The sequence below is a fragment of the Thalassophryne amazonica genome, chromosome 9 (genome assembly GCF_902500255.1).
Source record: "Thalassophryne amazonica chromosome 9, fThaAma1.1, whole genome shotgun sequence".
Lineage (NCBI taxonomy): Eukaryota > Metazoa > Chordata > Actinopteri > Batrachoidiformes > Batrachoididae > Thalassophryne > Thalassophryne amazonica.
Window position 1 is genome coordinate 4615431 of NC_047111.1, and position 576716 is coordinate 5192146.

The 576716-nt window shown below is 42.2% G+C and overlaps 5 protein-coding genes and 1 long non-coding RNA gene across 12 annotated transcripts; 3 read left to right on the forward strand and 3 right to left on the reverse strand.

Annotated features, from left to right (window-relative positions):
* Window positions 1–1521: 1521 nt before the first annotated feature.
* On the forward strand, window positions 1522–76333 carry shpk (sedoheptulokinase). Of its 2 annotated transcripts, none has more exons than XM_034177506.1 (7): window positions 1522–1701; window positions 1774–1915; window positions 31722–31896; window positions 32127–32279; window positions 32466–32641; window positions 67372–67572; window positions 75643–76333. In XM_034177506.1, exons 1-7 carry the CDS (start codon window positions 1564–1566, stop codon window positions 76038–76040), a joined length of 1383 nt encoding a protein of 460 aa, XP_034033397.1. In that variant the 5' UTR covers window positions 1522–1563; the 3' UTR covers window positions 76041–76333. The 2 variants fall into 2 exon arrangements, with proteins under 2 accessions (XP_034033397.1, XP_034033398.1); XM_034177507.1 differs by having other exon boundaries at window positions 1780–1915; window positions 75643–76311.
* Window positions 76334–87439: 11106 nt separating this feature from the next.
* trpv1 (transient receptor potential cation channel, subfamily V, member 1) lies at window positions 87440–138359 on the forward strand. 5 transcript variants are annotated; one of them, XM_034177513.1, is made up of 18 exons: window positions 87440–87504; window positions 87755–87839; window positions 96366–96477; window positions 97168–97450; window positions 104068–104225; window positions 104299–104451; window positions 108898–109035; window positions 112657–112955; window positions 118029–118205; window positions 118291–118446; window positions 118521–118616; window positions 118709–118779; window positions 121576–121741; window positions 122096–122162; window positions 134501–134829; window positions 137143–137264; window positions 137429–137550; window positions 137627–138359. In XM_034177513.1, exons 4-18 carry the CDS (start codon window positions 97245–97247, stop codon window positions 137716–137718), a joined length of 2352 nt encoding a protein of 783 aa, XP_034033404.1. In that variant the 5' UTR covers window positions 87440–87504; window positions 87755–87839; window positions 96366–96477; window positions 97168–97244; the 3' UTR covers window positions 137719–138359. The 5 variants fall into 5 exon arrangements, with proteins under 5 accessions (XP_034033404.1, XP_034033402.1, XP_034033405.1 ...); XM_034177511.1 differs by having other exon boundaries at window positions 87443–87504; window positions 96354–96477; XM_034177514.1 differs by lacking the exon at window positions 96366–96477 and having other exon boundaries at window positions 87443–87504.
* Window positions 138360–150940: 12581 nt separating this feature from the next.
* Window positions 150941–339007, reverse strand: fam222ba (family with sequence similarity 222 member Ba). The gene is made up of 4 exons (XM_034177517.1): window positions 338236–339007; window positions 194497–194624; window positions 152342–154001; window positions 150941–151848 (listed from the first exon to the last, which is right to left on the reverse strand). Exons 2-4 carry the CDS (start codon window positions 194576–194578, stop codon window positions 151797–151799), a joined length of 1794 nt encoding a protein of 597 aa, XP_034033408.1. The 5' UTR covers window positions 194579–194624; window positions 338236–339007; the 3' UTR covers window positions 150941–151796.
* A 72954-nt stretch (window positions 339008–411961) lies between these two features.
* Window positions 411962–427919, forward strand: eral1 (Era-like 12S mitochondrial rRNA chaperone 1). Its single transcript, XM_034177519.1, has 11 exons — window positions 411962–412186; window positions 417603–417764; window positions 417931–418058; window positions 418155–418232; window positions 418333–418379; window positions 418502–418563; window positions 418727–418839; window positions 419130–419447; window positions 423223–423372; window positions 424807–424887; window positions 427224–427919. The coding sequence occupies exons 1-11, from the start codon at window positions 412084–412086 to the stop codon at window positions 427344–427346; spliced, it is 1365 nt and encodes a 454-aa protein (XP_034033410.1). The 5' UTR covers window positions 411962–412083; the 3' UTR covers window positions 427347–427919.
* Window positions 427920–430513: 2594 nt separating this feature from the next.
* LOC117516680 lies at window positions 430514–432561 on the reverse strand. Its single transcript, XR_004562514.1, has 2 exons — window positions 431784–432561; window positions 430514–431676 (listed from the first exon to the last, which is right to left on the reverse strand). It is a non-coding gene; the product is annotated as an uncharacterized LOC117516680 (long non-coding RNA).
* Window positions 432562–448650: 16089 nt separating this feature from the next.
* On the reverse strand, window positions 448651–522982 carry LOC117516678 (flotillin-2a). Of its 2 annotated transcripts, none has more exons than XM_034177521.1 (11): window positions 522783–522982; window positions 501390–501471; window positions 480054–480144; window positions 466458–466581; window positions 465140–465258; window positions 464949–465062; window positions 464734–464853; window positions 464303–464517; window positions 452575–452758; window positions 451749–451898; window positions 448651–448822 (listed from the first exon to the last, which is right to left on the reverse strand). In XM_034177521.1, exons 1-11 carry the CDS (start codon window positions 522829–522831, stop codon window positions 448769–448771), a joined length of 1302 nt encoding a protein of 433 aa, XP_034033412.1. In that variant the 5' UTR covers window positions 522832–522982; the 3' UTR covers window positions 448651–448768. The 2 variants fall into 2 exon arrangements, with proteins under 2 accessions (XP_034033412.1, XP_034033411.1); XM_034177520.1 differs by lacking the exon at window positions 480054–480144 and adding an exon at window positions 479407–479497 and having other exon boundaries at window positions 448652–448822.
* Window positions 522983–576716: the final 53734 nt, after the last annotated feature.

Consider the following 576716-nt stretch of genomic DNA (forward strand, 5'->3'; position numbering starts at 1 on the left):
AATAAAACTGGTTTTTGGGACTTCCAATTTGGATGGACAATACTAAGAGTCAAGCTTTCAAATGAATTAAAGCTCTGTCTGGGTTTTTGATTAATTAATAAGCTGGAATGGAAGATTGCTGCTAATCCTCCGCCTCGGCCCGTGCTACGAGCGTTCTGACAGTTAGTGTGACTCGGGGGTGTTGACTCATTTAAACTAACATATTCATCCTGCTGTAACCAGGTTTCTGTTAGGCAGAATAAATCAATATGTTGATCAATTATTATATCATTTACTAACAGGGACTTAGAAGAGAGAGACCTAATGTTTAATAGACCACATTTAACTGTTTTAGTCTGTGGTGCAGTTGAAGGTGCTATATTATTTTTTCTTTTTGAATTTTTATGCTTAAATAGATTTTTGCTGGTTATTGGTGGTCTGGGAGCAGGCACCGTCTCTACGGGGATGGGGTAATGAGGGGATGGCAGGGGGAGAGAAGCTGCAGAGAGGTGTGTAAGACTACAACTCTGCTTCCTGGTCCCAACCCTGGATAGTCACGGTTTGGAGGATTTAAGAAAATTGGCCAGATTTCTAGAAATGAGAGCTGCTCCATCCAAAGTGGGATGGATGCCGTCTCTCCTAACAAGAACAGGTTTTCCCCAGAAACTTTGCCAATTATCTATGAAGCCCACCTCATTTTTTGGACACCACTCAGACAGCCAGCAATTCAAGGAGAACATGCGGCTAAACATGTCACTCCCGGTCCGATTGGGGAGGGGCCAGAGAAAACTACAGAGTCCGACATTGTTTTTGCAAAGTTACACACCGATTCAATATTAATTTTAGTGACCTCCGATTGGCGTAACCGGGTGTCATTACTGCCGACGTGAATTACAATCAGCAGAGGTACAAATTAAAGTTCAGAGATAACACTCGCCAATTTGAGGAAAGTGGGACCAGAGTCATTTCTGTGATTAAAAGTTTGACTGTTTATTTTTTTCAAACCGTGTACAGACTGGGACCTGAAGCCTGATGTGCACCTGTTAAATCAAACACACATTTTCTGCTTTCACTCCTTTGTCTCCCATCATATTATAATAGTTTTTACAGTGTGCACGCTGATTACAAATGGATCAGAAAAGTCTGCAACTTTGCAGCAAGAAGTCGGTAAAAGATGAAATTGTTCAGTTTACCTTTGATTTGGAGGTGATGATTGTAGAAAGAAAAGCTTGTTGAGGGTCAAATTAGACCAGAATAAAGCAAAATCCAGAGACGGAGAACTTTAAAACTGTCACACTGTCACTGTATGACACGGAGCTAAAGAGCAGCAGCTGCATAAATCAGGCTTTAAATTAATTAAATAAAGACAAGAGCTTGTCTCAGAATTTAGAAGGACAGAAAGAAGTTGTAGGAAGTATTTCGGGCCAAGCGGGAGGGGGAGACATGCTGCTATAATACACTGATGCACAAGGTGGCAGCAATGCACCAATAAGGATGCCGGCTGCCGTTAAAAACGCCGAGGAGGAAGAAGAAGAAGTTAGTTATTGTAACCACAGATTTACTTTTGTAACATTAGCAGTCGTCATGTCTGTCTTTGTCCTGGGTATAGACATTGGTACCACTTCAGTTAAAGCGGTTCTATTAGAAACTGGATCCAGAGTTGTGTCGGACAGTCACGTTTTGGCAGCTTTGTGTGACATTCCGGACAGCAGCGGGTTAAAGGTAACCTGTCAGACTTTGTACCTCGGTTGTTTGTTTTTGTCCCCGTGTGACGTGTTCACGGTGTCCACGCAGCTGCAGGAGCAGGATCCCGGCCGGATCATCGACGCTCTAAACCGATGTGTCAGTTTTCTGCCCAGAGACAAACTGAAGAACGTCTGCCGCATTGGACTGTCCGGACAGATGCACGGAGTTTTATTCTGGAAAGGCAGAAGCGGTAAGACGTTTCCGGCTACTTCCCGGCACATCCGGTTGCGCGTGCGCAGTGAAGCAAACGGCACACTGGCTGTTTTACAACTCAAACACAGTTTAACAACATTAAGGTGTCAGCGGCGGTTCAGTAATTTTGTTTTTGTTTAAGGTCGGTCTCCAGCATGACTGGAAAAATGATGCAAACGTTTATCACCATCAGATGTCATGCTGCTTCAGGGGCGGATGGGGGGGGGGGGGGGGGGGGCTTGGGTAGGGTCCCTTAATGGGGAATTTTCAACTTAGGACAGCAGCGCCTACGTGCACACGTGATGACATCACAACTCTGTCTGGTTAGTGAGACGCAGTTTCGTTTAACAACAAGAACTGTCAAGAAACTTTCTTGTCCCTGTTTGGAGTTGTGAAGTGGTAGGAATAGTCCTTTGAATGCTTGAATAACGATATCAGTTGCACAGAGAAATCAAATCTGCAGTGATTAAACCATTACTTAAGAAATCTAATCTTGACCTTAGTGTACTGAAAAACTATAGTCTGATATCAAATCTATAATTTTGCTGTAAAATTCTGAAAAAAGTGGTGTCACTGCAGTTCGTGGACTGTCTTACTGAGAATAATTTTTTTTGAGCCACTGCAGTCTGCTTTGAGAAAATATCATTCCACAGAGATGGCTCTCACTAAAGTGGTGAATGATCTTCTGCTTGCGATGGATTCGGACACCACTACAGTTCTGGTGCTGTTAGATTTCAGTGCTGCGTTAAATACCGTGGGTCATCATATTCTACTTAATAGGCTGGAAAATCATATTGGGATGACTGGGAATGACCTTGCATGGTTGACATCATACCTGACCAGTTGTTCTCACTGTGTTTTGTACAGTAACACTACCTCTAACCTTAGTGACATGAAATTTGAGGTTCCACAGGGGTCTGTCTTAGGCCCCCTGCTTGCCTCCCTTTATATAGCACCCCTTGGGCACATATTTTTTGGGATTACCTTTCACTGCTATGTTGATGTTACTCAGTTATAGATGCCGATAACTGCTGGTAATCTCATCCATATAAAATCCTTAGAAGGTTGCCTTGCACTAGTGAAAGGCTGGATGTCTAGCAACTTCCTACTTTTAAACTCTGATAAGACTGAACTGATGGTTCTTGGTCCAGTGAGACATCGGCATCAATTTGACCAGTTAACGCTTAGCCTAGGCTCATGTGTCATACATCACACTGACAAAGTGAGGAACCTTGGGGTAATTTTTGATCTTATGTTGTCCTTTGACCCCCACATTAGAAATATTACAAGGACTGGTTTCTTCCACCTGTGAAAAATAGTGAAGATTCGTCCCATCCTGTCTATGACTGATGCTGAGACCCTGATTCATGCATTTGTCTCTTCTAGATTGGACTACTGCAATGTTCTATTTTCTGGTTTACCGCAGTCCAGCATTAGGGCTCTGCAACTGGTTCAAAATGCTGCTGGCAGACGTTTGACACAAAGCAGGAAGTTTGACCACATTACACCCATTTTGGCATCCCTTCACTGGCTTCTTGTCTCTGTGAGATCAGATTTTAAGGTTCTGTTACCAACCTATAAAATTGTTCATGGACTGGCACCTCCCTACTTAGCTGACCTAATTAAACCCTACGTACCGGCCTGGGCTATGTGTTCTCAGGGTGTAGGACTACTTTGTGTCCCTAGGGTGAATAAGAAGTCTGCGGGTCACAGAGCTTTCTCTTATCGTGCCCCTGTTCTGTGGAATGATCTCCCTGCATCAATAAAACAGTCAGATTCTGTAGAGAATATCAAGTCCAGACTTAAGACGCACTTATTTTCCCTTTCGTATGGCTAGCATACTGGCATAATATGTTACTCTGCTTTTTGCTCTCTTAATTCATTTTACTAGGAAATGGAGCGTGCCGCGGCCTCAACTTTATATAACTTCTGGGTCTTTTAGTGAAGCTTAGGGCTAGTGGCCAGTGATCACCTTAGTATTTCTTTTGTTTTTCTTGTTGCTTAATGCTGACAAATTATACTGTATTTCTTGTCTTTCTGATGCCTGATTCTGTTTTTTTTTTTTTTTTTTTTTCCTCTCTGTTTGAGGTGTGGTTCCATCCAGAGATGGGTGTGGTCTCTGGTTCTGACACCCTCCTGTCTTGTGCACGGCAACATTTCCTGTATGTTCGTTTTGTGAATTGTTTTGTAATTTATGTCTGTAGCATGGCCCAAGCAGAGGGTCACTGCTTTGAGTCTGGTCTGCTTGAGGTTTCTTCCTCAGAGGGAGTTTTTCCTTACCACTGTCACCTGTGTGCTTGCTCTGGGGTTGGTAAGGTTAGACCTTACTCGTATGAAGCACCAGGCAGCTTTGTTGTGATTTGGTGCTATATAAAATAAATTGAAATAATAGTGAAAGCCTGTTCATTGCACCCAGAATGTTGGTATTTTGGTCACTGAACTTTCCTAGCAACGAATGTAAAGCCCCGGTCACACGACACTAACGAAGGACACTGAGGCCAAAAAGAAACAAGAAATCTGAACTTAAGTTGACTTCTGGAGACATTGTTTAACCGGCTTCCAGCTTCGATTGGTCAGCCTCTCTGTGAGGTGTCGTAACAAGCTCTTGTTTCTAATGACTCCAAACACGCGAGGGAGAGGCTCACTAACTGGAAGTCTCGGTTTCAAGATGGCGGTGCAACGTGAGCATCCCCCATTGAGAGTAGGGTCAACCATAGAAGTAGAGAGACTGGAATGCCAACTAAAGATCTCCTTCCATTTAGTTCTGTTTGTGAGCTTGTGACCCCGAAATTTCAGCCACTCAGCTACGAGAGTTGGAGTAATTCATTTCCGGTCGTCTGCCAGCAATAACACCAGATGTGCTTTTAAAGCACAGTTTCTGCGTGTATTCTTGCATTATCTGTATTTCACAGTATTCTTTTGAAGTAATATCACTTGGAGCATTTACCACATGATGAAGGAGGCTCCACAAAGTTACAACTAAATATAAAATATGTAAAATATGTGCTTGAGTCATATCTGCATATTTGCACCTCAAAAATGTGAGAGTGACCTCTCAAACACAAATAAACTCTATTTTGGGAAAAAAAATTACTGCCTGAAAAAAAATTATATTGGGGGGAGGGTGGGGATTTTAGTCAGTCCAACGGTAACATGCAGATATGTCTGCAATATCAGAAGGTTGCCTTTCTAATCTTGAAGATCCTGATATTGTTCCAGAAGAACCACGTTCTTTTGCTGAACAATAAAACTCTCTTAAAGAACAATACACATTTTATTTTCAGTCATAAATTATTTTGATATCACTGAGGTATCAGTCAGTCAACAGGATGAAATCTGCATCATTTATTTCAGTCCACACAAATCAAAGAAAATATGAGAGGCATCATGAAGGACCTGACACCTGCCTTTAGTTTCTTTCAAGCTTCACCAGCAGGCCCAGCGTGTTTGTATGATATTACAAAACTACATGAAAGTTTTGTAGTTTCAGAACTGTGCACATTGCTAGTTCCTGCATCATGAAGCTGTCCAGGATATCTGGGATCAACCGTGTGGCCTCACAGGTGGCATTCTACCAGAAGACAGGTGACAGGAGACCACCAGACTATTGGATGCTGAGTTGAGCAGTTCTCAGTCTGGCAACGTGGACAGCCGTGTTTCCTCAGAGAAAATAGTATTTAGAGGAAAACAGAAATCATCAGTATTTACAGAATTGAGTTAATATGGAAAATCAGTATAAACACAGAAAGGTGAATATATCAATGATACACAGATGACACAATAAAACAAATGCTTATTTCCATTGTGGACCATGTGAGGCTAAAACTTTACAACACTGAGGATTAAACATGCAAAATTGCAAAGACATTATAATCTCATCAGTTAATGAAAGTAGCAATAAGTGTGGTTATATACACACACACAAATTATACTGGGATATCAATAAAATAAGTATAAATTGAACAGAGAACAATAAGACCTCAATAAATTAAAATAAATAGCACCTGTATCCCTGTAGAAGTGACGACGACAAATTCAGCACCACGTTTTGGACAAGAAAATAATGGACTAGAAGATAAGCTCATCTTTTATACCAGAAATCACATTAAAAAATAGAGACCGGAAGTGAAGAACCCAAACTCCTCTCGTGCATGCGCGGCACAACCTCAGCCCCCGAGATCAGGAGTTGCTGTTCCATCTCTTGACTTCTGTGTGTCAACTCAGAACACGACGCCATTTTAGTTCTGACTGTGCTGAACTACTGAATGAACCTTTAATGTTTTCAACATTTAAAAAAAAAACATTTCACCACATACAGCAACACATCCAGGTACAGGTGCTATCACACTAACATAAAAATAGTTAAGCTATTAAATTTACAATTTATGATGATTTATTTAATTAATTTAAAGCCTGATTTATGCAGCTGCTCCATGTCATGCAGTGATGTGCGCGACAGTTTTAAAGTTCTCCGGCTCTGGATTTTGCTTTATTCTGGACTAATTTGACCCTCAACAAGCTTTTCTTTCAGCAATCATCACCTCCAAATCAAAGGTAAGCTGAACATTTTCATCTTTTTCAGACTCCGTGTTGTAAAGATGCAGACTGTTCTGATACATTTGTAATCAGCGTGCGCACTGCAAAAACTAGTATAATATGATGGCAGATGAAGGATTGAAAGCAGAAAAGTATCAAATCACAATTTTGTGTCTGATTTAACAGGTGCACGTCAGGCTGCGGGTCCGAGTCTGAGCACTGTGTGAAAAAACAAACGGTCAGTCTTTTAAACACAGAAATGACTCTGGTCCTACTTTCCTGAAATTGGCAAGTGTCAGCGCTGAACTTTAATTTCGTGCCTCTGTTACTTTGCATGTCCAGACTACTCTGGGTTTTTAATGGAAATACAGTACATTGTGATTGGACAGGACATTTATCTGATGTCAGCGGAAATCCATTATACAAAATACAATATATACGGTGTTTATTACTTTGAAAACAGTACAAAAACATCCTGTTATTACCATGACTCTTCAGGCGAGTTTAAAAATGGTTAAGCTGTCAAATTTACAGAGACTTCCGGTATGGCGGATAGACGAGCGGCCGCTTAATTTTACATCTTCCAGCGGGTCCAACTTCCCCTGGTGTTTATATACTGAAATTATAATCAGAAAACAGCTTAACAAATTGCCAGGGGGCCACAAAAGAAAGACACGAGGAAATATTCAAGTTGACAAAGAAGAAGAGACTTTTTCACTGAGTGAAAGTGACAGAGACCAGAGCGATAGCAACAAGCTAGGTGAGCGTAGCGTGCAAGCTAACAAGCTAACCACTGATAGCATGGAGGTTATGAGAAACAGCATTATCACCGAAATTCAAAAAGTACACACGGAGGTCCAAGAACTCAGTCACAAAACCGGACAACTTAAGAATGACCTCTTTGAGTTCAGGGAAGAAATGAACTCCAGACTCAACATTGTGGAGAACAATGTTAACCAAATGAAAGACAGAATCGAAGCAACCGAGGAGCGAGTAACGGAGATGGAGGAATTCAGCATGGATGTGAAAGATGCTTTATCCTACACACTTGATCTTCAGGACGAGATTCAAACTCGTCTTGAATCACTTGAAGCATTTTCCCGCAGAAACAACATCCAGATCCATGGAATAAAGGAGCAAGCTGAAGGGAATGATATGACGGGATTCATCGAGAATTTCATCAAAACTGAACTGTCTCTTCCCCATACCACTCTGGGAATACAACGTTGCCACCGCTCCAATGCTCCTCAGCGTCCTGAGGACTCCAGCCCAAGATCTATAGTAGTGTGCTTTCTCGAGTTCAAGACTAAAGAACTTGTACTTCGATCAGCATGGAACAAGAAAGTCATTATGTTCAAGGAAAGACGTGTTTTTTCGAACACGACTATACAGGAGACACTCTGTCAAAAAGAAAAGCATACATCCCTATACGGAGAGCGCTGAAAGAAAAAAATATTCGTTTCCAGACACTGCACCCAGCACGACTACGAGTCCACCTTCAAACCGACCCAGTGATCTACAACAACGCAAGAGACGCAGCAGAAGACTTGAAGCCGAAATGAGTGATAGACGGAAACATCCCGACACAAACAACGATGGGAAGACCAGCGGGCATGAGGATGTCCAAACCACATTGGCAAAAAGTGGATTCTCCACGACGCAAACGGGAATCAAGGATCAAAAGTATCCAAGAAAGATTAAAGGAGTTTTGACGTGACGCAGATGCTTCTTAAGGGCTTCTTTGCTACTCGACGTGAAACGACATATGACACTTTCCTCATCCAAACGTCAATCTTGACCCAGACACTGGATAGCGATTGCTTGTTTTTCCGTTCTGCGCGCTGCTATGGACCAGCAGTCCGCGCTGTCAGGGGCTCCCTTGTTCCGTAGGGACTCTCCTCTCAACTTCGAAGTGGATAATCCACTTCACTTGTGGAAGTCACTGTTATATTATGTTGTTCATCAATGTTATCACTGTTATTATTGTTCTTCTAGACCGACCTTTTTGTTTATGCTTAGCCACATACTCTGTAATGTACATTGTGTTGACTTGATTAAGTAAAATTAATAGACAAAAGTATAATTTTATTTCCCTTAACGTAAACGGCTTACATAACCCAATAAAACGTAGTAAAATAATCGGTAAAATTAAACGCGAGAAACAAGAAGTGATATTTTGGCAAGAGACGCATCTTAACAACACTGAGCATGAAAAAATAAAAAAATGGTTCAAACATACTTACTATTCATCTTTCAAAAAAGGAAATGCGAGAGGAGTGGTAATTCTTATTTCAAACAAAATCAACTTTGAGTTCACTTCGCAAATTTCTGACACTGAAGGAAGATATGTGCTAGTAAAGGGTTTGATTGATCATAAAAAAGTGACATTACTTAATGTTTATCGCCCTCCCGGAAATGATAAGCAGTTTGTTAAAAACTATTCAACTTAATATGTACTGAAATATCTGGAGTACTAGTATGTGCTGGAGACTGGAACGCTCATTTATCCCCTTCTCTTGACTCTTCCACAAAGAAGAGGATACAACCTCCAGCAATACTGATTAACAAATTGCTTAAAGAAGTGGGTATGAAAGATGTGTGGCGAGATTTTCATCCACATGAGAAATGCTTTACCTTTTTTTCTCATTCACGTACTGTGTTATCTAGACTAGACTATTTTTTCATGCTCAGCTCAGACAGGCACAGAATTATTCAATGTGAAATTGGAGTACGAGATGTTTCAGACCATGCAGGAGTATATTTGACGTTACATTTAGATACCAAGCGAAAAGAAACCCTTTGGAGACTTAACAATAACCTCCTTAATGATATAGACCTTAAAAAAATATGTAGAAGAACAATTAACAGATTACACATATCATAATGATAATGAAACTTCACCTAGTGTGATATGGGATGCAGCAAAAGCAGTTCTTAGAACAACACATGAGAAACAAAGACAACGATACGCTGCAAAAAAAATCCTTTCAGTTAAACAAATATTAAACAATCTATATGACGATCATGTTGGGAAAGTGTAAGTACACAGACCCACAACAGGGGGCGCAAATGAACGGACAATGGAATAGGTCAAATAACACACTTTACTGTTGTGAATATGCACAACAAGTACAACAGATTACAGTAATGGACAAAGTCAAATTCACACAGGTGTCGTGTGGGCAGGCTCGAAGATAGGAGACGCCTCTCCAAAGTAGAACCGGAACCACACGGTTTCCTCCGCCACCAGACCCCGGGAATACTGGAGCCGCCAAGTCCCGAACTCCCAGGTGGCCACTGCCTCCGCGTGTCGGACCTGGTACTGCTGGCGAGGAACAAAGGACAATTAAAGGAGGGCGCGTTCGCACCCAGGAATCCGAACGGCAGGTAAGTTACCTCCACCTCTCGTTGGAAAATACTCTCAGAGCAATGCACAAAAGTCACAAAGATCACTGTTAAACAGTCAGCTGAGCATGTTACCTTCTCGGTAGAAACGATATCTCGGCAAAGAGGTGATGACGTCGTCCTGCTGATATACTCCTGCTGTTGCAGGTGATGCGTGACAGCTGTCACCCTGGCTGCTCCTGTGAGGCGGCTGCGCCCTCTGGTGCCTGGAGCCCGCACTCCAGACAGGGCGCCCTCTGGTGGTGGGCCAGCAGTACCTCCTCTTCTGGCGGCCCACACAACAGGACCCCCCCCCCTCAACGGGCGCCTCCTGGCGCCCGACCAGGCTTGTCCGGGTGGCAGCGGTAGAAATCGGCCAGGAGGGCCGGGTCCAGGATGAAGCTCCTCTTCACCCAGGAGCGTTCTTCAGGTCCGTACCCCTCCCAGTCCACCAAATACTGGAAGCCCCGGCCCATCCTACGGACATCCAAGAGTCGGCGCACAGTCCAAGCCGGCTCGCCATCGATGATCCGGGCAGGAGGTGGTGCCGGACCGGGAGTACAGAGGGGTGAGGTGTGATGGGGCTTGATCCGGGACACGTGGAAAACGGGATGGATCCGCAGTGAGGCCGGAAGCTGAAGCCTCACTGCGGCTGGACTGAGTACCTTGGTGATCTTGAACGGACCGATGTACCGGTCCTGCAGTTTAGGGGAGTCCACTTGAAGGGGTATGGCCTTTGTAGACAACCACACTGCCTGCCCTGGCCGGTACGTAGGGGCCGGGGTCCGCCGACGGTCTGCATGGGCCTTCGTCCTCATCCGGGCCTTCAGCAAGGCAGAACGGGCGGCACGCCACACCCGACGGCACTTCCGTAGGTGGGCCTGGACCGAGGGCACACCGACCTCTCCCTCAACCACCGGAAACAAAGGAGGTTGGTACACCAGACACACCTCGAAAGGGGAGAGGCCGGTGGCTGCCGACACCTGGCTGGTATGGGCATACTCGATCCAGGCCAGATGGGTACTCCAGGCCATCGGGTGCGCGGCTGTCATGCAAAGCAGGGCCTGCTCCACCTCCTGATTGGCCCGTTCTGCTTGCCCGTTGGTCTGGGGATGATACCCGGATGAGAGACTCACCGTGGCCCCCAGTTCCCGGCAGAAGCTCCTCCAGACTTGCGAGGAGAACTGGGGACTACGATCCGAAACGATGTCCGATGGTATCCCATGCAGCCGGACGACGTGGTGGACCAGGAGGTCCGCTGTCTCCTGGGCCGTCGGGAGCTTCGGGAGGGCCACGAAGTGGGCCGCCTTGGAGAATCGGTCCACTATCGTGAGGATGGTGGTGTTGCCCTGGGACGGCGGGAGGCCCATGACAAAATCCAGGCCGATGTGGGACCAGGGGCGATGGGGCACGGGCAGCGGCTGGAGCAGTCCCGAAGCCCTGCGATGGTCAGCCTTGCCCCTGGCGCAGGTGGTGCAGGCCTGGATATAATCCCGGACGTCGGCCTCTAGGGACGCCCACCAGAAGCGCTGCCGGACAACTGCCACGGTTCTTCGCACCCCTGGATGACAAGAGAGCTTAGAGCCGTGACAGAAGTCCAAGACTGTAGCCCTAGCTTCTGGTGGGACGTAGAGTCTGTTCTTCGTCTCAGTCCCGGGGTCCGGGTTTCGTGTCAGGGCCTCCCGGACGGTTCTCTCTACGTCCCAGGTGAGGGTGGCCACGATAGTGGACTCCGGGATGATGGGTTCCGGTGGATCCGACAACTCCGTTTTGACTTCATCTTTATGTACCCGGGACAAGGCATCCGATTTCTTGTTCTTGGTCCCGGGACGGTAGGTGATCCGGAAGTCAAAACGTCCGAAGAACAGTGACCAGCGGGCTTGCCTGGGGTTCAGCCGCTTGGCGGTCCTGATATACTCCAGGTTCCGGTGGTCAGTGAAAACCGTGAATGGCACGGACGTTCCCTCCAACAGATGTCTCCACTCTTCAAGAGTCTCTTTCACCGCAAGGAGTTCTCGATTGCCGACGTCATAGTTCCGTTCGGCCGGGGTTAACCTGCGGGAAAAATAGGCACACGGGTGAAGGACCTTATCGGTCTTCCCGCTCTGGGAAAGCACAGCTCCTATCCCTGAGTCCGAGGCGTCCACTTCAACCACTAACTGGCGACTAGGATCGGGCTGCACCAGAACAGGTGCAGACGAGAAGCGCCGTTTCAACTCCTTGAACGCGGCATCGCAACGATCCGACCAGGTGAAGGGGACTTTTGGTGAACTCAGGGCTGTCAGGGGGCTAACTACCTGACTGTAGCCCTTAATGAACCTCCTGTAGAAATTTGCAAAGCCGAGGAACTGTTGCAGCTTCCTACGGCTAGTGGGTTGGGGCCAGTCTCTCACCGCCGCAACCTTGGCCGGATCAGGAGCGACGGAGTTGGGGGAGATGATGAACCCCAGGAAGGACAAAGAAGTGCGGTGAAACTCGCACTTCTCGCCCTTCACAAACAGCCGGTTCTCCAACAACCGCTGCAGGACCTGACGTACATGCCGGACATGAGTCTCAGGATCTGGAGAAAAGATGAGTATATCGTCTAGATATACGAAGACGAATCGGTGCAGGAAATCCCGCAAGACATCATTAACCAATGCTTGGAACGTCGCGGGGGCGTTTGTGAGGCCGAACGGCATGACCAGGTACTCAAAGTGACCTAACGGGGTGTTAAATGCCGTCTTCCACTCGTCTCCCTTCCGGATCCGAACCAGGTGATACGCATTTCTAAGGTCTAGCTTCGTGAATATTTGGGCTCCATGCAGGGGCGTGAACACTGAATCCAACAAGGGCAATGGGTATCGGTTACGAACCGTGATTTCGTTCAGCCCCCGGTAATCAATGCATGGACGTAGTCCGCCATCCTTTTTTCCCACAAAAAAGAAACCTGCACCCATCGGCGAAGTGGAATTCCGGATCAACCCGGCAGCTAAAGAGTCCCGGATGTAGGTCTCCATTGATTCGCGCTCAGGCCGTGAGAGGTTGTACAGCCTGCTGGACGGGAACTCAACGCCTGGAACCAAATCAATGGCACAATCATACGGACGGTGGGGGGGAAGGGTGAGCGCCAGATCCTTACTCAACACATCTACAAGGTTATGGTACTCCACCGGCACCGTCCCTAGATTGGGTGGGACTCTGACCTCCTCCTTAGCCTGGGAACCGGGAGGAACCGAGGAACCTAAACATACCCGATGGCAGGTCTCGCTCCACTGAACCACTACCCCGGACGGCCAATCGATCCGGGGATTGTGTTTTAACATCCAGGAGAACCCTAAAATCACACGGGAGGTAGCAGGAGTCACAAAAAACTCGATCTCCTCCCGGTGATTTCCTGACACCACCAGAGTTACAGGTGGTGTCTTATGTGTGATTGGAGGGAGTAGGGAGCCATCTAGTGCCCGCACCTGCACAGGCGAGGTAAGCGCCACCAGAGGGAGCCCTATCTCCCGGGCCCATCTGCTGTCCAACAGATTCCCTTCAGAGCCTGTGTCCACCAGTGCTGGGGCCTTCAGGGTTAAATCCTCATAAAGGATTGTAACTGGGAGTTGTGTGGCAATGTGGGTGTGTCCCACGTGAATGTCTCGGCCCACCCCTAGCCCAGTCTCTAGGGGCGGGCGTTGGTGTTTAACCGCTCGGGGCAGTCTCTTACCTGGTGCTCTATCGAGCCACAAACAAAACACTCTCCGCGGGCCAGCCTCCTCTGTCTATCTGGCGCCCTAAATGTGGCCCTGCTCGTGTCCATAGCTTCGTCAGCAGGGGGAGCTGTAACCACACGGAGCGTAGGGGCCGTGGAGTGTGGGGAGGGCGGGACGCGGTCGGAACCGGAAGGGAGAGGGACGGCGCATGCCCGGCCACGCCCTTCGTCTCGTTCCCGACGGCGTTCTTCTAACCGATTGTGTAATCGTATAACTAGATCAATAAGCCCTTCTAAATCTCGCGGTTCGTCCTTAGCCACCAGGTGCTCCTTTAGGACCAACGACAGTCTGTTTACAAAGGCGGCGCGGAGGGCAGTGCTATTCCAGCCGGACCTCGCAGCCGCGATGCGGAAGTCGACTGCATAGGCAGCTGCGCTCTGGCGCCCCTGTCTCATTGACAGCAGCACGGCTGAAGAGGTCTCTCCTCTATTTGGGTGATCGAACACTGTTCTGAACTCCCTCACAAACCCATCATATATCAGAAGGAGCCGTGAATTCTGCTCCCAGAGCGCTGTAGCCCAAGCGCGTGCCTCACCGCGAAGCAGGTTTATTACATAAGCAATCTTGCTGGCATCAGTCGCGTACATGACAGGACGTTGTGCGAAGACGAGCGAACACTGCATAAGGAAGTCCACGCACGTCTCCACACAACCTCCGTGCGGCTCTGGAGGGCTTATGTATGCTTCCGGGGAAGGTGGGAGGGGGCGTTGAACGACCTGTGGAACGTCACTGTTACGCACAGGGTCGACAGGAGGGAGAGCCGCAGCAGCGCCCTGAGGGCGTGCTTCCACCTGTGCGGCGAGAGCCTCCACCCTGCGGTTAAGGAGGACGTTCTGCTCGGTCATCAAATCCAACCGAGCCGTGAAAGCGGTGAGGATCCGCTGCAACTCACCGACCATTCCTCCTGCGGACGCCTGTGCGCCCTGTTCTTCCATTGGCCGTTCAACAGCCGGTTGACACCCCTCGGGATCCATGACGTTGGCCGAGATATCCTGTTGGGAAAGTGTAAGTACACGGACCCACAACAGGGGGCGCAAATGAACGGACAATGGAATAGGTCAAATAACACACTTTACTGTTGTGAATATGCACAACAAGTACAACAGAAAGTTTCTCCAAAGTAGAACCGGAACCACACGGTTTCCTCCGCCACCAGACCCCGGGAATACTGGAGCCGCCAAGTCCCGAACTCCCAGGTGGCCACTGCCTCCGCGTGTCGGACCTGGTACTGTTGGCGAGGAACAAAGGACAATTAAAGGAGGGCGCGTTCGCACCCAGGAATCCGAACGGCAGGTAAGTTACCTCCACCTCTCGTTGGAAAATACTCTCAGAGCAATGCACAAAAGTCACAAAGATCACTGTTAAACAGTCAGCTGAGCACGTTACCTTCTCGGTAGAAACGATATCTCGGCAAAGAGGTGGAGACGTCGTCCTGCTGATATACTCCTGCCGATCAGATGATTGGTAACAGCTGTTGCAGGTGATGCGTGACAGCTGTCACCCTGGCTGCTCCTGTGAGGCGGCTGCGCCCTCTGGTGCCTGGAGCCCGCACTCCAGACAGGGCGCCCTCTGGTGGTGGGCCAGCAGTACCTCCTCTTCTGGCGGCCCACACAACAGATCACATAGAAAGGAAAGCAAAATTTATTAAACAAAATTATTACGAGAATGGACCAAGAGCTAAAAAGTTACTTGCCTGGAGGACACAAAAACTACAAGCCAGCCGCAATATTCACAAGATAAGAGACCCAGTTAATAACACAGTACAATATAATTTAGAAGAGATTCAGACATCCTTTATTACTTATTATACAAATTTATATTCTCAGCCATCTGCAGCAGGTGTAACTATAGTAGAGAATTTTCTTACAAAATTAGACTTAGCTTTGATAGGAAGAGAACAAAACAAAAAACTTACACAAAAAATAACATAAAAAGAAATCGATAAAGCAATTTCAAACTTTAAGGGAAACAAAATGCCAGGCTCTGACGGGTTTCCCTCAGAGTGGTACAAATATTTTAGACAAAAAATTATACCTTTGCTTAAATCTTGCTTTGATTATGTGCTCACAGGAGGTACAATACCTAAATCCTGGAATCAAGCCCTTATCTCTGTAATACCAAAAACAGGGAAAGATGCAACTGAATGCGGCTCATATCGGCCTGTATCGATACTAAATGTAGATTATAAAATATTTACAACAATCCTGGCAAAAAGACTAGAACACATTATCCCAGAATTAATAGATACTGATCAGACGGGATTTGTGAAAGGGAGACAGGCACACGATAACATCCGCAGAGCCCTTCACCTTGTAAAATACATGACAAACACAGAGTCAGTTGTTTTAAGCCTTGATGCTGAAAAGGATTTTGACTCTGTCCGATGGGAGTTTTTATTTCTGACCTTAAAACGTTTTGGCTTTGATGATCAATTCATCCAATGTCTCAAATCACTATACCATTCCCCCACAGCCAGGATAAAAATTAATGGGCATCTCTCCAGTGAAATTTCACTGAAAAGGGGATGTAGGCAAGGATGCGGCCTCAGTGCAACCTTATTCGCATTGTATATTGAGCCCCTAGCACAAGCAGTTAGAGAAATAGATAATATCAAAGGCGTCTTTGTAAAAGACAAAGAATATAAAATTTGTCTATATGCCGACGATGTTTTGCTTACACTTACCAAACCCGAGACCAGCCTAACCACATTAATAACCCTACTTGATACATTTGGATCATACTCTGGTTACAAATTAAATTTCCAAAAAACTAAAATCCTCACTTACAATTATAAACTGAGTAAAAATGTCCTAAAACGCTTACAGTGTAATTGGAACAACTGTATAATTAAATACCTAGGGGTCCAAATACCCAAGGATCCAAATGACCTTTTCAAATACAATTATGACCCCCTGACAAACAATATTAAAGTAGATTTAAAGAGATGGTTGCTCCTTCCCATGAACATGTATCATAGAATTGAAATGATAAAAATGACCATATTACCTAAATTACTATATCTATTTTTGGCATTACCAATCGAAGTGTCCTCCAGGCAATTTGTTGAATGGAACAGAATGATTTCTAGTTTCATTTGGAATAAACAACGCCCACGAATAAAATATGAAACCATGCAATTAAGTAAGAGTGAAGGAGGCATGGCTCTCCCTTGTCTCGAAAGTTATTACAAGGCCGCACAGCTTAGAGTTTTGGTTTTGTGGTGTGACTCAACTGAGGATGCCAAATGGAAAGGAATTGATCAAGCAGAGACTGGTGTTCCCCTTTCCTCTATTTTGGGAGACAAACAGAAAATTAAATTACTTTTAAACAGTGTAAATGTTTACATAAAAACACCATTAAATATTTGATTTAAAGAATCTAGAAAAGAGGCCTTTGAAAAAGCTGCACGAATTTTGCGTTGGCCTGCTTATGATACACAATTTACTCCCTCCAAATTTGATAGCAAATTCCAATACTGGTGTAACAAAGGGATAACTGCGTATTGGAAAATAACAGATGGCAACATAAAAAGCTTCCAACAACTAGCAATTGATTACGCCTTGGAGAAGGATGATTTCTACAGGTACCTTCAGTTGAGACATCACTTCAATACAAATATCAGAAATACAAAACAAGAAATTGATGACTTGGTTATCTTGGACGTATGCAAAGGGAAACTTACTAAAAAGTATGTCTCCTCCACATATTCTGTTTTGCAAATAAGAAGAGCAAATTCAACTATGTACATAAAACAGAAATGGGAAAAAGAGGCCGGAATTAAATTAACAGAAGATGATTGGCTAAATATATGTAAAACTATCACGACAACCTCAAGCTCAGATTTGTGGAGAGAATTTATGTGGAAGAACACTGAGATATTTTACAACACCTAAAATCAAAGAACATCAGACCAAAAGCCATATACAGGGCAATTGTTGGAGGAAATGTGGACAGTCATCAGCTGGACATTACTACATATTCTGGAATTGCCCCAAAATCGCCACCTATTGGGCAGACATAATAAAAATAATCAAGACTGTAACCAGACTTCAAATATATGAAACTTTCAGTGTATTTTACTTAGGAAGTATAACTACCCGGATGAGAAAAAAGGATCGTTACCTCCTTCAGATATTACAGGCAGCCAGCAAAAAAGCAATAACCAGAAGATGGCTACAAGAAGAACCCCCCACCCTTACAGAATGGATGAACATTAACGAAATATACGAGATGGAAAAAATAACTTTTTCTCTGAGACAATCTTTGGACAAAGGGAAACTGTTTTGGGATAAATGGACATCATATATTTACTCTTGATGTAAGCAATTGTTTAATGACACAGACATACATAGAGATGATGCAACGTATGATGGCTTTCAATATATTTATTTCTGAATGTATCTTATTTTTGGTAAAATTGGTCTATTATGTCGTTTAATTATGATTTGTGTTTTCTTTATGTTTGAAAAAACTAAAATTTAAATAAACAAAGTTTAAAAAAAAAAAAAAAAAAAAAAGCTTTCAAATTTACAATTTATGATTTATTTAATTCCAGTTCAGTCAATTCTTTCAAGATACAAATTAGGTAAGTTTTTTTTAAACATCTATGAGGAATCCTGAATCGGGACCTGTGCTTCATTTAATGACCGGTGTCGCAGACCGAGCGCCCCCCCCCCCTAAAAATTGGTCCTCCCTGCTTTCACTGTGCATGTGTCATTCGGTACCACAGCTGCTCATCTGAGTCTGACTCTCTACACCCAAAGCAATCAAAGGGAATAATGTGATTATTACCCATCAGATGACAAAGTAAAACCTCTTAAATCATTCTAAAGTAAGTTTTAAGCAGAAACGAGGTGATAATTTGTGAGTCGCTACTGATGCTTTGAAATGACGGTGGCACAGTGAACACAGCAGCAACTTGTCTGGCTGTTGCGCTCTGATCACTTCATCTGTCATTTATTATGAAATAATGGTGAATTTATGTGGAAATGATTGTTGTACAAAAGCTTCAGATATCGGTTGCTGAGATAGATGATGAGTGGAGGCAGTTTGAAGCAGAAACTAGGTGAAAATTGGTGAACTGCGGCTGATGCTTTGAAATGACGCATGTGCAGTGAAGGCAGGGCAAACTGATTTTTAGGTGGGACCGTTCAGTCTGCGACACCAGGTCAAAATTTCCTTCAATGAGTACATACTATTAGTACATACTCAGTGTGCCCTGCACCATTACGCACAGCGATCAGTGAAAGCAGGAGCACACGGAGAGCCTCTGATGACAATCTCACGTGCTCAAACAAAGTGTGTATCTATCAGGAATGCTCCACTAGGTTGCATGTGAATGTTACTGGATAACTCTGTTGCTTTCTCTCCGTAAAGCACTGTTTACCATATCAATGGACAAAACAACGCATAGACCATTTTGTATATATTGTTTAAAATGTGCATTTGTGATTATTGTTTGAACCTTTCTGTTGTTCATTCTTTCACACAAGAACTCAAATTACCTTTATAAAGTGTCAAAACAGTTGTTTATTATAGTTTGCTGTGTGTTTTGAATAAATGTGTGTAGAAAATTATTTTTCGCTTAATTTTTCCCTTGCCTATATTTGATTGTAAACCTTTATTACACTTATAAAACACAATAAAAACATATATATTCTGAAATGCCCTTGGACCCCAGAGGGTTAAAATCATAAAATTTGTTACACATATAGCCAGATGTATTCCAAATAAAATTGGATTTTGAACCATCATGAATTTTCAATATGGCAGCCATTTTTTAAAATGAAAATTGAAAAATGCTCCAGTCATATTGAAAACTATACCACATTATTTGTCTGTTCATAAAGTTTCCAAAAAGGTATAGTTTGGGCCATCTATGACTGAATGTTATATATTTATGGGGTAAAAACAGCAAAAAGGATGACAAAGGTCAATTTCAGTTTGTACAGAGGTCAAAAGTTAAAGTTGCTCCAATTTTGGTAAAAAAGTGATACAAATTATTGGCTTAGTTAATAGGGTTTTAGGACTCTGTCACCATGACGTTTATGCAGTGTATGCTGACAGCCCCTTTTCCACCAAGCGGTCCGGGTCAGTATGGTTACGGGTCGGAACAGTTAAGTCTGCCTTGGACTCAGTTGCTAGGTTGTTTGCTTCTTGTGAACAAGCAACAGAAATTTCTGGCATTATTCCAACATCACTACATTTCATCAGCACGAAGCTCAGCATTTTGAAGCTCATAATTACATCCAGTGGTGGTCACAGCTAACTAAAAAATTAGCTTCGATAACAGATAATCAGCTCACTGAAAAGTTATCTTTTATAAAGCTAACCCGATAAACCACCCAAAAATGTATCAGAAGCTACAGATGACCGATAACTTCCAGTATTGTCTCCGATATACTTGCAACTACTAACAAGCTGATTTTGAGTTTTAACACCACATTCGCTTCTGGTAACATCAAAGGCAACAACAGACCCACACAATGAGTCAGCACTTCTGTCTTTGTGCATCCTGCCCACTGCTGGAAGCTCCTGTTTACTATGTAACTTGCAGCAGAGACACAGTTGAGAGGAGCAGTGAACTCAACTCTCTACTCAATAACACCGTTGCCGTGAGGCGGAGGTCTTGGAAAATAAAGCAGTGCTGACTTATGGTTTGGTTTATAAATAAAATTAATACTGATAGAATAACTCCATTAATGTCTATTCTGTCATTTGTACAAAGTTAAAATATAACATATCTTTTAATGTTGAACTAGAAGCACTCGGAGAGCGCAAACCTCCGCCAAGGCCACAGGGTCACTGACGTCACATGGAATACCCTTTGGCAAAGAGACTTATTTCATGTCGTTTCACGCATCTACTGTCATGTTTCAGATTCAGTGACCCTCTGGGGTCCGAGGGCATTTTTTGGACAGTTCACTCGCCTGGCATACATGTTTTATTATTGCTGTTAACAGCTCTCCCTCCATCCCACAATCAGGTTTTACGTCTCTTTTTTTCAGGACAACCTGTACTTTCAAAATATATATGCTATAGTTGTGTTTTATAAGTATAATAAAGGTTTACAATCAGAAATAAGAAAGGAAAAGTAAAGTGGAAAATAATTTTCCACACATTTATTCAAAACACACTGCAAAGTATAATAAACAACTGTTTTGACACTTTATAAAGGTAATTTGGGCTCTTGTGTAAAAGACTGTACAACAAAAAGGTTCAAACAATACAAATGCACATTTTGAATATATACAAAATGGTCTATGCATTTTGTTTGTCTTCATCTCAAAGCAATTTCTGTCTGCTTTTACACAAAGGTCACAAACTTCTCCTTCTATGAAGTTGACTATGTGTTTGTTCTCTCCTGCTCTGAAAGCAACATTCACACCTCGAGGCATCCTCTAACGCTCGCCACTGCTCAGAAACTGAAGTGGTCTCTCTCGGTTAGGCCGAACCACCATTAAGACTTTTAATTTTCTGTGTGCATCCACGCTGTGGCCTCATCACCAAGGAGCGATCACTGCACCTAAAGTTCAAGTTCAAGTCAACTTTATTGTCATTTCTACAATACATCACAGACATATTGAGAACTGAAATACCTGATCTCTGGACTCCCTGACCTCACAAAAGAAGGTATTTAAGAAATATAATAACAAGGTATAAATATAAAAAAAAAAAAAAAAAAGTTGTAATAGTGTAATTAAAAGTAGTCTCACAACAAACGAATAAATACATCAGAACAATGCATGACTTGCCAATGTATTAATTTGACAATGTTTTAAGTCACACGAATGGCAAAGATTTCAACAAATTCATAATTACTTACCCTCTCACTATTGCATGCCTGTGGCTTCGCGGAGGTCTTGTTGCTTATATCCGGGAAACCTCGAAAGTAGTCCGACAGCCTTCCCAGAAGCCCATCTTGCAGAGATGACTGTACAACACAGTCAGTCAGAAGCTGCGGGCAGTTTGAGGAGCGGCCCCTCCCCCCTCGCTCCATTGATATCGTAAACAGTGCTTTACGCCGGAGCGAGAGAGCTTGCCACGGGCTTATCCAGTAACATTTGCAGGAAAACTAGTCGAGCAGTCCTGATACTCACATACTGTTTGAGCGCACATGAGATTGTATGAGAGGCTCTCTGTCTGCTCACTTTCACTTTCGATGTGCGTAATGGCACAGGGCGCATTTGAGCAGCCAGGGGGCTAATCAAACGGGCCATCTAATAACACATCACTCCTAAAAAACAATCTTTGGTGTGTCACGTGAGGTGAATCTGCCCTACGATTGGATTTTGGAAAACCATGTGACTTTGAACCAATTCTGATTGCACACTGACATTGCTCACGTCATCACACAGCTTCTATGAGGAGTAGAAAGATGGTGGGCGGTGGCTCAAAAGTTCGCAGAGTTAACTTTTCAGCAAAAAACGTAAGTTTCTATCTCATATCATTAAAAAATTATTTATAATTTAGTGAAGCTTGGTCTCAGCCGTCGTATACGACAGCATCAGCCCCAGAGGGTTAAACCCTTAGATCTTCAGCAAATGTATTTATAAAGAGAAACTGCATGAAGTACACAAGATTTTTTTATTTTCTAATAACAAGTTTATTCATTGAGGAGAAACAAATGCTAAATTGTTGTGTCGTAACTTAATTTTTGTTCAGCCTTTGTGACCCGTCTTCATGAAGTTGGATGCAAAAATGTTGAAATCGGCCCTATCCTGCAATGACAAAGAATCCTTAAAAAAATTACTGGATCCGGATCATGTTCCAGATCATTACCAAATTTTAGACTTCTAAGTTAGGCCAAGACACACTCCTGGTAAAAAATTTCATTGAAATACGTTGAGGATTTTTGAGTAATCCTGCTAACAAACCAACCAACCAACAAACGGACATGACCGAAAACATAACCTCCTTGGCGGAGGTAATAATGCACAAATTCTGAAGTTTTGAAATAGAGACAGATGGCAAAGGATTATGGGTAAAATGTGCCTCTGCTAACACTGTTTGGTTGACTCATTCATTCTATGTAAACCAACACGTTAATGTGAGGTGTGTCGTGTGTTGGTGTTTACAGATAAATATGCTTTTGTAAAATATGCCATTTTTTTTATTTGTAAAAAAAGGGGTTTTTCCAAAAAAAAAAAGCCAAGTTGTAATTAGATAACCAGCTGATATAACCAGTGTCAAAATAAATAGAACACTGCCATCTACTGGACGCTCAGTACTAGGGCGAATACTGCCATGAGCACTACTGGCCAATAGATGGCAGTAGAGACCGTGAAAACTTGCCAAAACAAAATTCCAGATAATCCGTGTCTGCTATAACGTAGCAGACACGGATTATCTGGAATTATATATATATATATAATATATATATAATGTATATAATATATATATAATGTATATTATATATATATATATATATATATATATATATATATATATATATATATATAATACTCTGAAACAAAGACAACAGACAGTGTTTGACATAAGCAGGACTCTAATAGCAAACAGGAATCATTTGCAGTGATTCCAGTTGAAAATAATGGAGGAGCAACCTGATCTTTTTCTGGCATTTTTACATAAAACAAACAATAACAACATCTATAAACCCAGAGAATATATTCATGAGAGTTTTAGGCACAATATATAAAGAGTTTAATGCTGTTGTCCGCGTGGAGCCTGATCAGAGCGTCTCAAATGCATTTCTTCTGTCATGAATGTACTGAGGTACCCATAATGCACCTGGGCACAGCATGTCCACACTAAAACCTTCAAAATTAGTGCATTACTTTAAAACTAAAACATATAACATCTATCAGATATTTTCACTTTATAAAATTTCAGACATGACGTTAATTTAAATACATTTTAACCATAAGTTAAAACTGTATGCCCCTGGATGACTTGGGTGATATTGCCAGCATATCAGTATGGGGTCAAAAGAAATGAGCCTTTGTTTTTTTTTTTGTGACCAGTTCTCCTTTGCCTGCAGAGGATAGAGCAGTTTATTCTGGAACCAGCTCTCCTGTCTTTACGGAGGATAGAACTGCACATCTGCTATAAAACATTTAACAGGTAGGTACTTAACTGATTTTAGATTTCATAGATGTTTGTAACTATTCAGCTTTTTTTTACCACCTCTGCAAAAATATGTTTGCGGTCTAAAAATTATCGGACCAAAACTTATCGGAAGATAATTAATCCGATGACTGTTTTCAAAGTTATCTGAAAAGCTAATCAGATAATGAAAACATTATCTTCAATAATTAGCAGTTAGCGGATTAGCGGAACTGTGCCCACCACTGATCACACCCAACCACTCACTTATGGTTTCAGCTTGTTTCAGAATTTAGACATCAAAAACACCTACGGACATTATTTAAACAAGGTCTAAGAAACTTCAACATGTTCGCCACAGCAGTAGCATAAAGCAGTGCAATCTGCAGGAATAAGGACATTTATTGACCAGTACATTTTACCCAGAATGCATTGCATTGGTCCAACTTGAAGTGGTGGCCAGTGATTGTTCATGTTTCGCTGCATATGTATTGGTATATGTTAATCGTATGTTAATGCTGTGAATGACGTAGTATGGACTGGCTTTCTGACTGGCTGAGAATTTACATACTACAAGAAATAGCCTACGAATAAAATACTCTCCAATCGCTGCAGAAGCGGTTGATTACAAACCCACTGCAGGGTCTGCAATCAGTGTAGAGAAAGGATCATTTTCCTGACAAACATCCTCAAAAACAACGGCCACTCTGAAGGACAGATAAGGGAATCGTTAAGCAAAAAGGCTATTGATATTGGTGGATTGAATCATTTCTTAAAGGTGATAGAGAGAGGTTGAATGGGGCATTAATCCTTGTTCTGTGATGTGATATGTAGCCCCCCAAAAAATTGGTTGGGTCTGTAATGGCTCAGAACCTTCCTAAAAGGCTCTCTGAAACAGCTATGTTACTATGCTGGGTTTAGAATGTCTCGTTTGCCTTTAATGGCGTCGTTTCGGAGCTTATTTGGCAAACTCATTATGAAATGCAAGTAGGTGGTGCTGATCGGTTGCCGTTGTTTGATTGGCTGCCCTTGCTCTCACTGAAAAGAAATCATTATTTATTTTCATTGCTTTTATAGTTTCTGTTGTGTTTCTATTCAGGTTGTTTTTGCCTCTTTCTCTAAAATTGTATATAATAATCATTAGATTATTAATATATAAACAAAAATAAATTTAAGAAATATTACAATTTGAAAACAAATGCACCCGAACGTGATGACAGCTGCAATGCTAACTTTTAACATTGAAAATGCCATAGAAATGCTAACACGTTAGCATCGCTCCCGTTTTTAAGTTATAAAATACATCTATCAACTGTTTCAGAAGAACATAACAGGTCGGTTTAACATAGAAAAGGTAAATAATACTGACAGACGTATGCTCTTTAGGGTTTTAGCAGGAGAAAATTAAGCAAAAGAAAGAATAATCGAAGCATTGCTTCAATCTGCGAAGCACTGCTTCGATTGGTTCAAGGTTCAAAGCAAAGCCACGCTGCAGAAAAGTTGTTTACTGACCCGCTGCAGGGTCTGTAATCAATACAGAAATGATCATTTTCCTGACAAACACCCCCCCCAAACAACGGCCACTCTGAAGGACCAATAACATAATCGTTAAGCACAAAGCTTATTGATGTCGGTGGATCAAGTCATTTCTTAACGATACCCAAAAGGAACCGGTTACACATCCCTAGCTGCTAAGGGGTTAGCGCATTCCCTTTAGAGGAACAAACCAGAGCTAACGTGCCATTCTAATGTGCAATTCTTACAACAGGAATATGGCTCAACACAAATTTAAAACAAAAGAAAATGTGATACTCACAGGATGTACTGATTGCTGGGGTTGATTTTGTCGCAGAGTTGGAACTGACCCTCTACTGAGTATTAAATGAAATCGTGAAATCGTGCAAGGTTTGTGAAACAGTCCTCCATGAAATGCGCAGAGCAAAGAAATAGTTGGCGGTTGTATGTACTGGGGATGCTGTTAAAAATGAATAAAAGCCAGTGATCGCGTACATTGCTTTCCGTGGGAAGATCGTAGTTCGCTAAAACAGCCTGGGAAAGCACACCTGTAGCTCGCCATTGCTTCTCTTCGAGTGTTACGAATGGGTGGGCACAACCTTATGAATAATTAATTTCGAAGGGGCGTGTGTGAAAGGGGGTGGGTGTGTGTGTGGGGGCTATTGGTGAAAAAGTGACATAAGTTTTCTCTCTAAAATGGATTGGCCTGTTTTCTAGGGGCAATTCAAAAAAGGAGAAATACTTGAAACAGAGGTTCTGAAACTTGCTGGCACTTCGTGTGTATTCCCCACAGCGGGGAGACTCTGAACTAACACCAAAAACATGAAAAAGATGATTTTGATTCTCTATCCCCTTTAACGATACTCGAAAAGAACCAGTTTTTGATACTTATCCCGAGTTTTAACGTGGTTGGCAAACTTTGGCTAAATTATCAAGGTGAGATAGGGTTGTTAAAGAGGAACTAGTGCATTGCCCATGGGGCTCCACAGGCTCCAGATTGTGTTTGTATTCGACGTATCCAGCTTATGTGGTGCATTTTTCTTCCACTGGCATAAGCTGGCTAAATTGTCAAGGTGTGACAGGGTCCTTAAATAAGTGCAGTTTTATGCAAAGGTTTGGGCACCCCTGATGATTTCTATGATTTTCCTTTATAAATCATTGGTTGTTTGGATCAGCAATTTCACTTAAATATATCATATAACAGACAAACACAGTGATATTTGAGAAGTGAAATGAAGTTTATAGGATTTATATAAAGTGTGCAATAATTCTTTAAACAAAATTAGGCAGGTGCATAAATTTAGGCACCCCAAAAGAAAAAATACATCAATATTTAGTAGATCCTCCTTTTGCAGAAATAACAGCCTCTAATCACTTCTTATAGCTTCCAGAGAGTCTGGATTCTGGTTGAAGGTATTTTGGACCATTCTTCTTTACAAAACAGCTCAGGTTTGTTGGTTTCCAAGCATGGACGCTTAAAATCACACCACAGATTCAATAATGTTTAGGTATGGCGACTGAGCTAGCCATTCCAGAACGTTGTACTTGTTTGTTCTGCATGAATGCCTTAGTAGATTTTGAGCAGTATTTAGGGTTGTTGTCTTGAGGATTTACAGATTTTAGGATTTACAATTATGATTTCCAGAGAGAGTCTGGATTCTGGTTGAAGGTGTTTTGGACCATTCTTCTTTACAAAACATCTCAGGTTTCTTGGTGTCCCATAATATTCAGGTCTGGGGACTGAGGTGGCCATTCCAGAACGTTGTACTTGTTCCTCTGCATGAATGCCTTAGTAGATTTTTAGCAGTGTTTAGGGTCGTTGTCTTGTTGAAAGATCCAGCCCCGGTGCAACTTCAACTTTGTCACTGATTCATGAACGCTGTTCTCAAGAATCTGCTGATATTGACTGGAATTCATGTGACCCTCAACTTTAACAAGATTCCCAGTACCTGTACTGCCCACACAGCCACACAGCATGATGGAACCACCTCCAAATTTTACTGTAGGTAGTAAGTGGTTTTCTTGGAATGCTGTGTTCTTTTTCAGCCATGCATACCGCCCCTTTATGTCCAAATACCTCAGTTTTGTTTCATCAGTCCACAGAACCTTATTCCAAAATGAAGCTGGCTTGTCCAAATGTGGTTTAGCATACATCAAGCGACTCTGTCTGTGGTGTGTGCGCAGAAAAGGCTTCCTCTGCAGTACAATATCGTACAGCATCTCTTGAGCAAAGTGCGCTGTGTAGTTGAATGATGCACAGAGACACTGTCTGCAGCAAGATCATGTTGTAGGTCTTTGGAGCAGGTCTGTGGGTTGACTATGACTGTTCTCACCATCCTTCGCTTCAGCTTATCTGAGATTTTTCTTGGCCTGCCACTTAAGGCCTTAGGTAGTACTGTGCCTGCGGTCTTTCATTTCCTCACTTTGTTCCTCACAGTGGAAACTGACAGCTGAAATCTCTGAGATAGTTTTTTGTATCCTTCCCCTTAACCATGATGTTGAACAGTCTTTGTTTTCAGGTCATTTGAGAACTGTTTAGAGGCTCCCATGTTGCCACTTATTAGAAGAGATGTAAAGAGGGAAAACATTTGCAAATGGCCACCTTAAATACCCTTTCTCATGATTGGATTCACCTGTGTAAGGAGGTCAAGGGTCAATGAGCTTACCAAACCAATTTTGTGTTCCACAAATTAGTGCAAAATGTATTCAAATCAGTAAAATGACAAGGGTGCCCAAATTTATGCACGTGTCCAATGTTGTTTAAATAATTATTGCACACTTTCTGTAAATACTAGAAACTTCATTTCACTTATCAAATATCACTGTGTTCGTCTGCTGTATGATATATTTAACTGAAATTTCTGATCCAGACAACCAATGATTCATAAAGGAAAATCATGAAAATTATCAGGGGTGCCCAAACCTTTGCATACAACTGTAGTTGACATTTTTCAAGGGTAGTAATAATTTATGCAAAGTTTCTACAATGAGTTGGAATGGAGTGCGAGTCCAGAATGTTTTTAGAACCTTACACCTCCAACAGTTTTTAGAGGAAGAACTCAACCGTTTTATTTCCTGTTAATTATGTTGTTTTTTTTTTTTTTTTTTTACAACCCCAATTCCAATGAAGTTGGGACGTTGTGTAAAATGTAAATAAAAACAGAATACAGTTATTTGCAAATCCTCTTCAACCTATATTCAATTGAATACACCACAAAGACAAGATATTTAATGTTCAAATTGATAAACTTTATTGTTTTTGTGCAAATATTTGCTCATTTTGAAATGGATGTCTGTAACATGTTTCAAAAAAGCTGGGACAGTGATATGTTTACCACTGTGTTCCACCTTTCCTTCTGACAGCACTCAATAAGCGTTTGGGAACTGAGGACTCTAATTGTGAGTGTCATGATTGGGTATAAAAGGAGCATCCCCAAAAGGCTCAGCTGTTCACAAGCAAAGATGGGGCGAGGATCACCACTTTGTGAACAACTGTGTGGAAAAAAATAGTCCAGCAGTTTAAGAACAATGTTTCTCAATGTTCACTTGCAAGGAATTTAGAGATTCCATCATCTACAGTCCATAATATAATCAGAAGATTCAGAGAATCTGGAGAACTTTCTACACGTAAGCGGCAAGGCTGAAAACCAACATTGAATACCTGTGACCTTTGATCCCTCAGGCGGCACTGCATTAAAACCGGTTTCAGTTTGACATTAAATATCTTGTCTTTGTGGTGTATTCAGTTGAATATAGGTTGAAGAGGATTTGCAAAACATTGTATTCTGTTTTTATTTACATTTTACCCAGTGTCTCAACTTCATTGGAATTGGGGTTGTATGTTCATTTGCCATCATGTATTTATAAATTGTTTAGGTTCTTGTTATAATACATTCATCATCATCATTATTGCTATTTTATTATTACTTCTATTTTGTCATTTTATTTTTAAATGGACCACAGTGGAAATAAGTGATTTAATTTTCTTGTGTCATCCATGCATTATTATTATTATTATTTTTTTTTTATTAACTCTTATTTAACCATTGGGATCAAGACCTCTTTCACAATGGTGACCTGGCCAAGAAAGGCAGTAGTACATGTCATAATATACAAATTATGACTGTTTATTAGGCAGCATCAATGGACGTATTTCAGCTTATGAGTAACTTACAAAAAACGTGTCAACAATCGCATAAGATTTCAAGTGTTGAAGATGACCTTTACAAGAAAGCTCCGTATCAATAATTAATCCTAAATACTTGTATACTTATACAAGAGTTTATACTCGAGTATTTACTGTTATGTACTTACATTGTAAGTAAGTCCCTTTGGCTGCTCCCTTGTTTTGCACTCGGGGTTGCCACAGCAAATCCAAGTGGATCTGCATGTTGAATTGGCACAAGTTTTACGCCGGATGCCCTTCCTGACGCAACTCCACATTACATGGAGAAATGTGGCAGGGGTGGGATTTGAACCCGGAACCATCTGAACTGAAACCAAGTGCATTAACCACTTGGCCACCACCCCTACATGTACTTACATTGAACTTGCTAAATAAAATCACGCACACCAGCATACGCAAACACAGATGCCACTTTGCTTTTAATATATAGGTGATATAATAAAAGTAATAACTTGAATTTATAGAGCGCCTTATTATTGCTAAGATACCCCAAGCACTTAAAAGTTGCAGTATTATTCATTCACTTGCACAATCACACATTGGTGGTGGTAAGCTAATAGTGTAGCCACAGCTGGCTTGGGGCAGACTGACAGAACCGTAGCTGCCATTGTACGCCTACAGCTCCTCCGACCACCAGCAGCAACTCTTTCACATTCATAAATAAGCATGTTTAACATAGATGATTTACCGTTCCCTGCTGGAATGGCGTGTGAGTCCAGAATGTAGTTATCAATGTCCACTGTTCAGTGTTGTTAGCTAATATCTGTAGCTTCTCCAAAAATATTAGTCCTATCAACGTTCTGTTTTGGCAGTGTTCGTCCTTGGCCAAAAATACATAAACATACCAAATGGCAAATGTCAGCTCTGCACAGTTTCTCGGTGACAGATGGTGAGTACACACGCACGCATACACTTACAGAGAGGCCACTTCACTTTTAATATGTAGGTGATTTACTGCCCTCTGCTGGAATGACGTGAGTCCAGAATGTAATTATCAATGTCCATTGTTCAGTGTTGTTAGATAATACCCGTAGTTTCTCCAAAAATATTACTCCTATCAACTTTACATTTTCACGGCCCTCATCCTTGAGCCATGCCCCCAGAGCTAGCCTCTCTCGAGGCCCTCAACTTCAACTGCCACACATGGGACTGCACACCTCACAACAGCGGTTCCCCTTGCGGATGGTGAGCCCACAGGGTGGAGATGGAAATTCCACGTTGCCTTTTCGGGCTGTACCCAACCGAGCTCCGTGGCAAGCCCAGCCACCGGGCACACGCTGACGGACCCTCTGTCTAGGGCTGGCTCCAGACGGTGGACCTGGGCTTCCTTCGGACCGGGTCACGTTTCCTCTGCCTCATTTTTTTTTTTCATTGGGTCATTGTGAACTGTTCTTAGTCTGGCCCTTCGTCTGAGACCAATTTGCCATGGGAGACCCCACCAGGAGCGCGATAGCTCCAGACAACACAGCTCTCAGGTTCATAGGGGCACACAAACCTCTCCATCATGATAAGGTGATGGCTCCCATCCAGCTGTGAAGAGACCCAGAGGAAGACCCAGGACTTGGTGGAAACATTATGTTTCCACACTGACCTGCCTCTGTGTCCCCCAGTCAGAGGTGGTTAATGTGGCTCGTGAAAGGGAAGTTTGGGGTCCCCTGCTGGGGCTGTTGCCCCATGACCCAGTTCCAGATAAGTGGTTGTAGATGAGTGAGTGAGTGAGACATCCTTGACCCAAAATACATAAGCATACCAACCGGCAAATGTCAGCTCTCCCCAGTTTCACTGTGATCAAAGCCCCACACACACACACACACACACACACACATCTTCTACCACTTGGTCCAATTAAGGGCTGCGAGGGGCTGGAGCCTATCCCGGCAGTCATAGGGCGAGGCGGGGTACACCCTGGACAGGACACCGGACTGTAGCAGGGCCACATACAGACAAACAAACACATTCACATCTGCCTGCACACCTACGAACAATTTTTAAAGTTTCTAATCCACCTAACCTGCATGTCTTTGGATATGGGAGGAAGCCGGAGCACCCGGAGAGAACCCACGCAAACACAGGGAGAACACGCAAACTCCACACAAAACGGCCACAGGTGGGAATCGATCCCATGACCTTCTCGCTTTGAGGCAACAGTACTAACCACTAATCCTCCATGCTCCCCAAAGTACTGATATCTACTGGTCAAGTGATATACAACACACAAGATATTGCATAACCCAGAGAAAGTTTATCTGTACAAAAAAACCAAACAAACCCTGAACTGTTACTGGAGATGCATCTTAATCATTTTACAGGAATTGTGGGAATTGTTTAAGTTGTGTATTTGTAGGACTACAGTGTGCGCTGTCTTATATCCTCAGGTTGTGACTGGTCCGTTGGAGACTTCTTTACTGTCAGAGACGTCAGTCAGCTGATCACATGGCAGGACGGACGATGCAGCAGCAGCTTCTTGTCCTCGCTGCCAAAACCAGAGTCTCATCTCAGCATAGCCACTGGGTTTGGTTGTGCTACGATCTTCTGGTACACGAAACACAGGTTAACACTTTACTCTTTTATTCATTTACAAGCCACATTGTTGGTGAGCTTGTTTCCAAAACAGAAGACCACCTGTGTTCATTTTCGATGTAATGTGGTGTTGCGTCAGGAAGGCCATCTGGAGATATATATATATATATATATATATATATATATATATATATATATATATAGTCCTCCTTGGTTTTTGTGGTTAGGAGTTATTGCTCAGTGGTGTGGTTTCTCTGCAGGCCTGAGTTCCTGCAGGACTTCACAGCTGCAGGTACCATTCAGGACTACGTGGTGTCCATGCTGTGTGGTTTGGACGGATGTAAGATGACTGCTCAAAACGCAGCCAGCTGGGGCTTTTTCAACACTTCCACTAACCAGTGGAATATTGACATGTGGGTGAAGTCCTGGTTTAATAACTTTTTCTGTATGTGCAAACTGCCAGAACATTTACTTATACATGATGCATGTTTCAGTTTGTGTAAGTGTGTAGACACTTATACAATTAAACTAACAGTGTCAGAGTTGTGTGTCACTTTGCATAACAAATAACTGAGTTTTTGTGTGTGTGCATGTTCCAGTCTGAAAAGTGCTGGTTTCCCTTTGCACCTGCTTCCTCATCCTGTGTGTTCTGGTGGCTTGGCAGGCCAGACCTGCTCAGAGTGGCATGGTGTCCCTGCTGGTACACCAGTAGGGGCCGCTTTAGGAGACTTCCAGTGCTCTGTCTATTCCTGCATGAGTGTACGGACAGATGCAGGTGAACAAAATTTGTCTGAATTTTATTTTATTTTATTTTTTTTATTAATCAACTTGAAAATTACACCTGTGTCAGTGAAAATGTTTTTCTGTTAACAGTTAACTTGGTTGAAGTGAGTGAGTGAGATTTTTGCACACATTAAATTTTATTACCCATCAATAGTGATTGTAAAGAAGGCATCACAGTGACCCAATTTATTAGCAATTTATTCCTTAGCTGATGTAGGGTATGGGTAGGTTATGAAACAGGGTTACAGGAGGAAAAAAAAAAACATTCTTGAAAAACCAGTACGGATTTCATTCCTGTAGTTAGTTTGTATGCACGTTTGCTGAAAACTGCAATGCCACAACTTGTTTCTTATGAAAGAATCCTTCTTTGCTTTGGGAAACAGGAAAAGCTGTAATTAGAGGGAAAATTATTTCATATTCCTCTTATAAAAACAAAATGGAGCATAAATTAGAAAATGACCTTGAAGAAAAAAATTAAACATCTAACAAACAAATATGCGGCAGACGCAAGTGATCAAACTCAGTCTGAATTAGATAATGCAAAATTCCAACGTATCAATATTATATCGAAAATCAAATCAGTTTTATTTATATAGCGCCAAATCACAACAAACAGTTGCCCCAAGGCGCTTTATATTGTAAGGCAAAGCCATACAATAATTACGGAAAAACCCCAATGGTCAAAACAACCCCCTGTGAGCAAGCACTTGGCGACAGTGAGAAGGAAAAACTCCCTTTTAACAGGAAGAAACCTCCAGCAGAATCAGGCTCAGGGAGGGGCAGTCTTCTGCTGGGACTGGTTGGGGCTGAGTGAGAGAACCAGGAAAAAGACATGCTGTGGAGGGGAGCAGAGATCAATCACTAATGATTAAATGCAGAGTGGTGCATACAGAGCAAAAAGAGAAAGAAACACTCAGTGCATCATGGGAACCCCCCAGCAGTCTAAGTCTATAGCAGCATAACTAAGGGATGGTTCAGGGTCACCTGATCCAGCCCTAACTATAAGCTTTAGCAAAAAGGAAAGTTTTAAGCCTAATATTAAAAGTAGAGAGGGTGTCTGTCTCCCTGATCTGAATTGGGAGCTGGTTCCACAGGAGAGGAGCCTGAAAGCTGAAGGCTCTGCCTCCCATTCTACTCTTACAAACCCTAGGAACTACAAGTAAGCCTGCAGTCTGAGAGCAAAGCGCTCTATTGGGGTGATATGGTACTATGAGGTCCCTAAGATAAGATGGGACCTGATTATTCAAAACCTTATAAGTAAGAAGAAGAATTTTAAATTCTATTCTAGAATTAACAGGAAGCCAATGAAGAGAGGCCAATATGGGTGAGATATGCTCTCTCCTTCTAGTCCCTGTCAGTACTCTAGCTGCAGCATTTTGAATTAACTGAAGGCTTTTCAGGGAACTTTTAGGACAACCTGATAATAATGATTTACAGTAGTCCAGCCTAGAGGAAATAAATGCATGAATTAGTTTTTCAGCATCACTCTGAGACAAGACCTTTCTGATTTTAGAGATATTGCGTAAATGCAAAAAAGCAGTCCTACATATTTGTTTAATATGCGCATTGAATGACATATCCTGATCAAAAATGACTCCAAGATTTCTCACAGTATTACTAGAGGTCAGGGTAATGCCATCCAGAGTAAGGATCTGGTTAGACACCATGTTTCTAAGATTTGTGGGGCCAAGTACAATAACTTCAGTTTTATCTGAGTTTAAAAGCAGGAAATTAGAGGTCATCCATGTCTTCATGTCTGTAAGACAATCCTGCAGTTTAGCTAATTGGTGTGTGTCCTCTGGCTTCATGGATAGATAAAGCTGAGTATCATCTGCATAACAATGAAAATTTAAGCAATGCTGTCTAATAATACTGCCTAAGGGAAGCATGTATAAAGTGAATAAAATTGGTCTTAGCACAGAACCTTGTGGAACGCCATAATTAACCTTAGTCTGTGAAGAAGATTCCCCATTTACATGAACAAATTGTAATCTATTAGATAAATATGATTCAAACCACCGCAGGGCAGTGCCTTTAATACCTATGGCATGCTCTAATCTCTGTAATAAAATTTTATGGTCAACAGTATCAAAAGCAGCACTGAGGTCTAACAGAAGAAGCACAGAGATGAGTCGACTGTCTGAGGCCATAAGAAGATCATTTGTAACCTTCACTAATGCTGTTTCTGTACTATGATGAATTCTAAAACCTGACTGAAACTCTTCAAATAGACCATTCCTCTGCAGATGATCAGTTAGCTGTTTTACAACTACCCTTTCAAGAATTTTTGAGAGAAAAGGAAGGTTGGAGATTGGCCTATAATTAGCTAAGATAGCTGGGTCAAGTGATGGCTTTTTAAGTAATGGTTTAATTACTGCCACCTTAAAAGCCTGTGGTACATAGCCAACTAATAAAGACAGATTGATCATATTTAAGATCAAAGCATTAATTAATGGTAGGGCTTCCTTGAGCAGCCTGTAGGAATGGGGTCTGATAGACATGTTGATGGTTTGGAGGAAGTAACTAATGAAAATAACTCAGACAGAACAATCGGAGAGAAAGAGTCTAACCAAATACCGGCATCACTGAAAGCAGCCAAAGAGAACGATGTGTCTTTGGGATGGTTATGAGTAATTTTTTTTCTCTAATAGTTAAAATTTTATTAGCAAAGAAAGTCATGAAGTCATTACTAGTTAAAGTTAAAGGAATACTCGGCTCAATAGAGCTCTGACTCTTTGTCAGCCTGGCTACAGTGCTGAAAAGAAACCTGGGGTTGTTCTTATTTTCTTCAATTAGTGATGAGTAGTAAGATGTCCTAGCTTTACGGACGGCTTTTTTATAGAGCAACAGACTCTTTTTCCAGGCTAAGTGAAGATCTTCTAAATTAGTGAGATGCCATTTCCTCTCCAACTTACGGGTTATCTGCTTTAAGCTGCGAGTTTGTGAGTTATACCACGGAGTCAGGCACTTCTGATTTAAGGCTCTCTTTTTCAGAGGAGATACAGCATCCAAAGTTGTTTTCAATGAGGATATAAAACTATTGACGAGATAATCTATCTCACTCACAGAGTTTAGGTAGCTACTCTGCCCTGTGTTGGTATATGGCATTGGAGAACATAAAGAAGGAATCATATCCTTAAACCTAGTTACAGCGCTTTCTGAAAGACTTCTACTGTAATGAAACTTATTCCCCACTGCTGGGTAGTCCATCAGAGTAAATGTAAATGTTATTAAGAAATGATCAGACAGAAGGGAGTTTTCAGGGAATACTGTTAAGTCTTCAATTTCCATACCATAAGTCAGAACAAGATCTAAGGTATGATTAAAGTGGTGGGTCGACTCATTAACATTTTGAGCAAAGCAAATCGAGTCTAACAATAGATTAAATGCAGTGTTGAGGCTGTCATTCTCAGCATCTGTGTGGATGTTAAAATCGCCCGTTATAATTATCTTATCTGAGCTAAGCACTAAGTCAGACAAAAGGTCCGAAAATTCACAGAGAAACTCACAGTAACGACCAGGAGGACGATAGATTACAACAAATAAAACAGGGTTTTTGGGACTTCCAATTTGGATGGACAAGACTAAGAGTCAAGCTTTCAAATGAATTAAAGCTCTGTCTGGGTTTTTGATTAATTAATAAGCTGGAGTGGAAGATTGCTGCTAATCCTCCGCCTCGGCCCGTGCTACGAGCGTTCTGACAGTTAGTGTGACTCGGGGGTGTTGACTCATTTAAACTAACATATTCATCCTGCTGTAACCAGGTTTCTGTAAGGCAGAATAAATCAATATGTTGATTAGTTATTACGAGGTATCTTATAAAACTAACCGGCAGTTTTATAAAAAAAAAAAAAAAAAAACTGTGGATTTGATTGACATGCGATTACACCAATCATGCTTGAACCCTCGTGCGCATGCGTGAGTTTTTTCACGCATGTTGGTGACGTCATTTCCCTGTGGGCAGGCCTTGAGTGAGATGTGGTCCCGCCCTCTTGGCTGAATTCCTTTGTTTCACACGCTGCCTGAGACGGCGCGCGTTGCTTTATCAAACTTTTTTCTGGACCTGTGAGGAATATCCGAGTGGATACTATTCAAGAAATTAACCTGGTTTTCGATGAAAAGTTTAACGGCTGATGAGAGATTATGGGGTGTTTCTGTCGGTGTAAGGACTTCCCACGGACCGGGACGTCCTGCAGCGCTTCCAGGCACCGTTGTCGGCCTGTTTCGACCTGAAAACATCCTAAGTTAAGGCTTAATTCACCCAGGATGTCGTGAGAGAACAGAGAAGATTCAGAAGAGGCCTGCATGAGGACTTTATGCGGACATTCCACTGTTTAAGGACATTTTTTAATGAAAGACGTGCGCGCAAATTCGCCGAGTCGTTTCCGTGACAACTCAGCGAATCTGTGTGCGCCGCGACAGGAAAAACACCTCCGTGTTGAAAACCATTTGTAAAGTTCAGGTGGCTTTTGATGGCTTTCAACAAGTGAGTAACTGAGAAATTGTTTAACAGCTTGGGCATGTTCCAACTTGCCTGTTAAGGTTTCCAACGGAGGTGTTTTTCCTGTCGCGACCCCCCGCGGTCGGGTCCGGCCCGACATGCGACTCTGCCCGCACGTTCTTTCATTACAAAATGTCCGTTAACAATGGAATGTCCGAATAAACTCCTCATGCCGACTTCTTCTGAAAGTTCTCTGTTCTCTCACGACTTACTGGGTTAACAGAGCCTGAAATGTGGAAGTTTTCAACTTGAAACGGCGAGACGCTGCCGCCTCGAAGCGCATATCGCTGTCAGGCGCCGTGGGCCGTCCTTAAAGCGACAGTTACAGACCAAAATCTGTCATCAGCCATTAAAATTTTTACCGAAAACCAGCTGAATTTATCGAATGGTGTCCACTCAGTTGTGCCTTACAGTTTTGAAAAAATTTTGATCAAACAAAGCAGCAGTCTCTGAGCCATTCCTAAACAATGAAAAAATCGATGAGAGGGTGGGCGACTCCTCACTCAAAGACTGCCCACAGGCGAATGACGTAACCGACAGGCGTGAAAAAACTCTCGCATGCCCACGAGGGTTCAAGCATGACTGATGTAATCACGTGATTCAAATCCATATGGTTTTTGAAAAAAATAATAAGGTTGGATACTTTTCTAATAGACCTCGTATATCATTTACTAACAGGGTCTTAGAAGAGAGAGATCTAATGTTTAATAGACCACATTTAACTGTTTTAGTCTGTGGTGCAGTTGAAGGTGCTATATTATTTTTTTCTTTTTGAATTTTTATGCTTAAATAGATTTTTGCTGGTTATTGGTGGTCTGGGAGCAGGCACTGTCTCTACGGGGATGGGGTAATGAGGGGATGGCAGGGGGAGAGAAGCTGCAGAGAGGTGTGTAAGACTACAACTCTGCTTCCTGGTCCCATCCTTGGATAGTCACGGTTTGGAGGATTTAAGAAAATTGGCCAGATTTCTAGAAATCAGAGCTGCTCCATCCAAAGTGGGATGGATGCCGTCTCTCCTAACAAGACCAGGTTTTCCCCAGAAGCTTTGCCAATTATCTATGAAGCCCACCTCATTTTTTGGACACCACTCAGACAGCCAGCAATTCAAGGAGAACATGTGGCTAAACATGTCACTCCCGGTCCGACTGGGGAGGGCCCAGAGAAAACTACAGAGTCCGACATTGTTTTTGCAAAGTTACACACCGATTCAATGTTAATTTTAGTGACCTCCGATTGGCATAACCGGGTGTCATTACTGCCGACGTGAATTACAATCTTACCAAATTTATGCTTAGCCTTAGCCAGCAGTTTCAAATTTCCTTCAATGTCGCATACTCTGGCCCCCGGAAGACAATTGAATATGGTTGCTGGTGTCGCTAACTTCACATTTCTCAAAAACAGAGTCGCCAATAACCAGAGTTTGTTCCTCGGCGGGTGTGTCGCCGAGTGGGGAAAAACGGTTAGAGATGTGAATGGGTTGGCGGTGCACACAGGGCTTCTGTTTAGGACTATGCTTCCTCCTCACAGTCACCCAGTCGGCCTGCTTTCCCGGCTGCTCGGGATCTGCTGGAGGGGAACTAACGGCGGCTAAGCTACCTTGGTTCGCACCGACTACAGGGGCCTGGCTAGCTGTAGGATTTTCCTAGGTGCGGAGCCGGGTCTCCAATTCGCCCAGCCTGGCCTCCAAAGCTACGAATAAGCTACACTTATTACAAGTACCATTACTGCTAAAGGAGGCTGAGGAATAACTAAACATTTCACACCCAGAGCAGAAAAGTGCGGGAGAGACAGGAGAAGCCGCCATGCTAAACCGGCTAAGAGCTAGTAGCTGCGCTAAGCTAGCGGATTCCTAAAAACACACAAAGTGAATAATGTGTAAATAATTTAGAGGTGATTCAGCAGAGGGAGTGCTTTAGTTAAGGCACGTGAAGATTACTCTGTGAAACAAATCGTTATCTAGTTAACTAGATCAATCTAACTGCGCAGATTAAACAGCTAACAGATACAGCAAAACACTGCTGTGCTCCGGAACAGGAAGTGATACAATACCGCCGTGAGAGCCAACCATCAGTAGAGGCCAGTAGAAAAAAACAGAGTTCCTCATTCAGCGACTTAGATATAATAATTTCGAACATAATAAATCGGGTAAATTTCTGGCAAATCAACTACAACGCAATAAGGAAAAATCAAGGATAACATCTATCTGGGATCAAGCTGGAAACTACACACAGTCACCACAGGAAATTAATCAGATATTTAAGAAGTATTATAGTAATCTGTATTCATCAGAGAATGCACCTAATCCAGTAGATATCCAGTAATTGCTTGATAATCTAAACTTGCCTCAACTTCCTAAAGAGCACATTGAATCATTAAACACTCCTGTAACTATCATAGAACTACATGCAGCTTTGAATAAAATGCCTAATGGCAGGGCTCCGGGTCCAGATGGCTTTCCTCCCAAATTCCTGAAACATTTTTGGCAGATACTAGCTCGACTATTCTTTAGGACTGTTTCAGAAATTTGGACTAAATGTCAAATTCCTACTCATATGAATACTGCAGCAATAAAACTTATATTGTAACCACAAAAAGACTCTACTCTGACATCTAATTACCGACAGCTATCATTAATAAATACTGATGTAAAAATCATTACTAAGGCATTGGCATCCCGCTTAGAAAAAATATTGCCATCAATAATACATAAAGACCAAACTGGGTTTATTAAGGGTCGACATTCTACCAATAATATCAGAAGACTTCTCAATCTCATTGACAAATCACAGCGTAGCAATACAAAGGCAATAGTGGTGTCATTGGATGCAGAAAAAGCCTTTGATAGAGTCAGTTGGAGTTTTCTTACTAGAGTACTTCATAAATTTGGCTTTGGAGAATCATTTATTCATTGGATCACAACTCTATATAACTCACCAAAGACCACAGTCACAACTAATAAGATTACCTCTCAAAGTTTCACTTTGCAAAGAGGGACTAGACAAGGCTGCCCACTCTCATGCTATTATTCGCAATATTTATAGAACCACTTGTTGCTGCTATACGTCAGAACGTTAACATCAGGGGTATCAACTCTTCAATGTCTGACCACAAAATCAATTTATATGCTGATGATATCATACTATATCTCCAAGAACCCTCAAAATCACTACAAGAAGTATTTAAACTGATCACTACTTTCTCACAACTATCAGATTACTCTAGTAACTGGTCAAAATCGATGATACTTCCTTTAACCGAGGATTCATGGAATCCTTCACCTCGAGATCCACACTATACCTTTCGCACGGGCAATATTAACTACCTAGTCATAAACATCTCTTCTAAATTAGGAGAGCTGACCCATTTGAACTTTGCTCCACTCACTGACAAAATCTGTAATGATTTGAAACGATGGAACAACCTCCCCATCTCTTTATTAGGGCGGATAGCAACTATCAAAAATGAAAGTATTACCACAAATTAATTATCTCTTTTCAATGATTCCATTCAAACCCATAGTCAAATGGTTTCAGACTTTAGATTCGGACATTTCAAAGTATTACTGGAAAAATAAAAAAGCTAAAATTAGTCTCGCTACTCTTCAGAAAAATAAATCTCAAGGGAGTCTGGAAGCACCAAATTTACTCCATTATTATCTGGCTAATCAGATACAACACTTGATTAAATGGATTCATCCCGATCCAGTCCACAGCTCCTGAATTGAATTAGAACAGTTAGAATGTAACAACATCAAACTCTCAGATTTACCCTTTATTACTGCTTCCATTAAATGTCATTTTAAAAACCTGTTGATTTCTTCCACTCTGACTGCCTGGTGGAAAACCTTAGAAATTACAAACTCACTAATGGAAATCTGTATAGATGCTCCTATTTGGCACAACCCAGACTTTAAGATCAATAAAAGCAACTCTTCATGTCAGCACATGGGAACAGAAAGGAATCACACACCTTCATCAACTCTTTCAAAATAAAAGGTTTATACCATTTAACAACTTGATGCAGAGGTTTGGAATTATAGGAGGAAATTTTATTCATTACCATCAAGTAAAGTATGTTGTGATATAAAAAATTCAGACGCATCAGTGCCCACCAGAACCACCCACATTAGTGACAGACATCAAGAACCTCCTCCCAATAAAGAAAACCTTATCTAAGGTTTATGAGTTAATATCATGCATGGACACTGCTTTACATTTACCCAGCTTGAAATGGGGGGTGGACTTCCTCCTCACCTCTGACACTGACCACTGGACACAGATTTGTAAAAACACATTTTCAATGACAAAAAATACCAACTTACAACTCATCCAATACAAAGTTCTTCATAGAACACATATCACACAATATAAGATGTATAAAATGGGCTTCTCAGACTCTAAACACCACTGATACCTATTATCATGCCCTTTGGCTCTGCTCACCTGTCCAGTGGTTTTGGTCAAAAGTCACAGAAAAATTGTCCTGTATCTCGGGATATAGAATTCCCATATCTCCTAATTTATGTTTACTTGGAGACATGGCAATTATTGAACTGCCAACTAAACAATCTAAAACTATACTTGTAGCACTGACTATTGCCAAAAAAACAATTTTGCTGAATTGGAAAAATAAACAATCAGTCAGTATTAACCACTGGTCAAACCTCCTTATCGAATATACAGTAATGTTCAGAATAATAGTGCTGTGTGACTAAAAAGATTAATCCAGGTTTTGAGTATATTTCTTATTGTTACATGGGAAACAAGGTACCAGTAGATTCTCACAAATCCAACAAGACCAAGCATTCATGATATGCACACTCTTAAGGCTATGAAATTGAGTTATTAGTAAAAAAAAGTAGAAAAGGGGGTGGGGTGTTCACAATAATAGTAGTGTGGCATTCAGTCAGTGAGTTCGTCAATTTTGTGGAACAAACAGGTGTGAATCAGGTGTCCCCTATTTAAGGATGAAGCCAGCACCTGTTGAACATGCTTTTCTCTTTGAAAGCCTGAGGAAAATGGGACGTTCAAGACATTGTTCAGAAGAACAGCATAGTTTGATTAAAAAGGTGATTGGAGAGGGGAAAACTTATACACAGGTGCAAAAAATTATAGGCTGTTCATCTACAATGATCTCCAATGCTTTAAAATGGACAAAAAAAACAGAGACACGTGGAAGACAACAGAAAACAACCATCAAAATGGATAGAAGAATAACCAGAATGGCAAAGGCTCACCCACTGATCACCCAGGATGATCAAAGACAGTCTGGAGTTACCTGTAAGTGTTGTGACAGTTAGAAGACGCCTGTGTGAAGCTAATTTATTTGCAAGAATCCCCCACAAAGTCCCTCTATTAAATAAAAGACGTGCAGAAGAGGTTACAATTTGCCAAAGAACACATCAACTGGCCTAAAGAGAAATGGAGGAATATTTTGTGGACTGATGAGAGTAAAATTGTTCTTTTTGGGTCCAAGGGCCACAGACAGTTTGTGAGACAACCCCCAAACTCTGAATTCAAGCCACAGTGAAGACAGTGAAGCATGGTGGTGCAAGCATCATGATATGGGCACTATGGTGTTGGGCCTATATATTGCATACCAGGTATCATGGATCAGTTTGGATATGTCAAAATACTTGAAGAGGTCATGTTGCCTTATGCTGAAGAGGACATGCCCTTAAAATGGGTGTTTCAACAAGACAATGACCCCAAGCACACTAGTAAACGAGCAAAATCTTGGTTCCATACCAACAAAATGAATGCCTCACAGATGTGAAGAAATCATGAAAAACTTTGGTTATACAACTAAATACTAGTTTAGTGATTCACGGGATTGCTAAAAAAGCAGTTTGAACATAATAGTTTTGAGTTTGTAGCATCAACATCAGATGCTACTATTATTGTGAACACCCCCTTTTCTACTTTTTTTTTTTTTTTTTTTTTTTTACTAATAGCCCAATTTCATAGCCTTAAGAGTGTGCATATCATGAATGCTTGGTCTTGTTGGATTTGTGAGAATCTACTGAATCTACTGGTACCTTGTTTCCCATGTAACAATAAGAAATGTACTCAAAACCTGGATTAATCTTTTTAGTCACATAGCAGTACTATTATTCTGAACACTACTGTAATATATACACACACATTAAAAGCTATGGTATATGTATTCTGATTGCAAAATATTTCCTTGCACCACTCACCAGAACCCTGTCATATGATTCCCAACCCATGACATACTACGTCAAGGCTTCTGAAACACAGCCCAGTTTCTGTTGAACTGGATCAACTTGTGATGAATGTGTTTGTGAAATTGCCTTATGCTGAAGAGGACATGCTCTTGAAATGGGTGTTTCAACAAGACAATGACCCCAAGCACACTAGTAAACGAGCAAAATCTTGGTTCCAAACCAGCAAAATTAATGTTTTGGAGTGGCCAGCCCAATCCCCGGACCTAAATCCAATTGAGAACTTGTGGGGTGACATCAAAAAAGCTGTTTCTGAAGCAAAACCAAGAAATGTGAATGAATTGTGGAATGTTGTTAAAGAATCTTGGAGTGGAATAACAGCTGAAAGGTGCCACAAGTTGGTTGACTCCATGCCTCGCAGATGTGAAGAAATCATGAAAACCTGTGGTTATACAACTAAATACTAGTTTAGTGATTCACAGGATTGCTAAAAAAGCAGTTTGAACATAATACAATAGTTTTGAGTTTGTAGCGTCAACAGCAGATTCTACTATTATTGTGAACACCCCCTTTTCTACGTTTTTTTACTAATAGCCCAATTCATAGCCTTAAGAGTGTGCATATTATGAATGCTTGGTCTTGTTGGATTTGTGAGAATCTACTGAATCTACTGGTACCTTGTTTCCCATGTAACAATGAGAAATATACTCAAAACCTGGATTAATCTTTTTAGTCACATAGCACTATTATTATTCTGAACGCTACTGTATATTGATGGAAAAAAAATAGCCGCTTCATCAAAAAACCAATTACCAAAATTTAATGAAACATGGTCCCTATTTATCAATTCATTAAATTTGAATTTGGAGGTTTAATATAAAAAAATAAAATAATTTTCTTTTCTTGTTGTCAGAGACTGATACTGTTTTGTTTTTTTCTTCTCTTGAATATGATTGAATTGGTGGAGGAGAGAGATTGTGTCTTTTAGACTGGCTGGTCCCTTGGGTGCGGCGGGGCTGTGCGGCCTGGCCGTGTGGGATGGTCTGGTGTCCGGGTGTGGGGTCCTGGACTTGCTGGGGGATTTGGGGATGGGATTTCAGGGGTCCGGGGGGTTTGCTTCCCAGTGCTGCTGGTTGGCGCCGCAGGCTTCTGGGGGGGTTGGGTCGGGTGCTGGCCCGCGCTCCTTTTGGCTCCTTCCTTGAGGGGCGTGGGTGCGCCTCTGTGCCTTGGGGGGTGGCTGGGCGGCTGGCCAGCCCACCGATGGGGACCTAGGTGCCGCCCCGTGGGGCTTCTGGTCCTGTTGGCGGTGGGGGTGGTGGTGGCGGGGGGGAGTTGGGCGGCCATTGTTACTTTTCAGTTGGGTCTGTCTGCTCTGCCGTTGGTGGGTTGGGGTCCGATACCTGGGCTGGGGGGGGGTGCCTTTCCCTGGGGCTCGGGTGTATGTGGCTCCCCCTGCCCCAGCCTCTCCCTCCGGGTTTGTGTGGCCCGCCTGTCTACCTTTGGCTCCTCGGCTACCCCTGCCACTCCGGGGTCCCATCTTGCACCTTCCCTGGTTCGGGGACCTACGGGTGGGGTGGCCCGTCCATCTGCGGTCCCGCCTGTTGGTTTGCTCCTCCCTGGGCCTCCGGTGCTCCTCCGGGGTTGTCCGCCTTCCCCCGTAATATATCGGGTAAATTTCTGGCAAATCAACTACAACGCAATAAGGAAAAATCAAGGATAACATCTATCTGGGATCAAGCTGGAAACTACACACAGTCACCACAGGAAATTAATCAGATATTTAAGAAGTATTATAGTAATCTGTATTCATCAGAGAATGCACCTAATCCAGTAGATATCCAGTAATTGCTTGATAATCTAAACTTGCCTCAACTTCCTAAAGAGCACATTGAATCATTAAACACTCCTGTAACTATCATAGAACTACATGCAGCTTTGAATAAAATGCCTAATGGCAGGGCTCCGGGTCCAGATGGCTTTCCTCCCAAATTCCTGAAACATTTTTGGCAGATACTAGCTCGACTATTCTTTAGGACTGTTTCAGAAATTTGGACTAAATGTCAAATTCCTACTCATATGAATACTGCAGCAATAAAACTTATATTGTAACCACAAAAAGACTCTACTCTGACATCTAATTACCGACAGCTATCATTAATAAATACTGATGTAAAAATCATTACTAAGGCATTGGCATCCCGCTTAGAAAAAATATTGCCATCAATAATACATAAAGACCAAACTGGGTTTATTAAGGGTCGACATTCTACCAATAATATCAGAAGACTTCTCAATCTCATTGACAAATCACAGCGTAGCAATACAAAGGCAATAGTGGTGTCATTGGATGCAGAAAAAGCCTTTGATAGAGTCAGTTGGAGTTTTCTTACTAGAGTACTTCATAAATTTGGCTTTGGAGAATCATTTATTCATTGGATCACAACTCTATATAACTCACCAAAGACCACAGTCACAACTAATAAGATTACCTCTCAAAGTTTCACTTTGCAAAGAGGGACTAGACAAGGCTGCCCACTCTCATGCTATTATTCGCAATATTTATAGAACCACTTGTTGCTGCTATACGTCAGAACGTTAACATCAGGGGTATCAACTCTTCAATGTCTGACCACAAAATCAATTTATATGCTGATGATATCATACTATATCTCCAAGAACCCTCAAAATCACTACAAGAAGTATTTAAACTGATCACTACTTTCTCACAACTATCAGATTACTCTAGTAACTGGTCAAAATCGATGATACTTCCTTTAACCGAGGATTCATGGAATCCTTCACCTCGAGATCCACACTATACCTTTCGCACGGGCAATATTAACTACCTAGTCATAAACATCTCTTCTAAATTAGGAGAGCTGACCCATTTGAACTTTGCTCCACTCACTGACAAAATCTGTAATGATTTGAAACGATGGAACAACCTCCCCATCTCTTTATTAGGGCGGATAGCAACTATCAAAAATGAAAGTATTACCACAAATTAATTATCTCTTTTCAATGATTCCATTCAAACCCATAGTCAAATGGTTTCAGACTTTAGATTCGGACATTTCAAAGTATTACTGGAAAAATAAAAAAGCTAAAATTAGTCTCGCTACTCTTCAGAAAAATAAATCTCAAGGGAGTCTGGAAGCACCAAATTTACTCCATTATTATCTGGCTAATCAGATACAACACTTGATTAAATGGATTCATCCCGATCCAGTCCACAGCTCCTGAATTGAATTAGAACAGTTAGAATGTAACAACATCAAACTCTCAGATTTACCCTTTATTACTGCTTCCATTAAATGTCATTTTAAAAACCTGTTGATTTCTTCCACTCTGACTGCCTGGTGGAAAACCTTAGAAATTACAAACTCACTAATGGAAATCTGTATAGATGCTCCTATTTGGCACAACCCAGACTTTAAGATCAATAAAAGCAACTCTTCATGTCAGCACATGGGAACAGAAAGGAATCACACACCTTCATCAACTCTTTCAAAATAAAAGGTTTATACCATTTAACAACTTGATGCAGAGGTTTGGAATTATAGGAGGAAATTTTATTCATTACCATCAAGTAAAGTATGTTGTGATATAAAAAATTCAGACGCATCAGTGCCCACCAGAACCACCCACATTAGTGACAGACATCAAGAACCTCCTCCCAATAAAGAAAACCTTATCTAAGGTTTATGAGTTAATATCATGCATGGACACTGCTTTACATTTACCCAGCTTGAAATGGGGGGTGGACTTCCTCCTCACCTCTGACACTGACCACTGGACACAGATTTGTAAAAACACATTTTCAATGACAAAAAATACCAACTTACAACTCATCCAATACAAAGTTCTTCATAGAACACATATCACACAATATAAGATGTATAAAATGGGCTTCTCAGACTCTAAACACCACTGATACCTATTATCATGCCCTTTGGCTCTGCTCACCTGTCCAGTGGTTTTGGTCAAAAGTCACAGAAAAATTGTCCTGTATCTCGGGATATAGAATTCCCATATCTCCTAATTTATGTTTACTTGGAGACATGGCAATTATTGAACTGCCAACTAAACAATCTAAAACTATACTTGTAGCACTGACTATTGCCAAAAAAACAATTTTGCTGAATTGGAAAAATAAACAATCAGTCAGTATTAACCACTGGTCAAACCTCCTTATCGAATATACAGTAATGTTCAGAATAATAGTGCTGTGTGACTAAAAAGATTAATCCAGGTTTTGAGTATATTTCTTATTGTTACATGGGAAACAAGGTACCAGTAGATTCTCACAAATCCAACAAGACCAAGCATTCATGATATGCACACTCTTAAGGCTATGAAATTGAGTTATTAGTAAAAAAAAGTAGAAAAGGGGGTGGGGTGTTCACAATAATAGTAGTGTGGCATTCAGTCAGTGAGTTCGTCAATTTTGTGGAACAAACAGGTGTGAATCAGGTGTCCCCTATTTAAGGATGAAGCCAGCACCTGTTGAACATGCTTTTCTCTTTGAAAGCCTGAGGAAAATGGGACGTTCAAGACATTGTTCAGAAGAACAGCATAGTTTGATTAAAAAGGTGATTGGAGAGGGGAAAACTTATACACAGGTGCAAAAAATTATAGGCTGTTCATCTACAATGATCTCCAATGCTTTAAAATGGACAAAAAAAACAGAGACACGTGGAAGACAACAGAAAACAACCATCAAAATGGATAGAAGAATAACCAGAATGGCAAAGGCTCACCCACTGATCAGTTCCAGGATGATCAAAGACAGTCTGGAGTTACCTGTAAGTGTTGTGACAGTTAGAAGACGCCTGTGTGAAGCTAATTTATTTGCAAGAATCCCCCACAAAGTCCCTCTATTAAATAAAAGACGTGCAGAAGAGGTTACAATTTGCCAAAGAACACATCAACTGGCCTAAAGAGAAATGGAGGAATATTTTGTGGACTGATGAGAGTAAAATTGTTCTTTTTGGGTCCAAGGGCCACAGACAGTTTGTGAGACAACCCCCAAACTCTGAATTCAAGCCACAGTGAAGACAGTGAAGCATGGTGGTGCAAGCATCATGATATGGGCACTATGGTGTTGGGCCTATATATTGCATACCAGGTATCATGGATCAGTTTGGATATGTCAAAATACTTGAAGAGGTCATGTTGCCTTATGCTGAAGAGGACATGCCCTTAAAATGGGTGTTTCAACAAGACAATGACCCCAAGCACACTAGTAAACGAGCAAAATCTTGGTTCCATACCAACAAAATGAATGCCTCACAGATGTGAAGAAATCATGAAAAACTTTGGTTATACAACTAAATACTAGTTTAGTGATTCACGGGATTGCTAAAAAAGCAGTTTGAACATAATAGTTTTGAGTTTGTAGCATCAACATCAGATGCTACTATTATTGTGAACACCCCCTTTTCTACTTTTTTTTTTTTTTTTTTTTTTTTACTAATAGCCCAATTTCATAGCCTTAAGAGTGTGCATATCATGAATGCTTGGTCTTGTTGGATTTGTGAGAATCTACTGAATCTACTGGTACCTTGTTTCCCATGTAACAATAAGAAATGTACTCAAAACCTGGATTAATCTTTTTAGTCACATAGCAGTACTATTATTCTGAACACTACTGTAATATATACACACACATTAAAAGCTATGGTATATGTATTCTGATTGCAAAATATTTCCTTGCACCACTCACCAGAACCCTGTCATATGATTCCCAACCCATGACATACTACGTCAAGGCTTCTGAAACACAGCCCAGTTTCTGTTGAACTGGATCAACTTGTGATGAATGTGTTTGTGAAATTGCCTTATGCTGAAGAGGACATGCTCTTGAAATGGGTGTTTCAACAAGACAATGACCCCAAGCACACTAGTAAACGAGCAAAATCTTGGTTCCAAACCAACAAAATTAATGTTTTGGAGTGGCCAGCCCAATCCCCGGACCTAAATCCAATTGAGAACTTGTGGGGTGACATCAAAAAAGCTGTTTCTGAAGCAAAACCAAGAAATGTGAATGAATTGTGGAATGTTGTTAAAGAATCTTGGAGTGGAATAACAGCTGAAAGGTGCCACAAGTTGGTTGACTCCATGCCTCGCAGATGTGAAGAAATCATGAAAACCTGTGGTTATACAACTAAATACTAGTTTAGTGATTCACAGGATTGCTAAAAAAGCAGTTTGAACATAATACAATAGTTTTGAGTTTGTAGCGTCAACAGCAGATTCTACTATTATTGTGAACACCCCCTTTTCTACGTTTTTTTACTAATAGCCCAATTCATAGCCTTAAGAGTGTGCATATTATGAATGCTTGGTCTTGTTGGATTTGTGAGAATCTACTGAATCTACTGGTACCTTGTTTCCCATGTAACAATGAGAAATATACTCAAAACCTGGATTAATCTTTTTAGTCACATAGCACTATTATTATTCTGAACGCTACTGTATATTGATGGAAAAAAATAGCCGCTTCATCAAAAAACCAATTACCAAAATTTAATGAAACATGGTCCCTATTTATCAATTCATTAAATTTGAATTTGGAGGTTTAATATAAAAAAATAAAATAATTTTCTTTTCTTGTTGTCAGAGACTGATACTGTTTTGTTTTTTTCTTCTCTTGAATATGATTGAATTGGTGGAGGAGAGAGATTGTGTCTTTTAGACTGGCTGGTCCCTTGGGTGCGGCGGGGCTGTGCGGCCTGGCCGTGTGGGATGGTCTGGTGTCCGGGTGTGGGGTCCTGGACTTGCTGGGGGATTTGGGGATGGGATTTCAGGGGTCCGGGGGGTTTGCTTCCCAGTGCTGCTGGTTGGCGCCGCAGGCTTCTGGGGGGGTTGGGTCGGGTGCTGGCCCGCGCTCCTTTTGGCTCCTTCCTTGAGGGGCGTGGGTGCGCCTCTGTGCCTTGGGGGGTGGCTGGGCGGCTGGCCAGCCCACCGATGGGGACCTAGGTGCCGCCCCGTGGGGCTTCTGGTCCTGTTGGCGGTGGGGGTGGTGGTGGCGGGGGGGAGTTGGGCGGCCATTGTTACTTTTCAGTTGGGTCTGTCTGCTCTGCCGTTGGTGGGTTGGGGTCCGATACCTGGGCTGGGGGGGGGTGCCTTTCCCTGGGGCTCGGGTGTATGTGGCTCCCCCTGCCCCAGCCTCTCCCTCCGGGTTTGTGTGGCCCGCCTGTCTACCTTTGGCTCCTCGGCTACCCCTGCCACTCCGGGGTCCCATCTTGCACCTTCCCTGGTTCGGGGACCTACGGGTGGGGTGGCCCGTCCATCTGCGGTCCCGCCTGTTGGTTTGCTCCTCCCTGGGCCTCCGGTGCTCCTCCGGGGTTGTCCGCCTTCCCCCGTCTCGTGGTTTCCCTGGCACCTCCGCCGGATCTGGGGTTGGGCTGGGGGGCCCGGTGGGGCCAGTGTATGTGGCCCGCTCTCTGCGTCGCGCCTCTCCTTCCGCCTGCTGCTTGGGGTTGGGGCTCACATGTCACATGCTTTTAATGCACTTCACCAGGTTAGTACCTGCACACACATCATATTGGGTTGTAAGTAGCACAGTGTAGGGTTCATATAGATTTGCGGTCGTGTGTTTGGGGATGGGTTTGCAGGGCAGGCTTTGGCGCAGCCGTGTGCTGCAGCCTTCCACTGCGATCTCCATCCGCCATTCCTGCCTTGCAGTTTTAATGCACACACTTTATTTCTCCACGTTTAGTAAACACCTTCGCTAATTTAGAGTCAAGGTCACTAGGCGGTGGTGGGTTTGCAGGGCAGGCTGTGGTACAGTGGTGTGCTGCGGCCGCCCACAGCAGTCTGCCACCTGCCGTCTCTTGCCCTGCTTTTAATGCAACACTTTATCTTTGCTCACTTAGGGGGTCGTACACAGCAAGGGAGATTAATTGTAACAACTATGGTGGGGTTGGTAGGTAGGGTGAGTGTGGCATGTGGGGTTGGCCCCGGGTGGCTGTGGATGTCTGTGGTAGGGGGTCTGCCTCGCCGGTTCTGCCATGGTCCCGTGGCCCTGCTCTGGGCCTGTGCGGCCCGGGGTCCCACGGCCCGTTGTTGGGGTGGGTTGTGGCGGTGGGGCGTGGGTGTTGGCACTGGGGGGTTAGTGGCTGCTGGGGGGATGGGGGCCTTGTTCTCCGGGTTGGGCCCCGCTCTTGCTCTGGTGGTCTCCTGATCATGGGCTTTGGTGTTTGCACAGTGAAGTGTTGATGCCTATTGCACTCAGCTTGTCTACCAGATGTTGGGGGATGACAGTGTTGAACGTGGAACTGAAGTCAATAAACAGCATCAGTGCGTGACTGTTTTTTTCCAGATGAGCCAGGCAGAGGTGGAGTGCTGTTGCTATGGCGTCATCAGTGGAGCGCTTGGGGTGGTAGGCAAATTGATATGGGTCCAGAGTAGTGGGGAGGGTGGATGTTATGTAAGCCTTTACCAGTCTTTCAAAGCACTTCATCATGATGGGAGTGAGTGCTATGGGTCTGTAATCATTCAGTGATGATGCTGGTGACTTCTGGTGGTCTGGTGCTGGTACAATGGTGGTAGCTTTGAAGCTTGCTGGTATGGTGGCTTGGTTCAGAGAGATGTTGTAAATGTCTATGAGGACGTCGGTGAGTGAGTCTGCACAGTCTCTGAGCACACGCCCGGGTATGTTGTCTGGACCTGCAGCTTTTCTGGGGTTCACCTTGAGTAGGGTCATCCTAACGTCCACTGGGTCCAGTTGAAGTGTTATGTTGTCTAGGTCGATGGGGGCTTTTGTAGGTGTTGTTGTTATTTTCTTCAAACCGGCTGAATAAGGTGTTAAGTGAGTTGAGAAAGTCTGTGTTGTCCTCACACGGTGGGGGGGCTGGATTGTAGTCTGTGACTGACTGGATGTCTTGCCACAGGCGTCTTGGGTCTTTTGTGTCTGTGAAGTGGGTGTCGTGGTTCGTCTTTAGTCTTCTCGGGATGTCGTCTTTTAGATAACACAAACTAATTGCAAGTGATATGCTAGAAAAGGACACAACACTTTAGAATAATTCAGCCTTAAGCAAGATAAAATGCACAGAGTTTTTAAGTTTATTTAAGCCTTCGACACAGAGCTTAGACAAACTGAGTCCTCTAGAGAGACTGAATATGTGACAACCGCGCTCATCTATTTATTGGAGACCCGCGGGCATCGCTCCTCCTTCGACTTTTTTATTTATTTTATTCCCAAAACATGGTTTTCTATTGGAAGCGTCCTCTAGTGAACCCTAAGCAGGTGTTAGGCCATTATTTCAATGTGACAAACGCTCCCATTAAAACTTGAAGGATTTACAACTGATTTTTTTAAAAGACCTTCAGCCACAGGTGCAGCTGGCCTGAGGCCCCCCGCACGTGGCTTCAGCCACAGGTGCAGCTGGCCTGAGGCCCCCCGCACGTGGCCTCAGCCACAGGTGCAGCTGGCCTGAGGCCCCCCGCACGTGGCCTCAGCCACAGGTGCAGCTGGCCCGAGGCCCCTGCACGTGGCCTGCGGGAAAGCACCTAAGAGGCCTTGGAAAGCCCCTGACAGACTGAATGACTAATAGAGCCCTTTTTTTTTGGGTTGAACACCTGCTAGTTCAGCCAGAGGACATACAGTTCAGATCAGGACACTTGATAGTTCATCATAGTTCAAATAAGGACCTAAAAATTCTTCTACAGTCCCTCCTCTGGGACTCGAAAGAGTCCCATTACATCAACTATACTCTTGGGTTGTTTACTGACAAGACATCCTCATTTGTGCATTGCAATAAAAAAGAAAAACGCATCACTTGAATTACTGATAACTCTGGTGCGGATATAAATATAAGTGATAATTCACACGGTAAATATATTTAAGTTTAAGTGCAGGTGAACCTACCTACTAAGGCACAAGGTGATCAATTAGCTGGATTATATCAACGCAAGGTGACATTCAAACATTGAGTTTTGGTGTAATTCAAGGCACTTAAAATGGCCACATAAAACAAGTTACAGCAACCTCTTAATCATGGCAAAGTAAAGGCTTTACATTGACATCAGTGCAACCAATCATCTTCTGGCATCTATTGTCTCACTCAACCAGAGGCTCCAACCCATTATACTTGGTTCTACATATTATTTTGTTAGAGTCACACATTTATTACTTAAATGCATCAAATAACCCCTATGTTACCACTATTTAGTCAACCAATCAAGAAACTATTCTAAGGTTAGCGCAGCTATGTCTAGTTAAATGATAAACACAATAAATGGTTTCCCTTCATGTCCGTCCTTAAGTCATTTGCCTTAGTCAATCATATAATGGTTTTCATTATAGGCCATTTTTCAACATTTTCCACTTTGTTTTTCGTCTTTTTCAGCTTGTTTTCCAATGCCCTTTTTGGCCAGATGCCAAATTTAGGCGATGCATGTCTCTTGAGGCTTGCTATAATTTAAGAAAAAGGGGTCCCTATGGTGCATCTTTACTACTAAATCTACAAACACGCCGTGTAAGGGTCCCCTTTTTATAACTTTGCAATGTGATATCTATGTGTACGCATTTAGCTTTATCTGTGTTACGCAGATGATGGTAAGGACAGACATTTACCCGACCTTCGTTACTAACATATATCCTTCTTTGTTTTTATTTACACTCGGATTTCTGGAACCAGTCCGCAATTCAAACTCAAGAACCAAGATCATAGTCCGTTTTCAGTGCCATTACGTCAGTCCGCGCTCCTCAGCATTTACTCAGCGTCTGAAGTTTTGGGAGAAGTTGGGGAATATGGGGAGGTTGGCCTTTCAGGGGTAGTGGGGGAAGGATCAGGAATTCTGGCTTTCAGACAGTCGTGCAGTTCTCTGATGGATCTTTCCAGCTCCTTGTGCTGCTTGGCCAGGTTGTACAGGGCCCCCAGAGAATTCTTGCCCACATTCAGGGTGGTGGTGGCCAGCCCTAGCTGTTCCCTTTCCATATGCTCCATCATGCTGGCTAGCATGTCCATACTAGACTGAAGACCACACAGTTGAGTATGGAGGCCCTCCTGAGCACAAGAGATGTTGGCATTGTCACGGTGTATCCTTAACAGGTATGTAGCTGTCTGACTCAGTTGTGGCATGATTTCCTCAAATAGCCCATGGGGAATGTGATTTGTGAGGGGCAGGAGCTGCTCCAAGGTTTTTGGAACAGACTCTTGTGGAAGACGAAGCTCTCAAACCAAGATTGCCATGTCCAGTGGGGTGACCATGACCAGATTAAGGTTGTGCAGTCCAGGGGACAGGAAGTACAAGGGGGAAGGCATTTCGTGTGTGGGGGGAGTATTGTTGATGTCACACAGGCAAGTGGTTGGGACACTCTGGGCATTTAGCAGCCTGTACAAAGCTCCCCTCTGTCCTGGTGGGTGAGTTCGGCTAAGGTCCACCCCTGCTGATCCTCCTCCAGAGGCACTGGGCTGATCAGAATATCTCTCCTGCCTTGGGGGTGAAAAGCTGGGGACAGGTCCTAGCAGTGAATTGGGTCTAGGATGCACTCGGGCGGTTGCTGCATATGGCCGACCTTGGCTGCCTCCCCTGGAGGGTATCGTTGCCACTGGCACATGTGACTGTCTCCATGGCATCTGCGGAAGGGGTGTGTTCCTGAGTCCAAAGGGTCCTTCAGGTGATGGTGGAGTCCTCGGGCCGACTCTTGCTGCAGGCAGATTCTGTGAAGCCGTCATCTCCAGGTGCTGGAACGATGAAGATCCTTCTGTTGCCAACTGGTTTAGCTGCTGGATGGAAGGCGGCTGTGGCGACCAATCATGTCTCGACCATCCCTCCTGTATATCCTCTTCTCCAAACAGTTCTGAGAGTCCAATCAGACTTGATAGAGGCAGATCAGGCATAGGTCCCTAGTCTGGTCTCTCAGCCATACTCCTGTGTCCTAGTAATATACATATACGTTCATTATTACAGCTCCATGTCATTCTTTCAGATATTGTCTATCCTATCCCTCATTTTTGTGGGTGCATGTGTGTGAATGTAAATGTGCGTGCATGTCTTCTTCCTCGTCTACAATATCACCAAGCACGGTCCATCCCAGTCCTCCCTATCTGGGGTGTGCGCCACAATATTAGGTAGCTGGGGGCTGTCGGGGAGGATAATTGGTATTTCATCCATTTCCATATATTCTGGTTCTCTGTCTGTTTCGTTTGTGCTTTCTTCTAGGGCTCGGATGGCTAACAGTGGGAGCTGTCCTACTGTAGATGCAATCAGTTTATTGACCAGAAATTTTATCAAGGGAATACCACAACATATTACCAGCAAGACCGCCACCCCTGTTAGTGCCAAGACTACACCTATCTGATATAACCAGTCTTTCCATGATATCCACCCTCTCCTTAGAGCCCCAAACAGTGAAAACAGTGGGCCAATATTCATTCCATTCCCTACAATGTATCCAGAATCGTCAGTTTCATTTCTCCCTCCTATGGAGTTACTTAACAGTTCCTGTTGCATCTCTTCAAGTGTGATTAAGAGCTCTGTCAAATTTCCGTCTTCCCCTGTACGCATGGGAATAGCTGTGCAACATTCGGTGGCTTTGATCATAATACAAACTCCTTGTTCATCAGCCATCATCATCTCGATAGCTAATCTATTTTGCATTGTCATTAGCGAGGTGGCGTGCAGTTGTTCGGTTAAGGCTCCTACTGCTGCCAATGTCCAGTTCAGGTATCTTTGCTGATTATACCACAAGTAATTAATCCACTGCACCTCCTGGAACCTAGAACGGATTTTTGGAGTAACCCCGAACAGCGGCAATGCCCATCCCCATTTATCCGCGTCTTCATCTGCTTTAACTCTGCTACTGTCTATGGCTTCTAACTGTCGGGGTATCCCTTCTGGTATCCCGTTTCTTACTGTGACGTTGTAGTCTGTTTTAAGTGTCATTATTCCTCTTTTCTTACAACGTTTCTGTGGCATGGGTTGTATTGAATTTGGCATTTCAATTACTGTTTTAGCTCCTGTGAGCATCACAGGAGCACAAAGGCCTTTCCAATTAGGGAACAGCGATGACAGGAGTTTCCTTCTTTGTCCGCATATCTAAAAGATGTCAGCTAAGGGTACCGTTCCCTTAGCTAAATTTGGAGTAGATACCCATGAAGCATGGGTGAGATTCAGTCCAATTACAGACCCCCCTGTGGCCGGTACTATTTGTTCACACTGTATGCCTGCTGCTGGCAGGGTGTGACAGACGGTAATGTTCCATACTGTTTTGGCCGGTTTGTATTCTTGCTGCTTTTGCATACACTGTATGTGGTGTTTTGGCTGGGTCGTCCCTACCTGCCAATCGCTTATGTATTGTGCTACTAAGCCTTTAGCTATACAGAATGGGTGTATCATCCCTTTCTCTATTTTAATCATAGGTAGAACGGTTCCTTCTGTACTTAGAGGCACTGGACAAAGTTTACTGTCGGCAGCATATTTTTCATCACCTACTGCCATTTTCATAACACATTGTGTATAGCATTCTGCTTGGTCTGAGTTATGTTGGGGGCTCCTATAACAGTTGTTGATATCAGGTAGGGGTTTAGCCTGAGGTATCACACCTTTCCGGTGACAGGCTATGCAAGGCTTTTCACTGATCTGCCTAGCCGAAAATTTCAACCATTGGTAAAATAAATTGGTCTTCAACCCTTGTGTGCGGGCTAGGTCTGTACTGGGATCCCATCTCCCTAAGTGACTGCTTGTTTCTAGGCTTCTAATTGTCCTCTTTTTCCTTGGTTTGATTTTTACCCATTTTGTGGCTTCATGTACTGTAACAGTTACGTCTTGCTTGGTTTCCCAGCATCCTCTTTTATCACAAATTACCTCTATGTTGAGTGTTCCCTCCTCTTCACATTTGATGCTAATGGCTTCGCCTAATATGTAATCCCCCAGCTTTCCCTGTATTCCTATGTTCTTGTAGGCTTTTGATTTAATGTATACCAAATTATATGTTTTTCCTGTGTTTAGAATGCCTTGTTTAGCTGCTATTGCGGCCATGGCCACGGCACAGTCCGTTGTATGTTTTGGATGTCTATTTTCTCCCATACTGACCACCAGTAGTATTGTCAATCCCTTGAATAATTCCTTAATCATTGCTCTGATGACTGTTGAGATGTGCTACTAGATGTGCTACTGAGTGAGCCGTCACTAGATGAGCTGTCACTAGGGATGTGTGGTGTATCTGTGCTTTGTCTGGGTTGTACTTCCTGTGGTTCTTCTGTCGGTAAATCTACTCAGTTGCTGTCCGAGTCTGATGTCTCCTGTGGCCTGTCTATCTGTCGGTCTGTATTTCTGTCTGTCTGTTGGCCTGCGTCTCCAGTTGTTTCTGAGTCTGCATCTGAGTCTGTCGCTGCTCTATCTGGCAGGGATCCACTACTCTCTGAAGCTGTGCGTCGTCTTTGTTCAGTCAGTCTCTGTGAGCGCCTTGGCCGGTGTTCGCCTGGCTGCAGGGAGGCGTGGCCTTCCCTCGGTGCTTCTTCTGGCTGCAGGGAGGCGTGGCCGTCCCTCGGTGCTGCTGTAGGGTCTCTGGCTTCTCTTGCTTCCCCCCTTGGCCCGGCGGCTCTGCCAAGACGAGCTTGCCGAGGCCGCAGGGGCGCTGGGCCACCAACCCTACAGCAGTCGTTTAAATGAAACCAAGTGTCCTTACCGTCTACTTTGACTGCTGTACGTGAGGCAAGAATAACTTTAAAAGGACCTTCTCGGCGGGGCCTGTCCCACTTCTTTTTGAACACTTTGACGTAAACCAGATCACCAGGCTGGATGCTCTGATTTTCGAGTGGAATCTCTGCTTCTCTGTCTTCTGTAGCACCTTTGACCTGCAAAAAGATAGTTTTGTGTATTTGGGTTAACTGTCTCAGATAATTATGCCATTCGTCTTGTAGCTGCTCCAGCGATGGTCCTTCGTAGGGTCCTCTCAGGTATGGAATAGGCATCGGCCGACCTGTAAGAGCTTCAAATGGTGTCAAATGGGTTAGTCGGTTAGTTTGTGAGCGCATTGACAATAAAGCAAGTGGCAACGCATCCAGCCAGGTTAGTTTGCCATTGCTGTCTGCTATGATTTTTGCTAGTTTGTTCTTTAAAATGCCATTAGCCCGTTCCACCGTCCCATTTGATTGAGGGTGATAAACACACCCAAACTTCTGTTTGATACCCAATTGTTTGAATGTTTCTTGTGTAACCTTGGCTACAAAAGCCCTACCGTTGTCAGATGAGATAGTATCTGGAATGCCAAATCTTGGAAAGACATCTCGGCACAAGAATTTGGCTACCGTTTTATGGTCTTGATTTGCAGAGGCTACTGCCTCAATCCATCGGCTGAATCTGCATATCACTACCAAAACATATCTCATTCGTTTAACTCGATTTTCAGCTCCCATGTCTATGAAATCCATCATAAGATGTCTGAATGGCCCATCAGGGACCGGAATGTGGGCTAAAGGGGCTGTGAATGATTTCCGGACATTGTACTGTGCACATACCTCGCACTCATTCAACAAACGGTCCACTGTAGCTGCCATATATGGTGACCACCAGACAGCTTTTAGTTTGTTCATAATTTGGACTCGCGAACAATGATCGGGTCCGTGGGCCCAAATGATTGCATGTCGTAATAAATTGGTGGGTAACACAAAATGTCCATGACTACTGCGCCACAGCTTGTCCGCTGGCCCCTGACTGCGTGTCTCAATAGCGCCTCGTTTAACCCACATTCGTTTTTCTTCTCCACTGGCCCTACTTTGAGCCACTATCAGTGCGTCAAGTGAAACCAGTGGGGCACAATCTTGGATGGTTAGCAGGGGAAACATATTTTCTCCTTGTGCTCCTTTGCGAGCTGCGTCATCTGCTAAGTTGTTACCTTGAGCTATGATGTTATTATTCTTTTGATGACCTGCACATTTAACGATGGCTACCTCAGACGGTAATTGGAGAGCTTGTAACAGTTGGGAAATCGCTTCTCCATGAGTGACAGGGGTGCCATCTGCTCTCAGGAATCCCCTTTGTTTCCAAATGTTCACATGTACATGACATACGCCATAAGCGTAGGCTGAGTCTGTGTAGATATTAACACGTTGATCTTTAGCTATCTGGCAAGCCATAGTTAAGGCTTTGATTTCTGCCAGTTGGGCTGAACAAGGCTGATCAATTCCTTGGGACTCCAGTAATTCAAAGGTCTCGCCATCCGTGTTTAGTTTAACAATCCCCATACCCGCATGCAATCCCGCGGCATCCCGAAAGCATGAGCCGTCCACGAACAGGGTTAGATCTGCATCTATGGCGTGATTATACAAATGTTCTCTGGCTCTCAAAAATTTCTCTGTCTCTGCCACACAGTTATGTGGAGTACCATCTAACGGTGTGGTCAATTTGGTGGCGGGATTCACCGTGTGACAACGTTGTATTGTTATTTCTGGAGCGGACAACACAACTTCATATCCAGTGCGTCTAGCTTGTGTTAAGACAAAACGTTGACTGGTTAGCAGGGCATGTAACTGATGTGACGTGTACAACATTACTGCATGTCCCATGATTATGGATGATGCTTTTTGAAATGCAAAGGCAGCTGCTGCTAGACCCTGATAGCATGGTGGCAATCCTGTTTCAATGTTGTCAAGCTTTGTACTATAATAGGCCAATGGTTGTTTTCCTTCATTTGTTTCCTGCATTAGTACAGCACAAGCATATCCAGCTTTTTCAGTAACATACAAATGGAAAGGTTTCCCATAATCTGGGTTACCTAACGCGGGAGCAGATTGCATGTCTGTTTTTAGGGCCTCAAAAGCTCCTGTTGCCTCATCTGTCAAGACAAGGAGAGCTGCATTGCTTGTTTGCCCCACTGCTCTAATTGTGGCACGCAAAGGTGCAGTTTTTATAGCATAATCACAAATCCACGGCCGACTGTACCCTGCCATCCCAAGGAATGAAAGCATCTGTCCCACTGTTTGGGGTTTGGGAGCCTTGATTATAGCCTCCACTTGGCTTGGGGCTATACATCGCGTGGTCCCACACAACTGTCTTCCCAAGTATTCTACTTGTTGTTTGCAGAACTGCAATTTGTCCTTACTTACTTTATGACCTCCATCTGCCAATGCATGCAATACAATTAATGAATCTTTTTCACACTGTTCTTGAGTCTCTGATGCAATAAGGAGATCATCCATATATTGCACCAATGTACTGGGTATGTCAAGGTGTTGTAAATCTTCAGCCAGGACTTTGTTAAAGATGGCTGGGGACAGGTTCAGTCCCTGAGGTAGCCGTGTATACGTTAGCTGTTGTCCCAGAAATGTGAATGCAAACAAATGTTGTGAGTCTGGGTGCACAGACACACTGAAATAGGCTGAACACAGATCGATTACTGTGTACCATTTTGCTCCAGCAGGGGTGCTTGATAGTATAGTATGCGGATCAGGTACTATAGGTGCATCCATTTCTATTATTGCATTGATAGGACGCAGATCATGTACCAGCCGATACTCTTTGGTATTGTTTTTAGGGATAGGATAGATAGGAGTATTGCATGGGCTTGCAGTTTTTATTAAAACTCCAGCTGCCATTAGTCCCTTAATTACTGGTTTTATGCCTTCAATAGCCCGAGGTTTTAATGGATACTGCCTTTGGTGAGGCAGTTTTGCTCCCGGTTTTACTTTTATTTTTACTGGTAAGGCTGTTTTTACTAGTCCTACATCCGTTTTGCTTTTGGACCACACCACTGGTGGTATTTGCTCTAACAATTTCTCTTGTTGGGCCGATAACACCATCTGTCCCTCTGGTCTAGGATTGAGCTCCACTATAGCCTCATCATTTACTTTTAAATTAATTCGTATAAACTGCTGGTCTTTTGACAGATGTACTTGTGGACTTTCCATGTTTTGCCATTCTTCAACTTCTGAGGCTGTCTTTACCATTGGGCCTAGGTCATGGGATTCGTACTTTTCCGAGACTAAAAGGGTCACATGAGGCGTGGCATTCGGCACTTGATACCATTGTTGTTCAGCTGAAGTTAGCTTGACAGAAGCTGCGGCCCCTTGGGGGCCTATATAAATTTCTGTGGTGGTTATGTGAAACAGTCGTTGATTCATCAATACATCCCAGCAGCATGCATAGTCAGTTTGTTCTTGTTTGGCATCGAACATCAGGGTGACATGTAAAGGTAAACTAGGTGTATATACTGCTTCATAGTATTGTTCTGCCCAGGGCTTCCATTTTTCCCATTCCAGTTGAAGATTTGAATTTTCTGGTTGTAACTTCAGCCAGTATACCATGGGTTGCACAGGTCGGACCTTGTTTTCCATGTCCATAAGCACCATAATGTTGGCGAGTGCTTCGTCAGGAAAGTGTATTTGCAGTCCTTGATGGGTACACACTATCTGGGTTTGTAGCTTACATAAAATGTCTCTTCCCAGCAAATTCACAGGTGTATTTTGTGAGTATAACAGGGGTGCTTCAATTGTTTTTCCTGCAATCGTTACAGGAAGTGGGCGTGTAAAAGGTATTATTTGAGTTTTCCCAGAGAAGCCGATGGTCTTAATTACAGACCCAGAGAGGGGGAGATGAGCGCCCATTTTCCCTATGGAAGAGTATGTTGCCCCTGTATCCACCATGAAAGGGAAATCTCTGTTTTGTATATTAACAGTGACGGTTGGTTCTTCCTTAGGTATCATCGAAATAGCCAATGCCACCGTTTCCCCCTCTGTCTTCTCTAGGCCCCCCTATTGCCAATAGGCAGAGGGTCCAACCCAAGGTCGGGCCGGACAATTTCTCATTCGATGTCCAGGTTGTCCACAGCTCCAACACTCATTAGAGGGTTGATCCCCTATTGGGGGTGTTGGTCCCATAGGCGGTCCCACTTGACTGTTCCTGGGAGCTGAGTTTTGGAATCTGCTTCCAAATGAAGGTTGGCGAGATCCTCTTCGCCACCCTCCTCTTTGACCTTGAAAGTTCCGTGACTCTCCTCTCCACCCATGACTGTAGGTGGGTCCATTTCCGGGTGTGCCAGTGCTATGGTAGTGATAGTGATGCTCCACTGGTGCTGAGACTTCTCCTGTAGGAGTGCTTCCTGCTGCTCCTTGGGGGCTCTGTGTGGCTGTTACCACAGGTGCCTGTATGGTGGCAGCAGTGTTTGCGGTAGGGCCTGTGCTTGCCGGCTCAGAAGGAACAGGGGTCATCATTGGTGCCTGGGTCTTTGTTTTTTCTTTCTTGACTTTGGTTAGCTCTCCCAACTGCATCTGCACCAATTTTTTCGTCAGGGATTTTGCTGCATCTTCTTCTTTTTGTTTTTCTTTCTTGTAGATTTCAAGATGGTGACAAATATGCTCAGAGTATAAAGCCCAATTCATTTTTGATAGTCCCACGACTCCATCTAGGGCTTTCTGAACCTCATCTGGTAGAGCCTTTCTTACAGTTATTTTAAACAGGATTTCAGTTGCTGGCGAATGGTTTCATGCATTTCCTGTTTCCTCCGCCCATCTCTTCTGGAATCGGTGCAGGAACTTCTTTGGGCACTCTTCAGGTGTCCACTCCTCATCATCCAATTTAGAGGGATCCAAGACCTCAGGGTACTTTCTTCTCAGTCCTTCCCACATGGAGTTTCTATAGCGATTAAAGGGGACTTCATCATGTTGATTAGTGCCCATCATTTGTGTTAGTCCAACCTTTCCTGCTAATTCTTCAGTGTCATGTTTTCCCATTACATGCATTAGCAAGGCTTTTATGTCACCTAAAGACAAGGTTACCCCTGCAGTGCCTTCTTCTAAGGCAGTTATCCATCTCCCAGCTCCTTGGGTGATGTCTGGCAGCCTGTTGGCCAGCCCCACCATGTCTGTCCAGCTCCATGGGGTATACACATGATGACCATTTCTAACCACCAATGGGCATATGAGGTCTTTGTCCTCCTCTTCTTCTGTGGGGGCTCCATACTGTCTTCCAGATCGAGTGTGACTGACTGGTTCCAGGCAGTCCATCCAGTTGGTTATATTCTGTTCTAAAGCCGCTATGTCTTTGGCTACACGTTGTTGTCTTTGCCTGAGTCGGGCCTCTTTTGCACTCTCGATGATCTCACCAGAAATTTTTCGGGTGGGTGGCTCTATAATGTGATTCCCTTGATTGGGCGTCGATTGTTGTAATATTCTTCTTTCCTCGGCGTCCCTATGTCTTTGTATTCTTTCCTTCGCTAGCCGAAGCTGCTCAGCTAGTTCTTCATTATCTCTTCTGGCCAGATCCAGTGTGTCACAGAAGCTCTTGTGCCACTCTTCGGAGCCTCTATAGCCTGTGAAGGTCCAGTCGGCTGACTTATGGTGGGAGGGGACAGTTTTCAGTGGACCTCGATGTGCAGGCGGAGCCTTCAGGTCTCTCTCTTTATCCTCGTCTGCCTCCGTGTCACTGTTATTTGTGGCCCCCCCTGCTGGTCGTGGTGAGCGACCACCTACTTTCGGACTTGGAGACCTTGTACGATCCATTTGACAGACTGAGGACCTGTCTCCTTGTGGCTCTCGAGCTTTTAGTGTCAGTGTGAATTTGCCCTCCACATCCATGCCTTGGTCCTCTTCACGAGTTCCTAATACAAATTGTCCAGCTGTCTTTCCCATATCATGACGTTTATATGGGGGTGGCTCTGCTTCCCAGCTCGGTGCACTGGCTTTAGTCTCTTTGGATCTTTCCTCTGTCATTTTTTCTCTTTTCTGCTGTAGCCTCTGTGCTTCCTGCTTGAACAAGGCCAAAACTTCTTTTTCTTCAGTGCGTTTTTTGTTGTTATTTACGTTCTTCTGCTGATCTTTAATTTCTTTTTTCTGTATTTCTACCGCAACTGCTTCACACATCACCGGATCAAATGATCCCTCCAAAGGCCATTGCCTGCCCCCATGTGACCTTTTGTGCCACTTTCTCATACATTGGTTGGCCTTAGTGCGTTTTCCTGGATATTTTCTTAGTACTAAGTCTAGCGGGGTACTTTCCCGACCTTGACCTTGAGAGTTACCCATGTAACCCTGACAAACGCTATGTGAGGTGTTTCTATGGTGCTCTGGTAGTCCCTCAGGGGCTGTCCTGATCCAGACCAATAACTTGCTGGCTGTAACACCTGTTTTGTATTTTAAACCCTTAAAAGGATTAAATTTCCAACTGTTATGCCCGTCTTCTTTTTCTTTAACTAAATACGAAAATTTACCTGTTTCCCACCGAACCTTCCTTGGGACCACAGTCAGAGTCAACCTAGGAAACAGTTCTTCACCTGGATCGGTTGGTAGTGTTATTAAATGATTTAATGGTATGCTAATTTCTTTAATAGGATCAGCACAAAGCAGCTCCAGCCACGGGGTTAAACCCTGATGCCACAGACGTCTTATCAGCAGCTCCCAATTAATTAGAGGGAATTGTTCTTTCTTTTGCTTCAGATTGATTACCTTAGTAATCTGCCATAATTTCTGATTGATCTCTTGTTCGTCCTGCCAATGTTCTGCTCCTACACTGTCAAAATAGGTCCTTTCCAGCCAAAAATGTGTCCTGATTCCCTGGGTTTCGATGTCTCCGTCAGTCAAGTAATGTTCTGGGAGTATTATTTCATCATCACTTAAGTCTCCCATCAAAGACTGTCCCAAGCATTGATCAGTCTGTCAGCTTTTTCGCTATAATCTAAGCTTTAACTTTTTTGATTTATAACCAACTTTATTTATTTAATCCTCTTACAACCCTAACACTTCCTAATGTCTTTGCTCCCGACTATCTATTTTTCCTTCTAGTTTTCTTTCTTTGAAATAATATCTACCTTCTCTGTATTTACATAGCAGTCTCTTCTCCTGTCTTTTTCTTCACTGTCTCTGTTTCACACTTTCCTCTCTGCCTGTCATGCACCTCCCAAGTCCTTCTGTTGGGTCTAAACGTTTCCTCCTCCTCGTACTCTTTACATTAATCTTGTATGTCAGCCAGCCTGCAAGCCCTCACAGCTTTGCCTGCAACTCCCCGCTTACTCTCCGCTCTCCCACACACCAATCTTCAAAAGCTTTATACACAAAAATTATTAAAAACAACTTTCTATATATCTCTATCTAGACTTCTGCCACCCTTTACTCCGCGGCTTTAAACAACCTTTTTATTCACTTAACACCAATGTGTTCTGTTTAAGTATGTATCTCTTCTTCACGTTAGACAGCTTCTCCGGCGCTGCCAGCAACTCATATATTATTTTTTAACGAGCCCTCTTTGAGCGTACAATATTTCATTTACTTCTACGCCTTACCGCGCCTCGCGTGCGTATCCTGTGCTTAATATTATTTTTCACAAGCTCCTCTCTGAGCATACAATATTTCATTTATTTCTACGCCTTACCGCGCCTCGCGTGCGTATCCTGTGCCTTTCTGCACTTTCTTCTACTTTTTTCACTTACTGAGCTCCTCGTGAGCTTAATGTGCCTTTGCATTGAAAATACTCTTTTTCTTTTCTTAAAAAAAAAACCTCATATTACTGTGTACTTAATTACTTATGCTTCTCCCACGCCCCACAAGCGTGTATTTGGTGCCTTACTGCACTATTTTCTGCTTCATTAATTCTCATGTATTCTGCACTAACTCTCTATTTTATTTTTTTTATAGTTTTTCTCTTTTCTTAAAAAATGACGTCCTTTATTGAGCTCTTTTACTTACTGTCAGCTGTGCTACTTTGCACTTTTCTCTTCAAATCTCTTTATCACGTACGGTATTTCTACTGCGCCCCCTCAGGCGCTTATCTTGTGCACGTATTCTCTGTTAAACTCTTTTTCTCACTTATTTCACTTCAGTCTCTGTTAAACTCTTTAAATAACCTTGTATTACCTTGTATCTTTTTGTCAGTATACTCCCCTAAATTAACCCCTACAGCGCATGCTATCAGCCGGCACGTTAGTAACGAATTTCAACACCAATTATTCCCCAAGCATCCAGGTTAGTTCTCCATGCACTCTTTTCCGCACCAGAGTTCATGAACATTCCTGACCTTTCACTCACACAGACATTCTTTTTCCCGGGAACACACACACCTTCTGAGCATTTTATCTACAAGGCCTGATAATTTTCAATCTTATCTTTTTTTAGTCTCTTATCAATTTTCTTAGTCCAGGTTCTTTTGGGTAAGAGGCAATTAAAAATATCACCTGTCAACTTGGGCGGAAATCCCGACTCACTCCTCCAGATCGTGCAGAAGTTACAAAAGGTTTCTGCTTACCTTTTAGTCGTGAGCACTGTTATTTACGGTCTGGAGGGATGAGCTGGACTGCCCCAGGCTGCCGGAATGCCCCTGGACCCTCCTGAAGCTGGCTCGCCAAGTTCTGTCGTGGTTCGTCTTTAGTCTTCTCGGGATGTCGTCTTTTAGATAACACAAACTAATTGCAAGTGATATGCTAGAAAAGGACACAACACTTTAGAATAATTCAGCCTTAAGCAAGATAAAATGCACAGAGTTTTTAAGTTTATTTAAGCCTTCGACACAGAGCTTAGACAAACTGAGTCCTCTAGAGAGACTGAATATGTGACAACCGCGCTCATCTATTTATTGGAGTCCCGCGGGCATCGCTCCTCCTTCGACTTTTTTATTTATTTTATTCCCAAAACATGGTTTTCTATTGGAAGCGTCCTCTAGTGAACCCTAAGCAGGTGTTAGGCCATTATTTCAATGTGACAAACGCTCCCATTAAAACTTGAAGGATTTACAACTGATTTTTTTAAAAGACCTTCAGCCACAGGTGCAGCTGGCCTGAGGCCCCCCGCACGTGGCCTCAGCCACAGGTGCAGCTGGCCCGAGGCCCCTGCACGTGGCCTGCGGGAAAGCACCTAAGAGGCCTTGGAAAGCCCCTGACAGACTGAATGACTAATAGAGCCCTTTTTTTTGGGTTGAACACCTGCTAGTTCAGCCAGAGGACATACAGTTCAGATCAGGACACTTGATAGTTCATCATAGTTCAAATAAGGACCTAAAAATTCTTCTACATGGGAGTTGATTTTCGATCCCATTGTGAATGAAACTATATTGCAGTATGAAGTAAATACATTCAGGTAACAGTTGTTTCCTGATTTCCTAGTTCTTAACATCAGCACCTCAGCCCAGTTGACCTATGCCATGCCAACTGACTTCAAACCTGCAGAGTCCCCTCAGCCTGCCTCTTCAATCTCCTACTTCCCTTACTTTGATGGCTCGTACTTGGCTGTTGCAGCATCACTCAATGGAGGGAATGTCCTGGCCACGCTTGTCAAGATGCTCTCAGCTTGGATGGAAGAACTCGGTATGTGTTTAATTTAATTTATATAGTACCAAATCACAACAACACTGCCTCAAGGCACTTAACACGAGTAAGCTCAACCTTACCAACCCCCTGAGCCAGTACACAGGTGACAGTGGTAAGGAAAATCTCCCTCTGGTGATAGTGAGGAAGAAACCTCAAGCAGACCAGACTCAGAGGTGACCCACTGTTTAGGCCGGGGGTAGGCAATCGTGCCATGAATGGCCAAGACACTGCAGGTTTTCCTTCCTACCATTCACCTCAGCAGGTGATTTAATTGACAATCAGGTGTTTATGTTCAGGGGAGAAGCTCATCAGCAACCCACCTGCTGAGGTGATTGGTTGCAAGGAAAACCTGCAGTGTCTCGGCCCTCATTGCCCACCCCTGGTTTAGGCCATTTTAACAGTTACAAGGTTTTTACAAATTTTACAAGAATTTCTTTACAAACAGAAGAAACAGGATAAGACAGGACAGAAGAGCAACAAAAACTGAGTCCTTAACTTGAATTATAAAGCAATCCATCTTTGATCTTCAGATGGTTGAATAGGTACGTCTTGAAAACATAGGTCTTTCTGTGGTCAGTACGATGCCCTGGGGTGCAGAGCCAGTATCTGTTAAAGGTCTTGTGCCTCAGACAGAGAGAAAAAGAATAGAATATTTCGGTCGGAAATAACTGTACCAAAGGCATTAACCCTCTGGGGTCCGAGGGCATTTTTTGGACATTTCACTCGCCTGGCATAAATGTTTTATTATTGCTGTTAACAGCTCTCCCTGCATCCCACAATCAGATTTCCAGGACAACCTGTTCTTTCATAATATATATGCTTTTATTGTATTTTATAAGTGTAATAAAGGTTTATAATCAGAAATAACAAAGGAAAAAGTAAAGCGGAAAATAATTTTCCACACACATTTATTCAAAACACACAGCAAACTATGATAAACAACTGTTTTGACACTTTATAAAGGTTATTTGAGGCCTTGTGTGAAAGACGGTACCACAAAAAGTTCAAACAATAAACACAAATGCACAGTTTGAACAATATATACAAAATGGTCTATGCGTTTTTGTTTGTCTTCAACTCAAAGCAATTTCTGTCTGCTATTACACAAAGGTCACATCACAAATTTCTATTTCTACTGTGTTTTGGAGTCTTCTGTCTGACTCTGCAAGCAGCTTTCATTTCACACTTTGGCTCCTACAGTCTGAGGAGTGGCCCCTCTCCCCCATGCGAGGCTCTCTGTCTGCTTTCACTTTCGCTGTGCGTAATGGCGCAGGGCGCATTGGAGGAGTTAGGGGCCTAATCAAATGGGCCAACTAGTAAGATATCACTCCTGAAAACGATCTTTGGTTTATCACATGAGGTAAATCTGCCCTACGATTGGATTTTGGAAAACCATGTGACTGTGAACCAATTCCGATTGGACACTCACATTCTGCACGTCATCACTCAGCTTCTATGAGGAGTACACAGATGGCCGATGGTGGGTTGAAAGTCCGTGGAGTTAACTTTTCAGCAAAAAAAAGAGAGTAAGTTTCTACCTCATATCATTAAAAAGTTATTTATAATTTAGTAAAGCTTGGTCCCAGCCGTCGTATACGACAGCGTTGCTCCCAGAGGGTTAATTCACCAGCAGTAAATCAACACAAAAGTAGAGAGAATACCAAGGTGGTCGCTGGTAGGTAGCCCTGTGCTTCACTAACAACCCAGAATTTAGATTTAATGAGGCCGACACCTGTTCTGTTGCTAATAATATGACTAAAAGAAAGGAGGATGTTGCAATTTGAGCTTAATTAGGGTCAAATTAAACCCCAGACAGCCAGGACACAGAGGCGTGTGTTACAAAAATCCAAGGTGCTTTAATAATCCAGGTGAGTGAGCAAAAACCAAACAAGCAGGTGCAGGGATGTGAGTACAACAATGAGTCCAACAATAAAACAGAGGGCAGAGAATAATCGGGCGGTGTGATGGCGAGGACAAAACTAATGACCATTGGGAACAAGGTGCACGATAAACCATATGGGGTACTTAAAATACATAAGGAATACTGGAGAGACCAGGAGACCAGAACACCATGACATATCAATGAGATGTTAATCAACTGGCAAAAGACAAATGGGTGTGGCTTAAAAGCAAAAGAACTAATGAACAATAGTTGCAAAAATCACACAGACAGGAAACAACAGAGACACATGAAATCCACAGGCACTAAAGGAACATAAAAAGCAAAAACAGTGGAACTAAAACAAAACATAAGCAACTAAAACACGGATCAAAAGACAATCCAAAGAGACAAATGCCAGCAACAAATAAAGAACTGAGTAAAGTGACAAGACACAGACGTATATAAAGGCACCAATGAAGGAAAAACCACAAAGACATGGAGAACTGAGGGCAGGGGAAACCTAAAGACACAACGGGAGCAAAAACACAGAGACGTGATAGACTGGGAAGATGCACAGACAGCGGACTAAACACGAGGAAGATGGACAGCGGGAGACCCACACATACAAGACTCCGACATGGATCACAGGCACATGCACACCTAAACGGAACCCACATGAATGACAAACGATGGAAAGAACCACACACGCACAAGACTCAGACATGGACCACAGGCATCCATGTGCACACACAGAAATGGGATCCACACAAATGACAGACGACGGAAAGAACCACACACACACACACACACGCACACACACACACACCAAAAACCAAAGAAGACTGGAACACAAATCTAAAAACAGAAGGCACAGACAGAGCAAGTGGAGCGCACATACAACAGAGGAAGCATAATTCCATACTACACCATCAGTATGCCAGTCATACAAGAGGAAGAATAGATACGTCTTTAGTCTGGATTTAAATGGAGATACGGAGATATAACAGTGATTTTTTTCTCTGCAGGGAAATCATTCCACAAGATAAGCGCACAATAAGAAAAATGTCAACTTTTTTGTTTTTTTTAACCTTTAGGACACAACGTAGTCCTGCACCCTGAGAATGCAGAGCATGGGTGGGTACGTAGGGTGTAATTGGGTCAGCTAGGTAGGGGGGCACAAGTCTGAATAATACTATACAGGGTTCTAGCTAGCGCAAACTTGCGTTACGGCCCGTTATGCTATAATTTTGGACTGTTACGCTTGTTTTAGACCATTCTGATTTTCAGTACAGCGTCTGTAATCAACCGTTTCTGCAGCGTGACTCCAGTTTGAAGCGTGAATCGAAGCAATGCTTTGATGCAATGGCTCATGGGTCTTTGATTTGCTGCTCTTCAGAAGCGGTAAGTCTGCTTCTTAACCCCTCTCAAAACCATTAAAATATCATGAGTCACTTTTGTGTGGATTAAAGTCCCTAACTGGGACTCTTGTCTTGTTGCAGTCGAGAAACGAGAATCGTCCTCCATTCCATTGACACAGCTTTAAACGCTGCGTGGCTCACTGCCGAGATGAAGTCCACTCGGAATTAATAACTTCAAAACGAATCGCCGCTTTAAATAAAATGACACCTCTTACAAACGTTGCAATACAGACAATAAACTACAATCGACTAAAACATTTTTTTCCTCCCAAAATGAGACATCTTGCATTCTTTATAAACCTGACCTGCAGCACATCTGCAAGAGCTGCAGCTCACATAGGTATGGAAATACATTCATGGCAATAATAATGTCTGAAAGGAAATGCTTTTGACAAAAACTAACAGATTTCATTTCTGTTTATGTCCAGAGATCAAGGATCCACCATGTAGAGTTTATTATGTCCAGAGTTTAAGGAGCCAGTAACCAATTTCATATTTACTTTAAGACTCAGTAAAATGTTGTTCAATTTCAACTTAATCAGCTTATAAAGCGCCAAATTACAACAAAAGCCATCTCAAGGTGCCTCACACAGAACAGTTCAACATAAAAAAATAAAATAAATAAATAGAAATAAAAAAATTCAATACCTAATTAAAAACAGAAGTAAAAGAATAAAACATAACAAAATAAAGTTTTTGTAACGTCCCAGTTAGCAACACAACATCAAAGTATTCATGATTATAAGTCTCTCTTCACACATGTGCTCATAATTAGTGGTCTCTGTTTTTTTTTTTTTTTTTTTTTTTGCTCTCCCTGAGCAAGTTAACAAGTGCATTTCCAGAAAACGTCTTGCTCGGCAATTCTCGGCGTGTGACGTACTTATTAGCAAAACAGATACATCCCGATGGCTGAGTTACAGAACAAAACAAATGCAGTTATGTCCGATAACGAAGCTTCAGAGCTTTTCTTTGAAAGTGATGGCTTGGATTTACAGAGGAGACGACACACTTCACACCGAAACTTAACTTTTTCAGAATCTGTCAGATTTTGGAACCTAATTGTGGTGACACTGCTGTTTGTGTCACAAGATGCTGGTTTACTGCCGTCATGTACTGGACGTGCCTGGACATGCAGATGTATGTCTCACATTGGGAAAAACTCAGAAGATGCTATTTTCAGGAGATAATGGACTCTCTATCTAACGTGCCACAGTCATGACAGTGACTCTCTTTACACTGGGATGAGTGGAATGGTAACTTTTTTTTTTTCATCTTTTGCTTTGTGTTCCTTTTAGTAGAGCTTTCAATGAAAGTAATTTTTTTTTCTTACTTCGAGAGAGTCTGGATGTGTGTGTGTGCATGCACAGCAGCTGTTTTAACATGCAGCTCTGCTGTTTTATTGCTCACAGAAATGATCACATCTGTCCCATCATCCATATTCGTAAATGCAGAGTATTGAAAAGGACCCACAATTTACACGGACATCTGGCTGAATTTCAACAATATAATCAGTATTAAACTGATATATATATATATATATAATTCGATTTTTCACAGTTAAATACAACACTTATAATGTCTTGTTTTGATTTTAACAGACTGCATTTATGACTAATGGCCATGCAGGTGCACTAAACCTTCTTAGGGCTGCAGCTTTTACCATGACTGCATCAAAATTAAGAGTTATCGCTTGAAAACGAGTCATCATACAACCCCGATTCCAATGAAGTTGGGACGTTGTGTAAACTGTAAATAAAAACAGAATACAATGATTTACAAATCCTCTTCAACCTATATTCAGTTGAATACACCACAGAGACAAGATATTTAATGTTCAAACTAATAAACTTTATTGTTTTTGTGCAAATATTTGCTCATTTTGAAATGGATGCCTGCAACACATTTCAAAAAATCTGGGACAGTGGTATGTTTACCACTGTGTTACATCACCTTTCCTTCTAACAACACTCAATAAGCATTTGGGAACTGAGGACACTAATTGTTGAAGCTTTGTAGGTGATTGCTTGATGTACGACTTCAGTTGTTCAACAGTCTGTGGCCTCCGTCGTCGTATTTTGCGCTTCATAAAAGACGTTGCTTGGATGGCAGCATGTGTTGCTCCAAAAACCTGGATGTACCTTTCAGCATTGATGGTGCCATCACAGATGTACAAGTTGCCCATGCCATGGGAAATAACACACGCCCATACCATCACAGATGCTGGCTTTTGAACTTTGCTCTGGTAACATTCTGGATGGTCTTTTTCCTCTTTTGTCCAGAGGACACGACGTCCATGATTTCCAAAAACAATTTGAAGCGTGGACTCATCAGACCCCAGCACACTTTTCCACTTTGCATCTGTCTATTTCCAATGAGCTCGGGCCCAGAGATGGCGGCGGCGTTTCTGGATGTTGTTGATGTATGGCTTTTGCTTTACATCGTAGAGTTTTAACTTGCACTTGTAGATGTAGCGACGAACTGTGTTAACCGACAATGGTTTTCTGAAGTGTTCCTGACCCTACGCGGTAAGAGCCTTTACACAATGATGTCGGTTTTTAATGCATTGCCACCTGAGGGATTGAAGCTCACGGGCATTCAATGTTGGTTTTCGGCCTTGCCAATTACGTGTAGAAGGTTCTCCAGATTCTCTGAATCTTCTGATTATATTATGGACTGTAGATGATGGAATCCCTAAATTCCTTGCAATTGAACATTGAGAAACATTGTTAAACTATGGGACTATTTTTTTCACGCAGTTGTTCACAAAGTGGTGATCCTCGCCTCATCTTTGCTTGTGAATGGCTGAGCCTTTTGGGGATGCTCCTTTTATACCCAATCATGACACTCACCTGTTTCCCATTAGGTGTTCTTTGAGCATTCATCAACTTTCCCAGTGTTTTGTTGGCCCATCCCAACTTTTTTGAAACGTGTTGTAGGCATCCATTACCAAAATGAGAAAATATTTGCACAAAACCAATAAAGTTTATCAGTTTGAAAATTAAATATCTTGTCTTTGTGGTGTATTCAATTTTGCAAATCATTGTATTCTGTTTTTATTTACATTTTACACAATGTCCCAACTTCAATGGAATTGGGGTTGTAACGCAACATCACATTTATGTAAATTTTGGAATTAATCTGTGCTTCAGTTCTTAACATTAGCAGCTACGTTCCATTCAAGCGCACACTGGGATGCGTCTAATAGTTACATCACCTTTCGGAAACACACAACTGTTCATGAGTATTTTGTTTTCGTAAGTCTCTATAGCCATTTGTTGCTTATGCCGTATACTTTGAAACCGGTCACGGACGTGTACAAAGTAATCCCGGTGGATCACTAACAGCCTAAATCTAAATTATCATTTTGGTGCGTCATGTCCTTTAAAATCAGACCTTACAGAGACAGGAAGCCAATGAAGGGATGCCAAAATCACTGTGATGTGGTCAACTTTCTGGACCTTGTCAGAATTTTGGCATCAGTATTTTTAACCAATTGGAGACCCCTAATGATGGACTGTGGTAAGCCAGAGAATAGAACATTGCAATAATCCAGTATAGATGAGAAAAATGCATGGGTCAGAGTCTCTGCATCAGCCATAGACAGGATGGGATGAATCCTTGCTATGTTATGAAGGTGGAAGAAAGCAGTCCTAGTGATATCTCCAATGTGTAGGTCAAAGGACAAGATGACAACAAAAATCACCCCAAGGTTCCTCACTTTGTCCATGTGATGTATGACACACAAGTCTAAGTTCAGCATTAGTTGGTCAAACTGATGCCAGTGTCTTGCTGGACCAAAATCATCATTTAAGTCTTCTCCAAATTTCAAAATAAGAAATTGCTCAACATCCAGCTTTTCACTTACACAAGACAATCCTCTAAAATTTGGTGTGTATAAGATTACCAGCAGTTATCGGTATGTACAACCTGTTATCATCAGCATAGCAGTGAAAAGTAATCCTATAGCATCGCAGTATGTGCCCAAGGCATATACTATATAAAAGGAGAAAAGCAGGGGGCCTAAGATGGAACCCTTTATTTTATCTGAACATGGTTTGAGGTGACATTATTGTATAGGACACAGTGAGAGTGACTGGTTAGGTATGATGCCAACCAACCAAAGGACATTTCCAGCAATCCTAAAGTGATTCTGCAGCCTATCGGGTAACATCAGTATATTACTGTTGGTTAATAACTTCTGATTTTGATGGAGATAAGATTTAGGAATCTGATACAGTTGTAAGTTTCAAATGTGTCACAGAATAGGTAGATTCAGGTGTTAAACACTTCCTCAGTTTCAAAGACTAGGCTACATTTTGAAAGATTTAAACCTGGAAACAATCTCCCAGTGTGAATTGGCCCAGTCACGTTCAAGAAAAATAGGAATACAACACTTTTGTTTTTGTTTGATTGCCAGAAGAAACCTCAAGCAGACCAGACTTCGAGGGGTGACCATCTTCACTCCCTCGCCAGTCCTGTCCAGAGTGACATGCCTGTGCCACTCAGTCTTTTACCTCCAACTGAGTGGGAGTTCCCGTTTAAACCTGTGATCACTCGATGAAATGACCCTTTGCTGTTTCAAACATTATACTTCGATTGAACAGAAGTTAAAGAATCTCTAAAATCTCTAAAGTTCAGTTGATGTAGGGCAGAAGAATAATACAGACAGCGGATGTAACATTTCATGCTGGTCTTGTTAAACATGGTAAACTGACAGCTGTTCACAGATGAGTGTTTGTTGGTTTGTTTGTTTTTTGCCCCTTATAGGAGTGGAACTGAGCAATTCCTGCTTGTATGAGAAGCTGATTCATTGCGGCCTAAACCAGGAAAACACAGACCTGATGTTGAGTCCCACCATCCTGGGAGAGAGACACAACCCTCTCCACTTGGGTCAGGTGACCAATATCTCCACGTCCAATCTGTCTCTGGGTCATGTGACCAGGGCACTGTGCCGCGGAGTCCTCGATAACATCACCTCCATGATGCCTGCAGAGAGTCTGCAGCAGGCGGGGATCAGTCGGATCATAGGCACCGGCAGTGCGCTGGCCCGCAACAAAGTGTTCAGACAAGAGATGGAGCGGGCGTTTACTCAGCCTGTGACCTACAGACCAAATGCTGACTCTGCCATCGGAGTGGCCTTGGTCCTCTGTGACAGATTAGAATGACAGTTATAATCGAGAGTGAAATCAGTTTTACGTGGTTTAATTTGCACATTTTTAATTTCTGCTTGGACACGTCATGAAATGGTTTAGTGCAGAAAAAGAAGAATGAAAAATGTATTTAACAGAGTAATGTTCAAAATACGATTTTATTTTTAATGACTTGTTTTGTTGCACAAAACAGTAAGATAATTTAAAATGTTTAATAAATGTCCAGTTTTATCACAATGACTCAAAAATCATCTTCCAGAAATATTCAACCATTCAACATTAATAATTTCTGCCTTAGGCTGATCTGACCCCAGAATACAGAAACTGATTCTAGAATAGACTAAACTTCAGGGCCTGTATTCACAAAGCATCTCAGAGTCCTCTCAGCAAGCTCCCAACATGGCTTAAGAGTGATCCAGGAAGTGTCTGAGAGCAACTCTGAGCAAGGAGCAGACAGAGACTTCTATCTTGGTGAGGAGGTGGGGTTGACCCCGTTACTAGGTATGATGCAGTCTTCGAAGAGCTATGATTGGTTGTCACAAAATGGGAAAGAGGAAAAAAAAACCAAATGCCCCCCGCGCTCCTAGTTATGAACTGACAGTAAAATCAACTATCATCTATATTATAACAGCCAAATGGCCTCTGTGTGCATGTATGTGTGCATGTGTATGGCTTCAATCACGGAGAAACTGGGGAGAGCTGAAATACATTAAAAATACATGGATGACACAAGAAAGTGAAAACACATTTCTATTGTGGTTGATTTAAAAATCAAATGACAAAATACAAGTAATAAGTGTGTATATGATAACAAGAACCTAAACCAGGGGTGGCCAAGTTCGGTCCTCGAGATCTACCTTCCTGACACTCTTAGTTGTCTCCCTGTTCCAACACACCTGAATCGAATGAAAGACTCGATAGCAGGGTTTTAATGAATCTTTCATTGGATTCAGGTGTGTTGGAACAGGGAGACAACTAAGAGTGTCAGGAAGGTAGATCTCGAGGATCGAACTTGGCCACCCCTGACCTAAACAATTTCTAAATACATTAAGGAAGTAAATTAACATTAAACCTAATTAACAGAAGCTAACAGGGGTGTGTTTCTCTTAAAAATGGTTGAGGTCTAAGGTTCTAAAAACATTCTGGACTCAAACACCATTCCAGTGCATTGTTTAATTTATTACCACCCTTGAAAAATGTCATTTTATATCCCCACGGGCAACATGCTAGTAACGTTTATGTTACCAAGGGAAAATTCTAAGAACTGTCTCAAAATTTAAGGAATTCTAAGATTTTTCTTAGAATGAAATCACTGAGTTACTTTTAGCCTTAGGATGCTTTGTGAATATGGGCCCAGATTTGCAATATTATTTATAACAGGATTACATGAAAGTGGGTTATTATATTGCAGTCACATTACAGTCATGCTGCATCATTTTGGAAAAAAAATTGCATGTGAAAAAACAATTAGAGCTGATATAGTTGTTATTTTCTTAATTGCAGGAGCCTGATCTAAACAGTCATGGTATGAACCGGATATTCACACTCACCAGACAAAAGCAAAAGCCCTAATGCTTTTGTATGCTTTTCCATATAATATACACTGTATATACTACATTTTGTATAACGGATTTTTGCTCACATCGCAGAAAATCTCTGTCCCGTTCCGATCACAATGCATTTCCATTAAAAATCTCCCTTGTATGTACTGGACAGAACAGTCTGGACGTGCACAGTAATTACGTTCAGCACTAACTCTCACAGATACAAGGAAAGTGCCGTATTTCCGTGACTAAAATCCCGGCCATTTATTTTGTTTCAAATTGCTCTGACCGGGGACCGATGTGCACTTGCTAAATCAGGCACCACAAAGGCTGTGATTTGTCACTTTTCCGGTTTCACTCCTTCCTCTCCCGTCATATTTTAAGAGATTTTGCAGTGCGCACCCAATTACATTTCGATCATGGCTCAAATACGTTTGGCAGAAAAGTCTGCAAATATGCAGCAGGGGCAAGTGCATTTTGTGGCAGCGGCATGTTGTCTTGGTTCTTCCAGTGGCGTCTGTATGTGCTGCGGCAGATGTCACTGTTTTCTGTACCTGCCCAGACAACATGCCACAGATACAGATCATTTGCCGCCTCCTGACTGTAACTAATCAGTTACATACATATAACAGTATAAATACTTCTGGGAAGTTCTTTTCTTCAAAAAACCCATTAGCCACATGAATTTTAAATTTTTGTGGGAAATAAGGCGTAAGTTCTGTTTCATCTGTTTAACAGTCCATTTTGAAAGTTTCCAGTCTTCATGCACTGATATGGGAGAATCTCTCTGTGTCCTACCCTGACCTAATTTATCCCGCAAACTAATATGGTTTACTGGGGTGTGGCCATTGTCATGCACAAGCAACTACTTGGACCCAAAGGTAAATGTTAGAACCATAGCCACCTGGTGACAAAAAGTTTGTGTCCTGCGTGAGAGGGATCGGCCACTATCTTCCTTCCTCCTCTCAGGGCCCTGGAGGTGTACAGGTCCTGTAGGGATGGCAGTCGATCACCTTCTCTGCTGTGTGGATGTTACGCTGCAGTCTGCTCCTGTCCTTTGCTGTGGCAACAGCATACCAGATGGTGATGGAGGAGGAGATGATAGACTCAATGATGGCAGTGTAGAAGTAAACCATCATTGATTTGGCAGGTTGAACTTCCTCAGCTGCCATAGAAAATACATCCTCTGTTGTGCTCTCTTGGTGAGAGAGCTGACGTTCAGCTCCCACTTGAGGTCCTGGGTGATGGTGATCTCCAGGTAACAGAAAGACTCCACAATGGCAACTTGGCAGTCACACAGGGTGATGGGGTTGGCTGCCACTGGGTTCTTTCTGAAGTCAACAACCATCTCCACTGTCTTGAGGGCACTGAACTGATTGTTCTGTTTCTACCAGGACACCAGCTGATTGATCTCCTGCCTGTATCAATCAATCAATCAATCAATCAATCAATTTTTTTATATAGCGCCAAATCACAACAAACAGTTGCCCCAAGGCGCTTTATATTGTAAGGCAAGGCCATACAATAATTATGTAAAACCCCAACGGTCAAAACGACCCCCTGTGAGCAAGCACTTGGCTACAGTGGGAAGGAAAAACTCCTTTTTAACAGGAAGAAACCTCCAGCAGAACCAGGCTCAGGGAGGGGCAGTCTTCTGCTGGGACTGGTTGGGGCTGAGGGAGAGAACCAGGAAAAAGACATGCTGTGGAGGGGAGCAGAGATCGATCACTAATGATTAAATGCAGAGTGGTGCATACAGAGCAAAAAGAGAAAGAAACAGTGCATCATGGGAACCCCCCAGCAGTCTACATCTATAGCAGCATAACTAAGGGATGGTTCAGGGTCACCTGATCCAGCCCTAACTATAAGCTTTAGCAAAAAGGAAAGTTTTAAGCCTAATCTTAAAAGTAGAGAGGGTGTCTGTCTCCCTGATCTGAATTGGGAGCTGGTTCCACAGGAGAGGAGCCTGAAAGCTGAAGGCTCTGCCTCCCATTCTACTCTTACAAACCCTAGGAACTACAAGTAAGCCTGCAGTCTGAGAGCGAAGTGCTCTATTGGGGTGGTATGGTACTACGAGGTCCCTAAGATAAGATGGGACCTGATTATTCAAAACCTTATAAGTAAGAAGAAGAATTTTAAATTATATTCTAGAATTAACAGGAAGCCAATGAAGAGAGGCCGATATGGGTGAGATATGCTCTCTCCTTCTAGTCCCCGTCAGTACTCTAGCTGCAGCATTTTGAATTAACTGAAGGCTTTTTAGGGAACTTTTAGGACAACCTGATAATAATGAATTACAATCGTCCAGCCTAGAGGAAATAAATGCATGAATTAGTTTTTCAGCATCACTCTGAGACAAGACCTTTCTGATTTTAGAGATATTGCGTAAATGCAAAAAAGCAGTCCTACATATTTGTTTAATATGCGCTTTGAATGACATATCCTGATCAAAAATGACTCCAAGATTTCTCACAGTATTACTAGAGCTCAGGGTAATGCCATCCAGAGTAAGGATCTGGTTAGACACCATGTTTCTAAGATTTGTGGGGCCAAGTATAATAACTTCAGTTTTATGAGTTTAAAAGCAGGAAATTAGAGGTCATCCATGTCTTTATGTCTGTAAGACAATCCTGCAGTTTAGCTAATTGGTGTGTGTCCTCTGGCTTCATGGATAGATAAAGCTGGGTATCATCTGCGTAACAATGAAAATTTAAGCAATACCGTCTAATAATACTGCCTAAGGGAAGCATGTATAAAGTGAATAAAATTGGTCCTAGCACAGAACCTTGTGGAACTCCATAATTAACTTTAGTCTGTGAAGAAGATTCCCCATTTACATGAACAAATTGTAATCTATTAGACAAATATGATTCAAACCACCGCAGCGCAGTGCCTTTAATACCTATGGCATGCTCTAATCTCTGTAATAAAATTTTATGGTCAACAGTATCAAAAGCAGCACTGAGGTCTAACAGAACAAGCACAGAGATGAGTCCACTGTCCGAGGCCATAAGAAGATCATTTGTAACCTTCACTAATGCTGTTTCTGTACTATGATGAATTCTAAAACCTGACTGAAACTCTTCAAATAGACCATTCCTCTGCAGATGATCAGTTAGCTGTTTTACAACTACCCTTTCAAGAATTTTTGAGAGAAAAGGAAGGTTGGAGATTGGCCTATAATTAGCTAAGATAGCTGGGTCAAGTGATGGCTTTTTAAGTAATGGTTTAATTACTGCCACCTTAAAAGCCTGTGGTACATAGCCAACTAACAAAGATAGATTGATCATATTTAAGATCGAAGCATTAAATAATGGTAGGGCTTCCTTGAGCAGCCTGGTAGGAATGGGGTCTAATAAACATGTTGATGGTTTGGATGAAGTAACTAATGAAAATAACTCAGACAGAACAATCGGAGAGAAAGAGTCTAACCAAATACCGGCATCACTGAAAGCAGCCAAAGATAACGATACGTCTTTGGGATGGTTATGAGTAATTTTTTCTCTAATAGTTAAAATTTTGTTAGCAAAGAAAGTCATGAAGTCATTACTAGTTAAAGTTAATGGAATACTCAGCTCAATAGAGCTCTGACTCTTTGTCAGCCTGGCTACAGTGCTGAAAAGAAACCTGGGGTTGTTTTTATTTTCTTCAATTAGTGATGAGTAGAAAGATGTCCTAGCTTTACGGAGGGCTTTTTTATAGAGCAACAGATTCTTTTTCCAGGCTAAGTGAAGATCTTCTAAATTAGTGAGACGCCATTTCCTCTCCAACTTACGGGTTATCTGCTTTAAGCTACGAGTTTGTGAGTTATACCACGGAGTCAGACACTTCTGATTTAAAGCTCTCTTTTTCAGAGGAGCTACAGCATCCAAAGTTGTCTTCAATGAGGATGTAAAACTATTGACGAGATACTCTATCTCCCTTACAGAGTTTAGGTAGCTACTCTGCACTGTGTTGGTATATGGCATTAGAGAACATAAAGAAGGAATCATATCCTTAAACCTAGTTACAGCGCTTTCTGAAAGACTTCTAGTGTAATGAAACTTATTCCCCACTGCTGGGTAGTCCATCAGAGTAAATGTAAATGTTATTAAGAAATGATCAGACAGAAGGGAGTTTTCAGGGAATACTGTTAAGTCTTCTATTTCCATACCATAAGTCAGAACAAGATCTAAGATATGATTAAAGTGGTGGGTGGACTCATTTACTTTTTGAGCAAAGCCAATAGAGTCTAATAATAGATTAAATGCAGTGTTGAGGCTGTCATTCTCAGCATCTGTGTGGATGTTAAAATCGCCCACTATAATTATCTTATCTGAGCTAAGCACTAAGTCAAACAAAAGGTCTGAAAATTCACAGAGAAACTCACAGTAACGACCAGGTGGACGATAGATAATAACAAATAAAACTGGTTTTTGGGACTTCCAATTTGGATGGACAAGACTAAGAGACAAGCTTTCAAATGAATTAAAGCTCTGTCTGGGTTTTTGATTAATTAATAAGCTGGAATGGAAGATTGCTGCTAATCCTCCGCCCCGGCCCGTGCTACGAGCATTCTGACAGTTAGTGTGACTCGGGGGTGTTGACTCATTTAAACTAACATATTCATCCTGCTGTAACCAGGTTTCTGTTAGGCAGAATAAATCAATATGTTGATCAATTATTATATCATTTACCAACAGGGACTTAGAAGAGAGAGACCTAATGTTTAATAGACCACATTTAACTGTTTTAGTCTGTGGTGCAGTTGAAGGTGCTATATTATTTTTTCTTTTTGAATTTTTATGCTTAAATAGATTTTTGCTGGTTATTGGTAGTCTGGGAGCAGGCCCCGTCTCTACGGGGATGGGGTAATGAGGGGATGGCAGGGGGAGAGAAGCTGCAGAGAGGTGTGTAAGACTACAACTCTGCTTCCTGGTCCCAACCCTGGATAGTCACGGTTTGGAGGATTTAAGAAAATTGGCCAGATTTCTAGAAATGAGAGCTGCTCCATCCAAAGTGGGATGGATGCCGTCTCTCCTAACAAGACCAGGTTTTCCCCAGAAGCTTTGCCAATTATCTATGAAGCCCACCTCATTCTGTAGGCAGACTCACCCCATCAGAGATAAGTCCGATGAACAGGGTTGCCAACTTTGGGTCCTCGGCTGGAGTGAGACTCTGCTCGTGCATAGCGTGCGCTGAACATTTTTTGTAATCCTAATTAAAAAAAAAAAACTCCTTGTTTACTAATAAAAATGATAATTGAAGGGGAACTCTATTTGATTCTTCTCCTCTCCACGTCCGTCCTCCTCCTTTTTTCTGAAATATTTCAGCAAGCTCATGTACAGGCATGTGAGAAGCAAATACGGAAAAATACTTAAAATGGCTGGGGGTCAAGAGGACCCTGGTTGGAGGTTCTGGGGGATGAAGCCCCCCAGAAGCTGAAGGGTTTCAGCCATGCTAATGCTCCCCAGAACCCTTTCCTGTAGTGAATTTACAATGAGAGATAGGGAGGCAGCTGTTTACCCAACTCTTTACAAGCTGGACAAAATCTATCTTCATATGCCAGCAACTTCTGTGTCACGTGAGTCTTCAGATTTCAGACTACTTTATTGATCCCTAAAGGGGCAATTACATTTACACTTCAATTACCTCAGACAAGATACAGCAATTAATCCACAATTATTACTTGTTTACCGCAATAATGGCACACATCAGAATTAAAGACAACGCATATACATTTGACATTGTTTATGTGCACTAAACTTGAAGCAGCCCGTCATCCGAATTGAAGCCAGTGGGTGAAGGCCGCAGCAGGAGGGGCCCGTGCTGCCCAGCTTAGGGGTTGAAGGCTGCAGCAATAAAAACCACGCTGCCTTCGAAGTGGCAGGGAGGAAGCCAGGGTGAGGGAAGTGGAGAGACACCTTGTCAAAAAAAAAAAAATGGTGTCAATAGCATTGAGAGACCAGCTGATCAATTTCATGGTTAATCCAAATCTTAATTTGAAGAATTCACAGTCTGGTGCAGCTGGGACTTTGAATGTCGGAGCAGAGATAGAGAGAAAGGAGGAGAGGAGAGGGGAGGAATGCGACCGTCCTTGCGTCCGTCCCAAGCTATTAAGCTAAGTCTTCTCTCCAAAACTGGAGAGGAGGAACAGACTTGAGCCTAACAATGCTGAAATGATCTTGTTTTTAAATTAAACTCTTTGAAGCCCCCAAATCCCCTTCATTTTTTATACAGCTATGTTGTAACAGTCCCAAGCCTTTCACAATTTATATCTCTATTACAGACAGTATTTTATGACGGCACAATCACATTATAATACACATATATTACTGTCTTTAAACAAAAATACAGTCAAAAATTTCAATATGCATGTAAAACCTTTATTTACCATACATATCAGTAGTACCTGACTGTTTCATTGTTCCATGCAACTGCTATGTTAAAGATTGGCCAGCAGATGTCGCCATATTTAATTGTATCAAAAGCTTCAAACACTGAACCATTTCAACACAATTGCTTCATATTGATTCAGTGGTTCAAAACACTTCGGTTTCCCCGTCACTAATAATTATCAATAAAATACTCAGCAACCACATCATCTTTTAGCGGGTGTGCACGGATAGACTTACAATCATTAATACTTCCTAACCAGGACATTAAATAATGTACAACATGTCCTTTAAATTATCTAGTTTGCAAGTAGTTGAAGTCTGTAACCTACTGTCTCAACATACAGTTGGTCTGATGAGGCTCCACCGGCAGTGACAGGGGTCCCAGTTGTATTAGACAATAGATTATTCGATTTGTTAGGCTATTTACTGGCTTACCTTGTCATCAAAAACTTTATATCGTGCATCAATGGCGGAACTTTCTCTAAACTCTTCACACGCAGCTGATGTATCAGGTGCAAGGTTTTCAGTTTCAGCCATCAGAGAATAAGCCCGTGAGAACGCTGTCAGCACGTTAACAGCTGTTTCGGATGTGCGCCTTAAGCCCTCTCCTTTCATTAAGAAACAATGTGCTCTGCTCTGGTCCAATCTAGTCATCAACAGAAAATTAAAGGGAGATATTTTTCTTTTGGCGTGACATTTCTTACTTGTGCATGAGAGTGTGAGATTGATACTGAATGCATGACTGTCACGCCAAATGTGTAAGAGTTGGGAACCCTGTCACCGATGAGGGTCATATCGTCCGCAAACTTCAGGAGTTTTACAGACTGGTGACAAGAGGTGCAGTTGTTGGTGTACAGGGAGAAGAGTAGAGGGGAAAGAAGGCAACCTTGGGGGGATCCAGTACTGATGGGCTATGTGTCAGAGACGTGCGCCCTGATGCAGGACAAGCTGAGAGAGCTTGTCCTGCATCAGGGCGGGATGATCGTATTGAAAGCAGAGCTGAAGTCCACAAACAGAATCAAGCAGTGATCCTGATTTTTAACAGCAAAAGTACTACCTCTACTACTAAACCTAAAGTACCTCTACTATTAAATCCTGACACCCTAAACACTATTGCATGTTCTACAGCATGCATGTACACTTATTAAAAACATGTACAATCCATCTAAAAAGCATGAGAATATTGCCTGAAGTTAATTTCAAATCCTCCCAGTCCACAGTACAGTATTTAACAGGTACAACATTGAAATAAACCACAATTGCGATGAAATACATACAGTACTAACGGGGACTAGAAGGAGAGAGCATATCTCACCCATATTGGCATCTCTTCATTGGCTTCCTGTTAATTCTAGAATAGAATTTAAAATTCTTCTTCTTACTTATAAGGTTTTGAATAATCAGGTCCCATCTTATCTTAGGGACCTCATAGTACCATATCACCCCAATAGAGCGCTTCGCTCTCAGACTGCAGGCTTACTTGTAGTTCCTAGGGTTTGTAAGAGTAGAATGGGAGGCAGAGCCTTCAGCTTTCAGGCTCCTCTCTTGTGGAACCAGCTCCCAATTCAGATCAGGGAGACAGACACCCTCTCTACTTTTAAGATTAGGCTTAAAACTTTCCTTTTTGCTAAAGCTTATAGTTGGGGCTGGATCAGGTGACTCTGAACCATCCCTTAGTTATGCTGCTATAGATGTAGACTGCTGGGGGGTTCCCATGATGCACTGTTTCTTTCTCTTTTTGCTCTGTATGCACCACTCTGCATTTAATCATTAGTGATCGATCTCTGCTCCCCTCCACAGCATCTTTTTCCTGGTTCTCTCCCTCAGCCACAACCAGTCTTGGGGTTTTACATAATTATTGTATGGCCTTGCCTTACAATATAAAGCACCTTGGGGCAACTGTTTGTTGTGATTTGGCGCTATATAAAAAAAATTGATTGATTGATTGATTGATCAGCTACAGGATGATCAAAGACAGTCTGGAGTTACCTGTAAGTGCTGTGACAGTTAGAAGACACCTGTGTGAAGCTAATTTATTTACAAGAATCCCCCACAAAGTCCCTCTGTTAAATAAAACACGTGCAGAAGAGGTTACAATTTGCCAAAGAACACATCAACTGGCCTAAAGAGAAATGGAGGAATATTTTGTGGACTGATGAGCGTAAAATTGTTCTTTTTGGGTCCAAGGGCCGCAGACAGTTTGTGAGATGACCCCCAAACTCTGAATTCAAGCCACAGTTCACAGTGAAGACAGTGAAGCATGGTGGTGCAAGCATCATGATATGGGCATGTTTCTCCTACTATGGTGTTGGGCCTATATATCACATACCAGGTATCATGGATCAGTTTGGATATGTCAAAATACTTGAAGAGGTCATGTTGCCTTATGCTGAAGAAGACATGCCCTTGAAATGGGTGTTTCAACAAGACAATGACCCCAAGCACACTAGTAAACGGGGCAAAATCTTGGTTCCAAACCAACAAAACTAATGCCTCACAGATGTGAAGAAATCATGAAAAACTGTGGTTATACAATTAAATACTAGTTTAGTGATTCACAGGATTGCTAAAAAAGCAGTTTGAACATAATAGTTTTGAGTTTGTAGCGTCAACAGCAGATGCTACTATTATTGTGAACACCCCCTTTTCTACTTTTTTTTTTTTTTTTACTAATAGCCCAATTTCATAGCCTTAAGAGTGTGCATATCATGAATGCTTGGTCTTGTTGAGTTTGTGAGAATCTACTGAATCTACTGGTACCTTGTTTCCCATGTAACAATAACAAATATACTCAAAACCTGGATTAATCTTTTTAGTCACATAGCACTACTATTATTCTGAACACTACTGTAATTCCAGGTGCCATCTTGAAAAAATGGCTGCCATCCTGGAAATTGAAGTGGCTTTTTTTTTTTGCAAGACCAAGAAGTACCATTGTGCTAAATTCCATGCTTGTATCACAAAATGAAAGATTCTTGTGATGTATGTGTTTATCTACTCACCTGTGCGCTCCCTCGAAGTGTTGGACTTGGTCTGCAGAGGAATCAGGCCCTCTGATGTCTTTGATTTCAAGAATGAAAACCTGTAGTGTAGCAGCTTGGCGTTTCTTTCATGTTTGTCAGGCTGCACCACACGGTTAATTTCAACTGCCATGACAAAAACAAACAAAACCCTCTGCATGCGGCTGGAGGTCACGAGGTTGAGACGACTGTGCACTGATTGAAGTCTTAGAATCGTGTGCACAGACAGCATGCAGAAGCACATTTGTTGGGGGGGGTGTCTTTAAAAACAAGGGAAGATGGGACTGTGTCACGTTTCTTGATCGATCTGGTGCCTGATTTCATGGCTCTTGACTTACTGTAATAACTTGGAGCAAAGTATCACTTCCTGCTGTGTGCAAGCTGCGGGCTGAGCGTGCTGAGCGTGCACCCTGCTCATCAAATGAGGAAACATATTTCTCAGAAAGGAAACGGGCAGATCGCCTCCTCAAGAACTCTGAGTGAGTGCACATCACAGGAAATACGTCTGGTGACCTCTAAGAACCTGAGCAACAAAAAGGTGAGAAAATGAAAACATTTAGTTTGCTCTAAAGTCGAATACTTCCTATCAGGGTTGTGTGGATTATCTTAAGGATTTAATGTAGTTTTCTTGTTGACTTGATGGCTGATCGTCAGTGGTTGTGTTGCGCTGATGGTCAGTGCAGCATCCTTTCAAGTGCTCAGCTCCTCTGTGGTCTTCTGATGCTCTCCGGGGCGGGTCACTTTATCTCCTCTGACTCCGGCTCTCGTCTCCCTCATATTAACAACAGGATTCAGCAGCTGTCTGCAGGAGACGCCTCTTTGTCTACTTTCAATGTGAAAATCTGATGATAACAAAGCTTTGGAGTTATTCTGGTGAGTCTGTCGAGGTCTTTGTTTACCATCTCCTTGTGATTTGTCTCCCTTTGAATCCATCACACTCAGAATTAATATGTATATTTGTTATTGTACAAGCTCATATTTTGGATATTTGAAATCAGTTGTGTACATGTAAGACTGCAGAAAGGAGGCAGTAGTTTTGTCTGTGTTTATTAATGAATTATTTTTTTTATATTTATGGCTTTAAAATATGTAAATATTAAGCAGAATTTGATCAATCTGTCTCTTTTTAAAGGGTGCAGCATGATGGAATGTGTGGAAGTCGTGTCCACAGCTGCACAATAGGCACAGTGATGCATGGAAATATTTTCTTTAAATTTTACTAAATGAAAGCAAATAACACATTTTATTTTATTTCTCTTTTAAAAGGTTAGGCAGAGTTTTAAAAGTGCAGTAAAACCAACAGCTTTGTCTCCTTTAATGTTTCACTTTGACTAGAGGAAGGATAGTGACGGTTTGAGTGTTGTTAGAATTATTACATTTTAAAATCAGAGCTGATGTCGACAGGGAGCCGGTGAAGATTTGCTGAAACAGGCGTGATGTGTTTTGTCCTCTGTGATGGGTTTGGGCAGGTCCTGCGTCATTCATGTCAAAGAAGTTGTAGTTTATGTTTTAGTAGCAAAAATAGGATGAAATGAGAATTTTGACATTCTGCATCGAGTGAGAGAGGACTGGGATGCTAAATGAATGTGCTGTTGTTTAAAAAAAAAAAATAGATTTTTCCTGAGCTTTTTATGTGGATCATAGGCGGCTCCGAGGAGGATCTTCATGGGGCTATAGCCCCTCCCCCCCAATGCCATACAAAAATTTACACGAGCCATTTAACATCCTGCACTCTATCTCATCTCTGTTGCTAAGCTTAGCACAAAATGTCATTGCTAATTTCGTCCCATCACAGTTGTTACTTTTACAACCAGCACCTGCATCCTCTAAATTACAATATCACTCATGCTCATGTGGCTGTGTTGGCCTAAAAAGGAGGTGTGGTCTGGTGCAGAGTTGTCTCTTTGATATTGTCCATCACACACATGTGTCCTCAGCAGATTTCTGACTGCTGATTTCTGGCACATGAATGTTTGCTATAGTGGCTAAAAGAAAACAATCGGATACCCAATTAGGACATGCTGTAGTGAGTAATCTGTGATAATCCTGGTGTTTCAGACTGTTGTATCCCATGGTGAAGGTGTAGAAATTAAAATATAATGTACGTACGTTTTCTGTTTTGGGGCAAAGCGATTTCATTGAACTGAGTGGGCAGCCATCGTGTGCCGGGGGAGTGAGGAAAGAATACCGTGGCTCGACAAGACACCTGGCAGCTTGGCTGGAAGCATGGTGGCAAACCTCCATGGTGCTTTTGCCAGATCGCCTTGGCACAGTACTGTGTGTCCGGCTCTGTGCTCAGCTGTTTTAATTGTACAGATGTCATTCTTATAGATGGCCTTGTTATTAATTCATCAGTGCTTCTTTAAATACGTTGTAAATAATGTCCACTTGAATGGGTAGCTCAGTTATTTTGATGATGCCATGACACAGTGTAAACTAAAAATACAATGCAGATTGTGTTATTTGTGAAGTGAGACTGCTGTTGTGGACAATCTGTTCTGATTGCATCGTATTTGGAATGTGGACCTCAATCTGCTTCCGAACAGTAAATCGGTCCCCCCTGATGACGAGGTTCACGGATTAACACCTCGTTTCTGCTTCAAACTGCCTTCAGTCATCATCTATCTCAGTGACAGATATCTGAACTTTTTGTACAACAATCATTTCTGCATAAATTCAGCGTTATTTCATCATAAAAGGTGGCGGAAGTGATCAGAGCGCCGCGGCTAAACGAGTTGCTAGCCGATGTGTTCACTACGCGTCGGACATTTCAAAGCGTCACGGAATTTTGCATCGTTTCTGCTTAAAACTGACTTTAGAATTATTTAAAAGGTTTTACCTTTATCATCTGATGGTTCATAATCCCATTACAGTGGTCCCTCACTATAACGCGGTTCACCTTTCGCGGCCTCGCAGTTTTGCAGATTTTTTTTAGTGCAATTTTGCATGCTTTTTAATTTTTTTTTATTTTTTAACAGTGCATTGTGTTCTGCGTCCTTACCAGGCGGGCCGGTCGTGGCACCGGTCAGCATCACCGCGATTGCTCTCACTGCCTCCGATGCGCTCACTGAGTCTGCAGGCTCGGTAAACACTGCAGCGGGCCACTCACCCCGCCCCCCTCTCTGCTGTGCGGAGCTGCGCCAACTCTGGCAACAGGTCCAGAGACTACGCTCGCTGTTTTGATGCGGAGCGCTCCGGCAGCCCACAAGGATAGATTTCTTGCAGAGAAATCCACAGCGCCACAGGGTCTCAGTATACCACAGCCGCAGAGCTCTGTGGCCACGACTTGGATTCTTTGCGGGTCCCGCATCCGTACCCCCAGAGGCAGTGAGCGACGGGAGAGCACGCGCATTGTGTTCTGCGTGTGTCTGTTTATAATCTTCTCGCCCCGAAGAAAAAAGAGAGTGTTTACACAGAGAAAAAAGTGAGAAAATGTTAATGCCTGTTTGAGAAAATTTATAAAGTGTGTAGTGAGGGGTTTTACAGCCTTAAAACATCTATAATAGTTGTACAAACTAACGCTGACTACTTCGTGGATTTTGCCTATTACGGGTTATTTTTAGAACGTAACTCCCCTGATAAATGAGGGACCACTGTAATCCATTTGATTGCTTTGGGTGAAGAGACTCTGTCTCAGACGTGCTGCTGTGGTCCGAAGTGACGCATGCGCAGATGCAAAAGGCGGACCGATTTTTAAGAGTGGACCGTTTGGTCTGCAACACCGGAAGAGCGATTTTCACATTTGTGTTTCTCGGTCCTTGACCTTTGAGTTCGAGAGACACCTGGTAAGAGCTTTTGGAGTCATGAACTCCCGCGACAGGGTGCAGATCCCTCTGCTGGAGAATGAAGGTTCAAGTCTTTAGGGTGGTTCCTGTCTTACTGTAGGGGTTTGATACTTGGATACCAACCAGTTACCAAAGGAGCAGTTTGATGGCTACTGTCAGGACTCATGATGGATTGACACTGGAAGCAGTAAGAGACCAATGCAGACTCACAGACATGGCTGGTTGTAATGAATAAAAGGCTTTATCTTGTGACCAGGCAGCAGATTCAGTACAGAGGTAGTCAGATAATGAGGCAGAGGTATCAGACAGGGTGCAGGCTGGGACGTGGTCAAGCTGAGGTCATACCAACGGCATTGAGGAGTATTGCAGGCAAAAACAGAGGCAGAGTCAAAATACAAGCTGAGTTCAGGATTAAGGCAAGGCGGAGGTCAGAGCAAACAAGCAAGGTCAAAACACTGAGAAGCAAACAGGACATAAACTAAAAACGAGAAAGTGAACAAACTCAGCAATTGGGCAGTGAGCTGTGGAACTGTGAGGGTTTTAATAAGGAGTAAACTAATCAGGGTGATGTGAAGCAGGTGTGTGGAAGGTTCCAGAAAGCAGTATGCAGGAGGCAAGAGAGTGCAGGAGGGAAAAACAAAGCAGTGCAAAGCAAATCAAATCAAATCAATTTTATTTATATAGCACCAAATCACAACAAACAGTTGCCCCAAGGCGCTTTATATTGTAAGGCAAAAGCCATACAATAATTACAGAAAAACCCCAACGGTCAAAACAACCCCCTGTGAGCAAGCAGTTGGCGACAGTGGGAAGGAAAAACTCCCTTTTAACAGAAAGAAACCTCCAGCAGAACCAGGCTCAGGGAGGGGCAGTCTTCTGCTGGGACTGGTTGGGGCTGAGGGGAGAGAACCAGGAAAAAGACATGCTGTGGAAGACAGCAGAGATCAATCACCAATGATTAAAAGCAGAGTGGTGCATACAGAGCAAAAAGAGAAAGAAACACTCAGTGCATCATGGGAACCCCCCAGCAGTCTAAGTCTATAGCAGCATAACTAAGGGATGGTTCAGGGTCACCTGATCCAGCCCTAACTATAAGCTTTAGCAAAAAGGAAAGTTTTAAGCCTAATCTTAAAAGTAGAGAGGGTGTCTGTCTCCCTGATCCGAATTGGGAGCTGGTTCCACAGGAGAGGAGCCTGAAAGCTGAAGGCTCTGCCTCCCATTCTACTCTTACAAACCCTAGGAACTACAAGTAAGCCTGCAGTCTGAGAGCGAAGCGCTCTATTGGGGTGATATGGTACTATGAGGTCCCTAAGATAAGGTGGGACCTGATTATTCAAAACCTTATAAGTAAGAAGAAGAAGTTTAAATTCTATTCTAGAATTAATAGGAAGCCAATGAAGAGAGGCCAATATGGGTGAGATATGCTCTCTCCTTCTAGTCCCCGTTAGCACATTTGCAGCATTTTGAATTAACTGAAGGCTTTTCAGGGAACTTTTAGGACAACCTGATAATAATGAATTACAGTAGTCCAGCCTAGAGGAAATAAATGCATGAATTAGTTTTTCAGCATCACTGCAAAGCAATAGAAGTGAATGACAGAAAAACTAACTGTGAGAAACATGACATGTTCAAGACAGACAAATAATTGGCGTGAGCAGAACACAAGGGGCAAACCTAAGAACTCTAACGTGACAAGTCAAAAAGGGGAAAACAAGAAAACTAATGATTATAACTAAAACTGCCCCCCCTGGACTCGGCAAAATGCTCAAATTTTGGCAGATGGGCTGGGAAATTTGGGCATGGGCCATGTTTATGTCTAAAAAATATTCCAAAGGCCAAGAAAAAAAAATTGTTGATGAAATTTTACTTGAAAGTGTGATGACCATCATCAGTGTAGAAGTCAAACAGATGTCTTCAACTCTATAGAGTCTAGTGCCAGGGTCGAGGGTTGTAAATGCCAGCATGAAGTCGACTCCTTCCAGTCCAAAGCCCAAGCAGTGCTGCCTCCTGGTGGAGAGTAAGAGAACTAAAGGCCACCTGTGGACCAACCAAAGAGGTTATATACAGTGGGGAAAATAAGTATTTTACCCCCTGTCAGTTTTGCAGGTTTTCCCACCTACAAAGAATGGAGAGGTCTGTAATTTTTATTGTAGGTACACTTCACTTCACATTGTATGATTTTTAAATAATTAATTAGCATTTTATTGCATAAAATAAGTATTTGACCCCCTACCAACCAGCAAGAATTCTGTCTCACACAGACCTGTTAATTTTTCTTTAAGAAGCCCTCTTATTCTGCACTCTTTACCTGTATTAATTGCACCTGTTTGAACTTGTTACCTGTATAAAAGACACCTGTTCACACACTCAATCAATCACACTCCAACCTGTCCACCATAGCCAAGACCAAAGAGCTGTCTAAGGACACCAGGGACAAAACTGTAGACCTGCACAAGGCTGGGATGGACTACAGGACAACAGGCAAGCAGCTTGGTAGAAGACAACAACTGTTATGATTATTTATTAGAAAGTGGAAGAAACACAAGATGACTGTCAATCTCCCTCGGTCTGGGATTTCATGCAAGATGTCACTTTGTGGGGTAAGGATGATTCTGAGAAAGCTCAGAACTACACAGGAGGACCTGGTCAATGACCTGAAGACAGCTGGGACAACAGTCACAAAGATTACATTAGTAACACATGATGCTGTCATGGTTTAAAATCCTGCAGGGCAGCAAGGTCCCCCTGCTCAAGCCAGCACATGTCCAGGCTAGTTTGAAGTTCACCAGTGACCATCTGGATGATCCAGAGGAGGCATGGGAGAAGGTCATGTGGTCAGATGAGACCAGAATAGAGCTTTTTGGAATCAACTCCACTTGCCATGTTTAGAGGATGAGAACAACCCCAAGAAAACCGTCCCAACCGTGAAGCATGGGGGTGGAAACATCATACTCTGGGGGTGCTCTTCTGCAAAGGGGACAGGATGACTACACCATATTGAAGGGAGGATGGATGGGGTCATGTATTGCGAGATTTTGGCAAACAACCTCCTTCCCCCAGTAAGAACATTGAAGATGGATCATGGCTGGGTCTTCCAGCATGACAATGCCCCCAAACACACAACCAGGGCAACTAAGGAGGGGCTCCGTAAGAAGCATTTCAAGGTCCTGGAGTGGCCTGGCCAGTCTCCAGACCTGAACTCAATAGAAAATCTTTGGAGGGAGCTGAAACTCCAAACCTCAAAGATTTGGAGAAGATCTGTATGGAGGAGTGGACCAAAATCCCTGTTGCAGTTTGCGAAAACGTGGTCAAGAACTACAGGAAACGTCTGACCTCTGTAATGGCAGGCACATGTTTCTGTACCAATTGTTAAGCTCTGTTTTTCTAGGGGGTCAAATACTTATTTTATGCAATAAAATGCAAATTAATTATTTAAAAATCATACAATGTGATTTACTGGCAGCCGGTCTGCTCTGTGTCAGCCTGATCCTGTCAGATCTCAGAAGCTAAGCAGAGCAGGATCTGGTTGGTACTTGGATGGGAGACCTCTTTGGAACACCAGCGGCTGTGTGCGTTTCTCCAGGTAAAACTGGAGTTGCATCAGGAAGGGCATCCGGCATAAAACTTGTGCCAATTACCAATGCGGTTGTATCCGCCGTGGCGACCCCGAACAAAAACCGGGAGCAGCCGAATGAACAACAACAACGTCCAGATCTTTCCATTCTTTGTAGGTGGGAAAACCTGCAAAATTGACAGGGGGTCAGATACTTATTTTCCCCACTGTATATGAGTACTAGAGGCCGCACTTGCACTGAGCCGTGTCCCGGCAAGGAGGAGTGGTTGCCATTTTAATTCTGGGCAAGTCAGGAGGCAGCATGCACAGAAGGTCAATTAGTCTCGTCAAGAAACAGGTGGAATATACCGGAAAGCTGCCCATGTTGGCAATCCCACAAATGGAGGAACAAGGGAGACAATATTTCCTTCCACAAGTAAGTGGTTTTGGTTATTCTTGTCATTTTGTTCGTGACATTTGGTTGATAAACAGGTGTATGTTTCCTGCCCGTGCCTGTGTTGTCCGAGGACATGGACCAATAACTCTTCACTTATACACACCACTGACTTCATGAATGAAACTTGGTCAATAATAAATATATCACACTCAAATTTGGTTTCGCCCCCCCCAAATAGACCACACCTCCTACGCCTATGACAAGCAGTCACATTGACCAAGGAAGTTTTCCTCTCATTCCCTCATAATCACAAACTCCCCCATGGAGAGCAGTTCTGACCTTTTCAGTTGAGTCTGTAAGTTATTCCATGTGGAAGGAGCAGCATATTTAAAAGCTTTTTTCCAAGTTCTCACTCTTTGGACCATCTGTAGAACAGAATGACAGTGAAGGTCACATTGATTTTGGGTTCTACACATGTAGACAGACAGATAAGGAGGAACTATGCTAAGAATAATTCTGTATATAAAGATCAACCAATGACAGAACCTGTGTACATAAGAGGGACAGCCAATTAGCAATAGCATAGAAAATACAATGATGTGTGCAGTTTCCACAACCAGTAATAAAACGCAGAGCACAGTGGTACCCAGTATCTAATTTCTTAAGACACTGATCAGGGCAGTGAAAAACAGTAAATCACCATAATCCAGCAGAGGTAACCTCACTTGACGTTTTCATGAGAAGATTCAAATAAAGAACCTGATGAAATAAAATGTTCATTAAAACCATTTAAAATATCAAATTTGTCAGTAAACGTACAGTAATCTTTCACAGTGCAGGCTGGCAGTTAAATTGTGGTTACAGTCCCATAAGAGGATTTTATTACTTTCCAAAATTTCTTGGGGTCGTTAAGGTTGGTCGTCATTTTGGTTTGTTAAAAATCACATTTAGCCTTTCTAATAGAAGAGGTAAAACACAGTTTTCAGTTTTGTTTTTCTGACTTGAGCCCAGACGAGGTCCTTTTCTTGTAGTGAACTGGACACCTCTGGGGTAAACCGTGGATTGTTTCAGCCTTTAACCCTAAATTTACTAAAGGGAGGCATGTTTATTTATGATTGTAATAAAAAGCATCATAAAAATAATTCCAGGTTTATGCTGCATCATACACGTAAATAAGAGAGCTTCTTTTCCAGTCGTAAACCCTTAAATCATTAAAAAAGGGCTTGTTGACAGAAATACTTAAAATCTCTTTTAAGAATAATCCTAGGTCTTGACTTTTGAAGTTTGGTTTGTCTAATTGTGGCAATGACACCGTGGTCACTGACATAATTTGCAAATATACCAATATCGGAGTGTTTATGAGGAGCATTTGTCAAATATAAATCAAGAAGAGAAGATTTCTAAGCGAGTTTGAAATTAGGACAAGTTGAACCATGAATGGATTTTAATCTACCAGAGACGACCAGTCCCAGTTAAAACCTCCAGTCTGAAGAGTCTGATTAAAATCAGTGGATGATAATCGTGATAATAAGGTCTCACTGAATGTCCTTAAAGAAGCTGCAGGTTCAAGGCTCGAAATTCAAATTGTTTGTGAGTGATGAGGATGATGTAATAAAATGTCTGGCACATTTTGGTCTCCATTTTTTTCCGAGTGCCGTCAGTAGAAGCAGAAGAGGTGCTGCTGACATCAAGCTGAACTTCATGTCTAACTGATCTTCCACCTGCTTCAGTATCTCCTGCTGAACCAGTTTCTCCAGCGGTTTCATCAGCAGCGAGGTGAGCGTTACTGCTCTGAGATCATTCACGGTTTTAGGAATATTGCTCTTAGCATCAGGGACAATAGTGGCATGGTCCCATACTTTAGGAAGCGTTTGTTCCAGAAGAGACAATGAAAATTACTTTAAAAATCCTGATTAATTATGAAACAAAGGACTGAAGCTCCAAGCCAAAACTTGTCTGGACCCAGGTTGGTTTGGTTCAAAAGCTTTACACTAATGAACACATGCTTCTGAATGCTGAATGTTTATGATCATAAATACCCCTGAATCCTACACATTGTAGCTTCATGTTTTTCACAGCATCATTTCCTGCTGTGTTTCTATATATTGCTATTCTTGTCATGATCTCAAAATATTTCCACTGACTCAGTAATTCTTCACACACAATGGGAACAAGAAGCAACCGAAGAAAAGCTTCCTGTTTTATCCTTCACAAAAACATTTACTTTTAGATAAAAATGTTCAATTTTAATGGGGCGAATTTTGCTTTAATGCTGATTCTGTGACATAAATGATGTTGAGAAGGATTTGATTTTTCTGCAGAGATGTGTCCGCCTAATGAAATGGTGCCGTCACGGAAATCATCTTCTAATAAATAAAGTCTTTTGTGCTGAAACATCACATGTTTGTGGCCAGAGAGTGTCTACAGCCTGCTGACTGGAACGTGTCTGTGCTCCGAGGTCTACAGGAGGAGAACTCTCCACCTCTGGACTGTTTAAGGATTAGAAACGTTGCTGCAGCTGACTCAGACCCGGAGAGGTGAAGATGAAGAAGTCGGAGATGTTCGGCATAACTCTGGAGGCCGATGACCGGACAGAGGAGGAGAGGTCGCGGGGTAAAGTGGGGAAGAAGGACGGTCTGGTTTCTGCTCTGAGCTCGAGCAAAGATGGACCCAAAGTACCAATGGACACGGATTACGAGGAGGAACTGGAGGAGTCAAAGCAGAACAGATTCGATCTCACCTTTGACAAGTGAGCTTCTGCATGCGGGCATGTTGTGATCTCTGCCAGTGATCATCATCACGTTGCTGCATCTATTCACACAAAACCTGCAGCCGTTTCACTTTTGGGCGCCAACTACATACAGTGTATCCAGAAAGTATTCCCAGTGTTTCACCGTTTCCACAGTTTATGTTACAGCCTTATTCCAAACTGGAGTAAATTAATTTCTTTCCCCTCAAAATTCTCCTCAAAACACCCCATAATGACATGATTTTTTTTTTTTTTTTTTTGCAAATTGATTAAAAATAATAAAAATACTAAGAAATCACACATACATAAGTTTTCACGCCCTTTGCTCAATTAGTCCACAGGCCAACATGGGTATAAGTGCACGCCCCCCCCCACACACACACACACAACTTTATGAACCTATATTTTCCTGAAGTCTAAGAGTGTCTCATGAATGAAACTGAAGGTTAACATTGAACATTTTGGGATGCACTACCTCTTTTCACACAACATAGAGACGTAATATATATAATTAACATTTTTCATAAGGCAAAACCACCAAAATTCTTCAGTGAGGTATATAAGGTTACAGGTTATGCAAATATTGTTGTTGTTCCAATGCAGTAGCACAACACTAATGTCTAAAGTATTCTGAGTGTAAAACATTGTTAGTGTTGAAGTGTTTGAATATATTACCTAGCAAACAGCAAGATAACCTAAACATAGGTTCATAGAGTTGGGGGAGGGGGGGCGTGTATTCCCATGTTGGCCCACAGACTAAATAATTGTTGATGCACCTTTGGCAGCAATTACAGCCTCAAGTCTTCTTGAATATGATGTCACAAGCTTGGTGCACCTATCTTTGGGCAGTTTTGTCCATTCCTCTTTGCAGCACTGCTGAAGCTCCATTAGGTTGGATGGGGAGCGTTGGTGCACAGCCATTTTCAGATCTCTCCAGAGATGTTCAATAGGATTCAGGTCTGGGCTCTGGTTGGGCCACTCAAGGACATTCACAGAGTTGCCCTGAAGCCACTCCTTTGACATCTTGGCTGTGTGCTTAGGGTCGTTGTTCTGCCGAAAGATGAACCGTCGCCCTCAGGTCAAGAGCACTCTGGAGCAGGTTTTCATCCAGGATGTCTCTGTACATTGCTGCATTCATCTTTCCCTCAATCCTGACTAGTCTCCCAGTTCCTGCTGCTGAAAAACATCCTCACAGCATGATGCTGCCACCACCATGCCTCACTGTAGGGATGGTGCCTGGTTTCCTCCAAACATGATGCCTGGCATTCACACCAAAGAGTTTAATCTTTGTCTCATCAAACTCCAGGTGAGCTGCCATGTGCTTTTTACTAAAGAGTGGCTTCTGTCTGGCTACTCTACCATACAGGCCTGATTGGTGGATTGCTGCAGAGATGGTTGTCCTTCTGGAAGGTTCTTCTCTCTCCACAGAGGAATGCTGGAGCTCTGACAGATTGACCATTGGGTTCTTGGTCACCTCCCTGACTAAGGCCCTTCTTTCCTGAACGCTCAGTTTAGACGGGCGGCCAGCCCTGGTGGACCTGAATGTCTGCCATTTACAGATTACTGTGCTCATTGGGACCTTCAAAGCAGCAGAAATGTTTCTGTACCCTTCCCCAGATTTGTGCCTCCAGACAACCCTCCAGACTTCATGCTTGGTTCGTGTTCTGACTGTCAACTGTGAGACCTTATATGTAGACAGGTGTGTGTCTTTCCAAATCATGTCCAATCAACTGAATTTACCCCAGGTGGACTCGAAATAAACTGTAGAAACATCTCAAGGAGGATCATTGGAAACAGGAGGCACCTGAGCTCAAAGATTGTGAATGTACATGTAGTTTCTTAGTTATTACTTACTTATTTTTAATAAATTTGCTCAAATCTTAAAAAAAAACTTTTTTCACATTGTTATTATGGGTGGAAAAAGTGAAGCAGTGTGAATACTTTCGAGATGCACTGTATAAAGCTGCATGCTTGAGTCCTATTTGTTTTATATGCGTGTATGGTTGGGCAATACATCTTCTGATGCGCTTGGACACATCATCAGTGAAGTACCTGGGATCATAAGGGGTTTCGGGTCTTTCAACTTCAGACCCCTCACCTAGGCAACCCGACTGGGAGTGATCACTTCTGGTCTGTGTTCAAGCCGCATTCACCCACTTCTTGTCCTGCACGATTCATAACCATCTTGAGGCCTTTTCTGTATCTTCTGGGCCTCGCTGATGGCTTTCCTTGTGCGTGCACCGGTGACATCCAGGAGGCTGTAGGCCTTGCATAGTGATCTTCCTGCAAAGCCCCTGCTCCCCACTTTGATGGGCATACACTGTGCACACCACCTCGGACTGTGGCTATCCTCCACCAAATCTGTATAGTTCTTCATTTTCCTTCCGCTGGCCTCCTCCATCCTTTCTTCCCTGGGCACTGTGAGCTGAAGCATGACCACCTGTTTGGATGTCTCAAAGAACAGCACAACGTCTGGACTCTAGTCTTGACTCAGTGATGGTTTCTGGGGATTTGAGTTGCTTTCCAACCTCCACCCTCATCTACCAGTCACAAGCTGTTCCCAGGAGGCCCACTTGGGCTCTTGCTTGGGACCTGCGTGGTTCTCCTGCTCAGATGAATACTACCTATTTTCTTGCTAATTGGAAGCATTTACGCTGGTAGATGGCATTGCAGATGGTTTCAGCAATCGCCTCCAGCACCTGGTCATGGTGCCAATGGTAGCGGCCTTCTCCAAGGGCTTTGGGACAACTGCTGAGTAGATGTTCCAGGATTCCTCATCCTTGGCACAAGGTTGATGCTAGTGTCTCTGTCTTGCCCCAACAGAAGAGGTTCATAGGTGTCAACCTGATTCCAGAAAGGGCAAAGAGGGTGCAGGTTTCTCTGTAACCACCAACTCCACCAGGTGATTTCATTGATGAACTCATCCCGTCTGCTGTGAAATTAACATTTCACTGAGGGGAGACACCTCGCTTTTTGATTTCTTAGTTCATGAACTACTGTTAATCAGTGAAATCACCTGATGGAGTTGGTGCTTACAAAGAAACCTGCACCCTCCTTGCTCTTTCTGGAGTCAGGTTGACACCTATGGAGGTTAGATGGGCTTGGCAGCATGTCGTATACTGACTGGATGAGAAACCTGATGCGGTAAGGCTCAGCTTTCCACAACTCACCCCATGAGATCTTTCTGTCCATGGCTTGTTCCCATCTGGTCCAAACGCCCTGCTGTCTCAGTCCCACCATCTGGCTTGCACGCTCCTACTGAACTCCAGCTCTCACCTCCTTTTGGACAAGGTCCAGCCTTTCTTTGCCTGTAAGGCAGCTGTAGTTGGCTGTTGGAATGCTGCCCAGTCCTGCATGTCCTACTGCCATAGTTCCTACCAGTGCCTTGTGATGAAGCCTCGACTCCGCCTGATGCTCTGTCCTCCTGTGCCCTCGACTTTCTTCTGGTCCTCACCTCAGTGCCAGCTTGGGAAGCTTTTGGATCACTGGATTCCTTGTACTGGAGCACCTCCCTCCTTTGGGTAACCTTGAACTTTTCACAGATGCTGCTGATGGGGAGCGTCAGCCTGTTTGTATTTCCATAGATAGCAATGCTACTCAGACTTTTGGATAATCCCAACCACCTTTGGAGGTGGCTATTGACCCTCCTCTCAAACCCTTCCACGGTGGATATGGGAAATTCATAGACCAGCAGTGGCCACAATATCCTAAGGAAGGATGCCATGCTGGTACATCCAGGCTTTGAATTCCCCTGGTAGCACTGATTTATCAGCAGCTGCTAGCCATCCCTGTAGTTCCTGGTTTGCCACTCTGATGGAAGCTGCTTCCTTTAGGGTGCAATCAAAGCTCTTTCCAAGGCTCTTCACCAGTTTCTCTGAACTGAAGGGATTTGGGTTCCTCCTAGGAAGAAGCGGAACCGGTCTGTCACCTTCCCTCTTCTCAGAACCAAGAACCTTGACTTTTCTGGCTTGGAGCACATCTGAGCTCAGGTGATTAGCCTCTCCAAGCCTTGGAGGATCCATCTGCTTCCTGGGACTGATGACGTTGTTACTGTCTATATATATATATATATATATATATATATATACACACACACACACACACACACAGTGGTATGTAAAAGTTTGGGCACCCCTTATGATTTCCATGATTTTCCTTTATAAATCATTGGTTGTTTGGATCAGCAATTTCAGTTAAATCATATAGCAGACAAACAGTGATATTTGAGAAGGGAAATGAAGTTTATAGGATTTACAGAAAGTGTGCAATAATTCTTTAAACAAAATTGGGCAGGTGCATAAATTTGGGCACCTCAACAGAAAAAAATACATCAATATTTAGCAGATCCTCCTTTTACAGAAATAACAGCTTCTAAACACTTCCTACAGCTTCCAGAGAGAGTCTGGATTCTGGTTGAAGGTATTTTGTACTTCTTTACAAAACATCTCAGGTTTGTTGGTTTCTGAGCATGGATAGCCCACTTAAAATCGCACCAGAGATTGTCAATAATATTCAGATCTGAGGACTGAGATGGCCATTCGAGAACGTTGTACTTGTTCTTCTGCATGAATGCCTTAGTAGATTTTGAGCAGTGTTTAGGGTCGTTCTCTTGTTGAAAGATCCAGCCCTGCCGCAAGTTCAACTTTGTCACTGATTCATGAACATTGTTCTTAAGAATCTGCTGATATCGACTGGAATCAATGTGACCCTCAACTTTAACAAGATTCCCAGCACCTGCACTGGCCACACAGCCACACAGCGTGATGGAACCACCTCCAAATTTTACTGTAGGTAACAAGTTTTTTTTTTTGTTGTTTTTTTTTTTGGAATGCTGTGTTCTTTTCAGCCACGCATACCGCCTCTTGTTATGTCCAAATAACTCATTTTTAGTTTCATCAGTCCACAGCATCTTATTCCAAAATGAAGCTGGCTTGTCCAAATGTGCTTTAGCATACCTCAAGTGAATCTGTTTGTGGCATGTACGCAGAAAAGGCTTCCTCTGCATTACAGCATTATACAGCATCTCCTTGTGCAAAGTGCGCTGTATAGTTGAACGATGCACAGAGACACTATCTGCAGCAAGATCATGTTGTAGGTCTTTGGAGCAGGTCTGTGGGTTGACTATGACTGTTCTCACCATCCTTCGCTTCAGGTTATCTGAGATTTTTCTTTGTCTGCCACTTTGGGCCTTACAGTCTTCCATTTCCACACTATGTTCCTTACAGTGGAAACTTACAGCTGAAATCTCTGAGATATTTTGTATCCTTCCCTAAACCATGATGTTGAACAATCTTTGTGCTTAGGTCATTTGAGAGTTGTTTAGAGGCTCCCGTGTTGCCACTCAATAGAAGAGATGCAAAGAGGAGAAACATTTGCAAATGGCCACCTTAAATACCCTTTCTCATGATTGGATTCATCTGTGTAAGGAGGTCAAGGGTCAATGAGCTTACCAAACCAATTTTGTGTTCCATTAATTAGTGCTAAATGTATTCAAATCAATAAAATGACAAGGGTGTCCAGATTTATGCACCTGCCCAATTTTGTTTAAATAATTTATTGCGCACTTTCTATAAATACTAGAAACTTCATTTCACTTCTAAAAGATCAGTGTGTTCGTCTGCTATATGATATATTTAACTGAAATGTTACCACTTTTTGAGTGTACACTAGTTTTTGAAATGAGAACTTATTGGAAAATTTTATTTACAGACTTGTAACAGAAGCATCAAATTAACATTTGATACCAAAGGTTTCTCACTTTGTGTCTTGTTTTCTGCACAGTTCAATAATTGATGACATGTTCAATCCACGCTCCTCTTCTTTGGAATACAGCTGCAACACACACATTGAAGAGGGATTCTCCGAATTTCTTTTTTATTCCTCTTGAGATGTGTGACAATGTCATCACAAACTTCAGTGTGCGTGTGCCTTATTCTAAAATGGAGAAAATTATTTTTCCCCCAAAAAAATTCTACACACACAACTACATAATGACATTAAATTTTTTTTTTTGTGTGCAAACTTATTAAAAATAAGAAACTGAGAAATCACATGTACATAAGTATTCTCACCCTTTGTTCAATGCTTTGTTGATGCACCTTTGGCAACAATTACAGCCTCAAGTCTTCTTGAATATGATGCCACAAGCTTGGTGCACCTATCTTTGGGCAGTTTTGTCCATTCCTCTTTGCATCACCTCTTAAGCTCCATCAGGTTGGATGGGGAGCATCGATGCACAGACATTTTGTCCTGAAGCTACTCCTTTGATATCTTGGCTGTGTGCTTAGAGTCATTGTCCTGCTGAAGGATGAACTGTCACCCCAGTCTGAGGTCAAGGCAAAGGCTGTGAATCCTTATGTACATGTGATTTATTAGTTTATTATTTTTAATAAATTTTACAAAAAATCCTCCCCCCCCCCCCCCCCCCCCAAAAAAAAAAAAAAAAAAAAATTGACTTTGCCATTATGGGCTATTGTGTGTAGAAGTTTGAAGAAAAAAAATGAATTTCATCCATTTTGGTAAACGGCTGTAACATAAAAAATTGTGAAAAAAGTGCTGTGAATACTTTCTGGATGCACAGTGTGTGGGTATAAAATTGATTAATGAATTTATTTCAGAGGAATTCGAGGTTTGGGAGAGCCGTCTGGAAGCAGAGAGGGCAAGCTGTTTACCCTCGACAGGCTGTTTGAAGCGGCGGGCAGCGGGGACGTGATGAAGCTGGACGGTCTGCACCAGTACCTCCACTGCAACATGCAGAAGCTCAGTGACATGCTGTGTGAGTATCACAGGATCCCACAATGCATCAGTGACCTGTGGCGCTCTGTGTTAACATGCGGCGACACTTCCAGATCAGTCGTATGGCAAAACACCGCTGATGAAGGCTTTACTGCACCTCACTGACGGGAAGAACAGTACAGTGGAGTTTTTCCTGGAAATTTCCAACCGGATGGGCGACATTAAGGAATTTGTGAACAAAGCCTACACCAGTAACTACTACAAAGGTAAGCTGAATGATGTGACATTGTGACGTGTTTGTCTGACGTCTTACAGGCCGACACTAGCGCTGGAGTGCACGCCCATCTGTTCGCAAACAGCATTTTAATGTTCTTTTAAAGAAATGACCGTTTGCTCCAAAATTTACCAGTGAGCGAGTCAGCATGTGCAGACAGGAGGCTACTTTTATTTTCTAATATGTGCAAAATGTTATTGAGCTCACGTGGTATCTGCTTCATAATTCTACTGTATATGAAACTTACATATTCAGTAAGTGATTTGTCTTACTTTACAGTTTACACTGCATGATGAATAAATTAATGATGCTGCAATACTACAACCCCAAATCAGAAAACGTTTTGGACGATACAGACAGTGGGGGAGTATGTCACTGTGTGGCAAATCTGTGTCAAGTTCTCAAACATTGATGAAAATAGTCTGGTGAAGAAAGCCACCAAAACAACCATGACACCTCTGAAGGAGTTACAAGGGCAGCTTCTGTCTGTTGCATTACTAACCTCATGATGAAGTGGTATAGAGGAGGATTTTCTTAAAAGAAAAAAAAAAACTGGCAAAATTTTGGGTGCAGTGTGCCATGAGGCACATGGCAAACCTGAGCCTAGATGTGATCGGTTTTGCTGTTTTACAGTCCAGTTCCACTCCGGTATGAAGCTGTGAATGGTGGTGCCACAGGCAAATGTTGCACCATTCCCTGTTTCTTCAGTCACATCCACAGAAGCCTGCAATTGTTGCAGTTATCTTGGTGGCTTCCCTCACTCGTCTCCCTCCAGCGTGTCACTCAGTTTTTGAGAACTGCAGACCCAACTCAGATTTTCATTACAGTACAAAACTGTTTGTAATCCTTAATTTTCATGTATCCATCTCTTGACTTATCTCAAGAAAACTGGCTGTAAAAGTGACGATTCTGTATTTGTTGGCAGAGGTTATGTTTTCACCCCTGTCTGATTGTGAAAGCCTGGGGCCCACAATTTTTCATATATTGTTATGAAAATTTTAAAGAAGATTCATATCCTGATAGGCAAGAAGTGATAAAATTGTCAAGGTCATAGCTCAAAGGGCAACGTCAGGAAAAATCTGTATCTTTAACATAGAATAAATTTTTAAAAAATCATGACTCTGTCACAAAAGACTAAATTATTTTCATATTTGAGAGCATTTGTATCCTTTACCATCCTACAGGTAAAGTAAAGTTTAATCCAGATCTGATCCGATTTACAGATTCTGTGCCCATTTGAATTTAACATTGAAAACCCCATTTACAGTATATTTTACATTATATCTTAATCAAATGTGCCCCAGTCACTCTCATATTTTAAAGTGAGGTGCAGACCGGCACTCAACGATCACCTGCCAAAGTCTGATCCGGATCTGATCCAGATTGTGGTTTTTGTGGACTTTTTGAATTCAATATTGAAAAGCCCATTTAATGCATATTTTACATTATATCTTAATCAAACGTGCCCCAATCACTCTCATATTTTAAAGTGAGGTGCAGACCAGCACTCACTATCACCTGACAAAGTTTGATCCGGATCTGATCCAGATTGTGGTTTTTGTGGACTTTTTGTATTTAATATTGAAAAGCCCATTTTTTTAATAACTTTATTTATAACTTTTCATTTCACAACAAACAACAAGCAAAAATGAACAACACATTCAGCAACCACCCTCCCACCCCAGCAAAAAAAAAAAAAAAAAATGTAAATAAATGAGTAAAATAAATAAGGATAAAAATAAATAAAATAAACAATAAGAAATAAATAAGCAAATTAAACAATGGGGAAAAAAAGGGCGAGACCTGCTCCATCATGTGTCACATCTTGTATTCTAACAAAAAGGAGGTATCAATTTGGTATATGTTTTTATATAGTCAAAAAAGGGAGACCAAACCACCCAGAATTTCTCAGGGCAATTAGTTCTGCAACATTTCAATTTTTCTAGCTGAAGCATAGCGAGCATTTCCTTAATCCAGCCATCAAATAGCAGAGGTTTAGCTGATTTCCACTGAAAAAGAATAAGTCTGCATGCCATTAAAGAGGCAAAAGATATAACACTTGCTTGTGACCTAGAAATAGAAATCTCAGGTGGGGGAACTCCAAAAATGTAGGTATATGGAGAAGGTGTCACTTTTTTCCGATACATATATGAAATGACATCACAAATGTTATTCCAGAACCCTTTCAGTGATTGACAATGCCAGAACGTGTCTGAAAAGCCCATTTAATGCATATTTTACATTATATCTTAATTAAACGTGCCCCAATCACTCTCATATTTTAAAGTGAGGTGCAGACTGGCACTCACTATCACCTGACAAAGTTTGATCCAGATCTAATGTGGATTGTGGATTTTATGGACTTTTAAATTTAATATCCTGGGACCCATCCTCTTTGCTCTTTATCTCCTCCCACTCAGAGAGGTTTTTAAAAAACATGACGTGGCCTACCATTTTTATGCTGATGATTGTCAAATCTACATGCCTATCGCTAAAAACAGCCTTTATCCCCTGACACCCCTGCTCGACTGTCTGTGTGACGTCAGGGCTTGGTTGTCACAGAATTTTTTGAAACATAATGAGGGCAAGACAGAGGTTATGTTGGTTGGAAGTGCCCTTGTTGACTTGAGACCTCTTAAGGATTTTGTACATCCCAAGGTCACCAGCTTTGGCGTCACGATAGACAGTGTTTTTAAATTTGATAAACAAATCAATGGTGTTTTGAAATCGTGCTTTTATCATCTTTGTCTTTTATCAGAGGTAAAACCGTTTTTATCTTTCAACCTTTTTGAACAGGTTGTGCACTCTTTTATTTCAAGTCGTCTGGACTACTGTAACGCACTTTATTTCGGCATTAGCCAACGGGCTCTTTCCCGTTTGCAGTTAGTCCAGAATGCTGCAGCGTGACTTTTAACAGGAGCCTGGAAGCGTGATCACATAACCCCAATTCTTGCATCTTTGCACTGGCTTCCTATTAATTTTAGAATTGATTTTAAGGTTTTATTGTTTGTTTTTAAAGCTTTGAATGGAATGGCCCCTCAATACATCACTGACCTCCTACAAATTTACTCTCCGGCGCGTGCTCTGAGGTCTGAGGGCCATTTCCAGCTCGTGGTACCCAAGACGAGACTTAAAACCAGGGGGGACAGGGCTTTCTCTGTGGCTGGCCCCAGACTTTGGAACGCTCTGCCCCTCCATGTCCGAACAGCCCCCACAGTGGAGTGTTTTATGTCTCGTCTGAAGACCCACTTTTATTCTCTGGTTTTTAACACTGCGTGAGTTGTGTGGTCCTCTGTTTTATTGGTTTTGTTTTTATTTTGGTAGATTTTATTGGTTTTATCTTTTGTATGCTGTATGTATTTATTTATTTATTTATCTTGCACATTTTAGTTAATTTTATTGTTAATTTTCTTATTTTTAATTTTTGACTACTGGGGTTTTATCTATTGTGATTCTACTGTATGTGCAGCACTTTAGAACATTTTTGTTGTTAAATGTGCTATATAAATAAAGTGGATTGGATATTGAAAAGCCCATTTAATGCATATTTTACATTATATCTTAATCAAACATGCCCCAATCACTCTCATATTTTAAAATGAGGTACAGACTGGCACTCACTATCACCGGAAAACGTTTGACCTGGATCTGATCTGGATTGTGGATTTTATGGACTTTTAAATTTAAAGCCCGTTTATGCACATTTTATATTATATCTTAATCAAAAGTGCCTCAATCACCCATTTGTGACAGTGAGGTGCAAACTGGCACACTCAGTGAACAGACTAAGTTTGATCCGCATCTGATCCGTATTGCTGATTTAGTGGATATTGGATTTTAACATTGAAAAGCCCTTTTAATCTGTATTTTGTATTATGTTTTAGCTTATGAAAAGCCACTTCTAACAGAACTTTGACCTTGAAAATTTTTTCCAAGTTAAAAATTTGGAATTGGAAACTAGTGGTGGCGGAGGTTTGCGCTCTACGACCGCGGTTCTCTACCATTTACAATAAATCGCTCCCATCCCAGAGTTAACATGATCACAGCATTTTAAATTATTCTTGCTGTTTCTGCTCCAAAGGCTCACTGTCATCTGTGATTTCGGCCTTTAAATCCCACTTTACCTCCAGATTTAAGCATTCTTTGTTCAGAATTTAAATATAATACACAGAAAGGAAAAGCTCCCAGTACCTGCACTCGATTGTGCTCTTAAAAGAATTTCTTCTTTACAGAATAATAGATTAATAGAGATGGAGATGCAGCTGATTTTTTCTGACATAAGATGGCAGCCAGGCTGACCTCTTCTGCAGCCAGCAGTGTCCTCTCTAGCTTGTTCTTTTATGTCTCTATGAATGTACCTGTGAAACATATTAGTTTGTTGCCCAACTGTTTAACACCATTAAGGTAGTTTAGCTGAATATTACATTCTGTGTTGCAGGTCAGACGGCGCTCCATATCGCCGTGGAGAGGAGGAGTCTGTTTTACGTCAGACTGTTGGTCAGTAAAGGAGCTGATGTTCACGCCAGAGCCTGTGGGAAGTTCTTCCAGCTGCACGATGAGCCCAGTTTCTACTTCGGTGAGTCGAAGCTGCTGGCTTCAAGCTTCAAATTTGATCAGACTTGGAAGAAAATTGCTTTATTTTTTAATTTGGGGAGGTGATGATCAAATGTCGTAACTCCCAAAATGTGAGCCATGCCCCCTGTTGGACTGTGCGAGGTCCTTAAAATTTTCTACTTTCTCGAGGATATCAATCGATTGATCAATATATACAACGCATCCAGAAAGTATTCACAGTGCTTCACTTTTTCCACATTTTCATTATATTACAGCCTTATTCCAAAATGGGTGAAATTCATTTTTCCCCTCAAAAATCTACACACAATACCCCATAATGACAATGTGAAAAAATTTCGATTTTTGCAAATTTATTAAAAATGTGTGTGTGTATGTGTGTAAACAAACCAAAACAGAAATCACATGTACATAAGTATTCCCAGTCTTTGCCATGAAGCTCAAAATTGAGCTCAGGTTCATCATGTTTTCACTGATCATCCTTGAGATGTTTCTACAGTTTAATTGGATTCCACCTGGGGTAAATTCAGTTGACTGGACATGATTTGGAAAGACACACACCTGTCTACATGTAAGGTCCCACAGTTGACGGTGCATGTCAGAGCACAAACCAATCAATCATGAAGTCAAGGAATTGTCTGTAGACCTCTGAAACAGAATTGTCTCAAGGCTTAAATCTGGGGAAGGGTACAGAAACATTTCTGCTGCTTTGAAGGTCCCAATGAGCACAGTGGCCTCCATCATCTGTAAATGGCAGACATTCAGGTCCACCAGGGCTGGCCGCCCGTCTAAACTGAGTGTTCAGGAAAGAAGGGCCTTAGTCAGGGAGGTGACCAAGAACCCGGTGGTCACTCTGTCAGAGCTCCAGCATTCCTCTGTGGAGAATGGAGAACCTTCCAGAAGGACGACCATCTCTGCAGCAATCCACCAGTCAGGCCTGTATGGTAGAGTGGCCAGACGGAAGCCACTCCTTAGTAAAAGGCACATGGCAGCCCACCTGGAGTTTGACAAAAGGCACCTGAAGGACTCTCAGACCATGAGAAACAAAATTCTCTGGTCTGATGAGACAAAGATTGAACTCTTTGGTGTGAATGCCAGGCGTCATGTTTGGAGGAAACCAGTCTCCTTCCCTACATTGAAGCATGGTGGTGGCAGCATCATGCTGTGGAGATGTTTTTCATCAGCAGGAACTGGGAGACTAGTCAGGATTGAGGGAAAAATTAATGCAGGAATGTACAGAGACATCCTGGATGAAAACCTGCTCGAGAGCGCTCTTGACCTCAGACTGGGGTGACGGTTCATCTTTCAGCAGGACAGTGACCCTAAGCACACAGTCAAGATATCAAAGGAGTGACTTCAGGACAACTCTGTGAACGTCCTTGAGTGGCCCAGCCAGAGCCCAGACCTGAATCTGATTGAACATCTCTGGAGAGATCTGAAAATGGCTGTGCACCGACGCTCCCCATCCAACCGATGGAGCTTGAGAGGTGCTGCAAAGAAGAATGGACAAAACTGCCCAAAGGTAGGTGCACCAAGCTTGTGGCATCATATTCAAGAAGACCTGAGGCTGTAATTGCTGCCAAAGGTGCATCAATGTATAGAGCAAAGGATGTGAATACTTATGTACATGTGATTTCTTAGGGATTTTTTTTTTTAATTTTTAATAAATTTGCAAAAATTTCAAAAAACCTTTTTTTCATGTTGTCATTATGGGGTGTTGTGATTACAGTTTTGAGAGAAAAAAATGTACTCCATTTTGGAATAAGGATAACAAAATATGGAAAAAGTGAGGCACTGTGAATACTTTCTGGAGGCACTGCGTACACCTCATGCTTCGATTACAATTCAGAGGGCTGCAATTTGATTACAAAATGATTATCGATGCATCTTCTCTCTCTCTCTCTTTGTCTCTGCTGGATTACTTTTTTCTTCACTGTGTATTTATTTGGTACTTTCCAAAGTAAAGTATTTGTAGTTTTTCATCATGAGTTTGCTTCCATTACATTCTTTAACAGCTCTTACGTGAACCCATGTGGCTCTGATTCATTGATTCTAAATTCTAAAACCCAGGGGGGTTGTGCCCCCACCACCCCCCCGCTAAAGAGGCCTGTGTTGGGCTCACGTGTTACTGACATGATGTTTGGATTCTTACCACTCCAACAAAAGTGAGACATTTCTGTGCACCTCATCGTGCTGCATGGACACGTGCGCACTAACGCACTCTGTGCTCACGTCAGAATAATTAAAACGGGAGCCAGAGTTGTGATAATAGTGAAACGTTGTTGCACTTTAAAGTGCAGGATTCATGCCACACGTAATGTGTTCTCATGTTCACGGGGATGAACTGTGCACACCTGCTTTCCACGACAACACTGGAGGTGATTATCAGTGATCAGCTATTAATGATCTCCTGCACACGAGCTCTTATTGTTTTTCAGTCAGACTGTCAGCCTGCTGTCACTGGAGCCTTTAACGTGCTGATGACGTGGACGTTATTATTATTATTATTAGTATTAATGGGTTTTTAAGATGAATATCTGCTCATTGTGATAAATGAACTCACTGTCATATAACGGTGGTTGGAGAGGAAAATGTAATATTCTGTTGCAGGAAATGGCAACGATAAACAAGTCAGTCTGAGCTGCTCAGCAGAATGAAGTGAGTCATTATTTCTATTATTTCTACAAAAACATCAGCTGTGTCAAAGCATTCTTATACTCGGCTGCAGTAAAAATACTGAGTGTTACAGATGGTTCATCTCGTCTTACAAAAAGAAGTGGTCAGAGGTGAGACGGGTGCTGAGCGGAATGAGAGGTTTTATGTAGACCTGGTTTCAGTTCTCAGTCATGATACCACCTGTCCTTGGACGATGTACGTCATTTGCATCGTCTCTGTCCACCCAGCTGTAATTGGGTACTGTCCTCGGCTGATGAAGTAATCCGTGTTGGATCGGCGTCCCATCCCAGGGAAGTTATAGACTGTAATGTGCTTCACACTTCAGAATCTGGGGATAAGGACCGGACCCGTATACCACCTACCGCCAGCGCCTGGAGGCACAATATGAAGTCCATCATGCATGTGCATATTTTTTGTCAGAGGTTTTTGGTGATGCTGATATCTTTACAGAAGAATGAAGGTCCACATCTTTAGTCGTCCTGGTACTTCCTGTCTTACTGCACGGTTGCAGGACTTGGACACAAACCCGTCTTTGTTACCAGGTCTGTTTGGAAGGTTCCACCAGCTGGTTCTAATTCGTCCAACTCTTCAAGTAGGTAGATGGGCTAATTAATCACATGTTTTAGGTGTGTAGGTAGGAGCAGTACCCGGTGGGAGTTTTACTCTGCCACCTCGGGCACGGGCAGGAGCAAGACACATACATTTCAACTGGCTGTAGCTGGTCGATATTTACTTTGGAGATGAGGGTGTGGACTGGTTGTCTGACTGAATGGTTGCCATCCAGGACCTAGGGCGGTACTGTGGAGTGGTGGATGCAATGTCGCATAGCAGAACCAGACATGACCTAAATTAAATTATGTGTTTGACATATAAATGACTTGATTATATTGAGATTAGTTATGGTGAAATTTAAAAAAAGTAAAACAAATCTGAGCTGTGTGGCTTTCAGGGGAGCTCCCGCTGTCACTGGCCGCCTGCACCAACCAGCCCGACGTGGTGGACTTCCTGATGGATAACGAGTACCAAAGGGCAGATGCAACGCAGACTGACTCTCAAGGCAACACAGTGCTGCACACCCTGGTGGCGTTGGCCGACAACTCCAAGGAAAACACGGACTTCGTCACCAACATTTATGACCGCATCCTCACCATCACCATCCGCCTGCACCCCAAGCTGCAGCTGGAGGACATCGAGAACAAAGACGGCCTGACCCCTTTGAAAATGGCAGCCAAGACTGGCAAAATTGGGGTAAACACTAGAGGTTGACATGAGTGCTGCATGGTACAAACGCTCAAAAATGTGCTCTCAGGAAAAAAATTTAAGGAATCCCCCAGTGTCACTGTCTCATGAGCAGAACACTAATTTGTATTTGTGACTTTTGTCTACAAATTAAAGATCTTTATTAATTGCACAACCGGGGAAAAACAATAACACAAGTCCACATTACATACAGAGTGGGCACAAGTAGTTTTGAACCAGGAACCTTCCGATTTCAAAGCATGCACACAAAGCACACCCAACTAAGTTGCACTTTAATTAGCTTGTTCCTTTATTATTAGAGGTTATTTTTTAAATATTTGATTCCTGTGAGAGCCATGTATAGATAATAACAATAAGAGCCCGACCGATATATCAGCCAGCTGATATTATTGACCGATATAAGCCCTTTTCAAAGTACTCACTATCGGCCGAAATTTTGCCGATAGAACGCCGATAATTTCTCAGAAACAGAACAGTTACTGAAATAATGTTTGTGTCGGCAATGTAAAATGTCCTTGCACCGTTTGTCCAGTAGATGGAGCTCTGACTCCATTCAACTGAGAGCTGCTTACACCCCTGCTTAAATGTGTTCATCACCGGCCCCGTAGTTCACCGTTCACATTGCACTGATCGGCTGACAAAAGCATACAAGTACGTTTATAAGGATCTATATCCTTATCCTGAACCTATATCTAAGTTGCAGCAACAAGAGGTACAAGATCAGATGTATTTCATAACTCTTTTTAAGGATATGTATTTGCTAAATTCACAAAGGTTTAATTCTTGATTGCATTTTTTGAACTTGAAAATTCTTCTCTGTTGTAAAGTTAATCAATATGAGGACAAAGCTTCAGCTTTTAGCTCATACCTTTTTTGTTAAGGGTCCAAAAAGAACATTTTATTCATTAAAAAAAAATAAAATATCGGCTGATTTATCGGCTATCAGCAAATCAGCCGATTTATCGATTATCTGCATTTTTTTCATCCAAATATCATTATCGGCATCGGCCTCGAAAAATCCATATCGGTCGGGCTCTAAAAGTCCCAGGGTCTCTCAAACCAAAAAAACAAAACAAAATTTATTCTCGCCATCTTTTTTGTGCCTCTGTAAAAATTATTTCACATCTCAGGAACTTGTAGTCATGCAGTTTTTATTCTATGTCACTATTTGCAATATACATATTTCTAAATGCTCAAATGGAATGTTTTGTCTGAAACTAAAGTGTTACCATGGTAACAGCCAAAACCCACAAACCTCTGCTGTTACTCTGAGGTGGGAGAACAGATCTCGTGACTCAGTTCCTCAGTCTCCTTAAGTTCCTCTTTAAGCCAAATTAAGCATTCTTCCTGTTTTTCCCCCCGAACACGTGTTTTGATCTTTGGCCCTAATGAAATGACTGTTCGATAACAAATTAGCAAAATGGTTTGCTTATAGTGAAAAAATGTGCCTGGATTTAATTAAGGGTGCAGGAGGATCCATAATTCACAGATGGGGAGCATCAAAGTGGGGCTGGCCACAGAGTCCTTGTCCAGCCTGGATTTGGGGGGTTGAGTTTGCGTAGCAGGAGTAAGACGTGCTGCAGAACGACCTCAGGGAGCTTTGGAGGATGGCGGTTGCTCCTGTAACTGATTTAATTAATTTAATTTATTTCAATTATATCGTGCCAAATCAGCAGCCGGTCTGCTCTGTGTCAGCCTGACCCCATCAGATCTCAGAAGCTAAGCAGTGCAGGACCTGGTTAGTACTTGGATGGGAGACCTCTTTGGAATACCAGCGGCTGTGTGTGTTGCTCCAGGTAAAACTGGAGTTTCGTCAGGAAGGGCATCCGGCATTAAACGTGTGCCAACTACCAATGCGGATCTGGTTGTATCCGCTGTGGCAACCCCGAACCACAAAACGGGAGCAACAACATATAGTGCCACAGGCGACAGTGGTAAGGAAAAACTCCCTCTGATGATATCAAGGAAGAAACCTCAAGCAGACCAGACTTAAAGGGGCGACCCTCTGCTTGGGCCATGCTACCGACACAATTGACAAAACAATTGACAAAACAATTTACAAAAATGAATATATAGGAAATTTTGCTGGTACACAGGACGGGAGGGTTGCAGAAGTAGACACCACTCCCATCTCTGGATGGAGCCACACCTCAAACAGAGAGAAAAAGACAGAATCAGGCATCGGAAAGACAAAAATACAGCATAATTTGTCAGCATTAAGCAACAACAAAAACAGAAGAAATACTAAAGTGATCACCGGCCAGTGAAGAGATGCCAAAATGGGTGTAATGTGGTCAAACTTTCTGCTTCCTGTCAAAAGTCTGGCAGCAGCATTTTGAACCAACTGCAGACCCCGAATGCTGGACTGCAGTAAACCAGAAAATAGAACATTGGAATAATCCAATCTAGAAGAGACAAACGCATGAATCAGGGTCTCAGCTTCAGCCATAGACAGTATGGGACGAATCTTTGCTATATTTCGCAGGTGGAAGAAAGCAGTCCACGTAATATCTCTAATGTGGAAGTCAAAGGACAACGTAGGATCAAAAATTACACCAAGGTTCCTCACTTTGTCAGTGTGATGTATGTCACACGAGCCTAGGCTAAGCATTAGCTGGTCAAATTCAATTAATCAATCAATTCAATTTTATTTATATAGCGCCAAATCACAACAAACAGTTGCCCCAAGGCGCTTTATATTGTAAGGCAAGGCCATACAATAATTACGTAAAAACCCCAACGGTCAAAACGACCCCCTGTGAGCAAGCACTTGGCGACAGTGGGAAGGAAAAACTCCCTTTTAACAGGAAGAAACCTCCAGCAGAACCAGGCTTAGGGAGGGGAAGTCTTCTGCTGGGACTGGTTGGGGCTGAGGGAGAGAACCAGGAAAAAGACATGCTGTGGAGGGGAGCAGAGATCAATCACTAATGATTAAATGCAGAGTGGTGCATACAGAGCAAAAAGAGAAAGAAACACTCAGTGCATCATGGGAACCCCCCAGCAGTCTAAGTCTATAGCAGCATAACTAAGGGATGGTTCAGGGTCACCTGATCCAGCCCTAACTATAAGCTTTAGCAAAAGGAAAGTTTTAAGCCTAATCTTAAAAGTAGAGAGGGTGTCTGTCTCCCTGATCTGAATTGGGAGCTGGTTCCACAGGAGAGGAGCCTGAAAGCTGAAGGCTCTGCCTCCCATTCTACTCTTACAAACCCTAGGAACTACAAGTAAGCCTGCAGTCTGAGAGCGAAGCGCTCTATTGGGGTGATATGGTACTATGAGGTCCCTAAGATAAGATGGGACCTGATTATTCAAAACCTTATAAGTAAGAAGAAGAATTTTAAATTCTATTCTAGAATTAACAGGAAGCCAATGAAGAGAGGCCAATATGGGTGAGATATGCTCTCTCCTTCTAGTCCCCGTCAGTACTCTAGCTGCAGCATTTTGAATTAACTGAAGGCTTTTCAGGGAACTTTTAGGACAACCTGATAATAATGAATTACAATAGTCCAGCCTAGAGGAAATAAATGCATGAATTAGTTTTTCAGCATCACTCTGAGACAAGACCTTTCTAATTTTAGAGATATTGCGTAAATGCAAAAAAGCAGTCCTACATATTTGTTTAATATGCGCATTGAATGACATATCCTGATCAAAAATGACTCCAAGATTTCTCACAGTATTACTAGAGGTCAGGGTAATGCCATCCAGAGTAAGGATCTGGTTAGACACCATGTTTCTAAGATTTGTGGGGCCAAGTACAATAACTTCAGTTTTATCTGAGTTTAAAAGCAGGAAATTAGAGGTCATCCATGTCTTTATGTCTGTAAGACAATCCTGCAGTTTAACTAATTGGTGTGTGTCCTCTGGCTTCATGGATAGATAAAGCTGGGTATCATCTGCGTAACAATGAAAATTTAAGCAATACCGTCTAATAATACTGCCTAAGGGAAGCATGTATAAAGTGAATAAAATTGGTCCTAGCACAGAACCTTGTGGAACTCCATAATTAACCTTAGTCTGTGAAGAAGATTCCCCATTTACATGAACAAATTGTAATCTATTAGATAAATATGATTCAAACCACCGCAGCGCAGTGCCTTTAATACCTATGGCATGCTCTAATCTCTGTAATAAAATTTTATGGTCAACAGTATCAAAAGCAGCACTGAGGTCTAACAGAACAAGCACAGAGATGAGTCCACTGTCTGAGGCCATAAGAAGATCATTTGTAACCTTCACTAATGCTGCTTCTGTACTATGATGAATTCTATTGATCTAGAATTGATGCCAATGTCTCATTGGACCAAGAACCATCATTTCAGTCTTATCAGAGTTTAAAAGTAGGAAGTTGCCAGACATCCAGCTTTTCACTGATCCAAGGCAATCTTCTAAGAATTTTATGTGGATGAGATTACCAGCAGTTATCGGCATGTATAACTGAGTATCATCAGCATAGCAGTGAAAGGTAATTCCAAATGCTGCAATATGTGCCCAAGGGGTGTTATATAAAGGGAGAAAAGCAGGGGGCCTAAGACGCACCCCTGTAGAACCCCAGATTTCATGTCACTAAGGTAACTGATCCAGTTGTGAGCTTCAACACTGCTTGCAGAATTCTTTCCTGAGTAGAAAACGTCTCACGTCTGAGCCCACAGAGCACCAGTGCAGTTGTTTCTTAGACATATTGTGTTATTTCACAATATGTCCAAAACACACCCATGACTAACTGAGTGACTCAGTATGACCTGTCTGTGTTCTGCGCCCTGGTTTGTGATCAGGTTGCATGTCAATATACGTAAATAGCAGTAGAGAGGTGTACAAGCCCAATTGCACTTGCACAACATGTACCATCTTTTTCACACGGTTCATCTGTTCTGATCATGAAAAAGAAGACTGCAGGTCATGGAACCTTGCCCTGTTACACCCAATTTGTGCTGACATCACACAATTAGATTATTTTGATATATTGAAACTCTGACATATGTGTGGTTTATTTCAGACATGCGACCAGTAGGACAAAATATTACCTGTGATCACAGAAATCTCTCTTTTCTTTGTTTTCTGCAGTTGTTCTCACACATTCTGAAACGTGAGTTCCAGGACAGTCACACCAAACACTTGTCCCGTAAGTTCACAGAGTGGATCTATGGGCCCGTCCACTGCTCTCTGTATGACCTCACCTCTGTAGATTCTTATGAAACAAACTCCGTCCTGGAGATTCTGGTGTACGGCAGCGACATTCCTGTGAGTCCCGGCGTTACAAGTCAGGATACAGAGACTGCTGTTGTTGTGCCGTTCGTGAACATTTTCTCTGCTGTGATCTTTTCAGAACCGACACGAGATGCTCCAGACAGAACCTCTGAGCCAACTGCTGGAGGAGAAGTGGAAAATGTTTGCAAGTCGAATATTTTTCTTCAACTTCATTGTCTACATCTTGTATTTGATGGTTTTCACAGTTGTAGCCTACAATAAGAAGGATGGACAGGTGAGTAGGTCCCTGCACATGGCGCCATGGTGACCACATTGACCTTGTGCTGATGTTTCTTCTGTGGTCTGCAGCTGTCGGTTCCGGTCGAGCACACGGCAGAGAGTTACCTGTATTTGTCAGGCCAGCTGGTGATGGCACTGGCGTCCTGCTTTTTCTTTTTCGTAGGGGTATGTGGGCTGCATTTCAATGTTTCGATCCAGTGTGTGATATCGCCACCTAGTGGAAGTTGTATTTTATTAATGGTTTGAAAAATTCTTAGATCATTGACATGAAGAGGAAACGACCAAAGCTGAAGACGCTGCTGATTGATGGATATTACGACATTCTTTTGTAGGTACTTTAGTTCATTTTGAGTGGTTTTGTTTCTGTAGCCCCAGTTTGTGAGAAACCCAGACCATCATGGAAATAATTTTAGAAAAATCTTTCGAATTTTAAAGCAGTGTGTCTCTAGAGACAGAGATAAATAACGTCTAAGAATATTGTTGGTGACATGGAGAAATACAGGGTAAAACAATCACTGAACATGTCACCATTTTTCCTCAGTAAATATATTTCTAAATATTACGATGAAATTTTCATCAGATGTCAGTAACAACCCAAATAATCCACACATACAAGGAAACCAAAACAAATAAGTACAGAAATTAAGTTATGTGACACAGGGGAAAAAATATTGAAGACGCGTACTTAAACTAATTTAATACTTTGTGTAAAAGCCTTTGTTGGTAATGAAGCTTCAAGATGCCTCCTGTATCAAGAAACTAGTCGCATAAGTTGCTCAGTTATGATTTTGGTCCATTCATTCACACAGAAACAGTCTTCAAGCCTTGAAGGTTCTGTGGACCTCTTCTAAGAACTCTGATCTTTAGTTTTTTCCATAGATTTTCTATTAGATTCAAGTCAGGTGATTGGCTGGACCATTCTTGTAGCTTTATTTTCATTCCCTGAAACCAGCAGAGAGTTTCCCTGACTGTTTGTTTGGGATCACTGTCCTGCTGAAATGTCCACCCTTGTTTGATCTTCATCATCCTGGTAGATGTTTCTCAAGAATGTCTGTGTACATGTTTGCATTCATCCTTCCTTTAATTATATGAAGTTTGCCAGTGTCAGATGCTGAAAAACAGCCCCACACCAGGATGTTCCACCTCCAAGCTTCACTGTTGGTCTGGTGTTTTTGGCCTGATGTGCAGTGACATTTATTCTGTGTATTGTGGCATGTGACCAGATTATATTTTCACAGGATTGTCTAAATTTTCTGCAGCAAACTTTAAACAAGCTTCAGCGTGGTTTTTCTTCAGCACTGGAGTCTGCTGGTTGAGTGCATTACTTATTGTTTTCTTTGAAACAGTTGTATCTGCTAATTCCGGGTCTTTCTGAAGCTCTCCACAAGTGGTCCTTGGCTCTTGGACAAGTCTTCTGATAATTGTTTTCACTCCTCTCAGTTGCAAGGAGCACCTGGGCGTGGCCGGTTTATGGTGAAATGATGTTCTTTCCACTTTCAGATTATGGCCCCAATAGTGCCCACTGGAACATGCAGCAGTTTAGAAATCCTAATGCCATCAGTATGTTTTGCAACAATAAGTGGTGAAGACCTTGAGAGAGCTCCTTGCTAAGAAACACCTTTTTATAGGCCATCAGTTGAGACTGAACCAGCTGATATTAATTTGCACTGACAAGGGGCAGGACTGCTTTCTAATTCCTGGTAGACTTCAGGCTAGTGTTTTAGCTTTCCATGCCTTTTTGCACCTCTCAAACTTCAGGTGTTGAATGCTTTTTTCTTATGTCATTCCATTTTATTACACATAATTTACTTCATGGACATCTACGGTTTGATTTCTTTATATGTGTGTACAGTGGTCCCTCGCTATATCGCGGTTCACCTTTCGTGGCCTCGCAGTTTCGTGGATTTTTAGTGCAATTTTGCATGCTTCTCTCTTTTTCTTTTTTTTTTTTTTTTTTTACAGCGCATTGTGTTCTGCGTCCTCATCAGGCGGGCCGGTCGGCATCACCGCGATTGCTCTCACTGCCTGTGGGCTTGGTAAGCGCTGCAGTGGGCCACTCACACCGCCCTACTGTCTGCTGTGCTGAGTTGCAGCCAAAATCTGGCAACAGGTCCAGAGACTACGCTTGCTGTTTTGATGCAGAGCACTCCAGCAGCCCGCAAGGATAGAATTCAGCAGCGCTGCATGGTCTCGTTAACCGCAGCCGCAGAGCTCCGTGGCCACTGAGAGAAGTTTGTTTCTTTTTAATGACTTGGATTCTTTGCGGGTCCCGCATCCGTCCTGCAACGGTAACACCGGAGGCAGTGAGCGAAGAAACAGCACGCGCATTGTGTTCTGCGTGTCTGTTTATAAGAATCTTCTCGCCCAGAAGAAAAAAGAGCGCCATCAACTACCCATAACTGTGTTCTTCACTCGGAAAAAAGACACCTGCACCGAGGTGTCTCTCAGTGGAAAAACGCGCTGCGGAGTGGGGCCAGGACGCAGAGGCGCGATCAGAGGAACTGTGAAATACTGGTCAGTCACTATTAATAATTTCTTATGTGTCCAACCTCGTAGGTTGATCGTTAAAATTAAATTTGTTACTTCTAAAAGCCATCATAATTATTTATAGGAAAAAGTTCTATTTTTATTTCTCAAACAAATGTTTGGGCCTGAAAACAGGTTTTGATCTTTGGTTTCATTTTATAATACTGGTCTTATTTTTCTACTAAGGTTTGAACTTAGTGTTTACACAGCAGAGAAAAGTGAGAAAATGTGTGTAGTGAGGGGTTTTACAGCCTTAAAACAACTATAATAATTGTAAAAAATAACACTGACTACTTCGCGGATTTCACCTATTGCGGGCTATTTTTAGAATGTAACTCCCGCAATAAACGAGGGACCACTGTATTATGTGGTTTGTTACTGACATCTGGTGAAAATTTCATGTCGGTAGCCCCTTTAGAAATATATTTACTGAGAAAAATGATGACGTGTTTAATAGTGATTTTACCCACTGTAAATCTTATTTAACTGCATGGGGAATATGTGTCCAAACATTTGGCTGGTACTGTATGTATATGTATGATTTCAGGTGCAGATTGTGAAACTGTAACATACATTATTGTTGGCCTGCTGCTGGTAGTTTTTTGCAGGCCATCCTGTTTCTGGTCTCGGCCGGTTTGTATCTGGGGGGGCGGCCGGAGTACCTCAGCTTTTTGGTGCTGTGTTTGGCTCTGAGTTGGGTCAATCTGTTGTACTTCTCCAGAGGAGACAAACACATGGGCATCTACAGCGTGATGATACAGAAGGTACGGACTGCTCGCACCACCTGTCAGTGAGTGCACATTTCACAGCATTCATGTATGAATGACAAACTGTGACGGCGAATGCTGCACCACCGTCAGCTGCACGGCTGTCGAAACCATTTATTGAAAACTGAACTTAATTCCTTAATTTTTTTTTCTTGCTCATAAACATTACAAGGTCCCGGTTCTTCATTTCTTCTGATTAGTCATTTAGAAACTTTTTAAAAACTTGTCATTTGGAATATTCGAAAACTTTAACCCACTGAAAATCTAACATGTTTCAGAAAACCTGAAATAAATCTTGTATCTGTTATTGTTTATTGTCACATCAAGTCTGACTGCTGCTTTTCCTTTCAGATGATCCTCAGTGACATTCTTCGGTTTCTTTTTGTCTATGTCGTGTTCCTCTTTGGATTCTCAGCAGGTATTTCATTCCTCTTCATTAAACAAGGACAGTAATCTCCACTCATCACATGCTCAGTTAATAATTTTTTAAATGTTTGTGCAGAGAATTGAACTACTACTTCCTGAACAGTTACACAATTCAATTTAATTCAATTTATTATATATATATATATATATATATATATATATATATATATATAGCACCAAATCACAACAAAGGTGCTTCACATGAGTAAGGTCTAACCTTACCAACCCCCTTATTAAGCACACAGGTGGCAGTGGTAAGAAAAACTCCCTCGGACGTTACTGAGGAAGAAACCTCAAGCAGACCAGACTCAAAGTTCCAAGGTTTTTACAGTTTTTACAAGAATTTCTTAACAAACAGAAGAGCAAAAAAAAAAAGAGTCCTTAATTGAACTAAAAAAGCAGTCCATCTTGGGTCTTTAATCTATCGGTGCCTGTGCCCAGTTCTGGTTAGGTCCCGAAGGAGTACGACTTCCAGTCATTGGTGCAACAGGCAGGGCATCAGTCCGGCACCCTGGGATGCAAGGCCAGCATTTGTTATTGGTGTTGTCAGTGCCTCGAACAGAGAGAAAAAGAGCAGAATCAGTTGGCCAGAAATAACTGCACCTGAGGCATTAATTCACCAGCGGTAAATCAACAGGGAAGCAGAGAGATTACTAAGTTAGCCTTGTGCTTCACCGACAGACCCAGAATTTAGATGACACAAATGTCACCTAAACCAGTAACAACTTGACAGGATCAGCAACAACAAGGTAACACTGTTAAAAAAAAAAAAAAAAAAAATCCTCAACTACAACCTGCATCAGTAGAATAGAATAGATGTTTATTGTCATTGCATTTCTGCAGTGAAATTCTGGTGGCACTTTCCAAACAGCTATACACAAAAACAACACAAATCAAATCAAATCAATTTTATCAAGTGGTGCATACAGAGCAAAAAGAGAAAGAAACACTCAGTGCATCATGGGAACCCCCCAGCAGTCTAAGTCTATAGCAGCATAACTAAGGGATGGTTCAGGGTCACCTGATCCAGCACTAACTATAAGCTTTAGCAAAAAGGAAAGTTTTAAGCCTAATCTTAAAAGTAGAGAGGGTGTCTGTCTCCCTGATCCGAATTGGGAGCTGGTTCCACAGGAGAGGAGCCTGAAAGCTGAAGGCTCTGCCTCCCATTCTACTCTTAAAAACCCTAGGAACTACAAGTAAGCCTGCAGTCTGAGAGCAAAGCGCTCTATTGGGGTGATATGGTACTATGAGGTCCCTAAGATAAGATGGGACCTGATTATTCGAAACCTTATAAGAAGAAGAATTTTAAATTCTATTCTAGAATTAACAGGAAGCCAATGAAGAGAGGCCAATATGGGTGAGATATGCTCTCTCCTTCTAGTCTCCGTCAGTACTCTAGCTGCAGCATTTTGAATTAACTGAAGGCTTTTCAGGGAACTTTTAGGAGAACCTGATAATAATGAATTACAATAGTCCAGCCTAGAGGAAATAAATGCATGAATTAGTTTTTCAGCATCACTCTGAGACCTTTCTAATTTTAGAGATATTGCGCAAATGCAAAAAAGCAGTCCTACATATTTGCTTAATATGCTCATTGAAGGACATATCCTGATCAAAAATGACTCCAAGATTTCTCACAGTATTACTAGAGGTCAGGGTAATGCCATCCAGAGTAAGGATCTGGTTAGACACCATGTTTCTAAGATTTGTGGGGCCAAGTACAATAACTTCAGTTTTATCTGAGTTTAAAAGCAGGAAATTAGAGGTCATCCATGTCTTTATGTCTGTAAGACAATCCTGCAGTTTAGCTAATTGGTGTGTGTCCTCTGGCTTCATGGATAGATAAAGCTGGGTATCATCTGCGTAACAATGAAAATTTAAGCAATGCTGTCTAATAATACTGCCTAAGGGAAGCATGTATAAAGTGAATAAAATTGGTCTTAGCACAGAACCTCGTGGAACTCCATAATTAACCTTAGTCCGTGAAGAAGACTCCCCATTTACATGAACAAATTGTAATCTATTAGATAAATATGATTCAAACCACTGCAGCGCAGTGCCTTTAATACCTATGGCATGCTCTAATCTCTGTAATAAAATTTTATGGTCAACAGTATCAAAAGCAGCACTGAGGTCTAACAGGACAAGCACAGAGATGAGTCAGTCCACTGTCTGAGGCCAAAAGAAGATCATTTGTAACCTTCACTAATGCTGTTTCTGTACTATGATGAATTCTAAACCCTGACTGAAACTCTTCAAATAGACCATTCCTCTGCAGATGATCAGTTAGCTGTTTTACAACTACCCTTTCAAGAATTTTTGAGAGAAAAGGAAGGTTGGAGATTGGCCTATAATTAGCTAAGATAGCTGGGTCAAGTGATGGCTTTTTAAGTAATGGTTTAATTACTGCCACCTTAAAAGCCTGTGGTACATAGCCAACTAATAAAGATAGATTGATCATATTTAAGATTGAAACATTAATTAATGGTAGGGCTTCCTTGAGCAGCCTGGTAGGAATGGGGTCTAATAGACATGTTGATGGTTTAGAGGAAGAAACTAATGAAAATAACTCAGACAGAACAATCGGAGAGAAAGAGTCTAACCAAATACCGGCATCACTGAAAGCAGCCAAAGATAACGATACGTCTTTGGGATGGTTATGAGTAATTTTTTCTCTAATAGTTAAAATTTTATTAGCAAAGAAAGTCATGAAGTCATTACTAGTTAAAGTTAAAGGAATACTCGGCTCAATAGAGCTCTGACTCTTTGTCAGCCTGGCTACAGTGCTGAAAAGAAACCTGGGGTTGTTCTTATTTTCTTCAATTAGTGATGAGTAGTAAGATGTCCTAGCTTTACGGAGGGCTTTTTTATAGAGCAACAGACTCTTTTTCCAGGCTAAGTGAAGATCTTCTAAATTAGTGAGATGCCATTTCCTCTCCAACCTACGGGTTATCTGCTTTAAGCTGCGAGTTTGTGAGTTATACCACGGAGTCAGGCACTTCTGATTTAAGGCTCTGTTTTTCAGAGGAGCTACAGCATCCAAAGTTGTCTTCAATGAGGATATAAAACTATTGACGAGATAATCTATCTCACTCACAGAGTTTAGGTAGCTACTGTGCCCTGTGTTGGTATATGGCATTGGAGAACATAAAGAAGGAATCATATCCTTAAACCTAGTTACAGCAGTTTCTGAAAGACTTCTAGTGTAATGAAACTTATTCCCCACCGCTGGGTAGTCCATCAGAGTAAATGTAAATGTTATTAAGAAATGATCAGACAGAAGGGGGTTTTCAGGGAATACTGTTAAGTCTTCAATTTCCATACCATAAGTCAGAACACGATCGAAGATATGATTAAAGTGGTGGGTGGACTCATTTACATTTTGAGCAAAGCCAATCGAGTCTAACAATAGATTAAATGCAGTGTTGAGGCTGTCATTCTCAGCATCTGTGTGGATGTTAAAATCACCCACTATAATTATCTTATCTGAGCTAAGCACTAAGTCAGAGAAAAGGTCCGAAAATTCACAGAGAAACTCACAGTAACGACCAGGTGGATGATAGATAACAACAAATAAAACTGTTTTTTGGGACTTCCAATTTGGATGGACAAGACTAAGAGTCAAGCTTTCAAATGAATTAAAGCTCTGTCTGGGTTTTTGATTAATTAATAAGCTGGCGTGGAAGATTGCTGCTAATCCTCCGCCTCGGCCCGTGCTACGAGCGTTCTGGCAGTTAGTGTGACTCGGGGGTGTTGACTCATTTAAACTAACATATTCATCCTGCTGTAACCAGGTTTCTGTAAGGCAGAATAAATCAATATGTTGATCAATTATTATATCATTTACTAACAGGGACTTAGAAGAGAGAGACCTAATGTTTAATAGACCACATTTAACTGTTTTAGTCTGTGGTGCAGTTGAAGGTGCTATATAATTTTTTCTTTTTGAATTTTTATTCTTAAATAGATTTTTGCTGGTTATTGGTGGTCTGGGAGCAGGCACCATCTCTACGGGGATGGGGTGGGTAATGAGGAGATGGCAGGGGGAGAGAACCTGCAGAGAGGTGTGTAAGACTACAACTCTGCTTCTTGGTCCCAACCCTGGGTAGTCACGGTTTGGAGGATTTAATAAAATTGGCCAGATTTCACAACAAAATTGGGAGATTGACACAACAGCAGCTTAAAAAAAAAACAAATAACGAACAGCTTCACAGGGCGGCAAGACCTTCTTAAAATACCAAAAAAAAAGTGCTTAATAATTTTTTTAATGCTTAGTGAGGTGGGATAGTTTTAGGTATGTAAACAGACTATGTTATTTATTGCACATGTTGATATCCATCCATCCATCTATCCATTTTCTTCTGCTTTATCCCGAGTCGGGTCGCAGGGCAGCAGCTCAAGCAAAGCCACCCAGACCTCCCGATCAACACACACCTCCCCCAGCTCCTCCGGGGGAACCCCGAGGCGTACCCAAGCCAGCCAAGAGACGTAGTCCCTCCAGCGTGTCCTGGGTCTTCCCCAGGGCCTCCTCCCGATGGGACATGCCCGGAACACCTCTCCAGCGAGGCGTCCAGGGGGCATCCGGAAAAGATGCCCGAGCCACCTCAGCTGACTCCTTTCAACGTGGAGGAGCAGCAGCTCGACTCCGAGCTCCTCCCGAGTGATCAAGTTCCTCACCCTATCTCTAAGGGAGCACCCTGCGGAGGAAACTCATCTCAGTGGCTTGTACTTGCGATTTCGTTCTTTCGGTCATGAGCCAAATCTCATGACCATAGGTGAGGGTCGGAACATAGATCGGAACGTAGATCAATCGGTAAATCGAGAGCTTTGCCCCCCTACTCAGCTCTCGCTTCACCACGACGGTCCGATACAGCGACCGCATCACTGCAGACACTGCACCGATCCATCTGTCGACCTCACGCACCATCCGTCCCTCGCTTGTTAACAAGACCCCGAGATACTTAAACTCCTCCACTTGAGGTAAGGACACTCCACCGACCTGAAGAGGGCAAGGCACATTTTTCTAGTTGAGAACCATGGCCTCGGATTTGGAGGTGCTGATTTTCATCCCGAACGCTTCACACTTGGCTGCAAACTGCCCCAGTGCACACTGAAGGTCCTGATTTGACGAAGCCAACAGAACCACATCATCCGCAGACAGCAGAGATGAGATTCTGTGGTTCCCAAACCGGACCCCCTCTACACCCGGGCTGCACCTAGAAATTCTGTCCATAAAGATAATGAACAGAACCGGTGACAAAGGGCAGCCCTGGCGGAGGCCAATGTGCACTGGAAACAGGTTTGAATTACTACCAGCAATGCGATCCAAGCTCCTGCTGTGGTTGTACAGGGACCGGATAGCCCTTAGCAAAGGACCCCGGACCCCATACTCCCGGAGCACCCCCCACTTGGTGCCCCGAGGAACACGGTCGAACGTCTTCTCCAGATCCACAAAGCACATGTGGACTGGTTGGGTGAACTCCCATCAACCCTCAAGCACCCGATGGAGTGTGTAGAGCTGGTCCAGTGTATCGCAACCAGGACGAAAACCACACTGCTCCTCCTGAATCCGAGGTTTGACTATCGGTCGAATTCTCCTCTCCAGTACTCTGGAATAGACCTTACCGGGGAGGCTGAGGAGTGTGATCCCCCTGTAGTTGGAACACACCCTCCGGTCCCCCTTCTTAGACAGAGGGCCCACCACCCCAGTCTGCCAATCCAGAGGCATTGTCCCCAACCGCCACGCGATGTTGCATTGGCGTGTCAACCAAGACAGTCCCACAACATCCAGAGACTTAAGGTACTCAGGATGGATTTCATCCACCCCCAGGAGCTTTGCCACCGAGGAGCTTTTTGACCACCTCGGTGACTTCGGCCTGGATGATGGATGAGTCAATCAATCAATCAATTTTTTTATATAGCGCCAAATCACAACAAACAGTTGCCCCAAGGCGCTTTATATTGTAAGGCAAGGCCATACAATAATTGTGTAAAACCCCAACGGTCAAAACGACCCCCTGTGAGCAAGCACTTGGCTACAGTGGGAAGGAAAAACTCCCTTTTAACAGGAAGAAACCTCCAGCAGAACCAGGCTCAGGGAGGGGCAGTCTTCTGCTGGGACTGGTTGGGGCTGAGGGAGAGAACCAGGAAAAAGACATGCTGTGGAGGGGAGCAGAGATCGATCACTAATGATTAAATGCAGAGTGGTGCATACAGAGCAAAAAGAGAAAGAAACAGTGCATCATGGGAACCCCCCAGCAGTCTACGTCTATAGCAGCATAACTAAGGGATGGTTCAGGGTCACCTGATCCAGCCCTAACTATAAGCTTTAGCAAAAAGGAAAGTTTTAAGCCTAATCTTAAAAGTAGAGAGGGTGTCTGTCTCCCTGATCTGAATTGGGAGCTGGTTCCACAGGATAGGAACCTGAAAGCTGAAGGCTCTGCCTCCCATTCTACTCTTACAAACCCTAGGAACTACAAGTAAGCCTGCACTCTGAGAGCGAAGCGCTCTATTGGGGTGATATGGTACTACGAGGTCCCTAAGATAAGATGGGACCTGATTATTCAAAACCTTATAAGTAAGAAGAAGAATTTTAAATTCTATTCTAGAATTAACAGGAAGCCAATGAAGAGAGGCCAATATGGGTGAGATATGCTCTCTCCTTCTAGTCCCCGTCAGTACTCTAGCTGCAGCATTTTGAATTAACTGAAGGCTTTTTAGGGAACTTTTAGGACAACCTGATAATAATGAATTACAATAGTCCAGCCTAGAGGAAATAAATGCATGAATTAGTTTTTCAGCATCACTCTGAGACAAGACCTTTCTGATTTTAGAGATATTGCGTAAATGCAAAAAAGCAGTCCTACATATTTGTTTAATATGCACTTTGAATGACATATCCTGATCAAAAATGACTCCAAGATTTCTCACAGTATTACTAGAGGTCAGGGTAATGCCATCCAGAGTAAGGATCTGGTTAGTGGAACTCCATAATTAACTTTAGTCTGTGAAGAAGATTCCCCATTTACATGAACAAATTGTAATCTATTAGACAAATATGATTCAAACCACCGCAGCGCAGTGCCTTTAATACCTATGGCATGCTCTAATCTCTGTAATAAAATTTTATGGTCAACAGTATCAAAAGCAGCACTGAGGTCTAACAGAACAAGCACAGAGATGAGTCCACTGTCCGAGGCCATAAGAAGATCATTTGTAACCTTCACTAATGCTGTTTCTGTACTATGATGAATTCTAAAACCTGACTGAAACTCTTCAAATAGACCATTCCTCTGCAGATGATCAGTTAGCTGTTTTACAACTACCCTTTCAAGAATTTTTGAGAGAAAAGGAAGGTTGGAGATTGGCCTATAATTAGCTAAGATAGCTGGGTCAAGTGATGGCTTTTTAAGTAATGGTTTAATTACTGCCACCTTAAAAGCCTGTGGTACATAGCCAACTAACAAAGATAGATTGATCATATTTAAGATCGAAGCATTAAATAATGGTAGGGCTTCCTTGAGCAGCCTGGTAGGAATGGGGTCTAATAAACATGTTGATGGTTTGGATGAAGTAACTAATGAAAATAACTCAGACAGAACAATCAGAGAGAAAGAGTCTAACCAAATACTGGCATCACTGAAAGCAGCCAAAGATAACGATACGTCTTTGGGATGGTTATGAGTAATTTTTTCTCTAATAGTTAAAATTTTATTAGCAAAGAAAGTCATGAAGTCATTACTAGTTAAAGTTAAAGGAATACTTGGCTCAATAGAGCTCTGACTCTTTGTCAGCCTGGCTACAGTGCTGAAAAGAAACCCGGGGTTGTTCTTATTTTCTTCAATTAGTGATGAGTAGAAAGATGTCCTAGCCTTACGGAGGGCTTTTTTATAGAGCAACAGACTCTTTTTCCAGGCTAAGTGAAGATCTTCTAAATTAGTGAGACGCCATTTCCTCTCCAACTTACGGGTTATCTGCTTTAAGCTACGAGTTTGTGAGTTATACCACGGAGTCAGACACTTCTGATTTAAAGCTCTCTTTTTCAGAGGAGCTACAGCATCCAAAGTTGTCTTCAATGAGGATGTAAAACTATTGACGAGATACTCTATCTCCCTTACAGAGTTTAGGTAGCTACTCTGCACTGTGTTGGTATATGGCATTAGAGAACATAAAGAAGGAATCATATCCTTAAACCTAGTTACAGCGCTTTCTGAAAGACTTCTAGTGTAATGAAACTTATTCCCCACTGCTGGGTAGTCCATCAGAGTAAATGTAAATGTTATTAAGAAATGATCAGACAGAAGGGAGTTTTCAGGGAATACTGTTAAGTCTTCTATTTCCATACCATAAGTCAGAACAAGATCTAAGATATGATTAAAGTGGTGGGTGGACTCATTTACTTTTTGAGCAAAGCCAATAGAGTCTAATAATAGATTAAATGCAGTGTTGAGGCTGTCATTCTCAGCATCTGTGTGGATGTTAAAATCGCCCACTATAATTATCTTATGTGAGCTAAGCACTAAGTCAGACAAAAGGTCTGAAAATTCACAGAGAAACTCACAGTAACGACCAGGTGGACGATAGATAATAACAAATAAAACTGGTCCACCTCTGTGTCCCCAGTCTCTGCTTCCTCTTCGGAAGACGTGACGATGGGATTGAGGAGATTCTCGAAGTATTCCTTCCACCGCCCGACAACATCCCCATTCAGTGTCAAGAGACCTGCTTCCGCCTCCTGAGGCATCGGACGGTTTGCCAGAATTTCTTTGAGGCCGGCCAATGGTCCTCCTCCATGGCCTCCCTGAACTCCTCCCAGACCCGAGTTTTTGCCTCTGCGACCGCGCGGGCTGCAGCACGCTTGGCCTGCCAGTATCTGTCAGCTGCCTCCGGGGTCCCACTTACTAACAAAGACAAGTAGGACTCCTTCTTCAGCTTGATGGCATCCCTTACTTCCGGCGTCCACCACCGGGTTCGGGGATTGCTGCTGCGACAGGCACCAGAAACCTTGTGACCACAGCTACGAGCGACCACATCGACAGTGGAGGTGGGGAACATGGTCCACTCTCCAACCTCCCCCGGGATCTGGGAGAACCTCTCCCAGAGGTGGGAGTTGAAGACCTCACTGACACAGGGTTCCACCAGTCGTTCCCAGCAGACCTTCACAATACGTTTGGGCCTGCCAGGTCTGACCGGCTTCCTCCCCTCCCAGTGGATCCAACTCACCAACAGATGGTGATCGGTCGACAGCTCAGACCCTCTCTTTACCCAAGTGGGCTAAGGCCCGACCACCAGGCGCTCGCGCACAAGCCCCAAACCCAGGCCTGGCTCCAGGGTGGGGCCCCGGCTCTGCCATACCGGGCGACGTCTCGGTCCTTCATTTTGTACTAGTCATGGGAGCTTCTGAACTGTCCTTAGTCTGACCCATCACCTAGGACCTGTTTGCCTTTGGCAACCCTACCAGGGGTATAAAGCCCACGACAACATAGCTCCTAGGATCATCTGGGTACATAAACTCCCCTACCACGATAAGGTGGCAGTTCGGGGGGAGCTATGTTGATATCCGTTACTGAATTTTTGTGTTTGTGGGAGGGGGACGGGGTGGGGTCATGAGGCTACAGCTCTGGGGAAAAAGCAGTTCCTTAGCCCATTAGTCTGTCCTTATAGTGTGGTACCTCTTCCCCAACAACAGAGCAGCAAACATGGAATGTCTCAGGTGGCTGTTATTCTTGCAGATGGCCAATGCTTTCGTCTGTAAGCGCTCAACATACACAGAGTCTAAGTCCGGGTGCTCAGTTCCTACAATCCTCTGAATGGACACAACCAGGAAATGATTATTAGGGCACAAGTACCAGCAATGTCCACCGGAGGGCACCCTGTGCAAGTAACTTGATTCTATATAACGATGACGACTGAACGACTTGGCTGTTTTTGTGGTGCTCTCCATGGACTTGGGAAATTTAATACACACATTATAGTCCAGGGGGCAAGCAGGTTTTCAGTACCACTTTAGGGTACAAAACACCACTTACAGTCCACCCTCAGTGTATCATAGCTATCACAAAATGTATGTTGGCCATCCAAGGGTGGCAGCTGCAGTCAGGTAGGGGTCAATAAAGATTTAGACTTCTTCCTGCGGCTGCTCCCATTATGGGGCGCCACAGCAGATGGATCGTTTCCATCTCACCCTATCCTCTGTAACTTCCTCTGTCACACCAACCATCTGCATGTCCTCCCTCAGCACATCCATAAACCTCCTCTTTCCCCTCCCTTTTGTCCTCTTGCTTGGTGGCTCCATCCTCAGCATCCTTCACCCTATATACCCTGTGTCCCTCTGTATATGTCCAAACCATCTCAAGCTCACTTCTCTAACTTTGTCTCCACACTGTCCCACCTGAGCTGTCGCTCTGATATGTTCATTCTTAATCCTGTCCATTCTTGTCACATCTTCAGCTCTGCCTCTTTCTTTTAGTTAATGACCGTCTCTAATCAGTCTCAACAATACAGTGAGGCAAATAAGTAGCTGGTCTCACTGCTGTCTTGTAAACTTTCCCCTTCACTCTTGAAAATATTCTAAGGGTGTCACTCCTGCCACCTTTCTCCACCCACTCCACCCTGCCTGCACTCTCTTCTTCACCTCTCTACCACACTCTCCATTACTTTGGACAATTGACCCCAAGTATTTAAGCCGATCTACTTTCACCACCTCTGCTCCACTGTTCCTCTGGGCTCCCTCTCATTCACACATGTACTCAGTCTTGCTCCTACTGACTTTCATTCCCCTGCTCTCCAGAACGTATCTCCACATTTCCAGACTAGACTCAACCTGCTCTCCACTCTCACTACAGATCACACTGTCATCTGCAAACATCACTCCATGGAGACTCCTGTCTGATCTCATGTGTCAACCTGTCCATCACCATTGCAAACAAGAAAGGACTCAGAGCTGATCCTTGGTGTAATCCTACCTCCACCTTGAATGGATCTGTTGCTCCTAATGCGCAATTCATCCCTGTCACTCTATCCTTGTACATGTCCTGTACTACCCTCACATACGTTTCTGCCACTCCAGACTTCCTCATGCAGTACTATGACTCTTCTCTTGGCACCCTGTCATAAACTTTCTCTAAATCCACAAACACAGAATGTAACTCCTTCTGGCCTTCCATATACAGTGCATGTGTGAATGTCCTTGAGTGACCCAGCCAGAGCCCAGACCTGAATCTGATTGAACATCTCTGGAGAGATCTGAAAATGGCTGTGCACCAACGCTCCCCATCCAACCTGATGGAACTTGAAAGGTGCTGCAAAGAGGAATGGACAAAACTGGCCAAAGATAGGTGCACCAAGCTTGTGATATCATATTCAAGAAGACTTGAGGCTGTAATTGCTGCCAAAGGTGCATCAACAAAGTATTGAGCAAAGGGTGTGAATACTTATGTACAAGTGATTTATTTTAGTGAATTTGTGATTTTTTTTTTTTTTTTTTTTTTAAATAATTTTTCATGTTGTCATTATGGGGTGTTGTGAGTAGAATTTTAAGGGGAAAATTTTGAATAAGGCTGGTTTAACAAAAAATGTGGAAGAAGTGAAGTGCTCTGAACACTTTCTGGATGCACTGTATGTTACAGTATGATTGGAGCATTTTTCAATTTTGACCCCTGTGGAGTTCTTCACTGACCCCGTCCTAGCTCCAGCTGTCACCATGGGATGTGTAGGCCATGGTACACTGAGGCTGGATTGTAAGTGTTGTTTCGTACCCTTAAGGGGTACTGATTAGGTCAAAATTGACTACTGGCTCATGGACGATTACATTTGCACCTGGGTGTGGCGAGCGGCCTCCACAGCGCCCCCATATGTCATAGAGGGTTGTGCCTGGTCTATAGTTTGTGTAGTTTGACACATTGTGTTTGCATCATTAAGACAGTTTATCGGATTGAGGTCATATTTGGCACATGTGATGTAAACAAATGCTGATTTTAAATTTCATAGAGATTTTGGACATTTTGCAAGGTGCTAAAATGGCTGAACAATGAATTAATGTATGGAAAAAATAAATCTAATAAAGTCGCCGTGCATTGCTGGACACGGATCAGACCTCATTAGGTTATAGTGACGGCTACACACTCAGACTGACTATTTACATTTATTAAAAACCAGTCGGACAGATCCAGAAAATAAGAGTCCAATCACAATGATAGCACTTTTTCCTTTACCTTTAAAATGGGTATGGTGGTGCTTTGGCTGAGGTTTGCGCTCGTGTGAGTGCCCTTCTGATTTAGATCAGAAGCCTGACTAGCTGTAAACCTTTAACGGTCTTGTTCTGCCTCACAGCCGTGGTCACTCTGCTCATTGAGCCTGAGAAGAAGAACATCACGCCGACACAGAAGTCCCGCATTTTTAGTACCACTGGCCCCGGCGAGGAGTGCGTCAAACCCACGTTCAGGGACATCTCCTACACCACGCTGCAGCTCTTCAAGTTCACCATTGGTATGGGTGACATGGAGTTCACAGAGGGCTACCAGTACAAGGTGGTGTTCTACATCCTCCTGATCGGCTACATCATCCTCACCTACATCCTGCTGCTCAACATGCTCATCGCCCTCATGAACCGCACCGTGGAGAAGATCACCATGGAGAGCGCCAGCATCTGGAAGCTGCAGGTGGAGCATCAAGCAGACACAAAAAGGGACACGAATCTCCTCACACGGGGTTCAGTGATCGATTACTTACCGGGGTCAAATTCCTGTAAGAACAGTGTTTTATTCAGTACAGCCATCGACATCAATGTTTAACAAAGGTGGAAGATGCTTTCAGCACATTGAAACTTTATTAAATATTCATACAATAAATCCACAATTTTACTCATTTGCCACGTGAAAGTCACAAGGTGGATTTATTTTTATATCTGACTGGATTCTGCTGGCTGGTCTGTAAAGACCCCTCGTAGTGTTAATTCTCTTATCTGAAGCCAGAGGGAAGACGAGTGCTGGAAGGTCAGGGTCAGATACTTAATGTGCATGACATCTGAGCCCAAAAAATACAACCGGAACCTGCTCTGAGTTGGTGGTAACCATCATGATGTCTCATCATTAACGTGATTAACATCTTTATGAAAATTCAGTAAGGTATATCTTATATATTATATTCCAATTCTAAGGTGGAACTATGCTAGTATACTAAGGTATATCTAAAAAGGAAGAGTAAAATAGAAGAGTAGAGTAGAGCCACTTAGGTGCCTGGTCTTGAGAACCAGTTGAAATTATGCACATTTACAAGAGCTCATGTGCAAAATGGAAATTTCCATGAAAATATACCAAAACGTCAGCATAAAATTTAAAACAGTGGAACATTCTTCTAGAAACAAACCCCAGTGATGCCATTATAACACTTATACTCCTTCATTTTCATAAGTGATGCAGCGAGCAGGCGCAGTCGTCGTGTTTCACTTGATCAGAATCAGAATCACCTTTGTCATTGTAATTTGCATTACGAGATTTGAGTGCAACTTTCTGTGGTGCGAGTAATTTTTAGCCAATATAAAAGATAGTGAAATTTAACGGTAAATTATTCAGAGTATATGTACAACTAATATAAACATAAGGTAAAATGAAATAAAATAAATGTGGACCAATTAAAATGTAAAACAAGAATTATATACAACTGTGGAATCATATTGCACGGGAAAATTGCACATGGTTTACAGATATTGCACAAGAAACTTGAAGGTGCGGATTAGAGTGATTTGTTATTGTTCAGTGTAGTGATCACTCTGGGGAGAAAGCTGTTCCTGAGTCTGTTTGTCCTAGTTTTGATTGATCTATACCGTCGGCCCGAGGGTAGTAGGTCAAACAGGTGGTTGCTGGGGTGGGATGTGTCTTTGCTGATGCTGGCAGCTCTGCTGAGGTAGCGAGAGCTGGCAATGTCTTCCAGGCTGGGCAGAGAGCAACCAGTGATCCCCTGGGCCATTTTGATCACCCTCTGCAGCGCTCTCCTGTCTGCTGCTGAGCACCCCCCGTACCACGCTGTGATGCAGTACGCCAGGATGCTCTCGATGGTGGCTCTGTAGAACAACACCAGCAGCTTCTCCTCCAGATTGTTTCTCCTGAGCACCCTCAGGAAGTGGAGTTGCTGCTGGGCTTTCTTCACCACCACTGTGGTGTTGGCAGTCCAGGAGAGGCTGTCAGAGAGCTGCACTCCCAGGAACCTGATGGAGCTGACCCTTTCCACACAGTCCCCTTGGATGTAGAGCGGGGCTGGGTCAGCCCTGTTCTTCCTGAACTCCAGGATTATTTCTTTTGTTTTTGTGGTGTTCAGCAGCAGGTTGTTACCTGAACACCACACTGTCAGTCGATTGACCTCGTCTCTGTAGTCGGTCTCATTCCCCCTGAGATGAGCCCAATCATGGTGGTATCATCCGCAAACTTTATGATGGTGTTTGTGGATGGGTCAGAGAGCAGTCGTGCGTGTAAAGGGTGAACAGGAGGGGGCTCAGTACACAGCCTTGAGGGGAACCGGTGCTGAGTGTGACGGTGGAGGAAAGGTGGGGGCCAAGTTTCACGGACTGTGGGCAGTTTGTGGAAGTCCTTGATCCACTGGCAGATGGGGGTGGAGATGCCCAGATGTGTCAGTTTCTGGACCAGGATCTCCGGGATGATGTGGTTGAAGGCTGAGCTGAAGTCCAGGAAGAGCATCCTCACATAGCTCCCCTGGTGCTCCAGGTGGGTCAGCATGGTGTAGAGAGAATATGATTTTTTTAAAACCTCTATCAGGGAGAAAAACAGTGTAACGTGGTGGATGACGAAAAAAAAACTCCTGAAGCGACATGTTGGATGATGATTCTGGAGCTACCTGGACTGAATCTTGTTTTCTCTCTCTCTCTCTCTCTCTCTCTCTCTCTCTCTCTCTCTCTCTCTCTCTCTCTCTCTCTCTCTCTCTCTCTCTCTCTCTCTCTCTCGGTGTCCTGTGGCGGTCAGAGAGCCATCACCATTCTGGACATGGAGCGGCGGCTCCCTCACTGCGTCAGGACGCGGCTTCGCTGTGGGGTGGAGAAAAACGTGGGTGTATCTCCTGGAGAGGATCGACGGCGCTGCTTCAGGTTTGATACTGGATGATCAGCACTTGGCTGATGGTCCTTTTGAAGCAGCAGTCAGTTGGCGCGCGCGGCACACCGCGGCCATCACTAATTTAACTTCTTCGACAGCTGACTGTTGCCTCACTCAGCGGGCGGTAATTGAAGCTTGTGTTCTCTTGTCATCTCAGAGTGGAGGAAGTCAACTGGAACAAATGGAACATCAACGTCGGCAAAATCAACGAGGATCCTGGCTGGAGTGATGGAGGCCGACAACCTGCCACAGTCAGTACGACGCGCAGCGCCAGAACAGGTGCCGAGATCCTTCAACCAGGAGCCGCCTTCAAACACACCACAGGAATGTGACTCACTTCCATTATTGTCCACAGGGAGGAGCTGGAGAGGCTTTTTCTCAGAGAGCAGGAGGAACCAGACCCATCAGTCCACAGAGCTGAGCCCTCTGACCACCACGCCGCTTTAAAGGGGCTGAGCTCCATGTGCATGCAGGCAGACCTCAACCACAAGCTCCAACCTAAAGGCTTCTGCTGGAAATCGAACTGCCAACGTTTTCAGTGTCCTTCATCAACCAACGTCACATTAAAACAGTCAGACCTCTGAGAGCTGCACTCACCTTTGACCTTTGCTTCTTTTGAGAGAAATCTTTATCTGTAAATGTTGTTTAAAGATGTATGACAGGAAGGCGTAAAAATCTGCCACCAACAGACACTGACTGCAACAACCCAACATCTAACAAAAGTTTGTCTAATTTCTACTCAGAATAACTAAACTGCACTTTATCTAGTAAGTAGTAAAATCTCTGTGACATATGGGACCTGTTATTAGAAACATCTTCTTCTAGTTTGGAGTCATGAGAGCTTCATGTGTTCTCTGTAGCCGATTATTCCAGTGAGGGGTCACGGCGGGCTGGAGCCTGTCCCAGCGGTCGGGGGGGGGGTGTTCACCCTGGACTGGACAAGCGTCCGTCTCAGGACCACACATAGAACATAGACAAACACTTTCACACACACCTACAGTAGTGTTCAGAATAATAGTAGTGCTATGTGACTAAAAAGATTAATCCAGGTTTTGAGTATATTTCTTATTGTTACATGGGAAACAAGGTACCAGTAGATTCTCACAAATCCAACAAGACCAAGCATTCATGATATGCACACTCTTAAGGCTATGAAATTGGGCTATTAGTAAAAAAAAAAAAAAGTAGAAAAGGGGGTGTTCACAATAATAGTAGCATCTGCTGTTGACGCTACAAACTCAAAACTATTATGTTCAAACTGCTTTTTTAGCAATCCTGTGAATCACTAAACTAGTATTTAGTTGTATAACCACAGTTTTTCATGATTTCTTCACATCTGTGAGGCATTAATTTTGTTGGTTTGGAACCATGATTTTGCTCGTTTACTAGTGTGCTTGGGGTCATTGTCTTGTTGAAACACCCATTTCAAGGGCATGTCCTCTTCAGCATAAGGTAACATGACTTCTTCAAGTATTTTGACATATCCAAACTGATCCATGATACCTGGTATGCGATATATAGGCCCAACACCATAGTAGGAGAAACATGCCCATATCATGATGCTTGCACCACCATGCTTCACTGTCTTCACTGTGAACTGTGGCTTGAATTCAGAATTTGGGTGTCGTCTCACAAACTGTCTGCGGCCCTTGGACCCAAAAAGAACAATTTTACTCTCATCAGTCCACAAAATATTCCTCCATTTCTCTTTAGGCCAGTTGATGTGTTCTTTGGCAAATTGTAACCTCTTCTGCACGTCTTATATTTAACAGAGGAACTTTGCGGGGGATTCTTGCAAATAAATTAGCTTCACACAGGCGTCTTCTAACTGTCACAGCACTTACAGGTAACTCCAGACTATCTTTGATCATCCTGGAGCTGATCAATGGGTGAGCCTTTGCCATTCTGGTTATTCTTCTATCCATTTTGATGGTTGTTTTCCGTTTTTTTCCACGTGTCTCTGTTTTTTTTTTGTCCATTTTAAAGCATTGGAGATCATTGTAGATGAACAGCCTATAATTTTTTGCACCTGCGTATAAGTTTTCCCCTCTCCAATCAACTTTCTAATCAAACTACGCTGTTCTTCTGAACAATGTCTTGAACGTCCCATTTTCTTCAGGCTTTCAAAGAGAAAAGTATGTTCAACAGGTGCTGGCTTCATCCTTACATAGGGGACACCTGATTCACACCTGTTTGTTCCACAAAATTGACAAACTCACTGACTGAATGCCACACTACTATTATTGTGAACACCCCCTTTTCTACTTTTTTTTACTAATAGCCCAATTTCATATCCTTAAGAGTGTGCATATCATGAATGCTTGGTCTTGTTGGATTTGTGAGAATCTACTGAATTTACTGGTACCTTGTTTCCCACGTAACAATAAGAAATATACTCAAAACCTGGATTAATCTTTTTAGTCACATAGCACTACTATTATTCTGAACACTACTGTATGTGAGGGTAGTGCAGGACATATACAAGAATAGTGTCAGAATGACAGACCCATTCAAGGTGGAGGTGGGATTACACCAAGGATCAGCTCTGAGTCCTTTCTTGTTTACAGTGGTGATGGACAGGTTGATAGATGAGATCAGACAGGAGTCCCAATGGACTATGATGTTTGCAGATGACATTGTGGTCTGTCATGAGAGTAGAGAGCAGGTTGATTCTAGTCTGGAGAGGTTGAGATATGCTCTGGAGAGCAGGGGAATGAAAGTCAGTAGGAGCAAGACTGAGTACATGTGTGTGAATGAGAGGGAGCCCAGTGGAATAGTGCTGTTACAATGAGTAGAAGTGGTGAAAGTAGAGGAGTTTATATAGTTTGGGTCAACTGTCCAAAGTAATGGAGAGTGTGGCAGAGAGGTGAAGAAGAGAGTGCAGGCAGGGTGGAGAAAGGTGACAGGAGGGATTTGTGACCGACGAATATCAGCAAGAGTAAAGGGGAAAGTTTACAAGAAAGTAGTGAGACCAGCAATGTTGTACGGCTTAGAGACGGTGACACTAACAAAAAGACAGGAGGCAGAGCTGGAGGTGGCAGAGCTGAAGATGTTGAGATTCTCTTTGGGAGTGACGAGAATGGACAAGATTAGGAATGAACATATCAGAGGGACAGCTCAGGTGGGACGGTTTGGAGACAAAGTCAGAGAGGAGAGATTGAGATGGTTTGGACATGTGCAGAGGAGGGACCCAGGGTATATAGGGAGAAGGATGCTGAGGATGGAGCCACCAGGCAGGAGGAGAAGAGGGAGGCCAAAGAGGAGGTTTATGGATGTGCTGAGGGAGGACATGCAGGTGGTTGGTGTGACAGAGTAAGATACAGAGGACAGGGTGAGATGGAAACAACTGATCTGCTGTGGCGACCCCTAACGGGCGCAACTGAAAGAAGACGACGACTCACGGGTAAATCAATCAATCAATCAATTTTTTTATATAGCGCCAAATCACAACAAACAGTTGCCCCAAGGCGCTTTAAATTGTAAGGCAAGGTCATACAATAAGTATATAAATATATAAAACTGTATATGTTTCCCCTCCAACTTTTTAATCAAAGTACGCTATTCTTCTGAACAATGTCTGGAACAAACCATTTTACTCAGACTTTCAGACATAAATGCATTAAAACCAGCATGAACATTTGCTGCCTTTGTCCTTAAATAAGGGTCACAGAAAGAAAAATGCAAAGACTATTTTTTTTTAGCCATCAGCCATTAGCCAACAGCCATCACAGCACTTTTTTAAACCTTTTTTTTTTTGCAAAGTAATAACAATTTTGATATATTTTCTTCATGTTTTGATTTGTAATAGAATGTGCAGTGTTCATAATGCATTTGCATGTTAGGGAATTAAAGCTATTATGAGGATTTTGAGCTTTAACCCTCTGGAGGTTTGGCTCTTTTTAAGCATTTTTGACTACTTTTGGTTTTAACTTCATAATTTACCTTAAAAAACTGTTTGTCTTTTTTTTTCAGCACAACCTCACCTGTGTGGCTTTTCAGTTTTTCTCTTAATCTGACATACTGCATTAAAACAGTATCCTCTGGTCTCAAGCCCAGCGCTTAACCACTAGACCATCACCTTCCTTATGTTTTCACCCGTTTGCTTGTTTGTTTGTGGTCGGGGAGGGTGGCAGTGGTTAATGATTTGTTCCCACAAACATGATTTTTGACCACGACACCATCACGACTATCAAATCATTGTGACATAGTCTGACTGAGATGTGGACACTCTTGATAACTTCTAATGCAGTTACAACAGTTTTAAAGAATTATGAGCTTTTATAAATCCTCTTGCTGCTATTTTAATGGTAATCCTTGGTATTCTTTGATATTTATTTGAAAACTGCATTATATTGTCATGAATGCAGCAAGACTTTACAGGACGGCACCGCCACGGAGTCCTGATGGCATCGCTCACAGTCACAATGGTTCTTGGTTTAGGGATGACGATTCCTAATAATGTCAGGGTGAGTCATGAAAATAGTGTACGTGGGAACAGGATTTAACCATTATAATCAGTCATTGTGCCGTGGCCTAGTTTTAACATGTTCAGTAATGTGCTTTTTCTGTCAACAATCTCTGACAGACTTGTGCGTTTTCTTACCTTTCCATGGAGCCTGTAACGTTGTCCATGCTGTGAAGTCAGTTGGAGGTTTTTCAAAAGGACCAGGTTTATGTTAATATAGTAGTATGGTTACACTATGGTTGTTTCGGTACACATCACATGGTACAGGTCTCCCAGCATATGGGCACATATTGCAGCATTTTGGGATTACCTTTCACTGCTATGCTGATGATACTCAGTTATACATGCCGATAACTGCTGGTAATCTCGTTCACATAAAATCATTAGAAGATTGCCTTGCATCAGTGACAAGCTGGATGTCTAGAATCTTCCTACTTTTAAACTCTGATAAGACTGAAATGATGGTTCTTGGTCCAGTGAGACATCAGTATCAATTTGACCAGTTAACGCTTAGCCTAAGCTTGTGTGTCATATGTCACACTGACAAAGTGTCCTTTGACCTCCACATTAGAAATATTACGAGGACTGCTTTCTTCAACCTGCAAAATATAGCGAAGATTCGTCCCATCCTGTCTATGGCTGATGCTGAGACCATGATCCATGCATTTATCTCTTCTAGATTGGACTACTGCAATATTTTCTGGTTTACCGCAGTCTAGCATTAGGGCTCTCCAGTTGGTTCAAAATGCTGCAGCCAGACTTGAGACACGAAGCAGAAAGTTCGACCATATTACTCCCATTTTGGCATCCCTTCACTGGCTTCCTGTCCCAGTTAGATCGAATTTTAAGGTTCTGCTACAAGTCAATAAAATTGTTCACGGACTGGCACCTGCCTACCTAGCTGACCTAATTAAACCTTACATACCGGCCCGGGCTTTGCGTTCTCAGGGTGCAGGACTACTTTGTGTCCCTAAGGTGAATAAGAAGTCTGCAGGTCATAGAGCTTTCTCTTATCATGCCCCTGCTCTGTGGAATGATCTCCCTGCGTCAATAAAATAGATGCTGTGGAGACTTTCAAGTCCAGGCTTAAGATTGACTTATTTTCCCTTTGTATGGCTAGCATACTGGTATAGTTTTGTTTTACGCTTTTTACTCTAACTCATTTTATTAGGAAACGGAGCGGGCCGCGGCCTCAACTTTACCTAAATTCAGTGTCTTTTTGTGAAACTTAGGGCTAAGTATTACCTTAGTATTTCTTCTGTTTTTCTTGTTGTTTAATGCTGAAACATTATACTGTATGTCTTGTCTTTCTGATGCCTGATTCTGTTTTTTTTTTTTTCTCTCTGTTAAAGGTGCAGCTCCATCCAGAGATGGGTGCGGTATTTGTGCTGGCGACCCTCCTGTCTTGTGCACCAACAGCATTTCTTGTATATGGGTGATTCTTAGACTATGGGCACTTATTATGTCCTTTGATCATATTGTATGAAAAACAGAAAAAAGGGGAAATTTCACACTTTTATAGTTATCTTTACAATGAAAGTGTGTTAAGAAATTTGTTCTAGTAGTCTATGATGACTTTTTCACCTTTTTTCAGCATCATTATATGCAAATATTGCCGTTTTGTGCTTGTCCCACATCCAGACTTTTGATCTTCAATGATAAAAATGAATGGTAAAAACGTTTTTTCTAATGTTTTAAAATATCTCTGAATAAAATATCAGTGAAATAATCAAAACATAATTGGAGTATTCAATGTCATACAACTGTTGTGATTTTTTTAAACAAAATGTAGTTGTCCCACACTACTGCCATGATTTCCACCACAACATTGTAATGTCCCTTTAAACAGTTTGTATGAAAGATTGTTTGGGTAGTTTCTATGGAGATAAACAGTGACATCAGAGCACATGTATATAGCGCCAAATCACAACAAACAGTTGCCCCAAGGCGCTTTATATTGTAAGGCAATGGTGTGGTGGAAATTACATTTACAAGGCCAATAGTGCCCGTAGTTAAAGAATCACCCATATTCGTAATTTATGTCTGTAGCATGGCCCATGCAGAGGGTCACCCCTTTGAGTCTGGTCTGCTTGAGGTTTCTGCCTCAGAGGGAGTTTTTCCTTACCATTGTTGCTCTGGGGGTTGGTAAGGTTAGACCTTACTTGTGTGAAGCGCCTTGAGAAACCTTGAAACTGAAAAAAAAAAAAAATTGGTCCATTACACCATCAAGCTTCATACTTGATCAAGTTAGTGGGAAAACATGATGTTCACAGAGCAGTTTGCCAATGTTATAGAACGTGACCTTCCATGGTGCACATCCATAAAAGTGAGAACAAGGCTTTAAGAACCAAGCCTCATGAGTGCTTCATTTGTTAGTAACCAAGTTCTTTTTTCTTTAAAAAAAATTTGTTTAGCATGTTAAGTCATGATAGCAACATTTAAAACGGCAAAAAACAAACGCTGACTGCTTCACTCTTTTTCAATACCTTCAGTAATTCTCTTTTAAATGTACTTTAAGGTATAATGTACATGTACTGCATATCAAAAGGTTCAGAAGAATCTCTGCGTTCAGAATATGCTATTTGTCGAGAGCACCATTTGTCCAAAAAAATGTTTGGCTTTTCAGATCTTCAATGAAAACACACCTTTACTGATTTTGTGCTTGAAATGGGTTTACCAAAAAGTAGTGTAATATATGAATGAAATTGTATATTACTGTAAATAAATGAAAAACAAAATCAGTAATTTCCAGCAACAAACAGTTGCCCCAAAGCGCTTTATATTGTAAGGCAAGGCCATACAATAATTACGGAAAAACCCCAACGGTCAAAACGACCCCCTGTGAGCAAGCACTTGGCGACAGTGGGAAGGAAAAACTCCCTTTTAACAGGAAGAAATCTCCAGTAGAACCAGGCTCAGGGAAGGGCAGTCTTCTGCTGGGACTGGTTGGGGCTGAGGGAGAGAACCAGGAAAAAGACATGCTGTGGAAGAGAGCAGAGATCAATCACTAATGATTAAATGCAGAGTGGTGCATACAGAGCAAAAACAAAGAAACACTCAGTGCATCATGGGAACCCCCCAGCAGTCTAAGTCTATAGCAGCATAACTAAGGGATGGTTCAGGGTCACCTGATCCAGCCCTAACTATAAGCTTTAGCAAAAAGGAAAGTTTTAAGCCTAATCTTAAAAGTAGAGAGGGTGTCTGTCTCCCTGATCCGAATTGGGAGCTGGTTCCACAGGAGAGGAGCCTGAAAGCTGAAGGCTCTGCCTCCCATTCTACTCTTACAAACCCTAGGAACTACAAGTAAGCCTGCAGTCTGAGAGTGAAGCGCTCTATTGGGGTGGTATGGTACTATGAGGTCCCTAAGATAAGATGAGACCTGATTATTCAAAACCTTATAAGTAAGAAGAAGAATTTTAAATTCTATTATAGAATTAACAAGAAGCCAAAGAAGAGAGGCCAATATGGGTGAGATATGCTCTCTCCTTCTAGTCCCTGTCAGTAGTCTAGCTGCAGCATTTTGAATTAACTGAAGGCTTTTCAGGGAACTTTTAGGACAACCTGATAATAATGAATTACAATAGTCCAGCCTAGAGGAAATAAATGCATGAATTAGTTTTTCAGCATCACTCTGAGACAAGACCTTTCTAATTCAGTCCTACATATTTGTTTAATATGCGCACTGAAGGACATATCCTGATCAAAAATGACTCCAAGATTTCTCACAGTATTACTAGAGGTCAGGGTAATGCCATCCAGAGTAAGGATCTGGTTAGACACCATGTTTCTAAGATTTGTGGGGCCAAGTACAATAACTTCAGTTTTATCTGAGTTTAAAAGCAGGAAATTAGAGGTCATCCATGTCTTTATGTCTCTAAGACAATCCTGCAGTTTAGCTAATTGGTGTGTGTCCTCTGGCTTCATGGATAGATAAAGCTGGGTATCATCTGCGTAATAATGAAAATTTAAGCAATGCTGTCTAATAATACTGCCTAAGGGAAGCATGTATAAAGTGAATAAAATTGGTCCTAGCACAGAACCTTGTGGAACTCCATAATTAACCTTAGTCTGTGAAGAAGATTCCCCATTTACATGAACAAATTGCAATCTATTAGATAAATATGATTCAAACCACCACAGAGCAGTGCCTTTAATACCTATGGCATGCTCTAATCTCTGTAATAAAATTTTATGGTCAACAGTATCGAAAGCAGCACTGAGGTCTAACAGAACAAGCACAGAGATGAGTCCACTGTCTGAGGCCATAAGAAGATCATTTGTAACCTTCACTAATGCTGTTTCTGTACTATGATGAATTCTAAAACCTGACTGAAACTCTTCAAATAGACCATTCCTCTGCAGATGATCAGTTAGCTGTTTTGCAACTACCCTTTCAAGAATTTTTGAGAGAAAAGGAAGGTTGGAGATTGGCCTATAATTAGCTAAGATAGCTGGGTCAAGTGATGGCTTTTTAAGTAGTGGTTTAATTACTGCCACCTTAAAAGCCTGTGGTACATAGCCAACTAATAAAGATAGATTGTTCATATTTAAGATCGAAGCATTAATTAATGGTAGGGCTTCCTTGAGCAGCCTGGTAGGAATGGGGTCTAATAGACATGTTGATGGTTTGGAGGAAGTAACTAATGAAAATAACTCAGACAGAACAATCGGAGAGAAAGAGTCTAACCAAATACCGGCATCACTGAAAGCAGCCAAAGATAACGATATGTCTTTGGGATGGTTATGAGTAATTTTTTCTCTAATAGTTAAAGTTTTCTTAGCAAAGAAAGTCATGAAGTCATTACTAATTAAAGTTAAAGGAATACTTGGCTCAATAGAGCTCTGACTCTTTGTCAGCCTGGCTACAGTACTGAAAAGAAACCTGGGGTTCTTATTTTCTTCGATTAGTGATGAGTAGTAAGATGTCCTAGCTTAATGCAGGGCTTTTTTATAGAGCAACAGACTCTTTTTCCAGGCTAAGTGAAAATCTTCTAAATTAGTGAGACGCCATTTCCTCTCCAACTTAAGGGTTATCTGCTTTAAGATGCGAGTTTGTGAGTTATACCACGGAGTCAGGCACTTCTGATTTAAGGCTCTCTTTTTCAGAGGAGCTACAGCATCCAAAGTTGTCTTCAATGAGGATGTAAAACTACTGACAAGATACTCTATCTCACTCACAGAGTTTAGGTAGCTACTCTGCACTGTGTTGGTATATGGCATTAGAGAACATAAAGAAGGAATCATATCCTTAAACCTAGTTACAGCGCTTTCTGAAAGACTTCTAGTGTAATGAAACTTATTCCCCACTGCTGGGTAGTCCATCAGAGTAAATGTAAATGTTATTAAGAAATGATCAGACAGAAGGGAGTTTTCAGGGAATACTGTTAAGTCTTCAATTTCCATACCATAAGTCAGAACAAGATCTAAAGTATGATTAAAGTGGTTGGTGGACTCATTTACATTTTGAGCAAAGCCAATTGAGTCTAATAATAGATTAAATGCAGTGTTGAGGCTGTCATTCTCAGCATCTGTGTGGATGTTAAAATCACCCACTATAATTATCTTATCTGAGCTAAGCACTAAGTCAGGCAAAAGGTCTGAATATTCACAGAGAAACTCACAGTAACGACCAGGTGGATGATAGATAATAACAAATAAAACTGGTTTTTGGGACTTCCAATATGGATGAACAAGAATAAGAGTCAAGCTTTCAAATGAATTAAAGCTCTGTCTGAGTTTTGGATTAATTAATAAGCTGGAATGGAAGATTGCTGCTAATCCTCCGCCTCGGCCCGTGCTACGAGCATTCTGGCAGTTAGTGTGACTCAGGGGTGTTGACTCATTTAAACTAACATATTCATCCTGCTGTAACCAGGTTTCTGTAAGGCAGAATAAATCAATATGTTGATCAATTATTATATCATTTACTAACAGGGACTTAGAAGAGAGAGACCTAATGTTTAATAGACCACATTTAACTGTTTTAGTCTGTGGTGCAGTTGAAGGTGCTATATTATTTTTTCTTTTTGAATTTTTATGCTTAACTAGATTTTTACTGGTTATTGGTGGTCTGGGAGCAGGCACCGTCTCTACGGGGATGGGGTAATGAGGGGATGGCAGGGGGAGAGAAACTGCAGAGAGGTGTGTAAGACTACAACTCTGCTTCCTGGTCCCAACCCTGGATAGCCACGGTTTGGAGGATTTAAGAAAATTGGCCAGATTTCTAGAAATGAGAGCTGCTCCATCCAAAGTGGGATGGATGCCGTCTCTCCTAACAAGACCAGGTTTTCCCCAGAAGCTTTGCCAATTATCTATGAAGCCCACCTCATTTTTTGGACACCACTCAGACAGCCAGCAATTCAAGGAGAACATGCGGCTAAACGTCACTCCCAGTCCGATTGGGGAGGGGCCCAGAGAAAACTACAGAGTCCGACATTGTTTTTGCAAAGTTACACACCGATTCAATGTTAATTTTAGTGACCTCTGATTGGCGTAACCGGGTGTCATTACTGCCGACGTGAATTACAATCTTACCAAATTTATGCTTAGCCTTAGCCAGCAGTTTCAAATTTCCTTCAATGTCGCCTGCTCTGGTCCCCGGAAGACAACTGATTATGGTTGCTGGTGTCACTAACTTCACATTTCTCAAAACAGAGTCGCCAATAACCAGAGTTTGTTCCTCGGCGGGTGTGTTGCCAAGTGGGGAAAAACGGTTAGAAATGTGAACGGGTTGGCGCTGTACATGGGGCAATGCAGAAAGGTCCACAAATATCTCGTCATTGGATGAAGGTAGATTGTCATTGAACATCCCATTCATCCACTTTTTAATGGATTGAAAAATGGATGAATGGGGGAGCTTGTAGATCTTGATAAAAGAAAACAGCTCATCCAGGTGTTTTTTATAACAGTATGCTTTTTTGTAGGACTAAATCAAACGTAAAACATCTTTTTAGGCTGACGGGACTGTTTTATAGCATGTTTGAGTGTTTAGTGGCAGTATAAATGAGTCTGACTCCTGAACAGAGCGATAGTACACTCTGAATGAGACCACTGAAGTGACAGGTAGAGAGAGAAAGAAGACAGACAGGTGATCATCTTCAGGCTCTAGGAGTGGCTGTGAGGCAAAGATAGTCCAGAACAGGGCTTGAAACTAGGTGTGACATATTAGTTTCAGGATGCAGCCAAATTAAAACTCTATGATATTCTGTCACTGATTTATTAATAGAAACATGAGTTGGTAAGATTTGCTTAAAACTTCAAAAAAATTTTCTCTCCTGGCTCTCATATGGAGGAATCCAGATCCCCCCATACATCAACAACATCCAGAAACGGCACCGCCTTCTCTGGGCTCGAGCTCATTTGAAATGGACAGACGCAAAGTGGAAAAGTGTGCTGTGGTCTGATGAGTCCACATTTAAAATTGTTTTTGGAAATCATGGACGTCGTGTCCTCTGGACAAAAGAGGAAAAAGACCATCCAGATTGTTAGCAGAGCAAAGTTCAAAAGTAAGCATCTGTGATGGTATGGGGGTGTGTTAGTGCCCATGGCATGGACAACTTACACATCTGTGATGGCACCATCAATGCTGAAAGATACCTCGAGGTTTTGGAGCAACACATGCTGCCATCCAAGCAACGTCTTTTTTAGGGACGTCCCTGCTTATTTCAGCAAGACAATGCCAAGCCACATTCTGCACGTGTTACAACAGCGTGGCTTCGTAGTAAAAAACTGGCCTGCCTGCAAGTCAGGCCAGTCTTCAACAATTAGTGTCCTCATTTCCCAAACATTGATTGTTGTTAGAAGGAAAGGTGATGTAACACAGTGGTAAACATACCACTGTCCCAGCTTTTTTGAAACGTGTTGCAGGCATCCATTTCAAAATGAGCAAATATTTGCACAAAAACAATAAAGTTTATCAGTTTGAACATTAAATATCTTGTCTTTGTGGTGTATTAAATTGAATACAGGTTGAAGAGGATTTGCAAATCATTGTATTCTGTTTTTATTTACATTTACACAACGTCCCAACTTCATTGGAATTGGGGTTGTATTAAATGCCCCGGGGGCCTGCAGTTTTTGTGAAGGTGTTTACATGCATGCTGTACACTACAGCCTTATGGTACATGGGTACTGCATGCAAGAGAAGCAGCACAGACTCAAAACGAATGTTTTTCTGCCTGCAGCAGCTGCTACACAATTACATAAAATGGCTCCACATAAATGTTGCTACTCAGCAGTGTTCAAGCTAAAAGTTGTGAGAGAAGGGGAAGCACCATGCTGCTTGGATTTTCCTAGTTCATAGGAAACGCGTCTGGGAATGGTGTAGGAACAATGATAACCTTGCAACCCTGGACAGCAAAACGCTGTCTGGTGGGGGTGGGGAGGAAAATGCATTAGGACATTGAAGAGGGGCTGATAAAATGGTTCCAGGAAAGGTAAACAGCAGATATCTGCGTGACAGGGAAGGGTCTGCAATATGAGGCACTGTGGCTGCATAGGTGACATGGAAACTAGAACAGACTTGAGATTTCATTTCAATGAGGTAGGACTATTTCATTTTACTCTGTTCTCTCAGGAATTCACAATTTCACTACATGCAATGTGATAAAAAAAAAAAAAAAATCAGGGAGGGGGAGGAGCTACCTGGAATGTCCAGAAGTACAAGCTCTGAGACATGGCCAAGGTAAAGAAGGCTGAAACACGACCACCACTGACCAGTGACCACACATTCAGGTTCTGTAGTGGCATCAAAACTGGACCAATTTCAAAGCATAAATTAAAACTTTATTATCACAATATTACAAAAAGAGGCAACTCTCACACTCTCTTGCCTCTTTATCAGTTGTACAGAATGACACAAAAGAAAAAGCTCACAGACCTTTTTCCTTTTCACAGCAGTAGTACAAGAAAGAGAAAATAAATCTTAAATAACAAGCAAACCAGGTATTATAAATAGTCACAACTGCAAAATGAAGCTCTGAAACTTGAAAAAGATGTTCCAGATCAGTAACTACACATAAAATAGACCATAACAAAATATTACTCCTTTTCTTGCTTCAGATAAAGAATCTCTAAGGAATTGATTCGTCTAGTCAACAAAAAAAGTCATTAAAATAAAAGAGCAGGAAGAAAAAGAAAGCAAAACAAAAAAATAAATAAAATAAAATAACTTTGTGTGTTTCCTTACAGTGTTCCTTCTGTTTATTTGGGAGGTTTTATTCAAACCAAGCTCTTTTTCAAAGGAAAGTCCGAGGACCGAACACTTAAGGCTTTTTAAGGGCTGTTAGGGAGTTTGGTTAACAAAATGCGGGCATTGTAGTGTAACACACACACACACACACACACACACACACACACACACACACACACACACACACACACACACACACACACACACACACACACACACACACACACACACACAATCATTAAAACCTTTAAAGTTACAGTAGTCTAGTAGATAAGCCAGTGTACAACAAAATAAACAATGCATTTGCTGTTTCATTTTAAACTTAAGTCAGTTTTTCCCCCAACGTCCAAGTCATCTTGCAAGTGATCAATGTGGTATTTTTTAAAAGCACTTCACATCGGTATCAGTAGCAACCACAAATATTTCACGCTAAGTTACCGTCGGTTTGGCCGTCAGACACTAGAGGACGTTAGCAATGATATTTCATCTTCTCCGCAACCTGGTTCTGTTTCACTCAGATGTTCCCCTTCAACAGCTCCAAAACAATCGACATTCAAATAATAAGTTTTTCATGGTTACAAGGCTGAAAAATTAAATAGTAAAATGGCACATCTTGATAACAGTACGTCCTAAACAAGAGTTGACCTTCTGCCGCAGTTCTGAATCTTCTTTACATTTCACAATCTTGCTGCCGAACCTTCCTGACATTGGCATTATTTTACAAACACCAGTGAATTTCTGGCAGCATTTTAAGCAGGACAGAGCTTCTCCTTATGAATACATCTGCCCCCTACTGGATCCTGATGGCATGTTTCCTTAACTGACACCAAAGTCGATCGCCAATACTCCTATTATGGTACAAATAAATAGTTACATTTCAAAACTAGAAGATGTTCCAGCAGTACGTTGGAGTCTCCAGTGTCTGAAATGATGAGAAGTACTGTCAGTGCTGAGTGTAAAATAGTCAGTCTTCCAAAACAACTAGTCAAAGCCAAGAATACCTGACAATAACCCTGTTTATATATATATATATATATATATATATATATATGAAAACATGAACATCTGTTAACAGATGTTCATGTTTTCCGACTTCATGCATAAGAGCTCTTTACCTGCAGGTGTGAAGTAGAAACAACAACAACAAAAAAATCTGATAGAGGAAGAAACAAGAAGTCGCACACACGAAAAAGCTCTGGGTGAAAAACACACTCCAAAAATTAAAGTTTTAACTGATCACTTGCAAGACTGATCTGAAAAAAAAGAACAAAAGTGTAGTTTTCCTTAAATACGTATACATCATTTTCCCCTCACTCATTTGTTTTAACTCATCAATTAAATGTATGTGTTTTCTTAAGACTAAACAAAGGGTTTTTAATGAGTGTCATGTAGACAAGGCCATAGCTTATCTGTACCCTGGGTGCTGGATGAGAGCAGTTCTGCAGTCTCCAACTTCTGGACCTACTCTGCTCAGAGGAGGCCTGTGCATCTTGCCCATCAGCCCGAGATTCTGATCACGGATGTAGGGCGTCTGGAAATCCCCGCCTATGTAATCTGCTGTTTGCATCAGATAAGTCTGGATGGAGGAGGATCCTGTTCCGAGCCTGTAATGAGAACCCCCAGGGGGACCACAATCTAGTGTGGTGCCCCCCATGGTGCCAGCACCATAAAATGGCATGGCTACTTCCTGAGAGCCCGAGCTGTCACTGTTGGGTGTGGGAAGGATGCTGCTGTTCCAAATGTGGGACTGGAAGTAGTGGCTGTTCGTGTAGTGAGCCATGGGACCCGGCATTCCGTTGTTGTTGACAGGGGGAGACGGGGTGGGCCTTTCTACGAGAGGTTTCAGTGTGTAAGGATGACCCACACACACCTCTGCAGGGTATCCTAGACCATTAAAAAGGAAGGTGGGTTCCCTGTTAGGCTGCTTGCAGAGGTGGGTGACACCATTGTGAATTTGGGGTAAATGAGCCAAATGTTGCTGATTCCATGAGCGTATCTTCTGCTGTGCATTGCTATGTTGTTGCAGAGGTTGTAGATGTAGATGCTGTAACTGTAACTGATGGTGCTTTATATCCGTGTGGTTAGAAGGCAAGTGGTTGACCGCAGCCGTGGTGGGTGGAGGTTGAGCACCCAGAGGGGCGGTGGCTTTCTCTCTTGGGCAAATTACACATTTGGGCTGTGAGAATCCAGGGGTGGCAGGGTTACTGTGCATTGACACCCTGGAGCAAGCGCTGATGAGTATGTTACGACTAATGGGGCTGGGATTGGCAATCTGACCCTCGCACATGGAGGAGGCTCTGGCACCTTGGGCCCGAGCTTGGCAGAACTGGTTAATCTGATGCACAATGCTGTTGAGATCAGCCTGGGGGCCTTGGTGCACGCCACTGGCCATAGACAGCGGAATGGTTGAGGTAGAGACAGTAATGTTCGGTGGTGCATCACCATCTGGCAGTTTCCTACTCCCCTGCAGGACAGGTGGCAACTGCTGCTGAAGGTGTTGCTGTTGAAGCATGACACTAGGTGTCCCTGGTAGGTGACTGATCCCTTGGTGCTGAGTCTGAAGTCTGGGTGGGCTTTGAGGGTGCTTCATCATGGAGGGGGGGTGTCTGAGGGTTTGGGTGGCACCATGTTGTTGAAGAAGGGGCATCTGTAGAGGGGGGTCTTGAGTTTGAAGAGTCAAGCTTTGCTGGTGCCGGGGAAGGCTCGATGGAGGTGAGTGGTGTTGGTTTAAAGTGCTGGCAGAAGCCACATGGTAAGGTCCAGCAGGAGGGTTCATGATGACTTCAGGGTGCAAGCGAGCCCGGCTACCATCCAGATCCTTCAGGATGCCTTTGACTGTGGGCCCCTTGACAATGGCGAGGAGGCCTGTCTTGGCAGAAGAAGGGTAAGGGCTGTAGCGTTGGCCTGACGTATCCAGGCCATTGACTGTACGCCGCATGTGGTTTCGCTGCGGGACCTTGATGCTGTTGGGGAAGATCTTGATGGTGAGGGGGTTGTTGGCAACCTTCTTAGCATAAGCATCCAATTCTGCAGGGGTTGGAAACGGAGTGGATCTCATCCTTTGTGTGATGTCCCCTGGAGTGGAAGGTAGGACAGGGATAAGAAAAACAGAAACAGATGAGGGTGGATGTACAGAGTTAGGCAATTAGCACGACGACAAACAAGTTAATTCGCATACAGGACTATGTGGCACAAAAGAGCACATCAGCAGTAATCATCTTGGTTCAGGCTATTAACCAATATGGTCGCTAGCACATGTCAGTGTTATTTTCTGTTTGTTTTACTCTCAGTCTTGGTTATTTTAAAAGGGATTTAAGGGTTTTTACATGATTAGACCAATCTATCACTATGTTTTTATTATTCATAAAAAATGTTTTTAACATTTTATAAACCACAAGTTAGGAGCTGAAACAGAGGTGTTACTACCGATCCCCTTAACTCTAGCTGCCGGTGCTTGCTAGCCATCAGTAGCGGGACTCTGTCCGCCGCTGGTTGCTGGACCGAAACAGCTGTTAGATGCGCTCTGAATAGGGATGAGTATTGATAACATTTTATTGATAATGATGACATTATCGATTCTGCTTATCGATCTGATTCCTTATCGATTCCCTTATCAATACCTCCTGTGAATTTTACTAAATTTGTACTAAAAGTAGGCTTTATGGGTTTTCTATGTCAACAATATTTTATGGAGTCTTGAAGTAAATAAATATGAAATTGGTCACTGGATCCTTAAACTCTGGACATAAATAAAAAACAAATAAATCTGTAGTTTTTGTAGTACTTTTTCCTTTCAGGTATAAATGAGACAAATTTAACTCCATAGCCTCTGAGCTGCGGTCTTGCAGCCAGCTGCACTGCAAGTCAAGATCAATGAAATTCATAAAGAACAGGACATGTTATTTTGGGAGAAAAAAAAGCAGTTTTAGTCTGTTGGAGTTTGTTGTCTGTATTACAACGATTGGAAGGAGGTGTCATTTAATTTAAAACAGCGATTCACTTTGAAGTTATTAATTCTGACTGAAATCTATCTTTCAAACATTTGGAGCTGTGCAGTTAGTCCCACAGAACAGATGATATTATTTCTTTTACCTGAGGAACAGTAACTTCAGCGTGCTGCCCCACGAAAAATTAATGAGGAATGAATAAAAAACTCTGGTGTGGAACGAATGGAGGACAATTCTCGATGCAGCTGCATTGGTGTTTCTTGCCCGTAATAAGACAAAAGTCCCAGTTAGTGACTTTAATCAGCACAAAGGTGAGTCACACGACTGACATCGTTAAATGGCTTTGGGGGGGTTAATGAAGAAATTACGGACCTGCTGCTTCTGAAAAGCAGCGCTGCGACCCGCTGCTTCAGTCAACATACAGAAATGATCATTTTCTCGATGCACACCCTCAAAAACAACAGCCGCTCCGCTTTCTTATCGATTCTTAACAGGGCCCGGTTTTCAATACCCATGCCTAGCTCCCAACGTTTCCGTATCATTTTGTTTTTCCTCCTCAATATATTCACAGACAGTAACAATGAAGTTTATTTTTATATTACTTCTTGTATTTTATTCTCATGTGTTTTGCATGGGTCGGTACTGTTGAACAGTAGTGGTGGGGTGTATAGACACGTCCCGCATCCACCTTTGAGTCATTCCAGGTCAGGTACAAAGTCATCACCTGCTATCCACCAATCGACTGGGTAAATATTCTTCGTTTGATGTGTCTGTCTTACAGAGCAGTTATAAACACACATAAAATTCAGTCATTGACCTGGGAACTTCCAATATCGATGACAAGGACTCAATTTTTAATGTAAAGCAGAATTTTTTTTAAATTCTTCTTCTACTACCGTCTGGCAATGTTCAGCCTAACCCAGGTCCCTCACCCTCTCTGAGGAATACTGACACCCCTGATAATTTTAGAGCCAGATCAGGCCTTGGCATCTTACATCTAAATGTCAGGTGTCACAGACTGAAAGGTCCGCCCCTAAAAATCGGTCCGCCTTTTGCATCTGCGCATGCATCATTTCGGACAACAGCAGCATGTCTGAGATGGAGTCTCTTCACCCAAAGCAATCAAATGGATTAATGGGATTATTAGCCATCAGATGATAAAGGTAAAACCTATTAAATCATTCTAAACCTGATTTGAACAGCACTGATATTTCATACCTCTCTGTGTTTCTCCTAAAACCAGCCTCTCTTATTCAGTCAAAGGAGGTTCCTGATCTCAGGAGTCAAGTGGAATGAATATGTTTGACACATTTCCAGTCTACAGTGATTGAGTGAGCAGGACAGTGATGCTCCCCTGTGGCTGCTTTGGACAAAGGAAAAGGTAGACACGGAGAGCAGAGCTCAACGACAACAGACAAGTAATCAGCACAGCAGCCGTGTCTCTGATGTGCGGAAACACCTCTCCGCCCTCAACTCGCAGGCAACCATGACACCTGCTAAACACCACAGCTAAATTTAACACTGCTGTTGTGACAGTAAGAACATGACTGTTGATTTGTGCATGTGTGAAGGTGAAGGTATCATTTCAGACTGTTTAAAACATGCAGGTCTTTCTGAATAAGACCACTGTAATGTATAATGTATCTTTGACACGGGCACAACCCTGAATTTGCCTGTATGTTAGCTGGAGGAGCTGTACGTGAGAACGCAAATGTCTAAATCAGTTGGACCGGACATTAACTTCAACCTTCCAGCTTCAGGGTGCAAAGACTCTAATGACTCCAGACAACAAGTGAGTGAGCCCACGTGTGTGAACAGCACAGGCTGCTGTCCAGAGGAGTAATAAGGAGCGAGCTGGCATGTTTCCATTATATGACTAACATAAAGACAGGAAAGATTTGATGGTGAAGAAGAAAATCCATGCACATAAAGCTGCCACAGAAAACATCTAAATGCCGTCTTCCACCGTCAATACTTGACACTTGACTATGTATGTTTTTGCCACAACAAAATAAAAGTAAAATAATTAAAAAATAGTAATAAAATAGAATGAAATAAAATTGCATAAACTCTATCTATAAACTCAAAGCTATAAAAAAGCATTGTAGAACATTGCAAGCAACTGGAAAAGTTTTAATAAAAGTGTTTTAAAAACACAGGGAGACTGTCATCCACAAAATCTGAATAATCATGTAATTTGACAGGAGATAATTCAGCAAAAGTCAGGGCATGTTAGAGCAAGCTGCAAATGGGGAAGAGATATTTTGGCCGGAACCTGGGGCGACATATCGAAAGAAACTGGAGCGTCAAGTCTTAAACACAGGTCGCTCCACTTATGCATACCGAAGCAGTACACACCATGTGTCTTTTAGTTACATTTTACATACTAACCTTACCAACCCCAAGAGAAAGCACACAGGTGACAGTGGTAAGGAAAAACTCCCTCTGATGATATGGAGGAAGAAACCTCAAGCAGACCAGACTCAAAGGGGTGACCCTCTGCTTGGGCCATGCTACCGACACAATACAGGAAATTTTGCTGGTGCACAAGATGGGAGGGTTGCAGAAGTAGACACCACTCCCATCTCTGGATGGAGCCGCACCTCAAACAGAGAAAAAAATAGAATCAGGCATAGATAATTGGCAAAGCTTCTGGGGAAAACCTGGTCTTGTTAGGAGAGACGGCATCCATCCCACTTTGGATGGAGCAGCTCTCATTTCTAGAAATCTGGCCAATTTTCTTAAATCCTCCAAACCGTGACTATCCAGGGTTGGGACCAGGAAGCAGAGTTGTAGTCTTACACACCTCTCTGCAGCTTCTCTCCCCCTGCCATCCCCTCATTACCCCATCCCCGTAGAGACGGTGCCTGCTCCCAGACTACCAATACGCAGCAAAAATCTATTTAAGCATAAAAATTCAAAAAGAAAAAATAATATAGCACCTTCAACTGCACCACAGACTAAAACAGTTAAATGTGGTCTATTAAACATTAGGTCTCTCTCTTCTAAGTCCCTGTTAGTAAATGATATCAATCAATCAATTTCAATCAATTTTTTTATATAGCGCCAAATCACAACAAACAGTTGCCCCAAGGCGCTTTATATTGTAAGGCAAGGCCATACAATAATTATGTAAAACCCCAACGGTCAAAACGACCCCCTGTGAGCAAGCACTTGGCTACAGTGGGAAGGAAAAACTCCCTTTTAACAGGAAGAAACCTCCAGCAGAACCAGGCTCAGGGAGGGGCAGTCTTCTGCTGACAATATATAATAATTGATCAACATATTGATTTATTCTGCCTTACAGAAACCTGGTTACAGCAGGATGATTATGTTAGTTTAAATGAGTCAACACCCCCGAGTCACACTAACTGCCAGAACGCTCGTAGCACGGGCCGAGGCGGAGGATTAGCAGCAATCTTCCACTCCAGCTTATTAATTAATCAAAAACCCAGACAGAGCTTTAATTCATTTGAAAGCTTGACTCTTAGTCTTGTCCATCCAAATTGGAAGTCCCAAAAACCAGTTTTATTTGTTGTTATCTATCGTCCACCTGGTCGTTACTGTGAGTTTCTCTGTGAATTTTCAGAACTTTTGTCTGACTTAGTGCTTAGCTCTGATAAGATAATTATAGTGGGCGATTTTAACATCCACACAGATGCTGAGAATGACAGCCTCAACACTGCATTTAATCTATTATTAGACTCTATTGGCTTTGCTCAAAATGTAAATGAGTCCACCCACCACTTTAATCATATCTTAGATCTTGTTCTGACTTATGGTATGGAAATTGAAGACTTAACAGTATTCCCTGAAAACTCCCTTCTGTCTGATCATTTCTTAATAACATTTACATTTACTCTGATGGACTACCCAGCAGTGGGGAATAAGTTTCATTACACTAGAAGTCTTTCAGAAACTGCTGTAACTAGGTTTAAGGATATGTTTCCTTCTTTATGTTCCCTAATGCCATATAACAACACAGGGCAGAGTAGCTACCTAAACTCTGTAAGTGAGATAGAGTATCTCGTCAATAGTTTTTCATCCTCATTGAAGACAACTTTGGATGCTGTAGCTCCTCTGAAAAAGAGAGCTTTAAATCAGAAGTGCCTGACTCCGTGGTATAACTCACAAACTCGCAGCTTAAAGCAGATAACCCGTAAGTTGGAGAGGAAATGGCGTCTCACTAATTTAGAAGATCTTCACTTAGCCTGGAAAAAGAGTCTGTTGCTCTATAAAAAAGCCCTCCGTAAAGCTAGGACATCTTACTACTCATCACTAATTGAAGAAAATAAGAACAACCCCAGGTTTCTTGTCAGCACTGTAGCCAGGCTGACAAAGAGTCAGAGCTCTATTGAGCCAAGTATTCCTTTAACTTTAACTAGTAATGACTTCATGACTTTCTTTGCTAATAAAATTTTAACTATTAGAGAAAAAATTACTCATAACCATCCCAAAGACATATCGTTATCTTTGGCTGCTTTCAGTGATGCCGGTATTTGGTTAGACTCTTTCTTTCTCTCCGATTGTTCTGTCTGAGTTATTTTCATTAGTTACTTCATCTTCTTATTACAGCGATTAGAGCATGCCATAGGTATTAAAGGCACTGCGCTGCGGTGGTTTGAATCATATTTATCTAATAGATTACAATTTGTTCATGTAAATGGGGAATCTTCTTCACAGACTAAGGTTAATTATGGAGTTCCACAAGGTTCTGTGCTAGGACCAATTTTATTCACTTTATACAAGCTTCCCTTAGGCAATATAAAGCGCCTTGGGGCAACTGTTTGTTGTGATTTGGCGCTATATAAATAAAATTGATTTGATTTGATCAGAAAGACAACAAATACAGTATAATTTGTCAGCATCAAATCAAATCAATTTTATATATAGCCAATCACAACAAACAAAAATTTGTTTAGCATGTTAAGTCATGATAGCAACATTTAAAACAGCAAAAAACAAACGCTGACCGCTTCACTCTTTTTCAATACCGTCAGTAATTCTCTTTTAAATGTACTTTAAGGTATAATGTACATGTACTGCATATCAAAAGGTTCAGAAGAATCTCTACGTTCAGAATATGCTATTTGTCGAGAGCACCATTTGTCCAAAAAAAATGTTTGGCTTTTCAGATCTTCAATGAAAACACACCTTTATTGATTTTGTGCTTGAAATGTGTTTACCAAAAAGTAGTGTAATATATGAAGGAAATTGTATATTAGTGTAAATAAATGAAAAACAAAATCAGTAATTTCCAGCTAGTTGTTTTCAGTCCCCCCCATCAAAATCAAATCAAATCAATTTTATTTATATAGCGCCAAATCACAACAAACAGTTGCCCCAAGGCGCTTTATATTGTAAGGCAAAGCCTTACAATAATTACGGAAAAACCCCAACGGTCAAAACGACCCCCTGTGAGCAAGCACTTGGCGACAGTGGGTAGGAAAAACTCCCTTTTAACAGGAAGAAACCTCCAGCAGAACCAAGCTCAGGGAGGGGCAGTCTTCTGCTGGGACTGGTTGGGGCTGAGGGAGAGAATCAGGAAAAAGACATGCTGTGGAGGGGAGCAGAGATCAATCACTAATGATTAAATGCAGAGTGGTGCATACAGAGCAAAAAGAGAAAGAAACACACAGTGCATCATGGGAACCCTCCGGCAGTCTAAGTCTATAGCAGCATAACTAAGGGATGGTTCAGGGTCACCTGATCCAGCCCTAACTATAAGCTTTAGCAAAAAGGAAAGTTTTAAGCCTAATCTTAAAAGTAGAGAGGGTGTCTGTCTCCCTGATCCGAATTGGGAGCTGGTTCCAGAGGAGAGGAGCCTGAAAGCTGAAGGCTCTGCCTCCCATTCTACTCTTAAAAACCCTAGGAACTACAAATAAGCCTGCAGTCTGAGAGCGAAGTGCTCTATTGGGGTGATATGGTACTATGAGGTCCCTAAGATAAGATGGGACCTGATTATTCAAAACCTTATAAGTAAGAAGAAGAATTTTAAATTCTATTCTAGAATTAACAGGAAGCCAATGAAGAGAGGCCAATATGGGTGAGATATGCTCTATCCTTCTAGTCCCCGTTAGTACTCTAGCTGCAGCATTTTGAATTAACTGAATTGTATAAAGTGAATAAAATTGGTCCTAGCACAGAACCTTGTGGAACTCCATAATTAACCTTAGTCTGTGAAGAAGATTCCCCATTTACATGAACAAATTGTAATCTATTAGATAAATATGATTCAAACCACTGCAGCGCAGTGCCTTTAATACCTATGGCATGCTCTAATCTCTGTAATAAAATTTTATGGTCAACAGTATCAAAAGCAGCACTAAGGTCTAACAGAACAAGTACAGAGATGAGTCCACTGTCTGAGGCCATAAGAAGATCATTTGTAACCTTCACTAATGCTGTTTCTGTACTATGATGAATTCTAAACCCTGACTGAAACTCTTCAAATAGACCATTCCTCTGCAGATGATCAGTTAGCTGTTTTACAACTACCCTTTCAAGACTTTTTGAGAGAAAAGGAAGGTTGGAGATTGGCGTATAATTAGCTAAGATAGCTGGGTCAAGTGATGGCTTTTTAAGTAATGGTTTAATTACTGCCACCTTAAAAGCCTGTGGTACATAGCCAACTAATAAAGATAGATTGATCATATTTAAGATCGAAGCATTAATTAATGGCAGGGCTTCCTTGAGCAGCCTGGTAGGAATGGGGTCTAATAGACATGTTGATGGTTTGGAGGAAGTAACTAATGAAAGTAACTCAGACAGAACAATCGGAGAGAAAGAGTCTAACCAAATACCAGCATCACTGAAAGCAGCCAAAGAGAACGATATGTCTTTGGAATGGTTATGAGTAATTTTTTCTCTAATAGTTAAAATTTTATTAGCAAAGAAAGTCATGAAGTCATTACCAGTTAAAGTTAAAGGAATACTCGGCTCAATAGAGCTCTGACTCTTTGTCAGCCTGGCTGCAGTGCTGAAAAGAAACCTGGGGTTGTTCTTATTTTCTTCAATTAGTGATGAGTAGTAAGATGTCCTAGCTTTACAGAGGGCTTTTTTATAGAGCAACAGACTCTTTTTCCAGGCTAAGTGAAGATCTTCTAAATTAGTGAGACGCCATTTCCTCTCCAACTTACGGGTTATCTGCTTTAAGCTGCGAGTTTGTGAGTTATACCATGGAGTCAGGCACTTCTGATTTAAGGTTCTCTTTTTCAGAGGAGCTACAGCATCCAAAGTTGTCCTCAAAGAGGATATAAAACTAATGACGAGATAATCTATCTCACTCACAGAGTTTAGGTAGCTACTCTGCCCTGTGTTGGTATATGGCATTGGAGAACATAAAGAAGGAATCATATCCTTAAACCTAGTTACAGTGCTTTCTGAAAGACTTCTACTGTAATGAAACTTATTCCCCACTGCTGGGTAGTCCATCAGAGTAAATGTAAATGTTATTAAGAAATGATCAGACAGAAGGGAGTTTTCAGGGAATACTGTTAAGTCTTCAATTTCCATACCATAAGTCAGAACAAGATCTAAGATATGATTAAAGTGGTGGGTGGACTCATTTACATTTTGAGCAAAGCCAATAGAGTCTAATAATAGATTAAATGCAGTGTTGAGGCTGTCATTCTCAGCATCTGTGTGGATGTTAAAATCACCCACTATAATTATCTTATCTGAGCTAAGCTAAGCACTAAGTCAGACAAAAGGTCTGAAAATTCACAGAGAAACTCACAGTAACGACCAGGTGGACGATAGATAACAACAAATAAAACTGGTTTTTGGGACTTCCAATTTGGATGGGCAAGACTAAGAGTCAAGCTTTCAAATGAATTACAGCTCTGTCTGGGTTTTTGATTAATTAATAAGCTGGAGTGGAAGATTGCTGCTAATCCTCCGCCTCCACCCGTGCTACGAGCGTTCTGACAGTTAGTGTGACTCGAGGGTGTTGACTCATTTAAACTAACATATTCATCCTGCTGTAACCAGGTTTCTGTAAGGCAGAATAAATCAATATGTTGATCAATTATTATATCATTTACTAACAGGGACTTAGAAGAGAGAGATCTAATGTTTAATAGACCACATTTAACTGTTTTACTCTGTGGTGGAGTTGAAGGTGCTATATTATTTTTTCTTTTTGAATTTTTATGCTTAAATAGATTTTTGCTGGTTATTGGTAGTCTGGGAGCAGGCACCGTCTCTACGGGGATGGGGTAATGAGGGGATGGCAGGGGGAGAGAAGCTGCAGAGAGGTGCGTAAGACTACAACTCTGCTTCCTGGTCCCAACCCTGGATAGTCACGGTTTGGAGGATTTAAGAAAATTGGCCAGATTTCTAGAAATGAGAGCTGCTCCATCCAAAGTGGGATGGATGCCGTCTCTCCTAACAAGACCAGGTTTTCCCCAGAAGCTTTGCCAATTATCTATGAAGCCCACCTCATTTTTTGGACACCAGCAATTCAGGGAGAACATGCGGCTAAACATGTCACTCCCGGGCCTATTGGGGAGGGGCCCAGAGAAAACTACAGTTACACACCGATTCAACATTAATTTTAGTGACCTCCGATTGGCGTAACTGGGTGTCATTACTGCCGACGTGAATTACAGTCTTACCAAATTTACGATTAGCCTTAGCCAGCAGTTTAAAATTTCCTTCAATGTCGCCTGCTCTGGCCCCCGGAAGACAATTGACTATGGTTGCTGGTGTCGCTAACTTCACATTTCTCAAAACAGAGTCGCCAATAACCAGAGTTTGTTCCTCGGCGGGTGTGTCGCCGAGTGGGGAAAAACGGTTAGAAATGTGAACGGGTTGGCAGTGTACACGGGGCATCTGTTTAGGGCTACGCTCACAGTCACCCAGTCAGCCTGCTTTCCTGGCTGCTTGGGATCTGCCGGAGGGGAACTAACGGCGGCTAAGCTACCTTGGTCCGCACCGACTACAGGGGCCTGGCTAGCTGTAGGATTTTCCAAGGTGCGGAGCCGAGTCTCCAATTCGCCCAGCCTGGCCTCCAAAGCTACGAATAAGCTACACTTATTACAAGTACCATTACTGCTAAAGGAGGCCGAGGAATAACTAAACATTTCACACCCAGAGCAGAAAAGTGCGGGAGAGACAGGAGAACCCGCCATGCTAAACCGGCTAAGAGCTAGTAGCTGCGCTAAGCTAGCAGATTCCTAAAAACACACAAAGTGAATAATGTGTAAATAATTTAGAGGTGATTCAGCAGAGGGAGTGCTTTAGTTAAGGCACGTGAAGATTACACTGTGAAACAAATCGTTATCTAGTTATCTAGATCAATCTAACTACGCAGATTAAACAGCTAACAGATACAGAAAAACGCCGCTGTGCTCCGGAACAGGAAGTGATACAATACCGCAGTGAGAGCCAACCACCAGTAGAGGCAAGCAAGGCATTAAGCAACAAGAAAAACAGAAGAAATACTAAAGTGATCGCTGGCCACTAGTCGTAAGCTTCACTAAAAGACCCAGAATTTAGGTAAAGTTGAGGTCGTGGCCTGCTCTCTTTACTAATAAAATTAATTTATTAGGGTAAAAACCATAGTACCATACTATGCCAGTATGCTACCCATATGAAAGGGAAAATAAGTGCGTCGTAAGTATGGACTTGAAAGTCTCCACAGAATCTGACTGTTTTATTGATGCAGGGAGATCATTCCACAGAACAGGGGCATGATAAGAGAAAGCTCTATGACCCGCAGACTTCTTATTCACCCTAGGGACACAAATTAGTCCTGCACCCTGAGAACGCACAGCCCGGGCCAGAACGTAGGGTTTAAGTAGGTCAGCTAAGTATGGAGGTGTCAGTCCGCAAACAATCTTACAGGTTAGTAGCAGAACCTTAAAATTTGATCTCACAGGGACAGGAAGCCAATGAAGGGACGCCAAAATGGGTGTAATGTGGTCGAACTTTCTGCTTCGTGTCAAAAGTTTGGCTGCAGCATTTTGAACCAATTGGAGACCCCTAATGTTGGACTGCGGTAAACCAGAAAATAGAACATTGCAGTAGTCCAATCTAGAAGAGATAAACGCAAGAATCAGGGTCTCAGCATCAGTCATAGACAGGATAGGACGAATCTTCGCTATATTTGGCAGGTGGATGAAAGCAGTCCTAATAATATCTCTAATGTGGAGGTCAAAGGACACTGTAGGATCAACAATTACCCCAAGGTTCCTCACTTTGTCAGTGTGACATATGACACACGAGCCTAGACTAAGCGTTAGCTGGTCACATCGATGCAGATGTCTTAGCTCATTTCATCATCTTTGCTTGAATGTGGATTTAGCTGCTCAGTTATTCTGATGTCAAACTACAGTTTAAGCTAAAATTAAAATACAATGCAGACTGTTTTCTGTTTTAGAGTGAGTGGTGAGCAGGATGAAAACTGACCACAGTGGGTCGCTATCGTGAGCTCAGCAGGCTGCAGTGGCTGTACGCCTCCCAGTCAACACACAAAGATCATCACTCTGGCAAAAGCATAGATAATTATATTAGGAATAATGGTAGGAAACAAATTCTGCCTGCTATTTTAATGAATCTGGCCCAGTTTCCTGATTTTTGGAATTCTGGGTACATACTGGGGCCAAAAATATGTGATGGGAGCCCGGTTTAACTGGAGAGAAAATGGCGAGACTCATGAGCTTTTGTCAGTAAGAGCCGGTGCCATAACTGCCAAAGGTGCATCTCTTCTGTAGCATAAGTTCTGCCTCATGTCCTGCCTCCTGCACTCTTTTCCCAGGTGCAACCCTCACTGAAACTGAATGGAGTATGTATCGTATGTTCAGCGCAGTCTCCTGCTGTGTGCCACACGTACGAAAGAGTGACTGCAGTAGGGCTGCAGCTATTGATTATTTTAGTAATTGAGTATTCCATCGATTATTGTGGCGATTAATTGAGATTAATCGGATAAAAAGTACTTTTGCGTTTTTAAACAACATCAATAGTCCAGGACTCTCCCTAAGCAATGGCACAATGTTGCTGCGCCTAAGTCTTGACATTTTGCTGAAATGGTGATGGGATGTGGCCTTCTGTTTTGTTTTGTTCCCACCCAACTTGTAAAATTTAACCATTTTTAAGTTTTGTTTTTTTTTTTTTTAAGGTTGGTGGACTGAATTTTTTTTTTTTTTTGTCCCCCTTTCTCTGTGATTCAGCAGATGCATTTCAGCTGGAGGTTAAACATGCAGCCTCTCAGTCAGTTTTTTTTAAACTATTATTTTATTTAAGTTACTGTGTTTGTGAAGCGTTGTGTGTTGCCCCAAAAAAAATGAAAACTAAAAAGCGAAACACTCAGTGCGAGTCTGAGGGAAACACAGAAGAAAGAGTGGACTTTCGCTAAGAGGATCTTCTGTCAGACTGTCTGTCAGTGTGTCTGAGGATGGAGCTGTGACTCGCCCGGGGTGAGGGGAGTGCCGAGCCCCTCACACCAGGCAGAGAGACAGCAGCCGGCCGCTGGGTCAATAATCCCTCCCCACGTAAAGTGGACTGTGTGTTGTTTAAAAATAGACAAACACACTGCTTCACTTTAAATGCTCAGTAAACCATTTCAGTTGATCAGCGTGGACCCTCTTTCTCTAAAAGGCTTGATTTTATTCTGTTTGTCTCGTTGGAAAGCTGTAGCTTTTGGTGCTAAACGGCTTATGCGCAATGCTCTAATCTTCTTCTGTTTTTTCTGGGGATGTTACTGTGCCACACACAGGCCTGGCTTATGTACTACAATATTAACTGGAGCTTTGAGGCACAGAAATTACCTCAAACATTTTTTGTAATTGAATTATTCGAATTACTTGACTAATCGTTTCAGCTCTAAACTCCAGACAATATCTGTAACTGATTCTCTGCTCACTGTCCAGAGTTCATATCATCTGCAGGTTTCATTTTCACTCTGGACTCACGACTGATTTCTTCACAAGCACAACTGCAACTGCCTCGTCTCCGCCAGCGCAGTTTTCAACTTTGCATGATGTCATCAGGTGATCTAGTTGATGTCAGAGGTCCAATACATTTGTTAACACCAAGAGAACTAAGAAAACTGGAGATCCTGCTTTGTTCCTGAGTGATGGTCATTAATGTGCTTTAGACACCGGCCTCAGGTTTGACCTTGAACATTGCCCTATCACCTTGACTTGAGCTGTGCTGTGAGTGGACAGTCCACAGAGTTTAACCACAGAGTTAAACGGACACATCCATGACGTGAGCCTCTTTCTGCTTGGCTGTAAGTCTAACAGCAGTGACTGAAATCACTCCACGTTACTCCACCTTCAGCTGGTCTGCTGTGTATAAAGGAGGACAGGCTTTTCTTCCTGATTTCCTCTCACTCGCCAAGTCACTTCAGTCTGACCTACTTACAATCACAGCTTTCAGGCGGACAAGAGTGCAGCTGACGTGTGAGAATAACGAGGCCTCTGTAAGTACCGAGATGCATTTAAAATGCACTTTCAGTGTTTGAGGGTTCAGCTTTTCAGTTCAGGTAAGTTGTCGGGATGCTTAATTACGTTTGTGAGTGAGTAATATTCCAAAATGCTGATGCCGGAAGAGCTCTGAGGTTTTGTGCAGCCGATGTGCTCAGTGGCACCGAGGCCTGAGCTGCAGAGCTGAGCTCTAAGTGCTGACACCATGGCATCACCAATTGTGCCAAGCAGCTAATTAATTCCCACTTTATTTAGGGACGGGAGAGAATGGGCAGGACTGCGCAGGGCCGGTATGGGGCGGCACAGCCTGCAGATGGCAGCCTCATTAATGCAGAGGTCTGGGCCAAGGAGCATGAGCTCCGGAACCAGAAAGAAGACTAAGTCCTAATGTGTATGGCTGAATAAATGCCAGATGAAGCAAACTCAGATAAATGAAGACTAACATAAACATGCAGACATGCTGAGGACAGACTTCTCTCCTGTCAAACACAGGTAATGATTAATGAGCGGGACAAAAAGGGCAGACTCAAACAAAGACAGGTTCACTCTAACAATGCCCATCTTTAGGCAGAAAATTAACGATGGCACGAAGCCACTTTTGGCGTGTTCATGTCTGGAACCTTTAGTGTCCTCCGACACAAAGCAGATACAGTTTTATGGTGCAATAAGCTGTCAATAAATAAATTAATTTAGATGTACTTTACACTTTCACACCTGAGAGTCTGGAATGAAATCCGTACATAGGTTTATGTTTTCATACGTTGTTTTTTTTTTTTTTTAGCTCTATTTAACCCTGCACTTATGTCGAGATGCCATCATCTGTATGTTGGCTGCATCTTCCTGTACTTGACACTGACGTGGTTTGTAGACCTTTATCTGTCTGATGTCAGCTTGCACTCTTCAAGTTAAATTTTACTTATTTTTCTGACCAAGTTGCAAAAAAAAAAAAAGAAAAAAGTGAGTGGTTTATTTTTACTACTTTCACTTGTTTTCCTCTTCTATGGTCAACTGCACTGTTACTAATCCTACTACTTTCCTTCCACTGTTGCTGTTACTTTCTGTTCCTTGTCTTCTTCTCCTGCTTAATGGGTGACAGTAATCTATGTCAACTTCCTGCACTTGCAAATGAACCAGAAAGAGACAGAGACATCCTGTTTTGGTTGGACCAAATGATGATTAGAAAAGGCTTTGCAAAGTTCTAAGTGGGGGTGACCTTAAGTACTTAAAAAAAAGGAGCTGCGATGTCATATCACTTGACATTTTTGACTTCAGAATTAATCAATAGATCCCAATTTATATTTTAATGATATGCACCAAGCTTGATTCTGGGGGAAAAAATCCCCAAATATAACAACAACTGTGAACAATTAACATTGATAATTCAATTCTGGACTTAGACGCCATTCCAGCAGGGGGCGGTAAATCATCTTCGATCAACTTCGATCATAGAGAAACTGTGCAGAGCTGACATTTGCCATTTGGTATGTTTATGTATTTTGGGTCAAGGATGAACGCTGCTGGAGCGGCGGAGCGGCGATAGTACTAATACTTTTGGTAAAACTATGGATATTAAGCAACAACACTGAACAATGGATATTGATAATTGCATTCTGACCTCACACACCATTCCAGCAGGGGGCGGTAAATCATCTATATATTAAAAGTGAAGTGGCACCTGTGTATGTGTATACATGCGTGCGAGTTTATTTACTAAGTTCAAAAACGATTAGAACTCTAATATTTCACACATTTTAATTTGTTTATGGGTCACTTTATGAAAAGGGTTCACCATTACACAAGCAAACAGTCAATAACAACAGAGCAGCCCTATGTGCAGGGAAAAATATAAAATGATTGTCTCTATACATATTGATTAGTTAACTGTGATAACATAGAGGATGTAATTATCTTGGAATTTTTATTTTTTGAGTTTTTATCTGAAAAGGGGGTCACCAAACCCCACCAAATTTGTGACACACATCACTTAAGTAGGTGATAATATTATTTATATATTGATTTGCTCTATTAACCCTGCAAGTCAGAATATTGATTTATTCTGCCTTATAGAAACCTGGTTACAGCAGGATGAATATGTTAGTTTAAATGAGTCAACACCCCCGAGTCACACTAACTGTCAGAATGCTCGAAGCACGGGTCGAGGAGGAGGATTAGCAGCAATCTTCCACTCCATCTTATTAATTAATCAAAGACCCAGACAGAGCTTTAATTCATTTCAATCAATCAATCAACTTTTTTCTTGTATAGCGCCAAATCACAACAAACAGTTGCCCCAAGGCGCTCCACATTGCAAGGCAAGGCCATACAATAATAAAGAGTACAATAATCTATCGTCCACCTGGTCGTTACTGTGAGTTTCTTTGTGAATTTCTTTGTGATTTTTCAGACATTTTGTCTGACTTAGTGCTTAGCTCAGATAAGATAATTATAGTGGGTGATTTTAACATCCACACAGATGCTGAGAATGACAGCCTCAACACTGCATTTAATCTATTATTAGACTCAGTTGGCTTTGCTGAAAATGTAAATGAGTCCACCCACCACTTTAACCACACTTTAGATCTTGTTCTGACATATGGCATAGAAATTGAAGACTTAACAGTATTCCCTGAAAACCCCTTTTTGTCTGATCATTTCTTAATAACATTTACTTTAATGGACTACCCAGCAGTGGGGAATAAGTTTCATTAATCAATCAATCAATCAATTTTTTTTTTTTTTTATATAGCGCCAAATCACAACAAACAGTTGCCCCAAGGCGCTTCATATTGTAAGGCAAGGCCATACAATAATTATGTAAAACCCCAACGGTCAAAACGACCCCCTGTGAGCAAGCACTTGGCTACAGTGGGAAGGAAAAACTCCCTTTAAACAGGAAGAAACCTCCAGCAGAACCAGGCTCAGGGAGGGGCAGTCTTCTGCTGGGACTGGTTGGGGCTGAGGGAGAGAACCAGGAAAAAGACATGCTGTGGAGGGGAGCAGAGATCGATCACTAATGATTAAATGCAGAGTGGTGCATACAGAGCAAAAAGAGAAAGAAACAGTGCATCATGGGAACCCCCCAGCAGTCTAAGTCTATAGCAGCATAACTAAGGGATGGTTCAGGGTCACCTGATCCAGCCCTAACTATAAGCTTTAGCAAAAAGGAAAGTTTTAAGTCTAATCTTAAAAGTAGAGAGGGTGTCTGTCTCCCTGATCCGAATTGGGAGCTGGTTCGAGGAGAGGAGCCTGAAAGCTGAAGGCTCTGCCTCCCATTCTACTCTTACAAACCCTAGGAACTACAAGTAAGCCTGCAGTCTGAGAGCGAAGCGCTCTATTGGGGTGATATGGTACTACGAGGTCTCTAAGATAAGATGGGACCTGATTATTCAAAACCTTATAAGTAAGAAGAAGAATTTTAAATTCTATTCTAGAATTAACAGGAAGCCAATGAAGAGAGGCCAATATGGGTGAGATATGCTCTCTCCTTCTAGTCCCCGTCAGTACTCTAGCTGCAGCATTTTGAATTAACTGAAGGCTTTTTAGGGAACTTTTAGGACAACCTGATAATAATGAATTACAACAGTCCAGCCTAGAGGAAATAAATGCATGAATTAGTTTTTCAGCATCACTCTGAGACAAGACCTTTCTGATACTCATAACCATCCCAAAGATGTATCGTTATCTTTGGCTGCTTTCAGTGATGCCTGTATTTGGTTAGACTCTTTCTCTCCGATTGTTCTGTCTGAGTTATTTTCATTAGTTACTTCATCCAAACCATCAACATGCTTATTAGACCCCATTCCTGCCAGGCTGCTCAAGGAAGTCTTACCATTATTTAATGCTTCAATCTTAAATATGATCAATCTATCTTTGTTAGTTGGTTATGTACCACAGGCCTTTAAGGTGGCAGTAATTAAACCATTACTTAAAAAGCCATCACTTGACCCAGCTATCTTAGCTAATTATAGGCCAATCTCCAACCTTCCTTTTCTCTCAAAGATTCTTGAGAGGGTAGTTGTAAAACAGCTAACTGATCACCTGCAGAGGAATGGTCTATTTGAAGAGTTTCAGTCAGGTTTTAGAATTCATCATAGTACAGAAACAGCATTAGTGAAGGTTACAAATGATCTTCTTATGGCTTCGGACAGTGGACTTATCTCTGTGCTTGTTCTGTTAGACCTCAGTGCTGCTTTTGATACTGTTGACCATAAAATTTTATTACAGAGATTAGAGCATGTCATAGGTATTAAAGGCATTGCGCTGCGGTGGTTTGAATCATATTTGTCTAATAGATTACAGTTTGTTCATGTAAATGGGGAATCTTCTTCACAGACTAAAGTTAATTATGGAGTTCCACAAGGTTCTGTGCTAGGACCAATTTTATTCACTTTATACATGCTTCCCTTGGGCAGTATTATTAGATGGTATTGCTTAAATTTTCATTGTTGCGCAGATGATACCCAGCTTTATCTATCCATGAAGCCAGAGGATACACACCAATTAGCTAAACTGCAGGATTGTCTTACAGACATAAAGACATGGATGACCTCTAATTTCCTGCTTTTAAACTCAGATAAAACTGAAGTTATTGTACTTGGCCCCACAAATCTTAGAAGCATGGTGTCTAACCAGATCGTTACTCTGGATGGCATTTCCCTGATCTCTAGTAATACTGTGAGAAATCTTGGAGTTATTTTTGATCAGGATATGTCATTCAAAGCGCATATTAAACAAATATGTAGGACTGCCTTTTTGCATTTACGCAATATCTCTAAAATCAGAAAGGTCTTGTCTCAGAGTGATACTGAAAAATTAATTCATGCATTTATTTCCTCTAGGCTGGACTATTGTAATTCATTATTATCAGGTTGTCCTAAAAGTTCCCTAAAAAGCCTTCAGTTGGTTCAGAATGCTGCAGCTAGAGTACTGACCGGGACTAGCAGGAGAGAGCATATCTCACCCGTGTTGGCCTCCCTTCATTGGCTTCCTGTTAATGCTAGAATAGAATTTAAAATTCTTCTTCTTACTTATAAGGTTTTGAATAATCAGGTCCCATCTTATCTTAGGGACCTCGTAGTACCATATTACCCCATTAGAGCGCTTCGCTCTCAGACTGCGGGCTTACTTGTAGTTCCTAGGGTTTGTAAGAGTAGAATGGGAGGCAGAGCCTTCAGCTTTCAGGCTCCTCTCCTGTGGAACCAGCTCCCAATTCAGATCAGGGAGACAGATACCCTCTCTACTTTTAAGATTAGGCTTAAAACTTTCCTTTTCGCTAAGGCTTATAGTTAGGGTTGGATCGGGTGACCCTGGACCATCCCTTGGTTATGATGCTTTAGACGTAGACTGTGGGGGGGTTCCCATGATGCACTGTTTCTTTCTCTTTTTGCTCCGTATGCATCACTCTGCATTTAATCATTAGTGATCGATCTCTTTTTCCTGGTTCTTTCCCTCAGCCCCAACCAGTCTCAGCAGAAGACTGCCCCTCCCTGAGCCTGGTTCTGCTGGAGGTTTCTTCCTGTTAAAAGGGAGTTTTTCCTTCCCACTGTGGCCAAGTGCTTGCTCATAGGGGGTCGTTTTGACCGTTGGGGTTTTTCATAATTATTGTATGGCCTTGCCTTGCAATGTGGAGCGCCTTGGGGCAACTGTTTGTTGTGATTTGGCGCTATATAAGAAAAAAGTTGATTGATTGATTGATTTTAGAGATATTGCGTAAATGCAAAAAGGCAGTCCTACATATTTGTTTAATATGCGCTTTGAATGACATATCCTGATCAAAAATGACTCCAAGATTTCTCACAGTATTACTAGAGGTCAGGGAAATGCCATCCAGAGTAAAGATCTGGTTAGACACCATGCTTCTAAGATTTGTGGGGCCAAGTACAATAACTTCAGTCTTATCTGAGTTTAAAAGCAGGAAATTAGAGGTCATCCATGTCTTTATGTCTGTAAGACAATCCTGCAGTTTAGCTAATTGGTGTGTGTCCTCTGGCTTCACGGATAGATAAAGCTGGGTATCATCTGCGTAACAATGAAAATTTAAGCAATACCATCTAATAATACTGCCTAAGGGAAGCATGTATAAAGTGAATAAAATTGGTCCTAGCACAGAACCTTGTGGAACTCCATAATTAACTTTAGTCTGTGAAGAAGATTCCCCATTTACATGAACAAACTGTAATCTATTAGACAAATATGATTCAAACCACCGCAGCGCAGTGCCTTTAATACCTATGACATGCTCTAATCTCTGTAATAAAATTTTATGGTCAACAGTATCAAAAGCAGCACTGAGGTCCAACAGAACAAGCACAGAGATAAGTCCACTGTCCGAAGCCATAAGAAGATCATTTGTAACCTTCACTAATGCTGTTTCTGTACTATGATGAATTCTAAAACCTGACTGAAACTCTTCAAATAGACCATTCCTCTGCAGGTGATCAGTTAGCTGTTTTACAACTACCCTCTCAAGAATCTTTGAGAGAAAAGGAAGGTTGGAGATTGGCCTATAATTAGCTAAGATAGCTGGGTCAAGTGATGGCTTTTTAAGTAATGGTTTAATTACTGCCACCTTAAAAGCCTGTGGTACATAGCCAACTAACAAAGATAGATTGATCATATTTAAGATTGAAGCATTAAATAATGGTAGGACTTCCTTGAGCAGCCTGGCAGGAATGGGGTCTAATAAACATGTTGATGGTTTGGATGAAGTAACTAATAAAAATAACTCAGACAGAACAATCGGAGAGAAAGAGTCTAACCAAATACCGGCATCACTGAAAGCAGCCAAAGATAACGATACATCTTTGGGATGGTTATGAGTAATTTTTTCTCTAATAGTCAAAATTTTGTTAGCAAAGAAAGTCATGAAGTCATTACTAGTTAAAGTTAATGGAATACTCAGCTCAATAGAGCTCTGACTCTTTGTCAGCCTGGCTACAGTGCTGAAAAGAAACCTGGGGTTGTTCTTATTTTCTTCAATTAGTGATGAGTAGAAAGATGTCCTAGCTTTACGGAGGGCTTTTTTATAGAGCAACAAACTCTTTTTCCAGGCTAAGTGAAGATCTTCTAAATTAGTGAGACGCCATTCCTCTCCAACTTACGGGTTATCTGCTTTAAGCTACGAGTTTGTGAGTTATACCACGGAGTCAGACACTTCTGATTTAAAGCTCTCTTTTTCAGAGGAGCTACAGCATCCAAAGTTGTCTTCAATGAGGATGTAAAACTATTGACGAGATACTCTAACTCCCTTACAGAGTTTAGGTAGCTACTCTGCTCTGTGTTGGTATATGACATCAGAGAACATAAAGAAGGAATCATATCCTTAAACCTAGTTACAGCGCTTTCTGAAAGACTTCTAGTGTAATGAAACTTATTCCCCACTGCAGGGTAGTCCATCAGGGTAAATGTAAATGTTATTAAAAAATGATCAGACAGAAGGGAGTTTTCAGGGAATACTGTTAAGTCTTCTATTTCCATACCATAAGTCAGAACAAGATCTAAGATATGATTAAAGTGGTGGGTGGACTCATTTACTTTTTGAGCAAAGCCAATAGAGTCTAATAATAGATTAAATGCAGTGTTGAGGCTGTCATTCTCAGCATCTGTGTGGATGTTAAAATCGCCCACTATAATTATCTTATCTGAGCTAAGCACTAAGTCAGACAAAAGGTCTGAAAATTCACAGAGAAACTCACAGTAACGACCAGGTGGACGATAGATAATAACAAATAAAACTGGTTTTTGGGACTTCCAATTTGGATGGACAAGATTAAGAGACAAGCTTTCAAATAAATTAAAGCTCTGTCTGGGTTTTTGATTAATTAATAAGCTGGAATGGAAGATTGCTGCTAATCCTCCGCCCCGGCCCGTGCTACGAGCATTCTGACAGTTAGTGTGACTCGGGGGTGTTGACTCATTTAAACTAACATATTCATCCTGCTGTAACCAGGTTTCTGTTAGGCAGAATAAATCAATACGTTGATCAATTATTATATCATTTACCAACAGGGACTTAGAAGAGAGAGACCTAATGTTTAATAGACCACATTTAACTGTTTTAGTCTGTGGTGCAGTTGAAGGTGCTATATTATTTTTTCTTTTTGAATTTTTATGCTTAAATAGATTTTTGCTGGTTATTGGTGGTCTGGGAGCAGGCACCGTCTCTACGGGGATGGGGTAATGAGGGGATGGCAGGGGGAGGGGAAGCTGCAGAGAGGTGTGTAAGACTACAACTCTGCTTCCTGGTCCCAACCCTGGACAGTCACAGTTTGGAGGATCCAAGAAAATTGGCCAGATTTCTAGAAATGAGAGCTGCTCCATCCAAAGTGGGATGGATGCCGTCTCTCCTAACAAGACCAGGTTTTCCCCAGAAGCTTTGCCAATTATCTATGAAGCCCACCTCATTTTTTGGACACCACTCAGACAGCCAGCAATTCAAGGAGAACATGCGGCTAAACATGTCACTCCCGGTCTGATTGGGGAGGGGCCCAGAGAAAACAACAGAGTCCGACATTGTTTTTGCAAAGTTACACACCGATTTAATGTTAATTTTAGTGACCTCCGATTGGCGTAACCGAGTGTCATTACTGCCGACGTGAATTACAATCTTACCAAATTTACGCTTAGCCTTAGCCAGCAATTTCATATTTCCTTCAATGTCGCCTGCTCTGGCCCCCGGAAGACAATTGACTATGGTTGCTGGTGTCGCTAACTTCACATTTCTCAAAACAGAGTTGCCAATAACCAGAGTTTGATCCTCGGCGAGTGTATCGTCGAGTGGGGAAAAACGGTTAGAGATGTGAACGGGTTGACGGTGTACACGGGGCTTCTGTTTAGGGCTACGCTTCCTCCTCACAGTCACCCAGTCAGCCTGCTTTCCCGACTGCCCGGGATCTGCCAGGGGGGAACTAACGGCGGCTAAGCTACCTTGGTCCGCACCGACTACAGGGGCCTGGCTATCTGTAGAATTTTCCACGGTGCAGAGCCGAGTATCCAATTCGCCCAGCCTGGCCTCCAAAGCTACGAATAAGCTGCACTTATTACAAGTACCGTTACTGCTAAAGGAGGCCGAGGAATAACTAAACATTTCACACCCAGAGCAGAAAAGTGCGGGAGAGACAGGAGAAGCCGCCATGCTAAATCGGCTAAGAGCTAGTAGCTACGCAACCTAGCGGATTCCTAAAAACACGCAAAGTGAATAATGTGTAAATAATTTAGAGGTGATTCATCAGAAGGAGTGCTTTAGTTAAGGCACCAGACAGGCCATGAAGCAGCACAGGTAACGCACGGCAACAGCGAACGCACGACAACAGTGCTAAAATAAAATAAAAATCCACTAGACAGGCTGTGGAGCAGCACAGGTAACGCACGACAACAGTGCTAAAAAATAAAATAAAAACGAAAGCGTTAGCAAGCTAGTTAGCTTGCCAACGCTGATGAAAGTTAGCTGATAAAAGTGCTCCGTCGCGATGTTTCGACCGTTAGAGGTCTTCTTTAGGCGTTGGAGCACGGTGAAAAAGTAAAAAAAAAGTAAAAAAGTAAAAAAGTAAAGTATCTCGTCAATAGCTTTACATCCTCACTGAGCACAACTTTGGATGCTGTAGCTCCTCTGAAAAAGAGAGCCTTAAATCAGAAGTGCCTGACTCCGTGGTATAACCCACAAACTCGCAGCTTAAAGCAGATAACCCGTAAGCTGGAGAGGAAATGGCGTCTCACTAATTTAGAAGATCTTCATTTAGCCTGGAAAAAGAGTCTGTTGCTCTACAAAAAAGCCCTCCGTAAAGCTAGGACATCTTACTATTCATCACTAATTGAAGAAAATAAGAACCCCAGGTTTCTTTTCAGCACTGTAGCCAGGCTGACAAAGAGTCAGAGCTCTATTGAGCTGAGTATTCCTTTAACTTTAACAAGTAATGACTTCATGACTTTCTTTGCTAATAAAATTTTAACTATTAGAGAAAAAATTATTCATAACCATCCCAAAGACATATCTTTATGTTCAGCTGCTTTCAGTAATGCTGGTATTTGGTTAGACTCTTTCTCTCCGATTGTTCTGTCTGAGTTACTTTCATTAGTTACTTCTAACTTCCTAAAAGTTCCCTGAAAAGCCTTCAGTTAATTCAAAATGCTGCAGCTAGAGCACTGACAGGGACTAGAAGGAGAGAGTATATCTCACCCATATTGGCCTCTCTTCATTGGCTTCCTGTTAATTCTAGAATAGAATTTAAAATTATTCTTCTTACTTATAAGGTTTTGAATAATCAGGTACCATCTTATCTTAGGGACCTCATAGTACCATATCACCCCAATAGAGCGCTTCGCTCTCAGACTGCAGGCTTATTTGTAGTTCCTAGGGTTTTTAAGAGTAGAATGGGAGGCAGAGCCTTCAGCTTTCAGGCTCCTCTCCTCGAACCAGCTCCCAATTCGGATCAGGGAGACAGACACCCTCTCTACTTTTAAGATTAGGCTTAAAACTTTCCTTTTTGCTAAAGCTTATAGTTAGGGCTGGATCAGGTGACCCTGAACCATCCCTTAGTTATGCTGCTATAGACTTAGACTGCTGGGGGGTTCCCATGATGCACTGAGTGTTTCTTTCTCTTTTTGCTCTGTATGCACCACTCTGCATTTAATCATTAGTGATTGATCTCTGCTCCCCTCCACAGCATGTCTTTTTCCTGGTTCTCTCCCTCAGCCCCAACCAGTCCCAGCAGAAGACTGCCCCTCCCTGAGCCTGGTTCTGCTGGAGGTGTCTTCCTGTTAAAAGGGAGTTTTTCCTTCCCACTGTCGCCAAGTGCTTGCTCACAGGGGGTCGTTTTGACCGTTGGGGTTTTTCCGTAATTATTGTAAGGCTTTGCCTTACAATATAAAGCGCCTTGGGGCAACTGTTTGTTGTGATTTGGCGCTATATAAATAAAATTGATTTGATTTGAATTTGATAGGGCGGGACTGAAAACAACTAGCTGGAAATTACTGATTTTGTTTTTCATTTGTTTACACTTATATACAATTTCATTCATATATTACACTACTTTTTGGTAAACCCATTCCAAGCACAAAATCAATAAAGGTGTGTCCATCCAAATTGGAAGTCCCAAAAACCAGTTTTATTTGTTATTATCTATCGTCCTCCTGGTCGTTACTGTGAGTTTCTCTGTGAATTTTCGGACCTTTTGTCTGACTTAGTGCTTAGCTCAGATAATTATAGTGGGCGATTTCAACATCCACACAGATGCTGAGAATGACAGCCTCAACACTGCATTTAATCTATTGTTAGACTCGATTTGCTTTGCTCAAAATGTTAATGAGTCCACCCACCACTTTAATCATACCTTAGATCTTGTTCTGACTTATGGTATGGAAATTGAAGACTTAACAGTATTCCCTGAAAACTCCCTTCTGTCTGATCATTTCTTAATAACATTTACATTTACTCTGATGGACTACCCAGCAGTGGGGAATAAGTTTCATAACAGTAGAAGTCTTTCAGAAAGCGCTGTAACTAGGTTTAAGGATATGATTCCTTCTTTATGTTCTCCAAAGCCATATACCAATACAGGGCAGAGTAGCTACCTAAACTCTGTAAGTGAGATAGATTATCTCGTCAATAGTTTCATATCCTCTTTGAGGACAACTTTGGATGCTGTAGCTCCTCTGAAAAAGAGAACTTTAAATCAGAAGTGCCTGACTCCGTGGTATAACTCACAAACTCGCAGCTTAAAGCAGATAACCCGTAAGTTGGAGAGGAAATGGCGTCTCACTAATTTAGAAGATCTTCACTTAGCCTGGAAAAAGAGTCTGTTGCTCTATAAAAAAGCCCTTCGTAAAGCTAGGACATCTTATTACTCATCACTAATTGAAGAAAATAAGAACAACCCCAGGTTTCTTTTCAGCACTGCAGCCAGGCTGACAAAGACTCAGAGCTCTATTGAGCCGAGTATTCCTTTAACTTTAACTAGTAATGACTTCATGACTTTCTTTGCTAATAAAATTTTTAACTATTAGAGAAAAAATTACTCATAACCATTCCAAAGACATATCGTTCTCTTTGGCTGCTTTCAGTGATGTCGGTATTTGGTTAGACTCTTTCTCTCCAATTGTTCTGTCTGAGTTACTTTCATTAGTTACTTCCTCCAAACCATCAACATGTCTATTAGACCCCATTCCTACCAGGCTGCTCAAGGAAGCCCTACCATTAATTAATGCTTCGATCTTAAATATGATCAATCTATCTTTATTAGTTGGCTATGTACCACAGGCTTTTAAGGTGGCAGTAATTAAACCATTACTTAAAAAGCCATCACTTGACCCAGCTATCTTAGCTAATTATAGGCCAATCTCCAACCTTCCTTTTCTCTCAAAAATTCTTGAAAGGGTAGTTGTAAAACAGCTAACTGATCATCTGCAGAGGAATGGTTTATTTGAAGAGTTTCAGTCAGGGTTTAGAATTCATCATAGTACAGAAACAGCATTAGTGAAGGTTACAAATGATCTTCTTATGGCCTCAGATAGTAGACTCATCTCTGTACTTGTTCTGTTAGACCTTAGTGCTGCTTTTGATACTGTTGACCATAAAATTTTATTACAGAGATTAGAGCATGCCATAGGTATTAAAGGCACTGCGCTGCAGTGGTTTGAATCATATTTATCTAATAGATTACAATTTGTTCATGTAAATGGGGAATCTTCTTCACAGACTAAGGTTAATTATGGAGTTCCACAAGGTTCTGTGCTAGGACCAATTTTATTCACTTTATACATGCTTCCCTTAGGCAGTATTATTAGACAGCATTGCTTAAATTTTCATTGTTACGCAGATGATACCCAGCTTTATCTATCCATGAAGCCAGAGGACACACACCAATTAGCTAAACTGCAGGATTGTCTTACAGACATAAAGACATGGATGACCTCTAATTTCCTGCTCTTAAACTCAGATAAAACTGAAGTTATTGTACTTGGCCCCACAAATCTTAGAAACATGGTGTCTAACCAGATCTCTACTCTGGATGGCATTACCCTGACCTCTAGTAATACTGTGAGAAATCTTGGAGTCATTTTTGATCAGGATATGTCATTCAATGCGCATATTAAACAAATATGTAGGACTGCTTTTTTGCATTTGCGCAATATCTCTAAAATTAGAAAGGTCTTGTCTCAGAGTTATGCTAAAAAGCTAATTCATGCATTTATTTCCTCTAGGCTGGACTATTGTAATTCATTATTATCAGGTTGTCCTAAAAGTTCCCTGAAAAGCCTTCAGTTAATTCAAAATGCTGCAGCTAGAGTACTGATGGGGACTAGAAGGAGAGAGCATATTTCACCCATATTGGCTTCTCTTCATTGGCTCCCTGTTAATTCCAGAATAGAATTTAAAATTCTTCTTCTTACTTGTAAGGTTTTGAATAATCAGGTCACATCTTATCTTAGGGACCTCATAGTCCCATATCACCCCAATAGAGCGCTTCGCTCTCAGACTGCAGGCTTACTTGTAGTTCCCAGGGTTTGTAAGAGTAGAATGGGAGGCAGAGCCTTCAGCTTTCAGGCTCCTCTCCTGTGGAACCAGCTCCCAATTCGGATTAGGGAAACAGACATCCTCTCTACTTTTAAGATTAAGCTTAAAACTTTCCTTTTTGCTAAAGCTTATAGTCAGGGTTGGATCAGGTGACCCTGAACCATCCCTTAGTTATGCTGCTATAGACTTAGACTGCTGGGGGGTTCCCATGATGCACTGAGTGTTTCTTTCTCTTTTGCTCTGTATGCACCACTCTGCATTTAATCATTAGTGATTGATCTCTGCTCTCTTCCACAGCATGTCCTTTTCCTGATTCTCTCCCCTCAGTCCCAACCAGTCCCAGCAGAAGACTGCCCCTCCCTGAGCCTGGTTCTGCTGGAGGTTTCTTCCTGTTAAAAGGGAGTTTTTCCTTCCCACTGTCGCCAAGTGCTTGCTCATAGGGGGTCGTTTTGACCGTTGGGGTTTTTCTGTAATTATTGTATGGCTTTTGCCTTACAATATAAAGCACCTTGGGGCAACTGTTTGTTGTGATTTGGCGCTATATAAATAAAATTGATTGATTGAAGTATTATTTTGTTAAAAATAAACATCTGAAATATATAGGTATAATAGGTTGTAAATATCTGAATTTACAACCCCAATTCCAAGGAAGGTGGGAAGTTGTGTGAAATGTAAATAAAAACAGAATACAATGATTTGCAAATCCTCTTCAACCTATATTCAACTGAATACACCACAAAGACAAGATATTTAATGTTCAAACTGATAAACTTTATTGTTTTTGTGCAAATATTTTCTCATTTTGAAATGGATGCCTGCAACACGTTTCAAAAAAGTTGGGACGGGGCAACAGAAGACTGGGAAAATTGATGAATGCTCAAAGAACACCTAATGGGAAACAGGTGAGTGTCATGATTGGGTATAAAAGGAGCATCCCCAAAAGGCTCAGCCATTCACAAGCAAAGATGGGGTGAGGATCACCACTTTGTGAACAACTGTGTGAAAAAAATAGTCCAACAGTTTAACAACGTTTCTCAATGTTCAATTGCAAGGACTTTAGGGATTCCATCATCTACAGTCCATAATATAATCAGAGGATTCAGAGAATCTCTAAAACTTTCTACACGTATGCTGCAAGGCCGAAAACCAACATTGAATGCCCGTGACCTTCGATCACTCAGGCGGCACTGCATTAAAAACCGACATCATTGTGTAAAGAACCTTACCACGTGGGCTCAGGAACACTTCAGAAAACCACTGTCACTTAACACAGTTTGTCACTACATCTACAAGTGCAAGTTAAAACTCTACCATGTAAAGCAAAAGCCAAACATCAACAACATCCAGAAATGCTTGTTTTTGTGCAAATATTTGCCTATTTTGAAATGATTGATTGCAACAGATTTAAAAAAATATAAAAGCCAAGATGATGGGTTGCATTAGTAATGGAACACGTTGGTATAATATCTGTAAATAATCAGTTTTATTGCCAGTTTTCTTCAAATAAGTCAGGGGATGGATACATGAACATTTCCAAGTCACTGAATATGTCTTGGACTTTATTTACTTCAATTGTGAAGACATACACACAGTATGGCACTCTATGGTAAATCTGTGTAGACAGTTCTCAAAAACTGAGTGACTGTGCAAGAAGGAGAAGAGGAGCCAAAGAAGCCTATAACTTCTTCTGGGTTGTCTGGGTACCTTGGGGGCTTTCCTCACTCTTATGATGACAGATGGAACATAATTTTAGAATTTTTTCTTTTTTTGTATTTGAAATAGCATAAACAAATAAAAATGTGTGAAATACCAAGTGTTCCAATACTTTTGGAGAGCACTGCAATATAATTGAAAATTCATTAAAATAACATGGATGACACAAGAAAGTGAAAACACTTATTCATATTGTGGTCAATTTAAAAATCAAATGACAAAATAAAAGTAACAATAAAACAAGAGCAAATGGAGATTTCTGACATCCGCCAATCCGGATCCAGATCACCAACAAAAAATTCAGTGGAGTCTTCCATGGCCCTAATGTGTATCTGTGGTGCAAATTTGGTGAAAATACGTAATCCTTCAAGCCTATAAAAAGGCTTGAAGGATTACAGACCATCACCTCATATTTATGGGGAGGTGATGGTCTAGTGGTTAAGCGTTGGGCTTGAGACCAGAGGATCCTCGGTTGAAACCTCAGCCTGACCAGAAAATCACTAAGGGCCCTTGGGTTGATTGGTCACCCAGAGGAGAACATTACTGGAATTACTGGATTACTACATTGCTTGTTTGGGGAAAATTGTTGCTTTGTGGGGGACCCCCAAAACCAGTGGTGTCCAAAGTATTCCAGAAAGAGCCGAGAGGGTGCAGGTTTTCTTTGCAGCCACAGACTCCAGCAGGTGATTTCACTGATTAACATCACTTTGAGCAGATGGGATGAGTTCGATGCGATGAGCAGTAACACTGCAGCCTGTAGCATGCTGCAGTGTTACTGCTGTGTATTCATAGTAGAATATTCATTTTATTACATATACATATTCATAGATTCATGAATGAATCTCACACCATGTGTGTGATGTCATCTCCTTTTCACAAGTAGCATCACAATTATTTTCATATTTAAGCAGTATGAGTAAGTTTAGCAACAAATCCATTTCAGGACATTTATGATATTTTGCCACTAATGTGATAATTGCAGCTGCTGATTTGTGTTTTTGTAAGCAAAAGTACTTCAGTAGCACTGGATCCTGAACCTGAAACCTGGATTAGCCCAAAAGCTTCAAGCTTCATTGGAAGGTTAATGAGAATATGAGTGAACTTTGTAGCTGGCTGCTGGTGGCAACGAGAATATCATCTCTGCCATCTCCAGCTCAAACACGTTCCCACAGAGGGAGTGGGAGTGGAGGGGGCGGCGGTCTGGCCCTGCGTTAATTACCTCGCCGCGAGCCAGCTAGCTGGAACACAAGTGCAGAGTCAGCAGGCACTAATTAGGGTCTCTCTTATTCAAACCACTGTTTTTACTGAACATGATACAAACAGCGGGGTGCAGGAGCTCACACTGGGACAAAACGCAATTTTGCTCCAGCATCAAATTAGACATGTGAGTTCAGTTTGAAGCCACCTCTTCAATACCGCGTAAAGACGGTAACTCACAGTCATGGAGCAAGACCCAGGCGAATAAAAAAACAAAGAGTTCGAGGAAAAACAGGATGTTGCTTCTGATGTCAAGAGGGACTGAGACGTGAAAAATCACCCAAGTGGCCCCAGCTGTGTTCACCGTTGGTTCTGCTTAAAAGAACTGAGGACTAAAGCCTTTTCCTGACCCTTGAGTCATCCTGCCAGCCTGCTCCTTTGTAGCCCACTGTCTTCTTTGGTACCCGACCCGCTCTTCTGGCCCACTTACATTTCACAGACATTATCTGTGAAATGTAAGTGGGCCGAAATACATTATTATAGCCATCGCTTAGGGGAGGTGATGGTCTAGTGGTTAAGCGTTGGGCTTGAGGCCAGAGGATCCTCGGTTCAAATCCCAGCATGACTGGACAATCACGAAGGGCCCTTGTGCAAGGTCCTCAAGCCCCTAGTTGCTCCCGGTGTGTAGTGGGCGCCTTAGATGGCAGCAGTCTGACACCGGGGTGAATGTGAGGCATTACTGTAAAGTGCTTTGAGCATCTGATGCAGATGGAAAAGAGCTATATAAATGCAGTCCATTTACCATCGCTTCACAAAGATAAACAGAGCAACCTGCAAGCTTGCAACTTTAAAGTATGGACTAACACACAGATTCACCCAGCAGAGCACCATATGCCAAAAACATGTTTGTAATACACAGAGTATCTGAAAGGACCAACCTGTAGTAAGGTGAAGACCCAGGACAAAAATGTTGGTGCATTTCTTCATCCCCGTTTCTGGTTGGTTGATTGATGTGGCAGCATAAAGGCAATGACTGCCTTTTAACACCACCACTGCAAAAACTTGGCAATACAAGATAACCAATGGAAACAAAGACCCTTTAAAGGTGTAGTCCCTGTCAAATTCCCACACTATTTGCTGTGTTCTGAAATCTAATTCTTACAAAGTACATTTCATTTTGTGGCGTATCACAAAATTACAGAATATTCTATTGTTGTGTTTATTCGGGGGGGGGGGGGGGGGGTAGACTGCATGAGAAACAAATGTCAGTTTTAAGCAGAAACGAGGCAATATTCTGTGACGCTTTGAAATGAAAAATGTGCAGTGAAGACAACAGCTAGCAGGTCGTGTAGCCGCGTCGCTCTGATGGCTTCCGCAGGTTTTTTATTATGAAATAATGCCCAATTTATGTGGATTGTTGCACAAAGCTTCAGATATCTGTCGCTGAGACAGATGATGACTGGAGGCAGTTTGAAACAGAAACATGGTGTTAATCTGTGAACCGCGGCTGATGAAGCATGCGCAGTGAAGGCAGGGCGGACCAATTTTTTTTTTTTTGGGGGGGGGGGGGGGGGGCGTTCAGTGTGGGACACCAAATCACCTCCAAAATTTAATGGGTTCTTCCATGGCCTAATATCTGTGGTGAAGATTTTGTCAAAATCCATGCAGTATTTTTGACGTAATCCTGCTAACAGACAGACAGACAGACAAATAAACGCAGGCGATTTTATTACATCCACCATGGACATAATAAACTGTGTGAGATCTTGCAGATAACATGAATATGCAAGATTTGAAGTTCATGTTGCATTCAATGGAAACAGGGAATCTGAATATTACAACCCCAGTTCCAATGAAGTTGGGACGTTGTGTAAAATGTAAATATAAACAGAATACAATGACTTGAAAATCCTCTTCAACCTATATTCAATTGAATACACCACAAAGACAAGATATGTAATGTTCAAACTGACAAACTTTATTGTTTTTGTGCAAATATTTGCTCATTTTGAAATGGATGCCTGCAACATGTTTCAAAAAAGCTGGGACAGTGGTATGTTTACCACTGTGTTACATCACCTTTCCTTCTAACAACACTCAATAAGCGTTTGTAAGGACACTAATTGTTGAAGCTTTGTAGGTGGAATTCTTTCCCATTCTTGCTTGATGTACGACTTCAGTTATTCAACAGTCCGGGGTCTCCGTTGTCGTATTTTGCGCTTCATAATACGCCACACATTTTCAATGGGTGACAGGTCTGGACTGCAGGCAGGCCAGTCTAGTACCTGCACTCTTTTACTACAAAGCCACACTGTTGTAACACGTGCAGAATGTGGCTTGGCATTGTGTTGCTGAAATAAACAGGGACGTCCCTGAAAAAGACATTGCTTGGATGGCAGCATTTGTTGCTCCAAAACCTGGATGTACCTTTCAGCATTGATGGTGCCATCACACATGTGTAAGTTGTCCATGGGATGGGCACTAACACACCCCCATATCATCACAGATGCTGGCTTTTGAACTTTTGCGTCTGTCCATTTCAAATGACCTCAGGCCCAGAGAAGGCAGCGGCATTTCTGGATGTTGTTGATGTATGGCTTTCACTTTGCATGGTAGAGTTTTAACTTGCACTTGTAGATGTAGCGAAGAACTGTGTTAACTGACAATGGTTTTCTGAAGTGTTTCTGAGCCCACGCAGTAAGATCCTTTACACAATGATGTCGGTTTTTAATGCAGTGCCGCCTGAGGGATTGAAGGTCATGGGCATTCAATGTTGGTTTTCGGCCTTACCGCTTATGGCCCAGTCACACGGCACACGACGATTCCTGAACGAAGGGAAAAAGTAAAATAAGTCACAATTCGTTGAGAAAAGGTGGACGAAAGAGCTGACGAAAGAGCTTTATCACTGAATAGCCTGCAAAGCAAGAGTGCAAAAGGGACAAAAGAAGAACCACAGCTATCAATCTCGACGCTTTAAGTGAAACATGCCTGAAGCCACAGCTGGAGCAGTGTGTGTCTGCATCGCTGAATTCCAGGACTCTGCGCTGGGAGCTCATAGTGCCTGAGTCCTGGAGAAACTGCAAACAGAAGCTGTGTAGAACTGTGCGCACGTCCGTGGACCACCTGCTCTGGTTCCTCACCCAGAACAAAAAAGGGATCATCTCTTTCATCATCAGAACCCTCACTGTCTGCTGCGCACTCACTCCAATGAAAAAAAAACAAAAAAAAACTCTGGTGTGCCGTAGTCACTGCTGTATCACTGTATTATGTTACTAAGCCATATATATTGATTTAGAACAGAAAACTGTCAAAACAGGGAATAAATATAAGAGAGATCTGAAAATGTCTGTGCACCGACACTCCTCATCCGACCTGATGGAGCTTGAGAGGTGCTGCAAAGAGGAATGGACAAAACTGCCCAAAGATAGGTGCACCAAGCTTGTGGCATCATATTCAAGAATAACTGAGGCTGTAATTGCTGCCAAAGGTACATCAACAAAGTATTGAGCAAAGGTTGTGAATATTTATGTACATGTGATTTCTATCATTTCTATTTTTAATAAATTTGAAAAAATATAAAAAAATAAAATAAAATAAATTTTTTCATGTTGTTATTATGGGGTAGGGATGGGTATCCAGAACCGGTTCCTTTCGGGTATCGTTAAGAAATGATTCAATCCACCGACCTCAATAAGCTTTGTGCTTAACGATTCTGTTATCGGTCCTTCAGAGTGGCCGTTGTTTTGGCGGGTGTTTGTCAGGAAAATGCTAATTTCTCTACATTGATTACAGACCCTGCAGCGGGTCCGTAATCAACTTTTCTGCAGCGCGGCTTTGCTTTGAACCTTGAACCAATCGAAGCAGTGGTTCACAGATTGAAGTAATGCTTCAATCTATTGCTTCGTTTATTCTTTCTTTCTTTCGCTTAATTTTCCCCCGCTAAAACCCTAAAGAGCATACGTCTGTGAGTATTCTTTACCTTATCTATGTTAAACCGATCTGTTATGGTCTTCTGAAACAGTTGATAGATGTATTTTATAACTTAAAAACAGGAGCGATGCTAATGCATTAGCATGTCTATGGCATTTTCAATGTTAAAAGTTAGCATTTAGCAATTGCAGCTGTCATCACGTTCGGGCGCATTTGTTTTCAAATTGTAATATTTCTTAAATTTATTTTTGTTTATATATTAATAATCTAATGATTATTATATAAAATTTTAGAGAAAGAGACAAAAAGAACCTGAATAGAAACACAACAGAAAATATAAAACCAACTAACAATGAACATACATAAATAAATAAATAAATACATACATACATAAATACATACATATATACATACAGAAATAAACAAGTGTTTCCTGTGAACACCTAGTGACTCTTACACCTCCACTTCATCCCTGTCTTATTTAAGTTTAATGACAGTTTGTTTCAGTCAAACCATATTTTCAATGTGTTAATTTCTTCAGTGATTTCCTCCAGAACTATCTGCCAAACTAGAAAACTGCTGCATCTAGTAAGAACAGAATACTACTGGAATGAATTTGAATAAGGAAAGTTGTATTTTTTTTTCTCACTAAATGGATTCAGCACTCACTGCAGTTTATTGTCTGGAATAGTCCCAGATTGCATTTCAGAGCTTCTAGAATTCAAACATTTTCATGCAGGTGGTGTTGGGGGGTAATTTTGGGTTTCAGCTTTTTTTGTTTTTCACCACTTTCATCCCTGAATATGTGAAACTGTGATTCACTTTTGTGTGGATTAAAGTTACTAACTGGGACTCCTGTCTTGTTGCGAGAAAGAAACGAGAATCGTCCTCCGTTCTGTTCACACAGCTCCAAACGCTGTGCGGCTCTCTGCCGAGTCAAGTTAGAACGATAGAGTCCAGTCGGAATTAATAACTTCAAAGAGAAACACAGTTTTGTTTATTTTTATTTATGTCCAGAGATCAAGGATACAGTGACCAGTTTCATATTTATTTACTTTAAGACTCAATGAAATACATAGAAAACCTGTAAAGCCTACTTTTAGTACAAAATTCACAAGGTATCGATAAGGGAATCGATAAGGAATCGGATCGATAAGCAGAATCGATAATGGCATCGATATCGGTAAAATCTTATCAATACCCATCCCTATTATGGGGTGTTGTGAGCAGAATTTTGAGGGGGAAAAAATTAATTTGCTCCATTTTGGAATAAGGCTGTAACAACAAAATGTGGAAAAAATGAAGTGCTGTGAATACTTTACAGATGCTGTGTAACAGAAGAGTAGAGAATCACTTGTTGCCACACGCCAGTCGTCTGCTTGGGTGTGGCAACAGACCATAGACTGTATCTATACTGGACAAAGCCCAAGTGACATCATCCATTGGTTTTCTACAGAGATGTGGAAGAGCCGAAATGACCTCCTTATCCGGGTGTCGCCATGTTGAGAGCCCCGCCCACACGGATTCACAATGAACTCGATGTATAAAGGGGCGGCGCCTGGGTGGCTCAGTGTGTGACAAAAAAAAGCTTGAACACGTGCCTCTCGCTAATTCCAAAGCACCAGCTAACAGGCGAACCTTGGTTCAAGGGCTTATTAAATCAGTTTTGTGGACTGTGCAGTGGCTCTTCTAATGGCTTGCTTTGGTGTGGACAGCAAGAGTTATGAGCCGTGTTATTTCCTCAGTAAGTGGATGTAACAGAGAGCCACTGTAAGTGCTAACACCGTTAGCACACAACAATAAATAAGACGAGTTTCACTCAGAATGAATATTGCAACAGGGACATCTTACCTGATCTGTTAGGATGTTTCACTGCACACAAGCCGTATTATTCGAGGTGTTTGTAATAAAATATTCCAAACAGACAAAGCAACAACACAACAGCGAGTTTTTGAGAAGATTTTTAATTGGGAAAATGATCATTTCTCTACGTTGATTGCAGACCCACTGCAGAGCAGATCTGCTTGAAGCTTGAACCAACGAAGCAGCGCTTCGACTTGCTGCTTCGTTGGTTCTCTGCTTCGCATTTTTTTTTCAGAAGCGCAGGCCCACAATTTCTTAATTAACATCCCTCAAAGCCATTTAAAGTTGTCAATTAAGTCACTTTGTGTGGATTAAAGTCACTAACTGGAACTCTCGTCTTGTTGCGGGCAAGAAACGAGAATCGTCCTCTGTTCCTGTTTTGTGGGACTAAGTGCACAGCTCCAAACGCTAAAGTTGGATAGAGCTCAGTTGGAATTAATGACTTCAAAGCGAATCGCTGTTTTAAATCAAATGACACCTCTTTCCAAATGTTGTACAGACAGCAAACTACAACCAACCAAAACTGTTTGTTCCTCCCAAAATGAGACATCTTGAAGAGCTCAGCTCAGAGTCTATGGAGTTACATTTCTGCCATTAATGTCTAAGAGGAAATGCCTTTGACAAAAGTACAGATTTTGTTTATTTCTATTTATGTCCAGAGATCAAGGATCCATCATGTACAGATTTTATTTACGTCCAGAGATCTAGGATCCAGTGACAAAGTACAGATTTTATTAATTTTTTTTTACGTCCAGAAATCAAGGATCCAGTGAACAATTTCATAATTATTTACTTTAAGTCTCAATAAAATGTTGATACAAAAAAACCTGTAAAGTCTACTTTTAGTACACAGAAAATTCACATAAGGGAATCAATAAAGAACTGGATCGATAATGGCATCGATATCGATAAAACCTTATCAATACCCATCCCTATCCACAAGACAACAGGGAGACAAGTAAGTGGTAACAATTACAATAACAGTATATTAACTAGCATTAGTTAATGGCATAATAAGTGTTAACTAAATGTGAGTTAAGTGTTAACTGTGTTTAGTAGTCATTTATTTATTAATGTGTTCATGTAAGTCGATGTAATAGTAAGCATGAATTTACAGCGAGTTAAGAGTTAACTGTGTTTACTAATCAGTTATTAATGTGTTATTGTAAGACGATGCAGTAGTAAGCATTAACTTACAAGGAATTAAGAGTTAACTGTGTTTAGTAATCAGTTATTAATGCCTTCATGAAAGTCGATGCAGTAGTAAGCATTAACTTACAGTGAATTAAGTTAACTGTGTTTAATAATCAGTCATTAACGTGTTCTTGTAAGTCGATGCAGTAGTAAGCATTAAGTTACAGTGAGTTAAGAGTTAACTGTGTTTAGTAATCAGTTATTAATGTGTTCTTGTAAGTCGACGCAGTAGTAAGCATTAACTTACAGGGAATTAAGAGTTAACTGTGTTTAGTAGTTATTAATGTGTTCTTGTAAGTCGACACAGTAGTAAGCATTAACTTACAGGGAATTAAGAGTTAACTGTGTTTAGTAATCAGTTATTAATGTGTTCTTGTAAGTCGACGCAGTAGTAAGCATTAACTTACAGGGAATTAAGAGTTAACTGTGTTTAGTAATCAGTTATTAATGTGTTCTTGTAAGTCGACGCAGTAGTAAGCATTAACTTACAGGGAATTAAGAGTTAACTGTGTTTACTAATCAGTTATTAATGTGTTCATGTAAGTCAATGCAGTAATTAAGAGTCAACTGATATGGTGTTCAGTATATGAATTAATACTTTATCATGAACACATTAATAAATTATTACGTTGTCCTAACTCACTATTTGTAAATGCTCATTACTGCATTAATTAACATACTCTTACTGGGAACTTTTTAGATCTACAGTCAGGTGCATAAGTATTTGGACAGTGACACGGTCACAGGTCAACTCAACCATGCGGAATTGTTTTTGCAAGACTTTTACCGCAAAATAAAAACAGAGCAAATGAGATGGTCAAGTGAGGGACACTGGGCCCATAAAAGAGACATGATGAAATTTAATATAGTAGAGAAATAAAATGTTAACTTCTGATTGATTGCCAGCTGTTCCATTCTAAAATTGGAATAACATGGCCCCAAATCCACACCACCCTGTGGAAAGAATTTTATGTGTACAGTAGTGTTCAGAATAATAGTAGTGCTATGTGAGTAAAAAGATTAGTCCAGGTTTTGAGTATATTTCTTATTGTTACATGGGAAACAAGGTACCAGTAGATTCAGTAGATTCTCACAAATCCAACAAGACAAAACCTTCATGATATGCACACTCTTAAGGCTATGAAATTGGGCTGTTAGTAAAAAAAAAAGGTAGAAAAGGGGGTGTTCTCAATAATAGTAGCATCTGCTGTTGACGCTACAAACTCAAAACTATTACGTTCAAACTGCTTTTTTAGCAATCCTGTGAATAACTAAACCAGTATTTACGAGGTCTGTTAGAAAAGTATCCGACCTTATTATTTTTTTCAAAAACCATATGGATTTGAATCACGTGTGATTACGTCAGACATGCTTGAACCCTCGTGGGCATGCGAGAGTTTTTTCACGCCTGTCGGTTACGTCATTCGCCTGTGGGCAGTCTTTGAGTGAGGAGTCGCCCACCCTCTCGTCGTTTTTTTTCATTGTTTAGGAATGGCTCAGAGACTTGCTTTGTTTGATAAAAAATTTTTCAAAAACTGTAAGGCACAACTGAGTGGACACCATTCGATAAATTCAGCTGGTTTTCGGTGAAAATTTTAACGGCTGATGAGAGATTTTGTGTGTAAGTGTCGCTTTAAGGACGGCCCACGGCGCCTGACGGCGATCTGCGCTCCGAGGCGTCGTCGTCTCGCTGTTTCAAGCTGAAAACTTCCACATTTCAGGCTTTGTTCACTCAGGTCGTCGTCAGAGAACGGAGAGGTTTCAGAAGAGGTCGGCATGAGGAGTTTATGCGGACATTCCACTATTAAAGGAAATTTTGTAATGAAAGAACGTGCGGGCAGATTCGCATGTCGGGCCGGACCCGACCGCGGGGGGTCGCGACAGGAAAAACACCTCCATTGGAAACCTTAACGGACAAGTTGGAACAGCAGTGTCTCAGACAAAGGATTTCAGCCGAGAGGGCTGGACCAGTGCTCACTCAAAGCCTGCCCACAGGCGAATGACGTCACTGACACGCGTGAAAAAACTCACGCATGTGCACGAGGGTTCAAGCATGTCGCACGTGATTCAAATCCATATAGTTTTTTTTTTTATAAAACTGCCAGTTAGTTTTCTAATACACCTCGTAGTTGTATAACCACAGTTTTTCATGATTTCTTCACATCTGTGAGGCATTAATTTTGTTGGTTTGGAACCAGAAGAATTTTACTCTCATCAGTCCACAAAATATTCCTCCATTTCTCTTTAGGCCAGTTGATTTGTTCTTTGTCAAATTGTAACCTCTTCTGCACATGTCTTTTATTTAACAGAGGGACTTTGCGGGGGATTCTTGCAAATAAATTAGCTTCACACAGGCGTCTTCTAACTGTCACAGCACTTACAGGTAACTCCAGACTGTCTTTGATCATCCTGGAGCTGATCAATGGGTGAGCCATCTGCCATTCTGGTTATTCTTCTATCCATTTTGATGGTTGTTTTCCGTTTTCTTCCACGCGTCTCTTTTTTTTTGTCCATTTTAAAGCATTGGAGATCATTGTAGATGAACAGCCTATAATTTTTTGCACCTGCGTATGAGTTTTCCCCTCTCCAATCAACTTTTTAATCAAACTACACTGTTCTTCTGAACAATGTCTTGAACGTCCCATTTTCCTCAGGCTTTCAAAGAGAAAAGCATGTTCAACAGGTGCTGGCTTCATCCTTAAATAGGGGACACCTGATTCACACCTGTTTGTTCCACAAAACTGACGAACTCACTGACTGAATGCCACACTACTATTACTGTGAACACCCCCTTTTCTACTTTTTTTTTTTTTACTAATAGCCCAGTTTCATAGCCTTAAGAGTGTGCATATCATGAATGCTTGGTCTTGTGGGATTTGTGAGAATCTACTGAATCTACTGGTACCTTGTTTCCCATATAACAATAAGAAATATACTCAAAACCTGGATTAATCTTTTTAGTCACATAGTACTACTATTATTCTGAACACTACTGTATGTCACCAAAGTTGATGATTCTTAGATTAGACTGGAACTTTATTAATCCCTTGGGAAGACTCCCTTGAGGACACTGAGGTTCCAGCAGCACTGTACAGCAGCACACGGGATAAGAAGCACACAGAGTATCAAAAATGAAAGTTGAAAAAAAAAAACTTCCTTCTCTCTGTGTTTTTAAACATACGGCGTCAGTGGTTTTGAAATTACACACATCTTGAAATGAGCTTGTTTGTTGGTTTCTTTTATTTCCAAAGCTGAAGGTCTCAGCGGTCAACAAGGTCACAGCTGAGAACATTTACAAATCAGTTCTGCAGCAGGAAAATTCTGTATTTAATGTCAGTTGGAATTTTACTCATATTACGAGGTCATGGGGACACGTCTACTCATCACACACATTCTCTCTGCGTGTCTGACACTTCCTGCCAGTGAAAAGATGATCCAATCTAATAGAAGACTGTGGCGACAGCACTGAGGTCCATGCAAAGCTTTCAGTAACACAGCACTGCTCCGCTCTGTCGGGGTTACCAGGGAAGGAGAAGGAGTTCATTGTTCATCAGCAATTTAATGGCGCCATTCATCCTCATTTCCCTTGAGAACAATCTATTGCACGAGAGGACAAAAATATTCTGTCCCTCTCTTTTTGGGTTGTAACACAAAAGTGTGGAGGAGAACCAGGCCACGGCTGGCATGGACATCTGACGTGGGGTGGGCAGCAGGATTTTAACAGCTTGGTTCGGGTGGGATGACGGTGGTAGTTAACAGTGTTGGTGTGAGTGCTCAGTACTTACATTTCTGAAGTCCAGTGTTCATCTGAGTGTGGGGGAGAAGCTGGAGGGGGAGGTCACCTGGCCCCGGCAGACAGGCCAGCATTTCACACAGACACTAGTGCAGCATGGGACACACACTTCTCCTCACACTGCACAGACAGAGAGAGAGAGAAGGTCAACAGTCAGACATAACTGCGGGGCAGCACATGGTGCGTGGAGATACAGAAACCCGGTCCAGACTAATAGAACTCTGTGGTTATTTCCCAGAGGCACGGGGTTGAGGGAGACATGGTTACCTTTCAATTAGAAACTGATTCACACCTGGAGCATCAGGTAAGGTGACATTTGATGCCAATAACAACTTCAATTAAACATCAAACGGCTCAAGTAAAACGGGCAGCCTGGGCCTGAGGGGCTGGCAGCTTTAAAAATCGACTCCGCCGTTCATCTGCTAACGGCATGTTAGACAGTTATTTGAACCCTGCTACCTACGTTCTTCCTCTCCACCACCACCAGACCTTGGCTGAGGAAATGAATGGCTCCATTGCAGCCAAAAACACTGCTGACAATCTGTAAGTCTGATCAATATCGCCATCCTCTGGACCTCAAACAAGCCTTTATTTTGAGGACATTAAACCACGGAGCCGGCTGGAGATGCAGTAAAAACAGGAATGCAGCCACTTTGTTCAATAACCTGATGTAATAGAGCAGGAGAACGTGTTAACTGTGCCCCACTTGGCTGACTGCTGTATTCAGAAAACCCCACAGACGCTCAGTTAATCAGCACTGAAGAAGAGTCAGGGAGCAAATTGCGTCAACAGAGTCCATGCCCTCCTCCTCTTAGTGCGGGAGGCAAGTGTGAACAAACAAACAGCGTCTGTGAGTGACGCAATTAACCACAGACAACCTTGGCATGTCTGCCTGCCACAGGGCGACGACTTAAAAGTGTCTTCCCCCCTGCAGTGAAAAGAGACAAGCGGAGGAAAGAGTGACAATGTGAGTGAGAAAGACAGGTGGTCCTTTTGGAAAAGGGAGCGCGGGTGGGGGGGGGGACTCGATTTAAAAGGCAGGAGCTCAAAAAGGTCAGGATGACAGCTCATTTAAATCCTCCCAGCAAGAGCAGACAAAAAAAAACAAAAAAAACAAGCATTAATGAAGCTGCCAGTTGTGCACAGATACCTGAGAGCCGAGCACCTTGGGGTGCTCCGGGGGCAGGATGGAGGGGCGACTGTATGTCACCACGCTGAGAGAGAGTTTGGGGCTGTTCCATCGCCTCGTTTGGTCTCATCCTCCCCTCTCTTCCCTGCTTTTCTGGTTTACAGACTGGACCGCCATACGGCAGCAGCGGCGCCTGCCCTTGATTCAGTGCGTCACCGTGCATTAACTTTAATTGGCCTGATATGTTATTCTTTCCCTCGGCCTTGGAGGACTGTAGGTGTACGACTGCTTGACATCAACAGGCAAGATTTCCAGCACTCTCATTTATCAGAGTGCCAAGATTTCACACAGCGATAACAGCAAATCTCTGACAACAGACAGGTTCAGGCTGCAGGAAAAATACATATCAAACACAACTGTGTTTGCTCGGGGTTTCAAAAGTGATGCGGTGGCAGAAGAGCGAAATTATGTGGGGGGTGATGGGGGAGGAGGAAAAAAATAAAATGGCAGCATAAACTGTCAGTCCATCTGTTATGAGAACACACACACACACACACACACACACACACACACACACACACACACACACACACACACACACACACACACACACACAACAGGAAAAAAGCAGCCAACAGGCCGTCAGCAAGCCTCCTCCCCTCCTCCCCCACAACACCCCTGAATGCCAGAAAAATGTGCAGCAGGGAGCGCAGCGCCAAAGGTCAGCCTATGGTAATGCCCAGGCTGGCACTCTGCTGTACAGTGCAGAGCAGGAGATGAAACACCACAGAAGGAAAACTGACATTGACTCAGCGCCGCCACAGAAACTTCAAATATAAATAACATGCCAAACGCTGACACTTTCTACTGCGGCACATGCCCCCACAGAGGCTTTTCAACATATGGACTATCTGGATGAGAGTGCACCGGACAGAGTGCACCGCCAGGAGAGAGTGCACCGGACAGAGTGCAGCACCCGGACCTAGTGCACCGGACAGAGTGCAGCGCCACGACAGAGTGCAGCGCCACGACAGAGTGCACCGGACAGAGTGCAGCACCCGGACGTAGTGCACCGGACAGAGTGCAGCGCCACGACAGAGTGCACCGGACAGAGTGCAGCGCCCGGACCTAGTGCACCAGACAGAGTGCAGCGCCACGACAGAGTGCACCAGACAGAGTGCAGCGCCACGACAGAGTGCAGCACTCGGACAGAGTGCAGCGCCAGGACAGAGTGCACCGGACAGAGTGTAGCGCCACGACAGAGTGCACCGGACAGAGTGCAGCGCCAGGACAGAGTGCACCGGACAGAGTGCAGCACCCGGACCTAGTGCACCAGACAGAGTGCAGTGCCACGACAGAGTGCACCAGACAGAGTGCAGCGCCACGACAGAGTGCAGCACTCGGACAGAGTGCAGCGCCAGGACAGAGTGCACCGGACAGAGTGTAGCGCCACGACAGAGTGCACCGGACAGAGTGCAGCGCCAGGACAGAGTGCACCGGACAGAGTGCAGCACCCGGACCTAGTGCACCGGACAGAGTGCAGCGCCAGGACAGAGTGCACAGGACAGAGTGCAGCACCGGGAAAGAGTGCACCGGACATAGTGCAGCGCACGGACAGAGTGCAGCGCCAGGACAGAGTGCACCGGACAGAGTGTAGCGCCACGACAGCGTGCACCGGACAGAGTGCAGTGCCAGGACAGAGTGCACCGGACAGAGTGCAGCGCCCGGACCTAGTGCACTGGACAGAGTGCAGCGCCCGGACAGAGTGCACCACCACAACAGAGTGCACCACCCGGACAGAGTGCACCACCACAACAGAGTGCACCACCACGACAGAGTGCACCGCCACGACAGAGTGCACCGCCACGACAGAGTGCAGCACCACGACAGAGTGCAGCGCCACGACAGAGTGCACCGGACAGAGTGCAGCGCCATGACAGAGTGCACCGGACAGAGTGCAGCACCCGGACCTAGTGCACTGGACAGAGTGCAGCGCCAGGACAGAGTGCACAGGACAGAGTGCAGCACCGGGAAAGAGTGCACCGGACATAGTGCAGCACCACGACAGAGTGCACCGGACAGAGTGCAGTGCACGGAGAGAGTGCAGCGCCAGGACAGAGTGCACCGGACAGAGTGCAGCACCACGACAGCGTGCACCGGACAGAGTGCAGTGCCAGGACAGAGTGCACCGGACAGAGTGCAGCGCCAGGACAGAGTGCACCGGACAGAGTGCAGCGACAGGACAGAGTGCACCGGACAGAGTGCAGCGCCCGGACCTAGTGCACTGGACAGAGTGCAGCGCCCGGACCTAGTGCACTGGACAGAGTGCAGCGCCAGGACAGAGTGCAGCACCCGGACAGAGTGCACCACCACAACAGAGTGCACTGGACATAGTGCAGCACCACGACAGAGTGCACCGGACAGAGTGCAGCGCCACGACAGAGTGCACCAGACAGAGTGCAGCGCCACGACAGAGTGCACCAGACAGAGTGCAGCGCCACGACAGAGTGCACCAGACAGAGTGCAGCACCACGACAGAGTGCACCGGACAGAGTGCAGCACCACAACGGAGTGCACCGGACAGAGTGCACCGCCACGACAGAGTGCACCGGACAGAGTGCAGCGCCATGACAGAGTGCACCGGACAGAGTGCAGCGCCACGACAGAGTGCAGCGCCACGACAGAGTGCACCAGACAGAGTGCAGCGCCACGACGGAGTGCAGCGCCACGACGGAGTGCACCGGACAGAGTGTAGCGCCACGACAGAGTCAACCAGACAGAGTGTAGCACCAGGACAGTGTGTAGCGCCAGGACAGAAACTGAGCTTGCTGAAGCTGGAGGTGCAGCTCCACAGGTGGCATGACTCAATGGTAATGCCCAACCAGCCGAACAGATGACTGGCCAAGTGGCTCAGCAGCCAACGTGAGGTGGGCAGATGCAGCCCCTCCTCTCCTGGGGGGAAGCAGTGTTTTGTGTGTGGAGGTCTCAGTGAGTCGGCTCGACCGGGCCTGTGGAGTGGGACTGACTCGGTGGAGTTTAGACAGGCATCAAACACCATCAGCCTCGTGCAGACTGTCACGATGGGGCTCTCAACGGATCCCAGGTGACTCGTCAAGCCTCCACCAACTCACTTATACAAAATGCAATAAAAGTGTGCAAATGTTTTCATTGCAGATCAATCAATCAATCAATTTTTTTTTTATATAGCGCCAAATCACAACAAACAGTTGCCCCAAGGCGCTTTATATTGTAAGGCAAGGCCATACAATAATTATGTAAAACCCCAACGGTCAAAACGACCCCCTGTGAGCAAGCACTTGGCTACAGTGGGAAGGAAAAACTCCCTTTTAACAGGAAGAAACCTCCAGCAGAACCAGGCTCAGGGAGGGGCAGTCTTCTGCTGGGACTGGTTGGGGCTGAGGGAGAGAACCAGGAAAAAGACATGCTGTGGAGGGGAGCAGAGATCGATCACTAATGATTAAATGCAGAGTGGTGCATACAGAGCAAAAAGAGAAAGAAACAGTGCATCATGGGAACCCCCCAGCAGTCTACGTCTATAGCAGCATAACTAAGGGATGGTTCAGGGTCACCTGATCCAGCCCTAACTATAAGCTTTAGCAAAAAGGAAAGTTTTAAGCCTAATCTTAAAAGTAGAGAGGGTGTCTGTCTCCCTGATCTGAATTGGGAGCTGGTTCCACAGGAGAGGAGCCTGAAAGCTGAAGGCTCTGCCTCCCATTCTACTCTTACAAACCCTAGGAACTACAAGTAAGCCTGCAGTCTGAGAGCGAAGCGCTCTATTGGGGTGATATGGTACTACGAGGTCCCTAAGATAAGATGGGACCTAATTATTCAAAACCTTATAAGTAAGAAGAAGAATTTTAAATTCTATTCTAGAATTAACAGGAAGCCAATGAAGAGAGGCCAATATGGGTGAGATATGCTCTCTCCTTCTAGTCCCCGTCAGTACTCTAGCTGCAGCATTTTGAATTAACTGAAGGCTTTTTAGGGAACTTTTAGGACAACCTGATAATAATGAATTACAATAGTCCAGCCTAGAGGAAATAAATGCATGAATTAGTTTTTCAGCATCACTCTGAGACAAGACCTAGATTTGGGTATCATCTGCATAACAATGAAAATTTAAGCAATACCGTCTAATAATACTACCTAAGGGAAGCATGTATAAAGTGAATAAAATTGGTCCTAGCACAGAACCTTGTGGAACTCCATAATTAACCCTAGTCTGTGAAGAAGATTCCCCATGTACATGAACAAATTGTAATCTATTAGACAAATATGATTCAACCACCGCAGCGCAGTGCCTTTAATACCTATGGCATGCTCTAATCTCTGTAATAAAATTTTATGGTCAACAGTATCAAAAGCAGCACTGAGGTCTAACAGAACAAGCACAGAGATGAGTCCACTGTCCGAGGCCATAAGAAGATCATTTGTAACCTTCACTAATGCTGTTTCTGTACTATGATGAATTCTAAAACCTGACTGAAACTCTTCAAATAGACCATTCCTCTGCAGATGATCAGTTAGCTGTTTTACAACTACCCTTTCAAGAATTTTTGAGAGAAAAGGAAGGTTGGAGATTGGCCTATAATTAGCTAAGATAGCTGGGTCAAGTGATGGCTTTTTAAGTAATGGTTTAATTACTGCCACCTTAAAAGCCTGTGGTACATAGCCAACTAACAAAGATAGATTGATCATATTTAAGATCGAAGCATTAAATAATGGTAGGGCTTCCTTGAGCAGCCTGGTAGGAATGGGGTCTAATAAACATGTTGATGGTTTGGATGAAGTAACTAATGAAAATAACTCAGACAGAACAATCGGAGAGAATGAGTCTAACCAAATACCGGCATCACTGAAAGCAGCCAAAAATAACGATACGTCTTTGGGATGGTTATGAGTAATTTTTTCTCTAATAGTTAAAATTTTGTTAGCAAAGAAAGTCATGAAGTCATTACTAGTTAAAGTTAAAGGAATACTCAGCTCAATAGAGCTCTGACTCTTTGTCAGCCTGGCTACAGTGCTGAAAAGAAACCTGGGGTTGTTCTTATTTTCTTCAATTAGTGATGAGTAGAAAGATGTCCTAGCTTTACGGAGGGCTTTTTTATAGAGCAACAGACTCTTTTTCCAGGCTAAGTGAAGATCTTCTAAATTAGTGAGACGCCATTTCCTCTCCAACTTACGGGTTATCTGCTTTAAGCTACGAGTTTGTGAGTTATACCACGGAGTCAGGCACTTCTGATTTAAAGCTCTCTTTTTCAGAGGAGCTACAGCATCCAAAGTTGTCTTCAATGAGGATGTAAAACTATTGACGAGATACTCTATCTCACTTACAGAGTTTAGGTAGCTACTCTGCACTGTGTTGGTATATGGCATTAGAGAACATAAAGAAGGAATCATATCCTTAAACCTAGTTACAGCGCTTTCTGAAAGACTTCTAGTGTAATGAAACTTATTCCCCACTGTTGGGTAGTCCATCAGAGTAAATGTAAATGTTATTAAGAAATGATCAGACAGCAGGGAGTTTTCAGGGAATACTGTTAAGTCTTCTATTTCCATACCATAAGTCAGAACAAGATCTAAGATATGATTAAAGTGGTGGGTGGACTCATTTACTTTTTGAGCAAAGCCAATAGAGTCTAATAATAGATTAAATGCAGTGTTGAGGCTGTCATTCTCAGCATCTGTGTGGATGTTAAAATCGCCCACTATAATTATCTTATCTGAGCTAAGCACTAAGTCAGACAAAAGGTCTGAAAATTCACAGAGAAACTCACAGTAACGACCAGGTGGACGATAGATAATAACAAATAAAACTGGTTTTTTGGGACTTCCAATTTGGATGGACAAGACTAAGAGTCAAGCTTTCAAATGAATTAAAGCTCTGTCTGGGTTTTTTGATTAATTAATAAGCTGGAATGGAAGATTGCTGCTAATCCTCCGCCCCGGCCCGTGCTACGAGCGTTCTGACAGTTAGTGTGACTCGGGGGTGTTGACTCATTTAAACTAACATATTCATCCTGCTGTAACCAGGTTTCTGTAAGGCAGAATAAATCAATATGTTGATCAATTATTATATCATTTACTAACAGGGACTTAGAAGAGAGAGACCTAATGTTTAATAGACCACATTTAACTGTTTTAGTCTGTGGTGCAGTTGAAGGTGCTATATTATTTTTCTTTTTGAATTTTTATGCTTAAATAGATTTTTGCTGGTTATTGGTGGTCTGGGAGCAGGCACCGTCTCTACGGGGATGGGGGTAATGAGGGGATGGCAGGGGGAGAGAAGCTGCAGAGAGGTGTGTAAGACTACAACTCTGCTTCCTGGTCCCAACCCTGGATAGTCACGGTTTGGAGGATTTAAGAAAATTGGCCAGATTTCTAGAAATGAGAGCTGCTCCATCCAAAGTGGGATGGGTGCCGTCTCTCCTAACAAGACCAGGTTTTCCCCAGAAGCTTTGCCAATTATCTATGAAGCCCACCTCATTTTTTTGGACACCACTCAGACAGACAGCAATTCAGGGAGAACATGCGGCTAAACATGTCACTCCCGGTCTGGTTGGGGAGGGGCCCAGAGAAAACTACAGAGTCCGACATTGTTTTTGCAAAGTTACACACCGATTTAATGTTAATTTTAGTGACCTCCGATTGGCGTAACCGGGTGTCATTACTGCCGACGTGAATTACAATCTTACCAAATTTACGCTTAGCCTTAGCCAGCAGTTTCAAATTTCCTTCAATGTCGCCTGCTCTGGCCCCCGGAAGACAATTGACTATGGCTGCTGGTGTCGCTAACTTCACATTTCTCAAAACAGAATCGCCAATAACCAGAGTTTGATCCTCGGCGGGTGTGTCGCCGAGTGGGGAAAAACGGTTAGAAATGTGAACGGGTTGGCGGTGTACACGGGGCTTCTGTTTAGAACTACGCTTCCTCCTCACAGTCACCCAGTCGGCCTGCTTTCCCGGCTGCTCGGGATCTGCCAGGGGGTAACTAACGGCGGCTAAGCTACCTTGGTCCGCACCGACTACAGGGGCCTGGCTAGCTGTAGAATTTTCCACGGTGCGGAGCCGAGTCTCCAATTTGCCCAGCCTGGCCTCCAAAGCTATGAATAAGCTACACTTATTACAAGTACCATTACTGCTAAAGGAGGCCGAGGAATAACTAAACATTTCACACCCAGAGCAGAAAAGTGCGGGAGAGACAGGAGAAGCCGCCATGCTAAACCGGCTAAGAGCTAGTAGCTGCGCTAAGCTAGCGGATTCCTAAAAACACGCAAAGTGAATAATGTGTAAATAATTTAGAGGTGATTCAGCAGAAGGAGTGCTTTAGTTAAGGCACGTAAAGATTACACTGGGAAACAAATCGTAATCTAGATAACTAGATCAATCTAACTGCGCAGATTAAACAGCTAACAGATACAGAAAAACACCGCTGTGCTCCGGAACAGGAAGTGATACAATACCGCAGTGAGAGATAGAGAAAAGTCACGTTGCCAAAGCACAAAGTGAACAAGAGATCTGAATGGTTTGTGTTATGAGTCAAATTGCTGTTCAAAAGTTGAACTATATATTCTTTTCATTCCCTGGCGGGGAAGGAAACAAAAGAAGGTATTTGAAAGATAAAACTGCAAAGAAAGAAAGAAAGAAACAGGATACGAGGAAAACATTTGGGAAGTCATACCAGTGCCATTTACACCATGATTGTTTCTATGTCCTCAAACAATGCAGATCTGCTTTTGCTAGAAGTTTGGGAGTTGGGCAAATTGCACAGGAAACTAGAAGGGCTTTCAGACAGCACAGACCCCCCCCCAAAAAAGAAGATGAGACCAGATGTCCTCGATTTTATGATGTGTGTTTCTACTGTGTACAGTGACTGAATGAAGGTAACACAGAAAAGTTTCTTACTTGACTGGATCTGAATTTTTATCCAAATCTCCAACTGTGTTCCAGCGTGGCTGACTTCAGAGGGCACTGCACATCTGCCCTCTCATGCCCTGCCCAAATTTGGTCCCTCCTGCCTGTTTTCCTCCACCTTCTCAAACCAACCAGCAGGATGAACAGTTCCAAAGTAATGTCCGTAGGCAGAGTAAAGCTGTGCATCTGAGTGTGTGATTCAGTGCTCAATATGGCGACATGTCGACTGTTTCGGCTTAATTTGAAGGCTGGTATGTACATTTCCAAAAGTGATCGCCAGTCAGCGATTTAAATTTTTCATCTTGTTAGAGCACGCCACCTTTTTGTGTGTGTGTGTGTGTGTGTGTGGCTGCAGTGAGCACTACAGGTTGAAATTATTTTCAGAAAGGCGTTTTGTCATCACAGAGATCAGTTTATTGCCATTTTTCTCTGCAGTCACTCAAACGCCTGCTGCTGACTGCATTAAAAGTAATCAAAACATCAGATGTAGAAATCTCACATATAATACACAGTTTTCAGTTTTTGACTCTCATTTACATATAGTTGGACAATAACACCTCCAAATATATTTTTGCTATGCAGACTTGGCATGTGAATCTCATCAGTGACAATTCGATACACATCTCGATCTACTACCAGTGATACGATAGATACAGTAGTGTTCAGAATAATAGTAGTGCTATGTGACTAAAAAGATTAGTCCAGGTTTTGAGTATATTTCTTATTGTTACTTGGGAAACAAAGTACCAGTAGATTCAGTAGATTCTCACAAACTCAACAAGACCAAGCATTCATGATATGCACACTCTTAAGGCTATGAAATTGGGCTATTAGTAAAAAAGTAGAAAAGGGGGTGTTCACAATAATAGTAGTGTGGCATTCAGTCAGTGAGTTCATCAATTTTGTGGAACAAACAGGTGTGAATCAGGTGTCCCCTATTTAAGGATGAAGCCAGCACCTGTTGAACATGCTTTTCTCTTCGAAAGTCTGAGGAAAATGGGACGTTCAAGACATTGTTCAGAAGAACAGCGTAGTTTGGTTAAAAAGTTGATTGGAGAGGGGAAAATGTATACGCAGGTGCAAAAAATTATAGGCTGTTCATCTACAATGATCTCCAATGCTTTAAAATGGACAAAAAAAAAAGAGACGCGTGGAAGAAAACGGAAAACAACCATCAAAATGGATAGAAGAATAACCACAATGGCAAAGGCTCACCCATTGATCAGCTACAGGATGATGAAAGACAGTCTGGAGTTACCTGTAAGTGCTGTGACAGTTAGAAGGCACCTGTGTGAAGCTAATTTATTTGCAAGAATCCCCCGCAAAGTCCCTCTGTTAAATAAAAGACGTGCAGAAAAGGTTACAATTTGCCAAAGAACACATCAACTGGCCTAAAGAGAAATGGACGAATATATTGTGGACTGATGAGAGTAAAATTGTTCTTTTTGGGTCCAAGAACCGCAGACAGTTTGTGAGATGACCCCCAAACTCTGAATTCAAGCCACAGTTCACAGTGAAGACAGTGAAGCATGGTGGTGCAAGCATCATGATATGGGCATGTTTCTCCTACTATGGTGTTGGACCTATATATCGCATACCAGGTATCATGGATCAGTTTGGATATGTCAAAATACTTGAAGAGGTCATGTTGCCTTATGCTGATACAACTAAATACTAGTGTAGTGATTCACAGGATTGCTAAAAAAGCAGTTTGAACATAATAGTTTTGAGTTTGTAGCGTCAACAGCAGATGCTACTATTATTGAGAACACCCCCTTTTCTACTTTTTTTTAACCAGTAGCCCAATTTCATAGCCTTAAGAGTGTGCATATCATATCATATTTTTTTTTTTTTTTTTGCTAGCTTGCACTCGGCCGAGACGGACGCACTTTTCTCTTCTCCCTCCCTCCTTATCTTTCCTGCTTCTGTGGCGTGTTGTCTGTGAGGCTGCAGCTTTGCTCTTCTGGAAAACGACAAAAATGGATCTGTTAAAGTGGTCTCTGAACGCAATTGACACAATTTTTTCTACAAGACATTCGGGGGCGGAGGACCCGACCTGTCCTGCCGGGACGCATGTGATGGGTTACGTGATGGACTCGTGGAGGAGATGGCAGGTCATGTGCCTTTACATGCTTTCTGTGGAGGACATCGAAGATGTGTACATATTCGGCTTGGTGGTGACCGGCTTTCTGATGTGTGGAGCGGGCACTATGCTGGTTTACCGGAAAATCAAGAAAGTGGAAGCAGCTTTGATTGGTCCTTCCAGGCTGCCCTACATGATTGATTCGATTGGGAAGGCAGTGGCTGCGCAGTCGGCGGGGGTTAACTGCGCGTTGGAAAACATCTCGAGCAGGATTGCAGCCCTGGAAACCCGCTCTGACCGTCTGTGAAGACCACATTCTACATTCAGATGCATTGAGAGCCACTCTGTTCTCAGAACTGTGGAATCTTTCAGGCGTCTGCTAATCTGGCTATTCATTTGGCTTCCCCAAATACAGCTGCACTTCAAGGTCGCTGTGATAAAACCTCCTCAGAAGATCAACACTTAAGCCTCGCTCCCTGGTCTTCCCCCCTCCCTTCAGCTTCTCCAGCTCTGATGTTGACTGTGTTAGGACTGTTCAGGACTGCTCAGACTGCGCAGGGCTGCCCCCTCCCCCTCCAGGATTGTCGGACAAGGCCGCTGACGGTGCCAAACAGGCTGCCTCCGGAGTGTTCTGATAAACTGGACCTATTCAAATCTCGGTTGTCGTCCTGTGTCCTTGTTTTTGTCTGTGTGATTATTGTTTTTCTGTGCTGATGGGGATTTTTTTCCTCATTGCCACTGTGTAATGCAGCGGCTATGAGGGTTTTTTTTTTTTTCTCCTTTTCCCTCGTGTTTTGCTTTCATATAAATGTTTTATGTACCGGGCCGGCCTATGTGTTGTGTGTTGTGTTGTTTGTTATGGGTCAGTGTTGGTTTGCTCAGCCCTGCTGTTGACCAAGGCAGTGATGTACATCTGGAGCTGGTCCCCGGGCGCCTAATGGCGACTTCTGCTCCTACTGGCAATTAGGATGGGTTAAATGCAGTAGACACATTTCATTGTGCAGGGAACATGTTCTTCTGTGCATATGACAATAAAATTTCTTTGAATCCTTGAATCCTTGATTACTTTTAATGCAGTCAGCAGCAGGCGTTTGAGTGACTGCAGAGAAAAATGGCAAAAAATGGATCTCTGTGATATACTCAAAACTTGGATTAATCTTTTTAGTCACATAGCACTACTATTATTCTGAACACTACTGTATAGCGATACATGACAGACAATACGATGTAATATGATTCACCCCTGTTCCAGATTCAGTGTGATTTGATATGTATGTGACGGCAACTCAATTCCTCACAATGCGATATGATGTGACTTGGTGCGATACAATGCGATTCAACATGATGCAAATAAATTATACCAAAAATTCAAATAGAAAATAGAAGCTGTAATTCAGTATGGTACTATGGTATTCTTCTTCCGATTTTACTAGAGGCAGAGGATTTGTTTTACTCCTTATAAGCAGCAAATTTACCAGATTCAACATTGAGGAACAGGAATCAGTTCCCTCAAATTTGGAACCTGCTTCATCACACTGTCAGAACTTAAACAGCAAACAGTAAGACAACATCACTCTCAATGAGTGACTTAAAGTGAGTCACTCATTGACAGAGTACAACCTTGGCAAAAGTAATTTGCGATACTTTCTTACCAGTTTTGCCAGAGCTCGGTTTACAATCTGCGGCTGTGTCGATACTGTTTAGCAGCACGCCATTCTTTACAAACGACCTACATCTTGTTATCTATTTAGACAAAGCGAAGGTCAGTGGTGGGCACAGATAACAAAAAATTAACTTTGATAACAGATAATCAGATAACTTAAAAGTTATGTTTGATAAATATAAACCGACAAACGACCCAAAAATGTATCGGAAGTTACAGATAACCAATAAATTCCAGTATTGTCTCTGGTACACTTGCAACTACTAACAAGCTGATTTTGAGTTTTCACACCACGATCGCTTTTGGAAGCATCACAAGGGATGACAGACCCAAACAATGAGTCAGCATTTCTGTCTTTGAGCATCCTGCCCCCTGCTGGAAGCTCCTGTTTACTACATGGCTTCCAGCACAGACGGAAGCTGAGAGGCACTATGAAGCTCAACTCTACTCAATCGCAACGCTGCCGTCAGGCGGAGGTCTTGGAAAATAAAGCAGTGCTGAGTTATGGTTTGGTGTATAAATAAAATGAATACTGATAGAATATGTTGTGAAAGTGTAGGAACACGGACCCACAACAGGGGGCGCAAATGAACGGACAATGGAGAAGGTAAATAACAAGTTTTACTGTTGTGAAACGAGCACAACCAATACAACAATCAACAATTGGGATTAAGCCGAATTCTGCTGGTGTCGTGTGGGCAGGCTCGAAGGTAGGAGACGTCCGTCCGAGTCAAACGGAACCACCCAGATCTCCTCTGCCACCGAACCCTGGAAATACTGGAACCGCCAAGTCCCGAAGTCCCAGGTGGCCACTGCCTCCGCTCGTCGGATCCGGTACTGCTGGCAAGAGAGAGCAACAAACACACAGGTGTGGATGCGGCTGCACCCAGTAACACGGAGAGGGAAGAAGCCGCCCTCCACCTCTCGTCACGTTTTAAAACAGGAAGGTGAGTACTTATCCAAGCAATTGGCTTTCGTAGTCAGCTGTCCTGAAAGGTTTAACACGTATTATCAAATATACAGAATATGCTGCAGAGTAGTTTACCTCTATCTCAAGGCGATATCTCGGCACTGAGGTGGAGACGCCGTCCTCCTGATATACCTCGGTGCTGAGTAGAACAGCTGTGTCTGGTGATGGGTGACAGCTGTCACCCAGGCTACTCCCATGATGCGGCAGCGCCCTCTGGTGCCTGGAGCCCGCACTCCAGGCAGGGCGCCCTCTGTTGGTGGTGGGCCAGCAGTACCTCCTCTTCAGCGGCCCACACAACAGGACCCCCCCTCAACGGGCGCCTCCTGGCGCACGACCGGGCTTGTCCGGATGGCGTCGGTAGAAGTCGGCCAGGAGGGCCGGGTCCAGGATGAAGCCCTTCTTCACCCAGGAGCGCTCCTCGGGGCCGTACCCCTCCCAGTCCACCAGATACTGAAAACCCCGGCCCATCCGACGGACGTCAAGGAGCCGGCGGACAGTCCAAGCCGGTGCTCCGTCGATGATCCGGGCAGGAGGCGGCGCCGGACCCGGGGTGCAGAGGGGTGAGGTGTGAAGAGGCTTGATCCGGGAAACGTGGAAGACTGGATGGATCCGCAGTGAGGCCGGAAGCTGGAGCCTCACTGCGGCGGGGTTGATGACCTTGAGGATCTTATAAGGTCCGATGTACCGTTCTTGCAGTTTTGGAGAATCAACCTGTAGGGAATGTCCTTCGTGGACAACCAGACCTCCTGCCCAGGACGGTACTCGGGGGCCGGGGCTCGCCGCCGGTCTGCATGTCTCTTCGCCCTCGTCCGGGCCTGCAACAAGGCAGAGCGGGCGGCCCGCCACACCCGACGGCACTTCCGTAGGTGGGCCTGGACCGAGGGCACACCGACCTCTCCCTCAACCACCGGAAACAAGGGGGGCTGATACCCCAAGCACACCTCAAACGGGGAGAGGCCGGTGGCTGATGACACTTGGCTGTTGTGGGCGTACTCGATCCAGGCCAGGTGGGTACTCCAGGCCATCGGGTGCGCGGCTGTCACACAGCGAAGTGTCTGCTCCAGTTCTTGATTCGCCCGCTCTGCCTGCCCGTTGGTCTGGGGGTGGTACCCAGACGAGAGGCTGACCGTGGCCCCCAGTTCCCGGCAGAAGCTCCTCCAGACATGTGAGGTGAACTGGGGACCGCGATCGGAGACGATGTCTGATGGTATGCCATGCAGACGGACGACGTGGTGGACCAGGAGGTCCGCTGTCTCCTGGGCCGTAGGGAGCTTCGGGAGGGCCACGAAGTGGGCCGCCTTGGAGAAACGGTCCACTATCGTGAAGACGACGGTGTTTCCCTGGGACGGCGGGAGACCCGTGACGAAGTCCAGGCCGATGTGGGACCAGGGGCGATGAGGCACGGGCAATGGCTGTAGCTGCCCTGAGGTCTTCCTATGGTCGGCCTTGCCCCTGGCGCAGGTGGTACAGGCCTGGACGTAGTCCCGGACGTCGGTCTCCAGGGATGCCCACCAGAAGCGTTGCCGGACGACTGCCACGGTCCTTCGCACCCCTGGGTGACAGGAGAGCTTAGAACCGTGACAGAAGTCCAGGACTGCAGCCCTAGCCTCTGGTGGGACGTATAGTCTGTTTTTTGGTCCGTTTCCGGGGTCCGGGACACGGGTCAGGGCCTCCCGGACGGTCTTCTCCACGTCCCAGGTGAGGGCGGCCACGATAGCGGACTCCGGGATGATGGGATCCGGGGGATCCGACGGTTCCGTTTTGACCTCATCTTCGTGCACCCGGGACAATGCATCCGATCTCTGATTCTTGGTCCCGGGACGGTAGGTGATCCGGAAGTCAAAACGGCCAAAGAACAGTGACCAGCGGGCTTGCCTGGGGTTCAGACGCTTGGCGGCTCTGATGTACTCCAGGTTCCGATGGTCAGTGAAAACCGTGAACGGCACGGCTGTTCCCTCCAACAGATGTCTCCACTCTTCGAGGGCCTCTTTCACAGCAAGGAGTTCCCGATTGCCGACGTCATAATTCCGTTCAGCGGGGGTCAACCTGCGAGAAAAATAGGCACACGGGTGAAGGACCTTATCAGTCTTCCCGCTCTGGGAGAGCACCGCTCCTATCCCTGAGTCCGAGGCATCCACTTCAACCACTACCTGGCGGCTAGGATCGGGCTGCACCAGAACTGGTGCAGACGAGAAGCGCCGTTTCAACTCCTTGAACGCGGCCTCGCACCGGTCCGACCAGGTGAAGGGAACTTTTGGAGAGGTCAGGGCTGTCAGGGGGCTAACTACCTGACTGTAGCCCTTAATGAACCTCCTATAAAAATTAGCAAAACCGAGGAACTGTTGCAGCTTCCTACGGCTTGTAGGTTGGGGCCAGTCTCTCACCGCCGCAACCTTGGCCGGGTCCGGGGCGACGGAGTTAGAGGAGATGATAAACCCCAGGAAGGACAAAGAAGTGCGGTGGAACTCACACTTCTCGCCCTTCACAAACAGGCGGTTCTCCAACAACCGCTGCAGGACCTGACGGACATGCCGGACATGAGTCTCAGGATCCGGGGAAAAGATGAGTATATCGTCCAGATACACGAAGACGAACCGGTGCAGGAAGTCCCGCAGGACATCATTTACCAACGCTTGGAAGGTCGCGGGAGCGTTAGTGAGACCGAACGGCATGACCAGGTACTCAAAATGGCCCAACGGGGTGTTAAATGCCGTCTTCCATTCGTCTCCCTTCCGGATCCGAACCAAATGATACGCATTCCTAAGATCAAGTTTGGTGAAGATATTGGCTCCATGCAAGGGGGTGAACACCGAATCCAACAGGGGCAACGGGTATCGATTGCGAACCGTGATTTCGTTCAACCCCCTATAGTCAATGCATGGACGAAGCCCGCCATCCTCTTTACCCACAAAAAAGAAACCAGCACCCATCGGAGAGGTGGAATTCCGGATCAACCCGGCAGCTAATGAGTCCCGGATGTAGGTCTCCATTGATTCACGCTCCGGCCGTGAGAGGTTGTACAGCCTACTGGACGGAAACTCACTGCCTGGAACCAAATCAATGGCACAATCGTACGGGCGGTGAGGAGGAAGCGTAAGAGCCAGATCCTTGCTGAACACATCAGCGAGGTCATGGTACTCCGCTGGCACCGCCTTCAGATTGGGCGGGACTCGGACCTCCTCCTTAGCTTGGGAGCCGGGAGGAACCGAGGAACCTAGACACTCCCGATGGCAGGTTTCGTTCCACTGAACCACTACCCCGGACGGCCAATCAATCCGGGGATTGTGCTTTAGCATCCATGGAAACCCTAAAACCACACGGGAGGTGGCCTGAGTCACGAAGAACTCAATCACCTCTCGGTGGTTACCTGACACCACCAGAGTTACTGGAGGTGTCTTATGTGTGATTGGTGGGAGTAGGGAGCCATCTAGCGCCCGAACCTGCACAGGCGAGGTAAGAGCCACCAGAGGGAGCCCTATCTCCCTGGCCCATCTACTGTCAAGCAGATTCCCCTCAGAGCCCGTGTCTACCAGTGCTGGGGCCTTCAGGGTTGAATCCTCATAAAGGATCGTGACTGGGAGTCGTGTAGCAATGTGGGTGTGTCCCACGTGAATGTTTTGGCCCACCCCTGGCCCAGTCTCTAGGGGCGGGCGTTTGGCGTTTGACCGCTCAGGGCAGTCTCTCACATGGTGCTCCATTGAACTACAACCAAGACACGCTCCGTGGGTCCATCTCCTCTGTGCATCTGGTGCCCTAAATGTTGCCCTACTCGTGTCCCTAGCTTCGTCAGTAGGGGGAGCTGTGACCCCACGGAACGCAGGAACAGAGGAGCGTGGGGAGGGCGGAGCTCGATCGGACCCGGAAGGGAGAGGGACGACGCGTGCCTGGCCACGCCCTTCGCCTCGTTCCCGACGGCGTTCTTCTAACCGGTTGTCGAGTCGTATGACTAGATCGATGAGCCCATCTAAATCCCGCGGTTCGTCCTTAGCCACCAGGTGCTCTTTTAGGACCAGAGACAGTCCGTTTACAAAGGCAGCGCGGAGGGCAGTGCTATTCCAGCCGGATCTCGCCGCCGCGATGCGGAAGGCGACTGCATAGGCAGCTGCGCTCCGACGTCCCTGTCGTATGGACAGTAGCGCGGTTGAAGCGGACTCTCCTCTGTTGGGATGATCGAACACCGTTCTGAGCTCCCGTACAAACCCAGCGTACGTATGAAGGAGCCGTGAGTTCTGCTCCCAGAGCGCTGTAGCCCAAGCGCGTGCCTCCCCGCGAAGCAGATTTATCACATAAGCTACTTTGCTAGCATCAGTCGCGTACATCACGGGACGCTGAGCGAAGACGAGCGAACACTGCATAAGAAAGTCCGCGCACGTCTCCACACAGCCTCCGTACGGTTCTGGAGGGCTTATGTATGCTTCTGGGGACGGAGGAAGGGACCGTTGAACGACCAGTGGAACGTTACTTTCGCACGCAGGGTCCTCGGGAGGGAGAGCCGCAGCGGCGCCCGAAGGGCGTGCCTCCACTTGTGCGGCGAGAGCCTCCACCCTGCGGTTTAGGAGAACGTGCTGCTCGGTCATTAAGTCGATCCGAGAGGTGAAAGCGGTGAGGATCCGCTGCAACTCACCGATTACCCCTCCCGAAGCCTCCGCCGCGCCTTGGTCTTCCATTGGCCGTTCAACAGCCGGTTGACGCCCCTCGGGATCCATGACGCTGGCCGAGATATCCTGTTGTGAAAGTGTAGGAACACGGACCCACAACAGGGGGCGCAAATGAACGGACAATGGAGAAGGTAAATAACAAGTTTTACTGTTGTGAAACGAGCACAACCAATACAACAATCAACAATTTGGGATTAAGCCGAATTCTGCTGGTGTCGTGTGGGCAGGCTCGAAGGTAGGAGACGTCCGTCCGAGTCGAACCGGAACCACCCAGATCTCCTCTGCCACCGAACCCTGGAAATACTGGAACCGCCAAGTCCCGAAGTCCCAGGTGGCCACTGCCTCCGCTCGTCGGATCCGGTACTGCTGGCAAGAGAGAGCAACAAACACACAGGTGTGGATGCGGCTGCACCCAGTAACACGGAGAGGGAAGAAGCCGCCTCCACCTCTCGTCACGTTAAAACAGGAAGGTGAGTACTTATCCAAGCAATTGGCTTTCGGTAGTCAGCTGTCCTGAAAGGTTTAACACGTATTATCAAATATACAGAATATGCTGCAGAGTAGTTTACCTCTATCTCAAGGCGATATCTCGGCACTGAGGTGGAGACGCCGTCCTCCTGATATACCTCGGTGCTGAGTAGAACAGCTGTGTCTGGTGATGGGTGACAGCTGTCACCCAGGCTACTCCCATGATGCGGCAGCGCCCTCTGGTGCCTGGAGCCCGCACTCCAGGCAGGGCGCCCTCTGTTGGTGGTGGGCCAGCAGTACCTCCTCTTCAGCGGCCCACACAACAGAATAACTGTCAATTCTGTCACTTGTACAAAGTTAAAATATAATATATATATTTTAATGTTGAATAATGCACTAATTCTGAAGTTTTGTAATAAACACAGACAGATCACAAAGGATTCTGGGTAAAATGTGCCTCGGCTAACACTGATTGGTTTGACTCATATATTATGTAAACCAACACGTTAATGTGAGGTGTGTCATGTGCTGGTGTTTACAGAAAAATGTGCTTTTGTAAAACATTCCATTTTTTTATTTGTTAAAAAAAGGCCAAGTTGTAATTAGATATAAAGCCATGATCTATTGGTGCCAGATGTTCAGTACTTAAGCTGTGTTTACACTGCGAGCTTTGGCCTTTTTTCAGCTGATTTTTCATTTGTGCGAGAATTTTTTGGATCGCACTGAGTTTCAGCTTAATTGCACGACCCGCACCGTGTAGTATACATGGAGTAACAAGCTGCGTTTAACATCTCACGACCACCTCCTGATCGGCGATCGTATGGTCAGATGAAAAACCTATTTGATATTATTCTGGTCGGCCGCTGTGAGGGTATCCTGCTGCTGAAGAGCTACAAGCATCCAACCTCTTGGACTGTGCATGTGCAAACACCGCAGATCTGTCTTGTAATGTTTTTTTGTTTTGTTTTTAAACTTTGATGTCTCACATCAAGAGTTTTTGTAAATTAAGTTTGAAAAAAAAAGCTTCTGTTTACGTTTTGCTTCTGGAAACACAAGTCCGACGTGTGGTTTTTGAACGTACAGTTTGTGTGAGAACATAAATCGTGCGCTCTGAACTTTTACACCATGCGGTTCAGTGGTACAGTTTGAGCTGGCACCAAGTACAGTGATTGAAAATATAGTGTCTGCCCAGCTTCAGGACGAATACTGCCATGGACACTACTGGCCAGTAGATAGCAGTAGAGACCGTGAAAACTTGCCAAAACAAAATTCCAGATAATCTGTGTCTGCTACATTTAAGATGCGTGGAATTTAAGAAACGCAAACACAATAACAACATCTATAAACCCAGAGAATATGTTCACGAGAGCTTTAGGCACTAGAGTTTAATGCTGCTGTCCATGGAGCCTGAACAGAGTGTCTGAAATGCATTTGTCCTGTCGTGAACGTGCTGAGATTACCCTATCCTACCCATAATGCACTGCTGGGCACAGCATTTCCACACTAAAACCTTAAAAATTAGCGCATTACTTTAAAACTAAAACATATATCTGATATTTTCGCTTTACAAAACTTCAGATGTGACAGTAATTTTAAATAACTTGTCCAAAAGTAGTTTGGTTAAAATTTGAACAATAAATTAAAAATGTATGCCTCTGGATGACTTGGGTGATATTGCCAGCGTATCAGTATGGGGTTAAACGAAATGATTTTTTTTTTTATGACCAGTTCTCCTTTGCCTGCAGAGGACAGAGCAGTTTCTTCTTGAAGCGGTTTCTTCCTCTGTCTGCAGAAGGTAGGACTACACATCTGCTATAATACATTTAACAGGTAGGTGCTCAACTGATTTTAAATTTTAAAAATGTTTGTAGCTGTTCAGCTTTGTTTACTACGTTAACGGTCTAAAAATTATCGGACAAAATTTTTTCGGAAGATAGTTAGCCCGATAATGGTTTTTAAAGTCATCTGAAAAGTTAATCCGATAATGAAAACATTATCGCTTATCGGATTATTAGAACTGTGCCCACCACTGGCAAAGGTATCTCCAAACACCTGATTTAAATATTTTAAGTGCCTCAAAAATGTCTTCCGACTGCTTGCAGCTGTTCTCGTTGCAGTAGAAATGTGCTTTCTGGCTTGCGTCCATGTTTGAAACAAAACGCAGAGCAGTGATGGTGCATTCAATGTGCCTTGGGGGGGATCGATGCAAGCACGCAGATTTCACCCGTCAATTGAATCGATGCAAGCTGAATGAATCAATACACTCGCATTGCGCATGTTTGTATCTAGATATTGATTCTCATCAATTAATCTCCACATGCCTACTGCAGACGTATGTTGATGAAACGTTCTCTGTTGGTGCGATGCACTGGTTTTGTCTTTTCTCAATTTCTCAATAAATCCTCCTTTCACAAACACACATCTGTACTCCTAAATCCAAGTGTCATTTAAAAAAAAAGTACAAAAGGCTGAGATTCTTCGTGTGGTTTGTGTGAAGCGTGTCACTGTGCGCCGCCTGAAGCGGCATTTGAACTGGTGCCCCACCGTGAAGATGCTTTACCAGCCTTTCTGAAGTAAAACTGAAGAAAAAAGTGGGTGTGCCTGCACCCTGGGCAACATGAGGTGAATACGTAATTAATTCCAGCTGGAGGGCAGCAACAAATACAAATTAAACAAATAAAGGAACTGAATTCATCTTTACACAAGTTTTATGCCGGATGTCCTTCCTGATGCAACTCCATACAGGGAGAATGGGCAGGGGTGGGGTGTTCTCCCAAATGTAATTTTGTTTATGGCATTTTTTAAAATCTTATCAGACAATTAATTAATTAATTAATTAATTAAAATGCCACTGATCCACGGGAGGATGAGATGTAACCCACGTTGGCTCTGTATAACACCACAATGGAGTTGAAATTAAATCACCAAAATTAGGCCTGGGCGATATATCGATTTTATCAATTAATTTAAGTATTTTGTTGCAGACAATTTAAAAAAATAAAAAAATTTGATTTTTTTTTTCTCCTCTTGCTGTGGCGCATCTTTTTCCCCAGGACCTTCCGTAGCTCCCTCTCCCAATCCTGTTTCCTTCACACAATAAAAACATGGCTAACCGCTAGTTTCGTCAGTGGTTTGGGATTGCTGACAGACGTGGAACAAGTGACTGCATGCTGCAAAGTTTGAGTAAAGCCCATTGCAACAAAACACAGAGGCACAATAAACTTATTCTAAAATGGAGTCATCCAGCTGCGTGAGAGAAATGCCACAGTTTACGAGGGGAACAAGAGTGCAAACTCCAGCTAAAAAGCAGCTTACTCTGGTGGAATCATTTACCCAGGTACGGCTATACTAAAATACAAAATGGAGCCTAATAATCACGAAGTAACGAAATGGGGCAGACTGACCCAGACAGTCCAAATATGATTCAATTAATTACTTTTAAGCGAAATGGGGACTGATAATAAATAAGGAAACGGGGGTTAACAAAAATGGAGCAGACTGACTCCAAATATGATTAAATATGATTCAATGAATTACTTTTATTTAATTATTTTTAAGCAAATGAGCGAAATGGAGATTGATAACGAAACAGGGGTTAAACGTAGTGAAATGGAGCAGACTGACTCCAAATATGATTCAATTAAGTACTTTTATTAAGTTTTTTTTTTTTTTTTTTAGCTATGGGACGACATGGGGACTGATAATAATGAAATGGGGTAAAACGTATCTGATCAGTGGATCAACAGATCTGATCAGGTCTGATCATCTCGTGGATCAGGTCATCACAGACCTGAATAATAAAACACTGTGATGATTTAAACTTTTAAAGCGCCAGTCGACCACGATCAGGTGTGCTCTGAATGAAGTGCTGTGATCTGTTGGTGTGGTGATCACCGACAGCCACTGCACTTTAAATGTTTAAACAATGCATTAATCAGGCATGATCACCCTGATCGATCGGAAAAAGAAAAAAAATGTATGCAAGCACGCAGCGACCAGTGCATCACATTTTCAGATGATTTCAACTGAATCAATGCACACTGAATAAATCATACACTTGCATTGTGCACGTTTGTATCTAGATACCAATTCATATCGATTAATCTCCACATCAATCAATCAATCAATTTTTTTATATAGCGCCAAATCACAACAAACAGTTGCCCCAAGGCGCTTTATATTGTAAGGCAAGGCCATACAATAATTATGTAAAACCCCAACGGTCAAAACGACCCCCTGTGAGCAAGCACTTGGCTACAGTGGGAAGGAAAAACTCCCTTTTAACAGGAAGAAACCTCCAGCAGAACCAGGCTCAGGGAGGGGCAGTCTTCTGCTGGGACTGGTTGGGGCTGAGGGAGAGAACCAGGAAAAAGACATGCTGTGGAGGGGAGCAGAGATCGATCACTAATGATTAAATGCAGAGTGGTGCATACAGAGCAAAAAGAGAAAGAAACAGTGCATCATGGGAACCCCCCAGCAGTCTACGTCTATAGCAGCATAACTAAGGGATGGTTCAGGGTCACCTGATCCAGCCCTAACTATAAGCTTTAGCAAAAAGGAAAGTTTTAAGCCTAATCTTAAAAGTAGAGAGGGTGTCTGTCTCCCTGATCTGAATTGGGAGCTGGTTCCACAGGAGAGGAGCCTGAAAGCTGAAGGCTCTGCCTCCCATTCTACTCTTACAAACCCTAGGAACTACAAGTAAGCCTGCAGTCTGAGAGCGAAGCGCTCTATTGGGGTGATATGGTACTACGAGGTCCCTAAGATAAGATGGGACCTGATTATTCAAAACCTTATAAGTAAGAAGAAGAATTTTAAATTCTATTCTAGAATTAACAGGAAGCCAATGAAGAGAGGCCAATATGGGTGAGATATGCTCTCTCCTTCTAGTCCCCATCAGTACTCTAGCTGCAGCATTTTGAATTAACTGAAGGCTTTTTAGGGAACTTTTAGGACAACCTGATAATAATGAATTACAATAGTCCAGCCTAGAGGAAATAAATGCATGAATTAGTTTTTCAGCATCACTCTGAGACAAGACCTTTCTGATTTTAGAGATATTGCGTAAATGCAAAAAAGCAGTCCTACATATTTGTTTAATATGCGCTTTGAATGACATATCCTGATCAAAAATGACTCCAAGATTTCTCACAGTATTACTAGAGGTCAGGGTAATGCCATCCAGAGTAAGGATCTGGTTAGACACCATGTTTCTAAGATTTGTGGGGCCAAGTACAATAACTTCAGCTTTATCTGAGTTTAAAAGCAGGAAATTAGAGGTCATCAAAGATAACGATACGTCTTTGGGATGGTTATGAGTAATTTTTTCTCTAATAGTTAAAATTTTATTAGCAAAGAAAGTCATGAAGTCATTACTAGTTAAAGTTAAAGGAATACTTGGCTCAATAGAGCTCTGACTCTTTGTCAGCCTGGCTACAGTGCTGAAAAGAAACCTGGGGTTGTTCTTATTTTCTTCAATTAGTGATGAGTAGAAAGATGTCCTAGCTTTACGGAGGGCTTTTTTATAGAGCAACAGACTCTTTTTCCAGGCTAAGTGAAGATCTTCTAAATTAGTGAGACAGAATCAGGCACTTCTGATTTAAAGCTCTCTTTTTCAGAGGAGCTACAGCATCCAAAGTTGTCTTCAATGAGGATATAAAACTATTGACGAGATACTCTATCTCACTTACAGAGTTTAGGTAGCTACTCTGCACTGTGTTGGTATATGGCATTAGAGAACATAAAGAAGGAATCATATCCTTAAACCTAGTTACAGCGCTTTCTGAAAGACTTCTAGTGTAATGAAACTTATTCCCCACTGCTGGGTAGTCCATCAGAGTAAATGTAAATGTTATTAAGAAATGATCAGACAGAAGAGAGTTTTCAGGGAATACTGTTAAGTCTTCAATTTCTATACCATAAGTCAGAACAAGATCTAAGATATGATTAAAGTGGTGGGTGGACTCATTTACATTTTGAGCAAAGCCAATCGAGTCTAATAATAGATTAAATGCAGTGTTGAGGCTGTCATTCTCAGCATCTGTGTGGATGTTAAAATCGCCCACTATAATGATCTTATCTGAGCTAAGCACTAAGTCAGACAAAAGGTCTGAAAATTCACAGAGAAACTCATAGTAACGACCAGGTGGACGATAGATAATAACAAATAAAACTGTTTTTTGGGACTTCCAATTTGGATGGACAAGACTAAGAGTCAAGCTTTCAAATGAATTAAAGCTCTGTCTGGGTTTTTGATTAATTAATAAGCTGGAATGGAAGATTGCTGCTAATCCTCCGCCTCGGCCCGTGCTACGAACATTCTGACAGTTAGTGTGACTCGGGGGTGTTGACTCATTTAAACTAACATATTCATCCTGCTGTAACCAGGTTTCTGTAAGGCAGAATAAATCAATATGTTGATCAATTATTATATCATTTACCAACAGGGACTTAGAAGAGAGAGACCTAATGTTTAATAGACCACATTTAACTGTTTTAGTCTGTGGTGCAGTTGAAGGTGCTATATTATTTTTTCTTTTTGAATTTTTATGCTTAAATAGATTTTTACTGGTTATTGGTGGTCTGGGAGCAGGCACCGTCTCTACGGGGATGGGGTAATGAGGGGATGGCAGAGGGAGAGAAGCTGCAGAGAGGTGTGTAAGACTACACTCTGCTTCCTGGTCCCAACCCTGGATAGTCACGGTTTGGAGGATTTAAGAAAATTGGCCAGATTTCTAGAAATGAGAGCTGCTCCATCCAAAGTGGGATGGATGCCGTCTCTCCTAACAAGACCAGGTTTTCCCCAGAAGCTTTGCCAATTATCTATGAAGCCCACCTCATTTTTTTCCCTTCTAAAATTTCATTTTCAGATGACAAGTGAAATCAACATTCCGTATCAGATGTGCATACGAAGGTTTAGCCTATCCGGCAGTGGATTGCGTGTTATTCCAGCTACTGTCGCTCTCCGCTCCGTATCCACCACCTCACCTCCGGGAACTGTCACTTTTCTCATCAGTTAGTTAGTGAGCATTCGTACAGACCCCTTCCTCCCACTAGGAAGAACAGTGAGTCTCCCGTCGCTGTCTGCCATTCTCCCACGCTGCTACAGTTCCGTGTTTGACAGGTTCATCCCCGACACACTGTCTTACAACTTTGGAAGCAGTGATTTACAGACTGTGGGTTTGTGTGTGACTTCGAGATGGGCGGGTCATCTTCTTAGCGATTTCTCCCTTTCCTCAATACTATGGCCATGTGCCACTCACGTGGCTTTTTTTTTCCTTCTTTATGGGTGTGATAGCAGTTTGTGTTAATCAAAGTTTTAAAGAAATGCTCAGATTTTTCCAAACGCCTCAGGGTGCGCTGCAGCCATCAGGTCCTGAACCAGTCCCGAGGAGCCCCACAGACCTGACCCCAGGCTCCTGTTTCCATCTGTGCTGCTTGTAAAGCCTGTGGGGCTAATGAAGGGGGCGCTAATGTACCGTTTCTTTTTTTGACATGTTCAAGAGTTGAGACTTTTCCCGTCTTACAGAACAGAGTGTTCTGCTTGGACATTCAAGGTTAAAAACTGCTCTCTTCTTCTTGCTTCTTTCATTTCTTTACCTCTTATTCAGAGGTTTAGCTTGCAAAGAAAAGTAATTTCACTCACTGTCCCTGAGAGAATCAATAGAGTGAAGTTGCACTGAATTCTGTTACAACTATTTTTTTCTTCTTCTTGGTTCTATTTGAGACCCATATCCTGGGAGTAAACATGCAATTAAAATAACAGCAGCCGGCTTTCATCTCCGCTGTCCTCTCCATCGGCCGTTTGCACAAACCCATGTGTGCAACGTGGTGGCGTACTTCTTCTAACTGCTTTAGATTAACCAGCAACCAAGTGCATGCTTTTATTACTTTTGTTGTTCTTCTGCAGCGATATGTTTATACATCATTCATTATTACTGATCATTATTTAGTGCCACATAAGAGTCATGAATTGTGGTGCTACAGCTATGATTAGAATTATATTAACTACTCAAATTGCAATTATATCATACTTTGATTGCAATGTTCACCTTGCTCTTAACTTGTTTATTTTGAATTGTTTGTTGTGCAGCACTTTACAAATCAATTTATTATTATTAGGGCTGGGCAAGTTAAAGTGTCATTATCGCGTTAATGCATTAATTAATTAACGGCGACAAGTTTTATCCCTAACCCACGTTAATGCAGTTGCTTTTTTTGTTTGTTTTTGTTTGTTTTTTTTGCAAGTGTGTCGCGGACATGGAGAAGGGCACGGAGCTTCTACATGGCCATTTTGATTTTGTGAGTGATTTTGTGTGAGTGATTTTGATGCAATCACTCACACTGTTCACTTCTTTAATCGACCTGACGAGCTGCATGTAGTGTTGGCGGCTATTTGCAACCACTGCAAAACTGCATTTTCTTATCAGCAGAGTACTTTGAGTCTTAAATATTACCTAAATGCAGCACACACAACTGATACCAGTAAATCATTCAACAAAACACATTGTGGTGCGTTAGATGTAGCATGTGGGAGAACTATAGATAAAGGCAAGAAAAGCTCGCAACTGCAACTGCAACAAATGACGGCACGTATGAGATTCCCTCACGACACACCATAAAGGAGAGGGCTGCAAAAGCCACAACTTTACAACATGAACCCGCTGTTGCTCTCAGTGGGGACTACTGGACATCACTGGATAACCATAATTTATTTTTATTTAACTGCAACTGCATAAACAAAATTCTGTTGTTACGTGTTTGCAGAACAAATTTTATGGCACTGTCGTTCATATGGCAGAACATTTCAAATAAAATTTTGCTATACACTACTTCTGAATTCATTTTTGGATTTTACGTATAACTGCGATTAATCGCAATTAAAATTTTTAATCGTTGTCCAGCTCTAATTATTATTATCACATCATCATGAGCTTATTGTTACTGCACAATCATTGTTTTGTCTCTTGTACAGATGATTACCTGTCTGCCAGCAGTATTATACAAAAATAAAACTACCAGACTGACTTTTATGAAACTCAGTGGTAGGGCAGAGCATGGGCAAAGACAGAACCTATTCAGTGTTGCACCAGATCTCAATCAAAGGTCAGATGAAGGAATTAAAAAGGGAGTTTATGTATAGACAGTGGTGGGCACAGGTAACCAAAAAGTTAGCTTTGCTAACCATTAATCTGCTAACTAAAAACGTAACTTTTATAAAGCTAAACCGATAAACCCCTAAAATATTTTGCAGAAGTTACAAGTAAAAGCTAAACCAATAACTTTCAGTATTGACTCCAGTACAGTGGTAGCTCCTGACAAAACAACGACCCAGTGCTCCTGTCTCAAATAAGCCTTCTCTCAGCAAAAGAGACCTGGTGACCAGAGAGAAAGAAAGGAGAGCAAAAAAGAAAAAAAAAAAAATCATTTATTTTCACAGCCATACAGACTTGTAGACATATCACAGGAGTCATGCACAGCAAAACAGTTTTGACTTATGGTTAAACACGTTATTAAATTAACGTCACCGCTATCGTTTTACAAAGTGAAAATATCAGCTATACGAGGTCTATTAGATAAGAAACCGACACTTTTATTTATTTTTTTAACTATATGGATTTGAATGACATGCCATTACACCAATCATGCTTGAACCCTCGTGTGCATGCATGAGTTTTTTCACGCGTGTCGGTGACGTCATTTCCCTGTGGGCAGGCCTTGAGTGAGATGTGGTTCAGCCCTCTCGGCTGAATTCCTTTGTTTCACACGCTGCTCGAGACAGCGCGCGTTGCTTTATCAAAAATTTTTCTGGACCTGTGAGGAATATCCGAGTGGACACTTCGAGAAATTTAGCTGGTTTTCGGTGAAAAGTTTAACGGCTGATGAGAGATTATGGGGTGTTTCTGTCGCTGTAAGGACTTCCCACGGAGCGGGACGTCACGCAGCGCTTCCAGGCGCCGTCGTCGGCCTGTTTTGACCTGAAAACATCCTAATTTAAGGCTTAATTCACCCAGGACGTCGTGCGAGAACAGAGAAGATTCAGAAGAGGCCGGCATGAGGACTTTATGCGGACAGTCCACTGTTTAAGGACATTTTGTAATGAAAGACGTGCGCGCAAATTCTGTGTGCGCCGCGACAGGAAAAACACCTCTGTGTTGAAAACCATTTGTAAAATTCAGGCGGCTTTTGATGGCTTTCAACAAGTGAGTAACTGAGAAATTGTTTAACAGCTTGGGCATGTTCCAACATGCCCGTTAAGGTTTCCAACGGAGGTGTTTTTCCTGTTGCAACCCCCCGCGGTCCGGTCCGGCCCGACATGCGACTCTGCCCGCACGTTCTTTCAATACAAAATGCCCGTTATTAATGGAATGTCCGAATAAACTCCTCATGCCGACTTCTTCTGAAAATTCTCTGTTCTCTGACGACTTACTGGGTCAACAGAGCCTGAAATGTGGAAGTTTTCAACTTGAAACGGCGAGACGCTGCTGCCTCGAAGCGCGGATCACCGTCAGGTGCCATGGGCCGTCCTTAAAGCGACACTACCAGACCAAAATCTCTCATCAGCCGTTAAAATTTTTAACGAAAACCAGCTGAATTTATCGAATGGTGTCCACTCAGTTGTGCCTTACAGTTTTGAAAAAATTTTGATCAAACAAAGCAGCAGTCTCTGAGCCATTCCTAAACAATGAAAAAAATCGACGAGAGGGTGGGCCACTCCTCACTCAAAGACTGCCCACAGGCGAATGACGTAACCGACAGGCGTGAAAAAACTCTCACATGCCCACGAGGGTTCAAGCATGTCTGACGTAATCACACGTGATTCAAATCCATATGGTTTTTGAAAAAAATAATAAGGTCGGATACTTTTCTAACAGACCTTGTATGTTTTAGTTTTAAAGTAATGCACTAATTTTGAAGGTTTTAGCGTTTACAGACACACGTCGAAATGCATTATTAGTTAGTTTCCTGTCATCAGCGGTTGGTTGGTTTTATGTAAAAACCAACACACAAGTTACTGTAACTTTTCATGCTTTTCATGTACTGTTTTGAAAATGGAGCGCATTTCTGAAAATAAATAAAAGTACTTCATTTAGTTATATTTGGAGTCAGTTTGGGTCAGTTGGGATAAATTGTTGGAGTCACTTTGGGTAAATCATTGCACCCCCATATTGAGGGAACCGACTCCTCTTCCTTAATGTTGCATCTTGTAAATTTGCTGCTTATAAGGAATAAAACAAATCCTCTGCTTCTAGTAGGATCAGAAGAAGAATACCATAGTATCATACTGAACTGCACCTTCTTATTTTCTATTTAAATTTTGGGTATAATTTATTTGCATCATGTTGAATCGCATCGTATCACACCAAATCGCATTGTGAGGAATTGAATTGCCTTCAAATACATATCAAACTGCATCAAATCGGGAACAGGGCCTCGTATCGCATCGTATCGTTGGAGTTGTCATCTCGTATTGCTGGTAGTGTATTGAGATGCGTATCGAATTGTTGTCAGTGATGAGATTCACATCCCTAATCTATGTATACTATGAACTGGTCGATAGCTCAAATTTAATCGTATGAATCCTTTGATTTCTTCTGGTTTTGCTTCAACTTCTGCTTCTTCAAACTCTTGTAAAAGTTCAACAGTTGACTCGAGGATGTTTAACTTTGTGAAGTAAAAACAAAATTAACATATCCAATTGTGGTAAACAGTGTAACAGATAAATGTATCCTTTGAAATTTATGTTTGGCTCACAATTTGATAATAATGTCATAAGGTAAATCCTTTCCGCTGCTCCGCTTTTTTTTTTCCCAGGTTGCCACAGCAGATCCAACGTGGATGCATGATTTGGCACATGTTTAATACCGGGTGCCCTGCCTAACGCAACTCCACATTGCATGGAAAAATGTGGCAGGAGTGGGGTTTGAACCGGGAACCTTCTGGACTGAAACCAAGCATACTAACCACTTGGACAATACTGTCATACCGGTTCTGACATGCTGGTTCAGTAGGACACAAATGCAAAGCTCACACACACAGCTCTGGTTACAAAAAGGCTTTAGTGAGGACAGCAGTGGTCAGTACACGGAAAGGCAGTCCAAAATACACAGCAGCAGTACAATGATCATCAGGCTTAGGCGAGGTCGGAACAGACGGACAGGAGGTCAAAAACACACTGAAGCAGGCAGGACTAGAAAACACAAAACCAAGAGCTGGAAAGAAGGCACAGGGCACATCAATCTGGCAAGGAACAAACACAAGCAGTGAGCATATATACCCCCAGGTGACAATCAGCAAATCCAGAACAGGTGTGCATGAAACGGACCAGAAACAGGGCATGGCCAGGGACAGAGTCAGAGAAAGCAGCAGAAAAACCCCAACACAAAAAGGAACATAAAGAAAAGCAATACATGAGTAAAAGGAAGATAAATGACCAAAAACAAAGCAGAAAACCAACCTGCCTGTCAGACCCTGACAGGTTAAGAAAGTTAAAGATCATCATCATCAATTTTTCATCATCAATTTTATTTATATAGCGCCAAATCACAACAAACAGTTGCCCCAAGGCGCTTTATATTGTAAGGCAAGGCCATACAATAATTACGTAAAAACACCAACGGTCAAAACGACCCCCTGTGAGCAAGCACTTGGCGACAGTGGGAAGGAAAAACTCCCTTTTAACAGGAAGAAACCTCCAGCAGAACCAGGCTCAGGGAGGGGCAGTCTTCTGCTGGGACTGGTTGGGGCTGAGGGAGAGAACCAAGAAAAAGACATGCTGTGGAAAGGAGCAGAGATCAATCACTAATGATTAAATGCAGAGTGGTGCATACAGAGCAAAAAGAGAAAGAAACAGTGCATCATGGGAACCCCCCAGCAGTCTAAGTCTATAACAGCATAACTAAGGGATGGTTCAGGGTCACCTGATCCAGCCCTAACTATAAGCTTTAGCAAAAAGGAAAGTTTTAAGCCTAATCTTAAAAGTAGAGAGGGTGTCTGTCTCCCTGATCTGAATTGGGAGCTGGTTCCACAGGAGAGGAGCCTGAAAGCTGAAGGCTCTGCCTCCCATTCTACTCTTACAAACCCTAGGAACTACAAGTAAGCCTGCAGTCTGAGAGCGAAGCGCTCTACTGGGGTGATATGGTACTATGAGGTCCCTAAGATAAGATGGGACCTGATTATTCAAAACCTTATAAGTAAGAAGAAGAATTTTAAATTCTATTCTAGAATTAACAGGAAGCCAATGAAGAGAGGCCAATATGGGTGAGATATGCTCTCTCCTTCTAGTCCCCGTTACTACTCTAGCAGCAGCATTTTGAATTAACTGAAGGCTTTTCAGGGAACTTTTAGGACAACCTGATAATAATGAATTACAATAGTCCAGCCTAGAGGAAATAAATGCATGAATTAGTTTTTCAGCATCACTCTGAGACAAGACCTTTCTAATTTTAGAGATATTGCGTAAATGCAAAAAAGTAGTCCTACATATTTGTTTAATATGCGCTTTGAATGACATATCCTGATCAAAAATGACTCCAAGATTTCTCACAGTATTACTAGAGGTCAGGGTAATGCCATCCAGAGTAAGGATCTGGTTAGACACCATGTTTCTAAGATTTGTGGGGCCAAGTACAATAACTTCAGTTTTATCTGCGTTTAAAAGCAGGAAATTAGAGTTTAGCTAATTGGTGTGTGTCCTCTGGCTTCATGGATAGATAAAGCTGGGTATCATCTGCGTAACAATGAAAATTTAAGCAATGCCGTCTAATAATACTGCCTAAGGGAAGCATGTATAAAGTGAATAAAATTGGTCCTAGCACAGAACCTTGTGGAACTCCATAATTAACTTTAGTCTGTGAAGAAGATTCCCCATTTACATGAGCAAATTGTAATCTATTAGATAAATATGATTCAAACCACCGCAGCGCAGTGCCTTTAATACCTATGGCATGCTCTAATCTCTGTAATAAAATTTTATGGTCAACAGTATCAAAAGCAGCACTGAGGTCTAACAGAACAAGCACAGAGATGAGTCCACTGTCTGAGGCCATAAGAAGATCATTTGTAACCTTCACTAATGCTGTTTCTGTACTATGATGAATTCTAAAACCTGACTGAAACTCTTCAAATAGACCATTCCTCTGCAGATGATCAGTTAGCTGTTTTACAACTACCCTTTCAAGAATTTTTGAGAGAAAAGGAAGGTTGGAGATTGGCCTATAATTAGCTAAGATAGCTGGGTCAAGTGATGGCTTTTTAAGTAATGGTTTAATTACTGCCACCTTAAAAGCCTGTGGTACATAGCCAACTAATAAAGATAGATTGATCATATTTAAGATCAAAGCATTAAATAATGGTAGGGCTTCCTTGAGCAGCCTGGTAGGAATGGGGTCTAACAGACATGTTGATGGTTTGGATGAAGTAACTCATGAAAATAACTCAGACAGAACAATCTGAGAGAAAGAGTCTAACCAAATACCGGCATCACTGAAAGCAGCCAAAGATAACGATACATCTTTGGGATGATTATGAGTAATTTTTTCTCTAATAGTTAAAATTTTATTAGCAAAGAAAGTCATGAAGTCATTACTAGTTAAAGTTAAAGGAATACTCGGCTCAATAGAGCTCTGACTCTTTGTCAGCCTGGCGACAGTGCTGAAAAGAAACCTGGGGTTGTTCTTATTTTCTTCAATTAGTGATGAGTAGTAAGATGTCCTAGCTTTATGGAGGGCTTTTTTATAGCGCAACAGACTCTTTTTCCAGGCTAAGTGAAGATCTTCTAAATTAGTGAGACGCCATTTCCTCTCCAACTTACGGGTTATCTGCTTTAAGCTGCGAGTTTGTGAGTTATACCACGGAGTCAGGCACTTCTGATTTAAAACTCTCTTTTTCAGAGGAGCTACAGCATCCAAAGTTGTCTTCAATGAGGATGTAAAACTATTGTCGAGATACTCTATCTCACTTACAGAGTTTAGGTAGCTACTCTGCACTGTGTTGGTATATGGCATTAGAGAACATAACGAAGGAATCATATCCTTAAACCTAGTTACAGCGCTTTCTGAAAGACTTCTAGTGTAATGAAACTTATTCCCCACTGCTGGGTAGTCCATCAGAGTAAATGTAAATGTTATTAAGAAATGATCAGACAAGGGAGTTTTCAGGGAATACTGCTAAGTCTTCAATTTCCATACCATAAGTCAGAACAAGATCTAAGATATGATTAAAGTGGTGGGTGGACTCATTTACATTTTGAGCAAAGCCAATTGAGTCTAATAATAGATTAAATGCAGTGTTGAGGCTGTCATTCTCAGCATCTGTGTGGATGTTAAAATCGCCCACTATAATTATCTTATCTGAGCTAAGCACTAAGTCAGACAAAAGGTCTGAAAATTCACAGAGAAACTCACAGTAACGACCAGGTGGACGATAGATAACAACAAATAAAACTGGTTTTTGGGACTTCCAATTTGGATGGACAAGACTAAGAGTCAAGCTTTCAAATGAATTAAAGCTCTGTCTGGGTTTTTGATTAATTAATAAGCTGGAATGGAAGATTGCTGCTAACCCTCCGCCTCGGCCCGTGCTACGAGCGTTCTGGCAGTTAGTGTGACTCGGGGGTGTTGACTCATTTAAACTAACATATTCATCCTGCTGTAACCAGGTTTCTGTAAGGCAGAATAAATCAATATGTTGATCAATTATTATATCATTTACTAACAGGGACTTAGAAGAGAGAGACTTAATGTTTAATAGACCACATTTAACTGTTTTAGTCTGTGGTGCAGTTGAAGGTGCTATATTATTTTTTTCTTTTTGAGTTTTTATGCTTAAATAGATTTTTGCTGGTTATTGGTGGTCTGGGAGCAGGCACCGTCTCTACGGGGATGGGGTAATGAGGGGATGGCAGGGGGAGAGAAGCTGCAGAGAGGTGTGTAAGACTACAACTCTGCTTCCTGGTCCCAACCCTGGATAGTCACGGTTTGGAGGATTTAAGAAAATTGGCCAGATTTCTAGAAATGAGAGCTGCTCCATCCAAAGTGGGATGGATGCCGTCTCTCCTAACAAGACCAGGTTTTCCCCAGAAGCTTTGCCAATTATCTATGAAGCCCACCTCATTTTTTGGACACCACTCAGACAGCCAGCAATTCAAGGAGAACATGCGGCTAAACATGTCACTCCCGGTCCGATTGGGGAGGGGCCCAGAGAAAACTACAGAGTCCGACATTGTTTTTGCAAAGTTACACACCGATTCAATGTTAATTTTAGTGACCTCCGATTGGCGTAACCGGGTGTTATTACTGCCGACGTGAATTACAATCTTACCAAATTTACACTTAGCCTTAGCCAGCAGTTTCAAATTTCCTTCAATGTCGCCTGCTCTGGCCCCCGGAAGACAATTGACTATGGTTGCTGGTGTCGCTAACTTCACATTTCTCAAAACAGAGTCGCCAATAACCAGAGTTTGATCCTCGGCGGGTGTATCGCCGAGTGGGGAAAAAGGGTTAGAAATGTGAACGGGTTGGCGGTGTACACGGGGCTTCTGTTTAGGGCTACGCTTCCTCCTCACAGTCACCTAGTTGGCCTGCTTTCCCGGCTGGTCGGGATCTGCCAGAGGGAAACTAACGGCGGCTAAGCTACCTTGGTCCGCACCGACTACAGGGGCCTGGCTAGCTGTAGAATTTTCCACGGTGCGGAGCCGAGTCTCCAATTCGCCCAGCCTGGCCTCCAATACGAATAAGCTACACTTATTACAAGTACCATTACTGCTAAAGGAGGCAGAGGAATAACTAAACATTTCACACCCAGAGCAGAAAAGTGCGGGAGAGACAGGAGAAGCCGCCATGCTAAACCGGCTAAGAGCTAGTAGCTGTGCTAAGCTAGCGGAGTCCTAAAAACACACAAAGTGAATAATGTGTAAATAATTTAGAGGTGATTCAGCAGAGGGAGTGCTTTAGTTAAGGCACGTGAAGATTACACTGTGAAGCAAATCGTTATCTAGATAACTAGATCAATCTAACTGCGCAGATTAAACAGCTAACAGATACAGAAAAACACCGCTGTGCTCCGGAACAGGAAGTGATACAATACCGCAGCGAGAGCCAACCACCAGCAGAGGCAAGCCTCTACTGGTGATAAGCTACACTAACAATAGCTTCTGGGCTTCTTTTGTGCTGCAGTTTCTTCCACTGCTTGTTGTGCTGCCCCCAGTAGAGAACAAATAACAAAAAACAAATAAAAAGTACTGTTACTTGAATTGTATTATATCCCATGTATCTAGATACGTATCTTATCATTATTACAGCTCATGTTTTCAACTTTCTACGACCTATCTGTGAATGGGTTACACTACCGCTGACTAACTGAGGTAAACCAGCCTCTCAGCAGCCACAAACTCCAGCACCTCCTGGTGGCATCCCAAAGCCTTCCCAGGCCACAGTGGGATAAATCATTCTTGTAGCCTGTTTTGTGTCTTTTCAGGGATTTGACTGCTCTTGGATGTGCCCAGAAAACCTTCAGAGGAATGCGTCCATGATCGTAATCAGATGCACAAAGCTCCGCAAACTAGCTTCTTTGCATGCAAAGGAACAGCAGTTCTACTTTGAGCTGTCTCTCTGGATGTTGGAATTTCTCACCCTGTCCCTCAGGTGAAGCATGTGAAGGAAACTCATTTCAGCTGCTAGTAAACTGGTAAGTCGACTGATGACTTTAATCATGAATTTGCAACCCATACAAACCTGAAAGCTTGGTACAACAATTCATTTTATGTAGGGGGGGTCATCCAAGTTTATACTTTGCTCCTCATCTGAATAAGGCTATTTTTTTTTACATACAAAATAAACAGATTTAAACTTTAAGTTTTAAAATAGATCTCAGTTAATACAGCAAAAACTCACATATAATGGATTAAGGTGGACCAGTGAATTTTGTCTGTTATAATTGAAATCCGCTATATGTATAAAATAGACAAAAATCCACTACACACACACACACACACACACACACACTAATATATATATATATATATATATATATATATATATATATATATATATATATATATATATATATATATATATATATATATATATAAACCCATTTTCAAAACAAAACCCATTTTCACGGTATCGTAGAGCACTGGGGTTGCACCGAAATTGGCCTTACATTTTACCTAAACATATTAGGTAAAATGTCTTATATGGATAAATACATGATAGAATGAAGTACCTGTAAATAAAAAAATAATAAACAAAAACTATTTGTTTATCTTGAAAATATATCCAGCAGTTGAATTTTGGACAGAAATTACTTTCCCATTTGAAAAAGTCACAGTTTTCCAAGTTGAATAATTTCCAAGGCAGAATATTCACCACAAAAATATTCACTGGTAAAATACATTAGAATATGTACTTTTACTAAATGATGCAATAGTGGCTATATCCATGATTTTTTCCAGACAGGGTAGAATTGAATCCGCATGAGTAAATTTCCATCCAAAATGTCCACTCCGACTTTTCCATCTGTTGCTATAACAAGAAATACATCTTTGTGAATCAGATACACTTTTAATAAAGTGCATCTATGTTTGTCACCTTAGGGCAAAATATATCTGAACTATCTTGTGAAACTATCTTCTGCGAGCTCTTGCTTGCCTCTACTGGTGGTTGGCTCTCACTGCGGTATTGTATCACTTCCTGTTCCGGAGCACAGCGGTGTTTTTCTGTATCTGTTAGCTGTTTAATCTGCGCAGTTAGATTGATCTAGTTAACTAGATAATGATTTGTTTCACAGTGTAATCTTCACGTGCCTTAACTAAAGCACTCCCTCTGCTGAATCACCTCTAAATTATTTACACATTATTCACTTTGTGTGTTTTTAGGAATCCACTAGCTTAGCGCAGCTACTAGCTCTTAGCCGGTTTAGCATGGTGGCTTCTCCTGTCTCTCCCGCACTTTTCTGCTCTGGGTGTGAAATGTTTAGTTATTCCTCTGCCTCCTTTAGCAGTAATGGTACTTGTAATAAGTGTAGCTTATTCGTAGCTTTGGAGGCCAGGCTGGGCGAATTGGAGACTCGGCTCCGCACCGTGAAAAATTCTACAGCTAGCCAGGCCCCTGTAGTCGGTGCAGACCAAGGTAGCTTAGCCGCCGTTAGTTTCCCTCTGGCAGATCCCGAGCAGCCGGGAAAGCAGGCCGACTGGGTGACTGTGAGGAGGAAGCGTAGTCCTAAACAGAAGCCCCGTGTACACTGCCAACCCATTCACATTTCTAACCGTTTTTACCCACTCGACGACACACCCGCCGAGGCTCAAACTCTGGTTATTGGCGACTCTGTTTTGAGAAATGTGAAGTTAGCGACACCAGCAACCATAGTCAATTGTCTTCCGGGGACCAGAGCAGGCGACATTGAAGGAAATTTGAAACTGCTGGCTAAGGCTAAGCGTAAATTTGTTAAGATTATAATTCACGTCGGCAGTAATGACACCTGGTTACGCCAATCGGAGGTCACTAAAATTAACATTGAATCGGTGTGTAACTTTGCAAAAACAATGTCGGACTCTGTAGTTTTCTCTGGGCCCCTCCCCAATCGGACCGGGAGTGACATGTTTAGCCGCATGTTGGAGTTGGGACCAGGAAGCAGAGTTTTGTCTTACACACCTCTCTGCAGCTTCTCTCCCCCTGCCATCCCCTCATTATCCCATCCCCGTAGAGACGGTGCCTGCTCCCAGACCACCAATAACCAGCAAAAATCTATTTAAGCATAAAAATTAAAAAAGAAAAAATAATATAGCACCTTCAACTGCACCACAGGCTAAAACAGTTCAATGTGGTCTATTAAACATTAGGTCTCTCTCTTCTAAGTCCCTGTTAGTAAATGATATAATAATTGATCAACATATTGATTTATTCTGCCTTACAGAAACCTGGTTACAGCAGGATGAATATGTTAGTTTAAATGAGGCAACACCCCCGAGTCACACTAACTGCCAGAACGCTCGTAGCACGGGTCGAGGTAGGAGGATTAGCAGCAATCTTCCATTCCAGCTTATTAATTAATCAAAAACCCAGACAGAGCTTTAATTCATTTGAAAGCTTGACTCTTAGTCTTGTCCATCCAAATTGGAAGTCCCAAAAACCAGTTTTATTTGTTATTATCTATCATCCACCTGGTCGTTACTGTGAGTTTCTCTGTGAATTTTCAGACCTTTTGTCTGACTTAGTGCTTAGCTCAGATAAGATCATTATAGTGGGCGATTTTAACATCCACACAGATGCTGAGAATGACAGCCTCAACACTGCATTTAATCTATTATTAGACTCAATTGGCTTTGCTCAAAATGTAAATGAGTCCACCCACCACTTTAATCATACTTTAGATCTTGTTCTGACTTATGGTATGGAAATTGAAGACTTAACAGTATTCCCTGAAAACTCTCTTCTGTCTGATCATTTCTTAATAACATTTATATTTACTCTGATGGACTACCCAGCAGTGAGGAATAAGTTTCATTGCAGTAGAAGTCTTTCAGAAAGCGCTGTAACTAGGTTTAAGGATATGATTCCTTCTTTATGTTCTCTAATGCCATATACCAACACAGTGCAGAGTAGCTACCTAAACTCTGTAAGTGAGATAGATTATCTTGTCAATAGTTTTACATCCTCATTGAAGACAACTTTGGATGCTGTAGCTCCTCTGAAAAAGAGAGCTTTAAATCATAAGTGCCTGACTCTGTGGTATAACTCACAAACTCGCAGCTTAAAGCAGATAACCCGTAGGTTGGAGAGGAAATGGTGTCTCACTAATTTAGAAGATCTTCACTTAGCCTGGAAAAAGAGTCTGTTGCTCTATAAAAAAGCCCTCCGTAAAGCTAGGACATCTTACTACTCATCACTAATTGAAGAAAATAAGAACAACCCCAGGTTTCTTTTCAGCACTGTAACCAGGCTGACAAAGAGTCAGAGCTCTATTGAGCCGAGTATTCCTTTAACTTTAACTAGTAATGACTTCATGACTTTCTTTGCTAATAAAATTTTAACTATTAGAGATAAAATTACTCATAACCATCCCAAAGACGTATCGTTATCTTTGGCTGCTTTCAGTGATGCCGGTATTTGGTTAGACTCTTTCTCTCCGAAAGAGCCTAACTTAGCTCATCCAAACCATCAACATGTCTATTACACCCCATTCCTACCAGGCTGCTCAAGGAAGCCCTACCATTTAATGCTTCAATCTTAAATATGATCAATCTATCTTTATTAGTTGGCTATGTACCACAGGCTTTTAAGGTGGCAGTAATTAAACACGGAAAAAAGCTTGTAAAATACGTGTTAAAATACAGTTCTGACCTGATATCCAGCCAGTAAAATAAGTTTACATTAAATTATTTAAGGAAAACATTGAACTTAAAAAAGGCTAACTGATCATCTGCAGAGGAATGGTCTATTTGAAGAGTTTCAGTCAGGTTTTAGAATTCATCATAGTACAGAAACAGCATTAGTGAAGGTTACAAATGATCTTCTTATGGCCTCAGACAGTGGACTCATCTCTGTGCTTGTTCTGTTAGACCTCAGTGCTGCTTTTGATACTGTTGACCATAAAATTTTATTACAGAGATTAGAGCATGCCATAGGTATTAAAGGCACTGCGCTGTGGTGGTTTGAATCATATTTATCTAATAAATTACAATTTGTTCATGTAAATGGGGAATCTTCTTCACAGACTAAGGTTAATTATGGAGTTCCACAAGGTTCTGTGCTAGGACCAATTTTATTCACTTTATACATGCTTCCCTTAGGCAGTATTATTAGACGGCATTGCTAAAAGTTTCATTGTTACGCAGATGATACCCAGCTTTATCTATCCATGAAGCCAGAGGACACACACCCATTAGCTAAACTTGCAGGATTGTCTTACAGACATAAAGACATGGATGACCTCTAATTTCCTGCTTTTAAACTCAGATAAAACTGAAGTTATTGTACTTGGCCCCACAAATCTTAGAAACATGGTGTCTAACCAGATCCTTACTCTGGATGGCATTACCCTGACCTCTAGTAATACTGTGAGAAATCTTGGAGTCATTTTTGATCAGGATATGTCATTCAAAGCATATATTAAACAAATATGTAGGACTACTTTTTTGCATTTACGCAATATCTCTAAAATTAGAAAGGTCTTGTCTCAGAGTGATGCTGAAAAACTAATTCATGCATTTATTTCCTCTAGGCTGGACTATTGTAATTCATTATTATCAGGTTGTCCTAAAAGTTCCCTGAAAAGCCTTCAGTTAATTCAAAATGCTGCAGCTAGAGTACTAACGGGGACTAGAGGGAGAGAGCATATCTCACCCATATTGGCCTCTCTTCATTGGCTTCCTGTTAATTCTAGAATAGAATTTAAAATTCTTCTTCTTACTTATAAGGTTTTGAATAATCAGGTCCCATCTTATCTTAGGGACCTCATAGTACCATATCACCCCAATAGAGCGCTTCTCTCTCAGACTGCAGGCTTACTTGTAGTTCCTAGGGTTTGTAAGAGTAGAATGGGAGGCAGAGCCTTCAGCTTTCAGGCTCCTCTCCTGTGGAACCAGCTCCCAATTCAGATCAGGGAGACAGACACCCTCTCTACTTTTAAGATTAGGCTTAAAACTTTCCTTTTTGCTAAAGCTTATAGTTAGGGCTGGATCAGGTGAACCTGAACCATCCCTTAGTTATGCTGCTATATACTTAGACTGCTGGGGGGTTCCCATGATGCACTGAGTGTTTCTTTCTCTTTTTGCTCTGTATGCACCACTCTGCATTTAATCATTAGTGATTGATCTCTGCTCCCCTCCACAGCATGTCTTTTTCCTGGTTCTCTCCCTCAGCCCCAACCAGTCCCAGCAGAAGACTGCCCCTCCCTGAGCCTGGTTCTGCTGGAGGCTTCTTCCTGTTAAACGGGAGTTTTTCCTTCCCACTGTCGCCAAGTGCTTGCTCACAGGGGGTCGTTTTGACCGTTGGGGATTTTACGTAATTATTGTATGGCCTTGCCTTACAATATAAAGCGCCTTGGGGCAACTGTTTGTTGTGATTTGGCGCTATATAAATAAAATTGATTGATTGATTGAAATGCCTATACATATATATATATATATATATATATATATATATATATATATATATATATATATATATATATATATATATATATACACACACACACACACACACACACATACATATGTATGTATGTATGTATGTATGTATGTATGTATGTGTATACACACAGTTGTGTGAAAAAGTTTGGGCACCCCTGATGATTTCCATGATTTTCCTTTATAAATCATTGGTTGTTTGGATCAGCAATTTCAGTTAAATATATCATATAGCAGACAAACGCAGTGATATTTGAGAAGTGAAATGAAGTTTATAGGATTTACAGAAAGTGTGCAATAATTCTTGAAACAAAATTAGACAGGTGCATAAATTTGGGCACCCCAACAGAAAAAAAATACTTAGTAAATATTTAGTAGATCGTCCTTTTGCAGAAATAACAGCCTCTAAACACTTCCTATAGCTTCCAATGAGAGTCTGGATTCTGGTTGAAGATATTTTGGACCATTCTTCTTTACAAAACATCTCAGGTTTGTTGGTTTCTGAGCATGGACAGCCCACTTAAAATCACACCACAGATTTTCAATAATAGTCAGGTCTGGGGACTGAGATGGTCATTCCAGAATGTTGTACTTGTTCCTCTGCATGAATGCCTTAGTAGATTTTGAGCAGTGTTTAGGGTCCTTGTCATGTTGAAAGATCCAGCCCCAGCGCACCATCAACTTTGTCACTGATTCTTGAACATTGTTCTCAAAATCTGCTGATACTGACTGGAATCCATGTGACCCTCAACTTTAACAAGATTCCCAGTACCTGCACTGGCCACACAGCCACACAGCATGATGGAACCACCTCCCAATTTTACTGTAGGTAGCAAGCGTTTTTCTTGGAATGCTGTGTTCTTTTTCAACCATGCATACCGCCCCTTGTTATGTCCAAATAACAAGAGAAAAAGATATAAGAGATGCAAAGAGGAGAAACATTTTGCAAATGGCCACCTTAAATACCCTTTCTCATGATTTGGATTCACCTGTGTAAGGAGGTCAAGGGTCCATTGACATTGTGTTACAATAATTTGTGCTAAATGCCCAAATTTATGCACCTACCTAATTTTGTTTAAATAATTATTACACACTTTCTGTAAATATTAGACACTTCATTTCACTTCATTGAAATGAAACTTCATTTTAATGCACATCTTATGTACATTAAAAAGATTACATTTGGTTGAGTCACTCCTTTTTCTAAGTCAGTTGCGGAGTGGTGCCTTAAAATCATAAAGCCTGATTTATGCTTCATCAGCTCTGTAAATTTGTGGCCAGGCAATGACGTGGACATGCACATAACCCTTTTAAAGTTCTTCGTCGCATCTTAATGTAATTTGTTGCAGGAACAGTGGCTTTTTCTGGATCAGTATGTCTCTCAACAAGCTCCACTTCTTCATATAATCATCAACCTCCAAACCAGTGTTAAGGTACCTTCAACTTCCTCCATGAATTGTGGGTCATTTGACCGTTTTTTTCCCGACTCCTTGTTGTGGACTTTTCTGCCAAACATATTTGACCCATTACGTGGGCGCACTTTAAAAACTTTTAAAATATGACGGGAGAGGAAGGAGTGAAAACATAAAAGTGACAAATCACAGCCTTTGTGCTGTCCATCATTTAGCAGGTGCACGGGTTTGCAGTGAAGCAGAGGGCTCTGACCTACAGCTCACCTTCACCACACCCAGGGATGTGTGTGAAACCTAACACCAGATTACAGATGCCTGGTCTTTTAGTCAAGGAAATGCCCACTTTTCTCAAATTGGCGAGTGTCAGTGCTGAACTTCATTTCATCCCTCTGTTGTGACTGAGCAAGTCCAGACTGCTCTGACCGGTATATGCAAGGGGGTGAATACATTACAACGGGGCGGGATGTTTTGTGTGATGTGAACGAAAATCCGTTATACAAAATCCATTATATACAATGTTTATTACATGGAAAACCATTCAAAAGCATTGGGACTTTTGCATTTTTTCCAGTGAGTGTGAATATCCGGTTTATAAGATGACGGTTTAGGCGAGTTTTACTGTAATACATTTAAAAAGAGATCCTATTTTTGCATGTTGCCCTGATACCTGCAGAAAATAAATATTACAGATTCTGAATATACAGATTCTGCATAGTCAGGGCCCTATCTTGATTATCTAAAGCACATAGTGTAAGTGCTTTTGGTGGTGTGTCCAACATCACAGAGTAATTTACCCTGCTTGAAATCTGCATTACCAGTCAGGTCGCTTCATGGTGGAGTGGTACATAGAAAATTTCAGCTCGCTGGCTAGATGCCACAAGGGAGAATAAAGCTTACATAGGACATCTTTTACTGGCTGAAATTCTTTTCCATTTCTACTCCACTATGAACCTGTTTAACTGGTGGTACAACAGATAAGAACTGCACTTTGCACCTTTGCTTCAATCACAGCCACAGATCCTATAACTCCTCGGGAGTTGTCCCTCACTTGTGTTTTTGCACAGTAACCCACATTTTCAGAACTGCCTATTCCAGATGACTTTCCCATACAGTACCACACTGTTTGCATTTCTTAATGATTTACTTTAAATTAGTCTAAAACCTATTCAGCAACCTGCAAATGTTCATGTATCATCCACTGACTCAAAGAAAACTGGCTGTAACAATGATATGTATTAACAATGTACGAGCACATAATACTGACTCCATTCTACGGGCGTAAAGATGCAAAAACAGCAAAGATGCATTACTGTCCAAACACTTATGGACCTGACTGAGTCTGCTGCCCAGTTTCTGAAATGTCTGATGTCTACGACTTGTTCACTGTATGTAAGATGGCTTCAATGGTAGTGAAAGGATGGTGTCAAGGCCATGTCACGGTCACTACCCATCCTGAAGGTCAGCACTGTGGGCACAGCGAGCCAAGCACTATTCTTCAGCTTAGGGTCAGTTTCACTAACAGCCACTTAAACTCACTTGGCTTCCCAAAGCATCCTAAAAATGCAGAAAGTAGAGCTAAGTGTGTGTGTGTGTGTGTGTGTGTATACACAGTCACATCAAACTTGGCCAAGGTCAGGCGAGCAGACAGAAAGTGCTGGCAGTGCTGCGTGCGTGGCGTCACAAATGCCAAAATACCAGGGCTGCGGGCTGTGCCATTTGACAGACATGTTTACACCTGATAGAAAATGCAGTGTGGACGGCCTGCCAAAACAGAGGGGATCTGAAGTGAGGGGTGCCAGCCTAGTTATTTATTTATCCGTTGCAAATCCATCTCGAAGCTCAGTATGCCTCACTGACGAAAAAGTCAACCTACTTTCAAACATGACAGTCCTAAGCCACATGAGAGGAGAAAAAGTCTGATATGGAGTAGAACAACAGGAAAGCAAGATTTCTTCCCTCAGCTGTACAGACTGAACTTGATTTGTCATATTGCATTTAGTTCAATCTTATTAGGACTGAAATAAAATGACTCAAAAGTCGTACTTATATCATTAATGTGAAGGGCAGGTCAATGTACCAGTCCTCTCCCTGAACTGGATTCAGTCATCTGGGGAGGAGGACCTGGAGCCTATCCTGGAAGTCAGAGGGTGTGAGGCGAGGTTCATCCTGGACAGGACGTCAGTCTGTCACATGGCCACATACAGACAAACAAACACATTCACACCTAATGACAACTTTGAGAGTTTCCAATCCACCTAACCTGCATGTCTTTGGATGTAGGAGGAAGCCGGAGCACCCGGAGGAAACCCAGTCAAACACAGGGAGAACATGCAAACTCCACACAAAAAGACCACAGGTGGGACTCAATCCCACAGCCTCCTTGCTGTGAGGCTACAGTGCTAACCACTAAGGAACTGTGCTGCCTCCATGAACTGCATTTACAATAATACGGCTGAGAAGCACATGCTGATGACAGCTTTGTGTGTTGGGAACACCAGATGACAACAGCAAAGAAACACAAAAGCACAAGAATGTATACAATAACTGCAAGAGACATTTGTTCTTCCGGAGAAGCTTTATTTGTCTGGTAGCTATCGGATCAGACATCGTTTTTACATGTGTGAGCAAAACTGTTTTTCACGTCTTCGATGGAGCCACCACATCTGTGTTATCTTCACATGAACACACAACATGCCGAGTCATAAGTTGCTGTGACAGATGCCAGATTTTGTGTTGTCTAGTGAAAGGCGAAGCAGGCAGGTCGAGTGGTGTCGTGAGAACAAAAGATACGAGACCAAATCTACTATCAGTCTGAAGTCATCAGACGATTAGCAGCTAGTTTTTCAAGTTGCTGTATGTGCAGACATACAACAGATGAAGAAAGCTAAACTCCCCACGTGTGGAAGCATTCAGATTGTTTTAATGCATTATGAAAAATGCACTGTAGAAATACTCATGAATTTTTCAGACAAAACAATAAAAGCAATGTGGTTATAATAAAGAAAAAAGTCTCTGTGCTCAAATATGCAAAATGCAGCCAAACTCTGAAACACACCCTCCATCCAAATATCTAGGGTTAGGGGTTATTGTTTAGGGTTAGCTAGGAACCTGCGATGAAACTGTTACTGTAGTATGCACTAGAAGTAAGCGAGCAAGTATGGACACAATTCAGACGTACAATACCACCACCACCTTATCTGTCCTTTGATCCAGACGTTGACAGATGATGTACATGTGCGCACCCACATTGGCTGCCAAAAATTCTATTTTTCAAGGGCACTTTTTAAAATAGTTCCTGATACCGATATATGTATATTTGTACAACGCCACGGCCCCTTGGACGCCACTGGAGTATTCATCAATGAAAACGAATTTCCAAAGAAAAAGTTCTTCGGTTATTAAACTCAAGCTGCCGCCTGGGATAGCATAGTGTAGTCAGTACTACTATGCAGGCAGTAGTTCATCCAGGTACTATACTATTAAGTACCTACTGAGTAGTCTGATACCCCAAGGGTTGTGGCATATGTTAATGATGCAGTTTTATTTGAGAAAATTTAGGGATACTGATCGACAGAGGTTTAAAATACCATGCAGAGCACTAGGGCTGAAACTATTCGTCGAGTAACTCAAATAATTCAATTACAAAAAATGTTCGAGGCAGCTTCATTTTAACGTTGTAGTACATATGCCAGGCCTGTGTGTGGCGCTGTAACATCCCCAGAAAAACAAAGAGAAGAAGACTAGAGCATGTATAAGAGCTAATCAATGTAGCACCAAAAGCTACTGCTTTCCAACGTGACACACAGAGTAAAAAAAAAGCCTTTTAAGAGAAAAAGGGTCCACGCTGATCATCTGAAATGGACTGACTGCGCATTTAAAGAGAAACGGTGTGTTTGTCTGATTTTAAAAACACACCGTTTGGTACGCTGGCTGCACTCCGCTCTACATGCACTTAGTCAAGTTTTCATCAACAGGGTGCAGAGCAGATTTATCAGTGTGGCTTTTGTGGGAAACCTGCACTCCAGAGGGGTGCAACAATTTACCCAAACTGACTCCAAAAAATTACCCAAACTGACTCCAAATATGACTAAATGAAGTATTTTTATTTATTTTCGTAAATGCGCTCCGTTCTCAAAAGAGTACATGAAGCGCTCTCCCTCCCTCCCTCCGTCTCTTCAGAATGCTGAAACAATAAACAAGGGATGTTTAAGTACGTTTGTGAGTACTGGCAATTTTTTTTTGGGGGGGGGGGGGGGGCATACAACAGACTCTTTAAGAGCTGATGTTACGAGCCCTAATGAGACAACAGTCCTTGTACTGTTTTGAGAACAGAGCGCATTTCCGAAAATAAATAAAAGTACTTCATTTAGTCATACAGTATTTAGAGTCAGTTTGGGTCAGTCTGGATCAGTTTGGGTAAATCGTCGCACCCCTCCAAGTGACCAGTTTTTCACAGGCTGTGCTCACGATGACGTGCAGCCTGACTGACTGAGGATTACACCGACCGCCTGTGCTTACGGCCTGGTGTCAGGGGACGACCGAGCACCTGCCACCGGGAAAGATCCAAAACTTGTAAAGATGTGGGGAAAAAAAAAATTACCCAGGAAAACAGAAGGGATACACTAAATTTGACAATCTGCGTGATGGTGCAGCGACATTGTACCATTGCTTAGAGAGAGCCCTGGACTGTTGATGTTGCTTAAAAATGTAAACGTACTTTTTATCTGATTACTCAGCAGAATAGTCGATAGAATAGAATAGTCGATTACTAAAATAATCGATAGCTGCAGCCCTAATACAGCACCTAATACTGGGACCAGTTTTGGCTGTTTAGACAATTTAAATCTTTATTTAGTTGGACACTGGGCAGGGGTGGTAGCCAACTTGGTTTTTCTGCAGAAGGTTCCTGGTTCAAAACCCCAGCATTTCCCCATGTAAAGTGGAGTTGTGTCAGGAAGGACATCTGGCGTAAAACTTGTGCCAATAGGGCAACACAGTCTCGTGTGAACTCTGCGTGATATTGCGGGATTTGACCACTTATGGGGACAGACGCTCCCACTGCACAATATAAACACAGCATAACTTCACACAGGAAAACGGTGTACTGTTCTGTTTTCATCTGCAATCACCAAAGCAGTAGTGAAAAGTGCAGTTTTTGTTTCCCAGTGGAGAAGGGAAGACAAAATCTGCAAAATCTCAACACGTTTGAGCTCCAGGTCACAAACAAACTGCAACACATGTCCACTTTCCCACGGCATCGTCACTTTTTCATTGCATTTTCACTATGCTTGCGTGTAATTTGTCTAAACATTCAGAGTGTGCTGTGTTTCTGTCCCCGGAAGTAGAAAAATTCCATCATATTTTACCCCTTTTTCCCTCAAACGAGACTGCACTGCCCGATTCAACATGCAGATCGACCTCGGATTTACTGTGGCGACCCCGAGTGCAAACAAGGGAGCAGACGAAGGGACTTACTTTATTTAGCTGAACACTCCAGGTGAAAAAAATAACACACTCACCAGCTGTGACCACCTGTGGTCTTCATCAGGGTGGAGCCAATATGAAATCAGGTCAATTCATGCAATCACCATGAACAAAGTTCCATCCTGAAGTCGTGTTAAAAGCACAGACCATCACAAAACATGGACCTCTTTTTGTTTGTTCTCTCTATTTAACCGCAAGGCTGTGAACACTTCATGGGGTAGTGGGAAATAACTCAGTGTGCTGAGAGCTCAAGCGCGGCAGCATTGTTCCAGCTGGCGGAAAAAGGGAAATGAAGATAGAGCGCCTTGATTTCATTTGTAAGCAGGTGCATCCATTTTGTGTTCTTCCCCACACCCACCTTGACTCTCTCAGTGAAAGTGCTTACTAGAAATTGGACACCTTGGTGACAAATTGAGCCTGCGATTAAAAGGAGAAACAGGGAAGCTTTGTTCAGTGCTGCTGATTGGGATCCGATGCAGGAACCAGCGGTGCGTTTTTGTGTTTGCTGTATGCATGTATACTAGAGCCAGCGCCACATACTGCTCGCTCTCCAGGTGTTACCGCGGCTTACATTTCTGCTCCGAGTACTCAGCAAACAAAATCAAATCAATGCAGCTGTTCCTCCATCTAACACACACACACACACACGCACGCACACACACTGAGTACATGTAGGAAACTTCACTAATATAAACAAATGACTTTCCCCTGCTGGAATAATGACCTACTCTGCTGCTTCCAGTTTCATCGTATTGACATGCACACCATGTTTAACAGAAAAAGTTAGGTCCCCATGTGTTCATATTATTGATCGACTGTTAACCAGCACCAGCCTGTTTGTGAGCAGGTCTGTGCTAGGTACAACTGTGCACGTGCACTCACAAATCATTCAAAAAGGGTCTAACATACAAAAACAGCTTCCACTTTGTAGGATGATATCATGTCCCAGAAATCATTTCAGTAAACAATACTGTTGTCATTTTAAGACATTTTATGTAACTTCCAACGCCTTCAAACACTTAACTTTTCATTCTTAAGAATATTCAGACAATGTTGAAAAAACAGTACTCACTCACTCACTCACTCATCTGCAACCGCTCACTCCAGTTAAGGTCACGAGGGGCCGGAGCCTATGCCAGCAGTCACGGGGCATCAGGCAGGGTAAAGAAAAACAGTAAAATATCATAAATCAAATTTTAATAAACAAAGAATGAAATGCACTATTGACAGAAATGACACTTAAACCAAGGGGTTTAAACAGTCAACATGCCAGCACATTCACATTAACAGGCATTCCTCATTTGGTTTAAACCCAAAATGTTCCCACAGCAGCAGAGCTGCAGTGTGTGGCTTTGAAATAAAGTCTATTTAGACTTGTTCTTCAAAACTTTCTCTGTGGAATTGTCCATTTTTCAAGAAAAAGAAATAATAGCACAAAACATGTTGTCTTCGCTTCACCTGTTTCACTGTCACTCTGTGTGTGTGTGTGTGTGTATATATATATATATATATATATATAAGTGGCCTGAACCTCACTCGTGGTCAAAATGGCACAAAAGCAGACGGCTGCATGGCCAAAACTAACAGCAACACACATCTGCATATAACACACAAGTGCTGAGATCACTACTGGCAGACTTCAGTCCTATTAAACTTCCTAAAAGTTGTCTTTTGTAGTGGGTGAAAATAGGAAACCAAAAAGAAAAAGACAAAGGCACTCCGCTCAGGAAAAAAAAAACACGGCATGAATATAAAATCATTTGGGCCCATGTGTTATGGCCACATTGGCCTTTATCATTTTTTTTCTGTTCATCTGCATCGACACTGTATAAAAAAACCTGTTCATGATGGAGCTATTCTTATGTCAACTAAGGCTATAGGCAGCTCTTAGCGATGTCATTCTACGAAATATCTTAGAATTCCTCGAAGTCTTCGATATTTAGAAAAGTTATTCACAAAGCATCTTAGGCCTTAAGAGAGCTCCTCAGGTCCAAAACTGTTAAAAGGAGGGAGGAGGACTTTTAAGAAGCCTGAGTGTCTTAAACAAACAAGATGGTAGACACACAGAAGAAGGAGAGATATTCTCTGTATGTTGAATGCAGTGCTGCCAAAGTAACTGAAAAGTTACTTTATGAATTACTTTATACATTTTACACTTACTTCATACAGTTACTTCATTAGCAGCTATTGAATGTAACTAATAAAGTAACTAGTAATCTAACTTGGTTATTTTTTAAGATCGAATCCTCAGAAAAGTAGCTATTAATTACTTTGCTGATTACTCAATTGTAAGAGTAACCGAGTTAGATTACCTTACTTATTACAACCCCAATTCCATTGAAGTTGGGATGTTGTGTAAAATGTAAATAAAAAACAAAATACGATTTACAAATCCTCTTCAACCTATATTCAATTGAATACACCACAAAGACAAGATATTTAATGTTCAAACTGATAAAACTTTATTGTTTTTGTGCAAATATTTGATAATTTTGAAATGGATGCCTGCAACATGTTTCAAAAAAAGCTGGGACAGTGGTATGTTTACCACTGTGTTACATCACCTTTCCTTCTCACAACACTCAATAAGCATTTGGGAACTGAGGACACTAATTGTTGAAGCTTTGTAGGTGGAATTCTTGAACTTCCGTTGTTCAACAGTCCGGGGTCTCCGTTGTCGCATTTTGCGCGTCATAATGCGCCACACATTTTCAATTAGCGACAGGTCTGCAGGCAGGCCAGTCTAGTACCCGCACTCTTTTACTACGAAGCCACGCTGTTGTAACACGTGCAGAATGTGGCTTGGCATTGTCTTGCTGAAATAAGCAGGGACGTCCCTGAAAAAGACGTTGCTTGGATGGCAGCATGTGTTGCTCCAAAACCTGGAACCTTTCAGCATTGATGGTTTCATGGGCACTAACACACCCCCATACCATCACAAATGTGTAAGTTGTCCATGCCATGGGCACTAACACACCCCCATGCCATCACAGATGCTGGCTTTTGAACTTTGCGCTGGTAACAATATGGTCTTTTTCCTCTTTTGTCCAGAGGACACGACGTCCATGATTTCCAAAAACAATTTGAAATGTGGACTCATCAGACCACAGCACACTTTTCAACTTTGCATCTGTGACAACTCGGGCCCAGAGAAGACAGTGGCGTTTCTAGATGTTGTTGATGTATGGCTTTCACTTTGCATGGTAGAGTTTTAACTTGTAGATGTAGTGACGAACTGTGTTAACTGACAATGGTTTTCTGAAGTGTTCCTGAGTCCACGCGGTAAGATCCTTTACACAATGATGTTGGTTTTTAATGCAGTGCTGCCTGACAGATCGAAGGTCACGGGCATTCAATGCTGGTTTTTGGCCTTACCACTTAAGTGTAGAAAGTTCTCCAGATTCTCTGAATCTTCTGATTATATTATGGACTGTAGTTGATGGAATCCCTAAATTCCTTGCAATTGAACATTGAGAAACATTGTTCTTAAATTGTTAGACTATTTTTTTCACGCAGCTGTTCACAAAGTGGTGATCTTCGCTCCATCTTTGCTTGTGAACGGTTGAGCCTCCTTTTATACGCAATCATGACACTCACCTGTTTCCAATGAACCTGTTCACCTGTGGAATGTTCCAAACAGGTGTTCTTTGAGCATTCATCAAGTTTCCCAGTCTTTGTTGCTCCTGTCCCAGCTTTTTTGAAACATGTTGCAGGCATCCATTTCAAAATGAGCAAATATTTGTACAAAAACAAAAAAAGTTTATCAGTTTGAACATTAAATATCTTGTCTTTGTGGTGTATTCAATTGAATATAGATTGAAGAGGATTTGCAAATCACTGTTTTCTGTTTTTATTTACATTTCACACAACGTCCCAACTTCATTGGAATTGGGGTTGTAGTAGGTATGCTCCGATCCCGATACCAGTGTCTGGTATCGGCCCAATCGCATATTCATTTACTCATGCTTGTAATCATAAAATGTCTCCGATACCCCTTTACAGCAACACAATATTAATCTCTCAATGTGGGATTTTCACCCACATGCTCTGTAATTTCAAGACTATAAGATGCTACTTTTTCATATGTTTTGAACACTGCAGCTTAAAAAATAATGCAGATAATTTATGGATTTTTACAGGCTTTCATGTAATTTACTCAGAAGTCGAAATTCGTCCATCAATGTTGATTGGCTGAAAGCTGCAGTCCATCATGGGGAGTAAATTCACACAGTGTAAATAAAAAGCCTTACCTGATCGTTTCAGTGTAATTCATCATCATACGATCCTGAAGAAAGATAATCCACACAAAGCCTCCCGAGTTTGGAGAACAACAACTGAAAATACTTCAATTCCTCATGCGGCACTTTGTTCCACAGTTCCTCCGTCAGAACTCTGATCATGGTTTCAGTGATGGAGGTTGTCCATCAGGTTGGTGAGTTTCAGCCGTTGCTGTGGGTGTTCAGGCCGATGGGAGACCTGCTCGGTCCGCTACAGGTGTAATCTGTTTTCAGAAGGTCTGTGGCGCTACATTCGGACCCTCCGCTCTCCAAGAGCCACACTTTGGGTCAGAAGCCGAGTCACTGCGCGCCTCATTTATTAACGGCTCATTCACCAAAGGCAACGGGCTATTCTGTCTGAACATGAGGAAATTATCCCGTGATCTACAAAGAAAAAATAATGTTAAAATGACTCCGTTCTGTCTCCGTGTGTTGCGGAGATGCCACGCGACACCGTGTGTGTGTGTGTGTGTGTGTGTGTGTGCGCTCTCGCGCAAGCACGCACTGCTCCTCTAATATTTGCATGTTCCACCTTTGGGGAAAAAAAAAACCAAAACATTCACATGTTATGTATTTGTGTATGTTACCTGTATATATTTAATTAAAAGTAAAAACAGTGTAGCTTGTGAAAGGCTGTTTAGCTCAGTGTCACACATTGTAGATGAAAACAAAAACATAACACAGAAAAGCTTCTTTTCATCAAAAAGAATCTGCCCTCACATTTTCAAAAAAGGCTTTTAGTCCTCACAAACAAAGTTACTGATGGACAGTTTCAGTTCAGTTCCTGGTGTTGTATATTTTGTAGTAACAAGTTACATTTCAGTCAGATGTTTGGCAGTGTCATGTTTGTTAAGAAACACACAATTAATGCTAAAGGACAATTTGTTGTAGTCAAAAAGTGAACTTACATGATTTAAAGTGAAATGTGTGTAAATAAAAATGAATCGAATGATATTGGTAGCAGTTACTGTCAAAAAGTAAGGAACAACTGATGAATAACATGTTTTCAAAGTCATCATGAAACTGTAATTTTATCCTTAAGTATTTGTATCAGTACTCGGTATCAATGAGTACTCAAATGTATGTAATTGTACTCAGTCTGGAAAAAAGTAGTATCGGTGCATCCTTACTTAGTTGCAAGTTGCCCGCAGCTCCTAATAAAGTAACTGCATAAAGCTGCTAAAGAAGAAACTATAAAGTAACAAAAAGTAACTTTTCAAAGTAACTGTGGCAACATTGGTTGAATGGCAGTGATTCAGTAACTGGCGACCGGCTGGATGGTTCAGGGATAATGTTTGTGATCAACCTCGTCAGGAATTAGTTTATTTTCCTCACCCAGCGTAGTAATGTAATAACGCCTGAGATGAAGGTCCTCACAGCACTGTGGTACCTGGCTATGGGGAAAATGTACATTGCATGTAAATTCTATAACATTCATACAATTATTAATATCAAAGTAAGCGATGTCAGCGGGTGTAGCCTGAACTCACTTGTTTGAGGAGAACTTGGCTTGTGTGCTGCAGTGTGTCATGTGCTTACGGTCATATGCCACACTTGAAATAAGTGCATCATTTTTAAAATTTTTTAAATGTGCAACATCCACTGTCAAATGTGCAATATCCATAATTTTGGTCCATACTTTTCTCTTTTTTTTAACATATGTTTTGTTGTTGTTGTTACTACGTACTTAGTTTTTTTTAACTTGCGCTTTGAATGTTTCTGTCTGTTATACTTTAAGTTTATTTTCTTCCCTAGAACTTTGAAGTCTGCATGTGTTTTACTCAGGTTTATATTTGCACTGAAAAGGCTGCACCTTACTTTTTGTTGCACCTGTTACAATGACAAAGACTCTGTAATCTCCACTCTGTTTTTGGATTGCAGCATGTACCAGTGCATCACACTTGTTGCTTGTGCACAGTTACCAGCATGGACAGTAAACAAAATAAGATAATCAATATAATAATCAGTATGAACATTTTTAAGCTGTGTAACAATTCATTTAAATTTGCTGAGTTTCATCATCATGACATTAAATTCTTTTCAAATTACACACAAACTGAAAATGCAAAGAAAAGTGACGATGCGGTGGGAAAGTGGACATGGGTTGCGGTTTGTTGTGACCCGGAGCACAAATGTGTCGAGGCAGTTTTGCAGGCGAGAGAACTGAGCTACTCTGGTTAGCTGTGTAGGCTAACACCGACATGATGTGTCCCACTCGCTAATGTCTTCCCTTCTCCACTGGGAACCAAAAAAAAAAGTTTCACGAATGCTTAGGTGATTGTAGCCGAAAACAAAACAGTATGCCATTTATCCGTGTGAAGTTATGCTGTGTATATATTGCACAATGGCAGCGGTGGCCAAATGGTCAAATCCCACGATGGTGGTCAAATCCCGCAATATCACTCAGGGTTAAAACGAGACTGTGGTGCCCCTAACCATCAGATGACAAGGTAAAACCTCTTAAAATCTTCAGTTTTAAGCAGAAATGAGGTGATAATTGGTGAACCGCAGCTGACGCACAGAAATGACGATCCTGTTGCTCTGAAATGACACATGCGCAGTGTAGGCGGGGCGGGCTGATTTTTAGGGGGGACTGCTCGGTCGGTGACACAGGGCCTGCACAGAGTTGCACTGTGCTGTCTATTGAGTATGCTAGAATGGCTATGTCATGAAAAAGATGTTGCGAGCAGGGGGAAGCTTGATCCGCCTCTTCTTCTTCTGTGATTTTGAAGCATCACTGCCAGCAAAGTTCAGTGGGATGAATAAAATATACCAGTGCAGGTATGTACTGATAAAAAAAAAAAAAGAATGGGATTTTTTCACCAGCTTAGTGTACGGTAGCATAGTGTTGCATAGCGCACCGAGTCCAGTGCTTTACTCCAAAATGTCTGCAAAAGTACTAAACATGTTTAATACTTGGAATTTCTCTCACTCACTCATATAGTATTATATGTGCAGTGTAAAGTGATGCAGATTTCGGCTTTGATCTTTAAACAGGATCAGTGAAAATATCTTCAGCCGCACAGACTGAAAACAAATCACTACAAGGCGATAAAAAAAAAAATCCATTCTGTAGCTTGGTAAGGTCAGCTGACATTCAGTCTGGCCCTCAATGAGACTGAACCAGACCTCTCACATCAACAGTATAGCCAAGGAATAAAACACAGCTTTCTCTCCCAGACAGAGTTGTGAGAGATGTGGTTCCTGTTCTCTGGGTGAGACACATTTGTGGTCTGTCCTTTCATCTCCAGTGTGTATTCGAGCTCTTCTCAGCCCCTGGCTCTTTCCCTGGCAGACACTGCTGGCTCTGTGTGGCCAGTCGGTGCCGGTGCAGAGAGCCAGGTAAACATAAACCCAGCATGGCAAAGATCTCACCTCTGTGTCTGCATGGGAACATCTGGACCTCACAGACGTACACAGTCTACCTGTGACCCTCCTCACAATCCCAATCTTAACACATCTTCTATACCAGCACGGGTTTATTACACAGATCGCGCAGCACTCTTTAGAAGGCATGCAAGATTCAGTGACAGCGAAGTAATGATGAAGAAACAATACTTCATACACAGGTTCCTCTGCCACTACACTCCATAAATAACAGAGCCTTGCTGCTGTTTGCTGCTTTATGACAATGAGCAGGAAGCAAAGTGTATCAAGATACTGCCAAGAGGCAATGTCCCTGTATGCACTTCACTATGAAAATGTTTCAATGCCAAAGCAGCAGAAAGGCTTTACCGTGTAAGAGTGAAAACGTCACGGTGGGGTGTTAACACTGGACAGCTAACAATGTTAATGTTTCATGAAATTCTACTAAAAACAGTCTTAAAAACAACCACAGACACACTGCAACAGTAAAAACAAAAAGGGTCATAATAAGAAAGGGGAACAGTGACGGTAAATTATCGACGAAGGAAGCCAACAGTTTCTCCAAGTTGCAGCTAGTTGTTGTCGTTGTCATCGTCGCCGTTGGCCTTGTGGCTGCTCCCGTGTTGCTGACAGCAGATTCAGCAGAGCCACATTGGGATTTGGCCCAAGTTTAACGCCAGATGCTCCAGTTTTACCTGGAGAAACACACACAGCCCCTGGTCTTCCGAAGAGGTCTCCCATCCAAGGACTGCAAAGCTTCTGAGACCTGACAAACTTTAAAGCAAAATTTAGAAACAGGAGGCTGCTATATATACCCACAACCACACACACCACACACACACACACACACACACACACCACACACACACACACACACACACACACACACACACACACACACACACACACACACACACGAGGTCTGTCCAAAAAGTATCGGACCTTTTTATTTTTTGCAAAAACCATATGGATTTGAATCACGTGTGATTGCATCAGCCAAGCTTGAACCTTCGTGCACATGCGTGAGTTTTTTCACACCTGTCGGTTGCGTCATTCGCCTGTGAGCAGGCTTTGTGTGAGCACTAGTCCACCCCTCTCGTCGGATTTTTATTGCGAATAAATGTCTGAACGATTTGGAGCTTTGCTGCATCAAAGTTTTCCAGGAACTGTGAGAGACCTCCAGGTGGACACCATTCGGAAAATTTACATGGCTTTCAGCGACGATTTTATGGGGATTACACAGATTAAGGAGTGATCCAGCCGGTTTAAAGACCGCCCACAGCGTCTGAGAGCGTGCCGCGCTCCGATCGACAGGCTGACACCCCACTGAAACAACCAGATCATTTCCAACGTGAAGGCTTTGTTGATCTGGGACATCGTCTGACTTTCACAAAAGAGGCAGAAGGCGTGGACATCAGCACTTTTTCGGCACATTCTACTGTTACAGGAGTTTTTTTCATGGAAAGAGAAGCAGAGGATTGCGTCACCATGCTGCTCATGGCGCGGGACAAAACCACCTCCGTGTTGGTCTCACAGGACGGCTTTCAGGTGGATTTCAGTTGCTTTTCAGTCGTGTGACTAACCGAGAAATTGAGCATGAGCTGGACATGCCCCAACATGTCCTGTGAGGCTTCATCACGGCGTTGCTTTGCGCCATGCGGCTCCGTCCTGACGCGCGGAATTCCTCCGCACGTCTGTCTCAATGTGCCGAAAAAGTGCTGATGTCCACGTCTTCCGCAATTCCTGTACTAGTCAGACGACATACCGGATCAAGTTTAGAAATGAACGGCACATTCCACTGTTAGAGAAGTTTTGTCATGGAAAGAGGAGCGGAGGAATTTCGTGCGTCGCGGCAGAGCCGCATGGCGCAAAGCAACGCCGTGATGAAGCCTCACAGGACATGTTGGGGCATGTCCAGCTCATGCACAATTTCTCGGATTATCACACGACTGAAAAGCAACCGGAAGCCGTCTGAAAGCAACCTGAAAGCCGTCCTGTGAGACCAACACGGAGGTGGTTTTGTCCCGCGCCATGAGCGGCACGGTGGCGCAATCCATCCGCTTCTCTTTCCATGAAAAAAAAACTCCTGTAACAGTAGAATGTGCCAAAAAAGTACTGATGTCCACGCCTTCTGCCTCTTTTGTGAAAGTCAGACGACATCCAGGATCAATAAAGTCTTCACGTTGGAAATGATCTGGTTGTTTCAGCGGGGTGTCAGCCTGTCGATCAGCGCTCAGAGCGCGGTGTGCTCTCAGCAGCTGTGGGCGGTCTTTAAACCGGCTGGAGCACTCCTTAATCTGTGTAATCCCCATAAAATCGTCGCTGAAAGCCATATTAATTTTCCGAATGGTGTCCACCTGGAGGTCTCTCACAGTTTCTGGAAAAATTTGATGCAGCAAAGCTCCAAATCGTTCAGACATTTATTCGCAATAAAAATCCGACGACAGGGGTGGATCACTGCTCACTCAAAGCCTGCTCACAGGCGAATGACGCAACCGACAGGCGTGAAAAAACTCATGCATGCGCACAAAGGTTCAAGCTTGGCTGATGCAATCACACGTGATTCAAATCCATATGGTTTTTGCAAAAAATAAAAAGGTCCGATACTTTCTGGACAGACCTTGTATGTGGTGTCTTTCAATTAAGATATCATCATGTATGTCATTAATGCTGCCACACTTCACGTCCTCATCTGACATCTGCTGCTGCAGAAGACTGACCATGCTATTAAAACCAATGACACCAAGTATTACACTGGTGTCATAGTCACCTAGGGTTGCCAACTCTGAAAAATAAATAAGGGACACCTCACCGCCAGGGCCGACCGGCCAACTGACCATTGCCTTCACCCTTCCCAGTGTCTGTGTGAAACGATTTTTAACCATTTGACTGTTGACTTGACCCTGAATTTAGGTAGATGCATACATGCATTTATTCTGAAATGAACACGTGGAAAACAAATTATTATTTAGCAATTTATTTTTAGTACAAAATAAATTTTCACTCACAATTTCAATATGAGCATTCTATCTTCTTTAAAAATAAATCTCTATAGTGCTATTGCTTAACTTAAAATTGTATAAATTAACAAAAAAAACCAATAGAAAATTTGCATCATCCAAAACAATGTAATAGTGCAAAACAATGTAACAGTGCACATTTACACATTTAGTGTAATAAAAAGTGCAAAAAATAAAGTCTGAAAAGTAAACAATACTGTTGTCGCGCACCTTTTCCACCCAGCCATTTTCCTTTTCTCATTCTCCCCTGTATTTTTGCATTCTTTTTTGTTTGTTTTTTTTTTTAGGAGGAGGAGTAACGACGTTACAGACATTGCTGTCCGTAGGCATATCTGCAGTGCCAGTGTCGGTGTCTGTATCGATATCAGCCATGCTGATTTGTTATTGTTGTCCAGCGACCGTCGTCGGCTCATGACGTCGGTATCTTCTTGTGAGCAGATGTCCCTCGACCAATGAGATAAGAGTGATTCTGTATTGTCAACTCGTGTCTGTCAGCTCACTGGTGAAAAGCAGGAGAGAGGCTGGGATCAAATTTACTGTAAGTTTCCATATAAAGCACCAGTCAATTCCACTGACATTTTACAGACTTTTTGATTATCACAGAAATATGGGACAAACTGCGTCCCGTTTCAGGTCAATACGGAACGCACACTTTTATTTCCAAATAAGGGACGATTCCGTTTTTCAAGGGATGGGTGGCAACCCTATAGTCACCACTGCCGAGAATGTGAACCATGAAATGGATGGCAGTGTACAGTCAACACTGTGATAATACATTAAATTGTTAGTAGGTTATAGTAAAGTTACTGTTAGTAAAACTTCAGATACTCCCTTGCTCACACTTGGGGTCACCTACAGCAGATCTGAGATGGACCTGCATGTTGATGTGGCACAAGTTGTTTTTTCCCCACATTGGATACCCTTCCTGACACAACTCCACATTACATGGAGAAATGGCCAGGGGTGGGGTTTGAACCAGAAACCTTCTACCCTGAAACCAAGCGCACTAGCCACTTGGCCACCAAGCCAAAATAATGCCAAATATCTACTAATTTTGAGATCACAAAACAAAGGCATGGGGCAGCGCTCTGTGCACGCACACAAACACACGCACACAGACATAAGCACAAACTCATGCAAGCGTTAGCCTGTTAGCATCACATTAGCAGTGAGTTCTAAAGAGTATTGTTTCAAAACAGCTGAATCCATTGTGAATTGCTGATTGAAGCTGCTGCCCTCACTGTGGTCATCATCCACGGCATGAAATGAAATATAAACTTTTTCACAGGCCATTAAAACCCCCAATTAAACCGCATTCTCCATAATGCACTTCTGCTTCACCACATTTCCCATAATGCATTTCTGCTTCTTGAATTAATCCCAACAGTTTGTCTGCCACACGGTGTGAAAATGATGACAAGACCCCAACATCACACCGGCTCTGAGAGGATCTCACACGCTACTGACTGAGCAAAGAGGAACAAAATTAAATGGTGTTACAATATATACAAGGTCTGTCCAAAAAGTATCGGACCTTTTTATTTTTTTGCAAAAACCATATGGATTTGAATCACGTGTGATTGCATCAGCCAAGCTTGAACCTTCGTGCGCATGCGTGAGTTTTTTCACGCCAGTCGGTTGCGTCATTCGCCTGTGAGCAGGCTTTGTGCAAGCAGTGGTCCACCCCTCTCGTCGGATTTTTATTGCGAATAAAGTTAACGATTTGGAGCTTTGCTGCATCAAATTTTTCCAGAAACTGTGAGAGACGTCCAGGTGGACACCATTCGGAAAATTCAGATGGCTTTCAGGGACGATTTTATGGGGATTACACAGATTATGGAGTGCTCCAGCCGGTTTAAAGACCGCCCACAGAGCCAATCGACAGGCTGACACCCCGCTGAAACAACCAGATCATTTCCAACGTGAAGGCTTTGTTGATCCGGGACATCGTCTGACTTTCACAAAAATGGCAGAAGACGTGGACATCAAGACTTTTTCGGCACATTCCACTGTTACAGGAGTTTTTTTTCATGGAAAAGACAAGCGGAGTGTGCGCCACGGAGCCGCTCATGGCGCGGGACAAAAGCACCTCTGTGTTGGTCTCACAGGACGGCTTTCAGATTGCTTTCAGACGGCTTTCGGTGGCTTTTCAGTTGTGTGACTATCCGAGAAATTGTGGATGACCTGGACATGCCAGAACATGTCCTGTGAGGCTTCATCACGGTATTGCTTTGCGCCATGTGGCTCCACTGCGACGCGCGTAATTCCTCCGCACGTCTGTCTCAATGTGCCGAAAAAGTACTGATGTCCACGTCTTCCGCAATTCCTGTGGAAGTCAGACGACGTCCCTGGATCAACACAGCGTCCAGTGTGGAAATGAACGGCACATTTCACTGTTACAGGAGTTTTTGTCATGGAAAGAGGAGCGGAGGAACTCCGCGCGTGGCGGTGGAGCCGCATGGCGCAAAGCAACGCCGTGATGAAGCCTCACAGGACATGTTGTGGCATGTCCAGGTCATCCACAATTTCTCGGATAGTCACACGACTGAAAAGCCACCGAAAGCCGTCTGAGCCATCTGAAAGCCGTCCTGTGAGACCAAAACAGAGGTGCTTTTGTCCCGCGCCATGAGCGGCTCCGTGGCGCATCCCTCCGCTTCTCTTTCCATGAAAAAAAACTCCTGTAACAGTGGAATGTGCCGAAAAAGTCTTGATGTCCACCTCTTCTGCCATTTTTGTGGAAGTCAGACGACATCCCAGATCAACAAAGCCTTCAAGTTGGAAATAATTTGGTTGTTTCAGTGGGGTTTGAGCCTGTCGATCGGCGCTCGGAGTGAGCCGCGCTCTCAGCCGCTGTGGGCGGTCTTTAAACCGGCTGGAGCACTCCTTAATCTGTGTAATCCCCATAAAATCGTCCCTGAAAGCCATCTGAATTTTCCGAATGGTGTCCACCTGGAGGTCTCTCACAGTTTCTGGAAAAATTTGATGCAGCAAAGCTCCAAATCCTTCAGATATTTATTCGCAATAAAAATCCGATGAGAGGGGTGGACCACTGCTCACACAAAGCCTGCTCACAGGCGAATGACGCAACCGACAGGCGTGAAAAAACTCACGCATGCGCACGAAGGTTCAAGCTTGGCTGATGCAATCACACGTGATTCAAATCCATATGGTTTTTGCAAAAAATAAAAAGGTCGGATACTTTTCTAACAGACCTCGTATAACACCATCCAAAAACTGGACAATACAGTGATATTAAACGGCGGTCATATTACCCACCCCTAGGACACATCAGGCAATGCCACAGCGCCAATACCTCTAGAGTCTGAATGACAAAGTTTGCAAACCGATTTAATCATGACTAATTATGCATTTCCTGGTAATGTGTGAAAGCTAAAGCCTTTCCATACTTTGCATCACCACATCAGGGCATATCATTACAATGTCTGGCTGCCTGCCATTATTTTCCTCAAGTCTGCTTGAAAGGAAATCAATCAATCAATCAATCAATCAATTTTTTTATATAGCGCCAAATCACAACAAACAGTTGCCCCAAGGCGCTTTATATTGTAAGGCAAGGCCATACAATAATTATGTAAAACCCCAACGGTCAAAACGACCCCCTGTGAGCAAGCACTTGGCTACAGTGGGAAGGAAAAACTCCCTTTTAACAGGAAGAAACCTCCAGCAGAACCAGGCTCAGGGAGGGGGAGTCTTCTGCTGGGACTGGTTGGGGCTGAGGGAGAGAACCAGGAAAAAGACATGCTGTGGAGGGGAGCAGAGATCGATCACTAATGATTAAATGCAGAGTGGTGCATACAGAGCAAAAAGAGAAGAACAGTGCATCATGGGAACCCCCCAGCAGTCTACGTCTATAGCAGCATAACTAAGGGATGGTTCAGGGTCACCTGATCCAGCCCTAACTATAAGCTTTAGCAAAAAGGAAAGTTTTAAGCCTAATCTTAAAGTAGAGAGGGTGTCTGTCTCCCTGATCTGAATTGGGAGCTGGTTCCACAGGAGAGGAGCCTGAAAGCTGAAGGCTCTGCCTCCCATTCTACTCTTACAAACCCTAGGAACTACAAGTAAGCCTGCAGTCTGAGAGCGAAGCGCTCTATTGGGGTGATATGGTACTACGAGGTCCCTAAGATAAGATGGGACCTGATTATTCAAAACCTTATAAGTAAGAAGAAGAATTTTAAATTCTATTCTAGAATTAACAGGAAGCCAATGAAGAGAGGCCAATATGGGTGAGATATGCTCTCTCCTAGTCCCCCTCAGTACTCTAGCTGCAGCATTTTGAATTAACTGAAGGCTTTTTAGGGAACTTTTAGGACAACCTGATAATAATGAATTACAATAGTCCAGCCTAGAGGAAATAAATGCATGAATTAGTTTTTCAGCATCACTCTGAGACAAGACCTTTCTGATTTTAGAGATATTGCGTAAATGCAAAAAAGCAGTCCTACATATTTGTTTAATATGCGCTTTGAATGACATATCCTGATCAAAATGACTCCAAGATCTTCCTCACAGTATTACTAGAGGTCAGGGTAATGCCATCCAGAGTAAGGATCTGGTTAGACACCATGTTTCTAAGATTTGTGGGGCCAAGTACAATAACTTCAGTTTTATCTGAGTTTAAAAGCAGGAAATTAGAGGTCATCCATGTCTTTATGTCTGTAAGACAATCCTGCAGTTTAGCTAATTGGTGTGTGTCCTCTGGCTTCATGGATAGATAAAGCTGGGTATCATCTGCGTAACAATGAAAATTTAAGCAATACCGTTAATAATACTGCCTAAGGGAAGCATGTATAAAGTGAATAAAATGGTCCTAGCACAGAACCTTGTGGAACTCCATAATTAACTTTAGTCTGTGAAGAAGATTCCCCATTTACATGAACAAATTGTAATCTATTAGACAAATATGATTCAAACCACCGCAGCGCAGTGCCTTTAATACCTATGGCAAATGACGTCCCGTAATAATCAGATGAAGTCTACAACAACTACATTACACCCACTGCTGTATAAAACTGGTAAAAGCTTAAACTAAAGTAAATTAATTTAAATTTTACAGATTATGGAATTTAAAAAACAACTTTATTGACGTAAAAACAAACACTGCAATACGTTCGAAAACAAGATTTCCCTCCATCCCAACAATTTACTATGAAGCATGGCATTGAATGAGAACTGGTTCATTCTGAACAGAAACTGTATTTTAACGTTTCTGGTTTTGAGTTCCACCCAAAAAAATTGATGTTCCTGAACTGGTTAGAACAAATAAAAATATATACGTGGTCTATTAGAAAAGAAACTGACCTTTTTATTTTTTTCAAAAACTATATGGATTTGAATCACGTGCGATTACATCAGACAAGCTTGAACCCTCGTGGGCATGCGTGAGTTTTTTCACGCCTGTCGGTTGCGTCATTCGCCTGTGGGCAGGCTTTGAGTGAGGAGTGGTCCACCCCTCCCGTCTATTTTTTCATTGTTTAGGAATGGCTCAGAGACTGCCGCTTTGCTTGATCAAAATTTTTTCAGAAACTGTAAGGCACATCCGAGTGGACACCATTCGAGAAATTCAGCTGGTTTTCGGTGAAAATTTTAAGGGCTGATGAGAGATCAGCAGTTTATCCGGACATTATGATATAATAATTGATCAACGTATTGATTTATTCTGCCTAACAGAAACCTGGTTACAGCAGGATGAATATGTTAGTTTAAATGAGTCAACACCCCCGAGTCACACTAACTGTCAGAATGCTCGTAGCACGGGCCGGGCGGAGGATTAGCAGCAATCTTCCATTCCAGCTTATTAATTAATCAAAAACCTAGACAGAGCTTTAATTCATTTGAAAGCTTGTCTCTTAGTCTTGTCCATCCAAATTGGAAGTCCCAAAAAACAGTTTTATTTGTTATTATCTATCGTCCACCTGGTCGTTACTGTGAGTTTCTCTGTGAATTTTCAGACCTTTTGTCTGACTTAGTGCTTAGCTCAGATAAGATAATTATAGTGGGCGATTTTAACATCCACACAGATGCTGAGAATGACAGCCTCAACACTGCATTTAATCTATTATTAGACTCTATCGGCTTTGCTCAAAAAGTAAATGAGTCCCACCCACCACTTAATCATATTTTAGATCTTGTTCTGACTTATGGTATGGAAATAGAAGACTTAACAGTATTCCCTGAAACTCCCTTCTGTCTGATCATTTTTAATAACATTTACATTTACCCTGATGGACTACCCTGCAGTGGGGAATAAGTTTCATTACACTAGAAGTCTTTCAGAAAGCGCTGTAACTAGGTTTAAGGATATGATTCCTTCTTATGTTCTCTAATGTCCTATACCAACACAGAGCAGAGTAGCTACCTAAACTCTGTAAGGGAGATAGAGTATCTCGTCAATAGTTTTACATCCTCATTGAAGACAACTTTGGATGCTGTAGCTCCTCTGAAAAAGAGAGCTTAAATCAGAAGTGTCTGACTCCGTGGTATAACTCACAAACTCGTAGCTTAAAGCAGATAACCGTAAGTTGGAGAGGAAATGGCGTCTCACTAATTTAGAAGATCTTCACTTAGCCTGGAAAAAGAGTTTGTTGCTCTATAAAAAAGCCCTCCGTAAAGCTAGGACATCTTTCTACTCATCACTAATTGAAGAAAATAAGAACAACCCCAGGTTTCTTTTCAGCACTGTAGCCAGGCTGACAAAGAGTCAGAGCTCTATTGAGCTGAGTATTCCATTAACTTTAACTAGTAATGACTTCATGACTTTCTTTGCTAACAAAATTTTGACTATTAGAGAAAAAATTACTCATAACCATCCCAAAGATGTATCGTTATCTTTGGCTGCTTTCAGTGATGCCGGTATTTGGTTAGACTCTTTCTCTCCGATTGTTCTGTCTGAGTTATTTTCATTAGTTACTTCATCCAAACCATCAACATGTTTATTAGACCCCATTCCTGCCAGGCTGCTCAAGGAAGTCCTACCATTATTTAATGCTTCAATCTTAAATATGATCAATCTATCTTTGTTAGTTGGTTATGTACCACAGGCCTTTAAGGTGGCAGTAATTAAACCATTACTTAAAAAGCCATCACTTGATCCAGCTATCTTAGCTAATTATAGGCCAATCTCCAACCTTCCTTTTCTCTCAAAGATTCTTGAGAGGGTAGTTGTAAAACAGCTAACTGATCACCTGCAGAGGAATGGTCTATTTGAAGAGTTTCAGTCAGGTTTTAGAATTCATCATAGTACAGAAACAGCATTAGTGAAGGTTACAAATGATCTTCTTATGGTTTCGGACAGTGGACTTATCTCTGTGCTTGTTCTGTTGGACCTCAGTGCTGCTTTTGATACTGTTGACCATAAAATTTTATTACAGAGATTAGAGCATGTCATAGGTATTAAAGGCACTGCGCTGCGGTGGTTTGAATCATATTTGTCTAATAGATTACAGTTTGTTCATGTAAATGGGGAATCTTCTTCACAGACTAAAGTTAATTATGGAGTTCCACAAGGTTCTGTGCTAGGACCAATTTTATTCACTTTATACATGCTTCCCTTGGGCAGTATTATTAGACGGTATTGCTTAAATTTTCCTTGTTACGCAGATGATACCCAGCTTTATCTATCCATGAAGCCAGAGGATACACACCAATTAGCTAAACTGCAGGATTGTCTTACAGACATAAAGACATGGATGACCTCTAATTTCCTGCTTTTAAACTCAGATAAACTGAAGTTATTGTACTTGGCCCCACAAATCTAGAAGCATGGTGGTCTAACCAGATCGTTACTCTGGATGGCATTTCCCTGATCTCTAGTAATACTGTGAGAAATCTTGGAGTCATTTTGATCAGGATATGTCATTCAAAGCGCATATTAAACAAATATGTAGGACTGCCTTTTTGCATTTACGCAATATCTCTAAAATCAGAAAGGTCTTGTCTCAGAGTGATGCTGAAAAACTAATTCATGCATTTATTTCCTCTAGGCCGGACTATTGTAATTCATTATTATCAGGTTGTCCTAAAAGTTCCCTAAAAAGCCTTCAGTTGGTTCAGAATGCTGCAGCTAGAGTACTGACGGGGACTAGAAGGAGAGAGCATATCTCACCCATATTGGCCTCTCTTCATTGGCTTCCTGTTAATTCTAGAATAGAATTTAAAATTCTTCTTCTTACTTATAAGGTTTTGAATAATCAGGTCCCATCTTATCTTAGGGACCTCGTAGTACCATATTACCCCATTAGAGCGCTTCGCTCTCAGACTGCGGGCTTACTTGTAGTTCCTAGGGTTTTGTAAGAGTAGAATGGGAGGCAGAGCCTTCAGCTTTCAGGCTCCTCTCCTGTGGAACCAGCTCCCAATTCAGATCAGGGAGACAGATACCCTCTCTACTTTTAAGATTAGGCTTAAAACTTTCCTTTTCGCTAAGGCTTATAGTTAGGGCTGGATCGGGTGACCCTGGACCATCCCTTGGTTATCTTGCTTTAGACGTAGACTGTGGGGGGGTTCCCATGATGCACTGTTTCTTTCTCTTTTGCTCCGTATGCATCACTCTGCATTTAATCATTAGGATCGATCTCTGCCCCCCTTCTCGGCATGTCTTTTTCCTGGTTCTTTCCCTCAGCCCCAACCAGTCTCAGCAGAAGACTGCCCCTCCCTGAGCCTGGTTCTGCTGGAGGTTTCTTCCTGTTAAAAGGGAGTTTTCCTTTCCACTGTGGCCAAGTCTTGCTCATAGGGGGTCGTTTTGACCGTTGGGGTTTTTCATAATTATTGTATGGCCTTGCCTTACAATATGGAGCGCCTTGGGGCAACTGTTTGTTGTGATTTTGGCGCTATATAAGAAAAAAGTTGAAAGTTGAAAGTTGATTCCACTGTTAAAGGAGATTTGTAATGAAGACGTGCGGACGGATTCGCGCGTTGGCAGGCAGCCGCTCATGGTCCGGCGCCACAGAGAAACACCTCCGTGTTGGTAACCATTCGTAAAATTCAGGCGGCTTTCGATGGTTTTCAGTCGAGTGAGTATCCGAGAAACTGTTTAACAGCTGGGCATGTTCAAACTTGTCCCGTAACGCTTCCAATGGAGGTGTTTCTCCGATAAAATTTCTCAGATAAAATCCCGATCTCTTCTGAAACTTCTCTGTTCTCTCACGACGTCCTGGGTCAACAGAGGCTTAAATTTGGAAGTTTTCAGCTCGAAACAGGCTGAAGACGGCGGCTCGGAGCACGGCGCGCCCTCCGGCTCTGTGGGTTGTCCTTAAAGCGACAGTAACACTCCATAATCTCTCATCAGCCCTTAAAATTTTCACCGAAAACCAGCTGAATTTCTTGAATGGTGTCCACTCGGATGTGCCTTACAGTTTCTGAAAAAATTTTGATCAAGCAAAGCGGCAGTCTCTGAGCCATTCCTAAACAATGAAAAAATAGACGGGAGGGGTGGACCACTCCTCACTCAAAGCCTGCCCACAGGCGAATGACGCAACCGACAGGCGTGAAAAAACTCTCGCATGCGCACGAAGGTTCAAGCTTGCTGATGTAATCGCACGTGATTCAAATCCATGTAGTTTTTGAAAAAAAATAATAAGGCTGGATACTTTTCTAATAGACCTTGTAATTCCCGATCCAGCAAATAACGTTTCATGTCAGCTGTGGGACACTGAAAACACTGTATATGCCAAACCTGTATGTGGTGCTGTAACGCTCCCATGAAAAACAGAGAAGACAATTGAGCGTGCTGTAGCAGGCAGCAGAAGGTAGAACTTTCCAAACAGGACACAGAGTAAAATAAAGCCTTTTAAGAGAAAGAGGGTGTGCGCTGATCACCCAGAATAGACCTTTTATGTATTTAAAGTGAAGCAGTGTGTTTCTTGTCTTTCTAAAAGACACAGCGTTGTGCTGCTGTCCGCCTCAGAGAGAAGCCTGCGCAAACCCACTGCTGTCCATTGACTGGTTCAGCAAGAAAGGCTAAAGCTACAGTCTTCACACGACCATTCATACAGTTTGATTGTTTCAAATATTAAAACCATTCACAAACTGAGTAAATATAAAGTTTTAATCTGACCCGTTACGTCGTTTCAGTTGGAATTATCTTCACAATCTGACAGTAAGATGTTCTTGTTTTGGAAGATGACATCTGTGAAATACTTTTCCTTATCATGGAAATTACTGAAGAAACAATGGGTTCTTAAAGAAATCCCTCAGTGTTTGTTTTCTCTGGGTGTGTTTCTCAGGCTGAACCAGAAAACTCCAGCACTCTGTCCCTTCAACAACAAGAAAAATAAGTTATTTTTATGTGTTTAAATATGGGACATTCCAGAATTAGAGGACATTTGCTGTCCCCCACCTGATATTTAAAATACTTTAGTCCAAAATAACAAAATATATCACATAACCTGCCAATTAAACTGTCAAAGCAAAATATAATAATTTGCTGGAAAGAAATTGTGTCTTTATATAATTACATATACTGAATAGGTGTAAAATACCCCTAAAAATGAGGTTTTTCTCTTGTCCCCGCCTCCTGGTGACAAGCTTTTACATCATTTTTAATATCTAAAATAAGTCTTGAATTAATTGTCTTCTGTTGTATTTTGGTTACATGAATCTATTGTACCTGTAAAAAACAACAAAAAAAGATATATTTTGAATACTATTTATTGTGCTTTGAAGTTGTGTCCCTGAATGTGCATGCAACCCTGTTACCCATACCATTTTTGTCTGGCTGATGAAGGGTTAAAATATTATGTCATATTCCAAACAAGAAATGACATCATCCAAACATTTTCAGAATCCATGGGTAGACCAAAGGGGAGTGCCCTCTTGCATCTTTGATATATTTTCAAACTTTTCTGGGTTAACTGAGTGCGTAAAGCTAAACCACTCAACCCTGTTACTCATAGTTTAAGAATAATGTTGAATAATTCAAATTTTTAATTTCTGTATTTGTAAAACTACATTGGTCCTTAACCTTGGTAAAATAGCTAAATTAAGCAGCTAGCTTTTGTTCATTACGTAGATGCTGTATTAGCATTGATTTGCAACCCTGTTACTAAAATTATGTAACATGGTTATTATCATAGTTAACAGTGTTTATGGTTAAAGATGTTTAGTTAAATGATAAAAATGAATTTGTGTATTTTAATGTATTTACATATCAATATCTTTTATTAAAATATTTACATATTTAAAATAAATAGCCAGAATTGATGTTTCTTCAGTTAGAACAGCGTCATTACTGCCACAATACATGTTGAGATCAAATAACATCTGAAAATAAATTAATTTTGGTTAGATTGTTGTGATTATTGTGTGTGTGTGTGTGTGTGTGTGTGTGTATATATATATATATATATATATATATATATATATATATATATAAAAATCCTTTTTCCAGACCATATTGCATTTGTAACAGGGTTTCGCGGATACGTACACACAGCAAATAAAACATATGCGGTGGAAAAAGTACTGTTGATGGCTGAGGTTGACAAATCATATAATTTAGTAGTTTATGACCCATATTTCTTAAATATACAACATAAGATGCTAAAACTGAATATTTATTTTTAAGAAGTGTATATGCCAAAATGTCCTGTAATTATGAAATGTCCCATATATTACAGCCAGTGTTCAGCCATCTGACATATCCTAAATGTTCTGTTTGCGACAAAAATAAATCCCATTTGATCCACCAAGACAAAAAAACAAAACAAAACAGAATAATGAATAAAGAAGTCCCTCTATGTTTGTCTGCTGTGGGTGTGTTCCTCAGTGTGACAACAACCAAAATATACGGCAGGCGGAAGTGCACCTCACCGGGTCGTCGTCTTCTGCCGAGTTTAATGGCGGTTTGCAAAAACACACGGTGCATTACTGTCACCATTTGTGCGTGGAGCATTAATAGAGTGCAACGTCCTCACCGGGTCATTGTAAATGGAAACCTTTTCAAGAATGAAAAAAATAACGATATTAGTAGGTTGCCATTATTTTAAATAAACGGTTCTGTCCTGCAACATAAAAAAATATAAAGTCTCTGGTTTCATTTTCATTCCAACAAAATACCAAAAAGTTTCTGGTTTTCATTCCATAATCCAGTTGAAAACCTTGCGAAGAGGCAAGAGTGCTAGCCACTAACACACTGTGCAGTTACACATCTCTGCAGCTTAAAATACTACTAAAATACTAAGTAAAGTTGTGGTGTGCAGTGAGCCATAAACCCATGAGTCAAAATATTCAATCTGTTCTTCTGGCCTGTACCATTGAGATAGAGTCATATGCATAAAAGAGTTAGCCCAGCTGATGAAACTCCTTTTGCTGTCACATTTGCTTGCTCTCTCACTTTCTTGCATCATGCCTGGTCTTACAGATCTCCTGCGGCCATCCAGTGATTCAAGACTGATGAGGCTGCTCAAAGGTCTATGCCATTGAACACAGAATTAATGCACCCAGCAGCAAATTTTTTGCCATCGACCCCGGTTCCCTGCAATAAGGACAGAGCCATCAATCAGGCCAAGACAGCCGTCAACAGATGAAGTAGGGGACTTTGGAGTTAATGACAAATGGATCTCACAGATATGGCCACAGTGTAATATGACAGGCTACCAAGAGTGCTCGACCTTTAGCAAAATTCACTTTTTCCCCAACACCGTGCAATGCAAAAATGAAGAATATGCAAACTGCTCTTGCTATTAAGTACACACAAGTATGGTGTTAGAACTCCTGAGCCCAGAAGAGAACTGTACAGTCTCAGCCACAACAATTGGAGAGCTTTTCCTGACCAAATCAGCCCTCCTCTGCTCTCACACCAAATGCAGGCAGTGACCTTCAGGAGGCCTGCTAGTCCTACTAATTGGAGTCTCTTCACAGCACAGCAATTCCTCCCCCCCCCAAGCCGGACTGCACTGGAGGAGGAGGCCTGTGGGGCAGAAGGCATGGGCAATAATGTTTCATAAAGTACAACCTGATTTTAAAAACAAAATTACAGGGAAACAATAACTAGGCTGGTGTAGAACACAGCTTTCTGGGCATGAAAAATAGAATACTGACGAACGGGGTGCATAAAACTCATGGTTGGGATCATGGGTTATCACTGATTGGGTGGTGCACCACCACTTTCTGAGCAGCATACCACTTGGCAAAAGTCAGAAAACATACTTTTTTTTCCCGGAGATCAGTGAACTCCAAGCCACCTCAGCTCACTGAGCTCAGAACGTTAAGGGGAAATGTGGCACATCGTTTGTCCTCCACTCCTGATATTGCAGAGTGATTCTTTCCACACCTGGACACCAATGTGTGTCAAGCTTACACCAGGCTGACTCTAGTTGAGGAGCCATCGGCAACTGTCTGGTTTTACATGTTCCGTTCACTTGAAAGCATGACTGCTTTTTCTCCGCTCACATGAACACACCATAAGTAATTGTACAAATGTAATATAAGTATTAACATTCAGGGTTCTCCCTAGACAATGGAATGATGGTGCTGCGCTGTTATACTGCCATCTAGCGCCACTATACTGAGTGGCTTCATCTTGTGATGTTTTAGCGGTAGACTTGGTGAGAATCTAACAGCGCGCAAACCTGTTTTTGCTGGAAAGTTCACATAAACAACTTCAGCTCTTTATATTATCCCGTTTACATACAGATGACACAAACCATGACACGAAGCCAGATCAGAGGACAAGCTCTGCATTTTTTTGTTTCGTCTTGCCTGAACCACAGCCCGTGTGGGGCGCAGCAAACGCCAGGCTGTCTTGGGAGGAGGGACTCAGGTGCCCAGCGTAGGGAGGCAGGTGCACAGCAGACTCAATCAGCGCTGTCTGCTGTGGCATCGGTCAGATCAGAGGCTAAGAATGATGCTGCAGCCCCTGTGACAGTGAACAGGGAGGCTTTTATGATGAAAACAGCAGAACGGAATTCTAAATTGTTCAGATACCGAGAGACACACTTTGAGATTTTGGGGCTGGATAGCTGCGTGCATTATTTCCATTCTTCTGTTTTAAAGGACATGTCACACTGAAATCATAACATTCCCGAGTGTTTCCCACAGCGTTTCTTAGAGGAAAACGTCTCAGCACCCACTTGAATGCTGCCAACATTAAAAATGGAACTACAGATTAAAGTTTACATACGTGTGATGTGGTGTTATGATGACTCGTTTCTTAAGTGATAACTGTTCATTTTGATGTAGTCACGGTAAAAGCAGCTGCTTTCCACTGTGCAAAAACTGTGTGCACATTGCATCTGCGGTGCGTGCTGCTCCGTTACAGAACAGTGTCATGTCAAGACAGACTCTCAAAGTAAAATAAAAATAAACCCTACCAACTTCACTGAGAAGAAAAAAAAATGCAAAAACCTGAATAATCATCCACTTGTGATTTCCAGAGTCCACTCTACCAAAGGAGTCCCCCACGCACGGATCGCGTGCGCAATCGCCAGCTGGTGTTGTGGAGCTCCTCACAAAGTTTTCTCATGATGAGATAGAAAGTCCATTATCTCCTGAAAATAATGTATGCCCACTTCTTCCCAATGTAAAAAAAAAAAAAAAAAAAAAAAATCCATCTGCACGTCCAGCCTGTAAAAAACAGAGTCATGGAAACATTCCTTGTGCACGTACATGGCCGGACTAAAATAGTGTCCAGCAACACAAACGGCAGCATCACCACACGTTAGACAGACTCTGAAAAAAATAAGAGTTTCGGGGTGAAGTGTGTCATCTCCTGTCTTTCTGTACAGCTTCTGTAAATCCAAACCTTCACTTTTGAATGAAAGCTCAGAAACTTCACTATCAGATGAAGCACTGTTCGTTTCAGTGTCAGCACTGGCCAATATTTTTGAAGCAAACCAGGCGCTGTATTATCACTTGTTTTTCCCCACTCGACGACACACCCGCCGAGGATCAAACTCTGGTTATTGGCGACTCTGTTTTGAGAAATGTGAAGTTAGCGACACCAGCAACCATAGTCAATTGTCTTCCGGGGGCCAGAGCAGGCGACATTGAAGGAAATTTGAAACTGCTGGCTAAGGCTAAGCGTAAATTTGGTAAGATTGTAATTCACGTCTGCAGTAATGACACCCGGTTACACCAATCGGAGGTCACTAAAATTAACATTAAATCGGTGTGTAACTTTGCAAAAACAATGTCGGACATGTGACATGTTTAGCCGCATGTTCTCCTTGAATTGCTGGCTGTCTGAGTGGTGTCCAAAAAATGAGGTGGGCTTCATAGATAATTGGCAAAGCTTCTGGGGAAAACCTGGTCTTGTTAGGAGAGACGGCATCCATCCCACTTTGGATGGAGCAGCTCTCATTTCTAGAAATCTGGCCAATTTTCTTAAATCCTCCAAACCGTGACTATCCAGGGTTGGGACCAGGAAGCAGAGTTGTAGTCTTACACACCTCTCTGCAGCTTCTCTCCCCCTGCCATCCCCTCATTACCCCATCCCCGTAGAGACGGTGCCTGCTCCCAGACTACCAATAGCCAGCAAAAATCTATTTAAGCATAAAAATTCAAAAAGAAAAAATATAGCACCTTCAACTGCACCACAGACTAAAACAGTTAAATGTGGTCTATTAAACATTAGGTCTCTCTCTTCTAAGTCCCTGTTGGTAAATGATATAATAATTGAACAACATATTGATTTATTCTGCCTAACAGAAACCTGGTTACAGCAGGATGAATATGTTAGTTTAAATGAGTCAACACCCCCGAGTCACACTAACTGTCAGAATGCTCGTAGCACGGGCCGGGGCGGAGGATTAGCAGCAATCTTCCATTCCAGCTTATTAATTAATCAAAAACCCAGACAGAGCTTTAATTCATTTGAAAGCTTGTCTCTTAGTCTTGTCCATCCAAATTGGAAGTCCCAAAAACCAGTTTTATTTGTTATTATCTATCGTCCACCTGGTCATTACTGTGAGTTTCTCTGTGAATTTTCAGACCTTTTGTCTGACTTAGTGCTTAGCTCAGATAAGATAATTATAGTGGGCGATTTTAACATCCACACAGATGCTGAGAATGACAGCCTCAACACTGCATTTAATCTATTATTAGACTCTATTGGCTTTGCTCAAAAACTAAATGAGTCCACCCACCACTTTAATGATATCTTAGATCTTGTTCTGACTTATGGTATGGAAATAGAAGACTTAACAGTATTCCCTGAAAACTCCCTTCTGTCTGATCATTTCTTAATAACATTTACATTTACTCTGATGGACTACCCAGCAGTAGGGAATAAGTTTCATTACACTAGAAGTCTTTCAGAAAGCGCTGTAACTAGGTTTAAGGATATGATTCCTTCTTTATGTTCTCTAATGCCATATGCCAACACAGTGCAGAGTAGCTACCTAAACTCTGTAAGGGAGATAGAGTATCTCGTCAATAGTTTTACATCCTCATTGAAGACAACTTTGGATGCTGTAGCTCCTCTGAAAAAGAGAGCTTTAAATCAGAAGTGTCTGACTCCGTGGTATAACTCACAAACTCGTAGCTTAAAGCAGATAACCCGTAAGTTGGAGAGGAAATGGCGTCTCACTAATTTAGAAGATCTTCACTTAGCCTGGAAAAAGAGTCTGTTGCTCTATAAAAAAGCCCTCCGTAAAGCTAGGACATCTTTCTACTCATCATTAATTGAAGAAAATAAGAACAACCCCAGGTTTCTTTTCAGCACTGTAGCCAGGCTGACAAAGAGTCAGAGCTCTATTGAGCTGAGTATTCCATTAACTTTAACTAGTAATGACTTCATGACTTTCTTTGCTAGCAAAATTTTAACTATTAGAGAAAAAATTACTCATAACCATCCCAAAGACGTATCGTTATCTTTGGCTGCTTTCAGTGATGCCGGTATTTGGTTAGACTCTTTCTCTCCGATTGTTCTGTCTGAGTTATTTTCATTAGTTACTTCATCCAAACCATCAACATGTTTATTAGACCCCATTCCTGCCAGGCTGCTCAAGGAAGCCCTACCATTATTTAATGCTTCGATCTTAAATATGATCAATCTATCTTTGTTAGTTGGCTATGTACCACAGGCTTTTAAGGTGGCAGTAATTAAACCATTACTTAAAAAGCCATCACTTGACCCAGCTATCTTAGCTAATTATAGGCCAATCTCCAACCTTCCTTTTCTCTCAAAAATTCTTGAAAGGGTAGTTGTAAAACAGCTAACTGATCACCTGCAGAGGAATGGTCTATTTGAAGAGTTTCAGTCAGGTTTTAGAATTCATCATAGTACAGAAACAGCATTAGTGAAGGTTACAAATGATCTTCTTATGGCCTCGGACAGTGGACTCATCTCTGTGCTTGTTCTGTTAGACCTCAGTGCTGCTTTTGATACTGTTGACCATAAAATTTTATTACAGAGATTAGAGCATGCCATAGGTATTAAAGGCACTGCGCTGCGGTGGTTTGAATCATATTTGTCTAATAGATTACAATTTGTTCATGTAAATGGGGAATCTTCTTCACAGACTAAAATTAATTATGGAGTTCCACAAGGTTCTGTGCTAGGACCAATTTTATTCACTTTATACATGCTTCCCTTAGGCAGTATTATTAGACGGTATTGCTTAAATTTTCATTGTTACGCAGATGATACCCAGCTTTATCTATCCATGAAGCCAGAGGACACACACCAATTAGCTAAACTGCAGGATTGTCTTACAGACATAAAGACATGGATGACCTCTAATTTCCTGCTTTTAAAGATAAAACTGAAGTTATTGTACTTGGCCCCACAAATCTTAGAAACATGGTGTCTAACCAGATCCTTACTCTGGATGGCATTACCCTGACCTCTAGTAATACTGTGAGAAATCTTGGAGTCATTTTTGATCAGGATATGTCATTCACAGCGCATATTAAACAAATATGTAGGACTGCTTTTTTGCATTTACGCAATATCTCTAAAATCAGAAAGGTCTTGTCTCAGAGTGATGCTGAAAAACTAATTCATGCATTTATTTCCTCTAGGCTGGACTATTGTAATTCATTATTATCAGGTTGTCCTAAAAGTTCCCTAAAAAGCCTTCAGTTAATTCAAAATGCTGCAGCTAGAGTACTGACGGGGACTAGAAGGAGAGAGCATATCTCACCCATATTGGCCTCTCTTCATTGGCTTCCTGTTAATTCTAGAATAGAATTTAAAATTCTTCTTCTTACTTATAAGGTTTTGAATAATCAGGTCCCATCTTATCTTAGGGACCTCGTAGTACCATATCACCCCAATAGAGCGCTTCGCTCTCAGACTGCAGGCTTACTTGTAGTTCCTAGGGTTTGTAAGAGTAGAATGGGAGGCAGAGCCTTCAGCTTTCAGGCTCCTCTCCTGTGGAACCAGCTCCCAATTCAGATCAGGGAGACAGACACCCTCTCTACTTTTAAGATTAGGCTTAAAACTTTCCTTTTTGCTAAAGCTTATAGTTAGGGCTGGATCAGGTGACCCTGAACCATCCCTTAGTTATGCTGCTATAGACGTAGACTGCTGGGGGGTTCCCATGATGCACTGTTTCTTTCTCTTTTTGCTCTGTATGCACCACTCTGCATTTAATCATTAGTGATCGATCTCTGCTCCCCTCCACAGCATGTCTTTTTCCTGGTTCTCTCCCTCAGCCCCAACCAGTCCCAGCAGAAGACTGCCCCTCCCTGAGCCTGGTTCTGCTGGAGGTTTCTTCCTGTTAAAAGGGAGTTTTTCCTTCCCACTGTAGCCAAGTGCTTGCTCACAGGGGGTCGTTTTGACCGTTGGGGTTTTACATAATTATTGTATGGCCTTGCCTTACAATATAAAGCGCCTTGGGGCAACTGTTTGTTGTGATTTGGCGCTATATAAAAAAATTGATTGATTGATTGATTGATTTCCCGCACCTGAATGCTGTTTTCTATTGACCTTTAAATAAGGTGCACGCAACTTTATCCTTTGTGATTCTGTAAAAAAAAAAAGCCTTCATGTGCAGTTATAAACTGCGCAAATGCCCGAGTTAACCTGTTTTAGACATAAGCCAAATGCCAATCATTTTAATCAAAACAATTGCCCAACATTTGTTTTTGTAATGCTGATGTCTTATAAATATAATCGTTAATGGGCTAAAGTTTGTCCAGCAGAACTATAAGAGGTGGAGTCCCCAAACTAAGTGGAAATACTTGGTTAAAAGATGAACACATTTGAAGTCCTTCAAACAGACTTTGTTTTGAAATCGAATTTATAACAAAATTACACACAAAAGGTAGGTAACAGTAAATGTAAATATCAATGACTCAATATTGAGGTCGTGGTGTACTTCACTGTTTTTACATTGCAATTTTACAAACATAAAATGAATGTATTCAGACAGGAAGGCAAACTGGGTTGTACAGGACAGTCAGGTGCTTAACAGTTGAGAACATAAAGTAGCTGAAGAAAGGGATTAAATAAACAGAGATGGCCAACACATATACAGGACTGGAAATTTGAATCTGCCTGGTCATACCCACAGCCGGCTATTTTGAGGGTAATTTTCAGTTAAATTTTTTAAAAAATGGTACCAGTTTGTTCACCATGTCATGAGGATTCAGAATATATTATATATACATACACACACACATACATACATACATAAGCTTGCTGATCAATTCAATCAATCAATTTTTTTTTATATAGCGCCAAATCACAACAAACAGTTGCCCCAAAGCGCTTTATATTGTAAGGCAAGGCCATACAATAATTATGTAAAACCCCAACGGTCAAAACGACCCCCTGTGAGCAAGCACTTGGCTACAGTGGGAAGGAAAAACTCCCTTTTAACAGGAAGAAACCTCCAGCAGAACCAGGTTCAGGGAGGGGCAGTCCTCTGCTGGGACTGGTTGGGGCTGAGGGAGAGAACCAGGAAAAAGACATGCTGTGGAGGGGAGCAGAGATCGATCACTAATGATTAAATGCAGAGTGGTGCATACAGAGCAAAAGAGAAAGAAACAGTGCATCATGGGAACCCCCCAGCAGTCTAAGTCTATAGCAGCATAACTAAGGGATGGTTCAGGGTCACCTGATCCAGCCCTAACTATAAGCTTTAGCAAAAAGGAAAGTTTTAAGCCTAATCTTAAAAGTAGAGAGGGTGTCTGTCTCCCTGATCTGAATTGGGAGCTGGTTCCACAGGAGAGGAGCCTGAAAGCTGAAGGCTCTGCCTCCCATTCTACTCTTACAAACCCTAGGAACTACAAGTAAGCCTGCAGTCTGAGAGCGAAGCGCTCTATTGGGGTGATATGGTACTACGAGGTCCCTAAGATAAGATGGGACCTGATTATTCAAAACCTTATAAGTAAGAAGAAGAATTTTAAATTCTATTCTAGAGTTAACAGGAAGCCAATGAAGAGAGGCCAATATGGGTGAGATATGCTCTCTCCTTCTAGTCCCCGTTAGTACTCTAGCTGCAGCATTTTGAATTAACTGAAGGCTTTTTAGGGAACTTTTAGGACAACCTGATAATAATGAATTACAATAGTCCAGCCTAGAGGAAATAAATGCATGAATTAGTTTTTCAGCATCACTCTGAGACAAGACCTTTCTAATTTTAGAGATATTGCGTAAATGCAAAAAAGCAGTCCTACATATTTGTTTAATATGCGCTTTGAATGACATATCCTGATCAAAAATGACTCCAAGATTTCTCACAGTATTACTAGAGGTCAGGGTAATGCCATCCAGAGTAAGGATCTGATTAGACACCATGTTTCTAAGATTTGTGGGGCCAAGAACAATAAGTTCAGTTTTATCTGAGTTTAAAAGCAGGAAATTAGAGGTCATCCATGTCTTTATGTCTGTAAGACAATCCTGCAATTTAGCTAATTGGTGTGTGTCCTCTGGCTTCATGGATAGATAAAGCTGGGTATCATCTGCGTAACAATGAAAATTTAAACAATACCGTCTAATAATACTGCCTAAGGGAAGCATGTATAAAGTGAATAAAATTGGTCCTAGCACAGAACCTTGTGGAACTCCATAATTAACTTTAGTCTGTGAAGAAGATTCCCCATTTACATGAACAAATTATAATCTATTAGACAAATATGATTCAAACCACCGCAGCGCAGTGCCTTTAATAACTATGGCATGCTCTATCAATCAATCAATCAACTTTTTTCTTATATAGCGCCAAATCACAACAAACAGTTGCCCCAAGGCGCTCCATATTGTAAGGCAAGGCCATACAATAATTATGAAAAACCCCAACGGTCAAAACGACCCCCTATGAGCAAGCACTTGGCCACAGTGGGAAGGAAAAACTCCCTTTTAACAGGAAGAAACCTCCAGCAGAACCAGGCTCAGGGAGGGGCAGTCTTCTGCTGAGACTGGTTGGGGCTGAGGGAAAGAACCAGGAAAAAGACATGCCGAGAAGGGGGGCAGAGATCGATCACTAATGATTAAATGCAGAGTGATGCATACGGAGCAAAAAGAGAAAGAACCAGTGCATCATGGGAACCCCCCCACAGTCTACGTCTAAAGCAACATAACCAAGGGATGGTCCAGGGTCACCCGATCCAGCCCTAACTATAAGCCTTAGCGAAAAGGAAAGTTTTAAGCCTAGTCTTAAAAGTAGAGAGGGTATCTGTCTCCCTGATCTGAATTGGGAGCTGGTTCCACAGGAGAGGAGCCTGAAAGCTGAAGGCTCTGCCTCCCATTCTACTCTTACAAACCCTAGGAACTACAAGTAAGCCCGCAGTCTGAGAGCGAAGCGCTCTAATGGGGTAATATGGTACTACGAGGTCCCTAAGATAAGATGGGACCTGATTATTCAAAACCTTATAAGTAAGAAGAAGAATTTTAAATTCTATTCTAGAATTAACAGGAAGCCAATGAAGAGAGGCCAACACGGGTGAGATATGCTCTCTCCTGCTAGTCCCCGTCAGTACTCTAGCTGCAGCATTCTGAACCAACTGAAGGCTTTTTAGGGAACTTTTAGGACAACCTGATAATAATGAATTACAATAGTCCAGCCTAGAGGAAATAAATGCATGAATTAGTTTTTCAGCATCACTCTGAGACAAGACCTTTCTGATTTTAGAGATATTGCGTAAATGCAAAAAGGCAGTCCTACATATTTGTTTAATATGCGCTTTGAATGACATATCCTGATCAAAAATGACTCCAAGATTTCTCACAGTATTACTAGAGATCAGGGAAATGCCATCCAGAGTAACGATCTGGTTAGACACCATGCTTCTAAGATTTGTGGGGCCAAGTACAATAACTTCAGTTTTATCTGAGTTTAAAAGCAGGAAATTAGAGGTCATCCATGTCTTTATGTCTGTAAGACAATCCTGCAGTTTAGCTAATTGGTGTGTATCCTCTGGCTTCATGGATAGATAAAGCTGGGTATCATCTGCGTAACAATGAAAATTTAAGCAATACCGTCTAATAATACTGCCTAAGGGAAGCATGTATAAAGTGAATAAAATCTCTGTAATAAAATGTTATGGTCAACAGTATCAAAAGCAGCACTGAGGTCTAACAGAACAAGCACAGAGATGAGTCCACTGTCCGAGGCCATAAGAAGATCATTTGTAACCTTCACTAATGCTGTTTCTGTACTATGATGAATTCTAAAACCTGACTGAAACTCTTCAAATAGACCATTCCTCTGCAGATGATCAGTTAGCTGTTTTACAACTACCCTTTCAAGAATTTTTGAGAGAAAAGGAAGGTTGGAGATTGGCCTATAATTAGCTAAGATAGCTGGGTCAAGTGATGGCTTTTTAAGTAATGGTTTAATTACTGCCACCTTAAAAGCCTGTGGTACATAGCCAACTAACAAAGATAGATTGATCATATTTAAGATCGAAGCATTAAATAATGGTAGGGCTTCCTTGAGCAGCCTGGTAGGAATGGGGTCTAAAACACATGTTGATGGTTTGGAGGAAGTAACTAATGAAAATAACTCAGACAGAACAATCGGAGAGAAAGAGTCTAACCAAATACCGGCATCACTGAAAGCAGCCAAAGATAACGATACATCTTTGGGATGGTTATGAGTAATTTTTTCTCTAATAGTTAAAATTTTGTTAGCAAAGAAAGTCATGAAGTCATTACTAGTTAAAGTTAATGGAATACTCAGCTCAATAGAGCTCTGACTCTTTGTCAGCCTGGCTACAGTGCAGAAAAGAAACCTGGGGTTGTTCTTATTTTCTTCAATTAGTGATGAGTAGAAAGATGTCCTAGCTTTACGGAGGGCTTTTTTATAGAGCAAGAGACTCTTTTTCCAGGCTAAGTGAAGATCTTCTAAATTAGTGAGACGCCATTTCCTCTCCAACTTACGGGTTATCTGCTTTAAGCTACGAGTTTGTGAGTTATACCACGGAGTCAGGCACTTCTGATTTAAAGCTCTCTTTTTCAGAGGAGCTACAACATCCAAAGTTGTCTTCAATGAGGATGTAAAACTATTGACGAGATACTCTATCTCACTTACAGAGTTTAGGTAGCTACTCTGCACTGTGTTGGTATATGGCATTAGAGAACATAAAGAAGGAATCATATCCTTAAACCTAGTTACAGCGCTTTCTGAAAGACTTCTAGTGTAATGAAATTTATTCCCCACTGCTGGGTAGTCCATCAGAGTAAATGTAAATGTTATTAAGAAATGATCAGACAGAAGGGAGTTTTCAGGGAATACTGTTAAGTCTTCTATTTCCATACCATAAGTCAGAACAAGATCTAAGATATGATTAAAGTGGTGGGTGGACTCATTTACATTTTGAGCAAAGCCAATAGAGTCTAATAATAGATTAAATGCAGTGTTGAGGCTGTCATTCTCAGCATCTGTGTGGATGTTAAAATCGCCCACTATAATTATCTTATCTGAGCTAAGCACTAAGTCAGACAAAAGGTCTGAAAATTCACAGAGAAACTCACAGTAACGACCAGGTGGACGATAGATAATAACAAATAAAACTGGTTTTTGGGACTTCCAATTTGGATGGACAAGACTAAGAGTCAAGCTTTCAAATGAATTAAAGCTCTGTCTGGGTTTTTGATTAATTAATAAGCTGGAATGGAAGATTGCTGCTAATCCTCCGCCTCGGCCCGTGCTACGAGCATTCTGACAGTTAGTGTGACTCGGGGGTGTTGACTCATTTAAACTAACATATTCATCCTGCTGTAACCAGGTTTCTGTAAGGCAGAATAAATCAATATGTTGATCAATTATTATATCATTTACCAACAGGGACTTAGAAGAGAGAGACCTAATGTTTAATAGACCACATTTAACTGTTTTAGTCTGTGGTGCAGTTGAAGGTGCTATATTATTTTTTCTTTTTGAATTTTTATGCTTAAATAATTTTTGCCGGTTGTTGGTGGTCTGGGAGCAGGCACCGTCTCTACGGGGATGGGGTAATGAGGGGATGGCAGGGGGAGAGAAGCTGCAGAGAGGTGTGTAAGACTACAACTCTGCTTCCTGGTCCCAACCCTGGATAGTCACGGGTGCTGATGATTACACAAAACTTGTATAAACTCTGATTAAAGAATAATAATTTTTACAATGGAGTATTTGTCCCAATGAGATATGAGCAAGTGAGAATAAAAGGGAAGAAAGTGTCAAAGTACTAAAAGAAAAAATGGAAATAAATCAAATAGGTCATCATGGCAGACATAGATTAGGAGGGATGAAGGTCACATTAACTGGAGAACAAAAAGAAGGAAATGAGAGAATCAGCTCAGTTATTACTTGAAATTGTTGACGCTCTAATAAGTGGCCTATGTGCGGTTTGCATAATGTGTGAGTGGTAAGTTTGCTTCAGCGGTTTGTACGGAGTGTGTGGGCCAATGAGCGATCCAGTGTTATATACAGATCAGTGTCTGTCAGCCAACAGGATGTTTCTGCTTTTCCTAAAATATACATCACACGCTAAGAAATGATGACAAATGCAGAGTAATAAGACGTTTTCCAGAAATGCACCTGCTGACTATCCAGAATCTCCCACATTTTAAATTGTCTTTCTGTACATTCGTTTTTCTTTCAAATAAGTTTATTGCACATTCGTAACATACAGTGTGTCAATGAAACACAAACATTTTACATTCATTTAACTAATCAGAATCAGACCACAGAATCAGACCAGAAACAGTACGAAAAGATTTTCATTTTTGTCTTTGGGCTTCAGGACACAAAGTTGGACGGGACCCTGAGTGGAAGTGCTGCGTGCGATGATAGTTCCCAACAGCACCACTATACTAAAAATTTCTAGGGCGAACCCTGACATTAATATAAAAAAATTTGGCACTGTTAGAGCCAGTTTTCTTTAGATAACTTACGGGATGATAAATGAATATTTCCAAGTCACTAATTATTTCTCAGACTTAATTTACATCAATACTAAGAAATGCGAGCAGTATGGTACTCATATGTATGGTAAATCTGCCTGGAAAAAGCAGTTCTCAAAACTAAGTGGCTGTGCAAAGAGAAGAGGTGAGGAAGGCCAACAAGATACCCGTGACAACTCTGAAGGAATTATACACTGCTGTGGCTGTGATTAGAGAAACTGTACAACTTTTGTGTGTGTTACACCACTAGTACAGTTTCATAGTCGAGTAATACACATAAGAATTTCAAAACAGAAAATATCAAATCTAGGCTTGAATCTCCCATGTGGCTTCTTTTTTTTTTTTTTTTTTTTTAAGCAAATCTTTCTGCTACTCCTCCACCATGAAGCTGTATAAGGGTGATTCTTAGACTACAGGCACTTATTATGTCCTTTGATCATATTGTATGAAAAACAGGAAAAAGGGGAAATTTCACACTTTTATAGTTATCTTTACAATGAAAATGTGTTAAGAAATTTGTTCTAGTAGTCTATCATGACTTTTTCACCTTTTTTCCGCATCATTATATGCAAATATTGCCGTTTTGTGCTTGTCCCACACCCAGACTTTTGATCTTCAATGATAAAAATGAATGGTAAAGAAACGTTTTTTCTAATGTTTTAAAATATCTCTGAATAAAATATCAGTAAAATAATCAAAACATAATTGGGGTATTCAGTGTCATACAACTGTTGTGATTTTTTTTTTAAACAAAATGTAGTTGTCCCACACTACTGCCGTAATTTCCACCACAACACTGTAATGTCCCTTTAAACAGTTTGTATGAAAGATTGTTTGGATAGTTTCTATGGAGATAAACAGTGACATCAGAGCACATGTATATAGCACCAAATCACAACAAACAGTTGCCCCAAGGCGCTTTATATTGTAAGGCAATGGTGTGGTGGAAATTACATTTACAAGGTCAATAGTGCCCGTAGTTAAAGAATCACCCATAAATGGTAATACAACAGACAGACGGAAGTGCTGAGATTCACTTAGGGTACCAAAATAACACTGCATGGAAAAATAAGCATAAAAATGTTCAGCTGGTCAGTATTAAGTTCATTTTATGTTGAGTACAAGTCCGGGCATCTATAATGTACCAATTTACTTTGGATACCTAGCACAGTTTCATAAATGAAGACAATTGGAAAGTGTAATTTAGAGAAAAATCACCCAAAATTGCATGTTACAATTGGCCACATCACATTTAATGCACCCAACTGTCACTAACTGAATAACACACATAAAAGCAGAAGTCTGGCAGTAATTTCTTCATTAGTATATTCATGTGTACAAGTCAATCATATATGTCACAGTTTAATGGTTGAGGAAACATCATTTTGAAACAGCTGTTTCAAGTTCCAAATGTATGTTTTTACTAATTCCATGCCATCTATTTTTCGCAAAGTTTACAAAAGTGTGGTGTTATGATGACTCATTTTTAAGGAATAACTTTTCATTCTGATGCAGTCACAGTAAAAGCAGAAGTTGTGAGAAGGTTTTGTGCACCTGCAACTATTAGTCATAAACACAGCCTGTTAAAAACGCTAATAAAGTGTTGTACATAACTGTGAAAAACCTTTTTATATATATATACTCAACAAAAATATAAACGCAACACTTTTGGTTTTGCTCCCATTTTGTATGAGATGAACTCAAAGATCTAAAACTTTTTCCACATACACAATATCACCATTTCCCTCAAATATTGTTCACAAACCAGTCTAAATCTGTGATAGTGAGCACTTCTCCTTTGGTGAGATAATCCATCCCACCTCACAGGTGTGCCATATCAAGATGCTGATTAGACACCATGATTAGTGCACAGGTGTGCCTTAGACTGCCCACAATAAAAGGCCACTCTGAAAGGTGCAGTTTTGTTTTATTGGGGGGGATACCAGTCAGTATCTGGTGTGACCACCATTTGCCTCATGCAGTGCAACACATCTCCTTCGCATCATCCGTGAAGAGAACACCTCTCCAATGTGCCAAACGCCAGCGAATGTGAGCATTTGCCCACTCAAGTCGGTTACGACGGCGAACTGGAGTCAGGTCGAGACCCCGATGAGGACGACGAGCATGCAGATGAGCTTCCCTGAGACGATTTCTGACAGTTTGTGCAGAAATTCTTTGGTTATGCAAACCGATTGTTCCAGCAGCTGTCCGAGTGGCTGGTCTCAGATGATCTTGGAGGTGGACATGCTGGATGTGGAGGTCCTGGGCTGGTGTGGTTACACGTGGTCTGCGGTTGTGAGGCTAGTTGGATGTACTGCCAAATTCTCTGAAACGCCTTTGGAGACGGCTTATGGTAGAGAAATGAACATTCAATACACGAGCAACAGCTCTGGTTGACATTCCTGCTGTCAGCATGCCAATTGCACGCTCCCTCAAATCTTGCGACATCTGTGGCATTGTGCTGTGTGATAAAACTGCACCTTTCAGAGTGGCCTTTTATTGTGGGCAGTCTAAGGCACACCTGTGCACTAATCATGGTGTCTAATCAGCATCTTGGTATGGCACACCTGTGAGGTGGGATGGATTATCTCAACAAAGGAGAAGTGCTCACTATCACAGATTTAGACTGGTTTGTGAACAATATTTGAGGGAAATGGTGATATTGTGTATGTGGAAAAAGTTTTAGATCTTTGAGTCCATCTCATACAAAATGGGAGCAAAACCAAAAGTGTTGCGTTTATATTTTTGTTGAGTGTATATATATATATATATATATATATATATATATATATATATATACACATATATACGCACGCACACACACATATACACATATACGCACACACACACACACATATATACGCACACACACATACACGCACACACACACACACATATACGCACACACACACGCATACGCACACACGCACACATATACGTACACACGCACACATATACGCACACACACGCATACGCACACGCACACATATACGCACACACACGCATACGCACACGCACACATATACGCACACACGCACGCACACACGCACACGCACACATATACGCACACACGCACACACACGCATACGCACACACACGCATACACACACACACGCATACACACACACACACGCATACACACACACACACACACGCATACACACACACACACACACGCATACACACACACACACACGAGGTCTATTAGAAAAGTATCCGACCTTTTTATTTTTTTCAAAAACCATATGGATTTGAATCACGTGTGATTGCATCAGCCAAGCTTGAACCTTCGTGCGCATGCATGAGTTTTTTCACGCCTGTCGGTTATGTCATTTGCCTGTGAGCAGGCTTTGTGTGAGCAGTGGTCCACCCCTCTCGTCATTTTTTTATTGCGAATAAATGTCTGAATGATTTGGAGCTTTGCTGCATCAATTTTTTTCCAGAAACTGTGAGAGACCTCCAGGTGGACACCATTCGGAAAATTAATATGGCTTTCAGGGACGATTTTATGGGCATTACACAGATTAAGGAGTGATCCGGACGGTTTAAAGACCGCCCACAACAGCTGAGAGCGCGCTGCGCTCCGAGCGCTGATCGACAGGCTCAAACCCCGCTGAAACAACCAGATCATTTCCAACGTGAAGGCTTTGTTGATCCGGGACGTCGTCTGACTTTCACAAAAAGGCAGAAGGCGTGGACATCAGCACTTTTTCGGCACATTCCACTGTTACAGGAGTTTTTTTTCATGGAAAGAAAAGCGGAGGGATGCGGCACAAAACCACCTCCGTGTTGGTCTCACAGGACGGCTTTCAGGTGGATTTCAGACGGCTGTCGGTTGCTTTTCAGTCGTGTGATTATCCGAGAAATTGAGCATGAGCTGGACATGCCCCAACATGTCCTGTTAGGCTTCTTCACGGCATTGCTTTGCGCCATGCAGCTCCACCGCGACGCGCGGAATTCCGATCCTCTTTCCATGACGAAAACTCCTGTAACAGTGGAATGTGCCATTCATTTCTAAAGTGGACGCTGTTTTGATCTGGTATGTCGTCTGACTAGCACCGGAATTGTGAAAATGTAATAGATTTTAATAGATAGATTTCTAATTTATCTAATAGATTACAATTTGTTCATGTAAATGGGTAATCTTCTTCACAGACTAAGGTTAATTATGGAGTTCCACAAGGTTCTGTGCTAGGACCAATTTTATTCACTTTATACATGTTTCCCTTAGGCAGTATTATTAGACAGCATTGCTTAAATTTTCATTGTTACGCAGATGATACCCAGCTTTGTCTATCCATGAAGCCAGAGGACACACACCAATTAGCTAAACTTGCAGGATTGTCTTACAGACATAAAGACATGGATGACCTCTAATTTCCTGCTTTTAAACTCAGATAAAACTGAAGTTATTGTACTTGGCCCCACAAATCTTAGAAACATGGTGTCTAACCAGATCCTTACTCTGGATGGCATTACCCTGACCTCTAGTAATACTGTGAGAAATCTTGGAGTCATTTTTGATCAGGATATGTCATTCAATGCGCATATTAAACAAATATGTAGGACTGCTTTTTTGCATTTGCGCAATATCTCTAAAATTAGAAAGGTCTTGTCTCAGAGTGATGCTGAAAAACTAATTCATGCATTTATTTCCTCTAGGCTGGACTATTGTAATTCATTATTATCAGGTTGTCCTAAAAGTTCCCTGAAAAGCCTTCAGTTAATTCAAAATGCTGCAGCTAGAGTACTAATGGGGACTAGAAGGAGAGAGCATATCTCACCCATATTGGCCTCTCTTCATTGGCTTCCTGTTAATTCTAGAATAGAATTTAAAATTCTTCTTCTTACTTATAAGGTTTTGAATAATCAGGTCCCATCTTATCTTAGGGACCTCATAGTACCATATCACCCCAATAGAGCGCTTCGCTCTCAGACTGCAGGCTTACTTGTAGTTCCTAGAGTTTTTAAGAGTACAATGGGAGGCAGAGCCTTCAGCTTTCAAATCAAATCAAATCAATTTTATTTATATAGCGCCAAATCACAACAAACAGTTGCCCCAAAGCGCTTTATATTGTAAGGCAAAGCCATACAGTAATTACGGAAAAACCCCAACGGTCAAAACGACCCCCTGTGAGCAAACACTTGGCTACAGTGGGAAGGAAAAACTCCCTTTTAACAGGAAGAAACCTCCAGCAGAACCAGGCTCAGGGAGGGGCAGTCTTCTGCTGGGACTGGTTGGGGCTGAGGGAGAGAATCAGGAAAAAGACATGCTGTGGAGGGGAGCAGAGATCAATCACTAATGATTAAATGCAGAGTGGTGCATACAGAGCAAAAAGAGAAAGAAACACTCAGTGCATCATGGAAACCCCCCAGCAGTCTAAGTCTATAGCAGCATAACTAAGGGATGGTTCAGGGTCACCTGATCCAGCCCCAACTATAACCTTTAGCAAAAAGGAAAGTTTTAAGCCTAATCTTAAAAGTAGAGAGGGTGTCTGTCTCCCATAAAAATAGTGTTTTGTTGACATTATTATTTGCATTGTTCTAATCCTTATTTTAAAAACTATACTTCAAGTTGTTTTTGTCATTTTTCTCCCCATAATATTGAATTTCAGGCTCCTCTCCTCTGGAACCAGCTCCCAATTCAGATCAGGGAGACAGACACCCTCTCTACTTTTAAGATTAGGCTTAAAACTTTCCTTTTTGCTAAAGCTTATAGTTAGGGCTGGATCAGGTGACCCTGAACCATCCCTTAGTTATGCTGCTGTGGACGTAGACTGCTGGGGGGTTCCCATGATGCATTGAGTGTTTCTTTCTCTTTTTGCTCTGTATGCACCACTCTGCATTTAATCATTAGTGATTGATCTCGGCTCCCCTCCACAGCATGTCTTTTTCCTGGTTCTCTCCCTCAGCCCCAACCAGTCCCAGCAGAAGACTGCCCCTCCCTGAGTCTGGTTCTGCTGGAGGTTTCTTCCTGTTAAAAGGGAGTTTTTCCTTCCCACTGTCACCAAGTGCTTGCTCACAGGGGGTCGTTTTGACCGTTGGGGTTTTTCCGTAATTATTGTATGGCCTTGCCTTACAATATAAAGCGCCTTGGGGCAACTGTTTGTTGTGATTTGGCGCTATATAAATAAAGTTGATTTGATTTGAAAAGATGTGGACATCAGCACTTTTTCGGCACACTGAGACAGACGTGCGGAGGAGCCGAATGGCGCAAAGCAACGCCATGATGAAGCCTCACAGGACATGTTGGGGCATGTCCAGCTCATGCTCAATTTCTCGGATAATCACACGACTGAAAAGCAACCGACAGCTGTCTGAAATCCACCTGAAAGCCGTCCGGTGAGACCAACACCGAGGTGGTTTTATGCCGCGTCATGAACGGCCCCGTGGCGCATCCCTCCGCTTCTTTTTCCATGAAACAAACTCCTGTAACAGTGGAATGTGCCGAAAAAGTGCTGATGTCCACGCCTTCTGCCTTTTTGTGAAAGTTAGACGACGTCCCGGATCAACAAAGCTTTCACTTTGGAAATGATCTGGTTGTTTCAGCGGGATTTGAGCCTGTCGATCGGCGCTCGGAGCGCGGCACGCTCTCAGCAGTTGTGGGCGGTCTTTAAACCGTCCGGATCACTCCTTAATCTGTGTAATCCCCATAAAATCGTCCCTGAAAGCCATATTCATTTTCCGAACGGTGTCCACCTGGAGGTCTCTCACAGTTTCTGGAAAAAAATTGATGCAGCAAAGCTCCAAATCGTTCAGACATTTATTCGCAATAAAAAAATGACGAGAGAGGTGGACCAGTGCTCACACAAAGCCTGCTCACAGGCGAATGACGCAACCGACAGGCATGAAAAAACTCACGCATGCGCACGAAGGTTCAAGCTTGGCTGATGCAATCACACGTGATTCAAATCCATATGGTTTTTGAAAAAAAAATAAAATAAAAAGGTTGGATACTTTTCTAACAGACCTCATATATATGTGTGTGTGTGTGTGTGTGTGTGTGTGTACCTGTGTCATCACGGAGACATTCCACATTCATTAAGCGGCAATAAACAGCTGACATGTGGGTTAAAACAGCGTAACAGTCGTTTTAACCCACATGTCAGCTGTTTTTTTTTTTTTTAAAGGGATTATTCAACATTAATTCTCTTTTTAAAAGTTCCTTATAGAGAGTGACAGTTTTATGACATTTGAAAGAGTCTACAAGCTTAATACTGATTATATATTGTTCAAATTCAGCCAGACGTCTGTCTAAATTGGGGGTTAAAATTAGGGATGTCCCGATCAGGTTTTTTTGGCCCCAATCCGATTCATCTGATTTTGAGTATCTGCCGATACCGAGTCCCAATCCGATACTTTAAAAAACTGAATGAACAATGAACAAATGCTAAATATATAATAATTTCATTTTAATCACCTTATTTTATTATTTATCACTTAAACAGTGCACTTCTCCTTGAGGTAGCTTGATCAAGTAATAATCTACCAGACTTTAAATATGTACAAATTTTGATGTTATTTTATTTGTCTCAAAATAAATGTCAAAGGTTCCTTATGTTAATCAAGAAATTATCTAATCTGAAATAACAGGTGGTTTTAATTTATAGATGAAAGGTTTCTAAAGAACCATTTATTGATTGAGCTGTTTTAATTACAAGTGTTCTAAACTTTTTTAAACAGTAATCAGAAACAAACAACAAAAAACATTTCTAAGGATTTTTCCTCAGACACGTGGTTTCTGCACTGATCTGTGGTTCGAATCCCAGCCTGACTGGAAAAATCACTAAGGGTCCTTGGGCAAGGTCTTCAATCCCCTATTGCTCCCGGTGTGTAGTGAGCACCTTGTATGGCAGCACCTTGACATCGGGGTGAATGTGAGGCATAACTGTAAAGCGCTTTGAGCATCTGATGCAGATGGAAAAGTGCTATAAAAAAATGCAGTCCATTTACCATTTGTACAGATCAGTGGTTTCTGCCACTAGTCTTCCGTGTTTTGGCCCAATACGTCGTTCCTACTGGACAACGCGAAGCTATGTCACAGCTCAGAGCGTCGAAAGTTCAAAAGTCAACTTGAAAAGTAAAAGAAAAAAAAAAAACTTACATTTGCGTCCTGACAGTCCTCAGTGTACCCCTCTGATGCTTTATCAGTGTTTAACAAGTTCAGAGCAGCGCAGTGAACGTGAATGAAGACGGAAGCTCTTTAAGACGCGCTCCTAAATGTGATGAGTGTGCACATCGCTCATGCACACACCATCTCTCGCTCCGTTTTGCAGACAAACGATCACAGGACAATTTGTTTTTTCTTTTTGTTAATCAGATGACAGATCGTCGTCCTGAGGACTTGGTCAGCACCGGGTCCTGCTGCACATGGAACGATGACTGAGCAAGAGTTTCGGTGGGAAAGTGTCCATCATCCTCTTGTCGTTCCATCGAGGCGTCAGGCTGCGCACGTAAACACACAAACAGCAGTTCTGCGAAAGAAACTTTGCGCACGTAACTCCCCCCACCTCTGTCCGGTTGAACTTGTGTTTTTTTCTTTTGTTCAATTAAAAAAAAAAAAAAAAGATTGGGTTGAACATTGACCGCGTCAGCCTGCTGACAAGCAGCAATGCGCGCTCCCGTCAGAAGCATCACATCAAAAGCTGAGCTAAAGCGACGCTTCTGATGCCTCTAAAAAGCAACACGTCTCACGCCTCTGATGCGTGAAAGGCCCATTAATCTGCAATAATGAGCCTGAAATGAGGATTCCTGATCGGGATGCAACGTCTGATTTGAAGTCTGATCGGGACATCCCTAATTAAAATAGCTGCTGCTACGCGTGTGCGCACACACAAACTCTCTGTCAAAGTAAATAGCTCCATTGAAAAGAACAGAAAGCAAAAGACGAAGAAAAAATTAGCATTCCACTCACCCCAGTGTAAAGATTTCCAAATTAGTCCATAACAAAAACAAGCCACCACGCACGCGTCATGCGCACACAATCGCAATTGCGATCGCCAGCCATGGAACGGTCCACTTGTCCTCACTCGGATCCACAGCCAGAGATCATTTTCAAGTTCCACTTGGCCAAAGAATAATGTCCAGGTCCACTCTCTCAGGTTCTGATCACGCGGGCGGTCGCATGCGCATAATGTCCGATCGCAGCTCTCCCTTCAACTCAAATTCTGTCAGGATTGTGGCACATTAGAGAGTCCATTAGCTGAAAATAGCGTCTTCTGAGTTTTTCCAATACGAGACATACAGCTGCGTGTCTCAGCACATTCATGATCACAGCAGCATGAAACCAGAATCCTATGATACAAACAGCAGCATCACGACACTTTAAGTTCCAAAATCTAAGAGACTCTGAAAAAGTTAAAAGTTTCGGGGTGAAGTGTGTCGTCTCCTATGTAAATCCGAGCCACTGCTTTCAAAGAAAAGCCCCAGAGCTTCGTTATTGGACATAACCACATTCGTTTCCCTCTGTCTGTCTCTGTCTGGGATGTTTCTGTTTTGCTCTTAACTACGTCACACACAGAGAAATGCAGAGTGAGACGTTTTACGGAAATACACCTGTTTCTTTGTTTCAGGAGAGAAATAAAAAATATCAGAAACCACTAATTATGAGCGCATGTGCGCAGGGAGACTTATAATCATGAGTACTTTGATGTTGTGTTGCTAACTGGGACGTTAAAACACATGCAACATGTCCTTTAAGGTATTTCCATAAGGCTAACTCACAATTCATTTTGAGGGGTCGGTGGCCACCATTTTGGCACCCTAAGCAAATTTCAGCCCAGAAGTACTTATGGATTTGATTGTACTGTATATACATAGATGGGCAGCACAGTGGTTTAGTGGTTAGCACTGTTGTCTCACAGCAAGAAGGTCATGGGTTCGATTCCCACCTGTGGCCTTTCTGTGTGGAGTTTGTGTGTTCTTGCAGTGTTTGTGTGGGTTCTTTGAGTGCTCCGGCTTCCTCCCACATCTAAAGACATGCAGGTGAGGTGGACTGGAAACTTTAAATTGTCCGTAGGTGTGTGTCTGTGTGGGTGTGAATGTGTTTGTCTGTATGTGGCCCTGCGACAGACTGGTGTCCTGTCCAGGGTGAACCCCACCTCAGAAAAAGTATAGGCTGTTCATCTACAATGATCTCCAATGCTTTAAAATGGACAAAAAAAACAAAAAAAAAAACAGAGACGTGTGGAAGAAAACAGAAAACAACCATCAAAATGGTTAGAAGAATAACCAGAATGGCAAAGGCTCACCCATTGATCAGCTCCAGGATGATCAAAGACAGTCTGGAGTTACCTGTAAGTGCTGTGACAGTTAGAAGACGCCTGTGTGAAGCTAATTTATTTGCAAGAATCCCCCGCAAAGCCCCTCTGTTAAATAAAAGACGTGCAGAAGAGGTTACAATTTGCCAAAGAACACATCAACTGGCCTAAAGAGAAATGGAGGAATATTTTGTGGACTGATGAGAGTAAAATTGTTCTTTTTGGGTCCAAGGGCCACAGACAGTTTGTGAGACGACCCCCAAACTCTGAATTCAAGCCACAGTTCACAGTGAAGACAGTGAAGCATGGTGGTGCAAGCATCATGATATGGGCATGTTTCTCCTACTATGGTGTTGGGCCTATATATCACATACCAGGTATCATGGATCAGTTTGGATATGTCAAAATACTTGAAGAGGTCATGTTGCCTTATGCTGAAGAGGACATGCCCTTGAAATGGGTGTTTCAACAAGACAATGACCCCAAACACACTAGTAAACCAGCAAAATCTTGATTCAAAACCAACAAAATTAATGCCTCGCAGATGTGAAGAAATCATGAAAAACTGTGGTTATACAACTAAATACTAGTTTAGTGATTCACAGGATTGCTAAAAAAGCAGTTTGAACATAACAGTTTTGACTTTGTAGCGTCAACAGCAGATGATACTATTATTGTGAACACCCCCTTTTCTACTTTTTTTTTTTTTACTAATAGCCCAATTTCATAGCCTTAAGAGTGTGCATATCATGAATGCTTGGTCTTGTTGGATTTGTGAGAATCTACTGAATCTACTGGTACCTTGTTTCCCATGTAACAATAAGAAATATACTCAAAACCTGGATTAATCTTTTCAGTCACATAGCACTACTATTATTCTGAACACTACTGTAGATATTTACTGAGATAAAGGTGTTGGTTGGTTAGCTAGGTCCAGTATATGCAGTTGTGGTCAGATGTTTACATGCACTGAGCACGAACCTGAATGTCACAGTGATTTCTGGCTGTTAATGTTGTTGCTGAACTGTTCTTTTGTCAGTGTGGAACGACTGTGCAGCATACATCATTAACGACTTTAAAAACAAGAATTTGGTGCACAACTTTGAATTTATATGCGATCTTCTCTAATCCACACGGGGTCAAAATGATACATACACCCCACTATTATTCGGTTAAATGTACTCTAGCAAGCTAGGCGGTCCTCTTGTCCATCATTCCATCTACTTTGTGCAGTGCACCAGTACCACTGGCACCGCAACAGCCCCAGAGCATGATGCTATCACCACCATGCTTAGTGGTTGGTACAGTGTTCTTAGGTTTGACAGTCTCACCTTTCATCCTCCAAACATACCTCTTGTCATTGTGGCCAAACAGCTTGAGCTTTGTCTCACCTGACCATAAAACTTTTCTCAAGCATTTGGTTTGTCCATGTGGGCAGCTGAAAATCTCAGTCGAGTTTGAAGGTGTTTATTTTAGAGCAGGGGCTTCTTTCTTGACCCTCTCAGCCCATGGCAATGTCAAACTTCCTTTGCTGTGGGCAGTGGCACTTGTGTTCCAGCAGTTTCCAGTTCACTGGAGGTCTGAGCCTTAGTGGTTCCTGGGTTGTTCCAGAGCATCCTACTTAATTTCCTCTCATCTGAGAGTGACAGTTTTGGTCTTCTTCCAGACCTTTGAAAAGTGGTGACACATCCGACTAACTTGTACTTGTGTACAGCTGTATCAACCAATGACCTTGGATTCTGCAGTTGTTTAGAAATGGCTCGAAGAGACATTCCCAACTTGTTTAAATCTACAGTCCTCCTTCTTAGACCTCCCTGATTCCTTGGCCCTTCCCATTGTTCTGAGTATTGGTCAGTCCAGTGAGTGATGTCATGCACATCCATGTTATGCTGGCAAACAGAAACTACCAGTTGTAGTCAAAGATCAGACTCCCTTCTGTCTGATCATTTCTTAATAACATTTACATTTACTCTGATGGACTACCCAGCAGTGGGGAATAAGTTTCATTACACTAGAAGTCTTTCAGAAAGCGCTGTAACTAGGTTTAAGGATATGATTCCTTCTTTATGTTCTCTAATGCCATATACCAACACAGTGCAGAGTAGCTACCTAAACTCTGTAAGTGAGATAGAGTATCTCGTCAACAGTTTTACATCCTCATTGAAGACAACTTTGGATGCTGTAGCTCCTCTGAAAAAGAGAGCTTTAAATCAGAAGTGCCTGACTCCGTGGTATAACTCACAAACTCGCAGCTTAAAGCAGATAACCCGTAAGTTGGAGAGGAAATGGCATCTCACTAATTTAGAAGATCTTCATTTAGCCTGGAAAAAGAGTCTGTTGCTCTATAAGAAAGCCCTCCGTAAAGCTAGGACATCTTTCTACTCATCACTAACTGAAGAAAATAAGAACAACCCCAGGTTTCTTTTCAGCACTGTAGCCAGGCTGACAAAGAGTCAGAGCTCTATTGAGCTGAGTATTCCATTAACTTTAACTAGTAATGACTTCATGACTTTCTTTGCTAACAAAATTTTAACTATTAGAGAAAAAATTACTCATAACCATCCCAAAGACGTATCGTTATCTTTGGCTGCTTTCAGTGATGCCGGTATTTGGTTAGACTCTTTCTCTCAGATTGTTCTGTCTGAGTTATTTTCATTAGTTACTTCATCCAAACCATCAACATGTCTATTAGACCCCATTCCTACCAGGCTGCTCAAGGAAGCCCTACCATTATTTAATGCTTCGATCTTAAATATGATCAATCTATCTTTGTTAGTTGGCTATGTACCACAGGCTTTTAAAGTGGCAGTAATTAAACCATTACTTAAAAAGCCATCACTTGACCCAGCTATCTTAGCTAATTATAGGCCAATCTCCAACCTTCCTTTTCCCTCAAAAATTCTTGAAAGGGTAGTTGTAAAACAGCTAACTGATCATCTGCAGAGGAATGGTCTATTTGAAGAGTTTCAGTCAGGTTTTAGAATTCATCATAGTACAGAAACAGCATTAGTGAAGGTTACAAATGATCTTCTTATGGCCTCAGACAGTGGACTCATCTCTGTGCTTGTTCTGTTAGACCTCAGTGCTGCTTTTGATACTGTTGACCATAAAATTTTATTACAGAGATTAGAGCATGCCATAGGTATTAAAGGCACTGCGCTGCGGTGGTTTGAATCATATTTGTCTAATAGATTACAATTTGTTCATGTAAATGGGGAATCTTCTTCACAGACTAAGGTTAATTATGGAGTTCCACAAGGTTCTGTGCTAGGACCAATTTTATTCACTTTATACATGCTTCCCTTAGGCAGTATTATTAGACGGTATTGCTTAAATTTTCATTGTTACGCAGATGATACCCAGCTTTATCTATCCATGAAGCCAGAGGACACACACCAATTAGCTAAACTGCAGGATTGTCTTACAGACATAAAGACATGGATGACCTCTAATTTCCTGCTTTTAAACTCAGATAAAACTGAAGTTATTGTACTTGGCCCCACAAATCTTAGAAACATGGTGTCTAACCAGATCCTTACTCTGGATGGCATTACCCTGACCTCTAGTAATACTGTGAGAAATCTTGGAGTCATTTTTGATCAGGATATGTCATTCAAAGCGCATATTAAACAAATATGTAGGACTGCTTTTTTGCATTTACGCAATATCTCTAAAATTAGAAAGGTCTTGTCTCAGAGTGATGCTGAAAAACTAATTCATGCATTTATTTCCTCTAGGCTGGACTATTGTAATTCATTATTATCAGGTTGTCCTAAAAGTTCCCTGAAAAGCCTTCAGTTAATTCAAAATGCTGCAGCTAGAGTACTGACGGGGACTAGAAGGAGAGAGCATATCTCACCCATATTGGCCTCTCTTCATTGGCTTCCTGTTAATTCTAGAATAGAATTTAAAATTCTTCTTCTTACTTATAAGGTTTTGAATAATCAGGTCCCATCTTATCTTAGGGACCTCATAGTACCATATCACCCCAATAGAGCGCTTCACTCTCAGACTGCAGGCTTACTTGTAGTTCCTAGGGTTTGTAAGAGTAGAATGGGAGGCAGAGCCTTCAGCTTTCAGGCTCCTCTCCTGTGGAACCAGCTCCCAATTCAGATCAGGGAGACAGACACCCTCTCTAATTTTAAGATTAGGCTTAAAACTTTCCTTTTTGCTAAAGCTTATAGTTAGGGCTGGATCAGGTGACCCTGAACCATCCCTTAGTTATGCTGCTATAGACTTAGACTGCTGGAGGGTTCCCATGATGCACTGTTTCTTTCTCTTTTTGCTCTGTATGCACCACTCTGCATTTAATCATTAGTGATCGATCTCTGCTCCCCTCCACAGCATGTCTTTTTCCTGGTTCTCTCCCTCAGCCCCAACCAGTCCCAGCAGAAGACTGCCCCTCCCTGAGCCTGGTTCTGCTGGAGGTTTCTTCCTGTTAAAAGGGAGTTTTTCCTTCCCGCTGTAGCCAAGTGCTTGCTCACAGGGGGTCGTTTTGACCGTTGGGGTTTTTACGTAATTATTGTATGGCCTTGCCTTACAATATAAAGCGCCTTGGGGCAACTGTTTGTTGTGATTTGGCGCTATATAAAAAAAAAAAAAAAATTGATTGATTGATCACTGATGAGGAGTTAATAGGCCTTGACCTGGTCATGTTAACGGACACTGTAGAAGCTTCAGCGTCACTTATTAAAAGACTTAAGTGAATGTATGTACATATTTGAGTCTGTATGTTATAATTCTGGCCCTGTGTGGATTAGAGAAGATCTTGTGCACCCAATTTTTTTTTAGTCATTAATGATGTATGCTGTATATAAATTGTGCACAAACTGTGCATATATCAGGTGTCCCAAAAAATATGCATATAACATTTTATCAGCAAAGAAAATGGTCAAAGCATATGTCTAGGAAATAAATTTATGGCTGATAGAAAGCTGAAAGGTTGAAGTTTTTCATACCAATGTCAATACTGGCCCTGCATTTTGTCAGTCTAGCATAAAGTCGCTGCACCTGTTTGACACTCTTGGTCTGGTGCCAAAACTCAGTAATTTTTGTTCCCTGTAGTATGGTTAATCTTGGCATTTTCCTGAGTCTTGCTTGGCATCAACATAAACTTCAGGGTCTCTGCAAGTAAAAAAGAAACATAAGTGATTAAGTTTGTAGCATTTAAGGGTCAAACTGAGTGTTTTAAATGTATATTTTTTGCGACACCCTATAGGTTAGCAATGCCACACCAAATACAGTACTTCTAACAACCTTATGTTGTTGAATTAATGCCAGAATTTTATACAGTTATTATTTTCCATATCAGCCATTCAGTTATTATGAGTATTATTATTATTATTATTATTATTATGTACAATTAATGGAATACTCACTGTACACGATGAAATTTAGTGCAACAAAAAAAACAATATAAAATCTACTTTGTCTGAAAGGAAAGGTGGGTCAGGCAGGAAAATGTTATTTGCAGGCCATCAGGCTCTGTGGTTGGCTTTTAGGAACATGGTGGAGAAAATGATACAGGTCATTTACAACAGGATGGTGGTGGCTGCAGCTGTGCACGGAGGTTGCCAACACATCATCATAGCAGAGCCGCTTCCTTATCAGTCTGATCAACACTCTATAATAAAGGGAAGAAAAATTTTGTAGGACGTTAGCTTGTAAAAAACAGACACACACACACACACAAGATAATGAAAGATTATGTTGAAGAAGAGTGACTGAACCAATTTCTAAGAATGTGTTTCATGGAAAACGGACAGTATTCTGAAGGAAACAGAAACATAGAGCAAAGCTTGTAACCATTTAAACAAGGTTGTGATGGACAGACTGAATGAAACTCTGAAGAGGAATTTCCATGAATAGGAATGGCTGCATTTACTTTGCTAATCCATTATTCGAATTGTGCTCCATAAAAAGAAAAAGAAGTGGAGAGCGATGGGGTATTCAGGGGCAATGGAGCATGCTGCAGGGGTTGTGTGAGGTTTTCCGTGGAGCCAGCAGGGCCATGGCCCTGGGTTCTAAAAGCCTGGTCCACGCCAGGGAGAATGGGCTCCAACTAGCTCAAAGCAGGCAAGACTAATCCCTTCATGTCCAAAGAATTGTTTAACTATGTTTGACTGCTTAACCCAAACACCCCCATTTCCACTTACCATCTATTTGTTCTATCAACTCTCTGGCACTCATCATGCTGCAGTGTGTGGGCGACGATGGTGAGAGAGCGAGAGAAAGAGAAGCGGAGAAACAAAAAAAGGCTGCAAAACAATCCATTTGGATGAACCGCTGAAGTCAAAAGGAGCTTCTTTTTTTTTTTCTTGGTCCAGCTGCAATTCTCTAAAAACACAGAATGCATGAGTTCTTGTGAACCAGCTGTTGCTGGTATTCAAAGGTCTTAGGACCCTCCCGGCGAGAGTTCCTGTCCATGCAGTAAAGAGTCAGTAGAAATGTGTTAGCACACTGCAACGGTACACTGCTTTCAATTCAGTTTAAATTCAATTTATTTTCATTTATATAGCGCCAAATCACAACAAAGTTGCCTCAAGCAACTTCACACGAGTAAGGTCTAACTTTACCATACCCAGAGCAAGCACACAGGGGACAGTGGTAAAGAAAAACTCCCTCTGATGATTTGAGGAAGAAACCTCAAGCAGACCAGACTCAAAGGGGTGACCCTCTGCTTGGGCCATGATACAGACACAATTTACAAAAAGGAATGCACAGGAAATTTTGGGTGTCCATGCGGGAGCACAGGACGGGGGATTTGCAGAAAAATACACTACCCTCTGGATGGAGCTGCACCTCAAACAGAAAGAAAAAAACAGCACCAGACATCAGAAAAACAACAAGTACAGTATAATTTGTCAGCATTAAGCAACAAGAAAAACAGAAGAAATACTAAGGTGATCACCGCCATCAGCTCTAAGCTTCACTTAAAGACCCAGACTTAAAGTTGAGGACGTGGCCCACTGTCTTTACTAATAAAATTAATTAAAAGAGTAAAAAGCAGAGTAACATACTATGCCAGTATGCTAGCCATACGAAAGAGAAAATAAGTGCGTCTTAAGTCGCGACTTGAACGTCTCGACAGAATCTGATCATTCCACAGAATAGGAGCACGATGAGAGAAAGCTCTGTGACCCATAGACTAGGAACACCCGAGGGACAGAAAGTAGTCCTGCACCCTGAGAACGCAGAGCCCGGGACGTTACGTAGGGAGGAGCTAGTCCGTGAATGATTTTATAGGTTAGGGTTAGCGCCAGGGATGGATATCATAAACCGGTTCTTTTCGAGAATCACTAAGAAATGATTCAATCCACCGACATCAATAGCCTTTTTGTTTAACGAGTCCCTTATTGGTCCTTCAGAGCAGCCGCTGTTTTTGAGGGTGTTTTATTGGGAAAATGATCATTTCTTTACATTGATTACAGACCCTGCAGTGAGTCTGTAATCAACCACTTCTGTAACGGCTCTGATTTGAATCTTGAAACAACGAAGCAGTGATCCAATCCGCTGCCTCATTGTTTTGCTGCTTTTCAGAAGTGACATGTCCGCTTCTTAACCCCTCTCAAAGCCATTTAAAAATGTCAATTGTGTGTCACTTTTGTGTGGATTAAAGTCACTAACTGGGACTTGTCTTATTACAGACAAGAAAGGAGGATCGTTTTCCGTTCCATTTGCACAGCTCCAAACGCTGTGCCGCTCTCTGCAGAGTCAGAGTCCGGTTGGAATTAATAACTTCAAGGCGAATCGCCGTTTAAGTCAAAAGACACCTCTTTCCAAATGATGTAACACAGACAAAAACTAAAATATTTTTTTCCCCTCCCAAAATGAGACATCCTGTGTTCTTTATGAATGACACTGATGTTGAGTTGCAGCACAGCCGGCTGCAAGAGCTCAGGCTCAGAGGTATGGAGTGAGATTTGTGGCATTAATGTCTGAAAAGAAATGCTTTTAAGAAAAACTACAGATTTTATTTATGTTCAGAGATCAAGGATCCAGTGACCAATTTCATATTTATTTATTTTAAGACTCAATAAAATGTTATTGACATAGAAAACCTGTAAAGCCTACTTTTAGTACACAGAAAATCCACAGGAGGGATTCATAAGGGAATCGATAAGGAATCGGATCATAAGCGGAAGCGATAATGGCACTGATAGATAAAAATCTATCAATACCCATCCTTTATTATTTATGTTAAAATGTGTTAGTTATGCCAAAGATGTTTAAAAACACACACGTTTAAATGTTTTTTAAAAAGATGTTTAAAATATGACAAAAGATAAAAATAGAAGAAGAGAAAGTAATTTAAAAAACACGTTTAAAATGTTTGAAAAGGGTGTAAAATGTCTGAAAGAATAGAAAGTTCCTTAAAACATGTTTAAAATGTTTACAAAGGCTGTAAAATGCATAGACCAGGGGTTCTCAATCCGGTCCTCAAGGACCCCTGAACCTGCACATTTTCCATCTCTTCCTGCTCTGCCACAAGCTAATTCAGGTGTCTCTTAGGAGTTGATTGGCTGTGCACCTGAATTATCAATTCAGCTTGTGGCAGAGCAGGGAGAGATGGAAAATGTGCAGGTTCAGGGGTCCTTGAGAACTGGATTGAGAACCCCGTTCCTTAAAAACACAAATACATTTAAAATGTGTTTAAGATGTGTAAAAGAATAAAAAGAAACACACGAAAATATTGAAATTTTTAAGCATGTGTGTTGGGGGAGGGGGGCACAGCTATTCATTTGTTATTTGAGGGGGGGCTCACTCTCCCACGCTTTTAAAACCCCTGGTCTAAGGATTTTATGTAGATGAGATTACCAGCAGTCATCATAATGTATAACTGAGTATCATCATCAATGACAGGTAATCCCAAAATGCCGCAATATGTGCCCAAGGGGTGCTATATAAAGGAAGAAAAGCAGGGGGCCTAAACAGACCCCTGTGGAACCCCAAATTTCATGTCACTAAGGTTAGAGGTAGTGTTATTCTATAAAACACAATGAGAATGACTGGTCAGGTATGATGTCAACCATGCAAGGGCTTCCCAGTAATCCTAAACTGATTTTCCAGCCTATCGAGTACAGTATGATGATCCACAGTATCAAATGCAGCACTAAGATTTAACAGCACCAGAACCGTAGTGGTGTCTGAATCCACTGCAAGGAGAAGATCATTCACTACTTTTGTGAGAGCCGTCTCTGTGGAATGATATTTTCTAAAAGCAGACTGCAGTGGCTCAAAGAGATTATTCTCAGCAAGTACGCTGGATGACATGCGCATCAATATTTTATGTGCAACACTTCAGGGGAAAAAGGCACTTAATGGCACGTATTTAATTAAAAGTTAAACAATCTTTCTGTCATCTTTCTGTGTAAATATCCCATGTTACAATGTGGAGACCTGCGGCTTATTGACAAGTGCCGTTTATTTATACACAATTTCTTTTTTTCTTTTTAAAATTGGTGGGTGCACTAATATTCAGGTGTAATGAGAGATTAATCATTTCCAGCACAGTCGGCCCAAGAGTGGGCCACAGGTCCTTAAACCGTTTTGTTGTTATAGAATCAAATAAGCAGGTTGTGCTTTTTGTAGATGTTAATAGATTCGTCAGTACGCCTAGTGAGATACTCTCAAATTCTGTAAATCTAGGTAATACCTCAGTGACGGCGCCCACCTCAGTAGCATGGTGTAGTGACTGGGTTAAGGCATGCCGGGATATGTGTAACCTAATGTCATCTATTTTCTTCTCGAAGTAATCCAGGAAATCTTGTGCTGTAAAAGGAGAGCGAACTACAGGTGGTTGTCCATGAATAAGTGTTGCCACCATGTCGAACAAGAACTTTGAGTTCTGCTTGTTTTTGTTGATCAATTCAGAGTAATAGGTCCACTTTGTAGCCAGTAGTGCATGCTTATAGTCTACGATAGCATCATGCCACGCAAGGTGGAATACTTCTAATTTTGAACTACGCCATTGTCATTCAAGACCTCTAGCCTTATGCTTGAGGTCACGCAAGTAATCACTGAACCAAGGTGACTGTGTTTTGGGGGGCATGGTTTTAATATAGGTGGTGCAATTATGTCAAGTGCGCCTTGGGGCAACTGTTTGTTGTGATTTGGCGCTATATAAAAATAAATTGATTGATTGATTGATTGAAGTGTAGTTTTGAGCACTGAGTTTAAACTATCCACAAGTCTGTCTACTGATTGGGCATTTTCCAAAAAGTGAAGCTAAGACATCAGGCAGTCTAGTTCCGAGCTCAGTCACAGTTGAAGAGTTGATGTGTCGCCACAGTGATAAGTAAGATTCTTGTTCCACTAAACATGGCAGCAAAACTGTAAACCTAATAAGTGAGTGATCAGACACCACTGATGTAAGAGGCATGATGTCAATATTGGTGACAGCAATACCCCGTGCAAGAACCAAATCCAGGCTCTTTCCACTAATGTGTGTCAAGTCCTGAATGTATTGCTGGAATCCTAAATCCTGCTTTTCACCCATTTCAAGGGAAAAAGGAAACTGGTGTTCTTTCTTTCGAGGAAGAGAAGTTTCCAGGAAGATTAACCCAGCTTCCTATTAAAGAGGTTAAATCAGACATTACACTGCCTGAATTTCTCGTGGTAATTAGATCAAAAATATTAGTTTCTCTTCTTCCTTGTGAAGAGTACAGTTCAAAGTGTAATGATGGTGTCAGTGCCACTGGCAGAGCTGGCTGAGTAAATCACCCCATTGGGTGACAATCTGTCAGGGGCACAAACTCGCTCAGCAGCACAGGACCAGAGTGCAACGGCACCTGACACAAAGGAGACTAAGTGTAATGTTTTTCACGTTTACAACAGATCCAGTAGCACATTATGCACTATTTAAACAAAAAACAATCAAGCATTTCATTGTTTTGGGTCTAGCAGTGCATGTTTTAATGTAAATACTAAGTTAGACAACCCAAGCCATAAAATAAAATGAAGAACTGTAAGTATAACTCACAACCAGAGTTTGGCTCAGACAGGTTTCAGCATTTAGAGCAGTGGTATAAAACAGGAGCAACTCTCATCACCACTGTTATTGTTTGATTTCATTTTGCCATAATGACAAAAAATTAAATCAAAAGAAAACATTGTGGGGAATGAAGCATTTGTGCAAGCGTCTTGGTGATTTTAGAGTTTATGTGGGGCTGTCACAGCAGTTCTGGCATGGAGCCGTAACTTGATCTGGCACAGGTTTCACACGAGGTGTCCTTCCTGATGCAACTCAAGATGAACAAGGTGACTGGAGCACAGGTGGGATTAGAACTCTGGTCCATCTGGTTGCCATGGTGTCTACTGGGTATTGACTTGTGTAGAATGTTAGAGACAGAAATTTTTTTTTTTAATTATTCATGTCTTGAAATCAGGTGAGCTGAGGCTTATAGCAGAAAGAGAACTTGTGGCCTAGCATCCTCTTCTGAAAGCAACGTCTCCAAGAGGTTAAATGATATCTTGTGCTTCCTCACAGGGAGGTCAACAGGTCACATACCAAATTTGGTTTTGATACACCAAAGCATTGTTTAGATATGGCCTCACTTCCTATTTGAGGGCTTCACTGTTTATTTTAATTCTCCCTATCACAAATAGGGGGAAAAAAACAACTCAGAATGCATTCCGTTGTCAATATCCAGTGTTTGTTGTTGTCTTGTCAGGCAGATGGATCAGCAGACGGTCCCATTGTTTACAATGCTTGATGTCCAGGGATTTTTCTTTTTTTTAAACATGTGCCTATGAAAGAGCCAAGAAAGTTTATCCAATTTTGCAGGAGTGTGACCATGAAGATTTGAAGAGGAAGCAATGTGTTTGCGATCTCAACGGGACAGCTGTAGTGTGGACGTTGAAGGAGTTAGCGATGTCCATGTTTACTGCCTTGTTGACTGTGGCTGGACAAATGAAAGAATCAGCAGACACAAAGGGGACGGCAGCCATCGGATGTTTAATGACCGTCATGTGCAACTTTGAAATATGTCAGGTTACGAAGTCCTGTGAAGCTGAAGCGACGTCTGACAGGATGATATTCTCAATGCTGTGTGCTGCTTCAGGTGAAGTAAAATCAGCAGGATGCAGTTGTTTCTGTGTAGGCTCTCAGTTGTCCAGGTGGTTTCCATAGTAGAGAAGCTTGAATCTTCGACTGGACTGGGTTGCTTGACGCGAGGACATTTCGCTTCAAATCACAGAAGCTTCCTCAGCTAAAATTCTTGCTCTGGAAGTCTGACTTCTGTCTGACTCTTGTAGAGAAGAATAAAACAGAAGCCAACAACAGCTGGAGTTTTAAACCTAATCAGACCCCTCCTACTGAGAGGCAGACTGCTATAGGCTAGTGACTAAACAATAGCTCTAATTAGCAACTATTGTGCTGTAGTTATCACACCTAATGGCAGGACAGCTGTCCCTCTAATGATGGGATGGATGCCTTTCTGATGGCTCCCTTGATGACGTGAATGACTCATTACCATGAACAAAAGACTGAAACTCCTTTGACCTGAGTACCCCATTGTAAACAGGGGATAAAGTGTGTCTCAGACCCCCTGCCCGGTTAAGGCTGGGTTTCAACTGTTTCACATAAAATGCTTCCTTGACACCTCTCTCAAACCATTTCTTCTCTCTGGCTAATATTTTAACTTCCTTGTCCTCAAACGTGTGGTTAGTGTCTTTAAGGTGGAGGTCAGCCGCAGACTGAGGTCCACTGGTGCCCTCTCTGCGGTGCTGGTATAGCCTTTTGTGTAAAGGTTGCTTCGTTTCACCTATGTAGTGTTCGTTACAGTTTTCCTGACATCTGATAGAATACACTACATTGCTCTGTTTGTAACTAGGGATCATGTCCTTAGGGTGAACTAATTTCTGTCTCAGGGTGTTAACCGGTTTAAAGTAAACTGGGATTTTGTGCTGTCTGAAGATCCTCTGTAGTTTTTCCCCTACTCCTGCTAAATAAGGGAGAGACACTCTTCTTCTTGTCTCCGTCTCCTGTCTATCTGGTCTCTTTGTTCTCTGGGACTTCTGCACTTTGTCCAGGGACCATCATAGGTACCCACATACTGTGAGGGCTTTCCGGACACGTTGTTGTTCTTTAGCCCCTCCCTCTGCAGTTGTGGGCACCTGTAGGGCTCTGTGTTGAAGCGTCCTGATCACCCCGAGCTCGTGTTCAAGGGGGTGGTTTGAGCCAAAGAGCAGATATTGATTCCCATCTTATCTTAGGGACCTCATAGTACCATATCACCCCAATAGAGTGCTTCGCTCTCAGACTGCAGGCTTACTTGTAGTTCCTAGGGTTTGTAAGGGTTTGTAAGAGTAGAATGGGAGGCAGAGCCTTCAGCTTTCAGGCTCCTCTCCTGTGGAACCAGCTCCCAATTCAGATCAGGGAGACAGACACCCTCTCTACTTTAAGATTAGGCTTAAAACTTTCCTTTTTGCTAAAGCTTATAGTTAGGGCTGGATCAGGTGACCCTGAACCATCCCTTAGTTATGCTGCTATAGACTTAGACTGCTGGGGGGTTCCCATGATGCACTGAGTGTTTCTTTCTCTTTTTGCTCTGTATGCACCACTCTGCATTTAATCATTAGTGATTGATCTCTGCTCCCCTCCACAGCATGTCTTTTTCCTGGTTCTCTCCCTCAGCCCCAACCAGTCCCAGCAGAAGACTGCCCCTCCCTGAGCCTGGTTCTGCTGGAGGTTTCTTCCTGTTAAAAGGGAGGTTTTCCTTCCCACTGTCACCAAGTGCTTGCTCACAGGGGGTCGTTTTGACTGTTGGGGTTTTTACGTAATTATTGTATGGCCTTGCCTTACAATATAAAGCGCCTTGGGGCAACTGTTTGTTGTGATTTGGCGCTATATAAATAAAATTGATTGATTGATTGATATTGGTCAGTGTGAGTTGGTTTTCTGTAAACCCCTGTCTGGAGCTGCCTGTTCTCTCCAATCGTAACATCACAGTCCAGGAAGGCTAAGTGGTTGTTTCTGGCATCCTCACGTGTGAACTTGATATTGGCGTCCACCGAGTTGATGTGTTCTGTAAAGTCCTCAACTTGCTGTTGCTTGATTTTGACCCTTGTGTCATCAACATATCTGAACCAGTGACTGGGAGAGATGCCCGTGAAAGACATCAAGGCTGTCTTCTCCACTCGCTCCATGTACAGATTGGCCACAATGGGGGGATACCGGAGACCCCATCGCACAACCATGAATCTGCCTGTAGTAATTCCCCCTAAACAGGAAATACGTGGTGTTGAGACAGATGTCCAAGAATTGGCAGATGTGGTCTGGTGTGAGTTTGGTCCTTTCAAGTAGAGACACATCCTCCAGCAGTCTCTGCCTCACAGCTGAGACAGCCTCAGCAGTGGGGATGCAGGTGAACAATGATGTCACATCAGATGACCCCATAGTTTCATCTGCCTCCAGCTGTAGGTCCTTGATCTTGTTCACAAAATCTTGTGTGTTCTCCACATGGTGGTCTGAGTTACCCACTAGAGGAGCCAAAATCCACTTGAGATACTTGGCCAAATTGTACGTGATGGAATCTGTGCTACATACAATAGGTCTGAGTGGCACGTCCTGTTTGTGGATTTTGGGCAGTCCATAGATCAATCAATCAATCAACTTTTTTCTTGTATAGCGCCAAATCACAACAAACAGTTGCCCCAAGGCGCTCCACATTGCAAGGCAAGGCCATACAATAATTATGAAACACAGTCTACGTCTAAAGCAACATAACCAAGGGATGGTCCAGGGTCACCCGATCCAGCCCTAACTATAAGCCTTAGCGAAAAGGAAAGTTTTAAGCCTAATCTTAAAAGTAGAGAGGGTATCTGTCTCCCTGATCTGAATTGGGAGCTGGTTCCACAGGAGAGGAGCCTGAAAGCTGAAGGCTCTGCCTCCCATTCTACTCTTACAAACCCTAGGAACTACAAGTAAGCCCGCAGTCTGAGAGCGAAGCGCTCTAATGGGGTAATATGGTACTATGAGGTCCCTAAGATAAGATGGGACCTGATTATTCAAAACCTTATAAGTAAGAAGAAGAATTTTAAATTCTATTCTAGCATTAACAGGAAGCCAATGAAGGGAGGCCAACACGGGTGAGATATGCTCTCTCCTGCTAGTCCCCGTCAGTACTCTAGCTGCAGCATTCTGAACCAACTGAAGGCTTTTTAGGGAACTTTTAGGACAACCTGATAATAATGAATTACAATAGTCCAGCCTAGAGGAAACAAATGCATGAATTAGTTTTTCAGCATCACTCTGAGACAAGACCTTTCTGATTTTAGAGATATTGCGTAAATGCAAAAAGGCAGTCCTACATATTTGTTTAATATGCGCTTTGAATGACATATCCTGATCAAAAATAACTCCAAGATTTCTCACAGTATTACTAGAGATCAGGGAAATGCCATCCAGAGTAACGATCTGGTTAGACACCATGCTTCTAAGATTTGTGGGGCCAAGTACAATAACTTCAGTTTTATCTGAGTTTAAAAGCAGGAAATTAGAGGTCATCCATGTCTTTATGTCTGTAAGACAATCCTGCAGTTTAGCTAATTGGTGCGTATCCTCTGGCTTCATGGATAGATAAAGCTGGGTATCATCTGCGTAACAATGAAAATTTAAGCAATACCGTCTAATAATACTGCCCAAGGGAAGCATGTATAAAGTGAATAAAATTGGTCCTAGCACAGAACCTTGTGGAACTCCATAATTAACTTTAGTCTGTGAAGAAGATTCCCCATTTACATGAACAAACTGTAATCTATTAGACAAATATGATTCAAACCACCGCAGCGCAATGCCTTTAATACCTATGACATGCTCTAATCTCTGTAATAAAATTTTATGGTCAACAGTATCAAAAGCAGCACTGAGGTCCAACAGAACAAGCACAGAGATAAGTCCACTGTCCGAAGCCATAAGAAGATCATTTGTAACCTTCACTAATGCTGTTTCTGTACTATGATGAATTCTAAAACCTGACTGAAACTCTTCAAATAGACCATTCCTCTGCAGGTGATCAGTTAGCTGTTTTACAACTACCCTCTCAAGAATCTTTGAGAGAAAAGGAAGGTTGGAGATTGGCCTATAATTAGCTAAGATAGCTGGGTCAAGTGATGGCTTTTTAAGTAATGGTTTAATTACTGCCACCTTAAAGGCCTGTGGTACATAACCAACTAACAAAGATAGATTGATCATATTTAAGATTGAAGCATTAAATAATGGTAGGACTTCCTTGAGCAGCCTGGCAGGAATGGGGTCTAATAAGCATGTTGATGGTTTGGATGAAGTAACTAATGAAAATAACTCAGACAGAACAATCGGAGAGAAAGAGTCTAACCAAATACCGGCATCACTGAAAGCAGCCAAAGATAACGATACATCTTTGGGATGGTTATGAGTAATTTTTTCTCTAATAGTCAAAATTTTGTTAGCAAAGAAAGTCATGAAGTCATTACTAGTTAAAGTTAATGGAATACTCAGCTCAATAGAGCTCTGACTCTTTGTCAGCCTGGCTACAGTGCTGAAAAGAAACCTGGGGTTGTTCTTATTTTCTTCAATTAGTGATGAGTAGAAAGATGTCCTAGCTTCACGAAGGGCTTTCTTATAGAGCAACAAACTCTTTTTCCAGGCTAAATGAAGATCTTCTAAATTAGTGAGACGCCATTTCCTCTCCAACTTACGGGTTATCTGCTTTAAGCTACGAGTTTGTGAGTTATACCACGGAGTCAGACACTTCTGATTTAAAGCTCTCTTTTTCAGAGGAGCTACAGCATCCAAAGTTGTCTTCAATGAGGATGTAAAACTATTGACAAGATACTCTAACTCCCTTACAGAGTTTAGGTAGCTACTCTGCTCTGTGTTGGTATATGACATTAGAGAACATAAAGAAGGAATCATATCCTTAAACCTAGTTACAGCGCTTTCTGAAAGACTTCTAGTGTAATGAAACTTATTCCCCACTGCAGGGTAGTCCATCAGGGTAAATGTAAATGTTATTAAAAAATGATCAGACAAAAGGGAGTTTTCAAGGAATACTGTTAAGTCTTCTATTTCCATACCATAAGTCAGAACAAGATCTAAAATATGATTAAAGTGGTGGGTGGACTCATTTACTTTTTGAGCAAAGCCGATAGAGTCTAATAATAGATTAAATGCAGTGTTGAGGCTGTCATTCTCAGCATCTGTGTGGATGTTAAAATCGCCCACTATAATTATCTTATCTGAGCTAAGCACTAAGTCAGACAAAAGGTCTGAAAATTCACAGAGAAACTCACAGTAACGACCAGGTGGACGATAGATAATAACAAATAAAACTGGTTTTTGGGACTTCCAATTTGGATGGACAAGACTAAGATACAAGCTTTCAAATGAATTAAAGCTCTGTCTAGGTTTTTGATTAATTAATAAGCTGGAATGGAAGATTGCTGCTAATCCTCCGCCCCGGCCCGTGCTACGAGCATTCTGACAGTTAGTGTGACTCGGGGGTGTTGACTCATTTAAACTAACATATTCATCCTGCTGTAACCAAGTTTCTGTTAGGCAGAATAAATCAATACGTTGATCAATTATTATATCATTTACCAACAGGGACTTAGAAGAAAGAGACCTAATGTTTAATAGACCGCATTTAACTGTTTTAGTCTGTGGTGCAATTGAAGGTGCTATATTATTTTTTCTTTTTGAATTTTTATGCTTAAGTAGATTTTTGCTAGTTATTGGTGGTCTGGGAGCAGGCACCGTCTCTACGGGGATGGGGTAATAGGGGGATGGCAGGGGGAGAGAAGCTGCAGAGAGGTGTATAAGACCACAGCTCTGCCTCCTGGTCCCAACGCTAGACAGTCACAGTTTGGAGGATCCCAAAAAATTGGCCAGATTTCTAGAAATGAGAGCTGCTCCCTCTAAAGTGGGATGGATGCCGTCTCTCCTAACAAGACCAGGTTTTCCCCAGAAGCTTTGCCAATTATCAATGAAGCCCACCTCATTTTTTGGACACCACTCAGACAGCCAGCAATTCAAGGAGAACATGCGGCTAAACATGTCACTCCCGGTCTGATTGGGGAGGGGCCCAGAGAAAACAACAGAGTCCGACATTGTTTTTGCAAAGTTACACACCGATTCAATGTTAATTTTAGTGACCTCCGATTGGCGTAACCGAGTGTCATTACTGCCGACGTGAATTACAATCTTACCAAATTTACGCTTAGCCTTAGCCAGCAATTTCAAATGTCCTTCGATGTCGCCTGCTCTGGCCCCCGGAAGACAATTGACAATGGTTGCTGGTGTCGCTAACTTCACATTTCTCAAAACAGAGTCGCCAATAACCAGAGTTTGATCCTCGGCGAGTGTATCGTCGAGTGGGGAAAAACGGTTAGAGATGTGAACGGGTTGACGGTGTACACGGGGCTTCTGTTTAGGGCTACGCTTCCTCCTCACAGTCACCCAGTCAGCCTGCCTTCCCGACTGCACGGGGTCTGCCAGGGGGGAACTAACGGCGGCTAAGCTACCTTGGTCCGCACCGACTACAGGGGCCTGGCTAGCTGTAGAATTTTCCACGGTGCGGAGCCGAGCCTCCAATTCGCCCAGCCTGGCCTCCAAAGCTACGAATAAGCTGCACTTATTACATGTACCGTTACTGCTAAAAGAGGCCGAGGAATAACTAAACATTTCACACCCAGAGCAGAAAAGTACGGGAGAGACAGGAGAAGCCGCCATGCTAAAACGGCTAAGAGCTAGTAGCTACGCTAAGCTAGCGGATTCCCAAACAGGGAATCCGACACTAGACAGGCTGTGGAGCAGCACAGGTAACGCACGACAACAGTGCTAAAATAAAATAAAAATCCACTAGACAGGCTGTGGAGCAGCACAGGTAACGCACAACAACAGTGCTAAAAAATAAAATAAAATAAAAATCCACTGGACAGGCTGTGGAGCAGCACAGGCAACGCACGACAACAGTGCTAAAACAAAATAAAAATCCACTAGACAGGCTGTGGAGCAGCACAGGTAACGCACGACAACAGTGCTAAAATAAAATAAAAATCCACTAGATAGGCTGTGGAGCAGCACAGGTAACGCACAACAACAGTGCTAAAAAATAAAATAAAATAAAAATAAAAATCCACTGGACAGGCTGTGGAGCAGCACAGGTAACGCACAACAACAGTGCTAAAAAATAAAATAAAATAAAAATAAAAATCCACTGGACAGGCTATGGAGCAGCACAGGCAACGCATGACAACAGTGCTAAAACAAAATAAAAATCCACTAGACAGGCTGTGGAGCAGCACAGGTAACGCACGACAACAGTGCTAAAACAAAATAGAAATCCACTAGACAGGCTGTGGAGCAGCACAGGTAACGCACAACAACAGTGCTAAAACAAAATAAAAATCCACTAGACAGGCTGTGGAGCAGCACAGGTAACGCACGACAACAGTGCTAAAACAAAATAAAAATCCACTAGACAGGCTGTGGAGCAGCACAGGTAACGCACGACAACAGTGCTAAAACAAAATAAAAATCCACTGGACAGGCTGTGGAGCAGCACAGGTAACGCACAACAACAGTGCTAAAAAATAAAATAAAATAAAAATAAAAATCCACTGGACAGGCTGTGGAGCAGCACAGGCAACGCACGACAACAGTGCTAAAACAAAATAAAAATCCACTAGACAGGCTGTGGAGCAGCACAGGTAACGCACGACAACAGCGCTAAATAAAAATCCACTGGACAGGCTGTGGAGCAGCACAGGTAACGCACGACAACAGCGCCCAAAAAAAATAAAATAAAAATCAAAATCCACTGGACAGGCTGTGGAGCAGCACAGGTAACGCACGACAACAGTGCTAAAAAATAAAATAAAAATCCACTGGACAGGCTGCGGAGCAGCACAGGTAACACACGACAACAGTGGTAAAAAATAAAATAAAAATCCACTAGACAGGCTGTGGAGCAGCACAGGTAACACACGACAACAGTGCCAAAAAAAATAAAATCAAAATCCACTGGACAGGCTGTGGAGCAGCACAGGCAACGCACGACAACAGTGCTAAAACAAAATAAAAATCCACTAGACAGGCTGTGGAGCAGCACAGGTAACGCACAACAACAGTGCTAAAAAATAAAATAAAATAAAAATAAAAATCCACTGGACAGGCTGTGGAGCAGCACAGGTAACGCACAACAACAGTGCTAAAAATAAAATAAAATAAAAATAAAAATCCACTGGACAGGCTGTGGAGCAGCACAGGTAACGCACAACAACAGTGCTAAAAAATAAAATAAAATAAAAATAAAAATCCACTGGACAGGCTGTGGAGCAGCACAGGCAACGCACGACAACAGTGCTAAAACAAAATAAAAATCCACTAGACAGGCTGTGGAGCAGCACAGGTAACGCACGACAACAGCGCTAAATAAAAATCCACTGGACAGGCTGTGGAGCAGCACAGGTAACGCACGACAACAGTGCTAAAAAAAATAAATAAATAAATAAATAAATAAAATAAAATAAAATAATAAAATAAAAATCCACTGGACAGGCTGCGGAGCAGCACAGGTAACACACGACAACAGTGGTAAAAAATAAAATAAAAATCCACTGTACAGGCTGTGGAGCAGCACAGGTAACACACGACAACAGTGCCAAAAAACAAAACAAAAATCCACTGAACAGGCTGTGGAGCAGCACAGGTAACACACGACAACAGTGGTAAAAAATAAAATAAAAATCCACTGGACAGGCTGTGGAACAGCACAGGTAACGCACGACAACAGTGGTAAAAAATAAAATAAAAATCCACTGAACAGGCTGTGGAGCAGCACAGGTAACACACGACAACAGTGGTAAAAAATAAAATAAAAATCCACTGGACAGGCTGTGGAGCAGCACAGGTAACACACGACAACAGTGGTAAAAAATAAATAAAAATCCACTGGACAGGCTGTGGAGCAGCACAGGCAACGCACGACAACAGCGCCAAAAAATAAAATAAAAATCCACTGGACAGGCTGTGGAGCAGCACAGGCAACGCACGACAACAGCGCCAAAAAATAAAATAAAAATCCACTGAACAGGCTGTGGAGCAGCACAGGTAACACACGACAACAGTGGTAAAAAATAAAATAAAAATCCACTGAACAGGCTGTGGAGCAGCACAGGTAACACACGACAACAGTGGTAAAAAATAAAATAAAAATCCACTGGACAGGCTGTGGAGCAGCACAGGCAACGCACGACAACAGTGCTAAAAATAAAATAAAAATCCACTGGACAGGCTGTGGAGCAGCACAGGTAACGCACGACAACAGTGGTAAAAAATAAAATAAAAATCCACTGAACAGGCTGTGGAGCAGCACAGGTAACGCACGACAACAGTGGTAAAAAATAAAATAAAAATCCACTGGACAGGCTGTGGAGCAGCACAGGTAACGCACGACAACAGTGCTAAAAAATAAAATAAAAATCCACTGGACAGGCTGTGGAGCAGCACAGGTAACACACGACAACAGTGGTAAAAAATAAATAAAAATCCACTGGACAGGCTGTGGAGCAGCACAGGCAACGCACGACAACAGCGCCAAAAAATAAAATAAAAATCCACTGGACAGGCTGTGGAGCAGCACAGGCAACGCATGACAACAGCGCCAAAAAATAAAATAAAAATCCACTGAACAGGCTGTGGAGCAGCACAGGTAACACACGACAACAGTGGTAAAAAATAAAATAAAAATCCACTGAACAGGCTGTGGAGCAGCACAGGTAACACACGACAACAGTGGTAAAAAATAAAATAAAAATCCACTGGACAGGCTGTGGAGCAGCACAGGCAACGCACGACAACAGTGCTAAAAATAAAATAAAAATCCACTGGACAGGCTGTGGAGCAGCACAGGTAACGCACGACAACAGTGGTAAAAAATAAATAAAAAGCCACTGAACAGGCTGTGGAGCAGCACAGGTAACGCACGACAACAGTGGTAAAAATAAAATAAAAATCCACTGGACAGGCTGTGGAGCAGCACAGGTAACGCACGACAACAGTGCTAAAAATAAAATAAAAATCCACTGGACAGGCTGTGGAGCAGCACAGGTAACACACGACAACAGTGGTAAAAAATAAAATAAAAATCCACTGAACAGGCTGTGGAGCAGCACAGGTAACACACGACAACAGTGCTAAAAAATAAAATAAAAATCCACTGGACAGGCTGTGGAGCAGCACAGGTAACGCACGACAACAGTGCTAAAAATAAAATAAAAATCCACTGGACAGGCTGTGGAGCAGCACAGGTAACACACGACAACAGTGGTAAAAATAAAATAAAAATCCACTGAACAGGCTGTGGAGCAGCACAGGTAACACACGACAACAGTGGTAAAAAATAAAATAAAAATCCACTGAACAGGCTGTGGAGCAGCACAGGTAACACACGACAACAGTGGTAAAAAATAAAATAAAAATCCACTGGACAGGCTGTGGAGCAGCACAGGCAACGCACGACAACAGTGCTAAAAATAAAATAAAAATCCACTGGACAGGCTGTGGAGCAGCACAGGTAACGCACGACAACAGTGGTAAAAAATAAAATAAAAATCCACTGAACAGGCTGTGGAGCAGCACAGGTAACGCACGACAACAGTGGTAAAAAATAAAATAAAAATCCACTGGACAGGCTGTGGAGCAGCACAGGTAACGCACGACAACAGTGCTAAAAATAAAATAAAAATCCACTGGACAGGCTGTGGAGCAGCACAGGTAACACACGACAACAGTGGTAAAAAATAAAATAAAAATCCACTGAACAGGCTGTGGAGCAGCACAGGTAACACACGACAACAGTGCTAAAAAATAAAATAAAAATCCACTGGACAGGCTGTGGAGCAGCACAGGTAACGCACGACAACAGTGCTAAAAATAAAATAAAAATCCACTGGACAGGCTGTGGAGCAGCACAGGTAACGCACGACAACAGTGGTAAAAAATAAAATAAAAATCCACTGGACAGGCTGTGGAGCAGCACAGGTAACACACGACAACAGTGCTAAAAAATAAAATAAAAATCCACTGGACAGGCTGTGGAGCAGCACGACAACAGTGCTAAAAAATAAAATAAAAATAAAAACGAAAGCGTTAGCAAGCTAGTTAGCTTGCCAACGCTGATGAAGGTTAGCTGATAAAAGAGCTCCGTCGCGATGCTTCGACCGTTAGAGGTCTTCTTTAGGCGTTGGAGCACGGTGAAAAAGTAAAAAAAAAGTAAAAAAGTCTTGAAAAAGACTGTTAATTCAAAGAACTCAAACAGCTCAGTTCAAACAGCTAACAGATACAGCAGAACACCGCTGTGCTCCGGAACCAGAAAAAAGTCCACCCTCCAGTCGTCCAACCAGGTACAGCCATAAACAGAGCAGGTACAGCAGAGTACAGCACAGATGCACGGAGTGGCGTCCTCAGGCTACAGTCTGTAGTATGTCTGCCTGTCAATGAGTCCCTCTTTCTCCAGGTTTTGGAGGTAGCTAATGATTTTCTTCTTATAGCCGCTCGTGGGGTCTCTCTTCAGATGTTCGTATGTGTTGGAGTCACTGAGCAAGTTGTTGATTTTGGCCTTGTAGTCTGCTGTGTTCAGGACCACCGTGCATCTGCCTTTATCCGCTGGCAGGATAAGGATGCTTTGGTCCTTTTGCAGTGCTGACAAAGCTTTCCGTTCTTCTCCTGTGATGTTGGACGGAGGAGGCTTAGCACTGTTCAGCACTGCTGTGACTCTTAGTCGGAGGTCCCCAGCTTCTGACTCTGACAAACTGTTATGTTTAATAGCTGACTCTACTGCAGTGATGTAATCTACTGTCTGTATATGTTTAGGGGTCACTGAGAAATTTAGTCCTTTAGCAAGCACATCCTTTTCTGTCTGTGTAAGAACCCTGTTGGAGAGATTCTTTACCCAATTTTCCCTGATGTCACTAATTTGTCTGGGTGTATCTTTAAAAATACTCCCACTGAAAGTACGCCTTTTCTGCACTAAAAGGTTGTAAAACTTCCTGATTTGCCGCTCCTTACTTTTTAAATGCTCAACCATTTGAATTTTAACTATGAACTTTGTGATCTTATTATGGGCCTCTTCCCCCACTAAGGTTTCTAACATTTTGTGCAGACTATCCAGATTATTTTGGAGGTCTAATATTTTAAAATGAAGCCTTCTAATTCTAAGACCCAAAATCCTCCTAAGGTAACTGTGCTGGATCTTTTCTGCTGTGTGACCTGCTTCTAGTGCCTTTTGCTTCATGCATTTGGGAATAACATTGTTTTGTTTGCATCTCAGGTTAAATCTTAAGTGGTTTCTAAAGGATGCAGTTGTGTTATCAGTTATGTATTTAATATGTACATGTCACCGAAGCTCTTCAGCATCTCACCATGTCATTTAGGTCCTTCAGACTATTTTATTTTTTTAATTTATTTATTTTTTTAGTAAATGCTTCAGGGGAGCATGAGCAAGGATAAAACCTTTCAGCTTCCCAGACACTCATGCCTTTTTAAGCATTTTTCTTTTTTTGCCTTTCAGGTTCAGGGGGGGCTCCACCCCACAGTCCTCTCTCATTACAGCCCTCTTACCTCCCTGCCACTTTAAGCATTTTTTAATGTAGTAATCATGCTGTCTAATCAGCATCTTGATATGCCACACCTGTGAGGTGGGATATTCTCTGCAAAGGAGAAGTGCTCACCAACACAGATTTAGACAGATCTGTGAATAATATTTGAGAGAAATAGGTCTTTTGTGTATGTACAAAATGTTTTAGATCTTTTGAGTTAAGCTCATGAAACACTGGAGCAAAAACAAAAGTGTTGTGTTTATATTTTTGTTCAGTGTATTTTTAGCAGTGGCTGCACCAGTTAGAGAGCAACTGGAAAAACAGCTGACTGTAAATCTCTTCAAAATAATGTAAACAATAATTATGACCCCCCACGATGGCCCGGATGTGACTACATGTGGTCGGGAGAATTGGCTGTGAGGGATAAACCCTTCACAAAAATCAACCAGCTGTTCAGACAGAACTGTGAGACGGTCTGAAGATGAACTTGCCAGTTTTTGTGAAGGCCAGCCATATTTTACATCCTATGAAATCATTTTTATCATTTAAACTGGTAATGGTAGAAACTGATGTCATGGGACACACTGAGCTTCACTTGATCCAAGGAATCCAACAGTACCTGATTCTTGAAAATCAGACGCACAGTTCAAAAATGTCCAAAGCTGACACAGTAGTGAGTGATGCTGGAGCACTGGATGTGCAGACATGAAACCTGATGAAAAAATGACAGGACTGTCCGCCACTAAGCACACCAAGATTTTCCAACCTTTTAACATGTGCTTATAGTGCTTGTCAGGGGTATTCAGCTTATTCCAGAAAGGGCTGAGAGTGTGCAGGTTTTCTTTGCAACCACCCACTCCAGCAGGTGATTTCACTGATTAACATCACTTTGAGCAGATGGAATCACCTGCTGGAGTGGGTGGTTGCAAAGAAAACCTGCACCCTCTCAGCCCTTTCTGGAATCAGTTGAATACCCCTGGTGTATGTAGACATGAAACATAACAGACAAATCATCATCATCATCATCACCATCATCTGCCATCCCAGTATCATCCAGTGGGGGATAATAAGTAATGAAACATGCAAAGAAGACAAGACAGACACATCGTATCTTCTCACTGTGTGGGGTCTCAGTTTAACAAGTCAGTAAAAAGACCCCCTTCCATGATGGCACAGCAGAAACGTATGAGATCATGGAAATGACTACCATCAGTTTGGCTAGAGGTATATTGCATTTGAGCAAATTCACATGAGCACTGTGGAACTAAGTCAGAAAGTTCTGCAGATTTCTTATCGCTCGTCCATTTTTCATTGTTGTTGTCAGTGTATCGTGCCAATCAACTGAAGAAACAGTGTGACTACAGTTTATCACAGTCCCACTCAGTTCACTGTACTCCATTCCTCTTATTCATGCTTTACAGTATCCACAATATCCAGTACAGCATCCAATCAGACTTCTCACTGCTGACATGGCATAAGACTGGCATGGCTACCGACATATAGGAAATAAAAACGTGAATGTTTTTGGGTGCTTTCCCCTCCCTTTTCATTGGCACAATGAGTGCTTTTGGTTCTTTTCAACAATCCAAACAGGTTGTTGCATAAACTACACTAGATACACATGTACAGTGTGATGTGGTGATGATATCTGGGAATTTTATCCCAAAGCAGAGTGTGGGAGTAACCTACCATCAGTGTATCTGCTGCCTCCATAGGAGCAGATCTAAGCAGCACCTGGTGCCTTGATGGATTGAGGGGGCTACTGGCTATTAATTACCGAAAGTCGACACACAGAACAGGCAGACTCTTGCAACGAGACCCTGGGATGGCAGATACACGGCAAGACGAATGCTTCTCTGTCACACGGCAACATGACCTGCCTCAGGACTCCTTTACACACAAGTACTTTCAAGTATGCTTTTCAAATTGTGGCCCACATCTCAATCACATTCTGTGGATGTTACACGGCTTCGGGGGATATTTTCTGACTAATGCAGAATGGTTGTGCAGTAGCACGATAAAAGTTGACATTTTCCTCTTCTAATTTAATGCTTCCTTTGTAAACAACCTTGGCTTTTACGCAAGAACTTGAACTGGCTGCAAACACGCTACACATAATGGTCAGCTTTATCATTTACTTGAAAACTCGACACCCGCACACAAATGGGGGAAATGGCAGGAGATTTGCCAATAATTCATTGCTGAAAGATGTCTGACAAAAGGGCCTCTAAAAACCTGACAGCTTTTGTTTTCTGTGGCATGTTCCACGTCAGTCTTCGGCACATGCAGCTCCTGAAAAGGCAGCGTCACACAAGAGGCCTGACCCTGTCTTAACCCCATACAGGTGGCACAGCACTAACACAGGAAGCAGGAGAGCTTTTTAATAGAACAAAGGGCAAGAACGTTTTCATCACCAAGTGACCTGCACACAAAGCCAGAATACCAGCATGCAGGCCGAGTCACGCTCTGACAAATAGAACAAAATGAGTAGTTACATACTTAAATATTTTATCCACTGGCAAATTTCTTGGAGTTGGGGTGCTAATGGACAGATAACCTCACATTTCCAGGGAGTTCTGTGGTGAGCAGAAGGATTTTCCTGGTTTATAGGCAAATACTGTATTTACTCTAATAAATGCTCCCTCTCTAATAAAAACACCCCCTTGATTTTTTTCATCACATTGCATGTAGTGAAATTGTGAATTCCTGAGAGAACAGAGTAAAATGATATAAAATAGTCCTATCTCATCAACAAAATCTCATCAAGTCTGTTCTGGTTTCCATGTTGCTTATGCAGCCCAGTAACTCGTATTTCAGACCCTTCCCTGTCACGCGAACGCCTGGCATTCCCCCCACCAGGAAGCCATTTTGCTGTTTTGGCCAGGGTTGCAAACTTGTTCCTACACCACTCCAGGGCACGTTTCCTATCAACTAGGAAAATCCGAGCAACTTTTAGCTTGAATGTTGCCGAGTAAAAACACTTGCGCAGAGCCATTTTATGCAATTGTTTAGCAGCTACTGCAGAAAAATATTAATTTCAAGTCTGCGCTGCTTCTCTTACATGCAGTACGCATGTACCGTAAGGCTGTATTGTGTACAGCTTGCATGCAAGCACCCATACGCCATGGGTTAAAGCAATAAATTTTCATCTGACTGAAATTTTTTTCCTGGCAAAAATCAATGCCAGCAATTCCCTAAAATGTGGCATAGTTTGTACAGTATACAAATCTATTCTAAATAGCCTCTAAGGAGAGACAGACAAAGCATAAGAAGAATGCAAATCTTGAACATAAAGGTACATAAAAGGGTGGTGGGGTGTAGTTCTGATTCTGGGGGATCTGGGGGTGCCCCCCAGAACATTTTTTAAAGATCAGGTGAAATTCTGTGTATTCTGGTGAATTTTAATTGGTATAAAGTCCTCTGAAACAAATAAAACTCTCTTCAATCTGTGAAGTAAAAACACAGTATTGATTATGGGGATCTGGGGGTGCCCCCCAGAACATTTTTTAAAAGAGCAAGTCAAATTTTGTATATTCTGGTGAATATTAATGAGTATGAAGCCCTCTGAAACAAAGAAAACTCACTTCAAACTGTCAATTAAAAATTCTTTGTCTTCTGTAGTATTCTGATCTGTTCTAATCCGGTGAATGCACCAAATGGGTGCTGTGTCGCTGGTTGTACAGTCAATAAAATGCAAAATTAGGGCCTAAAGCAACTGACAATGTTGTTCTGCTGTGCACAAAGTAACACCGTCACTAGTTTTGAAAACGAATGCGCACTGAGAAACAAAACTGGCTCATTCACATTTTATCGGTAAAATGCTCTCACTCGTAAAACAAACTAGGGCTGCAACTAACGATTATTTTAGTAATCGATTAATCATTTTTTTGTTTGTTTGTTTTTTACTTACATGTGAGTTTTGCCATTATTTCTTGAAGTGAGTTATTAAAAGGCCTTCATCAACGTTTGAGCTTGTAACAAAGTTATGATGTTATATTCTCATCAAAAACATACCTGGAGTAGTGTTTTGTTTTATTTTACACATACATACATCACTGACACACCACAAAGAGATTTCCATCAGGTGTCACCAGATTATGAGCATTTTTAGATGCCTACAGCAACTATCTCAACCACTGACAACATATTACAGCAAGAGTCCACAAAACTATTTTAAAGGCCTGACTAAAGTGTAATATGTCATCTTTAATAAGTTATTTTCATGAAAAAGACACAAATGTGCAGTTTACTGCATTTTATTTATTTTTTTCTTGTGTAAAAACACAGCTTAGATGTGGTTTGGCCGAAACAAATTGTCATTAAACTTAAATAAAACAGGAAAACCATACACCCTTTGGCCTTCAGCCTCACGGTGTGTGGTTTTCTTCAGGGTGTATAAAGCCATATTCATTGGTGAACAACTTGATAACTGATATTATCTTTTAAAATAATGCGTGAATTCTGAAGGTTTGAGCATTAATAGACACATGAGCCAAAAGGCATTATTATTAGTAATATTAAGAGTAAGGTTTAGAGATCAGGTGGATAATGTTGAACTATGAACTGTGACTGTAGCCAACAACGCAAAGCAGCAACTGCATCTCTTCACATTTCAGTAAGCGCAGCCAGCTGAAGACAGCAAATACACCAGAGAGAAGGAAACATAAACAACATAAGCTAGTCTGAGAGCTGCACCAATGTTTACCGTCTCACTAAGTGCATTTCAACCCCGCTGCTTTCACAGTAGTGCCAGGGTTTCAACATGCAGCACAGAGGGGCTGCTGATGCCACAGGTCTGTGTGCACAGGGTTCAGTCACAGGCTGTAGAGACTGTTTGGACAATGTAGGTGTCAGATGTAATGCCTGTCTGGAATAATGAATCAGTTCAGCTCCTACAAGACACCTTCTACAGTTAAGGTTCAATGAAAATCAAACCTCAACTGTTTTTCCTGTGCAGCTGTTATAAATATCAGAGGAATTTCTCATTTGTATGAGCTGGTACATTGCCACAGAGGAAAAAGGTCGGCATTTGCTTCAAACAGACCCTGAATGGCACACCAGAGATTAGCCGGTGAAGGTCACAGTCTTAGCCTATCCTTTCAGCCGCTTTTCACAACACAACCCCGGACCCTTTGGAACAACAGGAAGAATGTCATCTAGTTACTTTTCAAGGCACGGAGATACCATTCAGTGTGGCCAACAATGGCTGCTGCAGACTGGACCTGAGGGTTAGGAGGTTATAAAGGGCCCATTCTAAGACCCGCTCACGGTCCCGGACACTGCACGCACCCAGAACAACACACCCACACAGCGAGGCCTGGAGAATACACCAAGAAGTGCACTGAATGCTCACCTCAGCATCCATCCATCCCCATCGTGGAGCATTCTCCATGACCTTTGACTGCTCCATCAGGCCTCCTGTTTGACATGTGCTACTGTCATTCTAAAAATAACTATTGAAATGTCAAAATTTCATAGTGTATGCTGTCTAAGCTATGAAGTAAATTTTAAAAATTTATTCTATTTGATAATTTGCTGCAACCAGGGCTGTGAAATGAAAATTATAAAATCCGAGGAAAATTCGCAGGGGGTCTGGGAGGCGCAGCTCTCCAGCAGCCGGGGTCTAGGGCCTTGTGGGGCCCCAGAAACCAAATTAGATTTTCATTTACTGATACTTTTTCAACATCTCCTGGAAGAACAAATCTCAAAATTAGTGCATATTTAAATGATCCTAGATTCAACCTTTCATTTGACCTGTCAATGATCACGTTGAAATAACATAATACGACGTGGAAGTAGGACATGGAATGATTTTCCTTTTAACTGTAAACCAAATTATGCATTAACTCAGAACAATTAAACTACATGAAATTCATGAAGACTGAAAGACTGTTAAACCATGTCAAAAACCACAGCTAAAGCTTGTAGAATATTTTAAAAATCAGGGTAAATATCAATAACATAGCTTATAGTAAAAAAGCCACACATTCTTGTGTAAATTCCTGTAAATCCACTCAAAGCCAGTGTCTTTTTTCCCATGAAAAAGTCTACATGAATAAAAACTAATTTACATTGTTGTGTAAATTCATGTAGCCTAAATTCATTCAATGCCACAATGTCTTTTTTTTTTTCAGTGAAAGAAAGTCTAGATTAATGAAAGAAAAAAAAGGCACATAATCTTTTCTGAAATCCTGTTTGAACAGCACAATGTTTATTTTCCAGAGAGAGAGAAAAAATTCTTACCAGTTCTCTTTTCCCGTTTATCTTTCAGGTGTGTTCATGAAGCCAGCAACAATTCCACGGATTCTTGTCCTTATCAGACTTTTTCAAACCGTCTTTCTCGCCATCTTCACTCTGTCTGATGTCGCTCCGTGACACAGACATGCTGCAAAATTCTTCTTTTAAAACTTGAAAGTTCTAAAAGTGTGCGATGTCCACATGCTACGTTTATCTAAGCTTCGCAAAGGAGCCACACAGTGTCACCGCAGCAACCAACCAGTCCCGCTTTACGACAACTGTTGTAACAGCCAGGCTTTCAGTGGCATTTTTCTTCCGCGAATCTCCACGAATCCAAGGAAACTGATATGTATCTGTAACACACAGATCAGTGTCCGCGGACTTATAAAACTTGCATGATGCCGTAAAAAAAGAACGCTTTGCGATAAGCATTTTAAAAACTCAGTAACGATCACGATTAAAGAGTACAACACTAACACCCCCGCCCATGATGAAATCCGCGGAATCCCGTGGATCCGCAGAGTTTTCACAGCCCTGTGCAACAACCGTTTCTTCAATAATAATGATGTCCGCCAATCTGGATCCAGATCACCTCCAAAACTCAGTGGAGTCTTCCATCCCTTAATATCTGTCTGTGGTGCAAATATGGTGAAAATCTGTGAAGTACTTTTGATGTAATCCTTCAGAGCCTATATAAAGTGTAACTTGATCCAGAATCTGGATCGGGATCACCTCCAAAATTTAATGGAGTCTTCCGTGCAAAATCTGTGCAGTAGTTCTGACATAATCCTGCTAACAGACAGACAAATTAACCCTTTACCTACTGAGGCTATAAATGGACGATTGGTTATAATTTTTTATTATAGCAATAAAATTAAGAAATAATGTTCTATGTTTGTGTGCTTTGGTACCCTTTTCCAAGAGTACCTGAATTTCAATTATATTACACCTGATTAACTATTTCTACACATTATTTGTAAGTTTTAGCATTTAAAATGAGAAAAAATACAAAAACGAACTTGATTTTTTTTTTCAGTTTTTTAGTGAAAAATGATTATGTAAAGGAAGTTTGGATTTCACATTTTTAACAGGAAGCTCTAAGTGTTTACAATCAAAATGATTAATTTTGTGTGTCTAGAACTCAGAAACAGTGCAGAAACAGTGCAAAAGTAAACATTTTACAAGGCAAAAATATGCAAAAAGTTACCAATTTTAAAGTGCAGAACCAAACAATATGAATAACAACAAACAAAGTGCAAAACTATATATAAAATATCATTTATTATCTGTATTATTAAAATGTGCAATAAATCACTCATTTGATCACTCATTTTGTGCAAAATTATACAATATGAATAAAACAATAAAGTGTCAAACTATATACAAATATATAACCAAGAATCAAAATTAGATCTAAACTACATCGGTCCATTGTCAGTGTGGTACTGTTTGTAACAGTTTCTGTCTGGCTGAAGACAGAGACCAATTTTACAAAGTTTGCACATCCAGCAGGTTGACCTCTTGCAAACCTTGCAAGAACGCCGCCCCTTTGTGGCTCGCTGGCAAGTTGGGTTTCCACTGCTTGTTGGCACCGGGCAGTGGCTTGTGGCTGATGGAGCCATCACACCCACACAAACATGCACACACACCTTCACAAATGACACTAACACCCTGACTTTTCCTCAAAAATTACTGCATTTATGTTTGCTGTCAGACTCTGTACTTTTCTGTCACTTTTGCGCTCTTTTTCATACTTTTCCCTCGTTTCAAAAGTCACCGAATGCACTTTACCGTAATATATGCAACATATAGCATACTGTTGGAAAGTACAGGTTGTTGGCTTGCTGTCAGTGTTGAAATTTTTCAGATTGAAGGTTTACATGAGAATTTACGGTAATGAGAATCAGCGGCGCACGAGTGTGAAACTTCTGTGTTTTTCCTCTGCGTTATGACGTCACAGGCTTACGTTTACCGTAATACACCATATATCATTGGAAAGCCCTTGGTGTTAGCTTAACAATGCACTTTGAATCATTCAGATTGGACAAACTATGGCGGAGTTACACTAAAACATACACATATGGACAATATGGCGTGGGCGCCATCGCCGTAGATAAAGGGTTAATAAGTAAATAAACACTGATGATTTTATTACGTCCTTGGAGAACGTAATAATAAAATTTAAAAGAACAAATAACGTACTAGTGCACATATCCTGTGCCGATTGTAGCCTTTAAATATGAAATTAATAATCTGCAATTAATACACTTTCATGAATCATACAAGAGTCGCCACTGTTCTTTTACAAAACACAGACGTTACAAAGGTTAGAAGCACTGCAGAAAAACAGTCTAAGTTTACTGTCAGTAACGCTTTAACGCTAGTTTTACGTTCCTGTTTTGTTGCATATTTATCCCGTATTTAGCCATGTAGCGGGCATCACGGTTTTCCCTGCGCCTGCTAGCTTAACTTGCTAGCTAACGCTCAGGTAAAGGTGAGCGCCACATCCAGCAGGTGGAAGACATCTCTATGGGATATTACATAGGAATAACACATTCTTTTTTTTTTTTTTTTCGCTGTGCTGGACTAACATTTTTGCTGTACCAGCACAGATAACATATTTTTTCCTGCAGCTACACCAAGTATATATATATATATATATATATATATATATATATAAACATAAAACAGTGGAGTGCTATTCCATTTACAACATGAAGCTGTGTGCAGGTTATGTCACAGATAACCAGTCATACGGAGGGCTACAGCTAACATTGTTCATTATTGGCTAATCTGTCAATTGTTTCAAAGAATCTTCTTGAGTTAAAGGTGATGCCTTCAAATGTCTTCTGTATGACCTGAAGTAACCCCAAGACATTCAGTTTGCAATGACATTATAATGAAAAACATCAGCAAATTCCCAGACACGATGGTCTGGAACCAAAAGTGTTTGGCGTTCTCTCCTGTTTTATTAACTGGTTGTCAAAAATGATGATGGCCTGTTTTTAATTAACTGGTCAACTGACTCATCCTTTTAGCACTAACTAATTAACATTTGTCCCAAAAACTCTCAGCCAGTAATGAAATTCTTTATCAATTTAGTCTCTAATGAAGCCTCTGAAATATTAAAAATAAAGCTTAATTAGCTGAGAGCCTTTCCTTCTCCTCCCCCCACCCCCCCCCCCCTCTAATCCTCTGGTAGCTTATTCTTATCTCATGTCTGTGCCAAATATGACACTCCGCGCTCTCTCACATCCACCTGATATCTCCTACACCTTTACCGCTGCACTGTTGTGGCTTTTTTTATTTTTTTGACCCGACAGACCGGGTCAGACTCTCTGGTAAAGACTAATGATGCCTTGATGTACAGTTGGCAAGGATGTTGGAAAAATGCAGCAGTAACTGTGGACATGCCAAAGGCACGTATTAATCAATCAATTCAATCAATTTTTTTATATAGCACCAAATCACAACAAACAGTTGCCCCAAGGCGCTTTATATTGTAAGGCAAGGCCATACAATAATTATGTAAAACCCCAACAGTCCAAACGACCCCCTGTGAGCAAGCACTTGGCTACAGTGGGAAGGAAAAACTCCCTTTTAACAGGAAGAAACCTCCAGCAGAACCAGGCTCAGGGAGGGGCAGTCTTCTGCTGGGACTGGTTGGGGCTGAGGGAGAGAACCAGGAAAAAGACATGCTGTGGAGGGGAGCAGAGATCGATCACTAATGATTAAATGCAGAGTGGTGCATACAGAGCAAAAAGAGAAACAGTGCATCATGGGAACCCCCCAGCAGTCTACGTCTATAGCAGCATAACTAAGGGATGGTTAGGATGACTTAAAAATGATATGCGACTTGTCAAGCAAGTTCAATCAATCAATCAACTTTTTTCTTGTATAGCGCCAAATCACAACAAACAGTTGCCCCAAGGCGCTCCACATTGCAAGGCAAGGCCATACAATAATTATGAAACACAGTCTACGTCTAAAGCAACATAACCAAGGGATGGTCCAGGGTCACCCGATCCAGCCCTAACTATAAGCCTTAGCGAAAAGGAAAGTTTTAAGCCTAATCTTAAAAGTAGAGAGGGTATCTGTCTCCCTGATCTGAATTGGGAGCTGGTTCCACAGGAGAGGAGCCTGAAAGCTGAAGGCTCTGCCTCCCATTCTACTCTTACAAACCCTAGGAACTACAAGTAAGCCCGCAGTCTGAGAGCGAAGCGCTCTAATGGGGTAATATGGTACTACGAGGTCCCTAAGATAAGATGGGACCTGATTATTCAAAACCTTATAAGTAAGAAGAAGAATTTTAAATTCTATTCTAGAATTAACAGGAAGCCAATGAAGGGAGGCCAACACGGGTGAGATATGCTCTCTCCTGCTAGTCCCCGTCAGTACTCTAGCTGCAGCATTCTGAACCAACTGAAGGCTTTTTAGGGAACTTTTAGGACAACCTGATAATAATGAATTACAATAGTCCAGCCTAGAGGAAACAAATGCATGAATTAGTTTTTTCAGCATCACTCTGAGACAAGACCTTTCTGATTTTAGAGATATTGCGTAAATGCAAAAAGGCAGTCCTACATATTTGTTTAATATGCGCTTTGAATGACATATCCTGATCAAAAATAACTCCAAGATTTCTCACAGTATTACTAGAGATCAGGGAAATGCCATCCAGAGTAACGATCTGGTTTAGACACCATGCTTCTAAGATTTGTGGGGCCAAGTACAATAACTTCAGTTTTATCTGAGTTTAAAAGCAGGAAATTAGAGGTCATCCATGTCTTTATGTCTGTAAGACAATCCTGCAGTTTAGCTAATTGGTGCGTATCCTCTGGCTTCATGGATAGATAAAGCTGGGTATCATCTGCGTAACAATGAAAATTTAAGCAATACCGTCTAATAATACTGCCCAAGGGAAGCATGTATAAAGTGAATAAAATTGGTCCTAGCACAGAACCTTGTGGAACTCCATAATTAACTTTAGTCTGTGAAGAAGATTCCCCATTTACATGAACAAACTGTAATCTATTAGACAAATATGATTCAACCACCGCAGCGCAATGCCTTTAATACCTATGACATGCTCTAATCTCTGTAATAAAATTTTATGGTCAACAGTATCAAAAGCAGCACTGAGGTCCAACAGAACAAGCACAGAGATAAGTCCACTGTCCGAAGCCATAAGAAGATCATTTGTAACCTTCACTAATGCTGTTTCTGTACTATGATGAATTCTAAAACCTGACTGAAACTCTTCAAATAGACCATTCCTCTGCAGGTGATCAGTTAGCTGTTTTACAACTACCCTCTCAAGAATCTTTGAGAGAAAAGGAAGGTTGGAGATTGGCCTATAATTAGCTAAGATAGCTGGGTCAAGTGATGGCTTTTTAAGTAATGGTTTAATTACTGCCACCTTAAAGGCCTGTGGTACATAACCAACTAACAAAGATAGATTGATCATATTTAAGATTGAAGCATTAAATAATGGTAGGACTTCCTTGAGCAGCCTGGCAGGAATGGGGTCTAATAAGCATGTTGATGGTTTGGATGAGTAACTAATGAAAATAACTCAGACAGAACAATCGGAGAGAAAGAGTCTAACCAAATACCGGCATCACTGAAAGCAGCCAAAGATAACGATACATCTTGGGATGGTTATGAGTAATTTTTTCTCTAATAGTCAAAATTTTGTTAGCAAAGAAAGTCATGAAGTCATTACTAGTTAAAGTTAATGGAATACTCAGCTCAATAGAGCTCTGACTCTTTGTCAGCCTGGCTACAGTGCTGAAAAGAAACCTGGGGTTGTTCTTATTTTCTTCAATTAGTGATGAGTAGAAAGATGTCCTAGCTTCACGAAGGGCTTTCTTATAGAGCAACAAACTCTTTTTCCAGGCTAAGTGAAGATCTTCTAAATTAGTGAGACGCCATTTCCTCTCCAACTTACAGGTTATCTGCTTTAAGCTACGAGTTTGTGAGTTATACCACGGAGTCAGACACTTCTGATTTAAAGCTCTCTTTTTCAGAGGAGCTACAGCATCCAAAGTTGTCTTCAATGAGGATGTAAAACTATTGACAAGATACTCTACTCCCTTACAGAGTTTAGGTAGCTACTCTGCTCTGTGTTGGTATATGACATTAGAGAACATAAAGAAGGAATCATATCCTTATACCTAGTTACAGCGCTTTCTGAAAGACTTCTAGTGTAATGAAACTTATTCCCCACTGCAGGGTAGTCCATCAGGGTAAATGTAAATGTTATTAAAAAATGATCAGACAAAGGGAGTTTTCAGGGAATACTGTTAAGTCTTCTATTTCCATACCATAAGTCAGAACAAGATCTAAAATATGATTAAAGTGGTGGGTGGACTCATTTACTTTTTGAGCAAAGCCGATAGAGTCTAATAATAGATTAAATGCAGTGTTGAGGCTGTCATTCTCAGCATCTGTGTGGATGTTAAAATCGCCCACTATAATTATCTTATCTGAGCTAAGCACTAAGTCAGACAAAAGGTCTGAAAATTCACAGAGAAACTCACAGTAACGACCAGGTGGACGATAGATAATAACAAATAAAACTGGTTTTTGGGACTTCCAATTAGGATGGACAAGACTAAGAGACAAGCTTTCAAATGAATTAAAGCTCTGTCTAGGTTTTTGATTAATTAATAAGCTGGAATGGAAGATTGCTGCTAATCCTCCGCCCCGGCCCGTGCTACGAGCATTCTGACAGTTAGTGTGACTCGGGGGTGTTGACTCATTTAAACTAACATATTCATCCTGCTGTAACCAGGTTTCTGTTAGGCAGAATAAATCAATACACTGATCAATTATTATATCATTTACCAACAGGGACTTAGAAGAAAGAGACCTAATGTTTAATAGACCACATTTAACTGTTTTAGTCTGTGGTGCAATTGAAGGTGCTATATTATTTTTTCTTTTTGAATTTTTATGCTTAAATAGATTTTTGCTGGTTATTGGTGGTCTGGGAGCAGGCACCGTCTCTACGGGGATGGGGTAATGAGGGGATGGCAGGGGGAGAGAAGCTGCAGAGAGGTGTATAAGATTGTGGTGGAGGGTGGACTTTTTTCTGGTTCCGGAGCACAGCGGTGTTCTGCTGTATCTGTTAGCTGTTTGAACTGAGCTGTTTGAGTTCTTTGAATTAACAGTCTTTTTCAAGACTTTTTTACTTTTTTTTACTTTTTCACCGTGCTCCACGCCTAAAGAAGACCTCTAACGGTCGAAGCATCGCGACGGAGCTCTTTTAATCAGCTAACCTTCATCAGCGTTGGCAAGCTAACTAGCTTGCTAACGCTTTCGTTTTTATTTTTATTTTATTTTTTAGCACTGTTGTCGTGCTGCTCCACAGCCTGCCTAGTGGATTTTATTTTATTTTAGCACTGTTGTCGTGCGTTGCCTGTGCTGCTCCACAGCCTGTCCAGTGGATTTTTATTTTATTTTTTAGCACTGTTGTCGTGCGTTACCTGTGCTGCTCCACAGCCTGTTCAGTGGATTTTTATTTTATTTTTGGCGCTGTTGTCGTGCGTTGCCTGTGCTGCTCCACAGCCTGTTCAGTGGATTTTTATTTTATTTTTTAGCACTGTTGTCGTGCGTTGCCTGTGCTGCTCCACAGCCTGTCCAGTGGATTTTTATTTTATTTTTTAGCACTGTTGTCGTGCGTTACCTGTGCTGCTCCACAGCCTGTCCCAGTGGATTTTTATTTTATTTTTTACCACTGTTGTCGTGCGTTACCTGTGCTGCTCCACAGCCTGTCCAGTGGATTTTTATTTATTTTTTACCACTGTTGTCGTGTGTTACCTGTGCTGCTCCACAGCCTGTCCAGTGGATTTTTATTTATTTTAGCACTGTTGTCGTGTGTTACCTGTGCTGCTCCACAGCCTGTTCAGTGGATTTTTATTTTATTTTTTAGCACTGTTGTCGTGTGTTACCTGTGCTGTTCCACAGCCTGTCCAGTGGATTTTTATTTTTTTTTTTACCACTGTTGTCGTGTGTTACCTGTGCTGCTCCACAGCCTGTTCAGTGGATTTTTGTTTGTTTTTTGGCACTGTTGTCGTGTGTTACCTGTGCTGCTCCACAGCCTGTCCAGTGGATTTTAATTTTATTTTAGCACTGTTGCGTGTGTTACCTGTGCTGCTCCACAGCCTGTTCAGTGGATTTTTATTTTATTTTTTAGCACTGTTGTCGTGCGTTACCTGTGCTGTTCCACAGCCTGTCCAGTGGATTTTTATTTTATTTTTTTACCACTGTTGTCGTGTGTTACCTGTGCTGCTCCACAGCCTGTCCAGTGGATTTTTATTTTTATTTTATTTTTTTGGGCGCTGTTGTCGTGCGTTACCTGTGCTGCTCCACAGCCTGTCCAGTGGATTTTTATTTAGCGCTGTTGTCGTGCGTTACCTGTGCTGCTCCACAGCCTGTCTAGTGGATTTTTATTTTGTTTTAGCACTGTTGTCGTGCGTTGCCTGTGCTGCTCCACAGCCTGTCCAGTGGATTTTTATTTTTATTTTATTTTATTTTTTAGCACTGTTGTTGTGCGTTACCTGTGCTGCTCCACAGCCTGTCCAGTGGATTTTTATTTTTATTTTATTTTATTTTTTAGCACTGTTGTTGTGCGTTACCTGTGCTGCTCCACAGCCTGTCTAGTGGATTTTATTTTTTTTTAGCACTGTTGTCGTGCGTTACCTGTGCTGCTCCACAGCCTGTCTAGTGGATTTTTATTTTGTTTTAGCACTGTTGTCGTGCGTTGCCTGTGCTGCTCCACAGCCTGTCCAGTGGATTTGATTTTTATTTTATTTTTTTTGGCACTGTTGTCGTGTGTTACCTGTGCTGCTCCACAGCCTGTCTAGTGGATTTTTATTTTATTTTTTACCACTGTTGTCGTGTGTTACCTGTGCTGCTCTACAGCCTGTCCAGTGGATTTTTATTTTATTATTTTATTTTATTTATTTTATTTTATTTTTTTAGCACTGTTGTCGTGCGTTACCTGTGCTGCTCCACAGCCTGTCCAGTGGATTTTTATTTTATTTTTTAGCACTGTTGTCGTGCGTTACCTGTGCTGCTCCACAGCCTGTCCAGTGGATTTTTATTTTATTTTTTACCACTGTTGTCGTGCGTTACCTGTGCTGCTCCACAGCCTGTCCAGTGGATTTTGATTTTTATTTTATTTTTTTGGGCGCTGTTGTCGTGCGTTACCTGTGCTGCTCCACAGCCTGTCCAGTGGATTTTTATTTAGCGCTGTTGTCGTGCGTTACCTGTGCTGCTCCACAGCCTGTCTAGTGGATTTTTATTTTGTTTTAGCACTGTTGTCGTGCGTTGCCTGTGCTGCTCCACAGCCTGTCCAGTGGATTTTTATTTTTATTTTATTTTATTTTTTAGCACTGTTGTTGTGCGTTACCTGTGCTGCTCCACAGCCTGTCCAGTGGATTTTTATTTTGTTTAGCACTGTTGTCGTGCGTTACCTGTGCTGCTCCACAGCCTGTCTAGTGGATTTTTATTTTGTTTTAGCACTGTTGTCGTGCGTTACCTGTGCTGCTCCACAGCCTGTCTAGTGGATTTTTATTTTGTTTTAGCACTGTTGTCGTGCGTTACCTGTGCTGCTCCACAGCCTGTCTAGTGGATTTTTATTTTGTTTTAGCACTGTTGTTGTGCGTTACCTGTGCTGCTCCACAGCCTGTCTAGTGGATTTTTATTTTGTTTTAGCACTGTTGTCGTGCGTTACCTGTGCTGCTCCACAGCCTGTCTAGTGGATTTCTATTTTGTTTTAGCACTGTTGTCGTGCGTTACCTGTGCTGCTCCACAGCCTGTCCAGTGGATTTTTATTTTTATTTTATTTTATTTTTTAGCACTGTTGTTGTGCGTTACCTGTGCTGCTCCACAGCCTGTCCAGTGGATTTTATTTTTATTTTATTTTTTAGCACTGTTGTTGTGCGTTACCTGTGCTGCTCCACAGCCTGTCCAGTGGATTTTTATTTTTATTTTATTTTTTAGCACTGTTGTTGTGCGTTACCTGTGCTGCTCCACAGCCTGTCTAGTGGATTTTTATTTTATTTTATTTTATTTTTTAGCACTGTTGTTGTGCGTTACCTGTGCTGCTCCACAGCCTGTCTAGTGGATTTCTATTTTGTTTTAGCACTGTTGTCGTGCGTTACCTGTGCTGCTCCACAGCCTGTCTAGTGGATTTTTATTTTGTTTTAGCACTGTTGTCGTGCGTTGCCTGTGCTGCTCCACAGCCTGTCCAGTGGATTTTTATTTTTATTTATTTTATTTTTTAGCACTGTTGTTGTGCGTTACCTGTGCTGCTCCACAGCCTGTCCAGTGGATTTTTATTTTTATTTTATTTTATTTTTTAGCACTGTTGTTGTGCGTTACCTGTGCTGCTCCACAGCCTGTCTAGTGGATTTTTTTTTATTTTAGCACTGTTGTCGTGCGTTACCTGTGCTGCTCCACAGCCTGTCTAGTGGATTTTTATTTTGTTTTAGGCACTGTTGTCGTGCGTTGCCTGTGCTGCTCCACAGCCTGTCTAGTGGATTTTTATTTTGTTTTAGCACTGTTGTCGTGCGTTGCCTGTGCTGCTCCACAGCCTGTCCAGTGGATTTTTATTTTTATTTTATTTTATTTTTAGCACTGTTGTTGTGCGTTACCTGTGCTGCTCCCACAGCCTGTCTAGTGGATTTTTATTTTATTTTAGCACTGTTGTCGTGCGTTACCTGTGCTGCTCCACAGCCTGTCTAGTGTCGGATTCCCTGTTTGGGAATCCGCTAGCTTAGCGTAGCTACTAGCTCTTAGCCGTTTTAGCATGGCGGCTTCTCCTGTCTCTCCCGTACTTTTCTGCTCTGGGTGTGAAATGTTTAGTTATTCCTCGGCCTCCTTTAGCAGTAACGGTACATGTAATAAGTGCAGCTTATTCGTAGCTTTGGAGGCCAGGGCTGGGCGAATTGGAGGCTCGGCTCCGCACCGTGGAAAATTCTACAGCTAGCCAGGCCCCTGTAGTCGGTGCGGACCAAGGTAGCTTAGCCGCCGTTAGTTCCCCCCTGGCAGACCCCGTGCAGTCGGGAAGGCAGGCTGACTGGGTGACTGTGAGGAGGAAGCGTAGCCCTAAACAGAAGCCCGTGTACACCGTCAACCCGTTCACATCTCTAACCGTTTTTCCCACTTGACGATACACTCGCCGAGGATCAAACTCTGGTTATTGGCGACTCTGTTTTGAGAAATGTGAAGTTAGCGACACCAGCAACCATTGTCAATTGTCTTCCGGGGGCCAGAGCAGGCGACATCGAAGGACATTTGAAATTGCTGGCTAAGGCTAAGCGTAAATTTGGTAAGATTGTAATTCACGTCGGCAGTAATGACACCCGGTTACGCCAATCGGAGGTCACTAAAATTAACATTGAATCGGTGTGTAACTTTGCAAAAACAATGTCGGACTCTGTTGTTTTCTCTGGGCCCCTCCCCAATCAGACCGGGAGTGACATGTTTAGCCGCATGTTCTCCTTGAATTGCTGGCTGTCTGAGTGGTGTCCAAAAATGAGGTGGGCTTCATTGATAATTGGCAAAGCTTCTGGGGAAAACCTGGTCTTGTTAGGAGAGACGGCATCCATCCCACTTTAGAGGGAGCAGCTCTCATTTCTAGAAATCTGGCCAATTTTTTGGGATCCTCCAAACTGTGACTGTCTAGCGTTGGGACCAGGAGGCAGAGCTGTGGTCTTATATAACAACTTATATAAGTTGTTACAGAAGACCTGCTTGGGGGAGGAGAATGTCAGCGGTGGGTCGGTGAGCCTTATCTCCTGCCATAAACAGATAAGAGTATCTACCCTGCTCTTCTGCTGGTCTTGTGAGATTGAGGTGGATAAACAGACCTGCCATCTCCAGTGTCTCCAACAACCCGGATCAAACAGAGATGCTGTCGTAGAACAGATCTTGTTCCTGTTGCAGCTGACTGTTGTGAAAGGCACCAAGAGGTGCCTTTTAAGCTGAACACACAACAGTTTTGGTCCTCTGGTTAAAGCCTTATGGTCTACCAGTTATGCAAACTGCCCAGCAAGAGCACACATTTCTGTCTTAATTAGACCTGCTGGCTAATATTTAAGAGGCAATATTTTAAAGTTCAGGCAGGTTTACATTAGGGTGTGTTTCAAGCCGACTCAGACTTCAACAAAACTTGGCTCAGAGACAGAACCTACCAAGAAACTAACTGTCCCAAAATGTCTAGACTGAAAACCAAATGGTGACCTTGCCAGGGGTCATCATATTTCAAGACAAAATACGTAAAAACTGATATTTCATTAAATCTCCCTCTTTCAAGTGGTGTAACATTCAGTGCCATCAAGTCCCCAAGCCAGTTTAACTATCAAAAGACTTATGGAGGCAAAATCTTTCATCTTATATACATATTAGGTTGAGGGTTCGATGGCACTGAATATAGGGGGTGTTCAAAGTCTTGCCTTTTTGCAAAACTGGCTGTATTTAAAGGCCCATAACCCTCTGCGCCATCAAGACCCCAACCAGATTTCAATGTTATCAACAAATATAGGGCCTACTCTATCAAATGCAACTGAAAAAAACATTGGGGTCTTGGTGGCGCTGGCCACGAGGGAGCGCCAAAGTAATTGACTTGTCCAATTTTGGGGAAATTTAGCACCACCTGGTGGCCCGCACCATCAGCCTTTTTTAACAAAATTTGCAGGAGTGGATAAACCAACATCTCCACTTTATATAACAGTTGGCAGAATTTTGGGGACTCCATTGAAAATGCTGTGGTTTGTACTCCAGAAGTAGAGAAATTATGTCATATGCGTCATATTGTATCCCTTTAGCACCTTCCCTCAAACGAGACTGCGCTGCCCTATAGCCACAATACACATTCTGTCTGTGAGAAAGAGACTTGTAATTCTTGTCCACTCAGCATCTTATGATAATTCAGTATGACTGACACATATTTATTTTAATTTCTTCTCATTCAGCTGGTACCTGTATAGCACATGCAAAAATAAATAAATAAATAAATAAAAAAACAAACTGCACTATTGTTTAAACAATAATAAATATTGTAATCAATCATTATTTACAACAGGTGTGGAGACTGACTGCACATGCACTGTTGGCCCACACATTACTGGAAAAGGCCCATTGTTTTTAAGTGGACCTTTGACCCATGGGTATGTTTACACAGGAACATCCCTGGACTCAGATGTGAAGTACCACCTACATTATGAGAGGATGTCAGCTATAAACGTGACACATTCCTCTGTGTATGATCCAAATGCAGGAGACTCAGTGTTGAGAACCCCATGAACTAGAAAAGGCTGAGGGCACCCCCACATTTTAAACTGGCTGCAGCAAATAGCAAACTTTGGAGCAGTGGGGATGGTGACGCAAGGTGGTTCCATGGTGAAGCACAGCACCAGCACATGGTCCTGGACTTGACCCTTACCTTTCTAGTCACAAGAGAAATTCTATTGAGAAAAAAAAAAAAGAATTCTAACTCATTTTGAAAACATAAATGCATTACTATTATCTAGTGCAGTAATTCCCAAAGTGTGGGTCATGACCCCAGTGGGCTATGCAGGTACTCCAAAGAGTTACTTACAAATCAAATAAATAATTTTTCAGTTTTGTAAAAAAAATAAAATAAAAAAGTTTTAAATTACACCAAAGCATTTATAAGTATTTTTTAAACACATAATCAGATCTAACACAATAAAGCCTTGAGATTTATTTTGCATGTTATTCCTGGTTTGTCTGCAGCACTACAGCATGTAGGATTTCATGTCATCTTGTGGTGAGACTGCATTATGCCATCACCACTTATGATTTTGGTTCCCTTCATGTTGTCACTTCTTTGGTGATAGGGATTCATGATCCCTTGCCTTCTCTTGTGATGATGTGTGATTCTCTATTTCCCCAAAAACAGGTCGCACTGTAAAATGTGTCTTTTGGGTTACTGTGTCAACATGGCGGCCTCCATGATGGGACTAGCTTAGATGTAGATATGAAAGTCTAATTATGATGACATCAATTTGCAGGTAATTGTACACTAATGATCAGATGTTATGAATGCTATATTCCATTTCTGCTAATAAACACCACTAAATCCTACACACTGTATCTTTAAGTTTGGGAAAACGTAACCAAGTGAAATGAAAGAACTTATCAGCATGACCTCAAAAAAAAGCATTAAATATGCAACGTGACTGCCCAAATGATTCACCTTGGTGTGTAAAGGTCTTTAGCCTGTCAGTTCTGGCTTTGTCCAGTGCCCACTCACAAAAATCTGCTCAGTGTCTGGAAACAGACTAATACAGCTGAGGAGAAACACAAAGGGCTCAGAGTTTCTCCAAGTGGTGGGTGGTTGTGTGGGTGAGTGTGGGCTGACAGCTGCACTGGTGACTAGAGGTCTAAAAGGTGGAGGTCAGCTGCCAGATTGTGGGTACCTGGAAAAATTCTGCCCTTTCTAACCAGGACATAAGGCAGCTTCATCGAGGAAATGGATAATACTGCATAAATGCCACCAATCTAGACTGACTGGGATGAGAAAAATATAATATGCTGGACACATAAACCTCAAAGACAACACCTGCAAGACATTTGACATGCCTGACCCCACTGGGATAATAAAACAGTGCACTGTGGTGCGCGCATGGTTACACATTTCTAACTGGAGTGTCACATCTACAATGCAACAGCACAAATGACTGGATTTGAATAAACCATAAAATGAAGCACCAGCCAAGTGGCTCCTTCCAGTGCACGAAATCACTGCATCAAAAACATGCTGCTTATCCAAACCCTTTTCAGTCAACAATCAGACTCTGGACGGTTACTAATCAATGTGTTTTAATGAGCCTCTATGTAAATCCAAACAGCGGCTGAGACATAAAAGCTGCTCACGTTTTCTTCATGGTTCAGTCTTTGTACCTTGTGATCTGTTATTCATACAGTTACTCTGATGTCGCTGAGAATAAAGCAGAGCTTGATGTTATTCTCTTATTACTGGTGTACAGTACATTCAACTGTCACACAAAGAACCCTCTGAACCATGAAGCGCCCTCGCCTCAACATAAGCTGCTGAGAAACATTTCCAAACCAGCCATAAGGAGAAAGTTTGATACACTAAGTTTAGCATCTTGAAAAATGTGTGGGTGCTACGCTACGCTACATTCATACTGTGCATTAAAGCTCTGTTTTCTTGTGTGAAAATCCTGTTCTGTTCCACTCCACCATGAGACTACCACGCACAGTTTCTCCAATCACACCCACGGAATCCTACAACTCCATCATTTGTTACATGCATCTTGGTGGCTTTCCTCACGAGTCTATTTCTTGCACAGTCATTCAATTATTAGTCCCTCCAAATTGGAGAACTGTCTACTCCAGGCAGATTTACAGTATAGTTCCACATTGTTTGTATTTCTTAACATTTGATGTAAATGAAGTCGGAGATACATTCATGGTATAAACCCCCTGACTTGTTTAAAGAAAGCTGGCTGTAAAAATGATGATTTAACTACAAGTCTGGTCTCTGAAATAAATAATCATTTATATAATAATATATATAATAACAGTTTCATTTCAACACCATTGGTGATGTACAGAAGCATAATTACAAAAAGTGTGTCACTGTCCAAATACCTATGGACAGGTTTGTATGCATCTGTGGTTGGCTTAAAATAAAATAATAATAATAATAATAATAAAATGCAAACCTGCTTTCCTAACAGTTTGCCTTCAACAAAGATTTTGTGTGAAGTGACAGGTCAAAGAAGCGGTACATAAACCATGAGCACAGGACAAGAACAACTAAGAAAAGCCATGCACTTGTGTAATTAACACCAGTGTTACTTGAAAAGTAATCTAATTACTGACTACTCCTTGAAAAAGTAACTTAATTACTTTAAAATTGAGTAAAACTGAGTTTTACCGAATTACTCAATTTTAAAAGCTGCTTGAAGCTTGAACCAATGAAGCAGTCCTCCGACCCACTGGCTTCGTTGGTTCTCTGCTTTTGCTGCTTTTCAGAAACAGCAAGTCCTCTTCTTAACCCCTCTCAAAAGCCATTTAAAGATGTCAATCGTGAGTCCCTTTTGTGCGGATTAAAGTCACTGAGACTCTTATCTTGTTGCAGGCAAGAAGGAGATCGTCTTCCGTTTCAGTTAAACAGCTCAAAAGCTATGCCGCTCTCTGCCGAGTCAAGTTAGAGTTTGTTGTCACCAACCGAACAGTCCCCCTAAAATTAGCCCACTTTTTGCAATGGTGCATGCATCACTTGCTGCGATTCACTGATTAAAACCTTGTTTCTGCTTCAAACTGCACTCCAGTCATCAGCTATCTCAGCGACAGATATCTGAAACTTTTTGTACAGCAATCATTTCCGCATAAATTCAGGCGTTATTTCATCATAAAAGACGGAGGGGAAGCGATCAGAGCACCGTGGCTACACAAGCTACTAGCTGATGCGTTCACTGCATGTCAGCCATTTTAAAGTGTCACAGAATTTCACCTTGTTTCTGCTTAATCTGACTTTATAATGATTTAAGAGGGTTTACCTTTATCATCTGGTGGTTAAATATCACTTAATCCATCTGATTGCTTTGGGTGAAGAGACTGTCTCAGGTGGCTAAGCTTCTGAAATACCGAATGCGCAGATTGCAAAAGTCAGAACCAATTTTTAGGGGCGGACCGTTCAGTCTGGAACACCAGCTGGAAATTAATTACTTCAAAGCAAATCGCCATTTTAAAATCAAATGACAACCTCTTTCCAAAACATTGCAATACAAACAATAACTACAATCGACCAAAACACTTTCCTCCCAAAATGAGACGTCCCTGTGTTCTTTATGAATTACATCCTGGCGTGCAGCACAGCCGGCTTGAGCTCAGCTCAGAGGCTATGGAGATTTGTGCCATTAATGTCTGAAAGGAAATGCTTTTGACAAAAACTACAGATTGTTTATTTCTATTTATGTCCAGAGATCAAGGATCCAGTGACCAATTTCATATTTATTTAGTTTAAGACTCAATAAAATGTTGTTGACATAGAAACCTGGTAAAGCCTACTTCACACAGAAAATTCACAAGAGGTATTGATAAGGAATCGGATTGATAAGCAGAATTGATAATGGCATGATATTGATAAAATCTTATCAATACCCGTCCCTACTAATTAATAGTAAGTTCCTTCCGCTGCTCCCTTGTTTGTACTCGGGTCGCCACAGCAAATCCAGGTGGATCTGCATGTTGAATTGGCACAGGTTTTACGCCCGGATGCCCTTCCTGATGGAACTCCACATTACATGGAGAAATGTGGCAGGGGTGGGATTTGAACCCGGAGCCTTCTGCACTGAAAACCAAGCGCATTAACCACTTGGCCACCACCCATGCTCGTCCCTACTAATAATCATTTGACTAATCATGAGTCAGACTTGGCTAAAACTCTTCCCATAACAGACAGTAATCTAAACCTCAAGCAAAAAATTACAAACTGGTTCCACTGTGATGCGAGTAGACATTTTCTCTGCTTCATATTTCTCTGCTTCATATCATTGAACATTAGATATTGCTGGATTTTAGATGTCAGACCAATTCAAAGGGGAAAAGCTTGCCTTTCAACCTGACATTAATCACCAGACTAACAGTATAAACAGTCGTTATACCCTCAGATCTTTTGTGCAGTGGCAGAGTCCCCGATCAGCAAAGGTTAAAAACATTTGTGTACAATGCGCACAAATCCTCCTCAGCACTTGTCAGTGTTCTTACCATGTGCACTGCAAACATAATTACTTCCATAGTCCACTCAGTGAAGCACACCGTTCGGTCCGTGTGCTTAATTCATCTCCATCAGGCTCCATGACATGAGCATACAGAAGCACAGCAAACAATCCAAACAGACAGTCTGTGGCAAACATTAACATTCCTCCGTGCAAAGATCAGGGAAAAAAACATCGATAAGATCCCATTAGTTAAGTGCCCCTTTAGGATACCCGAAATCTGATCAGAGATAGGTCTCTTCCTTCCAGGCAAGAAGCATAGGGGTTATGGCAAAGAGCTCCTCCTTTGAAAACTACTCCTCCTGCACTCCTCCCACTCCGTGACTGAGGTTGTGCTGCAGGATCAGGATGAGCCTGGTGATATCAACCTTTTGTTATCACCTTTAACACTTGCCTTTGCAGGTGGAGGCACTTTTGCAGTGCTATATATAAAACAATATTGCATATATGCAGGCATGCAAGGTACAGACATCACGCAAACACATGGTTTCTGGAGGAATAACATAACAACAACAATAACTAGAGCGCAGCGCTCATAGAGCACAAACCTCTGCCAACACCAGTTTCCAATTCCACAAATTTTTACCTTGGATAAAAATTTTTAAGGTCAAAGTCCTGTTAGAAGTGGCTTTCATAAGCTAAAATACCATACAAAATATATATATCAAAAGGGCTTTCAATGTTATAATCATCAAATATCTGCAAAAGCCGCAATACAGATCAGATGCAGATAAAACGTAGCCTGTTTACTGAGAACACAAGTTGCACCTCACTGTCACAAATGAGAGTGATTGAGGTGCTTTTGATTGAGATATACGAGGTCTGTCAATAAAGTAACGGTCTTTTATTTTTTCAAAAACTATATGGATTTCATATGTTTTTACCGTCACTAAAATTAACATTAAATCGGTGTGTAACTTTGCAAAAACAATGTCGGACTCTGTAGTTTTCTCTGGGCCCCTCCCCTTAACAGTATTCCCTGAAAACTCCCTTCTGTCTGATCATTTCTCCCTCAGCCCCAACCAGTCCCAGCAGAAGGACTGCCCCTCCCTGAGCCTGGTTCTGCTGGAGGTTTCTTCCTGTTAAAAGGGAGTTTTCCTTCCCATTGTCGCCAAGTGCTTGCTCACAGGGGGCGTTTTGACCGTTGGGGTTTTACATAATTATTGTGGCCTTGCCTTACAATATAAAGCGCCTTGGGGCAACTGTTTGTTGTGATTTGGCGCTATATAAAAAAAATTGATTGATTGATTGATTGATTTCTTAACATTTACATTTACTCTGATGGACTACCCAGCAGTGGGGAATAAGTTTCATTACACTAGAAGTCTTTCAGAAAGCGCTGTAACTAGGTTTAAGGATATGATTTCCTTCTTTATGTTCTCTAATGCCATATACCAACACAGTGCAGAGTAGCTACCTAAACTCTGTAAGGGAGATAGAGTATCTCGTCAATAGTTTTACATCCTCATTGAAGACAACTTTGGATGCTGTAGCTCCTCTGAAAAAGAGAGCTTTAAATCAGAAGTGTCTGACTCCGTGGTATAACTCACAAACTCGTAGCTTAAAGCAGATACCCGTAAGGTGGAGAGGAAATGGCGTCTCACTAATGTAGAAGATCTTCACTTAGCCTGGAAAAAGAGTCTGTTGCTCTATAAAAAAGCCCTCCGTAAAGCTAGGACATCTTTCTACTCATCACTAATTGAAGAAAAGAAGAACAACCCCAGGTTTCTTTTCAGCACTGTAGCCAGGCTGACAAAGAGTCAGAGCTCTATTGAGCTGAGTATTCCATTAACTTTAACTAGTAATGACTTCATGACTTTCTTTGCTAACAAAATTTTAACTATTAGAGAAATAATTACTCATAACCATCCCAAAGACGTATCGTTATCTTTGGCTGCTTTCAGTGATGCCGGTATTTGGTTAGACTCTTTCTCTCCGATTGTTCTGTCTGAGTTATTTTCATTAGTTACTTCATCCAAACCATCAACATGTTTATTAGACCCCATTCCTACCAGGCTGCTCAAGGAAGCCCTACCATTATTTAATGCTTCGATCTTAAATATGATCAATCTATCTTTGTTAGTTGGCTATGTACCACAGGCTTTTAAGGTGGCAGTAATTAAACCATTACTTAAAAAGCCATCACTTGACCCAGCTATCTTAGCTAATTATAGGCCCAATCTCCAACCTTCCTTTTCTCTCAAAAATTCTTGAAAGGGTAGTTGTAAAACAGCTAACTGATCATCTGCAGAGGAATGGTCTATTTGAAGAGTTTCAGTCAGGTTTAGAATTCATCATAGTACAGAAACAGCATTAGTGAAGGTTACAATGATCTTCTATGGCCTCGGACAGTGGACTCATCTCCTGTGCTTGTTCTGTTAGACCTCAGGCTGGCTTTTGATACTGTTGACCATAAAATTTTTATTACAGAGATTAGAGCATGCCACAGGTACTAAAGGCACTGCGCTGAGTGGTTTGAATCATATTTGTCTAATAGATTACAATTTGTTCATGTAAATGGGGAATCTTCTTCACAGACTAAAGTTAATTATGGAGTTCCACAAGGTTCTGTGCTAGGACCAATTTATTCACTTTATACATGCTTCCCTTAGGCAGTAATTATTAGACGGTACTGCTTAAATTTTCATTGTTACGCAGATGATACCCAGCTTTATCTATCCATGAAGCCAGAGGACACACACCAATTAGCTAAACTGCAGGATGGTCTTACAGACATAAAGACATGGATGACCTCTAATTTCCTGCTTTTAAACTCAGATAAAACTGAAGTTATTGTACTTGGCCCCACAAAATCTTAGAAACATGGTGTCTAACCAGATCCTTACTCTGGATGGCATTACCCTGACCTCTAGTAATACTGTGAGAAATCTGGAGTCATTTTGATCAGGATAATGTCATTCAAAGCGCCTATTAAACAAATAGGTAGGACTGCTTTTTTTATTTACGCAATATCTCTAAAATCAGAAGGTCTTGTCTCAGAGTGCTGCTGAAAAAACTAATTCATGCATTTATTTCCTCTAGGCTGGACTATTGTAATTCATTATTACTCAGGTTGTCCTAAAAGTTCCCTAAAAAGCCTTCAGTTAATTCAAAATTCTGCAGCTAGAGTACTGACGGGGACTAGAAGGAGAGAGCATATCTCACCCATATTGGCCTCTCTTCATTGGCTTCCTGTACTTCTAGAATAGAATTTAAATTTCTTTCTTCTTACTATAAGGTTTTGAATAATCAGGTCCCATCTTATCTTAGGGACCTCGTAGTACCATATCACCCCATAGAGCGCTTCGCTCTCAGACTGCAGGCTTACTTGTAGTTCCTAGGGTTTGTAAGAGTAGAATGGGAGGCAGAGCCTTCAGCTTCAGGCTCCTCTCCTGTGGAACCAGCTCCCAATTCAGATCAGGAGACAGACACCGTCTCTACTTTTAAGATTAGGCTTAAAACTTTCCTTTTTGCTAAAGCTTATAGTTAGGGCTGGATCAGGTGACCCTGAACCATCCCTTAGTTATGCTGCTATAGACGTAGACTGCTGGGGGTTCCCATGATGCACTGTTTTCTTTCTCTTTTTGCTCTGTATGCACCACTCTGCATTTAATCATTAGTGATCGATCTCTGCTCCCCTCCACAGCATGTCTTTTTCCTGGTTCTCTCCCTCAGCCCCAACCAGTCCCAGCAGAAGACTGCCCCTCCCTGAGCCTGGTTCTGCTGGAGGTTTCTTCCTGTTAAAAGGGAGTTTTTTCCTTCCCACTGTAGCCAAGTGCTTGCTCACAGGGGGTCGTTTTGACCGTTGGGGTTTTACATAATTATTGTATGGCCTTGCCTTACAATATAAAGCGCCTTGGGGCAACTGTTTGTTGTGATTTGGCGCTATATAAAAAATTGATTGATTGATTGATTGACATGCTTGAACCCTCGTGCGCATGCGTGAGTTTTTCCACGCCTGTCGGTGACGTCATTCGCCTGTGAGCACGCCTTGGGAAGGAGTGGTCCCGCCCCCTCGTCGGATTTTCATTGTCTGGAAATGGCGGAATGAAAAGGACTTTTTTTTCCATCAGAATTTTTTCAGAAGCTGTTAGAGACTGGTACCTGGAAACCATTCGAAAAAGTTATCTGGCTTTTCGGTTGAAAATTTTACAGGCTTCACAGAGAATAAGGTCTGTTACTACAGCTTTAAGGACCCCTTTAAGGACGCTCGGCGCGCCGCGCTCCGAGCTGCGACGATGCGGCACAAGCCACGGGACCATTTCTAAACGGATGGCTCTGTGGATACGAGACCGTCGTGTGCTCTTTCTCTGGTTATCACAAGACTGGACATCAGCCATTTTCTGGCAGATTTCACTTTAACAAGAGATTTTGTCATGGAAAGCCTGCGGAGTCTCGTGTATTAGGCTACACTGTTATAAGAGACTGACTGAGTAAGAGTAAGTTCCTGGGATTTGTCAAGTCCACCAAGCAAAAAGTAGATCATGTAGAACGACTCACCTCGACGATGCACCTCCGCCACGGCACGCACCCTCATCTCGACAGAACACCGCTCTGTGTGGAATGCAGGAGATCACTTGACCGAGGGTCTATATGTTTCAAATAATAATTAAAAAAAAATACTGTCATCACTCTTGGGCCTTTCACGTAAGACGCGTCAAAAATCAGTCTAAAAAGCATTGTTTTCAATGAGATGCATTGCTTTTTAGCAAAAGCCGAGCTAAACCGACGCGTCTGATGGGAGCACGCATTGCCGCTTGTGGGCAGGCTGACGTGGTCAAAGTTCAAGCCAATCCAATTTGACACTGAGCTTGTGACGTACCTTCGCGTTGTCCAATAGGAATGACGCGTCGGGCCAAAACATGGAAAGACTCATGGCAGAAAACCACTGATCGCTAACAAAATGGATCGAACCAATCCATTTTGTAGAGATCAGTGGGTTTTCGGTGCAGAAACCACTGATCTGTACAAAACATTAACGTGTGACAGGACTGCTCATTATTATAGAGCAGTTTCTGAAGTTAAATCATTGGAAATGTTTTTGTTGTTTGTTACCATCAAAATTCTGATTACTGTTAAAAAAAAAGTTTAGAACACTTGTAATTAAAATAGCTAAATAATCAATAAATAGTCTTTAGAAACCTTTCATCTGTAAATTAAAACCACCTGTTATTTCAGATTAGATAATTTCTTGTTTAACATAAGGAACCTTGGACATTTATTTTAGACAAATAAAATAACATGGAAACTTGTACGTGTTTTTAAGTCTGGTAGATTATTTATATCTCAGGGGGTGGTGGCAAAGTGGTTAATGCACTTGGTTTCAGTTCAGAAGGTTCCGGGTTCAAATCCCATCCCTGCCACATTTCTCCATGTGGAGTTGCGTCAGGAAGGGCATCCGGCCTAAAACTTGTGCCAATTCAACATGCAGATTCACCTTGGATTTGCTGTGGCGACCCCGAGTGCAAACAAGGGAGAAGCCGAAGGGACTTACTTTTAGATTATTTATATCTCATTTCAACCAGAAAAACAAACACTGAATAAATACAAATGTTTATTATAAATACAAAAGGAAATAATTTAACAATGACTGCAGTGTGATTGTAAAGTAGGATTTCTCTGTGACATAAATTTCATGATGAATTTTTTATATATAGTCATTTAAACTTGTAATTTCGTCAAAATATATGTAATTGCCTTTAATGTTGTTATCAGGACAGAGTCATTTCTAAAATATGAATTTGAGCACAATACGTGGAGAGCTTCTACCTGTGCAAATGTCTTTGGACTTTGATTTGTGGACATTTTTAATGATCCATTCATTTATTGTTAAAATATAAAATGAAACAGCTTTTTAAAAAAATAATAAAATAGTTGCTGTTCAAAGAGCCTTTTATTTAGAGGCAGGTGATGTTCTGCTGGATTCTCGGGACCAGATGAAGGTCTCTTCTGCAGCTTTGAACTCCGGTGTTTTTTCTGAAAAGCAGAGATGTTTTCTTTCGACTGGACTTCGTGGTGTTCAGCTCATCAATGGAAGTTTGGTTGTCTGCACAGCAAATATTCCTGATTGGGACAAATAAAAATATTTCTTTAAATATAAAGAAACACTAAACAGTTTATATATATATAAAAAGGGGAAAAAAACAGCAAAAAAAAAAAATGCCCGAAAAAATAAGTTATTTAAAGTTGAGCTTTTGTGGTGTCTGAAAAAAAGCTGTAGCTTTATTTGGTAAAAATAAAAGTCTGAACCATTTAGAAATTAAAGCGTTCACTCAGATCAACTGTGCTAAAAAGCTAAGCTAACGTTAGCCGATCATTACACCTTCACAGCAGTGCAGAAACGTCACGTTTTATTTTTATATTCTTCTCACCTCGATAAAGCTGCAGAACTAAACTCCGTTGGGCAAACTGGGTTTTTGCATATATCCAAAAAGTGGGAGATTTCGGACTGAGTGGGTTTGCTCCATCACCCTGGCCGGCTGCCTGCCTCGCTCTGCCCAGGAATGCGTCCGCACGTCTGTCATTAAAAAAATCTCCTTTAACAGTGGAATATGCGGATAAAATGCTGAAACCAACTTCTTCTGAAACTTCTCTGTTCTCTCACGACGTCCTGGATCAATAGAGCCTGAAATGTGGAGGTTTTCAGCTGACGACGGCGCCTGGGAGTGCTGCACGACGTCTCGCTCCGTGGGAAGTCCTTAAAGCGACAGTATCACCTCAAAATCTCTCATCAGCCGTTAAAATTTTCACCGAAAACCAGCTTAATTTTTCGAACCGTGTCCACTTCGATGTGTCTCACAGGTTTAGAAAAAATTTTGATCAAACAAAGCGCCAGTCCCTCAGCAACTTCCAGACAAAGGAATTCCGACGAGGGGCTGGACGACTCCTCCCACAAGGAGTGCTCACAGGCGAATGACGTCACCGACAGGCGTGGAAAAACTCATGCATGCGCACGAGGGTTCAAGCATGTCTGACGTAAAAACATATGAATGAAATCCATATAGTTTTTGAAAAAAATGAAAAGGACCTATACTTTATGGACAGCCCTCGTATATGGCCAGTGTCTATCTGCTTGGTAGGTCTGGCTGTATTACAAGCTGATACCAACTCATTGGCACCTCAGTCAATGCCAAAACAATTGCCAAATGTAATATAAATACTAACTGGATTTCCCAGACGAATATGAGGTCCAGACACGTACTGGCCCCACTGCACTTGTGCAACCAGAAATACCAAAAGAATGAGAGGTATGTAACATGTCATGGGTCTTGGATAATAATTACCCAGGCAGGCCATCGGTCCATACACACCACTTGAAAGCAGCAATCTAACTGCCACAGTCAAGTGAAAAGTGAGCATCCTTTGGCCTTTTCCAGCTGTAAAAGGTCCTCACCACTGAGGCACCTGTGTGCTGGATCAAGACGTCCAAAAGAACATATCACATGGCCAAAATGGCACTGGTGTGGTTCCATCACCATCTAAATCCGACTCCTCACATCACTCTCCCTAAGTAACCGTTCATTCATTTGAGACCTACTATCAAAGTACTTGCTGAAAGTCAAAGTTCAAGATGGAAACCAGGAATTTTCAAGCATCATGAAAATCCCACGTTAAACAAGACCACAGCATAATGACTGAATATTCCAGATCATCACAGACAACTTCCTGAACTCTATAAGGTTTTCCAGACACAAATTCAAAGCACTACCTTCTAAATGGACTGCATTTATATAGCGCTTTCCCATCTGCACCTTCTGGGATGCAAAATCCTGAAAGTGAGAACAGGGTTTTATCTTCTATTTTTAACTGTGTCTGATCTGTAAGAATACCTTCCATGCAATTTGCAAACCTTGGCTAAAAGTGTGATTTTTTTTCTTTGCCACTCCTGAATAGGGATGGGTATTGATAAGATTTTAAACAATATCGATGCCATTATCGATTCTGCTAATCGATCCGATTCCTTATCGACACCTCTTGTGAATTTTCTGTGTACTAAAAGTAGGCTTTACAGGTTTTCTATGTCAGCAACATTCTAAATTGGTCACTGGATCCTTGATCTCTGGACATAAATAAAAATAAATAAAATCTGTAGTTTTTGTTAAAAGCATTTCCTTTCAGACATTTTGGCATGAATGTATCTCCATACCACTGAGCTGAGCTCAGCTGGCTGCTGCACGTCAGCGCAGGACGTCTCGTTTTGGGAGGAAAAAAACGTTTTCATCAATTGCAGTTTGTTTGCATTACAACGTTTGGAAAGAGGTGTCATGTGATTTAAACGGCATTTTGCTTTGAAGTTATTAATTCCGACTGGACTCTATCGTTCTAACTTGACCCAGCAGAGAGCCGCACAGCGTTTGGAGCTGTGTGAACAGAACGGAGGACGATTCTCGTTTCTTTCTCCCAACAAGACAGGAGTCCCAGTTAGTGACTTTAAGCTGCACAAAAGTGACTCACGATTGACATATTCAGGGATGAAAGTGGTGAAAAACAAAGACAGCTGAAACCCAAAATTACCCCCCCAACACCACTCGCACGACAATGTTTGAATTCTAGAATTCTAGCTCTGAAATGCAATCTGGGACTATTCCAGACAATAAACTGCAGTGAGTGCAGCATCCATTTAGGTGAGAAAAAACCCAACTTTCCTTATTCAAATTCAAAGCAAAGATGCGCTGCAGAAAAGTTGATTACAGACCTGCTGCAGGGTCTGTAATCAATGTAGAGAAATGATCATTTTCCTGACAAATACCCCCAAAAACAACAGCCACTCTGAAGGACCGATAAGGGAATCGTTAAGCAAAAAGGTTATTGATGTCGGTGGATCCAATCATTTCTTAACGATATCCGAAAGGAACTGGTTCTCGATACCCATTCCTACTCCCTGAATTGGCCACCATTTCTGGAAGTCCTTTCGGGGTCTGAAACACATTCTATACCAGTCTCCACTCACCAGGAACTTTTCAAGCTAGTTTATTTTAAATTTCTTAGGGTTAGGATGAGAATATGGGTCTGCGTTAGGTTTAATTTTTGTAAACTATATAAAAGGTTTAGAAACTTGAAAAACACTTCCAGTTCTGACCACGTAGCACAAGTCAGATATGGTCCAGGTACCATTTGGAATAAGTCAGATTTACAAAAATGCAAAAAATGAGGACAGCATTAATCAGGTTGCTACTATAACATTCTTCCAGCCCAGAAAATCATTTACTGTAATGTTATAAGAACCTTATATAAACAGCAACATACCCATTACTATTAAATATTACACAAGCACAAGGCAAGTATGCAAACAAAATGCCTTGCTATTTTCATTTTCTTTGAGTGAATGCATCTTTTTCTATTCCTGCCTAAGTTTAGTTTTATATGTTGCACGACAAAGTTTCTGATTCTATTTAATTGTGTTGTACTCTGTGCAATGACAATACAAGGAATTCTGTTCTACTCTTCTAATCAATTTTTATTCTATAATATATATATAGATATAGATATATATATGTATTAGAGCCCGACCGATATATCGGCCGGCCGATATTATTGGCCAATATAAGCCCTTATATCGGACGGCCGATATTATTGGCCAATATAAGCCCTTTTCAAAGTACTCACTATCAGCCGAAATTTTGCCGGGACAGCATGCTGATAATTTCTCATAAACAGACAGTTACTGAAATAATGTTTGTGTCGGCAATGTAAAATGTCCTTGCACCGTTTGTCCAGTAGATGGAGCTCTGACTCTAATCAACTGAGAGCTGCTTACACCCCTGCTTAAATGTGTTCATCACCGGCCCGTGTAGTTTGCTGTCACACTGCACTGATCGGCTGACAAAAGCATACAAGTAAGCTTATAAGGACGTTGTTTGTAGTAACTTTGCGATTACATTCACCCCATATTTCTCCCATTTCAGTTCAACTCAGTTTGATTAACTCAGTTTATGTAGTAATGTGTCAAATGTGCTTCATTGTGTCGGTCACGCTTTTTATTAAGCCCACGTTGTGTAGACCTTATTTCTAGCATGAAAAACTTTCATTTACTGCTAAGAGGTTGAAACATTCAGATTCACTGGTCCTCACATGTTTATATCAGAGTCCATGTTTTCTTGTTAAAATGTCTCTACCCGCACTAAAACCAACCTCTGCTTGCACTAAGGTTGTTGAATGTTTTTTGTTCTGAAAGTTTCAGAATAGAAAAATAAAGGAGTGTTGTGAAATAATGTTTCTTTAGTGTTTGTGTTTCTTTCCTCTCACAATTACTTGTCTGCAACTGAAACAAGTTTTTCTACCTGTAATATAACCTATATCTAAGTTGCCGGCAACAAGAGGTACAAGATCAGATGTATTTCACACCTCTTTTTAAGGATATGTATTTGCTAATTTCACAAAGGTTTAATTCTTGATTGCATTTTTTGAACTTGAAATTCTTCTGTTATAAAGTTAATCAATATGAGGACAAAGCTTCAGCTTTTAACTATACCTTTTGTTAAGGGTCCAAAAATAGAACATTTTATTCATTTTAAAAAATAATAATATCGGCTGATTTATCGGCTATCGGCAAATCATCCGATTTATCGATTATCTGCATTTTTTTCATCCAAATATCGTTATCGGCGTCAAAAAATCCATATGGCCGGGCTCTAATATATATATATATATATATATATATATATATATATATATATATGTGTGTGTGTGTTCCATTATCCAGACCACTGGGGTTTTTTCTGCCACCAATCTTCACATTTCACTGAGATTAATTTTCTGACAGTTACTTTTAATTTTGACGTCCATCTGAGACACACACACACACACACACACACTGCTCTAACTTCACAAGCCCGTTTGTGCTGAAACAGAGCAGCAAAGTGTTTTCATGGTCACGACAGAAGCTGTGGTAATGAAGACGTGATGATGGTGACATGATGACAGCCAAACACACGCCGCTTATTTCATCGTGCACAAAAACAACTAGCTAACCTCTGAGCAGCACCGGGCTCCGGTTCCGTTTACTCTCCACCAACTCCAAACAACAGTCCGATGAGCAGCAGAGAGCGAGCGGCTCCTGCTAGCTTAAGCTCCCGCTGTGAAAACACCCACAGTCCCAATTGTTGCCCTCTGCACCTTTAACTCGGTCTGTGGCACAATGACTGAGGATGTCACAGGGAGCAGCAGGCGGCTTTAAAGACACAACTACTTACTCTCCGTGCGGCTCGACGGACGCCATCCTTTAATAGGTCCCCGTGCTGTCAGACGGACTGTGTCTCAGTGCTTCTTCTTCTTCGTCTTCTTCTTGTTGGGTTTTTTGTTTGTTTTCTTTTGTTTTTGTTTTTATTTTTGACCGTTGCGCTGCGATGCCGAATCACTGCTGCTGCTGTCTGCGGCAGCAACTTCCTGCGCATGCGCAGTGTGCGGGTCGGTTCCAGACTGGGCACTGCGCGAGACAACCTGTGTGTCTTAAAGGCGCAGTACAGACACACACACACCACACACACACACACACCACACACACACACACACAACACACACACACACACACACACACACACATCACACACACACACACACACACACACCGTCCAATAACTCAACATTTGCACTGCGGTTTGCAGATTAAAGAAGGTGAAAATGTGTAAAACAACACAAAAAGGTAGTGTGAAAAATAAAATGTATTAAAAAATCTACTTTATTCATTATTTAAAATATGTTAGAGCAAATGAGCTAACTGATCATCTGCAGAGGAATGGTCTATTTGAAGAGTTTCAGTCAGGTTTTAGAATTCATCATAGTACAGAAACAGCATTAGTGAAGGTTACAAATGATCTTCTTATGGCCTCAGACAGTGGACTCATCTCTGTGCTTGTTCTGTTAGACCTCAGTGCTGCTTTTGATACTGTTGACCATAAAATTTTATTACAGAGATTAGAGCATGTCATAGGTATTAAGGGCACTGCGCTGCAGTGGTTTGAATCATATTTGTCTAATAGATTATAATTTGTTCATGTAAATGGGGAATCGTCTTCACAGACTAAAGTTAATTATGGAGTTCCACAAGGTTCTGTGCTAGGACCAATTTTATTCACTTTATACATGTTTCCCTTAGGCAGTATTATTAGACGGCATTGCTTAAATTTTCATTGTTACGCAGATGATACCCAGCTTTATCTATCCATGAAGCCAGAGGACACACACCAATTAGCTAAACTGCAGGATTGTCTTACAGACATAAAGACATGGATGACCTCTAATTTCCTGCTTTAAACTCAGATAAAACTGAAGTTATTGTACTTGGCCCCACAAATCTTAGAAACATGGTGTCTAACCAGATCCTTACTCTGGATGGCATTACCCTGACCTCTAGTAATACTGTGAGAAATCTTGGAGTCATTTTTGATCAGGATATGTCATTCAAAAGCGCATATTAAACAAATATGTAGGACTGCTTTTTTTGCATTTACGCAATATCTCTAAAATCAGAAAGGTCTTGTCTCAGAGTGATGCTGAAAAACTAATTCATGCATTTATTTCCTCTAGGCTGGACTATTGTAATTCATTATTATCAGGTTGTCCTAAAAGTTCCCTAAAAAGCCTTCAGTTAATTCAAAATGCTGCAGCTAGAGTACTGACGGGGACTAGAAGGAGAGAGCATATCTCACCCATATTGGCCTCTCTTCATTGGCTTCCTGTTAATTCTAGAATAGAATTTAAAATTCTTCTTCTTACTTATAAGGTTTTGAATAATCAGGTCCCATCTTATCTTAGGGACCTCGTAGTATCATATCACCCCAATAGAGCGCTTCTCTCTCAGACTGCAGGCTTACTTGTAGTTCCTAGGGTTTGTAAGAGTAGAATGGGAGCAGAGCCTTCAGCTTTCAGGCTCCTCTCCTGTGGAACCAGCTCCCAATTCAGATCAGGGAGACAGACACCCTCTCTACTTTTAAGATTAGGCTTAAAACTTTCCTTTTTGCTAAAGCTTATAGTTAGGGCTGGATCAGGTGACCCTGAACCATCCCCTTAGTTATGCTGCTATAGACGTAGACTGCTGGGGGGTTCCCATGATGCACTGTTTCTTTCTCTTTTTGCTCTGTATGCACCACTCTGCATTTAATCATTAGTGATCGATCTCTGCTCCCCTCCACAGCATGTCTTTTTCCTGGTTCTCTCCCTCAGCCCCAACCAGTCCCAGCAGAAGACTGCCCCTCCCTGAGCCTGGTTCTGCTGGAGGTTTCTTCCTGTTAAAAGGGAGTTTTTCCTTCCCACTGTAGCCAAGTGCTTGCTCACAGGGGGTCGTTTTGACCGTTGGGGTTTTACATAATTATTGTATGGCCTTGCCTTACAATATAAAGCGCCTTGGGGCAACTGTTTGTTGTGATTTGGCGCTATATAAAAAAATTGATTGATTGATTGATTAGAGGAAAACAGTGATACAAATGAAACTGGGCATGAATACATGAGAACAGAGATGGGGAGTGTACAACCCCAATTCCAATGAAGTTGGGACGTTGTGTAAAATGTAAATAAAAATAGAATACAATGATTTGCAAGTCCTCTTCAACCTATATTCAATTGAATACACCACAAAGACAAGATATTTAATGTTCAAACTGATAAACTTTATTGTTTTTGTGCAAATATTTGCTCATTTTGAAATGGATGCCTGCAACACGTTTCAAGAAAGCTGGGACAGTGGTATGTTTACCACTGTGTTACATCACCTTTCCCTCTAACAACACTCAATAAGCGTTTGGGAACTGAGGACACTAATTGTTGAAGCTTTGTAGGTGGAATTCTTTCCCATTCTTGCTTGATGTACAACTTCAGTTATTCAACAGTCCGGGTCTCCGTTGTCGTATTTTGCGCTTCATAATGCGCCACACATTTTCAATGGGTGACAGGTCTGGACTGCAGGCAGGCCAGTCTAGTACCCGCACTCTTTTACCTCAAAGCCACGCTGTTGTAACACGTGCAGAATGTGTCTTGGCATTGTTTTGCTGAAATAAACAGGGACGTCCCTGAAAAGACGTTGCTTGGTGGCAGCAGGTGTTGCTCTAAAACCTGGATGTACCTTTCAGCATTGATGGTGCCATCACAGATGTGTAAGTTGTCCATGCCATGGGCACTAACACACCCCCACACCATCACAGATGCTGGCTTTTGAACTTTGCACTCGTAACAATCTGGATGGTCTTTTTCCTCTTTTGTCCAGGGGACATGACGTCCATGATTTCCAAAAACAATTTGAAATGTGGACTCATCAGACCACAGCACACTTTTCCACTTTACGTCTGTCCATTTCAAATGAGCTCAGGTCCAGAGAAGACGGCGGTGTTTCTGGATGTTGTTGATGTATGGCTTTCACTTGCATGGCTGAGTTTAACTTGTAGATGTAGCGACGAACTGACAATGGGTTTTCTGAAGTGTTCCTGAGCCTACACAGTAAGATCCTTTACACAATGATGTCAGATTTTATTGCAGTGCTGCCTGAGGGATCGAAAGTCACGGGCATTCAATGGTGGTTTTTGGCCTTGCCGCTTACATGTAGAAAGTTCTCCAGATTCTCTGAATCTTCTGATTATATTATGGACTGTAGATGATGGAATCCCTAAATTCCTTGCAACTGAATGTTGAGAAACATTATTCTTAAACTGTTGGACTATTTTTTTTTTATGCACTTGTTCACAAATTGGTGATCTTCGCCCCATCTTTGCTTGTGAACAGCTGAGACTTTTGGGGATGCTCCTTTTATGAGACTGAGTGTCCTCAGGTCCCAAACACTTATTGAGTGTTGTTAGAAGGAAAGGTGATGTAACACAGTGGTAAACATACCACTGTCCCAACTTTTTTGAAAAGTGTTGCAGGCATCCATTTCAAAATGAGCAAATATTTGGACAAAAACAATAAAGTTTATCAGTTTGAACATTAAATATCTTGTCTTTGTGGTGTATTCAATTGAATATAGGTTGAAGAGGATTTGCAAATCATTGCATTCTGTTTTTATTTACATTTTACACAATGTCACAACTTCACTGGAATTGGGGTTGTATTATAGAGGAACTATTTTGCTTATGTGGTATATCACAAATTATATATTTTTGATTAATTTATTTATCTTTTAAATCTAAATCTAATTATTATAGAGCAACTATAGCGCTTATGGGCTGTATCACAAATTTACACTTAATTTTATTGCTGGTAAAGTATTTATTTTAGTGATATACTATGACAAATATAGTGAGTTGGTACTGTGATTTGACCTTTACAAACGACATGATTCCATATTCAATAGAAACTCATCATTTCTAACTTCCACTTTGTAAGACTAATACAGTTATTAAAACTAATACAAGACACTTAATGTAAGACTAATACAAAATATAGTTCTTATGGCTATTCCAGTATATTCAGGGTCACCACGGCAGATACAGTCAGCATTGCTATTTGGTGTTGTGGGCCGCCAGAAGAGGAGGTACTGCTGGCCCACCACCAGAGGGCGCCCTGCCTGAAGAGCGGGCTTCAGGCACGAGGGGTCGCTGCCGCCTTACAGGAACAGGCGAGGTGACAGCTGTCACTCATCAACTATGACAGCTGTCACCGATCATCTGCACTTCACCCCGGATAAAAGCAGGATGACACCTCCACCACGTCGCCGAGATATCGTACTTCTTTGGAGGTAACTTTCTCTGCCTGCATATTATAATAAGTGATTTCAAGAGCTACTTTGCTGCAGCTGTCTACCCAGAGGACCGGCGTGGGCCGCGACTGTTTCGTTCTACTTCCCACCAGATAAGTGGTTACTCAGACGCTGCACGAGTGTGTGTTAGAGGTGGAGATGGAATTCCCACCGTTGTTGTTACGGGGTGTACACACACCCACACTTGACTGTCTTTGCTCTTCGCCAGCAGTACCAGATCCGACACGCTGAGACAGTGGCCACCTGGGGGACTCGAGACCTGGCGGCTCCAGTATCCTTCGGGTTCGGTGGCGGTGGAAATCGTGTGGTTCCAGTTCTTCTCCAGACGGACGTCTCCTATCGTCGAGCCTGCCCACACGACACCTTTATCCATTGACTTGTATTTATTCTATAATCTGCTGTGTGTGGTTGTGACATTCACAACAGTAAAGTGTTCAAATTTAACTCCCTCTATTGTCCGTTCATTTACGCCCCCTGTTGTGGGTCCATGTCACTACACTTTCCCAACATTTGGCACAATTTTTACACCAGATGCTCTTCCTGATGCAACAACTCCAGTTTGACGTGCAGAAACACACAGGCTGAAGAGGTCTCCCATCTAAGGGCTAACCGGTGTCGCCGACCGAACGGTCCCCCCCCCTAAAAATCAGTCCCCCCCTGTCTTCACTGCGCATGAGTCATTTCTGTGCATCGGCCGCAATTCAACGACTATCACCTCGTTTCTGCTTCACACTGCCTCCAGTCATCATCTACCTCAGGGACAGATGTCTGAAGCTTTTGTACAATAATCATTTCCACATTAATTCAGCATTATTTCATCATAAAAGATGGAGGAAGCGACCAGAGCACCACAACCACAGAAGCCCCTGCTGTGTTCACTGCGTCTCTCTCATTTCAAAGCGTCAGTAGCAACTCACCGATTATCGCCTTGTTTCTGCTTAAAACTGACTTTAGAAAGATTTAAGAGGTTTTACTTTGGCATCTGATGGTTAATAATCACATTAATCCCTTTGATTGCTTTTGTTGTGGAGAGTCGGACTCAGAGAGTCAGACTCAGACAAGCTGCTGTGGTCCCAAATGACATGTGCAGTGCATAAGGCAGGGAGGACCAGTTTTTAGGGGGGACCATTCGATCTGCGACACCGGGACACACACTGCTTACAGTATCAGGCTTACACAGAGCAGACTGGCTGTGAATACAGACAAATAAAACTATGGAACCAAGTAAAAAAATCTATATATCATTGTTGGTGTAATTAAGATTAGTATCGACAGCTCATACAGTAGACTTGTGTGAGTGCTGTTTTACTGGTTCAGCAGATATCCAACAAAGGGTTTGGGCAAAATATGTTCACATTTTGTACTATGTTTTCACCACCAGCATCTCTGATCACTCGTTTACGTATTCAGCCTTCAGTGTATTTCTCAGTCAATTTTATGCCTGGGCCGGGGGGGTGCTTCATATGCATTTCAGAAGCTTTTCATTTTTTATTTATTTTATTGCATTTTCTTTACTTGATATAGGGAATGCAGTGAGTCTGCTATGTGCATGCCTGATCCCATCACATCACAGAAGCTCAGAGGTGGGCGATACCGGGAATTTTGGTATTGATCCGATACCAAGTAAATACAGGCCCATATCGCCGATACCGATACCGATACTTTTTCATATTTAAGCTTCAGAGATCCAATGGATCCAAAAGACCTAGAATTTTGCCAAACATTGTACGTGACAACAAAATACTTTATTATCACAATCAACATTAAAAAAAAAAAAAAAACTATCACTCAACACAACTTAAAACAAAATCTCCTGAGGTAGAGGGCTAACAAACCACAATACAAGGGTGTGCTGCTCCGTGTTGTGTGACACAGCGCAATGCTGCTCTTACAGACAGAGAGTAGACTTTGATGGATCTGCATGCTCAGCAGTCAGTGCGTGTGGGAAAGAAAAAAAGCTCGAGTATTGATCTTTTTACATGAGGATTGTTTAATATCAATACCAGCATTGGTATCGATATTATCGATATTAGGATCAATCCGCCCACCTCTACTGGTCAGTCCTAAGATGGGACACCTCTTACGAAGACCATGGACTGTGTGTGTTTCTCCAGGTGAAACTGGGCATCCGGTGTAAAACGTGTGCCAAATCCCTGTGTGGATCTGTACTGAATCCGCTATGGAGACCCTGTTCAAAGCTGGAAGATGAACTTTACGTTGGAAAATGATGATGTCTGTGACTTTTTTCCACAGTTGTCCTTTTTATACTGTTTTTATATGTTATATGTTTGTATGCTGTTTTCAAACTATACATCATACTTTTATACCTTTTATATTTATCTACTCGAGAACTCTGCGCAAGAATTCCAATGAACCCAAACCTTGCGTGCAAGTACAAATGGCAAATAAAGTATCTATCTATCTATCTATCTATCTATCTATCTATCTATCTATCTATCTATCTATCTATCTATCTATCTATCTATCTATCTATCTATCTATCTGTCTTTTTGACTATGCATGCTGCTTGACTCTGTTCATTTACATATGTGTATCTGTTTAATGATTTTAATCATGAATAGAGTTTAACATATGATGCAGACCCTCCTTTGACCTGCTGTGGTGACCCCGAGTGAAAACAAGGTGCCGAATGGACATACTTTACACTTTACACTTGAGTGATGCCACATCCCCCCTAAAAACAGATTCAAGCAGAGGACAAACACTGTTTTTTCCATAATGTCATGTGTACACTGAAGTTTCTTCTAGTCTTTGCACTGTTGTTTGAACAATGTGTTGCAAGAAGACAATACAAATGGCTGTTGTTGCATGTCAACACTTTCAACAGTTTTATTTAACTCTGGGTTTTTTCCATATTTCACATTACATTATCCATTTACTTCAATTTAAAGAAGAAATGTGAAATATGAAACTGTACAAGCATATGGAGTTTTGTGCAGATCTGGATAGTGATGTGGATCCAGTGGAGTGGAAAAAAGGTTAAAGTTGAAGTGTGCAGGATTTAGTGTCATCTAGTGGTGAGGTTGCAGACTGCATTGTGATGTCACGGGTCAGTTTTGTTTTCCTTCAAGTTTTAGTTTCTTGGTGATGACAGTACATGCTCCCTTCCCTTCTCTTGCAATACGTAATGTGTATGATTCATTATTTCACAAAAATGAGGTTCTCCAACTTATTAGCCTGCACAGGGAACCAGCAGACAGTGTACAGAGAAACAAACACTAGTTCCGCTTCTTTTACTTCAGTCTTCAAGCCATGTTGTGAAATATAAAAACTAAGAAAGCATGTTCCTTTTGGGCTACATGAGCGGCCTCATGCCCATGTAGATATGACGGGCTCAAAGCTGATTAATGCACATCGGTTCACTGTTGGAGTTAATTATGCACTAATGCACAGATGGCTATGAATGCTGTATTCCATTTATGTGTAACCGAGTGGAAAATGTAATGCACTTTACATTTAACACCACCAGAGGATATTTTTGTATTTGGGATACTCCCTTGGGTCGCGTGAGAATTAGGACGTCCTCTCATCTCCCTGGTTGTGACACGCAGCGGTTGTCTGAGATGGATGTCCCAGGCGTTTGGAGATAACCGTAGCCAGTGGATGGTCCTGGGAAGTACAGAAGACTGTTGGTAACAGCAAGGCACAAACTCACCCCCTTCGAGTAGGCTGTGTTTGGGGAACCACGTTATTGGAAAGAAAGCCACTGCAGTTATTGTCTCTTGCTCATTTTTAGTTGTACAGTAGTGTTCAGAATAAGAGTAGTGCTATGTGACTAAAAAGATTAATCCAGGTTTTGAGTATATTTCTTATTGTTACATGGGAAACAAGGTACCAGTAGATTCAGTAGATTCTCACAAATCCAACAAGACCAAGCATTCATGATATGCACACTCTTAAGGCTATGAAATTGGGCTATTTGTAAAAAAAAAAAGTAGAAAAGGGGGTGTTCACAATAATAGTAGTGTGGCCTTCAGTCAGTGAGTTTGTCAATTTTGTGGAACAAACAGGTGTGAATCAGGTGTCCCCTATTTAAGGATGAAGCCAGCACCTGTTGAACATGCTTTTCTCTTTGAAAGCCTGAGGAAAATGGGACGTTCCAGACATCGTTCAGAAGAACAGCGTAGTTTGATTAAAAAGTTGATTGGAGAGGGGAAAACCTATACGCAGGTGCAAAAAATTATAGGCTGTTTATCTACAATGATCTCTAATGCTTTAAAATGGACAAAAAAAAAACAGAGACGCATGGAAGAAAACGGAAAATAACCATCAAAATGGATAGAAGAATAACTAGAATGGCAAAAGCTCACCCACTGATCAGCTCCAGGATGACCAAAGACAGTCTGGAGTTACCTGTAAGTGCTGTGACAGTTAGAAGACGCCTGTGTGAAGCTAATTTATTTGCAAGAATCCCCCGCAAAGTCCCTCTGTTAAATAAAAGACATGTGCAGAAGAGGTTACAATTTGCCAAAGAACACATCAACTGGCCTAAAGAGAAATGGAGGAATATTTTGTGGACTGATGAGAGTAAAATTGTTCTTTTTGGGTCCAAGGGATGCAGAGAGTTTGCGAGACGACCTCCAAACTCTGAATTCAAGCCACAGTTCACAGTGAAGACAGTGAAGCATGGTGGTGCAAGCATCATGATATGGGCATGTTTCTCCTACTATGGTGTTGGGCCTATATATCACATACCAGGTAACATGGATCAAGTTGGATATGTCAAAATACTTGAAGAGGTCATGTTGCCTTTTGCTGAAGAAGACATGCCCTTGAAATGGGTGTTTCAACAAGACAATGACCCCAAGAATAGTAGTAAACAAGCAAAATCTTGGTTCCAAACCAACAAAATTAATGCCTCACAGATGTGAAGAAATCATGAAAAACTGTGGTTATACAATTAAATACTAGTTTAGTGATTCACAGGATTGCTAAAAAAGCAGTTTGAACATAATAGTTTTGAGTTTGTAGCGTCAACAGCAGATGCTACTATTATTGTGAACAATCAATCAATTCAATCAATTTTATTTATATAGCGCCAAATCACAACAAACAGTTGCCCCAAGGCGCTTTATATTGTAAGGCAAGGCCATACAATAATTACGTAAAAACCCCAACGGTCAAAACGACCCCCTGTGAGCAAGCACTTGGTGACAGTGGGAAGGAAAAACTCCCTTTTAACAGGAATAAACCTCCAGCAGAACCAGGCTCAGGGAGGGGCAGTCTTCTGCTGGGACTGGTTGGGGCTGAGGGAGAGAACCAGGAAAAAGACATGCTGTGGAGGGGAGCAGAGATCAATCAATCAATCAATCAATCAATTTTTTTATATAGCGCCAAATCACAACAAACAGTTGCCCCAAGGCGCTCAACAATAATCAGGTCCCCAAGATGGGACCTGATTATTCAAAACCTTATAAGTAAGAAGAAGAATTTTAAATTCTATTCTAGAATTAACAGGAAGCCAATGAAGAGAGGCCAATATGGGTGAGATATGCTCTCTCCTTCTAGTCCCCGTCAGTACTCTAGCTGCAGCATTTTGAATTAACTGAAGGCTTTTCAGGGAACTTTTAGGACAACCTGATAATAATGAATTACAATAGTCCAGCCTAGAGGAAATAAATGCATGAATTAGTTTTTCAGCATCACTCTGAGACAAGACCTTTCTAATTTTAGAGATATTGCGTAAATGCAAAAAAAAGCAGTCCTACATATTTGTTTAATATGCGCTTTGAATGACATATCGTGATCAAAAATGACTCCAAGATTTCTCACAGTATTACTAGAGGTCAGGGTAATGCCATCCAGAGTAAGGATCTGGTTAAACACCATGTTTCTAAGATTTGTGGGGCCAAGTACAATAACTTCAGTTTTATCTGAGTTTAAAAGCAGGAAATTAGAGGTCATCCATGTCTTTATGTCTGTAAGACAATCCTGCAGTTTAGCTAATTGGTGTGTGTCCTCTGGCTTCATGGATAGATAAAGCTGGGTATCATCTGCGTAACAATGAAAATTTAAGCAATGCCGTCTAATAATACTGCCTAAGGGAAGCATGTATAAAGTGAATAAAATTGGTCCTAGCACAGAACCTTGTGGAACTCCATAATTAACCTTAGTCTGTGAAGAAGATTCCCCATTTACATGAACAAATTGTAATCTATTAGATAAATATGATTCAAACCACCGCAGCGCAGTGCCTTTAATACCTATGGCATGCTCTAATCTCTGTAATAAAATTTTATGGTCAACAGTATCAAAAGCAGCACTGAGGTCTAACAGAACAAGCACAGCGATGAGTCCACTGTCCGAGGCCATAAGAAGATCATTTGTAACCTTCACTAATGCTGTTTCTGTACTATGATGAATTCTAAAACCTGACTGAAACTCTTCAAATAGACCATTCCTCTGCAGATGATCAGTTAGCTGTTTTACAACTACCCTTTCAAGAATTTTTGAGAGAAAAGGAAGGTTGGAGATTGGCCTATAATTAGCTAAGATAGCTGGGTCAAGTGATGGCTTTTTAAGTAATGGTTTAATTACTGCCACCTTAAAAGCCTGTGGTACATAGCCAACTAACAAAGATAGATTGATCATATTTAAGATCAAAGCATTAAATAATGGTGGGGCTTCCTTGAGCAGCCTGGTAGGAATGGGGTCTAATAGACATGTTTGTTGTGTGGGCCGCTGAAGAGGAGGTACTGCTGGCCCACCACCACTAGAGGGCGCCCTGCCTGGAGTGCGGGCTCCAGGCACCGGAGGGCGCTGCCGCCTTACAGGAGCAGCCAGGATGACAGCTGTCACCCATCACCGGAGACAGCTGATCCCAATCACTACGGAAGTATATCAGCAGGACGGCATCTCCACCTCATTTGCCGAGATATCGTTTCTACCAGAGAGGTAACGTATCAAAGCAAATAGAGTGCATCTTTGGATTGAGCTAGTTTTTTGGATTACTGTTCCAACGAGAGGTGGAGGTACCTTTCCTGCTGTTCGGAGTCCTGGGTGCATACGCGCCCCCATCTAACTGTTCTTTGCTCCTCGCCAGCAGTACCAGGTCCGACACGCGGAGGCAGTGGCCACCTGGGAGTTCGGGACTTGGCGGCTCCAGTATTCCCGGGGTCCTGTGGCGGAGGAAGCCGTGTGGTTCCGGTCTTACCTTGGAGAGGCGTCTCCTATCTTCGAGCCTGCCCACACGACACTTTTGTGAATTGACTGTTGTCCATTGCTGTGATTGGTTGTATTCGTTGTGCACATTCACAACAGTAAAGCGTTGTTATTTTGACTTACTCCATTGTCCGTTCATTTGCGCCCCCTGTTGTGGGTCCGTGTTCCTACACTTTCCCAACAATGTTGATGGTTTGGATGAAGTAACTAATGAAAATAACTCAGACAGAACAATCTGAGAGAAAGAGTCTAACCAAATACCAGCATCACTGAAAGCAGCCAAAGATAACGATACGTCTTTGGGATGGTTATGAGTAATTTTTTCTCTAATAGTTAAAATTGTATTAGCAAAAAAAGTCATGAAGTCATTACTACTTAAAGTTAAAGGAATACTCGGCTCAATAGAGCTCTGACTCTTTGTCAGCCTGGCTACAGTGCTGAAAAGAAACCTGGGGTTGTTCTTATTTTCTTCAATTAGTGATGAGTAGTAAGATGTCCTAGCTTTACGGAGGGCTTTTTTATAGAGCAACAGACTCTTTTTCCAGGTTAAGTGAAGATCTTCTAAATTAGTGAGACGCCATTTCCTCTCCAACTTACGGGTTATCTGCTTTAAGCTGCGAGTTTGTGAGTTATACCACGGAGTCAGGCACTTCTGATTTAAAGCTCTCTTTTCCAGAGGAGCTACAGCATCCAAAGTTGTCTTCAATGAGGATGTAAAACTATTGACGACATACACTATCTCACTTACAGAGTTTAGGTAGCTACTCTGCACCGTGTTGGTATATGGCATTAGAGAACATAAAGAAGGAATCATATCCTTAAACCTAGTTACAGCACTTTCTGAAAGACTTCTAGTGTAATGAAACTTATTCCCCACTGCTGGGTAGTCCATCAGAGTAAATGTAAATGTTATTAAGAAATGATCAGACAGAAAGGAGTTTTCAGGGAATACTGTTAAGTCTTCAATTTCCATACCATAAGTCAGAACAAGATCTAAGATATGATTAAAGTGGTGGGTGGACTCATTTACATTTTGAGCAAAGCCAGTTGAGTCTAATAATAGATTAAATGCAGTGTTGAGGCTGTCATTCTCAGCATCTGTGTTGATGTTAAAATCGCCCACTATAATTATCTTATCTGAGCTAAGCACTATGTCAGACAAAAGGTCTGAAAATTCACAGAGAAACTCACAGTAACGACCAGGAGGACGATAGATAACAACAAATAAAACTGGTTTTTGGGACTTCCAATTTGGATGGACAAGACTAAGAGTCAAGCTTTCAAATGAATTAAAGCTCTGTCTAGGTTTTTGATTAATTAATAAGCTGGAATGGAAGATTGCTGCTAATCCTCCGCCTCGGCCCGTGCTACGAGCATTCTGGCAGTTAGTGTGACTCGGGGGTGTTGACTCATTTAAACTAACATATTCATCCTGCTGTAACCAGGTTTCTGTAAGGCAGAATAAATCAATATGTTGATCAATTATTATATCATTTACTAACAGGGACTTAGAAGAGAGAGACCTAATGTTTAATAGACCACATTTAACTGTTTTAGTCTGTGGTGCAGTTGAAGGTGCTATATTATTTTTTCTTTTTGAATTTTTATGCTTAAATAGATTTTTGCTGGTTATTGGTGGTCTGGGAGCAGGCACCGTCTCTACGGGGATGGGGTAATGAGGGGATGGCAGGGGGAGAGAAGCTGCAGAGAGGTGTGTAAGACTACAACTCTGCTTCCTGGTCCCAACCCTGGATAGTCACGGTTTGGAGGATTTAAGAAAATTGGACAGATTTCTAGAAATAAGAGCTGCTCCATCCAAAGTGGGATGGATGCCGTCTCTCCTAACAAGACCAGGTTTCCCCCAGAAGCTTTGCCAATTATCTATGAAGCCCACCTCATTTTTTGGACACCACTCAGACAGCCAGCAATTCAAGGAGAACATGCGGCTAAACATGTCACTCCCGGTCCGATTGGGGAGGGGCCCAGAGAAAACTACAGAGTCCAACATTGTTTTTGCAAAGTTACACACCGATGCAATGTTAATTTTAGTGACCTCCAATTGGCGTAACCGGGTGTCATTACTGCCGACGTGAATTACAATCTTACCAAATTTACGCTTAGCCTTAGCCAGCAGTTTCAAATTTCCTTCAATGTCGCCTGCTCTGGCCCCCGGAAGACAATTGACTATGGTTGCTGGTGTCGCTAACTTCACATTTCTCAAAACAGAGTCGCCAATAACCAGAGTTTGATCCTCGGCGGGTGTGTCGCCGAGTGGGGAAAAACGGTTAGAAATGTGAACGGGTTGGCGGTGTACACGGGGCTCACAGTCACCCAGTTGGCCTGCTTTCCCGGCTGCTCGGGATCTGCCAGAGGGAAACTAACGGCGGCTAAGCTACCTTGGTCTGCACCGACTACAGGGGCCTGGCTAGCTGTAGAATTTTCCACGGTGCGGAGCCGAGTCTCCAATTCGCCCAGCCTGGCCTCCAAAGCTACGAATAAGCTACACTTATTACAAGTACCATTACTGCTAAAGGAGGCCGAGGAATAACTAAACATTTCACACCAAGAGCAGAAAAGTGTGGGAGAGACAGGAGAAGCCGCCATGCTAAACCGGCTAAGAGCTAGTAGCTGCACTAAGCTAGCAGATTCCTAAAAACACACAAAGTGAATAATGTGTAAATAATTTAGAGGTGATTCAGCAGAGGGAGTGCTTTAGTTAAGGCACGTGAAGATTACACTGTGAAACAAATCATTATCTAGGTAACTAGATCAAACTAACTGCGCAGATTAAACAGCTAACAGATACAGAAAAACACTGCTGTGCTCCGGAACAGGAAGTGATACAATACCGCAGTGAGAGCCAACCACCAGTAGAAGCAAGCACGAACACCACCTTTTCTACTTTTTTTTACTAATAGCCCAATTTCATAGCCTTAAGAGTGTGCATATCATGAATGCTTGGTCTTGTTGGATTTGTGAGAATCTACTGAATCTACTGGTACCTTGTTTCCCATGTAACAATAACAAATATACTCAAAACCTGGATTAATCTTTTTAGTCACATAACACTACTATTATTCTGAACACTACTGTATTCTTTTCCTCCATTTGGTTTCTGTTTTTGTTTTCCTGTTTCATTGCACAGCCATTTTGTTTTATATAACTGTATATGTTTGGGAACATGAAACATGGAAACTCCACACAGAAAGGCCACAAGTGGGAATCAAACCCATGGACCTCTTGCTGTGAGGCAACAGTGCTAACCACTAATCCACTGTGCTGCCTGAAATGCAAATCATTTTCCTAATTTTTAGTTACATATTGTTTTTCTCTATTTGGTTTGTTTTCTTTTTCCTGTTTTATTGCACAGCTATTTTGTTTTATGTCGCTGTATATTTTTGGGAACCTGACAGTTGTGGCTGCAAAACTGTATTAAAGGGCCATTTGGTGAGAGCACTGAGGCTGCCCTGGAAATTTCCATGAAGGCCACAGTTTTGTGTGAGGGATAAGGGGTCAGTGTTACAGGGGAAAAAAACAGAGAACCCTGAATTTTATTGACCTTTTCCTGGTTTTATTTATTCTAAAAGTTTCGTATTGTCACTTTGTATAAACTGTGACCCAAACCACTCATTAATTTTGTTCAGAAATGCTGTAAGGAACCCCAAAAGACAATTCTTGCGTCCTGTGCAGTGTCAGTTTCACCAGACTACACAATTTGGTACCAGGACTGGGGTTCTGCTAAACTGGTAATTGGAATGCAATTTTAGTTTTAAGTGAATTGGGTTTTAAGGTAAAAGGAGGAAAGAGATAATTGTAGTGGCAGAGACCCACGGTGCCTGGTGTGGTGTACTGCGGAGAGGCGGTCCTGGAGCTGTAATCAGAGGACCCGACCGTCTAGATTGGATGATAACGAGGGGCCAGATCTTCATTGGGGGAGTGGAGGATAACACGGTGACGCCTGAGAAACCTTTTGTATTTGGACTTTGAATTAAACAGCATTTAGACATTTCATCATGTTCGTGTCAGGCAGTGATGATGAACAAAAGCCCAAATCCAGATGCAGAGATGGCTCCTGTTGTTGATATTCACACCAAGTTATCTGAACTGAGTAACAAAGCATGATGAAGTTATGGCTAGAATAACTGCTTTGAGTAATGGAACTAATCGGTCATATATGTATCTGCCACGAGAGCAGTCATTTCAGCCTGTTAGTATCAGCCTTGTTCTTCAAAGGTGGCTGGACACAATTGCAGGACACAAACACACAGCTTGTGGAGGTTAGAATCGTTTACTAAAGGCATGTGCTGTAGTCGGTAAACGGAAAGGAACAAGAACAAGCAACAGTACAAAAACATCAAGCTTAAGGTGTGGTCAAGAAGAACAGGCAGGTGGTCAAAAAAACACAATGAGGCAAGCAGGACTAAGCAAGAACACAAAACAGAGCTGGGAGGAAGGCACAAAGCACATCGATCTGGCGAGGGACTAAAGCACCCAGTGAGCTTTAATAACCCCAGGTGAGGAGCTGCAAATCAGGAATATCTGTGTGTGTGGAAAGCACCAGAACAATCTGTTAGCAGCAATCTTCCATTCCAGCTTATTAATTAATCAAAAACCCAGACAGAGCTTTAATTCATTTGAAAGCTTGACTCTTAGTCTTGTCCATCCAAATTGGAAGTCCCAAAAACCAGTTTTATTTGTTGTTATCTATCGTCCTCCTGGTCGTTACTGTGAGTTTCTCTGTGAATTTTCAGACCTTTTGTCTGACTTAGTGCTTAGCTCAGATAAGATAATTATAGTGGGCGATTTTAACATCCACACAGATGCTGAGAATGACAGCCTCAACACTGCATTTAATCTATTATTAGACTCAACTGGCTTTGCTCAAAATGTAAATGAGTCCACCCACCACTTTAATCATATCTTAGATCTTGTTCTGACTTATGGTATGGAAATTGAAGACTTAACAGTATTCCCTGAAAACTCCCTTCTGTCTGATCATTTCTTAATAACATTTACATTTACTCTGATGGACTACCCAACAGTGGGGAATAAGTTTCATTACACTAGAAGTCTTTCAGAAAGCGCTGTAACTAGGTTTAAGGATATGATTCCTTCTTTATGTTCTCTAATGCCATATACCAACACAGTGCAGAGTAGCTACCTAAACTCTGTAAGTGAGATAGAGTATCTCGTCAATAGTTTTACATCCTCATTGAAGACAACTTTGGATGCTGTAGCTCCTCTGAAAAAGAGAGCTTTAAATCAGAAGTGCCTGACTCCGTGGTATAACTCACAAACTCGCAGCTTAAAGCAGATAACCCGTAAGTTGGAGAGGAAATGGCGTCTCACTAATTTAGAAGATCTTCACTTAGCCTGGAAAAAGAGTCTGTTGCTCTATAAAAAAGCCCTCCGTAAAGCTAGGACATCTTACTACTCATCACTAATTGAAGAAAATAAAAACAACCCCAGGTTTCTTTTCAGCACTGTAGCCAGGCTGACAAAGAGTCAGAGCTCTATTGAGCCGAGTATTCCTTTAAGTTTAACTAGTTGTTGTGAAAGTGTAGGAACACGGACCCACAACAGGGGGCGACAATGAACGGACAATGGAGGAATCAAATAACACTGTTTTTACTGTTGTGGAAAAAGGGCACAACAAATACAACTGATAACAATAGAGAGATTTAGTCTAATTCAAAGGTGTCGTGTGGGCAGGCTCGACGATAGGAGACGTCTGTCCAAGTCGAACCGGAACCAACCCGATCTCCTCCGCCACCGGACCCCGGGGATACTGGAGCCGCCAAGTCCCGAATTCCCAGGTGGCCACTGCCTCCGCTCGCCGGATCCGGTACTGCTGGCAGGAAACAGAAACAGTCAGGTGTGGATGCGGCTGCACCCAGCAACACGGAGGGTGGAGAGTCCACCTCCACCTCTCGTCAACAACTGGTATGTGCAGGAGTATGAGTACTTATCAAAAAGGTTGATGAAAAGTCCAACTCAGTCTCCAGCTGCAAGTACTCACTGACTACTGTCAAAACACAAAGCAACAATGTTCACTGTCTGAAAGACAACACAACGGCTGAGTACGTTACCTCTTTAGGTATGGCGATATCTCGGCAAATGAGGTGGAGATGCCGTCCTGCTGATATACCTCCGTCTTGATTGGGATCAGCTGTCTCCCGTGATGGATGACAGCTGTCGTCCTGGCTGCTCCTGTGAGGCGGGAGCGCCCTCTGATGTCTGGAGCCCGCACTCCAGGCAGGGCGCCCTCTGGTGGTGGTGGGCCAGCAGTTCCTTTTTTTCAGCGGCCCACACAACAGGACCCCCCCCTCAACGGGCGCCTCCTGGCGCACGACCGGGCTTGTCAGGGTGGCGACGGTAGAAGTCAACCAGGAGGGCCGGGTCCAGGATGAAGCCCTTCTTCACCCAGGAGCGTTCTTCGGGGCCGTACCCTTCCCAGTCCACCAGATACTGAAAGCCCCGGCCCATTCGTCGAACGTTGAGGAGCCGGCGTACGGTCCAGGCCGGCTCTCCGTCGATGATCCGGGCAGGAGGCGGCGCCGGACCCGGAGTGCAGAGGGGTGAGGTGTGATGGGGTTTAATCCTGGAGACGTGAAATACCGGATGAATCCGCAGTGAGGCCGGAAGCTGGAGCCTCACTGCGGCGGGATTGATGACCTTGAGTATTTTGTAGGGGCCGATGTATCGTTCTTGCAGTTTCGGGGAGTCCACTTGTAGGGGAATGTCCTTGGTGGACAACCATACCTCCTGCCCAGGGCGATACGTGGGAGCCGGGGCCCGCCGCCGGTCTGCATGGTTCTTCGCCCTCGTCCGGGCCTTTAACAAAGCAGAATGGGCGGCACGCCACACCCGATGGCACTTCCGTAGGTGGGCCTGGACCGAGGGCACACCGACCTCCCCCTCAACCACCGGAAACAACGGGGGTTGATACCCCAAGCATACCTCAAAGGGGGAGAGGCCGGTGGCGGACGACACTTGGCTGTTGTGGGCGTACTCAATCCAGGCCAGGTGGGTACTCCAGGCCGTCGGGTGCGCGGCTGTCACACAGCGTAGGGTTTGCTCCATCTCCTGGTTGGCCCGTTCTGCTTGTCCGTTGGTCTGGGGGTGGTACCCGGACGAGAGACTGACCGTGGCCCCCAGTTCCCGGCAAAAGCTCCTCCAAACATGCGAGGAGAACTGGGGACCGCGATCGGAGACGATGTCTGATGGTATCCCATGCAGACGGACGACGTGGAGGACTAGGAGGTCCGCTGTCTCCTGGGCCGTTGGCAGCTTCGGGAGGGCCACGAAGTGGGCCGCCTTGGAGAATCGGTCCACTATCGTGAGGACGACGGTGTTTCCCTGGGACGGCGGGAGACCCGTGACGAAATCCAGGCCGATGTGAGACCAGGGGCGATGAGGCACGGGCAGCGGCTGTAGCAATCCCGGTGTCTTGCGGTGGTCTGCCTTGCCCCTGGCGCAGGTGGTACAGGCCTGGATGTAACCCCGGACGTCGGCCTCCAGGGACGCCCACCAGAAGCGCTGCCGGACGACTGCCACGGTTCTTCGCACCCCAGGATGACAGGAGAGCTTAGAACCGTGACAGAAGTCCAAAACTGCAGCCCTGGCTTCTGGTGGGACGTAAAGTTTGTTCTTCGGTCCGGTTCCGGGGTCCGGGTCTCGTGTCAGGGCCTCCCGGACGGTCTTCTCTACGTCCCAGGTGAGGGCGGCCACGATAGCGGACTCCGGGATGATGGGTTCCGGGGGATCCGACGGCTCCGTTTTGACCTCATCTTCATGTACCCGGGACAAAGCATCCGATCTTTGGTTTTTGGTCCCGGGACGGTAGGTGATCCTGAAGTCAAAACGGCCGAAGAACAGTGACCAGCGGGCTTGCCTGGGGTTCAGCCGCTTGGCGGTCCTGATATACTCCAGGTTCCGGTGGTCAGTGAAGACCGTGAACGGCACGGACGTTCCCTCCAACAGATGTCTCCACTCCTCAAGAGCCTCTTTCACCGCAAGGAGCTCTCGATTGCCGACGTCATAGTTCCGTTCGGCTGGGGTCAACCTGCGGGAAAAATAGGCACACGGGTGAAGGACCTTATCGGTCTTCCCGCTCTGGGACAGCACGGCTCCTATCCCTGAGTCCGAGGCGTCCACCTCAACCACCAACTGGCGACTAGGATCGGGCTGCACCAGAACAGGTGCAGACGAGAAGCGCCGTTTCAACTCCTTAAATGCGACATCGCACCGATCCGACCAGGTGAAGGGGACTTCTGGTGAGGTCAGGGCTGTCAGGGGGCTAACTACCTGACTGTAGCCCTTAATGAACCTCCTGTAGAAATTAGCAAAGCCTAGGAACTGTTGCAATTTCCTACGGCTTGTGGGTTGGGGCCAGTCTCTCACCGCCGCAACCTTGGCCGGATCAGGAGCGACGGAGTTGGAGGAGATGATGAACCCCAGGAAGGACAAAGACGTGCGGTGGAACTCACACTTTTCGCCCTTCACAAACAGCCGGTTCTCCAACAACTGCTGCAGGACCTGACGTACATGCCTGACATGAGTCTCAGGATCCGGAGAAAAGATGAGTATATCGTCTAGATATACGAAGACGAACCGGTGCAGGAAGTCCCGCAAGACGTCGTTAACCAAGGCTTGGAACATCGCGGGGGCGTTTGTGAGGCCGAACGGCATGACCAGGTACTCAAAGTGACCTAAGGGGGTGTTAAATGTCGTTTTCCACTCGTCTCCCTTCCGGATCCGAACCAGGTGATACGCATTTCTAAGATCAAGCTTGGTAAAAATTTTGGCTCCATGCAGGGGCGTGAACACCGAATCCAACAGGGGCAACGGGTATCGGTTGCGAACCGTGATTTCGTTCAGCCCCCTATAATCAATGCATGGACGAAGTCCGCCGTCTTTTTTACCCACAAAAAAGAAACCTGCGCCCATCGGGGAGGTGGAATTCCGGATCAACCCGGCAGCTAACGAGTCCCGGATGTAGGTCTCCATTGATTCACGCTCAGGCCGTGAGAGGTTGTACAGCCTACTGGACGGGAACTCACTGCCCGGAACCAAATCAATGGCACAATCGTACGGACGGTGGGGGGGAAGCGTGAGAGCCAGATCCTTGCTGAACACGTCGACAAGGTCATGGTACTCCACCGGCACCGTCCCCAGATTGGGCGGGACTCTGACCTCCTCCTTAGCTTGGGAGCCGGGAGGAACCGAGGAACCTAGACACACCCGATGGCAGGTCTCGCTCCACTGAACCACTACCCCGGACGGCCAATCAATCCGGGGATTGTGCTTCAACATCCAGGGAAAACCTAAAACCACACGGGAAGTGGCCTGAGTCACAAAAAACTCAATCACCTCCCGGTGGTTTCCTGACACCACCAGCGTTACAGGTGGTGTCTTATGTGTGATCGGAGGGAGTAGGGAGCCATCTAGTGCCCGAACCTGCACAGGCGAGGTAAGCGCCACCAGAGGGAGCCCTATCTCCCTGGCCCATCTGCTATCCAACAGATTCCCCTCAGAGCCCGTGTCCACCAGTGCTGGGGCCTTCAGGGTTGAGTCCTCATAAAGGATCGTAACCGGGAGTCGTGTGGCAATGTGGGTGTGTCCCACGTGAATGTCTCGGCCCACCCCTAGCCCAGTTTCTAGGGGCGGGCGTTGGAGTTTAACCGCTCGGGGCAGTCTCTCATATGGTGCTCTATTGCACCACAAACAAAACAAGCTCCATGGGCCCGTCTCCTCTGTGCATCTGATGCCCTAAATGTTGCCCTACTCGTGTCCATAGCTTCGTCAGTAGGGGGAGCTGTGGCCCCACGGAGCGCAGGGGCCGTGGAGCGTGGGGAAGGCGGAGCGCGGTCGGAACCGGAAGGGAGAGGGACGGCGCATGCCCGGCCACGCCCTTCGTCTCGTTCCCGCCGTCGTTCTTCTAACCGGTTGTCTAACCGTATGACGAGATCGATGAGCCCATCTAAATCCCGCGGTTCGTCCTTAGCCACCAGGTGCTCCTTAAGAACCAAAGACAGTCCGTTTACAAAGGCGGCGCGGAGGGCAGCGCTATTCCAGCCGGATCTCGCAGCCGCAATGCGGAAGTCGACTGCATAGGCAGCTGCGCTCCGGCGCCCCTGTCTCATTGACAGTAGCACGGTTGAAGCGGTTTCGCCTCTATTAGGGTGATCGAACACGGTTCTGAGCTCCCTTACAAACCCATCGTATGTCAGAAGGAGCCGTGAAGACTGCTCCCAGAGCGCTGTAGCCCAAGCGTGTGCCTCACCGCGAAGCAGGTTTATAACATAAGCTACTTTACTAGCATCGGTCGCGTACATGACGGGACGCTGTGCGAAGACGAGCGAACACTGCATCAGAAAATCCGCGCACGTCTCCACACAGCCTCCGTACGGCTCTGGGGGGCTTATGTATGCTTCCGGGGAAGGTGGGAGAGGTCGTTGAACAACCAGTGGAACGTCAACGCTACGCACAGGGTCTACGGGAGGGAGAGCCGCAGCGGCTTCCAGCTGCGCGGCGAGAGCCTCCACCCTGCGGTTCAGGAGGACGTTCTGCTCGGTCATCAAATCTAACCGAGTCGTGAAAGCGGTGAGGATCCGCTGCAACTCACCGATTACCCCTCCTGCGGACGCCTGCGCGTCCTGTTCTTCCATTGGCCGTTCAACAGCCGGTTGACGCCCCTCGGGATCCATGACGCTGGCCGAGATATCCTGTTGTGAAAGTGTAGGAACACGGACCCACAACAGGGGGCAACAATGAACGGACAATGGAGGAATCAAATAACACTGTTTTTACTGTTGTGGAAAAAGGGCACAACAAATACAACTGATAACAATAGAGAGATTTAGTCTAATTCAAAGGTGTCGTGTGGGCAGGCTCGACGATAGGAGACGTCTGTCCAAGTCGAACCGGAACCAACCCGATCTCCTCCGCCACCGGACCCCGGGGATACTGGAGCTGCCAAGTCCCGAATTCCCAGGTGGCCACTGCCTCCGCTCGCCGGATCCGGTACTGCTGGCAGGAAACAGAAACAGTCAGGTGTGGATGCGGCTGCACCCAACAACACGGAGGGTGGAGAGTCCACCTCCACCTCTCGTCAACAACTGGTATGTGCAGGAGTATGAGTACTTATCAAAAAGGTTGATGAAAAGTCCAACTCAGTCTCCAGCTGCAAGTACTCACTGACTACTGTCAAAACACAAAGCAACAATGTTCACTGTCTGAAAGACAACACAACGGCTGAGTACGTTACCTCTTTAGGTATGGCGATATCTCGGCAAATGAGGTGGAGATGCCGTCCTGCTGATATACCTCCGTCTTGATTGGGATCAGCTGTCTCCCGTGATGGATGACAGCTGTCGTCCTGGCTGCTCCTGTGAGGCGGGAGCGCCCTCTGATGTCTGGAGCCCGCACTCCAGGCAGGGCGCCCTCTGGTGGTGGTGGGCCAGCAGTACCTCCTCTTCAGCGGCCCACACAACACTAGTAATGACTTCATGACTTTCTTTGCTAATAAAATTTTAACTATTAGAGAAAAAATTACTCATAACCATCCCAAAGATGTATCGTTATCTTTGGCTGCTTTCAGTGATGCCGGTATTTGGTTAGACTCTTTCCCTCAGATTGTTCTGTCTGAGTTATTTTCATTAGTTACTTCATCCAAACCATCAACATGTCTATTAGACCCCATTCCTACCAGGCTGCTCAAGGAAGCCCTACCATTATTTAATGCTTCAATCTTAAATATGATCAATCTATCTTTATTAGTTGGCTATGTACCACAGGCTTTTAAGGTGACAGTAATTAAACCATTACTTAAAAAGCCATCACTTGACCCAGCTATCTTAGCTAATTATAGGCCAATCTCCAACCTTCCTTTTCTCTCAAAAATTCTTGAAAGAGTAGTTGTAAAACAGCTAACTGATCATCTGCAGAGGAATGGTCTATTTGAAGAGTTTCAGTCAGGTTTTAGAATTCATCATAGTACAGAAACAGCATTAGTGAAGGTTACAAATGATCTTCTTATGGCCTCAGACAGTGGACTCATCTCTGTGCTTGTTCTGTTAGACCTCAGTGCTGCTTTTGATACTGTTGACCATAAAATTATTGTACTTGGCCCCACAAATCTTAGAAACATGGTGTCTAACCAGATCCTTACTCTGGATGGTATTACCCTGACCTCTAGTAATACTGTGAGAAATCTTGGAGTCATTTTTGATCAGGATATGTCATTCAAAGCGCATATTAAACAAATATGTAGGACTGCTTTTTTGCATTTATGCAATATCTCTAAAATTAGAAAGGTCTTGTCTCAGAGTGATGCTGAAAAACTAATTCATGCATTTATTTCCTCTAGGCTGGACTATTGTAATTCATTATTATCAGGTTGTCCTAAAAGTTCCCTGAAAAGCCTTCAGTTAATTCAAAATGCTGCAGCTAGAGTACTAACGGGGACTAGAAGGAGAGAGCATATCTCACCTATATTGGCCTCTCTTCAATGGCTTCCTGTTAATTCTAGAACAGAATTTAAAATTCTTCTTCTTACTTATAAGGTTTTGAATAATCAGGTCCCATCTTATCTTAGGGACCTCATAGTACCATATCACCCCAATAGGGCGCTTCGCTCTCAGACTGCAGGCTTACTTGTAGTTCCTAGGGTTTGTAAGTGTTGTGTGGGCCGCCAGAAGAGGAGGTACTGCTGGCCCACCACCAGAGGGCGCCCTGCCTGAAGTGAGGGCTTCAGGCACGAGAGGGCGCTGCCGCCACGGACACAGCCAGGAGTGACAGCTGTCACTCATTATTTCCTGACAGCTGTCACTCATTCTTCATCATCTCACTCCATAAAACCCAGACGTCATCTCCACCTCATCACCGAGATATCGTACTTCTATGGAGGTAATATCCTCAGCCATTTGTGTTTACCTTATACTCTGTACATTGTGAGTGTTTGCAGGCGTACCGGTCCCTTGTTTTGTGGAAGCTGAGTGAGTGCAGGACGGCACTCTTTTCCTCCGAGGGATGACTGCAAACTCATCAGCATATTGAGTGAGAGGTGGAGGTGGCATTCCCACCGTTGTTGTTACTGGGTGTACACACACCCACCCTTGACTGTCTTTGTTCTCTGCCGGCAGTACCAGATCCGACAGTCGGGGACGGTGATCACCTGGGAATTCGGGACTTGGCAGCTCCAATATTCACCAGGTTCGGTGGCGGCGGAAATCGTGTGGTTCCGGCTCTTCTCAGGACAGACGTCTTCTATCCTCGAGCCTGCCCACACATCACCTTTGTGGATTGACTGTTATCATATTCTGAGATTGTCTGTGTATTCGTTGTGCACCTTCACAACATTAAATTGTTACTTTTTGGCTCATCTATTGACCGTTCATTTGCGACCCCTGTTGTGGGTCCGTGTCACTACACTTTCACAACAGGATATCTCGGCCAGCGTCATGGATCCCGAGGGGCGTCATCCATCTGTTGGATAGCCAATGGAAGAGCAGGGTGCACAGGCGTCTGCAGGAGGCGTGCTCGGTGAGTTGCAGCAAATCCTCACCGCCTTTACCGCTCGGCTGGATTTGATGTCCGAGCAAAACATCATCCTTAATCGCAGGATGGAGGCTCTCACCGCACAGGTGGAAGCGCGCGATCAGAGCGCTGCTGCGGCTCCTCCTCCTGCCGACCCGGTGCCGGGTATTAACATTCCACTGGTCGTTCAACAAACCCCCCCACCATCCCCTGAAGCATACATAAGTCCCCCTGAGCCATACGGGGGTTGTGTGGAGACGTGCGTGGACTTTTTGATGCAGTGTTCGCTCGTCTTTGCACAACGACCCGCGATGTACGCATCTGACGCCAGCAAGGTGGCTTATGTTATTGCTTTGCTTCGGGGTAAGGCACGCGCCTGGGCTACAGCGCCCTGGGAACAGAACTCACGGTTGTTATCAGCATACACTGGGTTTGTGGGCGAGTTCAGAACAGTGTTTGATCACCCTAACAGAGGAGAGACCGCTTCAACAATGCTGCTGTCAATGCGACAGGGGCGCCGGTGCGCAGCCGAATATGCAGTCGACTTCCGCATCGCGGCTGCGAGGTCCGGCTGGAATAACGTTGCACTCCGCGCCGCCTTCATAAACGGACTGTCATCGGTCCTGAAGGAGCATCTGGTAGCTAAGGAGGAACCGCAGGATTTAGATGGGCTTATCGATCTCGTTATACGGTTAGACAATCGGTTGGAGGAACGCCGTCGGGAGCGAGGCGAAGGACGTGGCCGGATACGCGCTGTCCCTCTCCCTTCCGGGTTCGAAAAGGGGCCGCCCTCCCCACGCTCCACAGCCGCAGCGCTCCGTGGGGCAACAGCTCCCCCTGCTGACGTTGTTAGGGAAACGCACAGGGCCAAAATGAGGAGGCTGGTCCGCGGGGAGTGTTTTCGCTGCAGCTCAAAGGAGCACATACAAAAAAACTGCCCCGAACGGCCAAAACAACAACCGCCCTCAGAGACTGGGCTAAGGGGGGGTCAAAACATTCACGTGGGACACACACATAATGCCACACGACTCCCAGTTACAATCCTGAGCGGGGATTTAACCCTTCAAGCCCCAGCACTGGTGGACACGGGGTCAGAAGGGAATCTGCTAGACAGCAGATGGGCAAGGGAGGTAGGGCTCCCTCTGGTGGCGCTTCCTTCGCCATTGCAGGTGCGGGCACTAGATGGCACCCTCCTCCCTTTAATCACACACAAGACACAACCAGTAACTCTGGTGGTGTCTGGAAACCATCGGGAGGAGATTGAGTTTTTTGTAACTCCTTCTACCTCCCGCGTGATTTTGGGCTTCCCATGGATGTTGAAGCACAATCCCCGGATTGATTGGCCGTCTGGGGTGGTGGTTCAGTGGAGCGAAACCTGCCATCAGGTGTGTTTAGGATCCTCGGTTCCTCCCGGTTTACAGGCTAAGGAGGAGGTCAAAGTCCCTCCCAATCTGACGGCAGTGCCGGTTGAGTACCACGATCTTGCTGACGTCTTCAGCAAGGATCTGGCACTCACCCTTCCCCCGCACCGTCCGTACGATTGTGCCATTGATTTGGTTCCAGGCGCTGAGTTCCCGTCCAGCAGGCTGTACAACCTCTCATGATGGCGGACTCCGTCCATGCGTTGATTACAGGGGGCTGAATGAGATTACGGTTCGCAACCGATACCCGTTGCCGTTGTTGGATTCCGTGTTCACCCCCCTGCATGGAGCCAAAATCTTTACTAAGCTGGATCTTAGAAATGCGTATCACCTGGTTCGGATCCAGAAGGGAGACGAATGGAAGACAGCATTTAACACCCCGTTAGGTCACTTTGAGTACCTAGTCATGCCGTTCGGCCTCACTAACGCCCCCGCGACGTTCCAAGCCTTGGTTAACAACGTCTTGCGGGACTTCCTGCACCGATTCGTCTTCGTATATCTGGACGATATTCTCATCTTTTCTCCGGATCCTGAGACCCATGTCCAGCATGTACGTCAGGTCCTGCAGCGGTTGTTAGAGAACCGACTGTTTGTGAAGGGCGAGAAGTGCAAGTTTCACCGCACGTCTTTGTCCTTCCTGGGGTTTTTCATCTCCTCCAACTCCGTCGCCCCTGATCCGGCCAAGGTTGCGGCGGTGAGAGATTGACCCCAACCAACAAGCCGTAGGAAGCTGCAACAGTTCCTCGGCTTCGCTAATTTCTATAGGAGGTTCATTAAGGGCTACAGTCAGGTAGTTAGCCCCCTGACAACCCTGACCTCTCCAAAAGTTCCCTTCACCTGGTCGGATCGGTGCGAAGCCGCGTTCAAGGAGTTGAAACGACGGTTCTCTACTGCGCCAGTTTTGGTGCAGCCCGACCCTAGCCGCCAGTTTGTGGTCAAAGTGGACGCCTCTGACTCAGGGATAGGAGCCGTGCTATCCCAGAGCGGAGAGACTGATAAGGTTCTTCACCCGTGTGCCTACTTTTCACGCAGGATGACCCCGGCTGAACGGAACTATGACGTCGGCAATCGAGAACTCCTTGCGGTGAAAGAGGCTCTTGAGGAGTGGAGACACCTGTTGGAGGGAGCGTCTGTGCCGTTCACGGTTTTCACTGACCATCGGAACCTGGAGTATATCAGGACCGCCAAGCGGCTGAACCCCAGGCAAGCCCGCTGGTCACTGTTCTTCGGGCGTTTTGACTTCCGGATCACCTATCGCCCCGGGACCAACAACCAGAGGTCGGATGCCTTGTCCCGGGTACACGAAGAGGAGGTCAAAACTGCACTGTCGGATCCACCGGAGCCCATCCTGCCTGAGTCCACTATCGTGGCCACCCTCACCTGGGACGTGGAGAAGATCGTCCGGGAGGCCCTGGCACGAAGCCCGGACCCGGGAACTGGACCAAGAAACAAACTATACGTCCCACCAGAGGCCAGGGCTGCGGTCCTTGACTTCTGTCACGGTTCCAAGCTCTCCTGTCATCCAGGGGTGTGAAGGACCGTGGCAGTTGTCCGGCAGCGCTTCTGGTGGGCGTCTATGGAGGCCGACGTCCGGGAGTACATCCAGGCCTGTACCACCTGTGCCAGGGGCAAGGCTGACCATAGGAAGTCCCAAGGTCAGCTCCAACCGCTTCCTGTGCCTCATCGCCCCTGGTCCCACATCGGCCTGGATTTTGTCACGGGTCTCCCACCGTCCCAGGGCAACACCACCATCCTCACAATAGTGGACCGATTCTCCAAGGCCGCCCACTTCGTGGCCCTCCCGAAGCTCCCTACGGCCCAGGAGACAGCGGACCTCCTGGTCCACCACGTCGTCCGTCTGCATGGGATTCCCACTGACGTAGTCTCGGATCGTGGTCCCCAGTTTTCCTCTCACATCTGGAGGAGTTTCTGCAGGGAACTGGGGGCCACCGTGAGCATCTCGTCCGGGTACCATCCACAGACGAATGGACAGGCAGAGCGGGCCAACCAGGAGCTGGAACAGACCCTCCGCTGTATAACATCCGCGCACCCGACGGCCTGGAGTAACCATCTGGCCTGGATCGAGTATGCGCATAACAGCCAGGTGTCTTCTGCCACCGGCCTCTCCCCATTTGAGGTGTGTTTGGGGTACCAGCCCCCATTATTTCCCGGGGTGGAGGGAGAGGTCGGTGTGCCCTCGGTCCGGGCCCACCTTCGGAGGTGCCGTCGGGTGTGGCGCACCACCCGTTCTGCCTTACTGAAGGCCCGGACGAGGGCCAAGACCCATGCAGACCGCCGGCGGTCCCCGGCCCCTGCATACCAGCCCGGGCAGGAGGTGTGGTTGTTGACGAAGGACATCCCACTTCAAATACAGTCACCAAAACTGATGGACAGGTTCATTGGCCCATTTCGCATCCTCAAGGTCCTCAGCCCTGCCGCAGTGAAGCTCCAGCTCCCAGCTTCACTGCGGATCCACCCGGTGTTCCACGTCTCCAAACTCAAACCGTACCACACCTCACCCCTCTGTGCTCCTGGTCCACCTCCTGCCCGGATCATTGACGGGGAGCCGGCTTGGACAGTGCGCCGGCTCCTGGACGTCCATCGAATGGGCCGGGGGTTCCGATATCTGGTGGACTGGGAGGGGTATGGACCCGAAGAACGCTCCTGGGTGAAGAGGAGCTTCATCCTGGATCCGGCCCTCCTGGCCGATTTCTACCGCCGACACCCCGATAAACCTGGTCGGGCGCCAGGAGGCGCCCGTTGAGGGGGGGGTCCTGTTGTGTGGGCCGCCAGAAGAGGAGGTACTGCTGGCCCACCACCAGAGGGCGCCCTGCCTGAAGTGCGGGCTTCAGGCACGAGAGGGCGCTGCCGCCACGGACACAGCCGGGAGTGACAGCTGTCACTCATTATTTCCTGACAGCTGTCACTCATTCTTCATCATCTCACTCCATAAAACCCAGATGTCATCTCCACCTCATCGCCGAGATATCGTACTTCTATGGAGGTAATATCCTCAGCCATTTGTGTTTACCTTATACTCTGTACATTGTGAGTGTTTGCAGGCGTACCGGTCCCTTGTTTTGTGGAAGCTGAGTGAGTGCAGGATGGCACTCTTTTCCTCCGAGGGATCACTGCAAACTCATCAGCATATTGAGTGAGAGGTGGAGGTGGCATTCCCACCGTTGTTGTTACTGGGTGTACACACACCCACACTTGACTGTCTTTGTTCTCTGCCGGCAGTACCAGATCCGACAGTCGGGGACGGTGATCACCTGGGAATTCGGGACTTGGCGGCTCCAGTATTCACCAGGTTCGGTGGCGGCGGAAATCGTGTGGTTCCGGCTCTTCTCAGGACAGACGTCTTCTATCCTCAAGCCTGCCCACACGTCACCTTTGTGGATTGACTGTTATCATATTCTGAGATTGTCTGTGTATTCGTTGTGCACCTTCACAACATTAAATTGTTACTTTTTGGCTCATCTATTGACCGTTCATTTGCGCCCCCTGTTGTGGGTCCGTGTCACTACACTTTCACAACAGTAAGAGTAGAATGGGAGGCAGAGCCTTCAGCTTTCAGGCTCCTCTCCTGTGGAACCAGCTCCCAATTCAGATCAGGGAGACAGGGAGGCTGAACCCAAGTGAATGAATGTGGACCCAAAACTGGTAGCTGGATGGCAAGAACAACAGAATTTATTGGCTGACAATGGATTCATTCACAGTTGTAGAGTGCACACACACGCACATGCAGGTGTTCTTCGGACATAATTCATCAAGTCAGACCACCACCGGTGGCTCACTCTAGGTTAAACCTGTTCACACGTAAATGTCAGCCACTTAGAATTACATTGTCTTACTGGTCCTCTTGCTAGAGCCCCCTTATGTCAGCCCTTTTTGTGTATTGGAAACAGACAAAAACTTTGTGGTCCACATCGACAGAAAAGCCAAATGCATTTCAGTGGACCACCTCAAACTGGCCCACCTAGATCTGAACAGCCCCGTGGAACTGGCCCGTCCACCTCCACGGGGCTACATGCCGAACTGAACCAATCACCCAACCCACATGCCTAAACCTCCTCTACACAGTGCTTCAGACGCCCCAGTACGATGGAGCTGTTGCAGCCGGAATATACCCGCCCCCCCCCCACCTTGATTTTTCTTTTCCTGTCTTTCTTTTATTGTTCTTCCTTATGGTGAATTCTGGGAGGGTCTGTGTAGCCCACGCACACACACGTGCACACGTAAGGTAGACCATCAGCAGTGGCCCACTCTTGGTTAAACCTGTTCACACCAGATGAAATGGATGAAATTTTCAGTTTTTTCAGGAATGCTTACAGTGAGAGGCACAGCGTACCTCTGCTGTTACAGTCCTTCTATAGTTGTCAATGTTGGGTATTTTCTCCTCCAAACATTCTTAAAACCTTTGATAAGACAAACAGAGTCAAGAAACACCAGTGAGACAGAAAGTCAAATTAATCACGCGCGGAGTGCGGCCAGGCTGTACACCAAGGCTACACTAAAGTCTGGCCTGCTTTTCCGCTCTTTTTATTAAGAGACGCCCTCATCACATAAACAAGAAACTTGTCCTAAGGGTGGGGGTGATGACGCAAGACAAGTTTCTTCCCATAACATAAACGCATACGTCAATAAGTGCAGCTGTAAGGAAGAACACTTTCAGGTCAGCACATCTCGTTCGTCTGTTGCAGGTATCAGCTGTTCTGCATCTGCCTGAAGTGTCCTGTCTTCCACACTCCTTCACACTAAACACCACATCACAATAGTCAAAACGTTCTCTTACTCCCAGTCGTTAGAGGCTGCGAAAACAAAGTTATATTATAATAATAAGTACATCCAGCCCTTCATTCCCAGCTCAGATTGACCCCAGAGTGCTAAAACAAAATTGAATTCTCAGGATTGCATTAAGACAGGTGCAAAACAGCACATCTCCGTTCTCATGAGAAAGAAGACAAAGCTAAAACAAGGTTGAATAACACGTACATTCTCAGGGTGAAGTGCAAAACAGCACAACACCGTTCTCATGAGAAAGAAGACAAAGCTAAAACAAGGTTGAATAACACGTACATTCTCAGGGTGAAGTGCAAAACAGCACAACACCGTTCTCATGAGAAAGAAGACAAAGCTAAAACAAGGTTGAATAACACGTACATTCTCAGGGTGAAGTGCAAAACAGCACAACACCGTTCTCATGAGAAAGAAGACAAATGTACAAATGTTTAACAGTGATAACATATATACAAAATCCTTAACATTCCCCTCCTGTTTATCGCCTGTTAAACATACAGTAGGCATCACTCAGCTTAGCACTTCTTTTTGAGATTTTCACTAAGAGGTTCATCATGGTATGTTCTATAGGCTTACACCCCAGAGGTGATGTCATCATTGTCACCATCATCGGTGTCTGGGTCATCATACTTCCATTGGTCTGGGTACAGGTCATGGGAGTCATCGTCCTCCTCGGTGTCGTCTTGCCCCAGGAGTGGATATGATGCTGGTCCCCCTCCTGGTCCTGGACTTATTGCTGTGGTTATCATTCTATTTACAAGGCCTCGGAGACATGGAATACAACAACATCCACACAATGTTAGAATTGCAGCAAATACTGCTATAGACACAGCGGGGGATGAGGATTTTTTTGAATACTCGCATTGTCCCAGATCCTCCGGTCAGTCCTGAAACAAAAACCGGATGCGGTAACTGATACAAAAGTGGCTGTCAAGAGACCAGTTCATGGAGGGACTCGGGGATGCTCATTTCAGAAGGAAGCTTTGGAAGATGGTGCAGGAGAAACCAGGTTCCATAGTTTTTGATGTGCGTCAGGAAGCTGTTGCTTGGTCCCAAGAGGACAGACCCACTAACACCTGACTTGCCAAGAGCAGGAGCATTTTAGGTGACAGTGCAGGTGAGGGAGGTCAGGGTACAAGTAGAATATGTGAAAAGTCATCTGCCACACTAGATGAAATCCTTGAAGTGGTTTCTGAGCAAGCAAAGTTTGAGTTTACAAAAGATGGAAAGCCTCTCTATTTAAAGCATAAAGGACTGGGACACATGGCTAGGAAATGCAAATCACTCACTCACTCATCTTCAACCGCTTACTCCAATTAAGGGCCGCGGGGGCTGGAGCCTATCCCAGCAGTCACAGGGTGTGAGGCAGGGTTCACCCCGGACAGGACGCCAGTCTGTCGCCGGGCCACATACAGACAAACAAACACATTCACACCTACAGACAATTTCAAGTTTCCAGTCCACCTAACCTGCATGTCTTTGAATGGTGGAGGAAGCAACTGGAGGGGAACCCACAGTAACACGGGGAGAACATGGAAACTGATCACAGGAAGGCCCACAGGTGGGAATCAAACCCATGTCCTTCTTGCTGTGAGGCAACAGTGCTAACCACTAAGCCACTGTGCTACCCGAAATGCAAATCATTTTTTATCATTTTTAGTTACATATTCTTTTTCTCCATTTGGTTTGTTTTCTTTTTCCTGTTTTATTGCACAACTATTTTGTTTTATGTCGCTGTATATTTTTGGGAACTTGACAGTTTGTGTCTGTGTTTCTGCAAAACTGGATCAAAGGGTCATTTGGTGAAAGCACTGAGGCTTCACCCGAAACTTCCATGAAGGCCACAGTTTTGTGTCAGGGATAAGGGGTCAGTGTTACAGGGAAAAACAGAGAACTCTGAATTTTAGTGACCTTTTCCTGGTTTTATTTATTCTAAAAAAAACTGTATTTTCACTATTTAATTAATTAATTAATTAATTAATTTTGTTCAGAATTAAAGAACCCCAAAAGACAATTCTTGTGTCGTGTGCAGTGTCAGTTTTGTCGGGCTACATATGCTAATAAACACCCCTAAATCCTGCATAATGTATCTTTTAAAGTGAGGTTGATATACAGTAGTGTTCAGAATAATAGTAGTGCTATGTGACGAAAAAGATTAATCCAGGTTTTGAGTATATTTCTTATTGTTACATGGGAAACAAGGTACCAGTAGATTCAGTAGATTCTCACAAATCCAACAAGACCAAGCATTCATGATATGCACACTCTTAAGGCTATGAAATTGGGTTATTAGTAAAAAAAAGTAGAAAAGGGGGTGTTCACAATAATAGTAGCATCTGCTGTTGACGCTACAAACTCAAAACTATCATGTTCAAACTGCTTTTTTAGCAATCCTGTGAATCACTAAACTAGTATTTAGTTGTATAACCACAGTTTTTCATGATTTCTTTTCATCTGCGAGGCATTAATTTTGTTGGTTTGGAACCAAGATTTTGCTCATTTACTAGTGTGTTTGGGGTCATTGTCTTGTTGAAACACCCATTTTAAGGGCATGTCCTCTTCAGCATAAGGCAACATGACCTCTTCAAGTATTTTGAGATATCCAAACTGATCCATGATACCTGGTATGCGATATATTGGGCCCTTGGACCCAAAAAGAACAATTTTACTCTCATCAGTCCACAAAATATTCCTCCATTTCTCTTTAGGCCAGTTGATGTGTTCTTTGGCAAATTGTAACCTCTTCTGCACATGTCTTTTATTTAACAGAGGGACTTTGCGGGGGATTCTTGCAAATAAATTAGCTTCACACAGGCGTCTTCTAACTGTCACAGCCTATAATTTTTTGCACCTGCGTATAAGTTTTCCCCTCTCCAATCAACTTTTTAACCAAACTACGCTGTTCTTCTGAACAATGTCTTGAACGTCCCATTTTCCTCAGGCTTTCAAAGAGAAAAGCATGTTGTGTGGGCCGCTGAAGAGGAGGTACTGCTGGCCTCCACCAGAGGGCGCCCTGCCTGAAGTGCGGGCTTCAGGCACGAGAGGGTGCTGCCGCCTCTTCAGGACAGTCAGACGTGGCAGCTGTCAATCATCATCTCCAACAGCTGTCATTCATCAACCACTCCATAAAGCCGGATGACATCTCCACCTCGCTGCCGAGATATCTTCAAGCCAAGAAGGTAATACCTCAGCCGTGATTGTGCCATGCGCACATTATTTTCTCCAGTCTTTGATATTGTTTCAGGAGTCTACTCGCTGTTGTTGTTCTGTCGGAGTACGGAGTGGTGACGAAGTGAAGGGCGTTCACTTGTCACACCGAACTACAGAGACAACCGGAGTTTAACTGTCAATAAAAGGTGGAGGTGTTCTTTCCCACTTTAAAAGGAGAAGTCTAACTGTTCTGACTGTGTTACTGGGTGTGCACACACCCACCCTTGATTGTTTCTGCTTCCTGCCAGCAGTACCAGATCCGACAGCCAGAGACGGTGACCACCTGGGGACTCGGGACTTGGCGGCTCCAGTATTCCCTGGGTTCGGTGGCGGTGGAAATCATGTGGGTTCCGGCTCCTCTCTGGACGGACGTCTTCTATCCTCGAGCCTGCCCACACGTCACCTTTGTAGATTGACTATATACAAATTCTGTAATCGTCTGTATTTCGTTGTGCACATTCACAACAGTAAAGTGTTCTATTTTCAGCTCATTCATTGTCCATTCATTTACACCCCCTGTTGTGGGTCCGTGTCACTATACTTTCCCAACAAAGCATGTTCAACAGGTGCTGGCTTCATCCTTAAATAGGGGACACCTGATTCACACCTGTTTGTTCCACAAAATTGACAAACTCAGTGGCTGAATGCCACACTACTATTATTGTGAACACCCCCTTTTCTACTTTTTTTTTTTTTTACTAATAGCCCAATTTCATAGCCTTAAGAGTGTGCATATCATGAATGCTTGGTCTTGTTGGATTTGTGAGAATCTACTGAATCTACTGGTACCTTGTTTCCCATGTAACAATAAGAAATATACTCAAAACCTGGATTAATCTTTTTAGTCACATAGCACTACTATTATTCTGAACACTACTGTACGTTTTTCAAAGTTTTGGACATCGCCGGTTTGGCTGAAGGTCTTGTTGAGCCTTTACGCGGCGGGGGTCTGCGCTCTGAGTTTCTCTTCTAGCCTTCAGTTCATTTTCCTTGTCCAGTAATCGCATATTGGCACAACGATGTATCTGGTGCTGTATTACATTTGCATTTTTCTTCCTGTTATTATGAATGTTGTTGAGAAAGATAAAAGTCAGTGAGAAGACTCCGCGGTCAATAGTCAATCAATCAATCAATCAATTTTTTTTTTATATAGCGCCAAATCACAACAAACAGTTGCCCCAAGGCGCTTTATATTGTAAGGCAAGGCCATACAATAATGATGTAAAACCCCAACGGTCAAAACGACCCCCTGTGAGCAAGCACTTGGCTACAGTGGGAAGGAAAAACTCCCTTTTAACAGGAAGAAACCTCCAGCAGAACCAGGCTCAGGGAGGGGCAGTCTTCTGCTGGGACTGGTTGGGGCTGAGGGAATAGTGTCACATGCTTTGTGATTTGATGAAAGGTTCTATTTGTGCAGCCTGATGTGCACAACTCCCTAATCAAAGACTTATATTTCTGTGACAACTAAAATAAATTACTCCATTACCACCACCCACCTGCACCTCTCCACAGTATTGATACTGTTTTATTGCCACAGACACAGAAGGACAAGGTTGTGGAGTCTTACAGAGAAAGATTGAGTACGTCTCACATCACGTGAGATCACAACCTGCACGAGAGGAATGAAATAAAAACAATCAGAGAGAAAACCACAAACCTGCACATGCACAAATGATGCATTTTGAAGAAGGATTCCAAATACTCGGTTTCAGTAGAAGCAAGGCGGGCAACGATACTTCCTCCATCAGCGAGTGAAAGCGAGGAGAATTAGGTCTGAAGGCCCAATCACACGCACAGCTCCGCGTTCAGCAGGTGGGGGAGTAAAAGCAGCAGCCGCCATCAGGAAATAATACAAAGTTAATGATGCAGAGTGGTGTCTTTTTCCATACCAAAGAAGATGTCAATACAGGATGTTTAAGAACACGGTTCCTAATTACGGATTTTAAATTCACCACTGACGTGATTGATGATTTCAAAGGGGGGCATTATTGATCCACTTCACAGACAAGCCTCATCGATTGCAAGTCTGGAATGAATAAAAGTTTTTTTCCCCCTCGTTGGCTCCCCCGCTGACAGACAGATTGTACAATCAGAGCATCAGTGTGACCTATTTGGGCAGTTTGGGAGCTAAATCACCTCTTTTAAAAGCAGGCCGGGTGAGTGCTGATGGAGCAGCCATTGTTGGAGCAAGGCGCCTCGGGGGACCTTCAGTGTGTCGCAGAGGACGCAACAGTACAATCGCCACATTTTCTCATTTATCATCTTGCGCAATGAGCAAAGATCATCAATTCGCTTGTTAAACAGCTTGTGTGTTGGAGTTCTCAGCGTGAAAAACTTTAGGAACGACTACATTGTAGACAGCCAGCCCAGCTATGCCGCATCACGCCTCTCACCGCGGTCGGTGGCGACAGCGTGATGGATGCTCTGACAGACATCTACACCCTACTGACAGGCCCCACGGCTCGCACTTATTACTCCTTGAACTCTGAACAAGGTTTTCTTATTAGCGGAGACGGTTATTGCGTGGCTAATCGTGGATCGTGGAAGCTGGTTACACTGCAGAGACCTTTTACTGCATATTCTTGAAGAATTTCCAACTCCATCAATTTGATATCAATGTCACGTCTTCTGTTAGAATTACAGAGTGATCGGGGATGAACTGAAGTGCAGAAGCATGTCACGCTGGATCTCATCGGCAAGTGCACTTCAGATGGCAAAGTGGGCTCCGGCTTATGATTAAATGGTCTGCAGGCGAAGCCTTTTTGTCTTTTTTTAAGAGAGCGAGAGCGCTTTCTGAAGGCCAAAGTTAATGCAGTCATAGAAAGACCTCTGATGCACTCCCACGTGAAATGGCCATGTGAGGAAAGCCCAGAGGAAGAAAAGGCCTTGAATGAATTTGAGAGAGAGTGAGTGAGTGGGAGGAAGGGAGGGAAGCAGTTAGAGACAAAGTTCAAACATTACTGATCCTCAAATATCCTTCTGGTTTCTGCTTCAGTTGGACTTCTGCAGTAAATGTCTGCTAAAGGCTCTATTTTTGCTGCCGAGCTTTTACAGACAGATGATGACAGATTGTGAGCTACCTGATATCCTTCATCGTCCTGCCCAGTGGAGGTGTTTCATCTGCCCCGAGCAAGTCCTGGAGGACCAACAGCCTAAGTGTTTGATGGACTACAGGAAGACACCTGCTGTCCCTGGCTCTGCCACAGAGAATAAAAACTACTTCTTACAGTAATTAATCAAAATGCAGATGCTGTAGTTTTAGTCTGATGGTTAACCTTTCATCCCTGATGTTCATGAAAGACATAATAATGTGCAAAATTACTTTCTGTCTACCTTGATAAGGTTTCAAATTAAACATTTCCCAAAGTGCCACAAATCTTTAACTGTGTGTAAAAATACTCCAGCTGTGTGCAAAATTTAGCCCTGAAAATGACACGATTTTACTTCTGTTACATAAGTAACGCGTGGTATGCTGGACTAGCTCTATCTATTGACCGTGTAGTCAAACGTGAACAAAATGCCACAGCAAAAATGCTACAAGAATTTGGCTGCTTTTAGCCACATAACAGATGACCCCAATGCAGAGAACCACAACAAAAGTAGGTAAAAAGCTGCTTTATTACAGTTAATAACAACATTCTATACCACAGTATTGTCTACGAACTGGCCACTTTAACAGGCCAAGGTCAACTACACAGGAAATCAGTCCAAAAGGCAACAGTGTCCCTAAAGGTTACTCAAAAACTGTGATTCCACATGGATTTTGTGTGTGTCAAGATGGCGCCGCTGTGTTTGGTTCACCGTCCTCTCTGCTAAACTTACTTTTGATTCTGGGTTTTGTTTTGCTTGTCCTACACAATGTATCATCTCTGTGTATGATCACCTGACACTGCTGAAAATACGTGATACCTTGAACTGTTTGCCTGGCTGTACTATAAATGGACAATCAAAGTCACCTCCACCACTACTCCTAGCTTCTGTACCTCTCTACCTGAAGCGTCTTGCCTGTGTGTTGCCTCGCAGCAAGAAGCGTAGACATGAAAGGAGGGGGGGATTACACGTCAGGATTAAAACTTACCTGGCCTTCTCTGGAGGGAAATATCTCAACTGCCAAACAGTGACGTCCATGGAGCGCGGCGGTCTCGGTCTGTGCCGCTCCAGATGCTGCTGGCGATGGCTCCGGATGGTCATTCCCAGCACCGAGTATCCGCCTCCATCTTGCCGGCAAACAAGGACTCAGTGCCGGGGCTGCGTGCAGGAGAATCTTCGCCCGCTCAGCCGTGCAGCTCTGCGGCAGACTACGATGCTCAATCATGAACAAGACGTTTGTCTTAAATGACTTTATTTCCTCCCAGAAATTGGATCTGTTCATGCTCACGGAGACCTGGCTAAAGCCAGGTGACAACAGTGCTTTCTCTGAGCTCCTCCCCTCTGGTTACTCTTTCCTGAGTGCGCCCCGTACAACGAGCCGTGGAGGCGGGCTTGCCACTGTTTACAAACATTCTCTCTAAAGTCTACAGTAGCTTCAAAGTGCAATCATTTCTGCTTCAACTGTCACGTCCCATACTGGGTGCTGTAGTTTATCATCCTTCCAAATACAACAAGGATTTCATCTCTGAAATGTCAGATTTTCTCTCAGAAATAATATCAATTTATGACAGTTTTTCATTTGTGGGGACTTTAACATTCATGTCTGTTGTCTTTCCAGTCAGCTGACAAATGAGTTTAAAAGCCTTTTGGCCTCTTTAGATCTGACTCAGTTTGTAAATGCTCCCACACATCAGCGCGGCCATACATTGGACCTGCTCAACAAAAATATAAACGCAACACTTTTGGTTTTGCTCCCATTTTGTATGAGATGAACTCAAAGATCTAAAACTTTTTCCACATATACAATATCACCATTTCTCTCAAATATTGTTCACAAACCAGTCTAAATCTGTGATAGTGAGCACTTCTCCTTTGCTGAGATAATCCATCCCACCTCACAGGTGTGCCATACCAAGATGCTGATTAGACACCATGATTAGTGCACAGGTGTGCCTTAGACTGCCCACAATAAAAGGCCACTCTGAAAGGTGCAGTTTTATCACACAGCACAATGCCACAGATGTCACAAGATTTGAGGGAGCGTGCAGTTGGCATGCTGACAGCAGGAATGTCAACCATAACTGTTGCTCGTGTATTGAATGTTCATTAGCTGTCTCCAAAGGCGTTTCAGAGAATTTGGCAGTACATCCAACCAGCCTCACAACCGCAGACCACATGTAACCACACCAGCCCAGGACCTCCACATCCAACATGTTCACCTCCAAGATCGTCTGAGACCAGCCACTCGGACAGCTGCTGAAACAATCGGTTTGCATAACCAAAGAATTTCTGCACAAACTGTCAGAAACTGTCTCAGGGAAGCTCATCTGCATGCTCGTCGTCCTCAACGGGGTCTCGACCTGACTCCAGTTCGTCGTTGTAACCGATTTGAGTGGGCAAATGCTCACATTCGCTGCCGTTTGGCACGTTGGAGAGGTGTTCTCTTCACGGATGATGCAAAGGAGATGTGTTGCACTGCATAAGGCAAATGGTGGTCACACCAGATACTGACTGGTATCCCCCCCAATAAAACAAAACTGCACCTTTCAGAGTGGCCTTTTATTGTGGGCAGTCTAAGGCACACCTGTGCACTAATCATGGTGTCTAATCAGCATCTTGATATGGCACACCTGTGAGGTGGGATGGATTATCTCAGCAAAGGAGAAGTGCTCACTATCACAGATTTAGACTGGTTTGTGCACAGTATTTGAGGGAAATTGTGATATTGTGTATGTGGAAAAAGTTTTAGATCGTTGAGTTAATCTCATACAAAATGGGAGCAAAACCAAAAGTGTTGCGTTTATATTTTTGTTGAGTATAGTTATCTCCTACGGTCTCCCATTGTCTGTCTCTGAAGTATGTGTACACCTGTATCTCTGACCATTTCCCCATTATATTTAATTTCACTGTCTGTCCCCCAGCAACTAAAACACTTGCCCCTGCCTGTGGCTGCCGTACCATCACCTCAGACACAGTTAAAAAATTAATCGCAGCATTTGTGAACTCCAATATACATGTTGAACCAACTTCCCAATCCCCGGACGAATTCCTTGCCTCATTCTATTCCACCTGTTCTGGAATCGTGGACACCATTGCGCCTGTCAAATTTAAATCCACCAAACCTACACCAGACCCCTGGTTAAATGACACCACCCGGGCTCTGTGGAGGCGTTGTAGGCAGGCTGAATGCAGGTGGAAAAATGACAGACTGCATGTATCACTGGAGATGCTTAGGGACTCCTTCTCTGATTACCAACATGCAGTAAAGGAGGCAAAGTGCAAATATCTTTCCAACATAATTTCTACCAGCTGCAACTGTCCCCATGCATTATGCACAATTCAATTAGTCGTAAATCCTACAGATAAAAATTTCAATAATGCAACCACGTCAACTTGTGAAGACTTTCTTCAATTTTTCGTTGACAAAGTGGTCAGACAAAGTATAAAACCAAATCACCATATCTCTACTTTGCCAAGCTCACCTCCCCCTGTTGTCTCCAGTTCCAGTGTTCTCAAAGAGTTTGTGCCAGTGTCGCTCTCTCAGCTTTCTGAGGTTGTGCAGAAGTTGAGACCTACCACCTGCCCCCTGGACATAATTCCACCAAAGATGCTGAAATAAATTTTTTGACACAGTAGGACCAAGGCTTCTTTTATTTTTCAACAACTGTTTAAGATCTGGGTCTGTTCCGGCTGTTTTCAAACAGGCTGTGGTCAGACCACTGCTTAAAAATACCAAACCTTGATCCAATAGTACTGTCAAACTTCAGACCAGTGTCCCACTTGGCTTTTCTCTCCAAAATTCTAGAGAAGCTTGTTTTTAATCAGTTGCTGTCTTTTCTGGACCAGAATCAGATTTTTTATAAATTTCAGTCAGGTTTTCATACACGCCACAGTACTGAGTCCGTGCTGTTGAGAGTCCAAAATGACATCCTGTTGTCCCTGGACTCAAAGAGACCTGTACTGTTGGTAATGCTTGATCTCACTGCAGCATTCGATACAGTTGACCACTCCATCCTCCTGAACCATTTAGCCCAGCAGGTGGGCTTTCAGGGACCCGTGCTGCAGTGGTTCAGGTCCTATTTAACAGACAGGTACTTCTCTGTTTTCATCAATGGCCACTCCTCTTCTACAGCCCGACTGTGTTCTGGTGTCCCGCAAGGCTCCATTTTGGGCCCAGTTCTGTTCTCTCTTTATATGCTGCCTCTGGGTTCAATCATCTCCAGCCATAATGTGTCTTTTCATATGTATACCGATGATCTTCAAATCTATCTACCAGTCTCACCAGATTCTCCAGATGCATCTTAGGCTATCAACACCTGTATGGATGGCATCAAGCACTGGCTCACACAGAATTTCCTGAGTCTAAATGAATCCAAAACAGAATTCTGTCTTTTTGGCACCACAAGCCCACTCGCCATTGTCTCAAACGGTCACTCACTTCCTCACTATAACACCGTAATCAGAAACTTGGGAGTTGACTTGGACACTGACCTAAATCTCCATAAACAAAGTGACTCTGTTGTTAAGACAAGCTTCTTTCAGCTCCGCATTCTCACAAAAGTGAAACCCTTCCTCAGTTGTTGTGACCTGGAGAAAGCAATCCAAGCATTCATCAGCTCACGCTTGGACTACTGCAATGCTCTGAACATTGGACTCAGTCAAACATCCTTACACAGATTACAACTGGTACAGAATGCTGCTGCCCGGCTCCTCACAAATTCTCGTAAACATCACCATATCACACCTGTTCTGCGCTCTCTCCACTGGCTGCCAGTGAAATACAGAATCCAATACAAACTTTTCCTGTTCGTTTTCTGCTCCATCCACAGCCTCGCACCTGCATATTTATGTGAGATTCTGACCCTTCACCAGCCCAGCAGATTTCTACAGTCTGCACAGCTCTACTTGTTGGAGCAGCCCAGGTCTCGAAGCAAACAGTGGGGGTGATCATGCTTTCGCAGTAGCAGGTCCTAAACTTTGGAACTCGCTGCCCCTGGACTTGCGTGCCATCTCGGATCTGCCCCTTTTTAAAACAAAACTCAAAACGTATTTGTTTAGATGTGCTTTTGATACTTAGTCTTGTTTAGACCTGGGAATAAAATGTATCTGTGTTCTTCTTTTTAACTATATTTTAAATACGATTTTTATACGTACAGCGCTTTGGTCAACTTAGGTTGTTGTAAAGCGCTTAACAAATAAAATTTGATTGATTGATTGAAAAAAACAGGCAGAGGTTTGAAACACAGCAACCAATCACACCAGGCAACTGAGAGAAAAGCTCTTCCCCCCAATGAAAACTCAAGATAAACTGGTTTACTACTACGTGACAGCAAACATGCGATATCCCATGTGATTCACAGCCGGAGACAGACAGCTATTCAGAGGGAGTTTTACGTACGCTTCATCTACTGCATCTACACTATGTGTGACTGGTGGATTCCTTTGCCAGTCTGTTCTGATGTGAAACTGCCCAATGGGCACTCTCAAAATTACTAGGGACCTTCCCAGTCTTCGTTCAACTGCCGTCTTCTCACTGGTGTTGTTGCAACAATTATTCTGGATCATAAGCACATTTCAATATTTCGTACATCTGTATCATTTATTTATTTAATCTTTATTTAACCAGGTTAGTCCATTTGAGATCAAGATCTCTTTTGCAAAAGGAGACCTGGACAATTATAAAGTTTCCAATCCACCTAACCTGCATGTCTTTAAATGTGGGAGGAAACTGGAGCACCCACAGGAAACGCACGCAAACACAGGGAGAACATGCAAACTCCACACAGAAAGGCCACAGATGGGAATTGAACCCATGACCTGTTGCTGTGAGGCAACATTGCTAACCACTAAGCCACTGTGTTGCCCATCATAAGCATTTTGAACATGTGCCAAATTATGCCAATAGAAATACATATGTGGCTCATTAAAAAAAAGCAGCTCCCACTCCAACAAGCACCGTCTCTATCAGCAGCCCTGCAACCACCGAACAGAGCACTGCATCCATGCCGGGGTTCAGCAGATGCACTGTGCTCCAGCAGCCCCAGACTTAAATATGGATCGCCCATCTCAGCCCATTTTAAGCAGTTAATTTAGTTAACTGCTTCAGTTAAGTGTTGTTTACTCGGCTCGTTCATTACACTCTCAAAAAAAATTCTAACCTCACAGATATCACAAAATTCAACCCATAAAATGCCACAATGCAACAAAAGAATGGAAAAGTTGATGAATGCTCAAAGAACACCTAATTGGAAACAGGTGAGTGTCATGATTGGATATAAAAGCTTTTTGCTAAGCTTATAGTTAGGGCTGGATCAGGTGACTTGGCGCTATATAAATGAAATTGAAATTGAAATGAAAAGGAGCATCCCCAAAAGGCTCAGCCGTTCACAAGCAAAGATGGAGTGAGGATCACCACTTGGTTTGAAAAAAAAGGTCCAACAGTTTAAGAATAATGTTTCTCAACATTTTTAATGTTTCTCAACGGGATTTAGGGATTCCATCATCTACAGTCCATAATATAATCAGAAGATTCAGAGAATCTGGAGAACTTTCTACACGTAAGTGGCAAGGCTGAAAACTAACATTGAATGCCTGTGATCTTCGATCCCTCAGGTGGCACTGCATTACAAACCGACATCATTGTGTAAAGAATCTTACCGCGTGGACTCAGGAACACTTCAGAAAACCATTGTCAGTTAACGCAGTTCGTTGTTACATCTACAAGTGCAAGTTAAAACTCTACCATGCAAAGCGAAAGCCATACATCAACAACATCCAGAAACACCGCCGCCTTCTCTGGGCCCGAGCTCATCTGAAATGGACAGACACAAAGTGGAAAAGTGTGCTGTGGTCTGATGAGTCCACATTTCAAATTGTTTTTGGATATCATGAATGTCGTGTCCTCCAGACAAAACAGGAAAAAGACCATTCAAAAGTGCAAAAGTTCAAAAGCCAGCATCTGTGATGGTATAGGGGCGTGTTAGTGCCCATGGCACGGGCAGCTTGCACATCTCTGATGGCAACATCAATGCTGAAAGGTAAGTTCTCACATGCAAGGAATTTGATCTGGTGTCATTGGTGCATGAACAACAATAAAAGATAATTCTGTTAGAAGTAATAGGTGCATAAACAACAATAAAATAAGAAAGGAGTCAAATAGACAAATGGGCAAAGCTAAGTTTACTGTCAAATAGATATAGTGGAATGGGACTGTGCAGGCCTGCAGACAAACAGTACAGGGATGATCAGTCTGTACTTTGTGGGAGTGGGGAGCCGGATAAATGGGGGTCTCTCGCATAAGTCTAGCTCTGGATGGAAAGAAGCTGTTTTTATGTCGTGAGGTTTTAGACCTGATGGACATCAGCTGTCTGCCAGAGGGGAGGGTAACAAAAAGTTTGTGTCCTGGGTGAGAGGGATCAGCCACTATCTTCCTTGCTAAAGAGATAACAGATTGAGGGAAAGACAGTGGGAGAGAGGCCGAAGGGTTGAATGCACAGCTCCCCCTCGCTTCCCTCAGCGAATGGATCCCAGTCCTTCTTCTTCATGCTCCACCGGGAGTACACGCCCCATGCATACAGTGCTCCCTGCCAAGGAAGCAATGCAGCTTGGCAGGGCTCAATTGACTCCTGAGGAGTGTGCATGGCATCTGATGGTTGGGGAGTGTTTATACTGCAGTACCCAGGGGCACATAATTTGTGTGTGCCCAGTTCGGCCAAAAGGGAATGCTCGCCGACAGACCCTGGGCTATTGGTGAGCCGTACTCATTTCATGGGTGACCATTCCTCGTGCACTCAAATCCTGGCCACACTTCTTTTTGATAACCAAACAGTGCAGCTTCAAGCACTTATTGATCCCGGTGCCAATGCTAATTTTATGTATTCCAGTGTTATAGCCCAGGCTCACATCCTGGTGGTAGAGCTTCACACTCCCATCCATTTCTGTGCTAGATGGTACTCCCCTTCCCACGATCATACACCAAACGGTTTCAGTTATGTTAATGGTATCTGGTAACCATCAGGAGGCACTTCAGTTTTTTAGTTATTTCGCCACTCCTTCACTGGTTTTGGCTCACTCCTGGCTTACCCTCCACAATCCGGGTATTGATTGGCCGACTGGGACTATCTCCCAGTGGAGCAAGACTTGCCATCTCTGTTGCCTTTGATCTGCCTTTCCTCAAACCAAGGAGTCCAGGGAGTCTGTCTCTGCATCTACAGATCTTTCCATCATCCCTGAACAGTATCACAATCTCATAAAGCTTTTAATAAAAATTGAGTACTCTCCCTACCAACTCACTGACTGTGTGACTGCTCCATCGATTTACTTCCGGGTGTATTGTTTCACTCCAGCAGATTTTACAACCTGTCATGCCCAGAGAAGGAATCAATGGAGCACTAGATACAAGCCTCCCTGACAGCTGGTTTGATCCGTATCTCCTCTTCACCCTTTTTCTTCGTGGGGAAGAAGGATGGGACATTACACTCCTGCATTGATTATCGCGGGTTAAATGCTGTCACCATCCATAATAAGTATCCTCTCAAATTACTCGATTTTGCATTTGATTCGCTGCAGGGGGCGTCTATATTAACCAAACTTGATCTCAGGAATGCTTACCACCTTGTCCACATTAAAGAGGGGGATGACTGGAAGACCACATTCAATACCCCGTTGGGCATTTTGAATATCTTGTCATGCCCTTTGGTCTCACCAGTGCTCCCGCTGTTTTCCAAGCACTGGTAGGTGATGTTTTGTAGGATGTCACCTGTATCTAGATGACATCCTCATATTTTCCAAGAATCTCCAACAACACACCTAACATGTCCATCTGGTCCTTAACAGACTGCTAGAGAACTGCCTGTTAATTGAAGCTGCGAAGTGCGCTTTTCATCAGTCCTGTTTCTTTCTTGGGCTTTGTTTTCAACCATAACCAGATCAAACCGGATCCAGCCAAAATAACCGCAGTTACTGAATGGACAGTTCCCATTTCTAGGTTTTATCCATTTCTACCATCAGTTTATTTGTAACTTTAGCCAAATCGCTGCACCCCTCCATAAGCTCACCTCCTCCAAAACTTCTTTTTTCTGGTCCCCCAAAGCCAATCGAGCATTCAGCACCCTTAAATATAGATTCACCACTGCCCCAGTCTTCATCCAGCCCGATCCAGATCATCAGTTCATCCTGGCGCTTGATGCTTCCGACATCAGGATCAGGGCAGTCCTATCCCAGTGGGCTAAGGGCAGCAAACAACTTCATCTGTGTACATTTTTCTCTCCGTGTCTGTCTCCTGCTAAGTGTAATTACGATGTAGGGAACTAGGAAACCTGGTCATGAAGGCAGCACTGGAGGAGTGGAGACATTGGTTGGAAGGTACGTCAGTTCCCTTAAGTGTTTGGACAGATCACAAGAACCTCGCTTACATTCAAACTGCTAAAAGATTAAATTCCAGACAGACCAGGTGGTCTTTATTTTTTGGCCATTTCAATTTTTCTCTCACCTACAGACCCAGATCTAAAAATCATTAAACCTGATGCACTGTCTCGACAGTCTTTCCTGCGCAGTTCCTCTTCCCCAGACAGAATCCTCTAAGACCAGGTGGTCATCGGAGCACTCACGTGGCACATGGATGAGGTCATTTGGGAGGCACAAAGGAATCATCCGGACGCCGGGGGAGGACCTCCCAAATGGGTTTTTGTACCTTTGTCAGCCTACCCAGCAGTCCTCCAGTTTATTCACACCACCAAGTTCACCTGTTACCCGGACATCCAACGCATGCTTCATCTAGTCCAGCGGCACTTCTGGTGGTCCTCCATCCAGGCAGATGTGCGGGAGTACATGAACGCCTGCACCACCTGTGCCAGGAGTAAGGCTCATCAACTGCCTTCAGGCCTCCTCCACCCGCTTCCTACTTCTAGACCTGGTCGCAAATCTGTCTGGACTTTGTTACGGGCTTACCTGCCTCCAACAGACACACAGTCATCCTGACCATCCTCGACTGTTTCTCAAAGATAGCTCATTTTGTGGCCCTGCCTAAATTACCATCAGCCCAGGAGACCACCGACCTCCTAGTCCACCACGTCTTCCGACTGCATGGCATCTCTCTGGACATTGTGTCACATTGTTCAGTTCACATTGCAGGTTTGGAAGACCTTCTGCTCTGCTTTGGGGGCCTCAATCAGCCTCTCGTATGGGTTTCACCCCCAGACCAACAGCCAAGTGGAACGGGCCAACCAAGAACTCGATGCCGCCCTCCGGTGCATTGTGTCCTCCCACCCATCCTCCTGGAGCACCAACCTTCCATGGACTGAGTACACTCATAACACCCAGGTGAGCTCTGCCACAGGTCTGTTGCCATTTGAGTGTTTGCTAGGATACCAGCCTCCACTATTTCAAGACCAGGAACTCAATCTCACTGTGTGCTCTGTTTAGGCTCACCTGCAACGTTGTCAGTGCATGTGGAGGACTGCCCATTTTGCCCTGCCCTGCATGAGAGGCAGGGCTATACGCCATGCAGACTGGCACCGTACCTCAGCCCTCCACTATCAACCTAGTCAGGAAGTCTGGGTCTCGGCCAAGGATGTGGCTGAAACCCAAAAAGTGGTGCCATGGTTCCTGGGACTATTCACTATTGAGAAGATCATCAATCCAGTTGGTGTCAAACTTAAGTTTCCCCGGTCTTTCAGAATCCACCCTGTCTTCCAGGTCTCTCATCTTAAGCCAGTGCATGCCAGCTAGCAATCATCTTCACCTGCCTTTATACCTCAGCTCTCCCCCCACTCAGATGCCAGAAACTCAGTTTTGACTACAGGGTACCTGGCTTCAGTTCTTGTGAACTCTAGTGATTATTCCACTAACCTTTGTCTCTGCGTTCCATCAGTTCTGTCACAGCCACTGGCCCTGCTCTGGTTCTGACCTCCATGCTGCTGCTACCTGGTCTGAAAGATTGATTTTCACGCCACAGCTCTGGCTCAACCCTCCCTCCTCCAGTGCTTGGTTTTTCGGCTTCATCAGTTTGCACGTTATAATCGTCTGCACAATAAATTGTTACATTTTTTGGAACTTAAGGGCCCCTTCACACATAGTACGAATAAATACAAATCAGGGAGAATCATGGGGGAACAGCTCATATGAGCGAACCATGAAAACATTGAGCTGATGGGCAGGCGTGAATGATCCCACTGCGACGGCTTTGTGCATGTGATGGTGTGGCGCACGAGCATGCATGACACCGAGCGGGAACACAATGCAAGCAGCTGGAGCATGTATAACCACATTGCGCAGCTGCTGTGAAAAAAAAATTACATACCACCCACGGGATTCAAACCTGCAATTTACAAAAGCTCTGATTAGCAACCAGAAACTTTACCACTGTGCTACCATCACTGTCCTGTGAAAGGTGCAGAAAATTGCCTGAAATCAACAAGGAGGTGAATGTAAAATCAATAAAACCACACACAATAAAAAACACTGCATTTCATTGAGTCCCTCTTATCAAGCGAATAATACAAGTATGAACCATCTGTTCCTCTGTAGATGACCCATGGTCACAGACATAGTCATGAAATGACATGAATGAAAAGCAGGTTGCTCTTATGTCCACATCTGCTGAACCCGGCGAGTCCAGCTGGCCCCATGCATGTGTCCAGCCTGATACGCATGTCTTGTAGACGGCGCGCCGTAGGACAGACACCGTATCATGTGGAACAGAGCTCACGTGGTGACGTGACATTCAGATTGCCCGCTGCATGTTATGATCTAACAGTCCGTATCACCTGGGCCAGCCTGTCAATGTACGCGCTATGTGCACTCTCCAGCCTGTCGCAAAAGTGATATATGTTTTTATGTATGCCCAGGTGAGGACAACAAGCACAAAAATGCATGTGTTTGTCAAAACATGGTACGTGTTCTGCAGCTGTGACGTCCAGGACCAGAGATGTCAACAGCTGCTGCTGTTGGGAGCCAGCCACACCCGCTGTCCATTCAGCGCACAGACCAAGGTGTCACTCTGTGATCAGATAAGAGGCACCTTGCCTGCGGAGGGGTGCGCAAGCCACACGCACACCATGTTTTGGGGGGGGGGAGTGGAGGGGAGCGCGCCTGCCGCAAGAAGGATAGAATGGGTTCTCACAGGGCACACTCTGTCTTTCAGCCACTGGTGTGCGCAAATAGTTGTATCAACAGGTGTACGAGGCGTTGGAGGCAGTAGCGACACGTGTACAAGGCAGCTCCGATGTTTCAAAATTGGCATGCAATTCTTCCTTCGTGCGCTAGTCATGTTATGTGTGAAGGGGCCCTAAGGTCTGTTGACTGCATTTGAGTCCTAATCCTTGGTTTGGTGTTATGTGTCAGACGCAGCCCGGAGAACCGACCAGCGTTTGAAGGACCCAGTATAAAATAAGCAGAGCACGGTACAAAGGATAACAGGGTTTAATAAACATAACAGTGAGGTGAAAAAATACAAACAAATAAGTGCGCGGTCTGGCGTGGTGGATTTGCGGTGTGCTCCCAGCAGCACAAAACGGTCCGGAGCCAGAACCAGTTCGGACCCAAGGACCCCACCGACACCCCCCAGGTGGCCGCGACAAACCGAATCTGTGAAAGAAGAAATCATGTGAGTCCACACTCTACACACAGAGAGAACGCTCAAAGGTGTACAAACAGCAAACACTTCCTGGCTTAATTACTAATCAGCTTCCCACCCTGCAGGCATGGAACACCCTGTTCACAAAACTCCACTGCAGTGGAAGCTGATTAAACGACTACATACAGCTCAATATAATAAGGTGTGAGGGACACCACATTTACTGACTGTATAAATGTTAGTCACAAAATCTAACGTACCTCAGGAAGTGTGCTGACGTGCGTGAGACCTCACCCCCTCCTCTTTCACAGACCATGCATCAAACCTGGACGTTCTCTGCATCCACTGATGATGAGATGGCTCTTGAGACGACGATCTCACCCGTCTGGTCACAAGGTCGAGTCTCTGGCAAATACACACTGTGTACTCCAGTCTTAAATGCCACCATGTTCCAATCCATGTAGATGCACCACAGCTGTGAGTCCTGACGAGCCGCAGGTGATCAGCCTCAGGTGATCAGGGTGAGGTCCTGATAAACTCAGCTACACAACCACTCAGTCCCAAATGCAAGCCACCTGGAAGGAAAAACAAAAGACAGGACAAAAGACAGAAACAAAAAGGCAGCCAGGCCCCCCCAGCCATACAACAGTACCCCACCCTCACGGGAAGCCTCCCGGCGACCACACAAACCTGGCCCAGGAGAAACACCCCCCTCCAGGGACCATGGCTGGAAACCGTATCCGCCTTCGTCTTCCAACAGAATGGTTGATGTCTTCTCCTCTGGCTGCATCTTTGCCTTTGTTTCTGTCAGTCACTTAGCACAGGTGTGGCCAGGAGTTCTTAAACCTGTGCGGTCAGCCTTTGTCCAACCATGTTCAGTCTGATTAGTCATAAAACAAAAAAGACAAACATAAACAACCAAACCACCCCCCCCCCCCCCTCCCCAGGGGACCGTTCCATCAAACCCCGGGAAGGGGAGAAAAGAAAAACCCAAACTTAAGCTTGCAAATAAAATGCTAACACCACCCCCCCAATGACATGTAGGGACCAACACCCCCCAGAGGACATCCCGCCAGCTCCAGGAGTAATAACCACAGCCGAGGTCCCTCTGGGATCCAACGTCACCTACGGGGACTCCCAGCGCCTCCCAGAGGACCATTCCATCAACCCCAGGAGACGCCTCCCCTCATGACCAACGGACCCAGCCCCGGCCGTCTATGGCTAGATGGACCCACAGCCCTTTCCCCCCCAGAGGACACCACAGTCACACCCTGAGGGCGGAAACTGGGGGGAAAAACAAAAGGAAAGAAAAAAAAAACATACAAACAAAACAACCCCAACCCCACCCCCTTGGCGCAGTGGAAACTGGAAGCACGTCCAGCATCACCAACCATGACTATACCCCAGAAGCCAACCGGGAGGAGTGGAACAGCGGTTATGGCAGACGGCACAAAACGGCGCCACTCCTCCGACTCCCAAACCAGCCACCAGCTGCGGGTATATCCCACTGCCCCAAACCTCAGCCACGCCGATGGCAGACGGCTCAAAGGCGCGCTGAAGCCGGAGGTGGAACAGGGAATCAACAAACAAAAACAACCCCCCCCCCCCCAGGTGCAGAGGTTACCTGGGAAACGCCCAGCATAACCAAACTGCACCACTCCAGCAACGCCGACACTATGGCTCACACGGCTGGAGCCAGAGGAGAAGAGAGGGAACAAAAAGAAAATACCCCAAACCCCCCCCTCCCCTCCCGGGTGCAGAGGTTACCTGGGAAACGCCCAGCATAAATCTTAGAAGCATGGTGTCTAACCAGATCTTTACTCTGGATGGCATTTCCCTGACCTCTAGTAATACTGTGAGAAATCTTGGAGTCATTTTTGATCAGGATATGTCATTCAAAGCGCATATTAAACAAATATGTAGGACTGCCTTTTTGCATTTACGCAATATCTCTAAAATCAGAAAGGTCTTGTCTCAGAGTGATGCTGAAAAACTAATTCATGCATTTATTTCCTCTAGGCTGGACTATTGTAATTCATTATTATCAGGTTGTCCTAAAAGTTCCCTAAAAAGCCTTCAGTTAATTCAAAATGCTGCAGCTAGAGTACTGACGGGGACTAGCAGGAGAGAGCATATTTCACCCGTGTTGGCCTCTCTTCATTGGCTTCCTGTTAATTCTAGAATAGAATTTAAAATTCTTCTTCTTACTTATAAGGTTTTGAATAATCAGGTCCCATCTTATCTTAGGGACCTCGTAGTACCATATTACCCCATTAGAGCGCTTCGCTCTCAGACTGCAGGCTTACTTGTAGTTCCTAGGGTTTGTAAGAGTAGAATGGGAGGCAGGGCCTTCAGCTTTCAGGCTCCTCTCCTGTGGAACCAGTTCCCAATTCAGATCAGGGAGACAGATACCCTCTCTACTTTTAAGATTAGGCTTAAAACTTTCCTTTTCGCTAAGGCTTATAGTTAGGGCTGGATCAGGTGACCCTGAACCATCCCTTAGTTATGCTGCTATAGACGTAGACTGCTGGGGGGTTCCCATGATGCACTGTTTCTTTCTCTTTTTGCTCTGTATGCATCACTCTGCATTTAATCATTAGTGATCGATCTCTGCCCCCCTCCACAGCATGTCTTTTTCCTGGTTCTTTCCCTCAGCCCCAACCAGTCTCAGCAGAAGACTGCCCCTCCCTGAGCCTGGTTCTGCTGGAGGTTTCTTCCTGTTAAAAGGGAGTTTTTCCTTCCCACTGTAGCCAAGTGCTTGCTCACAGGGGGTCGTTTTGACCGTTGGGGTTTTTCATAATTATTGTATGGCCTTGCCTTGCGGTGTGGAGCGCCTTGGGGCAACTGTTTGTTGTGATTTGGCGCTATATAAAAAAAAGTTGATTGATTGATTGATAACCAAACTGCACCACTCCAGCAACGCCGACTCTACGGCTCACCCGGCTGGAGTCAGAGAAGAGAGGGCATAACAAAAAACAAAACAAAAAAAAAGAAACACAGGAACAGGCACAAACACAGGAACACGGCTGCATGAGCGCTCAAATCAGTATTCAGTAATGGGTTCTCCAACGCGCACCATCCGGGCGGAGAGCACCCGCAACTGATCCGGATAACTTCTGAACGTCTGCTGCCGCCTTCCCGGCGCGTTACCGTCTCTGCTACCGCTGGGTCCGTGATGTTTGGCCAGAGACTACTGTTATGTGTCGGACGCAGCCCGGAGAAGCGACCAGCGTTTGAAGGACCCAGTATAAAATATGCAGAGCACGGTACAAAGGATAACAGGGTTTAATAAACATAACAGTGAGGTGAAAAAATACAAACAAATAAGTGCGCGGTCTGGCGTGGCGGATTTGCAGTGTGCTCCCAGCAGCACAAAACGGTCCAGAGCCAGAACCAGTTCGGACCCAAGGACCCCGCCGACACCCCCCAGGTGGCCGCGACAAACCGAGTCTGTGAAAGAAGAAATCATGCGAGTTCACACTCTACACACAGAGAGAACGCTCAAAGGTGTACAAACAGCAAACACTTCCTGGCTTAATTACTAATCAGCTTCCCACCCTGCAGGCATAGAACACCCTGTTCACAAAACTCCACTGCAGTGGAAGCTGATTAAACGACTACATACAGCTCAATATAATAAGGTGTGAGGGACACCACATTTACTGACTGTATAAATGTTAGTCACAAAATCTAACGTACCTCAGGAAGTGTGCTGACGAGCGTGAGACCTCACCCCCTCCTCTTTCACAGACCATGCATCAAACCTGGACGTTCTCTGCATCCACTGATGATTAGATGGCTCTTGAGACGACGATCTCACCCGTCTGGTCACAAGGTCGAGTCTCTGGCAAATACACACTGTGTACTCCAGTCTTAAATGCCACCATGTTCCAATCCATGTAGATGCACCACAGCTGTGAGTCCTGACGAGCCGCAGGTGATCAGCCTCAGGTGATCAGGGTGAGGTCCTGATAAACTCAGCTACACAGCCACTCAGTCCCAAATGCAAGCCACCTGGAAGGAAAAACAAAAGACAGGACAAAAGACAGAAACAAAAAGGCAGCTAGGCCCCCCCAGCCATACAACATTTGGGTTTCTACACCGTAACAGAAGGATGCAGGGCAGATCTATGCAGAATGCAAATTCAGACCTAGTCAAACAAAATATATTTTTGTAGGGGTGTGATCTGAATTCAGTCACTGCATGCTAACAAATCAGGCTAGAAATCATGGATACCATAGAACAGAAGTGTAGCTTTGGTGGTCTGCTTTCATCGAGTGCCCTTCTAATTTTAGGTTGCTTCGCCGAAGTATTTATGGCTATTTTAAGCTAAAAAATCTTTATATTGTACACTGTTTTAAAAACATCTAGTGACCTATTTTCAACTCAATCGCACACCATTTTGTGATGGCATCACAAAAAGTAAATTAATCTGCTTGCTGAAAATGTGTATATTATGACCCCTTTAAGTAATTTTTTCAGCCTGTTATTGTGGTTACATACTGAAGCGGTACAGTGCATTTACATTGCATGAGAGCATGCTGCATTTTTCTCAAGTTTGTATCTTACTTTTTAAGTGAAGATACTTGATATATCCTCAACAACACTGTCACAGCGGTGCCTCGGGCCCCCTGGAGGATGAGCTACTGTTCTGTGTACTCAGGGGACAAGAGCGAAAGGAAAAGTCTGTGTGTTGAAATCTGATTTGTGGTTATAGATGCACCATCCCTCACAAAATAATCTGAAGAACATCACCCTGGCAGAAGATCAGCTGAGCGCTGTCATCCTTTTTAAACTGCCAGCTGCTCATGTTGGCAGATGTGTTTGTGCATTGTGATGAGCAGATTTGAAATTGCTGTTGGCTGATTTTTGCCTATGAATATTATACCTGCTGCAGAAAGGTGGCTCCCAAACTGCTACCCCAGGGGTCTTCTGGGAGACTGAGGTAGGGGTGCTGCTGCAAAATGGAGAATAATTATCTCAAGTTGTTATCATACTCGGTTTTTTCACATGTCAGCACAGAACGTGAATATTTGCAAATGAGTTTCACTGCCCACAGCTGCAGCATATTAAGACTGTTACATTATGACAAAATTGATATCATCAATCCATCCATCCATCCATCTATCCATCCATCCTTCCATCCATCCATCCATACCTGTAGGGTTACACATTGTCTCTCTTCACACCTACAATTAGGTCCATAAGTATTAGAACAGGGGCATAATTTTGTAATTTTCTAGTCCAAATGTGTTGATAGTGTAGATGTTCAGCTTTAACTCAAAACGTTTAACAAAAAAAATTATTCGCAAACAGTATGCTACTGTGTGGTTAACTGTCGTAAGCCACATGGGACACTAAAGCCTAGATTTGATCTGTTTCCTTGTGTGAAAATCCTTCTCTGTGCTACTGCACCATGAAGTGATCTCTATACAGTTGTATGCAAAAATTTGGGCACCCCTGATAATTTTCATGATTTTCCTTTATAAATTATTGGTTGTCTGGATCAGAAATTTGAGTTAAATATATCATATAGCAGACAAACACACTGATTTTTGAGAAGTGAAATGAAGTTTCTAGTATTTACAAAAGTGTGCAATAATTATTTAAACAAAATTAGGCAGGTGCATAAATTTGGGCACCCTGGTCATTTTATTGATTTGAATACATTTAGCACTAATTATTGGAACACAAAATTTGACCCTTGGCCTCCTTATACAGGTGAATCCAATCATGAGAAAGGGTATTTAAAGTGGCCATTTGCAAATGTTTCTCCTCTTTGCATCTCTTATAATGAGTGGCAACATGGGAGCCTCCAAACAACTCTCAAATGACCTGAACACAAAGATTGTTCAACATCATAGTTTAGGGGAAGGACACAAAAAGCTATCTCAGAGATTTCAGCTGTCAGTTTCCACTGTGAGGAACATAGTGAGGAAATGGAAGACCACAGACACAGTACTAGTTAAGGCCCGAAGTGGCAGGCCAAGAAAAATCTCAGATAAGCTGAAGTGAAGGATGGTGAGAACAGTCATAGTCTACCCACTTTCCTGCTCCAAAGACCTACAACATGATCTTGCTGCAGATACTGTCTCTGTGCATTGTTCAACTATACAGTGCACTTTGCACAAAGAGATGCTGTATGATGCTGTAATGCAGAGGAAGCCTTTTCTGTGTACACGCCACAAACAGTCACTTGAGGTATGCTAAAGTACATTTGGACAAGCCAGATTCATTTTGGAATAAGGTACTGTGGACTGATGAAACTCAAATTGAGGTATTTGGACATAACAAGGGGCGGTATGCATGGCTGAAAAAGAACACAGCATTCCAAGAAAAACACTTGCTACCTACAGTAAAATTGGGAGGTGGTTCCATCATGCTGTGTGGCTGTGTGGCCAGTGCAAGTACTGGGAATCTTGTTAAAGTTGAGGGTCACATGGATTCCAGTCAATATCAGCAGATTCTTGAGAACAACGTTCATGAATCAGTGACAAAGTTGAAGTTGCACCGGGGCTGGATCTTTCAACAAGACAACGACCCTAAACACTGCTAAAAATCTACTAAGGCATTCATGCAGAGGAACAAGTACAACGTTCTGGAATGGCCATCTCAGTCCCCAGACCTGAATATTATGGGAAACCAAGAAACCTGAGATGTTTTGTAAAGAAGAATGGTCCAAAACACCTTCAACCAGAATCCAGACTCTCTGTGGAAATCACAATTGTAAATCCTAAAATCTGTAAATCCTATAAACTTCATTTCACTTCTCAAATATCACTGCGGTTGTCTGCTATTTGATATATTTAACTGAAACTGCTGATCCAAACAACCAATGATTTATAAAGGAAAATCATGTAAATCATCACATGTGCCCAAACTTTTACATACAACTGTATACACAGTTGTGCTCAAATGTTTACATACCCTGGCAGAATATGACTAACCATAATGGCCAAAATAATAATAATAATAACAATAATAATAATAATAATAATAATAATAATAATAAATTCTGCCAGGGTATTTAAAATTTTGAGCACAACTGTATATATCCATCAAACAATGAAACGTTTTTCTGACTGCATGCGACAGTACATGACAGAGCTCTAAATCATGAAAGAAACATTGCAGTTTTAGGCATTTTAGCATAAGTTCAGGCACAGCACTCATGTTGGGCTTCACCGGCTGCTTCATTTGAGTTTTTCATATCATTTAAAAAAACTTGAAAGAATCATGGAGCCCTGTACCTCCATAATCTCTGTGCAGCACTGCACAAACCTGCAGGCGTTGAGTTGGCTACAACACAGCCAGGTAAAAGTTCACTCTCTGTTCTCACTTTTTCCTTCTTTACTGAAATCCCTTCCATCTTTTTTCTCACTGCTTTGCTGAGACTGATCTGTTGTATTTTTTTTAAATGCAGGATGTTGGGCTCATGACTGCCAAGGAGATGATGTTTTTGTTTCAGTTTGTTCTGAAACAGAGGCCTCATTATTGGGAACAAGTGATTAGATTTTAGCAGCAATCCAGGTCTGGATATAGACCCTGGAATAAAAAAAAAACTTCATTGTGGAAGGATAACACCAAGTCAAGTCTGGGACAATGCTCTGGTGCTGCGCTTCACCACATCCACAATAACACAGAACTGCCTGGGTCCTGGATCGCAGCCACCCAGGCAGAAATCTGGTCCATTCCCTCATCTCCAAAATAACCATCTATCTGCCACAGGCAGGTCAAAGGTGGTCATCCCCTCGACCTTTTCCAGATACCAGGATCCTCAGGCACCTGTTCATACTGCAAGTGATACTCCTCATATGAGTCTTTCTTAGTAACTTCTCATTTGATACAATGTCATTCCAGTGGTATCCAAGGATCCTCTGAAGCAACAGAGTACCAAAGATGTCCAGTCGTTGCCTTAGGTCACTGGTTAGAGTCCAAGACTAACAACCAAAGACATGGCCCTTTCTTCTCCCGCAAAGACATCGGCATTACCAAACACCTCTGTCCAGTGACCTCATGACTCCATGAGCGCTTCCCAGGTGCCTCTCAATCTCAAAAGCCGAGGACCCAGAGACATGAATGTCAATGCAGAATCTCTACGAGTTCAACACGTTCACCACATACAGATACTCTTCTGATGGCTGAGTACAGTAAGTCATTAAAAGCCTGAATCGTAGTCTTAATCCAGGACAAGAGCAAACTCAGACACTCAGATTCCTCACTCAGCTTCTCGAGGGCTGTAATCCAAGTATCCATTGAAAAATCACAGCATTGTCTGTGAAGTCAAGGTCATTAGACCTTTCCTCGCCAGCACAAGCAAGCAAGTCACTGGTTTCCACAGCCCTACACTTGGTATAGTGCAGCAGATAACAGAATATTTACAATGGAATCATTCAAATGGTGAAACAAGCACCAAATTTGGCACAAATACTCCTTAAACATTAGTCTTTTGTAAAAACCCGCTTGCCACTTGAATTTTCAAAAGGCAGCCAGGTAGGGGTCAATTGGGGACTTACACAGGGGTCAAAAATTGAAAATGCTCTCATCATATTGAAACCTATACCACGTTATTTGACTGATCATAATGATTCCAAAAAGGTATAGTTTGGGCTATCGACGAATGAATGTTCTGGAGTTATGGGGTAAAAACAGCAAGAATAGTGACAAAGGTCAGTTTCGGTTTGTGCAGGGGTCAAAAGTTAAAGTTACTCCAATTTTGGTAAAAAGTGGTGCAAATTATTGGTTGAGCTAATAGGATTATTAAATGGAATAGTTTGGACTGTGTTGAATGCTTGGTCTCCACAGTAAAGGTCAAACAATGTCGACATCCATTGGATTCTATGACATGTGATATATGTTACCCCGTAACATGATAACTATGGATGGCACACGGCGCAAACTATTACTTTTTGAAACCCTATTAACTCAACTAATAATTTGCACCACCTTTTTACCAAACTTGGGGTAACTTTAACTTTTGACCCCTGTACCAACTGAACCTCTCCTTGAATCTCTGGTGGTTGGCTCTCACTACTGTATTGTATCACTTCCTGTTCCGGAGCACAGCGGTGTTTTTCTGTATCTGTTAGCTGTTTAATCTGCGTAGTTAGATTGATCTAGTTAACTAGATAACGATTTGTTTCACAGTGTAATCTTCACGTGCCTTAACTAAAGCACTCCCTCTGCTGAATCACCTCTAAATTATTTACACATTATTCACTTTGCGTGTTTTTAGGAATCCGCTAGCTTAGCATAGCTACTAGCTCTTAGCCGATTTAGCATGGTGGCTTCTCCTGTCTCTCCTGCACTTTTCTGCTCTGGGTGTGAAATGTTTAGTTATTCCTCGGCCTCCTTTAGCAGTAATGGTACTTGTAATAAGTGTAGCTTATTCGTAGCTTTGGAGGCCAGGCTGGGCGAATTGGAGACTTGGCTCCGCACCGTGGAAAATTCTACAGCTAGCCAGGCCCCTGTAGTCGGTGTGGACCAAGGTAGCTAAGCCGCCGTTAGTTTCCCTCTGGCAGATCCCGAGCAGCCGGGAAAGCAGGCCGACTGGGTGACTGTGAGGAGGAAGCGTAGTTCTAAACAGAAGCCCCATGTACACCGCCAACCCGTTCACATTTCTAACCGTTTTTCCCCACTCGGCGACACACCCGCCGAGGAACAAACTCTGGTTATTGGCGACTCTGTTTTGAGAAATGTGAAGTTAGCGACACCAGCAACCATAGTCAATTGTCTTCCGGGGGCCAGAGCAGGCGACATTGAAGGAAATTTGAAACTGCTGGCTAAGGCTAAGCGTAAATTTGGTAAGATTATAATTCACGTCGGCAGTAATGACACCCGGTTACGCCAATCGGAGGTCACTAAAATTAACATTGAATTGGTGTGTAACTTTGCAAAAACAATGTTGGACTCTGTAGTTTTCTCTGGGCCCCTCCCCAATCGGACCGGGAGTGACATGTTTAGCCGCATGTTCTCCTTGAATTGCTGGCTGTCTGAGTGGTGTTCAAAAAATGAGGTGGGCTTCATAGATAATTGGCAAAGCTTCTGGGGAAAACCTGGTCTTGTTAGGAGAGACGGCATCCATCCCACTTTGGATGGAGCAGCTCTCATTTCTAGAAATCTGGCCAATTTTCTTAAATCCTCCAAACCGTGACTATCCAGGGTTGGGACCAGGAAGCAGAGTTGTAGTCTTACACACCTCTCTGCAGCTTCTCTCCCCCTGCCATCCCCTCATTACCCCATCCCCGTAGAGACGGTGCCTGCTCCCAGACCACCAATAACCAGCAAAAATCTATTTAATCATAAAAATTCAAAAAGAAAAAATAATATAGCACCTTCAACTGCACCACAAACTAAAACAGTTAAATGTGGTCTGTTAAACATTAGGTCTCTCTCTTCTAAGTCCCTGTTAGTAAATGATATAATAATTGATCAACATATTGATTTATTCTGCCTTACAGAAACCTGGTTACAGCAGGATGAATATGTTAGTTTAAATGAGTCAACACCCCCGAGTCACACTAACTGCCAGAATGCTCGTAGCACGGGCCGGGGCGGAGGATTAGCAGCAATCTTCCATTCCAGCTTATTAATTAATCAAAAACCCAGACAGAGCTTTAATTCATTTGAAAGCTTGACTCTTAGTCTTGGATGACCTCTAATTTCCTGCTTTTAAACTCAGATAAAACTGAAGTTATTGTACTTGGCCCCACAAATCTTAGAAACATGGTGTCTAACCAGATCCTTACTCTGGATGGCATTACCCTGACCTCTAGTAACACTGTGAGAAATCTTGGAGTCATTTTTGATCAGGATATGTCATTCAATGCGCATATTAAACAAATATGTAGGACTGCTTTTTTTGCATTTGCGCAATATCTCTAAAATTAGAAAGGTCTTGTCTCAGAGTGATGCTGAAAAACTAATTCATGCATTTATTTCTTCTAGGCTGGACTATTGTAATTCATTATTATCAGGTTGTCCTAAAAGTTCCCTGAAAAGCCTTCAGTTAATTCAAAATGCTGCAGCTAGAGTACTGACGGAGACTAGAAGGAGAGAGCATATCTCACCCATATTGGCCTCTCTTCATTGGCTTCCTGTTAATTCTAGGATAGAATTTAAAATTCTTCTTCTTACTTATAAGGTTTTGAATAATCAGGTCCCATCTTATCTTAGGGACCTCATAGTACCATATCACCCCAATAGAGCGCTTCGCTCTCAGACTGCAGGCTTACTTGTAGTTCCTAGGGTTTGTAAGAGTAGAATGGGAGGCAGAGCCTTCAGCTTTCAGGCTCCTCTCCTGTGGAACCAGCTCCCAATTCAGATCAGGGAGACAGACACCCTCTCTACTTTTAAGAGCATGTCTTTTTCCTGGTTCTCTCCCTCAGCCCCAACCAGTCCCAGCAGAAGACTGCCCCTCCCTGAGCCTGGTTCTGCTGGAGGTTTCTTCCTGTTAAAAGGGAGTTTTTCCTTCCCACTGTCGCCAAGTGCTTGCTCACAGGGGGTCGTTTTGACCGTTGGGGTTTTTCTGTAATTATTGTATGGCCTTGCCTTACAATATAAGGCGCCTTGGGGCAGCTGTTTGTTGTGATTTGGTGCTATATAAATGAAATTCATTTGATTTGATTTGTACAAACTGAAACTCACCTTTGTCACTATTCTTGCTGTTTTTACCCCATAACTCCAGAACATTCATTCGTAGATAGCCCAAACTATACCATTTTGGAATCGTTATGATCAGACAAATAATGTGGTATAGGATTCAATATGATGAGAGCATTTTCAGTTTTTGACCCCTGTGTAAATCCCCAATTGACCCCTATCTGGCTGCCTTTTAAAAATTCAAGTGGCAAGCGGGTTTTTTCAAAAGACTAATGTTTAAGGAGTATTTCTCCCAAATTTGGTGCTTGTTTCTCCATTTGAACGATTGCTTCAGTTATCTGCTGCACTAGTATAGTTTTCAATATGATTGGAGCATTTTTAAATGTTGACCCCTGTGTACTCCCTACCTGTTGAAAATTAAAGTGGCCAGCCAGTTTTTTTTCCAAAACACTAATGTGTAAACGTGGTGCTTGCGTCACCATTTGAAGGATTGTTTCAGTCATCTGCTGCACTAAAAAGCAGCGGCACTGCTGAAATAGTGGTTCAGTTATTCACCGATAGGCGGCGCTGTAGGTTGGATGCGCACTTCTGGGAGGACGCTCAGGAAACCGGAAGCTTCTTCTCTTTGGCGAAAACAACGTTGGTGCTGCTAATGTGGACGTCAACAAGCACGTAGTTTATAAAAGAACACTCTTGTCATAGTAGGTGAAGTACAGTAGTGAGTGTAAACATTATTCCATGGCTTTCCGATTAAGCGGGCGGATTTTCAGGCATTCCACCGTTTTCTCCGGACGGGTCGTGTCTGCTCGACAAGAGCCTCCGTCCTGGTTCCTCACAGCAGGTCAGTCTGAAACCTCTTCAGGGTATTAACATGTCGCTCCATTAGAAAGGTTATATCTGAAAATAAATTGTTATAGTTGTAGCTGTAAACTAGAAGACGCACTCGTCGAATACCTCCGCCATTTATGTCCTTAAGTGGCGACAGGGGGCGCTGTCTCACCTAAGTGCAAATAACGTAGAAATCAAAATTCAAAGGTATTTCTGGATTTCAGTCTACCTCAGTCTAATGTCAGTGCTCTCTTCATCCAGATCTTATATGATCATCCCAAATCAGATGTATATAATAACTTTCAAATAGGTCAAAAACGGCTAATTGATTATTGCCTCATCATCGCAAAAAAGCTACTCTTGATGTCATGGAAAGGACCGTCAGTTGCAAATGTTAAAATGTGGCTGAGAGACCTCATCAATACATTACATTTAAAGAAGATTCATTACTGAAAGATAAACTGCAATGTTTTCGGAAAGTGTGGCAACCTCTTATTGAATATCTGCAAAATGTGCCTATGTGATATATGTAAGAATGAACCTGCTCCACAACTGTTTAAATGTTCTATGTCATGTATTTGTGTTTGTAATTTCATTTACCCTCTATGTAAAAATATGAGCATTACTAAAGATATACAATTCAAACTGTGAAATACATTCTGCTCAATAAAAATATTTGACATAATATTATATGATCATCCCATCAGGTTTTTATAGATCAGCTGAAAATTAAATGAGTTTGTCCTCGTGATACGATGATCATTCTTTTGTTTTGTGGCGAAGGGCTGAAAGCATTTTGAGCAAATAAATGCTTATCTTATTTGCCCAACCGTGATCATGTATTTGACATGTTTTGTGCATCTAAACTACGTTTTTTACACCACTTTTTAAGGCTCTATTGTGGCGTATGTTTGACACATTTAACGGCGCCATCTTGAATTAGTGCGAAAACACCGCAATAGATGAAAACAGACAAACTTCATAAGCATTTTGAACGGAAGCCTGTTAATGATGACGAAACATTTTTTGAACAAAATGCTGCTTCTTGGCTGTAAGATGGTGTTAGTTTGACACTGTTCCCTCGGTGTGATGAACCAAACAGAACCACTTTAGATCACCGCTCTTCCGCGGGCTGTGAACCCTCCCGCAGCCGGTAAGAAAATATTTGCCTTTTTTCCCTCCCGTGTTCAAACTGGAACTCATTGGTCGGTTGTGGTTGGGCGTATATCAAATCAAATCAATTTTATTTCTATAGTGCCAAATCACAACAAACAGTTGCCCCAAGGCGCTTTATATTGTAAGGCAAAAGCCATACAATAATTACAGAAAAACCCCAATGGTCAAAACGATCCCCTATGAGCAAGCACTTTGCAACAGTGGGAAGGAAAACTCCCTTTTAACAGGAAGAAACCTCCAGCAGAACCAGGCTCAGAGAGGGGCAGTCTTCTGCTGGGACTGGTTGGGGCTGCGGGGAGAGAATCAGGAAAAAGACATGCTGGGGAAGAGACCAGAGATCAATCACTAATCATTAAATGCAGAGTGGTGCATACAGAGCAAAAAGAGAAAGAAACACTCAGTGCATCATGGGAACCCCCCAGCAGTCTAAGTCTATAGCAGCATAACTAAGGGATGGTTCAGGGTCTCCCTAATCCGAATTGGGAGCTGGTTCCACAGGAGAGGAGCCTGAAAGCTGAAGGCTCTGCCTCCCATTCTACTCTTACAAACCCTAGGAACTACAAGTAAGCCTGCAGTCTGAGAGGGAAGCGCTCTATTGGGGTGATATGGTACAATGAGGTCCCTAAGATAAGATGGGACCTGATTGTTCAAAACCTTATAAGTAAGAAGAAGAATTTTAAATTATATTCTGGAATTAACAGGGAGCCAATGAAGAGAGGCCAATATGGGTGAAATATGCTCTCTCCTTCTAGTCCCTGTCAGTACTCTAGCTGCAGCATTTTGAATTAACTGAAGGCTTTTCAGCGAACTTTTAGGACAACCTGATAATAATGAATTACAATAGTCCAGCCTAGAAGAAATAAATGCATGAATTAGCTTTTCAGCATCACTCTGAGACAAGACCTTTCTAATTTTAGAGATATTGCGCACATGCAAAAAAGCAGTCCTACATATTTGCTTAATATGCGCATTGAAGGACATATCCTGATCAAAAATGACTCCAAGATTTCTCACAGTATTACTGGAGGTCAGGGTAATGCCATCCAGAGTAAGGATCTGGTTAGACACCATGTTTCTAAGATTTGTGGGGCCAAGTACAATAAGTTCAGTTTTATCTGAGTTTAAAAGCAGGAAATTAGAGGTCATCCATGTCTGTGTCTGAAAGACATTCCTGCAGTTTAACTTATTGGTGTGTGTCCTCTGGCTTCATGGATAGATAAAGCTGGGTATCATCTGCGTAACAATGAAAATTTAAGCAATGCTTTCTAATAATACTGCCTAAGGGAAGCATGCATAAAGTGAATAAAATCGGTCCTAGCACAGAACCTTGTGGAACTCCATAATTAACCTTAGTCCGTGAAGAAGACTCCCAATTTACGTGAACAAATTGTAATCTATTAGATAAATATGATTCAAACCACTGCAGCACAGTGCCTTTAATACCTATGGCATGCTCTAATCTCTGTAATAACATTTTATGGTCAACAGTATCAAAAGCTGCACTGAGGTCTAACAGGATGAGCACAGAGATGAGTCCACTGTCTGAGGCCATAAGAAGATCATTTGTAACCTTCACTAATGCTGTTTCTGTACTATGATGAATTCTGAAACCTGACTGAAACTCTTCAAATAGACCATTCCCCTGCAGATGATCAGTCTGCTGTTTTACAATACCCTTTCAAGAATTTTTGAGAGAAAAGGAAGGTTGGAGATTGGCCTATAATTAGCTAAGATAGCTGGGTCAAGTGATGGCTTTTTAAGTAATGGTTTAATTGCTGCCACCTTAAAAGCCTGTGGTACATAGTCAACTAATAAAGATAGATTGATCATATTTAAGATCGAAGCATTAATTAATGGTAGGGCTTCCTTGAGCAGCCTGGTAGGAATGGGGTCTAATAGACATGTTGATGGTTTGGAGGAAGTGACTAATGAAAGTAACTCAGACAGAACAATCGGAGAGAAAGAGTCTAACCAAATACCAGCATTACTGAAAGCAGCCGAACATAAAGATATGTCTTTGGGATGGTTATGAATCATTTTTTCTCTAATAGTTAAAATTTTATTTGAAAAGAAAGTCATGAAGTCATTACTAGTTAAAGTTAAAGAAATACTCGGCTCAATAGAGATCTGACTCTTTGTCAGCCTGGCTACAGTGCTGAAAAGAAACCTGGGGTTGTTCTTATTTAAAATGAAGATCTTCTAAATTAGTGAGACGCCATTTCCTCTCCAGCTTACGGGTTATCTGCTTTAAGCTGCGAGTTTGTGAGTTATACCACGGAGTCAGGCACTTCTGATTTAAGACTCTCTTTTTCAGAGGAGCTACAGCATCCAAAGTTGTGCTCAATGAGGATGTAAAGCTATTGACGAGATAATCTATCTCACTCACAGAGTTTAGGTAGCTACTCTGCACTGTGTTGGTATATGGCATTGAAGAACATAACAAATTAAGTAAATTTTGGAAACAATATTGGTAGATGTACATTATCTGCTTTAATGTGTGCTGCTCTGGCTTCTTGAATAAGCTGTGAATGCATTATTTTACTAGGGCTGCAGCTAGTGATTATTTTCATATTTAATTAATCTCTTGATTATTTTCTTTATCAATTGATTAGTTGTTTTATCCGTAAAATGACAGAAAATTGTGAAAAATGCCTGTCAGTGTTTCCCAGAGCCCAAGATGACATCCTCAGATGTCTTGTTTTGTTCACAACCCAAAAATATTCAGGTTATTATCAGAGAGGATGAAAAAAAATTAATATATTAAATTAAAATATTCACTTCTGAGACGCAGGGAAAAAATGTAGCCTTTGAAGTTTTTGTTGTTTTTCAAAAAAGTACTCAAAACTCTTACTTGATCATAAAAGTGGTTGGCAATTAAGTTTGTTGTTAATTAATCATTGATTAATCGTTTCAGCTATATATTTGACTGTGTAATAACATTAACAGCCAAGCACTGCATTTAGTTAGTGATAACATGATGGCAACATCAGCTACTTGATGATAGTGAGGGGAAATAATAAGGGAAATTGTCAGACTGACTTCTTCCAGCTGCTCAGATGTGATGGTTTGCTGCTGTTCTATTTTGCGTTTTATTAATACGACAACTTACACCTTTGTATTATGGGAAATTAAAACTCTGTATTTTTTTGCATGGAGCTGTATATAAGAACTAGAGAGCACAGTAGCGCTGAGCCGTGTGCCGACAAGGATGCGTGGTTGCCATTTTAATTCTGGGCAAGTTAGTGCTTTACGTGCATAGAAGTTCACTTAGTCTCGTCAAGAAACAGGTGGAATATGCCGGAAAGCTGCGCATGTTGGCAAAGCCACAAACGGAGGAACAAGGGAGACAATATTTCCTTCCGTAAGTAAGTGGTTTTGGTTCTTCTTGTCACTTTGTCCTTGATATTTGGATGATAAACAGCTGTATGTCTCCTGCTGTACCTGTGTCGCCCGATGACACTGACCATTAACTCTTCACTTATGTCTAGTTGATATCTTCCACTGCTAGACCAATGTCTAGTTAAGATACTTGTCATTAGTGATTAAAATTGTTCGACAAGACTGGGGATTTTTTTTTTTTTTTTTAAATTTGCACCTTAAAATAATGAGATTATAATGACATGCGCAGTGCCGCTCACAGTCACACCGACACATAGAGATGTGTACACACACCACTGACTTCATGAATGAAACTGCGTCAATAAAGGATAATTGTGTACAAATATAATATGTATATAAATGTATTGTAATGGTTTTAGTAGCCGCGCTGCGTTGAACACAGCAGCAGCTCAGCCTAACAGCGTAGCTTAACAGCGCAGATCCGTGTAACTTTCAACACTAATATTTGGGAATGTGTGTGTCAGAGTAAGTCTAATACTTTCCTGACATAATTTAATGTAATTTCATTTTACTGGCTCGATATCCAGGTCAAAATGGCATTTTAACACGTATTTTGTGAGCATTTTTCTGAGTGTGTTCAGTCGCGGATCTCCATTGAAAATGCATTAACATCCGGGGACTTCGTCAATATTTTGCCCGGTAAGGAGACGTCATGTCGCTGTCCATGAAGGGATGTTTTCGTTTAGTGTGCAGCATTGGAAGTGCACTCTCTAGTTCTAATATACAGCTCCATGATTTTTTTTGACACTTCCTAAAAAGGTTATAGACTAAAGGATCAGTTGTTTAATTTTGAATAAAAAGCCATGGTGAATTGCAGTTGTGCTTGCAACAAAATGATGTTGATGTCATTGCAGGGAGTTGTGAGATCAGACACGGGAGGAATGGGTTTAACCATACACCTGCCTGTTTTATTACATCAGAAGTGTTTCTGAGCAGACTGGTGAAAGGCAGAGTTGCACAAGCAGATGGAAGCTGTGATCGGATTCAGCCCCCAGCTTCAGTTCTTCCTGACAGTGGTAACTCTCCCCCTGCTTCAGAGATCATTTGATCAATTTGAACCCCCCACACACACACACACACACACACGAAAAAGGTCATTGTGCCACCAGTCTCACTTATTAGCTCTCTTCATGGCTGCCATGTTTGCCGTCACTTTTCCTGATGATGACTTTGTTGTTTCAGGTGAAAATCTGTCTCTGTTAGTGAGACATCCAGATCAGCCTGAGAACTCGAAGGTAATCAAAGTGGCAATAATCGGTTCTCCAAATGTTGGCAAGTCCACATTGACCAACCAGCTCCTTGGCACAAAGGTTTAGTTTTTCTTCTTCTTCAGTTGTTACATTATAATTTATTTCAGTGATTTGGGAGTGCGTGTTCACAATATAAAATTAACATTTTTTTGGAAGGTGTTTGCTGTGTCAAACAAAGTCCATACAACCCGGTCACGCAGCCTGGGTGTCTTGACAGAGGACGATACGCAGATAGTAGGAGCTGTTTTCTCTTCAGATGTTTTTATTTATTTATTTTTAAAAGAGGAATTCAGATGTTTTCGTTAAATCTGTGCACCTGTATGTGTTTTTGTAGATTTTACTGGACACACCTGGTGTCACAAGTCCATCAAAGGTCAAAAGGTCCCTGTAGTTTTTTGGATGATATCTTTTTCTTTTGTTTTGTTTTTTTGTTTTTTTTTTTTATGTCTTGATTCCTGAGTCTGTGTGGTATTAACATGAAGGCTGTTCCTCTGCATTCACAGGCATCACCTGGAGAAGTCTATTTTCGTGGATCCCAGGAATACAATGAAGGAAGCCGACTTAAGTATGACTCGTAATTTCTATGTTGCAATACATGTTATGAGTCTGAGCTGTTCTTTAATTTTTTTTTTTTATTATTTTCTGTGAAGGAACTTACATTAAGATTAGGATATATTGGTCTTGGCTGGAGTTAAAAGACTGATCATTTGAATTGTGTCCATCACTAGTTGTAGCCATGGTGGATGTGGCAGACAGGTGGATGCGTCAAAGGCTTGATTTCGAAATGCTGAAATGCCTTGCTCAGAATCCGGACATCCCAGCGGTCCTGGTTCTCAATAAGGTACCCTTTGAAAGAACCATAAAAAAAAAATCTGTCAGTTACATACAGTCTGGTCCATAAGTCACTGGACAGTGACAGTTTTTGTCATTTTTGATTCTGTGCACCAACACAGTGCAGATTAAATGAAACAATATGTGCTTGTAACATAGACTTACTTTGTAGCTTTAATTCAAGTGGTCTCAAAAAGTGTCACATGAACCCTTTAAGAATTATGACCATTTATGTACATGGTGCTCTCAGCCTCTCTGAAGCTCTGAAGGTGTTTCCACTGAACCTCTTCTCTTGTCCAGGTGGATCAGGTGAAGAAAAAAGACAGGCTGCTGGAGGCTACAGTGAACTTAACATGTGGACTGGTGAACGGACGCAAAATCCACATTAGGCCAGTGATCAAACCTCCATGGGCTGAAAGGATGCCAGTTGAGAATCTGGATCCTTCTGAATTATCAGATGTTGAGGATGCCACCACTGGTGTGGAGGACGGTGATGAAACGAAGACTGCGCTGAGTAAAGAGCAGCTGAAGGCTCTGTGGAAACAGCAGGGATGGCCACACTTTAAAGACGTCTTCATGCTTTCTTCTACCAATAGCGAGGAGGTGGAGACGCTGAAGGTAGCTGCAAGATTATCTCAGTGAACAAAACAAAATGCTGGGACGGTAATTCTTGGAATGTTACTTTGTTAAAATGTTTTGGAGTATTTTCTATTTAAGGCTCGACCCTTTTCTAAAAATTATTGTTTAATCTATAAACTCTTTACAAAAAAACATATTTTTCAGAGTACAAGTCATATTTTTTTTTCTAGAGAGGTCCTGTGACTTATATACGGGGGAAAAAAGAAATTGCGTTTCACGACCACAGATTTTCTTTACACTTGAAATGAGAAACACACCATTAAGCTGCCTTTTCGCTTTAAAAACGAGAGTGTTGGAAGCTTCCTTAACAGGGCTTGATTACTAAAACATTCTTTAAACGAGCGATCATCATGGCGTTACTATTTTGAGCTTTTCCTCATGTCGGCTCCAGTTAAAAATTAGCAGTCATGCTCACTTCAAGCAAATACATATGAGTAAATGTCTATCAATTAACAAAGACTGTCTAATGTCACAAAGAACTGTGCCATTTAAAAAAAAAAAAAAAAAAAAAAAAAAAAAAAAAAAGCACAAGAACAGACATTTATGTGGGGGGGGGGGGGGGGTGCTGTTACAGCGCGAACGAAGAGATGTTTGTGCGTGTGTGAGTTACGGCACAAGCAAAAAGACGTTCATTTCCACAGCAATGTGAACAGTAAATGGATAAATGGATGGAGCAGCTCTCATTTCTAGAAATCTGGCCAATTTTCTTAAATCCTCCAAACCGTGACTATCCAGGGTTGGGACCAGGAAGCAGAGTTGTAGTCTTACACACCTCTCTGCAGCTTCTCTCCCCCTGCCATCCCCTCATTACCCCATCCCCGTAGAGACGGTGCCTGCTCCCAGACCACCAATAACCAGCAAAAATCTATTTAAGCATAAAAATTCAAAAAGAAAAAATAATATAGCTCCTTCAACTGCACCACAGACAAAACGGTTAAATGTGGTCTATTAAACATTAGGTCTCTCTCTTCTAAGTCCCTGTTAGTAAATGATATAATAATTGATCAACATATTGATTTATTCTGCCTTACAGAAACCTGGTTACAGCAGGATGAATATGTTAGTTTAAATGAGTCAACACCCCCGAGTCACACTAACTGCCAGAATGCTCGTAGCACGGGCTGAGGCGGAGGATTAGCAGCAATCTTCCATTCCAGCTTATCAATTAATCAAAAACCCAGACAGAGCTTTAATTCATTGGAAAGCTTGACTCTTAGTCTTGTTCATCCAAATTGGAAGTCCCAAAAACCAGTTTTATTTGTTATTATCTATCCTCCACCTGGTCGTTACTGTGAGTTTCTCTGTGAATTTTCAGACCTTTTGTCTGACATAGTGCTTAGCTCAGATAAGATAATTATAGTGGGCGATTTTAACATCCACACAGATGCTGAGAATGACAGTCTCAACACTGCATTTAATCTATTATTAGAGTCAATTGGCTTTGCTCAAAATGTAAATGAGTCCACCCACCACTTTAATCATATCTTAGATCTTGTTCTGACTTATGGTATGGAAATTGAAGACTTAACAGTATTCCCTGAAAACTCCCTTCTGTCTGATCATTTCTTAATAACATTTACATTTACTCTGATGGACTACCCAGCAGTGGGGAATAAGTTTCATTACACTAGAAGTCTTTCAGAAAGCGCTGTAACTAGGTTTAAGGATATGATTCCTTCTTTATGTTCTCTAATGCCATATACCAACACAGTGCAGAGTAGCTACCTAAACTCTGTAAGTGAGATAGAGTATCTCGTCAATAGCTTTACATCCTCATTGAAGACAACTTTGGATGCTGTAGCTCCTCTGGAAAAGAGAGCTTTAAATCAGAAGTGCCTGACTCCGTGGTATAACTCACAAACTCGCAGCTTAAAGCAGATAACCCGTAAGTTGGAGAGGAAATGGCGTCTCACTAATTTAGAAGATCTTCACTTAGCCTGGAAAAAGAGTCTGTTGCTTTATAAAAAAAAGCCCTCCATAAAGCTCGGACATCTTACTACTCATCACTAATTGAAGAAAATAAGAACAACCCCAGGTTTCTTTTCAGCACTGTAGTCAGGCTGACAAAGAGTCAGAGCTCTATTGAGCCGAGTATTCCTTTAACTTTAACTAGTAATGACTTCATGACTTTCTTTGCTAATAAAATTTTAACTATTAGAGAAAAAATTACTCATAACCATCCCAAAGACGTATCATTATCTTTGGCTGCTTTCAGTGATGCCAGTATTTGGTTAGACTCTTTCTCTCCGATTGTTCTGTCTGAGTTACTTTCATTAGTTACTTCCTCCAAACCATCAACATGTCTATTAGACTGCATTCCTACCAGGCTGCTCAAGGAAGCTCTACCATTAATTAATGCTTCGATCTTAAATATGATCAATCTATCTTTATTAGTTGGCTATGTACCACAGGCTTTTAAGGTGGCAGTAATTAAACCATTACTTCAAAAGCCATCACTTGACCCAGCTATCTTAGCTAATTATAGGCCAATCTCCAACCTTCCTTTTCTCTCAAAAATTCTTGAAAGGGTAGTTGTAAAACAGCTAACTGATCATCTGCAGAGGAATGGTCTATTTGAAGAGTTTCAGTCAGGTTTTAGTATTCATCATAGTACAGAAACAGCATTAGTGAAGGTTACAAATGATCTTCTTATGGCCTCAGACAGTGGACTCATCTCTGTGCTTGTTTTGTTAGACCTCAGTGCTGCTTTTGATACTGTTGACCATAAAATTTTATTACAGAGATTAGAGCATGCCATAGGTATTAAAGGCACTGCGCTGCAGTGGTTTGAATCATATTTATCTAATAGATTACAATTTGTTCATGTATATGGGGAATCTTCTTCACAGACTAAGGTTAATTATGGAGTTCCACAAGGTTCTGTGCTAGGACCAATTTTATTCACTTTATACATGCTTCCCTTAGGCAGTATTATTAGACGGCATTGCTTAAATTTTCATTGTTACGCAGATGATACCCAGCTTTGTCTATCCATGAAGCCAGAGGACACACACCAATTAGCTAAACTGCAGGATTGTCTTACAGACATAAAGACATGGATGACCTCTAATTTCCTGCTTTTAAACTCAGATAAAACTGAAGTTATTGTACTTGGCCCCACAAATCTTAGAAACATGGTGTCTAACCAGATCCTTACTCTGGATGGCATTACCCTGACCTCTAGTAATACTGTGAGAAATCTTGGAGTCATTTTTGATCAGGATATGTCATTCAATGCGCATATTAAACAAATATGTAGGACTGCTTTTTTGCATTTGCGCAATATCTCTAAAATTAGAAAGGTCTTGTCTCAGAGTGATGCTGAAAAACTAATTCATGCATTTATTTCCTCTAGGCTGGACTATTGTAATTCATTATATTATTCTTTTCCTTATTAGGTTTTTCCTTCCCACTGTTGCCAAGTGCTTGCTCACAGGGGGTCGTTTTGACCGTTGGGGTTTTTCCGTAATTATTGTATGGCCTTGCCTTACAATATAAAGCACATTGGGGCAACTGTTTGTTGTGATTTGGCGCTATATAAATAAAATTGATTGATTGATTGATTTTTTTCTCTTAAAGAGGCATTTTTGGACCAATATGACTTATACTCTGGAAAATACACTAAATACATTGGTGGCTTTCTTTTGTATTAACTCTTGAAATACAGGAATATATCTGATTTATGACCCAACTCCTGCATACAAAGACAGCAAGATCATCTAATGTCAAACATTTGTTGTATCTGTTATTGTAGAACTATTTGAAGCGTGCAGCTAAGCCTGGGGCCTGGCAGTACCACAGCCAGGTCCTGACTGACCAGACTCCTGAGGAGGTTTGTCTCAACACCATCAGAGAGAAACTTCTGGAGCATCTAAACCAGGAGGTTCCATATGCCATCACACAGGTGAAGCCACGCCTGCTCTTTCATCATCTGTGATTTCCTCATATTTGGTCCTACACATAGCGAGAGTGAAATACAGTAAGGCCTGGAACACACTGCAAGCATCACGTGCACATTGCCTCGGACACGCAGCAGTCGTGCTTGTATTTAAACCGGGCTGCGGTTGTGTTGCATCGCTGCTCAGTCTTTTCCCATCTTTTGTTTTTAATAATGACTTTTATTTCATGCTCTGTGTCTTCTGTGGTGTTTTTTTTTTTTTTTTTTGATGTCATTGTTACAGGGTGCAGTCAATTTGGGCTTTTTTTTTTTTTTTTTTTTTTTTAGCTCACCAGGACAAAAGGTCCAGTGGGCTTATGCCATAGGTCACCTGTCTGGCGTTGACCTGTGTAAACATCTCCGAAACCGCTAGACCAATGAATCTAAAACTTGGGGTGCATGTTTCTACCCATGAGGACACCAAAGTTTGTTCGAATGCGCAGCCGAATATGGCGCCATCTTGACAATCTCATATATAGCCATTTGTCAGCCATTTATGAAGCAATTGAGCTGAAAGTTGCTACATGGGTAGCAATCAGCAAGCCCAAAAACATATCTGATGGGTTTTACAAATTTTTAGATCGCCTGCACCACAAATTTCCACAAATTTAAAACCCATGTTTCTAAACTGCTAATTTATTCAGTCAATAAAATTCCAGTGGTGTTGTTTGAATGCACTGCTCTTGAGAGCCTTAAAGGGAGATCTAATTTAGTGGAACAATAAGGTAAGTCATCAATTATTCACTTTATGTTTGTTTCGCGCTTGAGTCCTAATATAACTGCCAAAAATAGCATCCTGGGGCTTTCCCACGAGCCCATCCAAAAAAAAGTATAACATGACTAAGGCCAATAGTGGAGTTTATGTGTTCCCTATTCCCTATGTGTTCCTATATTCATATCTTACAGTGTCTAGCACCTTGCTAGTAAATTTAAAAATTGACCCTCACATATTGGTGACCCCTTTTCATAAAATGACCCATTTATGACTCGTCACGTCAGAAAGACTTCTCAAACCAGAAGTCCACATTTGAAATTATTTCTGAAATGTTGTTTATCATAGATTAAATTATTATTTTTCATCATTATTTGGTCTCATTTATGAAATGCTTTTTGTAACCTTTCCACTCTTCTGTTTCTGACGTTTAGTGAACTACATGTTAGTTGACGTGTTTATTTGTAGAAATGCAACAAAGCAAATCTGGGGACACATAAAGTTTTTTTGAGGGGGGAGGTGAATATTCTAAAAATGTCATTATTTTGACTTCCGGCTTCCCCTTGCAAGGTATATTGTAGCAATACTACAAAGCCAAAGAATTCTGGGATGTGTAGTAACATTTACCTTATTTGAATGTAGTAACTGTTGTCTCTCTGTTGATATTTAAATGTCTTTATTGTTTTCAGTCAATTCAGACGTGGGAACAGAGAGAAACTGGAGAGCTGGATATATGTGTCGAGCTTCACATCAAGAAAGACTCTCACATGGTACGTTGCACACTGTACTGTTACCGATTTCCTTCAAGGATTTTTTTTCTTCAGTTTGTCAGCTTGTCAACAGGATTAAAAAAAAAAAAAAAAAAAGTTGAATGAGGTCTGACCCATAACTAGTAACTGGAGTTAAAGGTTCATCAGACCACATGTGAAGGAGAATCCAGTAAAGAGACACCATATAAGCGATTAGGAGATTTTATGGAGGGTCCAGATCCTAATATGGATTTAGAACCAGACTTGACTGTGGCTTTAACTTTGTGTTAGCGGGTAGGCAGCGGGTATGTTGCTGTGCTGCGGGTAAACCTGTTGCTAGAGGCCTTGGGTTTTGGCCTCCTAACAAGGAGGACAAAACCTTGTCATGCTCCATTTCTCAGCTGTACAACACAGGAATGACCCAGAACAACAGAGCTTAACCAAATGTTTTGTTTTTGTTAGAGCCCGACCGATATATCGGCTGGCCAATATTATCGGCCGATATAAGCCCTTTTCAAAGTACTCACTATCAGCTGAAATTTTGCCGATAGAACGCCGATAATTTCTCATAAACAGAACAGTTACTGAAATAATGTTTGTGTCGGCAGTGTAAAATGACCTTGCACCGTTTGTCCAGTAGATGGAGCTCTGACTCCATTCAACTGAGAGCTGCTTACACCCCTGCTTAAATGTGTTCATCACCGGTCTCTGTAGTTCGCTGTCACACTGCACTGATCGGCTGACAAAAGCACACAAGTAAGTTTATAAGGATGTTGTTTGTAATAACTTTGCGATTACATTCACCCCACATTTCTCCCGTTTCGGTTCAACTCAGTTTGATTGTAGTAATGTGTGAAATGTACTTCATTGCGTCGGTCACGCTTTTTATTAAGCCCGCGCTGTGTAGACCTTATTTCTAGCATGAAAAACTTTGGTTTACTGCTAAGAGCAGGGGTGGCCAAGTTCGGTCCTCGAGAGCCACATTCCTGACACTCTTAGTTGTCTCCCTGCTCCAACACACCTGAATCCATTGAAAGGCTCATTAAAAGTCTGCTAACAAGTCTTTCATTGGATTCAGGTATGTTGGAGCAGGGAGACAACTAAGAGTGTCAGGAATGTGGCTCTCGAGGACCGAAATTGGCCACTCCTGGCTAAGAGGTTAAAACATTCAGATTCACTGGTCGTCCAGAAGGGTTCTGGGAATTACTGCCATTCGCCATTAAACCTCTGGGGCCGACGCCGTCGTATATGATGGCTGGGACCAAGCTTTACTAAATTGTAAATAACTTTTTAATGATATGAGATAGAAACTTACTTTTTTTGTTTTTTTGCTGAAAAGCTAACTCAGCGGACTTTTGATCCACCGTTGGCCATGTTGGTACTCCTGATAGAAGATGTGTGATGACGTGCGCAATGTGAGTGTCCAATCGGAATTGGTTCTCCATCACATGGTTTTCCAAAATCCAATCGTAGGGCAGACTTACCTCATGTGATATGGCAAAGATGGTTTTCAGGAGTGATATGTTACTAGTTGGCCCGTTTGAATAGCCCCCTAACTGCTCCAATTGCATTTTTGCATTTTTTTAACTTGAAAATTCTTCTCTGTTATAAAGTTAATCAATATGAGGACAAAGCCATATTTGGGATTGTTGCAGGGAAAAATGAACACACGTGTGTCATAGATATTTTGAGCAGGTGTGGTTTAAGTTACATGTAGCTTGAAATGAGCTTATTTATCAGCTTTTTCATTTCCAAAGGTGATGTCTACACCACAGAAGTTCAGCGCCATCATGTGGCTAAAAATCATCCTCACATAAGTCCTGAAAAGTAGGAAAGTACAGTTTGAATCGTAAATATTTAGACCTGAAACAATGGTCTGACAATTATTTTGATAATCAGTGAAATAATTTATCAAGTGAAAATGTAGAACAATCTTATATTCCAGCTTCTTCAATTAATGTGATTTTATTCCCTTTGTTTGTTTGTTTGTTGATTAAATTAAATCCATATTCCTGCCTGTGGCACCTCAATAATGCACTTTGTTTTTGATGCTATTCTGGTTTTTCTGTTTCTTCAGCTTGGTACAACTTTGTGTTAACCTTGTAACTGTTAGAATGGTCGAAGCGTCACCCCTCTGAGTCTGGTCTGCTTGAGGTTTCTTCCTCAGGGAGTTTTTTCTTCTTACCACTGTCGCCTCTGTGCTTGCTCAGGGGGGTTGGTAAGATTAGACCTTACTTATGTGAGGCACCTTGAGGCAGCTTTGTTGTGATTTTTGGTATATAAATATCCTACTAACAGAAGTGGGTTTTTGACCGTGTGTCCACTGGGACCTGACTTTGCTGCGTTTCTGTCTGCAGAGTGTGGTGATTGGCGCGGCCGGACAGAAGATAGCACAGATGGCCCAAGAAGCCACTGAGGACCTGAGCCAGATTTTCCTGCGACATGTGAGGCTGAAGCTAATAGCCAAGTTGCAGAAATAAAGACAAAACGGATTCTGTTGTCTGCAGTGGGTATGATCTCACGAGGAGTCGGACGTAGACCTGCAACGTGTCAAATATTCTGCATACGCACTTCTCACTGACCTTTGACCTATGAAAGATCTGTTTTGCTACACCAGAAATGTTCTGAACCTCAGCTCATCGGCCCTGTAAGGTTTTCATTCGAAACTACAATGTGTGGGATTGATGTATCTTTACTGAAACTTAAAGTAGGTTGCCAAATATCACAACGCTGCAGTATGTAGATTTAGGGTTGTTTATTGGCAGAGGTGGAACGTCGCGTTCATCAGCTCCTGTTCATCATCGTACAACAACAAATCCATGTCTTCTGAACTTTCACTTACCAGCTGTCACAAGAGAAGGCAAAAAAGAAGCAAAAACATGAAGGGAAAAGAAATTGTGACTTGGTGAAGGCATGATGCTATCTGCAACCTCACCACTAGATGACACTAAAATCCTACACACTGTAGCTTTAAATTTGAAATACACCTGATCTGGTGTAAAATGAATAAATGCTACATTCATCCTTTTTCAGCACATTTTGTCAAAATGTTTGTTTGTTTTTTAAGAAATCCTGCTCACAAAAATAAGATTACAACACAACCTGAAGCCTGTTTATCTTTTCAAGTCAGAAACTGAGAAATGCAGCTTTTATTGTTATTTATTGAAGCGTCTTGGCCACAGTGAGTTTTTGAATCCGTTATGACACAGAGTGGTCAGGGTTTGGATCATGTTTTAATGGCAGGTGAACTGGTTTAGCACTGGTTTATCTTTAGATGGCAGTTGCCTTGTGCACACAGGCTGAAGATAAACGTGCACATTGGTTTTCACATGTCTCTGATGCACCATCCTCTCCCTCCACTCCCACCTTGTGAATTGTTACATCACTTTTTCTTCTAGCGCTTTCTTGTCTCCACCCCTCTCAGCCCCTGTAAAGCTCGACTCGCCCCCTGAGGTGTGATTTGTCTCCCTAATGGAAGACGAAATGGAGCACTAACCTGATGCTAAAATGGGTCAGATAATGGTGATTAGATTCATTCCCGCTGGCTGTGAGTTAACTTGACAGTTACTCTATCTGGGGCATCTTGATGAATAACCAGCTGGTAGCCTGGATTGGGGGGGTGGGGGGTGGGGGTTCAGCGCCTCATGGCTGCTGTATCAGTCTTTCAAGCTCTGTGTCTGAAACAGCTGTTTTCCAGTGATTAGACAGGACCTTTCCCCAGCAGAGATCAGTACATAGACAAGCCAACTGCTGCTTGAAAATACACTCAATTTAGAAATAAAAATGACAAATAATTTTGCAGTCAAACTTTGTTTTTAATACTGTTGGGATCATAAGTATTTGGACAGTGACCGCTTTGACATTTTGCCTCTGGTCACTACGATGGCAATGAAATGGAAACATTGAGACGTGCTTAAAGTGTAGAGTTTCACATTGAAAGGTTTAACAAAAATATTACAGTAATTTTTTTTTTTTTTATACACGGTCCCTCTCTGGTGCTGTGCTCCAGCTGATCTTTAAGTAAGAAAGTAGAAGTGGAAAAGAAAGCCTTTATTGTGCAGCACTGCTCCAAACGATGAAAATAAAACACGTATCCAAATAATCCCTGCATGTGCACGGTGTGACACACTCTGGTTTTTAGAACTGGACTGAAGTATTTCACAACCAGTAAGTAGTTAAAGTACTGCAGAGTCAGTCAGCAGCTTGAATGAGTGCAGCTTTTCAGTGAGACGGATAAGAGTTTGAAGTTGAATTGATTTGTGAGACATTCCAGAATTAGAGGACATTTGCTGTCCCCCACCTGATACTTAAAATACTTTAGTCCTAAATAACAAAATATATCACATAACCTGCCAATTAAACTGTCATAAAGAAAAATATAATTTGCTGGAAATAAATTGTCTTTATATAATTAAATATACTGAATAGGTGTAAAATACCCCTAAAAATGAGGTTTTTCTCTTGTCCCCGCCTCCTGGTGACAAGCTTTTACGTCATTTTTAATATCTAAAATAAGTCTTGAATTAATTGTCTTCTGTTGTATTTTGGTTACATGAATCTATTGTACCTGTAAAAAACAACAAAAAAAGATATATATTTTGAATACTATTTATTGTGCTTTGAAGTTGTGTCCCTGAATGTGCATGCAACCCTGTTACCCATACCATTTTTGTCTGGCTGATGAAGGGTTAAAATATTATGTCATATTCCAAACAAGAAATGACATCATCCAAACATTTTCAGAATCCATGGGTAGACCAAAGGGGAGTGCCCTCTTGCATCTTTGATATATTTTCAAACTTTTCTGGGTTAACTGAGTGCGTAAAGCTAAACCACTCAACCCTGTTACTCATAGTTTAAGAATAATGTTGAATAATTCAAATTTTTAATTTCTGTATTTGTAAAACTACATTGGTCCTTAACCTTGGTAAAATAGCTAAATTAAGCAGCTAGCTTTTGTTCATTACGTAGATGCTGTATTAGCATTGATTTGCAACCCTGTTACTAAAATGATGTAACATGGTTATTATCATAGTTAACAGTGTTTATGGTTAAAGATGTTTAGTTAAATGATAAAAATGAATTTGTGTATTTTAATGTATTTACATATCAATATCTTTTATTAAAATATTTACATATTTAAAATAAATAGCCAGAATTTACATGTTTCTTCAGTTAGAACAGCGTCATTACTGCATAGTGTGTCACAATACATGTTGAGATCAAATAACTTCTGAAAATAAATTAACTTTGGTTATAAATTTGGTATTTAGCGTTTCACGGATACATACATACAGCAAATAAAACACACGGTGGAAAAAGTACCGTTGATGGCTGAGCTTGACAAATCATATAATTTAGCTGTTTGACCCATATTTCTTAAATATACAACATAAGATGCTAAAACTGAAGATTTATTTTTAAGACGTGTATATGCCAAAATGTCCTCTAATTATGAAATGTCCCTTGTATTATTGATTAAAGGTGACTGTATCAGGCCTCAGGTTAGCAACAGACAGACAAACCATAAGTGTAACAGATTTTCAACAGGAACAACAGAAGTGTTTCCATTGAAATGCAGCTGTTCATAACTGACTGACAGGGTTTTGTTTGTTTTGTTTGTTTGTTTTTTTTTTTGCCTCTGCAGCACCACAATGGAGTTAAACATTTCAGCTTTAATTTCACAGAATTAAAAACAAAAGATATTGCGTGAGTGATTTAAGAATTACAGCCCTCTGTCCTCAGAAGCCATCAGTGATTGGACAGACCGTGTTTAACGGTCCAGTTTAGGGACTGAATCCTAATCTGTGACACTCCAACATGAGGCTGTATTGCTGTTTACACACCAGACAAAAGTGGCACTATGAACAATTTGTCCAGTCACAGAGTCCTCACAAGTGTCTTGGTGGCTTCCCTCACCCATTTCACTTTTTTGAGAACTGCCTCCCCCAGACTGACCATACTGTTTGTATTTCTTGTTTCAAATGTTTTTATTATGAAGCATAAGAACAGCAATAATACAGAAATAGTCTGGAATGGACGTCTTGCTTCTTTTAACAGTATTATGCCAAAGAACAATCAGAACAACAGAACCGCAACAGAAAAAATATCATCGAAACCAACAGCAACACTAACAGGAAAAAAAACACCCCACCCATCCCTGCAGAGTGCTACTTGAAGGTATTATAGATTCCTGCTGGTATAACGAACTCTAACCATTCATCTTTCCCATAAATGAAATTATTGGGCTCCAAATCCTTTCAAATTCCCTGTTTGTATTTAAGAAAACTTTGATTATTTGTATTAACACCTGTAAAATATTTAATTTCCTCAAATACTTATGAGCTCTACATTGGAGGAACTGTATAAAACTAATTTTTAAATACTTAAACTGCTTGAATTAAATTTGAAAGTCTGCGAGAACATCTTGATTAATTTGTGCTCCGCTGTGATGAGTTCAGAGGAAAAACGACTAAATGGTCACTACACACTGATGGACCTGACTGTGCGTCTCAGAGGTCAAATAAAAGACAAACTGCCGCCGTGAATAAAGTCGAGTTGATTCCTCCGGTTGATTCCTTCTGGTCCAGACGACAGCGAGCGAGAGCCGTAGAACCCTTACCATTACTAAAACTCAGTAATGGTAACGGTTTGGCGGCCCCCCTCTATCACAGCCAGGCCGGTGTGCGTGCAGATAGTCAGGCCCTGAATAGTACATCATCTATACTGTAGTGTCTCTTTAATAAACTTACAGTATAAGATGATATCCTGTCCAAAGCACAAGACGCGCCACGATCACGTGCAGCTCTTCTGTTTGACAAGGTGTGAAGTCCATGTTGTTACTTTAATAATGCAAATCATAAATCTTTTTACATAATGTAACACAGAAATAGATCTCTTAACTCTGACAGGCTCACCTTTGTTTCTTGGCGTCGTCATATTGGGCGTTTGTGACTCCGGCCTCCTGACAGTCGACTCTTAAAGGCGTCCAGCTCATTAGCATACTGTGATGACGTCTGGGCTGGACTTTTCTTATCTGGTCCCAAACTGCCTGTGTCCATCTGACTATACACACCCGGCTGCACGCTGCAGATATTCTCACAGATCCATTTAGTTTTTGCACTACGTACAGTCGGGTCATAATTACATAGACACAAAGAATGTTATTTATTTATTGAGTTAAAATGAAACCATCAAGGTGTTCTTGAAGAGTCAACGTCCAGCTTTAATTTAACCAAAATATTACATTAAACATTTTTACTCAGTCTCTCCACTGTCAGAGCCCATAGGTAATTGGACAAACTCTGAAAAATGTTTTAAAGATGTTTTTTTTTCTTTTTTTTTGTTAGGGATATGTCAGGGGATGGAAACATGAACATTTCCAACTCCCTAACTTTATTTACATCAGTCATGAAGAAATACAAAGTTTGGCAAGTTAAATTGTTTCAGCAGCTTCTCTATTTTTGCTCAGAGTCACCACAGCAGGTCCAGTACGGATCGGCTTGTTGATTTGTCACAGGTTTTATGTCAGATTCCGTTCCTGACGCAACTGCACGTTACAGGCAGAATGGGAACGGGATGTCTTGAACCAGGAACCTTCTGTTTTGGAAGCAAGTGCACTAATAGTGCAGCAGATAACAAAATAATGCTGCACATGGTGATGCAAGCACCAAATTCAACACAAATGCTGCTTAGACATTACTCTTTTGAACTAGAGCGCCGCACTCAGAGCACAAACCACCACCAACACTAGTTTTCAACTCCACAAATTTTTACCTTGGAAAAAATTTTCAAGGTCAAAGTCCTTTTAGAAGTGGCTTTTCATAAGCTAAAATATAAAACAATATATAGATCAAAATGGCTTTTCAGTGTTCATATCAAATATCTACTAAATCAGCAATACGGATCAGATGTGGATCAAACGTAGTCTCTTCGGTGAGCGTGCCAGTTTGCAATGAGCAATTTTAGCACATCAGTAAACAATGGACACTGTGTTGCAATGCACCATGGGAGTTCAGGTTTCAGGAGTGTAATCTGGATCAAACATTCTCAGTGGATAAAGGATACCATCCTACATTAGGCTCTCAGGTTTGAAAGAAATTTGATCTTTTTGACAGTTATGAATTTTTGAAAACTTGTTCATTGTTTTTTCCAGGCATTTTCCTGACTTTGACCTTTGACCTATAACCTTGAAAATTCAATCTGTTATTGCTCATCAGGTTGTGAATCTTCAGTAAAACTTTCATCATGCTGTATTAAAAATCGAGGGTTCCAGGTTGTTCACAGACAAACAAATGGGCGAAAAAGTTGGCGGAGGTTAAAAAAAAAAAAAACAGACTGGCCACTTGAATTTTCAGTCAGCGGTCAGGTCGGGGTCAGTTGAGGAATTACTCGGGTCAGAATTTAAAGTATGCTGGCATCATGAAAAGTAAATTATTCGATTAGTTTGTGATATCATCATGAAATACGCCACATGTTCTTGACGGTACCCTGAAATACTGTGTGGGGTTAGAAATAGGAATATAAAATTAATAAAACTGCATCATATAAGTGTGACTCATTTCATGATGGGTGAATGGAAACAAAAGCATGAGCCTGGACTGGTTATTGTTTTGTGTGTGTGTGTGTGATGAGATGGACTCACTACTTTGTGTTTGTTTGATTTTATCTTTCTAATTGCTGAAGAACAGCAGATAATTGACCCTTTTTATTTTAATCACCAGTGTTCATTTTTTATTTACCCAGTGCAGCTCTTCACAACCTGATTTTATTTAAAATGGTGAGAGAGAGAAAAAAACAGCCTAAAAGAATTTTTTCTTTGGGGTTTTTTGTTGTTGTTGGGTTTACTGGCTGATATGCCACTAACTCGATGTTGTGCCGCGGTGTCCGTTGTAGTCATCATACGTTTATTGCGATATCTCAAAAACTGATAACTTTTTTCTAATTTGTCAGGGTGTAATTTGAGTCACTGACTTTGTTGCCGTGAAAAGATATTTGTAGAGTCGTTTTGGGGGGGGGGGGGGGGGGGGCAGTCTGTTTGCACTCTAGTTCTACTTTTTGTCGTTTAAAAAAAAGTGGCACATTGTTGCTGCGTGATGTGAGATGTTTTGTGTTCTGTTCTGAGGCTGCAGACCGGTTGGTGACAGAAACAATTTAACCTCCTCATGTTTGTTTGTTTGTTATTTGGTCTACAAACACAAATATACAGTTTTCAGTGTTTCTGCTTTGTGGCAAGAGAATAAAAAATGGAGAAATTGTGTGAAATTGATGTGATCCTTTTTTTAAAATGCAAACAGTTTCTGTAGTCTGTCAGAGTCCAGATATGGAAACGTTTTCACTTATTCTGTTCATTTTTATGCTTTTCAGTGAAAATATGATCAAAGTCCACATCAGGATTTACATTTACTCTGATGGACTACCCAGCAGTGGGGAATAAGTTTCATTACACTAGAAGTCTTTCAGAAAGCGCTGTAACTAGGTTTAAGGATATGATTCCTTCTTTATGTTCTCTAATGCCATATACCAACACAGTGCAGAGTAGCTACCTAAACTCTGTAAGGGAGTTAGAGTATCTCGTCAATAGTTTTACATCCTCATTGAAGGCAACTTTGGATGCTGTAGCTCCTCTGAAAAAGAGAGCTTTAAATCAGAAGTGCCTGACTCCGTGGTATAACTCACAAACTCGTAGCTTAAAGCAGATAACCCGTAAGTTGGAGAGGAAATGGCGTCTCACTAATTTAGAAGATCTTCACTTAGCCTGGAAAAAGAGTCTGTTGCTCTATAAAAAAGCCCTCCGTAAAGCTAGGACATCTTTCTACTCATCACTAATTGAAGAAAATAAGAACAACCCCAGGTTTCTTTTCAGCATTGTAGCCAGGCTGACAAAGGGTCAGAGCTCTATTGAGCTGAGTATTCCATTAACTTTAACTAGTAATGACTTCATGACTTTCTTTGCTAACAAAATTTTAACTATTAGAGAAAAAATTACTCATAACCATCCCAAAGATGTATCGTTATCTTTGGCTGCTTTCAGTGATGCCGGTATTTGGTTAGACTCTTTCTCTCTGATTGTTCTGTCTGAGTTATTTTCATTAGTTACTTCATCCAAACCATCAACATGTTTATTAGACCCCATTCCTACCAGGCTGCTCAAGGAAGCCCTACCATTATTTAATGCTTCGATCTTAAATATGATCAATCTATCTTTGTTAGTTGGCTATGTACCACAGGCTTTTAAGGTGGCAGTAATTAAACCATTACTTAAAAAGCCATCACTTGACCCAGCTATCTTAGCTAATTATAGGCCAATCTCCAACCTTCCTTTTCTCTCAAAAATTCTTGAAAGGGTAGTTGTAAAACAGCTAACTGATCATCTGCAGAGGAATGGTCTATTTGAAGAGTTTCAGTCAGGTTTTAGAATTAATCATAGTACAGAAACAGCATTAGTGAAGGTTACAAATGATCTTCTTATGGCCTCGGACAGTGGACTCATCTCTGTGCTTGTTCTGTTAGACCTCAGTGCTGCTTTTGATACTGTTGACCATAAAATTTTATTACAGAGATTAGAACATGCCATAGGTATTAAAGGCACTGTGCTGCGGTGGTTTGAATCATATTTGTCTAATAGATTACAATTTGTTCATGTAAATGGGGAATCTTCTTCACAGACTAAAGTTAATTATGGAGTTCCACAAGGTTCTGTGCTAGGACCAATTTTATTCACTTTATACATGCTTCCCTTAGGCAGTATTATTAGACGGTATTGTTTAAATTTTCATTGTTACGCAGATGATACCCAGCTTTATCCATGAAGCCAGAGGACACACACCAATTAGCTAAACTGCAGGATTGTCTTACAGACATAAAGACATGGATGACCTCTAATTTCCTGCTTTTAAACTCAGATAAAACTGAAGTTATTGTACTTGGCCCCACAAATCTTAGAAACATGGTGTCTAACCAGATCCTTACTCTGGATGGCATTACCCTGACCTCTAGTAATACTGTGAGAAATCTTGGAGTCATTTTTGATCAGGATATGTCATTCAATGCGCATATTAAACAAATATGTAGGACTGCTTTTTTGCATTTGCGCAATATCTCTAAAATCAGAAAGGTCTTGTCTCAGTGATGCTGAAAAACTAATTCATGCATTTATTTCCTCTAGGCTGGACTATTGTAATTCATTATTATCAGGTTGTCCTAAAAGTTCCCTGAAAAGCCTTCAGTTAATTCAAAATGCTGCAGCTAGAGTACTAACGGGGACTAGCAGGAGAGAGCATATCTCACCCATATTGGCCTGTCTTCATTGGCTTCCTGTTAACTCTCTTCTTCGTACTTATAAGGTTTTGAATAATCAGGTCCCATCTTATCTTAGGGACCTCGTAGTACCATATCACCCCAATAGAGCGCTTCGCTCTCAGACTGCAGGCTTACTTGTAGTTCCTAGGGTTTGTAAGAGTAGAATGGGAGGCAGAGCCTTCAGCTTTCAGGCTCCTCTCCTGTGGAACCAGCTCCCAATTCAGATCAGGGAGACAGACACCCTCTCTACTTTTAAGATTAGGCTTAAAACTTTCCTTTTTGCTAAAGCTTATAGTTAGGGCTGGATCAGGTGACCCTGAACCATCCCTTAGTTATGCTGCTATAGATGTAGACTGCTGGGGGGTTCCCATGATGCACTGTTTCTTTCTCTTTTTGCTCTGTATGCACCACTCTGCATTTAATCATTAGTGATAGATCTCTGCTCCCCTCCACAGCATGTCTTTTTTCTGGTTCTCTCCCTCAGCCCCAACCAGTCCCAGCAGAAGACTGCCCCTCCCTGAGCCTGGTTCTGCTGGAGGTTTCTTCCTGTTAAAAGGGAGTTTTTCCTTCCCACTGTAGCCAAGTGCTTGCTCACAGGGGGTCGTTTTGACCGTTGGGGTTTTACATAATTATTGTATGGCCTTGCCTTACAATATAAGGCGCCTTGGGGCAACTGTTTGTTGTGATTTGGCGCTATATAAAAAAAAGATTGATTGATTGATCAGGCTGCAGAGTAACTTCAGCTGTTTTCATATCTGCACAGTGAGCAGCTTCAACAAGAATTCAGAAATGTAATAATTGTGTGTGATTGGGGGGGGGGGGCTGCATGGGGTGATGTAAGATGGTTACCATGGTAACACAGTCCCTAGTTTGGGTGGGGGAGACGTAGTGTTGCTCCTGCAGGCGCAGATAAAGACAGAGGTGGGACCATCAGGGCGGGGCGCTTTGCTTCTAACTCCTTATCTACATTCACATACACGGAGAAATATAACAAAAAAATAAAACATGTCTGTCTGCTGAATCCAAAGTCCACAGAGACACTGTGGTCCAACTTATTGCCACCTCTGATCATCAAATACAAAACAGAAAATCTGAAGAAATAAAAGTAAATGAAGCCTTTTTTGTGTATATTTGGAATATTGAACAAAATGTCCAATGTTATGAACAAAAGAGTAAAAAAAAATTGTGATCTGGGTCTCTGTGTGGATGGTTGTGTGTTTGTGGCCGTCACCACAATTTGGTTGTGGGTGCTCTCAAGGGGATCAAGATTCTGGTGTCCTACATTAAGGTATGGATGCTCACTAATTAGACAACAGACTGTTGCTGTCACTGTTTGTTCATGTATGGTTGGGGCCCCGTCTCACTTCAGTTTTCCACTTTTGTGTCCATTTCAAATGAGCTCAGGCCCAGAGAAGGCGGCGGCGGTTCTGGATGTCGTTGATGTATGGCTTTCACTTCGCATGGTAGAGTTTTAACTTGCACTTGTAGATGTAGTGACGAACTGTGTTAACTGACAATGGTTTTCTGAAGTGTTCCTGAGCCCACGCGGTAAGATCCTTTACACAATGATGTCGGTTTTTAATGCAGTGCCGCCTGAGTGATCGAAGGTCACGGGCATTCAATGTTGGTTTTCGGCCTTGCTGCTTACATGTAGAAAGTTCTCCAGACTCTCTGAATCTTCTGATTATATTATGGACTGTAGATGATGGAATTCCTAAATTCCTTGCAATTGAACGTTGAGAAACATTGTTCTTAAGCTGTTAGACTATTTTTTTCACACGGTTGTTCACAAAGTGGTGATCCTCGCCCCATCTTTGCTTGTGAATGGCTGAGCCTTTTGGGGATGCTCCTTTTATACCCAATCATGACACTCCCCTGTTTCCAATTAACCTGTTCACCTGTGGAATGTTACAAACAGGTGCTCTTTGAGCATTCATCAACTTTCCCAGTCTTTTGTTGCCCCCGTCCCAGATTTATTGAAACGTGTTGCAGGCATTTCAAACTGAGCAAATATTTGCACATAAACAATAAAGTTTATCAGTTTGAAAATTAAATATCTTGTCTTTGTGGTGTATTCAATTGAATATAGGTTGAAGACAATTTGCAAATTGTATTCTGTTTTTATTTACATTTTACACAACATCCCAAATTCATTGGAATTGGGGTTGTATTTCTTGTAGTCATCAGGAAGCTTCTTGTACTCGTCTGCTCGTAGTTTCAGCTGCTCCTCCACTTTGTAGGTTTACAGGAGCTTCTGGAGTCATCAGGCTGCTGGACAGAGGTGATGACAGTAACAGTGACCACTGCACATCTGTGGTACTGGAACTCTTCAGAGGCTCTTTGGGTACCACTGTGAAGACATTGGGCTGAAACTGTCACCAGACAAAACCAAACCCAGATGGATTTAGACTCCACCCTCACAACACTGAGTGACAACACGCACTTCAAAATATTCATACAGTCAAAGACCGTTTCTGTCATTCACAACTTTCTATTAATGTTTTTGGTCTTTTGTAATGCCACTTTTCAAAGTTGTTTTCATGATGACAAATCCATGTATTGGTTAAATTTTTACAGGAGGCGAGATCGAGACTTGTTCCGTGGATGGAAGGTTTGTGTCTGTTATTGAAAAGCAGTATGTTGGTCACTGAGTCTTTTTAAAGATGACGGTTGTCTTTATTAAGATAATTTTGTTACTTTGTTATACTTATGCTAATAAATGAAAATAAACAAGAGGTTGAAAAATTTTGTTTTTTCATTTAATAATGTAATTCTGCACACATTCGTTAGGGCGCCTTCACATGTACAAATTTGATTGAATTGCGCATGAAGCAGGAATCATATGCAAAGCGTGTAAAATCATAGCTCCAACTCCTCATACACCTGTTGCTACAACTATTTGCGCACACCAGCGGCTGAAAGATAGTGTGCCCTGGGAGAGCCCTTCGAACGCTCTCCTTGCAGGTGTCGGCCAAATTCGTATGTGTGGCCATCAACACGACAACAGTCAGCAGACGATCACTGTTGAGCTGGATGTGAAATTTGTCTTAGTGTCCCACAAGTGTGGCTTTGCAAACAGACACAGTGACACGTTGGTGTGTGCGCCCACAGGAGCAGCTGTGGAGGTCTGTGGTTCTGGATGTCACGGCTGGGGAACACGTACTGTGCTTGGATGGACATGAACTAACAACTGCCCAGTGACAAGCGTGTGTCTGCATGTTCTCATCACATGGACATGCATAAAAACATATCGCTGTTGCAATGGGCTGCAGTGAGCGAGCACACGGCGCGCACATTGACAGGCTACCCCAGGTGATCTGGACCATCAGATCATAACACAGCGGGCGATTTTAATGTGACATGACCCACGTGAGCTCTGTTCCACATGACACAGTGTCAGTCCTGTGGCACGCCGTCCACAAGACGCGTGTTGGCAGGATGCGTGCAGGGCCAGCTGGACACGCCACCAGTAGATGTGGACATGATAAGAGTGTACTGCTTCTCATTTATGTCATTTCATGACTGTACGTCTGTGACCATGGGTCATCTACCGAGGAACAGTTGGCTCATACTTGTATTGGCCGCTTGATAAGAGGGATTCAATAAAACGTGGTGTTTTTATATGGTGTGTGGTTTTATTCTTTTAAAAATAGGTCAGTGTCCTTCTTGATATCAGGTATTTTCCCGCACATGTCACAGGACAGTGATGATAGCTCAGTAGTAAAGTTTCCGTCGGGTAATCAGAGCTTACGGGTTTGAATCCCATGAGTGCAATTTTTTATTTTTTAACCAGGGTTATTTAACTGTGGGGTTCTGTATTGCGTCCTCATGACCCATCTTCAGTGTTCTTACTGACAGAAGGAGGTTGTTTGGCAAAATCGCAATACATGACCCCATCCATCCTCCCTTCAATACGGTGCAGTCGTCCTGTCCCCTTTGCAGAAGAGCACCCCCAGAGTATAATGTTTCCACCCCATGCTTCACGGTTGGGATGGTTTTCTTGGGGTTATTCTCATCCTCTAAACATGGTAAGTGGAGTTGATTCCAAAAAGCTCTAATTGGTCTCATCTGACCACATGACCTTCTCCCATGCCTCCTGTGGATCATCCAGATGGTCACTGGTGAACTTCAAACAGGCCTGGATGTGCTGGCTTGAGCAGGAGGACCTTGCGGCCCTGCAGGATTTTAAACCATGACAGCATCATGTGTTACTAGTGTAATATTTGTGACTGTGGTCCCAGCTCTCTTCAGGTCATTGACCAGGTCCTCCTGTGTAGTTCTGAGCTTTCTCAGAATCATCCTTACCCCACAAAGTGAGATCTTGCATGGAATCCCAATCCGAGGGAGATTGACAGTCATCTTGTATTTCTTCCATTTTCTAAGAATTGCGCCAGCAGTTGTTGTCTTCTCACCAAGCTGCTTGCCTGTTGTCCTGTAGTCCATCCCAGCCTTGTGCAGGTCCACAGGTTTGTCCCTGGTGTCCTTAGACAGCTCTTTGGTCTTGGCTATGGTGGACAGGTTGGAGTGTGATTGATTGAGTGTGTGAATAGGTGTCTTTTATACAGGTAACACGTTCAAACAGGTGCAATTAATACAGGTAAAGTGCAGAATAAGAGGGCTTCTTACAGAAAAATTAACAGGTCTGTGAGAGCCAGAATTCTTGCTGGTTGGTAGGGGGTCAGATACTTATTTTATGCAATAAAATGCAAATTAATTATTTAAAAATCAGTGGTAAAGTCTCCTACTGGTAATCAGAGCTTTTGAAAGGTGTGAGTTTGGATCCTGTGGGTGGTGTGTTTTTTTTTTTTGTTTTTTTTTTCTCCTTTCTTTCTTTTAATTATTCCACATAAGTGGTGCGACGTGGTCCCACAGGTACTGGCTGGTTTTTATTTTTTTATTTATTTCACATAAGTGGTGCCAAGTGCTGCACCAGTGCGTGCACGAACTCTTGCACTGGGTTCGTGCATGCCTGCCTGTCGGCGTGATGTTTTGTGGTGTGCTAATTTCGAACTGTTTCGTGCTGTTTCGCCGTAATTGACCAGACATTGACCAAACTTTGCACTACGTGTGAAGGGGCCCTAACGAATGTCCCAACCTTAACACCAGCTTGCTCGCTGCTCACATAGTGCACCTTTTCTGTGTTCTCTGCTTGCTTTAATTCCATTGCTCTCTTCCACAAACAAAAATCATTTTTAAACACATGGACAGTATTTGGTGTGTTCTTTTTTCACTTGTTTGTAAATTAACGAGGGCTTAAATTTGTGTATTAACATTGGTGAACTTCATAATCAGGAGACAAACACAAAACATGACCTAAAACATCCCTGTTATCAGTACTGTAAGACAGAAACTCAGGCAAGGGTACTGTCTCAACATGCATGAGAAACCCTGAGCATAGGTCCGTTAGGTTTGGGACATGATTGATGCATCAGGTGAAATATGCTGATACATCAACCTTTGGCATGTCTGGTATGTTGCAATCACTAGTCATGATGGCCAAGGTTACTCATCCGAAGAAAAAAACATTACAGTTTTGCTAATTTTATAGTCACAGCTAAATATTTTACACCAAAGCGTGAACTGCAGCTTGCTTTTGAAGACTGTATTGGAAAATATTGGCAATTTCATGGTATTAGGGTTAGGTGTTCAACACTGGCTTACATTACTAGATGTAAGGTTTTAAGTATTGTTTTTTTTTTGGGGGGGGGGGGGGGCTAAAAAAATAACAGACACCTTTCCTTAACTTGGATCTTATATTTTTTATATTACACAATGCCATAGCTTCCAAATGCAATATATATTTGATGCATAACAAAGCATTTGTTTTTGGGCCTGATGTCACTCTTATCTGCACCAGGCCTGAATTTGGTGAAAGCTGGAACATAGCATTCAACGAGGTGAAATATTCATACCATTGAACTCACAAACATTCCTATTCGTATCGTGCAATATCCACTGCCACTGAAATATCCGGTTTTGTATATACTTTTCTCTGATCTTTTTTTTTTTTTCTTACTATGTACTTACAATTCTTTTTTAATTTGCACTCTGGACATACATTTTTCATTGTTAAATTTTATGTTTCTTTTCTTCCCCAAACCATTCAAGTCTGCGCATTGTTTACTCAGGTTTATATTTGTACTGAGAGGCTGCACCTTACCTTTCACTGTAATGACAATGACATATCTCTATCTGCTATTATTATTTTTTAAAGCAAATTGCACATCACTAGTATGTAATTTATCTTGATACTTAGTATCAAAAATCTGTTACATACTTGTAGAATTACATGATGTTATGTTCCTATAGTTAGTGGTGCATGTTTTTTCTATTATCTTTGGGAATAAACAATTGTGCCAGCCAATAAATCTTTCGGTTGGTACCTGTGGGTAAACACTGAAGTTAAGAATATGAATAATCAGTCGCTGTCCTGACATCATCAGATGAGTTGACATGAAACTTTCAAAACAGTCGCCCTTATCTGACTTTAAAGCTTTAATTGCCTTAAGATCTTCACAATATTCTACAGCTCTGTCCTCAGCAGATGCTTGTCCACATTTATCCAAATGATTATAGTTGTACAGTAGTGTTCGGAATAATAGTAGTACTATGTGACTAAAAAGATTAATCCAGGTTTTTAGTATATTTCTTATTGTTACATGGGAAACAAGGTACCAGTAGATTCAGTAGATTCTCACAAATCCAACAAGACCAAGCATTCATGATATGCACACTGTTAAGGCTATGAAATTGGGTTATTAGTAAAAAAAAAAAAAAAAAAAGTAGAAAAGGGGGTGTTCACAATAATAGTAGTGTGGCATTCAGTCAGTGAGTTAGTCAATTTTGTGGAACAAACAGGTGTGAATCAGGTGTCCCCTATTTAAGGATGAAGCCAGCACCTGTTCAACATGCTTTTCTCTTTGAAAGTCTGAGGAAAATGGGACGTTCAAGACATTGTTCAGAAGAACAGCATAGTTTGATTAAAACGTTGATTGGAGAGGGGAAAACCTATGCAGGTGCAAAAAATTATAGGCTGTTCATCTACAATGATCTCCAATGCTTTAAAATGGACAAAAACAAAACAGAGATGCGTGAAAGAAAACGGAAAACAACCATCAAAATGGATAGAAGAATAACCAGAATGGCAAAGGCTCACCCATTGATCAGCTCCAGGATGATCAAAGACAGTCTGGAGTTACCTGTAAGTGCTGTGACAGTTAGAAGACGCCTGTGTGAAGCTAATTTATTTCCAAGAATCCCCCGCAAAGTCCCTCTGTTAAATAAAAGACGAGCAGAAGAGGTTACAATTTGACAAAGAACACATCAACTGGCCTAAAGAGAAATGGAGGAATATTTTGTGGACTGATGAGAGTAAAATTGTTCTTTTTGGGTCTAAGGGCCACAGAGTTTGTGAGACGACCCCCAAACTCTGAATTCAAGCCACAGTTCACAGTGAAGACAGTGAAGCATGGTGGTGCAAGCATCATGATATGGGCATGTTTCTCATACTATGGTGTTGGGCCTATATATCACATACCAGGTATCATGGATCAGTTTGGATATGTTAGAATACTTGAAGAGGTCATGTTATCTTATGCTGAAGAGGTCATGCCCTTGAAATGGGTGTTTCAACAAGACAATGACCCCAAGCACACTAGTAAATGAGCAAAATCTTGGTTCCAAACCAACAAAATTAATGCCTCGCAGATGTGAAGAAATCATGCAAAAACTGTCGTTATACAACTAAATACTAGTTTAGTGATTCACAGGATTGCTAAAAAAGCAGTTTCAACATAATAGTTTTGAGTTTGTGGTGTCAACAGCAGATGCTACTATTATTGTGAACACCCCCTTTTCTTTTTTTACTAATAGCCCAATTTCATAGCCTTAAGAGTGTGCATATCATGAATGCTTGGTCTTGTTGGATTTGTGGGAATCTACTGGTACCTTGTTTCCCATGTAACATTAAGAAATATACTCAAAACCTGGATTAATCTTTTTAGTCACATAGCACTATTATTCTGAACATTATTCATATTTAACATTATTCAATTCATATTTACAGGATCAAGTGGAAAACTGTTGAACAAATCTCATATTTACTTGCAAAATGTGCTATTTCTTTACCATCACAGTAACAGGCAAGAAACCGCGGCTGAAAACCGGATTTTGATTGACAGGTGGCATTTTTCTGCTAAGTCCTTACAGGCCGATGCTCTTTGGGCCGGTGCTTATCTAGGGTTCTATGGCGTGATGCAGTACCCATTTCACAGCTGGGTGTACTGAGATGATGCAGATTAAGTGCCTTGTCCTAGGACCCAGACGAGTGGGATTTGAACCCAGGTCGACATATTAGTAGACCAGCTCCTTCTCCACTCCTTTTTTTCTGGTGGGGTTACTGAAATTCTGGAGCCCCCCATGCAGTTGGGCCGCTGCTCACCTCTTACCACCATTTGAGGACTTTAACATCACTTCAGTCAACAGCAGCTTTTGTGGGAAACGTTTGACATGGATGTCTTCTAAAAAGGCGAAACTGTCCCCTTCTGGTTGATACTGACAGCAACCCCTCAACAGCACGTTACACAATTTAATGATTCTATAACTTCATGTCTTTTGACAGATGTAACAGACACCAGTCAGGCGGTTTCAGGTTTATTTCAGGGCACAACAACATCAAACACGTGCTTCCAGGAGCCATGCTGCGGCGGCTTTCCAACAGATACAAGAGAAGCCACGAGATAAATCCACAATATATTACAGACTGAGAATATAGACTATATATATTTATTTATGATATAGACAACAGTTAAGGCGCAGGTCAAAAATGTTTGGTCTTTAACCACCTTCTCTTCTTTTCTGCTCTGATTGGACACAGCAAATTAAAAAAAATAAAAACATTTGGCACAGCATAACGGCCATTTATGTGAAGTGCTACACACACCACTGAAATGATTAATATAATAACTACCTGTTCCCTTATACATTTCTAATCATTTATTACATGTTAAACAGAAAGAACACTAAAATTCACATCATCTAAAGGCGACAAACAATCACAGAGTTAAACGTTTCAATGAACTTTAGCTTTAATCAAAACAGAGATGCAAAATAATCTTCACTAAATAAAACTGCATGAGGATTAGAAAATCTAAAACACTGACTTCTTTTAGGCAGTTTGGAAAACCAGACTCATACAGTCTACAAAGCATTGGCTCGGTTTTAGGATTCTGAAGGATTCAAACCTAATCAGTCAAAACGTAACCTGCAGAATTTTATTGTATGTCACAATTATCAAATACACTTTTCCGCAGTTTCTACCTTTAAATAAACCTTTAATGATCAGAAGAAGGTGTTACTTTGAAGCGTGTGTGAATCAGGGCTGTCAATCATTTACGGTGGGACCGAAGTGAAAGGACAATGTGAGCACGCCGGTACCAGACCAAGATGACAAGAAGCCTGAACGTGGCACGACTGATCAGGTCACACTAGACTAATATTCACATGCTCAATAATAATAATAATAATAATAATAATAATAATAATAAAAGTCAAAAAGCAGTACTGCCCAATTTGTAAGTAACAATTTGGGGCCTGTGGGCCACGTTTGGCCCATAAACCCTTGGTTTAGGCCTGATAACGCAACTGACAAGCTCTGCAAATGACACAAAACTATTCATCATATTAAATATTGTTTTGTTACTGACATTTTATTTGGTTGATTGTTAATTATCTACACCAGCGAAGTTGGAGGAACTTATGTTGTCTTGTCTGTTTGTGAACAGCCTGGAGCCCACAATTTTTCATTTTCATTATGAAATTTTTACTGAAGATTCATATCCTGATAGGCAAGAACTGATTAAATTTTCAAGGTCAAAGAAAAAGCTTGGAAAATTTGAAAAAGCTGAATGTGTCAAAAAAGATCATATTTCTTTCATATTTGACAGCATTACGTAGGATGGTGTCCTTTATCGACTGACAAAGTTTGATCCAGATCTGATCCAGATTACAGATTATATGTGGCCATTTAAATTTAACATCAAAAACCCCATTTAATGTATGGTGTACATTATATCTTAATTAAATGTGCCCCAATCACACTCATATTTGAAAGAGAGATACAGACTGGCACTCACTATCACCTAACTAAGTTTGATCTGGATTGTGGATTTTGTGAATTTTTAATTTAATATTGAAAAGCCCATTTGATGTACATTTTGCATTGTATCTGTCAAAAGTGCCTCAATGACTGTCATTTGTGACAATGAGGTGCAAACTGGCGCTCTCACTGAACAGACTAAGTTTGATACGCATCTGATCCATATTGCGGATTTAGCAGATATTCGATTTTTTGATCTACATTTTGTATTATATTTTATTTGATGAAAAGCCACTTCTAACAGGACTGCGACCTTGAAAATTTGTGGAATTGGAATCTAATGTTGGTGGTTTGCACTCTGAGAGCAGTGCTCTTGTCTGTGAAATAAAATGCATTTAATTGCAATTTTGAGTATGCAATTTATTTTTGGCCAGTGGTCCTCCATCCAGATCAGTTCAAGGCCCTTCAAAAAGGGAAGAATGATCTGCTTTAAAGGTTTTCTTTCACAATACAATACATGTTGTACATACAGTTAATTGTGTACTTCACCAACATATTTAGTAAAATAGCTGCAAGGAAATATTACAAGATTGGGCAAAATATCACAGGATTTCTGCCAAATTGGGGCGGTGGGGGGGATTAGTGAAGTGGCTGAAAACCAAGACGGGTCATATTTATTCACACACACACACAAAAAAAATAGAAAATACAATTGAAAACTTCATAATAAAACTTTAAAATAAACATTTTATGTCACATTTTCTGCAAAGTGCCACAGGAAGAGGTGGCTGTGAAAATACAAACCTTTAGATTTATTTACAACAGCCTAAATTAAAAACGTTAAAATTCTGACATCTGGAAGTTGAATCTGTCATCATACTGCTCACCGTTTCCAAAGCAAAAATGACGTTAATGCAGCATTCATAATTTAGTTTTATCGTTTGGACAAAGCTTAAAGTTGAAGTGATGGAAGCAGCCGACACACATTTTGTGTTCACGTAGGTCAAGAAAAGATTCAGCGATCAGTCACAGCTTCTTTGTTTGTTTGCAACAAAAGGTCAAAGTCATTTACATCATACTTCTTACAGAAAGTTCATTTGAGCATCACAGTGTTTTTCTACAACACTGTTCAAAATGATCTACAGTCACTTGTCTTGTTGTGTCAGGCCATGGTCAGGCCGTCTGGCTGCGTCAGGCCGTCTGGTTTTGTCAGGTGCTTTCACCATGTAGGGCAGCACTCGCAGTAACATACAACTCATGAAGAGTTAAAAATTTAATGTCCTTGTGAGACGATAAAACCTTTGTTAGCGTCACTTTAAGCCACCTGTTCAATGAGCACAAAAGAAGAACAATGCATTTTTAATTTAATAAATTCAGCAGACTTCGGAGCACAAACAGGTTAGTAAGATATATCTTTTTTTAATGCTTCAGCATTATTTAATTGCTGCTTTTGTCATCAGATTTGAATTTGAATGATGCGTCACAGATGAAATTAACTATACTGAAGACACTAACGCATTTCTACCGCCAAAGATCAACTGTGAACTTTTTAAAACGTGAAAAAATGAACGTCACAAACAACATGTGAGAAAGACAGGAACAGACAGCAGACATGTTCAATGACAGTCCGGACTCTACTTTAAGGCTAATTGTTTACTAACTATGGCTTCATTATTATTATCCTTGTATCCAAACATCGAACAATAACTAGACATTGTCCCACAGCAAAGCCAAACCGCCGTCCACACATTTGGGCACTTGAGTGTTGAACAGGCACTGCACATCAGAACAAAAAGACGACGTGTCGCACGCGCAACGCTGCGACCTGTACTCTTGCGGCGTGTTAAGATTAGCTGGAGCCGCGGCTAATTTGGATGTTTACTTTATGAAAGTGTTCTGAAGGTTTGACACAGAGCGCTGTGATGATGAAGAGACAGGGGGCGCTCTGCTTCCAAAGAGAATAAACATCGAATCACTGCTGAGGTGTAGATCTGAACGTGTTCTCTGACTCTTCACATCATGCGGCGTTTTGTATCTCAGACGTATCACGCGAGACGCCTGCTTTCCCCCTCACAGTATTTTTGAAGGATATCAGATCAGATGCCACAAAACGCAAGCGGCCAGTGGGTAGCTGCCATCATGACCTCAACAGATGGCAGCACTAACTAACTAACTGGTCAGTGTGATAAAGGGGCAATGTGTCAAAAAAACAAAACAACCAAAACCAAAAAAAAAAACCCCCCAAAAAAACAGAACAACAACAACAACAACAAAAAAAAACAAAAACCAAAACAAGATTTAAACAATCTGGTCCTTCAGAATTAAGGTACCAGTTTATTTTTGTTTGTTTTTTAGAAAACTGAAAACCTCATAAAAATATAAAAACCTCTCAAACGGTGTCAAGTGTTGCATAACGGGGTCAGTTGTAGAAGAAGAAAAAAAAAAAAACAACGTTTCATGCTTGAGGCAGATACATGTTGGAATTTCCAGAGTAATGACGACTCATCACATGGCGGGTTGGCACGGCGGCGGACCAGTGATCTTCTGGAGCAGAGGAATCTGTGGGACCAGAGTTAGACCAGATTAAAGGCACCGTGATACACTTTAAAACAGCTTTTGTACCTTCAGCAAGGAAGTCAGTCACCTTTTATACAGAGTACTCCAGAACTACTTCACACAACCAGGTGAGATTATTGTTTTAATTCAGGACAGAAATGGTTTTATTCTGCAGTGAATCCAAACAAAATCACACCGTCAGCAGATAACTGTTTTCATGAATGTGGCTGAACGTGCAGGACTGGGTTTGAGTATGTGGGAAGTTTAGAGCATATCGTTTTAGACCGGTTGCCTACTGATGGTCCATTTTAAAGAAAATGCAAAACAAGAATGACAATTAACAGCGGCTGATGTTAATCACACTTAATGTGGTTGTGGCTAACCAAGGTCAACTGTATTGGTCACCACTGGCATAATCCATGATTAGTATTAACTGCTTGTTAGCATAACCCATAATTAGTTTTTCTTTACTGTCAGTAATTAAGATGAATCTAAGCACACAACCACGTCCACCTCTGAAGGTGATTCTGAACCAACAGTAAAGCTCAAATCGTTTTGGATCCTGTTTTGCCACCATCAGAATATGTAAATTGCGGACAGATGGTGCTCAGACTGCACATGGGCCGCCGTCAGATAGCTGCCCCATCTCAACGGCGCCCGAAGGGTTTTGAACATGTGCAACACACTCGGGGCCGCTGGTGAATTGGGACCAACTGTGTGGACTCTCACAGATGGCTGTCAGAACATTTTCGAACTGCAACTGGACTTTTCAGATGTGGGCCAAATCATTCTGACCCCATTTGGCCTCATTCTGGAGATGTGTGACAGGGGTATGAGGATCTAAAGAGTCACATCCAAAAACGCTTCAAATGGTCAAAACTATTGTAATATTAAGTTGATTTTTAAGTTGTTTTTTTTTTTTTTGTCAACCTCATTAACTCATTGTTTCAGATAACTTGCCATCCAATTTTGTCGACACCCAACTAGCATGAGTTAACGAGATTTACCTGTATTAGCATGGGGATGGAAAATTGAATCGTAGAGCATTCCTAAACAAAATCACTTCTTGTTATCCATAAACCCTATGTACCTGCCAAGTACAGCAGTGTTCAGAATAATAGTAGTGCTATGTGACTACAAAGATTAATCCAGGTTTTGAGTATATTTCTTATTGTTACATGGGAAACAAGGTACCAGAAGATTCAGTAGATTCTCACAAATCCAACAAGACCAAGCATTCATGATATGGACACTCTTAAGGCTATGAACTTGGGCTATTAGTAAAAAAAAAAGTAGAAAAGGGGGTGTTCACAATAATAGTATTGTGGCATTTGGTCAGTGAGTTTGTCAATTTTGTGGAACAAACAGGTGTGAATCAGGTGTCCCCTATTTAAGGATGAAGCCAGCACCTGTTGAACATGCTTTTCTCTTTGAAAGTCTGAGGAAAATGGGACGTTCCAGACATCGTTCAGAAGAACAGCGTAGTTTGATTAAAATGTTGATTGGAGAGGGGAAAACTTATACGCAGTTGCAAAAACCTATAGGCTGTTCATCTACAATGATCTCCAATGCTTTAAAATGGACAGACAAAAAAAAAAAAAAAAAATCAGACGTGTGGAAGAAAATGGAAAACAACCATCAAAATGGATAGAAGAATAACCAGAATGGCAAAGGCTCACCCATTAATCAGTTCCAGGATGATCAAAGACAGTCTGGAGTTACCTGTAAGTGCTGTGACAGTTAGAAGACGCTTGTGTGAAGCTAATTTATTTGCAAGAATCCCCTGCAAAGTCCCTCTGTTAAATAAAAGACATGTGCAGAAGAGGTTACAATTTGCCAAAGAACACATCAACTGGCCTAAAGAGAAATGGAGGAATATTTTGTGGATGAGAGTAAAATTGTTCTTTTCGGGTCCAAGGGCCACAGACAGTTTGTGAGACGACCCCCAAACTCTGAATTCAAGCCACAGTTCACCGTGAAGACAGTGAAGCATGGTGGTGCAAGCATCATGATATGGGCATGTTTCTCCTGCTATGGTGTTGGGCCTATATATTGCATACCAGGTATCATGTATCAGTTTGGATATGTCAAAATACTTGAAGAGGTCATGCCCTTGAAATGGGTGTTTCAACAAGACAATGACCCCAAGCACGCTAGTAAACGAGCAAAATCTTGGTTCAAAACCAACAAAATTAATGCCTCGCAGATGTGAAGAAATCATGAAAAACTGTGGTTATACAACTAAATACTAGTTTAGTGATTCACAGGATTGCTAAAAAAGCAGTTTGAACATAATAGTTTTGAGTTTGTAGCGTCAACAGCAGATGCTACTATTATTGTGAACACCCCCTTTTCTACTTTTTTTTTTTTTTTTTTTTTACTAATAGCCCAATTTCATAGCCTTAAGAGTGTGCATATCATGAATGCTTGGTCTTGTTGGATTTGTGAGAATCTACTGGTACCTTGTTTCCCATGTAACAATATGAAATATACTAAAAAAAAAAAACCTGGATAAATCTTTGTAGTCACATAGCACTACTGTTATTCTGAACACGTGTATGACCACACTCCGATAAGGAGTTCTCCAGGTATTCTGCTCAAACACATATGAATGTAGCTACATAGAGATAAAGGTAATCACATCATACACTTCTGGAGGCGTTGCTAACGGGCTAATACACCAGTGTCTGATATCTTTACACTCATCTGTGCAAAATAAATTTGTCATGAATAACTTTTCAAAGACTTCAGAAGGCGGCTTTGATTTTTGGAGAATATTTGACTCCTGTAAGCGTTTTACATAAAGATCAGAGTGTTTTAAAAAGTATACCACTAACAGTACGACCACCCATTAGCATTTAAAAAACAATCTTTTTTTTTTTTTTTAAGATGTGAGGTCCGTTGCGTGGGCCGACAATCAGACACTCACCTTTGTCAGATCCACTCCAGTCAGGGCGTTGACAGACACGGGGAGTTCGGCTAATAGACGGTTCACCTCGCTGGTCACGCGGCTGCCGTCTCCGCTCAGGATGACGATCTCATTGGTCTTTGCCAGAGGCGCCGCCACCTTACTGGCAATCTGATTTAAAAACAGAGTGAGCCTACGTTAAGTCGTTTAACTGACGACAGACTCGTCAACACGTTTGACAGGAAGGGACACACATTAATTGTCCGTCATAAAGGAATTCATAGAGCGCTGGGGAAATTTAGCCCTTTGGTTGCCTTAACAAATGTGTGCGACTTGTAATGAACAAGAAAGTTTGAAACCAGTCAAAGAACATTTTCATGTCTTCTAATCAATGAATTGTGAAGGAGCTTTACGACAAATGTGACAAAAGATGAGAACCTTCTGGTTCACCTGTAATTAAGAGAAAAACACTGGAAAAACTGCTAACGGTGTAGTGATAACATGACGTAACCTCTTTTCGGTAGTCAGGGTAATACTGACCCTAACCTGTGTTGCAGAGCCCCACTCTGACGTCCTTGTGGCAGTATTTTGTATATCAGGGTTCAGAAACACTGCCCCCTACTGACCACAATTAGGCCCAATCCCAACACCCTCCCTTCAGACTGACACTTCGCCCTTTAGACGTCACGTTTTTATCGAGGTGACCTTGTGTGTTTCCCCTTGATGCTCTTTGTAAAGAGACCTTCAGTGTGTACTGAATATTAAGTGATCATCAGTCAGTGTCTTTGTGTTGTTTTGTACACCAACGATACCACAAATGCGCCATGTTACCAGGTTCCTGCTGTACCTTGGGCAGAGCTTCCAGGACTAAGGCTGTCTTGGCGGCGTCTCCGTACTGCTGATAGGCATCCGCTTTCAGCCTCATCTTCTCAGCTTCTGCCTTCCCCACAGCTTCGATGGAAGCAGCTTCAGCTTCACCAATACAGCGAATCTTCTCAGCCTCGGCCTGCGCAGTCAGAACCTTCTTTATCCTGAGTGTGACAAAAACACAGCGTTTGTCAATTTGTCCAACAGTATTTAAGCAAACACTCTCAGAACAGCGCCGGGAAAGTAAAAAGACAGGATTCATCATCAAATGCTAAAAGTCATTTGATGATGAATCCTTTAAATCATCCTCAACAACATACAAATGCTGCATTCATGACATGTAAAGTCAGACACGACACGCTCCAACACTTAAAACCGTCTGCATGGACGGTTGGATTGTTTTTTTTGCTCACAAACATCAGTGCTCTGATTTATGCGACCTGACATCATGAGGAGTTTAATCTGTCATGACTGTTAAGACGCTTATATTACAAATGCCATTTAATTACACTTAAAGCATTGACTTTTGTGTGTGACGCGTTTATGTTCTGTATATTTTAGTGAAGTTTCTAGTGGTCTATGTTTTTGCCAAGATGACAACTAGAAATGCACTTAGAGACATTTTCAATCTCTAATAACATATTTATGCATGCCTTGTAAAGACAATAACCAAGCTCAAAACTGTGTCTCCACATTCATCAAGTAAACACACTTTACAGAGGTCAGAAGTTTCCTACGTGGCTTTTCCCAGAGTTTACTATAGTCATGAATGCAGCACAAAGTTCTCTGCGCCTTCTCCTCGAGCCTTTCCTGTTATGACTGACTGAGGTATCAAAATGCTTTCATGCTACTGTGATGTCGTCAATAAAATCATGACCTCATATTCCTTTTCCTTTCAAGATAATGTTCCAAAGCATCTTATAGCCATCTAGTCAATAGTAATCAAGTAATGTAGTTGTTTATATTGAAGTACATCCTCGACAAGGCTACAAGGTGGTGCTGGCAAGTTCCTGGCGTTGCCCCCTTCAGGATGAAATAGAGAAATGAGTGTGGGGGCATTTGACAGCCTAATGTCTTTGTATGTAACTGTGCAAATATCAGGCGATTGTGATTCTTCTACCTTTTTTTCTTGCAGTGATAAGCTACGATGACAGAGGTACAAGCAAGTATCATGTCGTTGGAGTTACGGGCCATCATGAAGTTTTTGTTTCTCCAGGGAAAGTCAGCAAAGGATGTTCACACTGAGATGTCACAAACACTGGGGGAGAAGTGTCCTTCCTTCCTACAGCACTGTCAAAACCTGGACTGGGCATTTTACCACTGAAGATGAGCCCCGCAGTGGACACCCCCCACCCCCCAACCTCAAATGACCCAGCAACTCGGGTGCCTTAATTGAGAGAGCAGCATCAACTCAGAACATGGTGCCATTTTGGTTCCAAGTGCACTGAACTAGTGAATGAACCTTTAATGTTTTCAACATTTGTTTAAATCATTTATCCATATACAGCAACACATCCAGGTACAGGCACTGTCAAAATAAATATAAATATAGTTAAGCTATCAAATTTACATACATTTACAATTTATGATGATTTATTTAATTAATTTAAAGCCTGATTTATGCTTCTGCAGCTCTGTAACTCCATGTCATACAATGACGTGCGTGACAGTTTTAAAGTTCTCCGTCTCTGGATTTTGCTTTATTCTGGACTAAATTGACCCTCAACAAGCTTTTCTTCAAAGGTAAGCTGAACATTTTCCTCTTTCACCGACTTTGTGCTGTAAAGTTGTGGGCTTTTCTGATCTATTTGTAATCAGCGTGCGCACTGCAAAAAACTATTATAATATGATGACAGATGGAGTAAAAGCAGAAAAGTGTCAAATCACAGCCTTTTGTGTTTGATTTAACAGGTGCACGTCAGGCTGCAGGTCAGAGTCTGAACACGGTGTGAAAAAAATAAACGGTCAGACTTTTAATCAGGGAAATGAGTCCGGTCCCACTTTCCTCAAATCAGCAACTGTCAGAGCTAAACTTTAATTTGCACCTCTGCACATCCAGACTGCTCTGGGTTTTTAATGGAAATACACTGCAATCGGACGGGACATTTTATCCAATGTGAGCGAAAATCCGTTGTACAAAATCTGCTATATATGGTGTTTATTACATGGAAAACGATACAAAAACATTGGAACTTTTTTGTTCGGTGAGTGTAAACTCAAGTAAACCGTCGTTTATATAACGACGGTTTACTTGAGTTTTTCTGTACATGGGACTGAACAATAAATTTACCGCTCAAAGCTTTGATGATGAAGTCGGCTTCCATCCCACACAGCTGACTTTACTTTCCCAAATGTTTCTTCTGTTGGGATCTGAAGGGAATCTGTACATTTTGAAATCCTTGTTGTGTCTATTTGTGCCTCCAAATGCACAACAACCCGGCATTTTCATCAAATAAATAAATAAAATATCTGGATGTACATGCAGACACATTAACAACCAATGCTATTTTTGAACCCAAGATGGCACCATGAGTCACGTGACCGTTTTTTTTTTCGACTCGTCATGTCGCCACTCAATTCAATTCAATTCACTTCAATTTTATTTATATAGCGCCAAATCACAACAAACAGTTGCCCCAAGGCGCTTTATATTGTAAGGCAAAAGCCATACAATAATTACAGAAAAACCCCAACGGTCAAAACAACCCCCTGTGAGCAAGCACGTGGCGACAGTGGGAAGGAAAAACTCCCTTTTAACAGGAAGAAACCTCCAGCAGAACCAGGCTCAGGGAGGGGCAGTCTTCTGCTGGGACTGGTTGGGCCTGAGGGAGAGAACCAGGAAAAAGACAAATCTAAACAACAAAAACACTCTCTCAATTAAGGAAGTCTACTGTCAACATATACTCAACAAAAATATAAACGCAACACTTTTGGTTTTGCTCCCATTTTGTATGAGATGAACTCAAAGATCTAAAACTTTTTCCACATACACAATATCACCATTTCCCTCAAATATTGTTCACAAACCAGTCTAAATCTGTGATAGTGAGCACTTCTCCTTTGCTGAGATAATCCATCCCACCTCACAGGTGTGCCATATCAAGATGCTGATTAGACACCATGATTAGTGCACAGGTGTGCCTTAGACTGCCCACAATAAAAGGCCACTCTGAAAGGTGCAATTTTGTTTAATTGGGGGGGGATACCAGGCAGTATCTGGTGTGACCACCATTTGCCTCATGCAGTGCAACACATCTCCTTGGCATCATCCGTGAAGAGAACACCTCTCCAACGTGCCAAACGCCAGCGAATGTGAGCATTTGCCCACTCAAGTCGGTTACGACGACGAACTGGAGTCAGGTCGAGACCCCGATGAGGACGACGAGCATGCAGATGAGCTTCCCTGAGACGGTTTCTGACAGTTTGTGCAGAAATTCTTTGGTTATGCAAACCGATTGTTTCAGCAGCTGTCCGAGTGGCTGGTCTCAGACGTCTTGGAGGTGAACATGCTGGATGTGGAGGTCCTGGGCTGGTGTGGTTACATGTGGTCTGCGGTTGTGAGGCTGGTTGGATGTACTGCCAAATTCTCTGAAACAACTTTGGAGACGGCTTATGGTAGAGACATGAACATTCAATACACGATCAACAGCTCTGGTTGACATTCCTGCTGTCAGCATGCCAACTGCACGCTCCCTCAAATCTTGCGACATCTGTGGCATTGTGCTGTGTGATAAAACTGCACCTTTCAGAGTGGCCTTTTATTGTGGGCAGTCTAAGGCACACCTGTGCACTAATCATGGTGTCTAATCAGCATCTTGGTATGGCACACCTGTGAGGTGGGATGGATTATCTCAGCAAAGGAGAAGTGCTCACTATCACAGATTTAGACTGGTTTGTGAACAATATTTGAGGGAAATGGTGATATTGTGTATGTGGAAAAAGATTTAGATCTTTGAGTTCATCTCATACAAAATGGGAGCAAAACCAAAAGTGTTGCGTTTATATTTTTGTTGAGTGTACAATGGAATCCATGAGTTGATTCTTGAGGACCAACAAATATCTGCCAACAAGATAGCCCAGATATTGTACATCTCCCAGGAGTGTGTTAGATTTGTTATCACCACTATCCTAAGCATGCGCAAGCTTTTGGTGAAGTGAGTGCCCAAATGTTTGAATAGTGATCAGAAGAAGGAACGAGATGAGGCATCGAAAGTCATTTTGGCCCATTTTGAAGCTGCACAGGACGTTTTGGCAAGGTTAGTGACTGAGGGTGAAACCTGGCTCCACATCTATGATCCTGAAACCAAGGAACAGTTGAAGGAAACTGTTCCTTGGTTTCAGGATCATACTGAAACCAAGGAATAGGGCACCACCAGGAGTGGAGCCTGTGGCTTAATTTGACACAACACGGGAAACCTCACCCAGCCTGGAAGGATTGACAGATTCCTAGCTTTTTCAAGCTATCAATCTGGGAAGATGGAGACAACAGTTTACATTATTTAGGTCGCCCATGGGAAGGAATGGACAAATATCTGTACTGTAAGGTCTATTGTGGATATATTCTGAATTCTTAGTATTGTGGATATATTCTGAATTCTTAGATGAATTTGGTGCGTTCATCAAAATAAGAAGTTCCGCACCCAGAAAATCGGCCAAAAAAGTCATGGTGTCCGTTTTCTGTGACAAAGACAGTATTCTGTTAGTGGACTACCTACCTCAGGGCTCTAGTACAACCGGACAGTATTATGCTAACCTCCTGGACCGGCTGAAGCAGGCAATTAAGACGAAGCACCATGGAAAGTTGACCAAAGGAACCTTTTTTAATGCAAGACAGTGCGCTTGCTCACACATCCAACATTGTGGCTGCCAAAGTGAACACCCTGCGTTTCCAGTTGGTTTATCATCCCACCTACTCACCTGAACTGGCCCCTTCAGACTATTATCTGTTCCCTAACTTGAAGAAACACTTGAAGGGGTATAGTTTTGAGGACATTTCTCATGTCAAAATGAGAAATGTCCTCATGGTGGTGGTTTGAGGCCCAACCAAAGGAATTCTATTTGAACGGTCAAGAAAAGTTGCAACAACGCTGCATCAAGTGCATGAGTCTCAGGGGGGAATATGTTGAATACATGTGTTACTTCATAACTCTGGCTCTCTTCTTTCTGGGCAAAGTCAGGAACTTATCAGCACCCCCTCATACTTCTTACAAGATATGATGTCATAAAGGTGAAAGCTCAAGGAGAGTGGAATATTCAGAAACTTTGAGTATATTGTCCAATCTAGTGACAGACGCTCACGTCAGTTTTCAGCTTTTTACAAATGTATTTTTATTACTTTTCACCCATTCTGACTGGACTAGCAGCTGAATCTACTCATCATTGTCCCTCTGACTGACCTGTCTGCAATCTACAATGAATACTCCATTCAATGATGATTACTTAACGTATTCTGTAAGAACGGATTCTGACTGAAAGTCCTGTTTCAGGAAATGTGTTGTAAAAAGTGGAAACATGTCAAAACTATGACAGAATGAAGCCCTCGTCACACAGAGCAAGAACGTGCAGGGACCAGCCTGACACGGCAAATACTGCCATAATCAGACGCAGTCGGGATGAAAAGAGGCGTGGTCAGCAGTGCCAGAACACATCCAGATCACCTCGTGCACACCTGCACGATGTGATCCAAAGTGCATGTAGACAACAGTTTAGATGACAGACTGCTGTCAGATAGATGAAAGGCGCTCAAGACTACCCCATGTCCAAATGTCTGGATGGCAAACACGGGACCAGAGTGGGAGGCAGCGCTGTGTTCCCCACGCGCACAGGACCTGCCGGTACTGGACACTGGAGTACAACCAGCATATAGACCAGACCCACGCCATATGTGTCAAACCCGGCATGGTGCAGTTACTCACTCAGTCATGCAATCACATCTGCGCTCGTCCTCCACTTCCCAGCGCTACTGCCCTCACGTATGTGTGCGTAGAGCAGACGTGCTGGACTGATGACGTGACCCATCTGTCAGACAGAGCCTTTCCAGAGAACTTTAATTTTGATTTTTGCGTTTTGGCTCACTTCAGCAGCACAACGCACCTCTGTACACCGCGATGGTTGGATTATCACATGGAATTTATCTCGACGGTGCCCAGAGGGTTTTGAACATGTGCATCACACTCAGGGCTGCTGGCCGATTTTGACCAACTGTGTAGACTCTCGCAGATGGCTGTCGGAACATTTTTGAACTGCAACTGGACACTTTTCGGTTGTGGGCCGAATCGTCACTGACGCCATTTGGCCTCATTCTGGCTATGTGTGATGGGGGTATGACAGTTAAAAACAATTTTTTTTTTTTTTAACATTTAATACAGAAAAGTGTTTTCACAACTGAAGCTTTGAGCTAATATTCGGCACCAAAGTTTGTGTTTTTTCTTTTTCTTGTGGTCCATTTGTTTTCATATTGCAATGATGCAAGTGCACTAAAGGTATTTACACACAAACATGGTTGTTCTCTCCCATGTGTGCTGTGGATTCTGATACTTTTGATTGATTAGTTTGTAATCAAGTTGGAATCAATGGAGGATCCATATGCAGCTTCCTTTCAGTTCATTTCATGCAGTGCTAATAGTATTATTGTACAACCCCAATTCCAATGAAGTTGGGACGTTGTGTTGTGTAGGTTCATGCGTTATACATCATACTGACAAAGTGAGGAACCTTGGGGTAATTTTTGATCCTATGTTGTCCTTTGGCCTCCACATTAGAGATATTACGAGGACTGCTGATGCTGAGACCCAGATTCATACTTTTACTTCTTCCAGATTGGACGATTGCAATGCTTTGTTTTCTGGTTTGCCACAGTCCAGCATCAGGGGTCTTCAATTGGTTCAAAATGCTGCTGCCAGACTTTTGACACAAAGCAGAAGGTTTGACCACATTACGCCGGTTCTGGCATCCCTTCAGTGGCTTCCCGTCTCTCTGAGATTTGATTTTAAAGTGTTATTATTGGCCTATAAAACTGTTCACGTTGAACGCCAGCTCACAAGAGAGTGATTTTTCAGTCAATAATGGACGAACACAACACTCAATAAGTGTTTGGGAACTGAGGACACTAATTGTTGATGCTTTGTAGGTGGAATTCTTTCCTGTTCTTGCTTGATGTACGACTTCAGTTGTTCAACAGTCCGGGGTCTCCGTTGTCGTATTTTGCTCTTCATAATGCGCCACACATTTTCAATGGGCGACAGGTCTGGACTGCAGGCAGGCCAGTCTAGTACCCGCACTCTTTTACTACGAAGCCACTCTGTTGTAACACGTGCAGAATGTGGCTTGGCATTGTCTTGCTGAAATAAGCAGGGACGTCCCTGAAAAAGACGTTGCTTGGATGGCAGCATGTGTTGCTCCAAAACCTGGATGTACCTTTCAGCATTGATGGTGCCATCACAGATGTGTAAGTTGCCCATGCCATGGGCACTAACACACCCCCATACCATCACAGATGTTGGCTTTTGAACTTTGCGCTGGTAATAATCTGGATGGTCTTTTTCCTCTTTTGTCCAGAGGACACGACATCCATGACTTCTAAAAACAATTTGAAATGTGGACTCATAGACCACAGTACACTTTTCCTACTTTGCATCTGTCCATTTCAGATGAGCTCGGGCCCAGAGAAGGTGGCGGCATTTCTGGATGTTGTTGATGTATGGCTTTCGCTTTGCATGGTATGCCGCGTTCACACCGGGCGCGATCAGACGCTACAAATTTGCGTGGTCGCGTGGCGACGGATGCGCCACCATCACCCGGTGTGTCGCTCTGCGTTTGCTGCGAAATTCGCCCCGGTGCGTCATCAAATAGGAGGAGCTTCCATTCCGCTCGCCGGCTCCGGTTGTAAGTCAAGTTAACATGATGGACCTTGATCACACGGCGTGAGTTGTTGTGGAAAGCTGAAACGTCATGAGACGTTACCAATTCAGGGAGTATAATTATTTGCTGCAGGAGCTGCATCTGGATGACGACTGCTTTCAGTGGTCCTTCCGCCTCTGCAGGACCCAGTTTGAGGACATCCTGTCCCGTTCACACGCGCACATGTAAACAATTAAAAAATAAAAAAAGAAACTCCGCTGCTTGCTGAGGGGCTGCTCCTCGCTCTTCCCCCAAAAACTCTGTCATAATTGTGTTTGGAAACAAGTCACCATTTGTTTTATTATACATCTGTGTAGTTAATAAGTAAAATAATCTCCATGGACGATTCGGTTGCGCACACACGTAAAATAAAAAGAGAAAGAAACTCTGCTCCCGCTGCTGGGGGGCTGCTGCTCGCTCCAAAAACTAACAAAATAATTGTGAAATAAAGGACAAAAGAGACATAAGTCCTGCTCACAGGCTTCTACCAAATACAGGACATGTTCACATCTTCAGTCAAACTCCAGACATCTCCACGTCACTACATATTCAGTTCCTGATTGGTCATCGCAGTGCGATGAGACGAAAAAGTTCAGATTTTTCAACTTGGGCAGGAGGGCAGCGTGACGTGATGTGACGCAATATCGCGCCAATCGCTCAAAATCGCTTCACTTGCGTCGCTTCATTCAAGTCCATCGCGTCGCGCTGCATAACTTGCCGCCAAAATGCGTCGTTCCATAGGGATTACATGGCAACCTGTCGCTGCTGTTGTTCACGTCACGCCCGGTGTGAACGCAGCATTAGAGTTTTAACTTGCATTTGTAGATGTAGTGACAAACTGTGTTAACTGACAATGGTTTTCTGAAGTGTTCCTGAGCCCACGCAGTAAGATCCTTTACACAATGATGTCGGTTTTTAATGCAGTGCCGCCTGAGGGATTGAAGGTCACGGGCATTCAATGTTGGTTTTTGGCCTTGCCGCTTACATGTAGAAAGTTCTCCAGGTTTTATGAATCTTCTGATTATATTATGGACTGTAGATGATGGAATCCCTAAATTCCTTGCAATTGAACATTGAGAAATATTGTTCTTAAACTGCTGGACTATTTTTTCACGCAGTTGTTCACAAAGTGGTGATCCTCACCCCATCTTTGCTTGTGAATGGCTGAGCCTTTTGGGGATGCTCCTTTTATACCCAATCATGACACTCCCCTGTTTCCAAACAGGTGTTCTTTGAGCATTCATCAACTTTTCCAGTCTTTTGTTGCCCTGTCCCAACTTTTTTGAAATGTATTACAGGCATCCATTTCAAAATGAGCAAATAACAAAAACAAAAACAATAAAGTTTATCAGTTTGAACATTAAATATCTTGTCTTTGTGGTGTATCAAATCATTGTTTGCAAATCATTGTATTCTGTTTTATTTACATTTTACACAACGTCCCAACTTCACTGAAATTGGGGTTGTAGTATTATTACCAGCTACCTGCAGTGACAACCTCCTGCTCAGTACACAACACTCATCATTCACCACAAGAACATCTTGTTGTGCAAATATTGTATTGTTTCAAAACATTCCTGCAGAGGGCAGCATGACGGCCAAGTGCTCAGTGAAACTGCTTCCCAAACAGAAGCTCCTCTGTTCAAGACCACCTGAGCCCATTCTCCATGTAATGTGGAGATGCCTCAGGAAGGGGATCCAGTGTAAAGCCCTGGTCCCACCAAATAAAGAAGGATAAATAATGAGCCACACAGCATGTTTTTTTTTTTTTTTTGCTATGAGAGGGTTTCTTCAACTATCGTGGGAGAATAGTGGCTCTTAGAGGCATCATCTTAAGTTAATAAGGCTCCTTTCTGAGTGTGGCGCTAATTTCAAGATGTTCAAAATTCAGCAACAACAGCATGGGGCAGTTTGGGTACGAGGTACTACGACAACTTGGAGGCGTGTGTGGTGCTTACGAGGCTTCTAAAAGCCCATTATCTGCGTGCCTGGCAGCTACGCTGGACCTGAGAGGCTGTTTTTAGAGCAGCTGCCCTCTTGCAGACAATTCCACCTGCTCTGTGCGCTGGACATAAAATAATTATTTTGTAGCAGCTTATAATCATTTTCTGCCAAACCTTGGATGCTGAAAACACCTCTAATCGCTTCTAGAATCACAGAAGTCTTTCATCTGGACACCTTTTTTCCCCTCTTTCCTGCTCCATGTGGAATGCATTTTGAACAGCTTAAGGTAACTATTTTTAATGTTTTTTATAGCTTGATAAAACAGTTCCTAGCTGTATGTCTATGTGTCTATATGTCTAGTATGTCTATGGGTGATTTAATATCTTGTTAATGGATCACATGAGCTCCACTGTGTGTGCGCACTGAGGCAGTGAGTCATCATGCTCCAAAGGAGCATTTAGGCAGAACGCCAGCTCACAAAAGAGTGATTTTTCAGTCAATAATGGATGAAAACAAAGTTAAAATTTGGATGACTGTGTGAAAGTAGATGTGTGTTTAAAGGCTGCGGAAGAAATAACTCCAGAGAAGCCGCTAAAAGCAGCGCAGAGCTGTGCAGCCACACAGAAGCAGAGCGCACGATTTTGAAGACATAACACAAAGTTAAAAGTTGTATCACGGTGACTTGTAAGCTGTGGAAGAAAACTAATTTTTTTTGAAAGTGATCCACGAGTTGCAGCAGCAGGTGTATATAATTCAAGTGGCCACCTCATTGTGTATGTAGAAGGGCAGCGTGCGCGCACAAAAGAGCGATTTTGCAGAAATAAACGGACAAACACAAAGTGAAGAGTGGGATCACGGTGTGTGTGTTTAAAGCCGCAGAAGAAATAAAGCCAGCAAGCCACAGAGCCAGCAAGGAGCACAGAGGCGGCTGTCCAGGAACCCTTGGTTCAGTTCTAGCTGGTCTGGTGCATTACAGGTCGACAGCAACCTAACACACAGCGCACAACCGTGGGTCTGTACTGGAGTGTCTATTTTTGGACTGCATTTAAAAAAAATGTGACATCTTTAAATGCTGCTGTGAATCTGTGCATTGAAAACACACACACTTTAAAGGGACCAGGTGTGGGAGGGCTGGAGGTTTGGACCAAACCCATCATGCCTAAACGTGCGCCAACGTCACGCTATCATGGCACTACGTGGCTTGGTGTGGGTGATGCGAGCCATTCAAGGCTCTAATGACCGGTCGGTCATGGCTCACTCGAGGTTGCGACGTGGCACATGCGGGGTACAGACAAGTACCTTAGTACTGGCTACGTGATAGATGAAAACGTGCATCACTCTTCAAATAATCGCTGACACACCCATGCGTGGCTCATTATTCGGTGGGTCCCAGGCTTAAAACGTCTGCCAATTCAACATGCAGATCCTCTTCAGATCTGCTGTGGCGACCCCGAGCAAAAAAAGAGAGAAGTGCTTCAGTCAGTCAAAACAATCTACTTGGTTTTGGAAGACGCAATAAGAGTGATACCAGCCTACACTGATGGAACCTCACCAGTTCAAACTGTAAAGTCTGAAAGTCCAAACAGCCTAAACTGACAGCGATACTAATTATTCCCTGTGGAAACGAAGTCAGTCAGTCAATGAAGGCAAAATTTCTGTAACTCAATCGAAAGTCCAGCATATTGTGCTCTGAGAGCTACGAGTGAGGACCAGTGAACCTCCTATTTTGGTTCATGTTTACATCTTCTAACATGCACAATAACCAGAACATAAACAAAAGACAGACAGGCTAATCAAGTTGCTAATGGTATGATCCTGGTGGACACTAGAGGCCGCTGTTGCTTGTGTTCATGCTACAAACTCACTTCTGTCCTTCGGCCAGCTGCTGCATCTTATAGGCTTCGGCCTCAGCGGGTCTCCTGACGGTGGCGATGAGCTCTTTGTCTGTGCGGTCAATCTCCTTCTCCTCGATGGTGATTTGCTTCTTCCTCTGTACCACCTCAATTTCAATCTCCTCCAGACGGATCTTCTGTTGCTCTTTGGCTGCTTGCAGCTCGTATGCCAGCTGAGCTTCTGCTTTCTGCAGAGAGGGATACTGTTATCTTTTAACAGTCATGGCAGCATTGTTAAACTGTGATTCTGTTGTGTGAACCAGCGGACTTTTGCGCTGCATGATCGTTTAAGACTTTTTTTAGACACTGCAATATTAATTTAGGCCATATCGCTCACTCCTGACATCACTGTTGTATATGCTTACGTTTGATCACTGTTGTATATTTGACCATTCCACTGATACCTTGGTGTTCACTTCCTGGTTAAATGCAGCCTTCTGCATTTCCAACTCTCGCTTGGAATCTGCCATCTTTGTGTCCGCAATGAACTTGACATCCATCATTTCCTTCTTGCACTCAGCTTCCTGTGAATGGAAATGTCAAAGGGGTAGTTTCCTGGTTTTGCTCCAAAGAAATTTTGTGTGGGCTACTCTGAGATGCTCATTAGGTTGTTTCTCACCCTGATGCCTGCATCTCTCTCTGCCTCTGCCACGCCGATGTCTGCATCCCTCTGGACAGCTGCCGTCTGAGTTTTTCCCAGTGAGCTCAGGTACTCCACTTTATCATACACGTCCTGTCAAGAACAGAGAAAGAAATGTAAAAAAAAAAAAAAATCACTGCAGAATATTGTGTCATTCTGACGTCTCACACCTTGATGGTGAAGCTGAGGATCTCGATGCCCATGCGGCCGACATCAGGCGCAGCCACCTCTCGCACCAGGGTGGCAAACTTATCTCTGTCCTGATAAATTTGCTCCACAGTCAGAGTACCTAAAATGAATCCACAGTGAGGAGAGCATTTTAGTTCCACAGTAATTATCAGCTGTTTTTTTAAAGCTAGTTGTATGAATGCAAATGTGTAATCACACAGAAAGTCACACAGATAACCGTGCAGCTCTCAGTGTGGCTAACACAAAGTAACATGCTACATCGTGACAGATTAGTTAAGCACACCTGCCTTACTAATCAAGGTGGAGGCGTGTGTTTATTTGCACAAACACAATCAGAAACTAGCACTAAAAAAAAACAAAAATTATTCATGTAAATTTTCAACATTTCAAATAGGAGGGGCAGATTTGAAAAAACTTGGCAGCAGGGTGGATTAGTGGTTACCCTCACGGCAAGAAGGTCATGGGATCGATTCCCTCCTGTGGCCTTTCTGTGTGGAGTTTGCATGTTCTCTCCGTGTTTGTGTGGGTTCCCTTTGGGGGCTCTGGCTTTGTCCCACATCCAAAGACATGCAGGTTAGGTGGACTGGAAACTTTAAACAGTCTGTAGGTGTGAATGTGTTTGTTTGTCTGTATGTGGCCCTGCGACAGACTGGCGTCCTGTCCAGGGTGAACCCCCGCCTCGCTCCATGACCCTTAACTGAAGGTGAGTGAGTGAGTGAGTGAGTGGTATCACTAACATGGAGCTGTATCTGATCCATCCTATTTTGGTTTGATGTGTTTCTGTAAGTAAGACCCTTTGGCTGTTCCCTTGTTTTCATTCAGGGTCGCCACAGCAAATCCAAGGTGGATCTGCATGTTGAATTGGCACAAGTTTTATGCCGAATGCCCTTCCTCACGCAACTCTACATTACATGGAGACATGTGGCAGGGGTGGGATTTGAACCGGGAACCTTCGGCACTGAAACCAGAAACGGTTTGATGCATTTCTGTGGTGATTACTATTTTTTCCCTACCCTGAGAAAAAAAAATTTAAAAATCTGCCCTTCTTGTGCCTTCCACAATATTTTTCTATTTAATTAAAAAGAAAAACTCACGATATTTTAGTACCAGTGTTCTTATTTATCGTTCCCATTGTTATTCTACTTAAATTACATTTCAATTTAAAAACACAATGAACAACTTTTATAATCTTCAAGAAATATTTGTGTGCCGTCTTATGCTACGAGTAATAGGAAATTATTTTCTTGTCTTTACGACTCTCATTAACTACATTTTAAAATATTTTGAGAGCGTGCCCACCGAGGATGGCTCGAAGGTGACCTTCGAGAGTCTGCAGGATGACACTTTTGATCTCCACCACAGATTTGCCAAGGAACTGTTCACAGGCGTAACCCAGCAGCTCCTTTTCTGTCATCACCTTCACCTGGTGTCAATGTCGAAAAACGGCGTCTCACACACACGCACATACACACACACACACACACACATTCAAGCAAACATGCAACAACGATCAACACAGGCTGTCAGAACAAACAAATGCAGCGGTGGCAGTAATCACCTAACAGCACAATGACACTTTTATTAATGTCATTACTTATTTAATCTGATTTTAATACTAATTTTTGAGTCTTGAGACATTACTGATTTAACAAATGCATTATGGGTAATACACCTCTTAATGTGCTAAAACACTCACATCCTGCTTTTGATTCATTGTCAAGAGAACTATAAGCACATTATACGAGTAATCAGCCTGGGTCAGAGCTCCTAAACCTATGGCTAAAAACAAATCTCACTTATTGTCACATTGTGTATGAAACAAAGGTTTAAATAATATCTGACAATACTGACATGATTTACACAAAATGTATTACAACAAAACTATTTAAAACTTTACATTACTCCAAAACACCATCTAAATGTGAAATACTATGAACTCACATCTCTATGAACACTTAATCTAACACTTTTTTAAATCTTGAAAACATAACTGTGTATGCACAATAAAATGAAGTCCTTACGTTCAGTTGGGCTGACACACTCGCACACAGACACACACGCACACACTTGTTTACACAGAATACTAATTTGTCAGCTTTGAGGGGAAAGCAGTATGAATTACTTTTTTTTGCATGTGAAATCTACCAGTTTAAGTGATTTGGTTGCAATTATTCTAATTTTCAAGCTGACACTTTGCACTATGAGCTTCTCCAATAGTCTGCTAAAATAAACATGTCATTGTCTCTATACATACATATATATACATATATATGGATGTGCTGGTATAAAACATTATCTATGTTTATTTAACAAATAACTAAACTCTTTAATCTAAATGTGCTGCATTCATATTTAACTGTTAAGCCCCCATCACACGTAGCAAGAATGTGCAGGAACCAGCTTGACACGGCAAATATCATTAGCAGAAGCAGTCGGGAGGAAAAGAGGCGTGGTCAGGAGTGTCAGAACGCATCCAGATTACCTTGTGTTATGATGGAGACAACAGTTCACATTATTTACGTCGCCCATGGGAAGGAATGGACAAATATCTGCTCTGTAAGGTCTATTGTGGATATAACAACCTGTTCAGATTTGCGGCGGCATGCGCACAGTAGCACACGGTGCTTTTGGTTTGATAGCTGCTGTTCACATTCGCTGTACATGATAATAACTATGAATTATCATGATGAAGCGTGACACATACATTTCAATACAATATTATACGAGACACGTGCAGGTCATACCGGCAGGCGCTGCCGTGCCAGATCCATCTTGAGGTTCCCTCGTATGGGCTCAAATAATTTCAGATCATGTTCTGCTGCCACTGGAATGTGTAAATTGTGGTCAGATGGTCCTCGGATTGCACATGGACCGCCGTCAGATAGGTGTCCCATCTCGAAGGCGCCCAGAAGGTTTTGAACATGTGCATCACACTCGAGGCCGCTGGCCGATTTTGACCAACTGTGTGGACTCTCCCAGATGGCTGTCAGAACGTTTTAGAACTGAATCTGAACACTTTTCGGACATACGCTGACTCAATTCTGACACCATTCTGCGTGATTCTGGCTATGTGTGACGAGGGTATAGGATTCATTAATCAGAGGATGAAGACACTGAAGACATAAGTATGTAAATTTGCTACTTACAGAACACAAACATTCAGTCTTGTTTTTTAGATTAATAAGATAATTCTGTTCTGTCATTACGTTTCCATCATGCTAACATGTAAGTACAACGGCACATTAGGGCCACTGTTGGTTTAAAAAGAGAGAAAGAGAGCGGGGGGAACTCAGCTGTTCTTTGAGATCAAAAAGTCATAAATATGCAAGGAAAAAAGACTTAATTACTTAATTAGTACCATTTAAACAGACTAAACAACATTTACCATCCAGCCTCAACGTACTGTGACCTACACAAAAATGTATGATTGGCAGCTGTAACCAGGTACGGGTCAATGAAGAACTACATAGGACTAAAGTTTTAAAATGCTCCAATCATACTGAAATGTATACCACAGTATTTGTCTGATCGTAAAGATTCAACAAGTGTATAGTTTGGTCTATCTACGACTAAATGTTATGGAGTTATGGGGGTAAAAGAGCAAAACTGGTGACAAAGGCCAATTTCGATTTGTACAGGGGTCAAACGTTAAAGTTACTTCACTTGGAAATCAGACATGTAGCGTTAGCGTTCCACTATTTTCCAAGTTGTTTGTTTTTTTGCCTCACATAAATTTAAGTAATTTAAGATGGGAAGTTTTTCCCCCCTCAAAATATCTCCTCCTCCTCCTTTAAAAAAAAAAAAAAAAAAAAAAAATTACCAGCAGCCTTAATATGCCATTGTATGTAAAAAGGTCCAACATTTAAACTACATTCAAAATATTACAGTGAAAGTCACTACAAGTATGATGCATGTTCCTGTTTCAAAGTCAAAACACAGAATTAGATATTTCAAAACTGATGACATTATGAAAGAAAAAAGATATCAGCACAAAGTAATTAAACATCAAATTTAACTGTAACAAAAAACAAACATAAATTCAAAAGAGGACGACCTGCGGATTAAACAGATACATATAACAGCAGCATGTGAGAGGAATAAAGGTCACTTAAACCCTTAAAAAATTAAAAATGAGGAGACGCTGCACTCCACTGAGGCTGTAAGAAAACACAGTGAGCTGGGTCCTTAGGCGAGAGGTCTGCACACTCTTTGGTTCTGCAACATGCACTCGTACCAGAAAACAAAAAACACAATGTCAGGGAAGATGGACGCCATTCCACAAAACAAACAAACAAAAAGGCTGCAGGCCAGCCAGAGAACCACACAGCAGCTCAGCTCAAACAGACAGCAGGGGGCGCTGAGCTACAGCCCAGGCTGGTAGGAAGGCCCTAAAACCTGAGCTGCTACTTCCTCCCCCAAAACCCACAAGCAACTCTGAAGACAACTCAAAGACAAACAAGTGTAGGAAGTGTGATCAAAAAGAAAAAAGAAAAAAGAAGGCTCCCAGTTTCTCATAACTTTAACTGAAAACAAATGCTTGTTCCCCTCACAAAGTTACTAAACCCTGCAAGAAAAGTTTACAGCCATGTGACCAAAATGTGAGAGAAGAGTGGCACAGTGTAGTTTAAATCAGTCTCTTAGTAACATTCTTTTTTGTTTTGTTTTTTTTTCCCCAGACAGACACACCACTGCTGCTCACTCCAGAACGCCTTTAAGGAATCAGACGGTGGCGAAGCGCATTGCTCTGAGCTGCATCGTTAGGATCCAAACACTGGGCTCTTTGTGGGCATGCATGTGGGAGAAAAACAGACTGTGGCCAAAATAGAGAACTGATAATGGTGCATCGTCTGCCACACACACACACAGGCACACAAGAGAAATGCTGGCATGCAGACAAAAGGGAAACATCATTCCAAACAAAAGAGGAGAAATGCAAAAATATATTCTGTATCATAAAACAAAATTTCACATTTTTGTTTCATTATATGCTTTAATTTTGAGATTTGTTTCACTTATGAAAACAAGCAAACAAAAAAGTTTTTCTGGGTTTAAGATTTCTAGTTTGAGTGCAACTGTCACTTGCATACGAGGTCAAAGGGCAGAAAGGGCAACCAAGTAAATGAGAGCTTTAGGCCCTGATTAAGTGAAGGCTTGTGTGCATTAAAATGTACACAAACACCACAGCACTGGAAAAAATTAAATAAACAAGAGTAAACAGAGATTGGAGTTTTCCATGAACTAATATCCATCTGTGGTGAAAATTTGGTGAGAATCCGTGAAGTACTTATGTGATCCTGCTAACAGACAGACAGATGAGAAAAAAAAAAAAAACACTGATGATTTTATTATGGCAGACGTAATAAAAAAAAACAAAAGTCTTAATGATTATGTTGTATAATTTGGGATTTGGATTTTGGAGTGTACATAATTGTGGGCGGGAACATGAAAATAGGTGAGGTTTGTGCACACAGCAATTTAGTCAGGTCAACAGGAAATTTATTGGGTTGTGATAGTGTCTGTATTTTGCACATTTGAAACACTGGTGTAAAGGGTTAGGGGGCCACCACACAGGCCACCATCATCAATAAGATTAGCTGTCACCAAAATCAGGGTGTGTGATACATCATGGTCCAGCTGAAATCCACAAACACAATTATTGCAAAATTTGGTTCCATAATGTGCTAACCACACCACTTAGGTAATGGACTTTATTGATATAGTATTAATGTCCTAATAATGGTTAATGTTCCTTTCCTGACTACCGTCTTTCAAAGCTGCATATATGTTGGTGGCTTAATGGTAAGCACTGGTGCCTCACAGCAAGAAGGTCGTGGGATTGCTTCCCACCCTTTCTGTGTGGAGTGTACATGTTCTCCCCGTGTCTGCGTAGGTTTCCTCCGGGCACTCCAGTTTCCTCCCACAGTTAAAAACATGCTTATTTAGGGTCTTCTGCTTTCTCTGTCCCTGACCAAGGCAGCATCTCTACATGTGGAGTTGGTCCCTGGGTGTTGGACTGTGGTTGCCCACTGCTCCTAGTGGCTGGATTGTGTCTAACTGTAATTAGGATGGGTTAAATGCAGAGGACAAATTTTGTTTTATGTATGTACAATGACAATAAAAGGCTCTATTCTATTCTAAAACAAGGACTGAAACGCTGTCGTTAGAAATACAAGAAACTAAAATTGGGTGCCGGACCCAGCGCCACGAGGGGGCGTTTGGGGGCGATGCCCCCTCAAGTCATCAATCTCGCCCCCTCGGATGTTAGAGTTATCAAAATATAAAAATAAAGAAAGAAAAAGAAATACTGGAAAATATAGCAAAATATTAGTTATTCAATAATATCATGTATTTAACAAACAAACCAAATTAATTAACTAAAGTAATTAATTTTAAAACAAACGGATATGACGTGTGTCTGTGTTCAAGCGATTTGATAGGTTGAGGGTTGCGCTTGTCAGTGCGGCAGAGGGCAAGCTCGATTTATTCAAGCAGTGTCAAGGGCCTTTCACACTGCAAGCTTCAGCGCAACACTAACACTTCGTAACGCCAGGCCGGTGCGTTTCCAACACGTTGTGACGTCAGATGTGTTGCCTCGGAAGCGGCAAGGGGGCGGAGATTGCGGCCACGTCACACTCTGGCTGTTTCCACAACCTGAAAAAAGTTCAGCGATCGCCATTTTGAATTTGGGTCGCCTGAACCACAAAAAAAGCTTTAAAAAACAGCAGTAGAACGATTCTCCCATCACCCTGCTGGGAGAAGCTTTTTTTTCAGCTACTTTTCGGAGTGACGCCGACCGAGGGAGGACTGACGACTTGGTGGGATATCGATCGAACCGCGACAGCGGGCCGACCCACACAGAGAAGCCGGCCTTCAGGCATCATTCCTGGGCAGATCGAGGCAGGCAGCCGGGGGATGGAGCAAACCCACTCAGTCCGAAATCTCCCACTTTTTGGATATATGCGAAGTCCCAGTTTGCCCAACGGAGTTTAGTTCTGCAGCTTTATGAGGTGAGGATAAAATAAAAATAAAACGTGACGTTTCTGCACTGCTGTGAAGGTTTATTGATCGGCTAACGTTAGCTTAGCCTTTTAGCACAGTTGATCTGAGTGAACGCTTTAATTTGTAGATGGTTCAGTCTTTCTTATTTTTACCAAATAAAGCTACAGCTTTTTTCAGACACCACAAAAGCTCAACTTTAAATAACTTATTTTTTCTGGGGGGGTTTTTTCCCCATCTTTTTTTCCCTTTTTTATATATATATAAACTGTTTAATGTTTCTTTATATTTAAAGAAATATTTTTATTTGTCCTAATCAGGAACATTTGCTGTGCAGACAACCAAACTTCCATTGATGAGCTGAACACCACGAAGTCCAGTCAAAAGAAAACATCTCTGCTCTTCAAAATAGGACAAAAGTGTCTTCAGCAACACCACCAGAGTTCAAAGCTGCAGAAGAGACCTTCATCTGGTCCCGAGAATCCAGCATAACATCACCTGCTTCTAAATAAAAGGCTCTTTAAACAGCAACTATTTTATTATTTTTTAAAAAGCTGTTTCATTTTATATTTTAACAATTAATGAACGGATCATTAAAAATGTCCACGAATCAAAGTCCAAAGACATTTGCACAGGTAGAAGCTCTCCACTTATTGTGCTCAAATTCATATTTTAGAAATGACTCTGTCCTGATAACAACATTAAAAGGCAATTACATATTGACGAAATTACAAGTTTAAATGACTATATATATAAAAACAAAACATCATGAGGTTTATATCACAGAAATCCTACTTTACAATCACACTGCAGTCATTGTTAAATTATTTCCTGTTGCATTTATAATAAACATTTGTATTTATTTAGTGTTTGTTTTTCTGGTTGAAATGAGATATAAATAATCTACCAGACTTAAAAAATGTATTAAGTTTCAATGTAAAAGTTTCAATGTTATTTTATTTGTCTAAAAATAAATGTCCAAGGTTCCTTATGTTAAACAAGAAATTATCTAATCTGAAATAACAGGTGGTTTTAATTTACAGATGAAAGGTTTCTAAAGAACCATTTATTGATTTATTTAGCTATTTTAATTACAAGTGTTCTAAACTTTTTTTTAACAGTAATCAGAAATGTTGAGGTAACAAACAATAACAAAAACATTTCCAATGATTTTTCTTCAGAAAACTGCTCTATAAATGAGCACACACTGTCACACGTTAATGTTTTGCACAGATCAGTGGTTTCTGCACCAATCGGATTGGTGCAGAAACCAGTGATCTCTACAACATGGATTGGACCAATCCATTTTGTAGAGATCAGTGGTTTCTGCCACGAATCTTCCGTGTTTTGGCCCGATTTGTCGTTCCTATGGGACAACGCAAAGGTACGTCACAGCTCAGAGTGTCAAAAGTTGGCGCACCTCATCTCGACCGAGGGTCTATACGTTCAAATAATAATTAAAAAAATACTGTCATCACGCTTTACTCTCACTCAGTCAGTCTCTTATAACGGTGTAGCCTAAATACACGAGCTTTCCAGGAGCGCACCCAATTCATTACGCACGCTCAGAGGCACGTCCCCTCCGGTGCGCACTTTTTTTTTGGGGGGGGGGTGATAAACTCATCGCCCCCTAATATTTTTTTTCTGGCGCCGAGTCTGTTGGGTGCCCTTTTATTTAATTAGGTAATTATGCTGCTCAATGATTCTGAATTCAGGAAACTTGCAGAAATCTTTCTGCCCAGATCGTGAACATGACCAATTTATTGAAGCTGGGGAGAAGGCAACTGTGTTCCTGTGCAACGGACGAAAAAATGACAGCCTCAACAAAATTAGATGCCAGCGATTTAAAGAAAAGATTGTCAGGTGTTCAAAAGAGATGCAGGCACAGGTTTTGCCACCGGCTTCAGGTGCAGCAAAGTACCATCCCTATGTGTCTTCAATCAAATATGTCAATTGAAAGGAGAACGCCTAAATGCTACTGAATATGGGTGGAATGAAAAGAACAAAGAATCATTCCAGTACGAACAAATCTGCCTCCAGCTCCTGATCGCCTACTGGAAATTATTCACTGTAACTGTAAAACTAAATGCAGTAGTTTGAAATGCACTCGTCTCAGGTGTGGCCTTAAGCGTACATGTGCTTGTGGAGATTGCAAAGGTTCGAGCTGCTCGAATGCAATGGATCCAGAAGTTGTGACTGAAGTTGATAAATGAACAATCACAGAGCTTCAAAAAGTGTTTGTGACTTTTGAATCATCTTGCTCCGGGTTTTGTCTTATCTGGTACGAGGTGTAGGTTTTGTTTAAGGCATATTTGCATAATTACAACCTCTTATTTGAACACCTCCTGAATTTGACAATTATTTCATACATATTTGTTCAAAGTTCTATGCATTATGGTACAACAGGTGTTCTTTTCAACAATGGTGATAATTACGTTAATTATGATTACATAATTAGCTAATTATCCAAAAGGGCACCCGATTTCAGTTTCTAGTATTTCTAACAACACTACAGGTGACTCTGGACAGTATTTCAGTCCTTTTGATGACAGATACAAGATTTACAGTTGTTTGACCGATTCCTTTGATGTTCATACCCAATTAACATAAATTAGCATATTTTGGACCCTTCCACCCCTTGTATTGTTCTCTATTTTTAGTATGTTATTTCTGGGGTATACCAGAGGAGAACCCCACATAAAACATTTTTCTTGCAATTAGTGGTGGGACAAATCTCAATATGACTGGACTACATGAAGTAAGTCCTTATCCCTGGATTCCATAGTGGGAAGTGGATCACAGTGTCTGGCAAACTTTGGAAGGGACCATCAGAGGTTACAAACAGCGAAGGCCGTTAGAGATTTTAAACTGGGTGGACTGAGAAAATACAGATGGAGTGTCTCGTTGAAGGGCACAGACAGGTAGTGCAAGTAGGAATCAATGTTTTGGTAGCCCAAAAAGGATTAACTGATTCCATCTGTTCAAAGTAATCAGTGAAATCACCTGGTGGAGTGGGGGGTTGCAAAGCAAACCTGCAACCTCTGCCCTTTCTGGAATCAGTTTAAGACCTCTGCCATAAGATGTGCATGAAGGAAAACTATTCCAATCCAAAATCTTCATACAGACGTAACTGGGCTTTTGTTAGTTAATTTTTTGTATATTTGTCAGTTACTCGCAGAAAGAGAGAGGCCTCTTCAATACAGAGGTTGTTGTTAATTCAGGTGTTTCAACGGAAAACCTATACTGCCACTGATATATAATGCATGCCAACAAAACAATATCAATAATGTGAGGAGACAAAAAAAAGTATAAACTTTGTCTGATTGTTTAAACTGCCAGCAATTATTGTTGTTAATATCAGATACCCATCAGGAACGGCAGAACAGCAAATCTGATTTTAAAGTGGATTTAACTTTGAACACCTCTGGGTTGTTGACCTATATCAATCTTTTAGGATATTGTCAAACTAACAGCAGCATTCAGAATATTACACAGACATTTGCAAACAAGACACGTCGGTACTGTGTGATGATCAGTTACAGAACCGTGCCAACAGCCAGAAAGTGAAAGATGAAAAAGAAATCCAGTTCTGGACAGACAAGAAAGCCTAATCCTAATCCAAGCGTGATTTTCAAAATGCTGAAATGTTACAACGACAAAAATGTCCAAAGAATGTCCAAAAATGTCCAAAGACACTGCTACAAAGAACGTGGTGCAAGGCAGTCTAACTGTCATGCAGCAAAACCTACTCCAGGAGGAACCTACAGTAGTGTGAATAATAGTACTGCTATGTGACTAAAAAGATTAATCCAGGTTTTGAGTATATTTCTTATTGTTACATGGGAAAAAGTACCAGTAGATTCAGTAGATTCTCACAAATCCAACAAGACCAAGCATTCATGATATGCACACTCTTAAGGCTATGAAATTGGGCTATTAGTAAAAAAAAGTAGAAAAGGGGGTGTTCACAATAATAGTAGTGTGGCATTCAGTCAGTGAGTTCGTCAGTTTTGTGGAACAATGAGGTGTGAATCAGGTGTCCCCTATTTAAGGATGAAGCCAGCACCTGTTCAACATGCTTTTCTCTTTGAAAGCCTGAGGAAAATGGGACGTTCAAGACATTGTTCAGAAGAACAGCGTAGTTTGATTAAAAGTTGATTGGAGAGGGGAAAACTTATACGCAGGTGCAAAAAATTATAGGCTGTTCATCTACAATGATCTCCAATGCTTTAAAATGGACAAAAAAAAAAAAAAACAGAGATGCATGAAAGAAATGGAAAACAACCATCAAAATGGATAGAAGAATCAATCAATCAATTTTTTTTTATATAGCGCCAAATCACAACAAACAGTTGCCCCAAGGCGCTTTATATTGTAAGGCAAGGCCATACAATAATTATGTAAAACCCCAACGGTCAAAACGACCCCCTGTGAGCAAGCACTTGGCTACAGTGGGAAGGAAAAACTCCCTTTTAACAGGAAGAAACCTCCAGCAGAACCAGGCTCAGGGAGGGGCAGTCTTCTGCTGGGACTGGTTGGGGCTGAGGGAGAGAACCAGGAAAAAGACATGCTGTGGAGGGGAGCAGAGATCGATCACTAATGATTAAATGCAGAGTGGTGCATACAGAGCAAAAAGAGAAAGAAACAGTGCATCATGGGAACCCCCCAGCAGTCTACATCTATAGCAGCATAACTAAGGGATGGTTCAGGGTCACCTGATCCAGCCCTAACTATAAGCTTTAGCAAAAAGGAAAGTTTTAAGCCTAATCTTAAAAGTAGAGAGGGTGTCTGTCTCCCTGATCTGAATTGGGAGCTGGTTCCACAGGAGAGGAGCCTGAAAGCTGAAGGCTCTGCCTCCCATTCTACTCTTACAAACCCTAGGAACTACAAGTAAGCCTGCAGTCTGAGAGCGAAGCGCTCTATTGGGGTGATATGGTACTACGAGGTCCCTAAGATAAGATGGGACCTGATTATTCAAAACCTTATAAGTAAGAAGAAGAATTTTAAATTCTATTCTAGAATTAACAGGAAGCCAATGAAGAGAGGCCAATATGGGTGAGATATGCTCTCTCCTTCTAGTCCCCGTCAGTACTCTAGCTGCAGCATTTTGAATTAACTGAAGGCTTTTTAGGGAACGTTTAGGACAACCTAATAATAATGAATTACAATAGTCCAGCCTAGAGGAAATAAATGCATGAATTAGTTTTTCAGCATCACTCTGAGACAAGACCTTTCTGATTTTAGAGATATTGCGTAAATGCAAAAAAGCAGTCCTAAATATTTGTTTAATATGCGCTTTGAATGACATATCCTGATCAAAAATGACGCCAAGATTTCTCACAGTATTACTAGAGGTCAGGGTAATGCCATCCAGAGTAAGGATCTGGTTAGACACCATGTTTCTAAGATTTGTGGGGCCAAGTACAATAACTTCAGTTTTATCTGAGTTTAAAAGCAGGAAATTAGAGGTCATCCATGTCTTTATGTCTGTAAGACAATCCTGCAGTTTAGCTAATTGGTGTGTGTCCTCTGGCTTCATGAATAGATAAAGCTGGGTATCATCTGCGTAACAATGAAAATTTAAGCAATACCGTCTAATAATACTACCTAAGGGAAGCATGTATAAAGTGAATAAAATTGGTCCCATTTACATGAACAAATTGTAATCTATTAGACAAATATGATTCAAACCACCGCAGCGCAGTGCCTTTAATACCTATGGCAAGCTCTAATCTCTGTAATAAAATTTTATTGTCAACAGTATCAAAAGCAGCACTGAGGTCTAACAGAACAAGCACAGAGATGAGTCCACTGTCCGAGGCCATAAGAAGATCATTTGTAACCTTCACTAATGCTGTTTCTGTACTATGATGAATTCTAAAACCTGACTGAAACTCTTCAAATAGACCATTCCTCTGCAGATGATCAGTTAGCTGTTTTACAACTACCCTTTCAAGAATTTTTGAGAGAAAAGGAAGGTTGGAGATTGGCCTATAATTAGCTAAGATAGCTGGGTCAAGTGATGGCTTTTGAAGTAATGGTTTAATTACTGCCACCTTAAAAGCCTGTGGTACATAGCCAACTAACAAAGATAGATTGATCATATTTAAGATCGAAGCATTAAATAATGGTAGGGCTTCCTTGAGCAGCCTGGTAGGAATGGGGTCTAACAAACATGTTGATGGTTTGGATGAAGTAACTAATGAAAATAACTCAGACAGAACAATCGGAGAGAAAGAGTCTAACCAAATACTGGCATCACTGAAAGCAGCCAAAGATAACGATACGTCTTTGGGATGGTTATGAGTAATTTTTTCTCTAATAGTTAAAATTTTGTTAGCAAAGAAAGTCATGAAGTCATTACTAGTTAAAGTTAATGGAATACTCGGCTCAATAGAGCTCTGACTCTTTGTATAGAATAACCAGAATGGCAAAGGCTCACCCACTGATCAGCTCCAGGATGATCAAAGACAGTCTGGAGTTACCTGTAAGTGCTGTGACAGTTAGAAGACGCCTGTGTGAAGCTAATTTATTTGCAAGAGAAGTCCCTCTGTTAAATAAAAGATGTGCAGAAGAGGTTACAATTTGCCAAAGAACACATCAACTGGCCTAAAGAGAAATGGAGGAATATTTTGTGGACTGATGAGAGTAAAATTGTTCTTTTTGGGTCCAAGGGCTGCAGTTTGAACATAATAGTTTTGAGTTTGTAGCGTCAACAGCAGATGCTACTATTATTATGAACACCCCCTTTTCTACTTTTTTTTTTTACTAAGAGCCCAATTTCATATCCTTAAGAGTGTGCATATCATGAATGCTTGGTCTTGTTTGATTTGTGAGAATCTACTGAATCTACTGGTACCTTGTTTCCCATGTAACAATAAGAAATATACTCAAAACCTGGATTAATCTTTTTAGTCACATAGCACTACTATTATTCTGAACACTACTGTATGATCTGACCACAGCAGTGGCCTCACCGAGCCAAACCTGGGGTCTGTGGGTTTTGGCAGCCTCCTCAACTGTCTGACATGTGTTTAATGTCTTAACAGCTGAGTAAATCACGCTGAAAAATATCTACACATCTACTATGTCTTATTGAAGAAAAACAAAAACAGACATCTGGAACACATCGCCTCTGGATGACACACCTCATTTACTGGTATTATGGGTAGCTGCCAGGAAGAGGAGGAGAGGGGAATGTGGGGGTTAGTGGAGTCGGAACTGGCATTCCCAGAAAAGTGTGGTGATTTACCTGAGCCACCCCAGTGACAGTAATAGCTACACCCTCCGCTGTCTCTACATCCTCACACTTGGGCTGCAGGGTCATAATCTCAAGCGTTATCCTGTGAAGAATGTGGAAAAAATATAAAATAAAAATTGGCATGTTCGGAGGGAAAGCAAATGAAGGGAAGGACCAGAACACAAGGGAGGAAAAGAAAAAATTAAAAAAATAGACAAAGTGAAACCTTTCACCCAAGGACTCCAGTTCACTAGCAGCGGAATAAAAAAAGATGGGATGCTTGACAAAATGCAAATTGCTTTGGATTCAAGCACTCAAACATTTTGGATAGTAATTTGATTTCCATTTTGTATCGAGTTCCACAAATCCTCTTTTTTAGTCACTTCTGTAGTGTTCATTTTGTAGACCCCTTTGCCAAAAGTGACTCAGAGTTTATCTTTATGGTGAAGCCAAGTTAGTGAGAGCTGGTTCCCTCCTTTCCACAGCAGAAAAAGAAGAACGCCATGAAGACGATGAAAAAGAAAAAAAAAAAAACAATCCAACCACCAGACAACATTAGCTTGTTAGTTTTCGTGCGTCTTCCTTTGGTCTCCAGCACCAGCCCCTGCTTTTCTTTTCTTTTTGTTTTTGGTTTGTAGTTGTTGTCTGAAATGCATTACCTGAGCCACCCCTGTCACATCCAGAGGGACACCCTCCGAGGTTTCGATATTCTCACAGCGACAGAGGATGGTCATAACCTCCAGAGACATTCTACACGGGCGGGCAGGCAGGCAGGCAGGCAGGCGGGAATAGCAGAGGCAAAACAGTAAGTTGGACAACAGCTGTTAGGAATGTCAGTAACCAAGGTCGAGAGGAAAAGGGAAGAGGGCGGAGGCTATTGATACAACGTGACCTCCTGCTTTGATGGCTTCGGACTGATCTGGTGCCGGCGACATTGTGGCCTTATTCAGACTGCCAGTAAAAATCTGATCTCATGTTGCATGACTAAATACTCACAAAAGTCAGATGAAATAGATTTTTTTCCAAATCCCCGTCAATCGTCATTTGTAGGTACATTGAAATGTGATTTGAATTAATATTTTTTTTGCAAATCAGTTTTGTTCTGGATGCTCAAGAGATGGTCAGAATAGCTACAAAAGAGGGCGACAGGTAGGTGGCATTTGTTGTTTGATGGGTGTTTCCAGGACCTGGCCAGCTCATGGTTACTTGGTGCTACTGTGCACAATGTTTAATTAGATTACAAAAGATGGGGAAACCTGTATCGCTAGTTAGCATGCTAACATCTCCGTAAAATGTCTTGTAAATCACTTCAAAGTTATTATATGGTTAAAAAAAACAAAAAAAAAATTTTTTTTTAAATCAAATCAATTTTATTTATATAGCGCCAAATCACAACAAACAGTTTCCCCAAGGCGCTTTATATTGTAAGGCAAAGCCATACAATAATTACCGAAAAACCCCAACGGTCAAAACGACCCCCTGTGAGCAAGCACTTGGCGACAGTGGGAAGATGTCCTTCCGCAGGTTCACCTACGGAAACCTTGTTACGACTTTTACTTCCTCTAGATAGTCAAGTTTGATCGTCTTCTCGGCGCTATGTCTAGATTTTTTAGATCTAGACATGTTTGTCACCAACTTGTGCTGCAAGTCTTTCAACTGGCCCACATTGGAGGAAGATTGACGCGCCATTCGCAGCAAAGACTCAAACCATCACGCAATGCCCGGATTTTAATGGATTACACCTGGCACCAAACTGCTGCTGGGGACGTTTCTTCAGCCAGCACATAATAAATTATTTTTGGTGTCACACACTTTAATGCCATTTAGTCCACTGTTTCTTCTGCGAATGGGTTTTGGATGTGCGTCAGGGTGCAGTCACATTCTGTGTGTGCAATGTGCATGTGCAGCCATCACAAATATATAAATAATTCTAAACTCACCACCAACTGAGATTATAATCCAGATCATTCAGAGCCATGAGCGAGTTTAGTTGCACCATGTGAACTGTAGTTACGTTGACAGCAGTCGGACTGTTTATACGTGTTTCCGTGGATTAAGAATTAAGTGAGAATCATCACACGGACACGCAGATCGAATCTGGTCACTTGCTATATATAATGCCAATCAGTGAGATCAGATTTGAATCTGATGTTCAATAAGTCTGATTTGAACTGGCCGTCTGAACCAAGCCTTTTAAAGCTATAACATCACCATTCTTGTCCCAAGTAACACATTTTTTAAATAAACCAGGATAAAGAGCAAAAAGTGTAGTGAATGTTGACAGCACTCTTGATCCCTCTTGTGACTATGTGGGATACACAGAGGTCACACGGGAATGTTCTCTGCAAACAGTCATTCTCGACTTCAGCACTTCTTTGGTTGCACTGTTTACGCAAGTTTACATTTCTGAACTGATAAAACAGCCAGAGTGAGCCAGTGACACCCAATATACGTTTGGCTTCATAGTAGCTGCAGTATGAGACATAGAGGCTGATAGGAGCAACACTTGGAAAAAAGGAGACTTTGGCAAACAGCTTTTCCCAGAAAAATTAGATCGAGTCATGGGGCTGGACATGATTAACATGATTACTGTATCACGAGCAGGAAGACACACCACCCCAGTGCTTCTCTTTATGGTGCTGTCGAGCTGCTGGCTTATGTACACAAGGCTTTTAGCTGAAGTAATCACGACTGAGGAGGAGAGAGAGTTTTTTTCTGCAAATCTGCAATCACAGCACACAACCAGTATGTATAAAGTATGAATACACTTTGAAAGGAAGGGATTGGTCTCTTAAAACTGAATGGGATGGCAGGCCAGTGAGTTTTTTTATTTCAATTTCAGCCATGCATCAACTTTACTTTGTTGGACCATAATGTTTCCCAGCAACTAAAGAGATAGAGAAGCACTTAGTGGGAAATGGGTTGGAGAGAAATCAATCACCAGACAGGCAAAGCAGGCGAGCTGATCCAAAACAAAGAGGCAGGCACACATTCACTGAAACCAAACAAAAAATGCAAAAAACAAAACAAACAAAAAAATAATCAACAACAGCAAAAGAAAAGCTGCAGAGACAAGAAGTTACACTTTCATTTTCAAAGGATTAGTCTGTTCATTTTGGAAAAAACCCCCACATAATGTGAAATGTATTTTGTCAGGAAATTCAAGCTTTTAAACATTTAGATTTTTTCTAAACCACCCAGTCTAAATTTGAAATAAATGAAACATGAAAACATCTCAGTGGAACAAATGCTGACGCTTTAACTTTGAATCCAGTATCACCGACTTCAAAGCATGCTTCAGAGAAATACAATAGGCTTTTTATATATACAGTTGTATGTAAAAGTTTGGGCACCCCTGATGATTTCCATGATTTTCCTTTATAAATCATTGGTTGTTTTCATCAGCAATTTCAGGTAATATAGCATATAGCAGACAAACACAGTGATATTTGAGAGGTGAAATGAAGTTTATAGGATTTACAGAAAGTGTGCAATAACTCTAAACAAAATTAGGCAGGTGCATAAATTTGGGCACCCAAACAGAAAAATACATCAATATTTAGTAGAGCCTTACGGACTCCGAGTGAGGGCGGTCGCATGGCCACCGCTCACGCCACCCCTTCTCCACTCCGGGGCTGCGCAGTTTTAGCTGCGGCAGGTCCCTGTTCCCCCCAAGCTGGTGGCGGCGTGACTCCTGTTGCAGCGGCTACCACACACTCACATCGCCTCAATTCGGAAAACGGACTGTTTCAAGTTTAGTGCACAATGTCAAATGTATATGTGTTGTCTTAATTCTGATGTGTGCCATTATTACGGTAAACAAGTAATACACTCAACAAAAATATAAACGCAACACTTTTGGTTTTGCTCCCATTTTGTATGAGATGAACTCAAAGATCTAAAACTTTTTCCACATACACAATATCACCATTTCCCTCAAATACTGTTCACAAACCAGTCTAAATCTGTGATAGTGAGCACTTCTCCTTTGCTGAGATAATCCATCCCACCTCACAGGTGTGCCATATCAAGATGCTGATTAGATACCATAATCTCGTTGTTGTTGCACTTGTAATGACAATGACAATCAAGCTCATCCATCCATCCATCCTACTTTTGCAGAAATAACAGCCTCTAAACACTTCATATAGCTTCCAATGAGAGTCTGGATTCTGGCTGAAGGTATTTTGGACCATTCTTCTTTATAAAACATCTCAGGTTTGTTGGTTTCTGAGCATGGACAGCCCGCTTAAAATCACACCACAGATTTTCAATAATATTCAGGTCTGGGGACTGAGATGGCCATTCCAGAACATTGTACTTGTTCCTCTGCATGAATGCCTTAGTAGATTTTGAGTAGTGTTTAGGGTCATTGTCTTGTTGAAAGATCCAGCCCCGGTGCAACTTCAACTTTGTCACTGATTCATGAACATTGTTCTCAAGAATCTGCTGATATTGACTGGAATCCATGTGACCCTCAACTTTAACAAGATTCCCAGTACCTGCACTGCCCACATAGCCACACAGCATGATGGAACCACCTCCAAATTTTACTGTAGGTAGCAAGTGTTTTTCTTGGAATGCTGTGTTCTTTTTCAGCCATGCATACCGCCCCTTGTTATGTCCAAATAACTCAATTTGAGTTTCATCAGTCCACAGCACCTTCAAAATGAAGCTGTCCAAATGTGCTTTAGCATACCTCAAGCGACTCTGTTTGTAGCGTGTAAGCAGAAAAGGCTTCCTCTGCCTTACTCTCCCATACAGCGTGTGTCAAGTGCGCTGTATAGCTGAACGATGCACAGAGACACTATCTGCAGCAAGATCATGTTGTAGGTCTTTGGAGCAAGTCTGTGAGTTGACTATGACTGTTCTCACCATCCTTCGCTTCAGCTTATCTGAGATTTTTCTTGGTCTGCCACTTCGGGCCTTAAGTAGTACTGTGCCTGTGGTCTTCCATTTCCTCACTATGTTCCTCACAGTGGAAACTGACAGTTGAAATCTTTGAGAGTTGTTTAGAGGCTCCCATGTTGCCACTCATTAGAATAGATGCAAAGAGGGGAAACATTTGCAAATGGCCACCTTAAATACCCTTTCTCATGATTGGATTCATCTGTATAAGGAGGTCAAGAGTCAATGAGCTTACCAAACCAATTTTGTGTTCCAATAATTAGTGCTAAATGTTTTCAAATCAATAATAATAATAATATTATATATATATATATATATATATATATATATATTTGTGTGTGTTGGCCGTTTGTCAGAGAATACAAATAACACAAAAACTTGTGTGGTTGCGATTGGAGAAATTGTGCACAGTGCATGCTTTGCATTTTGCATCAGCAGTTATGCAGCTTCATGATGAAGTATGATGATGAAGTATAAAGGATTTTCTTAAAAAGAAGACCTGAATGTTACCACAGTGTTTGCATTTCTTTGTAATTGATGTAAATATAGTCCAAGACATTCAGTGGCAGCTTCACCATCAGAGAGCCACGTTCACAACTACCACAAAGACTCCAAGCTGTCATTGATGTTAAGGGGGCAACACACAGTATCAAGAACGGGGTATGTAAACATTTGATCAGGGTTATTTGGGCAGTTTCTGTTGTCATTATGATTTTAAAAAGTAAACAGTTGTTTGACAATAAATGGCTTCATCCAACCACTAACCATGAGTGAAAAAAAGTTTGTGTTATCATTCATGTTCTCTGAAAAATGGCCGGGGGAAAAAAAAAAAAAAAAAAATCTGCCAGGGTATGTAAACCTATGAGCACAACTGTGTATATATCAGTGCAAAATTGAATCTGCTTTTGCCTGACTTCAGACTTTGAGTTGCCCGCTTTTCTCTTAATTAAAGGCCCGGTCACACGGCACTTAAAGGGCAATGAAGCCCAAACAAAACAAGAAATCTGGACTTTCAATGGCATCATTTAACCTTCTCACAGCTTCGTTCCTGCAGCTGGCGCTTCGTAAAGATTTTTAAGCTGTCGAAAAATTTGAACAAATGCCATCAAAAACCTCAATTCATCCGTATTTCATTTTACTGATGTTCTTGACGGTTTCTTATCGTTTGCTTAGTTGTTGTAACATTAGCGTTTAGTTCAACTTTGTTCAACCAGCTGAATGTTTTTATACAGTGCAGAAGCCGGTTTGTGAGCGCTGCTGCTGCGTTCATGTACCGTCAGAAATTACAGGGCAAACTCAGCCTGTTTGCTTAGATTTTTTTTTTTTATCTTGGTGGGGGTCAGCTTCACTGGGCTCAGGCACCTTATATAGGCCAGAATTAATCTTTTGTGTGGATACAATTAATTATTTGACCAAAAATAAAATGAAAACCATGCTCCTGCCACAAGCAACTGCTGAATTTGAAACAACAAAAAAAGCTGTGTAATAGGAGACCCTAGTCTCGTTTGAACACTCCGTAACATTGCGGGATTTGATCACTTACAGCCCCATTTAATATATACACAACATAACTTCACATGGATAAATGGTGTACGGTTTTGTTTTCGGCTGCAAGGTTTTGTTTTCGGCTGCAATCACCGAAGCAGTCGTGAAAAAAATTATTATTTTTTTGGTTCCCGGTGGAGAAGAAAAGGCAAGGAGACATCCTGTTGGTAAGTGTTAGCCTACACAGCTAACCAGAGTCACTCCGTTCTCTCGCGTGCAAAACCGCCTCGACACGTTTGTGCTCCGGATCATAAACAAACCGCAACCCATGCCCACTTTCCCACAGCATCGTCACTTTTTCTTTGCATTTTCACTCTGTTTGCATGTAATTTGCTCAAAATCCCATTGAAAATGCCATGGTTTGTACCCCAGAAGTAGAGAAATTACATCATATGCGTCATATTTTAACCATTTAGCGCCTGCCCCCAAAAAGACTGTGCTGCCCTATTTCCGACGGTACTTAAATGCAGCAGCAATCGTCTCCTGCGTGTGCTTATGTTTTACTGAATATAACAATATGAGTGTGAGAATGACAATCCAGCCCTTGTGTACATGTGGCAACGGGTAGATGATTCAAATGATTATATAACACCTGTTCTGAAAGGCAGAATTCACGTTGTGGATCAGCTGTAGCACATGGAGAGTCAATGCGCGGCATTCACACCGACTGATCAATTTACTCCTCTGATATATTCAATCACATTTACACTCATTTTTATTTCCCCTTTTGACGGTTTTCTGTTATAAATCGATATATATGGCTTAATAACGTAATACAGTGATACAGCAGCCATTTGTTTTTGTTTTGTAAAAATGAGGCGTCTTATGAATGTTGACCAAGCGCTTCTTTTTTTTTTTTTTTTTTTTTTTTTTTTTTTAATTGGAGCAAGAGGAAGCGCGCCAAGTGTCGTCAGACTAAACCAGTCAGTGAGGATTCTGGTGATGAAGGAAATGATCCCTCTGTTGTTGTGGATGAGCAACCACAGCAGCTGGATCCACAGACGTGGGCACAGATCTCCATAGTGGGTCGGATCGCATGCTTCTCCTTCCAGCTTCTCCAGGACTTGGGTGCTACAGACACACACTGCTCCAGCAGTGGCTCCAGGCACGTTTCGTTTAAAGCGTGGAGATCAATGTTAGCTTTGGTTTCGTTTTGTTCCTCTTTCGTTCCTTTTGCACTCTTGATTCGCAGGCTATTCGGTGATGGAAAACGTCAAAAGCTCATTCATCCACCTTTTCTTGATGATTTGTGACTTTTTTCTTTTACTTTTTTCCCTTTATTCAGGAATCATCAAATGCCGTGTGACCGGGCCATAAGGTTACACACAAAAGGTTTGGTTCTCTGGTTTCTTTCTCTGTCCGTGAGAGAATTGATTTGGTTTATAATCTGGTTAATTTTGATGCAAAGGTTGTGAATGGGATGCGAGTTCACAGTTGTTTTGTAAATATTGTATTTGCAGTTTTTCCTTAACCTCCCCTTTGTGCACCATCTGTTTATCTTTCCAACATCCCAGAAACTGCCTATTGTGGCTACGTGGAAAAGCTGCCAACAGCAGTTAGCTGCTGTGTTTACACATTTGGTAAATATTAACATTTTATGTTGACAACATTTGTTTTAATTTGCCATAAATAATATGTTTATTCATCATTGAACTGTGTAAACGGTGTTTTTTTGGGGGGGGGGTTCTTAAAAACATCCTTTTCACTGATTTTTTTTTATTTTTTTATTTTTTTATTCTTTTAATAGTTTCATGCTCTGTCGTGTGATACATGCAGCTGTCCACAGTGACATTCATTCACATTGTTATTTTCTTATAGCTGTACATGTGTTCACTGGGTGTCTAGCCTATAAAAATGAACACAATTTAACAGACATGAACAGAACATGTTGAGTACTAAATTTGGAAGTCAGACAATTCAACCAGTTAGATTACCTTAATATTGTGAGGTATCAACAAGACAGAGTTGCCAGGTTTAAACAACTCCTAAATTCCTTCTCTGCTGATTCTGCCCCTGTCGGTGTCGACAAACTGGTTTCTAAGCTTGCCTGCCTCTACTGGTGGTTGGCTCTCACTGCGGTATTGTATCACTTCCTGTTCCGGAGCACAGCGGTGTTTTTCTGTATCTGTTAGCTGTTTAATCTGCGCAGTTAGATTGATCTAGTTATCTAGATTACGATTTGTTTCCCAGTGTAATCTTTACGTGCCTTAACTAAAGCACTCCTTCTGCTGAATCACCTCTAAATTATTTACACATTATTCACTTTGCGTGTTTTTACGAATCCGCTAGGTTAGCGTAGCTACTAGCTCTTAGCCGGTTTAGCATGGCGGCTTCTCCTGTCTCTCCCGCACTTTTCTGCTCTGGGTGTGAAATGTTTAGTTATTCCTCGGCCTCCTTTAGCAGTAACGGTACTTGTAATAAGTGTAGCTTATTCGTAGCTTTTGAGGCCAGGCTGGGCGAATTGGAGACTCAGCTCCGCACCGTGGAAAATTCTACAGCTAGCCAGGCCCCTGTAGTCGGTGCGGACCAAGGTAGCTTAGCCGCCGTTAGTTCCCCCTTGGCAGATCCCGAGCAGCCGGGAAAGCAGGCCGACTGGGTGACTGTGAGGAGGAAGCGTAGCCCTAAACAGAAGCCCCATGTACACCGCCAACCCGTTCACATCTCTAACCGTTTTTCCCCACTCGACGACACACCCGCCGAGGATCAAACTCTGGTTATTGGCGACTCTGTTTTGAGAAATGTGAAGTTAGCGACACCAGCAACCATAGTCAATTGTCTTCCGGGAGCCAGAGCAGGCGACATTGAAGGAAATTTGAAACTGCTGGCTAAGGCTAAGCGTAAATTTGGTAAGATTGTAATTCACGTCGGCAGTAATGACACCCGGTTACGCCAATCGGAGGTCACTAAAATTAACATTAAATCGGTGTGTAACTTTGCAAAAACAATGTCGGACTCTGTAGTTTTCTCTGGGCCCCTCCCCAATCGGACCGGGAGTGACATGTTTAGCCGCATGTTCTCCTTGAATTGCTGGCTGTCTGAGTGGTGTCCAAAAAATGAGGTGGGCTTCATAGATAATTGGCAAAGCTTCTGGGGAAAACCTGGTCTTGTTAGGAGAGACGGCATCCATCCCACTTTGGATGGAGCAGCTCTCATTTCTAGAAATCTGGCCAATTTTCTTAAATCCTCCAAACCGTGACTATCCAGGGTTGGGACCAGGAAGCAGAGTTGTAGTCTTACACACCTCTCTGCAGCTTCTCTCCCCCTGCCATCCCCTCATTACCCCATCCCCGTAGAGACGGTGCCTGCTCCCAGACCACCAATAACCAGCAAAAATCTATTTAAGCATAAAAATTCAAAAAGAAAAAATAATATAGCACCTTCAACTGCACCACAGACTAAAACAGTTAAATGTGGTCTATTAAACATTAGGTCTCTCTCTTCTAAGTCCCTGTTGGTAAATGATATAATAATTGATCAACATATTGATTTATTCTGCCTAACAGAAACCTGGTTACAGCAGGATGAATATGTTAGTTTAAATGAGTCAACACCCCCGAGTCACACTAACTGTCAGAATGCTCGTAGCACGGGCCGGGGCGGAGGATTAGCAGCAATCTTCCATTCCAGCTTATTAATTAATCAAAAACCCAGACAGAGCTTTAATTCATTTGAAAGCTTGTCTCTTAGTCTTGTCCATCCAAATTGGAAGTCCCAAAAACCAGTTTTATTTGTTATTATCTATCGTCCACCTGGTCGTTACTGTGAGTTTCTCTGTGAATTTTCAGACCTTTTGTCTGACTTAGTGCTTAGCTCAGAAAAGATAATTATAGTGGGCGATTTTAACATCCACACAGATGCTGAGAATGACAGCCTCAACACTGCATTTAATCTATTATTAGACTCTATTGGCTTTGCTCAAAAAGTAAATGAGTCCACCCACCACTTTAATCATATCTTAGATCTTGTTCTGACTTATGGTATGGAAATAGAAGACTTAACAGTATTCCCTGAAAACTCCCTTCTGTCTGATCATTTCTTAATAACATTTACATTTACTCTGATGGACTACCCAGCAGTGGGGAATAAGTTCATTACACTAGAAGTCTTTCAGAAAGCGCTGTAACTAGGTTTAAGGATATGATTCCTTCTTTATGTTCTCTAATGCCATATACCAACACAGTGCAGAGTAGCTACCTAAACTCTGTAAGGGAGATAGAGTATCTCGTCAATAGTTTTACATCCTCATTGAAGACAACTTTGGATGCTGTAGCTCCTCTGAAAAAGAGAGCTTTAAATCAGAAGTGTCTGACTCCGTGGTATAACTCACAAACTCGTAGCTTAAAGCAGATAACCCGTAAGTTGGAGGGGAAATGGCGTCTCACTAATTTAGAAGATCTTCACTTAGCCTGGAAAAAGAGTCTGTTGCTCTATAAAAAAGCCCTCCGTAAAGCTAGGACATCTTTCTACTCATCACTAATTGAAGAAAATAAGAACAACCCCAGGTTTCTTTTCAGCACTGTAGCCAGGCTGACAAAGAGTCAGAGCTCTATTGAGCTGAGTATTCCATTAACTTTAACTAGTAATGACTTCATGACTTTCTTTGCTAACAAAATTTTAACTATTAGAGAAAAAATTACTCATAACCATCCCAAAGACATATCGTTATCTTTGGCTGCTTTCAGTGATGCCGGTATTTGGTTAGACTCTTTCTCTCCGATTGTTCTGTCTGAGTTATTTTCATTAGTTACTTCATCCAAACCATCAACATGTTTATTAGACCCCATTCCTACCAGGCTGCTCAAGGAAGCCCTACCATTATTTAATGCTTCGATCTTAAATATGATCAATCTATCTTTGTTAGTTGGCTATGTACCACAGGCTTTTAAGGTGGCAGTAATTAAACCATTACTTAAAAAGCCATCACTTGACCCAGCTATCTTAGCTAATTATAGGCCAATCTCCAACCTTCCTTTTCTCTCAAAAATTCTTGAAAGGGTAGTTGTAAAACAGCTAACTGATCATCTGCAGAGGAATGGTCTATTTGAAGAGTTTCAGTCAGGTTTTAGAATTCATCATAGTACAGAAACAGCATTAGTGAAGGTTACAAATGATCTTCTTATGGCCTCGGACAGTGGACTCATCTCTGTGCTTGTTCTGTTAGACCTCAGTGCTGCTTTTGATACTGTTGACCATAAAATTTTATTACAGAGATTAGAGCATGCCATAGGTATTAAAGGCACTGCGCTGCGGTGGTTTGAATCATATTTGTCTAATAGATTACAATTTGTTCATGTAAATGGGGAATCTTCTTCACAGACTAAAGTTAATTATGGAGTTCCACAAGGTTCTGTGCTAGGACCAATTTTATTCACTTTATACATGCTTCCCTTAGGCAGTATTATTAGACGGCATTGCTTAAATTTTCATTGTTACGCAGATGATACCCAGCTTTATCTATCCATGAAGCCAGAGGACACACACCAATTAGCTAAACTGCAGGATTGTCTTACAGACATAAAGACATGGATGACCTCTAATTTCCTGCTTTTAAACTCAGATAAAACTGAAGTTATTGTACTTGGCCCCACAAATCTTAGAAACATGGTGTCTAACCAGATCCTTACTCTGGATGGCATTATCCTGACCTCTAGTAATACTGTGAGAAATCTTGGAGTCATTTTTGATCAGGATATGTCATTCAAAGCGCATATTAAACAAATATGTAGGACTGCTTTTTTTGCATTTACGCAATATCTCTAAAATCAGAAAGGTCTTGTCTCAGAGTGATGCTGAAAAACTAATTCATGCATTTATTTCCTCTAGGCTGGACTATTGTAATTCATTATTATCAGGTTGTCCTAAAAGTTCCCTAAAAAGCCTTCAGTTAATTCAAAATGCTGCAGCTAGAGTACTGACGGGGACTAGAAGGAGAGAGCATATCTCACCCATATTGGCCTCTCTTCATTGGCTTCCTGTTAATTCTAGAATAGAACTTAAAATTATTCTTCTTACTTATAAGGTTTTGAATAATCAGGTCCCATCTTATCTTAGGGACCTTGTAGTACCATATCACCCCAATAGAGTGCTTCGCTCTCAGACTGCAGGCTTACTTGTAGTTCCTAGGGTTTGTAAGAGTAGAATGGGAGGCAGAGCCTTCAGCTTTCAGGCTCCTCTCCTGTGGAACCAGCTCCCAATTCAGATTAGGGAGACAGACACCCTCTCTACTTTTAAGATTAGGCTTAAAACTTTCCTTTTTGCTAAAGCTTATAGTTAGGGCTGGATCAGGTGACCCTGAACCATCCCTTAGTTATGCTGCTATAGACTTAGACTGCTGGGGGGTTCCCATGATGCACTGAGTGTTTCTTTCTCTTTTTGCTCTGTATGCACCACTCTGCATTTAATCATTAGTGATCGATCTCTGCTCCCCTCCACAGCATGTCTTTTTCCTGGTTCTCTCCCTCAGCCCCAACCAGTCCCAGCAGAAGACTGCCCCTCCCTGAGCCTGGTTCTGCTGGAGGTTTCTTCCTGTTAAAAGGGAGTTGGGGTTTTACATAATTATTGTATGGCCTTGCCTTACAATATAAAGCGCCTTGGGGCAACTGTTTGTTGTGATTTGGCGCTATATAAGAAAAAAGTTGACTGAGTTGATATACATATACATACATACATATACATACACATATACATATACATACATATACATATACATACACATACATACACATACATATACACATACATATATATATACATTTATTACAAATAACTAAACTAATTACATGTACATATGCATTCACAACCTTTGCAATGAAGCTCAAAATTGAGCTCAGGTTCATCCCGTTTCAACTGATCATCCTTGAGATGTTTCTACAGCTTAATTAGAGTCCACCGGGAGTAAATTCAGTTGATTGGACATGATTTGGAAAGACAGACACTTGTCTACGTACAAGGTCCCACAGTTGACAGTCCATGTCAGAGCACAAACCAAGCATGAAGAAGTCAAAGGAATTGTCTGTAGACCTCTGAGACAGGACTGTCTCGAGGCACAAATCTGGGGAAAGATATAGAAACATTTCTGCTGCTTTGAAGATCCCAGTGAGCACAGTGGACTCCATCATCCACAAACAGAAGAAGTTCGGATCCACCAGGGCTCTTCCTAGAGCTGACCACCCATCTAAACTGAGCAATCTAGGAGAGGGGCCTTAGTCGGGGAGGTGACCAAGAACCCGATGGTCACTTTGTCAGAGCTCCAGCATTTCTCTATGGAGAGAGGAGAACCTTCCAGAGGGACAACCATCTCTGCAGCAATCCACCAATCAGGCAAGCACACAGCCAAGCTATCAAAGTACTGGCTTCAGGACAACTCTGTGAATGTCTTTGAGTGGCCCAGCCAGAGCCCAAACCTGAATCCGACTGAACATCTCTGGAGAGATCTGAAAATGGCCGTGCACCAATGCTCTTCATCCAAAATCATGAAGCTTGAGAGGTGCTGCAAAGCACCTCTTCAGCTCTGCCACCTCCAGCTCTGTCTACTGTCTTTTTGTTCGTGCCACCGTCTCTAAGCTGTACAACATGGCTGGTCTCAGTACTGTCTTATAAACTTTCCCCTTCACTCTTACAGATATTCTTTGGCCAAAAATCACTCCTGCCACCTTTCTCCACTCTGCCTGCACTCTTCCTCACCTCTCTACCACACTCTCCATTATCTTGGACAGGTGACCCCAAGTATTTAAACTCATCTACTTGCACCACTTCTACCCCTTGCAACCGCACTATTCAACTGGGCTCCCTCTCATTCACACATGTTCTCAGTCTTGCTCCGACTGACTTTCATTCCCCTTCTCTCCAGATCTCCAGGCTAGACAAGAAAGAACTCAGAGCTGATCCTTGGTGTAATCCCACCTCTACCTTTAATGTCATTCCTACTGCGCATCTCACCACTGTCACATGATCCTTGTACATGTCCTGGACTACCATCACACACACACTTCTCTGGCACTCCAGATGTCCTCATACAATACCACAACTCTTCTCTTGGCACCCTGTCATTAAGCAATCAGAGCAAACACTGCATCCATAGTGCTCAAATTTGGCATGAAACCACATTGCTGTTCACAGATCAACTGTTTTCTAAGCCTAGCTTCTACTACTCTTTCCTATAATTTCATGCTATGACTGATCAACTTTATGCCTCTCTAGTTACTACAGCTCTGCACATCAGCCTTGTTCTTAAAAATATGAACCAGCACAGTTCGTCTCCACTCTTCAGGCATCCTCTCACTTCATCCTTACTAATCTCTTGTACTACAACCCCTGGCAAAAATTATGGAATCACCAGCCTCGGAGGATGTTCATTCAGTTGTTTAATTTTGTAGAAAAAAGCAGATCACAGACATGACACAAAACTAAAGTCATTTCAAATGGCAACTTTCTGGCTTTAAGAAACACTATAAGAAATCAGGAAAAAAAAAATTGTGGCAGTCAGTAACAGTTACTTTTTTAGACCAAGCAGAGGGAAAAAATATGGAATCACTTAATTCTGAGGAAAAAATTATGGAATCATGAAAAACAAAAGAACGCTCCAACACATCACTAATATTTTGTTGCACAACCTCTGGCTTTTATAACAGCTTGCAGTCTCTGAGGCATGGACTTAATGAGTGACAAACAGTACTCTTAATCAATCTGGCTCCAACTTTCTCTGATTGCTGTTGCCAGATCAGCTTTGCAGGTTGGAGCCTTGTCATGGACCATTTTCTTCAACTTCCAAAGATTTTCAATTGGATTAAGATCCAGACTATTTGCAGGCCATGACATTGACCCTATGTGTCTTTTTGCAAGGAATGTTTTCACAGTTTTTGCTCTATGGCAAGATGCATTATCATCTTGAAAAATGATATCATCCCCAAACATCCTTTCAATTGATGGGATAAGAAAAGTGTCCAAACTATCAACGTAAACTTGTGCATTTATTGATGATGTAATGACAGCCATCTCCCCAGTGCCTTTACCTGACATGCAGCCCCATATCATCAATGACTGTGGAAATTTACATGTTCTCTTCAGGCAGTCATCTTTATAAATCTCATTGGAACGGCACCAAACAAAAGTTCCAGCATCATCACCTTGCCCAATGCAGATTCGAGATTCATCACTGAATATGACTTTCATCCAGTCATCCACAGTCCACGATTGCTTTTCCTTAGCCCATTGTAACCTTGTTTTTTTCTGTTTAGGTGTTAATGATGGCTTTCGTTTAGCTTTTCTGTATGTAAATCACATTTCCTTTAGGCAGTTTCTTACAGTTCGATCACAGACGTTGACTCCAGTTTCCTCCCATTTGTTCCTCATTTGTTTTGTTGTGCATTTTCGATTTTTGAAACATATTGCTTTAAGTTTTCTGTCTTGACACTTTGATGTCTTCCTTGGTCTACCAGTATGTTTGCCTTTAACAACCTTCCCATGTTGTTTGTATTTGGTCCAGAGTTTAGACACAGCTGACTGTGAACAACCAACATCTTTTGCAACACTGCATGATGATTTACCCTCTTAAGAGTTTGATAATCCTCTCCTTTGTTTCAACTGACATCTCTCGTGTTGGAGCCATGATTCATGTCAGTCCATTTGGTGAAACAGCTCTCCAAGCTGTGATCACTCCTTTTTAGATGCAGACTATCAAGCAGATCTGATTTGATGCAGGTGTTAGTTTTGGGGATGAAATTTACAGGGTGATTCCATAATTTATTCCTCAGAATTGAGTGAGTCCATATTTTTTTTTCCTTCTGCTTGGTCTAAAAAAGTAACCGTTACTGACTGCCACAATTTTTTTTCTTGATTTCTTATTGTGTTTCTTAAAGCCAGAAAGTTGCCATTTGAAATGACTTTAGTTTTGTGTTGTGTCTGTGATCTGCTTTTTTTTTCTACAAAATTAAACAACTGAATGAACATCCTCCGAGGCCGGTGATTCCATAATTTTTGCCAGGGGTTGTACTTAATTTATTCTTTCCACATCATTCAGCCTTTTCTGTAAGACTTTCACTGTGTGGTGTAGCTGCCTGTTTTTACTGTGTACATGATAATAAAAAAAACTCTCAAGTCTCTCTCTCATTTTATTCATTAGCTCCTCAAAATACTCCCTCCACCTTCTCAACACACACTCCTCGCTTATTAGCACATTACCATCTGCATCTTTTACCACCCTAACCTGCTGCGAATCCTTTCCAGCTCTGTCTCGTTGTCTGGTACAAGTCCTTTTCCTTCCTTACTATTCAACTTCTTGTACAGCTTGCAGTATGCCTTCACCTTAGCCTTTGCCACTTATCTTTTCACCTTACGCCACATCTCCTTGTACTCCTGTCTACTTTCTTCATCTCTCTGACTATCCCAATTCTTTATTGCCAGCCTCTTTCTCCTTATGCTTTCCTGGACATCTTCATTCCCTCACCAAGTCTCCTTGTCTTCCCTCCACTGAACAGATGTCACACCCAGTCCTTTCCTAGCTGTCTCCCTCACCACATCTGCTGCAGTACTTTTCCAGTTATCCAAAATTGTTTCCCTTCCATCCAGTGCCTCTCTCACCTTCTTACTGAATTTCACACACCAGTCTTCTTTCTTCAGTTTCCACTATCTGATCCTTTGTTGAGTACTGACTCCATTCTTCTTCACCTCTAAAGTCATCCTATAAACCACCATCCTATCCTATCCAGCTGCACTCTCTACTGCCACTACCGTACAGTCTCCAATTTTTTTTGCTGGCATCTCCTACCAAGAATGTATTCCACCTGAGTGCACCTTCCTCCACTCTTATATGTTACCCTGTATTCCTCCCTTTTCTTAAAGATGCACCACAGCCATGTCCATCCTTTTTGCAAAATCAACTACCATCTGTCCTTCTACATTCCTGTCCTTGATTCCATATCTACCCATTAGCATGTTGGACACTGTCTGTCTCGAATCAAGCCTCACAAGGCACCAGGCCCAGACCATTTGAGTGGGCGTGTTTTGAAGGTGTGTTCCGCCCAGCTTAGTGGACCCTTGGCAGCTCTGTTCCAATTCTTACTCAATACCCATACTGTTCCAGAATCTTGGAAAAAAATCGATCATTAAGCCATTGCCTAAAAAGCCTGGATCTACAATCTTAAATGACTTTCGTCCCATCGCACTCACCTCAGTGCTCGCAAAATGTATGGAGAGGGTGGTGAGCAAACATCTCATCACAGCTGTAAAGACTCAGCTTGACCCCCTACAATTTGCCTATAGGCCTCTCAGAGGGACAGAGGATGCTACACTGACCCTGATTAACACTGTGGCCAATCATCTACAACAGAAGGATTCATCTGTGCGGATTTTATTCATTGATTTGACTTCTGCTTTTAATACAATGACGATTGACATACTGCTGGAAAAGCTCTCCTCTTTGGGGGTGAATGGAGGACTGATCCACTGGTTGAGAGACTTTTTGATCGATTGACCGCAGAGGGTCCACATGAATGGAGCAGTGTCAAATGAGACTATGATCAGTACAGGTGCACCGCAGGGATGTGTTTTGTCACCTGTGTTTTCTCTGTATATTAATGCCTTACAGATAGAAGACAATAATGTTAAAGTTTTTAAATATGCTGATGACATGGCGATTGTGGGTCTTTTTAAAAAGAATGCTGCCTGCAGCTATGAGGCTCAAGTGCATATGGTTGAACAGTGGCGTAGGCAGCATTCACTGATTATCAATGTAAATAAGACTAAGGAGCTAATCCTGAGTGACTCTGGTCCTATATCAATGTAAATAAGACTAAGGAGCTAATCCTGAGTGACTCTGGTCCTACTCAGTCCTTGTCTATCTCTGACCAGCCAGTTGAGGTTGTGAGCAGCTTTAAGTACTTAGGTACCCTCATAGATGACAAGCTTAGTTTTTCACAAAATGTGGACGAGATTTATAAGAAAGCCAACCAGACACTATTCCTGATTAGGAAACTCAGGGGCTTTGGTGTGAGCTCAGACTCTTCAGAAAGTCTATGTTAGTCTCAATAAAAGTGTTCTTGTGTTCAATATAACTGTATGGTTTGGGTATCTCACAGTTGTAAACAAGAACAAACTGAACAAAATTGTTAAAAATGCAGCGAAGGTGATTGGTCAGGAGCAAAAGTCACTGGATGTTCTTTACCAGGCAGCTTTGCAGAGAATGACGAAATCCATCATCAGTGACAAGGACCATCCTTTGTTTGAGGAGTTTGAACTGATGCCCTCTGGGCGCCGTTACAGAATGCCTTTTGCAACAAAGAAGGTGTATAGGGGGTCATTTGTGCCTAATGCAGTCAGTCTACTGAACAGGTGCTAGTGAAGTTATGCAGAAGTTATGCAGCACATGAAATTGGATGAATTTTTATGAAACCATTATTTATTGTAATTTTATCTATTGTATATTAACTGTCATGTTTTGTGATTGTCTAAACTTTTTTGTGGTGAACCAAAGACAAGTTTCCACTGAGGTGGACAATAAAGTTTAATCTAATCTAATCTAACTTCCTCAGCATCTACGCTCCCTTCACTAACATGCCCATAAACCTACTCCGCATTGTCATTATGGGGTATTGTGAATAGAATTTTTTTTCTTTTTTTTTTTTTTATATAGCGCCAAATCACAACAGTTGCCCCAAGGCGCTTTATATTGCAAGGCAAAAGCCATACAATAATTACAGAAAAACCCCAACAGTCAAAACGACCCCCTGTGAGCAAGCACTTGGAGACATTGGGAAGGAAAAACTCCCTTTTAACAGGAAGAAACCTCCAGCAGAACCAGGCTCAGGGAGGGGCAGTCTTCTGCTGGGACTGGTTGGGGCTGAGGGAGAGAACCAGGAAAAAGACATGCTGTGGAGGGGAGCAGAGATCAATCACTAATGACTAAATGCAGAGTGGTGCATACAGAGCAAAAAGAGAAAGAAACACTCAGTGCATCATGGGAACCCCCAGCAGTCTTAAGTCTATAGCAGCATAACTAAGGGATGGTTCAGGGTCACCTGATCCAGCCCTAACTATAAGCTTTAGCAAAAAGGAAAGTTTTAAGCCTAATCTTAAAAGTAGAGAGGGTGTCTGTCTCCCTGATCTGAATTGGGAGCTGGTTCCACAGGAGAGGAGCCTGAAAGCTGAAGGCTCTGCCTCCCATTCTACTCTTACAAACCCTAGGAACTACAAGTAAGCCTGCAGTTTGAGAGCGAAGCACTCTATTGGGGTGATATGGTACTACGAGGTCCCTAAGATAAGATGGGACCTGATTATTCAAAACCTTATAAGTAAGAAGAAGAATTTTAAATTCTATTCTAGAATTAACAGGAAGCCAATGAAGAGAGGCCAATATGGGTGAAATATGCTCTCTCCTTCTACTCCCTGTCAGTACTCTAGCTGCAGCATTTTGAATTAACTGAAGGCTTTTCAGGGAACTTTTAGGACAACCTGATAATAATGAATTACAACAGTCCAGCCTAAAGGAAATAAATGCATGAATTAGTTTTTCATGCATCACTCTGAGATAAGACCTTTCTAATTTTAGAGATATTGCGCAAATGCAAAAAAGCAGTCCTACATATTTGTTTAATATGCGCATTGAATGACATATCCTGATCAAAAATGACTCCAAGATTTCTCACAGTATTACTAGAGGTCAGGGTAATGCCATCCAGAGTAAGGATCTGGTTAGACACCATGTTTCTAAGATTTGTGGGGCCAAGTACAATAACTTCAGTTTTATCTGAGTTTAAAAGCAGGAAATTAGAGGTCATCCATGTCTGCTCCCCTCCACAGCATGTCTTTTTCCTGGTTCTCACCCTCAGCCCCAACCAGTCCCAGCAGAAGACTGCCCCTCCCTGAGCCTGGTTCTGCTGGAGGTTTCTTCCTGTTAAAAGGGAGTTTTTCCTTCCCACTGTCGCCAAGTGCTTGCTCACAGGGGGTCGTTTTGACCGTTGGGGTTTTTACGTAATTATTGTATGGCCTTGCCTTACAATATAAAGCACCTTGGGGCAACCATTTGTTGTGATTTGGCGCTATATAAATAAAATTGATTGAAATTGATTGATCCATGTCTTTATGTCTGTAACACAATCCTGCATTTTAGCTAATTGGTGTGTATCCTCTGGCTGCATGGATAGATAAAGCTGGGTATCATCTGCGTAACAATGAAAATTTAAGCAATGCCGTCTAATAATACTGCCTAAGGGAAACATGTATAAAGTGAATAAAATTGGTCCTAGCACAGAACCTTGTGGAACTCCATAATTAACCTTAGTCTGTGAAGAAGATTCCCCATTTACATGAACAAATTGTAATCTATTAGATAAATATGATTCAAACCACCGCAGCGCAGTGCCTTTAATACCTATGGCATGCTCTAATCTCTGTAATAACATTTTATGGTCAACAGTATCAAAAGCAGCACTGAGGTCTAACAGAATAAGCACAGAGATGAGTCCACTGTCTGAGGCCATAAGAAGATCATTTGTAACCTTCACTAATGCTGTTTCTGTACTATGATGAATTCTAAAACCTGACTGAAACTCTTCAAATAGACCATTCCTCTGCAGATGATCAGTTAGCTGTTTTACAACTACCCTTTCAAGAATTTTTGAGAGAAAAGGAAGGTTGGAGATTGGTCTATAATTAGCTAAGATAGCTGGGTCAAGTGATGGCTTTTTAAGTAATGGTTTAATTACTGCCACCTTAAAAGCCTGTGGTACATAGCCAACTAATAAAGACAGATTGATCATATTTAAGATCGAAGCATTAATTAATGGTAGGGCTTCCTTGAGCAGCCTGGTAGGAATTGGGGTCTAATAGACATGTTGATGCTTTGGAGGAAGTAACTAATGAAAATAACTCAGACAGAACAATTGGAGAGAAAGAGTCTAACCAAATACCGGCATCACTGAAAGCAGCCAAAGATAACGATATTTCTTTGGGATGGTTATGAGTAATTTTTTCTCTAATAGTTAAAATTTTATTAGCAAAGAAAGTCATGAAGTCATTACTAGTTAAAGTTAAAGGAATACTCGGCTCAATAGAGCTCTGACTCTTTGTCAGCCTGGCTACAGTGCTGAAAAGAAACCTGGGGTTGTTCTTATTTTCTTCAATTAGTGATGAGTAGTAAGATGTCCTAGCTTTACGGAGGGCTTTTTTTTTTATAGAGCAACAGACTCTTTTTCCAGGCTAAGTGAAGATGTTCTAAATTAGTGAGACGCCATTTCTTCTCCAACTTACGGGTTATCTGCTTTAAGCTGCGAGTTTGTGAGTTATACCATGGAGTCAGGCACTTCTGATTTAAGGCTCTCTTTTTCAGAGGAGCTACAGCATCCAAAGTTGTCTTCAATGAGGATGTAAAACTATCATCATCATCAATTCTCTGCATCATCAAGCACAGTCCACTAAATGTGCAGATCCTGAAGCCTCCATAGTTTGTCAGCATTTTAACATATGACTGAATGACTTAGGGATGACTGGGTATTTTCCCTGTTTTATGAGTATCGTGCAGCCATGGAGCCACAGCACACAGATCTTACCTCTGAATGTCAGAGATGAGCCACCAGGCCCAGGCCCAGCCTCCTACAACGTAAGTCTTCTGATCTGAGCCACAGCATCCACCTTAAAAACAACACAGAGAAATGTAATTATTCATCACATTCCATGACTGAATTTCAGACTGTGACCTTTGATGTGCACTGGGCATGTTTGAGACAGAGTGTGAAGTGACTGGGATGAATTCAATTTCAATTTATATTCTTTTATAAAGCGCCAAATCACAACAAAGTTGCCTCAAGGCGCTTCACACAAGTAAGGTCTAACCTTACCAACCCCCAGAGCAAGCACACAGGCGACAGTGGTAAGGAAAAACTCCCTCTGATGATTTGAGGAAGAAACCTCAAGCAGACCAGACTCAAAGGGGCGACCCTCTGTTTGGGCCATGCTTTTAGCACAATTGACAAAAACAATTTACAAAACAAATATACAGGAAATTTTGCTGGTGCACAAGACGGGAGGGTTGCAGAAGTAGACACCACTCCCATCTCTGGATGCCGCCGCACCTCTAACAGAGAGAAAAAAAAAATGAATCAGCCATCGGAAAGACAAATAAAATACAGTAAAATTTGCCAGCATTAAGCAACAAGAAAAACAGAAGAAATACTAAGGTGATCAACGCCCACTAGCCCTAAGCTTCACTAAAAGACCCAGACTTTAGATAAAGTTGAGGCCTTGGCCCGCTCCGCTTACTAATAAAATGAATTCAAAGAGTAAAAAGCATAGTAACATACTATGCCAGTATGCTAGCCATACAAAAGGGAAACTAAGTGTGTCTTAAGTCTGGATTTGAAAGTCTCCACAGAATCTGTTTTACTGATGCAAGGAGACCATTCCACAGAACAGGGGCACGATAAGAGAGAGCTCTGTGACCCGCAGACTTCTTAGTCACCCTAGGGACACTAAGTAGTCCTGCACCCTGAGAACACAGAGCCCGGGCCAGAACGTAGGGTTTAACTAGGTCAGCTAAGTAGGGAGGTGCCAGTCAGTGAACAATTTTATAAGTTAATAGCAGAAACTTAAAATCTGATCTCACAGGGACAGGAAGCCAGTGAAAAGATGCCAAAATGTGTGTAATGTGGTCAAACCTTCTGCTTCCTGTCAAAAGTCTGGCAGCAGCATTTTGAACCAATTGGAGACCCCGAATGAAAATCAGCATCTCCAAAGATGAGACCATGGTCCACTGTTGGAAAAGGGTGGACCGTCCCCTCTGGGTCAGGGGAGCCTTATTGCCCCAAGTGGAGGAGTTCAAGTATCCCAGGGTCTTGATGTTTTGCTGAGGGGAGCCTCTTGATTTAGGCTCCTATCCTCACCTATGGTCATAGACGTTGGGTAAAGACCATCTGCTGAGGATGCCTCTGGGCTGTCTCCATAGGGAGATATTCCAGGCATATCCAACTGGGAGGAGGACCCAAGGAAGACAGGACACCCTTGAGGGTTATAGTTCTCAAATGGATTTGGAGTGCCTTGGGGTTTCCCAGGAAGAGTTTGAGGACATGGCCAAGGATAGAGGAATGTGGGCTGGGTTGCTTGGTCTACTGCCACCGCGACCCGCACCAGAATAAGCAGGAGTGAGAAGCTTCCTAGTGTAAAAACCCTGGGTCCATTAATAAAATAAAGGCTCCTTCAGTACTAGTTGTATAAACCTTTTAATATCAACTCGCACTGATGGATAACTTGACAAATTACGAGATGTTTCTGCATTAATTTATCTTGTTGATAGTTTGTTTGTTTGATTGATACTATTGACCATAATATTTTATTACAGAGATTAGAGCAAATCAAATCAATTTTATTTATATAGCGCCAAATCACAACAAACAATTGCCCCAAGGCGCTTTATATTGTAAGGCAAAGCCATACAAGCAGAGCATGCCATAGGTATTAAAGGCACTGCGCTGCGGTGGTTTGAATCATATTTATCTAATAGATTACAATTTGTTCATGTAAATGGGGAATCTTCTTCACAGACTAAGGTTAATTATGGAGTTACACAAGGTTCTGTGCTAGGACCAATTTTATTCACTTTATACATGCTTCCCTTAGGCAGTATTATTAGACGGCATTGCTTAAATTTTCATTGTTACGCAGATGATACCCAGCTTTATCTATCCATGAAGCCAGAGGACACACACCAATTAGCTAAACTGCAGGATTGTCTTACAGACAAAGACATGGATGACCTCTAATTTCCTGCTTTTAAACTCAGATAAAACTGAAGTTATTGTACTTGGCCCCACAAATCTTAGAAACATGGTGTCTAACCAGATCCTTACTCTGGATGGCATTATCCTGACCTCTAGTAATACTGTGAGAAATCTTGGAGTCATTTTTGATCAGGATATGTCATTCAATGCGCATATTAAACAAATATGTAGGACTGCTTTTTTTGCATTTACGCAATATCTCTAAAATTAGAAAGGGCTTGTCTCAGAGTGATGCTGAAAAACTAATTCATGCATTTATTTCCTCTAGGCTGGACTATTGTAATTCATTATTATCAGGTTGTCCTAAAAGTTCCCTGAAAAGCCTTCAGTTAATTCAAAATGCTGCAACTAGAGTACTAACGGGGACTAGAAGGAGAGAGCATATCTCACCCATATTGGCCTCTCTTCATTGGCTTCCTGTTAATTCTAGAATTCTTACTTATAAGGTTTTGAATAATCAGGTCCCATCTTATCTTAGGGACCTCATAGTACCATATCACCCCAATAGAGCGCTTCGCTCTCAGACTGCAGGCTTACTTGTAGTTCCTAGGGTTTGTAAGAGTAGAATGGGAAGCAGAGCCTTCAGCTTTCAGGCTCCTCTCCTGTGGAACCAGCTCCCAATTCAGATCAGGGAGACAGACACCCTCTCTACTTTTAAGATTAGGCTTAAAACTTTCCTGTTTGCTAAAGCTTATAGTTAGGGCTGGATCAGGTGACCCTGAACCATCCCTTAGTTATGCTGCTATAGACTTAGACTGCTGGGGGGTTCCCATGATGCACTGAGTGTTTCTTTCTCTTTTTGCTCTGTATGCACCACTCTGCATTTAATCATTAGTGACTGATCTCTGCTCCCCTCCACAGCATGTCTTTTTCCTGGTTCTCTCCCTCAGCCCCAACCAGTCCCAGCAGAAGACTGCCCCTCCCTGAGCCTGGTTCTGCTGGAGGTTTCTTCCTGTTAAAAGGGAGTTTTTCCTTCCCACTGTCGCCAAGTGCTTGCTCACAGGGGGTCGTTTTGACCGTTGGGGTTTTACGTAATTATTGTATGGCCTTGCCTTACAATATAAAGCGCCTTGGGGCAACCGTTTGTTGTGATTTGGCGCTATATAAATAAAATTGATTGAACTGATTGAATGGGAGGCAGAGCCTTCAGCTTTCAGGCTCCTCTCCTGTGGAACCAGCTCCCAATTCGGATCAGGGAGACAGACACCCTCTCTACTTTTAAGATTAGGCTTAAAACTTTCCTTTTTGCTAAAGCTTATAGTTAGGGCTGGATCATGTGACCCTGAACCATCCCTTAGTTATGCTGCTATAGACTTAGACTGCTGGGGGGTTCCCATGATGCACTGAGTATTTCTTTCTCTTTTTGCTCTGTATGCACCACTCTGCATTTAATCATTAGTGATTGATCTCTGCTCTCTTCCACAGCATGTCTTTTTCCTGATTCGCTCCCCTCAGCCCCAACCTGTCCCAGTAGAAGACTACCCCTCCCTGAGCCTGGTTCTGCTGGAGGTTTCTTCCTGTTAAAAGGGAGTTTTTCCTTTCCACTGTCGCCAAGTGCTTGCTCACAGGGGGTCGTTTTGACTGTTGGGGTTTTTCTGTAATTATTGTATGGCTTTTGCCTTACAATATAAAGCGCCTTGGGGCAACTGTTTGTTGTGATTTGGTGCTATATAAATAAAATTGATTTGATTTGTTAGTCTGTCCGGACTCCTCAACCTTATGTGAAATCTGGAACATCTTATTTAATTAATGAATTTATTATAATTAGTTTTATTTTAAGCAGAATGATGATCTAGAAGTACCCAAAAGTCGGCATGGTTTTACACCAAGCTCAGCCAGGTTTGAGGGCTGTTTCAGTCAATAACTAAAAATATGGTCATCAACTGAAGCAATATTGTTAACCTGATGCAACAACAAAAAATGTGTGTATCAAACATACACACTGCAGGTGACACGAGTGCAGTGTGTACAATCACTTCATGATGCATGAGTTACATGTAACCACAGTTTTGGTAATTCCTTTGAGATGGTAACCTAGTTAGCACATTCTGCAAGAGGTTTCAGTGATCAGGTGCTGCAGAGAAAGTCATGCAAGTGAGACAATAAACCACAGCATCATTCAGTTTCAGACCACATGTTTGTCACTCTGTGGATGTAATGTGATCTTTTCTCCTGTGGTCACACCAAGTAGGGTTTTTTGTTTAGTTGGAGTTTTTCGTCTTCTTCTTTTCTCTCTATTAACTGATCTTGATCTCTCAAGAATACTCCTGAACTTGTTTGTCAACCATCATGGAAAATTCTAGAAGAGTCTAGAAAATTCTTCACTGTTCTACAGATTTCTGGTATTTTCTAGAAAGTTTTATGAGATTCTTGTAGGTTTTCTCAAAGATTCTAGAACATTCTTTGGTATTCTACACATTTCTGGAATGTTCCACAAGGTTGTTTAATTTTCTTGGATTAACGAGTGAAATATTCATGAACAAAGGAGATTCTTCAAACCTCAGTAAATTACTCTCCGGTTCTTGACCGTTCTTGCTCAATCTGTACAAATGAGGAAGGTTTTCATAAATATAATTGCTTTGTCAACATTGTATTATGTTTGAAATGATGTTTGAACCCTTTTGACATGATCACAAAAAGAAAATATGATGACCACAACTCTGACAAATAGGCTTAACTTTTCCAGAAATTAGTGAAAACTGAACTAATGAAAAACTAATGAAAACTGATTAATTTGCAATTTCATTGTCCTGACCACAAAACCAAAGTTTGGAGGTCAAGACCACTCTTTTCTCTTTTGATTGGTTGTGAAGAAATGGGAAATTATGGTTTTAACCCAGGAACAAGACAAAAGTGAAATATTCTGGTCAGCTGTTGTGAGGGTATCACGCTCTTGAAGCAGCGCTACAAGCGTCCAACCTCTCGTAGTGTGCATGTGCAAACACCAATGCGGAATTGGAGAGAGCATAAACAGTGATCATCTCTTTGGGAGAGCAGCTTCGGTTTCTTTTTCCCCACTCATGTAAAGTCTTGTATTGTTTTTTTTTTTTGTTAAAACTTTGATGTCTCCCATTGAGAGTTTTTGTAAAAATAAATGTAAATAAAGTTTGAAAAAAAAGGGGAAAAAAAAGCTTCTGTTTACGTTTTGCGTCTGGAAACACGAATCCAATGTGTGGTGTTTTAACATACAATGTGAGTAGTCAGATCACATCAGAGCATCGGGCCATATAGTGTGAGAACATAAATCATCCACTCTGAACTTTTACACTGTGCGGTTTTGTCGTACAGTTTGAGCTGGAGCCGAGTACAACGATTGAAAATATCATACAGTGTCTACCCAGCTTAAGGAGGTATGTTGGTTTGTTTGCTGTCCGGGGGGGGTGTTTATGGGAGTAGGTTTGTGGGTGAGTGTGTTTGTGTGTCCATGGGTGTTTGAAGTACATATTGCTCAGGGGAAGAAGCTGTTTTTAGCCGTTTCTTCAAAATATGATGCCTGGCATTCATGCCAAAGAGTCCAATCTTTGTCTCATCAGACAAAGGAGAGGTGATGGTCTTGTGGTTAAGGGCCAGTCCCACTGGGGAGAGGATTAATTGGGCATGAATTGAGTACACAAATTATGGGCATTCGTTGTTGTCCGCAACAAAAATGGCCAAAAATGACAAATGTCCCAGTATGAATTACGGATATATTAATAATGTATAGCGAATATATGATGAACAATCACAAATGTATAACGTATGTAGTGAGGAAACGGATCCAACGCATTGCGATTATCACGGCAGTATTACGGGTGTATTATGAATGCATCGCGCACGTGTTGCGCATGCAGGGCATCTGCATTGTGGTCATAAATGAAGCGCATTCGGGCTGTCGGCATCACTATTCACACCAACAACACAGCCTCTGGAGCATTTGCTGGACTTGGACAAGTTGATTGGAGTAAACAAGCAGTGAACAGACCGAGTGTGACATCAGCGGATCGCATCAGAGTGCAGCTCGTCTCAACGATTATAACAAGAAGTTAAATCTGTTATAAACATAGGAATAAATACTGTAACATCTGCTGACAAGAAGGAAAAACACGCAACTGTTTTATCAAGCCTTGACAATGTAAACAAGTCAAATAATTACCTTTTTAGCTGGCTCAAAATGCTTTCTGCAGCTTGCAGCTGCAGCTTCCTGTGTGATTCAGGAGGTGATTAGAGCCATTTTCAACAGCCAATTTGCACAATAAAATGATTAATCTGCCACAAAATAATTATTTTATATACGCAGCATCCAGCACAGAGCGCGTGGCAGCCGGTAGAACAAAGAACGGCGTCCAGCTGTGACAACAGCGCATCTGATTTGCATCCGCCGCTAATCAGATGCAAAGCAGACGTAATAAAAACGCTTTATTCGTGGCCAATCTGCATGCAGCAGCTACAACTTATTTTAGTCTGTGATGTGGACATGATGGGCACGCAAAATATCCGTTTTATACACTGTCCCAGTCCGCTGCCAAGCCGCAAATCCCTGTCAGTTGCGGATATCAGCAGATGACGGCGAATATACAGCGCATAGATTGAGTATGTTTGTGTATGTGTTGCGTATGTCATCCGCAGCCAAAATTTTGTGCAGCTCAAAAATCCTGGCAACGGAAAAACGTGCCTCTGCGGATAATTATGGACGTGTGCGGATGTCGGCCGACTCACACAAGCATGTTTCACGAATATTGCGGCTGTTAAGCGAATATGAACCAATTTTGTGCGCAATCCATACGCAAATCCTCCTAAACGCCAGTGGGACCGGGCCCTAAGCAGTAGGGATGGGTATTGATAAGATTTTATCGAGATCTATGCCATTATCGATTTGGCTTATCGATCCTATTCCTTATCAATACCTCTTGTGAATTTTCTGTTGTACTAAAAGTAGGCTTTACAGGTTTTCTATGTCAATAACATTTTAAATTGGTCACTGGATCCTTCATCTCTGGACATAAATAAAAATAAACTAAATCTGTAGTTTTTGTCAAAAGCATTTCCTTTCAGACATTTTGGCATGAATGTCTCTCCGTACCTCTGAGCTGAGTTCTGCCGGCTGCTGCACGTCAGCGCAGGACGTCTTGTTTTGGGTGGAAAAAACGTTTTGATCGATTGCAGTTTGTTTGTATTACAACATTTGGAAAGAGGTGTCATTTAATTTAAACTGCGTTTCGCTTTGAATTTATTAATTCTGACTGGACTCTATCGTTCTAACTTGACTCGGCAGAGAGCCGCGCAGCGTTTGGAGCTGTGTGAACAGAACGGAGGACGATTCTCGTTTCTTTCTCCCAACACGACAGGAGTCCCAGTTAGTAACTTTAATCCGCACAAAAGTGAATCACGATTGACATATTCAGGGATGAAAGTGGTGAAACACAAAAAAAGCTGTAACCCAAAATTACCCCCAACACCACCTGCACAAAAATGTTTGAATTCTAGAAGCTCTGAAATGCAATCTGGGACTATTCCAGACAATAAACTGCAGTGAGGGCAGCATCCATTTTGGTGAGATAAAAACCCAACTTTCCTTATTCAAATTCATTCCAGTAGTATTCTGCTATTACTAGGATGCAGCAGTTTTCCAGCTTGGCAGATAGTTCTGGAGGAAATCACTGAAGAAATTAACAAATTGAAAATGTGGTTTGACTGAAACAAATTGTCATTAAACTTAAATAAAACAGGGATGAAGCGGAGGTGTAAGAGTCAATAGGTGTTCACAGGAAACATTTATTTCTATATTTATTTATTTATGTTCACTGTTAGTTGGTTTTATATTTTCTGTTGTGTTTTTACTTTCTCTGAAATTGTATTGTATCATTATTAGTTATTACTATTATTGTTGTTGCTATTATTATTATTATTAATATATAAACAAAAATACATTTAAAAAAATTACAATTTGTAATACATTTGATTCTTTTACGACAAACACTGAGCCATTAATTATTATACAGAAAACAAATGCACACAAACATGCTGAGATGCAAAGAGCATAATGCTGACTTTAACATCAAAAATGCCATAGACATGCTAACGCATTAGCATCTGTCCCGTTTTTAAGTTATAAAATACATCTATCAACTGTTTCAGAAGACCACAACAGGTTGGTTTTACATAAAAAAAAAGGTAAATATTACTCACAGACATATGCTCTTTGGGGTTTTAGCAGGGAAAAATTAAGATAAAGCGAAATAAAACAAAGAACCATTGAAGCAGTCGGATCAATGCTTCAAGCTTCAAAGAAGAGCCGCGCTGCAGAAACGGTTGATTACAGACCCTGCAGCGGTACTGTAATCAACGTAGAGACATGATTATTTTCTCGACAAATACCCACAAAACCAACGGCTGCTCTGAACGACCGATAAGGTAATCGTTAAGCAAAAAGGCCATTGATGTCGATTGATCGAATCATTTCTTAACGATACCCGAAAAGAATTGGTTCTCGATACCCAACCCTAATGTAGACAGGTGTGTCTTTCCAAATCAAGTCCAATGAACTGAATTCACCCCAGGTGGACTCCAATTAAGCTGTAGAAACATCTCAAAGATGATCAGTAGAAACAGGAGGCACCTGAGCTCAATTCTGCCATGTGATTTCAAATCATGTGAGTTCTTAGGGGTTTGGGGGGGGAGGGAGGTTCACATTGTCATTATGGGGTATTGTGTGTAGAATTTTGAGGGAGGAAAAATTTATTTAATCCATTTTGGAATAAGGCTGTAAGAAAATATGGAAAAAGTGAAGAACTGAATATTTTCTGGATGTACTGTAAAACAAGTGTTGATAAAAGTGCTGCCCATATTTTAAAATAAAACATTTGTGTGATTTTATACTTTTAACAAGTATTTCCAACAGGAACCTGTAAGAACAGAACTGAATCTTTCATGGACAACTTATCTCAAAACATTGTAATTAATATTTTTGTGATCGTGAATGTGTGTGATCTTTTGGATAAAAGGTGAGTCAGATTCCTGGCAACCCATTTTGCATCAGTCAACACTGATAGTTTTATGTCATGTGTATGGTTGCACATTCTCAGCTGTCTCACACTTTAATAGGCAGAGGAGGTGTGGTCTAACTGTACTGACAAAACACACACACACACACACACACACACACACACACACACACACGACACACTGAAGAAATATACCCCATTAGATATTTTAAACAACTTATTCAACACCGTTATTTCCAGATGGTAAGAAGCAAGTTCCAATATGCTAAACAGATAAATGTTCTCCAGTTATACTTCAACGACAGACTGTGGGCCACCAAACTACAAGGATGTCAAAATGATAACATTATTGATGACTACGACAACTTGAGACCTATGATCAAGCTCACAAAATGATTATCCCTAGTCTGCCACACTAGTTTCTTCCATAATTATATATCTTTGGCAGTAAATCTTTTGTTGCGAAATACGTGATTACATCTGGTTTGTTTTATTCTATTTTTATTCGCCCCATTCTGTCTATGGCTGAGGCTGAGACCTTGATCCATGCTTTCGTTTCTTCTAGATTGGATTATTGTAATGTCCTATTTTCAGGGTTACCACAGTCCAGCATTAGGGATCTCCAGATGGTTCAGAATGCTGCTGCCAGACTTTTGACACGAAGCACAGGTTTGACCACATTACCCCCATTCTGGCATCTATTCACTGGCTTCCTGTCTCTGTGAGAGCACACTTTAAGGTTTTACTGTTAACTTGTGATTTGTTCACGGACTGGCACCTTGCTACCTGGCTGATTTGGTGAAGCCCTACGTACCGGCCCGGGCTCTGCGTTCGCAGGATGCAGGACTGCTTTGTGTTACTAGGGTGAAGAGAAATTCTGCGGGTCAAAGAGCTTTCTCTTACCATGCCATCTGTGGAACAGTCTCCCTGTGTCAGTGAGGCAGTCCAATTCTGTGGACGCTTAAGTCTAGACTCAAAACTCATTTTTTCTGCCATGCCTATGAGAATAGCATTTTATGTCATTAGAATTTTTATTGTGTTAATTGCTTTTTATTTCTTTATTTTTTTCTTATTCTTTTAAATTGTGCTTTTTAACCTTTTAATTAATTTTAATTTGTTTTTGAATTGTTTTTGTGTGAGGTGCCTTGAAACAACGTTGTGAGTTGGTGTAATATAACTTCAATAAATTGAATTGAAATTGTACAATAAAGAAATACATACATCTGCACATGTAACTGATGGAAAACAAAAGCCCATTTATCTCCCCTTTAAGACTGAGAACCGGAAATATCTTCCTTCGTGCACATCTTCACGTGGTGAGCTACACTGTGTGAAGTTTCATTACAATCCATCAAATGGTTTAGGAGGAGTTGCCCCTATGAACTCAATATCACAACATATATTAATTAAATACACAATTGAAATGATCTTCCACTGATGACAACAGATCCAATTCGTTTTCCTTCGTTTACATATTCATATCGTATGCTACCACGATGTGACGTTTCACTGAAATTCACCAAATGGTTTAGGAGTTGTACTTCAAATATTCATGGACAGGCAGGCATTTTTGGAATACACTTCTACAGATAGCTTTACTTAGATGTTGTCTTGGTCCATTCTTTCTATGAATATAGTAGTACTGTGCAGAATCAGCAATAAATATCACCAACATCTGTGGATACTAAGTAGACAGTTTCTTAGGATTAAAGCGTACTCGACTCCAGCAAGATACTACTGCAAACTAAAGCGGCACAGACATTTCACACAAGAGGCTCCAGTCTGTCAGTGGCATAACTGACATTCCTCTAAAGTGGAAGGAGGAAGGGCTCCATGACACAGAGTAAAAAGACTTTACACAAAGTCTAAAAGTCATCACACATCACATTTTGGTTTTTAATCAAAGCACCTCTTGATTCTCGAAAAGCACTTCAGAGAGAAACAGCAGTATTATTTCTTATTTTGCTTTCATGGAAAAAACAACATGACAAACAAAGAAAGCCCTTTTTTTTACCACATCGTGGAATTAAATCACTCTTACAATGAGGAAGTCATTCCAGGTTTTGAGACTGTTTGCAGTCTGTGTTCCTCCACGTGCTGCTAACGTGATATTCACATGTGCACATAATGGAAAATTCCAAAGCGGTTTCCCTTTTTTATTGATCACATGTGAGTCAGACAGGAAACAGCGAGGTTCATTTACAGAAACACACTGGAACAAGCTCGATCATAAATGAAGGATGATTTCTCACACAGTAACAGATGTCTGACATCTCTCTGCCCATGGACAATAGTTGCTGACTGGAGATCTGTTTTTAAAAAAAGTTACCTGTCAGCATTCAACTCAAGGCAGAACTGGCCAATAATCGTCAAGCGCCAGTGGTAATGTGCTTTTGCAATACTATTTGTGTTCTGTGCTTAATGTGGAACTGGGCATGTCTGTTCACTCTGACACCACACAGAGACGAGGTGAGAATGTGCACGGATTTAGAGAATCGGGTCTCATTTATTCTAAAACACGAACAGAAAAACACTTCCACAGGAACAAGGGAAGAGCTAAAGGGGAGGCTGGGGTGGCACTGGATCCCTCTGAAATTTGATTGGCCATCCCAGGTGCCACCCCAGATGATTGATAGGTCACGACAACATGTCTGGTCGAAAGGAGCCAGTTGCATTTGAAAATCAGTGACACCTATTGACTGCTAGGTCCCTCCTGTTCAGTAGGTGGCACTATTTACAACAAAGAGTTGTAATCCACCCAGTGGTGGGAACAGTTCTGCTAATCCGCTAACCGCTAATTAGCAAAGGTAACTTTTTCATTAGCGGATAGGCTTTTAGGCTAACTTTAAAAACCATCAGCGGACCAATTAGCTTCTGCTAAATTTAGTTCTGCTAACTCTCAGTCAGCTAACTTTTTTTTTTTTGCTGGTAAAGTGAGTAAAGTTTAATGGTCAAAAACATTTGTACACCTTAAAATCATATGTTAGTTCCTGTCTGTGTCTGCAACAGTCAGGCTGAGAGCGGCTCAGCACTCCCCCTTAGTACTCCTCCTGCCTTCACTGCACACGTGTTATTTCGGAGCGTGAGCAACGATTCACTGATTATCACCTCATTTCTGCTTCAAACTGCCTCCAGTCATCATCTGTCTCAGTGACAGATATCTGAAGCTTTTGTACAACAAATCAATTCCACTTAAATTCAGCATTATTTCATCATAAAAGACGGGGGAGCTCTCAGGGCGTGACAGCAGCACGTCTGAGTCTGACCTCTCTTGAGTCTGACTCTCTACACCTAAAGTGATCAAAGGGAATAATGTGATTATTAACCATCAGATGACAAAGTAAAACCTCTTAAACCATCATTCCAAAGTCAGGTTTAAGCAGAAACAAGGCACCGGTGTTCTGTCGAGATGAGCTCCCATAGCATAAATCAACAGTTAATGTGTCTGCTTTAAAGACAGCGTGTTCTTGCAAATCTTTACTTTTTTTAAAGTGAAAAGACACTTATTGCTGTATTTTTATGTAAAGACAAAATGTACGTAGGAAGTCCAACGTGATGGATGAGGTGTAGATTTTACAAGTCGTGTTGAACACAACACGGGTGAGCCGTTCCTATTATGATTCACTGCTTTTCATAAAGATGATGACAGTGTTTGGGGTTTTATTTTAGATTTATTTTTTTTTCATGCATTTGTTTGTGATCCTGCAGCCCCAACAGATATCCGAATATCTGTTGAATACCCAACCTGAAACTAACTTCATCATGGTGCTGTTGTGTTAGCTGCAGTGAAGCGAGGTGAGAGTGGTGACGGTATGAAAGCCAGTGAATTACAACAATAACACCTTATTTAATGATAGTTTCACAGCAGTTATGTTACATTACAGCACAAGACATCTAGAAGTTGAGTCTTTTATTGATACGCAAAGACAGTTAGTAGTTATTTGAAGGAACAGGATGTAGAAGAAGATAAGCTTAGTTTAATAAGTCCAATAAGCCTTTTTTTTTATAAACTTTTAATTTTGCTCCCTGAGTGACACCAGAACAATGCATTTCACTTAAAATACACATGTCCCTGAGTATTTTTCAATTGGCTATATCTCAACCTTATGATGAGTGCAAAATGAGTGTGGAATTACTGTTTTGTTTAAGAATGGTTAATTTTCACTGTTGCAGTACTTTCAATCAATCAATCAACTTTTTTTTTATATAGCGCCAAATCACAACAAACAGTTGCCCCAAGGCGCTTTATATTGTAAGGCAAGGCCATACAATAATTATGAAAAACCCCAACAGTCAAAACGACCCCCTGTGAGCAAGCACTTGGCAACAGTGGGAAGGAAAAACTCCCTCTTAACAGGAAGAAACCTCCAGCAGAACCAGGCTCAGGGAGGGGCAGTCTTCTGCTGAGACTGGTTGGGGCTGAGGGAAAGAACCAGGAAAAAGACATGCTGTGGAGGGGAGCAGAGATCGATCACTAATGATTAAATGCGGAGTGATGCATACAGAGCAAAAAGAGAAAGAAACAGTGCATCATGGGAACCCCCCCACAGTCTACGTCTAAAGCAGCATAACCAAGGGATAGTCCAGGGTCACCCGATCCAGCCCTAACTATAAGCCTTAGCGAAAAGGAAAGTTTTAAGCCTAATCTTAAAAGTAGAGAGGGTATCTGTCTCCCTGATCTGAATTGGGAGCTGGTTCCACAGGAGAGGAGCCTGAAAGCTGAAGGCTCTGCCTCCCATTCTACTCTTACAAACCCTAGGAACTACAAGTAAGCCTGCAGTCTGAGAGCGAAGCGCTCTATTAGGGTGATATGGTACTACGAGGTCCCTAAGATAAGATGGGACCTGATTATTCAAAACCTTATAAGTAAGAAGAAGAATTTTAAATTCTATTCTAGAATTAACAGGAAGCCAATGAAGAGAGGCCAACACGGGTGAGATATGCTCTCTCCTGCTAGTCCCCGTCAGTACTCTAGCTGCAGCATTTTGAATTAACTGAAGGCTTTTTAGGGAACTTTTAGGACAACCTGATAATAAAGAATTACAATAGTCCAGCCTAGAGGAAATAAATGCATGAATTAGTTTTTCAGCATCACTCTGAGACAAGACCTTTCTGATTTTAGAGATATTGCGTAAATGCAAAAAGGCAGTCCTACATATTTGTTTAATATGCGCTTTGAATGACATATCCTGATCAAAAATGACTCCAAGATTTCTCACAGTATTACTAGAGGTCAGGGAAATGCCATCCAGAGTAAAGATCTGGTTAGACACCATGCTTCTAAGATTTGTGGGGCCAAGTACAATAACTTCAGTTTTATCTGAGTTTAAAAGCAGGAAATTAGAGGTCATCCATGTCTTTATGTCTGTAAGACAATCCTGCAGTTTAGCTAATTGGTGTGTGTCCTCTGGCTTCATGGATAGATAAAGCTGGGTATCATCTGCGTAACAATGAAAATTTAAGCAATACCGTCTAATAATACTGCCTAAGGGAAGCATGTATAAAGTGAATAAAATTGGTCCTAGCACAGAACCTTGTGGAACTCCATAATTAACTTTAGTCTGTGAAGAAGATTCCCCATTTACATGAACAAACTGTAATCTATTAGACAAATATGATTCAAACCACCGCAGCGCAGTGCCTTTAATACCTATGACATGCTCTAATCTCTGTAATAAAATTTTATGGTCAACAGTATCAAAAGCAGCACTGAGGTCCAACAGAACAAGCACAGAGATAAGTCCACTGTCCGAAGCCATAAGAAGATCATTTGTAACCTTCACTAATGCTGTTTCTGTACTATGATGAATTCTAAAACCTGAACCTCTTCAAATAGACCATTCCTCTGCAGGTGATCAGTTAGCTGTTTTACAACTACCCTCTCAAGAATCTTTGAGAGAAAAGGAAGGTTGGAGATTGGCCTATAATTAGCTAAAATAGCTGGGTCAAGTGATGGCTTTTTAAGTAATGGTTTAATTACTGCCACCTTAAAAGCCTGTGGTACATAGCCAACTAACAAAGATAAGTTGATCATATTTAAGATTGAAGCATTAAATAATGGTAGGACTTCCTTAAGCAGCCTGGCAGGAATGGGGTCTAATAAACATGTTGATGGTTTGGATGAAGTAACTAATGAAAATAACTCAATCGGAGAGAAAGAGTCTAACCAAATACCGGCATCACTGAAAGCAGCCAAAGATAACGATACATCTTTGGGATGGTTATGAGTAATTTTTTCTCTAATAGTCAAAATTTTGTTAGCAAAGAAAGTCATGAAGTCATTACTAGTTAAAGTTAATGGAATACTCAGCTCAATAGAGCTCTGACTCTTTGTCAGCCTGGCTACAGTGCTGAAAAGAAACCTGAGGTTGTTCTTATTTTCTTCAATTAGTGATGAGTAGAAAGATGTCCTAGCTTTACGGAGGGCTTTTTTATAGAGCAACAAACTCTTTTTCCAGGCTAAGTGAAGATCTTCTAAATTAGTGAGACGCCATTTCCTCTCCAACTTACGGGTTATCTGCTTTAAGCTACGAGTTTGTGAGTTATACCACGGAGTCAGGCACTTCTGATTTAAAGCTCTCTTTTTCAGAGGAGCTACAGCATCCAAAGTTGTCTTCAATGAGGATGTAAAACTATTGATGAGATACTCTAACTCTCTTACAGAGTTTAGGTAGCTACTCTGCTCTGTGTTGGTATATGACAATAGAGAACATAAAGAAGGAATCATATCCTTAAACCTAGTTACAGCGCTTTCTGAAAGACTTCTAGTGTAATGAAACTTATTCCCCACTGCAGGGTAGTCCATCAGGGTAAATGTAAATGTTATTAAAAAATGATCAGACAGAAGGGAGTTTTCAGGGAATACTGTTAAGTCTTCTATTTCCATACCATAAGTCAAAACAAGATCTAAGATATGATTAAAGTGGTGGGTGGACTCATTTACTTTTTGAGCAAAGCCAATAGAGTCTAATAATAGATTAAATGCAGTGTTGAGGCTGTCATTCTCAGCATCTGTGTGGATGTTAAAATCGCCCACTATAAGTATCTTATCTGAGCTAAGCACTAAGTCAGACAGAAGGTCTGAAAATTCACAGAGAAACTCACAGTAACGACCAGGTGGACGATAGATAATAACAAATAAAACTGTTTTTTGGGACTTCCAATTTGGATGGAAAAGACTAAGAGACAAGCTTTCAAATGAATTAAAGCTCTGTCTAGGTTTTTGATTAATTAATAAGCTGGAATGGAAGATTGCTGCTAATCCTCCGCCCCGGCCCGTACTACGAGCATTCTGACAGTTAGTGTGACTCGGGGGTGTTGACTCATTTAAACTAACATATTCATCCTGCTGTAACCAGGTTTCTGTTAGGCAGAATAAATCAATACGTTGATCAATTATTATATCATTTACCAACAGGGACTTAGAAGAGAGAGACCTAATGTTTAATAGACCACATTTAACTGTTTTAGTCTGTGGTGCAGTTGAAGGTGCTATATTATTTTTTCTTTTTGAATTTTTTTGCTTAAATAGATTTTTGCTGGTTATTGGTGGTCTGGAAGCAGGCACCGTCTCTACGGGATGGGGTAATGAGGGGATGGCAGGGGGAGAGAAGCTGCAGAAAGGTGTATAAGACCACAGCTCTGCCTCCTGGTCCCAACGCTAGACAGTCACAGTTTGGAGGATCCAAGAAAATTGGCCAGATTTCTAGAAATGAGAGCTGCTCCATCTAAAGTGGGATGGATGCCGTCTCTCCTAACAAGACCAGGTTTTCCCCAGAAGCTTTGCCAATTATCAATGAAGCCCACCTCATTTTTTGGACACCACTCAGACAGCCAGCAATTCAAGGAGAACATGCGGCTAAACATGTCACTCCCGGTCTGATTGGGGAGGGGCCCAGAGAAAACAACAGAGTCCGTGTGAAATCATAGTCATATCATATCAATAGAGATATTTATTTGGCCATATCGTGCAGTCCTACTGTCAACTAGCTCAAAGGTTTGAATATTAATTTACATTTACTGGGGTCTATTTGTCCTGACATTTTTTAGGCTGGAAGTGGGGATTTAATAACATTGTGTAATTGTATGTGATGCTCGGAGTAACTAGACTGGCTTATTTTTTCATAGGGTCAGCTGATAATGAAAAGACGGGACATGATTTATGACTTCTTTGTAAAAAGAAGCAAATCAGGCACAGATCAGGCAAAGACAGAACTCAGCAGTCCTGGCAGCTCCCATGCTGGGACCAGTCAGGAGAGTCAGTGTCAGGCACAACCCAGCCCGCCAGCCTGCGGTGTGTGTGTGTGTGTGTGTGTGTGTGTGTGTGTGTGTGTATAAAGACACCTTAGCACTTGCACGCATTTAACCCTCACACTACTGAACAATTCGTAGTGCCAATGCGACCCGCTGTGTTCCGCTGGACGCCGCACTTTGTGCCACTGGACACTGCGTTATATAAAATAATTATTTCGTAGCGGATTAATCATTTGCTCTAAGAGTTTGGCTGATGAAACCACCCCTAATCGCTCTGAAATCAGAGGAATTTTCTACAGCTGCGGCTGTTCTCGTACGGTTCATGACGTGGAGAACGCATTTGGAATAATCTCAAATGTAATTATTTGTAATATTTATATTGTAATGGCTTGGTAAAACAGTCGCATTTTCATTCATACTTATGAGTATCTGTAAAATTATGTTTATGATAGATTTAACATTATCATAATCATTCAGATGAGCTGTGCTGTGATGCGGTGCGCTGACGTAGTGACTCGCACTCAGTGTTTTTGAATTGTTTGTGCAATGTTCACAAGTAGTTCACAAAATTAATGCATGCCAGAGATTTTGAACATTTCAAAATTTTCTCTGCGCACTTGCACGCAGTTGCGTGCAGTTTACAACGACTTACTCTCTGACACGGCAGATTGCGTACCAGTGCACGGATCAAATTTGTGCAAGTGTCAAGGCATCTTAACTGTGTGAGTAATTCTATGTGTGTGTGTGTGTGTGTATATTTTCATTCATGTCAAAATAGTGTCATGTGTTGGTGCTGTTGAAAAATTGATTGTTTTACATTTTGTACATTGTTAATAAACTGCAAATTACATACTAAAATCAATTACATACTAAAATCTCATCTCTTATGTGCTTAATATTTATCTACTTCAATATATTTCAACATTTACAGACTCTGATTGCAAACAAATTAAATTAACTGTCATAATTTGTGGACCCCCTGAAATAGTCTTGGCCACCCTCTAGCCACCCCAAGGATAAAAGACTAGCTCCTCTAGTGCACAGGAACATCACTGAAATATGCTGATTTTTTTAAACCAGATTTTATTGTAAATAGGGTTGAAAATGAAGTTGTTACATTGGGCAAATGAGGGTGTGAAAATCCGAGCAGGCAAGCATTGCTGTTGAGCCCTGCCAGGTTGATTTAATATAAATAATATAAATCTTTTCCGTACATTACAGTTGCTTAAAATATTTCAAATAATAATTATTACTAATAGGAGCTAGTTTGGTGTAAATATAAAGGTTGTGATTATAGCATATCACCTAGAACTGACGCTTTAAGTCGTTAAAACAGTATCTAATGGTCGTCCTTGACTAAATCCAGACATATTGCTGATTAGCAAAAGACCTTACAGAGACATCTCCATGATGGAACTTGACATGTAGTGCTGACGTCAGGGAGACAGACACACACACACGGGGGGAATCATATTGATTTAAATTGTAAATATTTAGTTTAAATGTAAATGATCACAGTCTACATCTAAAGTTGATAAGATGTGGAAAAACATAAAGTTCCTCTCCGTACGTAGTTAATAATTCCAAATTTTATTTGTACGCAGCCGTGTCAGGGGTTAGGTTCAGGATTAAGGTCAGGTTTTAAATTAAACTGTGGTCTAAGTAGAGGGCGTTGGACTTTTTCCGAAGAACTGCAGGTTAGGTGAAATGGAAACTTTAATATGTATACGTCGCAGACATGAACGAGCTAAACTCATCAGCATCTAAGTTGGTCCCACTCCTCCAGCCAATGCAAAGGAGTGGTATCAGGTTATTTGGTCATGTGACTTAGTCAGGATTCTGACATTTTGCTGATTGGCTGAGACACGCCGCTCTCTGATTGGCTGCAGCCTTTGTTTACAACTTAGCACTGGCACCACAGTCTCTGGAGGAGTGGAACCAACTTACATTTTCGGCAGTTACGCCACAGCCAATCACAGAGTGTGGCATGATAGCCAATAGCAGCTGACGTATCAGATGGACCAATCACAGCCGTGTTTTCAAAAATACGCTACCAGTCTCTTTGTATAGAAGGTTTTCACGTGACGTATCGGTCACGTCACTTTGTGTCCCGCGGCCATTCTGGATTACGACACGGCGGCTGCTGTGATACACTACGTGCATTTGGTGAACAACTGCAGAAGCTTCAACGTCAGTGTGAAGAAGCCTCACGGCACCGTGGCGCTGAGAGAGATCTGCCGCAAACAGAAATCCACTGCTACCAGAATTTTATTTTATTCGGCAATAAAATTATATAAGAATACATAAAAATACTGCCGAGGATAACACAAGAACACTTCCAATACATGCTTATTTACATTGTGGTCCTCGAGCACCGAGCTGCTGATCCGCAAGCTGCCCTTCCAGCGCCTGGTGAGAGAAATCACTCAGGACTTCAATCAATCAATCAATTTTATTTATATAACGCCAAATCACAACAAACAGTTGCCCCAAGGCGCTTTATATTGTAAGGCAAGGCCATACAATAATTACGTAAAAACCCCAACGGTCAAAACGACCCCCTGTGATCAAGCACTTGGCGACAGTGGGAAGGAAAAATTCCCTTTTAACAGGAAGAAACCTCCAGCAGAACCAGGCTCAGGGAGGGGCAGTCTTCTGCTGGGACTGGTTGGGGCTGAGGGGAGAGAATCAAGAAAAAGACATGCTGTGGAGGGGAGCAGAGATCAATCACTAATGATTAAATGCAGAATGGTGCATACAGAGCAAAAAGAGAAAGAAACACTCAGTGCATCATGCACGTACCACTTCAGGACGACCTCCGCTTTCAGAGCTCCGCTGTGATGCTCTGCAGGAGGCCGGCGAGGCTGACCTGGTCGGCAGCTTCCTAGTTGACAATATCGCAGTGTGACACTGTCGGCCAGTTCGTTACATCACCACTAAATTCACTATCTGGTATAAGATATGGATCCACTGAACCAACTGCTACACATCTATCACGACAGCTTTATCTCGAGGATTTAAAGCATCGTAATAACTGTACATTCTCTCCATTTTTCTATCACGTGCCAGCCTCCTTGTAATCCAGAATGGAGACGGCACCTGTCCTGCAGCAAATCGGTCACGTGATTGAGAACCCTCTATAAGACTGTGGTACCAGTGCTATTCAGCATCTCACTATGTCATGTCCGGTTTGCGCCTTCGTATACCATCAGTTTGTGGCTTTTTACAACAATGTTGATCGGATTGTGGCTTTTCTCCACTGGGCAGATTTTTTTGTGCGATTTTCGGTTTGTGTCTTCGCCCACCATAGAGCGAGCTTTGCACCACCGCGCGTGTGACGCTCGTATCATTATCCAGGTCTCCTTTGTAAAAGAGATCTTGGTCTCAATGGGACTAACCTGGTTAAATAAAGGTTAAGCTAAATTAAATTAAATTGAGGTTGTGGAACAGATTCGCAATCAAATCATGTTAAAGGTTTTGTTTTCCTACTTCAGGTATTCAATGATTGTGGTAAAGTTAGAAAAAAATACATGATTACAAATTTGTTGGAACCACAGAAAGTGTTTAAGATCGTCGAACACGTCAAAATGTAACATCGCCTGACAGACGGATAGAAAACACGTCAAGATGTTTACCGTCATCAACACATGACCTGGACTGACCAATCAGAAGCGCTGGTACGAACAGAATTTTGTAAAATTAATATGGTTACGTATTGCCCCTCCCCCCCCCCCCCCCCCCAAAAAAAAGCGATTTCGGTCCCGTCCGTCCGAACTAACAGCTGTCTGAAATAACCCTACCTTAAATACATGCCTCTGAACACAGTGTGCAGCACATTTAAAGTACGTTTCCTTATAAATATATTGTGTATTCCCCCACAGACATTTAAAGAACGTTTGGTTATAAATGTTATTCTTCGACAGAAGCGTCACATTACCTGAAACAACAAGGGCCTCGTTTGGTCCCACAGTGTGGCAGTTTCCCATATTACCGACGAAAATCACACTTATCCAAGTCTAGCCGAAGCATACAAAAGTAACTCCACTAAAAACAAACGTTTTAATCTCTTTTTTTCCACCAAATATCCCGATTCCTTGCTCCCCGCCCCTATTATCGTTTTTCCCCCTCCCAAAATGGAGTCGATTATGGATTGTCAAGTACTCTAAATCAGGAAAACTATTTCTCTTTGAGATTTTCAAAATAAAGGCATGAATAAATGTCACTGTTTAATTACGATCTTTTCTTTTACTTTGAAGGTTACATTAGTACAGTCTTGTTCTTACCTCATTATTTTTTTGGTAAACTTGATAAAATATCCCCGCCATCTGTGCAGAGGCTGCAGAGGATCATTACATAATGGGCGTGGTTCTTTAAAAGTCTTCTGTTGGATGTAAACCGAAGCAGAAATCGCTCTACTTTTCCTTTATGAAACCGTGCATTTATATCACATTGTGCAGCAATAGGATACCAAGTTTCCAATTTTCATTTCAAATTTAAATTATACTTTCTACAGTGCTTTACAGATACATTTTTTCAGAACAGGGGCGTAGTCAAATTTTTAGTGGGTGCTGGGGGAGCAGCTAAAGAGTTAAGTGCATAATTTTTTAGATACTATTCACTATAAATCATTTAAAACTGAACCCATTCATGTCATCCTTCAACTTTTGTGAATACAAATCACAGCAGAAAATGCTTCGTAGCTATTATATAATGGCTGAGTCGATCCGTGTCATTTGATTGGTGCTTTGTATGTCACATGACATGGATTAATTCATCCCATCTGTGTTGCATTGCATTTAGAGTGTGGCTTGGTTTCATTTGGAGTGCAAACTTGGTTCCATACGTTTAGTACCATTGCACTCTCATGTGCGCGCACATGTGATCGCGCACGCACACGTGATTGTGCAAATGCGCGTGCACGAGTGCATGCATGTGCACAAGTACGTGCGCATACGGCACACAAAACAAATCCAGTGTGCTGCCTAGAGGCTATTAGCAGGAAGAAAGAACAAAAGCTGGACTCATTTCTGATGTGATTTTTTTCGCTGCACTGAGGACATACACAGTCTTTTTTTGTTGTACACAAACACATAAGCGCCGACCAGGTTGCGTGTGTGTGTGCGCAGGAGACATAATTTGATTGAGCTAACTGATGCTGATAATTCTTGTAAGATATCAATCAATCAATCAATCAATTTTTTTTATATAGCGCCAAATCACAACAAACAGTTGCCCCAAGGCGCTTTATATTGTAAGGCAAGGCCATACAATAATTATGTAAAACCCCAACGGTCAAAACGACCCCCTGTGAGCAAGCACTTGGCTACAGTGGGAAGGAAAAACTCCCTTTTAACAGGAAGAAACCTCCAGCAGAAGGTATACACACACACACACACACACACAAAACAAATCCACTGTGCTGTCTGTTAACAGGAAGAAAGAAAGAAAACCTGGACTAATTTCTAATGTGATTTTTTTTTTCGCTGCACTGAGGAGGTACACTGTCAACCGAGCGGTTGTGTGTGTGCGTGCGGGGGACGACACGATGATTTGATTGAGCTAACTGATGCTGCTACACACACACACACACACACACACACACACACACACACACACACACACACACACACACACACACACAGACACACACAAAATCCACTCCGCTGTAAGCCGTCTGGATGCATGAAGACCTGTTCAGATGGAACGCTGATGTGATTTTTGGCTGGACTGAGGAACTACACAAAGTCTTTTTTTTTAATGGAAGTCCGAAGTCAGTGCACAGCATCAATGGACTATATGTTACAGTGGAACACCAAAATGTAAGTCCCTTTTCCGTTGTTTATAAATTAATAAAATATCAAATGACAATGATCTATTTTAGCCATTATATAAAACAAATAATGAATGTTTTTACATTCTTTCAATGGGACGAATATTTCATGAGGTGAAAGCTGGAACAAACCATTCAATGAGGCTTGTTGAATGGTTTGTTCCAGCTTGCACCTCATGAAATATTCGTCCCATTGAACTCATAATCATTGATTATCTGTATAAGATCTGATGGGGTCAGATTCACACAGAGGAGACTGTCTGCAGGCTGCGGCAATGTTCTGTTTGACTTCACAACCTCTAAACAAAGGCATTTATTGGAGAATATTAAAAAGGTATGTTTGTTACTCCTTTTGAGTTCAGTCAAGGCTCAGCATCATTCTTGTGTTTTAACAGACATTTAATTTGGTAAACATACCTTCACATGCCCCAATAATACCATCAGAACTAAAACAGAGAAATATAAAAACATAAATTAGCTCACAAAATACTGATGACTTACACACACAAAAAGAAATTCACATAAGCAGATGAATAAAGCAGTACCACAGAACCCAACAAAACATTTTGTTGGGTTCTGTGGTACTGTCACCTTTATAGGTGACTTCACACAGCTTCCTCTCAACACAAGACACACCTTCGCTTCGTGTGGCTCCTAGTGTGCACCAATTAACTGTATCCCCTGAACGTGTACATGTGGAACAAAACATAAGTTCCCATTCTCTGAGTGTTTTTAACCAAAAGTAAAGAACTATCAAATCAAATCAAATCAATTTTATTTAAATAGCGCCAAATCACAACAAACAGTTGCCCCAAGGCGCTTTATATTGTAAGGCAAGGCCATACAATAATTACAGAAAAACCCCAATGGTCAAAACGACCCCCTGTGAGCAAGCACTTGGCGACAGTGGGAAGGAAAAACTCCCTTTTAACAGGAAGAAACCTCCAGCAGAACCAGGCTCAGGGAGGGGCAGTCTTCTGCTGGGACTGGTTGGGGCTGAGGGAGAGAACCAGGAAAAAGACATGTTGTGGAGGGGAGCAGAGATCAGTCACTAATGATTAAATGCAGAGTGGTGCATACAGAGCAAAAAGAGAAAAAATCATGGGAACCCCCCAGCAGTCTAAGTCTATAGCAGCATAACTAAGGGATAGTTCAGGGTCACCTGATCCAGCCCAAACTATAAGCTTTAGCAAAAAGGAAAGTTTTAAGCCTAATCTTAAAAGTAGAGAGGGTGTCTGTCTCCCTGATCTGAATTGGGAGCTGGTTCCACAGGAGAGGAGCCTGAAAGCTGAAGGCTCTGCCTCCCATTCTACTCTTACAAACCCTAGGAACTACAAGTAAGCCTGCAGTCTGAGAGCGAAGCGCTCTATTGGGGTGATATGGTACTATGAGGTCCCTAAGATAAGATGGGACCTGATTATTCAAAACCTTATAAGTAAGAAGAAGAATTTTAAATTCTATTCTAGAATTAACAGGAAGCCAATGAAGAGAGGCCAATATGGGTGAGATATGCTCTCTCCTTCTAGTCCCTGTCAGTACTCTAGCTGCAGTATTTTGAATTAACTGAAGGCTTTTCAGGGAACTTTTAGGACAACCTGATAATAATGAATTACAATAGTCCAGCCTAGAGGAAATAAATGCATGAATTAGTTTTTCAGCATCACTCTGAGACAAGACCTTTCTAATTTTAAAGATATTGCGCAAATGCAAAAAAGCAGTCCTACATATTTGTTTAATATGCGCTTTGAATGACATATCCTGATCAAAAATGACTCCAAGATTTCTCACAGTATTACTAGAGATCAGGGTAATGCCATCCAGAGTAAGGATCTGGTTAGACACCATGTTTCTAAGATTTGTGGGGCCAAGTACAATAACTTCAGATTTATTTGAGTTTAAAAGCAGGAAATTAGAGGTCATCCATGTCTTTATGTCTGTAAGACAATCCTGCAGTTTAGCTAATTGGTGTGTGTCCTCTGGCTTCATGGATAGATAAAGCTGAGTATCATCTGCGTAACAATGAAAATTTAAGCAATGCTGTCTAATAATACTGCCTAAGGGAAGCATGTATAAAGTGAATAAAATTGGTCCTAGCACAGAACCTTGTGGAACTCCATAATTAACCTTAGTCTGTGAAGAAGATTCTGTTGTGTGGGCCGCTGAAGAGGAGGTACTGCTGGCCCACCACCACTAGAGGGCGCCCTGCCTGGAGTGCGGGCTCCAGGCACCGGAGGGCGCTGCCGCCTTACGGGAGCAGCCAGGATGACAGCTGTCACCCATCACTGGAGACAGCTGATCCCAATCAATAAGGAGGTATATCAGCAGGACGGCATCTCCACCTCATTTGCCGAGATATCGCCTTACCAAAGAGGTAACAAACTCAGCCTACACATACGTGTGACTTTAATTGTGTTCTTGTGATTATCTGTAGGACAGCTGACTACCAGACATCGTTCGGATAAGTACTCACCTTCCTACATTTCTTGATTGTTGTTGACGAGAGGTGGAGGTAGACTCTCCACCCTCCGTGTTGCTGGGTGCAGCCGCATCCACACCTGACTGTTTCTGTTTCCTGCCAGCAGTACCGGATCCGACGAGCGGAGGCAGTGGCCACCTGGGAATTCGGGACTTGGCGGCTCCAGTATTCCCGGGGTTCGGTGGCAGAGGAAATCGGGTTGGTTCCGGTTCGACTTGGACAGACGTCTCCTATCGTCGAGCCTGCCCACACGACACCGTTGTAATTAGACTCAATCTCCATATTGTAATCGATTGTATTCGTTGTGCCTTTTTCACAACAGTAAAACAGTGTTATTTGATTCCTCCATTGTCCGTTCATTTGCGCCCCCTGTTGTGGGTCCATGTTCCTACACTTTCACAACAGATTCCCCATTTACATGAACAAATTGTAATCTATTAGATAAATATGATTCAAACCACCACAGCGCAGTGCCTTTAATACCTATGGCATGCTCTAATCTCTGTAATAAAATTTTATGGTCAACAGTATCAAAAGCAGCACTGAGGTCTAACAGAACAAGCACAGAGATGAGTCCACTGTCTGAGGCCATAAGAAGATCATTTGTAACCTTCACTAATGCTGTTTCTGTACTATGATGAATTCTAAACCCTGACTGAAACTCTTCAAATAGACCATTCCTCTGCAGATGATCAGTTAGCTGTTTTACAACTACCCTTTCAAGAATTTTTGAGAGAAAAGGAAGGTTGGAGATTGGCCTATAATTAGCTAAGATAGCTGGGTCAAGTGATGGCTTTTTAAGTAATGGTTTAATTACTGCTACCTTAAAAGCCTGTGGTACATAGCCAACTAATAAAGATAGATTGATCATATTTAAGATTGAAGCATTAATTAATGGTAGGGCTTCCTTGAGCAGCCTGGTAGGAATGGGGTGTAATAGACATGTTGATGGTTTGGAGGAAGTAACTAATGAAAATAACTCAGACAGAACAATCGGAGAGAAAGAGTCTAACCAAATACCGGCATCACTGAAAGCAGCCAAAGAGAACAATATGTCTTTGGGATGGTTATGAGTATTTTTTTCTCTAATAGTTAAAATTTTATTAGCAAAGAAAGTCATGAAGTCATTACTAGTTAAAGTTAAAGGAATACCCGGCTCAATAGAGCTCTGACTCTTTGTCAGCCTGGCTACAGTGCTGAAAAGAAACCTGGGGTTGTTCTTATTTTCTTCAATTAGTGATGAGTAGAAAGATGTCCTAGCTTTACGGAGGGCTTTTTTATAGAGCAACAGACTCTTTTTCCAGGCTAAGTGAAGATCTTCTAAATTAGTGAGACGCCATTTCCTCTCCAACTTACGGGTTATCTGCTTTAAGCTGCAAGTTTGTGAGTTATACCACGGAGTCAGGCACTTCTGATTTAAGGCTCTCTTTTTCAGAGGAGCTACAGCATCCAAAGTTGTCCTCAATGAGGATATAAAACTATTGACGAGATAATCTATCTCACTCACAGAGTTTAGTTAGCTACTCTGCCCTGTGTTGGTATATGGCATTGGAGAACATAAAGAAGGAATCATATCCTTAAACCTAGTTACAGCGCTTTCTGAAAGACTTCTACTGTAATGAAACTTATTCCCCACTACTGGGTAGTCCATCAGAGTAAATGTAAATGTTATTAAGAAATGATCAGACAGAAGGGGGTTTTCAGGGAATACTGTTAAGTCTTCAATTTCCATACCATAAGTCAGAACAAGATCTAAGGTATGATTAAAGTGGTGGGTGGACTCATTTACATTTTGAGCAAAGCCAATCAAGTCTAACAATAGATTAAATGCAGTGTTGAGGCTGTCATTCTCAGCATCTGTGTGGATGTTAAAATCGCCCACTATAATTATCCGTGCTACGAGCATTCTGGCACTTAGTGTGACTCGGGGGTGTTGACTCATTTAAACTAACATATTCTGTTGTGTGGGCCGCTGAAGAGGAGGTACTGCTGGCCCACCGCCACTAGAGGGCGCCCTGCCTGGAGTGCGGGCTCCAGGCACCAGAGGGCGCTGCCGTCTTACAGGAGCAGCCAGGATGACAGCTGCCACCCATCACTGGAGACAGCTGATCCCAATTAACAAGGAGGTATATCAACAGGACGGCATCTCCACCTCATTTGCCGAGATATCGCCTTACCAAAGAGGTAACCATCTCAGCCTGCACACACGTGTGACTTTAATTGTATTCTCGTTTGATTATCTGTAGGACAGCTGACTACTAGACAACATTCGGATAAGTACTCACCTTCCTACATTGTTGTTGACGAGAGGTGGAGGTGGACTCTCCACCCTCCGTGTTGCTGGGTGCAGCCGCATCCACACCTGACTGTTTCTGTTTCTTGCCAGCAGTACCGGATCCGACGAGCGGAGGCAGTGGCCACCTGGGAATTCGGGACTTGGCGGCTCCAGTATTCCCGGGGTTCGGTGGCAGAGGAAATCGGGTTGGTTCCGGTTCGACTTGGACAGACGTCTCCTATCGTCGAGCCTGCCCACACGACACCGTTGTAATTGGACTCCATTTCAATATTGTAATCGGTTGTATTTGTTGTGCCTGTTTCACAGCAGTAAAAGCAGTGTTATTCGACTCCTCCATTGTCCGTTCATTTGCGCCCCCTGTTGTGGGTCCGTGTTCCTACACTTTCACAACAATATTCATCCTGCTGTAACCAGGTTTCTGTAAGGCAGAATAAATCAATATGTTGATCCATTATTATATCATTTACTAACAGGGACTTAGAAGAGAGAGACCTAATGTTTAATAGACCACATTTAACTGTTTTAGTCTGTGGTGGAGTTGAAGGTGCTATATTATTTTTTCTTTTTGAATTTTTATGCTTAAATAGATTTTTACTGGTTGTTGGTGGTCTGGGAGCAGGCACCGTCTCTACCGTGATGGGGTAATGATGGGATGGCAGGGGGAGAGAAGCTGCAGAGAGGTGTGTAAGACTACAACTCTGCTTCCTGGTCCCAACCCTGGATAGTCACAGTTTGGAGGATTTAAGAAAATTGGCCAGATTTCTAGAAATGAGAGCTGCTCCATCCAAAGTGGGATGGATGCCGTCTCTCCTAACAAGACCAGGTTTTCCCCAGAAGCTTTGCCAATTATCCTAAAAGTTCCCTAAAAAGCCTCCAGTTAATTCAAAATGCTGCAGCTAGAGTACTGACGGGGACTAGAAGGAGAGAGCATACCTCACCCATATTGGCCTCTCTTCATTGGCTTCCTGTTAATTCTAGAATAGAATTTAAAATTCTTCTTCTTACTTATAAGGTTTTGAATAATCAGGTCCCATCTTATCTTAGGGACCTCGTAGTACCATATCACCCCAATAGAGCGCTTCGATCTAAGACTGCAGGCTTACTTGTAGTTCCTAGGGTTTGTAAGAGTAGAATGGGAGGCAGAGCCTTCAGCTTTCAGGCTCCTCTCCTGTGGAACCAGCTCCCAATTCAGATCAGGGAGACAGACACCCTCTCTACTTTTAAGATTAGGCTTAAAACTTTCCTTTTTGCTAAAGCTTATAGTTAGGGCTGGATCAGGTGACCCTGAACCATCCCTTAGTTATGCTGCTATAGACGTAGACTGCTGGGGGGTTCCCATGATGCACTGTTTCTTTCTCTTTTTGCTCTGTATGCACCACTCTGCATTTAATCATTAGTGATCGATCTCTGCTCCCCTCCACAGCATGTCTTTTTCCTGGTTCTCTCCCTCAGCCCCAACCAGTCCCAGCAGAAGACTGCCCCTCCCTGAGCCTGGTTCTGCTGGAGGTTTCTTCCTGTTAAAAGGGAGTTTTTCCTTCCCACTGTAGCCAAGTGCTTGCTCACAGGGGGTTGATTTGACCGTTGGGGTTTTACATAATTATTGTATGGCCTTGCCTTACAATATAAAGCGCCTTGGGGCAACTGTTTGTTGTGATTTGGCGCTATATAAAAAAATTGATTGATTGATTGATTGATTGAGGAGAGGCAAATAAAGAAAAATGCTTAAAAAGGCAGGGGGTCTGGGGGGGCGGAGCCCCGTCAGAAGCTGACAGGCTTTAGCCATGCTAATGCTCCCCTGAAGCATTTGCTCAAAAAAAGTCTGAAAGACGTAAATTACATGGTTTGATGACGAGGAGCTTCTAGGCATGTGAGAGGCAAATAAAGATAAATGCTTAAACAGGCGGGGGTCTGGAGGAGCAAAGCCTCCCCCCCCCCCAGAAGCTGAAAGGTTTTAGTCATGCTAATGCTCCCCTGAAGCATTTACTCAGAAAAAGTCTGAAGGACCTAAATGACATGGTGAGATACTGAAGAGCTTCGCTCGTTCATGTCCGTGACATGTACATGTTAATAATAATAGTGTGTATATGATAACAAGAACCTAAAAAGTTATAACTACATGAAGACAGTAAATTAACATTTAAAAAGTTATGCAATTAAAAGGAAATAAAAGGGTAGAGTTCTTCAAAAAACAGTTGAGGTCTTAGGTTCAAAAAGCATTCTGGATTCCAGTGCTGTGAAAGTAACTTTGACAAGTTACTTTTTTAGTTACTTTATAGAGTTACTTTATGCAGTTACTTTATTAGCAGCTTTATGCAATTACTTTATTAGAATCTGCCAAAAACGTGCAACTAATAAGTAATATAACTAATAAGGTAACTAGTTATCTAACTTGGTTACTCTTAAAATTGAGCAATCAGCAAAGTAACTAATCAGCAAAGTAACTAATAGTTACTTTTCTGAGTACTAAATCTTAAAAATAACCAAGATAGATTATGAATTACTTGATTAATTACATTCAGCAGCTGTCGACAAGTTGTCTGCAGCTGCTAATGAAGTAACTGTATAAAGTAACTGTAAAATATAACTGTAAAAAGTAACTAATGAAGTAACTTTTCAAAGTTACTTTGCCAACACCGCTGGATTCACACATCATTCCAACTCATTTAGTTAGGGAGAGTTAGGCTTTTTTTTTTTTTAAATCTATGAACAAATTTCTTACCAATAGTTTTTTTTTTTACCGTGTTTTTATAGGTGTCTAGTAACACCTCCCAATTTATCCACGGCCAAATCCTCGGGCAGTCACCTGAAGAACCAATCAAAGTTGGGATGCCCAGAGGGCTTCGGTAGAAATAGTGAAAATGTTTATTTTACCAATATTAGCTTTTGAGATGTCCATCTAGGGGTTTTTAGGGGGGCGGAATCTATCCCAGACATTAGTTTTGAGTAAAAATTAATCCAAGCCCATGAAAATCCATAAAATGTGATTTTATCAGTGGTGGGCACAGATAACCAAAAAATTAACTTCGATAACAGATAATCAGATAACTGAAAATTTATCTTTGATAAAGATAAACCGATGAACCACCCAAAAATGTATCGGAAGTTACAGATATCCGATAAATTCCAATATTGTCTTTTGCACATTTGCAACTACTAGCAGAACAACTTTAAGTTTTAATGCCACTATAGCTTCTAATATTAAAAGTAACAACAGACCCAAAGAATGAGTCCACACTTTTGCCTTTGAACATTCTGCCCCTGCTGGAAACTGTTGTTTACTACAGTGCTCCCAGCACAGAGACACCCTGAGAGCAGCCATGAAGTTAGCTCTTAATAAATTACAATGGTCCGTCAGGCGGAGGTCTTGAAAAATAAAGTCATGCTAACTTATGGTTTTGATTTATAAATAACATTAATACCGATAGAATAACTCCATTAATGTCAATTCTGTCATTTGTACAAAGTTAAAATATAACATATATCTTTTAATGTTAAATAATGCACTAATTCTGAGGTTTTGTAACAAACAGATCGCAAAGGATTCTGGGTAAAAGTGCCTCTGCTAAACACTGATTGGTTCAGTCATACATTATGTAAACCAACACGTTAATGTGACGTCTGACGTGTGTTGGTGTTTACAGATGTGCTTTTGTAAAATATTCCATTTTTTTTATTTGTAAGAACAGGCATTTTTACGGAGCCTTGGAAGTGTCATCACAAAATGTTTTGCATGTGGAGAGAATGTGCGCACGTTTTATGATGTTGTAAAACGTGCTTTACATTGTGCGAGATTATTTTTCATGCAGGAATTTTTTGGACCAAGTTTCAGGTTAATCGCGTGTCCTGCATCGTGTAGTGTTCATGGAGTAACAAGCTGCGTTCAACACCACCTCCTGATCGCCGATCGTATGGTCGAATGAAAATCAAACCTGTTTGATATTATTCTGGTTGGCAGTCTTGAGCTTATCCTCCTGCTGCAGAGCTACAAGGGTCCAACCTCTCGCACTGTGCATGTGCAAACACCGCAGAGCTGTCTTGTAATGTTTTTTGCTGTTGTTGTTGTTGTTTTGTTTTTAAACTTAATTTGTAAAAAAAAAAAAAAAAAGCCATTTGCAAAGCCAAAAAGTTGATTTGACAACCAGACGCTTAGTACTTAGGGTGAATGCTGCCATGAACACTACTGGCCAGTAGATGGCAGCAGAGGTCTGAAAAACTTGCCAAAATAATATTCCAGATAATCAGTGTCTGGTGTCTACTACATTTAAAATGCGTGGAATTTAACAAACGCAAATACAATAACGTCTATAAACCCAGAGAATATATTCACGAGAGTTTTAGGCACTAGAGTTTAATGCTGTTGTCCGTGGAGCCTGAACAGAGTGTCTGAAATGCATTTGTCCTGTCGTAACATACTGAGATTACATCATCCTACCCATAATGCACTGCGGGCACAGCATGTGCTCACAAAATCTTAAAAATTAGCACATTACTTTAAAACTAAAACATATATATGATGTTTTCACTTTATAAAACTTCAGGCATGACAGTAATTTTAAATAACTTGTCCAAAATTAGTTTTGTTAAAATTTGTACCATAAGTTAAAAATGTATGCCTCTGAATGACTTGGGTGATATTGCCAGCATATCAGTATGGTGTTAAAGAAAATGATGATTTTTTTTTTTTTTTTTAAATGACCAGTTCTTCTTTGTCAGCAGAGGGTAGAGTGGTTTCTTCTGAAACTAGCTCACTTCTGTTTGCAGAGAGTAGAAGAACTACGCGTCTCTTAACGAAACTTTCAATAGGTAGGTCTTAACTGACCCTAAATTTTATGAATGTTTGCTGCAGCTTGGTTTACTATGTTATCGGTCTAAAAGTTATCGGAAGACAATTCATCGGAAGATAATTAGTCCGATAATGGTTTTTATAGTTATCTAAAAAGATAATCCGATAATGAAAACATTATCTTCGATAATTATCTGTTATCGGATTATTGGAAGTGTGCCCACCACTGGATTTTATTGAACAGTTATGAAACAAAACTTCCTTAATCGGTTGAAAATTTAACAAATCTCATCCACCTCCCCTACATCTCCCTCACTACTGTTATCATCTGGCTGGTTGATGTTCTGGCAAGAGTTACTTGTTTTTTACAGCAGCACCTGGGGTTGTTACAGTCCCCTGCACAGTTGCAGCTGACAAACTTCAGCAGGTAGTCCAGTGCCATGGGATCTGTTGTAGGGACTGGTGCATAACATTGTTCTCCTTGTTTCCATCCATACTCAAGTGATCACATCCAGTGATGGACTTTGTAGCACTATCCAATCTCTGGTTTGCAGATATGCCTGCAGAGAGTGTTGTGCTGCAGTTCCTGTGGTCAGAGGCAGTTTCTCAGGCTTGATGCTCCCAGATGCGGCCCTCTTGCTGAATAGGTCAAATCTTAAATCTTCCAAATCTTCTGATGGATTTCCGCAGTAAATGAGCTTGAATAGTGTGCAGTCAGCTTCGATAGTGTCAATGAACACATCCATGGCCCGCTCCGCTTTGTCGGTCTTACAGATCTTGGTAAGCAAAGTTGGTTTGCTAAACCCAGAAATTGCTGATACTGTGTCACAGCTAGAGAAGCTATGGAAGAAGATCAGATATTTGCGGTATCTCTCTGGGAGGGCCTCCTGGATCTTTCCGACATCATAAGATGTGTCTTTAGCTGTTATGAGGAATACCGGATGGTTTGCACTATGATGGCCCAGCATAACCATGATGTCTATGTTCTCAGCCCCCGTCTCAACAGAGAACTCTGTTGCCTCCTTTAGTGCTGCACACAGAACAGATGTGTCTGCATCATCCGAGCATTGTTGTACACTGATCCTCCCTCGTTGGGAGGTCTCAGCAAGGAGCAGAATGAGCTGGGCCTTGTTGTGCTTGTTGTCAAGGAACCTTTCCCGTGGAACAACATTTGTTAGGTTTGGATGAATCTGAATGTCACAGCATGCTTTCATTGTATGTCTCAAGTAGTCATGGTCCTTGGTGGAGCTACTGTATACATCAAAGTCCACAGTGAGCCAGGGGCACTGGCTACCCATGGCCATCACAAACCGCAGGTAGCCTTCAGCAATGTCCTTCCAGTGTTAGCTGCCCATTTGACACTGTGAAGGAGCCAAGCACCATCAGCCACCGGGCTTGTGTGGTGAGTATGTGTGTGTGTGGGGGGGTGTCAATAGGCTCCACAAATGCCTTCAGAAACCTTGCTAAGGTTGCCTTGTCTGGCTTTTGCAATTTCTGTTTCTTGTCAAATGGAGACATTGGTGTTGGCATCAACTCAAAGTGCAAAGTTTCTTTGGTCTTGACTTCAAGTTCACTACTTATGATGAGGCAGTTGAAGACTTTGAGTAAATGGTAAATGGACTGCATTTATATAGCGCTTTTCCAGCTGCATCTGGTGCTCAAAGCACTTTCCAATTATGCCTTGCATTCACACTCACACACCGATGTCAGGATGCTGCCATGCAAGGGGCTTACTACACACTGGGAGCAACTTGGGGATTAAGGACCTTGCCCAAGGATCCTCTGATAGAGTCAATGATTAACTTCGCTCCATTGATTTTAGGAGCATATATCTGAGGCTTGCCACTGACTTGACATTGTACTTGGTTTCCATTGTATCCAGAACAGTTTTCCCATCCATCTTGGCCTATATGGCTCTGCCAACGTCCTCTGCCTGATCAGCATTGACTAAGTCCCCGAGAGTGCTGCTGAACCCCATGGAGAACCATGGTTTTCCTGTCCCGTATGGAATCAAAGGGGTTGACTTCCTCCAGCCATGGCATTAACAGCATCATTGTCATTCTCCATCAGGGATCTTGTGATATCTGTTTGGCTAGGTCCCCCACCTTTGTTCATTACTCCTCGAAGTTCCCGGTGAATGAACAACAAGTGGTTCAGAGTCTGAACCCAAGACCTATGAGCAGATTTGTTTCGGAACCGTCCTCTACTTAAACCACCTGAGGATTTGGCCTCACGCATGTAGTTTCTATTGTGATGTCAGTCCATGTACCTGACCACTCTTGGTTAGAAAACTGTACTACATGGTTACCATACACAGTGAACTTGGAAAGAGTTTCCTGGAACATGGGACAGTCCTGTCACTGCTGCATTAGTTGCACATATAGCCTTGCTCCGTTTACATACTGATGGTGGTCTATGCTGCTGCAAAGGTGTTGAGCATTCCAGTGATGCAGCTGAGGTGACCTGTGTGGTATGAGACACGCTCACTCCTAATAAAGACCTTGATGAGATCAAGTCTTCTGTAGAACCAGACCCAGAGTACAGGTGTCCTTCTTCCCTCGGTCAAAGTTTTCAACTTTTTCTCCTTCCTCTCCTTGAACACAATGGCTATCCTTGGAGTGTCCATGGTATCTGTTAGAGATAGATCTCAGAATAAGATAATAGCTGCTGATAACTTTTTAGTGAGCTTTGAGAGTTTTTGCATTTCAATCCCAGGACCACCACAGATGAAGCACCTATCCACTTTCATACTGTCCTAAAAGACAAGAAAGCTTGGTGAACAGTTTCATGCTTGCAGAATACTGTATGTCCATACAACCACATTAATAGATTATGCACATAAGTTATAAATTCATCATACAGAGATGATTTATAATGGTTTATATAGCTAATGTACAACATTTTACATTAGATTAAAGTTTACTAACTTAAGCTGGATTCTAGCTAGCAACATTCATTCTAGTCATCTAAACTGTAGAAAGCAAAAGGATTTACTTACCACGCCAGAAATAACTCTGTTGTTGTGTTTGATCAGTGGTTGGTGTCCCTCACTGACCGGGGCTCAATCCGCACAGACGTCTGCCTGCAATCCATAATTGTCCCGAGTTATCTGTATGTTTCCATCCTCTCTGTCTGCTAATAGGTGACAGAGTGGGAGTGGTGGAGGGGGCCTTAGGGAAGACTGTTATTAATTATTCTGTTTTCGTGATATTCAGATCTTGACAGTTCCGTCTGCACCAGTCTGAAAAAGGGACCAGCTCAGTCTGCAGCTGATCTCACGAGTTGGTGAAATCCATGATGACAGTGTCGTCAGTGTACTTAGTGCTTTAATGTCTGGGTTTGTGCTCCTGCAGTTGTCGGTGTAAATCAATCAATCAATCAACTTTTTTCTTATATAGCGCCAAATCACAACAAACAGTTGCCCCAACGCGCTCCATATTGTAAGGCAAGGCCATACAATAATTATGAAAAACCCCAACAGTCAAAACGACCCCCTATGAGCAAGCACTTGGCCACAGTGGGAAGGAAAAACTCCCTTTTAACAGGAAGAAACCTCCAGCAGAACCAGGCTCAGGGAGGGGCAGTCTTCTGCTGAGAGTGGTTGGGGCTGAGGGAAAAAACCAGGAAAAAGACATGCTGTGGAGGGGAGCAGAGATCGATCACTAATGATTAAATGCAGAGTGATGCATACAGAGCAAAAAGAGAAAGAAACAGTGCATCATGGGAACCCCCCCACAATCTACGTCTAAAGCAGCATAACCAAGGGATGGTCCAGGGTCACCCGATCCAGCCCTAACTATAAGCCTTAGCGAAAAGGAAAGTTTTAAGCCTAATCTTAAAAGTAGAGAGGGTGTCTGTCTCCCTGATCTGAATTGGGAGCTGGTTCCACAGGAGAGGAGCCTGAAAGCTGAAGGCTCTGCCTCCCATTCTACTCTTACAAACCCTAGGAACTACAAGTAAGCCTGCAGTCTGAGAGCGAAGCGCTCTAATGGGGTAATATGGTACTACGAGGTCCCTAAGATAAGATGGGACCTGATTATTCAAAACCTTATAAGTAAGAAGAAGAATTTTAAATTCTATTCTAGAATTAACAGGAAGCCAATGAAGAGAGGCCAATATGGGTGAGATATGCTCTCTCCTGCTAGTCCCCGTCAGTACTCTAGCTGCAGCATTCTGAACCAACTGAAGGCTTTTTAGGGAACTTTTAGGACAACCTGATAATAATGAATTACAATAGTCCAGCCTAGAGGAAATAAATGCATGAATTAGTTTTTCAGCATCACTCTGAGACAAGACCTTTCTGATTTTAGAGATATTGCGTAAATGCAAAAAGGCAGTCCTACATATTTGTTTAATATGCGCTTTGAATGACATATCCTGATCAAAAATGACTCCAAGATTTCTCACAGTATTACTAGAGATCAGGGAAATGCCATCCAGAGTAACGATCTGGTTAGACACCATGCTTCTAAGATTTGTGGGGCCAAGTACAATAACTTCAGTTTTATCTGAGTTTAAAAGCAGGAAATTAGAGGTCATCCATGTCTTATGTCTGTAAGACAATCCTGCAGTTTAGCTAATTGGTGTGTATCCTCTGGCTTCATGGATAGATAAAGCTGGGTATCATCTGCGTAACAATGAAAATTTAAGCAATACCGTCTAATAATACTGCCTAAGGGAAGCATGTATAAAGTGAATAAAATTGGTCCTAGCACAGAACCTTGTGGAACTCCATAATTAACTTTAGTCTGTGAAGAAGATTCCCCATTTACATGAACAAACTGTAATCTATTAGATAAATATGATTCAAACCACCGCAGCGCAGTGCCTTTAATACCTATGACATGCTCTAATCTCTGTAATAAAATTTTATGGTCAACAGTATCAAAAGCAGCACTGAGGTCCAACAGAACAAGCACAGAGATAAGTCCACTGTCCGAAGCCATAAGAACATCATTTGTAACCTTCACTAATGCTGTTTCTGTACTATGATGAATTCTAAAACCTGACTGAAACTCTTCAAATAGACCATTCCTCTGCAGGTGATCAGTTAGCTGTTTTACAACTACCCTCTCAAGAATCTTTGAGAGAAAAGGAAGGTTGGAGATTGGCCTATAATTAGCTAAGATAGCTGGGTCAAGTGATGGCTTTTTAAGCAATGGTTTAATTACTGCCACCTTAAAGGCCTGTGGAGATGACAGTACAGGTGGGCGGATCGATCCTAATATCGATAATATTGACCCAACGCTGGTATTGATATTGAATGATCCTCGTGTAAAACGATCGATACTCAAGCTTTTTTTCTCTCCCACACGCACTGACTGCTGCGCACGCAGATTCAACAAAGTCTACTCTCTGTCTGTAAGAGCAGCGCTGCACTGTGTCACACAACCACAGAGCAGCGCACTCTTGTATTGTGGTTTGTCAGCCCTCTACCTCAGGAGGTTTTGTTTTAAGTTGTGTTGAGTGATATTTTTTAAACAAAAATGTTGATTGTGATAATAAAGTGTTTTGTTGTCACATACAATGTTTGGCGAAATTCTATCCTAGGCCTTTTGGATCTATGAAGCTTAAATATGAAAAAGTATCGGTATCAGTATCAATATCGGTGATACTGGGCCTGTATTTATTTGGTATCAGATCAATACCAAAATTCCCAGTATCGCCCACCTCTAGATGACAGAGCCCTGTGGAGCAGCTATCGAGGTCATTCTGGATGAGCTGAGGTGACCGTTGACTCTCACTTTCTGGTGTCTGCCTGTCAGAAAGAAGAGAACCCAGAGAATGAGGTGGGGAGACGTTTTGTTCCATCAGATGGGTTAAAAGCACCAGTCCACAAACACCAGTCGTAAAAATGACGGGTCTGAAGGTGAGTGTGTGCTCCGTGTAGCAGCCTCAGTGTGGCTTCCCCCCTCCCTGTGATGTTTGCACACAGACTGAAGTGAACTGGCGTGCTGACTGACCTCTGCCTGCAGTCGGGTGAGAATTAGCCTCTCAAAGCCTTTCAGGACCAGCGATGTTGAGGCCTCAGGTCCATAGTCACGGTCACAGATGGGGCTAGTCTTTTTAGGCACAGGGCACATGATGGGGGATTTCCAGACTGAAGAGACGGAGTGTTCAGCCAGGGAGCGGTTAAACAGATGGCAGGAGACGCCGGCGAGCTGGCTGCTGCAGGCCTTCAGCCACAGATCTGTTCTGGTCCTGACGCCTTATCGGGTCTCATCCCTCTCAGCACCACCTCAGCCTCTGCCTGCTGCAGCTCCTGGTTGATATGGCCAGGGTTTGTTGCGTGTAGTTGGATTAGTCAAACCTGCATTAGATCTGGTTGAGGTTCTCTGCCATGTTGACATGTCTTCTGGCCCGGTGGTGGGTGGAGCTGAGTTGTTGGAGACGTCAGCTAGAGTTTTGACCCCTTGCCATGTGTCCCTTGGTTCACCCTCTGGGAAGAGCTTCTCAACTCTCTCCTTGTATTCCTTCTTCACTGCTCTTATTGGTTAATTAAATTTATTTTGAATGAGTTGGGCTAAATTTTATTTCCAGAGGAAAATGCAAATTTTCTTTTCATTCAAAGTTGATTTCAGTGCTTTTATTGTCCAAGGTTTACTGTTAGAGAATACCTCAACAGTCTTAGTGGGGACATCCATCTCATCACAGAAAGTGATGTAACTGGTGACCACGTCAGTAGGCCTTCTCCATGTTTCCCCGTGTTACCACTTCCACTTCAGTGCGCTCGAAGTCGGCTTGAAGAGTCTCAGTTGCAGCAGCGTCCCACGTTTTCACCTGCTTCAGGGGAGGTTTTTTACATGACTTGCATGCGTTCTTTACATTACAATAACAGAACTCGAGTGTTTCATTGCCTCTTATAGATGCAGGAAACATACTGTTGGTTAGTCTGAAGAATTTCACTTAACCTGCAGGCCTTAAACTCTCCAAGGATGAGAACAGGTGGGTCAGGTGATGCACATTCAATTTTATGGACACACGCGGCTACAGCCTCAGACACGTGTGACGCTGCCACAGGGAAGGACGCAAACAAGCAATAAAACCAGCTGACTGAACTCACGGGGTAAATATTTGGGTCTAAAATACGACAATACGACAATCATCTCCAAATCAGGAGCACAGCAAGTGTCCCTCACAACAACCAGCAACATATACTGTGTGTGTGTGTGTGTGTATATATATATATATATATATATATATATGTACATACAGTGAGGAAAATAAGTATTTGAACACCCTGCGATTTTGCAAGTTCTCCCACTTAAAAATCATGGAGGGGTCTGAAATTTTCATCTTAGGTGTATGTCCACTGTGAGAGACATAATCTAAAACAAAAAATAAAATCCGGAAATCACAATGTATGATTTTTTAATAATTTATTTGTATGTTACTGCTGCAAATAAGTTTTTGAACACCTGTGAAAATCAATGTTAATATTTGGTACAGTAGCCTGTTTGCAATTACAGAGGTCAAACATTTCCTGTAGTTTTTCACCAGGTTTTCACACACTGCAGCAGGGATTTTGGTCCACTCCTCCATACAGATCTTCTCCAAATCTTTGAGGTTTGGAGTTTCAGCTCCCTCCAAAGATTTTTCTATTGAGTTCAGGTCTGAAAGACTGGCCAGGCCACTCCAGAACCTTGAAATGCTTCTCACGGAGCCCCTCTTTAGTTGCCCTGGCTGTGTGTTTGGGGTCATTGTCATTGCTGCCCTACAGGATTTTAAACCATGACAGCATCATGTGTTACTAATGTAATCTTTGTGACTGTGGTCCCAGCTCTCTTCAGGTCACTGACCAGGTCCTCCCTTGTAGTTCTGGGCTTTCTCAAAATCATTCTTACCCCACAAGCTGAGCTCTTGCATGGAGCCCCATACCGAGGGAGATTGACAGTCATCTTGTATTTCTTCCATTTTCTAAGAATTGCGCCAGCAGTTGTCTTCTCACCAAGCTGCTTGCCTGTTGTCCTGTAGTCCATCCCAGCACAAGGCTGGGATGGACTACAGGTGTCTTTTATACAGGTAACAAGTTCAAACAGGTGCAATAATGCAGGTAAAGAGTTCTTAAAAGAAGAATTAACAGGTCTGTGAGAGACAGAATTCTTGCTGGTTGGTAGGTGATCAAATACTTATTTCATGCAATAAAATGCAAATTCATTATTTCAAAATCATACAGTGTGATTTTCTGATTTTTTTTTTAGATTGTCTCACAGTTAAGTTGAAGTGTACCTACGATAAAAATTACAGACCTCTCCATTCTTTGTAGGTGGGAGAACTTGCAAAATCAACAGTGGATCAAATGCTTATTTGCCTCACTGTATATATACAGTTGTATGTAAATGTTTGGGCACCCCTGATGACTTCCATGATTTTCCTTGGTTGTGTGGATCAGCAGTTTCAGTTAGATATATCATATAGCAGACAAACAGTGATATTTGAGAAGTGAATTGAAGTTTATAGGATTTACAGAAACTGTGCAATAATTCTTTAAACAAAATTAGGCAGGTGCATAAATTTGGGCACCCCAGCAGAAAAAAAATACATCAATATTTAGTAGATCCTCCTTTTGCAGAAATAACAGCCTCTAAACACATCCTATAGCTTCCAATGAGAGTCTGTATTCTGGTTGAAGGTATTTTGGACCATTCAAAGCATCTCAGGTTTGTTGGTCTCCGAGCATGGACAGCCCGCTTAAAATCACACCACAGATTTTCAATAATATTCAGGTCTGTGGACTCAGATGTTCATTCCACAATGTTGTACTTCTTCCTCTGCATGAATGCCTTAGTAGATTTTGAGCAGTGTTTAGGGACGCTGTTTTGTTGAAAGATCCAGCCCGGGACAACTTCAACTTTGTCACCGATTCAATGAACGTTGTTCTCAAGAATCTGCTATTAACTGGAATCCATGTGACCCTCAACTTTAACAAGATTCCCAGTACCTGCACTGGCCACACAGCCCCACAGCATGATGGAACCACCTCCAAATTTTACTGTAGGTAGCAAGTGTTTTTCTTGGAATGCTGTGTTCTTTTTCTGCCATGCATACCACCCCTTATGTCCAAATAACTCAATTTTAGTTTCATCAGTCCACAGCATCTTCTTCCAAAATCAAGATGGCTTGTCCAAATGTGCTTTAGCATACCTCAAGCGACTCTGTTTGTGGTGTGTATGCAGAACATGCTTCCTCTGCAGTACAGCATCATACAGCATCTTTTTGTGCAAAGTGCGCTGTATAGTTGAAGGATACACACAGGCACTATCTGCAGCAAGATCATGTTGTAGGTCTTTGGAGCAGGTCTGTGAGTTGATTATGACTCTTCCCACCCGGAAACCAAACGTTCTTTGAATGTTTGCATGAGAATGTTTGCAAATGTGGCATGAACACTGCATGAACATCATATGAACAAAGAATGAGGACAGGTGTTTGCATGCTAACATTCAATGAACATTATACAAACATTCACAAACATTATATTAACAGTTGCAGAACATTAAATGAACATTTGTAGAATGTTCAAATGCAAACACTACCTGTCCTTATTCTTTGATATGTTCGTGCAATGTTCTTGCTCAATTACCTACAATTTTTGATTGTTCCTATTGAGAACTAAAAAAAAAATAAGTAAAACAAACTTTATAAATGTTTTAAAATTCAATAGGTTTTATTCCAATAGTGACTTGCAATGTGGAATTCACATATAAAATCAATAATGGAGAAACTTTTGAAATCACTTAATTGATAACAGAGGAATTCATCTTTACAGAATTAAACATCATTGCTCAAAAAGCACATAAAATGAAAAATTTTCATGTTACAAAACATTTCTTAAGGGGTAAACCACAAACGCTCCTCCAAAAAAATGTTCAGACATAAGAATAAATCTTCTTGAATTAATAATGAAACCTAAAAAAAAAAAAAAAAATAATAATAATAATAAATAATAATAAAAATAATAATAATCCAGAGAATATGAATGATAACACAAAAACTTTTTTTCGCTCATGGTTCATGGTTGGGTGAAGCCATTTACCGGCAAACAACAGTGTTTACTCTTTTCAAATCATAATGACAACACAAACTACCCAAATGAACCTGATCAAACGTTTACATACCCCTCCTCTTAATACCATGTAGTGCCTGTCTTCTGTGGTTTTTGTGGATGATTGTGAAGCTGCCACTGAATGTTTTGGATTTTATTTACATCAATTATGAAAAAATACAAACAATATGGCACTCTATGGTAAATCTGCATGGACAGTTCTGAAAAACTGAGTGACTGTGCAAGAAGAAGAAGAGTGAGGAAAGCCACCAAGACACCCAGACAACCCAGAAGTTGTTATAGGCTTACGTGGCTGTGATTGGAGAAATTATGCACAGTGCAAGCTTTGCATTTTGTATCACCAGTTATCCAGCTTCATGATGAAGTGGTATAGAGGAGGATTTTCTTAAAAAGAAGACCTGAAACTTTAGCTACAAATTGCCAGAAGGTACCTCTGAGATGCCTGGATTTGATCTGTTTTGGTGAAAGAAAATCCTTCTGTGCTCTACTCCATTATGAAGCTAAGATTAGTAATGCAAAATGCAAAGCTTGCACTGTGCACAATTTTTCCAATCACAGCCACATAAGCCTATAACTTCTCCTGAGTTGTCTGGGTGTCTTGGTGGCTTTTCCTTGTAAATCACTGCAGAGGTGTTATCAGGTTGTGAAAACAGTGTTTTCAGTTTTCAAAGTGTTTTTCAGTAGCTTTTACATAATATATGATGGACATGTTAGATTTACACAGAAATGAAGCTGTTTTGGAGCAGATTCAGCCATGTTGGATTCACAGCCAAAGAGAGACCAGACGTCACAGTGCCTCTCTACTGTGACTGGCTGTCACCCCCCCCCCCAAAAAAAAACATTTGCAAGATTGTTAGTTTTCAAACCTGTCATCTGGGTCAGGAAAAAGTTCAGGATGGTCCCGTCTATACTTCTTTGATTCTGCTTGGATAGGACATCTTCAGATTATGGCACAATTGTTGAAATGATGGTGGTACTGTCCATTGATGTGATATTTATTGCAGCCGCCATGACAACTCTGTAAATTTGTGGCATGTCCCTGGCAAGGCTGCCTTTGACGGTTCCTGACTTGTCCTGGCTGCCAAAGATGAACAGGAGCTGTAGCGTACAAGCAGCCCCTGACAGTGATTGTTACTGTATCCTTCCCTTATTCCATTCCAGGGGTGTATGCAGTTAAGGTATTGATTAGGGCATTCCTCTGGTGCCTGGTTCCCTTGTCCTCACCATCAAGTCTGTACTGCACTCTTGAGCTGCAAGTTGAAAATTTCCTTTGTTAGTCATAAGCAATTATATATATTTTCCTGTTCAGATACTGTATAATTACTTACTGTATAATTTGAGCTACATGGTCATAACTGGTATTCAACTCAACACCTTATTGGACAGGCCCTATATTTTTAACAAGCTGTTTATATTGCTTCCAGAATTTTCTCAATTTAGTTATCAATTAGGTATACCACACAGGTGAAAGCAGATCAGACAAATGATTAATCCTCTGTACCCACTGTTATTTGTGTAAAGGGCGTTTCACACCACATGCTTTGGAAGCATCAGAGGCGCCACAAATCGGTCTAAAAAGCATTATTGTCAATGAAACACGTTGCTTTTTAGAGGCGTCTGAAGCGCCACGTCAAAAGCCGAGCTAAACCAACACTTCTGCCAGGAGTGTGCACATTCCTGCTTGTCAACAGGCTGACGTGGTCAACTTTGTCATTCAGCTGTTTGATACTGTGAATGATGTCATTCTGCTTCTCCTGGAACACAAAATGTATATATATCCATATGTTACAACCTTAATACAGAACTTCTCACTTTACATTAAATCCTAATGCTTCACAAATGATTAAACCAATGCTGCTGACCTTTCATCATGAGCACAGACAAATCTGTGAATGAACTGAGAGATGAAAGTAAGTAGGTAAGTCCTTTCGGCTGCTCCCTTGTTTGCACTCGGGGTCGCCACAGCAAATCTGAGGTGGATCTGCATGTTGAATTGGCACAGGTTTTATGCCAGATGCCCTTCCTGATACAACTCCACATTACATGGAGAAATGTGGCAGGGGTGGGATTTGAACCCGGAACCGTCTGCACTCAAACCAAGCACATTAACCACTCGGCCACCACTCTGAGTGATGAAAGTGAGCCATGGAGGAAAAAAAAAAAACTTGAAAGATCTTGGCAAGGCCCTGGTGGGGTCTGGTGGTTGTCCCCCAGAAAAATGTGAAATCTCAAATGCATAGAGCTCAATCAGAGCTGTGACTCGCCCGGTCTGAGAGCCCCTCACACCGGGTAGAGAGACAGCAGCTGGCTAGCGGGTCAATAGTCCCTCCCCACGTAGAGCAGAAAAATACACAAACACACTGCCTCGCTTTAAATGCACAATAAGTCTATTTCAGATGATCAGCGTGGACCATCTTTCTCTTAACCCTTTACCTACTGAGGCTATAAATGGACGATTGGTTATAATTTTTTATTATAGCAATAAAACTAAGAAATAATGTTCTATGTTTGTGTGCTTTGGTACCCTTTTCCCAAGAGAACCTGAATTTCAATTATATTACACCTGATTAACTATTTCTACACATTATTTGTAAGTTTTAACATTTAAAATGAGAAAAACCACAAAAACGAACTTGATTTTTTTTTTTTCAGTTTTTTAGTGAAAAAATGATTATGTAAAGGAAGTTTGGATTCATATTTTTAACAGGAAGTTGTAAGTGTTTACAATCAAAATAATTTTGTGTGTCTAGAACTCAGAAACAGTGCAGAAACAGTGCAAAAGTAAACATTTTACAAGGCGAAAATATGCAAAAAGTTACCAATTTTAAAGTGCATAACCAAACAATATGAATAACAACAAACAAAGTGCAAAACTATATATAAATATATCAATTATTATCTGTATTATTAAAATGTGCAATAAATCACTCATTTGATCACTCATTTTGTGCAAAATTATACAATATGAATAAAACAAAGTGTCAAACTATATACAAATATATAACCAAGAATCAAAATTAGATCTAAACTACATCGGTCCATTGTCAGTGTGGTACTGTTTGTAACAGTTTCTGTCTGGCTGAAGACAGAGACCAATTTTACAAAGTTTGCACATCCAGCAGGTTGACCTCTTGCAAACCTTGCAAGAACCCTGCCTTTTCCTCAAGAATGACTACATTTATGTTTGCTGTCTGTCTCTGTACTTTTGTCACTTTTACGCTCTTTTGCATACTTTTCCCTCGTTTCAAAAGTCACCGAATGCACTTTACCGTAATATATGCAACATATACCATACTGTTGGAAAGCACGGGTTCTTGGCTTGCTGTCAGTGTTGAAATTTTTCAGACTGAGGGCTTACATGAGAACTTACGGTAATGAGAATCAGCAGCGCACAAGTGTGAAACTTCAGTGTTTTTCCTCTGCGTGATGTCACAGGCTTACGTTTACCGCAATACACCATATATCATTGGAAAGCCCTTGGTGTTAGCTTAACAATGCACTTTGAATCATTCGGATTGGACAAACTATGGCGGAGTTACGCAAAAAAAAAAATACGCATATGGAAAATATGGCGTGGGCGCCATCGCCGTAGATAAAGGGTTAAAAGGCTTTATTTTACTCTATGTGTCACATTGGAAAGCAGTAGCTATCGTTGCTAATTTGATTAGCTGTTATGCTCGCCTTTTTCTTTTTTTCTGTGGACGTTGCAGCGCCACACACAGGCCTGGCATATGTACTACAACGTTAAACAAAGCTTCGAGGCACAGAATTTGCCTCGAACATTTTTTGTAATCGAATTATTCGAGTTACTCGACTCATCGTTTCAGCCCTAATTCTGGTGCTTTCTCAGGTCCATTTACCCACCAAAAGAATCTGAAAAAAAATGTTTGTTTGGACAGATCACTTTTCCCACACCAGATAAGGTGGTAAACCTCAGTAGTATAGCATAGAAGTCCTTCTGTTTCAAGTGTATGGTACCACAGTATGCACACACTATCAATCAAACAATTTTTTTATATAGCGCCAAATCACAACAAACAGTTGCCCCAAGGCGCTTTATATTGTAAGGCAAGGCCATAGAATAATTATGTAAAACCCCAACGGTCAAAATGACCCCCTTTCATTTTTTTAATGAAAGACGTGCGGACGGATTGCAGCATCGGCTCGCAGCCGCCGCGACGCTCCGCCACAGGAAAAACACCTCCGTTGGAAGCCTTAAGGACAAGTTGGAACATGTCCAGCTGTTAAACAATTTCTCATATACTCACTCCACTGAAAGCCATCAAAAGCCGCCTGGATTTTACAAATGGTTATCAACATGGAGGTGTTTTTCCTGCGCCGGCTGCGTCCCGACGCGCGGACCCATCCGCACGTCTTTCATTAAAAAAATCTCCTTTAACAGTGGAATATCTGGATAAAATGCTGAAACCGACTTCTTCTGAAACTTCTCTGTTCTCTCACGACGTCCTGGATCAATAGAGCCTGAAATGTGGAGGTTTCCAGCTTGAAATAGGCTGACAATGGCGCCTGAGAGCGCTGCGCGACGTCTCGCACCGTGGGAAGTCCTTAAAGCGACAGTATCACCTCAAAATCTCTCATCAGCCGTTAAAATTTTCACCGAAAACCAGCTTAATTTTTCGAACCGTGTCCACTTCGATGTGTCTCACAGGTTTAGAAAAATTTTGATCAAACAAAGCGCCAGTCTCTCAGCAACTTCTCAGACAAAGGAATTCCGACGAGGGGCTGGACGACTCCTCCCACAAGGAGTGCTCACAGGCGAATGACGTCACCGACAGGCGTGGAAAAACTCACGCATGCACACGAGGGTTCAAGCATGTCTGAGGTAAAAACATATGAATGAAATCCATATAGTTTTTGAAAAAAATAAAAAGGACCTATACTTTATTGACAGCCCTCATATACAACTTCATTACTGGCAGACTTTACTGTATTTTCAAATTATATCCCAAATAGAACAGAATATTTCTTGCCAGAAATTTTGAATATTTTGCTTGCTGAATGTGAATTTTTAGAATCTTCTGGCATAAGACACTGAACAATCTTATTTAACCATTATAGTACAAACCTCTGGATAAGGATCAGGCTGATGTGAATCAACTGCAGGCACGCGCTCAACCGACTGGTCAGATGGAGGATTCAGTGATTTAACAACTCTTAAGGCAGCAGGCATGGTTGCTGTTGGGGAGACAAATAATAATCCAAAAATATTAAATTTATCTTTATAAAGTCTCTTTCTGGGCACTGACATTACTTAAACTTTAATAGCATCAACACCTAATAAAAGACAGAGTATATATTTTAGTCATGGTCATAAAAAGTTATGTATATTTAAATTTAGCATTTATTTAAGCAAATTAGTCCCTTTGAGATCGAGACCTCTTTTATAAGTGACCTGGACAGTTATAAAGTTTCCAATTCACCCAACCTGCATGTCCTTGGAAGTGAGACACACCTTATTGACACCTTTAGGATTCTGGCTTAATATCAGAATAAATTAAAACATGGACAAAATATGAATTAGGCCTGTGCCTCTCTGTGGCTAACGTTAGCTCCGTGCTAGTCAAAAATGTGCTGGTTTGGTTTCCATTAGTCCATGTCTGGCATAATCAAGCTTCAAGCAAGTTCTGTCTTTTCTGTCTAAAATGGGTTTGTGCTCACATCAGATTCCATTACCTCGTGATGACTGTAGGAAGGCCTCGCCATTTGAAGCTAGCTGCTAACTCGTGGTTGTGTTGGTTTTCTGTGATCCATAAAATACATAATACATAAACTTTTATTTGCCAAAAGTGAACAGAGCATGCGGCACTGTTAGTTAGCTAAGTCTTCTTCTTCTTCTTCTTCTTCGTTAAACAGCGGGTTTTAACCCAACTCGGTGCACCACTGCCACCAACTGTTTGGTGGAGAACACTGCAAGTTTTTTTTTTGTTTTTTGTTTTATTTATTACCAGAATGAGAATGTTGCATTTTACATACAGAAATGATTGTATCCAGGTGTTATATTGTGTACAATGTACATGTTTTACCCTGGATAATTATAATATCACGCCTCACTGCAAACATGAATTGAGCAGCTGAAATTAAAGGAATCAGAAAGGAAGAAATATGTTATTATGGTAACAATTCCGACCAAACACTGTTCGACTGTGACATGAAGTCATCCTCAAATGAGGCCTGAGCAAAACAGTAAACCCTGGACAAATGTTCATTCTGAAAATGTGAAATTGAGTTGATGTTCTACTGTAACATGTGTGACTATTCATCTCATGTTCAGCATGTTTGTTTAAAAACATGTCTGATAATGTTTGAACTGCAAGTTGTGAAGTGACCAGTAAAAAATATTATTTGTCTGTGAGCTGTTTTATTTAAATGTCAATGTTTCCTGCTCATGCATGTTGAAAACATTATTTTGTAAATCAATTTTTAATACCTTTAATTTATTTTTCCTTATTTCCAAAAATGTTAAAGATATTATGCTTTTAGAAAATTTGCCAAAATGTATGTAACTCAGGTCTGTGGGACGTCTGGATAATAATACACCATTGCAATCTGTTTCCATAAAAAACATATTTTTGGTAGCTGACAATCACAGTCTGTAGTGACGTAAAATTTTTTTTTTTTTTGCAAAAATTAATATTCCAATTAACAGAGTGCATGTTTATGCAAGTTGCCCCAAGACATGTTTCTGAGTTAGCTCTGTCAGTTTATCACAGTAATCTTGAAATTATATATTCAGTAGGCCTGAATAAATCATAAATCGACAAATTATTGGTTACCGTGAGTGTTTAAATCATTTCCTATTGTTCATTCTACCTGTGTTTGCACACATAATTTAAATGTAGTCCAACATTAACTTTCTGTAGGCAGTAAATGATATTTAATGTTTTCCTGTAATATGAAATTTTACAAAATTTTAGAATATATATACTTTTATTTTGAGGCAAGCTTTACACATACAACATGAACATTATGTGAATGTTCGCAAACACACTGAACATTAAGCATACATTCTATAAACATTTGATTGATTTTTGCAAATGTTTGCTTACATGTTTGTCTAATGTTTGCTTCCATGCAAACATTAGACAAACATCACAAACATTATATGAACATTCGCAAACTTGCTGAACAATAAATGAACATTCTATGAACGTTCAGTTGATGTTTGCAAATTTTTTCTTCCACGCAAACATTAGACAAACATCACGAACATTAAATGAACGTTTGCAAACTTGCTGAACAGTAAACAAACATTCTATGAACATTTGTTTGACGTTCACAAATGTTTGCTTCCGGGTGGGTTGTCACCATCCTTCACTTCAGCTCATCTGAGATTTTTCTTGGTCTGCCACTTCAGGCCTTAACTAGTACTGTGACTGCGGTATTCCATTTCCTCACTATGTTCCTCACAGTGGAAACTGGCAGCTGGAATCTCTGAGATAGCTTTTTGTATTCTTCCCCTAAACCATGATGTTGAACAATCTTTGTTTTCGGGTTATTTGAGAGTTGTTTACAGGCGGTTTTCAGCAAAACTATTATTTCACACTTTCTGAAAATACTAGAAACTTCATTTCACTTCTCAAATATGATTCTGATCCAGACATCCATCCATCCATCAATTTTCTTCTGCTTATCCTAGGTCGGGTCGCGGGGGCAGCAGCTCAAGCAAAGCCGCCCAGACCTCCCGATTCACACACACCTCCCCCAGCTCCTCCGGGGAAACCTCGAGCCGTTTCCAAGCCAGCTGAGAGAGGTAGTCTCGCCAGCGTGATCTGGGTCTTCCTCGGGGCCTCCTCCCGATAGTACGTGCCCGGAACACCTCTCCAGCGAGGCGTCCAGGGGGCAACCGGAAAATATGCCCGAGCCACCTCAGCTGGCTCCTTTCAATGTGGAGGAGCAGCGGCTCCCGAGTGACCGAGCTCTTCACCCTATCTCTAAGGGAGCGCCCAGCCACCCTGTGGAGGAAACTCATCTCGGCCGCTTGTACTCGCGATCTTGTTCTTTCGGTCATGAGCCAAATCTCATGACCATAGGTGAGGGTTGGAACATAGATCGACCGGTAAATTGAGAGCTTTGCCCCCCTGCTCAGCTCTCTCTTCACCACGACGGTCTGATACAGTGACCGCATCACTGCAGACGCTGCACCGATCCGTCTATCGATCTCACGCTCCATCCGTCCCCCACTCGTGAACAAGATCCCGAGATACTTAAACTCTTCCACCTGAGACAAGGACACCCCATCGACCTGAAGAGGGCAAGGCACCTTTTTCCAGTCGAGAACCGTGGCCTCGGATTTGGAGGTGCTGATTTTCATCCCGGACGCTTCACACTCGGCTGCAAACCACCCCAGTGCACGCTGAAGGTCTTGGTTTGACGAAGCCAACAGGACCACATCATCCGCAAACAGCAGAGATGAGATTCTGTGGTTCCCAAACTGGACCCCCTTTACACCCTGGCTGTGCCTAGTAATTCTGTCCATAAAGGTAATGAACAGAACTGGACAGAACTGATTTAATAAAGGAAAATCATGAAAATTATCAGGGGTGCCCAAACCTTTGCATACAACTGTGCATTATATATATATATATATACGAGGTCTAAGCAGAGTTGTAGTCTTACACACCTCTCTGCAGCTTCTCTCCCCCTGCCATCCCCTCATTACCCCATCCCCGTGAAGACGGTGTCTGCTCCCAGACCACCAATAACCAGCAAAAATCTATTAAGCATAAAATTCAAAAGAAAATATAATATAGCACCTTCAACTGCACCACAGACTAAAACAGTTAAATGTGGTCTATTAAACATTAGGTCTCTCTCTTCTAAGTCCCTGTTAGTAAATGATATAATAATTGATCAACATATTGATTTATTCTGCCTTACAGAAACCTGGTTACAGCAGGATGAATATGTTAGTTTAAATGAGTCAACACCCCCGAGTCACACTAACTGCCAGAACGCTCGTAGCACAGGCCAAGGCGGAGGATTAGCAGCAATCTTCCATTCCAGCTTATTAATTAATCAAAACCCAGACAGAGCTTTAATTCATTTGAAAGCTTGACTCTTAGTCTTGTCCATCCAAATTGGAAGTCCCAAAAACCAGTTTTATTTGTTGTTATCTATCGTCCACCTGGTTGTTACTGTGAGTTTCTCTGTGAATTTTCAGACCTTTTGTCTGACTTAGTGCTTAGCTCAGATAAGATAATTATAGTGGGCGATTTTAACATCCACACAGATGCTGAGAATGACAGCCTCAACACTGCATTTAATCTATTATTAGACTCTATTGGCTTTGCTCAAAATGTAAATGAGTCCACCCACCACTTTAATCATATCTTAGATCTTGTTCTGACTTATGGTATGGAAATTGAAGACTTAACAGTATTCCCTGAAAACTCCCTTCTGTCTGATCATTTCTTAATAACATTTACATTTACTCTGATGGACTACCCAGCAGTGGGGAATAAGTTTCATTACACTAGAAGTCTTTCAGAAAGCGCTGTAACTAGGTTTAAGGATATGATTGTTGTGAAAGTGTAGGAACACGGACCCACAACAGGGGGCGTAAATGAACGGGCAATGGATAAGCCAAACAGTAACAATTTAATGTTGTAAATTGTGCACAACAGAATACAGACAACAACCAGTTTGGAACTATAGTCAATTACACGTTGGGTGAGCCGGATCCCACACGGCCCTCACCGCCAACGGATCTGAAGAACACCGGAGCCGCCACGTCCTGGGTCACCGTCTCCAGCTGTCAGACCTGGTACTGCTGGTAGAGAACAGAAACAGCACAGTCGAGTGTGAGTACTCACACTCAGTAATCCCAAGGTCTGTGTTCTTTTGGGAGGGAGCACCTCCACCTCCAGTCACACACTCGTGCAGCTCCTGTCTAACCACTTATCTGGTTGGGGTGTGAAGCGAAGCCGTCGCTGATCACACCAAACGCCAATCCCTCAGATAAGGCACACCACAGGAAAACGGCTGCAAAGAAGTTCAGACTCTAAGTCAGAGTTAAGTGTAGCAGAGAAATTACCTCCAAGGTATCTGATTTCTCGGCGAGGAGGTGGAGTTGCAGTCCGGCCTTTATGGTGATGGTGATGAGTTGAATGAGTGACAGCTGGTGCCGATGATGAGTGACAGCTGTCACTCCCAGTGGCTCCGACGCCCTCTCGTGCTTGAAGCCCGCACTCCAAGCAGGGCGCCATCTGGTGGTGGTGGGCCAGCAGTACCTCCTCTTCAGCGGCCCACACAACGATTCCTTCTTTATGTTCTCTAATGCCATATACCAACACAGTGCAGAGTAGCTACCTAAACTCTGTAAGTGAGATAGAGTATCTCGTCAATAGTTTTACATCCTCATTGAAGACAACTTTGGATGCTGTAGCTCCTCTGAAAAAGAGAGCTTTAAATCAGAAGTGCCTGACTCCGTGGTATAACTCACAAACTCTCAGCTTAAAGCAGATAACCCGTAAGTTGGAGAGGAAATGGCATCTCACTAATTTAGAAGATCTTCACTTAGCCTGGAAAAAGAGTCTGTTGCTCTATAAAAAAGCCCTCCGTAAAGCTAGGACATCTTACTACTCATCACTAATTGAAGAAAATAAGAACAACCCCAGGTTTCTTTTCAGCACTGTAGCCAGGCTGACAAAGAGTCAGAGCTCTATTGAGCCGAGTATTCCTTTAACTTTAACAAGTAATGACTTCATGACTTTCTTTGCTAACAAAATTTTAACTATTAGAGAAAAAACTACTCATAACCATCCCAAAGACATATCGTTATCTTTGGCTGCTTTCAGTGATGCCGGTATTTGGTTAGACTCTTTCTCTCAGATTGGTCTGTCTGAGTTATTTTCATTAGTTACTTCATCCAAACCATCAACATGTCTATTAGACCCCATTCCTACCAGGCTGCTCAAGGAAGCCCTACCATTATTTAATGCTTCGATCTTGAATATGATCAATCTATCTTTATTAGTTGGCTATGTACCACAGGCTTTTAAGGTGACAGTAATTAAACCATTACTTAAAAAGCCATCACTTGACCCAGCTATCTTAGCTAATTATAGGCCAATCTCACACCTTCCTTTTCTCTCAAAAATTCTTGAAAGGGTAGTTGTAAAACAGCTAACTGATCATCTGCAGAGGAATGGTCTATTTGAAGAGTTTCAGTCAGGTTTTAGAATTCATCATAGTACAGAAACAGCATTAGTGAAGGTTACAAATGATCTTCTTATGGCCTCAGACAGTGGACTCATCTCTGTGCTTGTTCTGTTAGACCTCAGTGCTGCTTTTGATACTGTTGACCATAAAATTTTATTACAGAGATTAGAGCATGCCATAGGTATTAAAGGCACTGCGCTGCGGTGGTTTGAATCATATTTATCTAATAGATTACAATTTGTTCATGTAAATGGGGAATCCTCTTCACAGACTAAGGTTAATTATGGAGTTCCACAAGGTTCTGTGCTAGGACCATTTTATTCACTTTATACATGCTTCTCTTAGGCAGTATTATTAGACGGCTTTGCTTAAATTTTCATTGTACGCAGATGATACCCAGCTTTATCTATCCATGAAGCCAGAGGACACACACCAATTAGCTAAACTGCAGGATTGTCTTACAGACATAAAGACATGGATGACCTCTAATTTCCTGCTTTTAAACTCAGATAAAACTGAAGTTATTGTACTTGGCCCCACAAATCTTAGAAACATGGTGTCTAACCAGATCCTTACTCTGGATGGCATTACCCTGACCTCTAGTAATACTGTGAGAAATCTTGGAGTCATTTTTGATCAGGATATGTCATTCAAAGCGCATATTAAACAAATATGTAGTACTGCTTTTTTGCATTTACGCAATATCTCTAAAATTAGAAAGGTCTTGTCTCAGAGTGATGCTGAAAAACTAATTCATGCATTTATTTCCTCTAGGCTGGACTATTGTAATTCATTATTATCAGGTTGTCCTAAAAGTTCCCTGAAAAGCCTTCAGTTAATTCAAAATGCTGCAGCTAGAGTACTGACAGGGACTAGGAGAGAGTATATCTCACCCATATTGGCCTCTCTTCATTGGCTTCCTGTTAATTCTAGAATAGAATTTAAAATTCTTCTTCTTACTTATAAGGTTTTGAATAATCAGGTCCCATCTTATCTTAGGGACCTCATAGTACCATATCACCCCAATAGAGCGCTTCGCTCTCAGACTGCAGGCTTACTTGTAGTTCCTAGGGTTTGTAAGAGTAGAATGGGAGGCAGAGCCTTCAGCTTTCAGGCTCCTCTCCTGTGGAACCAGCTCCCAATTCGGATCAGGGAGACAGACATCCTCTCTACTTTTAAGATTAGGCTTAAAACTTTCCTTTTTGCTAAAGCTTATAGTTAGGGCTGGATCAGGTGACCCTGAACCATCCTTTAGTTATGCTGCTATAGACTTAGACTGCTGGGGGGTTCCCATGATGCACTGAGTGTTTCTTTCTCTTTTTGCTCTGTATGCACCACTCTGCATTTAATCATTAGTGATTGATCTCTGCTCCCCTCCACAGCATGTCTTTTTCCTGGTTCTCTCCCTCAGCCCCAACCAGTCCCAGCAGAAGACTGCCGCTCCCTGACCCTGGTTCTGCTGGAGGTTTCTTCCTTCCTGTTTCTTTCTTTCCTTCCCACTGTCGCCAAGTGCTTGCTCACAGGGGGTCGTTTTGACCATTGGGGTTTTTACGTAATTATTGTATGGCCTTGCCTTACAATATAAAGCGCCTTGGGGCAACTGTTTGTTGTGATTTGGCGCTATATAAATAAAATTGATTGATTGATTGATTGGTCTATTAGATAATAAACCAACCTTTTTTTTTTTTACTATATGGATTTGAATGACATGCGATTACACCAATCATGCTTGAACCCTCGTGTGCATGCGTGAGTTTTTTCACGCGTGTCGGTGACGTCATTTCCCTGTGGGCAGGCCTTGAGTGAGATGTGTCCCGCCCTCGTCGGCTGAATTCCTTTGTTTCACACGCTGCTCGAGATGGCGCGCGTTGCTTTATCAACATTTTTTCTGGACCTGTGAGGAATATCCGAGTGGACAGTATTCGAGAAATTAAGCTGGTTTTCGGTGAAAAGTTTAACAGCTGATGAGAGATTATGGGGTGTTTCTGTCACTGTAAGGACTTCCCACGGAGCAGGACATTGTGCAGCGCTTCCAGGCGCCGTCGTCGGCCTGTTTCGACCTGAAAACATCCTAATTTAAGGTTTAATTCACCCAGGATGTCGTGAGAGAACAGAGAAGATTCAGAAGAGGCCGGCATGAGGACTTTATGCGGACATTCCACTGTTTAAGGACATTTTGTAATGAAAGACATGAGCGCAAATTCGCCGAGTCGTTTCCGTGATGACTTGGCAAATCTGTGTGCGCCGCAACAGGAAAAACACCTCCGTGTTGAAAACCATTTGTAAAATTCAGGCGGCTTTTGATGGCTTTCAACAAGTGAGTAACTGAGAAATTGTTTAACAGCTTGGGCATGTTCCAACTTGCCCGTTAAGGTTTCCAATGGAGGTGTTTTTCCTATCGCGACCCCCCGCGGCCCGACATGTGACTCTGCCCGCACGTTCTTTCATTACAAAATGTCCGTTAACAATGGAATGTCCAAATAAACTCCTCATGCCGACTTCTTCTGAAAGTTCTCTGTTCTCTGACGACTTACTGGGTCAACAGAGCCTGAAATGTGGAAGTTTTCAACTTGAAACGGTGAGACGCTGCCGCCTCGAAGGGCAGATCGCCGTCAGGCGCCGTGGGCCGTCCTTACGGCGACACTACCAGACCAAAATCTCTCATCAGCCGTTAAAATTTTTACCGAAAACCAGCTGAGTTTATCGAATGGTGTCCACTGAGTTGTGCCTTACAGTTTTGAAAAAATTTTGATCAAACAAAGCAGCAGTCTGAGCCATTCCTAAACAATGAAAAAATCGACGAGAGGGTGGGCGACTCCTCACTCAAAGACTGCCCACAGGCGAATGACGTAACCGACAGGCGTGAAAAAACTCTTGCATGCCCACGAGGGTTCAAGCATGTCTGATGTCATCACACGTGATTCAAATCCATATGGTTTTTGAAAAAAATAATAAGGTCGGATACTTTTCTAATAGACCTCGTATATATATACGAGGTCTATTAGAAAAGTATCCTACCTTTTTATTTTTTAAAAAACTATATGGATTTGATTCATATGTTTTTACGTCAACCAAGCTTGAACCTTTGTGCGCATGCATGAGTTTTTCCACGCCTGTCGGTGATGTCATTCGCCTGTGAGCACGCCTTGTGGGAGGAGTGGTCCAGCCCCCTCGTCGGAATTCCTTTGTCTGAGAAGTTGCTGAGAGACTGGCGCTGTGCTTCATCAAAGTTTTTCCAAAACTGTGAGGCACATCCGAGTGGATACCATTCGACAAATTAAACTGGTTTTCGGTGAAAATTTTAACGGCTGATGAGAGATTTTGGATTGTTTCTATTGCTGTAAGGACTTCCCACGGAGTGGGACGTCGCGCAGCGCTCCGAAGCAACGTCGTCATCCTGTTTCAAGCTGAAAACCTCCAAATTTAAGCCTCTGTTGACCCAGGACATCGTGAGAGAACAGAGAACTTTCAGAAGAGGTCGGAATCTGTTATGTGTCGACGCGGATTGAGGAGCGAACCTGCGTCAGACAGGACCCAGCGCTAAAAATAACCAGAAAGCGGTTCCAAACAAAAACTATTTATTATACACCTGTGTTTAAAAGTGTAAAAACATAAAAAACAACGTCCCTCTGGTGGAGTGATCCGCGGCTCGCTCTCCAGCGCCCGCAAGGATTAAAGCCGGCGCTCCTGGACTTCCTACCACCGCCAAACACCCCCCAGGTGGACACGACAAACTGATTCTCTGTGAAGCAAAGAGACGGTGAGGTAAGTCAACAGATACAACTATATCTTCCAATAAACACACGCTGCCAGCAACACACTCAGGTCAGTGTCCTTTTTTTTACTTTATGCAAATGAGCAGCTTCTCACAACAAGTGGAGGATCACTTATCCTTCACGCCACAGCAGTGAGAAGCAAACACAAAACACCAAGTTACTATCAACAAGTACCTAACACTTAATTACCTTTCGTGTGTGCTGACAGCATGTGTCCCTCACCCCTCCCTGCTTCACAGGCTCGATGTGTCAAACCCAGCGCGGTCCTCATCGTCTCACAGAACGACGTCACAAGGTCGATTTCCCGGCAGTTCTGCTTGAATCACACATGACTTAAATGCAGAACGCCATCCAATTATCTGCTTCACTGCAAGTCGTCCAGGTTGCACGGAGCACCGATCACAGGTGCTTCCATGATGTTGATGAGGGTGAAGACTCTTACAGCCGCACCTTCTTCACAGACAAATCAGCCCTCATGCCACCTGGAGAGCAAGAAAAGAAAAGAACACCAAAACATCCAGCCACGCCCCCCCAACACACACAGTACCCCCCCATCAACGGGAGCCTCCCGGCGACCGAAACAGACAGCCCCGAGACACCCTCCCCTCCGGGGTCCACGTCAGGAAGCAGACGGCAAGACAGCACCGCAGCTGGAAGTCCGGCTGGAATCAACAAACAGCCCCAAAACAGTCCCCAGAACAGTCCACTCACACAAAAAAAAACATAAAACCCACCCAAAACCTCCCCAGGGGACCGTCCCATCAAACCCCGGGAGGAAAAGAAAAACTCCCAAACACAAAAACCCAACACAGCCCCACAACACAGTACAAACGCAGATGCATAAAAGAAAAATAACAAACAACCCCCCCAGAATGACCCGCAGAGCCCAACACCCCCCTCAGAAGGCCTTCATTGCCAGTTCCAGGAGGAACAGCCAAAACCGTGATCCCACAAAGGTCCCCAGGTATACATGGAGTGAAACGGTGCCCCCCAGGGGACCGTATCATCAACCCCAGGAGGCACCCTCCCCACAACCCCGGAACCCCAGATCCGGTCACACTTGGCCGGTCGGTCCCAAGCCAATTCCCCCCCCCCAGAGGACCGTCCCATCAACCCTGGAGGCGGAACCCGGAAGGAAACAAAATAAAACCAAAAACCAACCCCCGGAGGACAACCAAAAACAACCCCGGGGGGATATAAAACGACCATAAACCCCGTTGCCCTCCCCGGCACCCCGAAAGACCCCAGGTCCCTCCCAGAGCTCTTTGGCGGCTCTATTTTGGCGAACAGCTCAAAATATTAAGCCAGAGAAGGGAACAGGTAAAAACTAACCCAGCTCCAACCCCAAAGCGCAGCGGAGAACCGGAAATACGTCCGGCGCCCCAACTCGACCATACCCCAGCCACTCGGGAGGGGTGGAACCACCGAAATGGCAAACGGCAACAGATCGGCCCACCCCTCCGACTGAGGCATGTCTCCGCTGCACCACACCCCGGCAACACCCATGACAATCGGTCCAACGGCTCACCGAGGCTGGAGTGGAACCGGGCCTTAACCAAACCAAAAAGAACGCCTCTAACACCCCCCCCCCCTAGGTGGCAGAGGGTCTTCTGAGAATGCTCAGCGTGACCACCTGCACCACCCCACAACCACAAGACAAGCGGTCTAAGGGCAAGTGAGGGTGGGTTAGGAATGTAGAGAAATAAAAACAACAAAACAAAAACGACCCAACAACCCAAACAGAAAATACCTAAAAACACATACAAAATTGACAGGTAAGTGAGCCAGCGGGCTTCCAACCGCCTATCACTCCACCAGATACGCCCTACCTCCCCAAACAAGTATAACCCCTGATAAAGAAAAACAAAACATTTACGTGTGCTAAAATTTTTTTTTTTTTTTTTTTTTTTATGTGGGTTCTTTTGCCTGTCCAAGAACACTTGGAGTTACGTCACCGTTATTTCTCTTGACGCTTACGTGTCGGGGCAATACAGGAATCTCGACTCGTCCGCGCTGCATGGGCTCGTCAATAGGAGGAGCCGGAGGTCCCGTCGGAGGAGCCTCAGTGGGGCAAAGAAGAGGCGGCCCAGCTTTGTGTCGGGGAAAGCCCCGAGACAAAAAAAACCGCTCTGATGGGCGTCCTCTCTCGCGTCCACGCTCCTTCATCCAATCATCTAGATGAATCACCAACGATATTAGTTCGTCTAAATCGTTGGCTCATCACGGACCGCCAGCTCGTCTTTTAATGACTCATTTAACCCGTCCTACAAACACGCCCCGTAATGCTGCGGCATTCCAACCTGATTGAGCAGAAAAAATCCGGAAGTCCACGGAATACTCCCGCCGCACTCCGCCTCCCCTGCCTGAGAGTCAGCAACCGTTGAGCAACGGTATTCGTTTCCAACCGAATGGTCAAAAACCAGTCGGAACTCCCGGGAGAAATCCTTAAAGGACCCTAACAATGGCGAGTTGTTACTCCACAACGCTGTGACCCAAGCTAAGGCGTCACCATCGGAGCAAATTTGTCACATACGAAACACGACTTCCATCAGAAGAGAAGGAAGCCGGTCGCTGAGCAAAAACCAGAGAACATTGCATCAGAAATGAAGCACAAGCTTCGACGTCTCCCGCATAGGGCTCCGGATGACAAATGATCGTTCAAACACCGAATCTTTGGGTGACGGAGTTATCTGCCTTGGTATCGATGATGCCGCAGCTGGCGCTGCAGAAGCGGAACGGCTTGAGCTGCAGCTCCGTAAACACGGGGCGTCCTGTTTGTTTAATTGATTTGCGAGGTGCTGTAATTGCTCCCATATTTTCTCCAAGTGTTCTTGAATCTTTTCGGCAAAAGGAACCGCCTCTGCCGCTGGGGTCCATTATGGAATGGCCGGGAAATTCTGTTATGTGTCGACAGCGGATTGAGGAGCGAACCTGCGTCAGACAGGAACCCAGCGCTAAAATAACCAGAAAAGCGGTTCAAACAAAACTATTTATTATACACCTGTGTTTAAAAGTGTAAAAACATAAAAAACAACGTCCCTCTGGTGGAGTGATCCGCGGCTCGCTCTCCAGCGCCCGCAAGGATTAAAGCCGGTGCTCCTGGACTTCCTACCACCGCCAAACAACCCCCCAGGGTGGACACGACAAATTGATTCTCTGTGAAGCAAAGAGACGGTGAGGTAAGTCAACAGATACAACTATATCTTCCAATAAACACACGCTGCCAGCAACACACTCAGTTCAGTGTCCTTTTGTTTACTTTATGCAATGAGCACGCTTCTCACAACACGTGGAGGATCACTTATCCTTCACGCCACAGCATGAGAAGCAACTGCGCAATTCTCTTTACAATTCCAGTATACTGTTTAACAAAACACCAAGTTACTATCAACAAGTACTAAACACTTAATACCTTTCGTGTGTGCTGACGCATGTGTCCTCACCCCTCCCTGCTTCACGGGCTCGATGTGTCAAACCCAGGCGCGTCCTGCAGCGTCTCACAAACGAACGTCACAAGGGTCGATTCCCGGCAGTTCTGCTTGAATCACACATGACTTAATGCAGAACGCCATCCAATTAATCTGCTTCAGCTGCAGTCGTCCAGGTTGCACGTGAGCACCGATCACAGGTGCTTTCCATGATAGTTGATGAGGGTGAAGACTTCACGCCACACCGTCTTCACAGACAATCAGCCCTCATGCCACCTGGAGAGCAAAGAAAAGAAAAAGAAACACCAAAACATCCAGCCACGCCCCCCCCCCCCCCCCAACACACAACGGAATCAGCAGTTTATCCAGACATTCACTGTTAAAGGAGATTGTTTTTAATGAAAGACGTGCGGACGGATTGACGCGTCAGCTCACAGCCGGCGCAGCGCGCCCGCCACAGGAAAAACACCTCCGTGTTGATTAACCATTTGTAAAATCCAGGCGGCTTTTGGTGGCTTTCAGTTGAGTGAGTATCTGAGAAATTGTTTAACAGCAGGGCATGTTCCAACTTGTCCTTAAGGCTTCCAACGGAGGTGTTGTTCCTGTGGCGGGCGCGTTGCGCCGGCTGCGAGCCAACGCGCCAATCCGTCCGCACGTCTTTCATTAAAAAATCTCCTTTAAACAGTGGAATGTCTGGATAAACTGCTTATCCCAGACCTCTTCTGAAAGTTCTCTGTTCTCAGTCACGATGTCCTGGTCAACAGAGGCTTAAATTTGGAGGTTTTCAGCTTGAAACAGGATGACGAGCGTCACCATCGGAGCGCTGCGCAACATCCCGCTCCGTGGGAAGTCCTTACAGCGATAGAAACAATCCAAAATCTCTCATCAGCCGTTAAAATTTTCACTGATTAATTTGTTGAATGGTGTCCACTCGGATGTGCCTTACAGTTTTGGAAAAAAATTTTGATCAAGCACAGCGCCAGTCTCTCAGCAACTTCTCAGACAAAGGATCCATGAGGCGGCTGGACCACTCCTCCCACAAGGCGTGCTCACAGGCGAATGACGTCACCGACAGGCCTGAAAAAACTCTTGCATGCCCACGAGGGTTCAAGCTTGGCTGATGTAATCACACGTGATTCAAATCCATATGGTTTTTTAAAAAAAATAATAAGGTCGGATACTTTTCTAATAGACCTCGTGTATATATATATATATATATATATATATATATATTATATATATATATATATATATATATATATATATATATATATAATAAATCCGTGAACTCCTCTCTGAAGGCAACACAACCATCTTACTTTCATCCAAGAAAACAAGTTCAAGTTTGAAAAATCGAAATGCTGCACTGTTCTGAGCCTGTGAAGATCTCTAAAAGTTTGATTTGTAATGAGGTAAAGTAAATAAACTTGATCTCATGAGAGCTTGTTCAAAAACTGAGGAACAGCAAGAAAACATTGGTCACCTTGAGTTGCAGCCTGGATCATCCGGCAGCAGGTGTTCCTGATCTCAGGAGATCTAGCACCTCCTAGTGGTGGCAGGACACAAGAGCTTTAAAAAGTTCCAAAACAGTCAAGTTGGAACTGAAAGGATTCTGGAGTGAAGATTGTAAGATCTCACAAAGTCAGGAAAAGTGTGGCAAATAAAATAAAAAAGAATGAAACAATGAAAAAGATGACTTGACTTTCCCTCACATTTGGCTGAAAGATTTGTGCAATGTTAAATAAAAACTGAATTAGTGATTCTGTGAAAATAATGCTCAAATCTGGTCAGTTTTGAAGCAGCAGATCAATCAAAACAGCAGCATCGTTTTGTCTGTGTAATATGCAGCAGATGTGTTCGCTGCCTGGAATGGGATCTGAAAGCAGACCTCCGCCCACCGACTTCTGACACCTGATTGTTGACTTTTGTGGCCCAAAATCTAGTACATACCCAATTGGAACATGCTGTAACGTGTAATCTGTAGTAATAGTGGTGTTGCAGAATGCAATGACCAACTGTGACATTTCTGAAAATGATAAAAAGAAATAACTTGATTAATAAAGTGAATAATGAGGTGTAATTTGTGTAGCGAGGGGTAACATACGTCTTTTATATTAATCTTACAGATGGCTTTGGCTTTTATTTCATCACTGTATCTTCAGGGCAGTACCATGACTTAGAGGTCAGCCTCACAGCAAGAAAGTTGTGGGTTTGCATCCCACCTGAGGCCTTCTTGTGAGGAGTAAAGAAAAATCGCTGCAGAATATTGTGTCATTCTGACGTCTCACACCTTGATGGTGAAGCTGAGGATCTCGATGCCCATGCGGCCGACATCAGGCGCAGCCACCTCTCGCACCAGGGTGGCAAACTTATCTCTTTCTTGATAAATTTGCTCCACAGTCAGAGTACCTAAAATGAATCCACAGCGAGGAGAGCATTTTAGTTCCACAGTAATTATCAGCTGTTTTTTTAAAGCTAGTTGTATGAATGCAAAACTGTAATCACACAGAAAGTCACACAGATAACCGTGCAGCTCTCAGTGTGGCTAACACAAAGTAACATGCTACATCGTGACAGATTAGTTAAGCACACCTGCCTTACGAATGAAGGTGGAGGTGTGTGTTTATTTGCACAAACACAATCAGAAGCTAGCACTAAAACAACAAACAAACAAAAATTATTAATGTCAATTTTAAACATTTAAAATAGAAGGGGCAGATTTAAATAAAACATTTTTATATAACACTAACATGGGCAGCAGGTGGCTTAGTGGTTAGCACTGTTGCCTCACAGCAAGAAGGTCATAGGATTGATTCCCACCTGTGGCTTTTCTGTGTGGAGTTTACATGTTCTCCCCGTGTTTGTGTGGGTTCCCTTGGGGTGCTCTGGCTTGTGTGGGTGTGTATGTGTTTGTTTGTCTATATGTGTCCCTGTCACAGATCGGTGTCCTTTCCAGGGTCTATACCGCGCCTCACACCCTATGACTGCTGGGATAGGCTCCAGTCCCCCATCACCCTTAAGTGGAGTAAGCAGGTATAGAAAATGGATGATATTACAACTTGACATAAATCTTTTCTATTGAAATGTGGATTTGGCTGCAGAGTCACTTTATGCCAGGTTACAATTAAAGGCTAAAATTGAAATACAATGCAGATTGTTTTCTGTTTTGGAGCAGAGCAATTTCGTTGAATTGAGTGTTTGTTTTGTTTTGTTTGTTTGTTTTTCTCAAGCTAACAATGAAATTTGTCTGGTGTCTCTGAAAAACAATGGGGAATAAATACATTTGTCAGGGCGAGCGGCTGCCCGGCACCCAGAGCAGCTGGACCCACAAAGCAGACTCCCAGACTAGGCTTTGGTGAAAGAGAAATCATGGTCTTTATTCCAGGCCTTGTTTCGGTACACATGTGGTCAGTCAGCGAAGCAGAAGTACCAACAGGATTAGACAGAGACGCAGTCATAAACGAGCAGGGTTCAGAGGCACAAGCAAACACAGATTTCTGGCATGACGCAAGAGGCATGGTCGAGGAGTACAGAGCAGGATTCGGAACATGGCAAGACAAAAATCAGGACTGTGAATGAGCGCTGGAAAGTGTACAAAAGAAAACAATCTGGCAGTGAGCTGTGAGACTGTGGGGATTTACTTGTAAATGCTATTGGACTAATCGGTGTGAAACAAGGAACAGGTGGTGTTAAGGAGGTGCAGGTGTGGAGCAATCTAGAAAGTGGACAAAGATTAAACAAAGTGCAAAATAGTTAAGGAAGGGAAACACAGAGTGGAGTGAAGTAATAGACAAAGACACGTGAGCTGGTGTCAAGAGTGTAAGTGAAAGATACGAGGCAGGTGCAGTGAACACAATCAAATATGAGTGAGGGACGAAGACATGATGGCAGGTGCAGGGGTGTGGAGTGGAAAGAAACAAATGGTAATGAGGAAAAACAGAAAAGAGCTAAAAAGGGAAATTGAGGGCAGAATATAATACTACAACAAACATGAGAACTTATCAGAGAATAAAATGGAAAATATATACTTAAACAAAACTAAAATGGAATTGACTAAGAAAACAAGGTGGTAAAATAAACTATAAGAAAAACAGAGACTACATGATGACAGAAAGCAAAACCCGACATCACAGCATAATTGTTAACACAAATGAGAAGAGCAAAATAAACAAGTGATAACACATGATCCATAATTAAAACAAAAACCAGGTGAACAAAACTAGAACAGAACTGAACAATGGCTAAAGAATGAAATGTAACAAAGAAACAAAGTGATAAAGTAAAACAGAACAGAAAATAAACACATGATGAAAATAAAATAAATAATAAATCAAAGCTGGAACAGAAGATGAGGCAAAGAAAGGGGCAAAGTAGGGAACAAAACCTAGATCAGGGCCGGGCATGACAACATTAGGTTATGGGTGCTTTCAAGCTCAGCTTCTGTACGAGGTCTGTTAGAAAGGTATCCGACCTTTTTATTTTTTTCAAAAACCATATGGATTTGAATCACGTGTTATTGCATCAGCCAAGCTTGAACCTTCGTGCGCATGCGTGAGTTTTTTCACGCCTGTCGGTTGCGTCATTCGCCTGTGAGCAGGCTTTGTGTGAGCACTGGTCCACCCCTCTCGTCATTTTTTTATTGTGAATAAATGTCTGAATGATTTGGAGTTTTGCTGTATCAAATGTTTTCCAGAAACTGTGAGAGACCTCCAGGTGGACACCATTCGGAAAATTAATATGGCTTTCAGCGACGATTTTATGGGGATTACACAGATTAAGGAGTGATCCAGACGGTTTAAAGACCGCCCACAACTGCTGAGAGCGCGCTGTGCTCCGAGCGCCGATCGACAGGCTCAAACCCCGCTGAAACAACTAGATCATTTCCAACGTGAAGGCTTTGTTGATCCGGGACGTCGTCTGACTTTCACAAAAAGGCGGAAGGTGTGGACATCAGCACTTTTTCGGCACATTCGTCTGTTACAGGAGGTTTTTTCATGGAAAGAAAAGCGGAGGGATGTGCCACGGAGCCGCTCATTACGCGGGACAAAACCACCTCCGTGTTGGTCTCACAGGACGGCTTTCAGGTGGATTTCAGATGGCTGTCGGCTGCTTTTCAGTTGTGTGATTATCCGAGAATTGAGCATGAACTGGACATGCCCCAACATGTCCTGTGAGGCTTCATCACGGCGTTGCTTTGTGCCATGCGGCTCCACCGCGATGCGCGGAACTCCTCCGCATGTCTGTCTCAATGTGCCGAAAAAGTGCTGATGTCCACGTCTTTTCACAATTCCTGTGCTAGTCAGACAGTTTAGAAATGAACGGCACATTCCACTGTTACAGGAGTTTTTGTCATGGAAAGAGGACATGTACAGAGACAATTCCTTTGAATTCATGCTTGGTTTGTGCTCTGACTGTCAACTGTGGGACCTTATATGTAGACAGGTGTGTGTCTTTCCAAATCATGTCCAATCAACTGAATTTACCCCAGGTGGACTCCAGTTAAACAGTGGAAACATCTCAACGATGATCAGTGGAAACAGGAGGCACCTGAGCTCAATTTGAGCTACATGGTAAAGACTAAGAATACTTATGTACATATGATTTCTTTAAAAAAAAAAAAAAGAAAAGAAAAGAAAAATTAATAAATTTGAAAAAAATCTCAAAAACCTTGTTTCACATTGTTGTCATGGGGTATTGTGTGTAGAATGTTAAGGAAAAAATAAATTTGATCCATTTTGGAATAAGGCTGTATGTAACATAAAATGTGGAAAAACCGAAGTGCTGTGAATACTTTCTGGATGCTCTGCGTGCTGCAGTAGTGAGTACTGTCTGTCTTACTGTCTGTCTTACTGTCTGTCTTATATCTTTGTTTGCAGCCTTTGCAGGTACAAATATCAGCTTTAAGTTTGTCCAAATTAAAATAACAAAAATTTACATAAGTATTATGTGTTATGTTCTTTTGACTCAATCTAATTTGTGTTTCACCAAATAAAACATTTTTTTTTAAGTTTGTACAACAATCCTCTTTTATTTCTTCTTCTACTTTGAGCTGCTACTTGTATAAGTGAAGCAGTTCCTGAAATGTGGCTTAAAGTCCTTTCCGTTGCTCCACTGTTTTTGACTCAGGGAGCGGATTCAAGGTGTGTGCACACTGATTTGACACGTCTTACACCGGACACAACTCCACATTACATGGAGAAATGTGGCACGGGTGGGGTTTCAACTGGGAACCTTCCACACTGAAAGCAAACACACTCACCACTTGGTCACCACACCCTGACTGAAATGTGCCTGAAAGTAATAAAGTGTAAATCTCTTGTAAATCAAGATATGATAAGATTTGAGAGAGCTGAGCTGCTGCGTCTCATTTAAGGTAATGATTAAAGTTATACAATACTTAGGACTCACACAAGCAGCTAATCTTCATATGGAGTTTGGGCTCTGAAGAATGATAAAGACGGCAGAAGGAGCGAGCACGGATCAGGAGCTCAGCCGAGCGACCTGGAGCAGGCAGATCGAGTTCACTTTGGCCGGCATCGGCTGTGCTGTGGGTCTGGGCAACGTTTGGAGGTTCCCCTATCTCTGTTACAGGAGTGGAGGAGGTAAGAAACCAAGAAACCAGATCTGAGTCCAAAGGCAGGACTCAGTGTGTCCTGCCTTTGGACACACTGAGTAGGAAGGCTGACTGAATTCATTTTGTCCTGTAGAGGTTCAGGTAAAAAATAAATAAATAAATAAATAAAATCAAACAGCCCAGTTTATGTCTTGACTTATGAAATTCGTTTGTCATAAGTGGAAAGAGACACATATACTGTAAGACCTGATAAGGCGGCTGCACACGACGATGAGATAAGACTGCCGTATAATAAACGTGTAACTTCTTCCTTAACTGCTCCCATTAGGGGGCGCTACAACAGATCAATCATTTCCATCTCATCCTGTCCTCTGTATCGTCCTCTGTCTCACCAACCACCTGCATGTCCTCCCTCAGTACATCCATGAACCTCCTCTTTGGCCTCCCTCTCCTGCTCCTGCCTCAGCATCCTTCTCTCTATATACCCTGTGTCCCTTCTGACTTTGTCTCCAAACCGTCCCACATGAGGTGTCCCTCTGATATGCTCATTTCTAATCCTGTCCATTCTCGTCACTCCCAAGAGAAACATGACATCTTCAGCTCTGCCACCTCCAGCTCTGCCACCTGTCTTTTTGCTAATGACACCATCTCTAAGCCGTACATTGTAGCTGGTCTCACTACTGTCTTGTAGACTTTCCCTTTCACTATTGCAGATATTTTTCAGTCACAAATTACTCCTGGCACCTTTCTCCACCCACTCCACCCTGTCTGCACTCTCTTCTTCACCTGTCCACCAATTCAGTTGGTAAATGGTAATGGACTGCATTTATATAGCACACTTCCATCTGAATCAGATGCTCAAAGCGCTTTACAATAATGCCTCACATTCACCCCGATGTGAGGGTGCTGCCATACAAGGTACTCACTACACACCGGGAGCAACTAGGGGATTAAAGACCTTGCCCAAGGTGTCCTTAGTGATTTTCCCGGTCAGGCTGGGATTTGAACCGAGGATCCTCTGGTCTCAAGCCCAACGCTTAACCACTAGACCATCATCTCCCCAATTCAATTTATTTAATTTATACAGCGCCAAGTCACAACAAAGCTGCATCAAAACACTTCACACAAGTAAGGTCTAATCTTACCAACACCTAGAGCAAGCACACAGGTGACAGTGGTAACGAAAAACTCCCTCTGATGATGTGGAGGAAGAGACCTCAAGCAGACCAGACACAGACTTACTGCTTGGGCCATGATAACAGTTATAAGGTTTTTACAAAGTTTTACAAAGGTGAAGAAACAGAAAACAGGAAATCAAAACAACATGACAAAATAACAAAAGAATATGCATTTGATGAGAAGTCTTCGTAGGCTGTTATGCCACAGGCCAGAGGTCATCCAGCAGTCCTCATGCCGCCACTGGGCCTGTTCCCACAGCAATGTCCATTCCAAATGCAGACTGCAGTGTGCAGTCTTTCAGTAGCCATACCGCTATCCGTACCTTGGACAGAGAGGAAAAAGAGCAGAATCAGACTCCGGAAAAACTACACCTAAGGTATAATTCATCAGAAGTAATCACAGTAAAGCAGAGAAAATACTAAGGTGATCGCCAGCCGCTAACCCTATGCTTCGCTAACCGACCCCAAATTTGTAGATAAAGTTGAGGCCGAGACCTGTTCCATTACTAATAAAATGAATTTAAAACGATAGGAAGCATAGTTCCATACTATGCCAGTATGCTAGCCATAAAAAGAAAGAATAAATGTGTCTTAAACTCTGAACTTGAATGTCTCTACAGAATCTGACTGCTTTATCTCCATAGGGACATCATTCCATAAAACAGGGTTACAATAAGAGAAGGCTCTGTGGCCCGCAGACTTTTATTCACCCTAGGGACACAAAGTAGTCCTATGCCCTGAGAACCCAGAGCCTGGGCCGGTACATAGGGTTAAATAGGTCAGCTAAGTAGGAAGGTGCTAGTCTGTGAATAATTTTATAGGTTAACAGCAGAACCTTAAAATCTGACCTCACAGAGACAGGAAGCCAGTGAAGAGACGCCAAAATGGGTGTAATGTGGTCAAACTTTCTGCTTCCTGTCAAGAGTCTGGCAGAAGCATTTCGAACCAATTGGAGAGCCCTATTGCTGGACTGAGGTAAACTAGAAAAGAGAACATTGCCATAGTCCAATCTAGAAGAGACAATACATGAATCAGGGTCTCTGCATCAGTCATAGACAGGATGGGACAAACCTTCACTATATTTCACAGGTGGAAGAAAGCAGTCCTCGTAATGTGGAGGTCGAAGGAGAATGTGGGATCACAATGACCCCAAGGTTCCTCACTTTGTCAGTGTAATGTATGACACATGAGCCTAGGTTAAGTGTTAGCTGATCAAACTGATGCCAATGTCTCGTTAGACCAAGGACCATCATGTCTGACTTTAAAGTAAGAAATTGCTGGACATCCAGCTTTTTACTGAGGCAAGGCAATCCTCTAAGGATTTTATGTGTGTGAGATTACCAACAGTGACAATTGAGTATCATCAGCATAGCAATGAAAGGTAATCCCAAAATGCCGCAATATGTGCCCAATTGGTGCTATATAAAAGGAGAAAAGCAGCAGGCCTAAGACCTACCCCTGTGGAACCCCATATTTCATGTCACCAAGGTTAGAGGTAGTGTTTTTGTACAAGACAGTGAGAAGGACTGGTTAGGTATGATGTCAACCATGCAAGGAATGCAAGGACATTCCCAGTAATCCCAAAATGATTCTCCATCCTATCAAGTACAACCCCTGGCAAAAATTATGGAATCACCGGCCTCGGAGGATGTTCATTCAGTTGTTTAATTTTGTAGAAAAAAAGCAGATCACACACATGACACAAAACTAAAGTCATTTCAAATGACAACTTTCTGGCTTTAAGAAACACTAGTAGAAATCGAGAAAAAAGATTGTGGCGTCAGTAACGGTTACTTTTTTAGACCAAAGCAGAGGAAAAAAATATGGAATCACTCAATTCTGAGGGAAAAAATTATGGAATCACCCTGTAAATTTCATTCCCAAACTAACACTGGCATCATATCAGATCTGCTCATTAGTCTGTCATCTAAAAGGAGTGATCACAACCTTGGAGAGCTGTTGCACCAAGTGGACTGACATGAATCATGGCTCCAACACGAGGAGATGTCAGTTTGAAACAAAGGAGAGGATTATCAAACTCTAAAAGAGAGTAAATCATCATGCAATGTTGCAAACAGATGTTGGTTGTCACAGTCAAGCTGTGTCTAAACTCAGGACCAAATACAAAAAACCTGGGAAGGTTGTTAAAGGCAAACATATCTGGTAGACCAAGGAAGACATCAAGCGTCAAGACAGAAAACTTAAAGCATATGTCTCAAAATCCAAAATGGCACAACAAACAATGAGGAACGAATGGGAGGAAACTGGAGTCAACGTCTATGACTGAACTGTAAGAAACCACCTAAGGAAATGGGATTACATACAGAAAAGCTAAACGAAAGCCATCATTAACACCTAAACAGAATAAACAAGGTTACAATGGGCTAAGGAAAAGCAATCGTGGACTGTGGATGACTGGATGAAGTGATATTCAGTGATGAATCTCGAATCTGCATTGGGCAAGGTGATGATGCTGGAACTTTTGTTTGGTGCCGTTCCAATGAGATTTATAAAGATGACTGCCTGAAGAGAACATGTAAATTTCCACAGTCATTGATGATATGGGGCTGCATGTCAGGTAAAGGCACTGGGGAGATGGCTGTCATTACATCATCAATAAATGCACAAGTTTACGTTGATATTTTGATATATTTTTTTCTTATCCCATCAATTGAAAGGATGTTTGGGGATGATGAAATCATTTTTCAAGATGATAATGCATCTTGCCATAGAGCAAAAACTGTGAAAACATTCCGTGCAAAAAGACACATAGGGTCAATGTCACAAGCAGATCTGATTTGATGCAGGTTTTAGTTTGGGGGATGGAAATTTACAGGGTGATTCCATAATTTATTCCTCAGAATTGAGTGAGTCCATATGTTTTTTCCTCTGCTTGGTCTAAAAAAGTAACCGTTACTGACTGTCACAATCTTTTTTTCTTGATTTCTTATAGTGTTTCTTAAAGCCAGAAAGTTGCCATTTGAAATGACTTTAGTTTTGTGTCATGTCTGTGATCTGCTTTTTTTCCACAAAATTAAACAACTGAATGAACATCCTCTGAGGCCGGTGATTCCATAATTTTTGCCAGGGGTTGTAGAATATGGTGATACACCATATCAAACGCAGCACTAAGATCTAACAGCACCAGAACTGTAGTGGTGTCCAAATCCATTGCAAGCAGAAGATTGTTTACCACTTTGGTCAGAGCTGTCTCAGTGGAATGATATGTTCTAAATGCAGACTGCAGGGGCTCAAGGGGGGGGGGGGGGTTAATATAGGTGGATCATATCGAGTGTGGCTGTGAGCACTGAGTTTAAACTGTCCACAAGACTGTCTACTGAATGGTCATTTTCCAAAGTGATGCTAAGATATCAGACAGTCTGCCTTCAAGTTCAGTTGTCGTTGAGGAGTTGATGTGTCGCCACAATGGCGAATAAGGTTCCTGTTTCAGTAAACATGGCAGTGACACTGCAAAATTAGTAAGTGAATAATTGGAGACCACTGACACAAGATGCATGATGTCAATATTTGTGACAGTGATACCGCGAACGAGAACCAAATCCAGGGTATTTCCACTAATGTGTGTCGAAACCTGAATGCATTGCTGGAATCCTAATACATCCATAATGCCCATAAATGATTTACAGAGGGGCTCAGAAGGCTTATTTATATGAATGTTGAAGTCACCAACAATCACAATGTTATCTGCACAGGTTGACAAATTTGAGATAAACTCACCAAATTCATCTAAGAATTCAGAATATGGGCCCTGGTGTCTATATACAGTGACAAAACAGCATGGTCAATTTTTATTCTTCTGACCTTGGCTATGCATAGTATCATGGGCAGAGCCGAGAGAGATGTAATTAGATCATTTGACAACAGTGATTTTGAGGACAGTGACCTTATGTTAACGAGATCCAAACTAAGGACCTTAATGGGGTTGACAATTGGACTTTTGGGATTTGGCAGTGATTCCAGAGTAGTACATATATGAGGGCTGTCAATAAAGTAACGGTCCTTTTTATTTTTTTCAAAAACTATATGGATTTCATTCATATGTTTTTACCTCAGACATGCTTGAACCCTCGTGTGCATGCGTGAGTTTTTCCACGCCTGTCGGTGACGTCATTCGCCTGTGAGCACTCCTTGTGGGAGGAGTCGTCCAGCCCCTCGTCGGAATTCCTTTGTCTGAGAAGTTGCTGAGAGACTGGCGCTTTGTTTGATCAAAATTTTTTCTAAACCTGTGAGGCACATCGAAGTGGACACGGTTTGAAAAATTAAGCTGGTTTTCAGTGAAAATTTCAACAGCTGATGAGAGATTTTGAGGTGATTCTGTCGCTTTAAGGACTTTTCACGGTGCGAGATGTCGCGCATCGCTCTCAGGCGCCGTCGTCAGCCTGTTTCAAGCTGAAAACCTCCACATTTCAGGCTCTATGATCCAGGACGTCGTGAGAGAACAGAGAAGTTTCAGAAGAAGTCGGTTTCAGCATTTTATCCGGATATTCCACTGTTAAAGGAGATTTTTTTAATGAAAGACGTGCGGAGGATCCGCGCGGGACGCAGCCGACGCGGTGCGGCACAGGAAAAACACCTCCGTGTTGATAACCATTTGTAAAATCCAGGCGGCTTTTGATGGCTTTCAGTGGAGTGAGTATATGAGAAATTGTTTAACAGGCAGGACATTTCCAACTTGTCCTTAAGGCTTTCAACAGAGGTGTTTTTCCTGTGGTGGAGCGTCGCGGCGGCTGCGTCCCGACGCGCGGACCCGTCCGCACGTCTTTCATTATTGGAGAAATTATGCACAGTGCAAGCTTTGCATTTTGTATCACCAGTTATCCAGCTTCATGATGAAGTGGTATAGAGGAGGATTTCTTAAAAAGAAGACCTGAAACTTTAGCTACAAATTGCCAGAAGGTACCTCTGAGATGCCTGGATTTGATCTGTTTTGGTGAAAGAAAATCCTTCTGTGCTCTACTCCATTATGAAGCTAAGATTAGTAATGCAAAATGCAAAGCTTGCACTGTGCACAATTTTTCCAATCACAGCCACATAAGCCTATAACTTCTCCTGAGTTGTCTGGGTGTCTTGGTGGCTTTTCCTTGTAAATCACTGCAGAGGTGTTATCAGGTTGTGAAAACAGTGTTTTCAGTTTTCAAAGTGTTTTTCAGTAGCTTTTACATAATATATGATGGACATGTTAGATTTACACAGAAATGAAGCTGTTTTGGAGCAGATTCAGCCATGTTGGATTCACAGCCAAAGAGAGACCAGACGTCACGGTGCCTCTCTACTGTGACTGGCTGTCACCCCCCCCCCAAAAAAAAACATTTGCAAGATTGTTAGTTTTCAAACCTGTCATCTGGGTCAGGAAAAAGTTCAGGATGGTCCCGTCTATACTTCTTTGATTCTGCTTGGATAGGACATCTTCAGATTATGGCACAATTGTTGAAATGATGGTGGTACTGTCCATTGATGTGATATTTATTGCAGCCGCCATGACAACTCTGTAAATTTGTGGCATGTCCCTGGCAAGGCTGCCTTTGACGGTTCCTGACTTGTCCTGGCTGCCAAAGATGAACAGGAGCTGTAGCGTACAAGCAGCCCCTGACAGTGATTGTTACTGTATCCTTCCCTTATTCCATTCCAGGGGTGTATGCAGTTAAGGTATTGATTAGGGCATTCCTCTGGTGCCTGGTTCCCTTGTCCTCACCATCAAGTCTGTACTGCACTCTTGAGCTGCAAGTTGAAAATTTCCTTTGTTAGTCATAAGCAATTATATATTTTCCTGTTCAGATACTGTATAATTACTTACTGTATAATTTGAGCTACATGGTCATAACTGGTATTCAACTCAACACCTTATTGGACAGGCCCTATATTTTTAACAAGCTGTTTATATTGCTTCCAGAATTTTCTCAATTTAGTTATCAATTAGGTATACCACACAGGTGAAAGCAGATCAGACAAATGATTAATCCTCTGTACCCACTGTTATTTGTGTAAAGGGCGTTTCACACCACATGCTTTGGAAGCATCAGAGGCGCCACAAATCGGTCTAAAAAGCATTATTGTCAATGAAACACGTTGCTTTTTAGAGGCGTCTGAAGCGCCACGTCAAAAGCCGAGCTAAACCAACACTTCTGCCAGGAGTGTGCACATTCCTGCTTGTCAACAGGCTGACGTGGTCAACTTTGTCATTCAGCTGTTTGATACTGTGAATGATGTCATTCTGCTTCTCCTGGAACACAAAATGTATATATATCCATATGTTACAACCTTAATA

Excerpts from the sequence above, each read along its gene's own strand:
- shpk (XM_034177506.1), top strand. The coding sequence starts at position 1,564 with ATGTCTGTCTTTGTCCTGGGTATAGACATTGGTACCACTTCAGTTAAA. Across the intron at positions 1,702-1,773 it reads CGGACAGCAGCGGGTTAAAG|CTGCAGGAGCAGGATCCCGG; the intron begins GTAACCTGTCAG and ends GTGTCCACGCAG. Across the intron at positions 32,642-67,371 it reads GAGTGTACGGACAGATGCAG|TTCTTAACATCAGCACCTCA; the intron begins GTGAACAAAATT and ends CTGATTTCCTAG.
- trpv1 (XM_034177513.1), top strand. The coding sequence starts at position 97,245 with ATGAAGAAGTCGGAGATGTTCGGCATAACTCTGGAGGCCGATGACCGG. Across the intron at positions 134,830-137,142 it reads CCAGCATCTGGAAGCTGCAG|AGAGCCATCACCATTCTGGA; the intron begins GTGGAGCATCAA and ends TGTGGCGGTCAG. Across the intron at positions 137,265-137,428 it reads GATCGACGGCGCTGCTTCAG|AGTGGAGGAAGTCAACTGGA; the intron begins GTTTGATACTGG and ends TTGTCATCTCAG.
- fam222ba (XM_034177517.1), bottom strand. The coding sequence starts at position 194,578 with ATGCTGGCCTGTCTGCCGGGGCCAGGTGACCTCCCCCTCCAGCTTCTC. Across the intron at positions 154,002-194,496 it reads GAACACTGGACTTCAGAAAT|GGGACATCACACAAAGGATG; the intron begins GTAAGTACTGAG and ends CTTCCACTCCAG. Across the intron at positions 151,849-152,341 it reads GCTCTCATCCAGCACCCAGG|ACACTGGAGACTCCAACGTA; the intron begins GTACAGATAAGC and ends TCATCATTTCAG.
- eral1 (XM_034177519.1), top strand. The coding sequence starts at position 412,084 with ATGGCTTTCCGATTAAGCGGGCGGATTTTCAGGCATTCCACCGTTTTC. Across the intron at positions 418,840-419,129 it reads CGGTCCTGGTTCTCAATAAG|GTGGATCAGGTGAAGAAAAA; the intron begins GTACCCTTTGAA and ends TCTCTTGTCCAG. Across the intron at positions 424,888-427,223 it reads TCAAGAAAGACTCTCACATG|AGTGTGGTGATTGGCGCGGC; the intron begins GTACGTTGCACA and ends TTCTGTCTGCAG.
- LOC117516678 (XM_034177521.1), bottom strand. The coding sequence starts at position 522,831 with ATGGGAAACTGCCACACTGTGGGACCAAACGAGGCCCTTGTTGTTTCA. Across the intron at positions 465,259-466,457 it reads TCACCTTCGAGCCATCCTCG|GTACTCTGACTGTGGAGCAA; the intron begins GTGGGCACGCTC and ends GATTCATTTTAG. Across the intron at positions 464,518-464,733 it reads ACCAGGAAGTGAACACCAAG|AAAGCAGAAGCTCAGCTGGC; the intron begins GTATCAGTGGAA and ends CCCTCTCTGCAG.